General features: G+C 49.7%; 172 protein-coding genes and 1 non-coding gene across 173 annotated transcripts; 82 read left to right on the top strand and 91 right to left on the bottom strand.

Moving 5' to 3' along the window:
- Positions 1-1,147: 1,147 nt before the first annotated feature.
- On the bottom strand, positions 1,148-2,796 carry CI109_105896 (uncharacterized protein; the record flags this gene model as incomplete). The annotated part of the gene is made up of 3 exons (XM_065967744.1): positions 1,148-2,188; positions 2,241-2,619; positions 2,729-2,796. The coding sequence occupies 3 exons, from the start codon at positions 2,794-2,796 to the stop codon at positions 1,148-1,150; spliced, it is 1,488 nt and encodes a 495-aa protein (XP_065823816.1).
- Positions 2,797-3,110: 314 nt separating this feature from the next.
- Positions 3,111-9,532, bottom strand: CI109_105897 (uncharacterized protein; the record flags this gene model as incomplete). The annotated part of the gene is made up of 16 exons (XM_065967745.1): positions 3,111-5,840; positions 5,901-5,966; positions 6,023-6,061; positions 6,132-6,212; positions 6,317-6,427; positions 6,509-6,544; positions 7,139-7,324; positions 7,460-7,656; positions 7,716-7,888; positions 7,939-7,958; positions 8,004-8,097; positions 8,168-8,594; positions 8,855-9,170; positions 9,260-9,298; positions 9,356-9,404; positions 9,453-9,532. The coding sequence occupies 16 exons, from the start codon at positions 9,530-9,532 to the stop codon at positions 3,111-3,113; spliced, it is 4,644 nt and encodes a 1,547-aa protein (XP_065823817.1).
- Positions 9,533-10,735: 1,203 nt separating this feature from the next.
- CI109_105898 (uncharacterized protein) lies at positions 10,736-12,537 on the bottom strand (the record flags this gene model as incomplete). The annotated part of the gene is made up of 7 exons (XM_065967746.1): positions 10,736-10,816; positions 10,872-10,991; positions 11,065-11,132; positions 11,178-11,824; positions 11,884-11,936; positions 11,987-12,466; positions 12,535-12,537. 7 exons carry the CDS (start codon positions 12,535-12,537, stop codon positions 10,736-10,738), a joined length of 1,452 nt encoding a protein of 483 aa, XP_065823818.1.
- Positions 12,538-13,115: 578 nt separating this feature from the next.
- CI109_105899 (uncharacterized protein) lies at positions 13,116-15,373 on the top strand (the record flags this gene model as incomplete). The annotated part of the gene is made up of 16 exons (XM_065967747.1): positions 13,116-13,245; positions 13,296-13,331; positions 13,383-13,483; positions 13,534-13,604; positions 13,655-13,723; positions 13,770-13,780; positions 13,831-13,884; positions 13,941-14,065; positions 14,118-14,155; positions 14,218-14,421; positions 14,469-14,536; positions 14,737-14,849; positions 14,901-15,000; positions 15,062-15,075; positions 15,123-15,208; positions 15,268-15,373. 16 exons carry the CDS (start codon positions 13,116-13,118, stop codon positions 15,371-15,373), a joined length of 1,326 nt encoding a protein of 441 aa, XP_065823819.1.
- A 1,060-nt stretch (positions 15,374-16,433) lies between these two features.
- Positions 16,434-21,960, top strand: CI109_105900 (uncharacterized protein; the record flags this gene model as incomplete). The annotated part of the gene is made up of 20 exons (XM_032007790.1): positions 16,434-16,812; positions 16,865-17,018; positions 17,066-17,148; positions 17,198-17,300; positions 17,349-17,510; positions 17,624-18,154; positions 18,204-18,364; positions 18,413-18,495; positions 18,542-18,597; positions 18,647-18,765; positions 18,817-19,305; positions 19,355-19,653; positions 19,705-20,017; positions 20,074-20,711; positions 20,762-20,842; positions 20,894-21,044; positions 21,092-21,323; positions 21,371-21,676; positions 21,728-21,809; positions 21,862-21,960. The coding sequence occupies 20 exons, from the start codon at positions 16,434-16,436 to the stop codon at positions 21,958-21,960; spliced, it is 4,521 nt and encodes a 1,506-aa protein (XP_031857958.1).
- Positions 21,961-22,183: 223 nt separating this feature from the next.
- Positions 22,184-22,997, bottom strand: CI109_105901 (uncharacterized protein; the record flags this gene model as incomplete). The annotated part of the gene is made up of 2 exons (XM_032007789.1): positions 22,184-22,933; positions 22,989-22,997. 2 exons carry the CDS (start codon positions 22,995-22,997, stop codon positions 22,184-22,186), a joined length of 759 nt encoding a protein of 252 aa, XP_031857957.1.
- A 660-nt stretch (positions 22,998-23,657) lies between these two features.
- Positions 23,658-25,166, top strand: CI109_105902 (uncharacterized protein; the record flags this gene model as incomplete). The annotated part of the gene is made up of 4 exons (XM_032007788.1): positions 23,658-24,386; positions 24,444-24,587; positions 24,671-24,760; positions 24,825-25,166. 4 exons carry the CDS (start codon positions 23,658-23,660, stop codon positions 25,164-25,166), a joined length of 1,305 nt encoding a protein of 434 aa, XP_031857956.1.
- A 219-nt stretch (positions 25,167-25,385) lies between these two features.
- Positions 25,386-27,229, bottom strand: CI109_105903 (uncharacterized protein; the record flags this gene model as incomplete). The annotated part of the gene is made up of 7 exons (XM_032007787.1): positions 25,386-25,758; positions 25,823-26,003; positions 26,059-26,173; positions 26,236-26,504; positions 26,563-26,702; positions 26,763-26,978; positions 27,048-27,229. The coding sequence occupies 7 exons, from the start codon at positions 27,227-27,229 to the stop codon at positions 25,386-25,388; spliced, it is 1,476 nt and encodes a 491-aa protein (XP_031857955.1).
- Positions 27,230-27,999: 770 nt separating this feature from the next.
- On the top strand, positions 28,000-29,777 carry CI109_105904 (uncharacterized protein; the record flags this gene model as incomplete). Its single annotated transcript, XM_065967748.1, has 13 exons — positions 28,000-28,007; positions 28,050-28,152; positions 28,214-28,384; positions 28,445-28,524; positions 28,568-28,649; positions 28,704-28,709; positions 28,786-28,813; positions 28,861-28,888; positions 28,944-29,067; positions 29,118-29,165; positions 29,232-29,361; positions 29,426-29,627; positions 29,687-29,777. The coding sequence occupies 13 exons, from the start codon at positions 28,000-28,002 to the stop codon at positions 29,775-29,777; spliced, it is 1,101 nt and encodes a 366-aa protein (XP_065823820.1).
- Positions 29,778-30,074: 297 nt separating this feature from the next.
- Positions 30,075-31,685, bottom strand: CI109_105905 (uncharacterized protein; the record flags this gene model as incomplete). Its single annotated transcript, XM_032007785.1, has 6 exons — positions 30,075-30,454; positions 30,520-30,652; positions 30,718-30,990; positions 31,062-31,311; positions 31,381-31,493; positions 31,548-31,685. 6 exons carry the CDS (start codon positions 31,683-31,685, stop codon positions 30,075-30,077), a joined length of 1,287 nt encoding a protein of 428 aa, XP_031857953.1.
- Positions 31,686-32,369: 684 nt separating this feature from the next.
- Positions 32,370-34,102, top strand: CI109_105906 (uncharacterized protein; the record flags this gene model as incomplete). The annotated part of the gene is made up of 3 exons (XM_032007784.1): positions 32,370-32,720; positions 32,777-33,001; positions 33,065-34,102. 3 exons carry the CDS (start codon positions 32,370-32,372, stop codon positions 34,100-34,102), a joined length of 1,614 nt encoding a protein of 537 aa, XP_031857952.1.
- Positions 34,103-34,212: 110 nt separating this feature from the next.
- CI109_105907 (uncharacterized protein) lies at positions 34,213-35,349 on the bottom strand (the record flags this gene model as incomplete). Its single annotated transcript, XM_032007783.2, has 1 exon — positions 34,213-35,349. One exon carries the CDS (start codon positions 35,347-35,349, stop codon positions 34,213-34,215), a length of 1,137 nt encoding a protein of 378 aa, XP_031857951.2.
- Positions 35,350-35,745: 396 nt separating this feature from the next.
- Positions 35,746-38,525, top strand: CI109_105908 (uncharacterized protein; the record flags this gene model as incomplete). Its single annotated transcript, XM_032007782.2, has 10 exons — positions 35,746-35,769; positions 36,045-36,385; positions 36,451-36,611; positions 36,674-36,766; positions 36,834-36,889; positions 36,944-36,997; positions 37,059-37,319; positions 37,373-37,436; positions 37,506-37,893; positions 37,979-38,525. 10 exons carry the CDS (start codon positions 35,746-35,748, stop codon positions 38,523-38,525), a joined length of 1,989 nt encoding a protein of 662 aa, XP_031857950.2.
- Positions 38,526-38,628: 103 nt separating this feature from the next.
- Positions 38,629-40,614, bottom strand: CI109_105909 (uncharacterized protein; the record flags this gene model as incomplete). Its single annotated transcript, XM_032007781.1, has 6 exons — positions 38,629-38,709; positions 38,771-38,859; positions 38,916-39,351; positions 39,407-39,768; positions 39,825-40,130; positions 40,191-40,614. 6 exons carry the CDS (start codon positions 40,612-40,614, stop codon positions 38,629-38,631), a joined length of 1,698 nt encoding a protein of 565 aa, XP_031857949.1.
- Positions 40,615-41,389: 775 nt separating this feature from the next.
- On the top strand, positions 41,390-42,505 carry CI109_105910 (uncharacterized protein; the record flags this gene model as incomplete). Its single annotated transcript, XM_032007780.1, has 3 exons — positions 41,390-41,763; positions 41,841-41,911; positions 41,988-42,505. The coding sequence occupies 3 exons, from the start codon at positions 41,390-41,392 to the stop codon at positions 42,503-42,505; spliced, it is 963 nt and encodes a 320-aa protein (XP_031857948.1).
- A 155-nt stretch (positions 42,506-42,660) lies between these two features.
- CI109_105911 (uncharacterized protein) lies at positions 42,661-45,347 on the bottom strand (the record flags this gene model as incomplete). Its single annotated transcript, XM_032007779.1, has 6 exons — positions 42,661-42,992; positions 43,056-43,338; positions 43,390-43,603; positions 43,683-44,789; positions 44,960-45,087; positions 45,201-45,347. The coding sequence occupies 6 exons, from the start codon at positions 45,345-45,347 to the stop codon at positions 42,661-42,663; spliced, it is 2,211 nt and encodes a 736-aa protein (XP_031857947.1).
- Positions 45,348-46,154: 807 nt separating this feature from the next.
- CI109_105912 (uncharacterized protein) lies at positions 46,155-49,001 on the bottom strand (the record flags this gene model as incomplete). The annotated part of the gene is made up of 14 exons (XM_032007778.1): positions 46,155-46,199; positions 46,276-46,391; positions 46,460-46,493; positions 46,565-47,376; positions 47,435-47,662; positions 47,720-48,064; positions 48,127-48,215; positions 48,272-48,329; positions 48,391-48,416; positions 48,478-48,507; positions 48,569-48,649; positions 48,721-48,795; positions 48,851-48,888; positions 48,957-49,001. The coding sequence occupies 14 exons, from the start codon at positions 48,999-49,001 to the stop codon at positions 46,155-46,157; spliced, it is 2,022 nt and encodes a 673-aa protein (XP_031857946.1).
- Positions 49,002-50,168: 1,167 nt separating this feature from the next.
- On the bottom strand, positions 50,169-52,826 carry CI109_105913 (uncharacterized protein; the record flags this gene model as incomplete). Its single annotated transcript, XM_032007777.1, has 2 exons — positions 50,169-52,276; positions 52,340-52,826. The coding sequence occupies 2 exons, from the start codon at positions 52,824-52,826 to the stop codon at positions 50,169-50,171; spliced, it is 2,595 nt and encodes an 864-aa protein (XP_031857945.1).
- Positions 52,827-54,310: 1,484 nt separating this feature from the next.
- Positions 54,311-55,638, top strand: CI109_105914 (uncharacterized protein; the record flags this gene model as incomplete). Its single annotated transcript, XM_032007776.1, has 2 exons — positions 54,311-54,382; positions 54,439-55,638. 2 exons carry the CDS (start codon positions 54,311-54,313, stop codon positions 55,636-55,638), a joined length of 1,272 nt encoding a protein of 423 aa, XP_031857944.1.
- A 417-nt stretch (positions 55,639-56,055) lies between these two features.
- CI109_105915 (uncharacterized protein) lies at positions 56,056-59,789 on the bottom strand (the record flags this gene model as incomplete). The annotated part of the gene is made up of 7 exons (XM_032007775.2): positions 56,056-56,291; positions 56,363-56,448; positions 56,528-57,145; positions 57,214-57,844; positions 57,913-58,276; positions 58,355-59,089; positions 59,166-59,789. 7 exons carry the CDS (start codon positions 59,787-59,789, stop codon positions 56,056-56,058), a joined length of 3,294 nt encoding a protein of 1,097 aa, XP_031857943.2.
- Positions 59,790-60,978: 1,189 nt separating this feature from the next.
- Positions 60,979-62,405, bottom strand: CI109_105916 (uncharacterized protein; the record flags this gene model as incomplete). The annotated part of the gene is made up of 10 exons (XM_032007774.2): positions 60,979-61,093; positions 61,222-61,254; positions 61,330-61,365; positions 61,446-61,501; positions 61,569-61,599; positions 61,668-61,677; positions 61,752-61,878; positions 61,998-62,199; positions 62,265-62,282; positions 62,341-62,405. The coding sequence occupies 10 exons, from the start codon at positions 62,403-62,405 to the stop codon at positions 60,979-60,981; spliced, it is 693 nt and encodes a 230-aa protein (XP_031857942.2).
- A 400-nt stretch (positions 62,406-62,805) lies between these two features.
- Positions 62,806-64,293, top strand: CI109_105917 (uncharacterized protein; the record flags this gene model as incomplete). Its single annotated transcript, XM_032007773.1, has 5 exons — positions 62,806-62,937; positions 63,054-63,229; positions 63,289-63,566; positions 63,746-63,979; positions 64,091-64,293. The coding sequence occupies 5 exons, from the start codon at positions 62,806-62,808 to the stop codon at positions 64,291-64,293; spliced, it is 1,023 nt and encodes a 340-aa protein (XP_031857941.1).
- A 439-nt stretch (positions 64,294-64,732) lies between these two features.
- Positions 64,733-66,532, top strand: CI109_105918 (uncharacterized protein; the record flags this gene model as incomplete). Its single annotated transcript, XM_032007772.2, has 6 exons — positions 64,733-64,831; positions 64,964-65,239; positions 65,337-65,636; positions 65,748-65,921; positions 66,058-66,368; positions 66,427-66,532. 6 exons carry the CDS (start codon positions 64,733-64,735, stop codon positions 66,530-66,532), a joined length of 1,266 nt encoding a protein of 421 aa, XP_031857940.2.
- Positions 66,533-66,834: 302 nt separating this feature from the next.
- Positions 66,835-68,417, top strand: CI109_105919 (uncharacterized protein; the record flags this gene model as incomplete). The annotated part of the gene is made up of 7 exons (XM_065967749.1): positions 66,835-66,926; positions 67,068-67,231; positions 67,401-67,459; positions 67,560-67,629; positions 67,766-67,841; positions 67,973-68,077; positions 68,267-68,417. 7 exons carry the CDS (start codon positions 66,835-66,837, stop codon positions 68,415-68,417), a joined length of 717 nt encoding a protein of 238 aa, XP_065823821.1.
- Positions 68,418-68,906: 489 nt separating this feature from the next.
- CI109_105920 (uncharacterized protein) lies at positions 68,907-71,631 on the bottom strand (the record flags this gene model as incomplete). Its single annotated transcript, XM_032007770.1, has 4 exons — positions 68,907-68,968; positions 69,070-70,559; positions 70,613-71,115; positions 71,317-71,631. 4 exons carry the CDS (start codon positions 71,629-71,631, stop codon positions 68,907-68,909), a joined length of 2,370 nt encoding a protein of 789 aa, XP_031857938.1.
- A 787-nt stretch (positions 71,632-72,418) lies between these two features.
- Positions 72,419-73,836, bottom strand: CI109_105921 (uncharacterized protein; the record flags this gene model as incomplete). Its single annotated transcript, XM_032007769.1, has 4 exons — positions 72,419-72,781; positions 72,897-73,019; positions 73,127-73,202; positions 73,421-73,836. The coding sequence occupies 4 exons, from the start codon at positions 73,834-73,836 to the stop codon at positions 72,419-72,421; spliced, it is 978 nt and encodes a 325-aa protein (XP_031857937.1).
- A 690-nt stretch (positions 73,837-74,526) lies between these two features.
- On the bottom strand, positions 74,527-77,058 carry CI109_105922 (uncharacterized protein; the record flags this gene model as incomplete). The annotated part of the gene is made up of 4 exons (XM_032007768.1): positions 74,527-75,223; positions 75,285-76,265; positions 76,346-76,497; positions 76,558-77,058. 4 exons carry the CDS (start codon positions 77,056-77,058, stop codon positions 74,527-74,529), a joined length of 2,331 nt encoding a protein of 776 aa, XP_031857936.1.
- Positions 77,059-79,324: 2,266 nt separating this feature from the next.
- CI109_105923 (uncharacterized protein) lies at positions 79,325-81,591 on the top strand (the record flags this gene model as incomplete). Its single annotated transcript, XM_032007767.1, has 9 exons — positions 79,325-79,453; positions 79,531-79,630; positions 79,715-79,812; positions 79,880-80,251; positions 80,329-80,553; positions 80,618-80,703; positions 80,768-80,981; positions 81,056-81,335; positions 81,407-81,591. 9 exons carry the CDS (start codon positions 79,325-79,327, stop codon positions 81,589-81,591), a joined length of 1,689 nt encoding a protein of 562 aa, XP_031857935.1.
- A 328-nt stretch (positions 81,592-81,919) lies between these two features.
- On the top strand, positions 81,920-83,499 carry CI109_105924 (uncharacterized protein; the record flags this gene model as incomplete). The annotated part of the gene is made up of 4 exons (XM_032007766.1): positions 81,920-82,258; positions 82,561-82,689; positions 82,837-82,944; positions 83,104-83,499. The coding sequence occupies 4 exons, from the start codon at positions 81,920-81,922 to the stop codon at positions 83,497-83,499; spliced, it is 972 nt and encodes a 323-aa protein (XP_031857934.1).
- A 653-nt stretch (positions 83,500-84,152) lies between these two features.
- Positions 84,153-85,281, top strand: CI109_105925 (40S ribosomal eS26 domain-containing protein; the record flags this gene model as incomplete). The annotated part of the gene is made up of 4 exons (XM_032007765.2): positions 84,153-84,248; positions 84,700-84,850; positions 84,992-85,080; positions 85,216-85,281. 4 exons carry the CDS (start codon positions 84,153-84,155, stop codon positions 85,279-85,281), a joined length of 402 nt encoding a protein of 133 aa, XP_031857933.2.
- Positions 85,282-85,658: 377 nt separating this feature from the next.
- Positions 85,659-87,331, bottom strand: CI109_105926 (uncharacterized protein; the record flags this gene model as incomplete). The annotated part of the gene is made up of 5 exons (XM_032007764.1): positions 85,659-85,967; positions 86,078-86,190; positions 86,331-86,489; positions 86,598-86,834; positions 86,932-87,331. 5 exons carry the CDS (start codon positions 87,329-87,331, stop codon positions 85,659-85,661), a joined length of 1,218 nt encoding a protein of 405 aa, XP_031857932.1.
- A 5,169-nt stretch (positions 87,332-92,500) lies between these two features.
- On the top strand, positions 92,501-94,874 carry CI109_105927 (uncharacterized protein; the record flags this gene model as incomplete). Its single annotated transcript, XM_032007763.1, has 9 exons — positions 92,501-92,885; positions 93,004-93,102; positions 93,176-93,463; positions 93,529-94,015; positions 94,072-94,119; positions 94,178-94,249; positions 94,314-94,538; positions 94,606-94,744; positions 94,815-94,874. The coding sequence occupies 9 exons, from the start codon at positions 92,501-92,503 to the stop codon at positions 94,872-94,874; spliced, it is 1,803 nt and encodes a 600-aa protein (XP_031857931.1).
- Positions 94,875-95,057: 183 nt separating this feature from the next.
- CI109_105928 (uncharacterized protein) lies at positions 95,058-97,564 on the bottom strand (the record flags this gene model as incomplete). The annotated part of the gene is made up of 10 exons (XM_065967750.1): positions 95,058-95,077; positions 95,144-95,275; positions 95,397-95,553; positions 95,675-96,258; positions 96,315-96,521; positions 96,597-96,610; positions 96,675-96,781; positions 96,916-97,019; positions 97,106-97,130; positions 97,247-97,564. 10 exons carry the CDS (start codon positions 97,562-97,564, stop codon positions 95,058-95,060), a joined length of 1,668 nt encoding a protein of 555 aa, XP_065823822.1.
- A 486-nt stretch (positions 97,565-98,050) lies between these two features.
- CI109_105929 (uncharacterized protein) lies at positions 98,051-99,820 on the bottom strand (the record flags this gene model as incomplete). Its single annotated transcript, XM_065967751.1, has 14 exons — positions 98,051-98,101; positions 98,157-98,266; positions 98,329-98,465; positions 98,516-98,555; positions 98,690-98,727; positions 98,793-98,892; positions 98,945-98,956; positions 99,016-99,041; positions 99,103-99,142; positions 99,201-99,270; positions 99,328-99,400; positions 99,471-99,576; positions 99,653-99,692; positions 99,770-99,820. The coding sequence occupies 14 exons, from the start codon at positions 99,818-99,820 to the stop codon at positions 98,051-98,053; spliced, it is 894 nt and encodes a 297-aa protein (XP_065823823.1).
- Positions 99,821-100,588: 768 nt separating this feature from the next.
- On the top strand, positions 100,589-102,054 carry CI109_105930 (uncharacterized protein; the record flags this gene model as incomplete). The annotated part of the gene is made up of 5 exons (XM_032007760.1): positions 100,589-100,709; positions 100,798-101,016; positions 101,124-101,570; positions 101,649-101,771; positions 101,852-102,054. 5 exons carry the CDS (start codon positions 100,589-100,591, stop codon positions 102,052-102,054), a joined length of 1,113 nt encoding a protein of 370 aa, XP_031857928.1.
- A 242-nt stretch (positions 102,055-102,296) lies between these two features.
- Positions 102,297-106,309, bottom strand: CI109_105931 (uncharacterized protein; the record flags this gene model as incomplete). Its single annotated transcript, XM_065967752.1, has 12 exons — positions 102,297-102,323; positions 102,390-102,485; positions 102,553-102,678; positions 102,761-103,523; positions 103,594-104,250; positions 104,318-104,429; positions 104,491-104,900; positions 104,964-105,309; positions 105,378-105,452; positions 105,509-105,631; positions 105,696-105,748; positions 105,810-106,309. The coding sequence occupies 12 exons, from the start codon at positions 106,307-106,309 to the stop codon at positions 102,297-102,299; spliced, it is 3,288 nt and encodes a 1,095-aa protein (XP_065823824.1).
- A 1,556-nt stretch (positions 106,310-107,865) lies between these two features.
- Positions 107,866-109,520, top strand: CI109_105932 (uncharacterized protein; the record flags this gene model as incomplete). The annotated part of the gene is made up of 7 exons (XM_032007758.2): positions 107,866-108,092; positions 108,275-108,434; positions 108,499-108,594; positions 108,645-108,760; positions 108,815-108,908; positions 108,961-109,213; positions 109,273-109,520. The coding sequence occupies 7 exons, from the start codon at positions 107,866-107,868 to the stop codon at positions 109,518-109,520; spliced, it is 1,194 nt and encodes a 397-aa protein (XP_031857926.2).
- Positions 109,521-109,758: 238 nt separating this feature from the next.
- On the bottom strand, positions 109,759-110,943 carry CI109_105933 (uncharacterized protein; the record flags this gene model as incomplete). Its single annotated transcript, XM_032007757.2, has 1 exon — positions 109,759-110,943. The coding sequence occupies one exon, from the start codon at positions 110,941-110,943 to the stop codon at positions 109,759-109,761; it is 1,185 nt and encodes a 394-aa protein (XP_031857925.2).
- Positions 110,944-111,435: 492 nt separating this feature from the next.
- Positions 111,436-111,830, bottom strand: CI109_105934 (uncharacterized protein; the record flags this gene model as incomplete). Its single annotated transcript, XM_032007756.1, has 3 exons — positions 111,436-111,512; positions 111,591-111,752; positions 111,821-111,830. The coding sequence occupies 3 exons, from the start codon at positions 111,828-111,830 to the stop codon at positions 111,436-111,438; spliced, it is 249 nt and encodes an 82-aa protein (XP_031857924.1).
- An 832-nt stretch (positions 111,831-112,662) lies between these two features.
- Positions 112,663-113,220, bottom strand: CI109_105935 (uncharacterized protein; the record flags this gene model as incomplete). The annotated part of the gene is made up of 3 exons (XM_032007755.1): positions 112,663-112,739; positions 112,957-113,133; positions 113,211-113,220. 3 exons carry the CDS (start codon positions 113,218-113,220, stop codon positions 112,663-112,665), a joined length of 264 nt encoding a protein of 87 aa, XP_031857923.1.
- A 496-nt stretch (positions 113,221-113,716) lies between these two features.
- CI109_105936 (uncharacterized protein) lies at positions 113,717-115,291 on the bottom strand (the record flags this gene model as incomplete). Its single annotated transcript, XM_032007754.1, has 13 exons — positions 113,717-113,740; positions 113,794-113,805; positions 113,876-113,944; positions 114,009-114,107; positions 114,178-114,211; positions 114,267-114,386; positions 114,520-114,541; positions 114,603-114,621; positions 114,684-114,722; positions 114,800-114,882; positions 114,957-115,058; positions 115,174-115,200; positions 115,267-115,291. 13 exons carry the CDS (start codon positions 115,289-115,291, stop codon positions 113,717-113,719), a joined length of 675 nt encoding a protein of 224 aa, XP_031857922.1.
- A 236-nt stretch (positions 115,292-115,527) lies between these two features.
- On the top strand, positions 115,528-116,290 carry CI109_105937 (uncharacterized protein; the record flags this gene model as incomplete). The annotated part of the gene is made up of 2 exons (XM_032007753.1): positions 115,528-115,675; positions 115,740-116,290. 2 exons carry the CDS (start codon positions 115,528-115,530, stop codon positions 116,288-116,290), a joined length of 699 nt encoding a protein of 232 aa, XP_031857921.1.
- Positions 116,291-116,400: 110 nt separating this feature from the next.
- Positions 116,401-117,518, bottom strand: CI109_105938 (uncharacterized protein; the record flags this gene model as incomplete). Its single annotated transcript, XM_032007752.1, has 2 exons — positions 116,401-117,167; positions 117,239-117,518. The coding sequence occupies 2 exons, from the start codon at positions 117,516-117,518 to the stop codon at positions 116,401-116,403; spliced, it is 1,047 nt and encodes a 348-aa protein (XP_031857920.1).
- A 7,421-nt stretch (positions 117,519-124,939) lies between these two features.
- CI109_105939 (uncharacterized protein) lies at positions 124,940-127,229 on the bottom strand (the record flags this gene model as incomplete). Its single annotated transcript, XM_032005169.1, has 3 exons — positions 124,940-126,562; positions 126,636-127,021; positions 127,088-127,229. 3 exons carry the CDS (start codon positions 127,227-127,229, stop codon positions 124,940-124,942), a joined length of 2,151 nt encoding a protein of 716 aa, XP_031860681.1.
- A 494-nt stretch (positions 127,230-127,723) lies between these two features.
- Positions 127,724-128,445, top strand: CI109_105940 (uncharacterized protein; the record flags this gene model as incomplete). The annotated part of the gene is made up of 2 exons (XM_032005168.1): positions 127,724-127,861; positions 127,987-128,445. The coding sequence occupies 2 exons, from the start codon at positions 127,724-127,726 to the stop codon at positions 128,443-128,445; spliced, it is 597 nt and encodes a 198-aa protein (XP_031860680.1).
- A 1,096-nt stretch (positions 128,446-129,541) lies between these two features.
- On the bottom strand, positions 129,542-132,407 carry CI109_105941 (uncharacterized protein; the record flags this gene model as incomplete). Its single annotated transcript, XM_032005167.1, has 3 exons — positions 129,542-130,072; positions 130,132-131,102; positions 131,156-132,407. The coding sequence occupies 3 exons, from the start codon at positions 132,405-132,407 to the stop codon at positions 129,542-129,544; spliced, it is 2,754 nt and encodes a 917-aa protein (XP_031860679.1).
- A 1,258-nt stretch (positions 132,408-133,665) lies between these two features.
- CI109_105942 (uncharacterized protein) lies at positions 133,666-134,614 on the top strand (the record flags this gene model as incomplete). Its single annotated transcript, XM_032005166.1, has 6 exons — positions 133,666-133,722; positions 133,824-133,900; positions 133,965-134,092; positions 134,183-134,295; positions 134,373-134,522; positions 134,591-134,614. The coding sequence occupies 6 exons, from the start codon at positions 133,666-133,668 to the stop codon at positions 134,612-134,614; spliced, it is 549 nt and encodes a 182-aa protein (XP_031860678.1).
- Positions 134,615-134,837: 223 nt separating this feature from the next.
- CI109_105943 (peptidyl-prolyl cis-trans isomerase-like 2) lies at positions 134,838-137,292 on the bottom strand (the record flags this gene model as incomplete). Its single annotated transcript, XM_032005165.1, has 12 exons — positions 134,838-135,189; positions 135,255-135,454; positions 135,519-135,635; positions 135,699-135,904; positions 135,976-136,080; positions 136,138-136,243; positions 136,308-136,396; positions 136,454-136,634; positions 136,691-136,771; positions 136,832-136,890; positions 136,952-137,088; positions 137,171-137,292. The coding sequence occupies 12 exons, from the start codon at positions 137,290-137,292 to the stop codon at positions 134,838-134,840; spliced, it is 1,755 nt and encodes a 584-aa protein (XP_031860677.1).
- Positions 137,293-137,629: 337 nt separating this feature from the next.
- CI109_105944 (uncharacterized protein) lies at positions 137,630-140,982 on the top strand (the record flags this gene model as incomplete). The annotated part of the gene is made up of 12 exons (XM_032005164.1): positions 137,630-137,813; positions 137,880-137,899; positions 137,975-138,152; positions 138,233-139,055; positions 139,115-139,253; positions 139,302-139,482; positions 139,535-139,721; positions 139,795-140,100; positions 140,153-140,330; positions 140,411-140,533; positions 140,597-140,678; positions 140,777-140,982. 12 exons carry the CDS (start codon positions 137,630-137,632, stop codon positions 140,980-140,982), a joined length of 2,607 nt encoding a protein of 868 aa, XP_031860676.1.
- A 2,999-nt stretch (positions 140,983-143,981) lies between these two features.
- CI109_105945 (uncharacterized protein) lies at positions 143,982-144,639 on the top strand (the record flags this gene model as incomplete). Its single annotated transcript, XM_032005163.1, has 3 exons — positions 143,982-144,071; positions 144,150-144,208; positions 144,273-144,639. The coding sequence occupies 3 exons, from the start codon at positions 143,982-143,984 to the stop codon at positions 144,637-144,639; spliced, it is 516 nt and encodes a 171-aa protein (XP_031860675.1).
- A 422-nt stretch (positions 144,640-145,061) lies between these two features.
- Positions 145,062-146,524, bottom strand: CI109_105946 (dimethyladenosine transferase; the record flags this gene model as incomplete). The annotated part of the gene is made up of 6 exons (XM_032005162.2): positions 145,062-145,095; positions 145,164-145,270; positions 145,364-145,759; positions 145,861-145,954; positions 146,063-146,224; positions 146,337-146,524. The coding sequence occupies 6 exons, from the start codon at positions 146,522-146,524 to the stop codon at positions 145,062-145,064; spliced, it is 981 nt and encodes a 326-aa protein (XP_031860674.2).
- Positions 146,525-146,747: 223 nt separating this feature from the next.
- On the bottom strand, positions 146,748-146,841 carry CI109_105947. Its single transcript has one exon. It is a non-coding gene; the product is annotated as a tRNA-OTHER (tRNA).
- A 1,152-nt stretch (positions 146,842-147,993) lies between these two features.
- On the bottom strand, positions 147,994-151,693 carry CI109_105948 (uncharacterized protein; the record flags this gene model as incomplete). Its single annotated transcript, XM_032005161.1, has 11 exons — positions 147,994-148,030; positions 148,098-148,210; positions 148,272-148,438; positions 148,492-148,618; positions 148,723-148,986; positions 149,048-149,520; positions 149,584-150,614; positions 150,688-151,097; positions 151,163-151,333; positions 151,424-151,480; positions 151,553-151,693. The coding sequence occupies 11 exons, from the start codon at positions 151,691-151,693 to the stop codon at positions 147,994-147,996; spliced, it is 2,991 nt and encodes a 996-aa protein (XP_031860673.1).
- Positions 151,694-152,061: 368 nt separating this feature from the next.
- Positions 152,062-154,613, bottom strand: CI109_105949 (tryptophan-tRNA ligase; the record flags this gene model as incomplete). Its single annotated transcript, XM_032005160.1, has 11 exons — positions 152,062-152,166; positions 152,229-152,315; positions 152,395-152,700; positions 152,773-152,905; positions 152,960-153,043; positions 153,099-153,288; positions 153,367-153,413; positions 153,464-153,583; positions 153,655-153,783; positions 153,841-153,990; positions 154,090-154,613. 11 exons carry the CDS (start codon positions 154,611-154,613, stop codon positions 152,062-152,064), a joined length of 1,875 nt encoding a protein of 624 aa, XP_031860672.1.
- A 426-nt stretch (positions 154,614-155,039) lies between these two features.
- On the top strand, positions 155,040-156,105 carry CI109_105950 (signal peptidase complex catalytic subunit SEC11; the record flags this gene model as incomplete). Its single annotated transcript, XM_032005159.1, has 7 exons — positions 155,040-155,087; positions 155,236-155,345; positions 155,410-155,508; positions 155,612-155,662; positions 155,739-155,852; positions 155,915-155,951; positions 156,031-156,105. The coding sequence occupies 7 exons, from the start codon at positions 155,040-155,042 to the stop codon at positions 156,103-156,105; spliced, it is 534 nt and encodes a 177-aa protein (XP_031860671.1).
- A 363-nt stretch (positions 156,106-156,468) lies between these two features.
- CI109_105951 (uncharacterized protein) lies at positions 156,469-157,180 on the top strand (the record flags this gene model as incomplete). Its single annotated transcript, XM_065967753.1, has 4 exons — positions 156,469-156,476; positions 156,549-156,627; positions 156,720-156,764; positions 156,965-157,180. 4 exons carry the CDS (start codon positions 156,469-156,471, stop codon positions 157,178-157,180), a joined length of 348 nt encoding a protein of 115 aa, XP_065823825.1.
- Positions 157,181-157,575: 395 nt separating this feature from the next.
- CI109_105952 (uncharacterized protein) lies at positions 157,576-159,378 on the top strand (the record flags this gene model as incomplete). The annotated part of the gene is made up of 3 exons (XM_032005157.1): positions 157,576-157,617; positions 157,780-157,870; positions 158,048-159,378. 3 exons carry the CDS (start codon positions 157,576-157,578, stop codon positions 159,376-159,378), a joined length of 1,464 nt encoding a protein of 487 aa, XP_031860669.1.
- A 433-nt stretch (positions 159,379-159,811) lies between these two features.
- On the bottom strand, positions 159,812-161,402 carry CI109_105953 (uncharacterized protein; the record flags this gene model as incomplete). The annotated part of the gene is made up of 3 exons (XM_032005156.1): positions 159,812-160,939; positions 161,012-161,075; positions 161,260-161,402. 3 exons carry the CDS (start codon positions 161,400-161,402, stop codon positions 159,812-159,814), a joined length of 1,335 nt encoding a protein of 444 aa, XP_031860668.1.
- An 895-nt stretch (positions 161,403-162,297) lies between these two features.
- CI109_105954 (uncharacterized protein) lies at positions 162,298-162,918 on the bottom strand (the record flags this gene model as incomplete). Its single annotated transcript, XM_032005155.2, has 1 exon — positions 162,298-162,918. One exon carries the CDS (start codon positions 162,916-162,918, stop codon positions 162,298-162,300), a length of 621 nt encoding a protein of 206 aa, XP_031860667.2.
- An 881-nt stretch (positions 162,919-163,799) lies between these two features.
- On the top strand, positions 163,800-165,061 carry CI109_105955 (uncharacterized protein; the record flags this gene model as incomplete). Its single annotated transcript, XM_032005154.1, has 3 exons — positions 163,800-163,850; positions 163,982-164,062; positions 164,153-165,061. The coding sequence occupies 3 exons, from the start codon at positions 163,800-163,802 to the stop codon at positions 165,059-165,061; spliced, it is 1,041 nt and encodes a 346-aa protein (XP_031860666.1).
- A 1,272-nt stretch (positions 165,062-166,333) lies between these two features.
- Positions 166,334-169,161, top strand: CI109_105956 (uncharacterized protein; the record flags this gene model as incomplete). The annotated part of the gene is made up of 12 exons (XM_032005153.1): positions 166,334-166,458; positions 166,529-166,591; positions 166,652-166,783; positions 166,847-166,964; positions 167,026-167,252; positions 167,301-167,401; positions 167,456-167,674; positions 167,727-167,922; positions 167,973-168,277; positions 168,329-168,441; positions 168,500-168,887; positions 168,950-169,161. The coding sequence occupies 12 exons, from the start codon at positions 166,334-166,336 to the stop codon at positions 169,159-169,161; spliced, it is 2,199 nt and encodes a 732-aa protein (XP_031860665.1).
- Positions 169,162-170,060: 899 nt separating this feature from the next.
- Positions 170,061-172,147, top strand: CI109_105957 (uncharacterized protein; the record flags this gene model as incomplete). The annotated part of the gene is made up of 8 exons (XM_032005152.1): positions 170,061-170,316; positions 170,418-170,531; positions 170,621-170,712; positions 170,804-171,108; positions 171,171-171,377; positions 171,447-171,722; positions 171,803-171,893; positions 171,977-172,147. 8 exons carry the CDS (start codon positions 170,061-170,063, stop codon positions 172,145-172,147), a joined length of 1,512 nt encoding a protein of 503 aa, XP_031860664.1.
- A 615-nt stretch (positions 172,148-172,762) lies between these two features.
- On the bottom strand, positions 172,763-176,465 carry CI109_105958 (uncharacterized protein; the record flags this gene model as incomplete). Its single annotated transcript, XM_032005151.1, has 10 exons — positions 172,763-172,933; positions 173,006-173,260; positions 173,329-173,410; positions 173,473-174,581; positions 174,642-174,872; positions 174,926-175,523; positions 175,575-175,831; positions 175,888-176,212; positions 176,269-176,338; positions 176,408-176,465. The coding sequence occupies 10 exons, from the start codon at positions 176,463-176,465 to the stop codon at positions 172,763-172,765; spliced, it is 3,156 nt and encodes a 1,051-aa protein (XP_031860663.1).
- A 964-nt stretch (positions 176,466-177,429) lies between these two features.
- On the top strand, positions 177,430-179,404 carry CI109_105959 (uncharacterized protein; the record flags this gene model as incomplete). The annotated part of the gene is made up of 6 exons (XM_032005150.1): positions 177,430-177,708; positions 177,775-177,867; positions 177,930-178,076; positions 178,136-178,416; positions 178,478-179,319; positions 179,400-179,404. The coding sequence occupies 6 exons, from the start codon at positions 177,430-177,432 to the stop codon at positions 179,402-179,404; spliced, it is 1,647 nt and encodes a 548-aa protein (XP_031860662.1).
- A 1,229-nt stretch (positions 179,405-180,633) lies between these two features.
- Positions 180,634-182,841, top strand: CI109_105960 (uncharacterized protein; the record flags this gene model as incomplete). Its single annotated transcript, XM_032005149.1, has 12 exons — positions 180,634-180,687; positions 180,815-180,907; positions 180,978-181,032; positions 181,111-181,230; positions 181,294-181,537; positions 181,609-181,666; positions 181,732-181,783; positions 181,907-182,020; positions 182,110-182,168; positions 182,234-182,539; positions 182,598-182,622; positions 182,717-182,841. 12 exons carry the CDS (start codon positions 180,634-180,636, stop codon positions 182,839-182,841), a joined length of 1,305 nt encoding a protein of 434 aa, XP_031860661.1.
- A 638-nt stretch (positions 182,842-183,479) lies between these two features.
- Positions 183,480-185,026, top strand: CI109_105961 (uncharacterized protein; the record flags this gene model as incomplete). Its single annotated transcript, XM_032005148.1, has 6 exons — positions 183,480-183,536; positions 183,681-183,794; positions 183,876-184,058; positions 184,199-184,394; positions 184,488-184,634; positions 184,707-185,026. 6 exons carry the CDS (start codon positions 183,480-183,482, stop codon positions 185,024-185,026), a joined length of 1,017 nt encoding a protein of 338 aa, XP_031860660.1.
- A 406-nt stretch (positions 185,027-185,432) lies between these two features.
- On the bottom strand, positions 185,433-186,479 carry CI109_105962 (uncharacterized protein; the record flags this gene model as incomplete). Its single annotated transcript, XM_032005147.2, has 1 exon — positions 185,433-186,479. One exon carries the CDS (start codon positions 186,477-186,479, stop codon positions 185,433-185,435), a length of 1,047 nt encoding a protein of 348 aa, XP_031860659.2.
- A 716-nt stretch (positions 186,480-187,195) lies between these two features.
- Positions 187,196-188,518, bottom strand: CI109_105963 (uncharacterized protein; the record flags this gene model as incomplete). Its single annotated transcript, XM_032005146.1, has 2 exons — positions 187,196-188,425; positions 188,513-188,518. The coding sequence occupies 2 exons, from the start codon at positions 188,516-188,518 to the stop codon at positions 187,196-187,198; spliced, it is 1,236 nt and encodes a 411-aa protein (XP_031860658.1).
- Positions 188,519-189,232: 714 nt separating this feature from the next.
- On the bottom strand, positions 189,233-191,087 carry CI109_105964 (uncharacterized protein; the record flags this gene model as incomplete). Its single annotated transcript, XM_032005145.1, has 6 exons — positions 189,233-189,543; positions 189,607-190,379; positions 190,437-190,546; positions 190,607-190,705; positions 190,776-190,883; positions 190,971-191,087. 6 exons carry the CDS (start codon positions 191,085-191,087, stop codon positions 189,233-189,235), a joined length of 1,518 nt encoding a protein of 505 aa, XP_031860657.1.
- Positions 191,088-191,957: 870 nt separating this feature from the next.
- Positions 191,958-196,229, top strand: CI109_105965 (uncharacterized protein; the record flags this gene model as incomplete). Its single annotated transcript, XM_065967754.1, has 20 exons — positions 191,958-192,038; positions 192,113-192,235; positions 192,290-192,373; positions 192,429-192,607; positions 192,664-192,833; positions 192,924-193,179; positions 193,237-193,318; positions 193,374-193,510; positions 193,559-193,779; positions 193,833-194,024; positions 194,079-194,257; positions 194,307-194,432; positions 194,481-194,832; positions 194,882-195,072; positions 195,125-195,220; positions 195,277-195,389; positions 195,448-195,599; positions 195,663-195,815; positions 195,886-196,014; positions 196,075-196,229. The coding sequence occupies 20 exons, from the start codon at positions 191,958-191,960 to the stop codon at positions 196,227-196,229; spliced, it is 3,171 nt and encodes a 1,056-aa protein (XP_065823826.1).
- Positions 196,230-196,554: 325 nt separating this feature from the next.
- Positions 196,555-200,214, bottom strand: CI109_105966 (3-methyl-2-oxobutanoate hydroxymethyltransferase; the record flags this gene model as incomplete). Its single annotated transcript, XM_032005143.1, has 7 exons — positions 196,555-197,567; positions 197,625-198,041; positions 198,134-198,833; positions 198,900-198,961; positions 199,032-199,156; positions 199,228-199,498; positions 199,563-200,214. The coding sequence occupies 7 exons, from the start codon at positions 200,212-200,214 to the stop codon at positions 196,555-196,557; spliced, it is 3,240 nt and encodes a 1,079-aa protein (XP_031860655.1).
- A 378-nt stretch (positions 200,215-200,592) lies between these two features.
- On the bottom strand, positions 200,593-203,648 carry CI109_105967 (uncharacterized protein; the record flags this gene model as incomplete). Its single annotated transcript, XM_032005142.1, has 19 exons — positions 200,593-200,615; positions 200,673-200,728; positions 200,783-200,831; positions 200,886-200,902; positions 200,961-201,401; positions 201,456-201,610; positions 201,666-201,719; positions 201,768-201,823; positions 201,873-202,026; positions 202,085-202,213; positions 202,264-202,398; positions 202,457-202,558; positions 202,627-202,749; positions 202,817-203,033; positions 203,144-203,175; positions 203,234-203,242; positions 203,305-203,352; positions 203,418-203,447; positions 203,565-203,648. The coding sequence occupies 19 exons, from the start codon at positions 203,646-203,648 to the stop codon at positions 200,593-200,595; spliced, it is 1,914 nt and encodes a 637-aa protein (XP_031860654.1).
- Positions 203,649-204,319: 671 nt separating this feature from the next.
- CI109_105968 (uncharacterized protein) lies at positions 204,320-204,695 on the top strand (the record flags this gene model as incomplete). Its single annotated transcript, XM_032005141.1, has 2 exons — positions 204,320-204,376; positions 204,522-204,695. The coding sequence occupies 2 exons, from the start codon at positions 204,320-204,322 to the stop codon at positions 204,693-204,695; spliced, it is 231 nt and encodes a 76-aa protein (XP_031860653.1).
- Positions 204,696-205,485: 790 nt separating this feature from the next.
- Positions 205,486-207,311, bottom strand: CI109_105969 (uncharacterized protein; the record flags this gene model as incomplete). Its single annotated transcript, XM_032005140.1, has 4 exons — positions 205,486-205,620; positions 205,682-205,801; positions 205,856-206,395; positions 206,457-207,311. The coding sequence occupies 4 exons, from the start codon at positions 207,309-207,311 to the stop codon at positions 205,486-205,488; spliced, it is 1,650 nt and encodes a 549-aa protein (XP_031860652.1).
- Positions 207,312-209,190: 1,879 nt separating this feature from the next.
- Positions 209,191-211,884, bottom strand: CI109_105970 (uncharacterized protein; the record flags this gene model as incomplete). Its single annotated transcript, XM_032005139.1, has 12 exons — positions 209,191-209,385; positions 209,510-209,609; positions 209,684-209,720; positions 209,782-209,933; positions 210,048-210,101; positions 210,163-210,263; positions 210,320-210,375; positions 210,460-210,654; positions 210,728-210,855; positions 210,920-211,030; positions 211,106-211,218; positions 211,300-211,884. The coding sequence occupies 12 exons, from the start codon at positions 211,882-211,884 to the stop codon at positions 209,191-209,193; spliced, it is 1,827 nt and encodes a 608-aa protein (XP_031860651.1).
- Positions 211,885-212,795: 911 nt separating this feature from the next.
- On the top strand, positions 212,796-215,505 carry CI109_105971 (uncharacterized protein; the record flags this gene model as incomplete). Its single annotated transcript, XM_032005138.1, has 11 exons — positions 212,796-212,909; positions 212,964-213,004; positions 213,087-213,291; positions 213,363-213,423; positions 213,488-213,572; positions 213,628-213,707; positions 213,767-213,919; positions 213,985-214,165; positions 214,248-214,839; positions 214,966-215,163; positions 215,320-215,505. The coding sequence occupies 11 exons, from the start codon at positions 212,796-212,798 to the stop codon at positions 215,503-215,505; spliced, it is 1,896 nt and encodes a 631-aa protein (XP_031860650.1).
- A 324-nt stretch (positions 215,506-215,829) lies between these two features.
- CI109_105972 (uncharacterized protein) lies at positions 215,830-217,299 on the bottom strand (the record flags this gene model as incomplete). The annotated part of the gene is made up of 8 exons (XM_065967755.1): positions 215,830-215,847; positions 215,922-215,969; positions 216,030-216,134; positions 216,210-216,242; positions 216,317-216,401; positions 216,479-216,683; positions 216,809-217,105; positions 217,254-217,299. The coding sequence occupies 8 exons, from the start codon at positions 217,297-217,299 to the stop codon at positions 215,830-215,832; spliced, it is 837 nt and encodes a 278-aa protein (XP_065823827.1).
- A 488-nt stretch (positions 217,300-217,787) lies between these two features.
- CI109_105973 (uncharacterized protein) lies at positions 217,788-219,595 on the bottom strand (the record flags this gene model as incomplete). The annotated part of the gene is made up of 9 exons (XM_032005136.1): positions 217,788-217,880; positions 217,942-218,065; positions 218,128-218,373; positions 218,465-218,526; positions 218,598-218,747; positions 218,823-218,996; positions 219,056-219,173; positions 219,243-219,355; positions 219,464-219,595. 9 exons carry the CDS (start codon positions 219,593-219,595, stop codon positions 217,788-217,790), a joined length of 1,212 nt encoding a protein of 403 aa, XP_031860648.1.
- Positions 219,596-220,069: 474 nt separating this feature from the next.
- Positions 220,070-221,075, top strand: CI109_105974 (eukaryotic translation initiation factor 6; the record flags this gene model as incomplete). The annotated part of the gene is made up of 5 exons (XM_032005135.1): positions 220,070-220,079; positions 220,142-220,196; positions 220,257-220,662; positions 220,736-220,931; positions 221,005-221,075. The coding sequence occupies 5 exons, from the start codon at positions 220,070-220,072 to the stop codon at positions 221,073-221,075; spliced, it is 738 nt and encodes a 245-aa protein (XP_031860647.1).
- A 951-nt stretch (positions 221,076-222,026) lies between these two features.
- CI109_105975 (uncharacterized protein) lies at positions 222,027-224,303 on the bottom strand (the record flags this gene model as incomplete). The annotated part of the gene is made up of 3 exons (XM_032005134.1): positions 222,027-222,966; positions 223,027-224,072; positions 224,160-224,303. 3 exons carry the CDS (start codon positions 224,301-224,303, stop codon positions 222,027-222,029), a joined length of 2,130 nt encoding a protein of 709 aa, XP_031860646.1.
- A 1,377-nt stretch (positions 224,304-225,680) lies between these two features.
- CI109_105976 (uncharacterized protein) lies at positions 225,681-228,259 on the bottom strand (the record flags this gene model as incomplete). Its single annotated transcript, XM_032005133.1, has 13 exons — positions 225,681-226,142; positions 226,203-226,313; positions 226,369-226,406; positions 226,459-226,597; positions 226,662-226,733; positions 226,789-226,798; positions 226,853-227,002; positions 227,065-227,233; positions 227,288-227,460; positions 227,526-227,605; positions 227,683-228,047; positions 228,107-228,171; positions 228,225-228,259. The coding sequence occupies 13 exons, from the start codon at positions 228,257-228,259 to the stop codon at positions 225,681-225,683; spliced, it is 1,869 nt and encodes a 622-aa protein (XP_031860645.1).
- A 1,968-nt stretch (positions 228,260-230,227) lies between these two features.
- On the top strand, positions 230,228-232,385 carry CI109_105977 (uncharacterized protein; the record flags this gene model as incomplete). The annotated part of the gene is made up of 6 exons (XM_065967756.1): positions 230,228-230,625; positions 230,782-230,961; positions 231,018-231,214; positions 231,279-231,419; positions 231,470-231,547; positions 231,601-232,385. The coding sequence occupies 6 exons, from the start codon at positions 230,228-230,230 to the stop codon at positions 232,383-232,385; spliced, it is 1,779 nt and encodes a 592-aa protein (XP_065823828.1).
- A 1,471-nt stretch (positions 232,386-233,856) lies between these two features.
- On the top strand, positions 233,857-236,812 carry CI109_105978 (uncharacterized protein; the record flags this gene model as incomplete). The annotated part of the gene is made up of 2 exons (XM_032005131.1): positions 233,857-234,229; positions 234,291-236,812. 2 exons carry the CDS (start codon positions 233,857-233,859, stop codon positions 236,810-236,812), a joined length of 2,895 nt encoding a protein of 964 aa, XP_031860643.1.
- Positions 236,813-237,390: 578 nt separating this feature from the next.
- CI109_105979 (uncharacterized protein) lies at positions 237,391-238,089 on the bottom strand (the record flags this gene model as incomplete). Its single annotated transcript, XM_032005130.2, has 2 exons — positions 237,391-237,695; positions 237,789-238,089. The coding sequence occupies 2 exons, from the start codon at positions 238,087-238,089 to the stop codon at positions 237,391-237,393; spliced, it is 606 nt and encodes a 201-aa protein (XP_031860642.2).
- A 1,063-nt stretch (positions 238,090-239,152) lies between these two features.
- On the bottom strand, positions 239,153-241,387 carry CI109_105980 (uncharacterized protein; the record flags this gene model as incomplete). The annotated part of the gene is made up of 6 exons (XM_065967757.1): positions 239,153-240,455; positions 240,525-240,575; positions 240,638-240,799; positions 240,854-240,873; positions 240,981-241,148; positions 241,316-241,387. The coding sequence occupies 6 exons, from the start codon at positions 241,385-241,387 to the stop codon at positions 239,153-239,155; spliced, it is 1,776 nt and encodes a 591-aa protein (XP_065823829.1).
- Positions 241,388-241,808: 421 nt separating this feature from the next.
- CI109_105981 (transcription initiation factor IIA subunit 2) lies at positions 241,809-242,540 on the top strand (the record flags this gene model as incomplete). The annotated part of the gene is made up of 5 exons (XM_032005128.1): positions 241,809-241,852; positions 241,966-242,053; positions 242,121-242,180; positions 242,283-242,371; positions 242,438-242,540. 5 exons carry the CDS (start codon positions 241,809-241,811, stop codon positions 242,538-242,540), a joined length of 384 nt encoding a protein of 127 aa, XP_031860640.1.
- Positions 242,541-242,904: 364 nt separating this feature from the next.
- On the bottom strand, positions 242,905-247,625 carry CI109_105982 (uncharacterized protein; the record flags this gene model as incomplete). The annotated part of the gene is made up of 18 exons (XM_032005127.1): positions 242,905-243,088; positions 243,143-243,258; positions 243,324-243,344; positions 243,402-244,418; positions 244,484-244,917; positions 244,966-245,680; positions 245,738-245,859; positions 245,914-246,010; positions 246,066-246,245; positions 246,303-246,487; positions 246,542-246,576; positions 246,630-246,715; positions 246,775-246,878; positions 246,938-246,959; positions 247,016-247,022; positions 247,072-247,280; positions 247,338-247,397; positions 247,470-247,625. The coding sequence occupies 18 exons, from the start codon at positions 247,623-247,625 to the stop codon at positions 242,905-242,907; spliced, it is 3,750 nt and encodes a 1,249-aa protein (XP_031860639.1).
- Positions 247,626-248,142: 517 nt separating this feature from the next.
- CI109_105983 (uncharacterized protein) lies at positions 248,143-250,019 on the top strand (the record flags this gene model as incomplete). The annotated part of the gene is made up of 5 exons (XM_032005126.1): positions 248,143-248,352; positions 248,500-248,596; positions 248,653-249,166; positions 249,228-249,413; positions 249,470-250,019. 5 exons carry the CDS (start codon positions 248,143-248,145, stop codon positions 250,017-250,019), a joined length of 1,557 nt encoding a protein of 518 aa, XP_031860638.1.
- Positions 250,020-250,833: 814 nt separating this feature from the next.
- Positions 250,834-253,594, bottom strand: CI109_105984 (uncharacterized protein; the record flags this gene model as incomplete). The annotated part of the gene is made up of 2 exons (XM_065967758.1): positions 250,834-251,269; positions 253,491-253,594. The coding sequence occupies 2 exons, from the start codon at positions 253,592-253,594 to the stop codon at positions 250,834-250,836; spliced, it is 540 nt and encodes a 179-aa protein (XP_065823830.1).
- A 915-nt stretch (positions 253,595-254,509) lies between these two features.
- Positions 254,510-255,347, bottom strand: CI109_105985 (uncharacterized protein; the record flags this gene model as incomplete). The annotated part of the gene is made up of 5 exons (XM_032005124.1): positions 254,510-254,608; positions 254,711-254,851; positions 254,915-254,970; positions 255,028-255,086; positions 255,157-255,347. The coding sequence occupies 5 exons, from the start codon at positions 255,345-255,347 to the stop codon at positions 254,510-254,512; spliced, it is 546 nt and encodes a 181-aa protein (XP_031860636.1).
- A 680-nt stretch (positions 255,348-256,027) lies between these two features.
- On the top strand, positions 256,028-257,062 carry CI109_105986 (ubiquitin-conjugating enzyme E2 8; the record flags this gene model as incomplete). Its single annotated transcript, XM_032005123.2, has 5 exons — positions 256,028-256,035; positions 256,145-256,224; positions 256,356-256,470; positions 256,536-256,588; positions 256,650-257,062. 5 exons carry the CDS (start codon positions 256,028-256,030, stop codon positions 257,060-257,062), a joined length of 669 nt encoding a protein of 222 aa, XP_031860635.2.
- Positions 257,063-258,083: 1,021 nt separating this feature from the next.
- Positions 258,084-261,026, top strand: CI109_105987 (uncharacterized protein; the record flags this gene model as incomplete). Its single annotated transcript, XM_032005122.1, has 6 exons — positions 258,084-258,273; positions 258,383-258,632; positions 258,712-258,917; positions 259,004-259,098; positions 259,148-259,305; positions 259,406-261,026. 6 exons carry the CDS (start codon positions 258,084-258,086, stop codon positions 261,024-261,026), a joined length of 2,520 nt encoding a protein of 839 aa, XP_031860634.1.
- Positions 261,027-261,722: 696 nt separating this feature from the next.
- On the top strand, positions 261,723-263,135 carry CI109_105988 (uncharacterized protein; the record flags this gene model as incomplete). Its single annotated transcript, XM_032005121.1, has 7 exons — positions 261,723-261,918; positions 262,032-262,217; positions 262,291-262,325; positions 262,386-262,466; positions 262,549-262,653; positions 262,718-262,778; positions 262,831-263,135. The coding sequence occupies 7 exons, from the start codon at positions 261,723-261,725 to the stop codon at positions 263,133-263,135; spliced, it is 969 nt and encodes a 322-aa protein (XP_031860633.1).
- A 1,034-nt stretch (positions 263,136-264,169) lies between these two features.
- On the top strand, positions 264,170-269,300 carry CI109_105989 (uncharacterized protein; the record flags this gene model as incomplete). The annotated part of the gene is made up of 37 exons (XM_065967759.1): positions 264,170-264,190; positions 264,290-264,365; positions 264,442-264,459; positions 264,556-264,637; positions 264,786-264,833; positions 264,891-264,989; positions 265,046-265,091; positions 265,139-265,303; positions 265,361-265,457; positions 265,516-265,607; positions 265,677-265,721; positions 265,785-266,023; positions 266,096-266,290; positions 266,346-266,431; positions 266,490-266,519; positions 266,579-266,735; positions 266,793-266,817; positions 266,870-266,945; positions 267,008-267,023; positions 267,076-267,101; positions 267,161-267,214; positions 267,270-267,370; positions 267,429-267,471; positions 267,531-267,547; positions 267,601-267,660; positions 267,725-267,793; positions 267,850-267,882; positions 267,937-268,055; positions 268,123-268,257; positions 268,326-268,477; positions 268,532-268,628; positions 268,683-268,707; positions 268,767-268,841; positions 268,900-268,917; positions 268,972-269,107; positions 269,168-269,194; positions 269,260-269,300. 37 exons carry the CDS (start codon positions 264,170-264,172, stop codon positions 269,298-269,300), a joined length of 2,841 nt encoding a protein of 946 aa, XP_065823831.1.
- A 661-nt stretch (positions 269,301-269,961) lies between these two features.
- On the top strand, positions 269,962-275,245 carry CI109_105990 (uncharacterized protein; the record flags this gene model as incomplete). Its single annotated transcript, XM_032005119.1, has 37 exons — positions 269,962-269,982; positions 270,079-270,136; positions 270,266-270,283; positions 270,382-270,463; positions 270,602-270,778; positions 270,843-270,888; positions 270,955-271,113; positions 271,176-271,272; positions 271,332-271,423; positions 271,481-271,525; positions 271,577-271,806; positions 271,874-272,068; positions 272,131-272,211; positions 272,281-272,318; positions 272,378-272,534; positions 272,591-272,615; positions 272,693-272,768; positions 272,824-272,839; positions 272,886-273,048; positions 273,108-273,167; positions 273,240-273,299; positions 273,356-273,430; positions 273,490-273,522; positions 273,575-273,690; positions 273,757-273,891; positions 273,954-274,041; positions 274,117-274,180; positions 274,246-274,301; positions 274,353-274,393; positions 274,449-274,473; positions 274,533-274,607; positions 274,679-274,696; positions 274,770-274,778; positions 274,861-274,981; positions 275,061-275,087; positions 275,153-275,169; positions 275,237-275,245. 37 exons carry the CDS (start codon positions 269,962-269,964, stop codon positions 275,243-275,245), a joined length of 2,805 nt encoding a protein of 934 aa, XP_031860631.1.
- A 360-nt stretch (positions 275,246-275,605) lies between these two features.
- CI109_105991 (uncharacterized protein) lies at positions 275,606-279,005 on the bottom strand (the record flags this gene model as incomplete). The annotated part of the gene is made up of 4 exons (XM_032005118.2): positions 275,606-277,999; positions 278,116-278,556; positions 278,625-278,849; positions 278,994-279,005. 4 exons carry the CDS (start codon positions 279,003-279,005, stop codon positions 275,606-275,608), a joined length of 3,072 nt encoding a protein of 1,023 aa, XP_031860630.2.
- A 241-nt stretch (positions 279,006-279,246) lies between these two features.
- Positions 279,247-283,233, bottom strand: CI109_105992 (uncharacterized protein; the record flags this gene model as incomplete). Its single annotated transcript, XM_032005117.1, has 8 exons — positions 279,247-280,086; positions 280,142-281,778; positions 281,825-282,166; positions 282,224-282,338; positions 282,395-282,464; positions 282,516-282,836; positions 282,893-283,010; positions 283,221-283,233. The coding sequence occupies 8 exons, from the start codon at positions 283,231-283,233 to the stop codon at positions 279,247-279,249; spliced, it is 3,456 nt and encodes a 1,151-aa protein (XP_031860629.1).
- A 742-nt stretch (positions 283,234-283,975) lies between these two features.
- On the top strand, positions 283,976-288,062 carry CI109_105993 (uncharacterized protein; the record flags this gene model as incomplete). Its single annotated transcript, XM_032005116.1, has 17 exons — positions 283,976-284,193; positions 284,251-284,386; positions 284,449-284,714; positions 284,771-284,894; positions 284,951-285,439; positions 285,505-285,642; positions 285,701-285,791; positions 285,847-285,948; positions 286,011-286,312; positions 286,363-286,462; positions 286,521-286,624; positions 286,690-286,813; positions 286,892-287,332; positions 287,395-287,519; positions 287,584-287,683; positions 287,744-287,826; positions 287,949-288,062. The coding sequence occupies 17 exons, from the start codon at positions 283,976-283,978 to the stop codon at positions 288,060-288,062; spliced, it is 3,057 nt and encodes a 1,018-aa protein (XP_031860628.1).
- A 548-nt stretch (positions 288,063-288,610) lies between these two features.
- On the top strand, positions 288,611-290,945 carry CI109_105994 (uncharacterized protein; the record flags this gene model as incomplete). Its single annotated transcript, XM_032005115.1, has 5 exons — positions 288,611-289,375; positions 289,592-289,697; positions 289,754-289,992; positions 290,101-290,390; positions 290,462-290,945. The coding sequence occupies 5 exons, from the start codon at positions 288,611-288,613 to the stop codon at positions 290,943-290,945; spliced, it is 1,884 nt and encodes a 627-aa protein (XP_031860627.1).
- Positions 290,946-291,368: 423 nt separating this feature from the next.
- CI109_105995 (uncharacterized protein) lies at positions 291,369-294,265 on the bottom strand (the record flags this gene model as incomplete). Its single annotated transcript, XM_032005114.1, has 6 exons — positions 291,369-291,512; positions 291,581-292,540; positions 292,599-292,759; positions 293,019-293,694; positions 293,803-294,029; positions 294,127-294,265. The coding sequence occupies 6 exons, from the start codon at positions 294,263-294,265 to the stop codon at positions 291,369-291,371; spliced, it is 2,307 nt and encodes a 768-aa protein (XP_031860626.1).
- A 339-nt stretch (positions 294,266-294,604) lies between these two features.
- CI109_105996 (uncharacterized protein) lies at positions 294,605-295,339 on the top strand (the record flags this gene model as incomplete). Its single annotated transcript, XM_032005113.1, has 3 exons — positions 294,605-294,698; positions 294,795-294,880; positions 294,953-295,339. The coding sequence occupies 3 exons, from the start codon at positions 294,605-294,607 to the stop codon at positions 295,337-295,339; spliced, it is 567 nt and encodes a 188-aa protein (XP_031860625.1).
- Positions 295,340-295,727: 388 nt separating this feature from the next.
- CI109_105997 (uncharacterized protein) lies at positions 295,728-298,324 on the bottom strand (the record flags this gene model as incomplete). The annotated part of the gene is made up of 12 exons (XM_032005112.1): positions 295,728-296,084; positions 296,147-296,349; positions 296,412-296,707; positions 296,762-296,906; positions 296,967-297,246; positions 297,321-297,572; positions 297,643-297,715; positions 297,772-297,860; positions 297,938-298,004; positions 298,067-298,082; positions 298,162-298,177; positions 298,259-298,324. The coding sequence occupies 12 exons, from the start codon at positions 298,322-298,324 to the stop codon at positions 295,728-295,730; spliced, it is 1,860 nt and encodes a 619-aa protein (XP_031860624.1).
- A 920-nt stretch (positions 298,325-299,244) lies between these two features.
- On the top strand, positions 299,245-301,428 carry CI109_105998 (uncharacterized protein; the record flags this gene model as incomplete). The annotated part of the gene is made up of 4 exons (XM_032005111.1): positions 299,245-299,655; positions 299,764-299,938; positions 299,995-300,383; positions 300,448-301,428. The coding sequence occupies 4 exons, from the start codon at positions 299,245-299,247 to the stop codon at positions 301,426-301,428; spliced, it is 1,956 nt and encodes a 651-aa protein (XP_031860623.1).
- Positions 301,429-301,678: 250 nt separating this feature from the next.
- On the bottom strand, positions 301,679-302,872 carry CI109_105999 (uncharacterized protein; the record flags this gene model as incomplete). Its single annotated transcript, XM_032005110.1, has 4 exons — positions 301,679-301,700; positions 301,845-302,225; positions 302,457-302,753; positions 302,823-302,872. 4 exons carry the CDS (start codon positions 302,870-302,872, stop codon positions 301,679-301,681), a joined length of 750 nt encoding a protein of 249 aa, XP_031860622.1.
- Positions 302,873-303,345: 473 nt separating this feature from the next.
- CI109_106000 (uncharacterized protein) lies at positions 303,346-305,498 on the top strand (the record flags this gene model as incomplete). The annotated part of the gene is made up of 10 exons (XM_032005109.1): positions 303,346-303,466; positions 303,531-303,556; positions 303,612-303,667; positions 303,765-304,119; positions 304,191-304,328; positions 304,412-304,484; positions 304,567-304,761; positions 304,835-304,905; positions 304,971-305,297; positions 305,370-305,498. 10 exons carry the CDS (start codon positions 303,346-303,348, stop codon positions 305,496-305,498), a joined length of 1,491 nt encoding a protein of 496 aa, XP_031860621.1.
- A 435-nt stretch (positions 305,499-305,933) lies between these two features.
- Positions 305,934-307,514, top strand: CI109_106001 (uncharacterized protein; the record flags this gene model as incomplete). Its single annotated transcript, XM_032005108.1, has 7 exons — positions 305,934-306,149; positions 306,454-306,530; positions 306,597-306,629; positions 306,696-306,733; positions 306,835-307,150; positions 307,232-307,351; positions 307,439-307,514. 7 exons carry the CDS (start codon positions 305,934-305,936, stop codon positions 307,512-307,514), a joined length of 876 nt encoding a protein of 291 aa, XP_031860620.1.
- A 358-nt stretch (positions 307,515-307,872) lies between these two features.
- CI109_106002 (uncharacterized protein) lies at positions 307,873-309,395 on the bottom strand (the record flags this gene model as incomplete). The annotated part of the gene is made up of 5 exons (XM_032005107.1): positions 307,873-307,915; positions 308,011-308,137; positions 308,246-308,578; positions 308,668-309,284; positions 309,367-309,395. The coding sequence occupies 5 exons, from the start codon at positions 309,393-309,395 to the stop codon at positions 307,873-307,875; spliced, it is 1,149 nt and encodes a 382-aa protein (XP_031860619.1).
- A 976-nt stretch (positions 309,396-310,371) lies between these two features.
- Positions 310,372-312,971, bottom strand: CI109_106003 (uncharacterized protein; the record flags this gene model as incomplete). Its single annotated transcript, XM_032005106.1, has 3 exons — positions 310,372-310,547; positions 310,615-311,615; positions 311,677-312,971. 3 exons carry the CDS (start codon positions 312,969-312,971, stop codon positions 310,372-310,374), a joined length of 2,472 nt encoding a protein of 823 aa, XP_031860618.1.
- Positions 312,972-314,955: 1,984 nt separating this feature from the next.
- On the bottom strand, positions 314,956-320,430 carry CI109_106004 (uncharacterized protein; the record flags this gene model as incomplete). The annotated part of the gene is made up of 25 exons (XM_032005105.1): positions 314,956-315,117; positions 315,189-315,428; positions 315,492-315,728; positions 315,795-315,906; positions 315,968-316,115; positions 316,171-316,222; positions 316,290-316,424; positions 316,488-316,614; positions 316,677-316,876; positions 316,935-317,108; positions 317,165-317,282; positions 317,335-317,666; positions 317,724-317,860; positions 317,916-317,985; positions 318,056-318,266; positions 318,322-318,417; positions 318,467-318,531; positions 318,581-318,729; positions 318,783-319,155; positions 319,211-319,291; positions 319,344-319,470; positions 319,526-319,809; positions 319,878-319,968; positions 320,058-320,164; positions 320,320-320,430. 25 exons carry the CDS (start codon positions 320,428-320,430, stop codon positions 314,956-314,958), a joined length of 3,939 nt encoding a protein of 1,312 aa, XP_031860617.1.
- A 320-nt stretch (positions 320,431-320,750) lies between these two features.
- Positions 320,751-321,876, top strand: CI109_106005 (uncharacterized protein; the record flags this gene model as incomplete). Its single annotated transcript, XM_032005104.1, has 2 exons — positions 320,751-321,308; positions 321,391-321,876. 2 exons carry the CDS (start codon positions 320,751-320,753, stop codon positions 321,874-321,876), a joined length of 1,044 nt encoding a protein of 347 aa, XP_031860616.1.
- A 311-nt stretch (positions 321,877-322,187) lies between these two features.
- Positions 322,188-323,817, bottom strand: CI109_106006 (uncharacterized protein; the record flags this gene model as incomplete). The annotated part of the gene is made up of 10 exons (XM_032005103.1): positions 322,188-322,196; positions 322,259-322,329; positions 322,389-322,402; positions 322,468-322,719; positions 322,833-322,986; positions 323,086-323,173; positions 323,262-323,316; positions 323,385-323,436; positions 323,486-323,546; positions 323,620-323,817. The coding sequence occupies 10 exons, from the start codon at positions 323,815-323,817 to the stop codon at positions 322,188-322,190; spliced, it is 954 nt and encodes a 317-aa protein (XP_031860615.1).
- A 354-nt stretch (positions 323,818-324,171) lies between these two features.
- CI109_106007 (actin-like protein ARP6) lies at positions 324,172-326,195 on the bottom strand (the record flags this gene model as incomplete). Its single annotated transcript, XM_032005102.1, has 10 exons — positions 324,172-324,496; positions 324,550-324,612; positions 324,670-324,805; positions 324,863-325,113; positions 325,187-325,342; positions 325,406-325,550; positions 325,621-325,744; positions 325,802-325,870; positions 325,932-326,046; positions 326,113-326,195. The coding sequence occupies 10 exons, from the start codon at positions 326,193-326,195 to the stop codon at positions 324,172-324,174; spliced, it is 1,467 nt and encodes a 488-aa protein (XP_031860614.1).
- Positions 326,196-327,121: 926 nt separating this feature from the next.
- On the bottom strand, positions 327,122-329,175 carry CI109_106008 (uncharacterized protein; the record flags this gene model as incomplete). Its single annotated transcript, XM_032005100.1, has 3 exons — positions 327,122-328,031; positions 328,195-328,395; positions 328,532-329,175. The coding sequence occupies 3 exons, from the start codon at positions 329,173-329,175 to the stop codon at positions 327,122-327,124; spliced, it is 1,755 nt and encodes a 584-aa protein (XP_031860612.1).
- A 563-nt stretch (positions 329,176-329,738) lies between these two features.
- On the bottom strand, positions 329,739-331,817 carry CI109_106009 (uncharacterized protein; the record flags this gene model as incomplete). Its single annotated transcript, XM_032005099.1, has 7 exons — positions 329,739-329,855; positions 329,929-330,330; positions 330,392-330,485; positions 330,545-330,660; positions 330,725-330,858; positions 330,927-331,736; positions 331,799-331,817. 7 exons carry the CDS (start codon positions 331,815-331,817, stop codon positions 329,739-329,741), a joined length of 1,692 nt encoding a protein of 563 aa, XP_031860611.1.
- A 288-nt stretch (positions 331,818-332,105) lies between these two features.
- CI109_106010 (uncharacterized protein) lies at positions 332,106-333,787 on the top strand (the record flags this gene model as incomplete). The annotated part of the gene is made up of 5 exons (XM_032005098.1): positions 332,106-332,477; positions 332,571-332,759; positions 332,837-333,286; positions 333,364-333,538; positions 333,633-333,787. The coding sequence occupies 5 exons, from the start codon at positions 332,106-332,108 to the stop codon at positions 333,785-333,787; spliced, it is 1,341 nt and encodes a 446-aa protein (XP_031860610.1).
- Positions 333,788-334,042: 255 nt separating this feature from the next.
- CI109_106011 (NEDD8-conjugating enzyme UBC12) lies at positions 334,043-335,070 on the bottom strand (the record flags this gene model as incomplete). Its single annotated transcript, XM_032005097.2, has 5 exons — positions 334,043-334,155; positions 334,232-334,257; positions 334,332-334,412; positions 334,548-334,773; positions 335,040-335,070. 5 exons carry the CDS (start codon positions 335,068-335,070, stop codon positions 334,043-334,045), a joined length of 477 nt encoding a protein of 158 aa, XP_031860609.2.
- A 579-nt stretch (positions 335,071-335,649) lies between these two features.
- On the top strand, positions 335,650-336,413 carry CI109_106012 (uncharacterized protein; the record flags this gene model as incomplete). The annotated part of the gene is made up of 3 exons (XM_032005096.1): positions 335,650-335,702; positions 335,864-335,992; positions 336,173-336,413. 3 exons carry the CDS (start codon positions 335,650-335,652, stop codon positions 336,411-336,413), a joined length of 423 nt encoding a protein of 140 aa, XP_031860608.1.
- Positions 336,414-336,778: 365 nt separating this feature from the next.
- CI109_106013 (26S protease regulatory subunit 8) lies at positions 336,779-338,394 on the bottom strand (the record flags this gene model as incomplete). Its single annotated transcript, XM_032005095.1, has 7 exons — positions 336,779-336,900; positions 336,959-337,052; positions 337,137-337,271; positions 337,337-337,923; positions 337,984-338,103; positions 338,169-338,271; positions 338,335-338,394. The coding sequence occupies 7 exons, from the start codon at positions 338,392-338,394 to the stop codon at positions 336,779-336,781; spliced, it is 1,221 nt and encodes a 406-aa protein (XP_031860607.1).
- A 407-nt stretch (positions 338,395-338,801) lies between these two features.
- On the top strand, positions 338,802-339,634 carry CI109_106014 (uncharacterized protein; the record flags this gene model as incomplete). Its single annotated transcript, XM_032005094.1, has 4 exons — positions 338,802-338,830; positions 338,903-339,137; positions 339,257-339,424; positions 339,506-339,634. The coding sequence occupies 4 exons, from the start codon at positions 338,802-338,804 to the stop codon at positions 339,632-339,634; spliced, it is 561 nt and encodes a 186-aa protein (XP_031860606.1).
- A 218-nt stretch (positions 339,635-339,852) lies between these two features.
- CI109_106015 (mitochondrial 54S ribosomal protein mL54) lies at positions 339,853-340,407 on the bottom strand (the record flags this gene model as incomplete). Its single annotated transcript, XM_032005093.1, has 3 exons — positions 339,853-339,901; positions 339,970-340,192; positions 340,251-340,407. 3 exons carry the CDS (start codon positions 340,405-340,407, stop codon positions 339,853-339,855), a joined length of 429 nt encoding a protein of 142 aa, XP_031860605.1.
- A 286-nt stretch (positions 340,408-340,693) lies between these two features.
- CI109_106016 (uncharacterized protein) lies at positions 340,694-344,816 on the top strand (the record flags this gene model as incomplete). Its single annotated transcript, XM_065967760.1, has 17 exons — positions 340,694-340,779; positions 340,851-340,968; positions 341,025-341,179; positions 341,249-341,360; positions 341,421-341,524; positions 341,580-341,650; positions 341,712-341,779; positions 341,829-342,273; positions 342,335-342,406; positions 342,462-342,929; positions 342,988-343,106; positions 343,160-343,336; positions 343,397-343,500; positions 343,551-344,215; positions 344,264-344,416; positions 344,491-344,714; positions 344,775-344,816. The coding sequence occupies 17 exons, from the start codon at positions 340,694-340,696 to the stop codon at positions 344,814-344,816; spliced, it is 3,183 nt and encodes a 1,060-aa protein (XP_065823832.1).
- Positions 344,817-345,371: 555 nt separating this feature from the next.
- Positions 345,372-352,634, top strand: CI109_106017 (uncharacterized protein; the record flags this gene model as incomplete). The annotated part of the gene is made up of 4 exons (XM_032005091.1): positions 345,372-346,790; positions 346,872-346,934; positions 347,047-349,114; positions 349,234-352,634. The coding sequence occupies 4 exons, from the start codon at positions 345,372-345,374 to the stop codon at positions 352,632-352,634; spliced, it is 6,951 nt and encodes a 2,316-aa protein (XP_031860603.1).
- A 238-nt stretch (positions 352,635-352,872) lies between these two features.
- Positions 352,873-355,005, top strand: CI109_106018 (uncharacterized protein; the record flags this gene model as incomplete). Its single annotated transcript, XM_032005090.1, has 5 exons — positions 352,873-353,239; positions 353,359-353,490; positions 353,549-353,961; positions 354,033-354,449; positions 354,511-355,005. 5 exons carry the CDS (start codon positions 352,873-352,875, stop codon positions 355,003-355,005), a joined length of 1,824 nt encoding a protein of 607 aa, XP_031860602.1.
- Positions 355,006-355,427: 422 nt separating this feature from the next.
- CI109_106019 (6-phosphofructokinase) lies at positions 355,428-358,691 on the top strand (the record flags this gene model as incomplete). Its single annotated transcript, XM_032005089.1, has 8 exons — positions 355,428-355,635; positions 355,736-356,272; positions 356,355-356,507; positions 356,573-356,642; positions 356,697-356,949; positions 357,010-358,029; positions 358,094-358,224; positions 358,274-358,691. The coding sequence occupies 8 exons, from the start codon at positions 355,428-355,430 to the stop codon at positions 358,689-358,691; spliced, it is 2,790 nt and encodes a 929-aa protein (XP_031860601.1).
- Positions 358,692-358,876: 185 nt separating this feature from the next.
- Positions 358,877-360,726, bottom strand: CI109_106020 (uncharacterized protein; the record flags this gene model as incomplete). The annotated part of the gene is made up of 5 exons (XM_032005088.1): positions 358,877-359,188; positions 359,317-359,734; positions 359,849-360,149; positions 360,310-360,388; positions 360,661-360,726. 5 exons carry the CDS (start codon positions 360,724-360,726, stop codon positions 358,877-358,879), a joined length of 1,176 nt encoding a protein of 391 aa, XP_031860600.1.
- Positions 360,727-361,105: 379 nt separating this feature from the next.
- CI109_106021 (uncharacterized protein) lies at positions 361,106-363,654 on the bottom strand (the record flags this gene model as incomplete). The annotated part of the gene is made up of 12 exons (XM_032005087.1): positions 361,106-361,160; positions 361,228-361,334; positions 361,395-361,652; positions 361,717-361,798; positions 361,853-361,874; positions 361,931-362,034; positions 362,109-362,434; positions 362,488-362,553; positions 362,611-362,688; positions 362,752-363,152; positions 363,263-363,460; positions 363,633-363,654. The coding sequence occupies 12 exons, from the start codon at positions 363,652-363,654 to the stop codon at positions 361,106-361,108; spliced, it is 1,719 nt and encodes a 572-aa protein (XP_031860599.1).
- A 497-nt stretch (positions 363,655-364,151) lies between these two features.
- CI109_106022 (uncharacterized protein) lies at positions 364,152-365,375 on the bottom strand (the record flags this gene model as incomplete). The annotated part of the gene is made up of 3 exons (XM_032005086.1): positions 364,152-364,947; positions 365,040-365,152; positions 365,280-365,375. 3 exons carry the CDS (start codon positions 365,373-365,375, stop codon positions 364,152-364,154), a joined length of 1,005 nt encoding a protein of 334 aa, XP_031860598.1.
- A 290-nt stretch (positions 365,376-365,665) lies between these two features.
- On the top strand, positions 365,666-366,658 carry CI109_106023 (uncharacterized protein; the record flags this gene model as incomplete). The annotated part of the gene is made up of 4 exons (XM_032005085.1): positions 365,666-365,991; positions 366,125-366,231; positions 366,321-366,400; positions 366,512-366,658. 4 exons carry the CDS (start codon positions 365,666-365,668, stop codon positions 366,656-366,658), a joined length of 660 nt encoding a protein of 219 aa, XP_031860597.1.
- A 253-nt stretch (positions 366,659-366,911) lies between these two features.
- On the bottom strand, positions 366,912-368,672 carry CI109_106024 (uncharacterized protein; the record flags this gene model as incomplete). The annotated part of the gene is made up of 2 exons (XM_032005084.1): positions 366,912-368,331; positions 368,419-368,672. 2 exons carry the CDS (start codon positions 368,670-368,672, stop codon positions 366,912-366,914), a joined length of 1,674 nt encoding a protein of 557 aa, XP_031860596.1.
- An 8,371-nt stretch (positions 368,673-377,043) lies between these two features.
- Positions 377,044-378,494, bottom strand: CI109_106025 (DNA replication complex GINS protein PSF3; the record flags this gene model as incomplete). Its single annotated transcript, XM_032005082.1, has 6 exons — positions 377,044-377,123; positions 377,318-377,450; positions 377,682-377,871; positions 378,068-378,126; positions 378,205-378,273; positions 378,447-378,494. 6 exons carry the CDS (start codon positions 378,492-378,494, stop codon positions 377,044-377,046), a joined length of 579 nt encoding a protein of 192 aa, XP_031860594.1.
- Positions 378,495-379,138: 644 nt separating this feature from the next.
- CI109_106026 (uncharacterized protein) lies at positions 379,139-380,499 on the top strand (the record flags this gene model as incomplete). The annotated part of the gene is made up of 4 exons (XM_032005081.1): positions 379,139-379,534; positions 379,649-379,711; positions 379,955-380,264; positions 380,396-380,499. 4 exons carry the CDS (start codon positions 379,139-379,141, stop codon positions 380,497-380,499), a joined length of 873 nt encoding a protein of 290 aa, XP_031860593.1.
- Positions 380,500-380,709: 210 nt separating this feature from the next.
- On the bottom strand, positions 380,710-382,535 carry CI109_106027 (uncharacterized protein; the record flags this gene model as incomplete). The annotated part of the gene is made up of 6 exons (XM_032005080.1): positions 380,710-380,835; positions 380,901-381,039; positions 381,112-381,543; positions 381,641-381,922; positions 381,987-382,187; positions 382,258-382,535. The coding sequence occupies 6 exons, from the start codon at positions 382,533-382,535 to the stop codon at positions 380,710-380,712; spliced, it is 1,458 nt and encodes a 485-aa protein (XP_031860592.1).
- Positions 382,536-383,300: 765 nt separating this feature from the next.
- Positions 383,301-384,859, bottom strand: CI109_106028 (uncharacterized protein; the record flags this gene model as incomplete). The annotated part of the gene is made up of 6 exons (XM_032005079.1): positions 383,301-383,377; positions 383,433-383,577; positions 383,631-383,844; positions 383,914-384,038; positions 384,100-384,438; positions 384,578-384,859. 6 exons carry the CDS (start codon positions 384,857-384,859, stop codon positions 383,301-383,303), a joined length of 1,182 nt encoding a protein of 393 aa, XP_031860591.1.
- A 450-nt stretch (positions 384,860-385,309) lies between these two features.
- Positions 385,310-386,951, bottom strand: CI109_106029 (uncharacterized protein; the record flags this gene model as incomplete). The annotated part of the gene is made up of 7 exons (XM_032005078.1): positions 385,310-385,386; positions 385,444-385,701; positions 385,758-385,787; positions 385,853-385,951; positions 386,024-386,318; positions 386,422-386,726; positions 386,813-386,951. The coding sequence occupies 7 exons, from the start codon at positions 386,949-386,951 to the stop codon at positions 385,310-385,312; spliced, it is 1,203 nt and encodes a 400-aa protein (XP_031860590.1).
- A 757-nt stretch (positions 386,952-387,708) lies between these two features.
- Positions 387,709-388,087, top strand: CI109_106030 (uncharacterized protein; the record flags this gene model as incomplete). Its single annotated transcript, XM_065967761.1, has 3 exons — positions 387,709-387,814; positions 387,902-388,000; positions 388,068-388,087. 3 exons carry the CDS (start codon positions 387,709-387,711, stop codon positions 388,085-388,087), a joined length of 225 nt encoding a protein of 74 aa, XP_065823833.1.
- A 64-nt stretch (positions 388,088-388,151) lies between these two features.
- CI109_106031 (uncharacterized protein) lies at positions 388,152-390,188 on the top strand (the record flags this gene model as incomplete). Its single annotated transcript, XM_032005077.2, has 12 exons — positions 388,152-388,195; positions 388,261-388,320; positions 388,385-388,460; positions 388,528-388,582; positions 388,647-389,063; positions 389,143-389,215; positions 389,293-389,401; positions 389,477-389,548; positions 389,612-389,666; positions 389,732-389,803; positions 389,870-389,893; positions 389,956-390,188. The coding sequence occupies 12 exons, from the start codon at positions 388,152-388,154 to the stop codon at positions 390,186-390,188; spliced, it is 1,290 nt and encodes a 429-aa protein (XP_031860589.2).
- Positions 390,189-390,859: 671 nt separating this feature from the next.
- Positions 390,860-392,335, top strand: CI109_106032 (uncharacterized protein; the record flags this gene model as incomplete). The annotated part of the gene is made up of 6 exons (XM_032005076.1): positions 390,860-391,099; positions 391,174-391,285; positions 391,371-391,527; positions 391,626-391,890; positions 391,962-392,193; positions 392,262-392,335. 6 exons carry the CDS (start codon positions 390,860-390,862, stop codon positions 392,333-392,335), a joined length of 1,080 nt encoding a protein of 359 aa, XP_031860588.1.
- Positions 392,336-392,654: 319 nt separating this feature from the next.
- Positions 392,655-393,278, top strand: CI109_106033 (uncharacterized protein; the record flags this gene model as incomplete). The annotated part of the gene is made up of 2 exons (XM_032005075.2): positions 392,655-392,690; positions 392,793-393,278. The coding sequence occupies 2 exons, from the start codon at positions 392,655-392,657 to the stop codon at positions 393,276-393,278; spliced, it is 522 nt and encodes a 173-aa protein (XP_031860587.2).
- Positions 393,279-395,859: 2,581 nt separating this feature from the next.
- On the top strand, positions 395,860-397,824 carry CI109_106034 (uncharacterized protein; the record flags this gene model as incomplete). Its single annotated transcript, XM_032005074.1, has 4 exons — positions 395,860-395,986; positions 396,045-396,094; positions 396,159-396,241; positions 396,306-397,824. The coding sequence occupies 4 exons, from the start codon at positions 395,860-395,862 to the stop codon at positions 397,822-397,824; spliced, it is 1,779 nt and encodes a 592-aa protein (XP_031860586.1).
- Positions 397,825-398,163: 339 nt separating this feature from the next.
- On the bottom strand, positions 398,164-399,231 carry CI109_106035 (uncharacterized protein; the record flags this gene model as incomplete). Its single annotated transcript, XM_032005073.1, has 4 exons — positions 398,164-398,562; positions 398,702-398,839; positions 398,899-398,923; positions 398,996-399,231. 4 exons carry the CDS (start codon positions 399,229-399,231, stop codon positions 398,164-398,166), a joined length of 798 nt encoding a protein of 265 aa, XP_031860585.1.
- Positions 399,232-399,674: 443 nt separating this feature from the next.
- CI109_106036 (uncharacterized protein) lies at positions 399,675-401,695 on the top strand (the record flags this gene model as incomplete). The annotated part of the gene is made up of 7 exons (XM_065967762.1): positions 399,675-399,883; positions 400,047-400,183; positions 400,280-400,349; positions 400,427-400,550; positions 400,620-400,886; positions 400,971-401,564; positions 401,621-401,695. The coding sequence occupies 7 exons, from the start codon at positions 399,675-399,677 to the stop codon at positions 401,693-401,695; spliced, it is 1,476 nt and encodes a 491-aa protein (XP_065823834.1).
- Positions 401,696-402,179: 484 nt separating this feature from the next.
- Positions 402,180-406,531, top strand: CI109_106037 (uncharacterized protein; the record flags this gene model as incomplete). Its single annotated transcript, XM_032005071.1, has 20 exons — positions 402,180-402,401; positions 402,456-402,559; positions 402,629-402,689; positions 402,757-402,831; positions 402,914-403,244; positions 403,305-403,325; positions 403,380-403,472; positions 403,536-403,731; positions 403,794-403,835; positions 403,885-403,956; positions 404,014-404,136; positions 404,188-404,294; positions 404,349-404,940; positions 405,000-405,120; positions 405,176-405,241; positions 405,287-405,488; positions 405,547-405,721; positions 405,786-406,230; positions 406,310-406,382; positions 406,455-406,531. The coding sequence occupies 20 exons, from the start codon at positions 402,180-402,182 to the stop codon at positions 406,529-406,531; spliced, it is 3,198 nt and encodes a 1,065-aa protein (XP_031860583.1).
- A 207-nt stretch (positions 406,532-406,738) lies between these two features.
- Positions 406,739-409,124, bottom strand: CI109_106038 (uncharacterized protein; the record flags this gene model as incomplete). Its single annotated transcript, XM_032005070.1, has 7 exons — positions 406,739-406,856; positions 406,923-406,990; positions 407,071-407,354; positions 407,417-407,513; positions 407,570-407,781; positions 407,862-408,426; positions 408,594-409,124. The coding sequence occupies 7 exons, from the start codon at positions 409,122-409,124 to the stop codon at positions 406,739-406,741; spliced, it is 1,875 nt and encodes a 624-aa protein (XP_031860582.1).
- A 10,280-nt stretch (positions 409,125-419,404) lies between these two features.
- CI109_106039 (uncharacterized protein) lies at positions 419,405-423,900 on the bottom strand (the record flags this gene model as incomplete). The annotated part of the gene is made up of 21 exons (XM_032005068.1): positions 419,405-419,473; positions 419,542-419,579; positions 419,633-419,709; positions 419,790-419,947; positions 420,010-420,062; positions 420,120-420,215; positions 420,289-420,366; positions 420,429-420,488; positions 420,543-420,620; positions 420,681-420,750; positions 420,802-420,827; positions 420,886-420,980; positions 421,043-421,102; positions 421,187-421,342; positions 421,428-421,634; positions 421,697-421,777; positions 421,858-422,155; positions 422,215-423,067; positions 423,136-423,313; positions 423,375-423,480; positions 423,552-423,900. 21 exons carry the CDS (start codon positions 423,898-423,900, stop codon positions 419,405-419,407), a joined length of 3,186 nt encoding a protein of 1,061 aa, XP_031860580.1.
- A 503-nt stretch (positions 423,901-424,403) lies between these two features.
- CI109_106040 (uncharacterized protein) lies at positions 424,404-426,987 on the bottom strand (the record flags this gene model as incomplete). The annotated part of the gene is made up of 5 exons (XM_032005067.2): positions 424,404-425,345; positions 425,405-425,855; positions 425,915-426,155; positions 426,217-426,398; positions 426,935-426,987. 5 exons carry the CDS (start codon positions 426,985-426,987, stop codon positions 424,404-424,406), a joined length of 1,869 nt encoding a protein of 622 aa, XP_031860579.2.
- A 615-nt stretch (positions 426,988-427,602) lies between these two features.
- Positions 427,603-429,563, top strand: CI109_106041 (uncharacterized protein; the record flags this gene model as incomplete). The annotated part of the gene is made up of 10 exons (XM_032005066.1): positions 427,603-427,653; positions 427,713-427,775; positions 427,846-428,046; positions 428,102-428,291; positions 428,358-428,710; positions 428,769-428,788; positions 428,852-428,973; positions 429,030-429,160; positions 429,224-429,352; positions 429,423-429,563. 10 exons carry the CDS (start codon positions 427,603-427,605, stop codon positions 429,561-429,563), a joined length of 1,401 nt encoding a protein of 466 aa, XP_031860578.1.
- A 1,040-nt stretch (positions 429,564-430,603) lies between these two features.
- Positions 430,604-430,988, top strand: CI109_106042 (uncharacterized protein; the record flags this gene model as incomplete). Its single annotated transcript, XM_032005065.1, has 3 exons — positions 430,604-430,768; positions 430,847-430,863; positions 430,946-430,988. 3 exons carry the CDS (start codon positions 430,604-430,606, stop codon positions 430,986-430,988), a joined length of 225 nt encoding a protein of 74 aa, XP_031860577.1.
- A 10,342-nt stretch (positions 430,989-441,330) lies between these two features.
- CI109_106043 (uncharacterized protein) lies at positions 441,331-442,593 on the top strand (the record flags this gene model as incomplete). Its single annotated transcript, XM_065967763.1, has 2 exons — positions 441,331-441,422; positions 441,591-442,593. 2 exons carry the CDS (start codon positions 441,331-441,333, stop codon positions 442,591-442,593), a joined length of 1,095 nt encoding a protein of 364 aa, XP_065823835.1.
- A 213-nt stretch (positions 442,594-442,806) lies between these two features.
- CI109_106044 (uncharacterized protein) lies at positions 442,807-443,988 on the bottom strand (the record flags this gene model as incomplete). The annotated part of the gene is made up of 4 exons (XM_032005061.2): positions 442,807-443,345; positions 443,407-443,475; positions 443,540-443,871; positions 443,981-443,988. 4 exons carry the CDS (start codon positions 443,986-443,988, stop codon positions 442,807-442,809), a joined length of 948 nt encoding a protein of 315 aa, XP_031860573.2.
- Positions 443,989-444,165: 177 nt separating this feature from the next.
- CI109_106045 (uncharacterized protein) lies at positions 444,166-445,775 on the top strand (the record flags this gene model as incomplete). The annotated part of the gene is made up of 10 exons (XM_032005060.1): positions 444,166-444,200; positions 444,303-444,310; positions 444,452-444,466; positions 444,538-444,577; positions 444,662-444,729; positions 444,794-445,004; positions 445,064-445,190; positions 445,252-445,498; positions 445,562-445,600; positions 445,663-445,775. 10 exons carry the CDS (start codon positions 444,166-444,168, stop codon positions 445,773-445,775), a joined length of 903 nt encoding a protein of 300 aa, XP_031860572.1.
- Positions 445,776-451,334: 5,559 nt separating this feature from the next.
- CI109_106046 (uncharacterized protein) lies at positions 451,335-453,392 on the top strand (the record flags this gene model as incomplete). Its single annotated transcript, XM_032005058.1, has 13 exons — positions 451,335-451,393; positions 451,463-451,487; positions 451,562-451,643; positions 451,710-451,763; positions 451,841-451,855; positions 451,910-451,985; positions 452,056-452,128; positions 452,188-452,275; positions 452,324-452,466; positions 452,522-452,629; positions 452,695-452,735; positions 452,791-452,999; positions 453,052-453,392. The coding sequence occupies 13 exons, from the start codon at positions 451,335-451,337 to the stop codon at positions 453,390-453,392; spliced, it is 1,314 nt and encodes a 437-aa protein (XP_031860570.1).
- A 508-nt stretch (positions 453,393-453,900) lies between these two features.
- CI109_106047 (uncharacterized protein) lies at positions 453,901-456,437 on the top strand (the record flags this gene model as incomplete). The annotated part of the gene is made up of 14 exons (XM_065967764.1): positions 453,901-453,966; positions 454,033-454,040; positions 454,117-454,142; positions 454,208-454,226; positions 454,305-454,367; positions 454,438-454,517; positions 454,593-454,672; positions 454,745-454,794; positions 454,906-455,145; positions 455,247-455,298; positions 455,400-455,506; positions 455,578-455,649; positions 455,739-455,822; positions 455,912-456,437. 14 exons carry the CDS (start codon positions 453,901-453,903, stop codon positions 456,435-456,437), a joined length of 1,473 nt encoding a protein of 490 aa, XP_065823836.1.
- A 378-nt stretch (positions 456,438-456,815) lies between these two features.
- On the bottom strand, positions 456,816-458,886 carry CI109_106048 (uncharacterized protein; the record flags this gene model as incomplete). The annotated part of the gene is made up of 5 exons (XM_032005056.1): positions 456,816-457,896; positions 457,948-458,082; positions 458,156-458,265; positions 458,337-458,460; positions 458,549-458,886. 5 exons carry the CDS (start codon positions 458,884-458,886, stop codon positions 456,816-456,818), a joined length of 1,788 nt encoding a protein of 595 aa, XP_031860568.1.
- Positions 458,887-459,249: 363 nt separating this feature from the next.
- On the top strand, positions 459,250-460,494 carry CI109_106049 (mitochondrial 54S ribosomal protein uL23m; the record flags this gene model as incomplete). Its single annotated transcript, XM_032005055.1, has 2 exons — positions 459,250-460,227; positions 460,354-460,494. 2 exons carry the CDS (start codon positions 459,250-459,252, stop codon positions 460,492-460,494), a joined length of 1,119 nt encoding a protein of 372 aa, XP_031860567.1.
- Positions 460,495-460,798: 304 nt separating this feature from the next.
- On the bottom strand, positions 460,799-462,131 carry CI109_106050 (uncharacterized protein; the record flags this gene model as incomplete). The annotated part of the gene is made up of 6 exons (XM_032005054.1): positions 460,799-461,270; positions 461,360-461,460; positions 461,524-461,685; positions 461,753-461,830; positions 461,891-461,978; positions 462,046-462,131. The coding sequence occupies 6 exons, from the start codon at positions 462,129-462,131 to the stop codon at positions 460,799-460,801; spliced, it is 987 nt and encodes a 328-aa protein (XP_031860566.1).
- A 7,128-nt stretch (positions 462,132-469,259) lies between these two features.
- Positions 469,260-472,015, bottom strand: CI109_106051 (uncharacterized protein; the record flags this gene model as incomplete). Its single annotated transcript, XM_032005053.1, has 5 exons — positions 469,260-469,486; positions 469,551-470,009; positions 470,069-470,654; positions 470,718-470,748; positions 470,811-472,015. 5 exons carry the CDS (start codon positions 472,013-472,015, stop codon positions 469,260-469,262), a joined length of 2,508 nt encoding a protein of 835 aa, XP_031860565.1.
- A 1,123-nt stretch (positions 472,016-473,138) lies between these two features.
- CI109_106052 (uncharacterized protein) lies at positions 473,139-488,813 on the bottom strand (the record flags this gene model as incomplete). The annotated part of the gene is made up of 13 exons (XM_065967765.1): positions 473,139-476,404; positions 476,460-476,785; positions 476,858-479,721; positions 479,770-479,914; positions 479,968-480,194; positions 480,252-480,442; positions 480,498-481,089; positions 481,143-483,407; positions 483,462-483,521; positions 483,573-485,985; positions 486,259-487,852; positions 487,904-488,340; positions 488,392-488,813. The coding sequence occupies 13 exons, from the start codon at positions 488,811-488,813 to the stop codon at positions 473,139-473,141; spliced, it is 14,802 nt and encodes a 4,933-aa protein (XP_065823837.1).
- A 348-nt stretch (positions 488,814-489,161) lies between these two features.
- Positions 489,162-490,366, top strand: CI109_106053 (uncharacterized protein; the record flags this gene model as incomplete). Its single annotated transcript, XM_032005051.1, has 6 exons — positions 489,162-489,189; positions 489,240-489,425; positions 489,479-489,718; positions 489,775-489,980; positions 490,042-490,168; positions 490,218-490,366. The coding sequence occupies 6 exons, from the start codon at positions 489,162-489,164 to the stop codon at positions 490,364-490,366; spliced, it is 936 nt and encodes a 311-aa protein (XP_031860563.1).
- Positions 490,367-490,453: 87 nt separating this feature from the next.
- On the bottom strand, positions 490,454-491,453 carry CI109_106054 (uncharacterized protein; the record flags this gene model as incomplete). Its single annotated transcript, XM_032005050.2, has 3 exons — positions 490,454-490,799; positions 490,854-491,006; positions 491,077-491,453. The coding sequence occupies 3 exons, from the start codon at positions 491,451-491,453 to the stop codon at positions 490,454-490,456; spliced, it is 876 nt and encodes a 291-aa protein (XP_031860562.2).
- Positions 491,454-492,744: 1,291 nt separating this feature from the next.
- CI109_106055 (uncharacterized protein) lies at positions 492,745-495,101 on the top strand (the record flags this gene model as incomplete). The annotated part of the gene is made up of 13 exons (XM_032005049.2): positions 492,745-493,389; positions 493,449-493,456; positions 493,522-493,545; positions 493,593-493,646; positions 493,699-493,764; positions 493,823-494,010; positions 494,066-494,106; positions 494,180-494,210; positions 494,264-494,333; positions 494,387-494,539; positions 494,591-494,612; positions 494,669-494,752; positions 494,808-495,101. The coding sequence occupies 13 exons, from the start codon at positions 492,745-492,747 to the stop codon at positions 495,099-495,101; spliced, it is 1,680 nt and encodes a 559-aa protein (XP_031860561.2).
- A 236-nt stretch (positions 495,102-495,337) lies between these two features.
- On the top strand, positions 495,338-495,832 carry CI109_106056 (uncharacterized protein; the record flags this gene model as incomplete). The annotated part of the gene is made up of 1 exon (XM_032005048.1): positions 495,338-495,832. The coding sequence occupies one exon, from the start codon at positions 495,338-495,340 to the stop codon at positions 495,830-495,832; it is 495 nt and encodes a 164-aa protein (XP_031860560.1).
- A 35-nt stretch (positions 495,833-495,867) lies between these two features.
- On the bottom strand, positions 495,868-497,763 carry CI109_106057 (uncharacterized protein; the record flags this gene model as incomplete). Its single annotated transcript, XM_032005047.2, has 3 exons — positions 495,868-496,510; positions 496,570-497,285; positions 497,674-497,763. 3 exons carry the CDS (start codon positions 497,761-497,763, stop codon positions 495,868-495,870), a joined length of 1,449 nt encoding a protein of 482 aa, XP_031860559.2.
- Positions 497,764-504,465: 6,702 nt separating this feature from the next.
- CI109_106058 (uncharacterized protein) lies at positions 504,466-507,158 on the bottom strand (the record flags this gene model as incomplete). The annotated part of the gene is made up of 3 exons (XM_032005044.1): positions 504,466-505,567; positions 505,617-506,367; positions 506,423-507,158. 3 exons carry the CDS (start codon positions 507,156-507,158, stop codon positions 504,466-504,468), a joined length of 2,589 nt encoding a protein of 862 aa, XP_031860556.1.
- Positions 507,159-509,544: 2,386 nt separating this feature from the next.
- CI109_106059 (uncharacterized protein) lies at positions 509,545-513,494 on the bottom strand (the record flags this gene model as incomplete). Its single annotated transcript, XM_032005043.1, has 8 exons — positions 509,545-509,653; positions 509,731-509,944; positions 510,020-510,920; positions 510,978-511,045; positions 511,107-511,206; positions 511,268-511,305; positions 511,360-512,740; positions 512,814-513,494. 8 exons carry the CDS (start codon positions 513,492-513,494, stop codon positions 509,545-509,547), a joined length of 3,492 nt encoding a protein of 1,163 aa, XP_031860555.1.
- A 467-nt stretch (positions 513,495-513,961) lies between these two features.
- On the top strand, positions 513,962-514,839 carry CI109_106060 (uncharacterized protein; the record flags this gene model as incomplete). Its single annotated transcript, XM_032005042.1, has 5 exons — positions 513,962-514,048; positions 514,114-514,166; positions 514,306-514,441; positions 514,550-514,666; positions 514,762-514,839. The coding sequence occupies 5 exons, from the start codon at positions 513,962-513,964 to the stop codon at positions 514,837-514,839; spliced, it is 471 nt and encodes a 156-aa protein (XP_031860554.1).
- Positions 514,840-514,954: 115 nt separating this feature from the next.
- On the bottom strand, positions 514,955-517,214 carry CI109_106061 (uncharacterized protein; the record flags this gene model as incomplete). The annotated part of the gene is made up of 9 exons (XM_065967766.1): positions 514,955-515,463; positions 515,521-515,544; positions 515,617-515,737; positions 515,807-515,905; positions 515,999-516,279; positions 516,432-516,571; positions 516,647-516,726; positions 516,791-516,858; positions 516,911-517,214. 9 exons carry the CDS (start codon positions 517,212-517,214, stop codon positions 514,955-514,957), a joined length of 1,626 nt encoding a protein of 541 aa, XP_065823838.1.
- Positions 517,215-517,536: 322 nt separating this feature from the next.
- CI109_106062 (uncharacterized protein) lies at positions 517,537-520,026 on the top strand (the record flags this gene model as incomplete). Its single annotated transcript, XM_032005040.1, has 3 exons — positions 517,537-517,758; positions 517,848-519,123; positions 519,191-520,026. The coding sequence occupies 3 exons, from the start codon at positions 517,537-517,539 to the stop codon at positions 520,024-520,026; spliced, it is 2,334 nt and encodes a 777-aa protein (XP_031860552.1).
- A 231-nt stretch (positions 520,027-520,257) lies between these two features.
- Positions 520,258-520,733, bottom strand: CI109_106063 (uncharacterized protein; the record flags this gene model as incomplete). Its single annotated transcript, XM_032005039.1, has 2 exons — positions 520,258-520,313; positions 520,469-520,733. 2 exons carry the CDS (start codon positions 520,731-520,733, stop codon positions 520,258-520,260), a joined length of 321 nt encoding a protein of 106 aa, XP_031860551.1.
- Positions 520,734-521,127: 394 nt separating this feature from the next.
- CI109_106064 (uncharacterized protein) lies at positions 521,128-527,252 on the top strand (the record flags this gene model as incomplete). The annotated part of the gene is made up of 15 exons (XM_065967767.1): positions 521,128-521,380; positions 521,443-521,552; positions 521,630-521,751; positions 521,816-522,415; positions 522,472-522,742; positions 522,792-522,989; positions 523,044-523,674; positions 523,737-523,848; positions 523,910-523,952; positions 524,040-524,306; positions 524,376-525,273; positions 525,335-525,603; positions 525,658-526,071; positions 526,124-526,193; positions 526,255-527,252. 15 exons carry the CDS (start codon positions 521,128-521,130, stop codon positions 527,250-527,252), a joined length of 5,256 nt encoding a protein of 1,751 aa, XP_065823839.1.
- Positions 527,253-527,557: 305 nt separating this feature from the next.
- Positions 527,558-528,971, top strand: CI109_106065 (thymidylate synthase; the record flags this gene model as incomplete). Its single annotated transcript, XM_032005037.1, has 4 exons — positions 527,558-527,606; positions 527,820-528,296; positions 528,476-528,900; positions 528,966-528,971. 4 exons carry the CDS (start codon positions 527,558-527,560, stop codon positions 528,969-528,971), a joined length of 957 nt encoding a protein of 318 aa, XP_031860549.1.
- Positions 528,972-529,166: 195 nt separating this feature from the next.
- Positions 529,167-532,162, bottom strand: CI109_106066 (uncharacterized protein; the record flags this gene model as incomplete). The annotated part of the gene is made up of 10 exons (XM_032005036.1): positions 529,167-529,233; positions 529,291-529,318; positions 529,382-529,556; positions 529,612-529,686; positions 529,748-529,830; positions 529,887-530,116; positions 530,180-530,510; positions 530,571-530,645; positions 530,717-532,083; positions 532,140-532,162. The coding sequence occupies 10 exons, from the start codon at positions 532,160-532,162 to the stop codon at positions 529,167-529,169; spliced, it is 2,454 nt and encodes an 817-aa protein (XP_031860548.1).
- A 368-nt stretch (positions 532,163-532,530) lies between these two features.
- Positions 532,531-534,547, top strand: CI109_106067 (uncharacterized protein; the record flags this gene model as incomplete). The annotated part of the gene is made up of 6 exons (XM_032005035.1): positions 532,531-532,715; positions 532,789-532,976; positions 533,034-533,113; positions 533,174-533,923; positions 533,976-534,251; positions 534,314-534,547. The coding sequence occupies 6 exons, from the start codon at positions 532,531-532,533 to the stop codon at positions 534,545-534,547; spliced, it is 1,713 nt and encodes a 570-aa protein (XP_031860547.1).
- Positions 534,548-534,805: 258 nt separating this feature from the next.
- Positions 534,806-535,523, bottom strand: CI109_106068 (uncharacterized protein; the record flags this gene model as incomplete). Its single annotated transcript, XM_032005034.1, has 3 exons — positions 534,806-535,015; positions 535,092-535,259; positions 535,329-535,523. The coding sequence occupies 3 exons, from the start codon at positions 535,521-535,523 to the stop codon at positions 534,806-534,808; spliced, it is 573 nt and encodes a 190-aa protein (XP_031860546.1).
- Positions 535,524-535,924: the final 401 nt, after the last annotated feature.

Here is a 535,924-nt window from a genome sequence, read left to right on the forward strand (position 1 = left end):
CCCCTAACCCCTAACCCCTAACCCCTAACCCCCTAACCCCTAACCCCTAACCCCCTAACCCCTAACCCCCTAACCCCCTAACCCCCTAACCCCCTAACCCCTAACCCCCTAACCCCCTAACCCCTAACCCCCTAACCCCTAACCCCCTAACCCCCTAACCCCCTAACCCCCTAACCCACGACGAGATAGAGTCGACAATATCCCAGAACGACCCCTCCAACACTCCAATGGTCGTCGACCCTCCCACACCGAAAGCGGAACCACTTGGTGATCCCGAACGTGCGCGACTGCTGCGAACAATCTCCCGATTGACTGCTATACACCGAGAAGAACGAGAGGAGATGATGAGCACAATTGGATATTTGCAGGGGAAACTGGATTCAGCGGAAAGGGAGATCGAACGGCTCAGTGGGAGTGAGTAATATGAGCATATTGTTCCATAAATCCAGTGCATGCAATTGTTCATCAATTACAATGTTTATCCATTGTACTACGTTGCTTTGATGCATACGTCTTCAAGCAGACGACGAGGTGAAGGCGAGTGAAATGCTGTGGCGAAAGGGGAACGGGAATCAGGAAAAGGGAGATTCCGTTACGTTGACCGGGAATGCTACGGTGGGAGGAGTATTTTCCTAAGTGGGGGGTAGACGGGATTCTCCTACAAGGGGATTTCAAGGGTGGACGGCGGTGACAGTGAGGTTTTCCTAAGTGGGGGGTGCACAGAGATTTCACTACGGGAGGGATTTCACTGCAGGGAAAGGGATTTGATACGGTATAATGAGTATTTCTCCTAAGTGGGGGGAGGGAGGGGATTTTAGTACAGGTGGATAGCTATTAAATGCGGGGCAGATGGGGTATTTGCTATGGTGGAGGAGATTTCCTACGGTGAGGAAGATACTTTCCTAAGTGGGGGGCGAACAGGGATTTTACCACAGTGACGGAAAGTGTTCTCCTAAGTGGGGGGAAGAAGGGGTTTTCGCTACCAGGGATTTGTATCACCAAGGGGCAAGGCGGGGATTTGCTCCAGGAGACAACACGGGGAGAATCAATGCATTGAGGGTATGCTACAGAATCTTACACGCATGATTAACAAACTTACAGCTACATGATCACATCTATAAGGTTGCACAGCGCCATGCGCTACTAATTACTCCTCCTCCATCAGAGAAACCGTCGCTAACACTCTCTGCCAGGCCAATTCTTCAAAATCAACGAATGCGAGGACGAGCCAGGCTTTCGCTCTAAATCGCGTCGACCAGTCCACCCTCATGCTTGCCCACACCCACATCCCGATCCTCACACCGAGAGAGTCTTCCTCTAAACGGTACCATCGATTGTTGAACGCTTGATCGAGCGCAGCCGGATCACTCATGTCGCATAAACGATCCATCGTCTGTTTGGCATGGATAACGGTGGGGTTCTTGATCCATAGGCTTGGAGGTGGCCTGGGTTCGAGTGCCCAGATGATCCTGACCCATTTGAGGCGGGCGATCGTATCGTCGGAAGGCCACTTCGCACCGGCAGACCAACAACCCATTCGGTAGAGATTGAAGACAATCGGAGTGATGGGGACTTGCTCGAGCAGCGGAATCGATGAACGTTTACGAGTGCAATCGAGAGATGGGGAAGAAGAGGACAAGTCGGAGCGGAGTGTGTTGATTTGTGGACCTTGAGCGATTCTCCGATCCCCCAGCTGCAAGCCCCCGTCGTGAGGAGGTAGTACTGCTTGCCAGGCCAGCTCAGTGTCGAGATAAGACCATTCCGCTTCATTCTCAGCGTCGAGGGATGCAATGGTGGATGATGATCGACGGACAAGCGTCCACTCTTGGTGAGCAACCGATAGAGGGATGTAGTTGAGGTTGGTATCGGGTGTAGGTAGACCGGTGAATCCTCGATCAGCCGGGAGACCGAATACATGGTAGGATATGACGTCGGCTTGAAGAGAGGGAGATGAGACAGGGGTATGCGGATGGTCGGTCCTTCCTGAATGGTCGATCCTTCCCGAATAGTCCACCTCCTCTGCGATCCCACTCTCCTCGCTTCGTCCACTCATGTTGGCTTCGATATCTAGGCAGGAGCTGTCCCAGTCTGAGCTCTGCGTTCGCGGCGACGGGATAGGAGGAAGTGTGGTGTGGTTGTCGACGAGGGGAGTTGAGGGGTGAGGACATCGTGAATGGGTAGACATGGGCTGGGATGAACGAACGATTAGCAGTGAACAGCATGAATTGAATCGAACTCACCTGATCAGGTACGTTCGTCTCACATCCAATAGCTCGCAAGTACCGTGATATCCTCTTCTTTCCCCTCTCGCTCTCTTTCCATTGAACAAGCCTGTTCATATCCTCCTCCTTATCCAACCCGAATCCCTGGGCGCCGTAGTCGTCATCGAGCGAAGGTTGAAGCAAGTGTTTGGGTGTGGAAGTTATCGTTCCACGGTGCTCGAGGCGGACTATCAGCGATGGCAAGCTACAATGCATCACCAGGTACGAGTTGCAGAAGAAACATTGAGGAAAGTCGATTTGTGCAGCGTCGGGTAGGGATTTGATGGTAGGAAGTACCGTAAGGAAGCAGGGGATGTTCAACGTCGAAGTCGCCCAGCATCGCCAGGGCTCTGTCACTCTGAGTTGGTCAGATGGTCAACAAATGTCGAAACCACTGGATCGGAGTTGAAGACGACAACATCGGGACACGACAGCGTAAAAGGTAGCGTATGAAGCAGAGTACTCACTCAAGCCCGCTCGTCAGGAAGTTCCCCAGTATTGCCTCTTTGTTTCCTACTGCATGAGTTTGTGTCATGTTTGGTCCGAATGCTGGTCATGATCGGTATCGTATTGGGTAGTCATAAACAAACTTGATGTGAAAAGGAAGATGAGGAGTCGAGATGATAAGTGACGAGGTTGAAACGAGGTGGGCAGGTGGCGATTATGTAATCGTGATTTTGAAACGGGAAATCGCAGATAAGAGGCAAAACTCCCAAGGGAATTCCCGGGAGATAGGAGAAAACCGAGAATGGGAGACCGGGAAAAATACTCCCGGGGGCTGATAATGTTAAGCTGAAAACTAGCTCGACAGAGCAAGATAAGATGACAAATCGAAGATATAACAACCCTCTATCCTCGCCCTGACGACCTCCGTGGCCTAGAAGTCCCGCTCTGGCTCGCTTCTACCTTCACATTGAATAGCTCCTTATTCCTGTCCTCCATCACAGCTTTTCTCCTCGCCGCTTCAAGCTGCAGAAGCCCCCTCAGCAATCCCGGATCGACGTCTTCTGGCAATGAAGCGAGCTCATGTAGCAGAAACATCCACGTGCCCACTTTTCCTCCCACTCTGTCCTTTACCCTGCTTATACCCATCAAATGCTTGGTCAATGCCGTACGCAGGCTGTCTATACCGTAGCGCTGGGCCGAGGCGTTGACGCCCTCCTTGAACCCAGCCAAATGCAGGTCAACAGTATCTCGGTATTCCGACGCTATCTCCTCCACAGCCCAAGTCAACCTGTACCTCTCCGAAAGCACCGCCGTTTGTTCCGGACCTGGGAAAAGAGAAGGAGCATTATCGAGGTAACGCAAGTATTGGCCGCGGTGCATTCCCAAGGTCCAAGCGTGGAACGATGGGAACGGTGCTGGAGGTTCGGTAACCGAATTTTCGGGCTGGGTGGATCCCGCAATGGTGTCTTGAGTATCTTGAGTTTCGTATGCAGAGAAGGCAGCGGGGTTGTCATGGGGAGCATACAGGTCGAATGAAGGTGGAGGAGGGGATGGAGTGGTGGGAGGGATTGGCGGTCCGGCACGTATTGGTAAGGATGGATATGGATCAGGAGTGGGAGATCTGTCTTGGGTATTGATCGTATCGGTATGCGGAATCTCGGCGGAAATATCGTCGGTAGGAACTCTGGAACGGGGCGCAAATGTCGGTGCGGCGGTGTGAGGTGAAATAGAGGATTCGGCGATGATATCAATAATCAATTGCTTGAAGGTGGGAGACTTGACGATAGCGTCTGCAGTTGTTTCGCTTGTGATGAAAGATGCGAGCATCCTCCTCCCGTCCTCTGTTGCAAAATGATCGTCGACCGAAGCTTTGACCCGTTCTTCAAGTGATCGCTTCACTGCATCGTCTCCAAATCCATCGATTATCCCTCCCTTGAATGCCTCGCTTCTCATAACCTCGTCCTGTTGCGCTACCTTTACCACCCCATCCTTCATCTCTACGACCTCCAACAGACTCTTGACAGAGTCAAATGCCGTGACGACCTCGACGATGACTCTGCGTAGAAATGTGCCCCTTGCAAATGACATAAGTCCGTTTGCGAACTCCCCAGAGTCCAGAACAAGGTCGACGGTCGAAGGCTGGAGGAGCTGTTGGGAGATGGCGGTTGAAAGGGAGGACGAAGACAAAAGTTTGTCGAGGATGATCTCGATGGGGGGTTTTGCAGATCGTGTACCGGCTAGGGCCTGAGCAAGCTCGACCAGGAAAGTCTGAGAAGTTGCGACTGATGTGACGAACTGGTGGTCCTGCGCGTTCTTCTGCATAGCTCCCAGCCAGACCTGCTCCCATGTCGTATTGCCAGCCAACGCCTTCGCGAACCAAGGACTCCCCGCGATTCCTTCCATCTTTCTCTGTGTCGCTCCGCCTTGCTCATACCTGTCCAGGGCGTTGGTCCACCACCCAGACTTCGATATCCTCTCGCCAGTTGCCTCTTCTTCCATTAACTCTCGGACGTGGGGGCGTAGCATATCTCGGGTTGCTGACCTTGTGGAAAGATCTGGCAAGTATGATAAAAGGTTGTCGAGGAAGTTGGATCGGACTTGACGATTGATGGCGGTAGCAGCTTGACCGGTGAACGTCCCATCAACTATCTCCAGCTTCGATATTCCCTTCTCCAATTGTTCCACCCTCTGACGTAGACCCGCGCTCTCGCTCACGGCAGCCGTCGTTTGAACGCGTGCGTTCTTCAATTCCAACTTCAATTTCTCCAGCTCGTTCTCCCGGATCAAACGCATCGTCTCGTAGTGTTGGGCCGTCGATTTGGCTTTGCCCAGTTCCCCTTGCAAGTCTGCCACCTTGTTCTCCCCCTCTTTTACGAGCGCATTCACCCTCGTGGTGAAAAGATCGTCTAGTTTTCCGATCTGGCCAAGTCGCTCATTGGTCTTCTCCCTATCCGCATCAACCTTCGATCTCTCCATGTACAGGTTGACCCGTTCCGCACTCAACCGATCTTGCTCTATCTTTGCTTCTTCCTGCATCTTCAGCACCTTCTCAAGGTTCGCATTCCCTTTATCAACCCATCCCTGTTCCGTCTGCAGGTGATAAAGCTCCGACCCTCGAAGTCTGTCAAGCTCATAACGCAACCCCCTCACCCTTTCTTCCAGGATCGTGATCTGGTCAAGCTTAGATTTGGAGGGGACCTCAGCAGGGTCGAGTGGGGGAGATGAGGCGGGGATGGAATCAGGAATGAAGTTCGGGGGATTTGTAGATCGTGGAAGTTGGGCGAGAGACGGGAAATCGTCATTGTGGACTTGGGAAGTTGCCGAAACGAGGATGCGCGGGCGAGAAGGAGAAAGAGGTGGAGCAAAAAGAGGTGCAGAAGAGGGTCGATCGGGCAATGATTGTCGAGGGGAATTGGGAGGATTATACGACTCGATCCGACGTCGCCGAGGCGACTGGCCTTCCTGATCAAAGCGGTCACGGGTAGCAGTAGAAGGAGGTGAGTGGCGACGAGGGATGGCTAGAGCGCCCTCATTGATCGGACGAGGAGGAGGGGGAGGCGGACGACGGGAGCTGCGACGGGGACGATTCGGAGGGGTCCCAGAAATGGAGATTGTGCCGCGATGAGTCCTCGCCTAATATCAGATAGTCAGGTTTTGAGGATTGGACTCTAACACTTTGCCAACCAGACGTACCGCGAGTGGAGAGGTAGGAGATTTGGGGGTAGAAGCAGGCAAAGACGCGACTTTTGGCCGAGACCGCTGAGGACAGGAAGCACAGTTAGCGTTGTATCAGGCGGTAGAGAGTAGGTACTCACCACATTTACATGTCTGCGAGATCTGGCGGTTGGTTGTTGCTGATGGGGAAACTAGTATAAGCGTTAGGACGTCACAATTCAAGGGTTTTTAAAAATTTAGACAACTTACGAGGGGTGGAAAGGGAATGGTATTTCTAAAAGCGCCGATGTCTTCCTGCTCCGAGTCGACAACAATATCATCCGATGCATCCTGTGGCGCAATGACCAGGATCAGCGAATATCTCACAATGATCGTAAAGCTTATCGAGGTGTGACGGAAACGAGATGAGGAACGAGGGGCCCAAGCAAACTCACAAGGGGCGGTGTTGAACGTTCTTGTAAACCAGGAGATTGAGACAGGGAGACATCTTGGTCAGGTTGTTGCCGAAGCTCTTGGTGTTGCCGGGTCTGTTGTTGCGGGTGCTGCTGTGTAGAAGATGAACCATTAGCTGCAAAGGCAAATCAAACGTTCGTAGTGATGAACCAGATGGAGCTGTACGCACTTACGGCAATTTCAGATCGACCTTCACCCTGAACATATCCCTGGGACAATTTTCCCGGGAAAAAAAGTCCCGGTATCGTCAGCTTTACAAAAATCCCCGGTTGAAGCTTGAAATGAACAAGGTACGCACTTCAACAATTGCTTACTGGCACAATGCATTGATTACGTATGCAGGCAAGTAGCCAGAATCAATCAGCCGAAGACATCACGTGAGGTCAAAGTTGTATGGCTCGGGAGGAGGACGTCTCATAGGGTTCGGGGATTTTCTTACGTAGAAAGGTTGTAACGCGGGGAAAAAGCCACGTGGCCTGCCCAGGCTTTCCGTACAGCGGGAGAAAGGTTGTGTGGTGGAAAGGGGGATTTGTCGTGACCAGATAGGTTCAGAAACCGCTGTGCGAGTGCGACAAACACTACAGATACATATACAAGCGTATAATGACAACACAGCTCACTACTGCTACGATTGTCCACACCCTCTTATCTTTCCCCTATGTCCCGTTTCAAACCCCCACGTCGTGACTGCTCGTCGGAGTGGCTTCGTGCTGCCGAAACAAATCCGCCAGCCAGTCATCCAACGTCGATGTATCTGTCAGGCTGACTGGATCTACTGTAAGATCGACATCGCTTTGACCCACTGGCGTTGTGGATATGCCACCCGAACTACGCATGTCGTCTATACTTGTTGTCCCTTGGGTGAACGTATTTTGTTCGGGCGTACGTGTGAACGACGTCTGAGTTTTACCGCTAGGCAAGTCGACTGCGGCTTGATATATCACATTTACGATATCGGCGATCTTTGCGCGGGTTGCTATCGGCTCGGCCTGATTGTGACCCAGAGCCCAGCGATTCATTACCTCCTTTGCCAGTCGCAAGGACGCGAGCGACTCGGTATCCCTCTCCGCGGTGTAGTGGTAATATCTGTTGCGTCAGTCGGATGTAATATATTGTTGACTCACTGAGAGAGCGCCGCGTATGTCATAGCATATTTCACGAGTAACCAGCAATCGAGTGGAACGTCGCCGTGCTTTGACATCCACGATATCGCGAGTCTCGACCGCATGACCACCTGGAACCATCGCGTGGGAGTGGGTTGAAAAGTGATATGTTGTGGGAGATTCCGGTTCAGCTTGACGAATGGTCTGTAAAAGATTGTCTGGGAGATGATCAGCCGGGAAGTGCGCAGTGAGCGAATCAACACACACACACACACACCTCGGTGCAAGCTATAGTCAAGGCCAAAATCCCACCCTGCGTCGAGGTCGTCATGCCTACAAAGGAGAACTCTTCTGGTACCGAGTCGACAAAATTGTCGATATCCGTCTGCAGATTCACCAGCTCCCGATCGGTACATTGTTGCAACGCCCTGGGGCGATACAGCGTACGCACTGGCGCAGTATCAGCGTGTATAATTCTGTGATTTGATAGAACGACTCACTGACGGTTCCCAGCAGACAGCTGAGCTGGAGGACATGTCAGTCGGTCCGTTACTTGGTCACTTACTTGATACAGCTGAGCCTGAAACCCGTGCGAGTCGTCTGGTGTTTGCAAAAGACTTTGATTCGCAGAAGGATCCTCGCAGTCGCCAAGATGGATGCTGAATGGGAGACCAAATGCTCCCGCGTACCTGGGACGATAAGACAAAGTCCTAAGCGCTCTGAACTCACCATCGGTCCATAATAACGCATCCAATCCAGATTCTAGCTCTATCAGCGTACGCTTCTGCTGACCAATGCCGCTCGTCAAGTCGATGTAGTCCGATATCTTGCGCTTGTCGAATAGCAGAGCCGACTCGGAGCCAACAGCTGGATCCTCCTTCCATGTTGGTGTCGCCGTGTATCTCATGCGACATGCCGGAGATCAGCATGATCTGAATGTGCAGTAAGGTAGATACACTGGCGACATTCTCAGCCAGCTGCCGGGCGAGACGCGACCGAATACTCGAGTAAACCGCGAATGGTACTTGTCGCGACAGTGCTGCAACTGCCAGTATAGAGGGGAGGATCTGGGGTGTCGCATCGATCACAGCCATGACACGATGGGGAGGGATGATGGGGTTGATTGGGGCGATGTGGGTTTTGTAGAAAGAGATGACTTCGCGTTAGTATTTTACCGCCATGGCGAACTCACGATTTAGAATGATATCCTCCCTCAGTTGCTGCTGCGTAATCTGTTGCTCTTTTGACAAATGCGCCGCATCACTTCCGAATACCCGATCGTCGGTGATGCGAAATGAGCCGTACAGTCGATCATGTTGAGCTACCGCCAGGCCGTCCAAAACGTCGGATAGAATAGTCGCAGCCGCAGTTGGTCCTTTGAATCGTCAGCGGGCGTTGAATAGGCACGGTACCTACCTTGGTGTCGGAGATCGACGCCGCTCGTTTTCAGATTCAGAGTGTTTGAAGTATTCGTATGAATTGGAAGTGATGATGGAGGAATCGGGTGTTCTTCATACCGTGTGTGATCGACAACGAACGCCCTCTCGCCCACACCTCGATCGCTCCGTTCCCGCTCTGCGCCCTCTTCTTCCTGCCGGGGATTCTCCGTCAATCTCGCCACCAGCGTGAATGGGTCTCCTGAAGCCGAATTCCTTCCACTCCTTGAACGCTCCACGTCGTTCGCTGCCATATGTACGCCGCGTAGGGCGATCTGCCGTGCTACATTCTGCTTCTGCTCCGATGTGGTCGCCCGGTCAACGAGTACACGGAGTCTGCGTTTGTCCTATGTGTGTCAGCGACAGTAAGGCCAGACTCGCTTACTATTTTAGCCGGTTGTGTGGATTCACATCGTCTGCCAGACTGTATACGATCAGCCGTGTGGATGTGACATGTCTATGTATGATATATGGGACGTACCAGGTGACAAGATCGACACACATCAATTGACGAGTCGTTAAAGTCACATCTGAGGTCGGTGTTAGTAGACAGCGCGAGATCGCTTGAGCTCTCTCACCTAAGCTTCCTCCTACGACACGAGTCACACGCTCGCTGTGCTTTACGCCTCCTTGACGGTCCTGCTTCAGAGTCCGACATGTCGACACGACTGGTTGAATAGATCGCTGAAGTTGATGCTTTTAATGGTTTATGACTGAGCGATAACATGAGAATGACTTTACACATCATTTGCAAATGCAACAATGACGTGATGTCACATCGATAACGCGATTGATAAAGATGAATTGTTAACGGAGCATGCTCCCGAACTGATAAGAAAAGACTTTAGTTGGTTCAACGGCTTCAATTCGATATATCGGACACATGACTTGCAAATGATACATTTTGAGCCGCAAATTCATTTCACGCATGCAACGTAGCGTCAGATGGCCCGAGAACGTACGAGGAGTATCGTATGGTCGCTGCCTGCCTAGCCGTGCACTGGTGCTGCATGTATACAATGCAAATCTCACTCGAATTTCACTTCCTTCTCGCCGCTTCCGTTGCAGTGACTCCACAATTCGTATCTCCTTCTAAGACGAATTCGGGAAGACCAGCCAATCGGTATCCACCTTGATCATGTCAAGCAGCTTTTCTTTGATCAAATTGATGGTCCGTCGGTCTGTTCGGCGGTGGCAAAACTGTCGAGGTAAGCTTGTATAGAGGGGAGGGATAGGACAATGTGATGTCGAGGTGAAGTCGCGGTGTTGAAATCATCCAGATACCTTGTGCTTCGGCTTACTGATTCCAGCTACGAGATTGAGTATCAGCTAGGCAAATACGTTTGACGAAGCCAGCACGGTTTGTGCGAATTACAACGGGCAGATTATAAGGGGAGTGTAGGATATCAATCATGATGAACTCACTACACGGTGATGTGCTTGCCTCCCCGATTCATCCCTCCAAGCATTTTTCCATCATCTCAACGCCATGTTATCCATACAGACTTTCTTCACTTCCGTCGACCAAGAGTTGCTGGCGATTGGAGCTAGTTTTTGACGTTTAATGAGGTGAAAAGGGGGAATTTGAGTGATGGCGAGTTTGGTGATGTGTACCGTGCATGTTCTGACCGATGTCGTATATCATATGCTTGTAAGTCGTGCTTGATTAAATGCATAGGTTAATGCATCACTTTGTTGTAGAAATTGATATGACGTGAAAGGATGTAGTGATGAAAGGATAGGGAAAGTATTGTCTCAATATGCAATGCGTTGCATAGCGATTCTCAACTTTGTACATATGTATCGACTCGACCTGCTATGATGACAACAACCACCCATGCTTACAACCACCGCTTACACCTCATACCGGTCTCTCCGCCAACGAGGTGATCCGGCACAAATGGCGTCGTTCATCCGACGGGAAGTTGGTCGTCGCGGTGTGCTGAATTATCGGAGTCAGTCAGCACCATTCAACCCCTTCTTGCCGAAAGACTCACCTGAGTTGACCGGTTGTCCCACACCACCACGCTCCCAGCTTCCCATTTGACCCTACAGGCAAAGTCCTGACCTCTGGCGATGTGTCCAGTCAAGAAACACAACAGATTGTCGCTCTCCTCCTTTCTGTACCCGACAACTTTTTGCGTAATCACCTATGCATCGTCAGCGGTGGTCATAGAATGTATAACTTACTTCATTGACGAACAAGCATTTCTTGCCCGTGACCGGATGGGTTCGTACGATTGGATGAACGTTGCGCGCTGTGTGTTGTCAGCGATGGTCAAACGTACATACAGGCTACTCACGCGCTTCTCTGCGACGAGGATTGTACGGCAGATAATGCTCAGCTTCCAACCCCTCGAGCCGTTTCTGGAACTCTGGCGACAGTCTTTCGTACGCTTCAACAGTCGAGGTGTAAAGGGTGTCTCCACCGCCGTTCCTGGGTGTTTCGAGAACGAACAGGAGGGTGATCCCTGGGGGGTTGAGTTCGGACGACCCATCGGTGTGCCAGGTTACGCTGGTGAGGTGGTTGGCAATGACGTTTACCGAATTGTTGACCGACTTTTCCTTTGCATCCTGGAAAATGGAATAATACTGAGGTAGGTCTTTTGGGTGTCGATCGGACGGGTGAAGGTAATGCGGACCAAAGTGACGGATAAACTTGAGCTGGTCTTCAGGCTCAATGTCTTTAAAGTTCTGTTTTCTGAAGACGACGACCCCTCTTTCCGAGACGAAACGGGATAACTGATCACGACCCTCCGACGTCAGCTCGCTAAGCTGGATCCCAGTGACTTCTGTGCCGATGACAGGTGTCAAGTGTTCAACCTCGACGCCGGGAGGGAGAAGCTCGGGAAAGGCTGGATCGGCGCGATTTCCTGGATCCTCGTGTTCGAAGGGCTCGGGATCGGGGAACACCTCGTTTGGGTCAAATGGCTCAGGCAAGAATCGGGGACTACACATGAGCGAGATTGTTCACTAAATAGTACTCACTACTTGGGCGATGTCTCTGACTGACTGAGCTCGGCTTCTGCTATCTTTGCGGTAAGTCGTCCGATGGAAAAGTCCTAATTGCACGCACGTCAGCTTGTCATCACAACTGTTAATGCATACTCACCTCATCCCAGGTGCTTTTCCAGCTGTCTCGAGCGGTGATCGCCAAGACATACTTCAGGAATCGTGCGTATCGTGGGTCTGTGTTGATTGTCTCGAAAGTTCGCTTCCCCGCAGGAGCGATTCCGTGTTTGCCGTATGCGTAGAGACGGCCAACGAAGGGCGCAATCAAAATGTCCGCGATAGTAAGCTTGGAACCTAGCACAAACGGCCCTTCAGGATGCATCAAGTTCTGAGTGGTAAAAATAGCTTCCAGTTGTCGTTCGTGATACACTTCCTGCTCTGCGGTTGTGAGTCGTTTGCCGATAACCGGAAGCAGCTCTGGTTGCAAAGTTCTGAGTGCGACTCTTGAAAAGTGCGACGACTGAGCGCGCTGGAAATCACCGATAGGCTGTAATTCTGGAACGCTTTGAACGATGTATTCGACGATATCGGCAGATTCGGTCAGATAGATCGGAGGTTTGCCGACGGCTAGGATGGGCACCTGTCCAGCAGGATTGGCTTCGAGCAGCCTGATCCAATGTCAGCGGAAGCTCAAGACACTCAACGCACCATTTCGGTTTTTTCGACAAATCAACTTCAGTGACTGTATACGGCAAACCGGCCTCTTCAAGCGCAATCAAGACCCGGTGAGCCCATCGTCCGCCCTGCTTCCATTAGCTGGATGCATACGACACAACGAATCCGACTTTACCTTGTTTACGATTGCATTTATGGGAATGTCCCGACCAAGTTTGTTTTTGGAGCTTGCAATATCGACGGTCATACTGGCTACGAAGATGTTGAGTGTGATGCATAATCTCATTCAGACTCAACCCACTCTTGTATATAACTTTTCTACGCCGTAAACCACTGATATGATTATCAATGGCATCATCCGATCACCCACCATCAATCCCGAGGGATTAGCTTGCAATGACGTGCTCAAAGATCCCGAAAGATTGCGGAATTCGGGTCAAAGAATGTCGCCAACCCGATCGGTCGTAATATTATCAATTATCACGACAGAGAACGCGATATGACATCCCGGAGTGTGCAACGGTGTGTTGTTCAAGATGCAAAGAGATATAAGGATTGGTCGCGAGGTATGGATACGAGTATGTGTCACGATCAAGCAGAACCATCGACTCGCAATGGCAGAAGGCGTAACGGGTCCAGTACCTCCCCCGCAGATCCTTGGATCTTATATCTCGGATATCAGTGAAGATGAGCGACGACGCGACCGGAAGCTCCGCATAAAGCTGGATGTCATTTTCATGACATGTGAGTGGCTAGTTGGGTATTCGTCGAGATTGTACTGACACATTGCGTAGATGTTACCCTGAGCTACACTCTGAAGTTCTTAGACCGTGAGTGAGACGTACTCGTTTCGACGGTCAAACTAACTACAACCGGTTCAGAGTCCAACTATACGTATGCCTATGTATCGGGCATGCAAGAGAACCTCAGCCTGTATGGCAACGAGTTGACATGGATGGGAACGATCTTCTCCATCGGATACGTAAGTGATACAATGTATGCATGCATCAGACAGCTGAACGTAAACTACAGATTCTAGGCACGATCCCGACTCAGCTTCTGCTTACCTATATCCGACCCAGCTACTTTCTGGGAAGTGTGGAGTGAGTAGTAAGCGTGAATAACAGCACAGTGCAGAGCTGATCTTAATCAGGATGGTGTGGGGAGTCTTTGTGCTCTGCATGGCAGCGGCGAAATCGGTCCATACTATTTATGCCATGCGGTGAGTCAAAGGTACTACGGCGCGGGCCCGGCTGACGAGGAAATAGGTTCTTGATAGGTACATCTTGCATCGGAGGTTTGAGTTGCGAAACTGATTGAGCTGAATAGGTCTCTTCGAGGCGTCGTCGTACCCTGGATTGATCGCTGTCATGGCTGCGTGGTGTAGGTTTACGTTCCTAGCTTGGCTAGAATCCAGCTCAAGTCTAACGCTTCATTAGATACGCCTAAAGAGCTGGGCAAACGGGTCGCAATCCTGCAATCCGCGTCTGCGTTAGGAGCCATGTGGGCCGGCTATCTTCAAGCGGCTGTGTTTGCTGGATTGAACGGAACGCACGGTCTTCCGGTGAGTCATGCTGAAGAGGTCAACTTGTGCAGTGTGTTGATCGCGATCACAGGGTTGGAAATGGGGTTTTATCGTGAACGGAGCAATCACGTGAGTGGAGCCACGATAAAAACCGATATTGCGCCCTTGGCTGATCGAGCACGCCTTGATAGCATACCCGTGGGCCTCTTGGGATACTTCTGTATACCAGACTCACCCGCCAACACTCGTGCTAGATGGCTCTCATCGTCCGACATTGCCTTGGCGAAACTGCGTATGGCAAGAGTTGGTCGTGCACCTGCTCGTGGACTGTCCAAACGTACATTAGTCAAAGTCTTCACGACTTGGCCGTTGTATGCTTTCATCCTGCCCTACGGGTGAGTACAGGCTCAAGGTGGAAAATCATCCAGCTGACAAAATACAGCTTATGGGTGATCAACGGTCAAGCAATTGGATTCTTCAGTCTTTGGCTGAAATCGACAAAGAGATTCTGTGAGTGACAGGTATTGACGAGCAGCACTAATCTTGTCAGCTACTGTCAAGGTCAATTTGATCCCTACCGGTGGTTACGCCCTGGAAATTGTCACCGCAATCCTTTGGGCCGGTCTGTCTGACGCGTTCGACACGAGATGGCCGTTGATCGTAGTATCAGGATGTGAGTCATGGGTTTGACAATTCACGGCTGACGTCAGTGTTCGGTGTATTCGGCTCTATCGTTCTGACTATCTGGAACGTGTCCTTTGGACTTCACTTCGCCGGCCACATTCTAATATTCGCAACAATCGGTGGATCTGCTCTCATCCTTGTGAGTAGAGTCGTTCGAACTACTTTGCCAATGCTAAAAGGGCTGCTTCAGACATGGGTGTCCGAGGTAGCAGGAGGAGATGCGGAGGCGCGAATCCTGATCGTTGCGATTCTCAACACGTTCGCTTATGTCCTCAACGCTGCCCTGCCTTGTGAGTTTGTTACAACGTGGGTGAAGCTAATGTATAGTCGTCATGTACCCTTCGAAGCAAGCTCCGCATTACAAGGTGAGTTTCTACCACATGGGCGTAAGTTCCTCGCTAAGCTGTCACAGTACGGATATCAAATAAGTCTTGGATTCTGGCTCGTTGCCATAGCCATGATCGTCTATATTGGCGTGTTCCTGAGAAAGCGGCCGTCGTGAGTTGCCATTTTATCTCGCAATTGTATGGGCGAATGGCTGATACCGGACGAAATAGTCCTTTCACGCAAGAAGATGAGACCCTTACGCCAGACAGCCAGTCGTACGATGAAGACTCCAAGGAAACGACCGTTGATCGCGTTCAGCGTCTAAGTACAGTGTAGAAGGTGACATGCATTCAGGTCAAGGGCGCACGTTCTGCTCTTTAGAATCGTTCTTATTTGATTCAGGCACAGTTGTGCGTAGATATACATGCATTCCCCTTGTAGCCGAAGCTCACATGTACAATAGTGCAGGGATTGCATTCGCAGCGGTCCAAAGCAACGTCAAGCTGTATATGCCGTCTGCCCGGATGTCTACTGCGTTATATATGGATCCACCCTTGAAGCTGGATTGAATGGCCGTGAAACCGAAAACTACAGTACATGTCAGCGGCCGCCATACACGAAATAACGCTGGAATCGATCATTTCCGACGGAACAATGTGACGTGATCTCAATCGGGACCTATGTGGTGACCGGTGCTAATACAGGGGGTACTATATTTATGTCGTAGCGGCTAAAGATATCACCGTCATTTGGGTGGCGGCTTTGCGTAAAGGTCGAGCATGTGCAAGACCTGGGTTTCCGGGGGTCTGTGAATGCCAGCTATGCAGAACACCGCTCGTGGATAATTGACATGTACGGCGAGCGAAGTGAACGCGCGCTGCCAAATGGGGGATGAGCAGTGTTTGCGGCAATTTTGACAGCTGCTTGTGGGGCACCCGTGGAGGAGATCTGGGAAGTAGGCAGAAGCGAGACGCGAGATGAACAGGACGACAGATGGTAAGGATCTCGCATTGTTTCAATGTGTGTGTCGCGTTGGTGTATTCAGTGAGGATGCCTGTGACTCTGGCAACGTTTCAGACACTGTTGCTTGCTGCGATGACTGCGTTGCATACGACAGCATCGCCCGGCGGCCTTTTCTTGTCACTGCCAGAATAGATCCCACACCTCCTTTCCAACGGAGCAGTAGTTAAAATAAAACGGAGACGGGCATCGCTCAGAGAGTGAGTGGTGTTCAGGGAAAACAACGCTGTCTTGGCCCGTCTGCCCGAATAATAACAACAATTAATGGAACGATCAGTGCAACGTGATAGACTTATACAACTCCCCTTCTTCATCTCCATTCATCTTTCATTTCTTCATTCCAACCTTGCATACACCCCATCACACATCATCGACAATGTCAGTCGGTATTGGGGACTACAACTTTGCACAGGAAGCTCCAGAGCTGGGTCGTGTCCTGTCGAGGGTCACTTCCGCTCCCGCCGATCATTCAAACCATTCAGAGAAACCCGACCCCGCTCCCACCACTCGACAACAGCGCGACCATGAGATCGCAGACCTCGCACGACAAATGTCTCGTGTCTCCGTGCATGGGGGACAATCGCACGATATCTTCAACTACAACAAGGACAGCGATCTCGATCCGTTCTCCGACAACTTCAACGCGAGGAAATGGGTCAAGGAGATGAGCAGGTTGAGTCAGGAGTCGTCGCCGAGGAGGACTGCGGGTATCTCGTTTACTGGTATGAGCGTGCACGGTTTTGGTTCGGATGCAGGTGAGTGCGACGTGCTTTTCTGCATACCAAATCAACGCTGACAACTCTGTAGACTACCAAAAGACAGTCAGCAACATCGGTCTATCCCTTCTCAGTTCCACTCGTGATCTGATCAGCAACCGAAAACGCAAAGTCCACATTCTCAACGATATGGATGGTGTACTAGAGTCTGGAGAGATGCTAGTGGTGCTTGGTCCTCCTGGAAGGTGAGTCCGCCAATCATGCAAGTGGTCACAAGCTGACCCTTGCATAGTGGTTGCACAACTCTGCTCAAGACCATCGCTGGAGAGATGAACGGTATATTCTTGAACGACGAGGCGGAGATCAACTATCGAGGTGAGTAAATGTATTTCATGATTTTAACGCAAGCCTGACACGCCAACAGGTATCACGCCGAAACAAATGCACAGTCAGTTCCGTGGAGAGGCAATCTACACCGCCGAGGTGGACGTTCACTTCCCCGGTATGACTGTCGGCGAAACACTTCAGTGAGTTGGTCTTTGCTTAAACACCTGGCGCGTACTGACAGTCTTCAGATTCGCTGCCGAGGCTCGTGCACCGAGGAACCCCCCCGGAGGCTTGAGTAGGATCGAGTTCGCTACGCACTACAGAGATGTCATCATGTCGGTGTTCGGTATCGGCCACACCATCAACACCAAAGTAGGAAACGATTACATCCGAGGTGTCTCTGGTGGAGAGTGAGTGGGCATGGCCATAAAGTTGACACAATGCTAATTGCCTCCTCGCCTTCCTCTTACCTGCTCTCCATCACAACCCATCTCCTCTCACCACTTCCGCCCCCCCCCCACAGACGAAAGCGTGTATCCATCTCCGAAGCCGCTCTCGCCGGTGCCCCTCTCCAATGCTGGGACAATTCCACTCGAGGTCTCGACTCCGCCAACGCCATCGAGTTCTGTAAAACCCTCCGAATGCAGGCAGAATACCTCGGCACCACCGCCGTCGTTGCTATTTACCAATCTCCCCAATCCGCATACGACCTCTTCGACAAGGTGTCCGTGCTTTACGAGGGCGAGCAGATCTTCTTCGGCAAGGCGGATGAAGCTAAACCATTCTTCGTGGAGATGGGTTTCGATTGTCCGCTTCAACAGACCACTCCGGACTTCTTGACCAGTTTGACCAGTGCTTCGGAGCGTAAAGCAAGGCCCGGATTCGAACATCGAGTCCCCAACACGCCCAAGGAGTTTGTGCAGAGATGGAAGGAGAGTGAGGCGTACGCCAAGCTGAGGAGGGAGATCGCATCGTTCAACGAGCGACATCCAGTCGGAGGCGAGAGATACGAAGAGTTCTTAGTGTCGAGACGAGCTCAACAATCAAAACGAACGTGAGTGTTTCCTCCAATAGCGCCAGGCCATGCTAACCCACGTCCGTAGCCGCGCTACTTCCCCCTACACACTATCCTACGGTCAACAGATCAAGCTCTGTGTCGCTCGAGGATTCTGGCGATTACGCGCCGATCCGAGTTTGACCCTCACACAGCTGTTCGGTAACTTTGTCATGGGTCTGATCATCAGTTCTGTCTTCTACAATCTTCGTGAGTGTTTTGTTGCTACTCACAACTCACATCTGACATGTGTTACAGAACCTACAACGGACAGTTTCTACCAACGAGGATCTTTGTTGTTCTTCGCGGTATTGCTCAATGCTTTCGGTGCTGCCTTGGAAGTGAGTGCGGCCTAAATCACCGCTGTCACGCGCTGACCTCTTTCAGATTCTCACTCTGTATGCTCAACGTCCGATCGTGGAGAAGCACGCCCGTTACGCTTTGTGAGTGGACACGAGACCACCCAATGTTCAACGCTGACTCGGCCCGTAGCTACCATCCCTCTGCCGAAGCCTTCGCTTCTATGCTCGTCGACATGCCTTACAAAGTCCTCAACTGTATCTTCTTCAACCTGATCCTTTACTTTATGACGAATCTTCGACGTGAACCAGGTGAGTTGTCTGCTTGAGGTGCCCTGACGCCCACTAACCCACCCTCCCCAGGACCATTCTTCTTCTACCTCATGATCAACTTCTTCGCTACCCTCACCATGTCGATGATCTTCCGTACAATCGGTTCAGTCTCTCGTCAATTCGTCGCCGCCATGACTCCCGCCTCTGCCATCATGATCGGTCTCGTCGTGTACACTGGTTTCGCCATCCCTGTCACCAAGATGCGAGGCTGGTCACGATGGATCAACTACATCGATCCGATCGCCTACGCTTTCGAATCCCTTATGGTCAACGAGTTCCACGGCAGAGACTTCAGCTGTTCGACTTATGTCCCGCCAGCTGCGTTCCCGGCATACGCCAATGTGGGAGCTGCCAACCGTATCTGTAGCGTCGTTGGTGCAACGGCTGGATCAAACTCGGTCAACGGTGACACGTACCTCTCGCTTTCCTTCGCATATTCCCATAGTAACAAATGGAGAAACTTTGGTATCCTTCTCGCCTTCATGTTCTTCTTTTTTGCGACGTATATTGGTGCTACCGGTGAGTAATCAATTGACGTGATCATCGGTCAATGCTAACTCCCTCGCAGAGGTCATCACGGAGAAGCAGTCCAAGGGAGAAATCCTCGTCTACCCCAAGGGCCAGATCCCCAAAGCCCTCCGCTCGTCAAAGAAGGGTGACTCCGAGTCAAACGATTCGAATGAAAAGGTCAAACCATCCAACGGCTCGGAATCGTCCGGCGGCGCAAGCACTGCGATCATCCAAAGGCAAACCAGTATCTTCTCTTGGCGAGACGTCGTCTACGACATCAAGATCAAGAAGGAAACTAGGCGTATCTTGGATCATGTTGATGGTTGGGTCAAGCCCGGAACTCTCACCGCGCTCATGGTGAGTTGCTCTGCGCTGTTTAACATGTAACAAGCACTGACGTCAGCTTAGGGCGTGTCTGGAGCGGGTAAAACCACACTGCTCGACGTTCTGGCCACTCGTGTCACGATGGGTGTTGTCACTGGTGAAATGCTGGTCGACGGGCATCAACGAGACGTGTCATTCCAGAGAAAGACCGGTTACGTCCAACAACAAGACATTCACCTCCAGACCAGCACCGTCCGTGAAGCCCTCAGATTTAGTGCTCTCCTCCGACAGCCCAAACAAGTCAGCAAGGATGAAAAGTTCCGATACGTCGAAGAGGTGCTCAAGTTGTTGGAGATGGACGGGTATGCGGATGCAGTCGTTGGTGTGCCGGGTACAGGTGGGTCAGGAATATATTCCGAACGTCAAGCACCACGCTCACCCTTTCTTCTACAGGTCTCAACGTCGAGCAGCGTAAGCGACTCACGATCGGTGTCGAACTCGTCGCCAAACCCGAACTCTTGCTCTTCCTCGACGAACCCACCTCTGGTCTCGACTCGCAAACCTCTTGGAACATTCTTCAACTCCTCCGCAAGCTCACCGAAAACGGCCAAGCCATTCTCTGCACCATCCACCAGCCCTCAGCCATCCTCTTCGAGAACTTTGACCGCCTCTTGTTCCTCGCCAAGGGCGGTAAAACCGTCTACTTTGGCGAAGTCGGCAAGGAGTCGCACATCTTGATCGATTACTTTGTCAGAAACGGTGCGACAGCGCCCCCTCCCGGCGAGAACCCCGCCGAATGGATGCTCGCTGCTATCGGTGCAGCTCCTGGTAGTCACACAAACGTCGATTGGCATCAACAATGGCTCGACAGTCATGAAAGGACCCTTGTGCACAAAGAGCTCGACCGGTTGAAGCAAGAGAGACCTCCGGCCAAGGAGACGACTGGAATGACAAAGGCAGACAAGGCGGCATACTCGGAGTTCGCTGCGGGTTTCGGCACTCAGTTTGTCGTCGTGTTGAAGCGAGTGTTCGAGCAGTACTGGCGAACACCATCGTACATCTACTCCAAGTTCTTCCTCGCTGTCGCTTCGGTAAGTATACTCACTGCCTGCGCTTGAGTCATCGCTGACAATCGTTCCAGTCCCTCTTCATCGGTTTCTCCTTCTTCAAAGCCGACACATCCCAGCTTGGTCTGCAAAGTCAGCTATTCTCGGCTTTCATGGTGAGTGCAACTCGGCAATGAACCATGTGTTTCGCTGACAACCCCCCGCAGTCCTTCTTGATCTTCGGTCAACTCGTCCAACAAATCATGCCCAACTTTGTCGTCCAACGAAGCTTGTACGAGTCGAGAGAGCGACCATCCAAGACATACGACTGGAAGGTGTTTATCCTGAGCAACATTGTCGTGGAGATTCCCTGGTCGAGTGAGTCAATTGTCCCCTTTCAGTGACAACCGCTAACCTGCCCCCAGTCCTCGTTGGAACGCTGTACTTCTTCTGCTGGTACTACCCCATCGGCTACTACCGCAACGCAGTCCCCACCCACACTGTCAACGTCCGAGGCGCTCTCATGTGGCTGTACATGCAGACTTTCTTCCTCTTCACCTCGACGTTCGCCACTGCTATCGTCGCTGGTATGGACTTGGCCGAGACTGCGGGAAATATCGCTCAACTCATGTTCTCACTGTGTCTCATCTTCAACGGGTACGTGGATTTGTCCTGATCTGGCGCTAGCGCTGACAGCATCGCAGTGTTCTGGTCGTCTACAACTCCCTCCCCGGGTTCTGGAAGTTCATGTACCGAGTCTCTCCGTTCACCTACCTCGTGGAAGGTCTCTTGGCAGTTGCTGTCGCCGATACCAAGGTGGTCTGCTCCAATACCGAATTGCTTCATTTCGACCCTCCAAGCGGTCAAACGTGTCGAGCGTACCTTACCCAGTACATCAGTCTGGCTGGAGGATACTTGACAGATGACAACGCGACTAGCAATTGTGAATTCTGCTCGATCGACAGTACCAATACCTTCCTCGCGAACTTCAACATCAAGTACTCGCATCGGTGAGCAATTGTTCTTTGGTCTGTTCCTGGAAATGAGCTGACCGTTTGCAGATGGAGAAACTTCGGTCTCATGTGGGTGTACATCATCGTCAATGTCATCGCCGCTATCGGTTTCTACTGGCTTGTCCGAGTGGTAAGTCCCATCTCAGTTGTCTTAGGTGATTCTCGCTGACTCCCCTTTGTAGCCTAAGAAAGCTGGCAAGGAGAAATCTACTTCAGAGCGAGCGGATCTCACGGCCGTGTCTCGTGAAAAGTCCCGAGAGACTGGCAAGGTATCTCAGTAAACTGAACGAGGTTTACCTCCAAAATGCATGGACACTTAAGCATCGACCCGTATATAATCAGTCTTTGTAGTACAATGACTCTATACCCATATTAGATGAACAGTATTTCCGTTTTGACGTGAGAATGCGCCAGACATTTGACAGGCGGAGGTGACAAAGGAACGAACGAGTAGATTGTGTGGTATCATATGGTTTGACAAGATTGTACATACATTGCTGCTTGTTACAACCCCTGCTGCTTGCCCTCAACCACCGCCAGACACTCTCGGAAATCCTTCCAGTGATGCATGATCACGATCGCTCCGCACTCCTCCGTCAACAAGCGTACCATCCGATCAACCTCTTCCTGTCCATCTTCGTAATAAGGCCCCACATACCCAATCAAGGGGATACCAGCTCGATTCGCCGCTGTCGCGCCTGACTTGCTATCCTCGATCGCGACACTGTTGCTGGGGTCGACGCCGAGTTGTTGACACGCGTAGAGATAGACGGCGGGATCAGGTTTGGATGTTGGAGGAACCATGGATGCGGCGGAGAAGACTTTTGATGGGGGGAAGTAGACGTCTTGATGGGTAGTTTCGATGGAAGCGAGAACTCGAGGAAGAGCGCTTGAACTGACAATGGCGAGATTGTACATGTTTTCCTCCCTCAATGACTCCAGAACAGGCATCACTCCTTCACAAGGTACCGCGGCAGCCTTGATCTTGCCGATTGTTGTGCCCAACTCCTTTCCAACCCATCCATCGAGATCCTCCGTGGGCACTGTGAAGCCGTGTTTGACTTCCAAAGCAGCGATCAGACCTCGAAAGTTTCGACCGACAAACTCGCGTTGTAGTTCCGGTCCGGCATATCGGTGAGTGATGTTCGGTGCATATGCAGCGATGATGGCGTTGGATAACTCGGCACAAGCTGCAAATGCGAGGGGTTCAGACAGGACGAGCGTGTTGTCGCAGTCGAACAGGATGGTACTGATCTAAGGCGTGTGAGCGTGCGTGCATGTATAGCATAGGAGTTGACATTGCACTCACAGGAGGCATGATAAACGGATTAGATTATACGATTAAGTTGAAGAAGAGTTGAGAGATTTAATATAACCAGTCATAACGATGAAGGCGAATGACGCGTTGAACGGACAAACCCATCGACTCCGCTTTGGATGTTACATCATCAAAGTACAAAGTACAAAGTAACGTTATATGCTTAAAATTTCTCTCTCGCTTGTGAGAGTCGTCCTAGTTATCTTAATTGCGCTGCGGGAAGGAACAAGGATCGCGACTCTCCGGAGGAAGAATTGGGTTTTATCTGCGGGGTATCTCATCGTTGACGACTACGGTTTTTGAATCAGTGATTGCGGGGGTGGATAGATAACGAGCATACAGGTAGAAACAAAACAAAATGATGCATCTGTTGTATCGTGACTAGCTCTTAATTAAAGAACAATAAGAGATACCTTGTGCACAACAAACATGCCAAGAATAGTACAGTTACCTCGGTCAGACCCGCAATTGAAGCGCCGCACCGCACCACACCGGACCACACCACATCCAACCAAAACACGTCCCTCCATGTTCAATCAGATTCTACTCTTTCTTCGTTCATTACCCCAACAAACCACCCTCACGACTCGGTTAATGACCCTTACGACGTACACGATTCGGGGTTAGGACAGACCATTCCCGTCCCAACCAGCTTTCAGCATGCTTGGCAATGTCAAAAACATACGACTGCCATTGGCCGCTCTTCGACGTCGACTCGTGCAAAATCCCAAAACTTCCATATTGTCCTTCGTCGTCCTCCTCATCGCAATCCTCTACTTTGCTCTCTGGCGTGTTGAACATGGAGACTTTGGTCGATGGTATTGGAACTATGGAATAGTGCTTCATCCCGCTATGATCCACATCATGCCATATGGAAATTGGGGACCGGTGGAAGGACCCCCAAGGTGGATTCAGGAGATACATGATGCGCCTTGGATGGGACATTGGAGGATACCAGAGCTGTCAGAACCGGTCTACAATCGTTCCCTATCATCCATCACACCACCCAGACACCCTCACGACCAAAGAGGACTCATCAGTCCCTCCCTCATCAAGATCCACATCTTCTCCACGGTCAAGCCCAAAGCTCAGGAAAAACGACATCTAATCCGCCGACTATCACCCATCTTCCAAATCCCACCTGCTTATCGACATCTTATCGAAGTCAAGTTTGTCGTCGGCCATGCTTACAAGGAAGATTGGAGCGTCGATGAGGAGATGGAGGCATCGTTGACAGAGGAACAGGAGATGTATGGCGACATGTTCCGACTCAACTTGTATCACGGCGAGAATCTGAGAGAGGGAAAGATCTTGGACTGGATCCGAGCGGTAGGAGACGGTGAAGATGGTGGAAGGGATTCATGGTGGTTGTTCAAGGTGGACGATGATGTGAGTGGTATTGTCATCAAGTCTTTAGCAAAGTCTCGCTGACACTTCACCTTCTAGTCTGTTCTCAACCTTCCTACCTTCCTAGACACTCTAATCACGCTCGACCCGCACATCCCTCACTACCTCGGAACGTCATTGAACCGATGGCCGCCATACCAACACCACTTCACAGGCATGGTCACGGGCTTCAGCTGGGGCGTGGTGAGTGCCGGGATACCACGATGGAGACTTAAGAGAGTCCGGTCGTCAAGATACGTTGTAGCTTACCTCTACCTTATTCCCAGGTGAAAACCATGGCTGCTGGTATCGCCAAGATGCCCCGAGGAGATATTGAATGGTCGTATGACGATGATGTGTTGACAGGCGAGATCATGGTGAGTTTTGTCAATGGGTCTCTACACACCTCGACCGAGACATTGCTAATACTGTAATGTTCAGTTCGACCTCCCTTCCGGACCGCAATGCCGTCGACAATCCTCTCACGACTCCTCCAATGTCGAACTCTTGCCTGACTATTGTGATCCACACCGACCTCCACCATGGGGCTGGACCTCATCTCCTCTTTCTCCCGATCCACGTACCGACCTTGTCCGCTACGACTTTGTTCGACGTATGGGTGACAAGGATGTTTGGTTCGTGAAAGGGGATGTTGCTCGACATTCTTGGTTCTTCAAATTCCCGGAAGGATGGGAGAAGGAGTGGAAGAAGAATATCAAGGGGAAGATGTGGAAACCACCAAAGTGGTTTGAGAGGTTTGCGGATCCTGCCATAGGGGCGTAGGAGGACTCGTTCTCCCAGCCCCACGCCTACCTACTTTCGTTTTGGTCAGATAGAGATTATCCCGCTTCACATGGTCGACACGACTTTATTTCAAGACAATGCATAATCTGAACACCCAATTCAAGTTGTAGGAGCATCTACCTACCCACGTTGATCTGACAATTCCCCAGCACTTACGAAGCAGCATCTTCACATGACCGTTGTAAATCTATCACTCTTCTACTCTTTGACATCCTTCTCCTCAATTTCCCTCTCCTCCTCGCCAACTTTCGTTCCCACCAACAAATCATCGACCTCTGAAGGCTCCTCTGGCATGAGCTTCACCAGCCAGAGTAGAAAGATGAAAGCGGGGACCATTAACGCGGCGTTGAAATAGAGTGTCTTCTGAGCTCGATATGATTTGGACACTAATCCGAAAGCTGTGGCTTGACCAGCCGTCTCAAACGCTCGGAAAGTACCACCGACTCGAGAAGCGGCTTTGAGGTCATTGGAGAAGGCTGCAAGGATCCAATAGAGGTAGATCTGGAAGCAGAATCCGGCGATGAACATGATCAGGTAAGGGAAGTATGCTCTCGCCCAAGGTCCAGGTTCCCTATACCGCATAAAACACAACATGAGCGTCGAAGATAGCAAGGAAAGTATTGTTCATGACTTACAATTTATAGTCGAGGGCTACCTTGTTGGGGTATTTGTGCCACTCGATACCAATCCAGATGAACGCGGCCACTTGTGGGACAAGGACGATGCCCATTCCCCACCATACACGAGCGTGTCGGGAGAATCGTCTGCTGTCAAGATATCGACCATACAGCAGAGCAAGACCGACAGCTCCCACCGCTGTTGGGAGAACATCAGTATGGGTGTATCTATTCCTCCAATACCAAACACCTACTGGAGATCAACGATGATAGAGCACGAGCCCGGACGGAGAAGTGAGTGGCGAGATAAGTGCTAAAAGTGCCCAGAAAGAAGAACGAGTAGAATGAAGGAAGGGCAACGATCCAAGTCTAGTGGTGTTCTCGGTTCATCAGCATACACCTCTCGATCCGTGACACACGCAAAGACTCACCCTCTTGTGTTGAAAATGTCCCCACAGCGCTAGAAGCTCTTTCTTCCAACTGATATCTTTTGATTGAGGTACTCGTTGACCATCTGATCGTCTGACTTTTCGAGTAGGTGTCAACAAAAACGCCCAGATAGGTCCGCTACATTCAAATCCGAGGAAGATGAGGTAAGTCGCTCGACTGACGGCACCGGCGCCGCTCGACTTGTAGTTGGTTCCGACACTAATTGCACCACCGAGAATACCACCCGAATTCCGCATAGCAGACCAGATACCTATCCACCCGCTGCCCATCTCAGCTAACTTTGTACATGTTTCACCTGCCGTACTCACCGATATACTTTCCTCGCTCGTGAGCGCGAGGGTATGTGAGCATAGCGGTACTCTCCGCGACGTAGACGAAACCGTTGGTGACACCGATGACGATTTTCGCAAGAAGCAGATACCATTGAACGCCGTATTTGATGTTGACGCTGTCGTCACATAGTATCAGCACCACTTCCGCCTTGATGCCTGTGCAGCGCTGTACTCACTAAAAGCCGCTACCCGTGAGGAAGAAGGAGAAACCAGAGATTGTACAGGCGTACTTTATACCAATCTTATTGATGATGGGACCGCCGAAAAGCGCCACGAGACAGGTACAAGTGGAACTAAGCGCTTGAGCCAAGTTGGCAAGATCGGGATCTTTCAATCCACCGCCACCCAAGTTGGAGATGGCATCGTTGAGCGAAGGTCCAACAAAAGACAGTCTGACAAGGATAGCTAGTCAGCATGGTTCGGTAGATTGTGTCAACGCTGTCCAAGGCCAGCTGACGTACGTTCCGAAAAGGATCATTTGGAAGAGCACACCTCGGTAAAATCTGGTCGATTTCGGAGCAGCGAGATAAGCCTGATCATAGTCATTTTTTTCGTCGATACCATATTCCAGCGGCGTTGGTGACGACAGGTTCTCGTCGATTTGCTTGACGATCTCGACCTCTGCCGGTTGTCTATCTGTCATATCGTATGCGGAGTGGAGAACAGATCTTATGCAAGAGTTGGTGCCACTTTGTCAACTAAAACGGGCCAATAAAACACCCGCTGGCTGACGAGCATTATCTATGGGTCAGGATTTCGGCTTCTCAACAGACACTTGAACAGAATGCATTTCAAAGGATCGCGTATCGTTGAATCTCCTTGCCAACGACTAGGGCCATGAGATAACATCATCGCACGAACAGATATTATCATATTATCAATCTCGTTGTGCCGAAGTATGGCGCAATGCTGCTTGCATTCACTCTCAATCGCAACAAACTAATGTATTGTTGAGTTTGGACTTTGTCGGGTTGAGCGTCATGCTACGCTGCGATGTGGTCCAGGGGGTTGATAAGCCTACCTGATCGTTCGGTGAACCGAAACCCGGTATTTGCAGGGAAAGTGCTTAATCTTTCCCTACCGTCAAGTCCGACACAGCCGGACTATGGATCATGCATTGGCAAATAGACATAACTAGTCGATCACCCTTCTCAGGTACGAGGCTATGCATAGTCCAGAAGAGCAGGCCGAAGCTGGAAGGATGATCAAATTATGTCTAAACTGCCAATTCTAAATCAAGTGATGATGTCGCAATCCCGATTGAAAAACACGCAATCTAAGCCACATTGCCAACGTCACAGATATCAAGTCCGAACGTTTTACACCAGCATTTCGGGCTTGACGAGATACGACGCACACCAGAATAGTAAGGGGAGCTATCACCACAAATGGAGGGACCCATAACCAGCAGGAATGATCATGTATCGAACAATTTCGTAAACTTGCTCCGTCTAAGTTCAAAGGTACCAACCGCAAGTCATCGACATGTCAGAAACCAAGACTCAAATTGCTAGCGCTACGAAGGGCGACAACACACCGGGTCGGTTGGTGTTGAAGGGCGGAGAGGTAAGTGGCGGATTGCATTAGACACAACAACGGGGGAATTGAGCTTGTGGACGATGCGTAGCAACCTGCATACCCGCAATACCTTCCGGTGATCGAGCATCAGACCTTTCCCGACTGGGAGGAGGTCCCCTTCGTCGATGCTGGAACTCGAGGTACACCCGACAAGCGACATTTGTTCGTCTCCGGATCTACACATCGTCAAATCACCCCTCGATTGGGTGAAGAAATCCGTGTGAGTACCTGTTCCAAAGTCAGACGTGAAGGCCAGTGCTGAGTAGCATATTCTGCGCAGGGCGTGCAAATCTCACAATTGAGCAAGGAAGGTCTCGACGATCTCGCTCTTCTCGCGGCCGAACGAGGTGTTCTCGTTTTGTAAGTCGCAAGCTGCAAGTTATTGCTAACACCGGTCTTTCAGTCGAGATCAAGATTTCAAGGATATTGGTGCTGAAAGACAATTGGAGACTGTCCGACATTATGGACGACTCCACATCCACCCGGTGAGTAGCCGCGTACATCAGTAAGAAGTATGAATCGCTGACTTCTCTTGGTAGACCATGGTAAGCTTTTGCATAACATACTGTAATACTGTAGCTTCTCCCTACGAACGATGCTGATTTTAATTCCTCGACTCAGCCCACTCCTGCTGGTCTTCCAGAAGTGAGTTTGTCACATCTGGAAATACCGCTGACAAAGTCAAGATGCACGTAGTCTACAAGGATCCCGCTGCTACCGGGCCGTCAGTATTCCCGTTTCGATTCGGTCATCGCATTCGACTGACAGTGTTTGAATAGCCGAGCGAGCGCAATCAAACCCGCAGAGGCTGAATCAATCAGCTCTGTCGTTTGGCACGCTGATCACACTGCTGAGATCCAACCACCTGGAATCACCTTTTTCTACGCTCTTGAACTTCCCAAGGTACGTCTATGGGAAGAGTTTGAGGGTGATGGGCTAATCTGTATTTGCAGTCTGGCGGTGATACACTTTTCGTTTCTGCGACAGAGGCATACAACCTTGTGCGTTACAAACTATGTTCTCGTCCGTTTCTACATTATCACTAATCTAATTACGACCTATCCTAGCTCTCGGACGAATACAAGAAACGCTTGGAAGGCTTGAAGATTGTCCACGACAACACTGGTATGATCGAGTACGCCCGATCTCAAGGCAAGCCTGCTCGATTCAACCCTTCAAAGCAATTGCACCCTCTTGGTGAGTCGCGTTGACCCACGACCACATCCGCATAATCAAAGTTGACAGGTTGTGTTGTGCTTAGTGAGAACGCACCCTGCGACAGGGGCAAAGATCCTCGCAGCAATCGGCGCTGGTGAAGGCAATGGTATGCCAAGACGAATTCATGGATACAAGCAACAGGAATCGGAATCCGTCTTGCGGTTCTTGAATGACGTCCTTCAGAGGAGCGGTGATATTCAAGCGAGAGTCAGCTATGAGCCCGGAACCGTCGTTGTGTGGGACAAGTAAGTGCAAAGCCACGTTTCTTGGGGAACTTGCGTTGACTCTCCATCTTGCATCGCAGCCGTGTGGTGGGTCACACCCCTGTTCATGACTTTGGAGACGAACGACGACACATGATCCGAATCTGCGCAATGGCAGAGAAGCCGTTTTAATTGCGTCGTCTCAGTAGTCTATTTCTTCCCGTCTAGATTGTGTACAGGACAAACCATGCACACTTTTCCATTCAAGGTTGTTGCGAAAAGTTGATCAGTGCTTGCTACCGTTAGATGCAATCGAATTTCAATAAACCTTCCAATCTATCCTACTTTGCGTAGTTGAACGCGTGGTGCTTTGAACAACTTTCGCTTTTACCTCCGTCAGGTCGAGTCTGAACTGCATGGAGTGATGAGCTGCTCTGATTTGGGGATTCACATCTATGCATCTACTGTAATAGTCCTCTTGGTACTTGTCTATGCGTCGGGAATGACTAAACTTTGATCTATACTCCCTTTGTCTTCCAGTCTACTCGCCAAGTAATCCTTCCACACCTTTGTCACATCATATTGATAGATCCACTGTGTATTCCCCGCTAGACCTTTGGCCACAATCTCCTCGACAAACTCGTCGTCGTTCAATTCCGGTTGAGCCAGCTCAATCTCCTTTGCTGTACCCGCGTTGACATCGAGGATCTCGTATAGCGCTTTGTAGTGGGGAGCTCGGACTTGGTCGTAATCTCGAAGAGCTTGGGCGATGCTGCCGTTGGTCTCGAGGGCGTGCCTGATCGATTGAGCGAGGACATGGGCGTCTTCGAATGCAAATGCGGCACCAGCACCGAATGCTCCGGAAAGGGCTACACATGTAGCATCAGATTGAACTTACTCTGACTCAGTTTGACTGGTAGTACGCGCGACTTACGATGTGAAGCATCACCGAGCAAAGCAATACGATCGTTATGAATGACAGAGTCGAGTCGTGGACCACCAAAAATGGCAAACTCGAGCCACTTATCAGGTGCGTCTATCACCTTTCGAATCGTCTCGCAGTAGCCCTAACATCGCACAGGCATCAGCTTGAGCTTTACCGTGAAGTGACGATCTCCACTTCTTCACTCACAGAGTAATGCCCGACGACCTCCTCTTTCGACACCTCCTGACCCCAACTGGTCTTCGTCCCGTCCGTATCAGGGATAACGGCCCGAGTCGCAATTTCGAACAGTCCATTGTCGAGCGGATTGGTGTAGACGTGCGTCGCCTTGGTATGCCAGAAACATGAGCCTTGGGGGATATCGGGAATGTGAGCTACGGCGGATTGAGGGATGAGTATCCGGTATGCAGTCTTTCCCGTGTAGCTGAGTTTGTGATCTGGGAATGCATAGCTTCGTGTGACCTAGATAAAGGATGTTCAGTCAGACACATGATTCATGATATAGTAGTCCTGTCCTAGAGCTCTGTGCTTACCGATCGAATACCATCAGCTCCAATGACGAGATCAAACGGTCCCGCATCGGTCCCATCTTTGAAGAACAAAGTGACTCCCTCGTCTGACTCCTTGATCTCCACCAACTTCTTATTTAGCTGTATCAAATCCTTGGGAACACCAGATAAGAGAGCATTTTGTAATTTGTATCGCTCGATTCGGGATCTTGCAGGTGTGTCAGGATCAACACTTTGATATCGTCGGCTGATGAGATGACCGGTGTTTCCGTTCCTGATCACGTATTGCATTTGAGGGAAGTTAAGCTTGTTCACCCCGTCTAAGAGTGACAGCACAACTCACCTGTTTTCTACATCAATTTTGGTGCCGTCTCCTCGGTTCGCAAACTCTTCAAGCTTGTCAGCGACACCGAGCAGTTGAAGATGTCTCCAAGTGTTCTGATTCAATCCGATACCCTAGTGATTACCCACATTAGCGACAACGAGTCTGCACCAATATTGTCCACTTACGGCACCAATCTCCTTCAATTCCCTCGCTCCTTCAAAGACACTGAGGTCGATACCGGACACGCGGAGAAAGTTGATGATGGCAGCGAGTCCACCAGGACCAGCACCGACAATGGCTACTTTGAGATCACCTCTTGACATGGCGTGTTGTGTGTGAGCGGGGCACTAAATCAGCAAAGTACAGTACGAGTACGGGATGCGTTCGTTGATTGTGTGCCGTATGCACAACAGGGTTTTCGTTTATACATCTCTCATAGTTCTTCGCGTCGCGATAATCCGACCATCCTGACTTGTTCTTCGGATCATGCTATGCATACCTCACTCTGCTCTTCGGACTTGATAAGTGTGTATTTGTAAAGATATCTATCGTACGTGATTTAGACTAATCTGATCTTGACTCCTTTATGGCGCTTTCTTCGCACGTCATCTTTGTCAATCTTTGCTTTTTATGCAATTTCAAAAGTCCCATCTAATCCCTATCGCAACTATTTCTTCCATTATATCGCTTTGCTTCTTCTGTGTACTCGGCATCCCCGAGGTGGACACTTTCACGGATTTCACATTGCGTATGCAAGAATGCAACGCCTTGAAGACGAACAAGTTATCTTTGTCGTTCGGGTCTAGTCGCTCGTCCGTTGTCCGGCAGAAGCGAAGGCGTGCCGAGAAGTGTTTGTGTCGTGCTTCAAAACGATCAGCAAGTTCCGAGTAAAGATGAAAATCAAAGACTAGTCAAGCGACAAAAAGCAGCCAATCGACTAAACTTGTAGTCGAAGTACAAGCATTCTAGTCAACACATACCTTGTTTCCATCGAAGATTAAGACAAAATGACAGACTACTACGCCTTCTCCAGACCTATCAAAGGAGTAGCCATTATCGGTGCTGGACCTTCTGGTGTTCCTGCCGCACGACAGCTCCGAGACGCAGGTCTGGACGTCACTCTCATCGAAAGGCAAGATAAGATCGGCGGTCTTTGGAACTGGCAAGAAGAGACGACGGGACCGTTGTCAGTGCCTACTCCTGTACCGTCAAAGGGTGCTTTTGAGCCGGTTCTCAAAGGCGAGGAAGAAGGAGATGCGATAGTAAAAGACACAGATGGGAAGAGAAGAAGAGCGTTCAACCCGCCTAATCCGTGTTATTGGAACTTGACGAACAATGTTCCGACAAAGACTTTGGCTGTGAGTGTTATTCTATGAGAACAGATACTTCGTAGAAGACTGACATTCGTACCTAGTTCAAAGACTTCCCCTACCCACCCAACACACCCGATAGTGTACCACACTGGACATTAGCTGGATACATCCATGATTACTGGAGACACTTTAACCTCCAGCCATTGACGAGACTGAACACCCGGGTGGAGAATGCCTATAAGCGAGATGACGGGCTTTGGGAATTGACACTGAGAACGCTAGAAATCATCGGCGAAGATGAGCTGAAAGAGACGTTTTCTACAGAGGTCAGTCCGTGGTCATGTCTTTCTTCAGAAACAGTCGACTGATATGGAGACACCCTCACACAGACGTTCGACGCGATCATCGTCGCTACGGGACATTACAATGCACCTCTGATTCCCAAAATCCCCGGTGCAGCCGAATGGTACCAATCCTGGCCTGAAGGTATCCTACACTCGCAAGGATATCGACGACCGGAAGCGTACACGGACCAAACAGTTCTTGTCATCGGTGCAGGGACTAGTGGGATGGACATTGCTCGAGATCTCGCTACACACGCTGGCAAGGTCCTCATCTCTTCGAGAATCGATAGATCAGCTCCTACGGGATACCAAAATTTCAGAGAAGCACAGAGATCTCGAACAGCCGATAACAACGTCCCGATCGGTGAGATCAAAGCCTTCCGTCCTCCCCAACAAGGTCAGGTCCTACGAGAAGGGGAGATCGAATTAGTTGATGGGTCAGTGATCACTGGAGTCGACGCAGTCATCTTCTGTACCGGATATCAGTATTCTTTCCCCTTCCTGAGACAGTATCACCGAGACGCCGGTATGCAACCGACAGATCTCGAACCTCTTGTCGAACGCGGTGATCAGATCCTCAATCTGTACCGTGACGTCTTCTACATCCCCGATCCTACTCTCGCTTTCTTAGGAGTCAGCGTCAACACCTCCGCATTCTCTTTTTTCGAGTATCAGTCCATCTCCATCGCAAGAGTCTTCGCTGGCAAAGCACGACTGCCGACCCAATTAGAACAGAGAGCAGCACTGGCGAAAGTCGTCGGGCAGAAAGGTCCAGGCAAGTTCCGACACTTCAAGGGTCAAGAAGGAGAGCGAGAATATGTCCGAGAGACGGTAGAATGGTTGAATCGGGATGCGGAATGGTCGGGTGCCGAGAAGGTCGAGGGTCATACAAAGGAATGGCTGAGAGAGAGCGATCAGATCGCAATCAAAATAGCGGCGAAATATGGTGTCGATGCCGGTGGACTACAAGACATCTCAGGGAACGCGGACCCGAGCGAAAAGCAGAAGCAGCCGACACATGTTCAGGCAGAGAAGGTGGACATTACGGTACAGCAAGCGCCGCCCATCGCAGTTTCCGCGTAATGTGTATTGCATGTATAGTCTGCATGGTAGTGGTGTTTTAGTTGATACTGCGGTGCCGTGTGCGTTAATCAGCGTCATCACAGATTACATACCACTTCACTCACCAAAGGCTACACCGAGTATTTCACACCCACGTTCACCTTGTCTGCTCTCCCTATCTGCAATTGTTTCGTCCCAGCTTTCCCATTATCGATGTTTCGCACTTGCAGATTACACGGAAGAAAGGTTGGTCGTAAAAACTCTACTTCCATCCAGCTCTCTCCTTCCTGCTTGGAGCCCTGAGCACCATGACTAGCTGATGAGTTCTGCTGCTCGTACATGGCGACCGTCTTGGCTGCGACGTGATTACCGTGTGCGATTGAGGAACGAAAACCGAACAGCTTGGCCGCGAGAGACGAGATATGGATCGGATTGTAGTCTTTACACAACGCAGCCCATCGCCTGGGATCCTCGGTCGAGAGCGACAAGCTGGCTACTTGCGTGGTAGCAGCGGCATCGGTCATAGATTGGGTGCCGGTTGAAGGAGGAGGTATGCGGTGCTTGTGGAATTGAAGGAAGGTGAATATCTGACGGTAGAGTACGGATTTGTCGCCTTTCCCACTCCCATCTAACAAGTCGATGATCACGCAAGACTCCCATCCCCGCTTCATTCTCTTCACATTCTTATCTAGTCGCGCATGTAGGGACAGTCTCCCTCCCCTATCACCGGGCGATCCCAACTCCTCGTGTATTCGCCGAGCACAGAGCGAAGGATTGGGCAACTCGAATCGATTCCGAACGTTGACGGAACCGACAGCATCGACGGGACTGGTTCGTTTGGAGAGGAGCAGGAGCATCGGGGGCTGAACAAGCGCACAGAGAAGTAGATGGAGGTGAGGTGGGGTGAAGATCTGGTCTGGGGTAACGGGATGTGTCGAGCTCACCGCCCGGGTGTACTTGTCGATGTCGTCTTGACTGATCCGGAAGGGCATGACCAAAGACGAAGTCGGTCCTACGAGCTGGTGTATCGCTTCATCGGATGAGGTCGATACTCTGACGCCAGGTCGGCCGGTAACCCGTCGGTAGAAGCTTGAAACGAGGACATATACAAAGACAATCCAGAAGCGAGCACCTTGAAGCTCCGTGTTAGGGAAGGGAATGCTAGTGGCCGAGGAGCCAGACAGCAGGGGGTATAGAGCAGTGACGCCGGTCCAATGAATAATCCATGTGAGAGCAGTAAGGAGAAGCAGTCCGATAGCTGGCACCATGTTCATGTCGTAGTGGTATTGGTTGAAGGGATGTAATCTGAAAGATGTTATGAGATGCACTCTATCATCATTCCGTTCGCATTGTTCGGCTAGTCGGCATCGGTCAACCGGTCGAGCTTACGGCAGAGCGCGCACCTGGACGTCGCTCATCAACAACATCTATGCATGTTTACAAGAACATCTATGCATGGATCACCTTCCAAGAAGATCATGAATGATTGCATTCAAGTATGTATCTCTTACATCAGCGATACAGGATTCACTGCAGTGGTAGCTGGGCGGATGTTTCGGTTCAGTTGACGGGGTTCCAGGTCGCACATAGTTGTAGGCCACTTGCGCGGTCAATCACTCGTCGCTTGGCTTCTACAACCCTGGGCTACTTCACCTGATCGACATATGCTCAGTGCCTGCTCAACCAAGGTTAACCATGTTTAATTCGTGTTGATCACCCCTGACCATTGGAAGGAAATACATGCTGAAAGAAGCATACTCGTAGCTTATCATCACGGCCGAATTAAACGGGTGCCTGTGTTATTCGTAGGAGGACGTTTATTTACTCGAAGCAAGTGCGAGTGGGCGTTGATGTCTCACATGTTCGGCTGGTGGCGTTCTTCACACGCTACATATATATCTATAAATATATGACCATCTGCCAGGCAAGATGGATGCTTTCTTTCGTTGATCTATCTACTTAGTACGAGGAGCGCAACACCATGCGTTTGAAACTCCTCCTCCATCTCGGGGCGATATGCGCAACGGCCGCTCATGTCCCTCTAACCCTCGAGATCGCTACTTCGCATGCTCATCAACCCGCTCCTTCGATCGAGTCCTCATCAGTCGAAGAAGCGAACTCGCCACCCACACATACACACGAATGGTCATGCGATGTACGTTCGTGGGTCAGAGCGCCCGATTTGACTCCCGGCGTGGTACATCCTGCAGAAGCCAGATTGGCAGTCAATGGGAGTGATTGTGGTGATATCCAACGATGGGACGTCGGGTTGCGTTTCAAGGAAAGGGCAATTGTCAAGATGAAGTGAGTGCTAGCTCGTTTGCACGGTTTTAAGACATGCTGATGACCCCTTTTCATTGATCATAAAGGACAAAGAACATTAGCGATTTCCCTGTCAAACCCACCAGACCCGCATTCAATGCATCCATGTATACCACCGGCTCAGATGACCACAACGACATCTACTATGTCGGGGGCACGTGGATCCATCACGATGACGATTTATACGAAGTGGAATACAAGAACTTCAGTGAGTCTGTTTGCTTCTCGACACGACTACTTGTTAGAGTCTGACCAGGAATCACTTTACAGCCGAGGCGATGAAGAACAAAAGCTTGTGGGAAGTGCACGGTGCGGAACGAGTGGTCCTCAATCTTACACAACAGCTGCCTCTGGCCTCTATTGGTATGTTGCGCACTAGCTCTCTTCCCGTCCGTAATATGCCCCGATGTTGACGACTTTGCAAACGTAGGTGAAACCGGTATCGATGAGATCCAGTCGTTCAACGTCCATGTCCCAAACACCAATGTGAGTCGATTGCATGTTCCAGTGTACGATGTGTGCTCACTTTTACCCCTGCAGTTCCCTCCAATCGACGCCCGCCCGAGTTTCAGCTTCTACGGCCAGGACGAACAGGTACATCCGTTTTATCTTATCATATTACGAGACTGTTTTGCTGAGATTGCACCCAATGTAGACACTTAACACCGAGACTCAAATGGAATACTTCCATCTCCTTTACCTTGCCAATGGGACTATCCTCGACATCCCTGCAGGCAAAGCGGCTTTCCTTCCTGCGCCATCGCCGATTGCCCCTGCGTCCGATGCGACGGAAGGATCTCTCAACTCACCTACTTGGCCTGTTGTTCTCGATCTGGATTCGCAGTATGAGAAAGCGGAGAATGACACCGACAATGCGGACGAGCCGTGGCGATTCCAACCACGTCGGCCTGATTGTGTGAGTGGACAGTGTATATACGGACGTGTAGCAGAGCTGACTCTATGGCACAGGACAAGGGAAACCTCGCTCATTTCCGATTGCATCTGACTTCGGACGAAAAGACAGTCGTTCAAGGTATGTAATGACGGCTCTACCATCACAAAGACGGGATGAAACGCTAACGCCTTTCATACATGATATCAGGCCAGAACGTCACGTTGAACATCACCCTCACACGTACCGGAAACGGTAGCGAATACCCTTCCTTCCTCGACATCTCACCATCAACATCTACCAACATTACCTGGGTTTTCAACTACATCTCTACCGAGAAAGAGTACGACGCCCTTATCGGAAGTGACTACAGATCAAAGTACAACACTGTTCGACGATACAATGGCAAGATGGAGATGTTACGTGTACCATCGGAGGAAGAGTTGGAAAGGTGGAGAGCACAATCTGAAAGAGGGGGTTCGGGCATGAGTTGGTCGGGGAACAGACGTCCCCTCAACAGAGGTGACGCGAGGTATGATATTGAGAAGGATCAGGAGGAGGGCAAAGAGGAATATAACTTTGAGCTGAGTCTACAAACGTGAGTCATCCCCTCCCGCGTAGCATTCGACACAACCTATATTCTGTGATACATCAGGACATTGCTGATACCGGTGGTTGCACAGTCAATACAACGACTACCCGGCCTTTGTAACCACTTTCCAAACTATCCAACCTACCTTCTCCTTCAACCTATACACCAACTTCCTCTGCGAAGACAATAAGAACTCCAACGTCTCCGACCCGACAGTCACGCGAGATGAAGAATGGGTAGAATATCGTCTGCCGCCTCGCACGACGAAGAAGATCAGAGATAGCAGAGGACTGCCCCATCGTGGTTCGACGCCTTTCAATCTTATCTCGTCAGAGAATGGCAATGTCACCCCAACGAAAGAGGGGCTACGACACTACCTCGACCCAGAAGCACTCGCGCCTGTCCTCTCACTCGATACAACGCCGATCTCTAATTACCCCAAGCTCAACACCGCCCTTCGTGAGGAGACGGAGAGCGAGCTCGTTAGATCCCGCCACAACCCGCGTTACCGGAATGGGAACCGGGTAGCAGGCGCTTGGATGCATGCGGCGAGGCTTTGGCAAGGTAAAGAGAGGAAGCAAGTTGCTTCGTCCAAGAAACAGGCTGAGCAGTCGGCGCGTCTTGTGTTCCAGAATTAAGGTATCATCGCTCAGCAGCGTATGTCTAACCCAGTAGAAGTATGAATGATATTTATATCGAAGGTGTGATAGAGCTTCATCTATGTGTATGCATACATCCGTTCTATGGGAGAGCCATTCCAGCCGACTCAGGCCTAGGCATCCGTACAAAGAGAAGAAGAAGGAACGCGATCACGGCGATGGACTGTGACCCGTTGTCAGCCAGCGCGTACGGTTCGGGTAACAGGTGACAGAGCACAACTCACTCCGTTGACCAAGAATACCAAGGTGGGCTTGCCTTGCTCGCTGAGGTAGGCGAACGCGTAACCAAAGATCGAAATGGTTGACACTTGGGCTACAAGAGCACTGTCAGAAGTGTTGTTTTCGTGTTTGACACGACCGAGTACTTACCAACTTTCTCTACGAGTGCAATCGCGCCCAAGGCATCTGCTCTCTCCTCTGGCGGGACAAAATCCAACGTCACACCTTTACAAGCAGAACCCGTCCCGCTCGCAAAAGGCAGCACCACCGCGGCAAGGAATAGATGCCACCCATGACTACTAAACGTGAGTAGCGCCGTGAGCAGACCATCGACAAAGATCGACCATCGTAAGAAGTGGAGATCAAATTGTGAGCCGTGGACGAAATCGGTAGGTGTGATCGGTTGATCTTGTCTTGGCGCGCCGACATCGTCAGGTTCTTCGGCTTGCGATACGTTATCCGGATGTTCTTCAGTTGCGACGGCAGTGGGTACGTCGGATCGATGGGAGACCCATCTTCGTCCAGCGGAGATGATTCGTGGGAAGCAAACGGACAGGAAGAAGGCTTTGACAAGAAGCAGAATGGACTATCCTCAAATGTGTGTTAGCTATTGTCATGATAATCGAGCACGAGCCACTCACCAACATCATACCACTCTGACCTGGCTTAAAGTCAAAGACATCGGTACCGACAAGTTGCAATCCCATATGGACGTATCCTGTTGCGAGAACACTGAAGAATGCGCCTGAACCAAGGAGCAATAGATTGAAATCGTATTTCCCTTTCTTCCCATCAACGATTTTGCGTTTCGGGATGAAGATCTTCAATGGAGCGAGGAACGATTTCTTCTTCTTCTCTTGTGATTTCCCGCTGGGCTGATCATCGTGATCGGGTGGGATGTAAGGCAGGAAGAGGGAACCGAAAATTGTGCAGAAACACAATAGGGCGAAGGCGCATTGGAAAGGTGCGAGTATACCAAAGTAGTTGTATGCGAGACCTCCGACTGAGCGCAGAGAATGGGTTAGTCACATCACAACCACGGGTGCAGCCTCCACTTACAAGTGTATCCGCCTGAAGAACCCAACATGATGATGCCTGTAAGGACACCAAACATGCTGGTCCTCTCTTCCGGCGGGGCCAAAAACGAAACAAAGACATTACTTGCGATCTGGTATCCTCCAGCCGAACCCAGTACGTTGAACAGCTGTGTGACTTGGATGATTCTAATTCCGGTAGCTCCGCCAACGTGGAAAGAGTAGATCTGACAGAGATTTCGAAGTGCGGCCCAGAATGTCTGTTGGAACATGGCAGCTTTGGTACCGTACTGTTTGATGAACCACCCAGTGACGAAGAGGTTTGCGACCACTGACGATAGCACATGATTTAGTCAGACAACTGATCGATAGATTGGTAGTATGTACTTACTAGAAGAAGTGGTCATGGTACTCATCAAGGCGATGGAAGAGGCACTATCAGCCTCAATCCTGGGTATCGAACACCTATCGGCTTCCGCCGGACCATCCCACACATGAGTTTTGTAATACTCTTCGCATGTCATCAATCGGAATCCGTAGATGAGCGATGTCTGCGTAAAAGCGAATGTCATGGACAATAAGAAAGAGGTGAAGAGGACTCGATTGATCGGTGGGAAGATACCTCGTCGTTTGGGTTTGTCAGACGAGGCCAAAGACGATGAGATCAGTGGTGTCGTCTCGGATGCGACTGCTTGAGCATCGGCGGTCTTCGATGAAGGTGAAGCCGCCCTTATAGTGGACGTAGTCGATGCGGATGAGGATGACATCACTGGATCGGTGTATGATGGGACAGCTGTCGGTTTAGTGGACGCCATGATGGTGGATGCTGTGGTGGGAGACACATGAGAAAGAACGAAAGACAGGAAGATATGAATAGAAACGACGTGATTTGTAGCAACCGATCTATTGTTGTATCTCATCGGATTCAGCCGAGAGTCGTGTGATGTGTGGAGTGGAGGTCACCGCAGAAGGGTTATCTAGCAGTCATTCTATTCACCGACACTTGAAGAAGCCAGAAAGATGTTGCATATGTATGTCAACAATGGGTGGTCAGGAGGACATGAGTACGCTTGTAACATGCATGACTCGGGTTGATCGATGTTGCTACGGCCTTTACTGTAGTGAAGCAAATATCGACTATGATGTCTTTCGCCTATCTCCATAGAGAGGGCAAGATAAGCGAGCTTATGAACCGATAATTTCTGCGCCGACGACGTCTCTTACCTCTTTCATTGACCACTTATGAAAGTCATGTCCGGATACAAAGTAAATGCCCCCGAAGTGCACCTTCCTCGCCCTCGCCTCCGTTTCAACAACCACTACCATCAACATCGCGTAACATACCCCCCCCTTGCTTCAATTTACGTAACCCTCGTTTCCCGTTGTGCTTACTTATCTCTCTGTTCCCCTTTTAATGCCGTCTGTCATGTTGGTCAAATCAAATTTGTCGTACTCCTAAAATCTCTTATCTTTCGTGTCTCCCCCCATCAAACAAGTATAGCTATGCACTTCCCATATACATATCAAATGTCGTCGCGTCGTTTTCTCTCTTAACTCTATATCTTCCTCTGATTAGACAACTGATACACAATGCTTACTACAGCCTTCCTTCTAACCAAATCGGTACTGAGCAAACACCTCGGAGGTGGAAGTGTAGAAACGACAGATGACAGCGATAGTGACAGCAACAGCAACACCTCGTCCCCCTCCACTAGGACTGTCGCCGATCCTCCCTCTCAGCCTCAGCCCTCCGCAGACATAAGACTGTACAATCAACGAGCGTCATATTCACTCCGCGCCGCAATCGATATCTTCCAATCTTCCCCTATAGTACATCTCGCTTTTGTCCATCCAGGAGATGGGAAACGTGCAGAAACCTTGATGAACATGCCATTGGTCGCGGTGGTGGTTTGTGATGGGGAAGATGAGAATGATAAGGATCATTATGCGGTGTACCTTCATACGTGAGTACCGCTCTATTGCACGCGTTGATGTGGTGGCAGCAAGAAAAACAATGGGCTGACACGCCCTTGTGTCACAGGCACAAACACTCTGGTATAGCAGAAGCGATAGCAAAGGGGAACCACACCATGACAGCGACAACGACCAAGGGTGAGCAGAGTCCCGAACCACCTGCTTGGATGAGTCTTCTTCCGCTGACAAGACCTCCCCGATGCTTCCTCCTTAGTCGACGGTCTCGTTTTCTCTCCCACACCCCATGACCATTCTCTCAACTATCGTTCCGCAACCCTCCATCTCCACCAAGCCACTCTTCTCGATGACGATCTAGATCACGAAGAGAAACGTTCCTCTTTAGCGGAAGTTACCAACGTCGTCACGGGCTACGATCGGATTGCTCTCGTCGGAAAACCAGATGATCATAATACTCGACGAACTACAATTGTCAGAGCTCGAATCGCAGCGGTCAGTTGTAAACAACGTTATGGAGCATTCAACCATGCCCAAGAACCAATCACCGAACCGCAGACTCCAGAGGAAGAAGAATATGCGTTCAAGGGTATTGTACCGTGTTGGACTACATGGGGTACACCACAAGGTTTCGGAAGAGATAGGGATGAGGTGGAACAGGTGTTCGAGGAAAGGAGCGTCGCAGAGAGAGATTTCGCAGAGAAAGCAGCTTGGGCACATGAAGATGCAGCCATAGAAGGATTGGGAAAGAAGAGAAAGCCAGTGAGACGGTTTTGATACTACCTGATCTGGCGGCGTGTTTGAACACTGTACGTTCACAGTTGGGAGTTACATTCTGTATGTTATGCTATAATACCCCTAGACCTAGAGAAACTTACACGATTATGTAGATATATCTTGCTATGTACAATGTCCATGATGTATGACCCCATTTAGATCATCAAAATCCCATCCTCCCAACCCATATCTACCACCGTCTCCCTCCAACACACCCTGACATCCGGTCGATCAGCCTCAGCCCTCCGCTTCCAAACCTCTTCCATCAATTCCAATGCTGGTCCCGTGTTCCCAAACACTTTCGCTTCGGGCCCAAGTCGGTCGAAACATTGTCTGAAATATGCTTGTTGCGTGACATCGTCAGAATGACATCCGGCGATGGTGATGGGTAGCACAAGAGCACGATGTATATCCGATCCAGGGTGTTCGACATCGAGCCGTAGTAGCGCTTCGAGAGTTTCCGTCACAGCTTTCTCAACCTCTGGCACTGCAAACATCAAACACGTCAGCCAGATCACCTTAACGATTATCCGAGCAGACTTGCACACACCTCTTGGGTATGGTCCATTGACGACCGTAGCAAGCAGTACCTTGGCCGATGAATGGAAGATGTCACTCATTGCGCTTCTGATCTCATCACTGGGTCCCCCGTCGCCTGGTACGCCTGCGCCGACTCTTGAACGTCCGAGGTGCGATTCTCGCCACGCTCTTTCCTCCAATAATCGCTCGATGTCCGAAGCGCGTGTGAGTAATTCCTTGTACGACAAGCTCCCCTCTTTCTCTGCCTTCTCTTTCCACTCTGAAAGCGCGACAGTCTCGACCATGGCCAGGAGCTAAACATTTCGTCAGCATTCTGGGCGGGAATAAGACTAGACCTTACTCACCGTAGTACTATCTGCGCCCATCACCTTGTCCATCAGTATGAGAGGTCGATTATTGGTACCAGCTTCGACTGGAGGATGATCTAGCAGCTTTCGATAAGCCGGTAACATCTTTGAGGTCTTATTTTGTGATACCGAAGCGATAGTATCCGTCCATATCATATGTTGAATCAGGTGTGGGAATCGCGCCCAAGGCGTGGTCTGGGGTGATGAAGTGCTATTTGCGAACAATCAATCGTCAGCACAAAATGTCGCTTGTTCTCCCTGCCAAGATACAGCGATAAGTCATTACTCACTGGGTATGGTTGTCGCGCAGCAGTTCTGGCGACAAAGAGAGAGATGCCGACAAACATTTCTGGGCCACCGAGAGGATATCCCTAAGACTTTTTGTCGTACCTCCCGAAAAGAGATGATATGAAATGGCGAATAGAACAGGGATGATGACCGCTTCGGAGACCAGATCTTGTGGTGAGAGAAATTGCAATTTTGCGATTGACTTGTTATGGGACGAAGCCGCAACGATGGCGTCTTCGTCTCCTACGTCCAGCGAATCGATGCCATATCGATCACGACCGTTACCATCGGTTCCGTTGATTGGGGTGATCCTTCCTGACGAGGAAGATTCCAGTCTCCGTGATCTGGCTCTTTGAGATGCCAAGTGTAGCGCAGCAAGGGAAGAAACGCTCGCCAGGACATCACTCCTAGCCGATGCGAGGGGGATGACAAGCTCGCCCATGCATCTGGATGAGCCCATGAGCTTGTATTGAAGGGGTAGGACGTGAGTGAGATAGTGTTGGAAATACGGATAGAATTGGTCGGTGGCCATGGAGGGTCCAGCCGTTGGCGAAGGTGTCAAGTATGTGTATTCTTCCGGAGGGGTGGCAACGGGCGGGAAAGCATGAGCAGGTACTGTCGCCCATAACGATGCATCGGTCAGGCCGAATAGTGATGACCATAAAGCATCGAGCTCTACACCTTGAACGGGTGGAGGTAGCGACGGACCGGCTGGAAACGGATATGTCGCTAGAGCCGTCGAGTGATCAGAATAGGGTGTGGGATTGAACGAAGCGGTTGTATGCGGGATGGGTACGAAAGCGTCGATAGCGTTGAGCGAGCCAATCGTGTCGGTAAGAGAACCGCCATTGGACGTTGATCCGGAGGGGAGCTCCCAATTCGTAGCGGCAGGAGCAGAAAGAGGAGGAAGCCATTGACCTTCTTCCGGTATCGTGCCCCTCTCGAACGACTCGTCGTGGACGAGCCCCCCGACCGGATCCGGCGGATTATTCGAGCCATTGATCTCCGAGTTGTCGGAACTCCTCCGTGATCCTTCAGAATGGTCTTCCAAGTCTACTGATTCTGATGTTTTAGTCCGACTTGCCCGTTTAGAAGAGACCGTTTGCTTGCTGTGTTGGGTGACGGGTGAGACGTGGAAGAGGATGGAATTTGGTGTGGAATGGGTGGATGACAGCCGATACAGTCGGAGGGGTCAATAACACATGCGAAGGAGGTAGGAAGTATCAAGTATGATCAGTAAGTTAACGAGGATAGTTGGTCTTCGCTCGATTCTACTCACATTTGCAATTTTGCCTTTTTCGCATTATCCTTTTCTCTCAACCATTTGGGTCTCTTGGCCCCATATCCTAGACACTCTATTCCTAATCTAGAACAAGTCGCGCAGATAGGTTTCGCCTCGTCGCATCGCTATACCCAAGTGCAAAGCAGTCAGCACACAATCAAAGGCAGAGGAAGAGAGAGGGGAGTGTGGTTGTGTGCTCGACAAGTGCCGGAGGGGCTTTGCCGTGACGATTACGCACCTTTTTCCGTAATCTACATGTGATACATCCTGTCTTTGCTCTCTTTGAAGGACCAGCGACGGTAGACGAGGAAGAAGAGGCTGATAGGTCGACCGGTACCACTGATGAAGAGGACGAGGAAGAGGAAGTGGTGGTGGTGGTATCCATCTTGGGTGGATTGGGAGACGATACTTGAAGAATGTGATAGGAACAATAATAATAACCCAGATCTATAAAAAGAATCTCAGAGATCCCATCTCTCTTGTCGTTGGGACGTGAATATAAGTTACTGAACGAGTACGTAAATTATTGTCCGAGTCGATTATATATAAAGTTAAGATATATAAATAGAAAGAAGAGAGAAGAGAGAAGATGGGATGAAAATAGAAATCAATAATAATGTACAACGTTAACGGAGTAGACTCGTACAGTAGTTTGAGACAAACGGACAAGCCGAAGAAAGAATGATGGGAAAGATGCACCGAGTCAAATGCGACACGCAACACGCAACTAACACGCAACACACATGCAAACGCTGTGCTACTTTACAGTATGTATGATATAAGCATCTTGCAATATATGTTCTCTCTCTGCTCTCCCTTTTTACCCTCGTTCAGGTTCATCCCATTCATTAGCTCGACCCTTTACCCCTCCCACATGATGGAGTAGTTACTATATTCAGGGAAACAAATGGCCCCTCGCTCTTCTCACTCTCGGTCCGAACGGGTCAGTCGGCTAGGGTCGTCGGTGTCGGTGACGGAACCCTCCTCCGCGCTTCGAAATGGTTCTTTCGCACCGAAGAGAAAAGGAACAATCTAGGTGGATCTCTTTGCATCGTTCGGAGATCACGAGATCGTTCACATTTCGACTTGTATGTGAAAGATCAAAGGAAGACATTCCATCATGCATTCTGACCATTATTTGTTTCTCTAAAGCTGCTCTTGGCTCAAATTGTTTTTACTTCTATCACATTTTCTATTGGTTCTTTCGCGAGAGATCCGAAGCGATACCCCGAGCGACCTGTCGGGTTTCATCAGCAAAGAGCGTTCTTCGTCTCTTCCTTGTGCCGACACACTACCAGCCGGATCACACTTACCTTGATAAGACCCTTTCTCGCTTCCCACAAGGGATATATGCCAACCATGATCAATCCCGCGAACAACCAGAGAAGTGAGACGCAAACCCAAGCTGTGAAACCGGCCTTGGGATAGACTATGATGGGAATGAGATATGGTGTCAGCTGATGTCAGAGTGTCACACAATTGATGAGAGGAACTCACCGTATGATGTGAAGAAGAGAGGAAGAGGGATGATCTGTTAGTCGTCGGACAAATACGTCAGCGGGATCGTTTCGGACCGATAACGATACTTATCGTAGTACTTACAAAGATCAAGATTGCTACGAGGGTCAATGCAGACCAAGCAGCGAACCTGAATGCTTTTTGCAGATCTCGGTTGTCCCAACCCGCTTCAACAGGCTGTTCTTCCACTACCGACTGTGCGTTTCTAATCTGTCTACCCTGACCTTCCTTCTGCTTCTCTTTCTCATCATCGACTTCATTCACACTGCGTGAGTCCTCCTCTGAAGCGGCTGTAACGTTGGTTTCCCTAATCACAAAGTCTCCTTTGACGTTGATCATCCTCGTGATGTCCCAATCGAAATTCTGAGGTCGAACCAACGACCACACGACAGTGATGACACCGCCCACACCGATCGAGAGCAAGTTTCCCGTGAGCATTTCGTAATCTCCAAAAGTGGTAGTGACGTCGATAACGCCGTCGTTGAGACTCGATGTGATACCGATCCATCCGGCTACACCGGCGATGAAACCGAGGATAGCACCGACTATCGCACCGGTTCCATTACATCGCTTCCAGGTGATACATAAGGCGATGGGGACAACAGCCGAACCGATGATCGTTCCCATCAATTCGTAGAGATAGCCCATACTGACACCGATGTAATTGAATGCCGTCGCGATCGCTCCCATGAACAATGAATAGCCGAAGATACACAGATGACTGGTGTAAAGGATCTGCTTCTCGCTGGGGTTCTTGTTGATATAGGTACCGTAAACATCGTAAGTCAACAAGGAGGAAACGGCAATCTGTTCAGCGGAACATGCAGAAGTAACCGCGAGGAAAAGAAGAATGAGCATGGCGATGGCTCCGGATTGTCCCCCAATCGCAGCGGCGGCTACGCGTGCGGTCAGCGAGATTCTTCTTGAGGATCTGATCACACCGTGAGGACTTACCCTTGACGGCAGGAAGACCAGCGGAGACTTCGGAGGGAGAAAGAACGACAAGCGGGTTGGCACCGTGTGAAAGCGCAACGGCCGAGAGACCGAGACTGGTAGCGATACCCATCGGAATACCGAACCATGCGATACCTCCCCATAAGAATGCCTTGACGCTGGTACTTGGTTGCGAGGCGATGGCTCTCTGCCAATATGCCTGATCGTTGAACACGGTGCCGAAGTTGCCTAAGGGCACGTAAGAGTTAGGCACGGAGTCCCTCCAGTGGGAAACTCTCAACTCACCGACAATGTTGAGTACACCAAAGATGAGACCGCTCTTTGACCTCATGGTGAGATATGACCCATGTGCGTTTCCAGGAATCGGTTTCTCAGCCGATGCTTGCGCCAAAAGATCCCACATCTTTGATGGAGATCCAATCAGATCCGACGAGGCATATGCCTTGATCCCGAATGCGATCAAAATACAATAAAGCACCAGAGTGTGGGAGTAATCGGCAATCAATGTCGCCCGCATACCTCCTGTGAGGACATAGATCGAGACGCCGAGTGGGATGAGGAAACATGCTGCGACGGTGTTCATACCCGTCAGATCGGAGACGGTAGCAGATCCACCGAGAATGAGCATGGCTACAGTGTGAAGTCATGGTCAGAATGCGAACTCGTACATCGCTGTCAAGGGTTTGACTCACTCGAAACGATGATGTTGGTGGCGAGACCGAAGAAGAGGAAAGTGAGATGTCCAGCGGTGCCCCATCTCGCACGAATGATCTCGAGATAGCTTCATAGTTTGGTATATCAGCTGTGTACTTAGAGCAAGACGATGGTCGAACTCACGTGTGGCAGTATGGCGCATGCTGCTTGAGCTTACTGGCGATCATCGCGAAGAGCAGCACTGCAAGGCGGTGTATCAAAGTTAGAAAGTGAGATTATCGAGATGTAACGCAACTACGTACCTTGGATACAAGCTCCGGAGGCATACCTATACGGTGGAGATCATCAGCCAGGGAATTGGATCAACGCGGTGGAGAAAACGAGCTCACCACCAAGAACCACTGATACCGAATTTGTAGCTGATGAAGCATTGTCAGCTCGATGAGTCTGACCGGGAACCATTTGGCCCACTGCACTCACGCGGTCGCACTGGATTGTAACAGGGTCGCTGCCCATGTCCAAGCGCTGACAATACCAGCTGCGATAAGACCTGGTGGGACACTGAGATCATGGAGACACAAATGATCAGCTTCGTACACGAGATACTGAGGACAAAGAGGTCTTGTGCATACCTTCGACTAGCCGAGTTGAATTCTTCTGCAGAAGAGGTTTTGTGTGAGGTGTAACGTGTTTGGACTTTTGTGATTCTACACTTCGTGTTAGTCGTTTGCACCTTAGAGGGAGACCATGTCATCTGCTCACCCAACCATGACGAGACTGAAGAAGAGACCCATCCCGATCTGTAAGTGATCGATCATGATCAGCAAAGTCGGCGAGAGCTCTTGTATGGTCTCGGAAAGTGACTCACGACCACGCCGTAACCCGCTCCTTGGGGCAAGATGGTTGACGACATCTCGCTTTCAACCGTCAGTGTCAATCTGAACTGGGTATACTAGACTTGAATTTGCTAAAATGGCTGCTTGCAGTACTCGTAATTGGGAGACGATCTCTTGATGTCAAGAGGTTTCAAAAGCGATCTGCTGTCGAAGTGAAAACCAAGAATACATTGTGGACAATAAAGTCTCCCCAGCCTTTTTCATAAGTAGTGGTTGAACTCTGTCAACTATCAGTGACAATGCAATCTTTCTCATCCGAAATCCGCTCCAACCCGACTCAAGAGGGAAAGATCTGCACTAAGCATTGCGACAAGATAAGCAGATAAGTTCTCATTCGTCGAAATCAGCACCACCAAATCAAATCACGTCACGACGTTGTCCCCTCGATAAAGTGTGTAATTAGGTATTTGCCCCACATGTCCACTAGGAGAACAATGACGGATGGATGGATACCAGATTCAGTCTCTTGGCCAATCAAGTTCTACTGGTAAAAATACTTTCTTATCTGTGATGTATTCCGCAGTCAAAAGAAGATTCTAAAGTTAGTTACAAATGTCACTTAACCGAACAAAAGCAAAGATAAGAAAACGACGCTAAAATGTCCGATGTACTTACTGTACTCGTACAGTAAGTGAACACACTTCTCCATCATGATAAAACTACTAGTGAGATACCTGATTCAGTTCACCCAATCAGCTAACACCAAAGATGAGGCAAGGGATTGACCAATACGAGAGTTGGATGGTCTGTTATCAACCTGCATACGAGGCAACAGCGTGGCTTATAGTGGGTTGAGGTTTGTGATAACGTCCGTCGGCCCGAAAGAGACAGAAAAATGAGCCGATAAGGATCACAACTTACGACTCTGCTCGAGCTACCGCTGCTAGGAACATGGTTGCGTGCAGATTACGGCTACGTTACGATATCACGCGTGCGCAATATCGTGCGTCGCAATAGCGACAAGGAGAGTTATATCGGGCGCAGGGATGCATACTGCCGCAGCTGTGAGATCCCGTTCATGATGATACTGGAACTACGTATGATTGTATTATAGATGGTATTGCACGATGCATACAAAGGGAGATTGAGCAAAATATGAAGCCATGACTCATTTTTACAATTTCTATCGGACCTGACGTCGACTACCAAAGCCACATCAAGGTCCACTATCATACCCACTTCACCTAGGCCATGACAAAGCCACCACCACCTCTCAAGATCCTCGACACACTCCTCCAGAACAAAGCTTCCGCTGTATCCATCTCTCCTTCCATCGTGTTCAACCAGAATCTCATCCTGGCAACATCACCTTCTCTCACTCCCTCTTTATCCTTCATCCTCTTGACGACCGTTTCCACGGCATCTTTCGCGGCGGTCTTGGTGTCGACGTCCATCACTTCCGTCGTGACGGCTCGATGCCACCATACTCTTACGAGAAGCATGACCGCTCTCTTACCCGCTTCGTCTGCACGCCAAGAGTTGGTCCTTCGATCGGCCAGTTGAGCAGCTTGTGTACCCTCGATCAAGAATGACCAACCGACTTCTCTCGCAGCCCATGTCGAATACACCTCGGCAGTCACCAAAAGCGAAGTTCGTTTCTCCGCAGCAATGATGACACGTGCCGAAAGAGATGCCATAAATAGAGAAGAATAGGCGACAGCGGTGAGGGTTTCGTTCTTCGCTCGAGCGAGTTGAGCGTTTGGCATGTCGGAACCGGTTATGACGGACAAGGCGAGTTTGTACTGCTTGATACTCGCTTCGAGCAATTGCCAAGCGGTTTTGGCGAGTTCAGAAGATGGGACAAGACCAGAAGCTTCGTCTTCGGAAGAGATGGAGATGACGGAAGCTTTCCTGTTCCAAGCGGACACACCGTCGGGAAGTGTGAGAGGCCCGCCCATGGAAGAGAGTCGTCGCATTCGAGAAACGGGTGGTGGTCCACCATTCTCATCGAAACTGCCACCGTGACTTCCACCGACGGACGAAGGAGCAATGGATGATCTTCGTCGTGCTCTAGAGAGCGAACCCTCGCTAGGCGCAGGAAGCCATGATCCACGACGTCCAGTGTTCGGTACAGCGATCGATCCTCGAGAGAATCTAGACCGGTGGTTCTCGAACGACGACACCTCGACGCCCTCAGGCATCGCTTCGAGACCAGAACCCTTACGGTTGTCGGGTTGTTTGCCCGAACCAGTAGATGAGGCTGACTCTCGTCGACCGCTCGTCGCAGCTGCTTTGGCGATAGCCTCCTCGTCCTCATCTTCCTCTCGAATCGTTCCCTCGAGACTTCCATGCCTCGAGTTGGTGCTGTGCTTCCTTCCTGAGGCATCACGCATGTGACCACCGGCGTTCTTTTGACCAGACTTTCTCCTTGGCTTTCGTTGTCTCCATACCAGTCGGAGCAAGTTGGCGTAAAGCGTCTTGGCATCACCAAACTGCTTGATAGCCTCCCAAGCCAAGGTAGCCGCAGCAGCCGCTTTGTGTCCCTTGAGCTTGGCAGCTCGTTCTCGACATTCGGTAGCGAGCATTGACATGTCCTCGAGGAGAGCTCGGAAATCATCCTCGTCGAGCTCAATACCAAGGGCAAAGGTATGTCGGAGACGCTCCAAACTGGATCGACCGGAAGCGAGCTGAACACGAGTGATGAGGTTGGCGGAGGAAGTCGATGATTTGACACGTGCGGCTGCAGCTACCGTGGCCATGTTGGACGCTTGATCGAGCGCTTGTTCGGCAAGCTCAATGTGAAGGTCGACATTAGAGAGATCAAGAGCGAGGTTGGAGACGGTGAGGGCAGCGGAAGAAAGAGCGAGGAACATTTCTGCCATTGCTGGACTTTGTTCCGCCGCATCGTTGGAGTTCAACTCTCTCATCTTATCCATCTTATCGGCCGCGACATCCTCAAGAACCTGCAAGGCCTCCCTGGCAAGCTCTCCAATCTCTCCGTTCCACACTTTGGCGGTGTCCTCAACTGTATCATCGGTCTCGTGTAAAGTGTTCGACAGGAGCGCACAAGCTTGAGCAAGGGTTTCTCTCGCAGTGAGAGAGGCAGGCGCGAGGAAAACGAGGGCACGAAGAAGGGATGTAGCATCACGGAGAGACAAAGTGGCTACTCGAGGGGGTTGATAGTCGGAAGCGAGCTGTAAGAGGACTTTAGCGCGACCGAGCATCGCTTTCTTGTCGGAAGGGCGGAAAATGACGGCAGAGTTGAAGAGCTCATTCGCTCGGTTGAGATGATGATACGCCTTTTCTGTTCCGACTTTGTAAGAAGCAGCTTTGGTGTCGTGACCCAGAGCGCCTGTTGGATTACGTTGTCAGCTACTAGGATTGTAAAAAGACTGGGTACATCGAAAGCACTCACCCTCCATACATAGCTCGTATGTGTGATATCCCTTCTTCCCGTGAGACGCATGAGCTTTGGGCACATAGCTAGATGACGGAACGGGCTTGTACACTTCCTCCTCGATAGCATTGCGGTTGAAGCTGACCTTGTTCTTGAGCACAGACGGGGGAGGAGGGGTGTAGTGGTCGGCTTTTCGAGGGGACGCAGGTGGTGTCAGGAGGTTATCGAGATTGTTGGTGAGCTCTTCGACGTCAACGCGTTGTGTTGGGAAGACCAGATCGATGGATTTGTTGTGCTCTCGATTGAGAGCTTGGGATTGGGAGCGACCATTAGGTCTAGGAGATGGAGCAGGGGAGCCGGGACCGCTTGCTGGTGAAGTTGGTCCGGAGAGGGAGTAATCTTCGGCGAATAGAGAATGGGAGGATCCCTTGGAGGCGGAGTTGGACATTGGCGCGGATCCAGGGGGAGGGGTGAAGAGGGACGAGGAAGAGGTGAGACTGGGCATGATGATGGTATATATTACTGTCCGTTCTGTAGAAGTTGTGGGATGGGATAGTCTGCGTCGTCGTCCGACCGTGGAGCCCTAGAGCGGGGATTGATGCCGTTTGGTATTCGTAAGAGGTGTGCGCTAAGAGAAGGTACGTGTTATGGTTGATGTGAAGTTGAGGAGGTGATCAGGACTGAATGAGTTGTCGAAATGGTGTCGTGAATCTCAGACCAGTAGTGAAGTGGGAAGGGAAAAACGATGGGAGCGACAAGTGAGACATTCACATAAAAGGTGATGACATCGGAAATCTGAGACGACGACGACGACTAACGACGATCATACTATGAATGAATTGAAATCTTCATTCTCAATGCAATGCATCACGGTCACAGTCACGATCCCATTATTTCCTTAGATCGGCAGTGAGGAAAGGGAGGAAGGGTAGAGATTTGATTGCGAGATTGGGAGATTAAAGATGGCTTAAGGTAACTCTACTTGATGAATAGGCGTTTGGTTTACAGGAGTGAGTGTGAGCGAGTGACAGCCGTAAATGCAGTAAGCCTGAGCCGAACCGGGAAAGGGAAGAGCAGTAAAGTATCCCATCCGGTGCGCGGGTGGGAAGGATACATACAGTAGTTCAGGGTGGGATGGACATGCAACTGAAAACACCATCCATCATCGATCGGTTAAAGTTTGTACATTATTATTATTATTGTGAAGGACGCCGACTTGGCATCTCAAGAGAGCCTTGTGGGCTGCATATGGGGTTCGTGTAGTCTAAATCATATGTGGTGAGTCGCCATGTAAGGGGCTTGATACCATCCATCCCACACCGGTGCCGGGAGAGGGATAAAGCTGTATCAAAATTGTTTTTTAAGTTCGGGTCCGGGTTCGGGATAGGGAAAGGGGGAAAGGGGAATAACATGCACATCAGGCACACAACAGTACTTCCCACTCACTTTCGACGCATTAGGCAATTTTATACAATCAGCTGGCAAAAGTCGAAATGGACGGCAATAGCTTGACAATTAGGCGGATGACTTCCAACATTCCATTAGGCGCGCCATTACCAGCATATGCCACGTGGCTCGCTCGGTTGGTTGCTTGCCGAGACGTACGCTTGCTTTGCTTGATCATTCTGACTGTACGAGTGTCGAATTTAGCCGTTGATGCGATCATATTTTTTGCTCAATCTCCCATCTTCTCTTTCATCAGTATACGATTCCAGTACCCCATGCTGTGTGGAATAGTGCAGTGTCTCGGATAAACCCGCTACTTCTCAACAACTTTTGTAACATATCATCTTGCTTGTCATCTCTTGTTGTAACATCAACAACAACAACATAATAGCTACTGTATCGCGCATTTGCCACCCGACCCGCGCACGGATCATCGCTTTCGTCGGTCCCTCCTCTCATCTCTGGTAGGAGAACGAATTCAACTTATTTTTGAAGAATTGTGAATTAGATTCAGCGTTCCTCTCACCCATACTGCATCCCGTCATGCCCATCCACCCCGCACCCATCATCTTGGGCACTCTCGCCGTTATCGGATCAGGCTATGCGTTCAAAAAGGTGAGCGGGGGAGGAAAGATCAGTTTAAGGGCAGAGTGTTGACGATTGACCATCAGTTTATTTACGATCCGCATCTCGCCCCTTTGATCGAAGCTCTTCTCGCGCAACATTCTCTATCTTCACCGCACCGTCATAATGAAGCAGATCGACAAGTCCCTATCCCCGTTCCCGCTTCGTCATCAGGTTCTACGACCGCTCGACAACATCATCATACCCATCTGAGAAGACGGAGTCATGCTCGACGATCTAGTAGTGAATACGAACTGAACGAGAGTCTGTTACATCATCGACATCAGAGACGAGTCAGTCACGATCATGATCATGATCATGATCATGCACTTGGTCACGGAGAGATTGAAGAAGCGGAAGCGGAAGCGGAAGGTGAGGCTGCTTGGGGTAGAACGTCCTCGTACGAGTTAGATGGATCGACCTTGAAGTCATCGCCGCCGAAGAAAGCCTTCCATCGTCATATGAACTCGGTTACGAGTCCGGATCACACCAAACTCCGCCGAAGCAGCTCTGAGACCCGCACTCACGTCCCGTTGATTGACCTAGGCGACGATCACGCTCGTCCCGAATCACCACAAGATGCCGAAGTTCGGGAAGTCATTTTCAACTACGCTCCTACCCCGCTCCATCATCGATCTGGAGCAAACACCCCCTCTCGACCGTCGAGTGTTTCTCTGAACCCTTTCCTTGCACTTGCAGCTGCTACACCTGAATTCGGAGCTTCTCCCTATACCACATCGATGACTCTGCCGGAACAGAGTCCGGTCCAAGATCAGATTCACCTCGCAGCCCCTTCTACGACTTTCTCATTTTTATCGCTCAGTCAACAATCGTCACCGGAACCAGTGAACGATAGTTTGCAATCGCTCTCCGTCTCATTCGGCACCGCAGCAGAGTTGGTGGAACATCCTTCTACGGGCACAAGGGAAGATGATGTCATCTCCCTTCCTGAAACAACTACGAGCGGATACGAAGATGCTGAATCGTATTCGCCAATCTCGAGAGCGCTCAGTCCTTTACCACCGACTAGGACGGCAAGTCCGACCCCAGTACCGATGTTAGCACAACAGGGCGGATCGTTGGATTCGGCCACAGTTGGAGATTTAGGAATGAGCTATGTGATGCCCACCTCGGGGAGGAGAGGACCTATGAGCGTGGTCAGCATGACAGAGTCGGATGTGGAAGATGGTTGGAGATCCGAGAGCGAGTGGGAGGCAGTGGGCAGCGAAGTTGGAGGTGGTCGTTGAGGTCGTGCTGCATGAGGTGACGAGTGTGGCGATGCGTCACATCACGTCGAAAACGATTGTAAAAGTATATCATAGGTGAAACGAACGATTCCTGTCCCCTTTTGTACGTTAGAACCCTTTGAAAGGGCCATTCGAAAAGCCAAAGTCACAAAATGTTGTTGATATACACGTAAAAATACCAAAGATGTATTGTATACAGATGCAGTACCAATGCATTGCTATCTACGACTCTATCATTCTTCACTCGATCTTCTATCGGAAGAGGTGAATTGGAATATGATGCAGTGATAGTGTCCGCTGTACGGTACGTAGCAAGCATAGTCCATGTTTCAAACCAAATCTGGAGTAAAATACAACAAGAACAAACTAGATACGAATTCAAAGTCCTTTCCAAGATCTGGCGATATTGCCAATCGCTCAGTAACCCGGGATCGTAGCCTTCAACGCTACGACGTCACACTGCTCAACCACACCGCCCGTGATCGAGTATTGCAGCTCCTTCGTTCCCATCAAAGTCGATAGACCCGCATCGATATCTTTGACCAGGAAGATCTTGGCTTCGACGTCTTTCATACTGCAAATGACGGGGTAGAACGCGTTTCCGAGCGAGTCGAGACCTATGTAGATCCCTTGAGGGGTAGAAGGGTCGGGCTCTAAGAGAAGAGAAAGATGAAACTGTCAGTTCATATTACCGTGGGGTATTGGGTGAAAGTACTGTACTCACTGAACGGGAGGAGGGAGATAATATTGGCTGATTTGGGGATTTGAGTCAGATCGTTGATTCTCAATCGACTGACACCAGTAGCGGCGCTAAGGCAAAGAAAAGACACATATCAGCGTAATGCGCTAGGATATCATAGGAAAGTAGGAAAGCTCGAGGGAAACTCACATCTCATCGGGATAATAGAACAGGGGGAACTCGTCCCCAGCAGCAACCACCACTTCGCCGTCGGTGGTGGCCCACTTCCTAACAGCTGCATTGTCCTTGGAGTCCAATCCTAAGTTACCGCTTCCCGTAGTGGCGAGCACGTATTCACCCGACAGTTCGTAGATTGGAAGATAGTCGAATCCCTCCAATACTTGTGCAGCTTCCGCAGCGGCGTAAGAAGCATTAATCGCTGCGTTGAACTCTTCGGTGAGGAAGGGCGATACAGAATCATTTCGATCGAGGAAGTTGGAAATAGCAGGGTCGAGGACGAGATCAGGGTTGGTTTCCGAGGTTGATCCGATTGGCCTGGCAGTGGCAGTTGTCACGGACCCATCTGCCCTTGTGATGGTGGAACTCTCAGCCGCTGTGGCAGTTGGAGCCTGCCTCCTAGCGCGATCACGACGTCGGTCAACTGTCGAAGAGGAAAAGGTAGGTTCCGCTGAAGAATAGTAGCTAGACACGGTCGCTGAGCTGGGGTAGCTGAATAATGAGGTCGAAGAGGGTCGAGTGCTAGATGAAACAGTGGCGATTCTGTTCACGCTTGAGATGGCGGAAGATGGTCGACTGATTCCCGGAATCCTGTGACAAACCCACCAAACATAAGCGATAGCTTGCAGGTGTTGAGATCAGATGCGATCGCTACTCACGGGAGACAGTCCGCGAAAATATGATCCTGCTTATACAAAGCCAAGTTTGACAATTTCCCCGCCAAATCGAAATCGATAGAGTTGCTTACTCCCACATCGTATGCTAGACCATTGATGCAGTAGCTGGTGTCGTGAGGGTTGGTGGTACCCCTTAATACTGCAGAAGCAAGTAGTTTAGGAGTGTTTCTAAGACCGATCCTCTTGTCCAATTTTAACGAGGGGATTCGAAGTCCCACACCAAGTTCGGCGGGAAGACCTAGTCCGAGCGAGGCACGTACTTCACCCGAAGCGTCGAGTCGTCGATTGAACACAGGTGAGAATCCGGAAATAGTCGACTGAGGTCCGGTCGACAATGCGTTGAGTCGAGCGACAAAGTTGGGTATTGACACGTCCGCACCGATGAGTAATCGACCTTTGGCCTCGATCGACAGCTCGGCTGTAGCGTCAAGGGTGACAGCAGCACCGACGGTGAGGAAGTTTGAGATCGTGAAACCGACGGGTACAATGGGGAAGCTTCCTAGATGCTTTGTATACGGCTGTTTGTGGGTGCCAGATGCGACGATGCCGAGGTTCGCACCAGCATAGAGAGAACCAGACATCGACACATCGGCTCGGGTGAGTTGAGGGGGAACTGCAGTAAACAAGTATATCATCAGTCTCAAAGCGACCTATGTAGATCATCTGCTGAGTCCCACTCACAAAGCTTATAGCTTAGTCCACCTCCCATGGTCGTTGTCCCATTGAATCCACAATCCACACAATATACATCCATCTTGGACGAGCTCGTCGGATCCACAACTTTGAAGTCTGACGATTCGGATTCACTCGAGAAGAGGAGGTACGAGTTCTTCCTTCCGAAAGGTGAATCGACCTGAGGTGTAGGTTTCGCGCTGAACTTCAATAACTTCTTGAATGTGAAGCTTGTAAATGCCGTGAGTGCCTTTTGAAAGATTGTGACGATCGGTCTGACGATAGCAGTGGCTTTGGCCACGACTTTGTTGACTTGTGCGTTGATGGCTGTTCTGATTGTTGTCGGTATGATCGCCTTGGCGACGTTGGCGAGCTGGACAAGGGGTTGATCAGTTTTTGTGAAGTGATAACGTCCACCAGACGGACTAGAGTAGTCCAGCCACCAACTCACCTTCTTGAAAGCTTTCTTGAACGAGAACTTTCTCCTGACCAAACCTCGCTTTCCCACAACTTCCATCAGGTCTCTCTCAGCCACATCGCCGCCCTGGAGACCAGGAGCAAACTTGAGCGCATCAGCCTCGTCATCAAGGTTCAAGAACCCGATTTTGGCATCGAGCACTTGGTCAAAGTCCGGGCCACAAGGTGCAGTTGGGAGACCGAGGTATGAGGAAGGTGGGTTGAGGCATGTGAGTGCACCCGAGCCGGAGTTGGGGGAAGTGCCACCGGGAGTTGTATTTCCTGGAGTAGAACCGCCAGGAGTAGAACCGCCAGGAGTAGAACTGCCAGGAGTAGAACCACTTGTGTTGGTGTTGCCTCCTGCATTGCCACCGTTGTTACCGTTGTTACCGTTGTTACCGTTGTTACCGTTGTTACCGTTGTTACCGTTGTTACCGTTGTTACCGTTGTTACCGTTGTTACCGTTGTTACCGTTGTTACCGTTGTTACCGTTGTTGCTGTTGCCACCGCTGTTATTGTTGCCGCTGTTTCCACTGCTACCTCCTCCACTGCTACCACTGCTACCACCGCCATTGCCTCCATTGCCTCCATTGCCTCCATTGCCTCCGTTGCCTCCTATACCGCCATTGGTAATGCTGTCATCGACGTTAGCAATGTGTCCATCGGATGACCAAGAGTGACCGTCGTGTTCGCCTCCATTGGGGTTCTTTGTACCCCAGTCTATCGAGACCTGCGCGAGGCCAAGACATCACTCATCAGTCGACGTTCATAATAATCTTGATACTGTAGCTCTGTGAATCACTCACTTCGTCACATGCTTTCTCAACTTCGATCTCAAGGGCTGTTACTTTGACTTTCGAACAACCGTCCTTTCCCTCAAAGTCAAGTCTTTCGACCAACCAATAAACATGCGCACTGTCGTCTTTGCCCTTTTCGTTACATTCCAGTGACTCGGTAACGATCAAGAACCCTTCTTGTCCTTCCCTTTCATCTTTTGACCAGTGTTCTTTTACAAACTCGAATGCTTTCTTGTCGTTGAAATCGATCTCGATACCATAAGATTCACACTTGACAGATTTGACGTATTCCGAATGAGGGAGTAATACCGTCGGATACTGGAAAGTCATATTCGCCTCTGCGAACAAGTATGGTTTCGATTTATCGGCACTTTCATCGTGATAGTGGACCGTGCCATGTGGTGCTGGGAGAAGAACATCGTAGGATGAAGTGTCGATGTGACGCGGGACAATGGGTTTGAGTGTCGGTGCTGCAGCATGGGCAGAGTCGATTGCCCGATGAAGAGAAGAGGAAGTACCGGAGGGTAAAGAATCGCGATCGTTTATCTCGACCTCGGCGGAGGAAGCGACGATTAAATGGGTGAGACTGAGATAGAACAAGATTGAAGTGAGAACAAATGAAGGGTACACCATGTTGAATTGATGTCTAGCAAGTCTAGAGTACAGCACTCGTGTGAGGTGAGTTCCGTTATCGAATATCGACTGTCGAATGATGAGCGATGAAAATCTGGTTTGTCCCACATCCTGCTGCCTTTTATACACATCTCGAGTCATTCACTCGACACCATGCATCGACACATCAACGCCACCATTTGCACTCGATACCGCCTCATCAACATTCACTGCCATCAACGAATCCGATATCCGCTGTGCCGCACAGCACAATAAGTTAACTTACTACACCGTTCCGAGTAAACGGGTCAGTGTTAAACTCGAATGAGATTAGATCAGTCCAGTAAAGATGATACAGGAACGACAATCCGGAAGATCACGATTGACGTGCATCAGAAAGCGATGAAGCTGGGCCGAAGACGACATAGGGTAGTAAGTAATCGTGCTGCTATCAGTTTTGCGGGGATCAACGCGCTCGAACGCTCCGACACTGCTTGACGCTCAGCTTCGCAAGTCCGTTACAAAGTTCAAACAAGCATATCGTCCTTCCACCGCTTTAGACGCACACAGCTCCTCTCCAGGCATTGCTGTGTCTTTCAGTGGTTGAACAGGGTATGGTATAGTGACAATTGTGAAATGAGTAACAGGTTTCCAGATGCAGTAACGACACATCCGCTGGTCGTGATCCCATCAAGAGCCTGTAGAGCTTGGCAGGGCGGATCGTACGTATCTGTAGATCTACGTGATCCGGTCGCAGTACCAAATGATGGGATTGTGGGAATGACGAAGAGTGGGAGTCTGATTGAGGGAAGCAAGGGATTGATCAAATGCTGGGTGAAATGACATTAAATTTCCGGTCCGAACAAGAACCGAAAGTGAAAAGATAAAAGGCAAAAGTCACCACCACCATCGATGATAAGATTCGTCATCTTGCAGAATATGTCATACTCCGAGATCTGGCTTATCTTGCACAGGTAGTTGTTCAACGTTGGGACCTTTCCGGAGACAAATCATACGAGTTCTGCATAAGTCATGCTAGGTCTCGCCTCGTCACGACGTACGCCGAGCAGTGCTACACCTGCTCAATTCCGCAATGCCGTCCAAAACATGAATGATAGCGGACGCTGTACTCAGATACCGCACGTCCGATGCATTTTCGAGATACTCCTCCACATCTACGAAATTCTACACCACCCCAATATACCAATGACTATTGTTGCAGGTCGCTGCCATCATACTCCAAAACATACATGAAATATGCGAAGCCCTCAGGAGGTCCGATCTCTTTATGGGTCAATTTGAAGCCAGGTCTATTTTGCATATACCTAGCGGTTGGGGGAGTTTGTGTCAGCGACTGGCTTTAGCTGATGAGTAGTGATCGTGCGCCCGGACAGGAGACGAATCTGGGGTAGAACGGGTGAATGGGTAGGTAGGTTGGATAGAAGGTACTGACCGTTTTCGAAAGTGAGGTTGACCAAATGTGAAGCTGTAAGCACAACGTAGGTGAAGGAGCGTGAGCTAAATGAAACGGAAGCCTGCAGCCATAGGATGAACAACTGACTAGACGAATTTCGAGCCTTTTCGTTTTCTCAGAACCCTGTGTGGACATACAGACGATCAGCTAGTTGCGAGGATCGGGCTGTAGCTGAGGCGGAAGCGCAGACAACGCAAACCCACCTCAAGGCCTCAGACACTTCTTGTGTACATGTTTTGATATCCTTCTCAGGCGGGTTCTACAAAGGCGTGGTTAGTCTGGTCTCACGTCAAAGGTGATCAGAGGGGCTCGGGAGATTAACGCACCCAAGGATCTCCCTTCGTTGTCAGCATCGCGCTGTGACATAGATACCCCGTTGTAAGCCGCTGCCTAGCTATCGATATGTGTTGGATGTCACGACTCACTCCATTGTACCTGTTGTAACGAGAGAGAAGCCACCAGTCAGTCTTAAGTCAGCTATTAAGGCGGATAAACACGCTTCAACTCACCTTTATCTACCACCAGATCGAATTCCTCTTCGTTATATTTGAGATCTAAAACGTCCATCTCTTGCCATGTCATGAGTTCTCGAGAAGCGTGCCGTTGAGACATCTGCTCTATGACAACTTTGGAGTACTAAGGTGGTCAATGTCAGAGGTTAGCTGCGTCTGGATCTCTGATTACGACTGCGCCCGGTCGCAGAGCAAGAGCCGCCACTTAACTCTCAGTAGAGAAGAGAGAAATATCGTGCTTACATCTAGGTTGACGATATTTGTCCATCCCGCATCATATAGTTCTTCGCTCAATCCCGAATTGCCACAACCAAGCATCAATATCCTAGCTTCCTTGCCCTTTCCTTTGGCCTTATCTCCCCCGATATCAGATGTGAGTTCTTCGAATAGCGGTAAAAGGTAAGCAGGGGATAAGAACCAGTCGAAAGTGGTACCGTCTGACTCGCTACGAGCAGATAGATCAGCTACATTTCTTACGTGAGACATGCTTTTGAGTATATGTTGACATACGCTGCATATCTTTGTTCCCTACGCAATTGAGGAAGTCAGTGTCGCATGTATCGTACAAGAGTGGAGGCAGACATACCAATATTCATGAGTTCCGTACCCTTCGTTGGTAGGAGGTAGATTTGCTTCGATGTTCGACGGCATGGCGGAGGTGATGTAGGTTCGGTGTGATTATTCTATATCGTGCTATACGACGATGGTCGGAACTTCGTGCTGCTCTCAAGTCTTGATTCAATCTTGTCAACAAATGATGATAACTTGACTGAAAAAGTTGGAGGATGTTACCGGTGTAACTTAGGATTGGGTGGGTGGCAAAGATAGGCGCGCTCGAGGCGACATTAGGTGTTGTTGTCATTGGATCGTCACGTCCAAGCTATATTGACGATGATGAAGATGATGGTGATGGTGGTGATGGTGGAATGATCAAAACATACTTCTCACTCATACCAATCAGAGACACTTGTTCCCCCGGGAGTCGAACGCGACGCATTTCATACCCCAGAGCATCGCATTTACGACATAGATATACCTCGAGCATCGCACCATGTCCAACCCTAATCCCGTTCAGTCGTCTACCAACCTCTTTCGGCGACTTGCTTGGCAGACCGCCATACCTATATCTATACGACTGGGAGACAACGAGCCTGGAGCAGGGTCAGGTGTGGACAGATACTATGTAAGCGACTCGTGATGTTTCTCTTGAGAGCGTGTGCACAGATCGCGTTTGTCCACTTGCCGTCGGCTCCTTCCAATCCCATTACTGTCCAGTAGCTAATCATGTAGAGATGACAGATCCAAGCGCCTCGATATTCGTATCTCCCTCTACTGATACCAGAGATCAAAGAGAACCTTGTCGAGCTAGCTCTAGATGACGCACAGCTCGAACAGACGGAGGAAAAAGATTGGTGGTTCGAGGAAGAGGTCGATGATGAACCTGGAGGTTTCGCAGGACAAGGTGCTTGTAGATGGTGAGTGACAGAGTGGGTATGACTCCCGTCGCTGGAAAGATATTGACAGTGTGTGGTAGGCACTGGCCGATAGACCTCATCGAACTATCGTCATATATCTCCCGACCTCGTCCCCTTCCATCAACGTCAACCTCTCCACCACGACAGCTCAAATTGAGCCTCCATCTCTCTGCTCCACCACAAGAGAGATTGCTGATGCCCAACACCGTCGAGACGTGCAAGACACAATGGATAAATCAGATCAAAGAGGCGGATTTTGTGAGGTGGAGAAATACTAGCAGGGTGACGAATCTGAGAAGAGCGGATTTGGAAGCTGGATGGGATGGCATCGTTCAAGGTTGGTCCATGTTGCAGTGAAATGTGATACATGACAGAGGAAGATGGTGTTGAGCAGAGATGGAGTACACAAAGCGTTTGGATTTATCTGACCGGCAGATGAGGGGCGGACAGCGAATGTTCGCACATGTGTCAAGTACCGGCCGAGCGCAATCTAACGTCGTTTGCTCCCACCTGCAGATGACTACGACCTATACTCTCGAATGGCGAATCGCATCCTTCCTTTACCGACCCCTGCAACACAAGCGCCACCAACATCCTCTGTGTCTTCGTCAAGGCCTCCCTCCACAGATCCAGGAGGGTCGAACGTCAAACCTGAATCGTCATATGCGACGAGAGCCACCCCTATCAAGATTTACCTGCCCGATAACGCACCGGTCATACAAGAGGTGATACCACCTACAGGATCTGATAGTGAGTGGAAGCTCATCCGTCGTCCAGCCAGATGGTTACACGCGACTAAGTTCGACGACGCCTCACTCAGATCAGGTTGGACCATCAGATGTTGACCCTTTATCTTCCTAGGCAAACCAACCACTCTTCTCTCTGTGCTACGCCAACATCTTCCCCTCCTCTTCCCGCGCCAGTCAACCGACCCATACGCCCTCGCATTTCCTGTAGCTCAAGGGGTTCCAATACCTCCCGAATCAGAAGTCGCTTGGCTCGCTGCTTGTATGTGCGGAGCGGACGGCTGGTTAAGGATTGGTATCTGTCTGAGAGCCCAATGACAGCTGTGAGCAACCGGGGGACGAAGTTGTACATATACTTTAGCATGGAAGCGAGCAGGACACGGTCGTCATAACATGCATATTATCATTCAGCGACGAAATGGACGGTTCCCTCAAATCGGCGGTCCTATCAAACGGCCTATGCATTCTCATCCCACAGGATAGCAATCATGCATAGGACGATTTGGACTCACAGCAATGTATCCATATTGACCTTACGGTGTGTATTGTATTGTGAAGATACGATGTTATGCATAGCCAAAGCGGAGGAGTGCCGAGAAATGTATGTCCCTATAAATAGATTTCCTCGGAGCGGTGCAATCTCAGCGGGGGACAATGTTGCCACTCTTGGACAACAACCAACAAACGACACTCGCAGTTCTCACGCCATCATCCTTCTTCTTTCTTCTTCTTCTTCTTCTTCTTTCTGAATCTGTCAATGTATAACAGTAACAACGCCCTAACAATGTTATCCGCTTTCCTAGGACAGCTCGTCTGCGTGGGAGCAGTGTGGATCGCGAGTGATAGGGCTCTCAAGGTGCGTTGTTGGTGACCCTTTCGTTACTTAAGGAGTGGAGCGACCAGAAGCTTACTTTTGACTCTGGATATCGCCCTCCTCTTTCCACTTCATACTTGTTTCTATCCGACATTCAACCTTCACGTACAACAGACCTCCATCGCCATCTCCTCTCTCCATACGAAGACTGGAGAGAACTGTGCCGAGACCACGCATACGAATGATCAACCTATCGAACCCGCCAACAGGTCCCCGTCATGGAGACGGGCATTCTCCAAACGTGCTCTTAGCGCATATCTCACCATCGGACTTGTTCTATCTTTCGAGATGTTCGTGATGTTTGGTCTTCCCAAATTGACTACGATATTCTTCCTGGACCTTTTCTGGTCGATATTGCTCGGCGTTATTATCTGTATGTCCTTCTTCAAGGTGAGTTGCACGTCCATTCTTCCCTTCATGGGTCAACCTCTCAAGTCCCATACTCTGTAATGATCGGAAGATCATCTCTAATCGAATTTATTATTAGGCTCTCCACATCATCTTCCGACCAGCTTCGTTCTTGCGTATCGAGACGATTCCCAACAATCCCATGCCCAAACTGATCCACTCGCCCATTCCCAACCATCCCAGTCCTTTCTTCCTCGAAACCCCTTTCCGACTTCCAGTCTGTATCGCTCTCACAATTGCGATATTGGGCAGTGCCTATAATGGGTATTATGCTTGTCTGCCCCTTGTCGCGGCTGCGTACACCATCATGATATTATCGGTATATCATATGCCCAAGGTGTCGATGAGGAAGTTTTATCTCGGAGTAGCGGCCATCATAGTGAGTGCAGGTGATTCATCGTTCAATTTACTTTACTGCAGTGCCAGCAGCTCTCAGTGAACATGCATCACATTTGGGTCGAGCTGATCGCTTTTGTATGTCCGGCAACAGGCAACCATATTTACGGTTATCGCTATCATTGTATTGGTCGCGAACATCTTCTCCAACGAAGAAGATAAACCAGCTGAGGAAAAGGACGAAGAGTTTAAGATGTTCTCTCCGTGGATCGGGAGAATATTGACCATGTTTAATCTTTCCGTCTCGTTCAACATCCCGGCTATTATCGTAAGTGATGTTCAGTGACTTCCATGATCCATTTGATGTTCACTGAAAATACATATGATCACTCAATACTCCCTTCATTCCTGTATCAGAAAACATCAAAGTTGTACTGATATCATTTGTCGCGTCTCACTCGTAGATGGCTCTCACGCTCCGATACGAGCACTCTGTGTCTCCTTTGGCTGCGACTCATCCTCTCCCCAAAGACGGGCATGCAATCGTCCCCGCGGTACTCCCATATTTCCCCAGACCCATCTTCATCACGGGAATCGTCTCTTCCATCCTGGGTGTGGGATCGCTCTACGTTTTCACTATGATCGTCCCACCTCCTGAAGGGGGATTCGAGAATGGGGTAGTTGGGCTTTTCGTTATACCCTTCGTCTTCCTGGGTATGCCTGTGGCGGCCTGGTGGACTGGTCAGTTTCAAAGCTGGTGGACATACTCTGAGGAGTGAGTGATATTCATCACGGTCACAGACCCTGAGCTGATGGTTGATGTTTCATTACAGATGGTTCCCCAAACCCGAGGCGGCAGTGGCGAAGAACAGTGATGATGTGGAGAAAGGTCTGGAGGAGGAACAAGTGGTTGATGATCTGCTCGATGTCAAGGCGTAGTTGGGAACCGACCCTTCACGACATAACAAAGACTGGACAGATGTCATACAGGTTATTGTAATGACGATCGTAATAGGATGGGATGCAGCACAATGCCATTCCCTCGCGTCGACATTAGCACACTTTGTGGCGACTTGTCGGCCAACCGGGACCATTACGCTGGAATCGATATCGGTGGACAACCTCCACTTTTGACGTCACCAAAGTCAGCGAGATGCATTGTTGCATTTCCGCATTCCTCTCTCTCTCTATCTCTTTTGGAACGACGTCCACACCTACTGTACAAGCAGCAAAGACGCAAGATGCCACGAGACGCAGATGATCCTATTGTCCAAGCTGAGCAGAGTGGATATCACTCTGCTGCTTACAGCGCTGCTGGAGCAGCTCAGATGAGGTGAGCCATGGCACGGAACAACAGTGTCTGACCGAGAGACTGATAACATCTGTGCTGTCTATCCTCGTCCTTCACTCCCACTCACCCCTGACATGTCATCTTGCTCCACTTTTACGCGGCGACTCTTTTCCCCGAGTCTAGCTTCACACCCATCAACCAGATCCATCAACATCTATGCGGTCTCCACATATACTCGCACGATCCAAACAGACCTGTCAAAGCACATCATTTCTGTACACATCTCAGACATGATTTGCACCAATGTGTGATATACGATAGTGATAAGTCGGATGCGAGGCTGATCGGTGAGTCAGCCCGAACAAGCATTGCAGTGTTTCCCCTCCTTCTCTGTCTTGGTCTCTGTCTCTGTCTCTCTGCTGTCCTCCGTATTTGGAGTGGGGGATCTGGATGTAGTCTGTATTGGTGTGGGATTGTTCAAGTGACGATTGGACACGTACTGATGTTTGTCGGTAGGTATCGAATACCTCGTACCAGAGTCGGTGTTCGAGACTCTCCCAGAAGAAGAGAAGAAGGTGAGTAATACTCATGTCGATTCAAACACGCTACAATCAACTCGTCTCGAGAACCAAGATATAAACAAGCTCATGCTGATACCTCGATATTCTCACGCAGTATTGGCATTCGCATAAATACGAAGTGGAATCGGGCATGCTAATGCTAGTTACCAAATCTCTCGTTCCGAGTGAGTGTTGCGTTCTCTACTTCAGTGCTCTCTCATCACTTCCCTACTTCTCACGCAGGGTCATCGATACTAGTGTTCGCTCAGTGCTGTTTTGTGTCATGTCCATTTCACTGACGTGCCTCGACTACCTGGATAGATGCTATGACGGATATCGCGGAAAGACCTGCTATGCTCGAACTCCACAGAACGTACGGGAAGACCACGCATACTTGGTAAGCTGGCAAAGACTTCGTAACCCTTCACTCTCTTGCTCTTGTCCTCTAACCCTGGATCGAAAGCCTCCCTCTCTTGTGATGTATGAGGGAAATGTAATAGGCTGACCTATTCTTGCTTCGTCTGATAGGCAATACGACGTTCATCCAGATCTACCACTTGGTCCACCCCAAATCATGATGGCCTACACTGAGGATTCCCAAGTCGACAAGGCATCATTGAAAAAGCGTGATGAGTGAGTTCTATATCTTCCGTCTCTTCTCAGTCTGTCCTGGAGGATTCGAGGCTAGTCCAAGAGAGAACGCTTGTTCGTCGTTCCAGTCGTTATCCTCTACCCGTAAACGATCTCACAACTTCCTCCCTCTGTCTCACTCTTTCCATGCCAAGTCCGCAGAGCGGTCTGATGAGCTGATACTTTCTGCAGAGATCTGGGCGTCGATACCGCTGCCAAGAAACAGGTCCGAAGCGCTTATCTCAAGAAAGAAGATATGGACAGACCACCTGCTAAAGGTGCTGATATCTGGACAGAAGGTAAATTCGGGCAATTGGAATGGGTAGATCAGAAGAGCAAGTAGGCGATGGGTCGTGTATGTATGGTCAAGGTGGATGGTAATGCAGAGGGAGGATGGACGAGGTGTTGTACTGTAGGTCGAGCACCAGGTGGAAGTGGATCGTATACCAACGAGTGAAGACGAATGTTCTTATTGAAACTTCACATTTCACCATTCAATGGTCATGCTCATGCAACAAGTACTGTAACACACTTCGTGCACTGGACAGATAAACAGTTTATACATTTCATTCGTTTTCAACATATTTTAAGATGCACATCTTTCTCCACGTACGCACAGCGAGCACTTCCATTTGTCAAAGCACCACTTCCCAACCTTTCCCCTCATTCTCTACATGATCACCCCTCGCTACTTATCGAGTAAGGTATTTGGCAAGTTTCTCTTCTCTTCGTGTATTCAACGTTTGATGGTATGTATGTGTATACTATTGCTACAGATTGTTTGGCAAGACTACAAATCGTGACCGTTATGACATAGCACAGCAACGCTCAATCAATGGGCGGCGTCAACGTGAGATGTGCTGTAATCGCTCTCACTCGCGAACGTGATCGCGCCTAGGTAAAACGGAGACTCGTCAGCATCATGACATGTTAGATATGGTCTCCCGTTCTGAGAGGAGCACTGAGGCCCTGATGAAAGCAAGAAAGCCACTCACTCTCGCTCAAACCCGCTCCACTGGGTTTTCTGACCAGCCCTCTCCTTGAGAAAGTCGTGAAGTCATCTTGAACAGCTGGTGGTCTCACTCCGCCGCCAACCGCCACACTAGCACTTCGCCCCAGATTCGGTTCCACGCTCAGACTCGAGAAACTACTCGGGAACATCGGACTTCCCGGTCCTCTCTCATACACTGGTAAGGGGGCGTTCGAACCCAGGACAGGTGTTTGCAGTTGAGATCCTGGTGAACGAGGGAGGATCTGGTTCGCACCCGAGATGGGGGAAGTGCAAATCTGAAGACCGACGAACGATTTCGATCGAGATTCTCTAGCCCCTTTGCCTGCTTTTGCTGGACTTCTCGAAAAGGATTGTGCAGGTTCGTGACGGAGAGAGTTGAATTGCGTAGAAGGGGAAGTAAAAGGATCGACTTTGTCCTTGTTACCAGCCCGTTGGGCAGGTGTCATTCGACCAGGCGAAGAAGAGTAATGTGATCCCTTCGAAGCGATGTCCGAACCACCTCGACTGATCGTATCGAGAGGACCCAATAAAGCCGTCATACCAGCTGCGGCTTGTTCTCCCTCGTCCTCGACAATCTCACCAAACGACTCGAGCAAGTCTCGCTCCGCCTTGGCTGCTTCTTGGTCGGGGTCGACAGCTTCCAACCCTTCGATCCAAACTTGGTTCATTGAAGGGTCATATTCCCCTTCATCCCCTAATCCGAGTCCTCCCCAAGAAGGTGGGATATCGTCCTCGCCTCCCGCGTTCAAGAGGTCTCCATCACAACCCAAGCAGATACCCAGCTTCTCCCAAAGAGCGACAGACCTCTTCCTGACGGCCTGTCGAGCTCGGAAGATCCAATCATAATCGTGTGACTCTCCGCGATCAATCTTGGTGAGATGCTTGATGAACTCTTCCCAGTTCCATTCCTCGGGTGAGATCTCTCGCCAATTAGGTCGAGCAGGATCTTTTGGGAAGGCAGCTTTGAGCAGGTTGAAGAGTTTCTGGTTGGCGGGGAAGTCGATGAGTTCCGTAACCTCGGCAGGGCGATCAATGAAAGGCAAGAGGACATCCTGGTCCATTTGGACGTACTCGACAGGTTCAAGCGCAACAGGAGGTCGGTCTTCGGGTGAGTCCTTGACGCCTCGGCGCGACGATGCCCCAGCACTCTTGCGACGTTTGAGCTCAGCCCCTTTGAACCCTCCTTCCGGAATCATAACGGGTGAAGAGAGCGAGCGGGCGATATCGACAACTTCGTCGGGAGAGTAGACTTTGCGTTGCACGCCCTTCTCTTCGCTGTGGAGAGACTGAACTCGGTGAAGGCCTTCATTCGCGTCGGGTATCGCTCTGATGATGGGAAGAGGACTGATCCCTCCAAACGACGAAGCTGCGAAGGAGCGTCGAGGACCTCGGTTGGAGGTCGCAGGACTGTCGCTAGCAGCAGCAAAGGTAGTGAAGGGAGACAAGGCGGAAGATGATTTCGATCGATTGTGTCTGCATCACGGTTTAGCATGGGGCAATGTTAGGTCTTGAGTGTCATTGCTCACCGCCTGATACCAGTGTTCTCTGCTGGCGCCTTCACCAAAGTCAACCTGGAGAAGAGATCTGGCGGCTTCTCGTAATCGTCGTCCATAAACTTATCTCCTCTGCCCCATTTCTCTGCATGAGCAATGAGACTTTGCCTCCTACTGAGTGACTTGGTGACGGAGTTTGCCCTGCTTCGACCTCCGATACTTCCCGTGTCGGACGATGCGAGAGACGAAGGGGTCGCACGGACAGGTTGTAGAGGTGAGAGTGTTTGTAGAGGAGAAAGAGCGGATAGCTTCATCGGACGCGACGGGGAAGGTGAAGCTCGAGATTGTCGTCCGGTGAAGCTCTGTGGAGAAGAAGGGGCATGATCGTCGGGCATGTTTTCTTTCCCTCCAACGACAGTGGCTGATTTGAGGTGATCGAGTCGGTCGTTGACCTCTGCGAGACCGGGGGTGAGGTTATGTCCGTAGTGATGTCGTGGTGCCTGGTCGTGATGGGCAACTGGGATTGCGCCGTGGAGCTGAGCGGGGCAAGCGGTGATTGTCAAGAAGGGTAATGTCGAGTTTCATACAACAAAGGAAGGGAAGGATGTCAAAGTAGGTGGAGACCAGACCATGTCAGCAGAAGAACAATTACGATCGTGGAAGGATGTCAGGGAATCAACACATGCAGAGTGCGACAGCAGCCGTCAGACATCTATATATACGTGGGTTTCACTCACACTGTGCTGACTCCTTTTATGTGCCACACCTTCTTGTTGCTGTTGCTCTGCCTCTTCGTTTTCGTCCTCTTCCAAGACTGCGGTGATGGACGACCTGCTCTGTCTGCCTGACCCGAAACGCGATAGCGACGAGGATTGGGGATACGAATCCGACTCGTCCGCGCTCTCGTCCTCGAATGGCGTCTCGGAACCAATACCGCCAAAGCTGGTCGGGGTGTTGGCGTTGGAAGTATTGATTGAAGGTGACGATGACGATTGACGGGGAGCTTGAAATTGATCAAGTGGGCGGAAAGAGAACTGATTGAACATTGACATCTTGGATGCACGTCAAGTGTGATAGTAGTACAGGACAGTGCTACTGGTTACAGGTCACGGCCGGGTGTTGGGATCCGGCAAGTTCGAGAAGGGGGGTATGTACGACGACAAAAAGGTCGAGACGTTGGTTGGGATCAGGTGCACGATGATTTGTACGAAACGATGCGAAGTTGGAGTGCGTAGCTTTGAGCGATTTTACAGCAGTGATAAAAGAGAGTTTGGTAAGGGTGAGGGCGCAATGTCCAGGCAAAGGATTGTGAGAGGATCTGTGTATGCTTCTTTTTCTCTGTTCAGAGCCTCGTGACCGTAGTTATTGTCCGGTTAATGGGACAGGTATGACGATTCGGTTGTCGTTGTCGTTGAAACGATTCAATCATTGACTAATTACGCAAGGAGAAGAGTGACAGGTCTCGGATCAAGATGGAAGATGGGAGTGGATGGATGGTTGGTTGACAAGGAGACACGAGACAGATGGTGTTCTATTATACTCGTTAATCGTCAGTGGCGTTTGAAGGAACGAGGGGAAAGGGATGCAGGGAGGGAGGGAGGGAGGGAGGGAGGTGTACAGAGACAGTAAGTTATATCTTACGTGTTACAGGTCAGAGTGCCAAGGAGATGGAGGAGGACTGTGCGTGGGAAAATACAAAGCAACAATTACATCACTTCAACCATAATCTCAGGGTCAACACTCGGTATCCACCACGGGGCACCTCGTATTCCCGCAAACCACAAGTGGCACTGGCACTAACCACATCTGTGGCACAACCAGTGTGAATATCATACTCGATCAATCATACAACCCTTCCCACTCGTCCTCTTCGTCAAGTACAGGAGGTCCATCATCCCCTTGATGAGGTGGAACCAGGGCACTACTAGTCTCGTGTGCTCGCGCTTGCCCTTGCGCCTGCTCAGCTTCTCTCTCCATCTCTTCCATAGCCATCATCTCTTCCAGATCTGGATCTCCTCCATCATCTTCTTCACGTGGTAGTCGAGATGAGAACAAAGGTTCTGGTCGATCCATTGCTTCAGTCTCCGGGTCATAGTCCTCAGGTGGGGATAACGCTCGGTCAGGTGTCGGGGAGAGGATAGGAGGTGGTGAAGGTGATCTGGGAGCTGGATAGAAGGCTTCTCGATAGCCTTTCATTGCGGACTGGAAACAACGTATATTGTGTGTCAGCGTTGTATCCGGAGTGAACGAGTAACAGTGATGGGCTCGGTGTGATGATAATGCTTGTCACTTTAGAAGGGGGATCGCCTTGACTCACCTCCATACGTCGAGTACGACAAACCACCTCGACTCGATTGATAGTATGTGCAAAATCTCCTTTTGGGAACATCCCGTGAGCCCACATCTGATATACGTTGAGCAGATTTCGAAGATCATGTGCCTATAGATGCGGGGACGTCGACATGGAGAAAGAAGGCAACTTGCAAGTCAGCGTCTATTATTTCCAAGCATTTTCTGATTCTCGAGTCCTTTTCGAGCCGAACTCACCTCGCGCCCTTTACCATGCACTTTGAATCTCTTTGCAGCTCTACACAAAGCTGGGATACCCTTATCGCCCGTCAACCTAATCACGAAAGAAAATAATGATCAGCGCTCCATCCCTAGATGACATCCTTCACTCAAAATCTGAATTGTCACGCAACGCCCAAGAAACTTAGGGTGTCCAAATTCATCCACTCCCGCCCAGAGATCATCTGATTCTCGTGAAGCAAGTATTCCCAAATTGAGATCCCTGGAAGATGGGGACTTTGGCAGGAGATCAGAGCACAGACTCGAACTCACCGATCCGCATCAACTTTTGCCATAACCCTCTTCCTTTTCCTGGTCCCATCCTCATCATCCCCATCTCCTCCTCCATCACCACCATCCGAAGCTAGCGGATCGTTCAGCCCCGCGAATGGATCTTCGAAATCGTCTTCCTCCCTCGGCCTAGGACGAGCTAGTTGACCAGCCGCAGGAGCAGGAGCAGAAGGTGGGGTACGTTCGGGGCGTCGTGATGGTGAACCGTAAGTCGACGTCCCTCCACCTCTGCCTCCGCCTGGAGAGAGGAATAGAGGGTTAGCATTGATTCGATTGGGTCTTGATCGATCCGGTGAGATAGGTGAGAATGATCGTGTACGACTACGACTGCGTGATCGAGCAGCAACAGATGCACGGGGTGGTGAATCGCCAAATAGGTCGGCAAGTCCTGCTGACATTGTGGAGATTTGGTCTGTCCTTTGGGTGGGCGTGGTTATGTTGGAATTGACTATCGATTCGTGGGTATGGAGTAGTCAAACACGAGTCTCGTGATGCTTGGTATGACGTGCAGACGATTTTGCTAGTCGATTAAAGGATAGTGAGTGGAAATCAGTAAAGTGGTAAAATCAACATTATATGCAACATGAGAATAAACGCGTCGACGCGATCTGCTCCAGATGCAATTGATCCCGCTCGTAGGTACAATTGCTGCCATTCGACCGATATCCTACCTCATCAATATGTATTGTCTCCTGCGACAATAGCCACTCAATCGATACCGACAATACGCACACAGACTGGACTACATGTACAATGCATGAAAGCTATTATCTTACACAAATACTATCTATCGAGACCCCACCCGAATGATACCAAAAATCCCGCTGACCAAAAAACAAAAGCTGTACAGAGGTGGATGGATATAATATGTACAAATACTCTGTATCACACAATCATTTACTACTTTTACTTCTCCATACGACTCATGTATAGAAACCAAAACCCCAAAGAAGATAAGACAGAACTCAAACGAAACACCAGATTCCGATACCGCACATCCACTCCCCTCGCTCCCCAATCAGCCCCCAAGAATTCCCTCTCTCGCTCTTCCCCTTGCTACACCTTTTGACGACAAGACCTCCAGCCCTTTACACCAGAACATTGACAGCATCTGAATGCGCTCCAAATCCACCCGTCAGATATGAGAAATCCTCTTTCCCATTTTCCCCACCCTCGCCAGAAGACGAAGGGTACATGGCATGTGCGCCTTCCTCTCCTTGTTGCTGTTGGTGCTGCTGCTGTTGTGGTTGACCATAGTTCTGATTCTGATCAGACGCTGGCACAATCATTCCGCCACCTTGTTGACCCGGTTGTGGATATCCATCAAACACAGCAGCTTGATACTGCTGTTGACCGTACGTCACGCCGACCACCGGAGGAGCTGAATGGTGCGAGTATGGCGATACGGAACTTTCCATGTGTCCAGGCGAGTATTGGACAGATCGTGATCGTGGTGCAGCGAGATGCTGTTGCGGTTGTTGTTGTTGTTGTTGCTGCTGCTGCTGCTGTTGCAAGGGGTACTGGGTATGCGCTGCGACAGGAGACGGTCCACCGCTGGAAGGCAAAGAGCTTGACTCGACAGGAGATGGATCGGACAAAGGATGCGCAGGGTAGTTGCCTGTCAATAGATAACCCGAGGCGTCATAAGTTGGAGCAGGATAGTGGTCATCTGGGGTGAAGTGTGCTCCAAGCGGTGATGGTCGCATAGCCTGTTGCGGTCCCAATTGACCCGGGATGTTCGTGTTGATTCCCATTACTCCGATCTGGTGCAGCAAGTCCGCAGGACTATGTGAAGGATATCAAGTCAGCTCAAAGCGGATGCGAAGAATCGCGAAAGTTGACTCACGCAGAAGCTCTCCTTGTGTCCGGGTCAAAACCATCAGGCCCTTCTTGGGCAAACCATTCCCCGCTGACATCTTCCAGATCCGTCCCTGCCTCGGTCGTATAGGTCCCGACAGAAGCCATACTGCCCATCCTCCCTCTCTGCTGCAAAGCCATATAGATCTGTTGTTGTCTCACTGCTTCCGCGTCATCGATAGGCGGTGCGTTGTTGGCATCACCACCAAATGTAAATCCTGGGTTGGGTAAAGGCGAGTTGGGAGAGAACGGCATCGATGGGTCGTACCCTGTCGAGTCAGTCGGTAGATATGAGATTGGAGAGATGATGGAGGGGTTGTACGTGCTGGATGGCGGGGTGATGTATGTCGTGGTGAAATCCGATTCAGGATCGAATTGCTGTTGGAGAGAAAGCTGATGGTGGTCGCCGTCGTGGTCGTGGTCCTTGATCGGACTGAGCTCACGTGCCGATCGGTTTCCGACCTGATTCTGACCTGACACATTTCGAGGCGGAGTGAACGGACCACTGGAGATCAACTGCGCAGCTCCTGGCATACTCGCTCGGCGAGTGTTGTTCTTCATCGCCGCGAGATGTAAGGCTGAAGACATGACTCTTTGGGCTGCCGGTGAGAACTTCGGACTCATAGAGTTGGGCGGCGGCATCGCGGTCAAAGGCGCAGGGTAGGGTATACTGCCCCTTCTTGCTGCTGACGCTTGACCCATCAATGGTGATCGTCCAGGCGAGACGAGACCTGAGGGATGGTAGGCTTGTTTGTGCCCAGCCGCAGCACGTTTAGCAACGAACATCTCGATTTTCGCTGCTTCTCCGTTGGCCAAACTCGCTCGACGAGTCATGTTAAGATTGTTTACCGGTGGTAGAAGCATGGATTGACGGGCGGGCATGCTCTCACGGAGCTCCTTTTCAGGCGTCTGCTGACCGTCATCCTGGCCCTTATCTTCCTTTTTGGCCAGACCCTTCATCTTAGCACGGCTGTGGACATCGAGCAAGAGCACGTTAGCAAGAAAAGCTCACAGCATCACAATGTCACCAGTGACAGAAGGATCACTCACCGATTCTGGAACCAGACTTGAACGTTACGTTTGGTCATTCCCAGCTGCTGGGCTAGTTGCTCCCTCAACGAGTTGTCAGGCTTGGGGTTGATGTCGTACCAATACTCCAGAACTTTCAGCTGTTCAGGTGTGGTCCGTCGACGATGTTTGACCTGAAGACGTGTGGTGTCAGCTGTAGAACGAGCAATATACTAGGAGCTTATCAGACGCACTTCGAGATTACTATACACAATGTCTTGTCCCTCTCCCATCTGATCTTCTAACCATTCTTCTCTCCAAGCGTCCGTTTGAGGCATAGAACCGAAATAAAAATTAGGAGCGACTCCGTTCACTGGAAAAGGAGGGTACGGCACCATAGGGTGCTGTTGTTGTTGTTGTTGTTGTTGCTGGATATGTTGAGGAGGGATCATGTCGTAGGGTGGGAATGGTGGTTGTTGCGTCAATTGCGCTTGTCCCGGAATGAAATTAGGAAGAGGAGCTTGTTGTTGTTGTTGGTAATGTGCGTAGTGTCCGTTGATACCCATGGAAGCGGGAGCTTGTTGCAATTGCTGTGGGATGGGCTGCTGTTGTTGCTGTTGTTGCTGTGACATTGTTGGTCGGGGGTGTTGAGCGTAATTGCTAGGACCGGCAGCGTTGATACGTTGATGATCCACATTCAACCCTTCACTGCCGTTTTCCGCGTAACCTTGAGCTTGGGGGTGAGGCACGGACATAACGACCGATATCGTGCGGATAGATGGTATACAAGTGCTTGGTCAAGCAGTCGGAAGAAGGTAAGGGGATCGATCGACGCTGCAATAAGGAACGTCTATATGTCGAGGTCAGCGTTTCGTCGTAGACAGGTACGCATCCATCCATCTGGAGCTAAGCAGAGGGAGATGAAGCTCACCTGTAAAGGGATGTCCTGCTGCTCACTTCCCAAGTGGAGATAATGCTCGTTTACCAGCTGTACGTGTATGAGAAAGGATGACTGAAGTCGACCCAGGGATAGATTTACCGGACGATTAAGTGGTTTTGCAACTACCGTCGAGGAGCCATCCGAGGTATTCGGTTCTTCTTGAGCTGAACACACGAGTTTGCAAATCGATGACCGAGTGAGGGACAAGAATACTGTCGTAGTTGCAGGACCGAACGGAAGGATGATTTCGACGACAGAGTCGGGTTGTATCGGATATCCGAACGCCGTCCAGAGCGAGTTGCGAATGCAACAAACTGTTTTTTCTCTGTATCTGCTTGTTTTCCTGGCTGCTAGATATCGACTGATGATGTTGAGTGCTAGAGTTGTGATTGAGCGAGTTGGAAGTTGAAGGTGAAGGTGAAGCGAAGTCGACGGAAGAAAAGGCGAACAAGCGAGAGAGTGAGTGAGCGAGCGATTACGACGTGAACGCCGGTTGGGGGAAGGTTGGATTGGGTTGGAAGACGATGATGATGATGTTCTTGTGGGCGTATGTGTTGTCGTACGAATCTTAAGTCCGCAATGATCCGGAAAGAGCGGGTGTGTACGATGATGGTGATGTACTGTAGTGAATCGGATAGGATAGTAAAAGATAGTGATACCACGAGTAACAGAGTGATACACTAAGCACGTATAACGGCAAGATAGATATCCGAGACTTATACCGACCCAATCAAAAATGTCGTGTAGGTAGGTGTATGTGTATGTATGTATGTATCAGTTGTTTCCGTGCTTCCTGGTGGTGGTGAATGATGAGGATGAGGATGGATGAATTGGGAGAAAAGTAGTTATGGTGTAGCTGAGGCAAGTAACGGGTATTCCAAGGGAAAACAAAGGCACGAGGAGAGAGAGAGAGAGAGCTTGTAGCTGTAACGCAACGCAACGCAACGCAAATCTCTTCATCCTCAAATCTGCCTCGTGCACAGACTGTACACCGTTCATCGTACACCGTAGCCACCGTACGCCATACGCCATACGATGCTGATATTGTTTCCTGAAAAGAGTTTTCCGTTTTCCCTTTCGGCTTTGCACATCATCACGGCGCAGCTACATGCGGCCCTATACTCGTACTGTAATAATACCGGTGACGAATATCTGTCTGTTTATGCTACAGAGCAAGTGATCTGCGAAGATACAAGACGAGTACTACTACTTGCTTCAAAGGTGCGTATGATTTACTGGTCATTTCTTACGTTACCTCGGGTTCAGGAATAAAGGGAAAGAGAAAGGGGAAGAACAACACACGATTCCCACGGTTAAACAGAGCAGAGACAAGACATTATTTTACCTCATTCTCCTTCTTTTTAGTTCTCGACTCCCATCCCATCTGGCCAGGCTGCTGGCTGTCTCATAACGTATCTTGACACTGAGCAGAAGGAGACAACGAGAAGATGAGAAAAAGAAGAAGGACGGGAAGAGAGAGGAAGAGAGAGAGTGGTGGTTCTGGCTTTGTGCCTTGCAGCTGTCTTTTTCAGTGTACCCTTGTTCCGGTCAACTGCAGTTTATTACTAAAAGTAGAAACACCGGCTCTAAAGCGCAGTCTCGGATATGGAATTACCATATCCAGCAAATTAGACAGAACAGAACTCTAGACGCCGACGCCAACATCCTTCATGCAACGTGCTGTTCTAGGTGTGGTTGGAATCTGTCTCCGGACATCCATGGTATAGCAAGCATCGTGCGAGTCGGGATGTCCTGACGTCGAGCTGCTCTCCTTCGTTCCATCATCAGTTTCTCAGGTCCCGTCCAGTTTGTAGAGCCCGTCTTTGCACGGGCAAGCCACTACCCGTGCTCATGCACGCACTCGTCGTCAAATATGCTCATAGTAATCAAGACACAACCGAGGTGAATTAGGCGCGCGAGCGGTCATCCGAGTCCATCCGGTCGGAGCCCCGAGCCACGTGTCAAATGTCGAAATGTCCAACGGACTGTAACAACGCATTCGATCCATGTTTTATTGACTGTTCCACTCTTTAATCTAAGCGTAAGGTAAAGCTGCACTGCAGAGTACAAAACAGCACAAGATGGACCCTAACGCCGAGGATAGACCGCCTTCTATTGAGGTCGTAGAGATTGACATCGAGGCGAGGCCAGAGCCGAAGATAGAGGAGACGGCGACGGAACCTCCCCCTCGACCTGATTTCGGATTGAGAGTAAGTGTAACCTTATGACCCGATCATACATCATACATGACGAATGGGCTGAGCAAGCTGATGATCAACATCAATAGGAGAATCCGATCGTGCCACCTCTGCTACAAGCCCCTCTGGCGAGCTCCATATTCCGAACAGCGTTAGATCCGAATCGAGCAGCACCACCTCCTTCTGAGCGTGAGTCTGACAGCGCAATGAATCCGTTTCCTCAACGCAAGTCAACTTTACATCACTGACCTTCGATATTCTTGATTGCGATAGCGGAAGACCCAGAGAAGATCCGACAATGGCAGGAAGAGGAATTCCAACGTCGTTTGCGCGGAGAATATGAGCAAGCACAACGGCGTGTAGGTGATGTCGTAAGTCCCCCCATCGAGTTCGACTTCTTATTCCTGCTAGTACTGTGTTGAACGTGTTGGTGTTTAGGTTACTAGCAATATGGAACGACCACTTCGCCTAACCTCAATCCGACTCGCTCCTCCTCCATCAACAACACGATCATCCTTCCTCTCTTCTTTGTTATCGCCCTTCCTTACTCCCGCTTCGCCACACACACCATCATTCCTCCACAATGCACCTCCACCGCCGCAAAACTTACATGAGATCTTGTTGACTACTCGGGCATTGGTACAACATCTTGACAAGTTTGGGATATACGATATGGACAGAGCAGGGATCAGGATGGAGCCTAAACGAGGGGGAGATCCGGACGAAGTGGAGATGGTTTTGCGATTGAAGGAAAAGGGGAGGTTGTTCTTGAAAGCTGGTACGGAAGTAGGAGGTGGAGAAGGAGGTGGTGTAAGTTCTGCTTCTCAGCTTATCTGTCAAATCTCTTCCGAGATCACCCAAGCTGATCAAACGGCGGATTGCTATAGAATGTCACCGCGAGAATACGAAATGTCTTTGGCGGAGCAGAAACCTTGGAAGGTAACGCTTCCATCGGTACAAAGACGAAATCAGCCTATCAAGTGTCTTTATCCACCCCGCTCTCCGCTTCGCCCCTCTTGTCCTTTGCCCTTTCTGCGTTCTCGCTGGATCGAGATAATTCAGCATTCGCATCACATAGAGAGAGGAGTCAAGGAGGTAGAGCTAAATTGAGCGTGAGTTAGCTGGCTCTGATGCAATCTTGCAGAATTGGTAGCTGATGAATGTCTATCGGCTTAGGCGATCTTACCTTGGGGAACTCACGACCTGCAATACGAGCTCGTAAATCGAGAAATCAGTCATCTGAGTCCCAACGCTTCAGTCTCGTTAGTTTTCTCATCAGGCAGATGCATGTCATCGAAGCAAGACTGACTCATGGTTGTACCGCAGAATACGAGAGCTCGCAGTTCCATCGACCAAATCTTCCTTATCTCACACCTGGACTTCCGACACGCGTGACGATCTTTGGATGGCTACGAGCGGGAGATTGCTCAAATTCACGCATGAATATGCGGGATTACCAGGATCGTCTGAGCTTGCACATTTCTTTAAATCGACAACGCAAACACAACTCTCTCGTGCCCTCTATCCCGGTTCCAACATTGTACGTTCTTACCAAGATTACCGTTATGTCATAGGGTTAACTCATGCTGACGGAGGATGTATGTCCGACTGTAGCACTTCTCCATATCATCCCTTACTACACTCCTTCTTCCTCTCTTCTCTGGATCATCCTCGTCCACCTACTTGCCTGACCGGACTTATCTCGGCGGACCAAACTCCATACGAGGATGGAAAGTTGGCGGATTAGGCAGGAGAGATGGACCTGATTCGCTCGGTGGTGATTTGAGTTGGGCATTGGGTCTTTCGGTCTTGACGCCGATACCGAATAAAGAGCATTGGCCATTGAGATTACATGGGTTCGTCAATGGTGGAAAGGTCGTCGCATATGACAAGAGTGAGTCGCATTTTCTTCACTTAGCCTATCAAGTGTGTGCCGTGCTGATTTGGTTTGACCGTCGTTCGCAGCCCGATCTTTCACCGAAAACATAACCAAAATGTATGGTTCTCCCAATATCTCCATCGGTGTGGGAATGATGTATCGTCTCGAACCGATACGGATTGAAGTCAACTTTTCGATGCCGTTAGTTGGAAGGAAGGGGGAGAGGACGGCGAGGGGGCTAGGAGTGGGAGTGGGGATTGAGTTTTTGTAGGAGTCAAAGCCGGATCATGGCATTTTGCATGGGGTAGACGGACAAGGTAGATAATGCATTGCATGGGTTGGGTCGTTTGATGATACGGCGCACCAGATAATCTTCGTCACAGGGAGATAGATATCTTGACACTGCCACTCCATATTTTGCCACTGAGCAACTGAGAGTTGAGAGCCGAATCACCTCCACCGGATATGGCCACGATCCGTCCGATGACGCGAGCGTGAATGCTACCGTTCTCTCTTCAACTCATCCGCTATTCCATACAAACATACTCGTATACATCAACTGATCCAGCACGACACAACACAGGACAGTAACAAACGATATGGTCTCTCCTATCTCTCCACCTGCTGGGAGTAATAGATCTGATCCGAGGACCGAAGCGAGGGCTGCAGCGCTGGCAGCTGCCGAAGCTAGACTCCGTCCACCTCCATCATACGATGCGATCGCCGTTGACCCCGAATCATCTACCTCTACTTCAAGTCCCGGTGCGAGTCAGAGTTCCAATCCGCTCTTTGGTGGTGGACGAACGTCAGCGTTACCGGTTGATAATTATAAACCGACAGAGAAAGAGGATAGAGAATTGAGAGTCAAGTTTGGAAGATTGTTGGATAGGGGGATCGTTAGAGATAATGGATACAAACAGAGCTTGGAAGCTGTCGAGGTGAGTCCTACCAAAGATACCTGCCTCTTATCCTCTCGACAATGCGGAAGACGTCGTCATTCGACGAATGGTTGCCCATTTGCAAGATACGGCTCGAGGGGGAGGGAGTTCGATGGGTTTGAAGTGGAAGCTGGACTATGCTGACCAGTCCCAATCTTATCTTTTACTATAATATCAACCTCGTCACCCTTCTATTCGTCTTCGTCAAACACGCTTATCATCGTCGCCGTTTCTCATCATTATCAAACTGCTCTGCAAACATCCAATGCCACATACGCCCCAAACAACGGGCACCCGCACAGACCCTAATCAAGATCGCGACCAACATCCAAAATAGTGATGATCCGAAATACAGGACGTTAAAAGCGAGCAATACTCTGCTGAAGAACAAAGTGCTGGCGGTGAAAGGCGGTCAAGACTATCTGATAGCTGTGAGTGAGGAGTTGTGGTGTTCGTGATCGCCTCGTCATTCAGGAGAAGAGAGGGTCAGACGATTTGGATGAACTCTAGTGCAGCAGTGCAGCAGTGCGGCCGAAACATCACATTGGGATACGGCTGATATTCTATCTGTGTGATAGCTCGGATTCCGAACCCAGGCGATCGATTTCACCCACCATTTCGTTTTCCAGAAGACTCTGAAGAAGATGCATGAGCTGGAGATCGGGGTGACCACGCTCAAAGACCATGTGAGTGGCACGTGTGATGGTTATGCATCCTGTTCTCTCCATCATGCACCATGATCGGGTTTCGTAATGGACAGAGGACTTGACAGCTTGTGGTTTCATAGACGAGCGCTATGATTCACCAATCGTTGTCAATTGCTGATCAGATTACTTGTGTGACAGGTCGAAGCGCTTCAGAAACGGGTTGAGAACTCATCGAAATCCGCCATCGCCCATGCTCAAGAAGAAGCAGCACGCAAGGCTAATGCTCTTAGAGAGATTGAAGCGGATCGTGATCTTGTCAAGACCCGCGTTGAGAGAGAACGTATCGTCCGCGAAGCGAGAGAGAAGGCAGAAAGAGAAAAGGTAGAGAGGGAAGCTCAAGTTGAGGCGGAGAATGTGGTGCAAGCAGTCGAAGATGACAGGATCGATATGTTGGAAGCGGTCACAAGGGATGAAGACAATGGCGATAATGGGGAAGAGGAGGAGGAGGAGGATGAAGACGATGAGTTGCCTTCGTACAGGGAGGACAGGGATAGCAGACGATGGGGCGGACCAGGAAGAAGATTGGGTGCATAAGTAGCTAGTCCACATAATCATATGTTCGACAAGAGAAGAGAGAGGTTTTGTACATAACAAGCATCGTTGATATTCCGTTCGTTGTATATTCCTATCATGATTCCATGCATCGCCATCACTATGAACCATGACGTCGAGGGCGTACAATGGATACAAGTGGAAGGGAAACCCAGAGAGAAAGCGACAATATCGGCGATAAGCTTTTCTCCGATGGTGATCCCTTTTACGGCCTGGAGCTTTCCAGTGCCACACTTCTCATTTTCCGCGAGTCTCCGCTACTCACCTTTATGCTTCCCTCTGCTCCCCCTTGCTCTCACCACGACTGCAGCACCACCCAGTCCCAACACCACGGTGCTTCGCACAGAGTCAGTGACGGTTTGACGGTTCGACGCATGCTGTACTCGTACTGCACCATCAGTTTTAGATACCAAGTGTACACACACATTTATACCTTTTCATCAGTCTTCAAGAAAGCCGACGTCCGAGCTAACTTTAAGACCTTTGTGCGTGTCCTCCCCCTTCTCCTCATCAATCACATCACTGCGACCCAACTCGAGCCAACGACAACCTTCAACTTTCGGTGGATTGGACAGGACAAAAAAAACCTCGAAGAGCTAACGTGTTACCCAACTCCTTTTAGTCAACTCGACAAAATGACTTTTAAAAGACGAGGCGGTGGCCGAAACAAGAAGGGAAGGGGACACGTCAAGTTTGTCCGATGCTCCAACTGTTCTCGATGTGTTCCTAAGGTGGGTTTTCGGTTTTCGGAAACGTCGATTTGTGCAATAGACAGGTCGAGATGGACAAGGCATTGGTGGTTTGACGGAGAAGGATTACGGGATGGATTGGATTGGAAGGCAAGGGAGGAGTCAGAATCGGGCATGGGACCACAAGGGATTGGAGTGGTCGTGGTCGTCGAGGAGGAGACTGGATGGAGAATGTCGTAGGACGGGATGGAACGTTGAAGTGGGAGATGGAGGGACTGGGCCGTTCGTGTGGTGGGGGTGGTCCATCATGTGTGGATGGACCCACCAAGAGGCTGCCCAAGCTCTTCTTGTCGCTCGCTACTTTGGCGACGGTCATCCTGCCTGTCGGCTACGATATCAAGGGAAGCCCGTCCCATCTCGAAGAAGGGAGATTTTGGAAGTGCACCGCCTACATGATGAAGAACAACACGCTGACCCGTACCCGCTCTTACAGGACAAGGCCATCAAGCGATACACTGTCAAGAACATGGTCGAGGCCGCTGCCGTCCGAGATCTCTCAGAGGCTTCCGTCTACGCCGAGTACGCTTTGCCCAAACTCTACATCCGTCTTGCCTACTGTGTCTCGTGTGCTATCCACGCCAAGAGTGAGTGCTTGTTCCATCTGGTGTCGGAAGGGGTAGATGGTCGGAACGAGATGGGTAGAATAGTAGAACGGAAAGGAGCAGAAGATGGGATACCACAGATCAGGAGACTAATGCTAATCACTCTTATACCCCTCCTCACAGTCGTCCGAGTCCGATCTGCCAAGCCCGGTGCTATCAACTCCAGGAAGAACCGACTCCCCCCTCCCCGTGCCATCTTCAAGGACGGCAAGGTGAGTTTTTGGATCTCCTCAGCGGCCATCTACAAAATATGTTGGAATGGAAATGCTGATCCATCGTTTTTCCCCTTCTTTTTCTCTCCCTCGCTCCATCTCACAATCGGTACACTCGCACATATACACAAACAGAGGATCAACCCCGCCGTCGCCGCTGCCTTGGCCGCCAAGACTGCCTCTGCTGAGAAGACCGCATAAGTGTCTCTAGTAGGAGTAGAGGTATGATTGGGCGTCTTGTACATTTGCATGAAGCGATTGGATGAGTCATGTTCTGGATTCGGGGTATGGGCTACTTGGCGTACTCAATGGTGCAGACTGGATTGGTGGCTAGTGTGCTGTTCCCACTATCCGGTGTGATGACATGGGAGGAAGCTGGGAGGTGTGTAGGAATCAGAATCTCTGATATTTCACATTCTCGGCCCACTAGAGCGCATTGAGCAATTTGTCTTTTCGTCATGATGTCGTGTCGTTGCATCAAGAATAGCACTACAACATATCTACAAGCCAGTCGCGCGCTATGAGGGTCTGCTGGGGCCGCGTCCCGCAGAGGGCCATCTCTCCACTCGCACTGCAGATCACGCAGCCTCGCCCTTCTTCTCCGCCTTCACGTCCTCCTTGCTACTTCCACTCTCTTCTCCCAGCCCTAAGCCCAACCATTCATCCTTGCCCTTCGGTGCTGCCACGCGAATCATCACGTCCCCTTCTTTCGACACTGAACTAACCCATCTTATCATACTTCCCGGAACAACAGGAACGCGTCTGGACGGTGAAGGATGGTGTGAAGATGGATCGCCTCCCGCAGAGTCGATGGCTGGTGATGGATTGTCGAGTTTGGAACGAGATTTTGAAGTTTGGGCTCGTAAAAGACGGTTGATTGTTTGGTCCTAGCACAGAAGTGGAAAGTCAGTCCAAGCAAATCCAGAAAACACCACATCTCTTTGAAGCGTGGACTGCTGAGTTGTCCAGTTGATGGCCCGGACCGGACTGGACTTACCTGCTCATCTTGCAGTTTCTGCTCGCTCTGTCTTTTCCGTCTTCGGGCCGTTTCTTCCCTTCTTTCTTGCTTCTCAGCTTCGGTCAACACTAACTGCTTCTTCCCTGTCAGTTCTGCAAAGTAGGACACCGTCAGTCCAAAATTCTTGTACGAGTACATGACTGGCCACAAGGAGTATGTGGCCCCTCAATGTCGGATGACAGCTCAGGCCATGTGGAATGGACCACTTCGGTGAGGACTGTTTCCCACTCACCATTAGGCAGCTGTAATAGGGTCTCCTGAAGATCCTTGTTCCCCTTTGCCCTCTGTCTGGCAGTAAGCTTCGAAGGGCTCGTACTTCTTCTCGAAGAGATTCCATCATCTTCCTCGAGTTCGTCATCGTCATCTCGGAGGAGAAGCTCATCGTCGCTATCTGCTTGCAAGGTAGACTGTCAGACGCGAACTGACTCGATGAGATCAAATAGCACCAGCCGTCTGTGAATGCGGTGCTGCAGCACTATCAAGTCTGAATGGTACTCACCCAGCGCCTCCTCGGCAACTTTCTTGCTCTTCTTAGCACTCTTCTTCGCAGCCGCCCTCGAAGGTCTAGCGCCACCGCTGCTTGATGCAACAGCTGGTGATGAAGTGGAAGTTGATTGAGGGCCGACTTTAAACTTGATCTTGAGGGCTGATGCTGGCGCTGCAGCTGTGGAAGTTGTAGCAGATGGAGAAGGAGATGTTGAGCCGTCGTCTTCCTCTTCTTCGAGATCCACATCTTCTGTAAGTGATTTGACCGTCAGTAATGGCCCAAGCCTAAGATAGTCGTTGTGGATTTCTTCCATTAACAGTAGGAAATGAACATTATGATAACTTACTCTTCGATGATGTTGCTTCATCACCCTCTTCACTCTCCAAATCTTCATCTTCCTCATCCTCTTCGACCTCCACCTCTTCTTCCTCCTCTTCACCCTCAGCATCAACATCGTCGCCCATACCTCCTTCCTCCTCTTCTACTTCTTCATCATCTTCCCCTTCTGCATCTTCCTCTTCCTCTTCTCCCTCTTCCTCGTCTTCCTCTTCGGAGTCTTCTGATTCTGGCGGAGCAGGTCGTTTTACCCCTCGCGTTCTGGTACTTGATGGTCGGGGTTGAGGTGGTGGTGATGGACTGGTGGAAGCAGAAGCGGAGGCAGAAGGAGAAGGTGTGATCGACTCGATGACCCGTTTAGCACGTCGAGTCGCAGAAGGTATAGCAGGCGCAGCTGTCTTGGGTGCCATATTGTGAGCTGCTACAAAGTAGAGTCTAACGATAGTTGGGCGATGATGGACAAAGTGTAGGAGCAACCGATTTACCTGTATCGCGACTTGTACACAAACTCCTGAAGGTGGAGGAAGGGTGAAACTTGTTTGATACCCTTACTTAAAACTCCCTTCAATACGGTAGGTGGCTTGTGGCACATGCTCTGCAAGTTGAATCCATTCACGAATCAGCTGCGGGATGTATATGGCAAGACAGCTCGCATGCACTTCTTCGACCAGCCGCCGGACGAGGATGAGCCGACGTACATCGATGACTATCGTAAATCGCACTCTGGATATCCGTAGATTTCTGCTATCTCTTTATGTACCTTGGTAGCCTAGACGCCGAAGAACCATACATTACATGAGACGCAATCGCTACATCTGCATATTTCCTTTGGTTCGCAGTACTACTATCTATCATTGGTAGATCAGAGAACTCATCATCTGAGAGTGCAAACGCTAGTTGAAGATAAGGTCTATAGGCCAGCATTCGGTCAGGTTCATTCTCATTGACTCAGTTGCAACGTCGCAATCAACGTTAAATCGTCCGAATAATGTCTTCAAAGTGCATCTACAGATGCCTTCTCTGCAGCGTGATCACCAAAGAGATAGAAATGTTATAAGTCGTTTGGCTGTTAACCAGCCTCCCTATCGACGTACAGCCTTGTTCATAATTACTTCTGTGATATGGCTTTTGCATCAACCGGGTATCGACAAACAGCAGGTGCTGGCGTTTCATAGAGGCCAGAAGTGCCAATCTCCTGTCTGTAAACTTAACGAGTCGCATGTTGGCAACATATCACAGAGCGATGTACCGTGCCTCTCATTTCACACCCGTTCAAGCGGGGGAGCTGCTGGTAATAGCTGAAAAACCAGCGAAGGACAACCTTCGCTTCGCCGAAGATGCAACTTTTGTTTCGGACCATTCAGTCAAAGGCGAATCTCCCTCTTGTCTGAATGATTCTTTTCGAAGCTATTCAATTATCCGGAAAAGAGGAGAGGCTCCCAGCTAAGAGTAAAAAGAGACTGACTTTGCACTTTCAATCGATCAAAGTTCTGAATTTCTCGAACGCTATTTATGGCAAGTCATTCGGATCAGTGGCATTTTCGAAGCAGACCATTTTGTGTTTGCCCCGTTTTCATCTGGGGAATAGAGCCGAGAACAAACTCTACATGCGGTAACTGTCGCTGTTCGACGAGCAACGTGCAATCAATCGTCGAAAACGATGCTTGCAGTTCGACGAGCACGTGAGACTTGGAAAGCAAGCGGTGAACCCTTCCACATCACTCTGCTAGGGATAGCCTAGCTCGAGTTTTTGGATTGATAGGTCTCGCCAGTGGTGGTTTGTTGAGTTTTGTCAAGTCAACCGAGGGATGGAGTATCTCCAACGTGTCAATATAACTAGGTTGCCATTGATGAGCAGAGCTACAGGTAATTGAGGTAATTGATGTACCGCGTAGGGGCTGAGTATCGGGGTAACAAATCGTATGACGTAGCAAGCTGGGAAGCTGTGTCGATGCCCGTTGATTTCGCAGCGACGTAACAGGTAATGAGCTGGAGCACTCGACAAGCCAACGGAAACCGTGTAAGGACCGCCGACAAGAATAGGAAGAAGGCTGATCTCAACGTCTAACAGGTCCAAACAGCTTCGGAACAAGTGCCACTATCCCTCCGCCTCGGAGACGCCAAGGCCCGGTCTGCTACCGCTCCTTGCGCGATGTCGACTACAAGAACCTGCGACATGTCGATCGCTTGTCTTATCGTCCACGCTCGTAGGACCAAGGCGGCATTATCGGTTCTATCATTGAAACAAACGAAACAGATGGCGCCACATGTCCAACTTACAATCATACGACGATCGATGACCGTCTACACCCGTAGGTGTACTCGATCGCCTGTAGTGGACCAGATGGCATCATCATCAACCGATTGTTCTTATGGTACCTTGTAACATGTCAATGAAACCTTGATAGCCAGTCGCTTGTCAATTGCAACGCCTCTCAGCCACGACGAACATGATGGCGTGACCTAGACCCCAAATCCAATCGCTCGTTTTAGCCAAGTCACGCAGACAGCTCAGCACGACCTTGTGATGTGTGACATCCTCTTAAGTCCCAACGGGACCTCACTCCGATCGCTTGTCGATTCGAGGTAGGCTTGATCTAAAGCTAAGCGAGCAAATCGACACAGACACACACACAATCGTATTCGAATGACACCTTACCCCAAAGACGACCGCCAAGCGACGCGAAACAAGTTCCTTCCAACGGAGGGATCAACAACGATACAAGCTGACGTACGTTGTTGCTATTCTTATCACCTCCGGGAAATCTGGGACAGAAAAAGTGATCGACTACCAACTGCGGTAGCTGCGAACTTTGTTACGTGATTTGCCACAACTGATGATGTGATGCCATTGAATCGAGACAAAATACGTCCGAAAATAACGCGTTCGCACTGCATCCGCTATTGTATCGGTGTGCGGTGCATGCACCGTATTCACGTGTAAAGGTACAGTGTAAGTCACCGCCGGGGAACGTCCATCTTTACTTTTTCCGCTCAGGGAGAGAATGGGACAACTGCTACTTGCTGTCTCTGCTCTGCATGTGACGGCGGCGGCGGCGGTGAGGGTGGTGGTGGTGGTGGTGGTGTTTGAAAAAGGACATACGGTCAATGTTAATTGTAATAAGTAACGTCAGATTGCTTCTAAGCGAGACCGGATCAACCACACCACACTGAAAGAATTCAGAATTGACCGAACGTCGGAGCGTTGATGGCCCTTTACGAGATATGAGGATTTTCCGCCGTTCCGCCAAGGGTCTAGCTAGCAATGGAGGGAAATAGAGTATACCGTAACGTTTGGGAGATCTCACACTAAAGTTGATCGTCAGTTCCCAAAATACAGTACGTTGCGTTGTTATTTCCTCGTTATTCACCATTCATCATAACGCCACTTCAGACGGGGTCGTTTAGCGAAGAAAACGTTAGGGAACGAGAAAGACGGCGCGTGTTGCGCAAGACTGGATGTGGATGCGATTTTTCCACGCTTGTGATTGTGACGTGCGGATTTACTCACGAGCGATGAGCGTACATACCCAAATGCATACATGCATGCATCTTGATAATTCAGTGGATACCATGTCCATCTACCTGACCAGATATGCAAGTGCCGCTGGCGGATCGGCGGTCCGGATACAGGTCCCACTTTGTACATACAACTCTATAAGGTTATCTGGATGAAGCTACGCAGGAGGTTCCGTCACGACCACGACTCCGTTTTACAGCCAGGGGATACAAACAAAATGTAAAATGTAAATTCTGGAATCCGTGGTGCGTCTAGCTGGGGTTTACCAAATAATCGGTATCAGACGGCTCTCCTCGTGTCGTAAAACACGCTCAAATGAATCTGGGTGGCGCATTAGATCCTTCCAAGATGATACACGAGAAAGAGAACTGTAATTGCGGTACGGGACGTTGTAAGAGACGAAAAGGATATTTGTTGGCTTGGCGCGTGTCGATGTTACGATAAGTTGGGATCCCATCCAGTATGTTCTTGTCTCGGCCCTCGGGGCCGGCCCCGTTGTCGTTGACCTTTTCCCCCAGAAACGAGATGTCGTGAGAACAGAAACCGCATTCCCGTTCGTGTATCGTTCCAAGGGCCGAAAGTTACCGATTGACTGCCGTAGCGTCGATCTGACAGAGATTGCAAGTCTTATTGCGTACAGCCGCAGGCACTGGTCTTCGCACACCTACAACACGCAGACACGTACTACTACTGCTCTTTTTATGGTTGTTCCTTCCAAAACGTCCGAGTAAGCCCGACACTTCTTCACGACATCTATGACGTTCGAAGAGAGGACAAGATCCCAGTTACCATCAATAAGCGTGCACGGGTGTACACCTGTAACGCGATGGCGCTGAACGTAGCGAACCACCCGAACGTACGAGTGGCGTTCTGATCGTTGTTGGGGAAAAGGATATACACAATGATGTAACAATGCAATGGTGCCAAAAATACCGCAGCATCGGTGTGAAGCAGGAGTCGCTCCATGCTCTTCCTTGCCCTCCCCCACGGCTAAACCGAATATGACTATTGTGATGGGATCTCAGACAAGTGACCGATAGCAATAAGCAGAGTCGGTCTGTTACAGTTAACGTTAAAATACGAGATCGGAGAAATGGGGAACCGGAATTGCCACATCCTACCAACCATTAAGAAAAAGATTGATCCCGCAATACACACGCTGGGCGGAGGGTTGGTGACGACCAACTGGCAGATTGGAGCAACAACACTCCTCCTCCTCTCCAAACCCTCTTTTCTCTTCATTATTACTAACCTTACCTCGGTGATACTCCCTTCTCTACGTCTCTCTCTCTCTCGCTCCCCCGGGACCCCCCCTCCTTATCCTCCTTTACCGACATTTGTCCGTATCAACGGATAAAGCCACCCTACTCTACCCCTCTGTAAGTCACACCTTTCTCGTCATTATTTTCATTCAGTCTCCCTTCCATCGCTTCTCTTATCATACCTCCGTGTCACTAGAACCGTCATATGTTTTTCCATCGTTTTCCCTTTTCGCCGATCTCATTCCTCTTCTCGTCGCCTTGTTCTCTTCCTAGAGTCGTGGTCTCGGCCTGCCATAATTTTATTTTCTGCTTGATCGTCGTCTTCGAAAGGGATCTGCCTCCGCGTCCGCGTCCTGAACCCCTGTGCCTCCTGGTCACCCATCTGCCAACACGCCCCATCATCACACCCCCTCCTTCCTATCCCATCCGACCACCTCTTTCCCTTGCTCGAAACCTACTCATACCGCTGCCGATAGATTGCTGCTTCGCTTCGTGTTTCCATTACCAAAATTGTAATTACATTCATTTGTTGTCGTAGTCGGGGACGCTCCGGACCTCGATCTATTGTCCGTTCATTCATTCTATATTTAATGGCAATTGACCGATGACATTCCCCTCTTCCAACTTGGTCTTTTCTCAACGTGTATCTGTAGAATCGTCCTTGACATAGTTGTCGGACATATATACTGACGCGCTATTGCCCACTCTCCCCTCTTCCTTTGCTCGCATCGGTCCCATTGTCATCAACATACCACTCGATCCACCTTTCATGGGCCCACAACAATTTGCCTCATATCATGTCACCACAGTCACCTGAATACTCGGCCGCGGTTCAGAGAATGCAAGAACGTCAAGCCTCATGGGGACGACCTGGACGATCAAACTCTTCCGGCTCCATGTCTTCCTCCCTCGGTTCACCATCAACCTCGCCCCATCTCCTTAACCTCACCGCACTCGCACCCCACGCTACGGGCACCTCTTTTGCTGCCGGCAGCAGCGGAAGTGGCGGCAGCGGCGGTTCCGCGAATCACAGTGCTACCGGCGGCAACGAGAACTCAGGGAGAGGCAGACCGAAAGGCAAAGGAAAATCGAAATCGAAGGACGATCCGGAACACAAAGCGAGAAAGAAGGTAGCAAAGGCTTGTTTGGCTTGTCAGAAGTCCCATCTTACATGCGATGAACGTGAGTGTCTTTTCACTTCATTGCGTCCACAACCACAATCTCACGATCGACGAGGATTCGTTTTGGTTTATGACGTATATCCCGTCTCACGGCAACCGAGCTGACCTATTGTTCACAGAACGACCTTGTACTCGGTGTGTGAAGAAAGGCATAGCCGATCAGTGTGTAGAAGGTGTAAGGAAGAAGGCCAAATATCTGATGGAAGGAGAGGAGCGAGGTGAGTAATAACATCCACTGAATCCAGACGCAACGATGAGACTAATCATATCCGCCCGCTTCTATCACTACAGCCGCCTCACGTCCTTCACAAACGGCCAGTTTGTCACCTACCTCTGGCTCACATTCTAATCTCCTTCCCAATGTCACTCTTCCCTCACAACCTCCTCTAATGCCTGAACCACCACGAATACCGGACGATGTGTGGCTTGCTGCTCCCATGCAATCAAACGAACAACCTTCACTATCTACCAACAATGGTATGCCTAGCTTGTCGGATCCAATTGGCAGCATGTCGGATCCGAACAGACTATGGGCTCCGCCACCTCCGCCAAGTAATGAGCTGCCAACCAACGGTTTTCGTGAGTTGCATTCGCGCTCTGCGTAACGAAAAGGAATGCATGCTGACGATTGATTTCTTATGTAGCGTACGGTGGAACTGCAGCCAACAATGAATACCAAATGCTTGATGCCATGTTTGCTTCCCTCTCTCCAATTTTTCCGGGTGTTGATCCTCTTGACGAAGCGGGACGCCATCTGAGCATGGACAGCATGGTCAATTCGAACAACATCAACACCAACCAATTCGAACAGTCATGGTTGAATCCTTCGCCATCAGCTGGTTCGAGTGCGACAGGTCAAAATCCCCTCAACCTTCAGCCTACACCTTCCAGCTCCAGCATACCGCAATCGGTCTCCCCCGGACCATATAGCGAGATCTCACCAAACAATCAGTCTTCTTGGGGTGGTTGGACATCCGAGGGTGGCCAGGCTATGCTGGACGGCTCAAATCAGAGTCAGGGGCAAGGTGGACAAGAGTCAGGTCAGGATACGAGGTTGATTCCTACTCAATTACGGAGAGTGGGCAAGGGATTGACACCCGCAGAGGTGTACAGGACAATTGTCAGGCCATTGTGAGTTAAAGTGTCCCTTTCGTACCGCACCTATACTGATGATGCTCGGTCTTCAGTGACTATACCCAAGGATATCACATATTAATAGAGTACTTGACGAACAAGTGAGTTAAAGACAATTAAGCGAGCATTGCATGGCGTACTGATTGCCAAATGTTCCAGTTTCGAACAACCAGACATTCTTCGAGTGGTCCGAGCTCTTGCGTCATTCAGACCAAGTTTGATTGCCTTGCAGTGAGTTCAGTAACGATTGCCGTCCATTACCGACGTTACATGATACTGACTGTTTTGTTATCAGAATGCCAATGTCAGAGGATGACGAAGTGTTCCTCGAGCGTTCTTTCCAACGGACATTGATCGAACTGGAAAAACTCATCTCATACTCTGCGACGCCCACGGCGGTCTGGCGACGGACCGGCGAAGTGTGTTATGCGAACCCTGAATTCTGCAAGATGGTGGACAGGACGGATGCGGATCTGTTGGTGAATAAGAAATACATCTATGAGCTATTTGGCAAGCCATCGTGAGTCGTCTTGAGTCCTGTTCACTCCTGTGATATGACGTGATATTGACAGACATATTTCGCGTAGCGTTGTCTCGTACTGGGAAAACTTTTCCGTTCACGCTTTCGAAAACACGACCCAGAACTTCTTCCAACCCATCACCTTATCCGTGGGAGCGGCGGGTGCTCAATTGTCATGCACGTGCTGCTTCACAATACGACGAGATGTAAGTGGGATCGGAACAATCGACTTGTCTGATCGATATCAAAGCTGACGAGACTTGGACGATATAATAGTTCTTTGATCTCCCCTCGGTTGTGATCGGCCAATTCCTGCCTATTCCTGCGGATGCTTGATTCATCGCTCGACGCGACGAGTTTGTGCTTTGCATCGTCTAGCGAATTACACATTGATTTAAAGCATGGACCGGTCAGAGTCGTAATGATTTGTCTTTTTCGCATCCGATATAATGACTTGAGGCGTACAAATAGATCCGGCACCCATGCATACATGATGATAATGACATGTATCGTCTGTGATCAATAGTTGGTTGGGAGGGCTGAATGAGTTTTCCGTGTCAGCTCTCCTTCTCTTTCGAACAGTCTAGGATGTAAGATCCACTAACCTGGTTCTGGACCCAGTGTACCTGTTTCTATCCCCTTTCTCAATCTTATCGAATCGATGTACCAATCTTTGTAGTCCAACCAAGCTTCCACTTTTTTCCTATGTTCTGGTCGACTCGAGATCGGATCTTCACCTACAAACGTGACGAGGTACATTAATAATCATCAGTACAACCACGGATCGATACGCTTCACCAATGACAGAAACGGATAACAAAGCGAACGAGTGACTGGCAGGCAGGCAGGCTGACTCACCGGGGAATACACATCCTATAGAATCACAATTCTCACGAAGTCTAGGTAACCATACTAATCTCTTACCGGATCGAGAATCGACGATCGAGTTACCATCGTAGAAATAGTTCATGAATATATCGCCTGTCAGTTCTTTTGGTAGATTGCGGAAATGTGACTATCGCAGGGCAGACGAGGTGCAAGGTGTGTCAGCGGTCCTTCCAATGCTCGATACCAGATCCATCCAGATGTGTTTTGTTACACGCCGTGGTAGAGTGGCAAGGCAGAGGGAGACTCACCTGCCTTTTCTCCTCTTGCCAATGGATATATAACCACTGATAAGTGCCATCCAGGCCTCCATCCTTATAATGTCCTCTAAACTCTGGCATAGGTTCCAACCTCTCCTTCCATTCATTCTCATATTTCATCAAATATCTCCTCCATCTCTTCTTCCCACCTCCACCAATATGATCGTGTTCACCGACCGGATTAGGATGAGCCTTGTACCAACTTGCCAGATCGGGTGGGAACCATACCCCTTTCCCTGGCGGAGGATGACCTTGTATCACCGAGACATCGTATTCTACACCAGCTGGGGTGAACGATGGTTTATCAAGGAGTTTGGTCGCAGGGGTAGTTAATGCTCGGATCACGTGCGGTGGGAGAGGTGCCGGTGGACTATCTCCCTTCGGACGAAGATGGTCGGAAAGTGTCAATACCCCGGCGAGGGAGGATGAACGAGCCACGGTGTAAGGTGCCATGCCGTCAAATGTCAAGATGTTGATTCGAGGATCACCGACCACGAAATGAGAGTATTCTCCTTCACCTGGAAACGTGATGGATTCATCTTCAGCTTTTCCCCCTTCACTATTCGGCATGGCATCTGACGAAACGTTCCGACTACCGAACACTGGATGTCGTGAAAGTTAGTGCACTCACCGACCGAATCGACCGGCGCACCCATCTCATCCCACGCATCAAAGTTTTGGAAATACTCATATCGCATGAAACGATCCAACGTCTCTGGCGAGTTTCGGAAAAACGTCATATGACCTCGCATGAAGATGAGTCGATCTCCTCCTTTCTCTTCGCTAGGTTCGGTGGGCGCGATAACGTCGTAGCCGTTCCGTGCGAGGTCGTATGGGACTGTACGAGAGGGCGAGGGGGGTCAGTAAGATCATAATCCTTCGAGCAACGGTGAGCGATTGACGAGCCACTTACACGTCTGTGATATACTACAGAATGACGGTTCAATATCAGTGAGGTACACATCTTACGTATAGCTTGGGTATCACTCACTCGCCGATGAAGATATCCAGATCGCAATATCCCCAATAAGCAGTCTCCGGCTTTATATACTCCTTGAACACCCATCCTCTTAAAATAGGGTAAACTGCTTGGATGTTCTGCTCTCGCAAAAATATCGACAAGAGTCGCCTTAGCAAGGTCTGTCCTGTCTCGTCACATTCACATGGAGCTCGACGACTAGGCAGCAACGAGTCGAAGCTGTACCAGACCACGAAGGAATACCAATGCTTACCTTTAACTTGCCCTGATTAATCATATCGCCCAACATTAGTTTACCCTGTTGACGCGTACATCCTCCCCATCTCTTGCAGAAGAAGTCGACATGTTTCTTCCAGACTGCGAAGGAAGTCCACAAGATCAACTTTGGGACAATAAGGGCAAACGGGGTTTATCTCGTACGACATGGGAGTATTGGTACGTACATTTCTGTTCGGAGAGACAGACGTGCTATGTCAAGGTGACGATTGATAGTCAGCTCCATCCATACAGTACTCTCACAAGCGAACGGCTTCCCTTGAATTGGCAGCGGAAGGGACAGGTGAGAAGTTTGTCATACGACCCACCTTTACATTCGTCATACCCTCTGTCCATTGTCCAATCTTATCCTTACTACATCCTCTCCTCTGAATCAAGACCAACTCCAAAGCATGCGGTTGTCTCCCCACGCTCTCGAAGAAGTACGGAGCGAAGTTAGGGAAGTTATCTCCGCTCCATAATGCTACTAGAGTGATCAAGGGCGGTTTGGGATCTTCGAAGTGGATATCGAATCGAGGAGCGAGGGTGGGTGAGGAGTAATGGTTGTATAGCCCATAGGTGAGGAGACCGATAAAGATGAGTGGGAACAAGGTACGTAGTCGGGATCGAGGATAGGTCAGTAACATGTTGACTACCCACTCCTTGCAAAGTGGAGAATCAAGTATCACATGTATCACTCTAGTTGAGAATGTACAGTGTTGTCAAGACCTCCAACAAGTGGTGTCCCAGCCCGAGTCATGTCTGATGGGTCAATGTTGTTAATTATGGTTTTCCCATCTACGGGTTGCAATCTATTTCCACATGCGTGCCTGAGTGAATGTCACCGAGCACGGGGCGCGTGTGAGCGATCAACCGCGTCTGACGGAGGCATCTCAGCGACCGATCACAAAAAGTTGGTTGCATGCATATTTGTATTGTACAAGGTGTATTATGCAAACACATAGTATGCATAAATACTCGATTCTGAGACTCAGCGAGAAAGACAAGAGACATGCATCAACTTGTATTCAACTTTGTATTTACTTCTATCACGCAGACACCTTTGCATTTCCGTACAACCATAAACCATAGTTCCCCTTCTGCCTCAGAGCGGTCACTTTCCTTATGGACACCTACATATACGTGTCTTCAGGCAACCTGAGACCGTCATGAATTCCGGCACCCTGTCACAGCGCGTCAGTGCACCCCTTCGAAGAGAGAAACCCGTATGACCCTCACCATCAGTCGACCTCCGTCAACGGTCAACATGGCGCCGTCAAGGAATCCACCAGCTTTACTACTGAGCATGAGAACTGGTCCTACAATCTCCTCGGGTCGACCAGGACGGCCTGTGTTCAGCAAATCAGCTACGACTTCTCTTCCATGGTAGCTGCCGCCGAGTTTTACTTACCGACGGTAGATCGTTTGCCAGCCTTAAAGGCTTGTTCACCGAGCGAATACTCGTGGCCTTCACCACCGGTATCGCTCTTCCCTGTCATCTCGGAAGGGAAGATACCTGGACAAATGGTGTTGACTCGGATCTTCAGCCTGCGCGAGAAGTCAGCAAGCGGGCCTACTAATTTGCAATATACACGCACGGGTGAAGACGACCGGCCAGAAGGGTGCTGAGGTGGATAGCTAGAGTCGAAATAATCAGTAAGCATGCTCTGAATTAGGCGCAATACAATACTTAACGTACTTGCAGCCTAATCACCGACTTGGAACATCAGCTTCTCCCCTTACGCGAGTCAAGTAAAATCAAACAAGTTGACCCACCTTGGACGCCCCATAGCTGACACTTCCCATCGCACTGAATTCCCGAACATGAACATGAACATCTGCTACTAACTACGAACACACGAGGCTCTGACTCACCGCTGGTTCGCCAAACCCGCAATGGACGAAATGACGACAACGCTAGGTTCATCAGACTTTCGGAGAAGAGGGACCAAAGCAGCGGTCATGAAGTAGACACCTGGATAGAAGTCAGGGTGTGTTTTACACTTTCGTACAAGCGCAATACTGACCATTGACGTTGACTGCACATCAGGTCTTGTCAGTAAATGTGGATAGAAACGTAGTAGGTGGAAAGGCTTACTGGTGTTGGTATAGTTGAAGTCGTCGCTGGTGACATGAGTGATACATTAGCGAGTGGATAAGTACTTTGAAAGATGGTGAGACTCACTCCTCAGCACCGTCCCACAAGAGCTTCTCGACCTCGTCGGCTGTTCAGACATCCAAAATCAACACCGGTCCCGTCTTTTATTCGATGCCACGACTAACGGTTGTTGTGGTCCTTGATTTGGGTCCTCCAACCTTTCATCACACCAGCACAGTTGATCAACACGTCGATCTAGATCACCAATCATATCAGCCAAGTACCGCTGAGAGTGATGGTCTGTCCGCTAACCTTGGACTCTTTGGCGCTGATCGCGTCGGCAATCGCTTTGCATCCGGATTTGGTCGACACGTCTCCCTGAAGACTTTAAGAAGGTCAGTTTGGAATTAGCAACTCAACCCTATCAGGTGTCGGACAAATGATGCTGAACGCACGCGATGATATCTCCTCCAATCTCCTTGGCAGTTCCGTCCAGAACTTCCTTCCTCCTACCTGTTATATAGACCTTGGCACCGTTGGCTACGAAACCAGCGGTGATGGCTAGGATTCAGAAGAACGCGGTGTGTGAGTGAATGAGTGACATTGTCTGGCCCAAGGACATTATTGTGTCACTGACCTTTACCGATACCGGATCCACCACCTGTGACAACCACAATCTACAACACATTGTGCAAAGGTCAGAAAGTTGTATGGCAAAACGTTAACAGAAGACCGACCGACCGACCTAACCTACCTTTCCCTTGACGCCAAAGACGTCTTCAATCTTGAAACTTGGGGTGGACATTGTGCCTTGTTTTACTGTTTCCTGTTTCCTGTTTCTGCTCGAGTTCTGTTCTGTCGAGAATGATTACTATCTATAGCTTTCGATAAGGACGCGCGCAATGATGTATAGATGTGAGACGATGATATATACAATGTCAACTCAAGACAAAGGCTGTATTGGAGCTGTCTCCCTCAGCACTAGTACTCGTACTCGTACATCATCATTCCAGGAAGACGTTATCAGAGCCTATTCGGCATAACCCGGCCCGACATCAAAGGTTTGTCACGTGACCGAAGAAGTAGCTGTCAACTTTATGCTCTCAACTCTCAATACCTCGTCCAAACCCTCTCTGATGCTGAAGAGATAGGTATACTCCGTCCTTGACTTTGGCGTAGTACTTCCTCACCACCAAATAAAGATCGAGGAGAGGAACGGTGATTCGACTTACGGTGACGTATGGATGAACATATCCTATCGTTCTCGTAGTGCGGCGTTTGACTTTTGACTTTGCCTCCACCTCCACCTGCCTCCATCATCATCATCATCATCATTAAAGTTCTGACACCGTTTCCTTTCGTTCTCTGCGAGATCGTATAGTTTGAGTGAGACAGGAATGTATTTACGTGCAGCGTGAGTGCGTGTGTGGGTGGAGGCGTGACATGTGGATGAATGGATCGAAAGGTATATAAGGAAGAAGAGAAACTCATCGGTCGCGGTTCACGCAAAATCACTGTAATTATTGAATATATCTTACAAGGATAACAGCTTATCCCCGATAATTTACTGAGAATGGCCGCCAAGACAGATTACAAGTTCCAAGGATGGGCAGGAGATGCGCCCGATTCGATCGAGGGGAAATTGAAATGGATCGATTATGAGCCCAAAGAATTTGCAGAGGACGACGTCGATAGTGAGTGGTGGCAGTGACAGTGACGGTGACAGTGACGGTGATCGTGGCGTTTTTGTTACCTGGACTGATCATCCTGCTTGCAACACAGTCAAAATCCTTTATTGTGGTATTTGCGCCTCGGACATTTCTACCCTTTCAGAAGGATGGATGCCAATGAAGGACAACTGGCCTCAAGTTGTTGGCCACGAGATCGTCGGGGAGATCGTCCGTGTTGGGTCCAACGTGAAGAATGGGTTGAAGGTTGGGGATGTCGCTGGAGTAGGAGCACAGTGCGATTCGTGCTTGAAATGCAAGTACTGTGATGATCGTGAGTCGGGTCGTCCATTCTATCCCCCCTGCGCTGTTCACAAAGACGTCAAGTCGATCTTGGACGCAGGCCTGTTCGCTGATGATGATACACGTGTGCTACCTTAGACAAGGAAAACTACTGTCATGGAGGAATGACCCAAACCTACAATGACAAATTCCATCGAACATCCCCCGGTTCCAAATCATGGGGCGGCTACGCAAACTATTGGCGTGGTCCATCCCATTTCGTTTTCGCCATTCCTTCCCAAGTCGATCCTGCTCAAGCTGCTCCGTTACTCTGTGGTGGAGCGACGGTCTATTCACCATTGAAGCAGTATGGGGCGGGTGTTACGGCTAAAGAGGTGGGGATCATTGGCATTGGCGGATTGGGTCATTTCGCAGTTCTGTTCGCGAAAGCCCTCGGAGCAAGAGTCACAGCTATTAGTCATAGCGATCATAAGAAGGAAGACGCGATCAAGCTTGGCGCAGAGGATTTCTTGATCACTGGTGAAAACGTCCCGGACGCAATCAAGGGAAGAGAGAGATCTCTCGATTTGCTCTTGTGTACTTCGAGTGAGTATAACCTAAACCAATTACTTTGCCTTGTGAACTAGCAGACTTACTAATCATTAAATGATGGGTTGGTTGTAGACGCCCCGGATATGCCAATGGACGCTTATCTCAGTCTCCTCAAACCGGGCGGCAACTTTGTTCTTGTCGGTGTTCCAGAAACTGGAAAACTACCCGACATTTCCCCTTTTACCATCATCATGAGTAAGTCAGACATCAAACATCCACCCCGTTTCATAAGACAGGTGGTGGGATCGATATTGATTGATTTTACGTGCGCGTAGACAACGTCCACATTGGTGGTTCTGCCATTGGGTCCCCCGATACCATCCGTGAGATGCTCGACCTCGTCGCGGAGAAGAATATCCAGCCTTGGATCTCCAAGTACCCCTTGAGTAAAGTCAACGAAGCAGTACCTGCTATGGTGGCAGGGAAGGCGAGGTACAGGTTCGTCCTCGTCAACGAGGAGAACGGAGGTAAGATGTAAATCAAGGAGAGTATTAGTTCACGGCTCAGGTCTCGGACAGCAGACAGACATTAGAAAGTAAATTTGTAGCGATAAAGATGCACGAGCTGGTACAAATTCTGAGATTCGATCGGGACATTGCTCACACAAATACATGCTCTAAATCATGCTGTGGTCGTTCTCGTATTACTCATGCCTATGCTCCCCCCTCAACCACGCTACAATCTCAACCAGGTCTCCCGCTCATGCCTCCACAGATACATCTACTCCTTCCCCAATGCTCGGCGGTTCTGTGAATTAATCAAAATATCAGTTCCACCCATATATGCAAATCCACAAGTTCCGCCCGCACTCACCTTCCAATTCAAGTACCCGTCTTTCTCCTCATCGCCAGCCGCTTTCCTACTCAATCTCATCCTTCGAGCCGGTTCATCACCTTCGGGATGGGCGTCCTGTAAGCCGAGAGATATCAGCTCTCATTATCTCTCGTGTCTTGATCGTCGTCATCGTGCGACTCACCAATCCAGCTGCCAGACGTCGTCGTTTCATACCTCCCTCAATCTCGGGTAACCACGACTTTAATGATCGCAACAGGTACATCTCCCTCACACCTTTATCTCGAAGCCATAAAATGAAGTCGTGTAGCTGCCAAGATAAAATGAGCCGTCAGTCATTTCCACGTACGATTTAAGACAAGTTTCCGTTCTGAGGGTGTTGCCCAACTCACTTGTTCAGGAGAATCATAACAACCCCATTCGCCAGCTTTCAGTCTTCCCTCACCCTCCTCTTTCTCCCTTCTCTCTTCTACAACTTCCTTCTCCACTTCCTCCTCGATCACAGCGCTGGCCGCACTTCTCAATAGCTCCTCTTCCTCCTCATCCACACCTTGGATATACAATCTCCCCGTGCCCCATGTGATCTTCCCTCCTTCCCCTACCAACGGTGCACTTCCCAGTCCGTCCATCCACCAAATCTTGTTCCCGAACCTGTCCACTCCTAACGGTCTCGAACGAAGGGTGTACATCCATCTTCTGAAATCGTAATCCAGATTCCGGAGTTTGACAACAATCACCTCTTCTTCGTCGGAAAGTCGTTTCTTCTCCGCGGCGATGTGTTTTCCCTCGGCTTTTCGTAATCGTGCTTCTTCACGTTCTTTCGCAGCCTTCTCATTTCGAAGCGCTTCTTCCGCTTCTCGCTCTTGAGCCTTCTCCTTCATTGCTCTTCGTCGAGAAGCAGCAGTATGGTTTAAGCCATGTTCGGAAGATTCGCCATCCTCCTCGACATCCGATAGGTCTTCAAGTGCGGGCGTGTCTTCAAGCTCGTCTCGTTCGGTGTTGGGAGCGGTGCCATTGACATGTGCTCCGTTGATGGAAGGGTTAGGTGATCCCGCTCGTTCTTCTTTGATCGCAGAAGTGTCCATAGAAACGTCACCATCGGCATCTTCCTCCTTTGGCTTCTCCTTCGGCTCAAGTGCTTCCCTCTCAGCTTGTCTACAACAATGGCAGCTATCGAGTCAGCACTCCGAACTGCAGACTTGTCATCATTATCGATCAAACTTACATTCTTCGCCAGTCCCTCTTCACCTCGACCTGATCCTTCCTTACTTCCGTCAAAGCGGCACTGGACTCCTCCATGTACTCTCTCACCGCCTCTGTCTGCGCAACCAGCTCTATCAGAAAGCTGATGATATCTAGTTTGTGTGTGTGATGCAGTGACGAATATCGCTTGTCGGGTTTTGAAGGTATCAGACCCGAGACTGTGGAGTTGGAGGAAGGTCCGGTCGACCAGGTCGGTCGGGTAGGAGCAGGTTTGTCTTCGAAAGTGAGATGGAGGACATTATCGAGGTAATGCGGTAGAGTTTCCAGTGTCGCTCTCTCCCATAAACATCCTACCAAAGCTCCTTCCCAACCTTTTCGACCATCTCTTGCACCTAACTCCTTTGCCTTCCATGATTCTGCCAGAGGAGCGGCCACGGGACTCAACGTCTCGGTCGTAGCGCCTTTCTTGCCCTCCCAGTAGTCCGTGTCGTTGTCCGGTTGTCTCCCCCACGCAGACAGCGGCTTAACGGGCTCACGTCCGTCAGCAAGGTCGGCTATGAGTGAATTGAGCAGAGTCGCATGGATTTCGGTCATGAGTGGAGCGGGTCCGGAGTTATCGTTGTGGTAAAGGGATTTCTCGAAATCGTCGATTGTGAAAGGTGACAAGCCGAGCGGTTTTCTGACACAGTCAGCCACAATTTCTCCAATCTTAGACTCACCCCATCACGTTCAGGAAACTCCATGACATTAGGAACTGTTCGAACTGATCTCCAAATGGCAGAGTCTTGCTTGGCACAGGGCGAACCTCGAGCTTGCCGGCAGCGCGATCTCTCTCCTCCTGCCATTCAACCAGCAGGTCTTTTACACAAGTGTCAGCTCTTGATACTCCAACATCAATCGAGGACTTCGGTTCACTCACCTTCTGCAGGATATTTCAATGTCTTCTTCTTCTTCTTTTCCTCTTCCTCCTTCTCTCTCTCCCGTTCCCTCTCCTTCTCTTCCTTTTCTCTCTGTTTCTCCTCTTCTCGCTGCTTCCTTTCCTCATCCTTCTTCTGCTTCTTCGTCTTTGGCTTCTCCTCCTCGACTTCCGGTTCGGGCGGGTTGTTCAATCCCAACCTCTCTTCCCTCTCCCGCTTTCTCTTATCCATTTGTCTCTCCTTGTATCGCGCGATTCCTTCTCGGATCTCGGCGGTCATCTCGGATGGAATCCCATACCGTTGTGCGACGGAGGGCTTCACAAGCCAAGGGGAGTAGACGGCGGTATCCCGAACGACACAATCACGGATGAAACGTTTCAGCATAGCTCGAGAGAAGTTTATTCGATCTCGACTGCGTGTATCGTATGTATAGTCAGCAAGGTGATATAGTGAGCACTTTGTTGTTTGAACTCACCTGATCTTATCTGCTTGTACCTCCATGGTACTGGCTTGCCATTTCTCCCCCACGCCATCGTCCTCCTCCTCATCATGACCGTTGCTCATCCCGTTCGCACTCGCATATTCCGCTGCTATTCCTTCTGCTGCGCCTTCCTCTATCAGCCGGACATTGTAGAAGTATCTCATCGGGTCGTCCTTCTCGTTGACTTCTTCAATAGGCAAAGTGAGATCGGTCGCGAAGGGGTGGTAAACGGGGGCAGTGGGTCGGAAGGGAGAGGAGCTGTTGGCAGTGAGGGATCGAGGTGGGAATGTCTTGACTATTCGAGCGAGATATTTATCGCCATCCACATCGACGAACACCTCTGTGATTGAAACATCAGCGCTGGCTCAGCTCAACCTGTGATTGAGAAGACAGGGGTGATCGACTCACTCTCTTCGTCGAAGAAACGATTGTGGAACCGTTCATAAATCTTGTCCGCCAAAGTATCCAGCTTTCCTTCGATTTCTGCGGCCAAGTCAGCAATAAGCTAAGCCAAAAGGGTGGATAGCTGATGCACTCACGGAACTGAACGGCACTCAAGACCGCCTTCTTCAGCTGTCGAGGGAAACGTGAATGCAGTTGCCTGACTTCCTTTTGCTCGGATTGAACAGCTGAAAAGTAGCTGAGAGATGATTTTCCGGACACTACGCAGGCAGGAAAGATTAGCTTGACGTCCTGTCAACAAAGATCAAAGTACAGCTGACATACCTTCACACTGGAATAATGATTGCGAGTAGAATGCTCTTCTCAGGCAAAATGACCTTTACACGTATATTAGTACTTCAGTATAGACTTGACAGACAATGGGCATCGAAAACTCACTCGTAGTCCGTAAATATCTCTCCTGTTTCTGGGAGGTACCAACACTCCCTATCGTGTATTCTCCACGCCACGATGGGTACACCATTCTCTGTCTTCGCATCGCCGTTCACATTGACCAGGGGCTCAGCTGTCCCATTCTCCCCATCTCCGTTCACATTCACCGTCGAAGTGGCGGTAGCCGTCAATGGGCCCACGGTCTGGGCAGTCCTTCCTCCCATTGATTTCCTACCGCCTTTCGCGACGATTCCGCCACCGAAATCACCTCGAAAGACAGAGAGAAGCTTGTCCAATTGTTCTTCATCGTCTTTGCCATCAGGCGGTATTAACGAAGAGAGATCTTCGACGGTAGGCGGAGTCGCTTTGCCCTTGGATGGGGAGGATGGAGTGGATGATTCGGCAGTTGCGGTAGGAGGCTGTTGTTGGTTGGGGATCGGTTGGAGAACGGTGGATAATGAAGGGAGGGGAGTAAGAAGGACGGGTTTCCGTTTGAGAAGTGGCATTCTGTCGAGATGTGCTCAGAATAATCCAATTAGAGAGAGAAAGTCATGCACTCAGCGACCAACGTCGGGTGGATGTCGTGCTGACGTGGTTTTCACTCTCGTTCCTATTCGATTGGAGGGAGCTTTTGTTCCAGGAGGACAGTACGTCTTTTCGAAGCCGTGACAACAATCAGTCTGTCTACTCCTCGTTCCTCTGCCTATGCTTGTCGAAAGAGCCACAGTATTCGATTCCAAGTGGTTCAGAGTCCTAGAACGGTTAGAAGGACGAAGTGGTATGAGACACGCGGTGGATGCTGCGTGAGGAGTTGAAGAGAAGGAGTAAACAGCGTTTACGATTAATTTGAGGGGAGGAGGGCGAGATGCACGCGTCGAACCGAACGAATAGGGTGCGAGGGAGTCGCCGGAAGGTGGAGGGAGACGGGGTTTCAGATGAAGAGATAAAGATGGTGAGATGAGGAGTGGTTTGTCTAAGGGAATGTACAGATCACAAGGAGCGAAAGTGTTGGAGACGGGATGGGGGATGATTGACGGTTGCTTGAACCGAGGGGGGTGAAGTGGTACCAACTACGGAAATCTGGGAACTGGAATCTTGCGACGAGCGGGGGTGGCACATCTCATAACGGGCAATCAGATCCACTAACGTGAGTTGCCTCCGGACGATGATATCTCACTTCACACGGAAGTGTGCTCCTTTCAACGGTAGTATGAGTCAGAAGGATTACCATAGAATCACTCTCCCGATTCATGCATGCATACGGGTCGTCAATGATCAGATTACGCGTGATGGAGCACTCGTGGAGATGATATAAATGTTGACAATCGAGAGGACATTAACTTATTTATTGACCGAAAAAGCGCGTCACATTGTACACAATCAAGTCAATAAACGTGGTATGTGCCACATCATCTTATAAATCCGAAACCCCGATCATTACTCACTCTCTCGTGCACTATCGATACTGCTATCTACCAGTTATCCCATTCCCTTTGTTGTTCCATTCACCATTCAGTTCACCTCTTTCAGCTCGACCTATTGATTGTCTCTTTCAATCGTATCCTACACAAGAACAGCTCGAACATTCGACGAGCAGAGAACCTCAAGTAGAAGGAATCATCAATCACTGGTCAAATACGACGAGATCAAAGGTGAGTAATCCCTCATAGTCTTCCCACCCTCCCTCCACCTGACCCTTCCACCTTCATATCTTACCCATCACCCATCGACAACCCTCCCCAATCGACAACGAATTCTACCCCAATTCCTCCCGTATCTAACCGGCATCCTCCTCTTTTTCGAACGACCTCGCCTCGCTGCTCTCTACTCGGACGTCCACCTACTCCTGTCGCGACCATCCTTCTCATCACTCTTTCAATCCGCAATCGCTTCCTCATCCGCTCATTCGCCTACATCGCCCTGCATCTCTACTATCCATATTACCATCACTCTACTCCAACGGCCTGTATACAATAACCACCCCCCACAAAAACAATACACTGACGGCTAGTCCTCGATATCAAAACCCCGCTTTATCATCCTTTATTGAAAACGATCCACAATGTCCGACGCTGCAGCTCCCACATCTAGCAAACGACCTGCTTCCCCTTCTCCTACACCGGAGACCCAAGCGAAGAGAGCCAAGCCTGACGGAGAAGTCACCGCAGAGGCAGGAAGCGAAGACGTCAAGTCGAACACCGTGGAAAAGGGTGAAGTTACGGAGAAGAAGGAGAACGGATCAGAGAATAAGGAGGAGTCTGCCAAGAAGATGGATGTCGATGCCGATGGGTGAGTGAGGTTGCGGTCACTCTGCTGGACAAAGATAAGGAGGGATTGAAGAGGGTGCGATGGCTCCTCGAGGACAAAGGGGTCGTTCCTTTGTCTTCGGCTGGTCCTACCTTCCCATTTGGGCCTCCCTTCGGCTAATTCTTCTCGCCTGTATGAAGCGTAGCTGACAGTTCTTGCTGCAGTGCTGCCGATGCTGGCCCCTCATCTTCCCTCCCTCCCGTCCCCCCTCCCCCTGCCAAGTCTGAATCCACTCCACAACAAATTTCCATGAGATCCTTGATCGTCACCCAGGATGCCAGTATCATCATCGGACGAGGAGGTGCCCACGTTAACGAGATCAGGGTACGTCTGATCGATCTTACCGTTCCTTATGCTGCCTCCGCTGACATACTGCTTCGCGATATAGGAGAAATCAAGTGCCCGAGTTACCGTTTCCGAATCCATTCCTGGTAACCCTGAACGAATCCTCAACGTTTCCGGTCCTCTCGATGCCGTCGCCAAGGTGAGATATACTCAGATTACTGTATTCGACATTTGCTGACATCACACTAGGCATTCGGTCTTATTGTTCGACGAATCAACGACGAACCGTTCGACGTCGCTTCCGTTCCCGGCTCTCGTGCCGTCACCATCAAATTCATCATTCCCAACTCCCGTATGGGCAGCGTGTGAGTTGGGCGTAGTCTAGCGAAGAACCTTGTAGAGGCTGACTGTTTCTGCAGCATCGGCAAGGGCGGCTCCAAGATCAAGGAGATCCAGGAGGCGAGCGGTGCTAGATTAAATGCCAGCGAAGCGATGCTTCCTGGTTCTACCGAGGTATGTTGAAACTGCAATTTCGTGGCGACATATAACTGACACTTCTTTGCAGCGTGTCCTTTCCGTTTCCGGTGTCGCCGACGCCGTCCACATTGCTGTTTACTATATCGGTACCATTCTCCTCGAGTACCAAGAACGTAACCCCGGCTCCTCTTCCGGCTCTTACCGACAGGTCGGCGCTCGTGGTGGTCCCGGTGCACCTGCTGGCGGTCCCGGCGCCCCTCCTCACATCAGCCCCAACGCTCCCCCTCCCCCTGGAATGCAAACGCAACAGATCTTCATCCCCAACGCTCTCGTCGGTGCTAGTTAGTGGACCGTGTGCACGTATACGAGATTGCTGTACTGATCATCGTTCCCTGCTTAGTCATCGGAAAGGGTGGTGCGAAGATCAACGAGATCCGAGCTCAATCCCAATGTCAAATCCGAGTCACTGATCCCGGAACATCTGCTCCTGGAACACCTGCCAACCCCGACGAACGACTCGTCACCATCACCGGATTCCCCAACAACATCAACATGGCCGTGTCATTGTTGTATGCCCGTGTCGAGCAGGAACGTACCAAGATGTTGGAGCAGAACTTGGGTGGTTCCGGTGGTCCTGGTGGGTTGTAGTAGTAGATCTGTGTGTGTCACAATATGGAAGAGTAAAAGAATAAAGGTTGTGAATTTACGACATCTGGGGGATGAATCCTCTATTCGATATCGAGATGAAATCACTATATGACGTGGGTGCGGGTGCGCTTAACAGTCGCAGGTGGAATCAAGAATCTTCATAGCATTAAGTTTGCCGGTACAATGTGAGAAATTAGATGTCTTCCTGCCATGAGCCAGGCGGACCCGACGCCGAGAGCTACTTCCCCTTGGCTCTTCGTTTCAGTGATTCTTTGCGATCTCTCTCTTCCTTCAGATACTCTTCAAGTCCCAAGAACCGTATTTCTGCCGTACATCCTCCTTTTGGTTCAGGGAACCTGACCAACAATCGTCTCAGCTTCCTCTCTACTTCATCTTGCATGTCTTTGACTTTCTCTGCATCTCTCGTTATCCCATATTTGTGAAACAACAATACACCAATGTTGACCAATGTGATCCTTTCGAACCCCGCTCGACAGACAGATGCAAGTGCGAGGAGATGATGCGCGACTCGTTGTGAAGGTGTTCGAGTATCGTTGGTCGTCAATGGTTTGGAGATGGGCGTTTTGGGAGAGGAAGGGGAAAGAAAGACGATATGTAAAGTTGGTATGACGTTGCTCCGATTGAGCGAGGGGAGGAGAGTAGGTAGGGACGTATGGAGTGGATAAGCCGGTTGGAAAGGTAATCGTCGAGCGTCTTCGAGATGATTCTCGACGGTGTTGTCCCGCTTTCGCTTGAGACCTCCCTCCTCTTCATCCTCGTCTTCATCTTCAACTATCCATTCCTCTTGATTGTTCAACATCGCATCCTCCCCTACTCTTCCTATCCTAAGCACCAACTCCTGTCCCCCTAATAGATCCTTCCTCCCCCAGACATCGTCTATACGTCCAAAACTGTCCACTTCCAGTATCACCCTGTCCGCTCTGATCTTCTTCAGTACGGGACAATACGGTTCTTCCCCCCTGTGGTGAGTCAGATGAGTATACCAACTTGCATATCTCCCAGAAGGAAGGGTGAACCTCACGCTCCGTAACGACGACGAAGATGGGAAATCTATGTGATTGAAAACATTACAATCCCCTGGTGAATGTGATCCGACAAATTCGATAGTTGTCGTATATGAGAATGCTTCAGATTTGAAATTGGACGGTATTGGAACGGGATTTGGGAAATGGTAGAATGGTGAGATCGAAGTTGGGTTGTTGGCACGAGGCGATTTGAGATCGATAGTGCAATGACGGTAGAATAGGGGGAAGATCAATGGGTGGAATTGGGGTGATGTACGAAGTAGGACAAGTAAGCTCGAGGTGGGGAGGAAAGAGCACAGAGTGGGGAAGATGTCGGGATGGACGAGGGCGGGGTGAGGACCGGGTGCTCGAGGTGGGGAAGGAGGTAGAGCGGGCATTTGGTTTGACGAGATTGGGTGAAATGATGAGATGTCGGCAGACATGGTGTAGATTTGAATCGTCCAAGCGGTCGAAGCGCAGAAGTGGTCGTTGGGAAGGACGGTTGCTTCAGTTCGAGATTCGTCTCAGGCGTGTGTTTGATGCGATATGCTTCCTTCTTTTCCTTGGCGAGGGCTACAGATGAAAGGAAGAGGTGAATAGCAATCTCGTCGCTGTGACTGAGTATCTAAGCATCGTTGATGATGGATGTGACTCGAATGATTGTTTCAATGCGACGCAACGCTACTTTGACTCGAGAGTCTGTTTGGTTCGAGCTCGAGTGGCAAAATCACGCGCACATAAATCCACCTCGGAACCAGTTATCGCACTCGGCATCGTGCTACATTCTCATATACAAAACACTATCCAACCTATGACTCGAATCCAACGCCTACAGTATATTCAACATGCTTGTCTAGCATCTCGGTCAAGTCTGCTTCTCCGTCACCTTCTCAGTGGCGACTCTTCACCTCTTTCAGGGCATGAGCTTGGGCCTGTTTGATAAAGTGTTCCTTCTCTCCATCGTGGTCTGAACAAGTGGCAGTGACAACGCAAATATATTAGGTAGGGCTCGACCAGATATGAAAGAACGAGTAGTCGTACTTACACCAATACAACTTGTGATCGACAACGAGCTGATTGACGCAGGCCACAATCTGTGCCTCGAGCTCCTTTCCGCTCGGAGAACCTTTTTTACCGTGCATTCTGGCCAGAGCCCGATGGGCTGCTTCGACTCCGAGTGCGTGGGGTGTGACACTACCGGGTTTGGCTGCAATTGTGGTCAGTAACATAAGTCTGCTTCAATTTCATAGTGAAGGTACACTAGGAGACACTCACAACCGCCCATCTTCACCTATTAATATGAGTATCTGTTTGTCTGTTTGGTTGTTTGTTTGTGCGCGATCGTTTGACTGTTACACTTTAGGTGACAGTTGTCGTTGATGTAAAATGAGGGGTCTTGATCTTGTCTTGATCAATGACTGTTCTTATAGTCAGTCTTCTTGCTAGACGTCATTCGGCTATCCGGTCGATGAGGCTATTCCCCCGTTTTGTTGTCACGTTTCACAGCGCCCCCTTCGAAGTGGCTATGTCATCCAATCAAACAAAGGACTGTCCCTTTGTTGAGTGATGATCGAGAATAGCTGCGCCTGCGCCTGCGCCGAAGTCGGAACGGTTATTTCCTCCCTGCTGACACGTATATTCGATGCACGAGTCAATCATCAAGCTACATCTATTGTCCTCGTATACGTAAAGAAATGAGACGACCTACATGAGTTGGGTCAGGACTTTCAGAACGCCCTCTTTACGCCAGACTCTAGCATCTTTCACCAAAGTGTCCTCCTTGATAATTCACTGACATGAACCTCCGCTTCTTTGATAAACAGTCCTTTACCGTGCTCGTGGTCCAAAGTTGATTTCCGCGAGTTTATCGACGAACAATACTGTAACCGATTCTTACCCACAGTGATGAATGGTACTGGGACTAGTGACAGAAGTCGAGGCTCACACCGCCCACTCGTGTATCGCTAAATGTGTTCACATGACCTTACGCTGCATTGCATCTACATCTGCCATCCTCATATAGAACTACATCATCAACCTGTACGATTAGTGGCCCGAGCCTACAATATCAATTGAAATGCTTGTTGAGCACCCCATTTCAATCCCTCTTCCCCCTCTCAGAGGTGCTTCTTCGTCTCGTTGATAGCATGAGCTTGAGCTTGTTTGACAAAGTACTCCTTCTCGTGGTTGTCGGCTAAGTGGTGTTGTACACAAATGAGTCAGCGACAAAACAGCGCAGAACATCAACAGAAGTTTATAGTGCGAATAGATAGCTAACAGGGGCTATTTGTCAAAACCCGACGTGTCCGTGTTCACCAAGTTTGGCGAGGATGAGCGAGCGCAAAGATATAGATGGGTTAAGGGCGAATTAAAGGTTAAGGTTACGAAGAAAGAGCGCGCTCGTCACTCACACCAATACAACTTGTGTTCAACGATGAGCTGATTGACACAAGCCGCTGCTTGTGCGTCAATCTCCTGCCTGCTCATATTCCCCTTCTGCCCGCTGAACATGACATTGCGAATTCTGGAGACTGCTCGATGGGCCGCTTCGACTCCAAGTGCTTGGGGTGTGATACTACCTGGTTTGGCTGGGGAAGTGTGTCGGGTCAATAATGGAAGAGATGATCTTGGGGTGATACAGGTACCCTAGGTGACACAAACTCACAACCGCCCATCTTGATTTGACCTGTGAGTATGTGTATCTGGCTTGTGAGAGTTGCACCGTTGCGTGATACAACAGATGTTAACGTTGAGTAGATGAGTAGTGGTTGAACATCGTCAATGGCTGTTCTCTTATAGTCTCCTCCTTGATCTATCCAGTGACTCGATCGGCAGGCTATTAATAATCAACTTCAGACGGCCCCCCGGGGTGGCTATGTAACTAGACAATCAAAGGGGTGCCTCCTTGTCGACGATCGAGACCGCTGCGCCCTAACTGTGTGTGGACTGTACCGTTACGGGCAGTAAAGACCGGGGCCGCACACAGCCCAGGCACATCACTCGAGCTAATCACACCCATGAGTAGGTCGATGGGACAGCCCACTCGTCATCAGTAAGGACATAGGTCATCAGGAGAGATCCTTTCACGACACTGTCCAGCACAGACAATCCCCTCATTCACTTGCATAATGCATAATCTCCTCAAGTTTAGATAACCTAATCGTAGGTAGATTAGTTGTCGGCCATGACCCAAGGCTATGAGAACAAGTCAGCGCATTCCGTCTTGATCAGTACAGGAGTCGACTTACCCAAGCAATGGGCTGCAATTGCAAGAGAAGATTCATATCCTAGTCAGTTACTAGTCCGCTAATCACACGATGTCAGACCCACCTCGTAGTCGCTGAGCTCCTCCTCGGCGAACCAAAGGCCAATTTCCTTGGTGGCAGAGTCAAAGGCATCCTATAGACCTTGTCAGCTGATTGTCTTCATGAAAGAGATCACGGAATTGGCAAGCTGAACCTACCGAAGCGTGGATGAGGTTTCGACCGACAGAGACGGCGTATTGACCTCGGACACTTCCGGGGTCAGCGTCCTGAGGGTTGGTAGCGCCTACGATTCGTCGCTGTGTACGTATACTTGTCAACTGACTTCGATCACGCCTGCTTTTGCGAGATGATGGAAGGGCAACTCACACCCTGACGGATGACATCCTTGCCCTCCCAAACCCTACATTGAATCAGCCACTGAACGTCTTGTGTAACAGCTTTAAAGCCGCACTCACATGGCAACAACGGGAGTACCAGAGGTGATGTACTTGACCAAAGAGCCGTAGAAGGGTCTGGCGGAGAGGTCGGAGTAGTGCTCCTTGGCAAGCGCAGGAGAGGGAGTGAGGGACTTGATGCTACGAGAAATGGGATGTCAGCATCGTGGGAGCCAGTCAGAGGTGAGCAGAGGCAGAGCCGGTTCGAAGATGTATCACGAAGGGGATGGGAGACGGGGGAACGGGTCAAGGGTATGTCGGGACTAGGACTCACGCAACAAGCTTGTAACCTCGCTCTGCGCAATTCAAATTACGTCAGCCTATCTCTCACCACCTGCTGCGAGGTCGTTCACATACCCTCGAAACGAGAGACGATCTGCAAAGGTGGTGGTCTGTCAGCGATGCATGAACCTGGTTCTAGCGGACCATTCAGCTCACCTTGCCAACGAGCTGCCTAGAGACACCGTCAGGCTTGATCTACAATTCGGTGAATTTGAGTGATCAGCTGCTACATACTCGCCATGAAAGATTTCGTGTGTCAGGAGTCGACTTACCATGACGAAAGATCGCTCGGTAGCGGTACCCTTCTCGCCAGCAATGGTCTTGGCACCCTCGAGGAGGACGGGGGAACGAGTAGCTATCATGCGAGATCAGCTCCATGATCTATAACGTTCGTATGCAATAGTGATAGAGGAGAACGGTACCACTTACACTCGTAGATGGCATAAGCAGCCACGGCAGAACCGACGGCGAGACCAGCACCGAGGTTAGACCTCTGAGCAGCTCTAGCGGGGACGGTAGAGAAGGCTCGGGCTATGAGAACAGGCGGTATATCAGCATTGCATACGCCGATGAGATGAGAACATTGTTTGCCAGTATTATCTTGTGGGTGCAGGCGTGGAATGGGGAGTTGAACGAAAAGACTTACCAGAAGAGCGCGAAGCGGTTCGGAGACCTATGTGTGTTACACCGGATACTGTCAGCTATGTACATGGGACAGAGGGTAGAGAAATCAGCTCACCTTGTCGGAGAGTGTTGGCGAACATTGTAGTTTGCGTTAGAGACGTGAGTCGGTTGAATGCAAGAACAAGAAATAGGAGAGAGATGTAAAGTTAAGGATCCAGACAGGGATTGTGTTTCGCTTTGGGGTCCTCGAGCGCATTGCATTTCGGGATTCCGTTCGGTCTAAGCCGGGTTTGTTCATCCATCAACAAACATCGCAATCCGAGCACCATCAGAGATCTATTGTGCATGGTCGTTCGAGGGAGATAGTGTCAAGTCGATGAGTAGTCCCTCGTCTTCGTCATCGTCCTTCGACTCGCTGTTCTCAGAGCATGATGATGCGACGACACCAACTGCTGCAAAGAGGGAATGTCCACTTGTACCTGGATTGTGGGTCTTCCCTTCCCTCCTTCCAGATGACATAGCGAGTGAGTCTTCACATACGGTACACCAATATGTCGATCTCATTCTGATGCGAAGCATATTTTGCAGGAGAGACGTTGCATGCGGTAGGGGAAGATGATCTTTTCTCAGGTGGAAATCGAGATCAAGTGATGCTCTTCGAAGCTCCAGAGTCGACTTTGACGTCAAGACCGAGCAGCCTACCGACTTATATCAATTCTCTTATCCGCGTTCTCGAGGAATCATTAAAGTGTCGAATCCCAATCGAAGCGCATCGAGTGGTATTTCACCAATCTTTGGCAAGACAGGTGATACTGAATCTTTATCCGCCTGGACAAGGGATATCACCTCATGTCGACCTACCCAACCGTTATGCCGACGGTATATTAGGCTGTTCGCTCATCGGAGGATGTGTGATGCGTCTCACCAAAGGCGAAGAAGTGCATCAGGTATATATGCCGCCTAGGACGGTGTACGTCTTCACGGGCGAGGCGAGGTGGGAGTGGAAACATGGGATAGAGGGGAAGTATGACGATCTGGTGGAACGCCTGGCAGGTGGTCAAGCGGAGACGTTGTTGAGGGACTTGAGAGTGAGCGTCACGTTCAGATGGATGAAAGAGGGAGCAGATTTGTTGTCTTGATGTCTTGATTCTACTATACTGTTGTATGCATCTATTCCATATATGTAATAATATACCTTGATCCTTCCTTCTGCCGCAGTCTCTACCGAAGCCTTTAGATGACGTCTTCCTCACTTCGTCCTAGGCTTTGACGGTCTCGGACTTTTCCTCGGAGTAGCTTTTTTCCCATCCGGTCTAACCTGCACAGGGGTCTTCACAACCTCGCTCTCCTTCTCCTCAAATACTACGAGCTCCGTCTTATTCGTCATTTCTGGGACGTTCGTCTTTCTTCCTTTCCACAGCAATAACAGACCGCGAGTCGCTAGTAGTGTTCCGAAAAGTAACGCGCCGATTGCTCGAGCATGAGCAGGACTGACTACGCCCTTGGCCGAATCGTGTTTGACATCTTGAGGCAGGATCGTCTCGAAAGCATTGCTAAGCGGGGACACTTCCTCGGAATGTCTTGTCAAAGCGAGATATGCAATACCGACAAGTACCGACCCCCACGCGTCCAACGTTCCAAGTACACCACCTTTGAACAGCCCAGGAACACCGATCTTCCAGATGTCCTCTGCCAAGCCGAAAAGACCGACCATCAATCCACCAGAGACGACGGCCAGAGCGCTGAGTAAGCTGTACGTCCATAGGTTGGCGTTGGCGATCTGACTACCTCCAACGAGAGAGGGTAGGGCCGAGATTGTGGTCGATCGGTTGACGCCGTCCGCATAGGCTCCAAGGAGAGTGAAGATGATAGCTGGACAAGTGGAGACGAAGAATCGAGATAGTCCGGTAGGGATGAGGAGCAGGTAGATGGTTGGGTAGATCAACCATGGTGTGGGAGAGACGAGCCATGTAGGTGGTTGTCCAAGCAAGAGTGATACAACGGTACTTCCGCCCCCTGCTCGTGTATCAAGCGGAGATAAGCGTAATGCATTGGATATCAGATTGCACTGGAGCAAGCCCACTCACAGGCCATGACGAGATATCCAAAGAGATCTTGTAACACCCCCACTCTACCCTTTCTCGACTTTGTCAACCCTGCCCATACCGTCGTCACTCGCACAGCATGCAGTGCCCCGAATCGCAAGTACGGCAAGTAAACCGGATGGATGGGTGTCGTCGTCAGATGATCGATCAGCTTGGAGAGCTGGAAAATCGGTGTGGTCGGATTAGGTACTGTCAGAGTAATGGGTGCTAAGCGCGAGGTTTGAGCAGTGACCAGCTCGGTAAGCTGTTCGAATAACGACATCCTCGTAGTATGTACGCCCGGACAATTGTCAATCGAGTCAGAATGGAAAGAAGATCGAGGCGACGGATGTTGATAATATGAGTTTGATTGATTGTTGATGTTTACGAGCAATCACGAGTGAATGCAACTGGCCGATTGTTGATTTAGTTGGCCGAACGGACATGACCCGTAAATGACCGATAAGGGGATTCAAATGTCACATTTCACAGGTTGTCACGCCCCAACTTCTATATACTTATGAAGCAAAGTCCCGCCATTATTTATACATTGACCTATGTACAAGCATATTCTAGTCTGCAGATTAAGGTGCGCAATTTGTGTACTAGTGAGCAAATCCAGTATCTAGTCTGTCAGTCTTGTGTCAGTAAACCCGATTGAATGTCATAGAGGACAGTCACTCCACTGCTCTTTGCATCCATTTGACTGCTATATCAAACATTTGTCTCCATACATCGCACAAATCCAACTTATTACCTATCAGATCTACCACATCCACATGTCCACCATGTCCATCCACCATGTTAACCTGCCTGACACTCCTATACTCTGCAATATCATCGTACATCTGTAACAGCTTTTTCTGCTGTCATCCCTGAGACCACCACATCTGCACTTGTCTGTCTCTGTGCGCTACACCATCACAGTGCGCGCCTGGCTACCTGGTCCGAGCAGGACGGAACTCATAATAAATCACAAGTCCTCGTTCCACATCCCTATATGTGATATTGGGCCGGATGTCTGTATTGGAAAGTGTGTGAGCTGTCAAGGTGACTCTGCTGCATTTGGTTCCCTGAAACCTTTGGTCATCCATGCACTCCAACCCTCATCGTTCTTGTGTTCTGTTGTCATGAATGACAACTACCAAGACCAACATCTCGGGTATATATAGCCAGAATCGGGAGGTTCAGCAGAATCCCGATTATCGTGACCTTTTATAGTGCGATGCGATGCTCGGATAGCGTAGTTGGCCACTGGCTAGGCAATGCGTTATTACATAATAATCGGGATTCTCGGGTCGAGTGTTCGATTCCTGCCAGGGGTGCAAGGTTTTCGACTTGACTTGGAAAAGGGGTGAGACCCTTTTCGGTTGGGATATACCATAAGTTGCAGGAGCAACTTCCCGTTGTGAGGTAGATCAGAGTGTCATGAATGACAACTACCAAGACCAACATCTCGGGTATATATAGCCAGAATCGGGAGGTTCAGCAGAATCCCGATTATCGTGACCTTTTATAGTGCGATGCGATGCTCGGATAGCGTAGTTGGCCACTGGCTAGGCAATGCGTTATTACATCTGTGAAATGGGCTGCAAGCTCTTTTTGAAGAGATGAACTGTCATCGTTGTATGGCTCAAATTTGTACTCTCGTTGGGAGGAGCGGAGAGCATCTTTTGTACCTGTTTGATAGGTTGTGAATTCTCCAATGCAATTGGGATTCAGTATAACACCTGTATTTTTCCGTGTTGGCGTCCATGTTGCCTGAGGAAGGCGAACCAGGAATGAGCCATCCTCACTGGCAGAGACATCGACCTGCTGGCATTCACGAGTGGCAGAGTTGTATGCATAAGTAGTGGGGAACTCTGTTCGAGAATTGGATCGCATTGTGGATGTGTCTGTGCTTGGTTGTATGAAATCAGTGGAAGTGTAGTGATGATAGAATTCTGACAGACAGGAGAACGATTGTCGAGGAGCAGAAGGTTGATAGAATGACAAGTTGCACTATAGGAATGATCAAAATGTATGTATGAGGAAAGAAAGAGACATATCTTGGTGGAAGTCAGCCCTAAGTACCTTATATTCGCCTTCTCTGTGCTGCTTTGTCACAAGTGACGACAATGTCTTTGACCAGGAGGAAAAAAGGATGTCCATGTCCTTTCTGATTGCTACAATGGGCAACATTATAATATGTCCTCAACCCTTAGTGAGAACCAATGTTCAAAGGATTGTATGTTTTGTTGAAATTTGTCAGGGAGCTTTTCAGGTTACATGAATGGATTGTATCTTCTCTTACACACAAGAGAATATAGTCAATGGATGATCATGCAGTGCTTGTATGTCCAAGTCATGGTGTCTCAAGGTCTCACTAAAACACCTTAACTAGCAACATTACTTGTAATGCTCATTGTTATTGCTTGGCAATCTGAGCTACAAGATATACAAGAGGACCCATACAATTGTAAGTCGCGGCAGGTATCTGACTCACCCGTCTCAGCGTTTATTTTCCCAGGAAGGCCTCAACCATTTGACTGTTGAAGAACTCCTGAATCTTGCTATATGTACCACAAACCTCAAATCTGAATAGGATATGACGCTTGGCTGATTTTGGGACCCTGTCCCTTATGAGTACTATCCATGCCACATCAATCATATATGCCGTCCGGCTATATACACTGGCATTGATTGCTTATATACAGCTCACTCCTCCTAAAGGAAATGATCCAATGCTGATGCAATAGAATATCCACAATGTCCATTCACAGTGTTGCTTTCCCTCCTATACCTACGTTCCCTTCACAGCCTTTCTGTAGCCCATTAGTTCCTGGTCTCTAACAATTCACATGCATAGAGACTGTACTTCTCCACCTCCTTGTATCTCAATCAAACTCTGTCAACTACCAAAGCAATAAGCACAAGATGTACCACTCTAAGCAGTTGGGGAAGAGGTCTTTGGCTCAAACTTGTATTTGAGTCTGACTGGGTGACCTGCAGATTTGCTGGAGCCATCAACATCACCTGCACCAGTCATCAGAGAGGCTTCAATGGTCACTCCAGTGCATTGTGTGGCTTCAAACTTCTTCTGGTCCCATTTGGGCCACTCTTGATCACCTTGCTTGCTCTGGGCAAAGTTTGCAAAGTGCTCAGCAAACCTGGATTGAATGCCATCCAGACTTGCTTTGTCTGGCTTGAATGTTGCAGGCGTGGATGGTTTGGTGAAGAACGAGATGGCTTCATCATTGTGGGTTGAAAATTCACCAATACAACCTGGGTTGAAAGTGATGCCGGTGCGTTGGACTGAGGACTCTGTCTCTGTGTAACAGGTTATTGCTGTGGCATGTGGAAGACGGACCTCAAAGGTTCCATCCTCCCTGGCATGGACATTTGCTCGCTGTTCCTTCATTTGTCCATCCACATCTTTCTTCCAGGTAGTTGAAAAGAGTGTCCCAGGCATTGCAAGCAGGAATAGGTTGCTGGTGCTCGCAATTCAACAGAATGGCAGTAATGATTGAGGCTAGCAAGCAACGGTGTCAGGGCAAGGATACACTTAGCAAGTAAGTGTATGACGATAAGTAAGAGTGTGTTGTATGGGTGATGTGATTGTTGTGTGTGAAGGAAGAGATGTGGATGGACACCATTTTGCTTGCATGATATATAGCCTCCTGAATGCCGCTCAGACCCTAACATGCCACAGAGGCCTCCAGCAAAGAAGACAGAAGGCTGCTCTTGTGCTTCCTGATGGCAAAGTGCAGTGGCCTCACGGATAAGAGATGACCTGTTCAGAATCATTATGTGAAACGGAAGATGTTGGAGACTTGGTCAGCATTAACATCGGAAACAGACATGAAACCTGCTGTCATTTGGAAAGGCCAAAGTGGCAAGACCCATATTTGCCACTCCTGTCCAATTTTCAAGTTTTCTGCTTATTCAGCAACCTCAATTTACAGCCCGAACAAGCACCCTACACTGTGACACACCGCAGTGGTACAATTTTCCAGCTGACTTTATCTATTTGAGGGGATGCTTGAGGAGGTAGGCAGCATAGTCAGCTGACAGGACCACCAAGCAGTTCACACAGTTCTGGCTGTGTCATTGATGCTTGTTCACTAGAGTGCAGCATCCATACTTGGTCATTCTTGCAACAGATGTCTGTTTGTCATGACCCAGTACAACTGATCGAACAACTTGTGTCGTGACACCTCGACTCGGCCTCCGAATAGTTCGACTCATCATGCGTCGGGAACTAGTTTGAAGCCGGCCCGGAAATGATCGTCGTAGGAGATGGCCGTCTCGAGTGACTAATCGTTCCCACAGTTCTCATAGTACCACTGGTACTTATATACATGAGCACAGGACTTGTACATAGCTTTTCCTGCCACAAATGTATATTCCTCTGTCTAGTTCACCATTATCGTACAAGTGGAACATCTTACTAGTCAACCCCAAGTCTTGTACATTCGGCACTCGACAACTCCTTGACGATATCACATAGCCTTCATTCAGTATGACACCACAACACTCATCTAGAGGTTGTTCTCTTTGGATTCGCCATGTCCTCATCATTCTGACTGAGTGACTCGTCCACCTTGTCATTGTCGTTGATGCTTTTGGTGAATACCCCTCAATCTCATCTCTGTGGTGTGATATGGTTGCATTGACCAAAGCCTCTGACTGACCATCATGATATGGTTTGACCATTTGAGAAAGAGGTGATTGGGCAGAACTCATATCTAACTGTGACTGGACGACCTGCCGGACTGTTCCTTCTGTGCCAACCAATGGCACTGGCACTCTGATCAATATCCAGGGTTGCTTTGGTGTACTGTGTGCCTTCAAACTTGTTCTGGTCCCAACTGTCCCAGTATGCATCAAGCTTGATTTGCTGATCTGCAAAGTGCTGAGCAAAGTGTTTTTCAAGACTGTCAGACCAATAGTGATTTGGCTTGAACATTGCAGGTGTGGGCTTTTTCTTGAAGTAAAGTGATATGACTTCCTCATCATTAGTCGTACATGCCCCAATCCAGGTTGCATTGACACTGATGTCATGGCTGAACATTGTGGTGTGACATGTCAATCTTGAATATGGAATGCAGACCTCAAAGGTTCCATCCATCCTGGCAAGGACATTGACTGGCTGTTCTATCTTTTGTCCATCCACGTCTCCCTCCCAAATGGTCGAAAATGTCTTTCCAGACATTGTGAGGAAGACTTATTTGCTGGTATTTGCAGATTTCTGGAATAGTGTTGATGTTTGAGGCAAATGCCAATAGGGTCAGGGCAAGTATGTGATAAACTGCTGATGAAAATAGGACTCCAATGATAACTTTGTTGTATGAAGCAAAGAAATTTGAATAGATGCAGTCTCACTTGCCTTATATAACCCTCTCTTTGCCGCTGAATCACCAATGAGTCACAGAGGTCTCCAGCAAAACAACAGAAGGTTGTCCTTGTACTCTTTATGAGCAGAAAACAGTGATATCATCAGGAGACATGACTTGTTTAGAAACATCGTTTGAAACAGAAGTGAAACCTGCTGGTGGTCGCGGAGGCCAGAGTAGCAACGCTCAGATTTGCCACTTTTGCCCAGTTCTACAGCTTCCTGCTTATTCAGCAACATCTTCCTCAGTGATCTCAAAGATCTTGATCATTTTCACAACAACATAGTCAGTGCCTAGCCGGCACTTCCTTAGGCCTCACTGATTTGCCATGCAAAATAGGAGCATCAATTGCCTCTACAACTCCACCACTAATGTATGTTTGGGTTATGTCAACAACACTGTGTCCACAAGAGACATTGTAAGCCTCATGCTTCTAACAACTTGTTGTTTCTTCTTGTTGTGGCATGATGTTCCCATTTGTTCCCCTGTGGACAGGTAATACACCTCTACTGCATCCACGGTATTTTAGCAAGATTTCAAGCTGCTTCTCATGATTGCAGATGTAGATCTACAGCTGTTGATAGGCTGACACAATTCAATCTCTTTCCAAAGAGTAGTTCAAGCAAGTCCACTTTGACATTGCTAAGTCTGATGTTATGCAATGTGATTTACAATCTACCATGTGATCATTGACTTCCAACAACAGGGCCGAGCAGGGCTGTCATGACATGTACCATTTCATTGTGTATATACAGTGCGCTGCTCTCATATCTACATACTAACCTCACAGAACAAAGTACATGGCACTTGAAGACTCCCTTAATCCCCTATATAGATCCATCAAAAATTGTTTCCTCAACCCTCAGTACTTCATGCTAGACTCATCCACCTTCCTGTACACTGGTCAAAGCTTCACCCAACTGTCATCATCAAACTCATCTATCTCAGTCTGGCTAGCTGAGGGAGAAGGGCTAGCTGAGAGAGAAGGGCTAGCTGAGGGAGAAGGGCTAGCTGAGGGAGAAGGGTTGGGCTGAAAGTCATACTCAAGCTTGAGCTTATGACACACTACACCCCGGTTCTCGTCATGGACAGTATGAATGACCTCTGTGTCAGTCATTGTCACCCCTGTGCAACTTGTGTTCTGAAACTTTGCCTCATCCCATATCATCTCCATCATTGAGGGATAGTTAGGAGCCTGGCCATTGAAGAAATCTGTAAATTCAGTTTGAAGTTTTGTAGAAGTGTCTCTATCAGGCTTGAATGTGTATGATCCAATTGAGGGGTTGACATTGGTAAGGTGTGCTGTTGCTCTCTTGTTGTCGGTTGTCCATTCACCGATGCGCTCAGGGTTGAAGGTGGTGCTTTTACTTTGAGCAGTAGTAGAGGTTTCTGCCATTGCCCATGGAAGGGTGACTTTGAAACATCCTTCAGACGGGCAATCAGACCTCAACTCAACGTACTGTTGCTGGTAGTCAGCGCTACCGTGGGTACCAGAGGTCCATTCAAGTGTGGTCTTCATTTCAGTTATGGGTTGTGTAAGAATGTATCAGATACTGATTGTGTGAGTCAATGGGTGTAAGATGATTCAGCTTGGAGTGGCAGAATTGATCAACTAGAGGCGATTGGGATTTGTTGATGATTGTGTTGTATAGATGTGCCAAATAAGAAAATTACCTGTATGGCTCATATTTGCAATCCCTATGAGGCCTTTGTAGTATTGCTTGATCACCAGAGGCACATAACATCCCTGATAATTAGGATTAAAGGATGTACATATCCTTAGTGAAAGCAGAAGTCAATGATGTGACAAGGAGAAGAAGACATGGTGTTATGAAACTGATATGAAACGATCAAAACTTTCATGCTTCTTATTTCCCCGGGAACGAAGATCAGTCCTATCCCTTGCTCGAAGACCAAGCTTACCCCTCAAACGAAGACAAGACCAGTAGACGATCTCTCTTGTCTTGACGCGAGATGACGTTGGTCTTCCGAAGGGAAGACAGTTGGAGTACTGCAGACCTGATACACGCACAATATAGTGCTTCCGTCGTCATCAGAAGACGCAAAGAGGGACCTACCGTCAATCGCTAACAACTTGATTGCGAGGACACTGGGGCCGAGGTCTACGAGGTGGATCAATTGGGGTGGTCAGTTCGTACTGATGTGGCGCCGTATCGCCCACCAAGACCGTATGTGCGCGTGTCGCTGTATCGCGGAAGAGTGAAGTGATGCATCTATCATACAACATCAAGATATATATTCGCGCGTTAAATCGTTTCCAAAACATCTAAAGTTAAATGAAGAGTGTGCGGGGTCTTTTTGTGTGTCTTTAATAGCTTTGACTTCTACCACCGCCACCACCACCACCACCACCTCCGCCTCCTCTTCCACCTCGGAATCCACCACCACCACCGCCGCCACCACCGCCATTCCCACTTCCGAACAACTGTCCACTTCTCATTGATCTATCACCTCCACCGCCATTACCTGAATCTCTCTTTCCGAAACCACCTGATCTCCCGCCACCACCACCGAATCTGTTCCCACCGCCACCACGTGCGCCGAATCCGCTCTTTCGCTGATTGCCCAAACCTAACTTTTGCAAGAATCCAGGTGAAAGATAAGGAGGTTCTGACAGACCAGCTGATTCGACCGACCAGTCCTTCAGACCTTGCAGGATCTCTTGAGGACCGATATGCAATTGGTCGGTCTTGCCAACATAGTAGCCAAGCATGGAGGTGAAGACTTCTTCGATCGCTTCGGAATCAAGGGAAGGCATCAAGGCGTTGACGGAATCGGGAATACCGTTCAATTTCTCTACCAGCTGTCCTTCGTCCTGAGCCGAGGCAAGCTCGTGCACTTCAGCGGAGAAGTCTCGAATGGGGACATCCTTGATTGGAATCTTGCGTAATTGTTGAACGAATCCCGCTTCGAAGGGCAAGAGAACGAGATCACCTCGTCCCTCACTCCCACCTCGACCTGTTCGTCCAACACGATGGATATATTGTTCCGCATTTCCGGGTACACCGACCTGAATCACTCGAGTGACACCGGGGTAGTCGACACCTCGAGCTGAGACGTCGGAAGTCACCAATACACTAGGTTTCTGATCACGTCTGAATCGCTCCGAAGCCCTACTTCGCTGATTTTGGTCGAGCTTCGAGTGAATCTCGTACACGTTCAATTGTTTGGGAAGAGCATCTTTGAGCTCTCGGATGAGAGTGGCGGTGAGCATGGTGAGTTTGGTGGTGTTGAGGAAGACGATGACCTTGCTTTTAGGGTTCTTAAGCTGGTCGTGCGCGATAAGTCGGAGAAGGTGAGGGATCTGTTCGGCAGCGGAGGGGAGGATAGTGTAATGTTGAGGGATGTGGAGATGCGTGTTCGATTCGTTCTTAGGTACACAGTCGATAACTTGGTGACCGGGTTTCAGCGACTTGCGCGCGATCGCAGCGATCTCTTTAGACACAGTGGCGGAGAAGAGGAAAGTCTGACGTTCTTTGGGGAGATGTGAGATGATGTGGTTAAGATCTTGAGAGAAACCCATGTCGAGCAACGTGTCCGCCTCGTCCAGGACAAGCATGTCCGCATGTTCCATGGCCCTCTTGACCTCTTCTTCGCCCAAAAGATCCTTCAATCGACCAGGAGTCGCAACGACGATGTCCTTCCTCCCTCTCTTCCAGTCCTTCAATTGTCTATGTCTAGGTTCTCCACCCACGAACAACCGAACTTCGAAATCCTTGTGCCAAGTACAGAGCTTGAGGGCCTCATTGGCAATCTGCGTAGCGAGTTCTCGGGTAGGGGAGATGATCAATGCTCCGACGTGAGATCGGGACAGAGCTCGTTCGTTTCGACCTTGGGCATGCTTGTCGGGGATCGAGCCATCAGGATTGGGAGCTTTGGCGAGTTCCTGGAGCTTATGTATTCGCGCATCTATAGCTGGGACGAGGAAGGCCTGCAAGTGCAACATCGATGCAATGAGCTTGATTCTCCATTTTTGACTGCCCCTGTCGTCACAATCCACTCACGATGGTCTTTCCTGTACCAGTCTTCGCCTTGACCAACAAGTCCTCCCTGGGTCTGATATCTTCCACAGGGGCCTCAGCGGTCGCATCGCCTCTCCTCTTCCCGCCCGACAATTCCGGCATCAACCCCAACACCCTCTTCTGCACTTCACTCATCGCTTTGAGCTGGAACGGCTTGAAAGTCAATGCTTTGAGGGTATCGTGGTCGATCTTCCCCTTGAGGTTCTCGAATGGGAAGGTCTCAACGGCAGGGGCAGCCTCAGCCTCGGGTTCAGGAGTAGGCGTGGATGTAGAGGCTTCAGGTGCAGGTTCTTCGCCGAGGAAGAAGTCGTCATCTGGCTTCTCAGCTAGTTGAGCAGCGGCAGAGTATGCTCGAGCACTCAGCAGAGCTACAAGTGAGTATGAGATCAGCTTCCGATCCCTTCAACATGATAGCCATGTTCATAGATGCTCACAATGCAAGTTGAACGATCGGTTCAAACTGGTGATAGAGGCGGGGACGGGCCTGGGAAGACCTCTTGAAACGACGACAGCACGTCGAGAGAGGATAGACCCCAATGCCATCGAGGTCCGAGCGAGAGAGGATCGGGGGATCATGGTAGTAGGGAGTCGGATTGTAGAGGAGATAGGAATACGAGAAAGGGGATGTTGTTTTTGTGCGTGAAACAAACGATGTAAAGACCTCGATTTGACGACTTGACAGATCTTGACGACAAGGTGAGATCAATAATATTTCTGAAAAAAGTCTGGCGGCGAAGAGTGGAGGGAGGCGGAATGAAATGTCATTATATTGGTCGATTAGGATCATTAACGATCATTAATCCCGTCTTTTCTAATACCATTACAAACATTATGTTATAACTGATAAGCTCTGAATACCGCTCATTATGACGTGTATTAGCCACTTACGAGAGATCCTTCGTTCAACGAGCTGAAATGTTGAACAACCTGCCTTCGTCGTGTCGACTTCTTGTCTGTTGCTAGCTTACAATCACTGCAAATCCAAGAGGAACATATCGACTGGAACGGACGACTCCTCCTTACAGAAGAATACTACGAACGAGAAAATCACCAACAGAACAACTCGCATGATGACATATCCCATCAACGACACTTCCATGCCGATAGCCGATGAAGATGACGATTGGTATGCTCCTCCTGCTCAAGGAGGTGCCGAAGACCCATTGGTGGATCAAGAATATACAAGATTAGCAAGCCGTTATTCCGATGTGAGTATATTCGTTCTATCCCCTTACCGCTATACCACCATGAGCAGAACCAGCGCAATGTGGCCAATTTAGCTGCGAATCAAATGTGGAACTACTCAGCTGATTCATCTTTGCGATGTATCTAGGCCGGATATAGAGAAGGAATTACCGATGGGAAACTTTCCACACTCCAACGTGGATTCGACGAATCTTTCGCTCAATCCGTACCTCTTTCTCGACAAATCGGTAATCTCAGAGGCAGAGCTGCAGCCCTCTTATCCTTCCTCACCACGGACCCGAGTGTCGGCGTGAGGGTGGAAGATCTGCGCGAGCTCATTCGTGAATTGGGGAAATTGCGAAGGGATCAGATCCTCCCTCAGGACGAAGAGAGGATAGCCCACGAGCGGGAAGAACATGATGGCGAGGCGTACGAATTGGATGTTAACGATAATAGGGAGATGGAGGGTTTAGAAAAGAGTTTGGATCTGCTCAGTGGAGGTGGGAATACCTCAGCGACTGGAACAAATGGGACGAAAGAAGACGGAGAGACGGTGTTGAGGAGCTTGGAAGAGAGGTTGAGAGCGTTGGAGAAGAATCTGCAATGATCTGGCGTGAAGCGCTTCGTTCCCTTCAAGTCCGGACGACTGGCGAGAGAGAGGACGCAAATCGACACGGCGACGCTGTTCAAAACCGAGAAAATGCCGAAGGAAGCGACCACAGGCTCGACGAACGGTTCAAAAAAGCTCGAATCAACGAGTGTATTGAAGAGTCTCGTTGGCCCGTCGGCTTGCGATCCAGCTCATTGCGGCAGAGGGTCAACGACCGGTCTCTCCTCGATCAGTGGTACCAGTGCCACGGAGAACATCGTAGACCTCATATACCGATATGTACATAGATTCGTTCAAAATCTTGAAGTATGCAACCTTTGCTCCCCAGCAACATCACAAAGCTCACAAAAACTGCATGAATGTATCGAATATCCAAATCACCTATCTGTCCCTTGCCTTCCCCATGCCATGATACCCGCTTCCTCCCTCTGTGAATCGTGAATCAAGCTAATCATGTGTATGGTGGTGATGAGATGTAAGTGTATGAAATCAAAGCGAAGAAAGAATGTATAAAGAAGGAAAGAATGCGTTTCGATCGTCTCGTCCGATGTGGATAGAATGAATGAATGAATGGCTTTATGCACAGAAAAAGCCGTAAACGGAACAGAAAAACGAGCCATGCGGTGCGATAAAAAGAAATGAATTGGAATCGTATCTAAACAAGGGAACGGAATCCGGGGTGGAAATTGAAAAGGATAGACAAACACTGGGAGACATGCGTGGTCGTATTGTCGTTAAGAGTTCGCGTTTTGATTGAGATCGAAGGGATGTAAGGGGCGTATATCAGATGATATGCCGTGATGAGAGGGGCTAGGGATAGTGGGAAGTTCTTCTGTACATTGTATTCTTCTTGGAGTCGCCGGTGATTCTTGCTTCTACGTTTCTCCCACTCCGGTCGTTGTTGTTGTATCTCGTTGTATGCCGTTCGTTTGACTCCAATCAACCCGAATGTGTTGACCTCCGCCGTCCCTTGCCACCCTTCTGAACCCTGCACCATCATACTCCTACCTCTCCATTGCACCAGTCTAATACAGAGCAAGGTCAGTGTGCAATCGCACCACAACGCGTCATGCGGATGCCCACTCACAGATCCCTATCTCAATTCCACCTTGATCTTCTCCTCATCCTCCTCCTTCACACCATCACCCGACATCGACGTCGCCGGTGTCACCGCCTCTGTCTTCTCATCCCCGTTCAGAACGCTAGCCGTGGAACTGGCTGGAACACTGCTCTTCATCAAAGCGTTCTCGACATCGGCAGCCACGAATGCTCTAGGTGGTTGAGCAGGAGCATTGTTCGTGGTGGCGGCGTCATCGGCGGTACTTGCCGAAGATGTAAAGCTCGCCTCAACTGACGCCGGTACACCCATTGACAAGTCCCGCGATTCGTCCGCGGTCGTCCCAACGGAGGGAGAAGTAGGGTCGGGGCCGAACTCGCTTGGCTTGGCATTGGGAAGAACCCATTGTTGACTTCCAGGGCCGGCTAATCTGACCTTCTCCTCTCGCACTTCGAGCAAAGCCGATAGTGTCATACATTCGCGCACAATGGCGATGTCGGGAGTGATGTTCTTGACTCGGTTGAATGAAGCGATCATGGCAATGTCAATCCAACCTTCGGAGTCCATCTATTTACCCAAATATCAGTCAGTATAAGATATGTTCAGTAGCACTCATCAGAACTCACCTGTTGCCGTAAGAAGAAGTCCATAGCAAGATTCTGCATGCTGAAGTAGTACTCCACTTGACCCAGGACATAGAACCGGGTCGAGTCGAGGTTGGGAACCACAGTCTGTGGCATTGGAGGGGGAGGTGCACCTCTGAACGCCGCGAGGTTACCATATTGGGCTTGCATGGGATCGTAGATTGCCGGTTGAGCAAAGCCATTGACGGGATAGAAGGGTTGATAACCAGCAAATCCTCTTGGGAATGCCGAACCATCGACGGGTAAACCAGAGACTCCTGCGGGTGGGGAACCGAAAACATGTCCCTTGTGAGGAATAGCAGAATTGCTTCGGAAGCCCCTGCCACGACCGTTGAATGATGCTCGACCATCTCGTCCTCGGGGAGGTCGAGGGAGGTTCGCGTTGGCGGCGGGGTTGAAGGAATGTTGAGGTAAAGGTGCAGTCGTGCTTCCAGACATGGGCTGTGACTGCAGTGTAGTGGCGGGAGCTTGAGAGGCAGCATCGCCTGTGGCAGATGAGGGAAGGTTGTCCGCTGCCTTTTGAGGTGTTCCTTGCTTGGATTGTCGACTTGTTTGGCGAGACAACGAAGTGTTACCCGCGACGCCTTCCACCTCCGCATCTCCATTCGTCACTGCCTCCCCTGATCCTGCTACAGCTGAAGCGCTCCCAGGCACGATCTTCGACCCCGCTTCGCTACCGTCCCGTTGTACCTGTGATGCAGATTGAGGCTTGGTCTCGCTCGCTGAGCCGTCTCGCGCAGGCTTGATCGATGCCTTCTTAGTCTCCACCGGCGCCGCCGCCGCAGGTCCCTTCCTGGGCTTTGCTCCCTTAGCTTGTACGGATGCCTCGCCTTCACCCTTCGCAGCAAGACGTTTCTTCGCATCTAGACGGCCTTGTCGGCGATTGATCTCGGCAGCTTGATCGGCAGCAGCAAGTAGTTCAGCAGCTGGAATTGGCTTCCATTTGGGTTTTTCTGAGTGTAATTGTCAGCATACTGAAGCCTTCACCGACAAACGGTTCACTTACTCCCTGTGGCGGTAGAATCATCGACCACGCTTGTACCTTCAAGGTTGTCCTTCTCCTTTGACTTGTCCTTCTTTTCTTCAGCAGCTTTGGCGACCTCAGCAGCTTGCGCCACGTCCGGCCAGAGATTAGCATCATGTATGGGAGGCGGGGCCACTGCTGACGCCGCTGTGGAAGTCTTCTTTTTCGGCGCCGTCTTAGCGATTCCGTTTGTCAATGGCTTGTGGACGACACCATTTGCTCCCTGACCACTCCCGTGATGCTTGATCGATTCTCCCGCACCGCTCGTCGTTGTTGTTACCGCCGCCGTCAGATTTTTCTTCCTCACTTCCCATGGATTGACCGCCGGTGGAGGTGCTGGTTGACGAGGAGCTGGGGGTTTTGGCTCCTCAACTTTTTCCTCCGCCTTGGCTTTTGGTCGACTTCGCCAACTGCTCTCATCGTCGGGTCCGCCACCTGACTTGGAGATAGCTGTGGATGAAGATGCAGTGTCAGACGCCGGATTTGGCGACGAAATGGAAGCGGGCACAGAAGCGGTAGGTGTAGGCGTTGAACCATTCAGTGTTGGCGACGAAAGAGCTGTTTGACTTTGTGCAACTTCTTTGGGTGTCGAATCGTCGTTTGAGGAATCGGAAGACGAAGGAGTCGCTTTCACTTGAGCGGTTTGTGATCCGGAAGCGATAGCACTCCAAGCGAGCTTCGAGCTTGAAGCCGTCGTTGGTGTCGCTTTCGAAGACGCCTTTTCTGGTGCAGTGGAAGAAGCAGGAGGAGCGCTGCTGCTACTACCACCCTTCTTGTTCGATTTGGAATGACTTCCACTTTTCTTTTCAGAGTCATGCCCGTGCTTCTCCTTGCGGTCGTCACGATGTGATCGGTCCCTCCAGTTTTTGGAACTGCTGCCTCTTTTCTCCTCGGGTTTTCGTTGACGTGCTGATTGCACCTTCTCCCAAGGTCCATCGTCTTCTTGCGTTTGCGACGCAGACGCAGCAGCAGGAGTATTCCTTGAGGCGGATGACGACTTTGCATCTCTTCCTTTGCCTCCAGCAGGAGCGGTATTGGGAGTCGATGCAGACGTGGTTGATGTCCGGGAAGCGGGACTGTTCTGTGTGCCGGAAGCGGAGGCGCCGGAAGATGAGGCTGCTTTGGCAGCTACTGCCGCAGCTGCCTTTTGCTCTTTGATTCTATCGGCATAAGACCCAAGTGCGTTGAACACAGATGGTTGTTGTCCATTGGCCAGAGGTGGAGACGCCGACATCGTGTTGTGTCGAAGCAGGGGTGGGGTGAGGTGTGGGAACGAAGAAGGAGAGAGCTGGAAAGCAAGCATGATGATCACGTCAGCGATGTACGAGGTAGAAGTAGGAACAGCGGTGGGTGCGGGCACGAAGGTGAGAGGTTTTTCATATTTGGGAAAGAGCTTTGCGCCTTTTGAGCACGGCCAGGCAAGAACAGTCAGACGTTATGACAATGTCATAAGGGTGCGAAGCAAAGGAGCGGCATTGAAAGGATACGAATAGGGGATGTTAGACGTCACCGAGGGACGGTCCAAGCCCAGCGTCATTCGTTGCAACCAATGAAAGGACATGAATGTGTCACAATCAGGCCGTCCATGATCCGTACCATGACGACGGAGGTGGGTATATGACGGAGAGAGGAGCGACAAGGAGGAGTCGCATGAAAGGTAGAATGACTCACTCGTTTGATATGCGCAAATGTGATGATTGAGCTCTGCTCGGTCTATTTCTGATTCTTGCGAAAATCGTCAAGACGTTGGCCACTATACTATGCAACCGGATCTGAGTTGATTCAAATATGGATCAGTTGATGCCTAGTTGTCGTCGTGAGCTGCTCTAGCTCACTTATGGGTCGTGTGCTTGATTCCCGAAATTTCAAAGCCAAGGGATGAATGAGTGGGCCGATAGTGGAGAGTGTGTCGCCTTTACTGGTTGCCACCCGCTATGCACCTCCTACTTCCTTCCTTTCTCCTACTTCCTACTGCTATTGCTTGTCTCGCAAGACCTTCTGTCCTTGTTCGGCGTCAAGGCGTATGAGAAGATGACGGTTGGTGATGTTGAGTGAAACTCTGAGTCGGGAAGGATTAATTTCGCTTTTCGAGCCGGATCCGATGTAAAAATGCGAGCTTTGCTTATGCTAGGTGACGAGTGAGGTCGGAAGAACAATGAGACCTGTCTACTTGAAAGGGAGAGACGGAGAGAGCGGGGGTTTGTTCAATCTTGTCACTGGGGGAGGGTGTACAAGATGATATGATTGATGATGATGGTAACGATGGAGTGAGTGAGTGTAAGTTGAATGAAATGAGCTATCTGGTGCAGTGGTGGTCGGTTCATTCGGAAATTGGCGGGGTTATCATTTTCACTGTCACTCGCTCGGTAAAGGTCAGTTGCCACCATCCCATCCACTCCATCCATCCACAACTCTTCTATTTCAAAATTTATAAATATACACAACTCATCCTTCTTGCATACCTTAGACTATCATCACAACACCCGACCAAGATGCGTCAGTTAAAGCACCACGAGCAGAAGCTCTTGAAGAAAGTCGACTTCCTCAATGTACGTTGCGTCGTATCACCCACCTTCACCCACCCCTTCCTCCTTCATCCTTCGTTCATGTACCTCCACTTTTCTGGTGTTGATGACGGTGTCAATCACAGTGGAAGCAAGATGCTTCGGTCAGAGAGATCAAGGTGATGAGGAAGTACCATATCCAAGACAGAGAAGATTATCACAAGTGAGTGCCGCAGAAGAGATCTATGAGGCGTGTCATGAGCTGATCACTGGACATTGTGCATTAGATATAACAAAATCTGCGGTTCATTGCGAGGACTCATTCATAAACTCTCTTTACTACCTGCGAAAGACCCCTTCCGACAACAAAGAGAGGCAGAGATGTTGAACAAGCTATACGATATGGGTATACTTGGTGAGTGCGGAACGAAATCAGCTGTGGAAATAGTCGTTGTGAATTGGTAATATAATGTACTGATGACATATGGCATGTTCCTCATTGTAGATACCGGAGCAAAGCCCTCAGATATCGAGAACAAAGTGACGGTCTCTTCAATCGCTCGAAGAAGATTAGCAGTCATAGTTGCCAGATTAAAGATGTCCGAGACGGTGTCCGATGTAAGTAGAGATACCTCTCCCTTTACGGTATCTGCAGGTGGAACAAGGACTGACGATAGGAGGTGATGTGTTGATAGGCCGTTCGAACGATCGAACAAGGACATATCAGAGTCGGTCCTACACCAATAACGGATCCGGCAATGTTGATCACGAGACATATGGAAGATTTCGTCACTTGGATAGATACCAGTGCCAGAAAGAGGACGATCATGAAGTACAACGACGAGGTGAGTTTGTCCTGTTACATAGTTCGAGTAGAAGTGAAGACTTGTACTGATGGTATCCCTCCGCTTAGCTCGACGACTTCGACTTGTTGTAATACGTCTCACCCTCAAGACCCCAACCTGCATACTATCATCATTTCACATTGTACAACATATACCAGGCACATTATGCAATACCCGTTCCAGTCTCTTTCTCTCGACCGCTGTTTAGCAGTTGCCACGGAGCGGTGTGCAATAAACATGCATCATGCACGACGACAAATACATACATCCGACCTGATCTACCAGTCCCACATGTACAGCTTAACAGCCAATCTCTCACCACCCCGAGAAATCACCAAATCCTCCTGACTTCTTCTTCTTCTTGTCTCCTCCGAAATCCACCACATCGCCTCCTCCTGCACTGTCTCCAGCACCAACTTTCCCGACTCCTTTTGGTATATTGAGATATTTCCCCACTTCGCTCTCCTCTTCCGCTTTTCTCTTCCTCTCCTCTTTCTTCGCTTTGCTCTCGCCCTTTTCGCCCAAATTCGTACCTAACCATGTCGTTCTATCTTTTTCACGTTCTTTCTGAGCTTCGGCACGACGTCGTAATGCTTCGTCAGATTGGTCCTTTCGAGCAAGTTTCGCCGACAGTCGTTCTTTATATGCTTCGAATGGATCTTGCAGTCTGACAGAGAAGGAAGGATTGGTCAGATCAGCCTTGAACACCAGCAATGAGCTACTAGCACGTACACGTTGACACCTAGAATCACTACATCCTTCACTGGTCGATCACCACCAGGTCTGACCGGTACTCTTTCAATCTTGTCCAACACCTCTTCCCCGCCGACCAACTTCCCGAATACTGTGTGTTTACCATTCAGATGAGGTGTATCTCTAAATGTGATAAAAAATTGTGAAGAATTCGTTCTCGGGCCGCTGTTCGCCATTGACTATCAAGCACGATGGAATCAGTTAGCTGTCATGTTCTTGGGTCACCAGAATAGTCCTACTCACCAGAACACCTCGCGCGTCATGTTTGAACGCCCCTTTCTCGCTATACTCGTCTCTAAACGGTTCGCCCCAGAACGATTGACCTCCCTTTCCAGTTCCCGTTGGATCACCACCTTGGATCTGCGCGAAGCAAAGTCAGCCCTTTAAGGCTTATTCCAAGGAGCCGCCGGTATCTGAACTTACCATGAAACCAGGTATCAGACGATGGAACACCACATTATCGTATTTCCCCTGTTTTGCCAGCTGGACAAAGTTGTATACCGTCTTCGGCGCACGATCCCCATGTAATTCGACATTGAGTCCACCAAAGTTAGTGAGAATCGTAGCGTAGGCCTTTGATTTCAGTCTATCTTTGTCCTTGACCGGTCGGGACATCTCTTCGAACATGTCTGTGAACATGAAGATTGTCAGCCTGACATACTCGTCGCGGACGCTGATCGTGCGAGGGAGGAACACATACACTCTTCCTCGTCAAATAGCGCTCGCTCGCTCTTCGTTTGCGGTGTCATTGCCGTACTCGTCAACGACGCTGCCGCTCTACCAGAACTATAATTCGATGCGTTGTCTAGGCATGGAGACGGATTAGCATGAAAAGCAGTCTTGAAGTTGGAATAGCGCTCACATGCTAGTTGTTCGACCTTTCTTTTTGCCACAACACCCTCTTTCTTCTCCTGTGTATCATCGGCTTTTGGTGGCGGTGTCGCAGCAGGAGATTGCTCTGCTCGAGTCTGAGGAGAAAGAGGACGTCAACTTCAAGAGCTTTCCACCGTAGAAGGGTGCCCTACGACATACCTTTTCAGCAAGCATTTTCAACACCTTACTAGCGCCTCCTGCAGCATCGATGTTGATCCCTCTCAACGGATCTCCAGCGAAATCGTCATCTGTCACCCAATCTCTCAATATCAGCTTTGGTCAAAATATCGACATCACCAGCTCACCTAACACCTTCTTGTCCTTCTTGACATAATCGTACTCTCTCAAATCCCTCGAAGCGAGATTTTGTGGATCCTGAATTGTGATGATATCTTCTCGCTTGAAAGGCTCGTCGTTAACCAAATCTCGCCATGTCTTGGGTTTGATAGCTAGTAATTGCAAAGAAGCCATGTCGAACACGTTTCCCTGTGGAATAGACAGATCAGCTACTTGCTTCTCCAAGGTAGCCCAAGGTGACGTACGGTGTTCTTGAGGAAGACGATGTGGATGTGTGGAGAGAAGACTTTATAAGTGATAGGGTCGTGCATGTTTCCCTCGGCGTTCTACCAACAATACATTAGCTTGAGCCCGACAAATCTAACGTACGGAGCTTCATCGCTCACCTTGAAGAAGTTGAGTTTGATGAGCTGACTCGTATCTAACGGCTTGCCCGTTACTGGATCTGTTCCAGAAAGATCAGCTTCGCGTTCCTCATAGATGAAGATAAGGTTGCATCAGCTCACTCGTCTTGAACTTTCGGATGTAAGGGACGATATTGAGCAAATCAAATACATCTGCTCGAGGTGCTTCTCCAGGTTTGGTCTCTGCAATCACGGCAACTGGATTTCGGAAAGGTTGTAATGATAGGGCACACGAATCGCTACAATTAATTCTCTCACATCAGCACTGCTTTCACCGATGATATGGTGCTCTATGACTTTGTAATGGACGATCCCACTCACAAGGGTAATCTCTGAAACTCGCTCTTGCCATTGTCTATCCTCTTTCCGGTACTTGAAGCTGTATGATTCCCCGCCGCGTGCTCCGAGTGAGTCACGTACATCTTGTCGGAGTTGTGTCCCATCTTGGCGATAGTCTGCTGCGGTGATGGATATGACAGAGAGCAGGGGCTGGAGTAGAGGAAGAAAAGCGATGGACAAGATGGTGTGTTTTCGAATCGTCTTTGTGGGCGGCGGCGAGCGTTGCGGACCTTCGAAGCAGATCTGCGGAGTTCACGAGATATCTCCGTAGGAATCGCGTGTCGACAACGTGAACCCCGCATTCTTCAAAACGTCTAAGTTATAACATTACACGGCTATGATCCTGTCGAAGACACTTCCTCGTCATCACGAGCGGCATTTCAGTACCTCGGAGACTACGAGCAGACCTCAAGCAGATAGACCTATACCCAACCCGGCAAGATGGTCGGCGCAGAAGTCCTCGCTTACGGCGTGTTCGTCTCCTATTTCCTATTCATCTTCCTCTCTTTCGGATTAGTCTTCCGGTCCATATTGTCCGGAGGAAATAAGGTATCGAGATTGTTTGAAGGAAAGGCATTCTTCTTCCTGAGGACAGGATTAGGAGCTTTGCTATGTACTTGGTACTGTGAGTGACTCGTCAAGCACAGGGTACTCCCGAGATCGGACGGTAGCTGATGTTCCCTTGGCACAGTCATGTTCCAGTTCATGAGCGTAAGTCATCCCTACTGGGTTACACATCTCTAATACACATAAGAAATTCGAACTGAAGCTGTTTTACCGACTCAGTGGTCATATCATGACTTCTCATATCTGAACAGCTCCTCGGGCATAGGTCAATGGCTGGTCAAAACGCCGTTGTTCGAACAAGCATGGACAGTAGTTTGTGGAGGTCCCTCAAATTGGTGGTGGTCAAGCTGGATCTGTACTTGGACAGTCATCTTCACTGCTATCGTATGGTCAGAGAGTGAGTAGGCGGGCTCAGCTCTCCGCCTTGTCTTTGCTGGGAATCTCGGAGTACATAGACTGACGCTGAGGGCTTCGTAGGCGCTAGAAGAGGTATCAAATACCCATACGCATATATGCTTCTCGGTCAGTTGGTCGCAATATCCGTTGCGACCGCTCTCTTCCTCGTTGCCATGTCTCTCCATCCTCGTATCAACGCGGGTCCTCGGTCTGCCCCGCTATACATCGCATTCCCGCTCGCTATGGCTTTCGTGCCGATTTACCTTTTACCAAAACACGCTGGTACCGACAAATTCATGAGCTCGTTATTATGGCTGCATGGAGCTTTGCTTCTTCCTCTCACTACCCCTCCAATCGGCGACAATGCGAGTACCGGACGACAAATCGGTTTCATACCCTTCCCAGCTCTTTATACCGTTCTCACAGGTATCGCAATCTCGATTCACGCCCAAGCGACGACGACGTTTCTCCATTCGCTTCCGAAACACCAAGCAGTCATCCCTCGACTGATCAAGACGATATTCTCCCATCCTGCTCAAGCTTCTATATCCCTAGATGTGATTTGGGTCTTCGCCATCCTCATCTCATGGTTCGTACTCTCCGGACCTACCTACCTTCGTCTTGTCAAAGGCGCAGTCGTGGCTGCATGCGCTGGAGTCGGCGTCGCGAGATATACCGGTGTGAATTGGGGATTGATTGCCAGTGTCGTGCCGATCTTGATTCTGCTAAGTATTGGGTGGGGGATGATGACGCTGCAAAGTATCAGGACGAAGAATGGTGTGAAGAGAAAGGAACTCCTCGCGAAGATGGGTTTACCGGAAGAAGAGATGGTGATGGGCACGGAAAGCAAACCACCAAGCAAGACGGGCAAGAGGCTAGTCGTAGGGTTTTGGCACCCGTATTGGTGAGCTGCTCTCGCATCCACAAAATTGACATGAGAACGAGCTGACCTCCAATTTGTAGTAATGCTGGAGGAGGAGGTGAAAGAGTCTTGTGGACTGCTATTCGACATGTTCAGAAATCCGAAAAGGAGACTCTCGTCCTTGTCTACTCTGGTGACTATCCCGCAGCATCAAAAGAAGACATCCTTGTCAAAGTCAATGTAAGTGTTGCGTCTGGTTCACGTCTGATGGAGCTGACTGTTCTTCAGGACCGCTTCCAAATCGCCCTTGATTCATCACGACTTCACTTCATTCCTCTTCCGTCTCGGCATTACATCTCTGACACCTATTGGAAACGATTCACTCTGCTCGGTCAGTCGATCGGCAGCATCATCCTCGCATGGGAGGGGCTATGTGGAAACGAGGGACTGTGGGGAGATATCTTCATCGGTGGGCTAAGCTTGGGATCTGAGACAACGATAACCTGCTGACTTACCACTAGACTCGATGGGCTACGGCTTCACTCTCCCGGCAGTCCGCTTCATCACCGGTGGGGAGATCGCCATTGGAGCCTATGTGCATTATCCGACAGTTAGTGCGGATATGGTGAAGCGTGTAAGAGAGCGATCTGCGGGTGTGGAGAACGGCGGAGCAGCGAAGAGCTGGCTGAGAACGAAAGTCAAGCTACTGTAAGTCTGTCGCGTCTCCCTCTTTTTCAGTCGCACATGCAGCTTGTACTGAACCGTGGTATATGTGCAACAGGTACTATCACATCTTCACATCCTTGTACTCGGTATCCCTCCTCTACACGGAAGATATCATGACCAATTCCTCATGGACACAAGCGCACATCCAATCCCTCCTCACTGCTGCCCGGAGCTCTTTCTTGGCCAGTATATTACTGAAAGACGAGATGACATTGACGAAGCGCGAAGAACGAGGTGAATCGACGAAAGACGATAGAGCGCAATGTCAAGTTGTGTATCCGCCTTGCGATACGAGAGAGTTTATGAAATTGGGAGGGCTGGAGAAGCGGAAGCGGGAGATCGTCTCGCTTGCCCAATTCAGGTGAATAAATCACCATCAACAATGTACGCAACGCAGCTGATTTTGTTTATAGACCCGAGAAGGATCATGCGAAGCAGATCTATGCACTTTCAGCATTGTTTGACATTCACCCCGAATATCGAGATGGCGATAAGCGGATAAGCTTGACGCTCATGGGGGGAGTGAGGGATGCTGCGGACGAAGCTCGACTGGAAGGGTTGAGAGTGTTGGCGAAGAAATTGGGCATAGAGGTGAGTACGGGAAGTGGATCTATGGCTTGGAGATAATTCGATTCATATGTGCGAGTAGTCTTGCTGACTTCACGGCACAGAACAATGTCGAGTTCCTGGCCAACGCGCCGTATCCTGAGATCGTGCGACGGCTGGGCGAAGCATCTATCGGCCTGAACACGATGATGGACGAGCATTTCGGTATCAACGTGGTAGAGTTCATGGTGCGTGTTATTCGCTCAGCGATCAATCGTATAGCACAATTCGGCTAACTTGATACGATGTAGGCTGCAGGACTGATACCGATCGTTCATGCTTCTGCTGGACCGCTGCTAGACATCGTAGTGCCATATAACGGACAGAAGACTGGTAAGTGACCATTCAACACTTTCACTCTCCAGCTCGAGTCGGCTTCCACCGCCCTCTCGTGTGTCTTCTTTGCGCTGATCGTTCTATTCTTGGTGTAGGTTTCCACGCCACGGATGCCCAATCTTTTGCCGAAGCTATCCATAACGCATTCTCACTCCCCTCGAAAGAAAGTCTAAAGATCAGAAAAGCAGCTAGAGCAGCTGCTAGTGAAAAGTTCTCTGAAGCAGGGTTTGAGAAAGGTTTCGACCGAGGATGGCAGAGATTGAAGGGGCTAGTAAGCAGACGTAGGGGAGGATACGAATAAGCATACAGTATGCACCGTGCGCCGTGCAGTTCCGTAGGATAGATTCAGTAGATGGACACAGTATAGAGAGACGGACCATCAATCATTGTGACCCGGACAGTATAGGGTGGTCACCATTTCTGAATTGAGAGGCACCGGACGCGTTAGTGCAAGATTATTGTCTCACATCTCCGTAGCTCCGTAGACTAGGTCCGACGAACGGTGCCATCGTTCCCCTTTCTCAACGGGGATCAGATGTCCGTTGACATCGGTGCGGTGGTGTCACCAGCGTAAGCGAGAACTACTGTATCAGAGTCGAGACTGCCCTTTCTTTTCTGGCAGTGAAACAAGTTCATGGGAAAGACACTAGGTACTCGTTCTGCGAAAGTGGAGCGAAGTGATCTCCACTAGCAGCGCAACGAGACTAGTGGATGTAAGCGATCTTCTGAAGCTACATGACATGTGTTCAATGAGATACGACGCACGTAGTTACATCGCCCTAGATCCACTTGCACTCATTTCAACGCTATGTGGTGTGTGACCAGACGACATGCTATGTCCTTGCTGGCTGCCACCAAGCGATAAAAAGGGCTTAATGAGGTGGTAGTGTGCTGAACCGACGCGGTACTCTGCTACTCGGTCGTGGGCATGTACAATGCATGGATGGACTGATGGATCTGCACGCTGCGTTATGGTGAGAACATCTCAATGGCACTGGAATAGGGTCAAACGTCAGTGGCGTTTCAGATGTCGCAGACCGTCCGGACAAGATTCCAGCGGCCTTCCGACGACGTGGTCAGTACCTGTGCATGCCAGGGATGGACATCGGACTAAGTAGAGATTCGGAGGTCAGGTTGCTGTGACGTGAGAGTGAAGAAACGTGTTCTGGGTATGGCGTGAGAACGAAGGGTAATGGCGAAAGGGTCATAACGATATCGTGGAAATACCGATATGCTAGAAGGCTATGTGAACAGTACGTCTTTGATGACATCGTAATGTAATTGAGACCATGCTGGGATACAGTCACTTTCCCACGTCAGAGATGAAACGGACGGACTGTGTGTCTGTTGCTAGGTCGTGCGCACGTATCGCAGACCCCATGATTGTGTATGGATGCAAGGTTGGAAGTATTGGCGCCTCTAACACGACCAAGGAACACAGTGAAAATGGGTCCGGTCGATGTGAGCGAGCGAGTATGTAAATGAAAGTAGTAAGAGCAGCAAGAAGCTTATTATCCACTACGCTACATACATGCATGCATGGAGGGAACAACCCATGTTACACCATCCTCCCCCTCCCCTTCGAGACCAAGCTTGCTCTTTCGTTTCGTTTCTTTGGATTTGGCTCTGCTCCACGCCGAAACCACTCCGGTACTTTCTTTCCAGAGTTGTGGGCCTGTGAATTTAGTGTCATCGAGCCCAAATCATTTCACTGTTAATACTCTAGTCGTCGTCGTCGATCACAGCCAGACAGTTTCGTTGTGCTAAAAACTCCCAAAACAGATAGATACCAAGAATTGACACTTTGAGACGGAATTGCTGATCCGAACAATCACGTAACTAGCGCAGAGCGAGTACTTTTTCATCACTCTCACTGCCAATTCAAGGCGAATGTACGAGCACTAGTACACTGGTACACTACTACTCTGTGAGTAGAGTATCACTTTGTCCCAACTCTATCTACAGTAGTATTGGGTTTTTACCGATCCGGTTGTGGAAATGCAAGTTCAGCCTTTTTTTCTTATCAGACGAGTTACCGCTACGGCTGAACAGGTAACTCAATTATATAAAGTTTCGGTATATCGGAACATCCATCCCCCCCTCGAGAGAAAAGGAAGGCAGACTGACAGAATATAGTAATACTAGTAGTCTAACGCTAAAATCGCAGCCACTGCTTAATTTACACCGTAAGTCCCTGAATTCGACAATCTCACACTTCACTCCGTCCTTTGAGATACATCATCATCATCATCTTTTCACTCACTCTCTCTCTTGGGTTGGATCGAGGCTGGAAAGGGGGGTGGATATTGCTTGGACCTGATTTACCTCTCTTGCTCGCTCACTTACTCGTCTTGTCCGATCTGATCTGGACTCTTTCTCGCTTGGATGGATTTGACCGAGAATAAAAATACTCGTAATGCATTTGTCTCAATAGTTCGTTTTTGGGTCGTTCCTCGTTCGATTATCTCCGTCACCCTCTCTCTCATTAGCGTCATAATGTCTCTCATCCTCTTTCTCTCTCACTCTTGGAATCCGACCGGCTTTTACCCTCTGTGCTCTGCTCAATGGACGGAGGGGAGATGGGGGACGGAGGAGAAAAAATAGGTACTCCGTGACGTGACGATGTAAATGAATGAATGAACCAATGAATCAATTATCCGAGGATAGATAGATAGATCGACAGAACAGAGAGAGGCTGGAATAGTACAATTCATCAATCAATTTTGATACTGTCTCGGCAGGTCTCTCACATCCCCACTATCTTTCTCTCTCTATCTATTTGATTGTACTTCAACTCGACCTTCGTTTCTTCTCACCATCACTTACCGAATTACTACCTGACATCGACAACGGCGACTCGACTTCAACCAATAGCCCATCACTCCTATCGCCAATCAATCTCTCGACAATCTCACCGATCTTGTATCCAAACGGTGTCCACTCGCCCGATCCAACAGTAGTCTTGACATCACATCATTCAAACCGGATCACCGACCTCCACCTCAGAGTTCGAAACGAGGTCATCACCCCGTCCAAGACCCTGCTCTCCTGTACTCCGCAAAGTAGTCCGTCGGCATTGATCGCCCACTCTTCCCCCTAATCTATTCAGGGTACAACACTATACACCACGAGACACGTAACGAAGAAAGGGGTCACCGATACACCGCTCTCTCCACACCACAAAGTTACACCATTGCTTGATCTTTGCACCTCTCTATATTGAGTTCGTCTCGCTCTTTCTTTGATAGAATTGCGATTGGATCAATATTCGATATTCGACTTCGACGTTCGACGTTCGACATGGACAACCTCGCTGGATCGAGTGCTAGTACTGAGATGATTCCCTTGGTGAGGACGATGGGGCTCTTGACGATTCGAGCGCTTGATTCGGTGAGTCAAACTGAAAGAATACGTACGCAATGTGGGTTTATGATTATCATACTGATGCATTACGTTCTCGTTGCATAGTTGCCTTTGCCGGTTTTGCTAGTCATGTTCATCGCTTGTCTGGCATTACTACGATGGCCGTGAGTGAACTCTCACTACTCCTCTCCTTCATCCAGCTACGATGCTAATATGATCGAATTTTAGTATGTCACAATCCCCCTCGATTTTGCCCACCTTCACTCCACCAACGACCGAGAAAGATCGCCTTTCGCCAAGTCCGTTCCCAGAGAACGCAGGCTGCAAACCCCTCTTCACATTCTCCCCTCTCCAATTCGCCAGCGCAAGCGCCAGCAGTACCAACACCACCAGCGCGTCAGGTGCCGGTGGGAACACGTGCATCTCACCGCAATACAGCAACTTGATGTTCAGTCAACAACAGATGATGGGGATGCCACAGCCTTCGAGGAGCCTGAGGAGAGGGAGTAAACAGCTTCGAGAGTATAGGTTGGGACTGGGGGTCGTCCCGGAAGTAGAAGGAGAATCGTTAGATCGATCGGGAGAGGTCGTTTAGAAGAATAAGAAGGACAATCAGGAAGTAACAAGAACGGACACTTTTATCACGTAGTAAGTAAAGTAGCAATATATAGATTCACCTTGGACACTTTTTCAAACCAATTCAATTTTCGCTCTTCGCCCTTTGCTCGTCGCATCTCGTTGAAGAGTCGTCGATGCCTTCTTTGTCTTTCATTACAAGTACTGTATGTAGAGATGAGTTATGTATGTAGCATAGTTGATATCTCTGTGGAACAATCTACATTCAAAATGCATGAATGCAGGTGTATTCATGGATATTGAGAAGTCGAGGCACGGGTATGGGTGGTGGTGGTACAACATTGGCGATGGCGAGATGATAGGAAGGTGTGATTAGGCGAAATGTCTAAAGTTACAACAGATCACATCAGTCACTGCGCGAGAGATGGTGAGACGATCGACTTACATTCCCGCAACGTTGAAAGCTGCCAAGAGCCTGTTCGAAGAAGAATGATCAGCAAAGAGCACTTAGCCATAGCGCGGTCGTCACAACGCTCGACTCACTTCAGCAGATCGTCCACGTCCATCTTGGCCGCTCTGTTATCTGAATAACCAGACTCTTCGAGGATATCGTCGATCTTTTTCTTGATATCAAAACCGTCCTCGATAATCTATAAAGAAGTGAAAGGTCGTGTGTCAGCATAGACGCATCACGTTGCGGAGTTCCCCCACTGGTGATAGGTCACGGTGAAATCCGCACTCACGACACCTTGTTCAGCACACCAAGTCCTATAATTCTTCTCCAACATCTCCGCCACACCTCTCGCCTTGAACCCCGCTCTGAGCGTCTTATTCGCTCTTGAGAAAATCACCCTATTCAATCCATCAAACTCCTCAAACTTGATAGGTGGTGGAGGATCTCTGGGCATGATTCGTACCACGGAAGATTCGACCTGAGGTGGAGGTCTGAAGTTCCCTTTACCGACTTTCATGATATGTTCGACACGAGCGTAGAGCTGGACATTGGCGGAGAGTCGACACCATAGTTTTGTGTTGGGGGTGGCGACTAGTCGAAGGGCGAATTCACGCTGGAACATGAGGACGGCACATCGGGGGATAGGTCGTTGTGAGAGGAGTTTGAACACCAGTGGGGAGGAGATCTATGAAGGCGTGGAAGAAGGGTGATGATCAGCTTGACAATCTTGGCCGTTCAGGTGTAATGTAGGTAGGTGGAAGGCGATGCAAGAGAACATTGACATACCTGATACGGTGTGTTGGATATACAAACGTCGAAATATGGTAAATCAATCTTGATGAAATCTCCTACGATCAATTCCAACTTTTTCTGCTCAGGCCTGAGATCGCCAAGATAATCATCAGCACGACCGCTTCCTCTCTTCTTTTATCCCGACAAACCTCAGCCCGGTAAAATGAGCGTGTTGAATTTTCCCGTCCTGACTCACTTTCCCAGAACTCGTTTTTGGACTTCCGCAGCCATTCGAGGATCCATCTCTGACGCAATCACCTTTCGACACGCGGGCAGGATACGGACTGTCAAATTACCAGTACCAGGACCGACTTCGAGGACCACATCGGTGGGTTTCAAATTGGCTTTGTCGACGATCCTACGTGTAGACCAGATTGTATCAGCATTATGCTGCTACGTTGGTCGAAAGAATTATCGCAATTGTCGCTTGGAGAGCAGCATGCTGGAAGGATAGTGTCGACTCGACTTACCCTTGTGCAACGAGCGGATTAGTCAAGATGTGTTGCCCGAATTTCGCCGTATCGAAAAGATGATTTCTAGCTCCTGATCCACCTCCTCCTGCTGCCGAACCACCAGCCGATGATTCGCCATTCTTCTTAGGTCGAGCGGCTGCAGACGTGGGTTGGACTCTGAATGTCGAGGTAGTAGCTTTTGGCATCGTGCGTTGTCGTATTTGAGCGGGGAAGGACGTATGCAAGATCGGAGATTGTCTTGGACAAAAAAGGTTGAAAGCAAACACAAATATTGATTGATTGATGATGGATGGAGGGAAGTGAACAAGTGGATGGACGAATCCTCAACTTTTGGTAACAAAGTCACGTGTTTGCAAGCCGGACACTCTGCTCATACGACGAGAAGTGATTTGGACAAAAAGGCAAAAATGAAAGGCCGGACGGGATTTGAACCCGCGACCGCTAGATGAAACTCCAGTTCACGACCTCGAAGTCTAGAATGCTACCACTGCAACACCGGCCCATTGGTTGATGTTCGGGTGATTTCAACATCTTTATATATATTATCAAGCCATTGCCAAGGGATTGATCGATAGTCTTTTCTGTCTTCCCTTCTGTTCTTTTTTTGTGTCTGACAGATGAGAGAAGCATGCAGATCCGTATTCGCTTGAACCGATTATCTAGGTCGATGAACTTATACGAGGCTTCTGTTTAGTTAGTCGAAACCACACAACCAGATCATGTATATGAAGCAAACGCAGACGATTATCCTCAACCTTATCGAGCAACTCGTCTTGGTGTGTGTTGATTGTGCCGCAAAATGTTTGTTGATGTTAATTATTTTTCTTTCGGAAGAAATATATCGACTGAAGGAAAACTCTCCAATTGTCTTTTGTGCCAATTACAAAGATGGAGAGAGACCTTTCCTTGTGAGATAATGATCTGGGTCTAACGGTAACTCTTTCATACTGCTCTTGATTGACCAAGTGGGCATATGGTCGATCATCAAATAATCTCTGGGAGTTATTGGGGTAAAAAGGCGTACATAAACAGCGCTTCAGCAATCTTGATTATGTGACCTGCACTCAAGTATTACCCTCTCGTTAGTCCGACTCACCAACTAACCGTCGACCATGCGTCTCTTATCCCCTTCGAGGTTACTATTATATCCAAACGCCTTCGCCAGTTCCGACCGAACACAGGAGGAGTCATGAAAACAATTGCTGTAGTCGAAGGCTTTTTTCATACTGTCTTCGAGTACATCTCACCTTAGCTCGACACTGACATTACGACAGTTATGATCTTAGAGGCAGAAAATGTCAGATCGTTCCCTAAAGATGCCATAGACAAACTGTGGCAGACTATTGCAGCATATCATCTACTGGAGAATCTGCACCGTGCACGAGTACGGAATACGGAATCACGAACCATTGTAGGGCAATGGTTAGGCACAAGGTCACAGTAGAACTACCTGGAAAAGACAAGATTCGCCTGCTTCCACACACAACCGCGGCGAGTGTCACTATGCTTTCTCGCTGCCTGACTCTCTCGAGCATCACGATCAATGTAATGTAATGCATTTGCGTTCCTACATCTTCCATCATGCAACTCGACTAACTCGCCATTATCGCTTCGATCAATCGTATCTACATTTCATCTACCACTTTTGGCTTTTCTACGTCTGCATGTCTTCAGCATCGTATTGCTCGTTCCTGAACAACGATGAATCAGCACTCAGTCCACCTTCTACGCTTGGTGCACTCTGATGGGCAGACTTACTTTTTCAGGATGACGAGACCTTCTAGTACACTTTGGTAGGGGAAGAATTCGTTCGTTCCCAACTCTGCTCTTTCCCCAGTTGCGATTCGTACAGGCGATTGATGTGTTTGGAACTGAACAAGAGATATCAGCGATCGGCACGGCAATCTAAGCAGGGAGGATGATCACACTCACCCCACTGATACCATGTCGTGTCCCCGCCAAACCGATCGTGTTGACCGCTTGACCCACTCGCACTGTCACAGGCTTCTCCTCCAATTCCTCGTCTAACGTGATGAGGAACTGAGGGAACATGGCTGTGACAAGCCAGTAAAGCATCCAATGGTTTTTACTCAGAACGACTGTATGATGGTCAGCCGTCATCGCTGTCTGGGATATTGAACGCTGGACTTACACTTCCTCGCATCTGTAAATGAGACGATCACGGACAACAATCCAGCAACGGCTGTTCTGCTCAGAACCTGACCATCGCCGAAGTAAGGGTTGATACCGATCGTTCCCTTGCCCATGTGAACGAGACCCTGAACGCGTGTCAAGTCAGCCTAGATCTTACTCGACACCCCTCAAACTGCGCGAGACAGCAGTCTCAAAAGGAAGTGGAACCATGCGCAACGATGCAACTTACCTGAGCGATTCTGACCATGAAGAAACAATCTGGCTCCTTCGCATAGTACACCGCCAACCCTCTCAACATTTGAGCCAACCTCGCGTTGTTCGTACCAGCACCGACCAGACCCATGGAAAGGATAGCGTTGATGGCGACGTCGAGATCAGAGTCGTGAGAGTATTTGGAAAGTGTGTCGAGGATCGAGAGTTGGGGGTTGGAAGCTGAGATGAGACCGAGTGCTAACGGTACTGATTTACGGATGATGGGGTCACCGTATGTCATCTGTGCCGGGGGAGAAGACAGTCAGCTCTTATCTATGTCTCACCTCCGTGCCGGCACTCACCAAATGCTGGAACTGGCGTAAAGCCATCTCCGCACCGACGTCCTCACCCATTGCAATGAGCGCAATACCAATAGTAGCGAAAGCCTGGTGCTTCAAACTCTGCGGCTTCGTCTCCTTCCCCTCTTCCTCGGCGGCAGGCGCCGCAGCGGCATCAGGCGCTGTTGCGGGTGCCTCTGTCTCCGTAGAGGCAGAAATAGGTTGAGATACAGGTTCGCCTTCACCGGCCATCGTAACATCCCCTGAAGCATCTGCGGCGTCACCTTCAGGTGTAGTGGCAGCCGCCTCGCCATCTGCAGCCTCCTTCTTTGGCTTCTCCTCATGTTCCGCACATGCTTGCAACAACTCCTGGATTTTCAGAACGTTTCCGGTACCGGCATAGGCACACATTTCGACGATAGTGACAGCGATAGTCGCGATGGGGTGCTCGATGACTTTGAGAGTAGCGACGGTAGGCTCAGACGCTTCTTGTGTAGCTGTATACCACGAGTCTGTCAGCTAGTTGCCCCGTCGTTCTGGGTAAAACACGACTAGCTTACCCAAGAAGAGTAAGCCGAGACCCAAGCACGCAAACACAGTCCACTCGGAAGTCAACTGCTCCTCGTCTCTCTCCATCAAAGTCTGCAAGATGGCACTGGCGATATCACCGTTGCCTGAACCAACAAAGACGAAACCAAGAGCCAAAGCCGACATCGCAACAACTTCCATTGTGTTGGTCTCGTCCGCGACATGGGGTAAGAGCTTGTCGGCCAGATCTTGTCGACACGATCCAGCATAGGCGATGGCGAGACCATTAATGGCGCTGACTTTGAGGGGGACAGATTTACTGTCGACGTATTCTTCCAGCAAGGCGTAAGCGACGTCGGTGTCAGATCGGATACCAGCATGGACGATACCGGTGGCGAGGAAAGCACCTGCTTTGATGTGCTCTTCGGCGGAGTACGAGTACTTGTCGATATGGGAGATACCGGCTTCGGAATCCCACAACACGCTCATTCCGATAGATGCAGTAGCGCTCATCATACCATGGTCCTTGTTCTTGTAGATCCAACTCTGACCCTCTGGGGCGTTGACCATGAGTTTGTCGTTACCGAATCCCGCGTTGACGAATGCGTTGACGAAAGTGGACGCAAGATTTTGTCGAGCTGAATCGGCTGGGGCAGCAACCCGAGTGGTCTCCAAGTGAGACTTGTAGATATCCTCGACAGCTCGAGGCTCCTCAACACCGACAGCTTTGCCGAAATTCCTGAAAAGAGTCGAGAGTTTGACGTTGCCGAGACACTCAAGAACGTCCTCCTCGAGCTCAGGTGGGGGGTTCTCTTCCTCTGTCTCAGCTCCTTCAGCAGTGTGAATCCATTGTAAAGGTGTCTGAGCTCGGGCGAGGAAGAAAGCAAGCTGCTTCTTCATGACCGGGTTTGTCGGTGCTTCGAAGTACTTTCGGATGAGAGATGGACTGTTGAGTCGAACGGCGAGGGCAATAGCTTCGGGATATCGGTCATACTTGGAGTATATCACGGAAGCGGTCTCCAGGAAGGCCGAGTCATCTGGAGGAACCAAGAGGGGAACGCAGCTGAACACAAAGTTCAAGCATCAGCACTGCCCTCTGTACACGCAAAGGCGACATGGGAGAAGAGGCAACTCACCTAACCATATATCTACAGACTCGTTCGAAAGTCTTGTCATCCACCAGCTCCACGATCGCCTCAATGTTCTCCAATTCCAATAACAGATCCACCGCGTCTGCCTCCGCATTGTGCTTCAAGAAGAACGCGACGAGGTCCAACGCTAACGATCGAAGTTGCTCTGTAGTATATTTGGTAGCTGTGGCGGGACCTGTCTCGCCATCTGTGCCAGTAGAGACGGGTTCTTCGGACTCTGAGAATGTAGTTGCGTACTCTTCACCGAGTTCGGCGGAGAGATGTCGAACGTATTCGTGTCCCCAAAGACCTGGAGCTTCGGTAGATTCGGATAAGAGTCGATAGTGAAGTGTTTCGCGCTTGCCAGTGTCCGAATACGTCATGGCAAGTACAGAGAGGATAGAAGCGAGGAGTGACTGGCCAAGTCGCATATATCATCAGCACGAATGGTAATCAAGATGGACAGAGCTGATCAACTCACCCGTTGTTCTTTCAGACTTTCGTCCCAGCTATCTCGAACCTTGCCCAGCTCCTCATAGAACGGTCTCAGGAACTTTAGAGGTTTCGGGACAGAGGTCATTGAGCTTGTGGAGGTTCTGATCAACGTTCGAAGTGATTCCAGTGCAGGAAGGTAGAGATTGGTTTCAGGTTCCTATAGGAGGATAGGTTTAGATGTCAGCGATCGCACTCTAGTCCACTTCTACAGAGCTCTCTCATCCGAATCAGATATCGGTTGACCTACTTTTAATCGCTGTACAAGCATCTCCAACTCTGCCTTCAACTGTATATCTTCCTCGCTCTGTTAGGAAAGCGCATGCAGGTCAGCACATTTGTTCACCAGCAACAGCTAAAAACGGTTCAGGAAGCTCACCATATCGGTGAATTCATCTTTGCCCTCGTCTTTCCCCTTGCCCTTCAGATCGCCATTGCTCTTGGGCTTGTCAGCATCTTTGGGCTCTGGGTCTTTGGAAGGGACGGCAATGTCGAAGGTGGGTCGATCGCCGTCTGACATGTTGAACAGGTGAAATGTGAGGTAGAGCTACGATAAGTTTTGAGAGGGGATTAGAGAGTATGTCAAAGCGATGGAAGGGAGTGCTGGTGATGTACAAGTGGGTATAGAGGTAGAGCTGATGAAGGAGCAAGTCGATAAGTTGTAGAATGACGATTTCCAACCAACTTGACTGATGCATCAACGACGAACGCGCGTCTTGCAGCAGCAACCACAGCACAACGTGGCGGAATCGGGATTTCACTCAATGTGGCACTGCACTGCACTGACTCTCTTTCCTTGCCATGGCTCAAATGTATATATGCATGCTCGTCTATATATAACACAGCAGTACCGAATCGCATAACCCAAGAAAGCATATCTTCGTCGCACTAAGCAGTCGCAGCAGCCTCTGCCTTTGCCTTTGGTCGAGGGTCAATCTTCCTTGTGGAATCTTGGTAGTAGGCGAGGGTCTCGTCGGTGACGGCAGCTCGGTTCTGAGTACATTTCATTAGTTTGCACATCCACCTTCAACACTCGACCGAGGGTGTCAGCTCACCTTCTGGAACTCTTCAACAATCTCTTGGATCTTCTCGATACAAGCCTGCTTCATCTCGCTGGTACTGAGTGTACCCGCTCGGTATCCCTAATACCAAATGTCAGCCAAGATCCTTCTTGTACGGCACTCAATCCTGCAGTGCACCAGACGTCCTAATTCAACTCACCTTCGCCAGGCTCTCCATCTTCGCGTCATCATCCTCGAAGAAACTCAGATACTGATACGCAATGTCGACATCCGGGTTACCTCCATTCTTCTTGTGCTCCTCTTGCGTAGCACCACCACCTGAGAACGCGTTGGACTTGATCTTCTTCGCAATCTTCTTTGCGTCGTCCGACACAAAGATGGCAGTGTTCTCCTTGGAAGCGGACATCTTTGTACCAGCACCTTGGAGCGCGGGGAGGAACTTGGCGTGGATCAGGGCGGGCTTCCTGTACTGTAATCGATCGGCAGCGTCACGACATAACAGGAACTGTGCGAAGCGGCCATAACGTCAGCTCATCGGACATGGAGACACGACATCCCCGCAGACAATCCAGCTCACATAAGGGTCCTGATCGATAGCGCAAGGAATCAAAGCAGGGACATCATCACGGGCACCGAAGATTTGAGGGAAGGAGTTGGAGAAGGAAGGTGCCGCTTGAATAGCAGCAAAGTGGAGGGTGCCGACGTTGTCACTGCTCGAACATCAGTCGATGATCCCAGCATCAGTCACGTTGATAGATACTCACGAGTCAGTGAAACCAAAAGTATTTCTGCTTTGACTTTGTGTAATACACTTGGCGATGAGGGTAACGTTCTCGTAGAATGTTCCGCTATACTCATTCGTCAGCTTTCCGGTCTAGGCAACAAGAATGGACCATTACTCACCTGACGTGGTTGAGATCAGAGAAGATGAAGGTCTTCTCGGGGATGAAACCACAAGCAACGATATCCTTGATGTTATCCTGACCCATCGCCTTGTAATATCGCAGAAGCTCGAGGGGCTTCTTAGCCTTGATCTTCTTCATGATCTCGGCTTGCTTCTTAACGTCACGTTGGAGGAGATATTTCTCGTCGTCTATACATCTCGTCAGCGACTGATGGGCCATACCAGAACGAGGGCGCCGCGAGACTGCGATCAAAATCGCGCACTCACCAGTGATCTGGATGACGAGAGGGACGTTGAAAACCTTTTGTAACCAGCTGCACATGTTCGTGAGCGAAGTTCGGCGTCGGATTTGAGAGCAACTTACGCAGTAAACATGAACGGGATCAAGTGGCCCATGTGCATGGAACCGGTACTAGGGCCTCGTCCAGTGTAGAGGTAGAAGGGTTGACCCTTTTCATATCGGTCGAGAATGAAGTGGAGGTCACTGCAAGGCGATGTGTATGTTAGCTTACCGATATACGACCCAAATGCCCATATGGGAAGGTGTTTACTCACCGGTGAGAGTAAAAAGTACCACGTCGCAAGAGAGGATGGGGCTTGTGACCAGTCACTCGTTCGAATCGGTCCAACAGGGCTTGGTCAATCAGAGTAGCTCCGAATCGCTTTGTCAACTTCTCGTAGTCACTACAAGCCGACGCGTCAGCTGGTAATTTCATTGCTGGACTCGAACATTCAGCTCACATGGCAAGCGGCTTTCCATTCTCGTCCACCCCTGCTTCCACATCGAAGGGGGTGATTACCTGTTCTTTCGCGACGGGTGCTCCGGTGGAGGTCGAAGCGGAAGGCTCAGCAGTTTCTCTAATTGTAGGTTCTTTTGGGATGGCCGAGTCACTGTGTGATCCCGAGAAAGCAAAAGTCAGCAATCCATTCTTTGAACCGGTTCCTCATACCAAGCATCCTTCATTGTTGAACGAGCATGACGCGACTCACGCTCTGCTAGTATGTCTAGAGTGTGTCATTCTGACAGGTTCCTTGACCGCTTCTGGGACCTGATAATCGTCTCCCAACTTGAGTTTCTCCCACTCATCGGGGTTCACTCCTTGTCTCCCTTCTCCTTGATTCGTCTCTTTCGCAGCTGGACTTTCACCTTCGTCCGGACCGAAAATCCTCTCCGGTTGAGGCAACTTCATCTGAGCCAATCGTTCCGAGATCTGTTCAGACATTGATTCCGAACGAGCCTTATGACGAGCGACGATGATCGCCTCGGGTTCAGGTCCGGACAAATCACCAGTATCGTCTGTCCCAGCGGACAAAGGTGAAAGAGCACTAGTTGGTTGGGCTGAGCCGACAGCGCTGTTGGGTGCCGAGGAGGTGGTAGGGGATTTGGCAGAGTTGGGAAGTGATAATTTGAGATTTGTGGGTGCAGGGAGATCCAGCTTCGAGAATTGGGTAGCGATGGCACCAGGTGTCATAGCACCTGATTTCGAAGGTTGATCAGGAGTGAGTGAAGACATTGTTGTTCCAGGAGGGGTGGTCGTGTTTTTCGACGCGTAACGTTTGTATATGCAGATGGGACGAGGGATGTTTGCAAAGGCCTTGATGTGGCGAGGCCTAACGATCATACAGAGTCTGGAGGAGAGCAGAAGTCGATGAGAGGGGTAGGTAAAAGTCATGGACGGGAACGTTGGATAAGGACGACAACCGAATAGTGAGAGAGTGGTGAGTCAGAGTCAGATATCAGGTGACGTGGAATTTATCATTGGGATTGTTGATTGTCCTCCGCTGCTGTTGACTGTGGGTGGAGGGGACGCGAAGGTTGACTTTCTCTCAACGTGGAATGAATGTTGGACGTCGTCGATGCATATATGGTCATTAGGTAGCACATACGACTAAGACCGATACACTGTACCGCCGCGGTACATAGAGAGAACGTCGACATCATGTTCGCATCAGAAATAGCGCGCTTTCGGAAGCTCGGAGTGCAAGGCGTGAGTGGCATTCTCGTTACGAACACACCGTTTCTCGTCCCAGTTGGCATGCACAATCCTGATTAGCTGCTCTTCCTCCAACCTTGACTGCTTTGCCTCGTATCTGAAGCAAACATGTACCGCATGCTGATCGCTCGACCCAACACAGCTCCTCTTCCAAGCACTCAACTTCCTGACAGTCGTCGCATCCGGTCTAATGATGTGGAAGGGTCTATGTCTGTTCACCAACTCCGAATCACCCATAGTCGTTGTCCTTTCGTAAGCTAATTAACCTCTTACCATATCAGCGGGAGGGTCGCAGCTGATTATCTCCCTCGTGCAGAGGATCAATGGAGCCTGCTTTCTACCGAGGTGATATCTTGTTCTTGACGAATCCTGCAGATGTGCCGTATGAAGTTGGAGATATTACGGTGTACAAGATGTGAGTGAGACTGGACCCTCTTCTTCTCTCCCTACTAGTGTTATCCACTCTGCTGGACTGTGTCGTGTTGTTTCTGGTCATATGCTGATGTCCGACGTTTCAGACCCGGAGGGGATATCCCAATCGTTCATCGAGTGATCGAGTCTCACGTCACGTTAGTTACCGATTGCGCCGTGATACAGCATATGGCAAGTGACTGACAATGATCTCACTTTCTGTTACTACTATAGTAATACAACTCAGCTCTTGTTGACAAAAGGCGACAATAACGATGGAGATGATATCATGCTCTATGGAGGTATCCAGTGGCTAGAACGAAAACATATCATCGGCAAAGTCAGAGGGTGAGCTGGGCAAAGCAGTGCGTGGAGCCATACGTTCACAAACTGACATTGGTCATATGTAGATTCTTACCATACGTGGGATACGTGACGATTGCCATGGTGAATTATTTCAGCCTCTGCACTTCTTGTTGGGATAGGAATATTAGCTAACACTTCGCCTCGCTACGTTACGTTGCAGAACGATTTCCCTCAACTCAAGTATGCACTGTTAGGAGTAGTCGGGTTATTCCTCTTGATACAGAAAGAACAGTAGATGAGCGTGTGTTGTATGCATTTGTTGGGTCATAGTTGTGTGTCGCATGGAATAAGCATGATGATGCTGCAGTCCTGGTGGAATTCTGGACGATGATGAAACGCGGGGCCAAGGATGGGTGAATTCCTCCGCACGTCGCGTTGTATTTGTTGATAGACTCGCATTTCGCCTTTCACTTTGGTTTGTATTTCCCTCGAATTCACGACTCCAAAACGTTTACTGTCTTCGACCAACAAGCTGTCATAGAACGACGTTGCATCAGACCTCATACTCGATATTGTCATCAGCATCGCCGGACTCATAAAACTTTGCATCTCGTCATTCATTTCTGTACTTTGCCCTTAATCACACCCATTCGCGAAAATGCCTAGGTTAGCTTCTCACCCATAGGTGTCCAGCAAGCATACGACAAGCTGACATCTCTCGCTTCTTACGACTCGTAGCGCATCAGACCAAACACTTGAGAACCAGAATGAGGAAGAGCTCACTTCGTTACATAGCAAGATCAAGTCATTACGTTCGGTACGTCACTACCCTTCCGCCTCTGATGCTCAGCATGAACAGTCTCGGTTGAGGGAGCAATGAGCTAATGTCAGTCTGGTATGGGTGTGTAGGTAACGATCGATATTCTAGACGATGCAAATCGCCAGAATGATCAGGTATGTTCACGATCTCGCTCTCAGTTCTAACGAGTCTGTGCTGATATTATATCGCGGTGAACAGCTTGATCGAACGGTGTGTTCCCCTGTCCCAAGCCCTCAGATCTTGTCTGTCCATACTGACGCTCAGGTCTTCCTCCCTATTTCTCTATTGCTGCATGTCCTCTCAACTCCACCGGGATGTCTGCTCAATCTCGTAGACCAACTCATTCTCATCTTTTGCCTCTTCCCTCTTCTCAACATCACGTCATCACTCCCGATCCATGGCATCCACCTCTACACTCCGTCAATATCGAACAATAGCATACATAGTCGGTGCTGTCGTCTTACTCTGGCTACTTGCGAAAGTGTGGAGGGCTGCGCCGAGTTCTGTCGGTACCGGAGGAGGAGGAGGATTGAGCGGTGAGGAGTACTGAGTTTCAGATGAGACTGTTTGGGACGGGTTGTACAGTATTTTTATACACAGAATCAGGTTGGGATATGATCTCCATGCAGTCAGCCGCATAAGCTACACTGCAGTATTAGACCGGATGTATGTGGAGCATCAGTATGGTGATGTACGCTTTGATCTGACTCGACGCCAAGGCCTAGACCACTGTAATCTGGGGTTATCAACTACCGGCGGCCACCGTATCGTCAACAAATATTTCACCCACGCATCTCACCCGAAAAATCTCGAAACCTTTCGTCGAAGTAGTCCCACTAAAACGTATACATATATATACATAGCTCTCTCTGTCCATTATCGAGCTCGCTCCCTGATGCGCATCTTTGACGATTCCATGTACTCGAGCAGACCGGACGCGACGAGATGAGATCCAGTTCGAGAGCTACGAGCTTTGCAGATTTAGCAGTAAGTCGGTCCTAGGTTCAAATTACGTTACGAGTTACCTGGATGGAGGAATGTGGAGGGTGTCCACGCTTCTCCACTACATTGATCGTCTTTTCTGTTCGACGATCTGTCACGCAGACGGCTTATACGAGAGTAGCTGGCTGACCTGCATCAACTTCGTAGGACCTCCTGGGATTCGGGTCGAGTAAACCACTCAGTCGATCGAGGAATCCCATCGCCAGACCAAGATCGACTTTGGAGCTACATCATACGGGTGAGTGAACCCTAAACGTCGCAGAGTACAGACCTTGTATACTTCACCGCACATTCCACGGTCGTACATTCTGGATCATCTGAGCTCAACAGCTCGTCTCGTGGTCGTACTCTCCCTGTCCCTTCCTCGTGTCTTCTGACAATTCTGCCCAAGCTAATGTGCTACGTTGATCCACAGCCGAGACCCGACGACGTAGACAAACCTCCCACCTTCCTACCTCTATCATCATCCGCATCTTATCCTTTGCCGACCCTTCCACCCTCGCACATTGTCTTACTGTCTCTCGACTATTCTTCCATCTGGCGGGCACGATCCTCTATTCGTCCCTAACGCTATGTTCGACCGACTTCAGACCTGTTTTGAGCGGATCGGCTGTGGTACATGAAGCAGTGACGGGGAAGGTGGCTGTAGGGAGGAAGAAGTTCAAAGATCGTCTATTGAAGTTGACTCAAGAAGTGACGCTTCTTTCTCACGGAGACGATGATGACGATGAGAGTGATGATGAGAGAGGGAGGGGGAAAGAGATTTGGGAATGTCCCCCTTTGTCATTGAGCGCTCTGACACCCAAGATGAAGACACTACGTATCGTCTTGGCCGACGAATTCGATTACCATCTCACATTTTGTCCTCGATATCCACATCATTGTCCGCTTTTACTGGATCTCGATTATAGGATCGATCGAATGATCATACTCGGTGCGAGAAGTCCGCTCGTCGTCTTACCTACCGCTTTCCCAAATTACACTTCATCACCGACCACGTCATTGTCTTTACCGATCTCCCCAACGCATACGACCACTTTCAGTCGTACAAGCACACGAAGTACTCCCCCACCCAGCACCATCATCGATGGGGATAGCACCCTTACACTCACGCTGGATGATGTCGACAATCGCGGTGGCGGTAGGGAAGGTCATGGGCGTCACTCGGCCAGTGGACATCATGGTAATGGCACGTTTGGTGGTCGATCAGCTTTACCGAAAGGTATTCTCGATCTTTACGTCGTTTTACCCACCGGACAATCCTACGATGCGAAAGATTATCAAGATCATCATCATGCTTTCCACAAATACAAGACCCTCTCAGATCTACAAAGATTGACTATTGTCTTCTCAACTCCAACACCATACAAACCATGGCAAATCGCATACTATGATAGTAGACAAGATCCAACTTGGACATCGTATCTGAATCTGGCAGAAGATATAGCCGAGACTTGTCTGTCGGTACCGGGTGAAACGGAAGTGAGAGTTGTAGGCGTGGAGAATATGGATGGGGAACTGTTGAATATGGGTGTAGGAGTGATGCAGCAGGGTAAAGAAAGGGTGGGGAAGATTATGGAAGAGAGAGTGAGAAGGAGGATGGAAGTTAGATTGAGAGCAAAGGGCAGGGAAGAGGAGGTGGGGAAAAGGGCGGAGAGGGTGAGATTTGTGAGACTGCAAGAGTGGATGGAGGAGGAGGGAACGGAAGTGCTGGGCGAGAACGCGGATCTCTCAAGGGGGTGGTGAAGGGGGCACGATGACCCTATGTTCATCGATGTTGAGAAGAATGAGTGGTACGCCGGCGTGACGACTTATTAGATGAGGTTCCGACGAGGTTGTATATATTGTAGTTGTTGGACTATTCGATCTACGACTCTGTTACGAATGTTGTATATAGAAGCTAGATGCGGCATGCGATATGATGAACAAGTATTCAGCGGAGGGGCACCTGACCATCTGCTGCAATCGTCTCGGTACAGTCGGAACAATGACATACTCGTAACGTGAATCATTAAGCGGTTCGAAGACCAACCCAATCTTTTGTTTACTGATCTAATGGATATACAGACCTATGTACACAGAAATTTCCTTACCCCTACCCCTACTCAGGACTTTGCAATGTTCTCTCCCCGTTGTCAAAGAACTTATCTCATTAATTGCTTTTCTCCATCGTTCTTCCTCACTTTGTCTTCTCGTTCTCCTGCACTTCCCTCTGCTTCTCCAACTCTCCTCTATACCAGCTTGTCCACCTGTTCATCCCATCATCCAACCCGACCACCGGCTCATAACCTAACAACCTCCTGGCCTTCTCGATATCGTAGAATCTCTGTTGGGTCGCTTGACTGACTCTGAATCTTGTGAATCCCGGTTCTTTGCCTGAAAACTTTGAGAACAGTTCCGCCAATGTTGCGAGGATAAGTCCAAGTGCCGTCGGTAAGACGATCACATAAGCTGGGACATGACCCAATTGTCTCCAGATCGTTCTGGCAAAGTCCCAGAAGTAAATCGGTTCACCGTTCGTGATAAAGTATGCTTGACCGGCAATGTCGATCCCTCCAGCACTGACACCGGAACCGCTTTCATCTTCTTCGTCTGCTAGACTTGATTGGGCAGAGAAATGATCCATCTTAGTTCGGAGGACGGGTCTTAAGTCGGATTCGTCCACTTGACCACTTTCAAACTTTCTCGCGACAGCCAAATCTTCTTCCGAAGGGTTCGTGTTTGGTCCAATAGGTCTCGCCTGGGAAGTAGGGATTCTATGCTCGCCCAGCGAAATGTCGATAGACTTGATCGGATCTCTCAATGATGAGTATGGGTACTTGGTACCGAGTTTGTCGGCGGCGAGCAAATGTGCATGAGCGACATTACCGACGTAGGTGAAATCGCCCAAGTTGGAGTTGTTCCCGATTTGCCATTTCGTTTGACCGTTCTTGACGACCTCGTAGAACCCATTGATCATCTGTCGATCGCCAGGACCGAAGATTCCAGCAGGTCGAATCGCACATGTCAAAAGTCCTTCTTCCCCGTTGGCGGCCAACACCATCTTCTCAGCAGCGACCTTGGTCTCGTTGTACGCATCGAGAGGTTGGGCGGGGTAATCGATACGTTCGTCGACGTTCACAATGTCTTCTGAACCAGAGTAGATGACACCGCCCGAAGAAGTGTAGACAACTTTGCGGACGCTTGATGAGGAGGAGAGAGCGGCGTCGAGAAGCGTACGAGTACCGGTGACGTTGACTTTTTCGTAGATCGCTCGACCCATACCGTGGGTGGGGGACGCAGTATGGATTATGACGGTTGCTTTGGACTAGAAGGAGAGCGAGACCAGACAGGAGATCTGTCAGCATTGACCACAGACATGACTGCCCTACATACTCACCTTGTGCAAGGCATTCTCCACATCTTCGGGCTTGGACAGATCACCAATGTAGAATGTGACGTTGCTAAGGTAGGTCAATGGTATGATCAGTATGACTGTAACAAACTTTCACAACGGCTGCGCGGAGAAAGACATCCAGCACCTATCCACGCTCTGTGTGTGTGTTAAGCCAAACACATCCACAACCTCATCCTCGTTCCGGATTCGCATGACGAAACCTTGAAGATATCCACAAACACGGCACTCACCTGTCGAAATGTCTCTGGACGATGTCAAACACCGACACTTGCGTCTCACCTCTACCTAGTAACTGCTCGACGATATGTCGACCCAAGAATCCACAACCTCCTACGACGAGGTATGATTCGTGTGTAGCCGGTGAAGTTGACATGATGGCCAGTGAAGAAGAGAGTAACGGAGTAAGGAAGGGAGGAACGTGCTTGGGGGGGACGGACTTGGTATAATTTCGCACGGGTCGACGAGGATGTGAAGCCGTGGGTTGGTTATCGAGTGAGAGGGGTGGGGGAGAGTAAGTGCAAGCAAGTTTGACACTAGAATATGTCAAAAACACGCATCCAGTGCATGCGTCTTACACTTGTCGAACGAGAGTTAGTGAACGGCGGTCCTCACTCAGGGGAAGTGTATGTGTGATACGACAACTCGCGTGGAAGAAGATAACCGCGCTTCTCGGAATAACTCCACGTCACTACAGTACATCATCCCGTTGACGAGAGACCGTCAGATACAGTGAGACGACGTGTATCTATAAGCTTGAGGAGGTGCACCCTGCTGCGTCGCCATCGTCGCCATTGTAGGATGACAGAGACTTTTCTGCATTCTCAACGTACTAAGCGACCTTTTGCGAGGACGCGGGCGAAGTTGGACTGATCCAAAGATTACAGTATCAGCATACAGTGATCGAGTGAAAAAGCTAAAGCAGTCTACTAGTAACAGACGAGGCTGCGTCTGATTGAGCAGCGAGAAACGAATGAAGCGGAGACCTCGTATGCAAAAGACGGAATGACAATCCCGTAGACAGTTGCAATGTCAGTACTACGCGTCACTGCGCAGCCTCACCTTAAACGACACTACTGCACCTTATCTCATCGATGTTTGGTGTGCGGTTCCGTCGCAGGTTTCGACAACAATCGTTCGCGAGTTGACGCAATGATGAGAAACATGCACATTTTGAGAGTACATGATAGTATGATGCAACGCGAATGATCTACCAGTTCGCTCTACCTGAGGGCCATAGTCCACCGCGTGTCGTCAAGCCTTTCCCTCTCTTAATGGTTCAACCAATCCCTCGCTGTCTCTTCCGGAATGATACCCTTCCACTTCTCTCTCATCAAATACTCCTTCATGGTAATGAAACACACTCTACCCATATTCTTCCTCACTTGTTCTGGTGAATTACCCTCGTCTCGAAGCACTTCTTCTAATTGGTCCATGATGATGACTTGGGCATCATCGGATTCGGTAGTTCTCTTCCACAGAACGCCGTTGCTTCTGTGTGGGCGTAGCGATCCTGCATTGACGATGACTACTTGTATGTTGGATGGAAAGGCGGATATGACGCAGCTCAAAGGCTTCAGCTCTTCGACCATTGATCGGAAAGGTAAACTGCCGGAGTACCAAGATGCTGTCGAGGGCAGGGTGTGGAAGACGTATGTGATTTTGCAAAGTCGAGGACCGGCCATCAGGTTGTGTAATTGAATAAGCAAATGTTCGCAACATGGGGGCATGACGGACACGATCTCCTCGCAACAAGCGTACAAACTTGGTGGCATATCTTGCACGTCGATGTAATTGTGAGAGAAGAAGACGATTGTTTTAGGTCGAAGATGCTTGATCAAAGTGCACCGACCCTCTTGATGCGGGTGATCGACGTTATCGAAGCGTAACATTTTCAATCCAGGAAGCTTGAAGCTCGTCCTTCCTCTTTTCTCCCGGCACCAACCCTCACTGTGATCAATCAGAGTGGCGTGGTGGACATACGAGAGCAGCTGTTCTCGCAACTCTGCTTGCATTGTCTTTCTATCACGATGATAGCTGACTCCCGGATTGTAATGTTTCTCTCCGATTTAGAGACTTTGATAGAGGATAGGACAGCCGATTTTGAACCACACTTCGACAAACGACAACATGCTGCGAGGGTCTCTTGCTGGTGAGTGCCGTTGAGGTGATTGAGGACGAGTGGGATAAGCTCGAGTGGAAGTCTACCGATTGAGGCAGTGTACGAGGTATGTGAGCGAGTTGTGGGCTGCAACACAACACGGACGTCAGCGTCGTGCGAGGATGGGAGGTATGTAACCTTCGTTTACTCACCGGCATGATGTCGATGCGCTGTTGGCACGACTCTGCCTGTATACTATAACAGCAAGGTGATTGGAGCAGTTCAGTGATGCTTGTCAGACTTATAGTTAATCTGTAGAAGTCTCGATGATGAACAAAGAAGGATTGATGTAAAGCATTGACCTCGTCCAGACGCACACAGACACATACACACATAACCTTTTAAGTGCCACACAGTGCACATGCATTGGACGACCTACCTGAAACAACCTCCACTCTGCAGTCACGTGACTCCGAATCGCGTTCAACGCCAGCTCGACCGAACCGAAGTTCATGTTCTTTTGTGTCATGAATACATATTCGAAACGGCACACAGTGCGACACTCTTTGTCATCGAACAACGTCAAGAAACGTCGCTCCCTTGGCGAGACGATCCATCAAGCAGTCCTTTTCTGACTTTGTCGTGGGCGGAAGAGAATTCGACTTTAGCAAGATGATGTGCCTCAAACATATTCTGATATTTTTCCTTCTCGTACCCGTTCCGGTGAGTCATGATTATCGATACGGGATATTGCCATGAGCTATAAAGCACAATACTATGATACATGCACCGAAAACAAACGACAGAAGAGAGGGACGGCACACTGATATTCATTCATTCCTGGACGGTCACAGGCCGCATCTCCGTTCCTCCTTGCACTCTTTGCAGCTGCGGTGTTCGTCGCTGTCAAGCCGTGTGGATACTGTATATCCCTTGTGAGTCTACCAGGCCCCTAAACGTAGCCAAATTGATCCCCAGGCTGTACTTGACCACCTAAGACCCTTCATACTGACATTCCGTTAAAGCTGTCCATACTATTCTTCTCGTCATCCCCCAATTCGCCTTTCATCAATACCCCTCCTTCTCTGACGAGCACGACGAATATCACCCTTTCTTCACTCCCCCTTACAGCACCGATACCGAATCGAGCATGGATGAACTTCAACGGTGGTAGAATATGGGATCCAAGCCTGGTGGGGTATAGAGAGCTGGCAAAAGCCTTGGCGAGGGATAAGGCTCAATCAACGCAGGCGAGGATGAAGTCTGCTCCGCAATCCACATCTGAGGTGGAAGCGACTACTGAGCAAGTGGAGGTAGAACAGGCCACCACGGTGGGAGAGAAGACCGGATCGGATGAAGGACAGACCGGAGTTGCCCAGGATTGGAAGAAGCTGTTGAGAGATACCCTCACTCTTTCCGAAGTTCGACGTGACTTACAACGATTTTTCGAAACTATCAAACACCTAATAATATCTACGATTAATCCCACCAACCAAAGCGAAATGGCGACTGGCAGCGCCACAAGAGTCAGAAGTATATTCGATCAACTTATCCGACCGTCCACTACCCCTTCCCCTTCTGTTCGGTCTGCCGAGGCTCAAACAACGAGGAAAGAAAGACGGAAACGACCTCTCCCACCTGGATATGTAGATCTGAGTTGGCAAGGTCTTGGATTTATCGTCGATTTCGGTTGGAAGAGGTCCGAAGAAGGGATCAAGTGGGAGATTGAGGAAGTACTAGGCAGAGAATGGGATAGGGAGGAAGGGAACAAGGTGGATGAGGAGATCGTGGAAGTGCCACAACAGCTCGCGGGAGAGGTGCAAGAGTTGGATAAAGAGGGAGTGATAAACGAGCCTGCTCAGGAAACGGTGGTGGTGGAAGACAGGACTCCGTCGTTCTGGAGTAGAGTTCCGTTACTGGGAAGTGGCTGGTGATTGTGCATAAATTTCGTCGTAGATCACACACATACCGTCTAAACGTAACGATGTACCTGTACTACTACCGGTCGTTGTCCCCCAAAAGCAAACCATTCGGCAGTTGCTCAATTCCCAATGCCGTTGGGAACCGCCGGCAATGGCAACTGTCTCTTACTTTATGCAATTGAAAAAATGGGAAGGGGGTGGTTCCTGGCGGAACGGTAACTCAGCAAGCGATCTCTCCAAGCATCTGATCAGGAGCTCGCAGCACTCAGGACCCCACCTTTTCCATCTCCGTGTCTCCCCATTCCCATCCCAACCTACACCTTCGCTTCGCTACAATAATATACCCCATGTTCATGGATGAGGCAAAATCGTTACCTAACTTCTCGCTAAAGAAAAAAGCTGGAGTGACCCGCGTTTCATCCTGTCTTGCACGGGATTGGACCAAGCTATGACGTCTTTCCTCTTTGAGCCGGATTATTAGGGAAACCGGGGGCCCCTGAGTACCGCAATTACTGTTTAAGGAAATTATTATGTCATGATTGGCCCCACTAGCATCCACCACATGCGCCCCGTCATTCTCGTTGGTCAGGTTGGTTGAATCAAATCCACACATCCCACAATCACTGACTGATTCTCATCCAAAGGGTCCGCACACACTCTCCACTTCTATCATCTTTGCTTTGCTCTTGTTCAACATCTCCCCTTCTCAATCAACAAACTTTGAGCGAAAAGGACAAGGCATTCAGGTCGGAAGGTGAGTGACAACAGAGAGACTGTGCCCAAGGTGGTAGCAAAAGCGAACGACCAAGGCTCTCCAACCTCCCTCGGTTCGGAGTGTGGGGCTTAGGGACGTTGGAATGTTGGGAGAAAGCGGGGTGAGGTATGGGTGTTGGAGACCAGCACTATCAATACTGGTCGACAGCAATCACCCACCTCCTCCTGCTCTTTTTTAGAGGGTGTGGAAGTTGGTCGACAAGGGTTCAGAACCACTCCTTCGGTCGTTGTCATTGCCGTCGGCATAGCCGCTCAAACTCCCTTTGAAACGCTCTCCTCATTCTACAGCCATAGCTAGAGCCGGCGGCTCCCCCATCCTTCAGCTGCCTTTCCTCACATGTCTGCTCTCAAAACCCCTTTGACACAAGGACACAGTGAGCTGACTTTGCCTCGTCTCATCCCTGCCCCAGCTCAACTATTTATCAATACGAAACCCGAGTTAAACCCATTCGCTCGTACTTCATCCTCATCTATAAGCCCTAATTAACCCTCGAGACCTTACAACCAAAGATGCCGCGATCCGTTCACTCCCCCTTGCTCTTCGAGTGTGCGTGGGAAGTAGCCAACAAGGTTGGTGGTATTTACACAGTCATCAAGACAAAGGTCCCCGTGACAGTGAGAGAATACGGTGATAGGTACGTTCAGCTGCAATGTCCTGTTGGCGGTCCAGTGAGATGGACACTGATTGCATCATCCAACTTATAGGGCATGTTTGATCGGTCCCTTGTCATACAAATCTGCTCCTATGGAGGTAGAGTCGGAAGAACCGTAAGTCTCATGTTGCTAGCTTGATCTATGTAGTACAAGCTGACAATCCCTCTCCCGCAGTGAGCCAGGATCTGCTTTCGCTCTCACCATCAAGTCTATGCAGGAGCGAGGTGTCAAGCTCATCTACGGTCGATGGCTTATTGAGGGTGCTCCCAGAGTCTTGCTCTTTGACACTGGATCTTGTTACGACCGGTGAGTAGCTACGTTCGCTCCCTGATGCCTACGGGATAGTTCAGCTGATATTCTGTGTTGTAGAATGGACGAGTGGAAGACGGACCTTTGGAACCTCGCCGGTATCCCTTCCCCTCCTAATGACCACGAGACCAACGAGACTATCGTTTTCGGTTACATGGTCGCCTGGTTCCTCGGAGAGGTGAGCAGCACCTTCCCGCGTTGGAATACGTACACCAGCTAACGATAGGCCTTCATTACAGTTCGCCGCCCGTGAAACTGAAACTGCCATCATCGCCCACTTCCACGAATGGCAAGCCGGTCTCGCCATCCCCTTGTGCCGAAAGCGACATATCGACGTTACCACAATCTTCACCACTCACGCTACCTTGCTCGGTCGATACCTTTGTGCGGGTAGTGTAGACTTTTACAACAACTTGCAATACTTTGATGTAGACCACGAAGCTGGGAAGCGAGGTATCTACCACAGGTGAGCTAACTGCACTGAAAGTACGAGATTGGTCTGATTGTTCGGCAGATACTGTATCGAGAGATCAGCAGCGCACTGTGCGGACGTCTTCACGACCGTCAGTCACATCACAGCCTTCGAGAGTGAACATCTCCTCAAGCGAAAACCTGGTAAGTCTTTGGTGATCTGTTCAAGCGAAAATATTCTGACCGGCTCCCTTGCAGACGGTGTTCTGCCAAACGGTCTCAACGTTAAGAAGTTCGCGGCCATGCACGAGTTCCAGAACTTGCACGTTCAATCAAAGGAGAAGATCAACGATTTCATCAGGGGTCACTTCTACGGACATTACGACTTCGATCTTGAGAACACCATCTACATGTTCACTGCCGGTCGATACGAGTTTAGGAACAAGGGTGTTGACATGTTCATTGAGAGTTTGGCCAGTAAGTTTAACAGCTACTTTCTGGTCGAGGAGCTAGCTAACTCTGCTGCTAGGATTGAACCACCGCTTGCAAAAGATGGGATCGAAGACCACTGTTGTTGCTTTCATTATCATGCCTGCGGCCACCAACTCCTACACAATCGAAGCGCTCAAGGGTCAAGCCGTCACTCAGCAGTTGAAGGAGTGCGTCAACCAGGTTACAGCGAGAATCAGCAAGCGAATCTTCGAGCACGCAGCGAGGTACTCTGGGTGAGTGAAGAAGTACATCGAGTGCCTGAATGCTGCTGACCTGGTAACAGCGAGCACGGAACCGAGGTGCCCAACGCCGAGGACTTGTTGTCCAGCGAGGACAAGATCTTGCTCAAGCGACGAGTCTTTGCTCTCAAGCGAAACTCACTCCCCCCAGTTGTTACTCACAACATGGCCGACGACGCTAGCGACCCCATCCTCAACCAGATCCGACGAGTTCAGCTCTTCAACCGACCTCAGGACAGGGTCAAGGTCATCTTCCACCCAGAGTTCTTGAACTCGAACAACCCTATCTTGGGTCTTGATTACGAGGAGTTTGTGCGAGGTTGTCACTTGGGTGTCTTCCCCAGTTACTGTAAGCGTGGCTCAGTCTGCCTGGAAAACATGTTCTAATGACTTCTTGCAGACGAGCCTTTCGGCTACACTCCCGCTGAGTGTACTGTCATGGGTATCCCCAATGTGACCACCAACTTGTCTGGTTTCGGTTGTTTCATGGAGGACCTTCTCGAAACCCCCGACGTGAGTGATGAGCATCAGATGAGCTGCTTGTTTGCACGAGGTGCTTATGGAATCTTAGGACTATGGTTGTTACATTGTCGACCGACGGGGTCAAAGTGTGGACGACTCGGTCAACCAACTCACCAACCAACTCATGAACTTCTCCACCAAGTCTCGACGACAACGTATCAACCAGCGTAACAGAACCGAGCGACTCTCAGAGCTTCTCGACTGGAAGTCTCTCGGTTTGGAATACGTCAAGGCCCGACAACTTGCTCTTCGACGAGCTTACCCCGACTCGTTCGACGACGAGGAGCCCGACTTCACTGGCGTGCAACGTCTCAGCGCTCCTCTCAGTGCTCCTGGCAGTCCTAGGATGAGGACAGGTATGATGACACCTGGTGATTACGCGACCTTGACGGAGGAGATGGAGCATCTTGGTACACAGGATTACATGGGCGCCAAGAGTGAGTCTTTGAGATTTGTGTAACGTGATTCTGACTCAGCTGACCATATCTACGTGTTATAGGCTGGCGAGGAATCAACGACGACGACGATGAGAACCACTACCCCTTCCCTCTTGTCATGAAGCCTCGAAACCGATCCGACTCGCTTGCATCAGCTATTTCCGGTACTGCTACACCTTCTGGTGGCAGAAAGTTGTCTGAGAAGGATTTGGCCCAAGCCGACGAGGCATTGAGTAGTATGAACGGGAACAGGAATGGCTTGAACGGTCATTAAACCGACGTGAGCTAATGGAAAGCGGGGAGGGGCTTGTTTTGCATAATTGTTTTGGTCAGTTTTAGTGACTAGCAAAGGAAAGTTTGGCGTTCGATTCTTAAACATTTCCCATCTATGAGTCTCTAAAAATAAAATGAACTAGTAGTGTAGTCGGCAAGGGTACAGATAATGGGGACATGTATTTCGTTGCTCGAAACCTGCAATGAGATGGATGCACGAAAAGCATAGGTGGAAGGCCGGGGATGGGCTATTGACGACTGCTTATCCACCCAATCAGTCAGCTTTACTACAGTATGCATACCCCGGCTGCGGATGTAAGCGGACCCGAGGGAAACGCACGGACCGAGGTGATTGATTGAGAATGTTTGATTAGTCAGGCACAAAGCTCGGTGGTGTGAACTTCCATCCAGGTCAATGACCGAGGTTTCCAATTATGGACAGGGGCGCGCACATGATAGGGTTATAAGGATTGGCTTGGCTTGGCTTCCTCGCTGTTTGAGGAGGGGTGGAGGGTGGAGGGGTGGATGGTCAAAAGCGGGCATGCTCATCCGTGTGGATGACAGAGATCTACCACTCGGTGTTGTGTGTTCGATCACCTCGGCGTTGGGTACAATTAGTAAAGTAGATTAATCTAAGCCGAGCAAGACTGACTGGTTTATAACATCATTCGTTCGCTACAGATTCTCGAGCTACTTGACATGTATGTCGTTCGTTACCAACGGATCACAGAGTCTTAGTCATCTAACATAGTCCCACCGGTCTCCCCATCTGGATATAAAAAGAACACACCGACCGCAGCGGATCACATCTTTCATCTGACGATCAGTATACTTCGGAGAGCGAAGGACAACGACAATCAGATGTCAAACACACAAGAATCACCCTCATTATCATCCACAATGACAGCAACTTCGAACGGTGATCATACCAACAACGCTGGTCTTCCCGTTAACGGCGGACCTAGTACATCCGAGTCATACGCGCCGAATGAGAAGACAGCGACTGCAACAGAACCTCAGAATGGGGTAACGGAACTTGGATCGAAACCTGGATCCGGACCAGGAGCTGGAGCTGGAGCTGGACCAGCAACCGGGGGACCTTCAGCTGCGGAACAAGGGGGAAAGAAACCTCAATTACAGAAATTCAGCTATAGTTGTGAGTTATCGACGACCGCTCCGTCGTCATACGGTCCGCTTTCTCGTATACTATAGTGACAACGCCAGACTGACTGATTTGTTGTTCGTTCGTTCGTGCAGTCTTCTCACCTGAGATCAAACATCTTCGAGGGATAGCTATCAAGATCTTGGGTATGACAATGGTCATTATGACCATTATCATTTGGGCATGTTTACCAGTCTACTGGGGTTCCCGTGAGTTGACTTCCTCTCGCCAAAACAACAAAACCATATTTGGTAATGAAGACTTACGTGATTCTCCATTACCCGCGCCGCGATAACAGTTTGGAAGGCGAACAAATATACGAACAAGCTTACGGTCAGAGTAATCGATAGAGATGGTGGTGAGGTCGGTTCTGTCGTGACTCAAGGTCTGGTAAGTGTCTCTAATCATTACATCGTCTCCAGGTGACGTTGTCTTGCCTTGTTTCTTTGTATGTTCGATTTTTGACTGACCGCGCGTACAGCTCGCCCAAACCAACTTGAAATACTTCATCACTTCACCCTCCGAATTCCCCACCGCTGCGGATGTCGAACACAATATCGTACAAGAAGGCGCCTGGGGAGCAATCATCATCAACGCAGGAGCGACGGCCTTGCTGAACACCGCCAGACAGATCGGTAATTCATCATACAACGGAACGTCTGCCATCGAAGTAGTTTATGCTCAAGCTCGAAATGAGAATGCGGTCGGAAACTATTTGGCGCCGTATATGCAAGGTGCTTTGAACCAGATCCTCAGTCGATATAATGCTCAATCAGTCGCACAATAGTAAGTGAACAAAAAAAAACCTTTTCAATTTTCAGTCAGCTGAGAGTGTGGTATGATTGTAGTCTTGGTGCCAATGCGAACAACGCAACAGCCATCAACCTCCTTGTCACAGCTCCAACCACAATCAACAACGGTATCTACTACACGGTCAACAATCTAAGACCGTACAACCAACCCGTCGCTGCGGCTATCACACTTGTCGGATTGATTTACCTGCTTATTCTCAGTTTCATCATCACGATGACCAACAACGCCGTTCGAGAAATCATGTGAGTGCGGCGGAACCAGTAAACACTGTAGAACGAGATCGTAGCTGATGATGCGTGCCGACTTATTAGTGGTCCATTCATGACGACGAGATCCTATTTGATCTACAGGATCGCCGCTCCTCTCATCTGTTACTTACCCATCTCATTCGTATTCACCATGATCTCACTACCTTTCAAAATTCACTTCGGGGCACATTTCACCTACGCCGGCGGATTCTTCCTCTGGTGGTTCTCGAGTTATCTCGGTATGGCAGCCCTAGGTCTCAGTACCGAATTCGCTATCACGATTATGGGACCGAGATTTATCGCATTCTTCTTGATTCCACTCATTATCGTCAACGTCTCGTAAGTCTGCTTCGGTTTTGCTATTCTACACAAAAGGAGAGAACAAAGACTGACAGTGATATATGGTTGTGATTTTGCAGTGTCGCAGCTTTGCCACATGAATTGCAACCGTGGATATACAGATATGGTGCCGCTATGCCATTCTACAACTGTGGTCGTATCATCCGAACTGTAAGTGGTAGCGCCAGCACCAGCACTGGTCCCAAGTACCGAGTGCCCAGGTTGACGTTTTGTTTTTCGTTCCTATCTTGCAGATCATTTTTGATACAAAGAACGAAATTGGAAAGAATATCGGTATCTTACTCGGATGGATCGGTGTCAATATCATCACTGTCTCAGCGGCGACTTGGTGGTTCAGACGACATGCTGTGAATCAACATAATAAGGAAGTGGGGGAGAACGAGATGGATAGTAACGACGAGTGATTCAGCAGCGAAAGTAGAGCTCCTTGCCATTTGAGCTTAAACCCCCCTTCCGAAGGAGATGGCGGTGGTCGAGGTGGTGGGGGAGGTGAACGGAGAAGAAAGAGGGAGAAGAGAAGTGCGGAGCAGACCAGAGCAGAGCACAGATTACCTTGATTGCTTTTCTTCTTGTATACTGCAGTACGAGTATTTCGTAACAAAGCTTATAGATGCGGTTAAATCTAATTGGAATGTCAAATACAGTATATAATGCAAGCATAATTTAGTAATCCGACCCAGCTCAGTTAACTCTGTGCGATTCGTCTAAAGGTAGTATTTCGTACAGCTCCCGAAGCGGACTGAGCACAATCTGGTTGAGCGGATATACAGGAGCGACTTTCAGAGTCTTTGGAAGCTGGAAAATGTACCAGCAGCTCTGTCAGATCAGCTTACTCCTGCGCGATTTCATAATCTCAAAAGTAGACTGAACATCATCCATGTTGAAAACAGATATGTATTCCTATATTCATTACTCGATACAATAATTACAACTACCCGTACCGTACCGTACACCCTAAATGAGTCCAACCGATAACCCTTCCATCTTTTTCTAACTACCATACAGTACCTCTCCGCCGCCTATTGTAAGAAACCAGATTGTTTCCATTGTTTGACCCATCTAGCTACTAAATCGGGGTTGATCTTGTCCACTTCAGATTTCATCGTAGGAGAAGCAGATTCGACTCGGTCGACATTGAATTCTTGGAATGGTCTCTCATCCTTGTTTCCAATACGATTTTGGTAAAAGTTCTAGTGAATGGAACAAAATCATCAGTCAATATACGATTATATTTCACTTTGGAGCGTCGGTGGTATACTCACAAGAAGCTTGTAGGTTGGGTTAACTGTGACGTCCGGATCTGACCTCGCCAAGTTCTCAAGCCATGTCGTTCTGTCCACTACGTCAAATTTGAGTCCACCAGCTTTGAGACCGGCGAGAATATCGCCCCATGCGGAGATGTGGGCGTTGACGATGTGGTAGACGGAAGATGTGGAAGGTGATGCAGAACCAGATGTGGAAGTGACGACTTCGACGATGGCGGAAGCAGCTTGGTTCACGGGAAGCCATGATGGTTTCTGCAGAACGCAAAGAGATCAAGTCAGCAATGAACAACGTGGAAGATGCACATCCACGCCGCACTCACCTCTTCCAACATGGGGAGAGTACCAGTAGTGTTGGCAGCTCGGAACATCAAAGGCCAAGCTTCTGTCTCGTTCCATACACCACTGCAAGCGATCCTTTTGTTAGCTACTCGCTCGGCTGGTCAGGTATGTATCACTAAACTCACGCCTCGGTATCACCGACTAATTGACCGATTCTCAGAACAGCCGCTCTCGCCGCGGTCTCCTTGCCAGCTCGCTCGATAATCTTCTCCACAACCCATTTACTCCTTCCGTAACCCATACCACCGGCGGTGACGGGACTATCAGAGAAGGCTTCATAGACGACAGGGTCAGGTCGACCTTGAACGGTACCGACAGAAGAAGAGAAGAAGAATGCAGGTTTGACCTTTTTGGGAGACTTGAGGGTCAGGTTGATCAAGTTGACGGCACCACCGATGTGCTCGTCGAACGAGTTGATGGAAAGGACAAAGTTGACAGGCCAGGCGTTGTGGATCACAGCGGTAGCTTGAAGTCGGAGCAAGTCGTATTGCTCAGCAGCAAGTCCAAGATCGGGCTTGTTGACATCGGAAGCGAAAGAGATGATCTTGGCTTGGGCCTCAGGAGACAGGTTACGAAGTCGTTGAGCAAGCGAGTCCTGGACACGTTTCAAAGAATCTTCGTGAGATTTGGCTCGAGAAAGACAGATGACCTTGGCAACATCCGGTCGTCGAACAAGTTGGTCAAGAATGTGGGCTCCGAGGGAACCAGTCGCACCTGTGAGGACGACCACTTCACCCGAGTGACCGTTGATCTGAGCATTGGCGGGACCGGCAGATTCAGAGTCGTCTCGGACAAGTTGCGCAGCGTACTTCTCGACAAACTCAAGCATGGTCTTGTGAGCGACGGCGGGATCGTTACTGGTGTTCTGTCCGGATTTGATGGCAAGGAGATGGTCGGCCAATTGCGAGATGGAAGGGTGCTCGTAGACGATGTTCTGACCAAGCTTGACATTCTCACCGAGCTCGAGAGACTTGGTGATGACGTTTCTGACTCGGGTGGCCTGGAGCGAGTCGACACCGTAGGCGAAGAGATCAGTGGAGGGAGCAAGACCAGTGGATGCCTTCTCGCCAAGAGCCGTGAGAATGGTCTCGGTGAGGAAAGCCTCCATCTCTGGTTTGGAGGTGATGTCCTTCTTGGGCTCGCCGGTACCCTTCTCGAATCGGTCGTAGATCGCATCGATCAAAGCGGCGAACTTCTTGTAACAAGCAGGTCGAAGAATGGACATCTTGGTAGCCTGTATAGCATAGACGGTCAGCTACCAGCGATCCGCATCAGAACCAAAGGAGCTACTTACAACCGGGATCTCAGTACCGTAAGGGATGATGTCAACCATCTCAGGGAGGATACGAGAGTGGGTGGGAGCCGCAGCGTTGGCCTCGGCAATAACAGGCCAGATAGCATCGATGAAAGCCTTCTTGTCTTTGCTGAGATCCGCACCTTGCTCGGAGGGCAGAATGAGAGCACCGACTTGGGGTTTACCGTCACCGAAGACGATACACTCGGCCACAAGGGGAGAGTTACCTCGCTACGGAAGTGGATTAGCACCAAGTCATACCGAACGGTCAACAGACTACTCACGATAGCAAGCTCAATAGGAACTGGGTTGGTCTTCTCACCCAAGGTCTGGGTAAGGGTGTCGTCCAATCGACCAATGTACTTGAACCATGTCTTGTGCTCAGGGTGTCGGAGGACCAAATCCTTGGTGCAGTAAGCACCGTCATCTCGGTTGCTCATGATCTTCGCAGGCCATCCGTCCTTGACAACGACTTCGAAGGTGTCGGAACCTTGAGGGATGAGCTCAAGGTAGTCGGCGATAGGACCTTCTGCTCTGAGCCAGTTCCATCCCTTGTCGTTTGCATAGTCGGATCGTCGAGAGGTCAACAGAGCACCGGTCTCAGTTGTACCGTAGAAGGAGATAAGGTTGACACCAGCTTGAACGAGTCGATCACCCAAGTCATCCGGCACAGCAGCACCAGCGAACGAGACCGCCTCAAACTTGGCAAGTGTCTCGACACCCTCCTCTGTCTCTCCCAGCAGCTTGAGAACGTAAGGGACGGCGAAATGTTGGACTGGGGGTGTGGGCGATTTTCGGATGATTCGACAGATGTTTGCGGAAGTGAGGGGAAGGTTGGGAGGCATGAGTGTGAAGGTCTTTCCGTGGTAGAAACATCGGAAGCTAAGTAATGGGGTCAGTACCAGTCAAGCGATGGTTGCAAAGTCGACTTACATGGAGAAGTGACCGAAGCCATGGAAGAGAGGAAGCGCTGAGAAACCAGTCTTTGGTAGTGATTGGGCGGCATTCGCGAGTAATCCGTAGTGTGAGATAAAGACTGGTTTAGGGAAACCGGTTGAACCGGAAGAGTGCAAGACGACACACGTACGCTGCGCTTCTTGTTGAGGAGTGAGTCGAGGTGGGAAGGCAGGGATCTTGGCGTCACGAACGCCTCCAGGACCCCAGAGAGGGTACCGTGTCTCAGGAATGATCTACGCGAAACATATCAGCAACAAATTTGCTTGGGCAAGTTCATAAAATGGCTCACTTCTAATTGCACACCCTCCTTTTTCAGCATCGCCTGAGCATCCTGAGCAACCTTCTCAAACTTGCTCCCGTATATCAGATACGCTGATTTCGTAGCTTTGCAAAGATGCGCCACAGCTGCTGTGGAGTTGTTGACGGAGAGAAGAAGAGACGCTAATCCGAGCTTGGCGAGTGCGATCTCGAGCAAGGTCTCGTCGATGGCGGTGGAAGTCAGGACAGCGATGATGCGTTCGGGAGGGATCTCGCCCTGTGCGACTTTGGGCTGGATGTCAAGGGCAGCGTAGTGAGCTGCTAATCTGTCAACTGCTCGGCCGATATCCGAGAAGCTGTATATATAGTCAGATCAAGTTTAAAAACACCAATACGAGTGAAAACTGCTCACGTGAGTGTTTGGAGCTCTTCGCCAAACTCGGCAGCACCGGTGTGTACTGCTGGGACGTCTCCTTGAGTCTCTATTGGGGGACGGGGCCCGTCAGTAACCCATCTAAAGTGACTTTCTGATTGCTCAAGAATTCACTTACCAGCTCTCAGAGCGATGAGCTCTGTGATGGACTGGGCAACAAAGGCTGGGGCGGGCATGTTGTAGTGGTCGTACGCTCTGTCAAGTCTGTGAGTGAGAGCGAGTGTCAAGTTATGTTGTTGAAAAGCTTAAGACGAAATTGTGTCCAAGTTGATCACCTGTCAGGACTATATTTAAAGTAGGCTCTGCATCAGGTGGATACTGTATGGATACTGAATCCACCTGACATCGAGTGCCCCATACAAATGACGAGTGGATGTTGATGAAACGGGATGGATCTAATCGTGACGTTATTTGATTGGCCGAGTTTATCTCGTAATGATTACGTATTATCTTTAGATAAACCCCGGATCACCCCCATCCACCGGTTAAATGATTCCAGTGGATATTCACCTTGTTAGCGTGATTAACCGCGTTCCCCCGGTCCGGGGTGGATAACACTTCTAGAAACACCAGTATCCATCTTGAGATAATAATGGGAACAGTACGCTAGTTGAGATATTGCCGAGCCCACTGTGTGAGTATTTTTACCACTCCTACCTTTTACCCTATTCCGCCACCTTGCGTTACTTACTGTTACTATTACTGATTCCCACGTTGTTCTCACGGTTCAAGTTATATTGAGTTCTGCAACGTCTTCCTCTCCTTTCCTGCTGTGATCTGGGTTTACCCCGCTCTAGTGCCCCGGTAAATTCAGGGTACTACCGCCGGACCGTATGGGCCACCAGGTGACATCAAAGTGGAGCACCTCGTACGTGTCCCTCTTTTCCCCGGGGTAATCGGTGAGCTATCCTGAATGGTATGCTCTTTTATGTCATCGGTCTAGTGGATCAGATTGAAAGATATCCATGTCGAGCATGCGGTTATAAATATCAATTCGCCGTCCTTGGCCAACAAGTTCTTCCCCCTTCCTCAAGCTCAACCAGCTCATCTAATCCAGCTCTTTGTACTTGACACTTCAACGAAAAAAGACATCTTTCCCTTTTGTATTGACATAACAACACCACTTGGTGCTCAGACAAGATGCCACACGGAGGTGACGCAGCAGAGTTCTTCCCTGCCAACCCTGTCTCGAACGTCGAAGACCTCGAGGGTCAAAAGGGTACGACCGAACATGTCGAGAATGCTTCTATCAGCGAAGAGAAGAATACCCCGAGGGACATTCATTACGATGCCCAAGAGGACTTCTCAAAGCCTCGAACTGGTCTTCGAAAGCTTTTGAGACGAAACCCTTCTTTAGACTTCATTCAAGAAGTGGCAGTGGCGAACAGCGAAGAGCTCGATCCCGCCGAGGTCAAGTCTGTGAGTTCTCATCGCACTCCATAGTCAATGTAAGAGTCATGCTGATGGTGCAATCTCCTGTTTTAGGTCGAGAAAAAGCTGTTCTGGCTTATCGTTCCCGCTCTTGCTATCGACTACATGTTCTACTACATTGACAAAACTACTTTGGCCTACGCTGCGGTGAGTGGCACTCGACCTTGTCCCAGTTGATCTTGCGACTTACGCTGACGACATTCGCACAGCTCTTCGACTTCAAGAAAGATCTTCATCTCAAGGGTAGTGACTACAACAACCTTTCATCCATCTTCTACGTTGGTTGGGTTGTTTGGGCTATTCCCGGTAACTTGCTTCTCGCCAAATTCCCTCTCGCCAAGTATCTCGCCATCAATGTAAGCAGCCGAAGTTTGCGACACTTGCTAGTGGCTGCGCGCTGACTCGTGCCACTCAGATTTTCCTTTGGGGTGTCTTCCTTATGGTCCAGGCATCTTCTAAGGACTACGGAGACATGGTCGCATTCCGATTCGTTTCAGGAATGTTCGAGGCTGTTGCCGATCCTTGTTTCGTCGCTATGACCAGTATGTGGTTCACCCGAAAGCAGCAACCCACTATCATCGGTTACTGGTACACTTTCAACGGTGTTGGTATTGCTATCGGTGGTCTCTTCGGTTACGCAATCGGAAACATCAAGGGAAACCTTCAGTCTTGGAGATACGAGTTCTTGATCATCGGGTAAGTCTGCAGGGCCACCTACCAGGATTGCAAATCGCTTACACCCATCCTTTTCATATAGTGCTCTCTGCTCTGGATGGGCCATCTTCATGGGAATCGTGCTTCCCGACTCTCCCCACACTGCTAAGTGGCTCACTCGACGACAAGCTGTTATCACCATGTCCCGAAAGCGATATGATCACCACACCGTTGAGAAGCGACAACTCAAATGGGACCAGGTCTGGGAGACCGTCAAGGACCCCAAAACTTACCTCTACTTTGCGCTCGGTTTCTTCGCCAACGTCCCCAACGGAGCCACTTCCAATTTCGGTACTCTTGTTGTCAAGGGATTCGGATTTAGCACCTTGAACGTCACCCTCCTGCAGATTCCATACGGTACCTTCATCGCCCTCATGATTCTTGCCGCCATCTACGTCAACCACAGGACTCATTACCTCAACGTCCGAACCTACCTCATGGCTGGTGTCACTGTTCTTACCGTTATCGGTTTCGCCTTGATGGCTTTCACCAAGGGCATCGCTCCTCGACTCATCGGTTACTACCTCACTGGTTCGTCCAACGCTGTCTTCGTCCTCGCCTTGTCCTTGGTTTCTGGTAACGTCGGTGGTACCACCAAGAAGGTTCTTGCTTCCGCTGCTATTTTCCTCGGTGTTGCCGTCGGCAATATCGTCGGTCCTTACTCTTTCTTGGCCTCTGAAGCGCCCGTCTACCGAACCGGTATCATTGTCTGCATGGCCTCCCGATCCGCCGAGATTGTCGTTATTCTTCTCCTGCGAATCTGCTTCGTTCTCCCCAACAGACTAAGGGACAAGAAGTTTGCCGACGGTGACGAGCGATACGACCCCAACGTCCAGGAGTTCAACGACCTTACCGACAAGCAAAACTTGCACTTCCGTTATGTCTGTGAGTACATCTCCCGCTATTGTCCTGTGTACATACATAGGAATCATTTGGCTGACTGTTTGTTGTCCCTTTCTTTCCAGCGTAAATGTGTCGAAAAGGGTTGTACTTCTCATTATCTATTGTCATCTATTGTTCAAACGGAGTTACGTTTTCGGATGTCTTTCAACGGTTATGAGGGTTTGGGGACTGTGTAGGTGAATAGGAGAAGAAGAAAATGAGAAGAAAAGGAGTTCAAGATGTATTCATGTACAGTTATTACAATATATGCACTCGATTATCGCAACACAATTGATGTCATTTACATGTCTAGGTGTTGCCACTCCTGAAGTCCTTGAAATACAGTACGAGTAGCGTAATATCTTCTTCGAGGAACTTATGCAACCAAGATTGTTTGTAATAAACGTGCTAAAGTGTCTTGTCACGGATTTACTGTAAGACTATCCGCATAAAATTAGGCATCTGAGATCTTCCAAAACAGTAGTGTCGAAAGATATAGTGTACGCTATAACTCGCAGGGAAACCTCACAGCGAGTCTCAAGGTAGAGCTTTGGTAACGCGACACTTGAGGACGGGATGAGCAGCGCCACAAAGTCCGGGGACGTCCTTTGTGTGTTTTTTGACTTGTGTGTGGCGCCACTCTAATGGATCGGATCGAGCAACGACACGAGGTGTATTTTTGAGTGTACATTCTGCGTTTCAGGTATATATAGCTTCGGCGATAAGAGCACATTGCACAGATGCACGGACGTCTTACCAGAACAGTTTGCGATTACGATTACGATGTCCGATATCCGATACGCGTATACGTACTGTACGGCCGAAAAATACGGATAGTCGACCCAAAATGCCTGTCCTCACGTACACATCGAAATGTATTCAGGCCGAGTGATCGAATGACATATCCTTTAGATTGCCCATCCAACTTGTACCAAAAGCATTTCTCAAAGGGCGCCTTTGTACATCTTACCTACCTTCAATGAAAAGCGCAGTCGCAGTCACAGGAGGTAGATGTGTTCCAGAAACGGGATTGTGATTGGGGATGTCAAAGGCATGCCGGGAAGGGACGTGATAAAGTGGAGTGGTGGAAGAAAGGGTTCGACCGGGAGGGTGTGCTGGAGTGATTGGGCTGGTGTGATTGGTGTACTGGGTAGCGCAAGGTAGGTCCATGTATATTTATCTCCTCTAGGAAGGAGATGTTCGCGTTCGTTCTCAACAATTCGCCTGCGTTGATTTTAGTTCATCTCGCGTCGTTGCATTGCATATCGTACACTGTAGCCTGTCGATCGACTGTTATATCTCGAACGTCTCAGTATCATGTCCAACACGAACGCTACAAACGCGACACTAGTCACGGTCCTCTCTACAGTGGTACGTACGGTCTCTTGCATGCAATCTGTCTCACTAGCCAGCCGCTCAACAATCCACATTCTGTGCTATTATCCTCTCCCAAACACACCATCTCGCGTAGATGCAACGCTGACGTTCAGACTGACAGGGACTGGCTTTTTGCTTTCATCACGCATACAGATTCGATGGGTGTAAATGTTTGATCCCGAAGCGAAAGGAATGGTTCAGAGTACTTCTGACCGTGAGTCTGACACGTCCCAAATTCCCCAGAAACTGGATCTGATCTTGTTTCGTCCGTGTGTGCTCCACAGTGGTTGCTCCAAGGCTGTGGTTTTGGAATGGCGATATTCGGCGCGGGATCAGCGTGTCAGTCTACTTTCTGTCCTTTCTGTTCCCAAATTGTACAGCGTCTGATGTTACTGTGTTCAACGTCTACTGAAATAGGGCTCAAATATCACCTCGGATGGACCTACGTACCGGGAGTCGGAGCGATACCGTACCCTGCACAGATGTACAGTGAACATTGGAAAGTGTACACCTATCCATTCACCGTCTTTATCATCAGTGAGCAACACAACCATCCTTTACATGTCTACTTGACGCTGACTCGGTTATACTGTATCATAGTTGCATACTCGTTACAACTAAGTCTCACTACCGAAGAAGGTCTTTATTGGTTCACTCTGATGAGAGCCGTCCGATCACCCAAATCAGCAAAGGGCTTTATGAACTCGCGATTGTTCTGGGTCTGGATAATCATCAGTCTCAGCGCGCCTGTCGTGGTGTCCTTGGCAACATGGGTAGGGTTTGATGGTGATTTGGATAATCAATTTGCGCGTTGTGCAGTAACAGGTGGTTCGATCGAATTGGCGTAAGTCGGCACCCTACCGTCAGGACAGATCCAGGTTTCGCAGTGTTATCGAAACTGATAGGTCGTGATAGGATGATCCTGATGGCTTCCGTTGTGCTGCTAAAGTTTCCTCAGTTCCTGAAAGATGTGGTAAGTACTTCTTTACCCTCGTACTGAATTGAAGGTGAGTCTCACCCTTCTTCTCACGTTCGCAGAAAGCATCTGGAGCGGGACCAGAAGTTCGCGCTCGACTTCACTTTTACCATGGTACGTGCGATTAACGCCCCTTACAACTCCTTCCTCCCCTACCAATCCTTGATCCAGGACAATGGGGACGATAAAGATGGAAAGTTGAGCTGAGTGTGCCCTGATCCGCATCGTTCTTCGTAGAGGTCAACAAAGTCAGAACATTTTTCCGATTGTTGTTCACCAGTACCATCATGATATTGGCCATCGATGGGTTGACCGAGAAAAAAAGGATCAATTTGACTCCTCTTGCTGCGGGTGAGTGTCGTGTCATACCGTGCTATACGACGCCGATACCCTAAGATCTTCGTCAGGGACGCGCTGATTTCGGATATTGGTGTTCCCAGATATCTTGAACCAGATCAGTTATGGATCATTCTTCTTCGTTTGCATCATCTCAATCATGGTGAGTATCGCATCACATCAATGGGAGGCACATTGTGCTGAGGTCAGCTCCGATCCGCCTGGCAGGTATACCTCCCTCGAAACTGGAACCCCGATCCCGCTTCCGCCCAACAAGTCATGGTCGGAGTCGGAAAACAGGCCAGGACCGCCCCTCGCACTCACGCTGGAAGTCACGTACTCATGTCTTTCCTCCGAGAAGGTGGTCAGTGGGATGCAGATGACGATCTGAGATTGAACGCGCCGTCAAATATGGTCGGCGAGTTGTACGATCAGAAAGAAAAAGAGGATGAAGTGGCGGAGGCACCGTTCTTGGATAGGTTGTCGAATAGGTGGGATCAGGATGTCGAGAAAGGTCCAAAGCATATTGCAGATGTATGTCGCGCTGCTCTCACGATACTCGCTTCCAGGCTGACCTTGTGAACTATTGCAGCTCGAGAATTGGACTTCTCCCTTGGGTAAGTGTTTGCCGATAACGATACGCAACCACCACCAGCTGCTTCACCGTTTTGCTGCAGCTGATAAGTCACTGGACGTGTCCCTCCTTCGCAGCTTTCAAAGTCGATGAACCAAAAATCCCCACTCAAATCAAAATTCACATCCAACAAGAACAACAGGTATGTGATGGGAGTGGACGTACCGACTCGATCCAGGAGGAAGAACAACAGGTGTGGTGAGCCGATGAGCAGCTTTGTGGTTGGAGGGGGGGGGGAAGGATTTGCTTTAGACCCATAGAAGTGTTTTGCTGTGAGGGGTGAATATACCGTATAATTGTTTCTTTTCGTTCTGTTTCCAGCTTTCTGCGTGCGATCTTCACTTTGCTTGCTTGCTTGCATTGCATTGTCATTTTACTCGTTGGGATCTACATGGACGATTTGTATGAACCATACTAACTCATATCGGAATGATGCCCGGCGAACTCGGCGCCGATATCTCGTGATTCCCACAAAATCGGTCATCACCGAGATCGCAGATAAGCCGTCTGACGCAGGCGGGATCGTATCGTACTCGTACAATAAAGGGCCGAAAGGTTGATGCGATGATCATGTGAACAGAGATGGGGGAAAACCTCCACCTTGTTCTCGGTCGGTCGATGATCTCATCTAAGTTATGAGGACATCTTGCCGCTCGTTTTTGGTTGACTCGTTCTGTGAGAACGGAACGTGTATAAATATAGAGAGAGGGTGGGGTGGTAGATTTTCGGCGGGAAGTTATCCCATCGATGCTATTCATACTTCGTTTTTACCAACTTATAAGTCATTGACCCTCACAAGAACATTTCATCTTCAATAGTCCAAAGTCATAAACTCACAAGATGTCGGCTCCTGAACCCAAGATGAGATATGTCAATCTCGGCAAGTCGGGATTAAAGGTATGTCATGTCTTCAAAAACCACCTCAACTTCCCGACCTCGCACGTCGGTCTTCCCACGACTTGATCATCGCCAACATATCTGCAGAACCGTAATGTGTATGAATGCTGATTGTCTGGTCTGCGTGTGGGTGGTATCGTATAGGTCTCCAAGCTCATACTTGGTTGTATGCAATATGGTTCAGGACAAGAATGGATGATACCAGACCACGAAGAGGGTATCCGTCAACTCAAATACGCTTATGATATCGGAATCAACGTGAGTATGAACATTACCATCTACCAGACCGAGAAGAGGAAGAAAGGCTGATTACTCCCGCATGTGTACTCGTACACGCAGACATTCGATACGGCCAACGTCTACTCAGCTGGTGAATCCGAGGTTATCCTCGGCAAGTTCTTGAAGCAGCACGATATCCCAAGAGAGAGCGTGGTAATCCTTACCAAGACGTTTAACACCGAAGGAACGTTGGAAGAGAAGGGACCCGCGGGCTGGACCAACCACAGAGGTTTGAACAGGAAGGTGAGTGGGCGCGGCCGCCGAGCGCCTGTAATCTCAGTCTCTCAGGTGTTTGGGTATTATGCGCATGTCGGTCGCTCTTTGCACACAAAAGAAAGTGAAGGTGATGCGGAAAAAGACTGACTCGGTTATCCCTACCCCAGCGTATCTTCGCTTCTGTCAAAGGCTCGCTCGAGCGACTCGGACTCGACTATATCGATGTCCTCCAATGTCACAGATTCGACAACGAGACCCCCATCGAAGAGACGATGCAAGCTCTTCACGACGTCGTACAAGCTGGTTGGGTGAGATATATCGGAATGAGCAGTTGTTGGGCTTGGCAATTCCAGCTCATGCAGCGTGAGTATCTACGTCCTGCACCTGCTTCGATCCACGAGACGAGATGCGGAGCAACGAGATCAAGTGGAGCCGAGCTGATCGCGGTGTTACTAGAATACGCACTCAACAACCGTCTTACGCCTTTCATCTCGATGCAGAATCAGCATAGCGCGATGTACAGAGAGGAAGAGAGGGAGATGATGCCCATGCTCAAGCATTTCGGAGTCGGTGTGATCCCATGGGGTCCCATGGCTGCAGGTCGTGAGTATTGTTTCTGCTCCATGTCTACATTGGGTACACAGCACACTTGCTGATTTGGGTGCATAATTGCAGTCCTCTGTCGACCTTTCAAGGAGATGTCATCCACTGTCCGAGGTGCATCTCGCGCACCAGACGGTCGAGGTGCTCAACCCGGCGATAAACTCATTATCGACAAAGTCGAAGCGATCGCCAAGAAACGAGGCGTCACAATGGCAGAAGTGGCAATTGCTTGGTCGTGTCAGAGCGAATGGGTAACAGCACCCATTGTGGGTGTGAGAAGTACGGAGAGGTTGGACGAGTTGGTCAAAGGGATGGAATTGGGTTTGACGGATGACGAGATCAAGGAGATCAATGAGCTCTATCAGCCTGTTAACATCAGAGGACATACTTAGGTAATGGCAGTACTAACAGAAAAGGGTGAAGGAAGAGCTCCAACAGGTATGTATGCGAAAGGAGGAGATTGGTTATATAGTCTTCGAGTCTCGATATGTTATGTCAAGTTTGTTGTCAAGTAACGTCACAGATAAATTACTTAACCGATCTGACATGGCACACACACCCTTGGAGATATGCCAAACCTCATAACTGACTGTCGCCTTCGCTGCAGTTGTATACGGCAACGGCATACATAACAGGATCATGGTCATGGTAGGATACTGACAACTTCGTACAGAAGAAGAAGGTAACAATTCTAATGAAAGCAGTGAGACCTTTGTCTCTACGTATACTGACTGGCCTGGCCGGAAGAAGCCGCATTGACCACCGAGTACCGTAGCTAGGTTCTCTGTCCCATCTCCCTCACTTCTCCGACCACTCTCCCACCTCCTTCTCACTCAAGACATCTCTCCACCCACTTCCCACCTCATCCATCCAATCCTCCAGCGAGCAAAATCTCACCAACTCGTGTTTCTCCTCCAAATCCCTCTTAGTCCAACCCTTCTTTCTACCTGTGAGGTCAATCTTCGTCCTCCAATAGTTCTCGACCTCCTTCTGGAACTCATCTCCTGTCTTGGTCCACCAAGCAGAATCGCTGACATGATGACGGATCTCCCCAGTGTTGACAAAGATGAATTCGACTTCCTTCAGTTCAATTATCACCGAAAACAATGCGCAAATGTGTGGCATACTATGTTGGCCTGTAGGATATGTGATATCTGAACAGAACTCTGCGCCGTCGTTCGAAGGTCGAAATATCCACATGAAACGTCTGAGTTTTGGCATCGAGGTGATTCTGCAGGGTCCAATACAATCATGTTTCTTGTCGGTTGACTCGGAGAGATCGGAAATCATGACGAGTTCTTCGATGGTTTCGGCGACCTTTGTCGAGAGACCGAAAGAAATAAAGTTTATCTTTGCTAGGGTCGCATTCCTGAGGACGAGACTTTTGGGTTCAAGGTGCTTCATATATTTACACTGTCGTTCCTGCCATGGGGCCACTCGCCACCAGGTGAAAGCGGTAGGAGCAGGTTCGGAGCGTGAATGAGATGTCGCATCGATTCGCAGAGTATGCAGATTGTTGAGCTGGAAGGGAACACCTAGCGCCTGACATCGACCAGGTTGATGATGGTGAATCGTGAAAATGCGAACGTCGTCCAGTACTTCTGGTCGAGTCTTGACGATCGAGCGAAATAACGCTCTGATATCGTTCTCCTTCTTCAGGTCCGCCCTAACAATTTCTCTTAACATCGTTTTACTTTCTTCGTCACCCAGTTGCACCTCAACTTGTTCCTCTTCCGTCCTTACCCTCCTCTTGATATTTACCTTCCTCGACCTGGTCCCAGCCTTGAGTGAGCTCTGATACCAGGTAGCGTATCCGGGCTTGATATGAAGATGGCGCCATACCATCGGACTTGCTATATTGTAGAGCGATTTCGAGACTCGACAGCAGGTTGCCAAAGTAACTTGATGATCCGATCGAGCGAGCTGATACATTATCATGGTGATGATTTCGATCGGCAGTGACGGAAAGGGTTTTGGGACCAAGTCGGTGGGAGAGGTCATGTTGAGTTTTGATGGATGGAAGGAGTCGTGGGGGTCTGTGTCATAGGGGTAACTGCGTAGTGATTATTTGCAGGCGTAAACTGCACTGGAATTGATGTGTTTGCTAAGACTCGTGTATACTCACTGGCTATGGACCATAGTGTTTGTGGTTGTCACTGCATAAAACGAATGACAATTGATGTGAAAAGACAATCGATGTGAAGAGGTAAAAGAGGAAGAAGGAAATCCAAATCATTAATGTTGCTTTTACACGTCAACCGGTTCCCCGTGTTTCACCACGCACAGACCGCCACAAAACGACACCTTTCTCACCATTGTCGTGGTCAGGCAAAGGGCAGTAGGGAGACGCTGCACATGTTCCAGTAGGACTATTGACGGTGCTATGTATGGTATCGAATGCCATCTTCTATGCGACTTGTGATGATGCATGGGTGAGAACGGGTTCCTGTATCATATCATCGACGACAAACCTGCCCTTTTGGCGAGAGACAGGAAACTTCTTGTATTTCAGAAAAGTCCAACCCTTACAAAATCTGCGCGTTCTCTGCGAAAAACCACTACTAGTTCTCTTCTTTCATGTCGGACAGGCTCTTCACATCCACCACAGGTCCCTTGTCTTCCTCCAGCCACATGATCACCTCTTTCTCGTCTAGCACATCTTTCCAATTCTCCATGTCCAGATATGCCTGCCTCGAGTGGTAGTTCACGGTTTCCATCCTCCTCTGCACTTTTTCGTCATCGTAGCCCTTGCGAACAAGCTGGCTACGGATGCGACCAGCAAAGAGCCATGCGATCTCTTCCTGCATAGATTGCTCATCACATTCGCTACGAGGACCATTCACTCCACCAGCGTTTACGATGAAGACTTCAACATCGGGATGCTCAGCGATGGTTCCGGCGAGGGCACAAGCGTGAGGATCGCTTCTGACTGCTCCTGCTACGTTGAATCGGAGACCCGTCCAGGTGTAGATCCAGCAGATACGTTGAAGCTTGGGCATGGAAATGAAGCGTGGTGACCAGTCGCAATCATCGCTCCTGGCTAGTGGAGCATCGCACAATAAGAAGAGCTCCTCAACCTCGGAGAAAGTGGCTGGCGAGACGAAAGCCCCTAGACCTAGGTGGCTCGCACGATGATCGAAGAAGCCTGGATCGGTGGTATGCACATTATGCATAACCAGTCGCTTTGGTCGTAAACTCTTCAGTAGTCGACAAGTCGGAGGTATGTCGTCGCAGTCCCATTGATGGTAACTTGCATGCGGATCGAGTGCGAGGTGTAATGTATGAAGGTTCGGTAATGCCAGTGTAGTCGTAAGGTCGCAGCGACACCACTTGACGTGATGGTTATGTACCGTCAAGACCTTCACCATCTCCCTCAACCTCTTATATGATGGCTGCCTGGAGTGCATCCCGCCGTGCTTTTCCTTCGTCTCATCGATTACCTCTTCACCTTTTTCGTCGGTCTTCGTCTTCCACGGCGAGAGGCGGAGATGATACCATAGCAATGGAGAAGCGATATTATAGAGTTCCTTGCTGACGAGACAGCAGTTGGCTAAAGTACCTTGCTCGATTGACAAGGAAAGGTATGATAGAATATGGGTGAGGATCTCGGGGGGAAGTATTTGTAGAGGAACGTTAGGCGAAGACTGAGACTGAGGTTGTTTCTTAGGTGATTCCGAGGATGAGGCTTCCTTCGATCGTTTCGTAGTCTTCTTCTTGGAAGTGGGAGTGGAAGTGGGAGTTGAAATCAGGGGAGGATCTTCTGCTCGATTGATTGTACGCTTTCGCTTCGGCTATGTTTAGAATGACGGAACAATCAGTAAGTCAAGTGGGTGGTACTGCGGCTCGTTGTTCTACGCGGCAGGGACGATTGTACTCACCGGCATTGTTCCTACTATGAACCTTTCTTTGGTTCGAGCAGCTTGGTGATGAAGGAGGGGTTTCTGTGGGTGGATTTATAGTAGCTGGAAGAGAGTAGAAGGAAAGATGAATGAAAGACATGAAAGTGTATTGTATGTCATTCGTGTCGAAAGGATGATTGACATCATCTCCATCATACTTTCGAATGTGGCACGGACCGCCACCTTGACAATGTGTCTCTTATCCCACTACTGCTTTGTCCAGTTATTGACTATACTCGTACATGATCATGCATGATCTTAAGCTGGCTACTCGGTCACGCATTCTCATATTCGTACAACCTATGATCCAGGTTGATACCGGATCATAGAGCCTTACTCTGCGAGAGTGTCCTGATCTCACTCCAGTCTCCCGAACCAGTGCCACAGTCGCTTCTAATCTAATATAATGTACCCTCCTTCAAGTTAAGCTTAACTGATCTCATGCTTAATCAGATATGCGATCTCGAAACGCCAGACAGTATCAATGCTCCTGTATCCATAGTATTGTGATCAGATGAATGACAATGTCATATGTGTAGTACAAAACGTGCCATGATGAAATGGTCTTATGTATTGATTTTGCTAATTTTGATGAAAGACCTATTAAGTCCAAGACAAACCCACTCACTCCGCCTGCCACCCCAGCTTTCTTCACATGCACATCTATTCCCTTCCTTCACACCACATCATGCTACCGCTTTAAAGGTTGACACCCTCGGGTCGGACGATCTTGGAGGTGTCGGGGATACCGGGCAAGGGGAATGAAGTAGCAAACTTCATGACGTCCTCCTTGAGCTGAGCGATGAGCTTGGGTGCCTCACCGGTACCAGACTCGTAGGTCTTGGTGAAGTCCTTAAGGAGCTTGGAACCAGCCTCCTCTTGTGTCTTGAGGGCGATCTGGACAACTCGGTGGAGGAACTCGGCGACCTGCTCCACATCCTTCTCGTACATGGATCGGGAAGTAAGGGCGGAAGCACCGACTCGGACACCACCGGGAACAAGGGCAGAAGCTAAGCGAAACAAGGTCAGTCAGATTAGCGGTGTCAAACCAGTTGGGAACCAGTTTGACTCACTGTCACCGGCAACGGCGTTCTTGTTGAGGGTGATGTGAGCAGCGTCACAGATCTTCTCAACCTTGGAACCAGTAAGACCGATAGGTCGGAGGTCCCAGAGGATCAAGTGGTTCTCAGTACCGTCGGTTTGAAGTCTGTAACCGTGCTTGAAAAGAACGGAAGCCATGGCAGCGGCGTTGGCACGGACTTGCTTAGCGTATTGCTTGAAAGCGGGGTCGGCGGCTTGCTTGAGAGCGACGGCAATACCAGCGATGGTGTTGTTGTGGGGTCCACCCTGACAAGCGGGGAAGACGGCGGCGTTGACACGAGCCTCGAGGTCGGACTCCTTGTCCTTTCGGAAGAAGATGAGACCGGCTCGGGGACCACGGAGAGTCTTGTGGGTGGTGGTAGTAACGACGTCACAGTACTCGAAGGGAGAGTTCTGCTCGGCAGCGGCGACGAGACCGGAGATGTGGGCCATGTCGGACAAGAGGTAAGCACCCTGGGCGTCGGCGATCTTCCTGAGTCTGGCGTAGTCCCAGTCTCGAGGGTAAGCGGAACCACCACAAACGACGAGTCGGGGCTTGTAGAGGTTGGCGTTGGTCTCGAGTTGAGGGTAGTCGATGATACCAGTCTTGGGGTCGACTCGGTAAGGGAAGGACTGGAAGTAGATGGAAGAAGCGGTGATCTTCTTCTTGGCGGTGTAGTAACCGTGGGTCAAGTGACCACCGTCAGGGAGACCGAGACCCATGATTCGGTCCTGAGGGTTGATGAGAGCGGTGAAGGCAGCGAAGCTAGGTGAAGAAGCGTAAGCACCGATCCTACATGTTAAGGGGATAGTCGTAACTCACTTGGCGGTGGAACCAGAGTAAGGCTGGACGTTGACACCCCAGACCTTGGGGTCAAGGTTGAAAGCCTTCAAGGCTCGCTCCCTGGTAAGGTTCTCGATGACATCGATGTGCTAATGATAACACATACAGTCAGCCCCGCTCCGATTACATACGATCCAACGATTACTCACCTCGTTACCACCGTAGTATCGAGCTCCGGGAAGACCCTCAGAGTACTTGTTGGTGAGCATGGATCCGTTGGCCTCCATGACAGCAAGAGAGGTAAGGTTCTGGGAAGCAAATAAACAGACGGATCAGCTCAGCAGCACTTGTCAAGTGGCAATCAATGGGCAAACTCACCTCGGAAGCAATCAACTCGAGACCGGAAAACTGTCTCCAGGTCTCCTTCTCGATGAGAGCGTTGATCTCGGGGTCAGCCTCAGCCAAAGGCTGGTAGAGACAGGCGTTCTGAAGCGAGAGGTATTGAAATCAGCATCAATGTCTGATAGATCCAAGGGTTTCACTTTTCGCATTCTGTTGAGTGCTGATACTCACGAAGTCGGTGGGGACGGGAATGGAAGAGGACATTCTGATGGAGTTTCTGAGGGTGGTAGATCGAGCGGCGGTAGTTGTTTTAAGAGTGGACAAGAAAGTCGAACTCAACGATGGCATCGATGATGAAGTTGAGAGAGAGAAAAGATTGATGCAATAGTTGAAAGTGTTATTTTTCTTGCAAGTATGTGGTAAGGTGAAAAAGTTGGGTCCAAGTGGTCTGTGCGTGTCGGATTGACTCGTCGTCGTACAAATGCTCAAGGCCAAGGGGGGGTTTAGTTGAGGTACGGAGGGGGAAGCAAAAAAGCATTGGACCCTGAATACGAGAACTGAATTGGTACAGTACGAGTGAGCGATCGGGATATCCGGGATAAATTGTCAGTAATTGAACCAGAAGATATTCATAAGTGATGAGTATGAGGGGTGATATACGCGTATAGCATCAGTGAAGGATGTTTTCCTAGGTGGTGCAATGGAATGGACTCATGCTTGAGGAAGAGAATGTGTCAAGCACACGGCGCACAACGGAAGAAGGTGGTAGGGACCACTTCCTCTGCCTTTCATATGCGCTGCAGTGGGTGATCTGATGGCATCCAGTCAACTTCACCCGATCTGGTAGCAAGTCAAAGCTATCAGTCATCATTTGTCATGCTCATTCGATCCACTTTGTCTCCATTAGGGGGCCCTAGACACAACAGTGCTTCATTCAGGTCTCAGTTGGAAGATGTATGCATACCTTCCACCCTTGTATGCATCTGCAGCGACAGCATATCTTGATGGGTGGCAAATTCAATCAAAAGTGGTGACTCAACCGGAAAACCACGCGCGCGACTGATCTCCCCCGCAATGTTTTCATCCCCCGCGTCGCACTTTACCCAGACTTTCTTCACCTCTCCTTCCTCTCGCTCGCAAGACGAACCAGTAAAACTGCCAAAGTACCCCTCTCAGACGTCAAAGGGAAGAACGTGGAGGTGATGAGAGGACGTAGACATGAAAGTTCTCTGCGTAGCTGAAAAGCCAAGTATCGCAAAGAGTATCACGGAGATCTTATCCGGAGGAAGATGGAATACGGTGAGTTCGCTGCTTCTCCTGTATCAAATTACAAGGTGGTCAAATGTAGCTGACTGTTTCCTCTTTGAATGTAGCGAGACGGTCGTCACCAATATATCCGCAATTATGACTTTGATTATAACCTACCACCTCCCCTTGGCAATGGAAGAGGAGCAGACTTTACAGTCACTGCGGTACTTGGACATCTAACTTCTTCGGTGAGCTGGCACGAATATGAGATCTTTGATGTCAAAGCTCACTTTCTCCCTCAGGACTTCGACGACGATCATCGTAAATGGTCCTCATGCGATCCCTTTGCCCTCTTCGATGCTCAGGTACTCACATACGTCGATACTGTGAGTCAGCCGGAAGTAAACCCATCTGATGTCAGCAAGCTGATAAGCGAAGCAGAAACTCAAAAAGGTAGAACAGAACCTTCAAGCGGAAGCTCGACATGCGGATCTACTTATGATATGGACCGATTGTGATCGTGAAGGGGAACATATTGGTTCCGAGGTAGTGGCCGCATGTAGGAAGGTGAACAGGAATCTAGTTGTGAAAAGAGCGAGGTTCAGTGCAATCATAGCAGCGTGAGTAAGCTAATTGTCATTTCGGTAGACTGATCAGCTTATCACTTGACTGGCAGACAAATACACCAGGCATGTCGACAAGCCAACGATCTGGATATGCGTCAGGCGCATGCGGTGGAAGCGAGGATCTCGCTGGATCTGAGAATCGGAGCCGCTTTCACCCGATTGACGACAATGGGATTACAAGAGAGGGTGCCGGAGCTGGATCAGAAGGTGATCAGTTATGGTGAGTAAGAGCTGGTTATTCTCTGCTGGGACTCGTTAACTAGTTGAGCAAAGTCAGAAATCTCGTCTGAGCGCTGACCTTCGAGAACAGGACCATGTCAGTTCCCCACTCTCGGTTTCGTTGTCGACCAGTACAATCGTGTCCAATCCTTCGTTCCCGAAACTTTCTGGTATATCTACGTTGCTATCAAGCGGCAAGACGAAGGCGAGGAGGAGCAGTTAGTGGACTTCAAGTGGCGAAGAAATCATCTGTTCGATCAAGATTTCGCCGCTGTCCTCTGTGAGCAGTGTGAAAACGATCCACAAGCGACGGTCACCAAGGTGGAAACTAAGCCAACAACGAAATGGTGAGCCCGTTTCCTTTATAACGCACCAGCTTGGTCTGACTTAATCTCTTCACTCAGGAAACCTCTCCCCCTCACTACGGTCGAGCTGCAACAGTCTGGTTCTCGGTTGCTCCGTCTAGCTCCCAAGAGGGTTCTTGATGTGAGCTCCTCTGTGCTTCTTCTGTTCTTCTTGTTGTTTCCTGACGTAATCCCAGATCGCCGAAAAACTGTATCAAAAAGGTATCCTTAGCTATCCTCGTACCGAGACCGATCAATATGATCCTCAATTCGACTTCAACTCACTCATCCAAAAGCAGACACATGATAATCAATGGGGTCAATATGCTCAAAAGTAAGTCGATTGTGCCAAAATGTCATGACTATGCTGACCTGATCTCAGACTGCTCGACGGCGCATTTCAGAAACCTCGAAACGGCAAGAAGAACGATAAAGCGCATCCTCCTATCCATCCCACGGCGCATGCCGGTCAGCTAGAAGGGGACGAGAGAAGAGTATTCGAACTGGTGACGAGACGATTCCTCGCGTCCTGTTCGGCGAACGCGGAGGGAAAGACTACGACCGTTGAGATCGTCATCGCAGACGAGGTGTTTTCTACCAGTGGTAAGCTGATCGCACCGATTCAGATATCACGTCTCACTCACAACGCACCTCAGGTCTCGTTATCAGTCGTCGCAACTATCTCGAGGTATACCCATACGACAAATGGTCAAGCAACGCCTTGCCGGACTTCCAGGTTGGCGAGGACTTCATACCTGATGTTGTGACCCTCAAGGAAGGAAGTACTAGTGGACCTAATCTGCTCACCGAGGCCGATCTAGTTGGTCTCATGGACAAGAACGGTATTGGTGAGTGTTCAATTGGGCTAAAACGTGTACAACAAAACGCTGACCGCATCGCAGGTACGGATGCAACCATCGCTGAGCATATCGCCAAGATCATCGAGCGAGAATACGTGACAGAAAAGCAAGAGCAGAAGGTTAAATATCTGGTACCTTCAACCCTTGGTGTCGGCCTTGTGGAAGGCTATAACCGGATCGGTTTCGATCGATCTCTCAGCAAGCCCCATCTTCGTCGGGAGGTATGTTGTCGCGTCTCCTTTGAACTACAACAACACTGACCTAAAGTAGACTGAATATCGCATGCAACTAATCTGCGATGGGGTTCGACGAAAAGGTGAGATATTGGATCAGACTATCGACGAGTACAAAGAGGTCTACATCAAAGCCAGAAGGGAGTTTCCCACGATCCTCGAGGTGCGTCAAGTGGCGATTCCCAAGTACGATCTGAGCTGATTGAGATAGCAGAGTGTCATCGAGTATCTCCACGGTGCAGGTGAAGCGCAAGATGCACTCCGAGCAGCCGCGAGAGCTGGAAGAGGTCGAGGTCGGGGAGGCGCCGCCCGCGGAGCAGCTAGAGGCGGTCGAGGTGGACGAGGAGGCGGAGCGGGTGGTATGCCTCGCGGGGGAGGCGACGATGATGAGGACGATGAGGACGACGACGGACCCTCTGCGCCGCGGGGAGGAGGTCGTACAAGAGCTACTCGCGGTCGTGGGACATCCACTCGAGGTGCTGCAACCACAAGCAGAGCTAGAGGTAGAGGTGCAAGTGTGAACACTTCACGGTCGAATGGTAGAAAGAGGTCTCCCGACGATGGTGAGTAAACCGTCCTTGGTGTCATCCGGACTTCGCTAATTGCGAGTAGATGAGGAAATAAACACTGGCTATGACCGTCGAGGTGGTGGCAGTGGCGGAGGTGGCGGTGGTAGTGGTGCACAGACATGCGACTGTGGTCAAACGGCGGTCTCTCGTACGGTTACACGGTCGGACTCGGCTCATCAGGGGCGAATGTTCTGGACATGTCCGAAACCCCAAGGAGAACAATGCGGATACTTTGTCAGTACACGTTGCTTTGCTATCGTGGATTGATACTGATGACTTGGTGTAGCAATGGGCTGGCGATGATGATCGCCCTCCTCAAGCTGGACCAAGTCGGTCTACAGCACAGCATGTCCAACCTCCTCAAAAACGACAACGTACTTCTGTAAGTCTTGTCCACTTCCTCTCTGAGAAATCTAACTGACCACATGACTCGTACAGAGCCGGAATGATATGCACCAGAATGACGGTGACGAGGTCCGATGTGATTGTGGCTTGGAAGCATCCTTTGGGACCGTCATGAAAGATGGACCAAATAAGGGAAGACAATTCTGGTGAGCTTGAACAGAGGCCAGTGTTTGTGGAGCAGGCTAAGCTAATACTGCTTCGTAGGGCATGTCCGAACAATCCGAAAGCGAGATGTGGATTCTTCACATGGGCTGATGATACGGATGGCGGTGGTGGTGGTGGTGGCGGTGGAGGGGGACGAGCACCTTCTCGAGCTGGTCCGTCAGGTGGTGGTGGGGGTTCAGGGTCGTCAGGAGGTGGGCTTGCTTGGTTGAGACTATTCGACGATCAAGAGAGCTGACTATATTATGTATGTGTAGGCTGCTTCAAATGTGGAGAGGAGGGACATTGGTCAAGTGCTTGTCCGAATGATGGTGGTGGTCCTGGTCCATCGAAGGGTGGAGGTACAAGTAGATCAGCTCGTGGTGGTCGTACTGGCGCAACTGGCGGTGGTGGAGGAGGTACGACAGGTGGTGAGTAGTCATATAGTTTCCTAATCAACCCCATCCACTAGCTGACCAAATGATTGTCGGGTTTTAAAAGATTGTTACAAATGTCACGAGTCGGGACATTGGGCCAATGCATGCCCTAATGACGGGCTGGGTGGACCAAGTGGTGGTGGCGGTGGAGGTGGTAGTAGAGGCGGAGGTTCCAATACAGGGACAAGCGGAGGTCAGTCAACCATCTGAATACAATGAGAGCCAATGCTGATATCTCATTGGGGTAACGTAGAATGCTTCAAGTGTAAACAGGTCGGACATTGGGCTAGCGATTGTCCGAATGATGGTGATGGAGGTGGAGGAGGAAGGGGTAGGAGAAGCGGGGGTGGGAGTCGAGGTGGAAGTACCAAGAGAGCGCGGGGGAAGTCAAGAGGGAGAGGGAGGTGAGGCGGGGAACGAAGTCTCACAGGACGAGCATTCGAGTGTTAGCATGTTATTATACGCCGCCCCCTCTTATTATATTTCTAAAGACACATCATCATGAGCATCATTATTATTCGACCGCATTATAGACAACGCATGCATGCATTTACACGCATTATCTACATGTACTGTAATAGTGAGATCATTACCTACTATAACGAAGAGGAGTGAAATGTAAGACAACAACTTGGGTATAATCGATGCGAGGTATGTACTGTATGTAGGTATGCACTTCCACTTCATTAGATCATCGTGTCTCTCCAACCTCTTCTCTCCAACCACCGCCTTCCTACTCCAAAGCATTCACCATCTCCAAGAACTTCTCCCATTCGTCCTTCTTCATCCCATAACTCTCCTTGTTATCAGGGAACGTCCCCTCCTTAACGGCTTGGATATAGGCCCTTATAGCTCTTCGAGATTCTTGACCTATTGAACCGAATTGTCTTACGAAACGAGGGGCGGTAGGTGGTTTTCGAGGCGTACCCGTTCCCGCTGAAACCAGAGCTGAAGCTAGGGATGTCGTTGAGTCTAGCTCTTGTGTTGAGATCGATTCCACATCTTCCTCATATACTCCCAACACATCTGTAATCACCAATACCTGCCCACTCGTATCTTTCCCCGCTCCTATCCCAATCGTTAAAATACCTTCTACCTTCTCCGTGATAACTCGAGCTACTCCGCTCGGCACAGCTTCCAACAACACCGCAAACGCGCCTGCCTCTCTCATCTTCTTCGCAGTTTCCATAATCTCCAACGCGCCCTTCGCTGCTCGACCTTGGACCAGATAACCAGAGAGAGAGGTGGCTCGTTGGGGTTGAAGACCAAGATGAGGCATCACCGGTATACCTATCTCTGACAGACGTTTGACAAGTGGAAGTATCTCGAGTCCACCTTCAATCTTGACGCCGTCCACTCCACCTTCTTTGATCATGCGTAGGACGTTGGAAACTCCTTGTTCGAGCGAAACTTCAAACGAACCCATGGGCATATCGGCAAATACAAACGCAGATTTCGCACCTCGCGTAACGGCCTTGGCATGATGGATCATCTCGTCGAGCGTGATTGAGGTGGTGGAGTCGTGACCCAAAGCCACTTGCGACAAGGAATCACCGACAAGAACCATATCAACACCGCAGGTTTCAGACAGAAGAGCGGTAGGATAATCGTATGCCGTCAGGACGGTGATGGGGGTCTTGGAGGCGGACATGGCGTTCAAAGTGGCGAGTGTGACCTTGGCGGTTCGGCCTTGAGGGCGGACTGACATGTGACGAGCTTGGGGACGGGTATTGGATCGACCTGCTGCTGGTCATAGTCAATTTTAGCACATCTGATCAAATAGCACGCCATAGGCAGACTTACCTAAACTCAAAGGTCTCTGCCCAGAAACAGTGCTGAACTCTCTTCGCTGGCGATCTTTACCGAAAGGCCCCTTCTCGCCAGATTTCCAAACCGTGACATCGTCCCCACCACCAGAAACCAGCTCAGCCTTTGGCAACTTGATCCCCAACCGTTCCAGCTCCTCCAAATCCCCTCGTCCAGCCAAAAGATCAGCCTCCATCTCCAACTCCTCCTCCATTCCTGCCGCCAGAATCTCCTGCACCAAAGCACCTTCATCCTGCTCTTTCTCGGCCTTGCGAAGCCTTCTTACTCCTCTTGTTCGAGTGACAGGCGTAGTTTTCGACTCGTGTGGAAAAAGATCGCCCCATGATGATTTTCGGGCGTCGTGATAACCTTGTTTAGAGTGTGATTTAGAGAAAGTCAGTCGTTGGATGTTGCCTGATGACGACAGTTGTCAGCGATAGCCCTCGTGTGTGGTCGTTACTCGGTCCGCAGACATTCATTCCCTCGCAAGTAGGAAGCCCACTCACCATCCGGACAACAAGCATCCATTGTGACATGCCCACTTCTCTTCATAGGCGGCGCCACCATTCTCGGCCAAGCATATGCCTCCTTCCTCAAGTTCTCTTCCATGGCCTCCTTATCCACGTTCTGCGACCTAGCCACTCCTTCCTCATCTCCTTGGGGCTCATGAAGACTCACAACCTCTAGAATGGCTTCGTGTCCTTCAATCTCGCGGATCACACTTCTGCCCTCTAGCTTCAGCATTGCTTTTTCTGCTTCTTCCTTTCCTACACCTCCCATCCTTCCAGCTCTGCTCAGCTCCTCGACGTGTAGCTGGTCACTTGACGACACAGCAGGCCTTTCTCCTCGTCCGATGATGAGGTAACAGTATCCCGTATCTTCTTCCCCTCTTGACGAGTGCTTTGTCTTCCTCACGAAGCTAGGTCTTTGCAATCTCTGGCTGAAACCACAGATATCATCGGTGGACGCCAAGGGACACACGCCATCGTGGGGACATGGCGCTATAACATGTAATGGGGATTCGGAGGTCGATTGCTCAAGAATGAAAGCCCGTGCACGAGAGATGGCAGCCCAGCCTTCTGGGGTCGATCGGTCAACTAGCACGAGATAAGGGGATTCGAGCGCGAGGAGGTCGAGGAGATGAGTCTGTTGTGATGGCTGTGTGGGAAGGAGAGACAGCTGGAATGTGGAGAGGACTAGGGATGGCTATGAGAGAAGATAAATTCAGCTTAGAAATATCCAAGATAAGAACGTAGACACGAATCTGCTCACTTCGTGACCAGTAAAGGTGTATTTTCTGCTGAATTGCAAGTCGACAGCCGATTCTGGGACAGCTGAGTGATGGAAGACACACATGATCAGTCCGACCCGTTTGGACACGCGGCGGTAGGAAGGCTAACATACCTTCAGATATCTTCTTCGCTAAATCAAGTCCATGTCTGGACGAATGAACCAGTTGTATGTTCAGCTTTCCCCCGCTCGCCTCTTCGCCAGACGATGGCAGGGCACCCATAGCGTCCATAGTTGCCCTATGACCATGAGTCTTCCATTTAGCACCACTTCCTCTCTCCTAACGAAGTCATCGAGCTGGGGTACTCACCAGACACCAGGTCCTAGACCTCCTGAAAACTCTACAACCTCTCCGTCCCCTAACCAACCGGTCCCGAACCTCCTCTCCATCTCTTCCATGACATTCCTCACTACTCCATATTGACCAGGTAAAACCCCCGCAGCTTTGGCGAGTTCTCCTTCGAGCGTCTTACGAGGTTTACCGGATCTATGATCGTGTTTCGTTTCACGATCGCGAGCACGGGGTGAAGATGCAGGGAGGTTGAGGTAGGATAGTCGAATCTGACGAGGGTCTTCGTGTTCTGGACACGGAATCTAAAGCATTAGCACTGTCGAAGCCTGCGATGTAAGTGACCTTTTACTCACCATCAATCTGCCTTTGTATCCCTCTCTTCATCTCCTCGGGCAGCACCACCACTCCCAACCTCTTACTTCCCAATACCACCGCCGGGCTCCTTCTCTCTTCTCTCTTATACGCCGACCCATCTCCTCCTTCTCCTTCTCCACTATTCGTTGGTGGCTCATCGATGATCAGTCCGAAGTGGTGGGTCGGTTTCATACCCCCTGACGAAGATGACGAAGATTGAGGTTCTGCAAGTTCTATATCTGGAAGCGAGTGATTCCCAAATCCACGTTGGGTCGTCATCCTCCCTTTCCCTCTTCCACCTCCAGCAGGGGTGGTGGATGTTGAGCTTGTACTGCCAACGCCGGTGCCGGTGCCCATACCCATACCCATGCCATCTTTGATCAATTCTTTGAAACTATCGTCCAGTTCGGGCGAAGCAGCTCGTCTCACAACATGAGCAGCTCCGCTGGAAGACGATGCATGTCGTACCCCACCATATAGTGTAAACAGATTCGTCGTGTCGTAGGTGTGGGTGTTGGACTTGCGGTGTCTATTAACCGACAATTTGCTCGTGCAAGTTGGAAAGGTGGAGGTTGAGAGTCGGTGAGAAGGTGTATGCACCGCAGTCAGAAGACCATGTTGTCGTAGTAGTCGTGCGGGACGTGGTAACATCTTGTTCTTGCTTGCTATTGCCCACTAGATACAATGTGACACGAAAGCAAGTGACGTTGCACGAGTTGTGTGATTTTATGTAGATATAATGGTTGAAAGTGATGATTCAACGTCAAAAGTGAAATTATCTTTCGAGATCTGATTTATGAATTCCTCGAGAGATGACAGGCTGCCGCATCCCTGTTGCCACGTGGACCGGATCAATCCAACACTCATCACCCGGTTGACAATAACTTGACTTGCAACTCTGCATGGGGTGTGCATGCTACATTGCTACATAAACGGACAAACGAGTACTGGACAACATGATAGATAGAGAGACTTTTACACCACGACCACTTCCAACAGCTCAGATGACACGGCTCTCACATCCAGTTTTTACTTCTTCACCTTGCCAATCACTGTCATGGTAAAGACGTCAGTTGCTGATCTGGTATTGGTGCAATTATGTTACTCACCGGTGTCAGGGGCGTACTTGGAGATGGCGTTAGGGGGGTGAATCATCGCAAACTCCCTGTGGACTGGTCAGTGCATACCCCTCATGCCAGTCCATACGCAGGAAACTCACTCTGTGGCATCTCGACCGGCATAGAGCAAAATGGCCTTGGCACCACCGGCTGGACAAGCAGGTCAGCAATTAATCTGATGTTGAGCGCTCGATCGTTACTTACGGTGGTCGGCCAAGAAGCTGGAACAGAAATGTTGGTCAGCTGCAGCCGCGATGCAGCTCACTCAAGCAGACTCACTTGGTAACATCCAGAACCTCGCCGTCGATGATAACCCAGCAATCGTCTTCCTTGTTGTGCTTGCCGACTTCCTCAACTGTATACTCGCCCTTGGTCTGACCCTTCTTCTTGGTCTCGGTCTCAGGCAACTTCTCTTGCTCGACTTGAGCCAGAGTACTGTCGCCCTTCTTCGCTGGTCCACTGTCCGCGGGGACCTCTTGAGCTTGGGACGAGGCGCTCTTTTGGGTGTGGCTATCGGTTTGCGTCTGGGTCTGTCCATCTCCACCAGCCCATGAGAACTCGAGGTTGACGTTCTTGGAGTTGGGGTCGACTCGGATTTTGGTCTCAAGAAGATGGCCGGCGACGTTGGCAACTCTGTTGGCCGCTCGTTCATTGGCGAGTTGGGAGAGAAGGTAAGATGACACAGAGTCACCAGCCACTCGACCGAAAACGACACATCCACTGTGTATTTTGTCAGCTCTCGGCTATCCGGGTTCGCAAATCTCGACAACGTACAGGAGCGAACTACCACCAAGACGATTGGCACCGTGGACACCACCAGCCAATTCACCGCACGCGAAGAGACCAGGAATAGGCTTATCCTGAGCGTCGTGAACGGCAGAGTTGGTGCCAATCTCAAGACCACCCATAGTGTAGTGGAGAACGGGGGTCTATCATGGAGTCAGTTCAGGCATCTAATTGACAGTGCAAGCAATCCGAACTTACCATAAGCGCGACGTGATAGATGTCGTCCATTCTGAAGTCACCACCGCTGAAGAACTGTGGACTGGTCAGTGGCGCTATACGGGATGTACGCGAACAGCTCACCTTCTTGCCGAATGGGTCTGTGCCAGGGTTTTTGGCGTAGTTGTTGTGTTCGTCGACTGTGTGGACGTTAGCCCAAAGTCGCGAGGCTCAACGAAGAGCACTCACAAGTCTTCTTGAGAGCCTCTGGCTTGATCCCGATCTCCTTGGCTAGTTCCTCACCACTGTTGAACTTCTTCATGAGGCCTCGACCCACGTAATGCTTGCAGTGCCACTCAATCTCCTTGCTTGACTGGCCGTTGAGGACGAGTCGAATGGGGAACTACACGAGAGTCAGCATGCATCTCGATTGAAAGGCTCCGTTCATCATCCGTACGCACCTTGTTGTTCTCCCACATCTTACCAGTGACGAAGTCTCGGTGTTGCAATTCATCTACAAATCGGCTTCCGGTGTTGTCAAGCAATAAACCACCAACACCTCGCAGGGCCTCCGCTGCCAAGAATTTAACCTGCGAGGATGTATGTCAGCGGGAGTAGAATCTTAGTACCGCATACGTACCTTTGCATCCGGATCTTTAGGGTCCACAAGACCAGTAGGGTGAACTTGAACTTTCTCGAGGTCGATACCCTTGGCACCGATGGCCATTGCCATCTTGTGTCCGTCACCGGTACAGTGATCACCGTTGGTGGTGGGCTATAGCCGATCCGTCAGTTCAGTTAAGGGTAACGAAGCGCAGCGCGTGATCACCTACCAAATCATAGTATTCGGGTCGGTGTTTCTTCAACAGCGAGTCGCTGGTGAAATCGGCTGCATAACCACCAGTGGCAAGGATGACTGGACCGTATTCGGTGTACTGCATAGGTTGTCAGTAACACTGGGTGAAACGGACCTGCTGAGATCAAGTGGCGAGGATGGACTCACGTGCTTCCCGTCCTTCTCGTAATCGACACCGACAATCTTTCCGCCTTCGTCCAATAACTTTGTGACCTTTGCCTTCTTGAGCACTTTGACTCTGTCAGGAGAGCTTTCAGCCAAGTCCTCGAGCTACGCGATCCAGGCAACACACGGTCAGCCAAGATCAGTGCTTCGTGTTGTCATATACGTGACATACCTTCTCCATCAAGGCGTATGTGATTGTCATACCAGGGAATTGCGCGCCACCTCGATGCGTTCTCTTCTCAGAGTGACCACCCAATCGTGAGACCTTGCTCAAATCGAGGTTGAATTTCTCCACGAGCCAGTTGACGGCATCACCGGATTTGTGGGTGAGGACCTTGATGAGATCGTCTCGGGCGAGATCTCGAGCAGACTTCTTGGTGTCGGCGAAGCTGGAAAAGAGTAGATGTGTAAGATATCGGCCGTGAAGAGATCAGCGAGAAGGGAGTGTAGCAAAGTGACGGGGCGATGGAGGATATCACACAAGTGAGGTGACACCTACAATTTTGCCGCTGTGTCGGGGATACCGAGATCCTAAGATTATCGCGTTGTCAGTCAGGCTTTACAATCAAGGCTCGAAGTTGCGACATACTGCTTGAGCCTGGTCAGAGGAATATAGTTAGCTCTATTCTGTCTAGCAACTGTAATAAGAGGTAAGCTTACTTGAGTTCCTGCACCATTAATGCCACTTGTCGCTTTTGTAGAGTTTCCCTATACGTCCTGTCAGTTGTGCCACGCCACGCACATGTTGCAACGAGCGTGGAGAAACAACTTACACCCATGAAACTGTTCTTGTCAAGAAGGATCTACCATTAGATGAGCAGTAACATTGTCAGTACATTACACCCAAACGAGATACTAGGGCTAGATAGTTTCGATGAGAGGGAAGAAAAGGGGGGTTGCTTGCTGAACTAGTCACTCACGACGTTACCTCCTCGTTCGAGGACAGTGTGTGCTGCCGAGAGACCGGACAATCCACCGCCTACGATGATGACCTTGTTTGACATGATGTTGGGTTTGTATTTGATAGATCAGATACAACGAAAGGGATATGCTAAAGTAAGACCTAGCGAGAGCACTTTGAACAGTATGAAGCAGAGCAGACGCGATTGTTAGAGAGAGAGAAACAGAATGCGAGTGGTGAAAAGAAAGAGGTGTTAGTTATCCGGTTACTGCGCTCTCCTTTTCGACCAACGAGACCTCTTGCAATACCAAACAATTACTGCAAATGGAAACACTTCCGGTCTCTCCTCGTAGCCGGGGGGCAAGTTACATACAAAACAGTTGACACGTGCAATCCACCCACCTTACGTAACCCGCCACGAAGGACGAGGGCGGTCAACGCGTGGAGGTTGTGGTTTCGTCACAAAGGTTGTATGAGGATGATTTTGTAATGTTGTAGCAGAGTGCATGGTAGGATACCCAAGTTCTCAACAGAGCTCACATACAACCAAAATGGTCAGTAAGGTCGAAACGGGTGGGAGATGACTAGAGCTGACGCTCCTTTGCTGCTCGCCTCTCTTTACTGTCGACTTTACACGTATTCCTGCAAACGCTCTATCGTGTCGATATCGAATCATGTCACCCTTGTACTCCCATTGAACCGCTCATGATGTTTCTCTCCCTACACCCTGGCTCATATGAGTAGGCCACATCCGACAAGCTCTTAGGAGGAGCGATGCTCTTCGTCGCCGCGTTCGTATTTATCTACTACACCACCTGGGCTTTGTTACTGGTGAGTATTGTTGGTCTCGCTCACTACCGTTGCACACCATCACCACGATACGTTCGCTCCCATCCCGTCGCCTTACTCGTCTTGTTCTCCTGGAATCGTCATCTTGGTAACAAAGCATGACTGATTCTTTCCCCCCTCGTTCTAGCCATTCCTCTCATCCTCAACACCTATCCAATCCCTCTTCCCTCCTCGAGAATGGGCTATCCGACTCCCTCTCTTACTCCTCCTTTCAGGAATCACGCTGGTAGGCCTATTCTTCGCCAGAGTCATGTTGGGAGAAGCGAAGAAAAAGTCACAGAAGGCGGGCAAGAAGGTCTAGCGGAGCAAAGGCGGAGCGAAGGAGAGGAGTGGTATGCAGCCAAGGTAGAAGAACGTTAGCATATTCGCATGTATATATATATATATAGATCACACATTATTCGTACTCGTAGCTTGCGGTTTAGCCTTTGAATTAAATTCTGATTCTTTCTTAACTTGTGCACATGTTGTTTAGGCTTATTCGCAGTTCTTCAGAAGAAAAGGTAAATCCTCTGAAATCGTCTTCGAGACTTTGCCAGAATCTCAGAGATTTCGCATCCCTTCCAACCCAAGTCCATTGATCCGCTGTTCATGAGCCAAGAACAGCCACTATAGCAATTACCGCGCGACCACTGCAAACATTGCGTCGCACTGCTCATCGCTTTGTTTGTTCGGCACACATGACACAGCATACATATACGTCAAAATCATCATCACTGCACTACCCTACACTACTCCACACCCCACCACTAGCACTTCTTCTGGCCCTCGTCTACCACCTTTGACATCTCATCTCGTCTCGTCTCGTTCTCGTTCTCGTCTAAAAACAATATTACAAACAGTGACCATGGTACTTTATATTAAATCATAAACTACGGGTTTGGTGAATGGGATGGGATGGGATGGGGATATATGCGAAATTGGTGTTATTGTGTTGTAAGAATGGTGTACAGCATTGAACAAAAAAAAGGTATGTGAGGAAAGCACGGGGGCGGGTGATGCAGTGTACGGTTACGAGAGCGATGAGCAATGCGAAGAAACCAGGGTCCCTCTGGTGGTCGAAGCGAAGCGAAGCAATCCAAAGTCCATCTTTACTCTTCCCCTGCGAGGTGAAGAGCAAGTTCCATGCCCGCAATGTCGCCTGTGCCGTTCGCTGTTTCGGGCCAGAAGCCAGTCGCCCAATCACGAACGTAGACGCTCGCCTTCATGTGTTTCTTGGATGCGTACTATGTTCACAAGTATGTTAGCTCTTTCTCAAAACTATGAGGCGATGAGTAGCTGACTTACCTTTTTGTAGAAGGACGAGGTATCGTTAAACTCGGGATCGAGGATGAAATCTAACATGACCTGAGCGCATTCGAGAAGCTCTTCTTGAGAGTATGTAGAGTAATGGACGAGGTTGGGTGTCTATCACCGTCGTCAGCTTTAAAACGTTTAAAACAAGGTGGCAGCTGCACTCACCCATTCTCCTCTATCTAAACATAATCTAGCCAACCACATAGCCGCCGCTGCCATCATGCTCGGTGCGTATTTGATCAATCTGTGATCGATACAACTGATCTCCACGAGATACTTTGCTACCGTTCTCGTTTGGATATCGTATCCGTCCGCTTTACTTATCCGTCTCAGGAAATGTAATGGGTTGGGGTAAGAGAGATCGAAGCCGAGCGTTGAAAGCATATATCGTTCAGCTTTGAGGATCTCTTCGGTTGTGTAACCTCCATCGGTCATGTGCAAGAAATGTTCGATGGAAGGGCAGATCACCTCTTCGTATTTCGCAGCGATGAAAAGCGCTGTCAGGCCGACTAGTTGGAATTTGACGAGAGAGACGACTCGTTGGGAGAGGAATCGATCGACGAGGTTGGTAGCGATGAAAAGTGTTTCGGGTAGTAAACGGAACTTGGAATGGATCTCGATCAACCAGTCCATAAGGATGGCCCGCATCTTCCACTGGAGCTCGACTTGTTTGTCCATGTAGTCGGCGCTAGCCATTGTCTCTTTCTGCAACCGCAACAAATCGTCAGCTACCGTCCAAGGACTACCACCAGCTGATGCCACTCACTTCTATAGCCAACATATAGTTGAAAGCGTCGATGACATATTCGCTAACCATAGTCGGGTTACCCTCATCTTCCGCGTCCAAGTCTGTCCAACCTTCATCCTTGGCTTTTCGCTTAGGACTTCTGAGACCGACCGCCTGTTTGCTCCCGCTTGAGAGCAAGATCTCCCTCCCATCTGGATCATACTGTCCCTCGTCAACGAGGTTCCTACCCTCATCATCTTCGAACAAACCCGGTGGAGGTGTTGAAGTCTTTCTTCTTTTCCTCGAAGGTTCGTCGTCGACATTAGGCTTCCTCTCTTTGAGCGGCTTGGCGTCAACAGCGACGGCAGCGGCAGCGGCGGTCGTAGTAGTACTGGTCGAAGCTGTTGTGGAGCGTGATCGAGAAGGGATTTTGCTGGCTGGCGCGACTGTTGCCTTTCTCTTTCCAATGACCTTCTCTTCCTTCACAGAAGCAGAGGCAACCGGTGCCGTTGTGGATGTTGATGTCGTTGATCTCGCCTTTCGCTGCGCAGCAGCTTGAGACGATTGTGTAGTAGCAAGTGGTTTTCTCTCTTCCTTAGTAACGGCTGCACCCTTCTTTCCACCATTCGTCACTTCCCCTAAAGCATTCCTTCTCTTCGTTGCGGCCGCATCGGGCTTCCCAAGACCGTCGTCTCGAAGAGTGGATCGTGTACTGGCAGCGGACTGAGTACGTTTCATGACAGGGATGGAAGTGGTCGCGCCCGCTTTGGCCGCTGCGAGAGCTCCAACACCGTTGCCGTTCGGGTTGGCGCCGCTACGTGACCGAGTAGCGATGGTACCGGCCGCAGGAGGAGCATTCTCATCGACTCTACGAGTAGTCCGGCGGGTCTGCATTGTGTTTTGATGTGTATCAGAGTAATTGAAAGTGGGTGGTGGGTTCATGTGGAGGGAAGGGAAGACAGGCACGTGAAGTTGAGTGATATAAGGGTTGGTTGGTTGACGGGGAACCAGGACAGGGGTTAATCAATTGTTAGCATGCATTCGTGTTACGTTCACGATGGGGACGATGTGCAAGCAAGTGAGGACGAGGTCGTAGGGAGACTGGTGATAAGATGGACGAGGAGGCAATGTAGCTCGCTCAGACCAACAGACATCGCGTCTCACTATAGCACCCACACGCCATGTTCTCAAAATCCGTCGCGCGGGGCCATCACCGTAACGAGCAGTAATAGAAAGAGGATAACTCACAGGTATACCGCTGGCCATGACGAAGTCGAGCGAACGTCAAGTTACACCTTGAAGAGAGAGTGTTGAGGTGGATATGAAAGAATTGTGTGAAGGAGAATGAAAGATCGGTTTGAGTACCGACCTACCGACTGGTTGGTGGGTTGGTTGGGTGAGGAGGCTGGTGCAGGGTTTTGTGTTATATGACGCGAAATCCGTTATACTGTGCTCCTTTCCTTCCTATCTTTTCTACGTTAGGCCTTGCTTCTCAAACCGTCTTGAGGGAGGTTATCGACTCCGTGGACGAACGGCGCGACGGTGACGATGAGGATGGGGTAGGTGCTGATGACTACTATAATTGGGACGAGCTAGACGGACACTGAACAAAAAGGTTGATTGAAACATGAATCAATAATGGTTCAACGTTTACAGTGGTGGTGGTGGATCCAGTCAACCCCCAATTCATTAATCAAATTGTATTCCCCCCCTATCCAATTCCTAATGTTTCCTTTTGGGCGAATACAAACCTCTCCCGTTCATTTCTAATCGCCTCAGGGTACGGGAGGCAATCACGTGACTTGTAACGCTGTGATCCCCCTTTGAAATCCCGAAACACCGTTCAGAACAACAACCCGCCGCGCGACTGACTGACCTGACCTGCGGACCGCGTTTGTGCGTCACCTCACACCTGAACATTAACCCTTTGTCATTTCACTTCCATTGACGTACAGTACAAAGTCAGTACCATTCAATTCCCTGGCCCTGGAATATAACGATATAGGATACGACACACGCTCGCGTATGGCTGGCTGGGCGGAATGCAAAAATGAGAGTTTCGTCATGTTCCCAATTCAAAGGAGACGCAGACAAGACGCGATCTCGTCTGCGCTTTCGCTTGTGTTCCTGCTAAGTTGCGTTACTTGTATAGCGGGAAAGGATGAGGTTCGCCTTAGTCCAGCCACAGACGTATGAGATGAAGTCATGTGCATGATATTCGACTTGGACCATTCCTAGTTGAGCGATATTGCGTGATAGCGGCTTCGATAGCTGCACATGTAGTAGACAGTCATCCAATCAAGGACGACGGAAGGATCAAGATGGCGATTAGTTGCATGCCCCCTTTGATCAAAGCCTATTGTCGAGAGATCGACTCGGCGTACATGTCCCCATTCCGCAATTCACGATCCGCGATCTAATCTCCCGCTTTTACATTTCCCACTCTGCAATGAAAGGGAAGGGATCGAATACCGGTCCGATAAAGTATACAGTACGATGGGAACCGTTGAATGTACGAAGCCACTTTGTAATGTCCTCGTTCCTTGAACCTGAGATAACAACACTCCGAGGATCGAGATCGTTCGTCGTATCAGTCCCACGATGTCACTCATACCGATAAAGATATCAGGTATCGACTTGAGAGATACTCGTCGTTGCCAGAGCAAGAATCGGTTGCAACTACTTATTTGCATATCGCATCATGGGATTCAGCCTGACTACTTTACTATTCTATACAAACGACTGTCCTGCGTGCGCCTGTTCCGACCCATTTCTATCCTAATCCGTCCAATACCTCCTTCTCCTTCTCCACCCTCTCTTTCTCCTCTTGCATCAACAACTTTGAATACTTTGATCGTGCTCTGATCTGGAGTCCTCTGAAGAAAGCCAGAAAGGGCACAGCAGCGAGGACGAGCGAGACACAACCCCACGTGAAAATTGTCCATCGGATCGTTAGGCCGTCATACATCTGCAAGGGCGAGTAGAGTGGCAGACAATGATGAGAAGAATAGGTGAGGGGGAAAGGGGAAGGGATGATAGGAGAAGGAGTCGTTAACGTCACTTCGACTTTCGGCGATGGTGTCTGCGCTCACCTGGATTATGAAGAAGCAGAAGGCACCTCCGAACACATTTCTCAAGAAACTCTGCGCAGCAATAGCAGACGATGCGTAAGATCCATAACATTCCGATAAGCTGCGCAAACAAGACTATGTCAGCACTGTATTCTTAGATTGAACAGGATAAGCTACAACTGAAACTCCGCTTACTATACAAAACAACTGATGTAGATTGTCATGATGCTTGCTGTTCGTTCGAGATACTATCAGTGTATGCTAAAGGATATAGAGAGAATGGAAAGACTGACCGATGATGATAACAAGGCCGATACATGGTGCGATCCAATGTATCGTCGGGCTACTAGTGAACCCATACAAGAAACACCCAAGAGCAAGGGTCACACCAGAAAACATTGGTGCGTAAAGTCGAGCTTCGACGCCGTCCTTCTCGACTCGGCGACTGTACAGTGGAAGTCAGCTTTATGGAGAAAGCGGGACATACTGGCTGGGTAGATTGGTGGGCACGCTTGGGCCAAGCACAAAGAGTGGGAAGTGGGGGTCATGTATCACATACCGATAGATCGCATCTTGTGCGAAATTCACTCCGAATCCAAGGAAAGCACCGATACTACGATGGCAGATGTCAGCTTTGTTCCCACCAGGTCACATTGACTTTGACCCCAACTCACATGATAGTTATGTAGACAAGACCAACTTGGTTCGTTGAGAATCCATATATCCGTCTGAAGATGTATGGCAGTCCACCGATCTGAGTGTAGAGGACACCCCACTGTCACACCTTCGCATGAGTAACAGAATCAACGCAGCAAGGATTGAAATACTCACAGCCACAGACACCCAGAGGGACATGAAGAGCACCACAGGCTCAACAAACAGAAACGCTATCAACTAGTGGTTAGCCAAACCGTCCTGTAGCTGCAGTGGGGGCGACATGACCCCCAGACTACCCGAAAGGAGGGACTCACTAATTGGTCTGGTCGAACTCGTCTTTACAGCTTCCAAGAACCCAACTTTCCCAACTTCACTTCTAGCCGTATATCTCCCTCCATCGATCAATCCCCTTTCCTTCCTAAGATTCTTGGCTCTGCGCCGTAAAATGACAGACTCTCGCGTCTCTCGCATCGCCATGAAGATGAAAGGTATCAAAGCGCCAATGATCACTGTTTTCAAAACGACTTCAGCCAACGTTTTCCGATAGGGCTGTGTTGATGGAAAGCCAGGGCCCGAACTCACTCATCTGTATCCACCATACCCATCTCCATTCTAACTTAGGACTTGACTCCACCCATGCGAAGACTAAAGGTCCTATACCACTCCCTGCAATTGCCATAACAGCGAAGATGGACGAAGGGAGTCCACGACTGATCCATTCCATCGAGTTTCCTGTCAGCGACAACAAATTGAGACTGCTTTCATCGGACTCACTTGGCCGGTATGTAAATATCGGCGATAGTCCCGCCTACCAAGGTGGCTCCTACACTTCCTGCGCTGCCGGCGATGAATCGGGAAATGAGCATGGTCGCTACGTTCTTGCTCCTATTCACATAAAACAGTGCCCAACATGGTTAGTTAAGAGCGCTCGGACATAAGGTCTTGAATTCGAAAACTCACAAAGCGGTCATCAGAGTGCCGAGGAGGTAAATGACGACGGACACGATGTATGTCCATCTTCGTCCGAATTCTTCAGAGAGAGGAGCAAGCATCAACGGGGCGATTGCGAAACCCTACAGGAGGCTACCTTTGTCAGCACGCATTGCTGCTTCTGTGTCATATGGTATTTCTGCGAATAAGAGACTCCCACTCACCCAGCAAAACAGTGCCAAACCAGCAGCCGCCTCGATCGGACCACAATTCAAATCCCTCTCCATCGAGATCTCACTTATACTAAACGCTCCCACATTCATCGCCGTAAGCAGTGTGAAAAAGGTTGCGACGGCCGTTATTGCGTATTTCCGCTTTTGAGTGAAATGGAATGGGTTTTGGGGTGACGAAGCTGGGAAATCGACCCATATAATCCGGACAGGCTCCGTCGTCGTCTTCTTCTCATTGATGGTTTCGTCATGTGTGATTGTGAGATTGAGCGAAGGTGAGAGGATCTCTCCGAAATGACATCCGGGAGGTAGATTCGACGAATCCAGATGTGTAGATCGTCGTCGCCCTCCTCCGTTCTGTTCGTCATCGTCGTCGTCGTCGTTGACACTGATTGTCCTTTCTGAAGAATTCGATTTGCGTTCTTCGTACAGTTCTGGTTTGGGAGGATCACTGACTGTAGCAGGGACGATAGGGTCGGCTACTGTATTTTGTTCGGCGAGTGTCGGTGCGTCGGATCGTGCGCTGGATGAGGTGGAAGTGGAAGTGGACGCGAAGCCGTCGCCTCTTGATGGCGCCATTTTGGATGGCCAGATCCCTCGCTCTCTCTATCTATCTCTCTTTGGTGCAGGTAGACACGATTGCTCTAACTCCTGATATTAACGGTTGTTTGTGTTGGAAAGAGTAGAGTAGTCAAAGAAGATGAAGTGCACCACTAAGTGATCCGGTTTACAAATCCGTCTAGATTCCGGTTATTGTCGAGTTGTGCTTTCGACTTTTTGAAGAATAACAATAATCAGTGATATGATTCCAATCGACTCGACATTGGTGGAAAAACACTATGACTAGAGAGATGGGCCGCCGTTCTGAAACGAACGGATTCGTTGCGACCTGAGGTCAATGCACAGACCGTACTTAGCTCCTTACTTGATTGAATGTCGGTCGGCTCTTTCGAGTCGTCAATGACTTGGTATGACTCCAGCATCTCATTTCCGCTTAAAGTTGGATCAAAAATAACCCATACCCATACCTTACGTGCCGATCACGACGCCCATCTCCGATGATTTTGCCGAATTCTTTAGATGCTCGGCCGAGCGCCGCCGCTGCCAAGAACCACGTGGTTTGAAGGGGGGATGATGATGAGAAAACGATCGTTTCGCTCGAGAGTAGTGCAACTCGAATAATCTGATAACAGGTCCATGATGTACCACTAGTTGCATACAGCAAACACTATTTTCGCATTGGACTCCGCTTAACTTTGCATACCATCGAGAGAACCACCAAGACTCATTGGTTGTATCATTACCTTGCATATAGGTAGAAAGATCAGCTGTCCTTTCCACACGTTCGGGAGTCAAAGAACTATCGATTGTTTCCGATCACAACTCCGACTTGAATTGTCACAGCAAGTTGCTACTCTCCGCCAACATCACATTAGAGCCAGAAGCACTACAGCTCAATACGACCTTACCCACATCACACCACAACGGTCATGCTCCGACTACCAACGCTGTTGGCGGCTGTCCCGCTCTTGCTCGACGGTGTCATTGCGGCAACTCGTGAACATTGGTGGAACATCTCGTATGCTAATGCGAATCCCGACGGGGTATGTGCCTTCCGCTGATCGTCTTAGGCTCGGTGCTGATGACATACATAACAGTTACTTGAGAGAAGAGTGATCGGTGTGAATGGGACATGGCCGTGAGTCATACCCTCCTATTCAACACTCCACATTTCCGATTTCTTGGCAACCTTTAGCTGATGAAAGGGATCATTATCACAGACCACCACCTCTCATCGCTACGCAGGGCGATACGATCCTCATCCACGCTACAAATGGTCTCAACGATCCCACGATCGGGACGGCGTTACATACCCACGGTATGATGTTTAATGGAACAAATTACTATGACGGAGCAGTCGGGATCACACAGTGTTCGATCCCTATGGACCAAACCTTGACATATGTCATCGAAACGAATCTCCAGGTGAGTCGTGCACTGCAAATGTTACGAGTGAAGAGATCTCAGTCACTAATCAGTGGCGATCATCGACGCAGGCGGGGACATTCTGGATGCATGGTCACTACTTAGGACAATACGTCGACGGTCTTCGATCTCGTGAGTCTCTTACCCTTTCGACGGTATATTTATCGATGCGGAAGTTTAGCTGACATGCCCACAGCTCTGATAATACATCCTCAAAACGATACCGGTCGAACAGACGACGTCAAATGGGACGACGAGTACACTCTTATCGTCTCTGACTGGTGAGCGTCCCACGTCTTCAGACCGGATGGGCCATCGGCTGATACTTGATTTCAGGTATCATCGCCAGCATCTCGATCTCCTGACCAACGACTTTTTGACATGGGACAATCCTACCGGTGCTGAGCCCGTCCCAGGTGAGTCAATCAGGAACATTTGGGGAAAGTGGACATTGGCTCATGAGCGCCGCGATCAGATTCTGCTCTTATATACCTCGTGAAAGATGGACAGTATTACCCCAGTCCGGAAGATGTCGCTTCAGGCGCTGCGACGAACGATAATTTAAGTATACCTTTCGAAGCTGGGAAGAAGTACAAGATCCGAGTGATCAACATGTCAGCGCTAGCGAGTGAGTGGCTTTCTCTCACCAATGGACAACGAGCCCAACGCTTACGGCTCGTACTCTTATCTCAGTGTTCTTTATTGCCATTGATCAGCATGATATCAAGATCATCGAAGTCGATGGAGTGGAGGTGGAGCCATACGATCTGGACGTTCTTACCATCGCTGTTGCTCAACGATATTCGATCTTGGTGGAAGCGAAGAGCGAGACGGACAAGAACTACGCGATGTCGGTCATGCAGGCGGTAGACATGTGAGTGGTGACTTGTTCGATCCGCTTGGAGGTCCACAATATGGACTAATCACCGGCAGTGGCTGACATAAGTTTGGTACAGGTACGACTATCTCCCCGAAGAGCTGATCTTGAACAACACTGTCCAAATCTCTTACTCTTCCTCCAATGCTGCTGCGACCGAAGTGACCTACGAGGAGACCGAGGACTTTGACGATACTGTGCTCGTCCCCCTTCTCAAATCTGCCATGGCACCTGCCGACATCGAGCTTGTCTTGCACGTCAACTTCGACACTTACGATGACGGGACGAATCGAGGCGCATTCAACAATATCACATTCCAAGAACCTCCTACAGCAAGTATTTTCACAGCTCTGAGCATGGGGAACAACTCTTTCCTCTCATCGGTCTATGGTGCTCAGACAAACGCAATTGCGTATCCACACATGGCGAATATCCAATTGACGGTGTACAATTGGGATTCGGGATTTCACCCTTTCCATCTCCACGGTCACGAATTTCAAGTGGTCCAGAGGAGTTTTGACGTCACGAGCGATGATGAGGCGCTGAATCCGAGTTTGAAGGAAGATCAGGAGAATCCATCGAGAAGAGACACGATCACAATTCCGCCTACGGGTAAAGTGGTCTTGAGGTGGAGAGCGGATAATCCAGGAGCGTGGTTCTTCCATTGTCATGTGAGTGGCGGATCAAGTTTGTCCCACTTCAAACTTCCAGCCTCGAATGTCAAGTTGAGAACAAATCATGCGTCTCTAGACCATGTAACTATTTTGTTTGTGACACTGACGTTTCTACGCGCACAGGTCGACTGGCATCTTTCTTCCGGTCTCGCTATGGTCCTCATCGAAGCGCCTGAAAAGTTCCAAGAGAACACGATCATCCCGCAGACTATCAAAGATCATTGTGATTATTGGGGATTACCAACGAGTGGAAATGTCGTAGGTACAGAATCGACAACGAATTTCAAGGGACAACCTTGGGGACCTTTCCCTCTTGTCATTGTGAGTTGGCTCGAGCGTTAGATCACAACCTCTTCTTTCCCCCTTTCTAAGGCCCCTGCCCGAGTTCATTTCTCTTCAATCAGCTGCATACCACTTCCTTGTCCCTTGAGAAGCAAGACTTGTAACTCAGCTAATCATCTCTCATTTTTTACATAGGGCTGGACACCTAAAGCCATCCTCTCCATTGTTGCATGTATCGTCACCGCCCTGATAGGTTCACTCACGGTTATATGGTACGCTGCAGGCGAGTTGGATTCCAAAGATATGGAAGAGGAGATAAGGAAGAAGTTGGAACTGAAGAAGAAGCGAAAGGGGTTATTGAGACGGATAACTGGTAACTAATTAGATGGGTATCAACGAGGTGACCTAGATCAGATTGGTGGATGCATTTGCATTGTAGCGTAACATTTTGCTCACAAGGAACTTTGTGCACAAGTTGTAGCAATCATGCCTGTTCAGTCTTTGAGCGGTAATCAGTCCGGCCCTAGCAGTATAGTTAGGTCTCTGATGTCCGATTCGAGCTTTGCGCCCGAAGCTACCTCCGTCGAGCAAAACATGCATTGCATTCGTGAGAACATGTACGTGTACGTTATTCCTTCTTTCCTAACTTCTCACTTCACCTTGTCTCCTCATCGTGTATCTTGTCGTTGAAAGGGTTTTTCGACCTTACATGAACTTGGAAGCCTGCAGATGAGAGACAAGTTGAGTTAGTTGTTTGTTTGTTTGACAACGATTGGACCGGGTTGATGGGTACGCACCATGCCCATGAGGGAGGAAAGACCACCCGAGTTACCTCCACCCATCATCTACGAACGTTCATCTCACATCAGTTTCACGCAATGTCATGAAGAAACAGCGAGACTCACGCCAGTCATCTGACTCTTGAGGAGCATCTTCATGATGGTCTGACCGGCAGAAGTAACAGCGTCCTGTTTGTCACCCGAAGCAGCGCCACCGGACTGGTCGAAGAGCTACGAGATGGAGAATAGTTGGTTAGCTAAGACAACACTTACATAGCTTTGGGCGGGAGGGAGATTGAAGGTTACCTTGGCAGCCTCGGACATGGCCATACCGATCATCTGTGGAGGATCTAATCAGCTCAACAGTCCTACCATGGACGGCAACCCAGAGCTGTCGTCACGAGGCGACTCACCTTGGATTGCATATCACCTCCGCCACTGCTGGTAGCACCGCCCTGGCCAGAAGTGAACTGCTTGAGAGCTTGCATAGCAGCAGCGCTATCGGCAACAGACAATGTTTTGTCAGCTCCAACTCGCAATCAAACACACAAGCGGAGCGCAGCGCAGTGACTCACCTTCCCAAAGCGCCGGCGGACAAGCTACCGGCATTACCTTGTCGGTAAGCCTGCTCGTGTTCTTGCTGGACTCTGTCCTCGTCAATGTCGGTATCGTCCTTGTTCATGTTACCGAGGAAGGAGAAAGCCTGAGAGAAGAGGGAAGAGTTGTCGTCGCCGTTAGAGGCGTGGGCGTTGGCCGCTTGGAGAGCAGCGCCGGAGTTGACTAAGTGTCAAAGGGTGAAGTGTTAGCACGACTCGCTGGTCGGACAACGAAAAGAACCAATTCGGGTCGTTGTGTAGCTCTCAACGGGAGAGTGATGCGCTGAAATATGTAGAAAGCTGACTTACTGTTGGGCAATCCACCACCACCGTACGAAGCACCACCATCACCATGAGGTCGGTTGAACTGTGCTCCGCCAGTCTGACCATAACCCTCTTGCTCGCCTCCAAATCCTCCTCGACCATATGACACCTGACCGTCACCGCCGAACGATCCTTGCTGGCCGCCATACGAGTCTTGCTGGCCGCCGTAAGATTGTTGCTGACCACCGCCGTACGAGTCTTGTTGGGCTCCGCCGCCATAAGAACCTTGCTGCTGGTCATTGTAGCCTTGACCCTGTTGCTGGTTCTGCTTGTCGCCTCCCACTGCAGAAGCGGAACATGCGATCGTCAGTATCACTTCCAAATTGAGACCAGGGAGCTTAGTGTGGGAATACGATACTGTATTGCAGAATGCGTTGGACCGAGGGAAGGTAGGAAATACTCAGAAAAAGATACAGAGGGAGAAACGTACTAGCGTCTTGGAGCTTCTCCGTAGCCATCTTCTTGATGAAATCCATGTTTGCTAATATATGATTTCGATTTTTTTTAGTAGCTGAGATTAATAAGTTGAGTTGTGAGCTGTGGAAGAGAAGGTGATTGATGCTTTTGATCTATTATCTCATGTGGAGAGGATGAAGAAATAGAGCACACACAGGAGGATGACCGAATGGCACTGGTAACTCACAGACACTGATCGTTTCCGCGTCATGATTACGTCACAGTCCCACGTGGAGAGGGCTACTCTTTCCGCATCTCTCGCATAACAATTAACTTATATCGGAATGCATAGCTGTGAGGCTGTTGCTGTTTATCTCTGTGATTGAAGGGAAGGCGAGGCGGCCTCCAACAACCATATTTAAGTGTGATATGATAGATACTCGCGATTTGCACTATTGAGCAGGACAGCACCCCTGTCTGGCAGCTTGTAAGGTCCCATCGCGTACGCGCGGAAGAGACAAAGCGGGTCTTCGTTACTCATACAACATATACATGACCTGTCTTCTTTCTATCTGGAAATGACCGACAAATTTGGGAACGGATTCGTCTTTGCCAATACTACCATCCGTTTCTCATGCGATATATACCCCTTGATGAATCCCTACAAGTTGACAGTGACGGTCAGTATCATAGCCCAGGAGCGGTCTTGTTCTCGAACTCACTCTGTAGACCATGTTGGCCACCATGCATTCTACTTCGTCCGAGTCCACTTCGACACCATGTAATGACAGAGCGAGCTGGAATGTCGAGATCGGTATTCGTGTTGATTTGTCACTCGCTATCCAACTATTCCGAGAGATCAGGTGTCAGCTCGATAAAGCGTCAATGACGATCTACGCGCCACTCACGCTTTCCTAAACAACATCCTCAGACAACCCTCTCTCGCTCTTTCCACAACCAGATAAACACTCATCCCCACCAACCGCATCTGCGCCCAGTCTAATCGTTCGTCGTATTCTCTCACGTCTCCAGACTTTATCGCATTGATGAAGGGTGTGAATAGCTCGTTGAGTCGGGGATGTAAGGAGAGCAGGCGTTGTGAGGGGAGGATACCGTGAAGAAGACGTAAGGGAATGAGATAGGTAAGGATGAGCCTAGGTAAGGGGAGCAGTCAGCACCCTCTTGGAATGATCACACCTAGAATCACTAGGGGACCGACGAAGCCGTGAACACCTCTATACTCACTCTTGATTCCGTAAAGCATCCGCTGGACAGTGCACTAATGCCCATGAAAGCTCTTCGTCTGCCTGATAACCACATAACCAACGAGTTAGCTTCTGTCCTCACATTGCTTTCATTGTCGACACATCTGACGCACCTTCTTATCCTCGCCATTGAGGAAAGCCAACATGCCGATATAGAAGTGCCAAGTGACCTGATCTGGAAGAGGAGCTTGATCGACTGGCGGTGTCTTTGGATCCGACACAACCGCTCGGATGATGTTCTTGCACAAGTTAGGTTTCCCCACCTATTTCCAGAAACATTTCGAATTGAAATCAGCTTCGTCATTCGTCTGGAAGTTCCTGTGGTTTCGCTCGCTCACCTTGAAATAACATTTGATACTCAGACAAGCGACGTGATAGACACCATTCCGTCTTGATTCAGACCCTTTGAACGCTCTATCCGTCGCACACATTGAGAAGGCTTTGCTGACTGTTCGAGTACATTCTTCTAACGAGGGCATCTTCCCTGTCGTACTATAAGTTCCTTGATCTGCCTGAAATGGCGAACAGACTGACATCAGTTTGAGGTAAAGCAGGCGAGGATATCACTCACTTGCTCTGCTAGATCTCTCAGATCTTGAAGTAACATGTACAACACTGGTAATACCCATGCTGACTGATCTTGAAACCATCTGTAGAACAGCGAAAGTAGAGCATTCTGATGTGTGTACCTATTGGAATGAAGAAGCAGGATCAGCTGATTGCCGGAATCCGCTAAACGAATGCATCCTCACACTCACGCCTGTTGGTAATCGTGTGTGACGTATAAGGCATGGACACATGCACAATGTCGAATGGCTATTCCATCCCAAGGTTCGGGTAATGAATGACCTGGATTGGCAAGTCTTCGGTCCTGCGGACGGGCAGAGCGAATGGTTAGCATAGACTCAATGTCGGGCACCATCGAGGAGAGGGGAGCACGACGGAGGGGTTATGACAGGGATAAAACGTCTAGACTCACATCGATAGCACCGACTGTGTCCGCCAGACCTCTCGCTGTCTTGTTGTGGCACGACAACAATCTGATTAGTGGTTTCGGATCCTCGACCCGGAGGGGATCACTGAACGAGTTGACGTATTGCTGCAGCTTCATTCTATCAGCTGTCTAGCGCTATAGCCCGGCTGAGCTAGTGAGACGTGTTGAGTAGTATGATGCCGTCGAGTCGAACTGGAGTCAATAGAGCACGCTTCAGTGAGACCAACTTGTGTTTTGGAAAGTTGGGTTAAGATGGAGGTTCGCTCTCGAGTGACGCACGAGTGACTGGAACCGGAACTTTGGATGATCCACCCATTTAAGACGAAAAAAGTTGGCAGATTAATTATTTCCACCGGATCCGAGGAGTGGATGAATGAATGAAATGAGCTGACTACTGCTGCTTGATCGATTTATTTGCGTCTTGCATCGATTGTTACCCATCACCTCTTAAGTTATATAAACGGCCTTTGCTTGACTACATATTTGTTTCTCCCCAAAAGATCTAACACGAGCACTACAAGGCTCAGAAACACCAACCCTCCGACTCCCCGAACCTTAAGGAAAGACATATAAACAGTACATTTTGTCATCATGGCTGTCCGTGAGTTAGCTTCAAAGACTATCCAGTGTTAAAACTCCATGCTGATCGTGAGACGACCACAGGTGCACAATTCGAGAACTCTACCGACATCGGTGTCTTCTCCAAGCTCACCAATGCGTGAGTTGTTCTGCGTGATAAGACTGACTTGACTAATGTCCCTCCTCCTCTTGTGTGTAGTTACTGTCTCACCGCCCTTGCTTCCTCTACCAACTTTTACTCTGTGTTCGAGGCCGAGCTTGACGGTGTTATCCCCATCGTACACACGACGATCGGTGGTACCCGAATCGTCGGTCGATTGACCGCTGGAAACAGACACGGTCTCCTCGTCCCTTCTTCCACGACCGATCAAGAACTCCAACATCTCCGAAACGCCCTCCCTCCCGCCGTCGCCATCCAGCGTGTGGAAGAGAGACTCTCCGCTCTCGGAAACGTCATTGCGTGTAACGATTATGTGGCTTTGGTCCATCCTGATATCGATAGAGAGACAGAGGAGATCATCGCGGATACTTTGAAAGTGGAAGTTTTTAGACAGACAGTAGCAAGTAATGTCCTCGTTGGAAGTTATTGTGCCCTGTCAAATCAAGTGGGTCAAAACCTGACAGTCCCACTATGTCAATGGTACGACTTGCTGACAGTTCCACGCTTCACTCTGACAGGGCGGTCTCGTTCATCCCAAAACCTCTCGATCTGAACTCGACGAATTGTCTTCCCTTCTCCAAGTCCCCCTCGTCGCAGGAACAGTCAACAGAGGTTCCGAGGTTATCGGTGCCGGTCTCGTCGTCAACGATTGGTGCGCTTTCACAGGGTTGGATACCACCGCCACTGAAGTCAGCGTTATCGAGGCTACCTTCCGTGAGTCCGGTCGAGCAAGCCAACTCGTCTCCCATGATGCTAGTAAGCTGACATCTTCTCCCTCCCCTTACAGACCTACAAGGACAAACGTCTGCTGCTGTCATCACTGAGATGCGTGATAGTTTGATCGACAACTACGCTTAAGCGATAAGCAAAACCGGGTCGTAGGAAAGGATGGCATTGATCGCGATCAAGCATGTGGATGGAAGATATACCTCAATTATATACCTGTAATTAGATCAGCTTAAGCTTTTACCAAGCTCATAAGTGGAGAATGCAAGAGACCGTATAGACGAGTCAGAGTCTCAAGTTCTCCTCGTTGAAAGGCTGAATTGAATGGACGCGGGATCTTTCTTCAAGAGGTACAGTTTGAAGCGAGATCTGAGATTCGAAGGTGCAGTTGGAGGTCTAGATTGGTTGTTCCGGTCTGCTACTTCTTTTTAGGTCAAGATAGATCGACATGTCGATGTCGTTGACACTGTATCACTGATTTCCGGTATATGATCACACATCTCATTCCTGACATGCTATTTTTGAGGAGTGAACGACAAAACAAGCTCATGGACATGCTGTTAACATTCCTATCGAACGCGCACGGAAAGAGGGAGCAGACTCTGACAAAGGACAATCCCTTCTGTTTCGATGAGAACAACAAATCTTCCCGGGTAATCAATGTCAGCAATTCAAGTTCGCGTCATTTTGTCAGATCATCATCATTGATCGAATGCTCTTTGCGTCGGGTTCAGCGTAGAAAGCCATATCTATCGCCTATGAAATGTACCATGTACTATAAACACGTTTGCATATCGTTCATCTTCTTCCTTCCTAATTACTCATAGATTTACATCATAACCCCAACGAAGGTAACACTCCAAAAAAGCAAATAACAAATACGAAGTAATAAAAGGTAACAATATATTCAGAATGAGAAGGACTAAGAGCTGGGAGGGAGTATCGGACGAGTTACATATACCTCAACATGATGTGTAGGGAGAAAGTGTGAATGAATGGTCTATGATGGACGTGGAATGCAAGTTGATGGGGGAAATACTATAAACAACGAATGGGTGGAGACAGAACAGAAAAGAGGTGAGACTACGCTCGAGTAGGCATCGCCGAAGCGTGCTTCAGGAACCCGCACAGCGCACCGAGCGGGTTCTCCCTCGCACTGGGTCCGACTGTCGAGTTTCGTAATCCCATCCCCGATTGCAGCTTGAGACCACCCATCAACATTGCCAAACTGTCTTCCTCAATTTCCACCTTCTCCTTCTCGTTGCTGACCACACGGAGCTTGGCAGTACCGGTGACGACGGCAGCGAGCTTGTCGGTGTCGAGAGTCTTGCCGCCGCTTGATGTGAAGGCAGACCAGAATGAGCTGGCCAATTTCGATGATATATGGCTGGATGCGGCTGCAGCAGCGGCAGCGGCCACTGAAACGTCCTGCTTTTCCTCCACAAAGAATTTCGGTCGCATATCGCTGGCAAGGTTGGTCTTGTCCGCAGCCGCTTCGCGAGCGAGTCGAGACCACATTTGCATTCGGTAGCTATCCATGGATCGAAGGGAAAACGGCGTGTTTTCTGACCATTCAGAGAAGGTTTGAGTCGTGTCCTTCCCATTGCCAGGATTGGCAAGGGAGTTACCACGAGCACTGACACCGTCCTCGTTGAGGAGCGGGTTGAGGTTGACCCGAGGTAAGTCGGCGATAGATCGAAGTGGAGGCGAGGGAGTGGAGGGAAGGACGAGGTCGGGAGTGAACATTGTGTGGCAGATGGTCGAACCACCTCCGAACATGTTGTCGTTGCCGCCCCAAGCACCCTTGAGAGTGGATGGGATGTCCTTGCGGGGGTTGTATGTGTTGATAGGTGTCTGACTTCGTCGAATGGTGTTGGGTCCAGGTCCCGCAGCGGCGTTCACGGACGAGAGGGAAGGCGACATGGCAAGAGCGTTGACCATGGCTGGTGAGATTGACGCCTTGTTCGCGCTCTCGGGGTGAAGGATCGACATGGTGCTCTGCTTGAGTGCAGCCAGTTCCCGTCTAGATATGAGTAAACAGAATCAGCGGCAGTTCAGATTCCAGAGAAACTTGACAACCCACCTTAAATCCTGGTTCTCGGTTCGAGAGTTGACCAGCTCGCTCCTCATCTCGTCGATAACACTGTCCCTGTCCTTGATGTGCGCCTCGAGCGTACCGATGTAATCCTTTCGTCGGGTTCGGAATGCACGAGCACTGAGCTTGTTACGAAGTTGTCGCTTCTCCTTCGACGAGAGCTTCTTGTACTCCTCGGGCGATGGTCGCCACGACTCGTCGTCGTCAAGATCTTCATCGTCACCTCGAACAACAGACGACATGCCACCACCCTTCTTGCCACCCTTGCCCTTACCAGCGGAAAAGATAGCAGGGAGAGGAACGAGTCGCTCGATCTTGTGATCGAGATCATCGGTCATGTTGCTAAAGGTAGACTCCTGTCGGACATTACGTTTGGCTTCTGTAGATGCATCCTCCTCGTCGACAGAGCGGAGAATCTCGACATCCATGTCGGTGTTGTCGGTTGCTCGTTGAGCAGGGACCGCCGCCGGAGCAGGGGGACTAACATTGGTAGAAGCCGAGGTTGATGTCGCTTGGGCAGAAGACGTCGAGGGTGAGTTTGAGAACACCATTGAGGGTTGAATTGTGCTTGGGGCGATTGGAGCAGCAGTGGCGTTGTTGGCCGGGGTGGGTGCACTGGCGATCTCAACACCGAATTGCGATTGGTAATTGAGGATGTTCTCCATTAACTGTTGAAGAGCGAGTTGTTGATCGACAGGCAATCCGGGGAAGACGTTGGCGTCTACAGGGGTTGCCGCAGCTTGTTGAAGTGGTTGAGGGATAGGCATGGGCCTGGCTTGAGTCGGTGATCCCGAACTCGATGACTCGCCAAAGGTGAAATCCATTGGTTCTTGCTTAACCTTGATCGTGTCCTGGACAGGAACGCTAATTGTCTTGGCCTCTGCTGCGAAAGAGAAGTCGAGAGGGAAATCCATGCTGGAGTCAAGGAAATCGAAGTTGTTCTGAGGGTTAAGGAAAGGCTCTTGTGAATTGGAGAAAGGGAGTGGTGATGGCGTGCTGTTGGGTGAAGTTGTGTTGGGGGAATGAGTGTGCGACTGTGTGCCGGGAATAGCAAGGAATGCCGTCAGCCAGTGGTCGACTTCTGCACCCATGGTAAAATGGTACGGGGAGGAAACACTCACACTAGCATCGCCGGCCGAGTCGAACTCGTCGAAGTTGAATAAATCCTCAAAGCCCTGCACAGACTTCTCGGGAACGAAACTCATGTCGATGTCGTCTGCGTTGGAGGAAGCGGTGAGAGTGGGTGAGAAGAGTGTGGGTGACATGTTGAGCGGCTAGATACGATCTTTGTGAGGTTATAAGGGGGAGGTATGGGGGTTGTGAGGCGTTGCTAGAAATGGGGAAGGCGGTATAAGTACTTTGAAACAAAACAAGATGTGATGGGGTCCGTGGGAATAGACCAGCAAACACAGCCCTGGCCGTTATCGAAACCCCTTTGAAGGAGGATTGATGCGCTCCACTGTGATTGTATGCAGGACAGTGTGACGCTGTGTGGAAGGAAGGGGGAAGGAAGAGATATAGCGAGACTCACCTCGACGATCGAAGTGTGGTGTGTGTGTGTGTGGGAGTGTGTATGCGTATGAGTGGATCGAGCGTTGAATTGTATGCGCGACCGTCTCTCGCCACTATTGCGTTGGTTGTCAATTGATGATTTGTGTAGTCCTGTTGTGATTTACTGAGCTTTCACCATCCTCCTTCAAAGATGGGGATACGATCAACGTAGTAAAGTGCAATGTAGGTATGATACGAGAAAGGAGAAAGGAAAGAAAGAGGGAAAGTGAATTAAGTTGTGTGTCGATTTGAACGGGGTTGTATGAATGAATAATAATAATAGACGATGAGTGACGTTTCCACTAAGCCAAACCTCTCGCTCGATTGATTATCCAAGCTTTGTTTAAGGGTAAAGAGTAACGAAAGGGTGGTGTGGATTCTATTCTATTTCAACTTTATTTACAGGAAAGAGTCGTTCGGCCAGTAGACGAGGACGAAGACGTGGCAACCCGGGCATGACAAGTTAAGTTTGCATTTACATATCCCATCATCATGTTGGTACATCATACAGTACATCGGTCACCCATGCCCGAAGGTAAACGAACGATTCCATTATGTTCCGTTCTTTCCATCTCCTTCTCCCGATCCCTCCAAGATATCAGATACTACTGCTGCATATAAAAGAGCCGCTCCCTCCCCCTTTCCTCTCGTAAGCCCGACCTTGTCCGAGGATATACATACTATAATAATAGACCGAAAGGGGAGTATGTATGGAGATGTTCGGTGCAACATGATATGACATGACACCTTTTTGCCACCACAGCAGACCGATTCATTGCGTGCCGGAGGGGTGAGTAAGCGTTTCTGTCAATCGATCCGAGTGGGTAAAAATTGCCGTAAAGCTATCTCATATACGTAATACCTCACTCACGGTCTCGGGCAATGGCCCGCGGTCCAGAGAATTCTGCCAAGCGGGTGCTCAGATAAGAGGACCGACCGGAATCCATCACGTGATATGAGCAGGCTCTGCTTGTAACGCTATCCTGCTGTCTAAATTCGTTACCAAGTGTACTCTGCGGCTTCAGTGTCAAGCTATTCGCATTATATGCATTCCGTCTGTTTTGACTTTCTATAAATGTCCTATCTTCCGATCACTCCTTGACTGCATCTGCAACCATGCTTCTCCACTTCCTCTGAACGTCCACTGCCTCTCTAAAGATCTTGTACTTCGCGTCCAAGAGCTTGACCTCTCTCGCACCCTCCACGTCGGATCGAGGATCAATCCTCTTTCCAGGATGAGTCATCTCAACCATAACATCCCATAACCTGGTTCCTTCTTTTTCTTTGGCTTCTTCCGCATCTGCCTGAGTAACGATAGCCTTGCCTTGTCGCTCGACAGTCAAGTCGTAAGCATATCGACCGAGCATGGCCGCGCCGAGCACAACGGCGGCTGAAGGTTGAGGAGGGATGATGATTGGCATTTGGAGAACGGTCGCAAGGAGTCGCATGAGCGGGCCATTCTTTGCCTGAGATCCACTCATATAGATGGAGTCGATCTTGTGACCCTTGGCGTTCATCTCGTCGACAATATGTCGGGTCTGAAGTGCGATAGCCTGATTTCACATTACATATGTTAGGTGAGGACCTCGTGGAGAACAGCTGAACATGCTCACCTCGAGAGTAACGTTGAACTTGGCGGCCAGATCGCTCAATGTGTCGTCCAGCGTAAGGCCAACGATCATACCCTTCATTCTCGGATCGGCAAGAGGCGAACGGTTACCGTGCTACGGAGGTTCTTTTCAGTACGCCTGTTGGCAAGTAGAATGATATGCAGCTCACCAGATCAGGGTAGAAGTGGAGATCCTTGGTGAGATGGGCTGCACACCCGGAGTCAGCTATACTCTCAAGCTACACCCAGAGGATACTTACTCAAGGTTTCGGCACCTCGCTCTTTCTGCATTTCTTCGAGTCGGTCTCCCAGCAGCTCGAATGTGCTCTTTCCAGTCTTCTGAGATAGCTCAAGGAGTTTGGGATAGGCTGGATGGGTTTGCATCATGAAGTCGATGAGCTGAAAGGGGCGACGATCGTTAGTGCCGTTGGTAGAGCAGACCTTTGGTGCTGCTCGGACGTACCTGACCGGTAGACGACTGTCCTCCTTCGTTCATCCATAAACCAGGGAACACCGCATCTCGATAAGGTCCCCACTGAAATTGAGATACTGGTTAGCAATTCATAGGGATCCATCGGCCACCAAACAACACTTACCACACTGAAGTGTGAGAGTCAGCGAAGTTTCTCATATTCAAGTGGGGGAGAGACTCACCCTGGCACCAAGATACCCTCCTTGCTCTGAGCAATATGACATGTACTAGTACCAGCAATAGCCGCCAGTCTTGCACTAGCATCCTCAAGGGTGGGCTTCGGCTTGCCTTCACCAGCGGCAGCTGCGACAGTACCAATCCACCCAGCGTACCTGCACCGAAGTTGATTTCAATACACTTGTTATCTGCTTGAAGCTGAGTAAGCGGTACTCACGCGTCTATAACACCGCTTCCCACTGCGGTTCCCTCAACAAGACCAAGCTCTTCTGCAGCTCGCTTGCTCAGACCTTTGCCGACCGGTTGACCAGCAGTGAGAACAAGACCGTTCTTCCCGGGAATACCTCCGAGTCTCTCAAAGTCCTCGTTGACGATATCCTCGAGGCCTGAAAGGAAAGCTACATGAACGCGGCCTCATTATGAAATAGTTGGTGACTTACCAATCTTATTGAAGAACCTAGCGGACCATCCTTCTTTGCTGACTTCCTCCTTGCCACCCTCGCACTCGTGCTGCATGGTAGCGCCAATGGGGACAAAAGAGCACTTGCAAGCGAGAGAACAGCTGGATCTGGCCAGGGAGGTAGTGGCGTGGTAGGTGAGATAGTCGGGCAAGCTGCGAAGCAGTCGTCAGTAAAGCGCTGGTCGCACCATTATATGCGAACGGATGGTAAAACTCACTCAAACAGCATACAATCCTTGAACTTGTCTTTAGCCATGTGTTTGCTGAGCCAAAGTGTCTTTGGGATCTCCATCTCGAGCTGCAACGTGATAGGTGACATAAGCATGATGTGTCTGACATAGACGAACATGGAAGAGCTTAGAAAATTTCACTCACACTCATCGTCTTTCCGACGAAACCGAGAACACCTTCACCCGTCGCATTGATCTTCTCCGCCTCCTCCTCGGCTCTATGATCCGCCCAAAGGATGACATTCCACTCTCCCTCCTTGCCCAGATTGTCATCACTCTCATTCTCCTCTCCTTTGGCACCGGTCCTACTGACACTGATGGGTTTACCAGACTTGTCGACAACTGCAAGGGAACATGTCGCGTCGAACCCGATACCCTTGACTTGGGAGGGGTTGATGCCTGACTCGGCGAGGATCTTCTTGCAGCATGTAGAGAGAGAAGACCAGATGTTTTGGGTGGATTGTTCGAAGATCCGAGGGTCGGAAGGGGATCGGTGGGTCAACGTCGCAGCTAATGCCAAGAGGGAGTGTGAGCTGGGACAGCGGCCGAGGTTTGGAAGGTTGACTCACCAGAGTGCTCAGCGATAAGCTTGCCGTTGCGGTCAACGAGACAAGCTCGGCCGGAACCAGTGCCGCTATTCACCAATCAGTTGTTGATTCTCCTCATCTTGATCAACAGTCAACTCACACGTCGAAACCAATGTAATAGTCCATTTCGCTCATTTTGAATATCTATTGTTTAGTGCAATGCGTATCTAGTTGCGTGAGTAAGCGGTATAGGAATGTCCTTCTGGTCTGTCTACGGTTCAAGCAAAGAAGGATGGATGTTTGCAGAATAGATACGACACCAAGATTTTTGGTCGTTGCTCCAACGAACACTACGAGCACGCCCCGCTCCTCTCCACTTTAATCCGGGGCTCAATGCGTAATTCCTCCTCCACGTTAAGCGGTGACACCATTTGCATTAAATGAGACCACGTGACAGCATCGCAGCAAATCTCGTCACTTGGAATGACGCGAGCCTAACTCTGCTGGTGGAGATTGTGAAATGGCTCGGCTCGGCTTGAGTTGAGTTCAAGGTCCGAAACACGTCCAGGACGTGCCTCTCTATCTGTGCGTTATTGAATCGTCTTTGTCTTTGTTCGTTTACGTGGTCAATCTGCTGCCGCAGCGGTCCAGTCTCCACAGAGACCACAAATAACAACATCCCCTCCTCATTTGAAAGGGACACGATCTATCATCCCCTTCGATCGTTGTCAGAATACGTTATGTATATACTAGCTGGGTACACTCCACTGAGTAACATGTCACTCGCCACTCATTCAGTCGATATGACGAGACCACTTATCTCGTGCAAAGGGTAACCTCCCACCCCACATTTAAGCTTTAGGATCGAGGCATTGAGAATGTGTTTCATTTTCCGCAGTGGGCAAGTTGTCTGGAATTGATGGGATTGGATTGGATGGATGGATATTACGATCTGTTTCATCTCGGCACATGGCATGCGCAGGTAGAGCACCGATGAGGGGGTTCACAGTCAACTCACATGCGCAGGGGCCCACTTCTATCTGCACTGCGGTCTGCCAAGATCCCGTTGAATGAAGGCTCGTGCGCAGATCTAGGTCAGGTCTCTGGGTAGGTGTGTGTGTTTGTCTCAATGATCAGAAGTCACCTCTCGTCATTGCTTCTTACATATATATATATATATGTTCCCTACCCCAATTCACCTTCTCTTTCCTGGTAGATCAAGAGTACATACATACATTCTCGACCTTTATCGTTGTCGCTTCAGATTTATCGGACGAAACAAGACCCCACATTCTTTTCCTGAAAAGTCATACCCTGAACGAGTAGCGCACCAAAAGACAGAACGAAAGATAGGACCAAAACGCACATCTCACCCCCGACACGTTCTTCTCGTGACTGCGTGAGCTTTTGACGACGATCAATACATAATAATTACGCATACCGAATAGCTACTACGGGGTTTGGGAGTAAAGCGAATTGCGGCATCATCTTCATCACTTCCAGACCGACGAACCCAATTATCTAATCCCATTCGTTCCGCCAAGGAGAGTTCCCCCTCAACTTCGCACGGAACTCAGGAAAGCGCGACTTGTTTTTGCGCAGTGCCGAATAGTCCGTTTTTGACTTTGCTGCGATTTAGTGTACAAGCCTTTTCCACTCCTATATTATCATCTTGTCTACCTTTCTCTTCACGCATTCATCATTGCATAGCATCATTTTCTCTGGCTGGACCGGTAGTATAACCTTCTACTCGTTGATCGAGCCATTTTCCCCCATATTTCGACACAAGCATTGCATACGAAACGACCGACTGCTGGACAGCCAAGACTTCACTTCTCCTCGGGATTCCTTTGAGTGAGTTTGGCTTGGACGTCCCATTCCCCCGTAGTCACGACCTTCCTTTGACCGCGCTCGCAGTATACTGAATCCCCTTCATAGTAGTAGAAACCGTCTCCTCGATTTTCTCTTGTCTTTGTGAGTGACCTACTCTCCTATATACGTTGTCGAGTCTGAAAGAGCGGCTGATCGACGTCAAACACTTTCAATTCCATAGTCTGCAAGACTCCTCTTCTCTCCAATCTCCCCCACTTTCCCAGCATATCTAATCTATCTTAAATCCCATTCTCGCATCCCCCATATTATAACCGCGAGACCACCACCATAATGCTCCCCTTACTACTTCTCGTTTCTCTACCCCTTGCGTTGGCTACCCCCGTGGCCAACCCAGAACCAGTCAGTCCCACGCTACTTGCCCGCTCACCTGCCGGTGGCTTCTCCGCCTCTCTCTCGCACGGACAAGGCCACATCAAGCGAGCCAAAGCTTACGAGAGGACAAAACGAGAACTACCACGATCAAGCAAACATCGAGGCGGAAAGAGACACGGCGGATCCGGCATCGCGAATAGGAGTGTCGACGTCGAGGAGAGGGACGAGGATGGCTTGCCTGCGTCTTGGTTGCTTTGGGCCGGAGCTAGGGTCGACTCGAAGTACAACAGCAACAAGGGAGGATTCGCAGCTGCTTACGCGAAGGAGTTGACAAAGCGAGCGAATGGAGATGTCCCGTACGTTCTTCTATTCCGAGCTATGCGCGAAAACGGAGATGTCTGGACTGACAAGATATCGTCGATCCGCCTTCTACTTCCACAATAAACAGCTTGACGTGAGTCTTCTTGGGCCAGGGATCAGAAGTTGGACATTAGCTGACGAATGTCACACAGCGATCACAACCTCGACACCTCGTACTCTGCCTCTCTCAGCGTTGGTACGCCCGCGCAAACGATGGACGTCGTTCTTGACACTGGATCTTCGGATCTATGGGTCGCGTCTGACAAGTGTACAACGTCCGCATGCGATTCGATGGAAACTTATAATAGTGGATCCAGCTCGACCAGTGCCAAGTGAGTTTAGGGCGCCTTGCGTCACAATATCTCAGCTTACGATTAATTTTCCATAGCATGACCTCCAGCTTCTCCATCGAGTACGGTTCCGGACAAGCCGCAGGTACGCTCGTGCAAGACCTGGTCACCCTTGGTGGATACTCTGTCGCCGAGCAAACCTTTGCCTCGTGTGATGACGTCAGCTCGGGACTGCTCAGTTCTGGTGTGAGCGGTATCATGGGTCTTAGTTGGCAGGCTTTGGCATACTCCAAGGGTGAGCTGCTATTGTCACTCATGAAGCTGCGATTGTTGTACTAACTTGGGATATCCCGACGTAGCTACTCCTTGGTGGCTTACGCTTGCTCAATCTTCCACTTGGAATCAGAAGCTCTTTGCCTTCTACCTCGGTCGATACAGAAATGTGGCAGGTGCTTCGTCGTTGGAGTCTGACGGTGGTCGTGCGACATTCGGTTACCTCGGTGAGTTTGCACTTCGGTCACGGGTCATTCGTGTGCTGACGTCGTCACAGACTCTTCACTTTACTCTGGATCCGTCACCTATGTGGCTGTTGGTTCAAATGCGCAGTATTGGCAGATTCCGATCGACAGTGAGTCAATTGCTTGCCCGTGTACTGTACACAGCAACTAACACGTAAGCTAGGTATCTCGATGCAAGGCTCGTCTATCTCCCTTGGGGGATCCAAAATGGCAGCCATCGACACCGGTACCACCCTCATCGGCGGGCCCGAGTCGATCATCGCGTCCATCTATGCTGCCATTCCAGGATCGAAACGTATGACTGGAAGCTACGCTTCATACTACGAATACCCTTGTACAACTTCTGTCAACTTTGAAATCAAGTTTGGCGGATTTAACATCAAAGTCACCGATCAAGACTTCAACCTTGGCAAATACTCTTCGGATACATCGATGTGTACCGGTGCCGCCTACGTCCAGTCCCTTTCATCCTCGTCGCCTGTTCAATGGATCGTCGGTGATGCTGTCCTGAAAAACACATACACTGTTTTCAGATATAGTCCCGCTGCGGTCGGATTCGCCAACCTCGCTGGCGCAGTTACTAGCAGTGAAGCTGCTCAATCGACTACCATTGTCAACAACCCTTCTCTTCTGGCGTCACCGACGGGTGCGTCCACTGCTTCCGCCAATGCCAGTGCGACCTCTTCTTCTGGTGCAGCATCCGCCAGTGGTTCTAAGGCCTCTGCTTCCGCTTCGGCCGGCACTTCATCTGCAGGCTCACCCGATGCTGCACCTATCGTTGTGGTCACTGCCAGCACTGGTGATGCTTCGGCGGCTGCGGCAACCTCAGCAGCATCCTCTGCTACGTCCGCGACGAGTGGTTCGTCTGCTATGGCGGCTATTCCGAAGGGTGGGGCGGGATGGACAAGTATGGCGATGTTGATGGGAATGATCATGACGGTTTTGTGAGCGACGACGACGATAATAGACGAGATCTGTACGATATCATATATAGTAATGCCTGCTGAGACGATTGGAATAAAGATCATCTGCATGGGTTGGGAACGAGGTTGTGATGCTTTTTCACACTGCACTGCATGTTTTTACCATATACGTATTTATGAGTTTATTTTGACATGCAATACACGTATCAACATATGCCCTGTAGGTTGCAGCGGTGGGCGAGGGAGGGTCAGTCAGTCAGTCACGGACGATCCGTCAAACCAATTTTTTAATCAGTCAGACTCAGCATAAGTTTTATCCCGATCATTCATGCATGACATACCAACGCAGCCTATCAGTTATACTTCCCAACTCACCATGTTTACTTCTCGTAAATACCTTTGCTCGGAGGTATTAGCAGTTGTCCGTGGTGTACTTACCGATGATCACTTTTACTACACTCCCCCGCAGATATTTGTCCGCTCAGTCTATCTGTAAGCTATCGCTTTGTTTACCCCATCACGGAGTTACGTCACAAATAACGAGTAAGCTTGTTGCCTACTTGATTGCTGACTCGGCCAAGCATACTGCGCATCGCATGTGCATTGTTTCGTTCCATTGTCGCAGTGTTGCTTGTTTACTGAGTGTTTGCGCATCGCATTGCGTCAGTCAAAGTAAAATGTGGCTTGAAGTTTAGTTCGTCTCGAGGATGTTAAACGTCCGGTAGTGCGGGGTTCCCTATCTTTTCGATGATCCATCCGACAGGTTGGCATGTTTCAGAGTGATACAATGGATCCCTGACCCTGCACTAGTCAGTCTATTGATACTAATGATACTACTACTAATGTCAATAACAAAAACAAAGGTAGCTCGTCATGCATAGTATGTGGAGAGAGAGAGATGGACTGCGTATTGCATGAATAGGTGTGTGGTCTGTGCTTACCTCTTCTTGTCTTGAACAATAACAAAGCGACAAAGAAGTTATCCTTGAGAACGCCAAAAGAGGACCGAGCGTTCAATCACTTATACTTATCTGTCGTGTGGCTTTGAACCGAAAAGAGGCGTTTTGAAACGACAATAACAATAGAACGAAAAACAGGTGAGTGGGACACCGACCTCGCTTCGTACTTGGGACGAGTAGCCTGTGGGGGATGAAGATGAGCATTCGTATCTGACTTGACTGTCTTCTATATGTAGATCAGCTTCTACGCCAAAAGAACAACAAACAGAAGATAGTCAGCCCACTTGATTTGTCAACAAAAGCGAGAGTGCGAGTCGTCAGTCGGTCAGAATTCGAATCGCAAAACAACGTGCACTACATATCCATACCTCAAGCTAAAGGACTGTAACCCGACCAAGTTGTAACTGTATACTGTACTGGGTCCAACAACCAACACCGAACTCACTCTTCGTCTCCTTCCTTCGCCCTTTCTTTTATCGGTTCTAACACACAAAACAAGCTTCGCAAAGCTTGGCATTGGCGATAGTACCGCTCAAGATGGAGACCAATAACGTCGGAGCACCCCTCACCAGGGCATCTATGATCTCCCCACCTTCCTCACCATCTACAACTACTCGACCAAAATCCTCCCTCTTCTCAAGATTACGTCGTTCTCCCCTTCCTTCCACTTCCACATCCACATCATCAACACCCATCTCAATCCCAATGAAACATTCTCTGAGCTCATCGAACGAACGTGGCGGTCCATTCTCGTCATATAGGAAATCACAAGTGGGGGTTCCGATCATGATGGGTAGGAATAAGAGTGAAGAGGTCTTTGGGTCTAGGAAGAATGGAATGGCTTTGGAGGATGAGGTCGAATGGGAAAGAGTGAGAACGTTGCCAAGAGTTCGACTTGTGCCTCCAGAGGGTAAGTCTTATCCCGACCACAAGGGAAAACATAAGCTAATGAGCGTCTTCCTGTGACGTAGACGAGGGCGAACCTATCATTCTCTACCCACCACCTCATTTCCTTCGACCTGCTACACCACCTCCTACCCTACCTCATCCATTCCTTTCCCCACCAACATCACCTCCCACTTCTCCCCCGAGTCGACGAATGACCTCACCACCATCAGTGGCTTCACCGCCTCGACGACCGACTTCCGTATACGCTACAAATCCAACTTGGGCTGGGATGGCAGACGGTTTCGTCCTACCTCCACCTAAATTCCAACGTGCTCGAGGTGGATGGGGCGCTGCACCAAGTGGTGTCGTCATGCCCAAGAAAAGAGAACAGGTAGTAGAAGACCGACGGAGAAGGATGAGTGGAGTCCCGACCACAGCGACTGGATGGATCGATAGCGTCGACGGACGACCGAGCTCACCACCTAGGAAGATCAGAGCTCTGGAATCCGAAGAGGAGATCGCAGCGAACATGTTGGCAAGAATCGAAGAAACGAAACACCATTCTCGGGATGGTGACGATTCAGATATGGTTGACTCGTCATCGGCACCTGATATAGAGGTTCCTCCTGCAATTCCATTCGTGGAAGTGACACCGCCTTCGATCATCCCTGAGAAAAACTCCGAAGCCTTCGAAGCTGAGTCGCCGGTTGTCGACATGCAACCATCCGAGAAGCAGGAACCATCACACCCTACCGAGTCCGCTGAACCCAAATCTGTTCGCAAAACCCGAGCACTTTCCCTTTCCGCCGCCTCGTCGTCCCAATTATCCTCAAGTCTTCTTGATCAAGTGCCCGCTCCGCCTGTTCCTTCGCGCCCTCAAACGATCAAGAAGCAAAAATCACTCAAGACATTCTTCTTCAGTTCATCCACCCCTGCAAGTACTTCGGCACCTACCAATGCTTCTGTCACGTCCATTTCCTTGCCCAAATCCTCAAGTGGACGGAAAGGTTCCGAAGACAAACCCAAAGAAAGGGGACGCGGTATCCTTTCCAGGGCGAGGTCAAAACCTTCGCTCAAGATTGATGTCAAGATGGCGAAAAGCACAACGAGCGAGTCTTTCGCTGGAACATCGTCATCTACGACGCCAACTACTCCTGGATTATCCACGACACAGAGTGAACTTCCCGCCTCATCGTACCCCGAGACACCTTCCTCGACCATCAACCCGCCTCATACTGCCACGCCGACACCTCGAGGTTTGAGCAAGCGTTTCTCGTTATCGAATATGTCCAGCGCGTTCAAGAAGCGATCGAGCAGTACACCCGTAACAGGGAGCTTGGCGAAGCAGTCAGGTGTGGCGGTACCTAGGGTACCGGACTTGCCGGATGTATACAAGAAGGAGAAAGAAGCGAGGAAGGTGGTCCACAGTGCCGTTCCCCTGGGTCCATCCAGGGTGTCAACAGCTCAAGGTATCCAGGAGGCGGATGCTTCCACCTCCGTTCTCGTACCAACGAGGTGTGAATCGCCCTCCACGATGGACGACTCGCGTTCCTCTGAGGAGAGCTCAGAGCCAACGAAGACGGTCAGCAAGACTCGATCAAGTATCGAATCAGTCTCGCGACCGGTCAATCCGCTAGCACCCTTATTGCCAGCGCTGGATCTATCGTCAACTTCCACTTCCGCTTCCGTCTCCGCTACTCATCCGGATTCACCTGCCGCAACTACAATCTCCACCACGTCACTCGATGATGACGAGGAGGACCCCGAGGAACTCATGCACGCTCAGCTCATGCAAGTCTCCCCTCGAACACGACGAGATCCAGCTGTGTCATTGCAGGAATACCTGGGTTCTGGACCTGCCAGACAAGGCAACGTTGTGATTGTGCCAAAGGGTGCTAGGCGGAGTGTCGAGGCTGTCGTCGTACTCGGTCTTCCTGCGTTTGTGGGCAATATGACCAACGAGACAGACGGCAGCTCGTCATTACTCGGGAGAGTGATGGAAGAACGACGAGGTAGTGCGGATACAGATGAGACGGAGATGGTAGTCACGCCGATCCAAAACCCTATGGAGATGTTCATCGCATCTGACCCGAACGCCTTCGACCAACCTTCATCGTCTGCGATAACCTCAACCGAGATCATTGGGCAAAATGACGATGGTCTCGATCTCGACCTCGACCTTGAGTCCTTACCCAGCGATACAGTCCTCGTTGAGACACCGCCACCACCGCCACCCCCTTCTTCGCAAACTTCAACTACGGCTACGGACTCCACCCCGATCCCCAAAGGACGATTTGCAAGTCCGGAAGCGTTGTTGCGCAAACTACACACCTCTTCTCGAAAGCAACATCAACAATCTACACCATACCATTCTTTATCCCAAGCACAAGCTTTAGCTCTACGAGAAGCAGCTCTCGCCTCTGCTGTCGCTGGGAAAGTACCGATCCCTCCTATACCTCTAAATGAAGACGGGACTATCCCCTCTGAGGCATACTCGAGTCTGATGAATGACGTTCAGTTGAGAAGTCTTCATTTCGAAGGATTAGGTCTAGATTTCGGAGATTGGATGGCTGCAGGTATACGAAGTGGCGGGAATCAAAACTAGTACGAGTACTATACCCATTTTATAATTATATACCAACATATTGCCTCGAGCATATCTTTGTAGACGGACCTCTTTTCTGGAGTGGTCGTTGTGTAAGGAGGACGGACGGACGGACGGTGGGACTTTTGACTTGCTACGACACATAACGGACGATGCTTAGGACATTTTTACGATTTGACACATACGATAGCATGAACACCGCAATGCATCTTGTAGCTTTATAGCGTGCAGCCACAGCGACAGCACGCGAGGTCATACAGTGACATAAGGCTGCTTCAAGACAGGCTGCTGAACTCGGGATGCGAAGCGTACCGTTAGAACATTCATTCGTCAAGTGTCGTCAAGTATAGAGGGTATAGACTAGAGAGGGTTTACAATTCGAAGGGGAGACGAGGGAGCAAGAGCGAGAGCGAGAAACAAAGTCGGCGTTAAGTTAATGCCATCGTGGTGCAGCTCGTAGAGCTTACACGCTTTGAGAGTATCGAAAAGGAAAGAAAGAAGAAGCACCAATAAAACCAAAGTAATAGAAAGAAAATGTAATTGTCCATATACGTAAAACATATCAAATCGTCAAATCGCTAGATGATCTCAAAAGCTTCTTCGACCAAACCACCCAATTCCAACGTACTCCACAAATGCCATCCGCCCAGAACCACCACTCCGATAAGGATCATCGAACGGATGCTCAGCATTGTCGCAGCATTCTTGGGTTTGGGATGGAGGAATGCCATGAATGCAGGAGAGAATTGGGGTCCGTTCGCACCGGCTGATTTCTCGTTCATTGATGAAGGGGGAGGGATAGGGAGGGAAGTGGGTGCTAAGAGGACTGTTTGACGGATAGGCGGGGAAGGTATTCTCGGTGTAGGAGGATGAGGTGGTTCGGCTACGAAAACGAAAACGAAAACGCACAACAGAGATCAGTTTGGACCATATTGATGTGTGATGGTTCGAAAGAAGGGAAGCAACTTGGACTCACTTAAGACGATTCCAGGAACGAACAAACTACATTCCTTCTCGTCCACTTCGTCACCTTCACCCGAACCAGCGTACGATTGAGGGGTCGAGACCAAAGCACCCATTATGATCCTCTGCGCCATGACCGGTGTCTTGGGCGTACTCGCAGAGTTCATCGAATCGGTCGAAGATCGTCTCGAACTTGGAGATCCGGAGGGGAAAGTGGGTGAAGTGGGCGAATAGGTGTGAGGCGAGTATGTAGGTGGGGGTGTGGTAGGTTTAGTGAAATCAAGATGGAGACGGGGTTTGTCAGAAGAAGTCATCATCGTGATTTGTGTTGTCGTTTTGCGATTTCGTTTGGAAAAGAAAGGAGGCGCGTCGAAGTGTGTTTGATTTTCGTTTTCGTATTCGGTCGTTGGTGTAAAAGAGTGTGAGAAGTATCGTTCAGAAGTCGTAGTCTATCGTATCGTTGTCGTTATCCAGATAAAGATGGAAAAGAAGAGAAGTGATCAATTCATCTATCTATTCAAGTCGACGCGAGAATCGAGGCGAGGTATGGTCGGTGACGATTTGATGAAACGTTTCGGTCTTAGGGGCTTTGTGTTTGTTTGTTCGTATCTGGAAAAGAGCGACCGTGCGTTAGGGGTTGAGATCGATTCGGGCCAGAGCGTTAGTTGTCGTGTGAGACGTAAAGAGGTTGTTTGTCAAAAGAGTGTGGTTGAGTGGGCGAGTGATAATTCGCGAAGGACAGTGAAAGAGAGGAGAGAGAGGAGATTCGATGTAGAGGATTGGGTTGGAATCCGACTGACCAGCACCAGCTGTTTCGAGGGAAGAGAATATAAGGAATGGAAGTGGAAAAATGTATAAGAGAGTATAGATACAAACAATCAATCAATCAATCATCAATCGATCAAGATCGATGCATTGTCCACATCGTCCACAATGCATGCATCCTTACTTGCTTGCTTGGTTGTTTCCTCACCAAATGGTTATTTGCTTGTTTACTTCGATTTTGATGGATTTCTCGCCAGGCGCAACATTTCCTTCCGATCGACCGTCCAACCCATCCAACGGGCCATATCAACCACACTCCAATTCACACCCCTTCTTCCTTAATATCAACAAGCAGCATAATGGATGACGTTTCATGTGATACACAAATGGAACAGTGCCTGGGTAGATGCATGCAGTGCATCGAGAGAAATAATATGTGCTGATGTTGCAACGCTAGCTGCTGTCCACTGTCACTTGACCAGAAATTATTGCCGATGCTTAGTCGGTCTCTGCTACAAGCACTCTTGAAGATGCCTGTCCCTTCGATTTGTCAATGATGTGCACAGGATGATCATTCAAGAATGCTGACTATTATTACAGTAAGATGATGGATCACTCTGACTTCGCCTTCACCTCGTCCTCCTTTTCTTTCTCCTTCTTCCCCTCGCCAGAAGGCGGCTCAGTCGTCTGCTTATCCGCTTGCACCTTCACTGGTGTACCAGACGACTTCCCTTTCCCCTTCGGGGACACTCCCTTCTTCTTATTATGAGATTTCTTGTTCTTACTCGGTGACGTCTCCTTCTTCGGTGATGTTCCTTCGCTCTTCTTCCCCACAGGCGAAGATGTCTTTTCTTTCACAGGCGATGACTCCTTCTCCTCCGTTACAGACTCAACTTTGTCCATGACGATCGGAGTCTTCTCGTCCTCGTCCAACTTGACCTCCTCCAAACCGTCACCTTCCTCCTCTTGCTCTGCGGATGCAGGGCTCGTAGCTACGTCCTTTGTCTCTGGATCTGCCGCGGTCGCGAGCGGTGCGACAGGTGGTGCAGGGTCCAACTTCCCCTGCTCCTCCAATAGCTCAATCTCGTCCTTCGGTACGATTTCCTCCCCTTCACTCGCCGTCGGTTCCTCTGACCCCTGGACGTCGTCCTCAGCCTCTTCCTCCGGCACAGCTGCCGGTATACTTGCTTCTAATGCTTCTAGCGCTTCGTCCGGCACCTCCGTCTTATCCAACGAAGGAATATGAACCGCACTTTCTATACTCTCCGATCGTGCTCGTGTCCGCGCTGCAGTGTCGTCCGCCGCTTCCTCTTCTTCTCCTTGTGATTCAGGTAAAGCAGGAGCATCTGCCGCTCCACCCCATACCATCGTCGCGCGAGGTTGTTTCCCTCTTCCTAATGTTCCTCGTCCAATCGTCATCCCTGCGCCCGCTGCAGATGCTATTGACGTGCCCAGGCCTGAGTCTTCATTGGTGCTTGAGGAAGCTGTGCTTTGAGGATACGGATGTCGATCGAGTGAATGCGGTCTCTTCTCTCCTTTTGTCCCGGCACTCTCCTCCTCTCCTCTTCCTCTTCTTGTAACGTCGGCATCACCATCCTCCTCATCACTATCCCCTTCGTCTGCCTCGTCTTCGTCCTCATCTTCGTCGTCTTCCTCTTCGTCTTCTTCCTCTTCGTCTTCTTCGTCTGCGCTGTTGGAGCTGAACTGCCCTACGACTTCTCGAGGAATGACAAGTAATCCAGGACCGACGAGATCGTATCGCTCGCATAGACCGACGAATCGAGCATATAGCGATGTCTCAGATTCGGCGAGAGAGAACGCCTCGCGATGGTGAAAATATGCGTGAGAGAAGATACGTGATAAGCGTCGGAAAAGAGAGGGGAAATGGGTCAACGAGGCGGAGGGGATCTGCATTCTGCCGAGCGAAAAGAGTTCAGTCAGTACATGTCATATCTTGCAGGATCGGTGTATAGAGTAGACACACCTTGAAGGGAAGTTTTTGGATGAGTTGAGCAGAGCAGTGGTAGAGTCGACACTGCGATACAATGAACATCAGCATTGGTCAAAGTACATTAGCCTGGGGAAGCGCACACTCACGTATGCAAGATATAATCAACCGCACAACATTCTTCTGTACCACCTCCACCATGCGCAACGCACAGGTATAACCATTCGTCGGCTTTCATCTGCGGACATGATTCGCGAGTACAGATGGGAAGAAGAGAGGTGAGGAAGGGCGTGAGGTCTATCGGTATACGTCTGTGGCAAGAAGTCAGCTTGACCGTTATCCCATGGGATCAACAAATAGCTGACCTTAGGTGCTCGTAGATCCACTATGGACAAGACAAATATTTTGTCAGCTCAAATCACAGGGCGATCATGGAAGTTTGAGCCGATGATGCACTGCACCTGCGAGCGCAGCCAAAGTAGCTGAACTCACTACATCTCTCTCTGGTGCTTTCCCACCCACGCTCCCATCTCCTGTCGGAATCTCCACCAGGCCCTTCACATCGTGTGGATCATGTCTGATCTTGAGAGCTAGGTATTCGGCAAGTTGGAACGGACCGTTCAGAGATGAAAGGGAGGGCACGGCGGGTGTCGGTATGTCCTGAGCAGGCTAGAGCGTTGGTCAGATTGCACAGTTTGAGGAGGTACGGATATAATATGGAGTGGAGAGAAGGTAGGGTTGCGCAGATACCTGGGAATTGCCCGTTGGGAATAGATGATGGGAACTATTGATGGGTGGTATGATGCGAAATCGGGGTGTGAACTCACTGCAAGTTTTGTACCCCTTTTGAGTCTGTAGCTCGACCCTTCGGCTTGTTGACTAACAGAGGGTATGATCATCCTGTTCTAATATCGTATTTTGTCTTGTGAGTCGAGTCAACTCAACAACTATTTCTCACTAGAAGTTGAATGATCATCAATATCATCATCTTCTGTAACTGCACGCGTCTCACGTAACTGACGAGTAGGGCGAGGTGTGATAACAAGATAAAAAGTACACGTGGATAACTTGACTTCTTGCCACCCATCCAGGCTCGCTCGCTCGTTCGCTACACCAAGGAAGTCACCCAAGTTACAAATGATAATCTCTTTTAACTTACTTGCATCGACTTTACTTTCACACCGCTCACACAATACACAAAAAAGCGACAAACGACAGTAGCTTTGCTATCGCACAAACAAGAGAGAAGCTATCGATTTTGACACGATCACAGGATAGCAAAACAGTCAAGGAAACGCAACCTAGGAGAAAGGAGGAATAATGTCGGCCGGTCAGAGTTACTACGAGTTCTATCGAGGTTCGAGGTGAGTTTGCGTGCGTTCTTCCAACTGTAGAAGAGCAGCTCCAATGTGTAACTCTCGTCGACTGGTACTGTGTGTAGCTACAGCATGCTGATTCCTTGTCTCGTCGTCCACAGTATCGGAACAGCTCTTACCGACTCTCTTGACGAACTGATCACACAAGGCGATATACCTCCTCAACTTGCTATGCGAGTTCTACAACAAGTGAGCGGAGCTCCTCTGTTCTATCGCCACTCTCATCCGAAGTGAAGAGCTCATTATCGCTTTGCAGTTCGACAAATCTCTCACTGAATGTTTACAAAAGAACGTAAAACATAAGACTACAGTCAAAGTGAGTAGTTGATCATTCTTCACTCGCTATTCAGCTGTCCTACCCCTCTTGATGTTGTGTACAAGGCATTTCCGCTGATTACTTGTTTTCGCATTGTGCTAGGGCCATCTCTCAACGTATAGATTGTGTGACGACGTTTGGACTTTCGTAGTTAAAGATCCTCAATTCAAGATGGAAGGAATAGGATCAGGGTATGTCTAACCCCCTCACTCTGCTTTGGTCAGTAACGATTGGCTGACGACCTTCGTATTGTGTAGTGCCGAAGTCGTCACAGCTCCTAAAGTCAAGATCGTGGCTTGTAAGAGCGGAGATGCGCCAGAGGGGAAGAAAGCAGGTGGAAAGAGTAACGACTACAATTAGAGCGCAAAGGAGAGATGAACGAACGCTAGGAGTGGGAGTGAGGGGACGTTGGAGATCAGAAGTGAATTATCACGAACCGTCATGAAAAGAGAGAAATGTGTGAGGGAAAAGCTATGGACTCTTGTAGAGATACTGTATCGACTGTATGTATAACTATGACACAAGCGAGAGAGTGTGGTTTATCTTGATAAGTGTTCAGCATACTAGGTTCGCGACGCTGTACACATGATAATCGACATGGATGACTATTGACTGTTCAACTCGTATCTACAACGTGATATATGGACACGCACTATGCTCTTCCTCTGCTATCATCGACTTATAAATCCGCCACCATTAATGTGAACTGTGAACGCGTGACTCCCTATGCAAACAACACCTCTGGCAATCTCAACTCCATCAACTGCTTCTGATTCTTAACAAACTCCTTCGCTCTGTTCTGATACTTCTTGTTATCTTCCAAAGCGTTATCAACTGCGACTTTGAGCTCGTTGTACTTCTTTTCGCACCCTGCGTTCTTCTCCTTGACATTGGCGATAAGATCCACACTGCTCGTTGTCAGATGTGACACAGTATTCATTCGTAGGGAGTCAGGGTCTCACCTCTCCTTGTGCAGTTTATCAGCAAGTTTGTAGGCTTTACGTCCAAGTTGACTTTTGGCCATCCTCGCGTACTTGTTTGGAGCTTCGATTCGTTCTTCACATCTTGTCATGAGGAACTGCGTCAAGTGCGTCCATCAGCTTTAGCTTCAAAGGCAATCCATGTGGGGAGTGGCAGACTTACGTCGTGAAATCCTGTGAGAATCTGTAGGTGCAGATTGGTCAGCTGAGATAATCGTATCTAACCTTGAGAGCTACGCACCTCTTGCACCTCTGAGATAGTATCATCCTGCCTGACTTGTGCGCCAGATGCCTCACCTGTCTTGCTTTTGCGCCTCTTCTCTTCCTTTTGCTTTTCGACGCGAGCAGACTCTGCTCGTTTAGCCGCTTCCTTCTTGCTGCTAATGTTCGACTTTTGTGCTTTCTTGACCTGCGCAGCCTCTTCCTGGCCAAAAACATCGGTATCACGGCCACTTGGTCGAGCCTTCTTCTTCGGACGATCGTCTTCAGTGGATGGCAGATTTTTACGCTTTTCGACCAACGGCGCTCTCTTAGTCCCGTTTGTTCCAGGCAGGTCCAACTTCTGGCCTTCCCTCTCCGAATCTTTCTCTCTCTTGTCCTCCTTCTCTTTCTCACGCTCAGCCGTCTTGCCCTTGAACACCGAGTTGAGCTGGATTGTGGTTTGGTCGTTATCCAAGGATGGCGTACTACTTTTGGGAGTAACAACCTGCTTCGTTGTGAAAGACTTGGTCTTGCTGCCAATCTGTTCCGCAGTGCGATCGACAATGGCTTGTCCAGCTTCGGATAGAGACGAGAGAGAATTCTGATCCGCTCCATCGTTTCTCTCGTTCTCGTCACCCGATATATCCATATCAGTGTCTTCTAATGCAAGAGCCTTCGTTGTGTGGCTCATTGACGACTTGGACAGTCGAGGCTGGTTTGATTGGCGAGACGACTTTTTCGGTGGTGGTTGAATTGATGGCTCTTCCTTGTCTTCCAGTGAGTAGTTCGGCTGATTTCCTTTCGACCTCTTGGCAACTCTGGGATCTGTCGTCATGGAGTGACGAGCTTTCTTGGGGGCAACTACTGGGGAGGAGGTCGTGGATGACGCCGGGACATCCAATTCGCTTTCCAGATTAATAGTGGGCATAAAGTCAGATGACTCGAGCTCCTGGGTTTGAAGTCCGGTGGACACGCCGTTGCTGTCACCTTGAGTGAACTTGATCCCTGGTCTGGTCGATCCAGGTAAGAGCGCGGTGAAGGAGTCATTGGGATCGGGCTGCATAGACGAGTGAGGTCTGGTCAGGATCAGGGTTGCTCACAGACAGAAGATCGATCACTTACCTCGAGTCCCGCGTCGTTCTCTGCTGCGACGTCAATTGAGATTGCTATGCCTTGACTTTTATTGCTTGTCGAAGTACGATTGTCATCCCGCGGCTTTGCAACGGTGGCTCCATCGGATCGAGTGTCGTCCGTTCCGCTCGCCTTCTTTTGTTCCAACACTGGATGAGGCGGTTGGGATCTGCTAGCACCGGACACCAACCCTTGAGAGATATTGCTGGCAAGTGTTGATTTTCCGCCAGTTTTAGGGGCAGGCTGTTTGAAAGTCGAGGGTGGCTTTCGTACATTTGACTTGGATAAAGAGGCAACTTTGGTATCCGCTGTCTTGTGCGTGGGTGCCGGCGTTGGACGGTCTTCCAGCTCGGAGTCAGAAGCTTTCCCTCCCTCGATGTCCTGAGGACTTTCACCCGGTCGTTGGCTTTTGGACGCCTTCCCAACTACTTATGCCTTTAGCACAGTGGCAAGGCTGAGGCGATACCACTCACAGGTTTTATTCGATCGGGATAACGCGCTTGGTGGGCGACTTGGAAGTTGTTGTGAAGCAGGTGAATCTTCCATATCTTCAACTTCTTCTTGAGGGCTTGAATCCCCGCTTGGAACTCTGCTGGTTGATAGCGCCTCTACGGCTGCCTGCTTAGAAATGTTGACTGCCGCCACTGCCGCCACTTTCCGGGTAGGTCGGGTGACACCTATGCTTGAAGACTGAGGCTGTTGAGGTGTGACAGAGTTCGGGACGTCCGTATACTCGGTCGGTAGTCTTTCTTGGGTCGAAGGAGTGATTTTCTTTTGGTGATTGGCTGTTGTGGGTACCTTGTCAACTTGGGACTGAGTTGTTGTTTGACCTTCTTGAATTGACTGTTTAGGGTTTGCTCGCCTCCCAGCGCGTGTTGCTTGGGACTGTAACATCGAGGTTTGGGGGGAGTCTGCAGCTACCGTAAGAGAGTTTGTTCTCTCAGCAGAGTCTTGATCTCCGCCATTGACGTCACGTTTCCGGACGGCAGGCCCAGCGGACGGATGAAGCTCGTCTGTAATAGCGATAGCTTGTCCATTCTCCTGCGCACGAATCATATCCTGTAACACTAATTCGGCTTGCTGCATTGCCTCTTTGTCCTCCGTCCCCTCGTTGATAGCATCTTCTGCTGAATCACTGTCAGTCCGAACTCTGCCACCTTGAGAGGCATCCTGTTCAGCGAATTGCCCCTGATAAACAGGGGTTTCAGCGCTTCTTTACTTTAACATCGGGCTGATCTGACTCACTGGATTGAGAGCCATGGTCATCCTTGTAGGCAAGTCCATGTCGCCTTCCTTGCTCTTCACCTGCAGCTTAACTGTTTCCAATCCACCTGTACCAAATGGAGAAACGATACGGAACTCGACCACTGAGTATGTCTCCTTCAGGTTCTGTGTGCTGACGTATGGGGAGTTCTACTTACGTTGCGAACCTGCCTCGGCGTCCGAAAATGCTACGACATCGGTGATCTTGCGATGTGGAAGTGTGATCTCGGCTGCAGCACCTTCTTCGTTGAAATGCTAGGATTCAGCAGTCAGCCTAATTGAGTTATGGCCGATTTGGATCAAAGTTCACCTCGACATTCCAAGCCACCTGATCGATGTAGATCATGATCTTGCCTTGAGACAGGTACCTACGAGACTTGTCGGAAGCCAATTGATCTTCCCCGTCAATCGTCAAGGACACGAGCTGATAGCCATATGCTCGTATGTGATTTTTGTCTTTCGCCAAAATGTTAACGCATGCCATCAATTGCTGTCAAACGTTCGTTAGTCTAGTTGGAAGTGGATGATGGGCAAGGCAGTAGCTCACATTCTCCTTGATCTCACCCTGAACCCGACCAATGGCACGGAAGGCGGCTTGTAAGATGTCGTTACTCCATCCTTGGTCAGCGAACACGCTCCTAAGGAATGTAGTACGTGGTGCATTATTCGCTTGACTCCAGTCTGGCATAAGGGCGCATATCGTTCGAAGGAGGGACAGTACAGCACCGGTAACTGTTCACGGGGCGGGTTAGACATTCGGCCCTACTATGATGAGATCCAACTCACACCTGGCATGGTAGACCATGGATCCCAGCTTTGCCCTGATATACGCGTTAGTCCTATCTCAGATGGGAGAAAGCAAATAGTCACTTACGGGCCGAGTATGGCTGTATCCAGCACAATCCGTTTCCCAGTTTGATTGTTTTTGTCCTTCGCAATATCGCAAAGGAGTTGGCATAACTGAAATCGGGAGGTAGGCTCATGATACAGAGGACGGTAGAGAGCACGACTAAGCTTACACTTGCATGAACTCTTTCATCTCCAAACTTCCCGGTGAGACAGTCGAATAGCAAGCTGATCACAAGCTGAATCCACGGCTCGGTGTACAGCTCCTTCGCGTAGCCTGTGTGGAAGATCATTCGATCAGTCACCGTGTGTTGGAGTGAATCGTATAAGACTCACTACTATGACCAGTATCTAAAGCCTAATTTAGAACAGTCTAAGCCCATTGCTAACGCCTGATCATTTCGTCCTACTGACCATGAAGCTGTGAGAAAGGTCAACACGTGGGCGTGCTGCTTGTCATGTAGACTCACCTTTCCACCATGACAGCCACCACTTGACCAGCTCTGACCAGGATTCCTTCTCCAGTGTCCTGTGTCTCCAAAGATTCTCTAGCATACAATACATCACCCTTGTACGTTTTGATATTTGGCTGAATAACCGCGGTATGGAGGTGCTCGAGCACGAGTCGAAAGTATTGAAAGGCGACATTCAGAGGAATCTTCTGAATGATTTCGTCGAACTGGAGAGAACATATCAGTCAGGGAGTCAAGCTCCAGGAAGGAAAAGGTGGCGATACTTGCATCACCCTCCATCCAATTGAGCCATTGTTGGCATTTGTCATACGGGAATCCAGGTTCTTTCTGAGACAGATCCGTCAGTATCGATAGCAGAGGGTTATGTCGAGAAGATCATAGACAATGACGCTCACCAGAAGTCCATACATCAGCTTTATCCCCTTTGCCCAATTCTCTGTCTTCTTCTTCCCGTCGGATGACTTGTCCTTGTTGAGAAACGATTTGACTTTCTCAGCGGCGTTGTTGGCCGCTTCGACACCGTGAAGGGGTATCTTGGTTCTTGGTGGCATCTCTACAAGTATGAGCTCGTGTGAGGATGTTCTGGTGCTCAAACTCAGTGACGAAGCGGGGAGAAGAGAAGGGAAGAAGAGGAATGCATGAAATTGTCTGTGCGGCTGGGTGTACATGTAGCAAAATCACACACGATGAACCGGTGGACATGAATTCAGTCATTAAATGCGGGGCTCCTTTTGATACTGCTTGTCGGTATTAGCCGAGTTATGTAATCTTGTACAAATCTCCTTATCCGGTTATAACAGACGCCGCGTCACCCCCGTACGGTGGCACTGACCCCCGAATCCGTCTTGTGGGTATGATGTGTTTCAGGGAAGGCTGGTCTGAGATAGCACACCATACCATCACACTGCGATTCACTCTATCTCCCCGTCTTGCATCTATCCATCAGTCTCTCTTCCTTTCAACCACTACTCAATCGTTTCTATTCCTTTCTCTCATTCGATACAGCTTCTCTCTTCCACTCTTTAGTCCTTACTCGTAGCATCCTCCCCCTTACAGCCGTCTAACAGGATGCGTTTCCAAGCAGCAGCCGTACTCAGTACGCTCTTGCCACTGGCCCTTGCCACTCCTATCGCACCTCAACCTGAGCCCACTCTTGCTCCTCTCGAGGCTTCAGGAGAGCACATCGAGGATGCCTACATCGTAGTCTTCAAGAAGGGCGTCGACCCTACTCAGATCGCTCTTCATTTGACCAACGTTGAGCAAGCTCATGGAGCCGATGTGAGTCGTCCGACCTCTTATCAGTCAACCTTCTATCTCCACCCAGTCTAGATGGTGTGATCAAAGGAGTACCTCTGCGGTCATACCTTCTTCTTCAACATCATTGTCACAAACCGAAAGCCATTGCTGACGTGCGTGTCGCTATAGCCCATCTTCTCATTTGCTGCCGATGGCGAGCTCGACACTGGTGGTGTCAAGCACGTCTACTCTCCCCCAACCTCTGACAACGGTTATTACGGTTATGGTGCGTTTGACGCGTATTGGTATCAGGGTTCAATGACAAGCTAACACCTCGTATAGCTGGAAAGTTCTCTTCCAACACCCTTGATGCTATCCGATCCTCTCCCGAGGTCGCCTACGTAGAGCGTGACCAGATCGTCCGCACTCAAGAGGTCCCTCGCGGTGTCGATGACTACGACAACTACCCCGTTGGCGACATCGCCTCCGCTTCTGCTGGCATCACCACCGAGCTCGGTGCTCCTTGGGGTCTTGCCCGAATCTCTCACCGAGAGCAACTTCATCTCTCCACTTTCACCAAGTACCTCTACCACTCCGAAGGCGGTGAGGGTGTCACCGCCTATGTCATCGACACCGGTATCAACGTCGACCACGTCGAATTCGAGGGCAGGGCCAAGTGGGGTAAGACCATCCCCAAGAACGACGTTGACAAGGACGGAAACGGTCACGGTACTCACTGTGCTGGTACCATCGCCTCCAGGAAGTACGGTGTTGCTAAGGCTGCCGAGGTTGTCGCTGTCAAGGTTTTAGGAAGCAACGGAAGTGGAAGTATGAGTGACGTCGTCGCCGGTGTTCTGTGAGTGACTTTCCCTCCTCACGTCAATTATACATGCTGACTCGAAGCGTGATTCTTGTAGCTGGGCTGCTGAGCGAGCTGCCGATGCCGCCGCTGCTGCTGCTGGCGAGCTCGTTGCTACTGGCAAGACCAAGTACAAGGGTTCCGTCGCCAACATGTCTCTTGGTGGTGGCAAGGCAAAGTCTCTTGACGATGCCGTCAACGCTGCCGTCGATGCCGGTCTTCACTTTGCCGTCGCTGCTGGAAAGTGAGTCGCTTTTCTGATGTCTTTGGGTGCTCAAACCTGACACGCACTTTTCTCAGTGACAACAAGGACGCTTGTAACTACTCTCCCGCCGCTGCAGAGAAGGCCGTAACAGTCGGTGCTTCTACTCTCGGTGATGAGCGAGCCTACTTTTCTAACCACGGCAAATGTGTCGACATCTTCGCGCCTGGACTCAACATCCTTTCCACCTGGACCGGTGGTAACCAGACCACCAACACCATCTCGGGTACCTCTATGGCTTCTCCCCACATCTGTGGTCTCCTCGCCTACCTCGTCTCTATCCACGGTACCGACACCTTCAGCATCCTCGAGGGTGACAACGTTGCCGATGTTGCTACTACTCAGTCTTCTATCTACGCCAAGGCTTACTCTCTCCTTCCCTCTTTGGCCCAGGCTGTCCTCCCCGCTCCTCTTGAGGAAGGTGATGACTTCCGACCTGTTCCTTCCAAGAACGCTACTCTTACCCCTGCCAAGCTCAAGAAGGCTTTGATCGCTCTCGCCTCTCCTGGCAAGTTGGCCGACTTGCCCGCTGGCTCGCCCAACCTTCTCGCTTACAACAACGCCACTCTCCCCGCGAAGAGCAAGTAAGCGATCCTCTGGATGTGCAATGGCGCGAGAATTGAAGAAAGGAAGAAGCACTCAGTCGATAGTCAGAAGAGAGATAAGCAAATACAACCCAAGTTCTAGATATCCACGTTTTGAAGCAGTCATATAAGTCGTGTAGGCATCAGATTGCGAGGAGGATCGATCGAATCATCACAATCGTCTTTCCCCTCTTGTACGAGTTGAGTAGTATCAGAAATGCACATGTATCATTTGTGGACGGCAATGTTTGCGCTGCTTCAACGATGCTTCTGATTGAGATTGAGATTGTGCTTCAATGTCCAGAGCGTGATTGTGCAGTATGATCCAATGTCTAGAGCGTGATTGTATAGTATGAGTGTGCATGCATGATTGAGTAACATGGAATGGGATCGTTCAAAATAACTTCAAATTGATACGATATGTACAACACAGCGATTTGCTTAATTCCAACTAGACATACGTGATGGTATTGATGAGTTTGCTGATGTTTGACCAAGTATGATACAAATTTTGATTGAAGATATCGATCTCCTAAACCCAAAAGATTGAAAGTGACGACTGACTATATGCAAAACGGATGAAGAAGGTGTAAAGAAGTTAAGTAGAGCATATGAAGGATATGGTAAAGTTTCCTTAGAAAATGTAAGGTATGGTATGAAAGAAAGACCAAAAGGTAAGGATGTTGATGCACAAGGGTTTGAAGATGTGTAGGTTGGAAGGACCGCGATGAGTAGAAATAGAGTCGAGGGCAAAGGGGCAAAGGCAAGGGCAAGGGGAGACGTAGGTGTTGTCCGTGAAGAGTAGGATCCTCCTGCTCTCAATACCTGTTACCGCCAATCCTCCTTTCGTCATTCATGCCCAGCTCTGGCGACGATTTGGTATGATGAAGGTCCCGAGCCATGCCGTATCTTCCGCTCACATTCGATTGATAAGGCGTCCATGGTGTTGTGTCCATCGACGATCTTGACATATCGAAACCGAGACCCACCATCGACTCGGCGGAGAAGGTCGACGAAGTGTGACGATGATGCCATGGCGATTGAGTGCTTGGCAGTAAAACAGGATGTGTGAAACCCTTAGGACTGGTTGGGAATGGTGTACCTCGAGTGCCTCGAATAGGGGCAGGTGATTGGTTCGAGAGGTTGACACGTGCGAGTCGGTCGTTGACGGCGTTGAGCTGACTAGCGAGGAGGTTTTGCTTGTGAAGGAGAGTGATAGGGTCATCGATATAATCCTCGGCATGCGAGCTGATGCTACAGACTCGTCAGAAACAAATGTCATGGAAGAACAAGGTGAAGCTACGCACTCGGCTGGCATGCTTGCATGACATCGAACTTGCGCAATTCCGGCATCAAAAGATGGGCGATCACGGACTGTAGTTTGTTGCTTCTTGAAGTGCTTTTGCTCCTACGTGCGAGAGGATCAGCTCTCTATTGGCATGGATGCTGGAAATAAACCTACATCCGAATCCGCAATCCTCACTTGAAGCTTTTCGCTCATGCCAGGGAAGTACTTGCCATTGAGCTGTGCAGATCACGTATGAGTCAAGCCCTCCTTGAAACTGAGACTAGCCGACACTCACCCTCCTTATCACTTCGTCTGCCTGTGGCCTAGTTTGAAGTCTGAGAAAGGGGTCAGAAGTGCTCATCGAGCCTTCATTGGCAGATGTGGCCTCACCTGGCCATGATTGGACCTCTTCGGTTTCCCACATCGTCAATCAACGGCTTCCACGAGCAGATCTTGCCTGGTGCCAGAACGTCGGCCAATTCCTATAAAGAGTCGAAACATCGGCTACCGTCTGAAGTCTGACAGAAACCACTAGCTTACCTCAAAGGTGATGTTGGTAGGCAGACCTGCAATGTACAGGTTTGCTGAGTTAGGATCTTCAAGAGCTTTGTTCTGAACTTGATAGTCCTCCTACGGAGTGTTCAGATCAGTTCGGGGCGTATATCGAAGGCGGCAAAGCTTACTTTGCCATACTCGCATTCGATATTGCTCAACTTGAGGTGACGTATGAATTCTTGCGCTTGCTCGGGCTTCTTGAACCTGCTCGAGTAGTCAATATCAGTTCCTCAGCTCGAACTACGTAGTTTGATGTACGAACAAGACGAATGCGTGCCTATAAGTCCGGCGTGGATCAGTATATAGTGTCGCTGCCACCGAGGCGAGCAGGTCCGTACTCACGGTTTGGTGACACGAGCCGGGATCTTGACAGACACAACTTCCCCGAAGGACGAAGCAAACTGACGCAATCCATCTTCAGTGAGATCATCGTTGACTCGATGGATGAAGACTGTCTCCTCAAGTTGTCAGCATGGTCATATACACGGCTCAATCAGGTGAGGATGAAATCGACCACCCACCATTCCTTCCTTCTCCGACCGTCGGGAGAAGTGGCATACTAGCCGACGTTGCGAGCCTTCCTCTTGGCTGGCCGAGCAGGCTGCCATAGTTGAAAGCTGGCCTTCGCCTCAGTCCACACTGGTATGTATCATTATTTCCCTCTTCCACGTCAAAGCGCACGGACCTCCCATTCGTCGCAGTATAGAGTAAGTTCGGGGTAGATCGTTGATGAAGAAGTGGATTATTGGTGGTACTGTAATGATAAGCGATGTGGGGGAAAGCATGATCATCAAGATCGAATTCACCGGAAGACATGGATGCGTAGTGATGCGAGTCGGAGCTGGGTGGCGAGGAAGAGACAAAATCGAGAGGTGGGAGCAGAGGTTCATTTGTCATCTCAGGCGTTGTAAAGTCAGTGGGAAGGTGATAAGTCGGTTGAACGTGATGGTGGTCTTGATGATGACGAGTAATAGCTGGTCGAGCTTCGTCGGATGTCTGGAAGTGCGAAGGGAGCAAAGTCGGAAGACTTGGCGATCTGGTTCGACGAGGAAGGAGCTCGGCAGGTCGAAGAAGGGTAGAATGATCATCACTCGGAGTCGAAAGGAAGGAAGACGTGGAAGACGATTTCCACCCTGCACCAAAAGATTTGGCGGTGGTCAGACTGATAGGCTTACCATCACGATTCCTACCAGGAGCTTTCGGGGTATCAGAGTGAGCAATCGAGGATGTGGAGTTGATAAGGGAGGATGAGGAAGTGGTGGATGAAGAATGCGAGGTGAGAGTCGGGGAAGATCGAGGAAAGGTGAAAGGCGGTGTGGAAGGGTTGAGCGAACGAGACCTGTTGATGGGCATACTCGTCATTGTGATGTCGATGATCTTTCCTCCGTCGTGTTCGGATATTGGGAGAATGAAAGTAGATGTCGATGGAATTAGAAGTGATCCTTCCTTCGTGCAAGAAGACGGGATCCTGCCAAAAAGAAGGTGAAAGAAAAGAGAAAGAGATAGCAATTGCATCAGCTGAAACGTTCTTCTTCAACGTTACAACATTTCGGTAGTCCCGGTTTCCAACGAGTTATGCGTCACAACGAGTTATGAAACATGATCGTCGGTCACATTCACTTACTCACTGACTAGTGTATATTTGTTTCGGACTTGTCGGACTCGAGTTGATCGGGAGATGGGTAGCCTTCTCCTCGTTCGCCCTCTTTTGCCGAGTTGGGTAGGCCTTCACTCATGAATGTGTCGAAAAGGTACGGTAACTGAGTTTCAGGCTGGTTTAGTTGTGTGTGATGTAGTTCGAAAGGATGTTGACCTGTCAATGTTAAATTTTGATGGCAGTGATAGAGGGACAAAGTGTGTATGGAAGAAGGAAGGAAAGAAAGAAAAACGAATGATGGATGAAAGATGTGAGGGGCCAAGTGTTCCGAGCAGTTGTAAGTTATCAGTCGTGTGGACGTGTCAAGGAAAGAAGAAATCAGAGGAAACAAGAGATGATGGAATGATCAGCATTACCTGTTGTAGCGCATGAACGACGCGACGTGGCCGCTTTCCGAGGAAGAGCAAACATCCTTCGCCCATCCTTTGGGTGGTCCGTGCCCGCGCTAAATTAGCTCAAAGGACAGTTCATCAGCAAATGCGAGTTAGCCGACGTCAGCGGAGAACGCCATATAGAAAATTCCAGGAACGTGAAGACATGACGGAACGCGAAGAAAGGTATGGAAAGGCATTCAAACGAAAGACGACGACATCGGGTTTGTCTGTTGCCGGTGTGTACTCCGATTTTCGAACGGAAGGTGGACCTGTTAGGTTGACAGTAGCTGATGAGTACACGTGTGGAGTTGGGGGCATAGTGAGAGTCGATAGCCCGATAACACATTTTCGGATACCTGATTCGGAGATGAGATTGAGTCGCACGATTTCTTCAGATCTTGTTATCAAGGATAGGGACGGATAGTTCAGTTCTGCGCCGAAAGAGGAGCTGTGAAGATTAGCAGTCTCATAACCGAACCTGTTTGACAGCCAATGAGTAGCTCGTCATCTCTCATCCCATATTTTCCTTGTCCTCTCAGTCATCCATAGCGATCGACATGCATGCTGCCTCCCTCTTCAAAGCTGAACCACGCCTCTCACACCCCTCTGACCTGCAACTTCTAAGCCTCCTCGGTATGTTTCGGTTGCTTGAAGAATGCTTGACGGAGTTCTTCTCGTTCGGGTCGAGGAAGGAGTTTTCGGTTGGTACCGGTGAGTGACTAGGAGAGATTAAAGGCACACGCATCAATATCAGTTCTCGTTGAACGTAGAACAACTACGGGCTCCGCCTGTAATGACGAAGGATGGACGTAATGACTCACGTTGCCAGCAGCAGAGAAGGTACCGATCAATGTACCCATACCGGCACAAGCTCCGACAGCGATGGGGAATGATCGAGCCCTAACACCAGCAAGGAATCCTGCAGCACAACCACCAGCAGCACCGTTCAAAGCGTCGTCCGTCTGCGAAAAGAGGAAATAGCTTTAGTACACCTTATGCGGTATAGTTAGCTAAAGTTGGCTCACCTCTCGGATGTTGGCAGTAATTGCTTGTGTGAATGAAAATGAGAAACCCATGGCAGCTGCAGAACAGGGTTAGTCCTGGGTCTACCTGAAATATACCGAGCAACTGGACTCACCGAAGAATCCAATTGTCCCTCCTGTTCTAGTGAAGATACCCAAAGCACCAGCGTTATGTCTGTCCGACCAATCTCATTAGCTCTCATGCGTTACACCTTCGACGTATCTGTTTGCTGGTCATGACTCACGATTCTAAAGCATTTTGAACGGCACTGACGAGCAAACCAACACCTGCACTTTGTAAAGTCACTCTTGTGGCGATGTTGACAGCGGGGTGAGGGTGGAAGAGGTGTTCCTCGTGTGGAGAAGGGATGAAGAATGATGAATTGGCAGGTCGAGCTGTGATAGGGGGAAGTAAAGGGTGTGATGAGGAAGCCATGGTGATTGGGTCGATGGACGGTCGGGACGGGGTGCTTGAAGAGAGATGAGAGGTGAGTTGATGTGATGTCTAAGTGCACTAGACGACAGCGATGTACCGTCGAATACACAAATGTCCGTTCGAGCATTGGCTGCTCTGCTCTGTCCATCATCTCTCGAAGGGAGAGTACAAGGTGGCATACGGTGGATGATAGCAAAGGGAGCAGTTATCGGGGTTTAATCCGGCATACGTGAATGTGGCACCCCTCCATCCATCCGGAATTAGTTAGGCGTGTTACAAGATGAGCTATTTTCCCCACACTCGTTACCCCGCATCTGACGTTGTCTGTCTATCTGGTCGCTGTCAACTAACTGCGTTTACCCGAAGGACGGACCGTTTGCGTGATTCTGAACTCTGTTGCTCTCAACAACCTATCTATATCCTCTGTAGCTCACTCAGTACAACTCTTCGTTGAATCTTTATATACCACTGCTTCAGCATATCTGCAACGCACCCACTTGTCCAGCGAAACATCCGACACCCATAGCTCAAAATGATAAGTACAGATCTCTAATACAATCCCCTATTTCTACCACAACCGCTAGGGTCGTCTGATCCATCTCCGATGCGAGTCGTGCTGATAACGATCTTTCTTTGGCCGTCTCCACAGCTCTCCCAAACGACGTGTCGATACGGACGTCATGAAGCTGTAGGTCGTCTTTCTCCTTACCTCCCCTCTCTACTCCAATGGTATGCATGCTAATATCGATACATCCTCCTTCTTTGCCACCTCGCCCACCTTATCTCCCTTGATACAGACTCATGTCGGACTATCAAGTAACTTTGGTCAACAACAAGATGTCAGAATTCTTCGTCAAATTCCATGGTCCAGTTGAGAGTACGTCAAACCCGCCCTCACCTAACTTCCATCCATGGAAGCATCTCTCATTGCTGTCCTTTACTTTGCCACCCGCCCGTCTCTCGCTCTATCCCCATGGGTTTTATTTCGGGACTGACCGCCCGAATTAGCACCTTTTGCCAAGGGCGTGTGGAAGATACACGTCGAACTTCCTGAGCAGTTCCCATACAAATCACCAAGTATCGGATTCATGAACAAGATCTTTCATCCTAATATCGATGAACTGTGAGTTGCGGACATGCACTCGTCTACACATCTGGGCAGGACTATACTGAAGTTTCCGTGTTCAGGAGTGGAAGTGTCTGCTTGGACGTCATCAACCAGACATGGTCACCGATGTTCGGTGAGTCGACGGCCGTCTGGTCTCTGCAATTACTGGTTCACGCTAACGAAGACCCTCACAGAACTCATCAACATCTTTGAAATCTTCCTTCCTCAACTGTTACGGTACCCCAATCCTGCTGATCCTCTCAATGGTGAAGCTGCAGCTCTCCTCATGCGAGATCCCAAAGCGTACGCGAAGAAAGTGGAGTCCTATGTCGATCGGTATGCGACTCCCGAGGATGCCGACCAAGCAGGAGAGGACGACGATGACGACGAGGACGAGGACGATCCTCGACCACTGAAGAGACATAATGGACATTCTGGGACCAACGGCGATGCCAAGCCGAATGGGAATGGGCATAACAATGGGAACGGAAAGACAGAGGATGACGTCGATGGAGAAGAGGACGAGGACGATGAAGACGATAAGATGAGCGATATGGGAGAGTTCAGCGATGACGACGAGGAGATAATGGGAAAGATGGACGATTAGGTGTGCATATCCGTTTCGGCACTTGTTCATCACTCCCAACCCCATCCTCTTCTGCATTTGTCACACCTTCGCGGCTTCTATCATATGCTTTTCTCCATTGATCGTCTTTGTCCCACCATTCACCTGCTTGAAACGTTCTTTTCTTCTCTCCCTCCCCCTCCCCTTCAATTAACGATTTTGGCTCTATATCACGTTTCGATATTATCACTTGTTGTATGAATCCAATTCAAAGCTGTTTTTCCAGGTTGTTCGGTGCTATTGTGTACATTCATTCTTCTCATTCACTCGTTTCGGCTTGGATACGACCTCCCCATATTCCTTTGAAACGCCCACACATACCCGTCAAGCCAGATGTATCGCAAGTTGTGAGCGAGAACCTACCGTAAGATCTTCACCCCCAACAGGGATGATGGTGATCTATTCCTTTGATCCAGGTCTCAAAGGAGGTCCCAACGGCCGAATGCGGGCACAAAGGGAGTTTGGGATGGTTTGAAGTGGGCGGGCGAGGCGATGACGGGTCTGGTTGACGGGAAGGGCAGTGGCGAGTGTCGATGGCCACCAGCTGAAATGGAAAGGAAGTACGTGCTGCGAGGCCGAGGGTCTGCTTTGGTAGGAGAGTGAGAATGTAAGGGACCTTTGGAGCGCTTTATGGCCGTTGTCTCGAAGTATCGTGCTCGTGCTGCTTACTCAAACGAACTCTACATTGACATTCATTCTCTATCGACCCTGATTCGTCATAAAACATCTAATCTACTGAACTTGACGACTGCGATTCTGTACCGACTTGATATATTTGCCATAACTACCTATGGGTCAATCAGACCCTTCGTCACTCCTTTGACAATTCACTGGTATTCACTAGCCCATTCACTCATTGATTCACCTAACAGGCAAGACTCAAGCTCAACTACGCCATCTAAGCAGACTAGAATCTCATACCCCATCGTCGACACACTGGTAAAACATCGAACCTCATTCGTGCCAGACGTCGCGCCACCATCTGGTCACTATACGAAGGACAATGACGTCCAAATCCACCGCAACGCCTTTCTTCATATCCGATACATCACCGCTATTTGCCTATTCCCCATGTGTCGATTGTGCAGCTTCAGGAAGTTGGCAAGCTGGATACAAGCCTAGAGGAGATGGGTTTGATCAGACTTTCCATGAAGCCATCGGTGACGGAGCGATTGTGGCAGTGAACGTGACTGGTAAGTTGGGGTCGTACATCTTTCCTTGTTCCATTGTGTCCTTGCGCGAGAAAATGACTGATCGAATAATCATCTCTTCTATCCCCGTCATGGCATCTGACCACCACAGCTACCACACTTCGCTTCTACACATCTTCCTCCTCTCTCACATCCCCCAATAACCAATCTTGTCCTACCCAGTATTCTCTCAACGGCTCAACATGGCTCGATGCATGTACTTCGTCAGGATCGGGAGATGGGTTCATGATTGCCAATCTGCCGAGGGGCTTACATAGGGTCGAGTTGAGAACGAAGAGTAGTGGTGCGGGGTTGCAGTTCGAAGGTGTGGGAGGGGAGCTGGATCTGAGAGACGAAGGAGGGTGAGTAGGAAAACCGACTTGCTCTGCTTGCTCTCCGCGCTCAGCCAAGCTGACAAATTACCTTTTCTCAAAATGACAGTGCATCTAACATGACCATTGACAATACATCCCCTTCGTTCCTCTACAACCCTGCCAACGCATGGTCCTCGATTGGTCCCGACGGAGCGATCGGACAGGTGGTCAACGTGACAGTGGGAAGTACGTTGGGTAACATGACGGGATTCTACAATCAGACGGTTGGAGTCAGTACGGATGCAGGAGCAAGGGCAGAGTTGACGTTTCAGGGTGAGCATGAGCGATACCTTAATTGACAGGTGTCCGCCTTGCCCAAGTGACAGGAGAGCTCACTTGGGGTTTTGGTGATTGATCAGGTCAAGCGATATACGTGTATGGTCTCACAGGACCAGAGGGTGGGACGGCGGAAGTCCACTTGGATGGAGAACTACAACAGACCCTCAACATGACTGTGAGTGGCACTTGTGATCAAAGAAATCAGAGACTGACCAGTTTGTTAGACCAAATGGCCGCTTCACTCTTCTTTGCTGTATATGGGGAGCGGGTTCAACGTCAACGAAACTCATACACTCAGCATAACCAACACTTCACCAGGACGACAAATGGTCATCGACTATGCAACACTCACGACGCCTTACAATCCATCGTCTTCTTCCTCGTGAGTCCCTCCCTAACTCCCGGATTTCAATCCTATGTTTGACTCATAATGTATGGTTGTGGGAAGTACAGCTAACACGTTTTACCAACAACACACACAGCTCGTCCCACCTTCCCCTTCTGATCGGTCTCATTTCCGGCATCTCTGCTCTCGTCCTCATCTTAGGCGTTATCGCATACATCTGGTACTCTCGTCGTCGTCGTCGGGCTACTGAGCACCGACTCTCCACCCAGACACCATACCCCTTCTCCTCGGGGATAGGTAACGATTCGTCGTCATTGACTTCAAAACACAGTCAATTCGACGAAATGATCCCTTATTCACCCCCACATACGGGTGGTACGACTGCTCTACAAAGGACAGGTGGCGGTTTCGCTTGGGGTATTGGCGGCGCATCTAGTCGGGATAGATCGCCTTCGGCAAGATCACCACCGCCGGATTATCCTGATTATCTACCATACAGAGGACCGGTAGAACGTTCTCCACCTTCGTCAGACCCACCTGATGGCGAGTCGACACTACCGTATACGAGAGCCCAGTCACCACCTCTGATAGCGGGTGCTACACCTTCTGCGACTGGTTGGTTGTCCTCACGTTCGGCTGCTGCTGCTGCTGCGATGCGAGAGGAGCGTACGACAACACCTTCGACTCCGTCTACAGCGAGAAGTGGCAATGGACGAAGTAGGGATGCCAGGTCACCAATCGCATTGATCTCGAGACGAGGCGGTACTAATCGCTCAACAGACGGGTATGATGAAATTGCTCTTGACAAGTACGAGCGCAACTCGGCCTCTCCAACACACTTGTCGACACCATCGTCTCTATCGGCACCCTCATTACAGGAATTGGCGATTGTGCCTACTCGAGCAGTAGGAGGTTCGAGATCTGTTGCGAAGCTCTGGCCTTCGAGAGATGCTGTGCCCTCAACATTCAGGACCATATCAGTGGCTCAGACTCCCACACCGGCTGGAAGCAGTGCCGTGCCGAGCAGTAAGCTTGTCCCGTCAAGTCGCAAACCAGGAAGTCAATACACAACCTCCGCCACACCTATCACCACTCCCATCCCTCCCTCACAGTCCACATCTGCACCGACTTATCCTGACCCTTATCCTGAGCAACACGATACCAATCTTCGACGTGGCGTATCCATCAAATCTATCAAAACGATGCGATCGTTCTTCTCAGGATTGTTGTTCGTCCCTCCTTCGAGTAATACGTCGCCTGTACCTACTACCCCCGCATTACCACAGACAGCAGCGAGACCTGATAGCGATATCTTCCCTGGCCAAGGGCAGGGAGTGAGGGAAGGATCTATAAAGTCGGATAGAGCGGTGCTGCCTCCCTCTGCTTTCGTTGCGCCCACACCGATCAGCGGAGTGAGGCAGGGGAGAGGCGGAAGTGGAGATATGGGACAATACAAGGGACATGTCGGACAGAGCGGAGACGTCAGTCCAGATCGAAAAGGAGAAGGATTGGGTCTGATCGGGATCGAAGACGAGAGGGAAACTACAAAGCCACATGCTTATACGGGGACTAGTAGGAGATCTTCGCGTTCCATATCTCATCACAAGGACCTGAGTTTAGATCTTGCTCTTACTCGACAAGGTGGGGAGAACGATGATACTTCGCCAAACTTGTTTATAGAGCTGGATCCGAATAGCCCAGTAACTGCTCATTGGCCGGACAGTCAGTGGGTGAGGGGGAATGGGGGGATGTGGTAGGTAGGGCATATACGCTTCGCTTGAAGCGAGTGTTTGAGCAGATAGGTCACATTCCATGCACTGGTGTATGTTCGTGAAGCATAGTCACGCGACATAGTAAACAGGTTCATGTTTGAATAGGCTCTCCATATGATCTGCAGATGTACAAGACAAAAAGAGGATAACATATCTTACCTGTATATTGTCTAGCGTTGTTCCTTCGCAGGCAATCGTTGAACCCTAGAACACGGAGAGAGCTGCACCACGACCAGCTAAGATCTACCTCGGTACTCACTTACGCACTCTTTTCGTATCATATCATATCGTATCGCGTGCACGACTACATACCTGTCCATGTCCATCCCCGCCCCACCGCCCTGGAGAAGCATCGATCGATCGAGTCCTTGACGTGCCTGGGTGACGTTTCATCGAACGCCGCGAACGCTGCGAACGGAATGATTCATGCGAAGCCGAGAAAAACAGTTCACCGGGCACCGGCCGCGAACTTTACGGAATGGGAAACGATAACATCACTCACTCGTTATTCTTCCCTTTCATTTCGTCTCTCTCCGTTGTACTCGGTCAGGACAAGCTGAAGGAGGATATTGTATATCATTGATACCCAGCACGGTTGATACCCTGCATTGCAAACACTCCCCCTTCCCTTCCATCAACTTCTGAATCGGATATATATTCAACGTCGACGCATACTTCCAGATGACATCGACACCGACCGAATCACATCACTATAACCCCCTTCCTTTACTCGGTCCTCATCTACCAACTCTCCTTCTCTCAACTGCAGGATGGTACTGCGTTCAATACCTGTCACATCGATTATCGCCTAGATGGATATCAAAGTATGGAGAGTTTGATGAGCGGACTAGGAGAGGATGGGCGACGCATGTAGTTTGTAAGTGCTGGTTATCCTATCATCCCAACCATGTCTAGGTTCGGTGTCTTCCATATACCTCAGTACAATCGCAGACAAGGGTTTAGCTAATCTTCCTCATATAATGTTCGTAGCAATGGTCCACGCCCTCATTGTTATCCCACTCGCTATACGATGTCTGTCCTCCACATCACTCAAACAAGATCCTTTGTTCGGATACGATCCTTTTGTAGGACACGTATTGGCTTTTAGCTCGGGATATTTCTTGTGGGACACTATCGATTCGTCATTGAACTCGACGATCGGGTTTGTGATTCATGGTGAGTGGAGAATATTACTGGACCGACGAGTGGTACAAGAAAACGCAGCTGATATCGTTCTCATACCTTGCAGGTGCTGCGTGTCTTGCCGTGTTCCTGTTCTCCTTCGTGAGCTATTCTTCATGAAACCTTACAGAAGGATTGCAGCTGATGCCTTCTCTCCCGTAGAGACCCTTCTTAGCTGGCTTTGGACCCCCCTTCCTTCTATGGGAGCTTTCGACTCCCTTCCTTAACATCCACTGGTTCATGGTGCGTACCTCACAACCAACCATTCCATATGGTTCTACAAATATGGCTGGCTGACCGTTCAACTCTTTTACCCTACTATCAGGACAAGGCTGGACTCAATACTCGATACCCTACCTTCTTCCTCGTCAATGCACTCGTCTTCATGCTGGTCTTCTTCCTCGCTCGGATAGTTTACGGTGGAGCCAATGTGAGCGCTTGCAGTATCGCATAACGACTGCTGCATCGCTGACATGTCCTTCTCATGCATTTAGAGTTTGCTCTTCTTCAACACGATGTGGCAAGAACGTGCTAACATCCCTCTACATCTTCAAGGTAAGCTGGAAGACGATTTCAACGAGACAAACTAGCTTATCCATTCACTCAGTGATATACTGCGGTGGAAATCTCGCGCTCAATGCGCTCAATTGGCTTTGGTTCTCCAAGATGCTGAAGAAGATGATCGCTCGATTATCAGGAGGCGAGACTACCAAGGGCAAGGATGTCTCGGCTAAGCCAAAGGTTGTTGTGGAGAGAACACCTTTACTAGATAAGGCGGGAGAAGTCTCTATCAAGGAAGAGGAGGAAGACGACCTTGTGGCAATAGGAGAAGAGGAGAAGGACGAGACGCTAAGTTTACCTGCCAAAGCTCCGAAGCCTGTCAAAAGTGCTGGAGTTGAGGAGAAGTGGTGATGTTGCTAGAAAGCGTATCTTAAAGTATCATATGCATATCTGTTAGATGTGAGCAGTGCAGGAGCTGTTCTATTGCCCTATCAATAGCACACGGTCTCGTATCATCACAGCAATGTCCGTACTGCTGAAGTCCGTTCTACACCATCGATAGCGGGGGTGATTGGGATGGTCACCACAGACATTACATCGTTCATCGCATACCCCTTTCAAACTGTTGTGCTCACGGTCCCACGTGGTTATTCCGATCTGACCACCAAGGAATATACTTCCGGAGCGGAGGGTAAGCGACATATGACCGAAAGGAGGGGTGAGAAGGCGGGCTGGTGCGACCAGGTACAGGAGATATACAAGCAGCAACAAGGTCAGTGCGTGGGAAGATACATAGGAAATATCACGCTATGCATGGTACGAGACCAAGCAATTGTGTGGTAGCATTGCAGAGGAGAACTATATCACAGCAACCTTGCTCGTCCTTTCACAGTCGGATGCTATCAGCAACTCAGGGTCCGAAAGATAACCTTATGCGTAGCGGTCATCGCCGCAATCCGTTCACGTACATACTATTTCTGTTGTTGTAACTCACAGTGACCTGGTGACCGGCTTTGACGACGATCCGTGCTCATCATCATCATCATCAATACCCCTCCTTTCGTCTCCTTTCGTGACTTTTTTTTCGAACTGATTTGGTCTGCTCCAACTCGAAAGTCGCATACATAAACAGAAAGAAGTGTCATTCCTCTTTCTCTTTCTTTTCTTTCTCATCTCAATTTGAAAGATAATCTTGCTCTCGGCAAGAAGTCACTTCTACTCACACAACCACATTTCCCATCCCCGCTCTTGGCGGATAATAGTGAGTCTTACAAACCCTCTTCTCATATTTCCTCTTCTTCTCTTCCGCTTCCCACTTCTACTTCCCACTTTCCACCCTTCCATTCGTCGCGCTGTCCGCTTTCAATATCATCACCACGCAGCGGAAGACGATCACTGTGCTAACTCGGTCTCTTGTTAGGCCAATCCATCACTCTCTCTACAACATGGCCAAAACGTCTCCAGCGGTGAGTTTCCCTTGCCCTTCTTCCCGCTTCCCTCTCCTTGTCCTTCTGATCGCTTGCGATTCCTCTCGGCTCTCCGAACTTCCCACTGACACCCCACAGAACCCCGGCGATCTCGTCGCCGGGATGCAAGACCTGTCGATCGGTACAATGAGAGGCATCCAAGACACCCTCGATGGTAAGTTAGTTAGCAGGGACTTTCCTTGTTCAATCGTAACTGACCGTGTGTTCGCTTCTTCCTCTCCGCTCCACAGGGTGCCCCCCTCGTCCTGGTAGGTCATTCCGCTCCTCCTTCTCCCCCTCCTCCTCTTTACACTTGCACATTCAAATGACACCTGATACTGATGGTCTCCTTTCCTCTGCTACAGGCTTCGGTACTGCTGGGAAACCCATCCAAGTCAATGCCAATATGTTCTTGACCCGCTTCAAAGGCCAAGGTGTCAGTGTGAAGTACGTAATAATTCACCTGTCTTCGTCTTCCTTTCCTCGTCTCTTCCTTCTTATTTTCTCATAGATATGATTGTCTGCATCGTGTTTTGACGAAACTACCTTCTTATATCTTCCTTCTCGGTGCTCGACGCTGACGAGATGACTACAGCCACTACGACATCGAGATCAACCCGGTTGTCAAGGTCGCTAATCAAAAGTAAATCACTCTCTCGAGGTCTTTGTCGCTTCCTTTCGCTGACTGTTTTCATAACAGGAAACCACGAGCTCTACTTCAAAAGATCTGGGACCAGATGGTCCAGGAAGCCAAGGGTGACATCAAGAAGGCCCTCGACGCGGCTGCGTTCGATCAGCAGTATGTGCCACACCTTCTATGAATATGGACTCGGCTGAAGGTCGATCTTACCACAGGAAGAGTTTCTATACGCCCTTCGACCTCCCTGTGGTCAACGGCAAGGTTGGTACTTTGTCGAGAGTACAAGGAAGCTCGCTGACATCCCTCAGTGCGAGATCACCGTCGCCCTTCGCGAGGACGGCGCCGATGCGCAAGACGACACCCGAAGGTTCAAGGCTGTCATTCAGCCTGCTGAGAACCAGAAGGTAGACCTGGATACCATCATCGGATACTGTCAGGGTAATCGCCAAAACGAACAAGCTAGGGAGACTATGGTAAGTTTACTCTTTGTTGGGTTGATAGAACATATGTTAACGCGCCTTTCCTTTCAGCTTCGCGCAATCCAAGCCATGAACGTTTTGTTCCGTCAGGACCCTGCCAGCAGGTTTACGATGTCTGGTGCAGCTGGGCGTCGATTCTTTAGCACCGGTAAGTTCTATTTGCTCCTGTGTTTCTCGTATTGCGCAGCTGAGTTCCTTCCTCGCAGAGGGTGCTGTTCCCCTTTCCAACGGGGCTGTGTTATACAAGGGCTTCCAGCAGTCATTCCGTTGGACTTCAGCCAACTTCCCGGCTGTTCAGGTGTGTTCATTTCACGCTGTTACTTCGTGATTCATGCGAAATAGTGACTTTATCTTTCACTCACTTTAGATCGACACCGCCTATTCGGCCTTTGTTGAGCCTGGCATGCTTCACGTGAGTGTCGTCCTTTCGTATCTATCTCAGCATCTTAGCATACTGATAGTCTGTATTACTCAGGACGTATGCGCGAAGATCCTCGGCCTCGGTGGGAGCGGCGGTGGGTTTGAGGGTGGACGTGGGGGTCGTGGTGGACCTCGAGGTGGACGTGGCTTCGATCGAGGCGGCGGTCGCGGTGGCCGCGGAGGTTTCGCTGGGCCCAGTGGTGGCGGTGGCGCATCGCTCCAAGAAGTCAACGGTTCTCAGCTCAAGAAGTTGAATGACATCCTTAACAGAGGCAAGTTTACAGTCACTCACAGGTATGTCGTGGTGTTCAATCTATAGGCGGAGCACGGAGTAAGCGACTGACGCCTATCCTTGACCATATCCAGGAGGACGGACCGCGTCTTCACGATCATGGGCTTGTCCCATCAGCCCGCCGAAGCTATCAAGTTCCTCGTCAAGGGTAAAGATGGCAAGCCCGACAGGCAGATGAGTGTCGTCCAATATTTCAAGGAACAATACAACGTTACTATCACACGTCCTCGACTCCCTTGTGTTAAGTATGGTAAGGGGAACTTTGTTCCGTGAGTTGTAAGCTAAACTTCCATCGATGAATAAGGACTGAAGCTTTATGCCCAGTCTCGAGTTTGTCAAACTCGAACCATTCCACTCAATTCCTATGCTCAAGATCACGGCGGACCAGACAGCCGAGATAAGTATTTACTGTATCTTAATGATTATGACAACTTGGGCTGACGACTCTACACATCATCAAGCAGGCAGCGAAGCCTCCCCCTGAGAGAGAAGCTATGAGTAAGTTCTGCTTGAAGACGCTGTAGGGGATACGAGATGCTTCACTGACCTGCTTGTAGTCAATAGCTGGCGCCAAAAGTTGAACTACGCCAACCTGCCCAAGCTCAAGGCATGGGGAGTCGAGGTTCAACCGAAGATGATGTCGATCCCCGCACGAGTTTTGCAGCCCCCCAACGTCCTCTATGGAGGTGGCAAGAGCGTTAGGGCCAACTTTGGGTGAGTTGGCTAAACACGTTATTGTCTCAATGACGTTAGCTGATGTTTTTATCCCAGCTCCTGGAACACGAAGGGCGTCAAGGTGATTTAGTCCACATATCCACCTCACGGGCTAACGCTGACAAGCACCGCAGTTCACCAAGCCCGGCCGTCCCTTGAAGCACTGGGCTATCCTGTCCTTCGACCAAAGGTGTCCTGTAGAGGATTGCGGTAAGCAGTCTTATGCTGTCAGTCCCTCTTTGTCCACTGCTGATCCGATTTGCGTCCGGTAGAGAAATTCGGCAAAGTGTAAGGCTCATCTCTTCAGTGATTGAGGAGGATAACTAACACTTCGAAATAGAATGACATCTTATCTGTTGCAATACGGTGAGTACTGAATTCGCTCATTGTGTGTCAAGACCACAGACTGATGGCGATGCTGTCAGGTTGCCCCGTGGACAACAAGCAGCCTCCATGTCTGCAATGGAATCCCAACCAAGGTAATCACAAGTCTTTAATCTCCTGTCGTTTGGGATGACTGACATTCCCATGAAGGAGGAACGAACGCTGGTGTCAAGGCCGGCCTCCAAGAAGCAGCAAGGGCAGCCTTTATGCAGAATAAAGGCAATCCTCAATTGCTGGTAATCATTATGCCGGTACGCTGCAAAACCCTCCCGCGGAGTGGATAGCGCTGATACTTCTAATTGATCTTAGAAAAAGGATCCGGGCATGTATCAGATGATCAAGGCGGTCGCCGGTGAGTGAAGCGTGCATGGGCGAATATCTCGCTGATCGGTCGTTTTCCTCATCTCACAGCCGAGCAACTGCGTCTCGTAAGTGTGAACGTCCGCTAGGTGGCACAATCATCTGAGTCGCCGTGTTGTAGCCGGTTGTCACTCAATGTTTGCAATCCGCGAAGATCAAGAATGAGAGAGGATTGGACCAAGTAAGTCGATATCATCTACCGTTCGGTTCCTTCGCTTTAGACATACTGAGATCTTCGTGTGTAGTATTGTGGCAACGTCGCGATGAAGATACACGCCAAGCTTGGGGGATTGACCCATCAGGTACAACACGCGGTGGGTATAGATAGACAACGTTCGCCTAGACATATGGCTGAAATACTTCTTGGCAGGTCGACAAGACCACGATGATGGTTGGTGCCGATGTGAGTAGTGTTGATGATGTCGAGCTGAATATAATGCTGATACTATACTTTTAGGTGACTCACCCACCACCCAAAGGTGGACCCATCCCTCCATCTATCGCAGTGTCTATTGCTGCGATACATGGAGAGAACAACACGTTCAAACCGTCTGTCTACTTGCAATCGGGCCGAACGTAAGTCTTTCCGTACCATGCGCTCGTTAGATCTAGCCACTGATGTACGTCGGTCGTACTATGGTAGCGAAATCATCGCTGCTCTTGAAGACATGATGTTTGACCACATAACTCAATTCGAGCAGAATACCAAGGCGAAACCTGAAAAGATCCTTTTCTTCCGTGACGGTGTTTCGGAAGGACAGTACGCCCACTGTGTGGAGTGAGTGTTGTATGACTGCTTACTCAAAAGGTTCTGAACACTGATTCTGTCTGTTCTGGTCTGGATAGGCAAGAATTTCAGTCGATCAAGAAAGCTGCAGCACGATTTGGGGCGAATTACAAGCCAAAGATCACATTCGTTATCTGTGCTAAACGTCACGCTATGAGGTTTTTCGCCCAGAATGATCAAGATAGGGACCGAACCGGTAACCTCCCGCCAGGTGAGTCTGCCGCCAGTCTTTCAAGCACTCTCGACTAATACTCATCTGTCGCAGGTACAATTGTCGACAGACAAGTTACTTCACCAATGGTCCATGACTTCTACCTCCAAGCGCATGCCGGTCTGCAAGGCACTGCTCGACCGACTCATTAGTAAGTACGGCTGCTTCGCATGACACCACACCATGCTGACGTCAGAACGTATAGCGTTGTTGTCGCCGATGAGAACAAGGTAAGCGGCCCTTGCGCGCTGCGTGTCATGCATGCTTAAGAACTGACCATCCTGTCTAGTACACTGCCGACAAGCTCCAGCAGCTTGTCAATAACCTGTGCTACTCGTACGCACGTGCGACGCGATCCGTCTCGGTGAGTTTCATATCTTCTGGACACCATGGGAGTTGCTGACGCCAGATCTTACGAATAGCTTGTCCCGGTTGCATATGTAAGCTCCTCAAGCTCTCGTTACGCTGTGCTGATGTCGTTTTGTTCTCCGAAGTATGCCGATATCGTGGCCGAGCAAACTCGAAACTGGATTTATGCTGATGACTCGGAGTCAAGCACCGTTGCTCCATCTGTCTCGTCAGCCTCGGGAGCCAGGCGAGAGCTCATGACCTTTGACCCACTTCGTATCAGTGAGTTGAAGGTGAAACAAACAACCCCTCCCAAACGCTGATGTTATTCCTCTTCTGCAGTGAAACGCTTTGCAGAAGGACCTGACTGTGAGTTCATTGTCTCACTGGTATACGAGCCATTGCTGACCAGTGGAACCCTATTTCATTCGCAGTCAACCGTGTGGCTTGGGTGAGCGAAGCGAAATTCTGTTAGTAGCGACAGGCGTACTTACCACACTTTGCAGTACATGTAGACCACGAAGCAAAGCATCGAAGGGCGTTTACGCCACACTTGCTCTCCAGTCCAAACTTCCAACTGTTATCTGTACATCGCACTTTTATCATTCCATGTCTCTGTTTGCTCTTGCTTTTCGTCCGACCTGGCGAGAATGTTACTTGTGTTTTCAAAGCTTGACAATGGTCATCAATGTGAAATGTATTGGATCTATCAGCAATGACCGTAGACGAACCTCTGAACCGTACATACACACAGAAGCACACACCATGCGCATGGGCCCTTACAGGATAATCTTTCCATCGTGAGGATCTCGATCATACCATGAAGTTCAACATGGTTGAGTGCTGAAGGATGTGCATGTACACGTAAGTGTAGACCTGTAGCGCACAGACCTGCTGAGGAACCTACAATCACATGATCCCCAACGAGCACGCACACACATACCATATAACACGCATCGAGTTGCATTGAGTTATCTTCATTTGTTGTTTCTTCTTTCCTACTTGCTTCTATCATTCTCAATTACTTTTCTACACCCCCACTCAAACGTAAGCCTGACAGTATACCAGCCTTCTAGAACATCGCTGAACCTGACACTACTGATAAGAGCTCACTCACGTGTCGCGGTCAAGGAAAAATGACGTCGACAAGCGAAGGTGTGAGTACCGTGCTCAACCCGCCTCTGTATCTACTTGTCCAACCAACTCATATGCGTTCAGACGACATGCCCACTGATACGTGAACGCTTGACTAGGTTGTCCAAGCACTCAACCTACAAGCTTTGAACATCGATTCTCACGATGATTTGGCGGGTAAGTCAATTACTCTTTAACGTCATTCAACCTTGACAGGGGGATGACCATCCGCTCGTCCTCCTTATACCCATACATGCCCTATCGATAGTCATGCTAATCAGTCCCATTCATATGTTCTCATGACAGAGTACGCCAAAAGACCTGGTGAGTATTTTGTACATCATGTCCACCGTAGTAGTGTGGAGCGGAGTAGTACTTTCACTAACTGTTGCTTCAATTGCTTCTCACCTCGCGCGGTGTAGACTTTGGACGTCAGGGGAAAATGATACACGTGTTTGCAAACATGTTTCAGGTCAAGATTGGCCAACGAGGAATGACGATTCAGTGAGTGAGGTTGTGGCACATTCCGATTAGTCGACCTCCTCTCCTGTCTTTCACCTGTCAACGACGCAGCAAAGGGGATCATGAACGTTCATGTGCTCATGCACGATGCTCATTACCTGTCGTGCACATCCTATACAGCCATTACGATATCGTCATCGAACCCGTTGACAGGACCGTTGAAACCAGACGACGAACCGATGAAAGTCCTCGAAATCTAAACCGAGCTCTTTCTTGGCAAATCTGGAAGCAGGTTGTCCGAGATGCACCTCCTGGTCCAGTCAAACAAGCTTTAGAAGAAGCGGCATATGACCAGCAGTCAGTCGGTCATATGATATTGATCTCTACTGACCACTGATGTCACTCTCTTTCTATCCTTCAGGAAGTCGTTCTACACTCCACGCAAGATCCCTCTTACAAGCGGGCGGGTGAGTTACGACCATTGCTTTTCCTCGGTCGTATACGTTGTGACAATACTGACTACTCAGGGACAGGTCCAGATCGAGGTAGTCCTCGCGGATGATCCCTCTCAAGAAGTGGACAGAAGGAGGCGTTTTGAGATCACCATCCAGCTTGCTCGTGAGATCGATATGAACACGATCATCGACTACTGCAAGGGACTTGACAGCAGTGCAGCGAGCAAGACTATGTCTGTAGGTGATATCTCACTTAGCTGCCCTTGTGACCTGTAGCTAACTCATACATGTCGTTGCAGGCAATGGGGAAAGCAGCGGTCAACACACTGCTTCGACAGGATCTGAATGATCGCTTCACCGCCAAAGGAGCAGGTGGCAGGAGGTTCTTCGGTTTGGGTGAGTAAATGTCTATCGCTTGCTGGGAAATGCTGATCAAATCCATTCTGGTCACATAGATGGAGCAGCCCAAATCAGCAATGCTGGCTTGATCCTCAAAGGCTTCTTGCAATCGTTCATGACATGTCAAGCCGGCTTCCCGGCCGTCCAGGTATGTAGTGACAATCAGAGCAGTCAGGCAAGTGCAGATCTGAAAATACTCGTGTAGCTCGACACAGCGTATGGTCCATTCTTTCGAGGTGGTCCTCTCATCGTAAGCGTGGTCCAGCAGTCGATCAGTAATGTCGCTGACTCTTTGTAACAGGCAGTGGTAGCCGAGATCTTAGGTGGTCGCGGAGATGGTGGTACTCAAGGAGGTAGTCCTTTCTCTGGACGTGGAGGCGACAGAGGTGGTAGAGGTGGTGGTCTCCGAGGCAGGGGTGGTGCTCCATTTGGAGCGGGGCATCACGTCCCTCCACTTGATGCGCTCGATGACAAGGCAATCAACAGACTCAACATCCTCCTCAAACATGCCAAGTTTGAAGTTACACACCGGTGCGTTTTGCCCTCAGTTTTGATGAATCTGAGCGTGACCCTGGAGCTAAGATGATCACGACCTTAGACGCACAAATCAAGTTTTCACCGTCCAAGGGTTTACCAAAGCTGATGCGACGACGCTTTCTTTCAACGTGGAAGGAAGAAACGGTGCACCAGACAAAATGACTACTGTACAGAAATACTATCGCGACCAGTATAATCTCACGATCACCAGGCCACGTCTCCCTCTGGTCAAGTACGGGAACAGCAAAGTGGTCCCGTAGGTCGTTGTCGGGAGCTGTACCAGGGGAGACCGCTTACCGTTTGCGCTCATGAATTCAGGATGGAATTTGTGAAGCTGCGTGACTTCAACGCAATACCGTTCACCTCTGTTACACCGGATCAGACTGCGGAGATGATCAGGTGAGTTGGTGATGAGATTGCAAAGCAAGCCTTTGCCACGATCACTTATGGAGACTCCATGTACTGTAGGATCGCTGCAAAGCCGCCTCCCCAACGTCAATCCGAAAGTAAGTTGCTTTCATCTCCGCCTTTGCTGTGATACTCACAAGCTCATCTTAATCCACAGTCATGGGGTGGCGACGCACCATTGACTACTCGGCCTTGCCTAAGCTCAAGGCTTGGGGGTTAAGCATTGAGGATCAAATGATGAAGATTCCTGCGCGTGTACTTCCGCCGCCTATCGTGTCCTACGGCGGTGGTAAGCAGCTACGACCGAACAGAGGGTGAGTGCAGTTACACCCTACTCCTTTGATGATGAGCTGATCTTCACTGTAAATAGTGCTTGGAATGTCGGTGCAGTCAAGGTGAGATAGCTCCACAGGTTCTCATTTAGGAGTATGATACAGATGATCCTCAGTGCTGATCCCACACGATCGTACAGTTTGTCAAACCAGGCAAACCACTCAGATCATGGGCTGTCTGTAACTTCGACGGAAATTGTAGTCCTGCGAAGATCGGTGCGTTATTCCTAGAATGAAAAGAATTCCCCATAATGCTGACCACTGCGAATAGAGGAATTCGTGAACTAGTATGTGTCTGCCCCCGCGCGACAATGCGCTGACGCTGTGCAACAGCTTCACCGGCATCCTTAGACAGACCGGCTGCCCAGTGGAGAATGTTCGACCCCCTATCGTTAAGGGAGAGACGAACAATGTGAAGACATGCCTTCAGCAAGCATGCAGACAGGCCTACAGCAGTGATAAAGAAGATCCACAGCTGATCGTTGTAATCGTTCCGGTGAGTCGGTTTGACTGTGCCAATTGGAGGCGACTCACCACTTGTGCACCGCAACACAGCTGAAAGACCTGAAGTTCTACTCCGTGGTCAAGAGGATCTGTACAACTGAGTTGAAGAGGGTGAGTACCAGTATTGGCACAGAGACGATGCATGCGTCGGTAAGCAAAAGCTGATGGTCAACCGTTCTGTAGCCTGTCGTCTCTCAGATTATGCAATCCTCAAAGATAACAAGCACTCGAGGAATCGATCAGGTGAGCTGTATTCTAAAATACCATATCTGTTGTAGCTAATTCAGACAATATAACAGTACTGCGGCAATATGAGCATGAAGGTTCATGCCAAGCTAGGAGGTATTACCCACCAAGTGCTTGTGCCGCAAGCGGTGAGTGTTGGTGGTGCGCGACTCCTTGATCGACGCTGATTGTCACATACCCACTGTAGCTGGACAAGACTACGATGATGATCGGAGCGGATGTATGTGGCCTTCAGTACCTTGGAGTCTTGCTCATCCAACCGCGGAATGCAGGTTACACACCCTCCCCAAGGGGAGTATATTCAACCCTCTATTGCGGTATCGATAGCCGCCATCAATGGCGAAAACAACTCGTTTGCCCCTGCCATCCGACTTCAAACCGGTCGTCAGTAAGTGCCAGATTGAACGAGTAATGTATATTCTGCTCCACAAGCTGAAGCCATCCATGACGCCAGAGAGATGATCGAGGATCTCAAGCAAATGGTCAAGTCCCATCTCGTCATTTTTGAGAAGAATATGAGGGCCAAGCCTCAGAAAATCATCATGTTTCGGGACGGTGTTTCGGAAGGGCAGTACGGCCAGTGCGCTGAGTGGGTCACGCTTGCGTCACCATGTACTCTGCGAGTTGAAAATGAGACTGACGTGGTGGCAGAATCGAACGTGGCAGGATTTTGGACGCATGCCGAGAGCTGGACGCGAGGTATCGTCCCAAGGTTACTTTTGTGATCTGTGCGAAGAGGGTGAGCTGCCGTAGCAAAATTCGCATCTGGCGAGGGAGTGTACATCGCTGATTGGAGGAAATCTCTTCTACATAGCATAATATGAGGTTCTTCGCGACATCCGAGCAGGATAAGGATAGGACCGGCAACTTGCCTCCTGGTGAGTAAAACAGCTGCAAGCTCTACCAAAAAAGTCGGAAGCTGATCCCCAGGGTCGTAATAAAGGCACTTGTGTCGACACTCATGTCACGCACCCCTACGCCTTTGACTTTTATCTGCAAGTGAGTCAAACCTTTTTGGCCATCTCGTCGATGTAGCTAACCATCTTAAAGGCCCACGCAGGTTTGCAGGGCACTGCTCGTCCTACACACTAGTGAGCCAGCTGTCCTGCTCAAACATCGATAGCATCGCTCACACCACCGCTGCAGCGTCGTTGTGTCGGATGAGAACGGTGTAAGTCATCTGTTCATTGGCAATCTCTGTTCCAGTCTGATCACATGGTTGTTGTGCAGTTCACGGCCGACAAAATGCAGTATTTGTGTAACGCACTGTCTTACACTTATGCTCGCTCAGCTCGTGCTGTCTCGGTGAGTGGATACCTCGCACTAAGAGTCGGTCGATTCGCCACGCTGATCTCCGAGTTCATTTGGTATCGTAGATCGTTCCCGTGGCATATGTAAGTCACGATATATCACGCTCATATATTTAGCTACGAGGTCCGGTACTGAATCTTAACTATGGCGCAACAGTATGCCGATGTGAGTGATCTTGGTACAACTTCTTCCATGTGCTTGAAGTACGCGCTGTACGTATACATGTTGACGACAGCAATTCTCGCAGATCATCGCTGGGAAGGCTCGTGACTTCATTTATAAAGATGAGAACGACACTGCATCCATTGTGTCGACGGCGTCGGGCTCGTTGGGAAGGGAGTATGCAGCATTCGAAACTAACAAGCTCCGTGAGTACATTCCTGTCTATCGACGAGGTACGCCCTTTTGTGTTGAGTACTGACCGGTATGAATGGTTGGGCATTGCAGGCGATCGTTTGGAGACCGACAGTATCTGTGAGTAGCTCTTTCTTGGCTGTAAGGTAAGACCGCTGACATCATGCTCTTATTGATACCCGTAGTCAGTCACGTCGCGTGGGTGAGTCAAGTCTCCTCGGTTACTATCAGATCTGCAGTATGTCGAGCTATACTGATCGATTTTCTAGTACATGTGATCTGCGGGTTGTTAATCTCGACAGAGTCGTGATTCAGCTTCGCAGTCTCCCTGTATTTCTGCCTTTTTCACCAGATCACCACATCTTTCGATGTCGGCTCTTCCTATCATATTTTCGTTCTACGTCTATGCAAATTGTACATACATACCAGTGATTGTCCAATCGTGAACGACAGGAGTGGACGCCGGTTGATGACGATTTGGCTGCTGTCGAGCCGCTTTCCAACGCTTGCGACCTAATCCATGAAGAGTATATACATTTTGACTATCTCCATGTCCTACTGCGTACCACCTCTAAAATATGATCAAACTCTTCTTTGCTTCTCAGAGGCACACCCATCCCATCGTCTCTCGTCTCATTTTATTCGTCCACCACTCCTATTCTAGCCTTCCACATTCCCTCTTTTATCCTAACGACCCCTCTCCATGTCTTCTCTTCCCATCCTTCATCGCCACTACCCGCTGCTACCAAGAACCTCTTCTCCTCCTCAATCCCCTTCCCATCATGCTGTCCCATAGTCGGAGTCTTCGGATGTCGTGGTGGTAGAGGCGGTATAGAATGGACTTTCCCTCCACTTCCTGTACCAGGCGATGGGTGAGGCATAGCTGGATGTCTAGGTGGCGGAGGTGGTAATTTCGGAGACTGGTATTTCTCATCCAGATTCACAGGTGTGATTTCCACCACTTGTTCTTCTTCATTGTGACTCAATCCCAGAGCAGAACCACCAATCTCCTTCTCCTTATCCGCAACAGCTGTAGCTTGAGGAGTTGGCGTATCGTCTCCCCCTCCACTTGGCGATTTCGGACTAGCTTCTGCGAGAGCAGTGAGACTCGCCGTACTTCCGTTCTGAGATCCGCCAAGTTGTGATAATCGATTACGAGCCGCGGCTCTCTTCGGGACAGGAGGTGGTTTAGGTGATCCACCTGGGGTACTAGAGTCAGGTTTGGGACTTGAAGTCTGTTCAACGATAGGTGAATTGAGCGAAACTTCTTGGTCCAATTTCTCTTGCTTGGTTTCTTCGATCCCAACCTTTTCGCCGTTACCCACTGCATTTCCCTCGACAGGGATATGCGGCGTCTCCCCACCTTCCTCTGGCAAGTCGTGATCACCTTCCTTCGGCGTGGAGAAGAAAGCTTGTTCGTTGTCCGTCTGACTACTTGTAGAGAGGGGTATCGAGACGGATGAATCGCCTCGTTGGAGATACAGCGCGTCATCCCCTTTAGCGTCCAGGTTGACGGTCTCCTTTTTCGGAGAATCACCCTCTGCTCCACTGGCAATCAACGCGTCTAGGCGATCTTCGATAGACTGGTCCGCTTCAGAAGGCGGTTCAAGTATTGTCGGAACGACTTCGTCTCCTTGCGCATCCTTCGTGTCCTCTTGGTCCTCCTTCACCTCATCTTCACGCTTGTCACCTGATTCATCGCCAAGCTCCGTGACCTCGGCCGCTTTAGGACTCTCCCTAACCTTCTCATCCAGATCCAAGGGTTCACCCAAGCCCAAACCGCCCGTCCCCGGCCCCGTCTTGGACTCAACTTCATCTTCCTTCTCTGCACCCAATGACCCGACTGAATCTCGCTTCTCGCTCAAACCGGCAGGCTCTTCGCTCGACTTCCACTTGAAGCCTAATGCCCAGGAGGACTTCTTTCTTGTCGGTAAAGGAGGAACTGGACGCGTTTCTGGTTCGGACGATACAGCCAAACTGGGTTGATCTTGTTGTTGTATCACTACTTCTGGTTGTTGAGTAACGGCGGCCGTACTACTCACGCTGGATCGATTGGTGTTGTCTGAAAGAACGTCGTCTCCGTGCCATACGACATGGACGATGCTTGTTCTAATGAAATGCCATAATTCGCAAGTCGCTCTCATCCTTTCTAAACACCATCCTGAGCGACAGAGCGGATACAGTTTCGCGTCCTTTTCACCCTGAGAGGAGGTTGTATTGGCTGATCGCGCTATACGGAAGATGTAGACCGAGGAATGAGAACCTCCTGCACCCAAGGCTGGAGAAGATAGAGGTGACTGAACAGGAGACGATGAGGTATTGTGAGAGGGTGATCCGGTGACTGAAGATGTGGCGAAGAACGGTTTCAAAGAGAATCGCGATGTCGTTGTTGTCGAACTACCACTGGCGCTTGGACGATGAGGATGCATTGGAGGAGGACCGAAATGACCTCCTGCTGGCGATTGAGGAACGGTGTTTCCGAATATAGCTTTCCCACAAAGGCTACAACCGATGTCTAACATTGACGCGCTGGTACTGGCAAGCAAGGTCGTAGCTGACACAGGCTCGATGATGAGATCTCCAGCGATGATAGCTTGACTGACACTTCTCCTCGATAACCAACTAAGATCCGGCGCAGCGTCCAAACGTAATGTCGGATCGTGATCCTCGATGACTGTACGAGCCAAGAACGGTTGAGCGAGGATATTTGTGACTTGCGGAGGAGGGAACACGTCTTTCGATGCCTTCCTCAGGGGACGAAGCGCACGCAAGTGTTGGAGGAAAGTGAGGAATTCGGCATAAGGAACATGTGATGAGAGGTATTTCCGGGTTTGGGCTGAAGACGATACGAGTGCTGTGCTGGATGATCCTTCGCCATTGTTGGCAAGTTGAGGCGCTGAAGAGAGGGTTTGGAGTTGGAGTTGCATGGCTCGGACAGCGGCTTCTGCGTTGGCGAGATTCTCCTCGGTAGACTTTAGTCGTCCTTCCGCTTCGGCTCGCGACATACGTTCGACCGCGACCATTGTGTTTGCCTAGACGGGATGATATACTCAGTCAGCTTCAAGAACCCTTCTGAGGGAACTGTACCCTTTTACGGAAGGAGGAGAGCGGGGTGATGTCTGATGGGTAATGACAGTGACAAACTTACCTGATCAAACAGCTTTGCCGTCAAATCATCCACCTCATTCTCGACCTGTTCTCTCCTCTCTTCCGCACTCCCTCTCTTCCTTTCCTCCTCCACCAACCCCGCTGCCAATCTCTGCATCTCATCTCTTATTTGCGATCTCTCAACCAGCAGACCCGTCTGCATACTCTCTTCCCATCGATCCTTCTCCTTTTCAAGTTCTTTCGCTTTGGCGTCCAGAGAGGAATGTTGGTCTCGGAGTTCGGTCAGCTCATCTTCGAGATCGGCGGAACGGGAGATGGAATTGATGAGTTTCGTATTCAAGGCGTGTGTTTGGTCAGATAGAACGAGGAGTTGGGATCGTAGTGTGGATATTAAAGACGTAGTCGGTGAGTCGGGAGGATGGAGAGCGTCCGCAGGGTGAGAAGCGAGTAGGTCTGGTGTTGATAGTAACAGTGGGGAGGGCTACGACATATCACACCGTCCAACAATCAATACAAGATCCCGTTGTTATGTGATCAGATGCCACTTACCACCTGCTTAGCCTTGCTCGACTCATCCTTCTCCACGTCTATCGATTCGGCGAGCTCCTTGATAATCGCAGCTGTAGGCTCTTGCCCTTCTTCTTCAATAGGGACATCCTCGAGCTGCTTCTCTCCGTTGAGCACTGGTGAGCCCGTCTCGGCCACAGCACCTTCTTCCTTGACCTCTGGCTGTGAGTCCGACATGGTCAGAAGTGTTCGCGTCGTACGTTGTGTCTAGCAGGCCAGTACAGGAATACAGGTTGAAATGGTTGAAACACGAGCAGTGCTAGTCGGTGGTTAGTTGCCATCGTTGTCGTCCAATGGGTCCAGAACGTGGCGTCACTTGTCCCTGTCGCGTGTCGATTTAATACTACTAACTTCAACTCTCATTTGTTTGTTTGTGGCACCACTCAAATGTTTGTTGACTTTTGCTAACATTCAGAACGCAGTGCATGATCACGCCGTCTTCACTACCTACGCCCCTTTTCGGTATCGATATCGTAAAACTCTATAGACAAAACATGGCTGATTGGATGATAAAATGCTCCAAAATAAGAATAAGAAAGACTACCTTGTATACAAGAAGAAATTATACCTCCCCTCTTTCGACTCCTTCCTCCCCAGAAACGCTTTAAGCAGCTCCCGCACCGGGCTGGAAGACGACTCGCTCTTGCATGTTGATGAAGATGTCGTCTGCAGGGTGTCGGTAGAGAGGCTGCTTGAGGAGACGCTGGTCGAGGTAGTGACCAATGAAACCGATAGATCGACCGAGGACGAAGAGACCGTTGAGAGTACCGTTCTTGAGATACTCGGCGGCCTCCTCCTCGGTGAAGGCACCACAGCCGGAGAGCAAGTCGCAGAAGGAAGCAGCGATGGCACCATCGACGTTGAGGATCAAAGTGTTGGACTTCTGGGTAGTGACGTCCTCAACAGCGAGAGCAAAGTCAAGAGTCTTGTGGTTGGGGAAGTTCTTCTTGACGTAGTCGACAACGAGGACAACTCGGAGATCAGGGTTGGTCTTGCTCTTGATCTTGTGACCGATACCGGGGATGAGTCGGTTGGCCTTTCGCATAGAGTCGACGAACTCTCGAGGAGTGGCGCCGGAGCCGACACCTCGGGAGAACTCGGCAGCGGCACCGTCAAGAGCACCACCGAATCGGTCACCAATGGTAAGGAGACCGGCGACGAGCGAGGAGATGAGGTCCTTGCCGGCACGAGCAGTGATGATGGTGTTCATAGCACCGGAAACGGCAGGTCCGTGATCGGCGGTAAGTTGGAGAACCATCTCAATGAACTTGCAGGCGTAGGCGGGGAGTCGTCGCTTGAACCAAAGCAAAGAGATGACACCACCGATACCGAGCTCCTCCTTGAAGACGTCGGAAATTCGCATACCAGCGTACATGAGCTCTTGACCACGCTCGTCCGAGATGGTGGAGATGAAAGCAGCGGGTTTACGGATGAGACCGAGTTTCTGTGTAGCTGGTCGTCAGTTGTTTCCTTCACAAGTCATTACAGCAATCACTCACGGAGGCCCATTGGTAGTCCATGGGGATCTGAGGAGGCTCAACCTCAGGTTGGGGAACAATCGCGCCGGTGGCAATGAGCTTCTGGTAGACGGCCCTGAGGGTCTCGGGCAGGTCCTCGAAGGTGTCGGGAACGATGAAGCCAGCAGCCTTCATGGCCCTGTTCTTAGCATCGGCAGTTTCCAAGTCGGAGTTGGCCATGGAACCGGCGTGACCGAACTGAACCTCGGAGGTGAACATCTTGGCACAAGTACCGATAGCCCAAGCGACGATGGGCTTCTTGATGATACCCTGCTTGACGGCCTCGATGACTCGGTACTCCTCGGTACCACCGACCTCACCCAAGAGAAGAAGCATCTTACAGTCGGGGTCGGCCTCGTATCGCAAGAGATGGTCGATGAACGAAGTACCGGGGTATCGGTCACCACCGATGGCAATACCCTCGTACACACCGTTGGTGGTGTATGAAAGGATGTTGTTGAGCTCGTTGGACATACCACCGGACTTGGAGACGTAACCGACGGAACCGGGTCGGTAAAGCTTACAGGAGATCAAGTTGTCCATCATACCACCGGTGTTACCAATTCGGAAACATCCGGGCTTGATACCACCGACAGTAGCGGGACCGATGATGATCACACCCTTCTTGACGGCAAGGTGGAGAAGCTCACGGGCGTGTCGCTCGGGCACACCCTCGGCAATGATACCGATAGACTTGATCTGGGGGTGGGTGAGGATGTCGAGAGTGGAAGCGTAAACAGATCGAGAAGAACTGAAGTTGACCACAACATCTACGTCCGGGTGCTTCTTGGTTGCCTCAGCAACGGAAGTGTAAACGGGGAGGAGGGTCTCCTTGGTACCCCAGTAGAACTTCTGGATGTGGTGACCACCAAAGGGGTAGATCATCGCAGCGACGGAAGGGGTCTTTCGGCCACAGGAGAAGTCAAAGTCGAGCATACCCTGGATAGCACGGGGCTGGAGACCGAAGACGAATGATCGAGTGTCGGCGTCGAAAGGTCGGAACCAGGGTCGAGAGCCAACAACCTCGGCGTCAAATCGAACGATCTGGTCGTTAGGTTGTTCACGAGAGCCGTTAGGCTTAATGGTACCAACTGGGTCCTTGGAAGCGGGGCCGTCACCGGTCACGCCGTTGGGAGGAGTGCTGGGAGCGGAAGCGATAGGGGTGACATCTCGGGTGGCAGCAGAAGCAGGTCTGGCAATGCCGAGGGCCATGGGGACGATGGCGGTGATAGGAGACTCGGGACCGTAGACCTTCATGGGGACACCGATAGACTCTCCACAGAGTCGCATGGCCTTGAGACCCTCCTGGTAGTTGGGACCGGCACGTCGGACCCAGATGCTAACCTTGTGTCGAAGAAGACCCTCCTGGTATTGCTTGAGGGCTCGGATGATACCCTTGAAGGTAGCAGCGACGTCGGAGAAGTTGGCAGCACCACCACCGATGATGAGGACCTTGCCTTCAGGGTGAGGGGTTCCTCGGGTAATGAGGTCGATGATGGTCTTGGCGTACTCGTAAGTCTGACCCTCAGTAGGCGCACCAGAGTACTCTCCGTAGTTTGCCAATTCGTGAGCGAAGCCAGCAGCAGCGATGGCGTCAGAGTAGACAACGGAAGCACCACCTAGCACAAAGTCAGCACAGCTTTGGAGGGCCATCGATGTACTCACCACCGGCGACCATGGTCCAGACTCGACCCTCCTGGTTGAGAACGGTAAGCTTGAGGGAAGCACCAGTAGAGGCGTCGAGCTTCTGGATGTAAGCCTCCTCCTTGGTCAAGTCTCGACCGAAGGGTGCGGGCCAGACCATAGGAGGTCCTCGGTCAGCCTTGATGGTGGCTGAAGGAACGCTGTTGACGGGAAGGGAGTTGTCTCGGGCAAGGGCCCACTTGGGACCACAAAGGAAATCGGCGGTTTGGTCAAGCTTGGCAGCCATGTCGAGGTAGTGGATCTCAGCCTCCTTGCCCTCTGCGGCATCGAGCACGACGAGAGGGTTGATTTCGAGGTAAGCGACTGTTAGGAGACTAGGTTAGCCCTGTTTCTGTATCATTTGACAAGAAGTTTACCCACAGTGAAGGTCGACATAGACAGCGTAGAGCCTGATCAAGAAGTCGGCAAGGACATCCTGCTTGGCGGCGGCAACGTGGGGCAGGAGGGTGCTGATGAGGGTTTCTCGTGTGGGGAACTATGGAGGGAACAATCAGCAAACTGAACATTTCCATCGGCAGGGGAAGTACTTACCTCCTCGCCAACAGCAATCAACAACTTGAGCGCCTTGGCGTCAACATCTCCAACATCGACACCACCCTCGCTACAAGCATAACGTCAGCAGCTGTATCAATTACTTGGTGACTGTACTCACTGGGTGAACAAAATCCAGTCACCCTCTCGTGTAGAGTTGATACAGACGTAGTACTCGGTGTCGGCAGGGTGAGGAGTGAAAGGTTCGATGATGAAGGTGTTGAGGGTACCGGTTGTCTTCTCAACGGTGACGGGCTTACCGGCTCGCTCTTGGATCCAAGCGGCGGTGACCTCCCAGTCCTTGTTAAGGGAGAGGAGACCGGCCTTTCCTCGTCGCTTGATGAGCTGATCAGGCTTACCGACAAGCTTGGAGGTGAAGACCCAGTCGGGGAGACCGAGTCCGGGCTTGATGGGGGGAGAGAGAGTCTTGGTGATCGGGTCGCTGCAGGGTGGTATCACGTCAGTAGGTATTTCAGTGGATCAAACGTAAAGACTTACAACTCGACCTGAGCGACCTTGACGTCGGTGAGAGAGGACTCGCCCTTCGTAGCAATGGGTGTGGGGGATCGGTTGAGCCAGTAAGAGACGAGCTGCTTGGCGTCGAACTCGCGGATGGCTAAGGGGGGAGGTAGCATCAGGTCAGCAACATGACTACGCGTAGAACCGCTGAGCATGTGTCGCTGTGTCAAGGTCGTACGAGCTCAAGCAGGCTTGTGAAAGGTGGAGTTATCCCCAGCTTAACACTGAAGAGAACCGAGCGATTTCGGCCGACATGTTGGAGCAGGAGAGCTCGTTGAGACATGCATGAGACCTCTGAAAGACTCACCTTTAGTAGACATGATGGAGGAGGTTCAAGCGAGTATGTGTGCGAAGTTTTAGAGCTATATCGCGTGATTAAGAAGCGAAAAAGCAAGTAGCAACGAAAGAGGAGACGATGTCAGTTGAACTTTCTTTTTGATGGACCGGTATTCCCGAAAGTTGGGAGCGTTGGACTCACGCGAAAGAAAGTGTGTTTCGAGGTGAGAGAAGTCGTGAGAGATAGAGAAAGAGGAGAGAGAGTTGGGGGAGAAAGAAACTGATGAGAGACCAAAGCTATGAAAAGCTGAAGAAGAGAGAAGAAGGAGGAGAAGGGGATGGAGTGATTGTTATGTATGGTACGAGGTGTGGTAGTGGTAGTGCTGGCGAGTGTTAGTGGACCGTGTCTGTGGTGGTAGTGGTGGATAGCTTCACTCTCCCCATGAGCCCTGAATGTCGTCCGATTGGAATCCCCAACAAGACGAAAGTCTGATCTCAGATTCGAAAATACACGTTCCGACGGGATCAATTTCACTTTCACAGTACAAGGCGGGACATGCCGATAAGGTACCCCCTTTGATCATATCTTTCCCCCCAAATCTACATTGATCTATATCATTATCATTTTAAGACATTTTATCCCATTCTCCTCCTGCACGTGGTGAACACATGCTAGAGGAGTGGAGGTCGAGCATAGTGAACTATGCTTGTTGTCAATAAAGGTCATCAATTGATATAACAACGCCTATACTGACCCACTCGTATACCCATTGGTCGCCTGGCAGCATGTCTTCAACGCGCCCTTCCTCTCTGGTATCCGATGACATTCCAATAGATCCCTCGCTGCTCGAAGAAGAGGCAGCTGCAGAGCTAGCAGCTCAAGATCCATCAGATAGTGATGTCGGTGATTCTGGGAGCGAGTATGAAGAGCAGGACGAAGAGGTTCTGGTGGACATTGCACGAGCTGGTCCATCAAGAACGAACAAGGACGACGCTGTCTTCGAGTGAGTCTGTGTTCCTCATCATGTGTAATCCTTGCTGATATCATGTCTAATTCATAGTCGACTAGCGGGATTTGTATCTCGTGCAGTACCAACAGGCACATCAGGCGACTTTGGAGGTCGAGATTTCCAACGAGAACTAGAGCTAGCGGATGCGGAAGATCTGCCTCAAGCTTCTAGGCGAAAGACGGCCAAGGTGATTTATCGTATCCTTTCTGAAATGGAGACTTAGCTGATACCTCATGTGTACGACCCTAGCCTCGTCGGGTTCATAAACCAACTCACGAGATTCAACGACTTCTCGGTCAAGCCAACATGGCGTACATCCAAGCTGACTACGAGACCGCCATCGACCTATTCCTCGAGGTCATACGACAGGATCCTTACGTCCTTGCGTCGTGGACGACATTAGCTTCTTGTTATGCCGAGAACGGTGACATAGAAAAGGCTAGACAGATGAAGTTTCTAGGAGCCCATATTGAAAATGAGCAAGAAACGTGGAGGGAATTAGCTATGGAGTTTAGGTGCGAGCATCTCTCATCGCCTTTCACCGACTTGAAAACTGATATCCCCAATGCAGAGATAGCAATCAGGTCGAGCAATGTATATACTGCTTGAGGAAAGCATTGAGATTGGATCCGGCAGATGTCGATTTGCTATGGCAGCTAGGAGCCATCTATCGACAACAAGGACAAAAGCATCGAGTAAGCTTTCACAATCCACATTCTGGTCACAGATAACTGACCTGAGCGATTTTAAGTCGAGTGATGTCTTCAAGAGGATGCTGAAATCAGACCGAACTCTGACACGCGACTTCAACTTCATCATGGACTACTATCCTATCATGATCGAAACGCATCAACGACCCTTTGTCACCAAAATCCAACGCGAAGCCTTCGATTTCCATATAGACGCTTTCGATTCTTCCAACGATGATCGTAGACGACGAGATCCAAATACGATGAACCTTGATCGGGTCATCGAACTTGCAGACGGTCTCTTGTTATTGGATGACCTAGATCAGGCGCTGGAGGTGATCAGACGCGGTCAGAGATGGCTACAGGGAAGGAAAACACAGAAAAAATGGGACACATACGAAGACGATAGAGAGTACGATCCACCTGGAACGCAGAGACAGTCGGCAGATGGGAAGGAGACGGAGGAGAGCGAGGGCTTTCCGCTGGATATCTCGTTGAGACAGAGATTGGCTCTGGTCAGGATCAAGCTGGGCGACGATGACGAAGCTGTGGTAAGTACGAACCTGGCTTACGATGTGAATGCGCAGAAACTGACATACCTATTCCATCGACACAGATACACATCAGCGAGATCCTTGCCCTCGACGTTATGCAATACCACTCTTTCTTCCTCGAGTTAGGAGATGCACTCATTCAACGAGAGCTGTGGGACAAGGCGTTGGAGTGCTACGGTGCCATCCAGGAATGCGAGGACGTGAGCAAGCCGATGGATCATCATGAGCCTACGTGATAGCTGACAATTTCTCTTCTAGCTGCCTGATGACCCCGCACACATATACGCAATCGGGCTATGTCAACATCAGCTAAAGAACTTCCAGGAGGCCCACGAAGCTTTACAATGGGGTGAGTCAGTCACTTGCATGAAATGTGAGCATTGTACTTACACCGATACTTGCAGTGGTCTCGAATGACCCCGAGAACATTCAAGCACGATTGCGCCTTGCTAACGTTCTCGAGGACATGGGACGGAAGAACGAAGCGCTCGAATTAGTCTCAGATGGTACGTAGCGGTTTCGCCCCTTTCGATGTTCTGCTACCTTTCAGCTAATCCTGATTGTCTAGTCATTCGAACCCGAGCTCATCGAGAAAAGGATTCCATCACCCAACAACGTTCCCAGCAGTACCATCAGTCGAGTCAAGAGCCCTCTCTGACGAAATCTGAACGAGCAGCCAACAAGAAGTTAACCAAGAGAGTATTGGAAGATCAGATGCGAAGCCAGATGCAGAGTCTGTGGCAGGACGTTCAAGAGTCCGAAGCAGGTACCGAGCGGGGCGATGTAGGAGCTTTGGATCAGTTCATCCAGGCTGCCGGCACCATGATTGAGAATTACCGTTTGAACAGGGGTAATTTCACAAAGAGCAGGGTAGGTCCGCGTGCTATGCCTCACACTGTCCACTAACAACCAATTGACAGGGTGTTGTAAGAGTATTGAAGCGACGAAAGGCTGGAAGAAGGAACGACCTCGATTCCCAAGCGAAAGAAATGCAAGATCGTCTCGAGAGAATGCTGGGATGTAAGTAGCTCACCTTCCTTCTATCATGATGGGGACCCTGACATTATCTTCTCTGCAGTCGAGGACGACGCACCTCTCGAGGGTGGAAACTCATACACCACATTCCGTCGAACGGAGTTCTACGGACTGGACTACGAGCAATGGCTTACGCTGATGGTCAAGGTGAGCGCCAGCTGAGGCAGTCCTATAACAAGAGAGAGTTGACGCTGACTTTAATCGCTTGTTAGTACTGCTGCGTGTTAATGGTGAAAGATGAAGCAGATATAGCGATGGATATACTGGAGCATGTGGTTTGGTCGGGATTGTTCCATAATCGCCGGTGTGAAGTGGCTTTGCGATTGACTATTATCGGTGGGTACTTGATCACCGATAAACAAGTCTCCACGTCCGAGTGACCAGCACGAGGAAATTTACCTTTCTCTCCTATAGCTTGTGCCATACAGACACGAGCCTATGACAAGATCGTCGACAACTGTAAACGCCTTTCCCAACTACACCAATTCCAACCATCCCCCTTGCTTCTCCTCCTTGGGGCTCTCACATCCGGTGGCCTAAAAGCTCAAGCTGCATGGTCCACCCATCCGGTTCAAAGCTATATCAGTCGAGAAATGAAAACGCACGATGACGCGGTACTTGGAGAACGACTTCATTTCAGTGCACCGACGCGACGATGGGCGCCAAACAGGGGTCTGACAAGGAAAGAGAAGGATGATGATGGATGGGGTGGTGAAGAAGCAGAAGAGTTGGGCGAGGGCGATAATGAGGATGACTGGGGTGGAAGACCCGAGCTGCCCAAGAGAGGTTCACCGTATCTCAACGTGTTGCATGGCCAACAGATGATCACCTCGAGGAGTTACCAAAGTGCTTTGTGTGAGTGAGCCGAGGTTCGTCTGCTGCCTTGGTACTGACGAGGTCCCAATGGCGACAATTAGTCTACCTGTTCAGAGCTTATGAGCTAGATCAATATAACCCTTTTATCTGCTTACTCATCGCCCAAGCATTCTTTGGTCGATCGATGAACCGTCAGTCTGACAACAGGAATTACCAGATTGCTCAGGTGAGCGCTATTACGCCGAAATCCCGGTGCGAGGAGTCTGAGGCTCATGGTATGATCTGTACAGGGCCTAGCCTTTTTGACCAGGTATAGGAAGTTGAGTCCGAAAGATGCCGAGTCGCAAGAACAGGTAGAATACAACTATGGACGATCGTACCACGGTATTGGTGAGTGGGACGAGAACACCATATATGGTCTGAGCGGATAACTGACTTTGTGCTGCGTAGGCGTTCCACATCTGGCGGTGGTGCATTACGAAAGAGTATTAGAGAGCGTCCAGAAGCGGATGGACGGGTATGACGATCCTGAGGTGAGTCGAGTGCGCATCGCATAGCGACGCGCGCTTGTACGATTTGGTTCATGGTCGACAAAGCACAAAATCTGCATTGATATAGTCGAAGTGTCGTGCTGACTTCATATCGTCAATTGTAGGCCGTCAGATCGTCCTCGCTCGCGTACGAGGCGGCGCACAACCTAATGTTGATCTACGCGACCTCCGGTAATTCCGAGCTAGTGAGGGAGAAGTCAAAGTGGTTGGCTATATAACAGTCTCTCGGTAGGAAGAGCCGCTGCTCGGAGTGTATGTCCCCATAAAGAATAAGAACAGTTGATTTTTGCATCAGACTCGGCTATGATGTTGTTTGTACATGTATAATCGATGTAAATTACGATTTGACAAGTTATTTGGTACGTTCATGTTTTGGTGTGGCTTGATTTCCGTGGTCTACGGTGTGAATGTGCCACGCGTGATTTTGCGTTTACTTTTGACCCTTTTGTTTCCTCCTCTCGCTTTGCTGTCACTCCGCGTTCGTGTTGCACAGCATCAGCATCAGCATCACCACAAGCATCGGAGTGTTGATTTTACACGTACAACATAATAGCCATACATAACATACACCCTCGTACTCTTGTATAGAGCAGTGTTGCTTTACTTCACGATTGATATAAACATACGACTCCTACGATAGACTATTGCCCAAAATCGATAGAAACGAGACGACACGACTACGGAATCCAATCGCACCTGATCGTCCTTCCAAACAACGGACGAGCTCGAGTCCCAATTTGTTTGTTTTACTCTTTGATTCCACATCATGTCCTCTGACCGAGGTGGATCTAATCGTCGATCTCGCCTACTCACCAACATCACCTCTCGTCTCCCTATCCCCAATTCGTCTGATCGACACGGACTTGGTCGACGTTCTTCAAACTCTGCATCTCTACTTCAACCTCTCGCTGGAGGCGGATCACCCACGTCCCAATCAAGCCCATATCACAGAGCTTCTAGTCCTACCTACTCTGAAGGGATGAGCAGTTCGAACCATCACGGTAGCGGTAATGGTACGATGGGAGTACCTAGTGGACTAGGTAGACAAGAGGTTGTTTCATATAGGAACGATGATGATCTCGTTCCACCAGTCGCTCCTTTCGTTCCTTCGACAGAACGAGGCGTAGGCGCAGGCGCAGGCGGCGGTGATAGATCGAATCACAGTTCTAGACGTTCATCCCTCTCTTTCCTCTCCAACATCGGAGGAGGTGGAGGAGACAAAGAAAGAGAAAGGGGGGATTCAAGTTTATTGAAAAACCAAAGACCATCAAGTCTTTCTTTAAACTATGTCCCAGCGAAATTCACTCGTCTTCACGCTCCAGGAGATCACTCCTTACATCGTCGTACGACGAAACAAGGTGGTGGAAGAGATGCGTTTGCGAAAAACGCTTCGCGTATGGGAGAAGTGGGGACTGTGGACGATGATGAAGGCGTCGTCTTTCAACTTGGTAAAGGGGGTTTGAGGAGGAAGAATAAACCGAAGTTGAGATGGAATAGATTCAAATGGGTCCTGTTCGTCGCGAATACTGTGGTGAGTGCGGAGACGACAACGTGTGGTGTTTCGAGGGATGGAGCGGATGGACCGTGCTCTGAACAAGCGTCGGAGGGGAGAAGACAACGCGTGATATGGACTGGCAATTGCCAAATGACAAACGCCAGACCGTACAAGTCTGCGAGATGGAGTGAAGACTGCTGTGTTATCCATCAAACTTGAGAATCATGCTGATCAATCTACTTCACCCTACAGCTCATCGCATACGGTCTCGCCACGCTCATCTCTGCCATCTTGGTCTGGCTCAACGTGTTCTATCAATCCGACGTGATCCGAGTTGGTAACCGAACCGAACTTATTAGTAAGTGACGGCGTGTAAACGCACTTGCAGTAGCTGACATGATGACGGCTATGCAGTCTCCACTATCGCCGCGACGATGATCACCCTCACCTCGCTGATTGGTTACGCCGGTATCCTGCTCAACAACCGTGCATTCTTGGCTGTCTACACTCTGCTCCTCTGGGTCTGCTTCGCACTCATGGTGACGCCCGGATACATGACGTACAAGCAGAGGACGTTCAACTTGGAAGGAAAGATCAACTCGCAGTGGTCTAGGAATCTGGGAGCGCAAGGAAGGTTGAGAATCCAGGATGCGGTGGGTGTTTTGTTTTTACTCTACACGTGTGGTGTTTTTTCCAAACCCACACAATTCCATCAGCGGTTTCATAATTGAGGATCGTGCTAAAACTATGCCTGACTGTAGCTCCGATGCTGCGGATATTACTCGCCCTTTGTGGAAGCCACCGTCTCACCTCTCTGCTACGCTCGATCCAACTTCCCCGGTTGCAAATCCCGTTATCTCCATCTCGAACGACGCGTCCTCGGTATCTGGTTCGCCATCTCATTCGCCCTCGTCCCTGCACACTTACTCATCATCCTCGCGGCGTTGTTGTGTTCGAATCATATCACTTATCGATTCGGAAAGGGTTTGACGCCAAAGAGGTATCGATTGGATTTGGGAAGTATGGCCGTTATCATGGACGAATACGCGAGGTGAGTTTGGGCGTGACTCTTTCATTTCTCAGTGGTCAGTGTGCTCATGAGATTGTTCGGTTGTTGTTTAGTCAAATCGCTGCTCAGTATGGACCAAACGTCGCTGCTGAAGCAATGAATCGATCGTCTGTCGCTCTCCCACTCGGAGGAGCAGAATACATAGACTCTGTTCCAAACTCTCGTCCTGGTTCAATCGCACATTCGACGTCTTCTCTCGCTCCTCCATACAGTACGATGGGCAATCCTCGATATTCCTCTGCTACCAATCTCGGTCTACCCCTCGGAGGAGGAGGAGGAGGAGGTGGGGGCAGTGGACCAGGAAGTGGAGCTGCCACACCTGGAAGTACGAGAGGTGTATCACTGTACGATCCAACGAACCCTAGAGCAAGTTTCGATAATAGACGTGATAGCGATGCGAGTGGGTCCATCGGAGGTGGTGGAGGGAGATACTTCGAGACCGAGGCTCCGAGAGGTTCGAGTGGATTAGCACAAGGGATGGGGAATGAGAGTGTCGTCAGCTTCTCGAGCGATGATCATAGGCAGAACAGGCGGTGAGCTAGCGAGCTAGCGGGAGGACAGAGTGAATGGAAGAGGAAGGGACGGAACAGATATTATGTGGATAATGTGTGTGAGATGGACGTTCCGAACGCAAGAATGTATAGATGGATGGATGATCGGAAGAAAGGATTGCGCCGTACGTACGGATTTTTATGATACTTGAGATGACAACCACTATACGTAGTCTTTCTATTTTACCTTGTTTATGTACACGCCACCAATGTTATGTTATGCCTTGTCCCTTGACATGATTTGAAGGAAGCGCTTTGCATATGCTAACAAGCCCTGACTTGATGATCGACATCACATATGCATGATTTAAGACTTCGTATGATCACCTTGCATTTTTTCCCTGTCCCAATCTCAATGACACTCTTTCCTTCCATGCTGGACTAGATCTTCTTCTTGGTTGCGCTGGGATCATCGTCTAGGCCACCTATCGTCCCTCCTCCTATCCCCACTATCCACCGACATCCTCTCTGCCAAAGGTCTAGGAGGAAGTCTATCGTCCGCCAGTCTAGGCGGTAGATCTCTAGGTGGTGCGTCTCGTCTTCTATCTCGGTCCTACACAAGCGAACACATGTCAGACGATGTTCTATTTCCTGCAAATTCAAAAGCAAGTGTCAACTCACCATCGACATTGGTTCTGCCATCTGATCAGGTCCACCTCTAATCCTTGCGCCTAATCTTGCCGACAGGTTCTGCGGGAGTACATCCGATGCAGGGTAGTACGAGTCTCCGTTTCTCCTAGGTGGCGAAAGGGGACGAGGAGGACCACCGCCTCTCGGCGGAGAAGGTCTGCGCCCAATTCGCGGTGGAGGCGAGAGAGGTCGGCGCATTGGTGAGAGCGGTCGTCGGATAGGTGACAAAGGTCGTCTCATCGGTGAGATAGGTCTTCGAGGAGGAGACAGTGGTCGTCTGATCGGGGAACCTCGACGGGGGGAAAGAGGGCGTCTGTCACGATCCCAATCCCTCCCTCTGTCAAAGTCACGGGATCTCGGGGCTGGGTCAAGTCGAGAGCTAAATGGAGGAGGCGGACCACCAGGTCCGTCGTCGGCTGGCCGGTACGTATCACTTCGTCCCACAGCTACAGGCAATGAAGGACGATCGTCTCGAGGAGGCAATCGATCGTCTCTTTCCCTTGGTGGCGGTCCTCGGCCCCTTCTCGATTCTTCCCAACGCCTTCGGTCCTCCTCTTCCCGCTTTCTCAAAAGTTCCTTCTCCTCCTGAATCTTCCTCTCACCGTCTTCACGGCGCTTCTTTTCTTCCTCTTCAAGTCTGAGCAATCTCGCCTCTTCCTCTTGCAGTTTCCTCATCGTCTCTTGAATCTCCTTGGTCCTCTCTCGTATCCCAGCAGTCGCAGCAGGAGCACTGCTAGGCAATGCGGTAGATCTTGCTGAGTTCGAACCACGATTGTCCGTTGTCGAGTCGACTGGCGTACTTGTTCCTGATGCATTTCCAGCACGCGCGCCCCAACGGTTGTTGGACAGTGGTGCACTGTTCACCCCCTGCACGACTCTTGGCGGGAGATCTCTGGCTGGGCCTGGTGGAGGAACGCGAGGAGGAGATCGGGGTGGCGGTGGACCACGAGCCTGTAGGACAGCAAGTTAGTTACTGGTCGTGACGGATGGCTTCTCTAAGGCGCCTCACATTGTTGCTTGATCTAGGACCACTCTCGAAGTCTCTCCGGGGGGGCTCGTCGAGAGGTCGAGGTCGACTAGGCGGCGAACGTCGTGCGAAATCGTCCCTTCTGTCGTTCACGGGGAATCTCGGACCTTGAGGCGGCACCGTTCGAGGTGGACTGCGTGGTCCTGGAAAGAGCAACGATCGGCGAGGAAAGGAAGGTTCGAATACAAACGTAAGCTGGGGTTCCGACTGTGTGCAGGGACCAGACTGCCACTGCTCGAATACGGGCAATCTTCACGAGACGTGGGATCGTCAAAGCATAAAGTAGAATGCGCAACATCCCACCAAGTACCGAGTAGCGCTTCGTACTTCCCTAACCGATTCTCATAGCATGTCGAGAGCGTGTCCCGGCCGTTTCCCATTGTGACAAGAACAAGAACGTACTTCTGTAATTATCACCGCCTGAAACAGGAGGAAGATCCCCTCTCCTTCCATTATTATCATCCGACTTGAACCTCTTGGAATCGGCATAATCGTCATCTCTTCCGTTACCGCTTCTCGATGGCGGAGGGGTCCTCTGTCTTCGTCTGTCATTGTCTAGTCTCGAAGGACCCGAAGGAGGCGCTGCAGTTCCATTCCTGCTTCGTCGGGAAGCGTAAGCTGAAGCCACAGAGTCGGTTGGTGTACCAGATCCAGCAGAAGCGGTATTAGCTGGTCCTGTTGGTGCTGCTGTAGGAGGTCGAGAAGGACCAGAACCTGCTGCAGGTCCAGTAGGGATGGCCTTCTTCTTCTCTCCCTCTGAGTCAGAAGCAGGAACAGCGTTAGTCGCAGCGGGCTTTGCTGCTCCCTCATCCTGCTTAGTGGTTACCGTGGTAGTCTCGGTCGAAGCAGATGCGGCGGCCTGTGTAAGCGGAGGTGACTTGGGCTCAGCAGTGGTAGCTTCCGGTCGATCCCAAACAGTCGTATTGGTTTCCTTGTGATAGTAAAACGGTCTCTTGTGTGATTTCGACATGACCGACGTCCATCCCGGTGGAAGTGGAGGTGAAGCTGGCTCTGCCGCCTCTTCACTCTCCTTGCCGTTGGAGTTCGAACTTGCGGTACTTTGTGCGGGCACAGGAGTCTATAGGAAGTGTCGAATGTCAAAATACCGCCTTTACGAAAACGAATCTGCCCAGAGGTATATCCCGAATAAAGGTTGAAAACTCGCCTGGTTGTCGGGCATTTTCACAGATTCTGTGACAGGTTGTGGGGTTGTTTCACTCAGTGACGATTTCGGTCCGAGAGGTATGGTGCCCGAGTTTGAGCGAGGACCCGTAGGACGCGAAGTACTTCGCTTGGGACCTGTAGGAGGGGGTTTGGTATTCGCGGAAGGACCGGTTGGTAGAGGTTTGCTGGAGGTGTTGCTCGGACCGGTAGGTAGCTTTCGCGGTGAAGAGAGACGACGAGTGGTTTCGGCTGTGCGAGACAAAGATGTAATACAGCAAGGCGAAAGGTTAGAGACTACGGGTGGATCATGTCATGCTAGAGGGTGAGGTAGGGTGCGAAGACTCACTGGCAACACCTGAACCTTCGGGGTCTGCCTCCATACCATCCAACGAGATCACGTCGTCCTCCCCGCCGTCGATACCTCCGTTCCCTCGCCAATCATCAACAGGCTCATCAAGTCCCCAATCTACTTCTTCGTCTGCCATCGTGTTTGTGCGAGTGTGTGTGGTTATGTCGAAGTGAAGGAGCGAACGAAGAGAGGGTTGTGAAAGGAATAAAGATGAGTGAGTAGTAGTGAATAGTGAAGTGAGTGGCGGCAATAGCGGCGTTAGTTTTTCGTAACAACGCAAAGGTGGAGGTGGGTTAGTGGAGACTTTCAACTTTGTATTGTGACAGTGTTTTGACAGTGGACCTCGTTCATCTTAGACAGCCCAGACACAGACGGTGCAGATATATCATTAGTCAGACCGAGCAGCTGTTAGGATCGCAGATACAAGGATCTTCCAAACATCTCTTGAACCTACAACTCATCCGCTTCCAAAATCATGTCAAATCCTCCTGCCTACCTCGTACCGGTTCTCGAGAAATACCCTCTCCAGGCTGGACCTCTACTTAATTCGCTGTACGATATCTCGCTTTGTGAGTTTGGACGAGAGTCATCCAACGCTGTTTCCGACAACGTCGTGAATGCAATGGACGCACTGTGCTAACCATACAGCTACTTTCCTTCCACAGCTGTAGGATGGATCGATCTTCGGGTCATGCCGTTAGAAGGTCCAGGAGAAGGATGGGTCGTTCTCCTAGGTCATAAGCGCAAAGAGGTGAATTTAGATCGACATCACAACGAAATCATGGTGAATCAGTGCTAAGACCTGTCTCATTCCCTTTTTCAGGACCCCATCCGTGCTGTACTCCCTCTACCACTCCATACGACATCTCTCCATCCTTCATCCCTCAAATCAATTTTCGCATCCCTCTCATCCCTCACCGAAGACACTTTACCACCTACCATCCCGCCTTTTGCACCAAGTATGGACGAGTTGAGAAACCAACTTGGTCAAAAATCATCCCAACCTCAAGCTCAAGCACAAGCACAAGCTCAAACGGACGATCAATCACAATCAACATCGGTCGACGATATCACCAAGGAGGATGGAGAGACAAAAATTACGCTGGATATGGAGACGCTTTATCTGGCTATTACAACACAAGATTCCACAGTGGTTTACTACAAATTGTCAAAGGGAATAAAGAAGCCTGCAGATGTTCCGGATGAATGAGTAGGGAAGGGTAGAATTGACTGGTTGGCAAGGGATGTAGTAAGAAAAGAAGAATCCAAGGTGAGGTGTCAGGCCACGAGTCCCAACACTATCGCCTTGCACACAGAATCCCAACCTCAACCAGACTCGCTCCGAACGAGCACAGCGAGCTGCCTGTGTGTATGTGGAATCACCACACGTAGGTCGTAAGGAGGAATGGATCCGCTGCATTTAGCATGTAAATGACCAGTCTGTCCGGAGGTCAGGCAGACAACTGTAGCTACAGAGACATATGCATATGGTTATTATTTTGTTTTGACTTCTTTCCTGTTCTCTTCTATATTTGATCACACAGCCATGTCCGTTTTGAGTTGATTGTCACAAGCTATTGTATGTCACCATGCCGACATTACACCTTGGCATTCGCGTCGGCTGTCAACTTGGCCTGTCTCACAAGACCCTCAGGGGCATCGCCTCGAGGCATGTAAACCTCGATCAACCTCAATCTGTCGGGAACGTTGAACTCCTTGTCGTCGAGTAGAGCGTTCAACTCCTCAGGAGTATGAACCTCGTAACTCTGGTAGGGAGTCTTGGTCTTCTTGCCCGCCAGCATGGGAAGAAGGAGCTGGTGGTCGTACAACTGGATATCGTTGTACTTGGCGGTCCAGCCGTGGATCTGTCGCTCGATCTCGTAACCGTCGTTGTTGAGCACGAAGAGGTAAGGGTGGACGTTTCGTCGCAACATAGTACCGATCTCTTGAAGAGTCTGCGTGATATAACGTCTCAGCAAACTGGAAATGACCCTTCATACAAGTCTACCACACTCACAAGTTGCAAACTACCGTCTCCAACGAACAAGACAGTTCGTCGATCCTGTCCGTCTTCGACCGCAGCCATGGCCGCACCGAGACAAGCACCGACAGACCAACCGATAGCACCCCACAAGATCTGGGCGATGTAGGTCGAGTGCGAAGGGAGGAGGACGTTGGTCAAACCAAACGAGGAAGTACCAGTCTCGGTAATGATGATATCTGAACCAGCAATTGTGTGATCAGCTTTTATCCAGTCACTTCAGCATAGGCTCTACACTTACCGGTGTCGGCGAACCACTTGCCAACCCTAGGCCACAGCCAAGCGTGCTTGATCTCGTTGCCCTCTGGCTTGGGGACAATACCCTCGACAACTCCAGTCTCAAGCTTCTCCTTGACAGACTCGCCCTCGGAGGGCTTACCAACTCGAGACGAGGCTACTTTCTTGAATGCGGGAACCAGGAGAGGAAGGACGTGTCGGATGTCGGTGGTAGGGTAAGCAGCGTACCCGATGTTTGTAGTGAACGAGTGGAGCTCGATAGTGATTTTTGGGTCGATGTTGACGGAGAAAGATCCAGAGCTAAACAGTCTATGAGTACTTGGGCCATGATTAAAGGTCGACAGTGGTACTTACTTGAAATCACTCTTGAGGGCACCAACATAGAGAACGAAATCAGCGCTCTCGACTTCCTCCCTTACAGTAGGAAGGGAGTTTGCTCCCGCGTAACAACCTCCATACAATGGATGACGTTCGTCCATAAGACTTTTACCCATGGGGGCTGTGAGGTGTAGCCTGTCAGCGAAAACTTGCAGAGGAACTCAAGAAAGGTGACACTCACTCTCAAAGACTCTGATACCGCTTCCCTCGACAAGCTTTCTGACCTCACCAGCCATACCAAATCTGCCCGCACAGGCATCAACAAGAACGACGGGCGTCTTGGCTGCTTGGAATCGCGCGGTGATCTCTTCAACGACGTGTGCTGTCACTTCATCAGACGCAGGTGCAGCGGGAACGCTGGTGTTGACTTGGCTCAATGCGTTGGGGGGCTTGCCGCCTGTGCCGGCGACGGGGAGCGCAGTAGCGGTAGACTCGGGGGGAGGAGCAGAGTGAGGGTGGGGCTGAAGTAGTAGTCAGCAACTCGGACCTCATGGGAACCGGTTCGGAAAGAGCCGCAGAGGTTAAGATGACTCACTAGCTTCTCCTTGAGGCCAGCAGCGGAGACCTTGGCGTGGAAGGCGTCTGTAGGGATCTCAACATAACCAGGTCGACATTGCTCTAAAACGTCCTGGAGGGTCTTGTCGAAAGCCTCGGTCCAGGTTGTGTCTGTCTTCGGCGAGATGGTGTTGAGCAATGCTTGCGAGCATGAAAGGGGTGCGGACATGGTGGAGAATGTGGTGAAAGAGTTGGGAAGGTTGAGAGTATGGTGGAGAAGCGACTCCTTGGCCTATTGCAGAATGAATACGTCAGCCGGACTGACTATTCTGTTTGGTGATGATGATGCTCCAATAACATACCTGCAAGGAAGTGCTAGGGGCACCAACGATGTGGAGCACTGGAACTCGCTCGGCGAGTGCACCGGCAATACCACTACAAGACATAGGTGTGAGCACTGAGCACTTGGAACAAAAAACATCTCGACGTACCAAAGCGCAGAGAGCTCTCCGACACCGAAAGTTGTGATGATGACGGCCAAAGTGCCCTTGACTCGAGCGTAACCATCGGCAGCGTATGCCTAAACAGAGCCGCGATTATCGTTCAGATCAGCTCGACTCTTGATATGCTGAGGACATGATCGCGAGCTGCACTCACGGCGTTCAACTCGTTGGCATTTCCGACCCACTCGATATCGGGATCAGCCTCGACGTAATCGAGCAGTCTGCAAACGATCGGTCAGTCTCGCACAGTCCACCTCAAATACTCGTCTTGAGATATACGTACTCAAGGTTAAAGTCACCTATGAATCGCAAGTTAGGAGATCAAGGCGTCAGCTCCGGTCTCTCATGGACTGTGACTACATGGGCTAGGACACATACCTGGAACACCGAAAATCTATACAGCACCAGCCGTAAAGACCAAAAAGTCAGCATCCGATGACGTTCTGATCCGATCTGTTGTTATGCCTCCACATACCTGCTTGACGCCACACTGCTTGAGTCGCTCTACGACATAAGTGGCAAACTCTACTTGTTCAGACATGTTTGTTGTTGTTGTTGTGGTTGATGTTGTATGATATGATGGAGAAAAGAGAGAGAGAGAGAGAGAGAGAGAGAGACAACAGATGCAGTGGAGTGTATATATATATATACGTCGGTCTGTTCTCTGTTCACACACTAAAATATGTGTTCGGTAGAGTTAGTAGAATGAGCAATGACGGTCGGAGCGCCTCGCGCCGCCGAATTCGGGTGACGTTGTCGTTCATCATAGCTTACGTGCCAAGCCGGGCAATTCTACCGCAGCCGCCTAAGGACAAGATAGTAGTCTCTCACGGTGACCGATGATCTCGTTATATTACGTACTGAATATCAAAGCTCCGGTGCCTAATCTTCTTCTCAAGCATACAGTGAGTAATTCTGCGATGCGAACAAGTTACGTTTAAAAATGAACACGGGGGTTCGTACTACTTCCTTCAACCTTCTATCCTCGTCCGAAAACCGTTGGGTCTGGGCCATGTCGAGCAGCTTATGTGTGTATGTGTTTCCGCAACGACGTAGTAGCAGATCGCATGAACATACACACGCGGGTAGATCCCCTTCTTACACTGTCACGTGGTTCCACGTATGCACAGAGAGAGAGGTGATTGTCTATACAGTATCTCTTGGCGGTAGCTTACACGTAGTCATGGGAAGACAATAGTGAAGGAATGCTCAGAGAGTGAATGGCGGCCTCTTAATTGTATTCCGCTAATCGCTTCCAGAACAAGAAGAACTTTGCTGACCTCTCGATCGGACTTTGAGAGATCGATAGCTCAACTCTTCATCTTCAGAAGACAAAAGGATAATTGTATCCTACAGGATATAATAATGTAGATCTCATCACCTTGAATCATTACTCGTACCAACCGTCGCCCACTCGCTACAACCTGGTTGTCAAGACACCCAGTCAGGCGTTTTTGCAAGATGCTTAATGTGTTCTGCCTTTTCCTTTCATTCCTCCTTATCATCATCCCTACCTCTATCGCCGAGACTTCTACCCCGAACACAGGCGATCAAGCCCAAGCGTTTCTTTTCTCATACACAACCTCCAACCTCGTTCTCCCCGTTACGGCGACCTGTCCCACGCCACTCATCCTCACCCAACTTACCCCCACCAATGCGCATACTTCGGACCCAGCTGCACCTTATACGATGGTCATGCTGGTACATGAACAACTGGTTGACAGTGCAGGAAAAAAGTACGAAAGGGTGTATTCGGCGAGTATGGGAGTAGGTGATTTGAGTTCAACGCAGGAGATAAACCATCCTTTGGGGAATGGGACACAATTTATAGGTTGTATATGGGGCTCAAATCAAGTTTCTGGAGGTTGTCAGGTGAGTAAGATTGGACGGAGAAGCACCCAGTCCTTATTTGGTAGTTGAAGGGGCGTCGATACACCAGAAATCTCACGGTCGAAGTGCTGATGCACCGTGTCTTATCAGGACTTGTACACCGTCGTACCGTCCGAACGTACAGCTGACGCTTACCAATACTCATGGTCGACGTGTCGCGCTTCCGACGTTCTCGAGTCATGGGTGACGCCATCGAACCAAACTCTTGATGTGGGTGTGAGCGGTGTATCAGGGGATGTATCAATAAACGCTTGGCCTGCGGCGTGTAAGTCAAAATTCTATTAGACGGAGCTTGGAGCTCATATTGGTGATATTATCTAGGCTCCGACCTTCAATTCACCCCTAAAAACGGTACACCACCCTACACACTACTCATCGCACCAGCTGCTCATCCTCCCGTCAATATCACTTCCGCCACGAAAGCCCCAATGAACTACACCATCAGGCTGACGCATGGTCAAGCTTTCATGGTGGGGATGTACGATTCTGTAGGGAATAGTTGGGCTTTCGGACCGCTACATTCTGGAGATGCAAGTGACTTGTCTTGCTTGGCCGTAGCGACGGGTCAAGAGGTGCCGAAGAAAGGTTCAGGGGACTTTGGCATAGGAGCTTTGACGGGCGGGGTGATAGCTGCTTTCTTGATTGGAGCGGCGGGAGCTACAATTGTCATGTGGTACCTGGGAAAGAGAAGGAAGGGTCGTACACCACATGTGAGTATCGCCAAGTAGTGGGGTTACTACCAGCAAGATAATACTAATCATCATCCCGTTACAGAGCGAATCCACGATCGATCTGTACAACAATCCTCGACCTGAATCGTATCGGACGACTTCTGGTTCAACCTTCCCAAAGACCCAAGGATACACTGACCAGTCACCTACTTTGGATTTCGACACCCCCGGTACTCTGTACGACCCGCACTTTCCCGGTCCCACGGCAGGGTATCCCAAAGCGCCTTCCGTACAACAGCGCACCGTATCCGCGGACAGAGTTCTCCAGGGTACCTCTCCCTCACCTAATGCCAGCAGTGCGGGCTTCACGAAGCCATACGATCAATCGAGTGGGATCTCAGCGGATTCGTATCGAGATAACATAGGTATGATGGACTTTGGACCGACAATGGCAACGGCAACCACGACTACTACGCCTCGTGGCAGACCTAGAAGCATAAGCGATCGATCTTCGAGATCTACTGGCGAGTCACCGGGTTATGGACCAGACCCAGCATGGGGTTCTGCGAGAAGGAGTGCAGGTCACGGTGCTCGTGTGGGAGGTAGTCCTGAGCTTACGCCCACACCTGTACATCCTTCAATGGGAAGGAGGATACCCTCATCACCAAGACCAAGTCCCTTCCAACCGGTCATTAATACTAACGCTGTACCGAAACGAGGTGATGACGAGACCCCTTCATCGCCCTCTTCGCCCTCTCGACCGCGAAACGTATATGTCGTCCATTCCGACGGAGGAAGTGGCGATGTCCATATCCAATTACCAGATCCTGACACGAGAGTTATCGAACTTCCACCTGGTTACCAACCGATGACAATGCCTGAACCGTCCACAACGCGAAGTAGGCAGGATAGGGCATCGATGCCGCCATCGAAACCGCAAACACAGGCACAACGTGGAACAGGTAGATGGAGTGGAGTGAATAGAGATACGGGAACTGGTACAGGTACAGGTATGGGACAAGAGGAGCTGAGAGCGAGGGCAGAGGCAGCAATGCAGGAAAAGAGGAGACCTATGTCGGGGTGATGAACAAGCATCGCCGCTAAGGATTAGGGTTTTGGACACTACGGAGTATGAATGATTAGGTATCATATGGAATGAATTTAGTGTGAAGCCAGCTCTTAAGCTACAATAGTTGCATTTCGTCGTCCTTACTGGATTGCGACGGTGCATGACTACCAATCTCAACCAGACACAGTACAAAAGCCTGTATCATACTTTGTCACCTTTTTTTCTCGGTTCGCATTTCCGTTTTCATCATCAACAAGCGGGGTAACTACCATTTCTCGACGTCGGGTCTGAAGTGAGAGTGATGCAAGATCAGCGGAAGTCTCTTTACACGTCCAACCGTGTAGACGCCAACACCGACACCGACAGGACAGTATCGAGACGTATATCCACATAGATGGGACGGGTAATAGGTGTGCAGTCCTCGTACTCACCTGAGATCCAACTCTTGCGTCCAAGCACTCCTCTTCTGTTCTACCAAGAACTTATAACTCTCCGCAATATCATCCGGTTTCATCCTCTTTCCCTCCGTATCACTCCCCCCCATTATACCTTTGACCCTTTCAGTATCTATCATCCCATCGACGATCACATGAGATACATGGACGCCTTGCGGACCGAATTCCCTAGCTAGGGATTGTGAAAGGGCTCGACGGGCGAACATCCCCGAAGCGATATTGGAGAATACGGCACCCCCACGGAGAGCCATAGTGGCTCCTGTGAATAGGAGGACGCCGCGAGCGCCAGATGTAGAGTCGGGGGAGTTGGAGAGGAAGAGAGGGAGAAGGATCGAGGAGAGGTTCCATGCGCCGACGCTGGGGGATTGTATAACGCACCATCATGTTAGCGGAGAGTACTGGGAATTGGATTTGAGCAGAAACTGAAACGGGTGGGAAGGCGAATAGATATGACCGGAGTCTCCATACAGATTGAGGAAGACGTGATAGCGGATCTCTCGTCACTGAGTCTCACGATTCGACTACAGTAGCCCACGGTGTCTGACAAGGTTCTGAACAGTCTGAATATTGTCGAGAAATACCACTCACACACCAGCCTCCAAGCTCCTTCTCAAATCATCCTCACTCTTCTCCAAAAACCCTTTCATCTCAAATTTCTCATTGACATTATACACACCCACATCCACCTTTCCCTCTGGCCAAGTCTCCTTGAGTTTCTCAAATGCCGATTTGAGCGAGGCGGAGGAACCGTCACATGACACTGCGAGGATGTTCGACGAGGGGATAGAGGAGGGGAGGTTGAGTGAGGGGAGGGAAGAAGGTAGGGATCGTGAGAGGAGGAGGATGGAGTGTGTGGACGAGAGAGTCTTGGCGATGGAAGCGGAGCTGCAGTGGAAAGCATCAGCCACTTGGCTGGATGACCCTATAGTTTTGAATAGGCGAGGCAGCACTCACAGTCCGGGACCAACACCGAGAATTACAGCAATACGTCTCTGAGCCGACATGGTGGATTTGTATCTTATCTGGTTGTAGTTGTAGTTGTTAATGGATTGACAAGACCTCGTCGTTCTGATTTCAAAGCATGCTTTATATACTGTACATAATGGCTGGATCGTATCAATCAATTACAACAACGTAACATTGTGGTTCCGCCTCTCGGTCATCGGTTATTGGGTACGAGGTACATACCTCTCTGATCGATAAGCGGCGGCCTCCGGCACCCGAAGATACTGTACCAACGGACAAGTATGGGGTCTCCGCTCCTTCGCAACGATGATGCTCGGAACGCTCGTTGACAAACGAGATGAATACATGACAACCAATTCTCATCACGACCTCCCGGCCTTCAGCTCATCTATCGCCTTCAGCGTAACGTCTTCCAGTAGACGTGGACGAAAACGAAAGCAGATCATCTCTTATCGTTTTTCCGTTTCGTTTCACCTACTTCTTTGTCGCATTCACGCCCGGATCAGCCAACATGGCCTCGACGTCACTCTCGCCAACGCTGCTGACGCCTTATGGCTACTCGTCCGGGAGTTGTGGGTATTGCACCCCTTCTGGAACTAGGAGCGTAAAGAAAGAATCTAGCAAATACGGTAGTGAGTGTTACTTGTTGCGCATCACAGATATCGTCGACGGCTGAATTGTATGTTCGCGATATAGTGGAGACGGATCAGATGACACCTCAGGTAAGTGCATACCCACATCAGCTAGATTTCAAGGGCTAACGACAGCTTGGGGCAGTATTATCAAGGTCTGGTAGATCGTGGATGGAGAAGATCCGGAAACTATGTTTATCAGTTTGTCGTCTTACTTGGGTCCCCCTCCATTCTTGTAGACTCTGTGTCGGTCTGATAGTTGGTGGAACTCCCGGCTAACTGCACGTACTCGCCTCAGCCCCGACATGGCTCGCACATGTTGTCCGCAATATACGATCCGTCTTGACGCCTTACATTTCCAAGCGAATAAGAAACACAAACAGGTCGTTAATCGATTCAATCGATATCTCGAAACCGGTCTTAAACCCGGTGACACTTCGCCCTCGCCAGGTGGGGAACCCGTTGCCAGCGGGAGTGGTAGCGGGGGTGACAAGGGTGGACAACAACCTTCGCAAAAGCAGAATAGCGGATTGAAGAAAGGGAAAGGTAGAGCGAATGGTAGTGACAAAGGAGGACAGAGAGATGTACTGAGAGAATTACATGCTTTCGAAGTGGGGTACGAGGATAGCGGCGAAGCAGTACATCGTTTCGAGGTGAGCAAACAAGCAATTCACTACACAACACAACAAGAATAGCCTGTGCTGACAGCCTTGGTTCGTCATAGACTCAGCTGGTGCCGGCCAAAGCGACAAAGGAGACGTTTGAGCTGTATAAGCGATATCAGATATCGGTGCATAAGGATGAGCCTGGGGAATGCACAATGAGAGGGTTCGGTCGGTTCTTATGTTCCACTACGCTGATTGTGAGTTCCCTTCTATCTATTTTCCGGCTCACGGCATGAGTCACGACTATGGATGCAGTACTTCGACTGATATGAGAATCCAGACCACGCCGATCAAGTACGCCGAAGGGGTTGATACCGACAAGCTACCAGACAAGTATGGGGCATGGCATCTTTGTAAGTGTGACCAGAACTTCCAAAAACTCCATTCGAGTCCCGAATTCCTTGCGGATCAATCTGATGCTCCATCATTCGTCAGTATACAAGATCGATGGCAGACTCATCGGCATATCCGTCATTGACATCTTACCCTCCTGCTTGAGCAGTGTATACTTCATCTGGGATCCAGATTACGCTTGGGCAAGTCTGGGTAAGCTGTCGGCGCTGTACGAGGTGTCTTTGGCAAAGAGAATACACGATGCGGGGGTGGACGGTATGGGATGGGTCTATATGGGTGAGTTCCCTCACATCGTTCTCCGTCGTGTTAAAGGGGAAGGTGACATATGCTGATCAGACTTATGTGATAGGATATTGGATACCTGACTGTCAGAAGATGAGGTATAAGTCGGAATATTCTCCCTCGTACCTCCTTGATCCGGTTAGTCTGTACAGTGTGTCGGATAATCAAACCGTCGATAATGCTGAAATATTGTATGGGCCTAGGGAACAAACGTCTTCCATCCCCTATCCGCCAAATTGGAGAATTTCCTAAAGTTACATCCTAGGGGTTACTTCCCTTTCCAAGAGATTGAATTGGAGGTTGATAAGTCATCCAAAACGGACATTTCAAAGCGACAAAGCGAGGAAAGGCCAAGTGACGACAGCGACGAAGAGGAGGATGAGGATGAAAGACCTACCAAATGGCCTTCACCTCCACCACCAAGTTTTGCCGATCCCAAATCATTCTCAGAGGCAGAGATCGATCAATTACTCGTGCTCATAAACCAGGACTCACTCTTCCAAAAAGGTCGTACGCTCCACAAAATCTCGGTGAGTCTTCAAATCAACCCACTTAACAATAATGCATGATGATGACTAATATGCACATACCTATGTGAGCAGGATCTGCAATTCAATAATCCGACTGGTGTGCGTAAGGAGATACGAGAGTTTGTAGCAGCTGTGGGGAAGGATTATATCGCTTCCGCTAAGGGAAGTGTGGCGGGGAAAGCGATCCTGTTCTTCGGTTAGCGGACTGCGCGAGAATATGCTGGGTGTAAGGAGATAGTTGTGACAGAGTGTATGCATTATAAACCATACCAGTCCGAGGTGTGTTACAGTCAGTTGTAAAGACACGCATCCTCGGTCCGATGCCACATTCTTCCGCCTGAAGCGAGATGGATACAATGAGCTTGACGCGCCGGCGCGCCACGGCTACTACAGCGAAAACACAAGTACGCTTCTTCGCACCAGTTGTACTGCTATCACTACCATCAACATCATTCCCTACAATACAAACCACATCTGCATAAAGCCATTACTACACTTTCCATCCAGTGAACACACCTATCCGTCCCCGACAACTTCCTCCTAAAACCCCGTCCGAGCTCTTCTCCTTTCAATCTTGAAAGAAGGCTCCTTTTGCCAACTTCCAAAATAACTTCCTCGATCCGACTCCGACCCAAAATGTCCTCATCACACGGTAATCCAATCATACCACTATCCAGCGGTCCTTCATCCCCTTATATGGGCAGTATCGCAGGTGGAAGTGAGTGGGGTAATAACCTCGGTGGTGGGGGTGGGAATGGTTTGGGATTAGGTTTAGGAATGACGGATGAGGGACCGAGGGGTGTGAGGAGTTTACCGTTGGTACTCAGGAGATTGGTAAAGTTCAGGAGTATGGTGAGTTGAGTGTCCTTTGTCAAGCTAGATTAGGACTGTGATTGTGCGCTTGGGTAAGGGTGACTCGGGAAGCTACCTGTCGGTCCACGGCGTGAGGGTGAGGTGGTGTGGTGGTGGAAAGAAGTGAGATCACCTCACCCCGAAGTCAGAGTTGGAAGCTTTACATTGTTGTTCTCCTCTTACACGCAGGAGGATCGGATACAGAGTATACAAGGAACAGCTGTGATGGGATGGAACGTAGTCAAACGTAACGCTGGGTCGAGAAAGGGCTATTCTGACATATTTTGATCTATCTCCCCTGCAGGACTTCGAACTTGCCTTTTGGCAGCTCACATATCTCGTCGTGGCCCCTCGAAGAGTGTACAAACAGACATATCACCAGTGAGTGGGGCAGGGACTCCCACATAGGAGTGAAGAAGGCATTCTGATGTCCGACTGGCGCCACAGTAAACAAACGAAAAACCAATGGGCTCGAGATGAGTGAGTACTAGCTGTGTCCCGTGCTCGTGCTCGAATGGGATTGTACGGCGCTGACGATTCGTACAGCCCTGCGATGTTGATACTCATGGCGGGATGTCTGGGAGGTGAGTGGGGTCGGCTGGCTCTCAGCAGACTGAATTGCTCTTCTCATCTAATGAGCATCATACTGATCATCATCGCCCACCCACCCACCCACCCATCACAGTCGCCGGTCTTACATGGTCGATACTCTACCGACTCTCGCCTCTTCAAACAATATCCACCATCCTAATCATGATATTCCGAGATTTCCTCCTCTTCTCCCTGATCACATCATTCATCCTCTATTTCCTCGCGAACAAACTGTTACTCGCTCCTGCGGTCCCTCACGCGTCCATATCCGATAACAGGGTAGAATACGCTTATGCGTTTGATGTTGCGGTTAATTCGTTCTTCCCTTTCTTCTTGAGTGTCTATGTGGGGCTTTTGCCGTTGGCAGCGGTCGTCGTGAGAGATAATTGGGTTTGTCTCTGGGTAGGAAAGTGAGTCGCGCGTCTAACACTGAGCGACTGTTCTTGCGTGACTCAGGACGTGAACTGACCCAGATACCCTTGGTGTTGCAGTACTCTCTTCCTCATTGCCCAAGTGCAATATGTCTACGTGACATACCTCGGCTATAACGCCCTGCCGTTCGTGGCGCGATCAGAGCTCTTGCTCTCGCCTCTTCTTCCAATCTTCGGAGGGTGAGTCGGACATCCTCATCCTAAACCATACGATCTGGCTATTTGTGTTTTACTGACAAAAGCGTGTCCGTCGCTTTCTTCTTGTAGCTATCTGCTCAGTTTGTTGGGCTTCAACACGGCGAAACATGCTCTGGAGCTGTACTTCGGTCAAAGTTGGCAGTGAAAGGTTGACGGAACAAAGCAAAGTGCGATCCCAAGTGGAACTAGAGACCAAGAGATCACGGATACCAGCACGAAGGCGAAGGAACGAGGTAGATGATCGAATGCGGTAGTCGGAAGTCTGGCAACAGTTGCATCACTACATGCATGTATAGAAGGTACGGAAGTACGCCAGTAAAGACAAAAGAAACATCAGGCAGGTTTGGGACACGCGCTATCGTACAACGAACAATAACAACAGCAGTCTCGTATAGGTGTCTGACGAATTCTACGCAAGATCGTAACACGACTTGTCAGAGCTATCATGCGAATTCTGAACAGTACAAAGTCGGAGCAAACCGGTGGAGCGTGGTACAATACATTCAGAAGAATGGAGCACCTGTTGGAGTACCACCACCAAAGCCACTTTTACGATAACGATTCATCAGCTAATAGACCTTCGTCTTTAGACTTAGACTTGTTGAAGGGCGACCTCATTGCGATCCAGGAAATGAACTTACGGTCTGTAGAAAATGTTCGGTCCACTATTTTGATACGAAAATAAGCTAGGACTTGTCTGTCTCGAGAGATAACTGGGTAGACCACTTGCATAAGGACCCGAACCGAAGGGCTGTCCTAATCCAAATGCTGAACATAAGATGACAAGTCAAGATCAGTTCATGACGAACACTAGAGTATAGCAAGTTATTCGTGCAGACGTCGACGTCTCGGTCTCGGTCTCGGACTCGGACTCACCACCATACCGACGACGGAACAACACTTCCTCCTTATAGTTTTCGATTGTCGTTTCTCCGATCTCCTTGAGAGGTAATACAGGTCCGTTGGCGTCCCAAAACTCTTTGAATAGCCTACCATCTTCCGTCTTTTTCACTCCGGGTTCGATCTCGTCCGGCTCCAAGTGGGGGTAAGGATTGGGATTGGCGCCGGAACCGAAACCGAAATTGAGACTGTTGAGTGGATTATGGGATGAGAACCATTCGCGAAGTTTGCTGATCTTACTGGGCTCAGTGGATCCTGTCGCCGACGTGGTATTACCACCTGCAGTACTTTCTCCGTTGGTCCCGTTCTCTGTGGAGTTTTAGTCAGCCATGTGCTAACTTATTACTCCCCTTTGATGCAGGCTACCAGATGTACACTGCCAATGAATGACAACTCACCATCTGGCAAAGCTCCACTCATATAATGATCTCTCGGTCTGGGGAAAGGCGTCTGATCTCTCGTATTACCAGGAGATTTCCTCTCTCTCGATCCGCTCCTACTTCTACTCCTAGATCTCGACCCAGACCCAGAACCAGATCTCGATCTCGAGAGTCTCTCTCTCCAACTCGACGACCTTGATCCAGACTCAGATTGACCTCGATCTCGAGTCCTTGGTCTTCCTCTTCTTTCACTCTCATCGCTTGCAGAAGTTCTCCCCCTACTCTCACTCCCGCTCCCGCTTTCATCTCCAGAGGGGATAGTAGTGGGATTATCTGCGAATCGCGGTCCATTCTTCTTCTTCTTCAATTTCCTTCTCGTCCTTCTCGTACCGTTTCGGGATGTATCGGATTCAGCCCCAGAGTCGGTTTCGCTACCACTTGGAGTCCATACGTATGATTTCCCATCATAAGGTTTTCCAGTAACTCCATCGTCACTACCACTATCGCTGCCACTACTATCTGCTGAAGATGAAGTTGGATCACTCTCACTTGCACCTGCTCTTGCACTCGTGCCGTTGTTTGAGGACCCACTCAATTTCGCCAAAAGATCTCTGAAACCGAAAGGGTCCGATGCACTGTTAAAGTCCAGGACAATACATCAAACACACAAATTAGTCGCGCGATTATGCCGATGAGATAGGTTTGACTACAACTCACGATTCACCCTCAGTTCCGGATGTTGACATAGTGTGTTGAACGAGTCAGAACAGTAGATGATGTTATCGTGCGCAGTGATCGTGATTCTCGGATGTGTGTGTGATCGTTGCTTGTCTTCCCCGTTGGTATTGCAATCGTTGATGAGTCAGTTCTAGCAGTTGATGATGATGTCGGTCGTTTTAAGTGGCGAACGAATCAGTCAAGTAGGTATCTCTTGTGTCTGTAGAACTCTCCAGCACTATCCAGCACTGTTAGTGTGCACCATGTATCCTTTCACCATCAGTACACAAGAAAGGACAACACGGGATCTTACCTGAAAGGAATGCGAGAAAACATTGTGCCACATCACGAGGCAATACTGTCAATCGATCCGCAAGAACCAAGCCCACAGCCACGACTCGCAACGCTCAGTCTAGAGATAATCGTGGCGAACAGACAGACAAACGATGCATTCGGCACAGCCGATAATATACACATTCAAACCCACAAACCAGAGATAGACACGATGAACACGGATAAATGGGATGTGATTACTATAGATTAGATGTAAGAGCGAGCGGAATCAGAAGAGATCGATGACAAATGGGAAGAACATCTAGAAGCGGACAAATGCTATCGAGAGATGGATCGTACAAGCAGGAGAACAGAAGAAAACAGGAGCCCAGGAGTCAGAGAAGGAAACAAAAGAAATAGTGAGAAGTAGGATAGGTGAAATCAGAAATCGTTGCTATTGGTATGTTGTGTTAGGATAATCATCAATCCGGGCGGTCGTTATGTGTCGTGATGTCGTAATTATTCGTTATAGTTGTGATCGAGATCGTATCATCGTGAAGGCATGATCTCTATGAAGGATAGTGTGGTGTGTGATATGTTGAGTAGCAGCGATGTGTCGCCGACCTTTACCGGGGTACGAAGAGGAGATCACCGAGAAGCAAGCAAGTCGGGAGGAAAAGTCGTGCTGAGAAGCGAGCGAGAGTATGCGTGTTGTACGGACAAGTCGTGATCTCAAGCACAACACCCATATCCGCCTTTCCCTTTCCCCTCCGAGTCGTCCCCCTTGCCATCCTTGTTTGGATCCACCAACATCACACTGTTCTTCTTCCTCAACACTCTATCCCTCTCAATCTTATCTTTTCGCTCGACAAGCAGCGATGTGATAGACTTGAATAGTGCCTCGACGCCTGTTATTCACAACCATCAGCTTCGTCTTACAGTGCTAAGTAAGCATATCTATAGAAGCGGACTCACCTTCCCCTGTCAAAGCACTACACTCTCCCAGGCGCACGCCCTCCACTTCGACACCCCACAGTCCATCGCCCGCCTCATCATCGCTACTCCTCGAAGTGATTGCTCCATGCAGTCTTTCGTCCCGACCGAGACTCCCACCTCTACTCCTGCCTCCTTGAGCCTTCAAGATTCCCGAACCACTCAACATCTCGCCACTTGCCTTCTTCTTCACGCCGTCACCGAATTCGCCCAATGCTTCGGCAGCAGAAGGACCTTCACCCATCTTCCAACTCCTCGAAGACCAGTCTTCGCTCCTTCGTCGATTGTTGCGTGGTTCGTAGCTCGATAACAATGGACTGCTTTCGACTCGAACCCTTGTTGGAGGTGGAGATATATCTGACTGTGCGCTAGGACCATCTGCAGGGCGAGGACTAGCAGGTCCTTCGGCAATCTGGTGTAGACTCGACACCGCTCCGCTCATACTGGTAGTTCGATTCAAGCCAAGCACGCCAGAAATGGAAAAGCGACCACCGGATACTCGATGTCCCGACATAGACGCAGCAGGGGTGATCGAGGGAGCGATTGGTTCTGTGAAAGTCGCCGAGGTAGCCTTTGTTGGCGACTGTAGCGTCGGGAAAGCTCGCATTGTGGGTGACTTGGGCGATAAGATCTTGATCGTAGGCGGAGGTCGTGGGGCGGCTTTGATTGGGACAGACTTTGCGGCACTGCGCGACGGGGATGGATTCGTGACTGGGAAAGGGACAGTCGAGCCCGGTCTAGATGCTTCCGAAGATTTTGGTAGAGGTACGTTAGTCGCTGACCGGGGCGTGGTCGTCTCGAAATTGGACAAAGCTCCAAAGGATTGAGAACGAGATGGTGTGTGACTAGTAGGAGAATCGGTCCGAGAGACACTGGTGGAGGAACGGAACAAGCTTCGATGAGGAGGGGTGAGTAGTGGAGGTGGAACGGGCGGTGGTGCAGGCTTGATCCACGAGCGAATAATCTCGCGGGCCTCATCGAATCTGCGCGAGAGTATCCTTTGTCAGCTGTTTCCACTGTCGAGGTGATATTTTGGCAACCCACTTGATTGCACGTTTCCTTTCCAGGTCAATCTTGGCTCCGACCACAAAGATCACCGTCTCTTTCGGCACAGTCCTTCCCAGCTCTTCCAACCAACTTCTTACATCCTCAAAGCTTTGCCTATCCGAGATATCATACACCAGAACACACACGTGTGCTCCTCGGTAGTAGATTGGAGCCATCGATCTGAATCGTTCCTGACCCGCTGTGTCCCATATCTGGAGTTTTACGCGCACGCCCGAATGAACGAGTTTTCGTGTATGAAGCGATGATCCGATCGTCGCTGGTGCAGGTGTCGGAGAGAAGACGCGAGTGGTATATCGCAAGATGAGTGATGTCTTGCCGACACCCTGTGAGCCGAGAAGTACGACTTTTGCCTCGAGTCCGTCCGGTCCTCCAAGATCAGGAGGAGCCATATCTGTAGGTACAACAAGACCCGCACGAGAAGGAGTACTGCCAGCCTCTGTCATCGCCCTAGTGAGGTTGGGTGACTGCATCGGACCATACGAAGCAGTCCGAGGCATCATGGCGGCGGCATTGGCTCTGAGTTTCGCTCGAGAATCTGCGCTACGACTCTCCGACATTCGTACCGCAGTAGGGTGAGGATACGGATGGGCCGTTTGACTACGTCTCGGTCTAGGGGGCGGTCCCGTCGACTTTGTTCGAGTAGGTTTCATCTCGGTCGCTATCTTCGGCGGAGCACTCGATGATGCCGCTTCCAAGGCGCTGCTAGCTGTCGTTCGAGCTGGAGGAGTTTGCTGCGAAGGAGAGGTAAACGGGACCTGCGGGATGTCGACGGTGATAGCAGGCAGTCGTCGTGGCGTCGCGTCGATACTTGGTCCAGGTAGTGAAGTTGCATCCGAAAGGGTAGGCCAGATCTCATACGGTGAATCGTCCGCGGGAGGTGCCAGTTTAACCATCATTGCCGGACTCAGCAGTTTGCTTCCTGGTGGGGAGGAATCAGGCGTTGGCGGCAGCGGCGTTTGAGGTAGCACATCTGGAGTCACTGTCGGTAGTGTGACTGGTGATCCCTTCGGCGCGAGAGGAGGAGTGATGGCGTTGAGGACATTATTCGGTCGATCAGCCGGTGGAGGAGGCCCCAGGGCCGAAAAGGAGTGTGGCATCGGATATGGGGATGTGTGTCGATGTTGAAAGGAAGGGAAGGGGACTGTCGGTTGTGGGACAGGTAAAGGGAGGGGCGGTGGTAATTCCGCCTGAGCTGATACAGATCCCGAATGGCTGAAGAGCTCGTTGTCGGAGAAGGGTGGAAGAGGTGCAGGCGATGCCACAACGCTCATGGCCAGAGATCCTCAGCTGTCGACGCGGGTGTTGTACAGCGTGAGAAGAAGATGCGTGCAGTGGAGGAAGAAAATATGTTCGAAAGATAAAGTTGAATGATCAAGGTATCCGTGCGTAGTGGCGTAGGTGGTTGCGCTAGTGAGATATCATACCGTCAGCACAGGACTCTCATTAGCGTCGAACATCACTGTGGACGTCCTCGGACTCAGTCTAAACAAGACCGATCGGGTCGACTCACGGATAATGTAAGCTACAAGGGTCCCAGACCTCTTGCAGAAGTGGTTTGTTGATGACTTGAGATGGAAGCGTTGAGTGATGTTCTACTCGTACAGCAAATATTGGTGATGTCTAAGAGATGGCCAGGAGGCAGGTCGAACAGGAGATGAAAGGAGAAGGGAACGCAAGCGAGATTAGCTAATGCACATGTGATGGTTGATGTGACGTTCGCAAGGTGATCAGGGAGTACAAGGGAGGAAGGGAGGGAGGTGAGCCAACTTGAGAACAAATTTGACCAGCAAACGTCTCTCCCCCCGTCGTTCAGAACAGAATCGAGTGGTGCAGTATGAAATGTAGAAGAAGATGAAGGGCGCTATCGTACCCACCTTTCTATAGATTCATGAATTGTTTCTTGCCACTTGAGACTGATTGCAATGCTCCTTGTTGATGAACCCGAACAAAAATCCCTTTGAGATGCGAGATGCGATGCGTTTCACCTGATTGTTATTGTTTGGTCCCTTGTTTTGTCCTATCCTATCCTATCCAGGGTATCTATCGTACTGTTGCACAGTCCCACTCGTCCCTTGTCGATTTGCACAGACTTGCTCCTGCGTTGCGATGTGACAAAGATGTTGGAAACTTTTCGTGACGATGACAACAATAAATGTTGCTTCAAAGATTTTGATTGTGATGGTTGGCCGTAGGTTCGTCCGTGGAGATCGGATCAAATGGGGCGTGTGATGCGGTAACAATGCTATGCGGTGTAGATGCAATAACGACCAAGGCTGACCAATGAGGTGTGATCGTCGTTCTTCACCGTCTACCTCTTCGCATCATCTGTTCTTGACACGCTCAGAACGGATTTCGTCCGGAAGTTGAGACAGGACGATCTGTCGTTCCTCTGTGTCGACACCTGACTGACCCAGTTGTGTGTGGTCCGCCTTTCTCACTTCTCTGGACAAAGCGTGTGTGAAGTTCTGTGCGTCCGACTTCTTTCCTCTCTGTACTAAGCTTTGTACGTGACTTGGTGTTGGCCGGGAAAATGGTTGTCGTGACGGGTCGAATGAATGTGATGAGCCACGCGATTGTTGTTGTTGTTGCTGTCGCGTCGTTGTTTGTTGTTGTTGTTGTTGGTTGACCACGAACACAAATCACAGGTTTTTACAATCCAGTATATGCTACAAAAGGAGTTAATCTCTATCACCTCTTTCTCTTTCTGTTCTACGAATGCAACATTACACGAAAGAAGAAGCAGAACAATGCGATAGGATACAATGTACAGTGTACGTGATTATTGAGGAGCACAAAGTCAAAAGGGCTGAACTTGCTTGCTTTCCTACTGTACGGCTGTTCAGGGTCAACAACAAAGTAACTTACTTTGTGGTAAACAACAGGCACAGTACTCGAGTACGAGTGAGTACATCACCAGAACCCAGGTTTCATATTGCTCCCGAGTGGCGGCATCTTCCCCCTTTCAGACCTTCCCGCAAGTCTATAACCCTAGTCTATGCAAGCTCACTTTTTTCTCATACACAATGACCTGTACCAGCTGGTATACATGAGCATCACGTTCATTATGCACCTGCACGGGTATCTTGGCAATCAAGGCACTTGCTTATCTCGGAGAGGGGCACCATCCAACCCTTTTCATCAAATTGACTGCATGAAAGAGAGACCCGGAAACCCTAAATATAAAATACAACCCAACCCAACCCTACTAATGATGTCCATCGACAGAGACAGACTCTCGAGCACTGACATTGCAGCTCAATCCAAGTCGGTCAGATCCGACTCCTCATCCGCATCCGCATCCACCTCAATCACATCACCTTCTTCTTCCTCCTCCTCGTCCTCATCTGGATCTGATCTAGTTGTGGGCTGCTTCTTCTTTTTCAGCTTCTTCCCTGCCACAGCTCGTTTTGCCTTTGTCTACACAAGATTTGTACCGGATCAGTCAATGTCCTGTCTGTCATGTAATCACTGCCCGATGAAAGACGCACCTTGGCTCCTCGTCTGCCTCCACGACCCATCACCGCTTCGCCATTTTCGTCCTCACCCGCCTCACTCTCGGTAGCATCTTCTTCTTCTTCCTCCTCTCCACTGTCGTCTTCGTCTTCCTCATCGTCTTCACTATCATCATCGCTCTCCTCGACCTTTCTCCTCTTTCGCTGTGTCTTCTTCTCTCGCTTCACCCGCTCCCTCTTCCTCACAGGCGATGAACCATTCGCTTCCGCTTTTCGCTACAGATACCATCGTAACAATCAGTTTATCGCTCCATCTGCTGAGGAGACTGAAGCACTCACACTCGGTCCAGGAGCAGTTGCGACATTCCTCTTACCCAACCCTCTTGCCCAGTTCCTCACTTCCTCGCCGAGATATGCAGTCCTTTGAACCTTTGTTCGTTCTTCAGGATTTTCTGCTCGATGGAAAATATCGCTCGGCATCTTGATCTTGCCAGGGTAGACGGGAACGCTCCAGGCATGTTTCTCGGCTTTGTTTCGGATGATGATCTGGGCAAGCTCTGCAAGACTATACAAGGGCTATCGGAGGAAGAATTGCAATTGGTTAAATACGCGATTGTCATCTTTATTGAAGGTCACGCTCACCTTGTTGTTCTCTGACGTTCGGTCACGCACGCCCTTGACCGCTCCGGCGATAGCATACAAGAGACCAATGTTATCTCTGTTGGCCACACAGTCAAGGTACATCTCGATGAATCTGTCAAAATAACCGCATATCAGCTCTCAGTTCTGTATCGCGCAAGTCATATCAGACTGACCTAGCGATATCCTTCAAGTTCTGCATGTTGGCGATCCCCTCCTCCCCATCTTCCCCTTCGTCAGGTGTGTACCATTGGAAATCTGGGTGATGGGCGAGGAGATGTATCAATCTGGCCAGTGGCAATTCGACCCGCTCGATGCGTTGTTCTGCATCAACCAGTCAGCTACGGTCTTGCATTGTCCAACGAATGGTCGAACTCACCTTGTGATAAGTTGACAGCTTGTCGCACAACTGCAATGAGGACAGTCCTCCCCTACGACCGCATCTTCATCAATACCTGGGTCATGGCCAGCATCGCTGCGCTCAGGCAATCGACCCACCAATGTAACATTCTCGTAATCAGGGTCCATCGCAGATAACGCAGGCATGAGGTTCCACCTCGGCAACAATCTTTGCGTCGGAAGGATCTCCCCTAGCTTTTTCAACAATACGTGTCGGACATTGAAACACGGGTCCTAACGAGATAGCCGCAACGTCAGCGCAAGCATCGTTACCACTGCCTGTAACAACGGACTCACCTGCATACATCCGGCTAGCAGCTCGAATTGTCCAGGCTGTGTAATTGCTCTGTCAAACGCTTTGACATTCGCGAGCTTGAGCAAACATAATGCTGCCTTCAAGCGCATCTGACATCGTGCATTACCCCTATTGATAGAAGGTGATCAGCTATCGCGGGACTGCAATCTTTCGGGATCCCGATCACTCACCCTTCCTTCGTGTCCTCGTTGACCATACCGTCATGTCGCAGAACCGAAGTGAGGAGGTCCATCGTCGGTTTGATTAGTCTGTCCGCCTCGGGATCTCGAGCATATCCAAGTGCCCAATGAGTGCACACTTTCAGACCAATAAGTTTCGCTCGGTCCAGCGATTCGAGCTTATCTTCATCGGCCCACTCGTCGCCTTCCACCTAGACATGAAAGCATTAGCTTGTAGACGCAATAATAACAATTTTGATCTTTGCTCACATCTGATGAGGGCGATTCCACAAGCATGACCTCGTTCATCACGTATTTGATGATATCCTCGCTTCTGTCTTGGAACGCTTTCGGCGCTGACAGCGCTAGCTCAGCCAATGCTCTGAGGTATACCAACCGTCGGTCTTCGGACACTTTTCTCAATTTGACAGCTTTTAGTATATCCTGTACGAATGACATGTTGTCAGTTAAGCAGACATGGTGAAAGTCGCTGCACTCACGTTGATAAGCTTGGAGCAAGCTTCGGACTCTTTCGACCTTGCCAGGAATCGAGCCGCAAACTTGGCTTGTCGCGGTGTACCCTCCAACCCAATCGTGATTACACGATCATTCGTACGACTAAATTATCTGTCAGTCTCCGTTGGCTGTCAGATGACCACTGCAAACTCACTGCTCAGAAGGTGTCACCTCGGGAAAGACCTTGCAGACAGCTGCCAGGGCCTGTAATGCTACTTCAACCAATTTCTCATTCTTCTTGTCTGATAAGACAATCACAAGTTCTGAGACATGAGTCTTGAACATTGGCGCTCCTTCCTTCGCGATAGTCGATACTAGTCTCGCCCCAGCAGAAGCAGAGGCGTCGGACGCCGGCTTCTGAAGATGTTTGATCAAGGGGGAGACGCTAGAATGGTTGATGATGTTCCACGCAGATACATCCACGAGGGTAGACATGGTTTCAAGAAGGTCCTCGTGCGATTGGTGTAATCGACGAAGGAGCTCGTTCTGCAGGAGTCTCCAATTAGCAAAGCGCGTTTTCGAACCAGCCGAGAGATAACTCACTCTAGCCTTGATGATCGCCGAGAGTCCCGATTGCATGTCCACACAAGTCTTGTACAGCTTGTATAGACGAGGTTCATTGACAGCTGCAAATCCTTGTAAATCTTTCTTGGCCTTTTCCACATCGCCGAAGAACATTCCTACAAGTGTCGTCAGCATTAACTAGATAGCACTGCATCTCGTCGCTGCACTCACGAGCCATTGCATCGATTATGAAGTCAAGCCGTCTCTTTACGTCTTGCGCGTTCTCTTCAACGAGTCCACCCTGCAGAAGGCAGATGGTGAGTTGATGTTCATCACGGGTACTCGGATCCTGCCACCGAAAGTCTACTCACATTGTGCTGTTCGCAAGCACCGATGAAGGCCATGAAAGGGGACTGTCCTCTCGAATACCCCAGAAGACCAGACATCCTCTCCAGTGCTCGGAAAGCGATATCATCCAGAGTGGACGAGACAAGCAGTAATCGATCGACCCAAGCTTGTTCATCATCGGTTTCTCTGGGAAGCGGAACAATGGACGTCTTGAAAACTGAGAGGATTTGGGTTCTAGAGTACGCGTAAGCCGACATTCGCATAGTTGCACGGGAATGGAATAACTCACCGGAGTTCTACTGTCGCGTCTCGTCTCGTCGAGGCAAGCAGCATCGCCTGAGGGATCCACGAGAACTGCGCAACAGCTTCCGAATCGCCAGCCTCACTGTAGAATGGTCAGTATCCGATCCTATAACTGAGATCTCGTAACTTACATCTCAGAATACGCCAAATTCCACAGCTTGGCTAAGCCACTAGCAGCTTCGGCTCGCACGGATGCCTACAATGACTGGTTAGCTCATATCATCCAATGTTGATCTTCGATTCACCTTCTTGTCACTCATACGTGCGCCAACCGCTTGCAGCGTCAGTATACTGAGATGGTGCAGAGCAGTCTCGTAGTCGAGCGCGCCGATGACTTTACAGATGGCAGCACGAACTCGTTCATCCGCGTCTTCCATTCGGTCAACGAGGTGGGCTGTGCGGAAGCGTTAGACGAAACTTTGACTTGATATGTGATCAGACACTCACACTCCAGCTCCCTTCTTAGTTCGGGGTGATTGCTCAAAATCCCCTTTGCACCCTCAACCCAAGCTAATCTGACCGGCAGTGCTTTGTCAAGTTTTCGTCCGATCCATGCCCTCCACGCAGATGGGTACTTCTTTGCCGGGTCTTCTGTTCCAGGGCGATGGGAGAACATAGCGCCAAGAGTCTTGACAGAGAGCTGACGCAGAGGGATCTCGTCGGCCGCTTTCAAGTTCTCTTCGAGGAGAGGGACGACATTGAGAAGAAGATCGGGACAGAAACGATTGATAGTGAGGAGTAATTCGTGGGACTCAGTGAGAATCTTGAAGTCATTGGTTGAGGGATCTCGCCCATGTGCAAGCTGAATCTCGGAAAAGTGCTGCAGATAATCAGATCAGCCGAGACGAAAAGACAAGCTCAATTGTGCCACCTACTGCGTAGATCGGTCGTTTCAGCCTGTCCGCTACTTGGTTACAAACGTCCACAGTGAGTTGGAATGAAAGTGTCTCGGGTTTCTGCAGAATACGTCAGATCGTCGTATAACCTTCCGAAGTTATAAGAACTCACCGAAGCATAGGTCTCAAATTGACTTATAATGCAATCCATCACTCCCGCTGGTAACGTGGCCGATTCTTCCGCAAGGGCAACAAGGATATCTCTCAGATATCGGATGACAGTCTTGCTCATATCGGGTCTGCGCAAGACCTGGATCAGCAACTCTGCTTATGTGTTAAATCGTGAGTACTCACCGAATGATATCCATGAATCCCGTAAAGAACCCTTCTATCAATTCCTCCGCTCCTGGCACATCGCAGATCAGAACAACACTCTTGATCGTCGCGAGGTTCTCTATTAAGTGGTAGTATTCGGCATAATAAGGGATATCGGTGATCCGTTGGGAAAGCTGTGATTGGGATTGTGATTGTTGTGTCGCTTCGTTGGACTTGTTCTTTGACGGCTGAAGAGGTCGAGCTTGGGTTGTGGAGGGTTTGAAATTCAAAAGGATCTGAGTGAGAATGAATTGGAAGATGTCCTAAAAGCGGGAGAGTTGTTATGAGCTGCTTGTTTCGTCAATGCGCAACCCGTGGTGAGATAGCTCACTCTCAGCTGGTTGTGGTTATATGGAGCATCCGGAGCATATACTCTTAGGAGGTCGGCCAAACAACAAGCCGCATACGCTTTGACTCCTCGACTGGGGTGAAGGAAGGAAGACATCATTAGCTTATCGCTCATGCGACTGTGGTACGTGAGATGTCCCAGATGTCCGATTTAATGACCCACTCTTTGTGATGTAGGATGGTCTGGTTGATAAGTGGTTTCTTGACTTGATCGAGCGATCGGACATCCGTCAGATCTTGTTCGAGACTTGCGAGCTTTTGATGTAATAGCTGGATGGTCGAGCACGATATTTATCAGATAACCCATCTGCTCACATTCCACATTGCTTGGCCCCGAGCAGCTCAAACGGCTCCGCAGATACCTCAGGTTGCGAGCACGATCATGCTCACAAACCATTACCACACCCGATCTACGATCTACTCACCTTTATCCTTTTCAACAACGCGTCCGTCGTCTCTCTTTTCCCCGTCTGTATGAGAGCCTCTTTGAAATCAAGCTTGACCAAAGCCGGCGCCGCAGCAGCTGTCTTTGCCATCGTATGTGACGTCGAGGACAATGACAAAGGTCGAGTGGAGATTGTCGATGATTATAAGATGGAAAGAGGAGGAAGAAGAGGAAAATGCGGCAATCTGGTTGATGGTGATGTCAACTCGACGCGTCGCGAACATCAGGTTCTGTAATATTCCCGCTACAGTGAGGAGTCACGTGACTAATGAAACACGTCAGATACACTGAGCTTGGGTGCAAAGCAATGACCATCGTCTCTTGCTCTCTATCAACTCTTCTCTGTACCCATTCGTTCAGACTAATCAACAAACAACACAGTGCAACCGAGTCCGATATACCCACTCACTCATGCTGCTCGCTCTTTCTTCGCCGCAAATGATGGGTCGAGCTTCATCCCCTCTAAATCCCAATGCGCCACCCCATCCTCCTCCCTCTTCTTCATCACCCATGACTTCTCCAACTCCGTCATTCGCTTATCCATCTTTCTCTGCATCACTATACACTTCTCCAACCAATCGTCTGCAACAACATAATCAAAATCGATCTCATTCCCTACCCAGTCCTACCGCTGGACCTGGACCCAGTTCCAGTTCCAGTTCCAGTCGACGGAATACACCTACTCAAACACGATATACTAGACCCCTTTCATCATCTTCCTCAACAAGACGTATACACGCCCAGGACCTGTTTACAACGTCTTCGACAGAAGGTACTACCCCAACACCGATGGAAGGATTATTGTGGAAAGAGAGATTTAATAGACGGATGAAAGAACGTGAAAGGAGAAAAGAGAGACGACAAGCTGATCTGGATAAGAGAAGAGGTACGATAGGGGGCAGTAGTGATCCGCTCGATATTGAAGATGAGGAAGAAGCCGATAGAAGAGCACAAGAGGATGATGAGGAGGTGAGTTAACCCAACTCTCTGTGCAACAGATAACGCAGTCAGGGTCTGAGATGTCGCTGATTGCTCTTCTGGAAAAACGCAGATATTCCGACGTCTAGTCGTCCTTCAACGACGTAAAGCCAACCATGCCACACTTGTCTCACACGAAGTGGAAACAGGCGGATCGGATCCCAATCTCCCCGAATTCTGGGAAGACGAGCTCGACGCGATGGCTCGCGAAGAACGTGAATTGTTACAACGATTAGCAGAGGATGAACATACACCGAACGTGAGAATGGGAAACGCTCGACATAGCAATGACGGGTATCATGATTTCCATGATTATGGACTTATTGGTGATGAGGTGGAAGAGCAAAATGAGGAGGATATTTGGGCTATGGAAGCTGCTCAAGCAGAAGAGGAAGAGAGAGAGATCGGAGAAGCAGAAGTGGCAAGGAGGGTGGAAGAGGCTTTGGCCCATGGTCCAGTATCAGGCGGACCACAGCGGAACGTTACTGAGACAGGGATGGACATGGACATGGACATGGATATGGATTGGGACGCTTTCGATTCGATGGACATAGAGTAGGTCTGTAGCTTTTGACAGGAGGGCTGGCGAGAAAAGACGGGTGAGGCGGTTGAAGAAAGCCACGGTCGGGAAAAGATTAGATCGAGGATAACGGCGATGTCTATCTCCATATGATCGTCCTTGTTGACATAGCTTGTACCATTATGATTTGTTGTAAATATTCATTCATGCCTTGTTTTTGTAGGTTCAATATATCAGGAAAGGGGATGGGATATCATGCATGCTTGTTTCACAGCTTCCACGCCAAACTCGCTCACACTCCTGTTCGCTGCAACAGCCAGCCATTCACTGGGATGATCGGATGATTGCATTTAGTAAACCTAAGAAGTACCACAGTTGATCAGCTTAACACTCCAGCTCGTCGACGAGTGAGGCAGCTCACCTTCTTCTTCTCGTCGACGGAGATTCCACCGGGACCGATGTTGACTAGCAAGAGAAGACCACCGACGATAGCTGTGAGTCATTGATGTCAGCTGTTGCTAAGGGATGACTACCAACTTAGCGCAGCTTACAAAGGGTTTGGAAGCTATATCATCCGGCATGTCGACATCAGCAGTGTACTACACCATAGAATGGTACTGCTACACTCACAAGTCGTACTTGAGGAAATCCCTTTGAGGATGAGCGGCGTGGACGCTCCACCAGTTGTTGATGAACACGTTGAAGATACTCAACAAGGCAACGAGGAAACTAGCGCTCCACTTGGCCTTGAAGCCGACGGCGACCATGATACAGGCACCGAGACCGACGATGGAGACGACGACACGGGCGAAGGACCAATTGCCTTGGAAGATGAATCCGATGAAGAGGAAGATGAGAAGGATACGTCCCGCGAGCTGGAAGCTGTGTACCGCGACACGGACATCAGCGTGAGATTCTTCAGTTTTCAGAACATATTCTTCTGCTGTGTGCGGAGACTTGGAATAGGTGTTCCAGTTGAGGAAGGCTGCACTTACTACTTTCTGCGGTCTGTCTCGCTCAAGGAGGGAAGACCAGCGAACAACTTTTTCTTGTTCTGCAACGAATCAGAGAGGACCATGAGGAGACCACCGATGACACTGAGGTTTCGAAGGAAGAACGAGAGATCGAAGAGAAGACCGTAGCCGAGGCCTATACCAGACAGAAACGATATCAGCTGCTGATCTAGAGTTACAGGGGATATCTTCCGCTAAAAAAACAGAAAGAAACAGCTGTTCAGCGGAGACTGACCTTGAGCGACGACCACACCGAGAAGGCAGTAGACAGAGTAGTCCGGGTATCGCTTAGAGATGACGCCGAACGATCCAGCAAGCATGGCCTGTAGGCGGAGTCAGCTTTGTCCGTCAATCGGAGTGGTGGCCGGCAGAACTACGGAAGGTGTACACAGTCGAAGAGGAAAGACCTACCAAAACGTTGACGAGGAGGAAGATGTGAGAGAAACCCCATACGAAGTGTCGGTGTCTATTCGAAAAACAAAGAGCAGGTCAGCACTTCTCGTTGATGTAGAGGGATACCTGATTCGGACTTACTTCTGGAGGTACCACAACTGATCACCCCACTGAGTGATGATTCGCAAAGCGTCTGAGTGACACTGTCAACCACTGTCATACCGCGAAGTAATTCGACTCACCCTCGAGGAAAGTAACGACGATGAGGAATCTCGCCATAGCAGGAACATAAGGTCGGATAGGCTGATGAAAACGCTCCATCAGCTCTTTGCTCTACTGTACAATGAAACCAAAGCAGAGCGGACCCTTTACGCACCTGGGTATAAGCTTCAATCACATCTTCTGCTTTACTACTCCATTTCTGAACTTGACCAAGGAGCTCATTATCGCTTCCGACATGAGGCGAGGGTGCAGAACGCGAGATTGGGTCAGGGGTATATCCACCGCCGAGCCCACTACCCATAGGGGCTTGTTGACGGGGTACGTTTGGGTTGAGGTGGATTCGCTGTGACATGATGCGGGTGTGGGAAAGGTCGTGGTTTAGCTATAAAGGAAAAGATTAGAGTCAGAATATGTGTAGTGTTGATGTTGTAGAGTGACTCACGAGACTGAATGAGATGAGCAACACGAGATGAATCCAGAATGAATAGAGTAGAGTTGGCCGGTTAAGTGTGAGTTAGAGGTCGGTGAGTGTCGCGTTGGCACTAGTACTAAGGCTTGAACTGAACATCGAAAGTGGCACATTCAACATCGTCATACTATTCAGGGTACATTGGAAACGGCTATGCATGTGTCCAAAAATGCTAGTTATAGGATGATAATGCACGATATAAAATGTATAGTACAACCTCGACTCAACCCAACCTCACTACAACGCTCCCATAGCTCGCCGTCTTCTCCCTCCCCAATTCCCACTAGTAACTTCTTCTTCTTCCATCTTCCGCTTCCCTTTACCCTTCTTACTCTCTATACCCATGGCATATCTTCTTTCTCGCTCATCATCGCTCAAATCACCTCCCCCATCTCCATTTGTGAATCCTGGTGGATTCAGATTGTATGCTGGACCACCGAACCGCCGTCGACAGATAGATGAGCCGTGTTCCAGATATTCGGCTCGTGTCACGGGATAAGTCGAGAGGTAGATTTCGGAAGAGGTCAAGGATGTCGCAGATACATATGGAGGGCTCGCGGGGCTGGTATAATATGTTAGCCTTGCAAGACCTAAGGCAGATGCGATATCACTCACTCGAACGCTTCGAAGATCCCAATCTCGTAATCAACAGGACACAATGCTTGCAGATCTCGCTCTCTGCTATGGGTCATCAGCCTCAATAGTCAAGAGAAAGCGTAGAAGCGCATCACTCACAATCTCTCACCGAGAGCCTCTATGTTGCCCAGTCCACCGAATATTCCTATATGTGCCCAATACATCCCTCTCAACTCTTCTGGCATCATAGAAATTACGTATGCTATTGTCTCTGGCAATCCAGTCTGTTTCAAGCCTTCCAAAAGCGTATTAGCGTCACAATGCCATATAAAGGCAGGGACTAGTCACTCACCAATGTCTGAGGGGTTGAAGAGAAGTTCTGGTCCAGCAAAACGTTCGTTACCCATTAACAGGACTTGTTCTTCCTCTTCCACCTGCTTCGAGGGTTTCCGACCGCTATCTCCATTTGTTTTGACTGCGCCGTCATCTTCTGGCGGGACGGCATTGGGACCTGATCGGATATACCCTGTTCGAGATGTGGATCTTGCCGAGAAGTCTGGCAGAACATATTCTTGTACGATGTCAATGTGATTTGGATCTTGCCTATCAACATGATTGTACACGGTCAGCATTACCCACCGGAGTTTGAGATGTGAGAGGGAGCCTCATCACTCACTTGCACTTCTCCAAATCTCCCTTCCAGTCCATACTGACATACCCGCACGCTTCTCTCACAGCATTGACGACATGTGTCTGATCTATCATATTCCACTGTCGGAAAGAAATGAGATGTTTCAAGTGGTTCGTGAGAAGTTTACCCCCTACATCGATTCTGAAGCGACAACAAACCAAGGTCAGCGCTCGTTCCTTTGATAGATTGAGGGTAGTGCCGCACCTCTTGACGTGCTCCCAGATGATCTGGCCATCACGAAACGGTATGATATGGGTATACGAGTATCCAACGTCGACAACGATCATACATTCCGGTGGAATCCCTTGATCGTTCTCGAATAGCCCTCCGTACGGTATGAGCGCAGCAGCTAACGAGGTGTAGGTGGTCAGCCAGATAGTTGCACCGTAGTTAGAACAGGGACATCGTTATTGACTTACGGGTACTTCGGAAGTAGCTTGAGAACTCCCATTCTTCAAAGACCATCTGATCGTATGTCTCGGCAATGTTAGGAAGGTTAAAATACGGTTCTGTAACCAGCAGAGACGTTTCTGTAGGGTTGACCTAATGGTAGAAATCAATTAAGCTGCAGCTCCATCGGCGATGGCTCTGATGACTCACGTTCATCCCTGCGGGCGAGAACACTCTGTCCCATATCATCTTCTCCGCATCCCAATTGACCAACATCCCCTAGCGTCTTATATCAGCCGGGCTACCTCCGACACAAAAAAGAAAGAACGCGATAGCTCACCCTGTCGAATGGCCGTCTATATACTATCCCCGATAGATCCTTACAATCATCAATTTCATCGCTGACATACACCTTCTTCTCAGTTCGTGATCTCGCTATTGAGTTAGGAAAGACTCTGTGCCCAAGACAAGACGTCAATATCATTAGTGCTTGAGCGTCATGAGGAAGTGCGGTCGCTCACCTCGGTTCCCAGTCCAAGCCCGATATACCAGCTTTGATCTCATAGGCCCCGTTATCCAGAATGAGTATAGGCGGGGTGGTCATGGCGTGTGTCCGTGTTATTGACTTGTCATATCTGTACTTTGTGCAGAAGTAGCAGCTGTAGACGAAAGCGAACGCGAACATCAACATTGAACTCACGTGCAAAGTCACTATGCGTGGGAATTTGATCCCGTTCACAATCTCGATCGAGCAGATTAAGGTGGACTAGATGCGTTTCACCATTGGATTCTTGTTATACTTTGCAAGCATCATCTAAAAGTATCGCCATGCCAGCCAAGTTCAAAGATACTCAACCTCTCAAGACATTAGCGAAAGCGAGTCAATCATGTTCAGCACAGGTGAGTGGCCCGTGCCCTCTCCGCTGAGATACATCGAGAGGTAGACATTGCTCCAACTCATTACAGCTCATTATCTATCCGGATCGAATGAAGCTGATAGAGCCTGTTGCGTCGATCGCTCGTAGTCCCTTGCATACGGGAAATGTGTCGGCAAATCATACACTGAAGTATCAAAAGATATGTGTCAGGCAGAGTTCGTCGCTTTCAGACAATGTGTCCAAGTGAGTTGCGCCTCATCGTGATGACTGCCGATGGGCCAAAATTCGGGAAAGAGACGCTGATTAATACGCATCTGTTTACAGAAAGCATTAGGGCGGAAATGGTAATCTACGAATGGTCGCTTTGGAGGATGTAAGAAGAGAAACGAGCCGCTCATAGTTCAGCTGGTGGATCAAGCGATCAAACAAGTTGGCGATCGACAAGGAACAACAATAGTGCAGGGGTCTTGACCATCACACATCGCATGTTACGACACGACGAAGCACTCAATGTACAATTCCGCATGGCAGACCATATAATGTTGTAGCATAATGCAAGTTTTCTATAAGTGCAAATATCTAAGTACGCTCGCTTGTGCGAGAAATGAAATGATGCCAATAGTCAAAAGTCCAAAACCCTCCCACCCCTTAATTACTCCCTATCATCATCCTTGGCTTCTTCCCAAACTACCTTTCCACCACCTCTGCCGAACCTGGCCACTTCACCCATCTTGACCGCCTCCCATTCAACTCTCACAAATACCCACATCCATCTTCGTATCAACTCCAACGCTTCCATCATGAACACTCCACTCTCAATCTCGCTGATCGTATGTAGGTGACTTGAAAGTTTAAGAGACCATGTGAATCGCAAGACGAGGTCTATTATCGTGAATAGATGATAGACTATCGGGTCGGGCAAAAGGAGTGTTTGTCGTAGACCGAAAGCGAATATAGATCTCGTCGAGATGGGAGAAGTAGAGGAAGAAGAAGAGCTTGTTCCGGCTGACGAGGAAGCTAAGCGCGAAGATGGTGGAGAATCAGGGAATTGAGGTCCAGGTGTCGGACAAGGCGATCGTTGATGATTGACAGTTTGGGGTCTCGTAAACAACCTCCTGACTCTCTCCAATAACCCTAAGTCGTGGGTCGATCCCCTTCGTCTAATCCCCGCTCCAAGCCCTGGACTTCCTAGTAATCCCGTACCATCCCTCTTACCTCCTACTTTCGCTCCTAACCAATTATCCACTTCGCACAACGCTAATCCCCAATCCATCTCCACATCCCACCAGAAACTGAACATTGAATTGACACAGACGGCCAATAACCATAATCTGAAAAGACGATGTTCTCCAAACCATCGATCGTGTTTCTCTCCCAGTTCTTGGACCGTGAGTCCTTTGGACTGGGCGATCTCTTTGACCACTGCTTTTTGAGCAGCGGAGAGGAAGATGACGGGGAAGGCTGAAAAGTATTTAAGGGCGTTGGCGAGAGGTCGAGTGGATGTCCAGGATGATTGGTAGTACTCAAGCAGGCATTGGCGGAACCGCAGCATGTACGGTAAACTAGACAATGACGGACAAAGTTATCAGCGAAAGTTCCTATTTTGCGGCCCATGCACGGCCCATGCACTATCATCGTCGGCCTTCACATCCGCGTGTCGGTGCACATTGAGACGCAACATGCCACTTCCAACATCCACAACGTAAAGCAAAACCCAGCACTCACCTGACCATAGCCAATGTGACCCAATTTGACCATCCGGCCTGGCTCACTCTCCCCTGCGTGATACCCCCATTCCATATCTGACAAGCTGAGATCCACATGTCGCCGAGGACTTTGGCGAAACTTGTAAGGATATCGGCGAGGATGACGTCTGAGAAGAACACGGGAGCGGAGAGGGGCGGGAGGAGGATACGTTTCATTGCTCTGGAGAGGAGTAGAAGGAGTTTCATGTTAGCATCTGACCATATGTCTGCCGCTCATAAGTGGTCGAGCCGACAGACGAGATGATGTTTTGTCGGGAAGGATTGAGTCGAGGGTTGTTCTATGATCGCGAGCTCACCTTCTCAGACCCGCTCGTTCTCTCTCTCCTACTCCTCTCCAAGGGACGACCACCCCCGCTCCTACGCCCAGAGCCAACAAACCAGGTATCACTCTCCACTTCTCCATCTCCTCTTCTTCGCCCCCACTCAACAATCTGAACAATAACCAACCCCCACCGCACCATAACGTATAAAGCAAGAAAAGCTTGTATATCGGTCCATGTAGTTTGTTACTTGGTGGTCGGATTATACGTCCCCCAGCAGCTATCGAATTCAATGCGGTAGGTCGTTTTGGTGTATCAGGTTCTCGGTCGTCGTCCAAAGAAATCGCATTGCCTAATCTTGGATGATGAAGATGTCTTTCACCCAGTTCAATCGTTTCTCCTTCGACACCACTGCCGTTCCCTAGATCCAGTGCTAATAATCCCTCATCATCTTCTGATACAGGTCTTTCCTCCCTCAAATCTAATATCCAACTAGTATCCAGACCCAACGAAGAGAGGATATGCAAGTTCACAGCCCAGAGTAATTGGGCTAATCCGACGAGGAACAGGACTCGGAAGGGGAGGGGGAAAGATGCTGAGAATCCAGGTAACTCGAGATGTTTGTGGGTCGAATGTGAGTCGGTGGGGAATTCGGGCGAAGGGGGAGAATCGATATCCATGATGCTTAGACAGTAGAAGTAGGCAACGTGTATTGTATGCCAGATATTGTTATAGGAGTAGAGAGGTCGTTCTTGATTCACAGCCAGGCGGACGTTTTCGGCGCACAGACGATTTTGTTGTGGTCCGCTCACGCACACACGAGTTGGAGCGGTGTCACACCAATTGGCGGGTTAGCTGTACTCGCTCGCAGCCGCGGGAGGTTGAGTAGGTCGTCAAATCGTCGTCAGAGACATCTATAAGTTGCGTCGTGATAGGATGCAAGCAACAAACGAACAAACGGACAAGCATTCCAATGTTGAGAGGAGAAAGCGACCACCCCTCGCGTTCAGGTCCAAGCAGCTGGGTGAAATAAAACGGGGAGTAACGTGGCGTGGCGCGCTCCGTTTGCGGGAAACAGACAGACACAAGCGAGGAACAAAAAGGGTGACTGACCACAACTCATTGACTCGTGCCAATGTTCCATGCAGGTGGATTCACAGGAACGTATCGCAGGTGGTACAGCAACAGCTATACATCATTATCATATCGTCAAAACAATCATAAAATGTATATGCACTGTCCCTCATCTCTCTCCGTTCGAGATCAGACCCATACCCTGACGCATCACTTCCGCATCGAACACTGCGTCGTGCACCAGCCCCGAAAGCTTCTGTAATGCCGTTTGCTGTGTTGCGAGGATCTGAAAACCACATGAACAGAATGGTCAGCAACTGACTCCCCACTTGCATACACCACACCGTCGCTTCACTCACATCTGCCACTTCGGCCAGAGCCTTTTCATCTGCCAACCAACCATCCCTTCCTTCTGAACTTCTCGTCTTTCTTCTCCTCCTGATCTCCTCAAGCTGGCCCCAAAGCTCGTTCAATTGACCCAATAATCTACCTTTACTCGTTCCCGCTCCTCCTAATCCGGCACGAATCACATTCTTCCCCTTGCCCTCCAGCTCCCCCTTCACGTTCTCAAGTTGCGCTTGCATCTCGGCTTCTTCTTGTCTGAACGCGGTCGATTGGATCAGAGGGATGTATTGGGGAGTCTGAGCGGCGAGATGGATCAATCGATGTTGCAATTGATTTTGACGAGCTTGGAGGTTTTGTAATCTGATAGATGCGGATAATGATGTTTGTCGAGTATGGGAAAGGGCTTGAGTGATCTCCTGATTGGCAGAGTAAATCATCATCAGCTGCCGACTTGATTCACATTTCTGTACAACTCACCTTGATGCGTTGTTGGTGGACGCTAGCAAGATTTTCCTGCGCTTGTTCTCGCTTCTTCACATCCGCCCATCCAGTCGCCAGTACAGGGACCATGCTGGAGTTCAATCTTGTGATGAGCCGGGAAGCCTACATTCCAGGGGACCTCGAGCTTACCTATTCGGGTCCGGGTTATCTCTCAGAGCCTTTGCCCATTTAGCATCATCGTTAGCCCCCGCTGGTCTGCCATATCTTCCAGCTGTGCCCTCCTCGACGACATTGTAGAAGAAGTACTACGGTTACAGGATCAGTCATTGTTCGTTCTGAGATCCCAAGCTCAAGTCTAGCAAAGCTCACCTTGAATCGACAGTCTGGGTTATTTGTGTCCCAAGCGCTTTGCACGTTCTTGATTCTCGTCTCAATATCTACCTCCTGCTTGATTCCGAATGGATTTGAGTTGGACGTGGACGCAGCTAACGACGAGTTACCCCCTGCAGTCGGATGACTATCAGCACCGTAATATATCTGAACTGAGACCAAATGCAAGGTGGTGGCTCACATTGCTGTTGTTGCTGCTGTTGCTGTTGAGGTTGAACCGTACTGCCAAACAAGCTCGATCCTCCCTGTTGTTGGCCTGCTTGCGATTGTTGTCCAAATCCACCTCCTCCACCAAACAAGCTCGATCCGCCCGCTTGTTGCGGCTGCTGCGTTGTCGAGCCAAATAGACCGCCCGCTTGTGACAGCTGAGCCGTGGATCCGAAAAGTCCGCCTCCTTGTGTGGGTTGAGCTGTAGATCCAAATAGACCACCGCCTTGTTGTGTTCCTGGTTGTTGTTGATTTTGAGCTGTCGAGCCGAACAATCCTCCACTGGAGGGTTGCTGTTGTTGTGTTGTCGAACCAAATAGACCCGTTCCAGCTGGTTTTTGCGCTTGGGTCTGACCGAACAACCCTCCACCTGTATTCGTACTTGCATTTCCAAACAATCCTCCTCCACCCTGTTGTTGCTGTTGTGGTTGAGATTGACCGAACAGACCGCCTCCGCCTTGTTGTTGTTGTTGGTTTTGCTGGGTATTAGTTGACCCGAACAACCCCGTTCCCGTGTTACTGGTTGCTCCTCCAGGTGCTGAACCAAACAAGCTGCCTGTTTGAGGTTGTGATTGTGCGTTGGTAGTTGATCCGAAGAGACCACTACCGCCTTGTGCGGGTTGTTGCTGCTGCTGTTGCTGGGTATTCCCGAAAAGGGAGGTCGAAGGGTTTGAGGGCTGTTGTGGAGCTGCACCGAAGAGGGAAGTACCGCCCGAGGTTGAAGCTTGAGGATTGGGAGTTGCGAATCCTCCAAAGGTCGGCTTTGCAGCGGTGGAGGTGGCACCTACACAAGGAGGAATCAGGTTTAGCTACATGCTACGGCTCACGAGCAGGATGAACACTCACCGAAGCCGCCGAAGGACATGTTGGACAGGTATGAGCTGGTGTTTGGAACGTTATCTATCTAGAGGAAGGACGAAAGATAAATGTCTATAGTTGATGAACATGAATTCCGGACAGGAGGTGACTTCGCGACTGCTCTCTTGCGGCGATATGAACTGATGCTGCCCCATACAATCGGAGTTATCGTCAATGTGGCACACCTTCCCCTCCCTTCCCTCCACTTTCTCTGTCCCCCTCGTCATGCATCTATGCCTATATTGTGATCATTGTTACTTTGACTACTGACGAGGACCATACTTTACAGCTCGAGATGTCGCTCAGGTCAACGGTCAGATCAGCAACGGAGAGAGCTCTGATAGCTCGGCGAGTCATAGCGCCTCACTCCTTGTCATGTCGGAACCTCACCATATCGAGCTCGTCCGCTCGTTTCACGACGTCGACAACGGATACTCCGCTGCGATCTTCTCGATACATATCCTTGGGACAAGCTCCAACTCATTTGGCTGTCAGACTGACAATTCGACACTACTCGACTGAGATTACCAAAAAAGCACTCCCACCGGCTCAACAAGTATCATATGATCGTCTTCGACCTGTTATCGATACTTTCGAAGCTCCCATTGACTGGGCGGTAGCATACGGTAGCGGAGTAATGAAGCAAGCCAAGCGGAAAGAAGGTGATGTGAGTGTCCACTCACTCAAACAAAAGGCTCAGCGTCGGCCCCTTCTGTCCAGTATGTAACGGGCGTAAAGCTGACGACTGTCTTGTTCACAGCCTCCACCGCTGACAGATTTCCTCCTCTCCACACCATCAGCGGTCGATTTCCACACGACTAATTTGAAACAAAACCCATCACATTATCCTCTGTACGCGCGTCTGATGGGCGGAGAGAGGATAGCTTGGGCACAAGAGAGCTATGGAGCAGGAGTATGGTACGTTACCATGGTGAACGTGAATGGCTTGGTGAGTTGCCTTGTTTCCCAGTACTTGAGCTTTTGTTGCGCGTTAAGCTGAGATCATTGTGACTTGCTATGGCTCAGGACGTCAAATACGGGGTCATCTCTTCTGCTACTCTCCAACGCGATCTTGAAGAGTGGACGACATTCTACCTTTCTGGGCGATTACACAAACCCGTCTTACCCCTCCTACTCTCCCCAACCGCTCCATCCCTTTCTTCCGCCTTGGAATCAAACCTCCATTCAGCACTCTGTGTCGCACTCATTCTTTCTCCACCAGAATTCACAGAGGATGAACTGTGGGAACGTATTGCAGGGTTGAGTTATTCAGGTGATCCAAGGATGAGTGTCCCCGGTGCGGAGAATCCGGACAAAGTGAAGAATATCGTCAAAGGGGATGGAGCGAGAGAGGGTTTTAGAGCAATGTATGGGCCTTTCTTGACAGATTTGGGATTGAGCTGGGAGATTCAGGAGGAGAAGTCTGATGTGGATGCGGAATGGGTTTGGAAAGGTGAAGGAGAGGAAGTGATCGTGGTAAGTTGTCGCTGTCCACTCATCGAAAAGGCAATGGAGCAAAGAGCTGACGCCTTGATGGCGTTGCGATGGGATAGCAACCCGATACACCGCAACATGCTGCATCTCTAGCGACTCACATGCCTATAAACCTCAAGCAAGCTGTCGCGAGACATTATGCGCCATTGCATAACAACCTTGGTACGGCTAGAGAAGCAGCAAACTGGTTCGAACCTGTCCAAGATTGGACTTATACTTCAGCCGTTTCAGAAGGTGAGTGCAACATCGCGTATGATCAACCTCAAGATCTAGTCTATGGGATCAGAATGGGCCGTGAGCTGATTATTGTTTGATGCTTGCGATCTAGAACTGCGAAGAATCATCGGGCGACCAGCTCTCAGACAATCCATAAAAGGGCTGTTCACAGCTGGACCTGTCAAGAGTTTCTATTACAGCTTAGCAAAAGTGAGAAAATGGTTGAGTGGGAGGAAGCAGATCTTGCCACCTTCGCAAAAGTTGTAAGACCACAGGAGTAGAGCTTGTTCCCAGAATCGGGAGGGAAGCGCAGCATAGATAGATACCCAGCATCAGTACAGCTTAGTCATCATACCCTAACAGTTCATAGGGGACAATGGAATTGACCCATGTACATCTCTGCATATATCATTAGTCTACAATACTCCTGCGATATCGTCCGGTCCTCTTCGCGACTACGAGTCCTCAGACATGTCATTCCGTCTTCGTCATCTCGTCCTGTCACGCCGCTCTCTGCGCGATTTACGCCTTAAGGACTCGATCGAACGATTCGCCTCGAACAGTCCCGCCACGCATCGATGTCTTGACGTTCTGAACGAATCCATCTCGATTACGTCGAAGATCTTCAGCGGCATCTAAGATAAGCAAACGAAAAAGGTCAGTATACGTAGTCTGCAGCATCGTCAACAGCGACATGCGTAAAGTACACACCTTTGTTCAGTGGATCGTCAGGGTTACTGAAAGGTGGAATATCAGCGATCAGTGTTCGTCAGATTGAATCGGTATCACAAGTAGGGGAACAATGACTTACGGCTCGAGGAAGAGATACTGGATACCGATCATGACGGAGGAAAGGTTAAGAACGGGTTTCCAGTCTTCTCGCAGGATGTTTCTGCGGAGTAGGAGCCACCGTGTTAGCACTTGCCTTCCATACGAACGATTTCCGATCCCTCTTGGTACAGCGTCGACGAACAGTCCAAGCCCGCGACATCCAATATTATATACAAAGAAGAGAAGAAGCACTCACAAACAGACATTCCCCTCCAGATCCAAATTCGGATGATAGATCTTCTGGGTACATCTCACTTTTGGCGGTTCATGTGGATAATTGGCATTGATCGCAAAAGTGAATTTGAACTCGCCGCCTTTGTAAATCCCTTCGTCGGGTGTGATAGTCAGTGTGAAGTTGAGGACGTCGGCAGGGTCGGGGAAATGGGTGGTCATGGTGGTAGGGAGTTCGAGCTCGGTCAGGTCTGTGTGAGGCGTAGCGGAGCGTTTCGCAGCCGGATGTGAGAAGTCCAGTTCCCATTTTGTTTATGGGTGAGAGGGGTGAAGGAGCAGCACGTGAGGACGTAGCGAGAGAAAGCGCAGAACAGTCGAAGGATTCGGGATATGTTTATGCGACGACAGATGGATCAAGGAAGATAACGGTACATCAGTCAGCATATCTCCATCATCATCAAGTCTCGAGCCAAGCAACTGTTTCTCCTTGAGGAATAGTATAGAACGCGATACTCACCCTTCTGCACTCGTAATTGCGCCGCCGTCATCTTTGGCTTCTTCTTTGCTGCCGCCTCTTCGGTCTTCTTAACCGACCAAAGCTGAATACGCAGACATATGTCGAGTCGAGGGAAGGATCAAGAGCAAGCGATGGCGTTGATATACGGCACAGTAATTGAGTAGACCCATATCGTTGATGGATTTACGAGGACCGATAATTGTTGTAATGGACAGGGACAGAGTGAAGGGTGATACGAAGTCGAAGAATAGTCAACGAGTTAGTCAGAATGGTTGAGAAGAGGGTGGCAATGAGATACAGCAAGACATACCTTGATCATCCTGCAAACCTTCCTTTACGATCTACTACGGTATATGGGTATGTGTGATCTTTGATCCGGGTGAGGAGAATTGCTCTTTTTGATGTCTCTGAGACTCACTGTATTGATGGTGAAGGACGAGAATGAACAACAGATAGATAGCTTCGAATCGTGTCAACCAACTCCTTCGTCCGTCCGGGTTGACCTCCACTTCCAACCAAGTCAAGCCAAAATAGTCGGTCTTGATCTCCTTCTGCGTCTCTTCTCTCTGCACCGTACATTCACGACTCCATCTGAATTCAAGTCTCAAGCATGGCATCTCAACAAGCCGAAGCAGGTCCATCAAGAGAAGGTTGGCACACCGTGTGAGTGGCTCCTCCATTTCATGCTACAATTAACTTCTAATCCACTTCCTCGGCGACTACTGCCTGTGGGCAATTTACCTCGTTGTCGCTCGGACTGGACTTGCAACTCGAGGCAATACAAGCACATGTACTGAGTCGAACCTCATGTTTGTCCGCTGTAGTACCCTCCGTGTCCCTTTCCACTCTCCTGAACATGCTCGAGTAGCCCAAAGAGCGCTCGAAGTCGATAGAGAACAGAATGGGACGTTCGTCTCGAGGGAAATAGAAGTTGAAGGGGATGTCTTGGTCGTGTGAGTGTGGTTCTAGTCACAATTCGTGGGCTATCCTACATGTCGTTCCGTTTAATACTTCAAGACCCTATGTCTTCGTTGGGACCCTCCTTTTTACCGCTGCAACGAAAAACATCCAACTCGTCACGATACTCCTAACTCTGCTGGTTGACGGTACTGACTTCTCATCTATCGATGTAGTGACTACGCCGCGACGACCGTCCGACTCCTTCGTCTGGCCACAAACTCCTTCTTATCATCTGTCGACCTCGTCCTTCGTACAATGTCATCTTTCGCACCTGACCCATCAGATTTTAGACCGAGCGATGAAGAGTTGGAAAGAGTAAGAGAGGAGGCGAATCGTGCAACGAAAGGAGGCGGCAAGGGTATAGAGTTGAGAGGGGATGGGAAAGGAGCAGGTAGTGGAGAAGAGGTCAGATAAAGAGCGATGTGACTGCGATGTTTGAATCTGCGCGGATTTGGCTGTACACGCTGAGGAAAGCGGACCTCATCAAGCTGTTTGCGTAGTAGAGTGTCCGATGTACACCTCCTTGTGGTATATATGCTTCTCTTCTCCTGCCGGTCCCGATTCCATCCTGCAAGTCGCTTCAATCCAACGCTTCTTGCTGGACAGCGGACTCGTTAGGCTTTAGTCTCGATCCAACGTTCTACCTCCGGATCAATCATCGCTCTGTTCTTGCCCTAGCCTCATCAATCTGCCAGCTCTGCAAAGTCTCTTCTGCGACCGACAACAGGCCGCACGTGCAATCTCCATGTCATGCAATTCATTACTACTGATGATCGATTCTAGCTGAAAAGCCTGTTCACACTCATGTTCCCCTCGGCATTCTTCTTCAAAACCTTTGCCACCGCCATCTCGAAATCTTCCTGACCCACATATTGCCGTCTCTCTCGGAGGGCGTACATACCTACGTTCGTTCATTGAGTCAGCCACGAGCTGCGCTGAAGTGGTGCACTTGGACTTACCAGCTTCGGTACAGATACCTCGCACTTCGGCACCTGAACAGTGGCCCATCTTTTCGGCCAGCGATCGGAAGTTGATACCTCTTTGCAGGGACATCTGGTGAATAGTTTGTCAGCTTGCAGATCCACACCCACACGTATTGCGTGAAAGTCTGATGGAAAAGTCAGGAGCTAAACGTACCTTTCTCGAGTGAATCTTCAAAATGGTAATTCGTGCTTCGGGGTTGGGTGGAGGGAACTCGATCTTCCTGTCAATACGTCCAGGTCGGAGCAAGGCTGAATCGAGGATATCTATACGGTTGGTAGCCATGATGACCTGTAGAATGATGGTTGTTGTCAGCTCAGATCGCAACGTGGCAGAAATGGAGCTGATCAACCTACCTTGATGTTCTTGGTCGGTTCAAATCCATCCAACTGGTTCAACAACTCCATCATCGTTCTTTGCACTTCTGAATCTCCTCCACCACCACCTTCACCACCTCTCGAAGAACCGATCGAATCGATCTCATCCATGAAAATGATACTTGGCGCATGTTCTCTTGCCATCACGAACAGTTCTCTGACCATCCTACTTCCCTCTCCGATATACTTCTGAACCAATTCACTTCCGGATACTCTGATAAATCGACAATCTGTATGGTGGGCGACTGCTCTTGCAAGCAATGTCTTTCCTGTTCCGGGAGGACCGTACAACAGGACACCTTTAGGTTGGGCGATACCGAGAGATTCGAACAATTCGGGGTGTTTGACGGGTAATTCGATGACCTCTTTGATCTCCTTGATCTGCTTGTCGAGACCACCAACCATCTCATATGTCGAATCGGGAACTTTCTCAACCATCATGAGGGATACGAGAGGATCGATCTTGTTGGGAAGAATTGAGTGGAGGAGATATGAATCGGCTCGAAGGGCGACTCGAAGATTGGGTGTAAGAGCGGAAATAGGGATATCAGGAGAGAAGTCGACAACTGCAAAGCAGAACAAAATCAGCTTCCCAGCTACACTGTGCGATAATCTAGCTGACTCACCATATTTGCCTTCAGGCTGAACCTTCACCAGGACCTTCTTCTTCCCCATAACCTTGACAACCTCTCCCACATAACTTCCGGGTTCTTGGAGCACTTGCAACTCCTCACGTAGTAATCGGACTGGTCGAACAAATGAGAATCAGCTACTTGTTACGTCCACAATGCGATTAAGGAAGCTGACATACCTCTTGTATTGAGCGCATTTCGCTGAGCTTCCAAACGTCGCAAGTTCTGAGTCTTCTTGCTGATGTCCAACTCGGCAGCTTCGATCTTGTTCTGGTAGTACGTCTAAGAGGCGAATTTGGTCAGTTCTGAGCCCTCTGGTCGTGCTGATCGGATGCTCTTGCTCACTTTGATGCTGCCTGCTCCCGAAGACGGAGCCTTGGGCAGCTTCTGTGTAGCTACGGCCATGGCTGTTCAAGCGGAGGTGTGTAGGATGATCGGTAGTTGGGGAACGGAGGGATCGTGATGTTTTGTTGCTTTTGTCTCAATTGCGTTTCCTGAAGGCCGAGGATAGTATGTTCTGCGTGACACAGAGGTAATATGGACAATAATCGAATGTAAGTGGAGAGTTGGATAGATGTGGTCACTGAGCTTCAGTCGAGATCATCATCCAACGACGACGACGCGTGAGCTAGGAGGAAGGGAGGGTTTGATAACGATTACTCCAGAAGTTTGCCACGTCATGTCCGTCTGGTGATGTCCGTTGGATCTACCGTCATGATGCCTCGCGTATGATGGGATGTTGTTGTTGAGTTGAAATGCATCTATCTCTAAGAAATTGGACACGAGAAACCATCACTACATATCTACACAGCATGAAATTACGACATAACGACTCGTCACGGTGAGTACATCTCTTGTCTTGAGCACAACTTATGCAACCTAGGTGACTGATAGCTAGTTCTCGTGTCAGTAGATCCACCGTCCTCTCATTCATCTTCTCCCTCCTCCTCTTTTCAACTCCGGTCCTAGCCGATCCCGTACAATCGTCCTCTACTTCAAGATGGATCTACACATCACGCCTAGATAGCGAAGCGAGTAACTTGGTGGGCAGAGCCGAGAAGGGCAAAAAGCCTGAATATGTCGCTCATCCTGCTGGTGATTTGGTCTGTAGACCGTTCGGAGAATGCTCGCCGTGTCCTCGTGATGAGGTGAGTGGCGCGGTCATCTCAACATACTGGTGTGTGGAGGAAGAGGAACCTTGGTCTCTTTACCACGCAACCGCTCAATACGTCTGCAGGATACTTACCAACGGACTCCCCATTTGCAGCTCGATCAACCTTTCTGTCTGCCATTCGGAAATAGACGATTACTACATTGTATCCCTGCCGCCAAAGCCGACAGTCCCTCAACATCTTCACAAGGCGGAGAAGTACCAGCTTGGGAAGCTTGCGGGAAAGTCATCAAGAAAGAACGGCAAGATTACTGGGAATTTGTGGTATGTCGTCTCTTTATCTCTCATCCACGAACGACTACAGCGTAGGTGAAGGCAAAGACTGATCAGATGATGTGTCTGCAGACTGCAAACCTCCTGTTCCTCATTGTGGCTCTCACGATATTATGGGCGAGAACGTCGGCGTTGGCAACGGAGCAATATAGACAGTTAGCTGCAAGAATCGGTATACCAGGTGGGGGTTGGGTGAGATGAGACCACGTATCACTACAGCTACCATGTTCATTTCCGCCTACTTTGCCAGACATAGCTTCTACGATCTTCTCTGTCCTTCACTTGCGAGAGAGCGACTCGACCTGCAGTCTATCGGTGGTTTAGAAGGTTTCAAGTAGCCGGCCATCTAAATCCTTGTTGCGTCCCCAGAGCCCAGGTTCGACACGCACTCATAGCTCCAAATCATACATTAATGATCATTATGTTGTAGATTTAAGATAATTTGAAGCCTTGATCTTCTCCCGGTTGCTATACATTCAGAACGTCATACAATCAGCCTAGTCCATTGGTCCTGACCTCGTCACTTCGGCACTTACAGGTTCTTCAATTTTCTCTTCTCCTTCACGACATCAAACCCTTGCTGTCCCTCTTGACTGAGATGCACCTCGTTCTCCACCGCCTTGTGGGCTTTGCTAGTATCATCCAATAATGTCCAGAGCCACGTAGGATACTGATCATCTGGAAGTGCGACAGGATCGGGTTTGTCTTTAAGGATAGAAAGACCGGTGAGTGTTGTTCCGGGCAGACATGATGAGAGGGCTAACGGAAGGATATCAGTACTGAAGTATAAGAAGTTGTGAGTGTCGATTAGGCTCACCTTTGGCGGTCTTGACCTTTTTCGGTTTAGGGGTAGAGGAAGACGCAGGAGAGGATGAAGAGGACGAAGAGGAAGAGGAGAAAGAAGCGACACCGATCCGAGCGGTCTGAGTCAGCCGTCTTGAAGCGCTCCGAGAGACGATAGTGGCGAGCGACATTGTGATGATTTGATTGTGTTTATTGGTGCTTCACAGAAGTTAGAATTGTGATTACAACGATGAACTACTTGTATGAAACAGCAAAGTCGGAAATCCCCAAATACTGTCTGACGTGGCGTTAATTACAGAAAGATCACCCGTTCGCTTATCACAATTCAATGATGGCTATGGGCTGAACGCGTCGCGTCACAAAAGTCAATCTAATGATCAATCATTGCATGTCCTTTTTCTTACGATATATACAGCTGCAAAGCAACACAAGCTACAACTCACGACTCTGCACAAGATGGCAGAACCTTCTCCGGACGCTATCACTTCGGTCCCATGTCATCTAAAGGGCGTGACGAGAGTCTGTTTCTCCCCAGACGGAGCGTGAGTTACTCGTAATGTTCTCCCACCCTTGTGCCGGATCGCTAATATGATGCGTCACTTCACCCGCTTAGCACGATCTTCACTGGTGGTTCGGACTGTTTGGTCAGAATACATAAGGCAGATGATCCGGATTCAGAACCAGGATTTCACGACAACCATTCCGACGCTGTCACCTCCCTTACTTGTTCAGTGAGCTGCCTGAAATGACTGAATGTCTAGTCTGCAGCTGACGTTAAGCGTACCAGAACACACACCTAATTTCAGCGTCTGTCGATAATATCGTACGACTGTTCTCATACCCTGAAAACGAGTTTGATGGCTTCCTCACCAGATCGTCTGGTGTACCGATAAGATGGGTCAGCGTGGACAAAGCTGGAGAGAGAGTAGCGGTGTGCAGCGAGTGAGTCCAAAAGTTCAGCTAGTTTGCGCTTGGCTTGTTCGTATATTACAGCAGCTGACAGCGATGTAGTGACTTGCTGGTCAAGATTGTCCATGTCAAAGATACGACCAGAGTATCGCTTTTGTCTGACAACAACAAATCCGTACGATCAGCAACATGGGACCCATCAGGCAGATACTTGGTATGTCAGCTTCGATGAACACGAAGTGATTCAACAAAGCTGAGCATATGATCGTTGTAGACGACTGCTTCATGCGATGGTAAATTGAAAGTGTACGACACTGCTGGATCCACACCTATCTGTCTCAAAATCATGGAGGGCATCATCTCTTCCAGTGAATCTGAGTGAGTGTATTCATCGCAATGAACTGAAAGACCAGATGCTAATGTGACTGATCAGCTCGAGCACCTCGTGCTACGCTCAATGGCACCCTTCAGGAGCATATTTCGCGGTCCCGACACGGACGAATGGTGAGCCCTACCATTTTGTGTATTTCATCTTCGGTCAGCTGCTCACCCCTGGACGCTGCAGATATCGGCATCATCAGCAAAGACGGATGGAGCAAACAGCCTGCCTTTACGCATGATGGACCAAAAGCGGTATGTTCAATACCGATAATCAGGGGTATCATGCTGATTCATCGAGAAGCCTATTGGCGAAATCGCATGGTCAAACAATGGAAAATACCTGGCGGCTTCATCTTCATCTACCATTTACATCTGGTCCAACGAGTCTCGCCAAGTGATTGCGAAGCACACCAATCCCGAGGGTGCCGTCTGCGGCCTTTCCTTTTCCCCGACCTCCAATCTCATCGCCTACACCTCCTTGGACGGATCCTTCCACAGATGGACAAATCCTATTCCGGCCGACTTGCCGGATCCCTATACATCGGAGGCCGTGCAAGCCAAGAACTTGGATAGACTGCTGGATGATGAGTTTGGGGAAGAAGCGGTGGACGATGACATTGACGAGAAAGGCGAAGATCTGGAAGACGACGGGCTGTTTGGGGATGACGGTTGGATCGTCGATGATGACGGAGGCTATGGCAAGGATGACGACGAGAAGAAGTGGGCCTCAGGGAGAACGGAAGTCGGTACGTTTGGATGGGTTGAAGTACTTCTGGAATGGACGAGTAAACGCTGATAAGTGAGCAGTCAACGTCACCAAGGCTCAAAGTCCTTTCACACCTGGTAGTACGGCTTTCAAAAGCAAAAAGCGGTATCTCGGTGAGCGTCTCTGTTGTTACTGATCTTGACGACGACAAGCTAACTTGCCACACAGCATTCAACATGATCGGAGTGATCGACGCCACCGATCAAGAAACGCACAATGTCGTGAATGTCGAATTCCACGACAAGTCAGCCCGACGCGGTTATCACTTCCAGGATCACAACAAATACACCATGGCGGCTTTGGGCGAACAGGGGATTGTTTATGCCTCCGCGTCCGAAGCCGATCAAGCTTCGACAATATACTATCGACCATATGACTCTTGGGCTTCCCAATCGGATTGGTCGATCTCGTTGTTACCAGGCGAAGATGCTTTGGCAGTCGCCGCGGGTGGAGGCTCCAATGCGGAGGGAGGTATGGGAAGTGTTATCGTAGCTACTAGTAGTGGATTTGTCAGATTCTTGAGCTCCAGTGGTATTCAGCGATATATCTGGAGGCTAGGAGAGGAGGTGATCAGTATGGCGGCGGGCAAAGAGAGATTGATCGTGGTGCACAGAGAAGGAGGTACAAGTCTGGATGGTGAGTCAATATCCTGCTATCGATAAATTCACATTGCTGATATGGTATTGTTCGGCAGGGTGCCAAAATCTTAGATATTCATTGATGGATTTGGAAACGTTCGAGATCTTGCAAGAGGGAAGAGTACCTTTACCGAAGAAGGTCACTCTCACTTGGCTTGGCTTCACAACAGATGGAGTGAGTCGGATCGAAATTGAAAGACATTTGACACCACGCTGACCTCGCCTCAGGCTCCCGCTATCTTCGACTCTGCTGGACTTCTTTCCACTCTGGATCGACATCGACGACCAGGACAAGCGAGATGGGTACCTTTACTTGACACACCATCGCTGCGACGAGAAGGCAGACAGGAGAACTACTGGCCAGTGGGAGTGACGGCTACTCATTTCAACTGCATCGTCCTAAAGGTGAGGCGACCTATCATTCTGCATCGGTAGAACGAAATAGCTGAAGTGTCGTCTTGGCAGGGCTCGGAGAAGGAGCCTTGGTTCCCTAGACCGCTGATTCAAGAGGTGGAGATGCATATGCCTATGTTGAATATCGACAATCAACAAGGGAAATTAGAGGAAAGGTACGTCTCACCCCTATTTTTCTATGGCAGCGATCACTGATATCTCGCAGTCTGGTCCGCGGCCACCTTACCCTTTCCAACCTCGTCGACTCGCCCGATCCCGACGCGGACTACTTGGTCAAGGAGCGAGAAATTGCCCTTGACAAAGAGATGCTCCAGCTCGTTCAGGGCGCATGTAAAGCCGATAACCTACAACGAGCACTGGACATCACGCGACTCATGCACAATCCCGGTACGATCGAGGCGGCAGCGAAAGTGGCGGCATTCTACCATCTTCCTGGATTACAAGAGAGAATACACGGAGTCAAGGTCGAGAAGGAGAGAAGAAAGAGGGACAAAAAGACAAGGTCTCGACCTCAGCAGGACTACTCGCCTGCTCCTGTTGGGAATGGAGCTGGTCCATCGACAAACGGTAGACAATTCAACGATTTCGCCCCGCGCGCAGGAGGTGCAAGACGATCTTTCGGCGGCGTTGTCAATCGTGATTCAACGCCAATGTCTAGTGCTCCTGTATCGACATACATCCCCGAGACTCCAGGGAATGAGGTTGAGATGACGCCGGTTCCAGAGACAAGAGCACGATCTGGGTCACCCGAGGCAAAGAGACGGAGATTGGAAGAGGAGAGCGTGGCGGACACGGAGAACGAGTTCGCTCTTCCCGCTCCTGCTCCTGCGAAGAAGAGGGGAGAAGAATATCCGTTCCCACAACCGTCGAGTGAGTCCACCTTTGGGAATTTCACCTGTACACGCGCTGACCTAGTAGTCACAGCCGCACCGAAGAACCCATTTGCGAAGAAACAGGCTGGATCGAACCCGTTCGCCAAACCCTCTGGAGGAGGCAAGGCGCTGGATGCGATCAAGAGCACTAGCTTCTTCGAGAGAGTGGATAATATCGAGTCCAGCGGTGCTCCGAAATGTGAGTCCAAGCCTAGCATTGCCTTGCCATTCTCAAGCAGTCGTCATTCACTGACCGATGTGCGTGAAACCCAGCAGCGAAACCTAAGACGGGTGGTGTTGGAAAGGTAAAGGGGAAAGAAGCGACTGGGAAACAGACAACACTATTTGGAGCGGGCGTGACGAAGAGACCTGCTCCTGCACCAAAACAATCTGGTGAATCGTTCTCGACTGAAGTCGATGACGAAGATACGCAAGAGGTCGAGGAAACAATGAGGGACGATTCACCCCCTGCCACGGGGGTCTTGGAGGAGAGCAATGTGAGTGGGGTCAGGTCCAATGCTATGGAAGTCCGGTGCTGACCAAAAGATTTGAATCAGATTCAACCCATGATGAGTCCCGATGAGATGGAAGTGGAGTAAGTGGAGTAAGACGTGATGTGGATTTGCGAACAGCGGTTCGACAATCTGTGGAACGGTTCCGATTTTTGGTAGGCATTGACATTGGTTTTGGTACGTGGTGGTTGTCATCATTGAATGTATGCATTTTTAGTATCATTTACCGGGGTACTAATACGGTTTCGGGTCATGACTCCCTCAAACGGGTCGCCGAGTATCGTTGTCGGAGACGATCGAGGAATTTACTAATGCCTTCCCTGTGACGATAATAACCGTCATGGTGGCGCAGAATGCGAAACAAATCATCCTTTGAGCTTTGTCTCCGAGGTCCGCAGTGGAGCCGATCGCCTTCCTTTGCGAGTGACCCCTGGGTGTAGCTCGGCACTCTCAGGCTGTTACATCGATGTTCATACTGACGGAGATAGGGTACTATTCGTACTGTTAACGTCGTACATCGGCACTACTGACCTTATTAGTATGAGATCGCCACCTGTCTTTTCAGCACTGACTCCAACTCATCCCCTACTCGGACCGTAACGCAGTACGGGAAGCGCTGAGCGCATCTGACTCGCACGCACAATGGTCTCACCCACCGTAGCTGTGAGAGAAGCTATCATCCCCGTCAGTCTTGTCCTGGGCGCAATCTTCATCTCGCTCATCCACTTTACTGTCGGTCGAGCTCGTCGTAATAGAGCAGAGAGGGATCGGGCCAGGAACGTCAAAGACGGAGGGAAGGGGAGCCATCAGGGAGATGATGATGGTGGTGGTGATGAGGATGAGGGAGATGATGGGAACAAGGGGGGGAAGAGGGGGAGGAAAGATAAGAAGGATAAAAATGAATCGAGGAATACGAGAGATGATGGGAAAAGTGATCCGAAACGAGACAAAGATGAGAAAGATAAGAAGAAAAAGAAGAAGAAGAAGAAGAAGAAGGATAAAGATCCTAAACCGCCACCGGGCGATACACCTCCCGATACCCCTCCACCGCCACCACCGCCAGGGGAGGATGAAGGACATAAAGATGGTGAAGATCGAAGCGGTCAAGGAGGCGGAGGAGGAGGCAGTGGTGGGGGTAGTGATGATGGTAGTGGGGGTGGTGGAGAAAGTGCGCCTCCAACATTACAATCCGGGAACATGTCCAGCAGGTTTGTTATGCCTGACGGTACCCTCTTCACTGTGAACAGCGATCCTGAACAACAGTACAACCTATCATATATAGATGAGAATGTCGCCCTTGCTTCCGCAACGGGTACAGACCTCCCCTCTCCAGGTTCTGGAGGTTACGGCGGTACCGGAGGAGGTTATGGAGGTGGCGGTGGTGGTGGGAATGATAATGAAGGTGGAGGAGCGAGTGTACCTCCTTTCTTACCTGCTGGAATTAGTACGCCCCGAACACCCAGTATGAACATACCAGCCGTTGTCGGTGTACGTCCCGACGCAGATGACGGCCGCGACCCAATCGCAATCCCGAGGACACCGGCCAGTCTTTCGACTCCGATCCCAACCACCCCTTTCACTGGCGCTTCTAACGCCACTTCATTCGAGATGCCCGCTCATGTGCCGCAGGTCGGCGATGTATCGTACGTCGTCTCGGAAGAAGGGGGATGGCAACCTGCTTGGAACTACGTCTCGCCAGCTGCGACATACACGACCTTCGTCCCTAATCCAGTTTTATCCCCAATATCAATCAAAGCACCCCTCTCTCCCTCAGGAACTATAGTGATCCCAGAAACAGGGGGTGAAGTACCCGCTCCGGCACTAAGCGGAGAAGGAGTTATCCCACTTGACGCAGTAGAAGTGGAAGAGAGTGCAGAAGTCAGAAGACCGAGAAGACTGTCAGATATATTGGGTGTTCATGGGATCAGTCAGACGCTAGGACCAGATTCGACCTCTGGAGATAGGTTCAATCCGACTAGATTTGGAGAGTTGGCACAGCCAGAAGTCGCGAGTGAGAGTTCTGCGGCGGTGCCTGTCGATCTGAGTCAGAGGAGTCCTATCGTAAGTCAACCATGCGGCCCTAACGGGATGCTTCAAGTTCTGTCTAGAAATTCAGCGCTGACTCTTCTGTGGCGATGGTAGTACCTCAACGCAAAGTATGTAGAGGATCCAGCGGCGACGACTGCACCCGGCTTGGAGACAACGGTTAGTTCATTTCTCTTTCCGAGCTCGCTGCGGGCTATCTATCTCTTCTCTATTTACCTGTCTCACCTGCAACACATTTACACAATCACACTAACACGCGTTGCATATCTAGAACCCCAATGCAAATGGTCGCATCCCTCTTGGCGTATGGACCGAACCCGATGACCGTAAGACCAAGACTGATCCTGTCAAAGAGCGCAAGGCCAAACCTGACCCAATCAAGATTCCCGAACCTATCAACTTACCGCCACTACAAGTCTCGCCTGAAAAGGTGAAAGTGGCAGACACACAGTCTGACAAAGTCCGTCAAACGGATAAGAATGCTCCGCAACCTATTGATTTGCCCATTCTTGGAGATGAGGAGAAAGCCAAGGTCAAAGAGGCAAAAGGCGAGAAGGAAGGGATCAAGCTCAATGATTTGGGGGAGAAAGAGACAGGTGAGGCTTCAGTGAAAGATAAGAAGAAGAAAGCGAAGGTTGGTGTGGTAGACGATACCACTGCTGACGAAGTAGAAGTGGCTGAGAAAAAGAAGACAAAGGAGAAGAAAAAGGGGAAGATGAAGTCCAAAGAGACTGAGAAAATTGATCCGAATACTGGGAAGAAAGTGATCGAGAAAGTGCTCGTTCCTCTTGAGAGCGAAGATGAAGACAACGACGTTGAAGTGGTCGAAGCTGGCCGTCGAGAAGGTAAAGATGAGGCGAAAGTCAAAGTCCCTAAGGAAGCGGCACAGCCGGATGACGTGGCAGAGGGTACGAAAGCAGAAAGGAAGAAGAAGAAAGAGAAGAAGGCCGTTAAAGTCGATAAGGAGGAAGGGGAGCAACCGGAGATCGTCTTGCCGGATGGTAAAAATGCAACCAAGAAGTCCAAAGTGTCCGCTGAGGGCGACACTGGTGAGGAGGCAAAGAAAGTCGCCGCTCAGAGAGAAGTGCGGGTGGTTATTGAGAATCCGGAAAGAGAAAATGTCACGAAAGAAGAAGTGGAAGCTGGAGATGGGAAGAAGGACAAGAAGGAGAAGAAGAAAGACTCGACGAAGGACAAAGAAAAGAAGAAGAAGAAGAAGGACGAAGTTGCTGACGACGAATCTGAAGAAGTTTCACAGGATGAGGAGGAGACCGACGCAGATTCTGGAAAGACAAAGAAGAAGAAAAAGAAAGCCAGAACACCAGATCGAGATGCAGGTGAAGTCGAAATCAAGCCTAAAAATAAGAAAGCGAAAGCGAAAGTCTCAGCTGCAGATTCATATGATAAATCAGACGACCAAACTGTGTCTGCAGACCCACAAGCTCTCCCAAAGACGAAGATGAAGAAGAAGAAGAAAGTCAAGCCTACTGCGAATGGAGATGGGATGTTGGTCGATAGTGATGCGGATGAGGACGACGTGCCGATCTATCAGAAATATAAAGACGCGAATGGTCAGACTTTGGTAAGACAGATCGGACCTGATAATCCAGATTATGCGAATATCAAGTCGAGATCTAAGAAGAATAGGAAGGGACAACAAGTCGGTAATTCCAACTATGATGACGATGATGGGTATGGTTATGGGTATGGTGATCAGAGCATGAAGAATGGGAAGAGGTATCTGAAAGATAGTGGAAGACAACAACAGGCTGATTGGCAAGATTTTGACGCTCAGAAGGGAATCCCGCGAACCCAACAGCAACAGCAGCCATATCATTACCACAACTTACCGCCGTCACAGAGTGATCCATCAAACCAGAATGGTACGACTTCAGGGCATGTTCTTCCTCCACCAGCTCAAGAAGCTGAAGGGGCATTGTCAGTTGAAGAGAGACAAGCTCTGGCTGATAAGAGATTGGCCAATATGAACAAGGATAAGTCGAAGAAAACTTCCAGGATTTCGAAGAACCCCTTGGTGGGAGTGTCTGATCCTGCAGCTGACTCTGCCGAAGAGGAAGAGTTAGAAGCTGATATGATCGTCTCCAAATCTGGCAAAGGGAAGAGCGGTCGTCCGCTCGGTCCATCAACTTCTGACAACGAAGAGAAAGATGACCAGAAGGCAACACGTAAACAGAAAGCAGCATCTGGAGAAGGGGAGGACGAAGTAGATTCTGATGAGAGTCCAGAGGAGGTAGAAGCGCGCAAAGAGATGGAAGAGAAGAGACGACAGGCTATCATGGAGAAATATCAAAAAGCGACTAAAGCTGCACCACAGAGCAGTAAGTACAACACTTCCTCCAGCCATGTTCTCGTCAGAAATTCTGTATCAGTTCTCGTCCAGTCGTTACATGACTGGAAAAGACGCTATACTGACACCTGATTGATGATCGTGCTGTAGAACCTCTATACAATAAGAAACCTGCTGGACCGAACGATAAGAGCCGTGAAGAGTTGGAAGCCAACTTTGCTCATCGCAAGATGCAACCAGCAGAACCCCAGTCGGAAGAACAGAAAGCGGTCGACGAGAATGGTGTCACGCCGGAACCTCCTTCGGAGGAGAAAGAGAATGTGGTGTTGTCTGATCCGGCAGTGGAGACGAAAGGACAGGGAGGCGTTCCCGCCCAGGGTGTACCGTCAGAGCAGCCAGTACGAGTCAGCCGTGGAGATGCCCCTGTTCACGAGAAAGCACAATCTAGGCCTGACAACGCAGCACCCTTGGTGAGCGCCAGCGAAGAGTCGATTGGGAGGAATGCACTTTCAGAGGGTGTTACGCAACACGAAGCCGCGCGTGAAAAGCCAGCGCCGAAACAAGACCAGAATATCGTGATGCAGGATGCCAGTCCGCCTCAGCAACCTAACGTACAGCTGGAAAAAACTGAAGCAATGAGTAATCAGTCTCATGATACTCCCTCAAGTTTCGACAACGATAGCATTGTGGAAGACACACGACTGGTTCCGAGTAACGAACGAACCTCTCGTCCCGTCGTGAGTGGAAACAAGAGCAAGGGGAAGGATGAGTCCAGAAGCCAAAGGCTAGAGGATCCACCTTCGATCTCTACCGATGCGCCCACACAGCTAGAGCGTGTCAACATTGGAGCAGAGTACAAGATACATGGAGAGGATCGTCCTGTACAGGTCATGTCGGATTTGCCGAAGCGACCGAAGCGTGCTGTGCAAGAATTGGAACAGTCAATTCCACAGTTGAACCCAATAGCGCGGAAACAGGCGGACATGGGCCCACAAGCTCTGGAGGAAGACTTGTCGTCCTCAATCGGCATTACGAATGAGATCGCTCGACGACCCGACGCAGCAGCGCAAATGGCTGTACGTGATGAGCGACGAGAGAACTCAGAGCCAATACGGATGGAGCCGCCAGTGTTGGAGCGTGCTGGTGGATCAAACGTTCCAATCGAGTTGGCTTCTTCCAAAGCAATCCCTCAACCGCTCACCTCAGAAACAGATCCGGCAGACTCACAGAGCGGTCCGCTCGTAGTGGCGGAAAAGCCGGACTTCAACTACCAAGACGCAGCAGATGACGGATCAGCAGCCATGACTCGCGTCAGTCCTCCTCGTCCTCAGAGGAAACAAAGGCTCGGCGAAATCATCGACGTGTCGGAGCTGACGCCCGAGGAAGAAGCTCAGATGATTCAGACGGACAAGTCTCTCAATACCGATAGGGACCAACCATCATCTCGACCACTGGCTGCCATCGAGCTTGCTGCAGAAGTGTCCAGACAAGAGATTGCAACAGTACCGGTTAGGCAGGAAGCTCAGAGACCGACTCGTGATGCCGAAGTAGTCAAGACATCACAACGTCGTTGGTCCGCCCAAAGTGACGAGACTATAGCAGCATCTGACGACGAACATGTCGCGCCAATCAGGATGGAAGAACAAGTCGAAGTCGAAGGTGGCTCATCGATGCAAGGGGAGGCCATTCCAGCGGGGCTGGAGAAAGATCCTGAGCTTAGAAGAGCATACGAGAGAAAGATGCTGGATAGACAAGCAGACTGGGAGGAAGAGAATGGGGTTCCGGAGAACGAGAGACTAGAGAATGAGTTCAGGACAAAAGTTGAAGCGCAGAGGGAATTTGCGAGGCAGGGAGGTAGGAATGGCAATGAACGGCAGAAGGTTCCTAGTGGAAAAGGACGCGGTGGGGCCGATCAAGATGATGCCAACGATTCGGGATATGATACCGCTCATTCTGAGAACGACTACGAGGATATCAATCTCATGTCACCCATGAAGGATGGCAAGGACGTTTTTCCGAATGGAAGGCATTCTCCAACGCAGGTGTATATGAACCGTAATCAAGATCGAGAGTGGAATATGCAGGACCTCCCCAAGAACCGAAAGCGCAAAGATGAAGTTAAGGATGAGAGGAACAAAACCAAGAGAGATGTCCTGGACGGACCTGACCGAACGGATAACCCAGGTGATCAAGGCATCCCAACCAACGTCTTCGGCCATGAAGGTAGGAAACGGAAGCAGGGCAAGAAAAGAGTCGAGGAAGAACCTCAAGTTGCGGATATGGACACGGAGAGGTTGAAGCGAGCCGATGCTGCTGAGCGAAGGAAGAAGGACGAAGAGAAAGTGGATGGGCGAAAGGAGAAGGCTCCTGATAAGAGGAAGGTCAAGCGGGAGCAGAAGACCGAGCAAGTCTCCGACGAACAACACTCAGGCGATAACGAGTTCTTCACTTCGAGTGTATCACTTGCGCCTCTCAACTTGTTCCGTTCGTCTTGGCACATCCTCAAGACCGCTCCTTTCTGGTCGGTTTTCTCATTGACGTCAATCGCAATCTACATCGAAGTCACACGACAAATGTACGAAATGCTCTTGATCGCATCAGGATCGACTGCGTTGCTTGCCAAACGAGCAACTTCGGATGGGACACCGATCGATCTCGAACTCACTCGGAGCTGGTTCAGCAATCTAGTCAAAGACATGTCGTTTGACGCTTCTGCTTTCTTTCTCTTCATCAACTTGTGGAGTATTGCCTGTCTTCCCTTCATCGCGGTACTCGTTCACATGACGTTAGAAAGTGCAGCTCATCCTCGTCAATCGTCATCAGATTCAGAGTCGGAGAAGAAACCTCGCAAATCGTTCCGAGAGAGACTTCGACGGCTGAGCTATGGGGTCAAAGATCTTTGTGCGACAATCGTCAGAGTCATCGTTCTGGATCAGCGTTTGCTCGGCGTCAGACGATTGTTCATCAAGACGACACGATGGACAGTATTGCGTTCCATCATTTTCGTCATCGACCTTGCGGGTGTGGTTATCGTCATAAGACAAACGATGAGCTTGGCATATCTGTTCAGCACTGGATCAGGTACGTCGTTCTCAACCTTGCCAGATGTGGTGATGACGCAAGGTTCCATTGCGGAACTTGCGCAGACTATCGATGCGGAGGGGATGTTGGCGTTAGTCAACTTTGTCCTTTTCCTCATGCTCGTCAACCTATCAGTATCGTGGTACTCCTTGCTTCACCCACGTCGAGCGAGGGCACGAGGACCAAAAGGTGGAAGAGGGATCATTAAGTGGACCGCTATCGGCGTCGTAGTGATTGCCTTCATTGGATGTTTGGTCTACTTTAGGGAGATTGCCAACCTCGTAACGACTGAGACGGGAACGTCTTCGCCGGATAGCGGCGATATGCTGCTCGCAGGGGCGGATTTGATGTGTATGGTTCTCATACCTGCTATGGGGTATGTGGTGTATGAGCTGGATGGACTGTGGAGATCGAAGATGCAGGGGCAGGATCTGTTCAAGAGGTTGAATTGCTGGAGAAGATCAGGATAAAGGGGACTTTTGTAATCTGTTCTAATGCTTGATGTGGTCGATTAAAATTCGGGTTGTAATGCATTACAAAATCGGAGTATAGTATTCTGTCAACACCGCGCGCATCGCTCATTGCCACTGCTCATCTTTCGGCTTCGTCTTTATCGTTAACATGGCTAACTAGCAAACGTACATCCCCTGCTATAACTATTCTGGTTGCACGCTCTACTCTTGGGACATCACCGTCGCCATCGCCAACATGGCACCTCGAGCAACCTACACCCCCGAACTTCGTTCCCTCATCGAGTCCACCGTCTACCCTCCCGTTCCCCACATCTCTCAGCTCGAACAACTTCGTCAATCGCTTATTGAGCAATCCAATGCCCTGGCGACGCGTTACGATGCCGATTCGCTGAAGAGCAAGAAGGAGGAGAAGAGGAAGCGCAAAGAGCGCGAAGAGGAGGAGAAGGAGAGACTGGCTTTGGAGGCTAATGAGAGAGCGGGTATGAGATTAGAGCTCTTGGAGAGGAACAGAGTCGCACAGCAACAGAAAGACCTGGGAGCAAAGGGCAGACAGGGGACAGGGAGTCCGAGTGGCGTGAGAGTAAAGAAGGAGAGAACATCGCGTAAGTGTCACTGTATCTTGTTTTCGTTGCTTCAAACCTGGAAGTCGATGTTTGTAATGTCTGTGTACTTGGAGGAGTGGGGGAAAGTGACCTCGTGCTAATCCGCTCTCAATCATCAGTATCTCCCGCGCCGTCAAACGCTTCGTCCACATCATTTAGACCCGGTCATGCACACGGAACGCCGATAACATACGGAGGACAGGTGAAGAAGAAGAAGATCAAGCGAGTGATCGATAGTGACGACGAAGCTTGTATGTGTCGAAGCTATATACTCATTGTAGCGGCAAAGGAAGCTGACAAGCTATTTAGCTCAAGCTCGGGACCGCTCAACTACGCTTGCTTCCCCACCGCCTCACTCACACCATCACCCCCACCAATCCTCTACCTCCGGGCTCAAGCTCAAATTATCGCATACTCACCCATCCCACCCACAAAGCAAACATGCCCGCCCGCCCACAGACCCTTCACCCACTCCCTCTGCCTCTGCAGCGTCAAACAACATCGACTTCTCACTCCCGCCAAATCCTATGCGAGCGTTAGTCCCGCCCAGACCGGGTGTGCAGAAGCCTATGAAGCCTGGTCCAAAGAAGCAGAGTGAGGTGGACGAAGATTATAGCAATACGAAGGCACCAAATCAAGTAGCCTTCCCGACGTTCTGGAGTGGAGTAGAACCTTATCTGAGGGATGTTAGAGAGGACGATCTGGCGATGTTGGGTTTCAAGGTATGTTTACGTTCGATCAGCAATCACCGAGACATCGAAGTGTTCTGGCCCCTAACATTGCTCCAATATAGGCCGATGCACCCGAGTCATACGAGATACCACCACGAGGCCGACATTATACTGAAATATGGGACGAAGAGGATGGGAATCCACCCGGCTCCACATCCCGTTTCCCAGTCCCAAACCTTCGACAACAACAACAGGGACAAAATACTGGACCTCTGGCGATACCGCACTTTGTCCCAGCCGTGGAGTTACGAGACGAGAACTTGGTTGATGAACATCGAGGTCTAGGCAGTCTGACAGAGAGAGTGGTGGCTGCTGTTGTGGGCAAGTTCGGCTTTGGTGAGAAAAAAGACGACGCCGACAAAAAGGGCGAACCACCAGAGGACGGGAATCGGGAACCGGCAAAGGTGGATGTGGTTGACCTGGAAGAGAGAATGAGAAAAGAGTTGAGAGCGGTTATGCTGCTCGGCGAGCATGATGAGGTCAGTTCTTATTAAAGTCTTATCGCAGAAGGCTGTCAGCTGATTCAAGTGTACCTTATAGTTCGATCCTTCAAGTAGAGAAGACGATGAGGTGACTTCTGCGCTACGACAATGTCAACGATTACTATCAGCGCAAACCGCGCTTAACGACGCTCGAAAAGCCCGACTTGCAGAAATTGCCAGACAGCGACTCGCTTACACTGAGTATCAATCTGCTCTTGAAGGAATCGAAAAATCTGTTGAAGCTTCATGGGCCAAGCGAATCAAGAAATATGGAACAACGCCCAAGAAGTCCGCTTCAGCCGCTGCAGCAGCGAATGGATCAGGTCGACCACCCGTCCCGGAACAAGTCAAGCGGTTGGTAGCTGTGCGCAAGCATTGGATCGAGACGGTGGGACAATGTATGAAAGAGAGACCTAGGGGTGAGGTTGTGGGTTTGCCAAATAGGACTGTGTTTGAAGGGATTGGGGAGGACGAAGAGAAGGATGAGAAGAGCGTGGAAGAGGTTGTGGATGTAGATGAGATGGATGTGGACGAGGGAAGCGTGATAAGCTAGCTCTGCGAGTGGGGAGAAGGTTGACTGCATACAACGATGATATCTGTCTCTGTATTTGTATATTCTCATCACGTCCTTTGTACAGTGTGCATGTATCATGAAGAGTGCCATGATGAATGTGGTCTGATAACAATGACCTTAGCGAGGTGACTGTGAAAGGGAAACGGGAAATTCAATTGATGTTGACGTTACTTGCGTCATAAGCATCCGCTGTCGTCGTCCCCCCGTTTTTTCCCCACCGAGATCCTTAGAATTTTACCGCCGGTACATTCACATCCATCAGTTTCTCATACCTTCATCTTGCTTCTTCCCACTACAAAGGATTGTCTGATATCACCAACCAGCTTACACATCGGTGCAAACACGCAAAAGAAAGACTATTGACAGCAAAGGAAAACAGAAATACGAAACCACACAGAAATATGAGCCCGACTAGCAATCACTCTGATGGAGTGGACCAAGCCCACGTTCACACAAAGGATCTCGAAGGTGTGACAGAGGATGAATACCTCGACGGCGGTGTGGACAGCGAGGAGCCCGCTCCTGCTCCTGCAGGTGGCGCGGAGAAGAGACAGAAGAAAATTGCAGTCTTGACAAGTGGTGGTGATAGTGCTGGTATGAACGCTGCTGGTAAGTACAAGTCTTGGCATGATGGAATGACGAAGTGCACACCATGAAATCAAAGCTAGCTGAACGAGTCATGACTAACTGATGGATCTCGTCCATTTAGTCCGAGCTGTTGTTCGACAAGCTATCGCTCGTGGTTGTCAAGCCTACATCATCCGAGAAGGATGGGAGGGTCTCGTGCGCGGAAACACTTCTGAACCTACCCCTGCGCCTACCCGACCTTCATCCGCGGTCCAATCACCCGTTCTCGGCCCAACATCGAACTCCAAATCCGTTTCCTTCTCCTCCCTCCCACCATCCAAGCAAATCGAACTTGACGCCGCAGCAGCTGCAGCTGCCCTTGACGCTGATCATGTGGATCTCGGTAATGGTGTCGAATACACCTCCGCGGACGAGGTCGCTCCGCTCTCCGACGCACCTCTGTCATTCGGTTTCGGAGGTCTATTGAGAGATGGTGCAGGAGAAGGCGATCTGGAAGAGATGGCCGCGCATGGGATGCAGAATGTGGTCGTCGCAGATGAGGTTGACGAACAAGGTAGAAGCTTGAAGGGCAGGTACATCGTCAGAGTCGGTTGGGATGATGTTAGAGGTTGGTTGGGAGAAGGTGGAACTTTGATTGGAAGTTCAAGATGTCCTTCTTGTGAGTTGGATTGCAGACTGTTTCCACAACACCGTATCTGGTCGAGACCTCGTACTGACTATATCTTCGACGCAACGCGCAGTCCGAACAAGAGAAGGTCGACTCCAAGCTGCCCACAACCTCATCAAATACGGTATCGACTGTCTCGCAGTCTGTGGTGGTGATGGAAGTTTGACCGGTGCGGACAAGTTGAGAGGAGAATGGCCCAGCTTGGTCGAAGAGCTTTACAACGAGGGTGAGATGGCCTGACCTAGTATCCAGGGCGAAGCTCGCTCGCTGACCCAACCCCGTCTGTCGCAGGCAAGATTGACGACGCGCAGAAAGTCGCTTTCGGTCATCTCAACATTGTCGGTCTTGTCGGTTCCATCGAGTGCGTACCTACAGCTGTATCTCAACTTGGATATACATACTGACATCTGAACAGCAACGACATGTCCATGACCGATTTGACCATCGGAGCGCTTACTGCCCTTCATCGAATTTGCGAATCCATCGACTCCATCTCGTCTACCGCCTCATCCCACTCTCGAGCGTTCGTCATTGAGGTCATGGGCCGACACTGTGGATGGCTCGCCCTTCTTGCCGGTATTGCCACGGGTGCGGACTTCATCTTTATTCCGGAGAACCCGCCAGCAACTGAAGATTGGGAGACTGAGATGTGTGATCTGCTCAAGTCGGTGAGTACATCGTCTTCTTTGTGCATCGAGGCCTGTAGAAGCTGACAACGGGCGTTAAAGCACCGATCTGTCGGAAAGAGAAAGTCTATCGTCATCGTCGCCGAAGGAGCTCTCGACAGGAACCTCAAGGCTATCAAACCCGACTACGTCAAGAAGATCCTTGTCGACCGTCTTGGTCTTGACACGAGAGTTACCACCCTTGGTCACACCCAGCGAGGAGGTGTTCCTTGCGCCTATGACCGAATCTTGCCCACTCTTCAAGGTGTGCAAGCTGTTCAGGCCTTGCTCGACGCCACTCCCGAGACCCCTTCGTATATGATTGGTACTCAGGAAAACAAAATCATCAAAGTTCCTCTCCTCGAAGCTGTCGCCCAAACACAAGCGGTAGCTGCTGCTATCGAACACAAGGATTTCGCGAAAGCCATGTCTTACCGAGATTCAGAGTTCCAGGAGATGTTGCAGGCGTTCAACATTAGCTCATCTCTTGCTATCAGTCAACATGTGCCCAAAGACAAGCGTCTCAGGATCGGTCTCATCCACGTTGGTGCTCCTGCCGGTGGTATGAATGCCGCGACTCGACAAGCCGTTCGATTCTGTCACAACCGTGGTCACACTCCCGTTGCTATCTACAACGGTTTCGAAGGTCTTCTCGACGACAACGTGGCCGAGCTCTCGTGGCTCCGTGTTGACACCTGGACGACTCGAGGTGGTTCAGAACTCGGTACCAATCGATCTCTCCCCAGCATTGACATCGGCAACGTCGCCGCCGGTTTCCAACGACATGGATTGGACGCCCTCCTTGTTGTCGGTGGATTCGAAGCTTTCCACTCTGTCCTCATCATGGAGCAAAACAGAGCAAACTACCCAAGCTTCCAGATCCCCATGATCCACTTGCCAGCAACCATTTCCAACAACGTTCCCCTCACGGACTTCTCATTGGGAAGCGACACCAGTTTGAATGCGCTTGTTGATGCGTGCGATGCTATCAAACAAAGTGCTTCCGCCAGCAGAAACAGAGTGTTTGTCGTTGAGACTCAGGGTGGTATGAGTGGATATATTGCTACAATGGGAGCTTTGGCCGTGAGTGATATTGTCTTACTGTCTGAGTGTCTCAGAGGCTGACGCATTCATCGCCTACAATCAGACCGGAGCGGTGTTGGTGTACACACCGGAAGATGGTATCTCTCTCAGCGTGCTTCAAGAGGACGTCGAGTTCTTGCGAAAGCGATACCAGCTTGACGTCAAGGGGAAGAGTGAAGGTCGATTGGTGATCAAGTGGGTCAATCTTCTCAATGAAACACAAGTTGATGCTGACATGTCTTAGGTCCGAGAAATCATCTCACATCTACACCACCGAGGTCCTGACAAAGATCTTCAAGGAGGAAGGTAAAGAGCTCTTTGACGCTCGATCCGCTTCCCTCGGTCACACGTTGCAAGGTGGTGTTCCCTCTCCTCTGGACCGAACTCGAGCCGCACGACTGTCGCTGCGATGCATGCAATTCCTCGAACAACACGGTACCCCCAACGCCCAAGCTGCTCACAAGGGCAAGACGAGGAAATACTCCACCGAAACAGCTACCATGATCGCTATTCGAGGAAGTAAGATTGTCTACGCGACAATGGACGAGGTGTTGAAGGTGACGGATATGAAGTTGAGAAGAGGAAAGATGGAATGGTGGTCCGATATCAAGAGACTGGCAGAGGTCATGGGTGGTCGATCAGGTTTGATTGCAAGTGGATAGGCGGGGTGTCAAGGAAGCTGGACTTTTTCAAGGTCCGTTAGGAACGACTCATGTAACGGCGAAGCAGATGAAGAACACAACGAATGCATATAGAAGTATTTGATCCATCCATCATCTACCCAAGTTTGACAACGTTGCACTGCTTACTGCTACACATGACCCATCCATATATTTCACCTTCCAATCTACTTGTGAAGCTTTGCCAATTCCAAGTTTCCAACCATTGGCTTGATGACTGTCTTTCCATCCTTGTCCTTTCCTCTCTTGAGATCTTCAAAAGCAACTTCGGCATCTTCCAAAGAATAATAATGACTCGCCATCTTGCTCACATCACCGAGCTTACCGGATGCAAGGAGGGCAAGGGCATCAGGGTATGTGTTACAGTATCGGAATACACCGATGAGGTCGACCTCGGATAAGATGGAAGGACCGGTAGGGAGTGAGAGGACTTTGGTTCCCATACCGACGTAGAGGACTTTGGTGCCGATAGCAGCGGCCTAAGGAGAGGAAGACGAGCGTCAGCGAGGGTTCCGTGCGTGGAGATAATTAAGGTGAGACGAGTGCTCTTGCCCTCCCTCGTCGACAGAGTGGTAGACTCCAATCCAAAGTGAAACATCACACTCACCATAGGAGCCAACTGCATACAGCTCTCTACACCTGTACATTCGAAGACTGCGTCGAATCCATCTTCCAACCCTTCAACAGACTGCACTGCCTCCGATTTCTTCAGAATGTCCCAATGTCCAGTGGCCACTTCGAGCGCGTCGACACCGCTGACTCTTGGTCCCTTTGGAAGGGTGAAAGTTCCAGTTGTCCAACTTTGTTCTTGGGCGAAATCAAGTTTACCTTGTTCGATATCGATTGCGACGACGGAGGTACAGCCTGATGCTCTGGCAAGTGCACAGACGAGAAGACCGACTGCTCCTGCTCCAATGACGAGGACTCGAGCACCGGGTTGCAGGGCGGCTCGTCGGTAAGCGTGAAGAACGACAGAGAGGGGTTCGGCAAGTGCCGCAAGGGCGAGGTCGAGGCCAGGAGGGAGTCTGCGAAACAACAATTAACAGTTAGCAAAAGTACGACCTCCTTCGATCAGATCAAACCGTACCCCTAGAACATATGGACAAGACGTTTGAGAAGAATTTGACCATTGCACTCACTTGTAGACCAACTCCGCAGGCCAAGTCATGACCTCTCTGAGCGTTCCATCGAGATGGGGGAAAGTCTTTGCACTGGATGCAAATCTCATGTTGGAACACAAGTTGTATCGTCCCCTCCTACAGTATTTACAAGCCTTGCAATAGACGCCGACTTCCATGGCGACTCTGTCTCCTACGTTGAGGTGGAAAGCGGGGTTCACGTCAGGTCCGAGGGAAGTGATGATACCGCATGATTCGTGGCCCAACACAAGGGGTTTTTGGATCTTGAAAGCTCCGTTCGCTCCGTGGAGATAGTAGTGGACTGCGGGGGGGAGGGGGGGGAGGGTAAGGGGAAGGTATAACACATCAGTACAAGGACCTTGGAAAAGACGAATGAGCAGTACGACATGATGCTCGATGGGAGAGCGATGGTAGTGTTGGGTTCGGAACGGAGAAGTCAAGATAAAGCCGCGCGCACTCACGATCAGAACCACAAAGACCAGTGACGGCAACTTGGATCTGAACCTCTCCAGCACCAGGTTGAGGGATCTCTCTTTGTTCCTATCATCGAGAAGAAGAGGAGAATCAGCCAACGGTTCCTCAGACAGCAGAACATTTCCCCAGCTCACCCCCCTTTCCATACGCTACTACGCGCGGTCTCCCCGTACGATATGGAACCCAGCTTTGAAGCTCGGACCTCTGTGATAATCGGCACTTCACTACGCCTTCGCCGTACGCATTCAGAGTAGAGCATACGCTCCACTCAAGATCACTGAGGAGAAGCCGAGATCGCCAAGCCCGCACTTCGTTCAGGCATCGCCAGCAATACTCACCTGTCGAAGATCGACAGCGCCGTGACACACAACAGCAGTTTGCTTGGTCTTTCCTTCGAGCGACATCTTATTTTGACTTGGTAGGTGGGTGATGTTTATGATTGACGGTAGAAAGTAGTTTTACAAGTTGAACAACGAACGAAGATGGAGATGTAAATGTATAAAGCATTGATGGAGATGAATTACATCGTTGCTGTGTGTTCAACTTTAATTCCTGACTTTACCGCGCCGGTCCGACATTCCGATCTTTACCTTTCAACCCGGCGTTCGGCAACCGGCGGAACGACCGCGACGAGACGAGGGATAATAAATACATCGATCACTCTCTGACCAAAAGATATCTGATATCTGAAGAATACTACTAGCTAGGTATCAAGATACGGTATATGCCTTCGCATTCCAATGCACAGTCCATACTGCCAGGCATCTGCTTCTCTGCGTCTGACTAATATCGACCAACAGACTCGCCAAGCGGTGATACACTCCAAGAGAAACCCTCGCTACGATTCAATATACCAGTCAGCTCGAGTCCATGTTTGACCTACTGTACGCAAGCACTGTACTCACAATTGTTGTTGTACAGTCTGTGACAAGTGCGAGTCATCCACAACCGAGTCAAGGGGAACTTCAGATGTGAACTCTTCGTCAAAGTTGGACGTATCGATAGCGCTTGCCTATTCACATCACATCATGTCAACCGACTTGTTGCACCAACGGTACAGCTAGACACTCACCACTGCGGGCTTGAATGGCGGTTGGATCTGCTTGTTCCACAGCTTCTGGAACTTGATGTGTTTAGAGAAGAAGGGATGATCCTTGATCTCCTGAGCACCTCGCACACCCAGTCGTCTAGATGGGTCTCGGTTAAGCAATTGGGTGAGCAAAGATCGGGCTTCGGATCCAACCTCGTCGGGGAAACGAAGTGGGTCGGAGAGGATCTTTCGATACATCTCGTTGGTGTTCTCGTCGTAGAAAGGGGGAAGACCGGTGAGCTACAAAAGTATCAGGGTTAGTCGGTTTCTACGCTACCGTTTCGTTGTGGACGTTACAACTGACCATTTCATACAGGAGAACACCGAGTGTCCACCAATCGACACATTTGGTGTAGCCGTGACCAGAAAGCAATTCGGGGGCGAGGCTGAGATGGAACTCGTCAGTAACGGGTCTGGCAAGCCATACAGGGAATGCTTACTATTCAGGGGTACCGCAGAAGGCTAAGGAAACGAGTCATGTCAGACGCCGCGATTTCATGCCGTTAGAACAGACTCACTGTTTGTGGTGTCGTCCGCTGCCATGTTGAGTTTACACAATCCGAAATCGCAAAGGGCGATATGTCCAGTATAGTCTAATAAGATGTTCTCGGGTTTCAGATCTCTGCACAAATGGAAACCAAATTTCCATGTCAGCAACCCCTTCTTCACGTAGCTTAAGACGTGTGCATCGCTCACCGGTAGATGACGTTGAACCCATGCAAATGCTCCAGGGCTAGCAACAGCTCGGCAGCATAAAATCTCGATCTGATCTCGTTGAATCTCCCCTCTCTCTGCAAGTGGTGAAACAGCTCTCCACCGTTGACGAATGCCAATACCAGATACAGCTTCTCAGTTGACTGGAACGAGAATTTGAGCGGGGCGATGAAGGGACAGTTGACTTGAGCCAGGACCGTTCGTTCTGCCAGAGTGTGGGTGACCTCGGATCTTGAGACAATGTGAGCTTTTCGAATGGTCTTGAGAGCATAAATTCGGAGTGTGTCTCGCTTTCGCACTTGCATGACCTGGGATTTCGATCAGCTATCGACTTCGCTCTGTTTTACCTGTTGAAACATACCTTGCCGAAACTACCCTTTCCGATAACTTTGAGCAATTCGAAGCTGTCGATGGTGAGGGGTTGACCCTGTCATGACTGTCAGCTTGTAGACCGAACGAAAATTCAGGGGGACTTCCAGCTTACCCCTGCTGGTTTGAATGACACCTGGACGTGAATGGCACCGCTTCCTCCTTGGACGGTGAACCACTCGTCCGTGACTCGCTGCGCAACTCAACCATCAGCACCTCACATACTGTTTTCGCCAGAAAAGAGGTGGAGACTCACCAACGAATCCAAATTGGGTGTAAATCTAATCCCACCCATACACATATCCGAGTTTCCCATATCCTCACCCTCTGCCCCAGCTCCACCTGCACCGCCTGCACCATTACTAGCATGACCCTCCATATGCGGTTGTTGGGATCTCAAGTATGTGGTGACGCTAATCTCACTCAGACGACTAACATCGAATGTGGCGGAGTACATCCATACTGGACTGGAGAGATCACCACCGAGAGCATCGACAAGGACTTCGTTTTTGTCGAATTCGAGGACGACGTAAGGTAACCACCAGACTTGTTTTCGTTGCAAGGAATCACGGTTCGCTCTTGGATTGGTGGGGACGCGCGGTGAAGTAGGGTTGGGATTGGAGTTAAGAGCGTGTTGGATAGATTGGGGAACGGGTACTAAGCACAAGAGCTATATCAGCCATCTTGAACTGCAATATGACTCATCTGGCCACCGAACTACTTCTTTGGCTTGTTAGTCGGGGAGGAAAAAAGGGACGAGCACTCACCACCTTGAGGAAGACTCAAGCCTTTCGCAGCTGTCACTCGGATCTTCAGCATACCCGACTTGGCGACGGGTGGGACACCTCGTTCATCAGGATGGGGGTTACCAGGTGTAGGGGTTGTGGAGCGTGATATGTCGGAAGGGGTGTTGGAGGATGAGGTGTTGTGGTGTTTCCCGGAAAGGAAGCCCGAGTCCTTGATCTCTGTGATAGCAGCGAGTGGTCGGCGCGGCAGTTGGTGGGACGCAATGGAGGTGGGAGGAAGGGGATAAGACATATAATCAGCTATGGCCTTGAGAGCAGGCGAGGCGATGCATTGTCCGCTTCTCAGAGGAACACGTAACAACAACAGACCAGCAAGAAGAGCGAGACTCACTCTTGCCAAGTCGCCACGACATCTTGTCCAAAATCTACTGCTCGTTTGTTGCTCGTGCTTCAAGTACAACGACGCGAAGAATTCGTGGTCGCAGGTCCGTGTGGGAAGACGCGAGGTGGTCGATGTATGAGGTAGGGAGGTGCTGACTAATCCTTCTATGAGAGCTAGCCGTACGGTGGTGTTGGTTAGGCTGTTATGATGGTGACTGATAGAGGTGAGGAACGGGTTGTGATGAATAGAGATGAAGATGATTTCAGAAGTATCAATCAGCACAGAGATGGTTAACGAGCTTCATAGCGTAGGATGGGGGAGACGGACGCTAAGGGCACGAGGCGAAGGGGCTGAGTGGGGGGACAGAATAAGTACGATGTCATGTGGCGACCCTATGGTGACTTCCTTTTTCATATGGGTCGTTGGCATGGTTCCAGCTCGTGGAAGACAGCAAGGTATATACAAGTATACAGTTTATATGCATGTAATACCCTAATTCTTCTTTGTGTGCAAGCCTTGCGTATAAGACTATGCGCGTCTACTCCAACTCTCCCTTCTCGCACCGGTATCAGGACTCCTACTCCTCCTTCTGTCTTCTCCATTCAATTCCGGACTTCTCCTGCCCCTCGCTCCGCCTCTGATGCCTAACCCATTCGGTCCACCTCTCCAATTACCTCCGCCAGCGGGATCCCTCTCTCTCTCCCTGTCTCTACTACCTCTAAACTCTTGGGGAGGGAGCGGTGCACCTCCTCTGCCCCATCCCCCTCCGCCTCCGCCTCGACCACCTCTTCCACCACCGACCGATTCCTCTCCTCCTCCTCCACCTCTGGTATGAGGTGGAGCAGCTCTATCTCCCCATCCATGACTTTGGATCCCAACAGGTCCTGAGACGTTCCTCCCATTCGTCGGACCACCACTAGCACCGGCTCCAGGTGGCCCACCCGCACCAGCAGGTATTTTCGGTTCTGGAACGTACAGACTGACGCTCAACAGATCTCCCGTGATGAAATCATATTCTTCCAAAGTCTTCTCATCAATCTTCCTCGTCTTCCCACTCTCATTCCCGTTTCCGTGGGTATCATCTAAGCCAACGTCCAAGTCCATCTTGCTTTCTCGTTCTCGATCTTGAGTTGACGAGGAAGAAGAAGCGGAAGCGAATAAGTCCCGACCTGTGAAAGAGACGAGATCTTTCGACTTGTAAAGACCGCGTTGAGAAGCGTCGACGTAGATGTGTCGGAACGAGTATCGAGCGAGAGGGGATCGATATGGTCCGGGGAAGGAAGGGAGTAGGAGTCGGATCAGCGAGGATGGCGTGGACGATTTCCTGTGGTAAGGGGGGAAGGAAAGCGTGTCAGTCACCTTTGTCTATCGATAGGACTTCATGCTGCTGAAAGCTGCTCTGAGAGACCCACTCACCATCCATACACTTGAAACTCGTCTCGCAGAGGGAAGTTCCCTTCATCAAACTCGACCAACGGGACATGTTTGCCTTTACTGACGAAGATTCTGATCAAGAACGGGGAGACAGCCTAAATGGGCAGTACGAGATGTCAGCCTGCAACATCACACCGTAGACCCAGCGAGGGGAAAATCGAAGCTGAAGCTGGAACTGAAAGTTCTGCTGGGCCAAATGAAGAGTTGGTCGAAAGGACGTACCGTCTCATCGGGAGTATCAGCTCGTATCTTGACCGGTGAGCGCGATCTTGAAGCGCTGTATGAGCGACTTCTCGAGCGAGAGGGCGAGCGCGGCATCTTGCGCTTTTTCCTGATAGACAGTGAAGTGTGTGTAGAGTAGATAGGTGATAGAAAGAGGAGGAAGATGACTGGCATTGTGAGGACGGTCAATTGACTATCTACGGTGTGAACAAAGTGGAGGACCAAATAAGTTGGACTGGAAGGTGGAGGCGATCTCGTCCTCTTGCGATTTCAGACATTGAAAGAGACATCTGCGAGGGATCTACACACACTACAAGTCACCTAAGCATTATCGAGCAGGCAAGGAATACAAGACAGCACATCCACAGCTCAGCTCATATATCGACATGGCTTCCACACTCCGTCTACTCCCTTCGACGACTTGTCGACGTTTACTACCCTCATACCTCCCTCGACCCCTGGTCCACCCGTTTCGAGGAATGACCACCTCCGCTATCTCTCGCCAATCCCAGCCTCAAACCCAATCCGACCCAAGCAACGGAGGAAGTGCCAAAGACCCCTCTCATCCGTATCTGCACTATCATCCTACGTCGACTCATACCGTACTTTCATTTTTACCAAGACCGCCGGTCGGTCGATCGAGGACTGCCCTGGGATACTTACCGCTAGGAGATGCGGGGCTGGACGATTTCAGAGAAGAGCCAGCGTTCAAGTGAGTCATCTCTTCCTATCAAACATCAAATACCGAAATACCGGTCAAGCGACAGGACACCTAAGGGAGTATACATATCGTGTCAGGTGGGGAAAACGTCAGAGCTGATTATGATGTGTGACGATGTTCGTAGGGAAATACTTGATCAAGCTATAAAATCTGGACTGGAACAAGGTAAATCACAAAGTGTAACGTTCGAAGCCGAGACTCGACCCGGAGACGGTTGGATCCATATCACTGGTGAGTTTGTTGACTGTGGAATAAATCATACACCATATGATCTAACACCGAGCTTGCTACTGACGTTCTTATGTTGTGATGTATGGCAGATGAGAGAGCAATACCGCCTGCTGGGAGGATAGGGGAGACTGAAGACCTTATAGGTTCAGTATATGTCCAGGATGGCAAGGTGAGTTCTCACTCCAGCTCATGCTAGTGGAGAAGGCTGCTCGCTCTCCCATTGTCAACTGCCCTTCGTGTTGGTTTACTCCGTGCTGATCAAAGTTGCTTTTCGTGACAGATCGTAGCTTCTACCTACTCGCCATTACCGACCTATCGACTGGTCACCACGAACGGAGTCTTGACTCTACCTCGGGGACTGGATCAACATCTAGTAGAAGTGCTCGAAGCAATCGACGCGGAAGAGAGGGGAGAGAAGTCTTTATAGTGATGCAGGATGGACATCAGATATTGTCAAATTCACGCCATTGTCACGACTCATGCATGCGCATAATCACCTCTTGTTCCTCTGATGCGCTTTGAAGTTATTTTGATCACACATGGGTCATCATGCACGACCTGTAATGCATTTTGACCGTTACTATACAATACTCGAAACCTATGAACAAGCAAAGTGTCCAAATATTCAGATAATACACATACACCGCCGTCTCTAGCTCCCCTCCTGTTTCATTCTTTATCTACTCCTGGATCATTGGAGGGTCCGGAACGAGCTTATAGCTCTTCCTTCTTTCCCCCTCTGTCCCACCACTGAGCAAGTTCGGAGAGGTCGAGATGCCTGTACCCGACTTCAGCTCATTCTGACTCGCTTGTCTTGCCATCTCTGAACGGAGTTCTGGACCTAAACTAGGGACGGGCTTTCGTCTTGTCGAGCTTGATCTTCCCAATGCTGGGGTAGGGACTGTGGGTGGAGTCGTTTCGCCAGATCGAGGAGGAGAGGTTCGCGAGAGGGGACCAGAGTTTCGGCGAGTGGCGGTCGTATCGACGTATGAATGTGGTCTGCTGTTTGAGTACGATGTGGGAACAGGTGTGAAATCGTTGACGTCGTATGCATTGTCGTTATCGTCCGGAAGGACCGCGTTGTCCGGTTGTCGTGGCATATCAGGGATTGTCGGTGTTCTGAACGGATCAGAGACATGTCGTTTGCCCCTCCCATTATCGCCGTCCATCACGACCGGCGCGATGGACTCCACTGCTCCTAGACTCTCTGAACTACCTCGTCGTCCATCTTTCTCGTTCTCAGATCGATAACTCTTCTCTCCTCGAATCGCACCAAGGGCAATCGGTTTACCATTCCCATGATGACCTGCATCGGAGGGTGATGTCGCCGCGGAAGGCATCTTTCGATGATGTCCATATCCGGCTCCGGTCAATGACATTGATCGGTTATCCGATCCATAATCGTATTCGCCAGATTGGGATCGTCTTCGTCTTCTCATACAGAAGAAAGCGAGCAAAGCGAGAGCTCCGAGCCCAAGAATGACTCCAACGACTATACCACCGATAGCTCCGCCTGATATTCCTCCACCACCTTGCTTGGTGTCGTTGTTGCTACCAGCTCCAGCTGTCGTTCCTGCTCCACCAGCACTACTGGCGGCACTCGTCTTGCCAGGGATAGTCGAAGCACCTTTGGAGGCTGTCAGACTTTGACTCGCAAAAGCTGCCAAACAAGCCGTATCTCCTCCTTCAACCACGCTGAACACTTGTGACTTTGCACTCGTCCCGCGTCCATCATCGACGTATCCATAGATGTAATATCGACCTTGAGGGAGCCTAACAGGGTTAAAGTTCCACCCGTGATTTGCGTACTGGGTGACGAGAGTCGAGTTGATTGATAGGATCGTACGTTTCTCACTCAAAGATCGAGAGACGACCGCACTGGCAGTCGTTGCTGGCGCAGTAGTCGCGGGAAGTGGGGTAGTGGGTCGAACGGTAGTCGACACTGCAGCAGGAGCGGTGCTGGACGTAGTTGTTGTGCTGGTAGTAGGACGAGTAGAAGTCGCGCTGGCTGATGGGATAGATTGGTCTACACCTTCGTTCACGGCGTAAAGGGTGATATTGACCTTTGATGGATCTTCGTTGTATACCTGCCATAAGATCCTACAAACGCATCGTCGAAGAACAATCAGCCCCACCTTTCTGCAAACACCACAGCCGTTGGTTCGAGGATAGACTATCATGACTCACTGTCCTACTCCACAAGCTGTCATTGTAGAAATAGGTTGAAACACCAATGATGGAACACCCGTATATGTCGTTGTTGCCGCCGCAGTGGTAGCTGGGGTTGTCGACGCGATAGGCGCAGTGGTGGTAGTCGGTCTAACGACGGATGTAGTGGTAGGTGCGACGACGGTAGATTGCGCATGGACCAGCCATGATTGTATTGATAGAAAGAGGAGGAAGAACGTGGGCCATGTTGAGAAGCGAGTGGAGGATGTCATGATGGTTGGGAGTGAGAGTGTCGATGAAGAAAGCGTCAATGCGACTTTCTTGATGAACGGTGTCGGAGTCGAGTCGAATTGGGACAAAAGGTATGAGAAGTTTGCCCAAAGCGAGTGATGGATTGAGCACGGTACCAAGTACTACCTCCAAGTCCAGAATGTCAGTGCGTGAAATTGCCCAACTATCTATCGGCTTGGCACGGTTCACGGCAGAGCGGGAGTCAATCACTCACCTATTCACACCAGGCGAACGTACTCGTACTATGCAAAGGGGTCCGAACTCGTCGACCGAGGTGAGGTGAGGATCAAAGCGGCAGTGGTGTTACAAATGTTGTCAAGATCGCTTTGACAAAGTGAATTTGTCAATGAATTGAATTCCTTGTGGCGTCACACGCGGCGGCAATGATCCGTTGGGTGTGTGAAACAGCGAGGAAAGGTGTGGTTCGCGCGTCGCTTTGAAACAAGTGATTGCAATCACGATAATAGTTGTACATGCAATGTCCATCCTAGCTCTGAAGAAGATTTGACGTTCTATCACTCACTGTCACCTCGCTTCGTATGGTGATCGTACACCTCTCTTCCCGCTTTTACTCAACAACAACAACAGCCGAAGCCTGAAAAAATAGAAAAAAGCAGTGACAAGCAGTGCTTAATCCGACGCGCGGGTGCCCCGTGTATCGTCAACGTCGACTTGCCCTATTAGGCAGGTCGTAAAACCGTTTTTAGGGTTATTCCGAGATAATCACTACCCTCGATTCAAAGGGGACACTGTAAATCAGTACCCGCAACCCTGGCCTTCGAGTTCGAGATCTATTCTCGGTGGATGGACGATCCACATCAGTTTTACTGCTTAAAAAAACCATGAAATCTCACAATCACCTTGTACTTTGCGATGTTCTACTCAGCCCTGGGCCATTCATATGAGAACCATGGCAGTTATTTCAATGTGTGAAGCTTGTATTGGTCGACTTTGTTGTCTCATACATGAAGATACCCAGAAAGCATCTTTATTGACTAGTACTAGTTTATGCATGAAACACTGTCCAAGGTTAAGGAAGATGTCAGAGGCGGGTCCGTTTACGAGCCTTAGCGGGGAATACGGGTTACGAATAGTACAAAGTCCTGTACCGAATTGTACAAGTCAAATACCGAACGTACGAGACTTGGGGTTGACTAACAGATCGTTGTACTGGTTCCACAGTAGTGAACTAGACAGAGGAATATACATTCGTCACAGGAATAACTATGTACGAGTCCTGTGCTCATGTATATAAGTACCAATGATGCTACAAGAACCGTGGGAACGATTAGTCAGTCGAATCGGTCATCTCCTACGACGGCTGTCGCCGGACCGATGTCAAACTGGTTCCTGATGGCTAACGAGTCGAACTATTCGGCGGCCGAGTCGAGGTGTCACGACATGAGTCGTTCGCTCACTTGTACTGGGTCGTGACAGAAGACAGTTGCCTTCCATAGCACACCTCAATCATACTTACCAGGGACAGTCATCGTGTGTAATAACGCATTGCCTAGCCAGTGGCCAACTACGCTATCCGAACATCGCATCGCACTATAAAAGGTCACGATAATCGGGATTCTGCTGAACCTCCCGATTCTGGCTATATATACCCGAGAATGTTGGTCTTGGTAGTTGTCATTCATGACATCGTGCTCCAACACTCTGATGACAGGGGGGCAGCCTTGTTATGGGCCTACTAATGCAAAAGTCTTCTTTGGCATGCTTCATGTTTGGGGAGTCAAACACTGACAGAATCACAGGGGAAGGGTGATGAAAGGACAAGGCAGGAATGATGTCACTGGTAGCAAATCGCTTCTGCACCACATCCAGGACTGACCTATAAGAGGGCCAATCCCTATCTTCGCCTGATATGTTTTCCTCTTTCACTTTCTCACCACCACAACAACAGTTCAATCATCACAACATTGTTGCCACTGCCCTTATCACACATTGGAATCGGAACCACATTTTCTACAGATAACACACCACAACCAACCATGTCGTCCCCCTCCTCAGACAACCACTCAATGGCTACCTTGGACACAAACACCTCTCATACCATCCTGCTGCCCACTGACAACAGCAATGCGCATTCCCACACTGTTGGGAGTCTTCCAAATCACATGCAAGATGTCATACTAGAAGATGGCAACAAAGGCAGAATTGATGAGAAGACTGATGATTGGGATGTCATCTCTTTGCAAGACCTGCCCTCCAGCTCTGACTGCCAAGCCACCTTCTCCAGGCAGTTCTCTCATCCCAGTCCTGGAAGCATGTTGAGCTCCAATGCCAACAGTCCAGCAGCCTCCTCATCTGCAAACACTGGGCTTTCAATTCCATCTGCCCAAAATGTCCTCTCCCAGACTTACCGCTACACCATGAAAGGTAGTGAGGGCACATCGCAAGTTGTGACTCTCCAGGAAAAGCAGAATGGCAACTTTGATGTGATAGTGGATGATTGGTCTGCTACTACTTTTGTCTGTCGGGAGAAGTATCATGTTTTGGTAATGAGAGCCAAACGGTCCACCAATGATGATCAGTCAGCCTTTGGACGTTTTGGGACCATTGAGTACGGATGGGCTGGTGGAGACAGGCAACTGAATGATCTCATGGACAAGAAATCTACCAGTCTGAAATGTCCTATACCCCGAATTGCACGGGTAGACCTTTTCAATCAATTCTGCGATCCAGAAGAGTCATCACACATGGACATGTTATTGGCAGACAGGCTTTCCTCATCCCTCGCTGTGCCCAAGTCAGTCACCATCAACCTGTGTCCTGCAGGCAAGGAACCAGCTCGCTTTGAGCCTCATGAAGAACCGAGCAAGACGGATATCTTTGGCATTGAACTGAGTCTCCATTTTGACGATGATGATGAAAATGAAGAGAATTTGGCTGAGACTACCCCACTGGATTTTAATATCAATTTTTAGATCAATGTGCCTGATCAACTGATCCCAGTCACTTTTGATGATCAGCATTCTCCTCATGCACAATATTGACATTTTTTGTCATGAGCAATCCTGCCTTCTGATCATTCACTTGGGCTGTCAAGATTGGGGAGTAGTGGGGAGAAGACTTTGGTATACTACGAGGGCTTCAAACTGGGTTCATTTGTGTTATAATGGTCTCCAATATTTTCGGTGCTATTTTTGAGATGAAGAGTGGCTGGTCATATCATAACAATTGCTGTCCTCAAGTCTATTGATGTGTGGTAGGAGTTGTGCCTACATGTAGGACCTCATGCACACCTTACCCCTTGACACCAGTGTCCGGTATTAACCTGAACACCAAAGTGGCGTAATGGTGTAACCTAGATTTGCCACCCCTGTCCAACTTCTACTTTCTTTCCGCTTATTCAGCCACTCTGGCTCAGTAATCTTTTTTGTATCTTTGTCAGCTTTCTCCCAGCTTTGTGAGTGCTTAGTCAGCTTTTGGTTGGTAATCACCTTAGGCATCACAAGTTCTCATGGTAACACAATATGGTGTGAAAGGTATATAAAAGTGCTGCTCTGTCTTCTTAGATTTCCCCCCCTCAGCTATGAATTGTGGTTGATTCACACTATTACAAGCATAGTGCACTCAAAGGTCACACATTAGCCTCACACCGACAATGTCTTGTTCTAGCTCTAGTCCTTTTTATTGGGTCCCAACCCCATTCTAGTCCTTGCTTTCTGGTTGACAAGCCAGAGACATGTCCTTTCTATACTACACCCCTGTCAGAACTGAGTTCCCCACTAAGGTCCTCTTGGTGGTATTCCGACAGGAATCCACTCTGTTCACCTTTTGCAATAACACATTGCTTAGCAAGCGGCCGACTACGCTATCCCAGCATCGCATCACACTATGGAGCCCGATTCTGGCTATATATACCCGAGAATGTTGGTCTTGTGTCATGACGGTCACTGCCACATACATCACGTGACCTACAAGATCCCGATGCACTCTCCGCTCTACTAGCTTTTCTCGTCGAACTCGTAGAACTTCATTCAACGAGCCCATCTATGATTCGGTCTAATTCGACGAACTCGCCGAGTTGTAGAATATCACTCAACGTAGATGGACGGAGGGATGGATGGATATATAGGAGAATGGCTATTCTCATCTTTTGTACTCTTTTCCTTAGTGATTTCCCAATTGAAAGTCATACACCGTACCTTCACTATCGCTCTTGACAATATCACTTAGTCTTCAGTCAGTCCAAGGCCACAACACTCATCCTGAGGTTGTTCTCTTTGGATTCTCGTCGTTTTCGTCATTCTTGCTGAGTATCTCGTCCATCTTGTCATTATAGTTGACGCCCTTGGCGAATATCACTCAACCTTGTCTCCGTGGTGTGATAGGGCCTCATTGACTAAAGCCTCTGTTGATCATCGTGACATCTTGGTAGTTGTCATTCATGACACCTTTTGTCATTCCCAGGAATTGCAAAGCCAAAGACAGGTCTGTACTCACAGGTTTGAGAGACATGTCCCTGGATGAGGTGTGTGTGTGTGTGTGTGTGTGTGTGTGTGTTCAGTGTTTGGTGTCCAGATACTGGTTCTCACTGATCAGAACAAAGAAACCCTTGACCTAATTTTTGACCCACAAACCCCCACAACACTCGGCCTGAGGTTGTTCTCTTTGAAGTCTCGCTGCTTTTGTCATTCTCGCTGAGTGCGTCGTCCATCTCGTCATTATAGCTGATGCCCTTGGCAAATAGTACTCAACCTTGTCTGCATGAGGTGATAGAGCCTCACTGACTGAAGCCTCTGTAGACATTGTGACACACATCCATAGTGAGATGGTGTCACTACCTCATTCAAGTATGGTCATGAAGGGAGTATTATTGTCAAACATTTTTATTTGAAGACTTCTTCAGCAAGCAGCTACTCTTTGAGAGAGCCCTCAACCCGCCAGTATCACCATAGGTGGGGCCTCTGTGAGAATGGATACATCACTATGCTACATATTCAAGCAGCTGGAGACCAAATGATGTCATGGGGCAAAGGAGTGGAAGGACAACTCCAAAACGAGTTGTTGGTGGCAAATTGGGCCATGTTCTGGCTGACAAGACTAGCATACAAAAATGGTTGTTGCAATTTCTGTCAAAAATCGTCCTCTCTGTTTTTTGGTGTTATCAATTGGGGTGTCATGACATAAGTCGATCATACTGTTGTCCTGGGTCACAACAGTGAGATGGTATCACTACTGTATGAAAGTATGTTGATAGAAGGGTTGTTGTTGTCAAACTTGTTTGAATAGTACTCCAGAGCACAACTATCTTTTGATGGAGCACTCATCAAGGGAGTATCATTGTTGTTGGGTCCCTGGGGGATAAAACATGTTTGTATGATACACGTCTCATAACATATACCAAGATTGACATCACAGGGGACAAGACATGAAAGGATGACATCCTGATGAAGCCGCCGGTGGCAGATTCTGCATGCTTTGACTGTCAAGACTAGCATATCAATGGTTTCTATCCCTACCTGAACTGCTTTCTTCTTTCTGTGTATCAATACAACCACACCTCTCAGAAGAATACCTTTTACCAAGCCTTCTTTGCACGTTAGCATCATACAACACAGCATCACTTTGTAACATGCCCTCACACCGCTCAAAGACCACTTCCACATTTGCTAGTGGCTCCCACCACAGTGTCTCAGATATCAATGACCCACCTTTCCGTTATCATCGCATATTCACACGCGACAGGGTGTTTGTGAAGCTACAGCATAGGGGCTTGAATGGATGGGATATGGAGGTGGACAGCAGCCAAGTCAAGGCCTGGAGAGACCCAGACTGCGAGACAGATACTGGGCTGGACATTTTCACCCCTGGTATGGGTAACTTCAGTTGCAGGGTAGACACAGTGTCAGGGGCGTCACACCGACCAGCCAATGACCAAGATTTGACCCAAAACAGTATTGTAAATGTGAAGTTCGCGTGTGTCATGGACTTAAGGGTATAACATATATACAGCTAAGTCGAGACTGATCGGGTGACTACTAAGATCGTGGCTACGGTGGCTAAGTTCATGTACTACGGTGAAGACTAAAATCGAGAATCGCTGGGGATTCGTTCTCTTGACTACGGTTGTTCCTTCATCTATATCCCTTTGCGATTCTCGCTTGTTCTCGGTTATGTTCATGTTCCCGGTTGCCAATTGCTGAAGAGCCATATTCTGGACTCACATGTATTGGTAAAGATCTAAGATTCGCGGTACGACAATGTGATAGTTCTAAGTTCGTATAAACGCGTCGAGGTTTTATGAATTACGACGAGTTTCGTGGCATGTTCGTGATTATCGGTATACGGTCGTGACACACAGCCAAAGTGCGCGATCTTCTAAGCGAGAAAACCCAAGAGTTGACTTGTTGTATATCCAAACACCAGCGCAAGGCTCTGACGACAGACTTGCATCACTGTGCAACGGCTGACCGCGAAATCCCTGATCTACCCAAGTCATTTGAAAAGAAGCTTAATCACCACCAAATCGTGCCAAAGTCATTCACCATTCACACCCGTCCTGGGGGAAGTGAACCTACAATTTGTCGCCAAGAGACCAATGGTGGATGTATTGAGAACGCTCATGTGATTCGGCACTATGATCACAAAGCCGACCCGGACCCAGAGCATAGTTCAACTGTTTCAAGAGGAACTCAGACAACTTCAGATCAGCAGGATGAGGAGGATTTTGTGTTCCTGTAAGGGGACTGTTTGTGGCAGCTACATGTTGTTTACGGAAGAGGGAAGAGTGTGATACAGCTCCCACCACAATCTGCTTAGGCTATTGGATCTGTCAATTGTCAGCATGCCCTCTCCTCTCATATTTGTATGTGGTTGCAGCGGGGGCCAAAGTTTTGTGCAGTCTTACCAGATTTACAGGTTCTGTTTTCTTTTGTTAGCGAGATTTTCAAGTCACCATCTGGGTAATACATATTGTCCATATCCAGTCAGATACTGTTTTGATCTTCTTCATCCATGTAGTTGCATATGACACTGTTGTTTCCCTGGAATGTGCTTTACCCGTCCATTGTTGTATCACTATGCCCAAGTATGAGATCAGACTCAGCTTGGACAATGGATGGATTACTGACAGGGATCTCAATTCGCATCCATCTCAATGTTACAGGCATGTTTCACAATCAAATTTATACATATTACACACACAGTGGATATGGATCCATGTAGTTGGATAGAAGTGTCAAGTGAAGTCACACGTATACCAGACTTGTAGCACACATTGGGATTTGGCGGTCAACACACCAAGTCAGATAGGTGCATAGACACAGAGAACTAACACTGGACTAGACAGGCAACACTACTGTGGTGAGTCAAGCCTGATTATCTCGAAGACTGCTGACACTGCAAATGACACATATTGGTACTGTGATGTACTGCTTTGGTGTATGGGCTGTAATCCTGGCATTCATCCCTCTCTCCTTCTCCTCCAGGAGGCAAGAATGAAAAAAGGGTGCTGGATTGATATGCCGTGACTATTATATCAAGTAGCTTCTTCCTCCTCGTTATGCTTTGTCTTTTACTGCAATGGCCATTCATATCCCTTACTGCCTAACCTCCTTGTCCCACCTACTCTTGCCTTGTACGTGTTCTCTCCCTTCTTTGGCGCCTACTTACTGTCACATCACATTCAGTGAGACTTATAGCTCAGGATGGCTGATCCTCCATGACCACTCTCACTGGGCTCACACCATGATACCTAGTGTTCCAGTTTATTGGATGATCCAGCAGGTCATCGCTCGCACAAACCACCACTGATGGGAAGAGGAAGACAGTACTGCTGCGGTTTCTCAGATGTTCTGCAGCGTTGATACATGGGTCTACCAGTCCAGCCGTGCGATATCCACAGTTGTGCCAAACCCGGAAGATCTCTATGGACAGACTCGCTGAAGCATGTGACGCATGGTTCGAAAGATGACAGTCGAGCGAATTGCAAGTTTTTTGACTCGGGGAGATACCACTGAGTGGTATTGGCCACTCGCGCCCCAAGCAACGGCCTTTGAGTGGTATCCTATCGATGTAATGCGACCACCGTGAAGATTCGTATCCAATGTTCTCAAAAAATCGGTCAACTCGCAGGTTGTTGCAGCCCGCGATAAGACATTCAGCTTTAGAGACGAACTACCGATGGAGAAGTCGACTTCGCCTTATGTCGTCTGTATCCGTTGGAATGGAAGCCGAAAGTTTAGGTCCTTCAGCGCTCTATCCTTGCACGAATGCACGATACATATTCACGATAGTACAACATCGCATTCTATACAATTACACAACCTGCATTGATGTCAGCCAAATAGCTCTCAATCCCGCATATGGGTCCCATACGAGAACTCACCTCTACTGATCTCATCTACCTCCTTTCCTACCACTGTTCGAATCGTACCATCCCTTTGCTAATCGGCCTGAATCTTGCCCTATCGCAAATACTGCGGTGAGAAATACATGTCAGCTTCACCTTTGCAGACGATGCATCCACGCCCAAGCTCTCCGACACATTTTCCACCGTGATTCGCCTGAAGATGACCGTCGGGTATACTCTCACGCGGTACGTTTGCACACCTACGTGTGCACGGCAAAACGATCTTTTGGGATTCGAAGTGTACAAGAGGGTGCAACCCACATTCCCTCTCGTCGCCCTCCATTCCTTCGCGGAATGCTTCTCCACTACTACCACTATTCTCGGGAAGAGTGTGATCGGCGCTAGCATGGTGTGCTGACAGGTCTTGTAGTGCAGGAAGTCGATTGACAAAGGCCTAGTGAGGTGTACTGTCAGCTAAGTCGCACGTAGATGTGGCAGAGACGCTGTATGGTCTCTGGGTAGAAAATGGAAGGGCTGAAGTATCGCTCTACAGCAATAGAACAGCTGCCAGATTTAGAGCGAGGACGTCCCGCCGCGTAAAGGCAGACGACACAAGCTCAATTCCGGAATGATGATAAGGAGACGATAAATACACGCGCGAGAAACCCCATCAAGCCAGACTCACCTTCAACAGCACATTCAATAGATCCGCCTGTGGCTCATCGTCCAGCACATCTGCAATCCTCCTTCCCCATCTATACCACCATCCATTACCGCCAACCAGGTTCGCAAGCTTGACAGACTGGGAAGACGCATTAAGAGCTGATTTGACTCGATTGGTATAAGGGGGCGGAAGGGGGAATGTCGTGAATTCGCTAAAGGGCGTGGAGAGCTAGGTCAGCTATGGTCGTTGGTTATACTGCGCGTCGAAGGTAGATCACGAGAACGAGACGTTGGAGTAATGTATGATTGATACGAGGTCAAGAGAGACAGGTGTAAGACAACCAGCGACCGCAGAGAGATCGTCGCAATGTAGCTTGAGGCGATAATGCGTAGGGAGGTAAGACTCACTTCAAGCTCAATGTCTGAGCCAACCAGAACGGCAGCTCAACCTTTGCATGCTCGTGGATCTGGTAAGCCGTCGAAACATATCAGCTTGGGGATTCTCGTGCACAGGAAAGCAGGAAATCGCTAGCTGGCAGACTCACGTCGTTCTCCGTTCCTCCTTCGAGGTAGCCCAGACCAGGGACGTCGAGCGTGAATGTACACGATAGTTTCTACGGGATATGATATATGAGCACTCAATCTACTCTGTCCTCAGTGGGCGATTCTTTCGAGTAGTAACGAACAGTACATCCCGATAGACAAAGATCAGGAAAGCACAACAAAGACAGACAGGCAGAAGAAGTTGTACATTCATGAAACCAAGTCGCGTTCGATGTCCACTCACATGATTGTCAGCCAATATAGAGTTGAGCGAGAAATAATCGTCGTCCATCGTGAAAGCGGAAAGAGCAGACCAGTATTGCAGCTAGCACAACACGAAGGGTTCTGTGTGTATTATTATCGATGGGACGGGGAAGTGGTGTGTATTGGGTTTGGTATGATTGTAGATTGAAAGTGACTTCCGAAAAGTCAACATTAGCTTGACGCGTTGCGTTCAGCTTGTAAGGAGAAAAGACTTGATTACATAAGCAAGACCTTGACTCAAGCATCTTTTCTTCCTCGTGCCTCGGAGGGTACTAACCCCCTAGTTTGATTCTGTGATGCGGCAATGATGGTGACACCTCTCTCTGAATGAGGTGTAGCATAACGCTCTTGGCCTTCTCAGTGCGCCCATACGAGACCTGACCGATGTCCATGATACGAGGCCGAGGGTCACCAACCATGCATTGTATCGAAGACCAGTCGGGTGCACGTATCTTGTACGTATTCGCCGGCGGTCAGCGTCTGCCGCAAGCCGATAAGATACGTGTATAATGTCGTCATCAGCGATAATCTTAGTGTTTTCGTCGATCTTCATTCTGAGCACTCCCACCCCATCTCACAAAAAGACTATAAGTAGCTCGACTTGCATTCCATAGTCTGTCACCACTTCTTTGCATTCCGTACTCTCCATCTCACTTCGATTTGAAAAACAACATGCTTTCTTTCCTCATTGTCGGCGCTACAGGTAAACAAGGTGGTCGTACCATCACCACCTTGTTAGAAGGGCAAGGATCAACCAATCGCGAAGCGTCTTCAATCCATTTCCTCACTCGTAACCCTGATGGAAGTGCTGCCAAATCTTTAACAGCAAAGGGTGCAAAAGCATTCAAGGGCGATCTGTTCGATCAAGCTGGTCTGAAAGAAGCGTTGAAGGGCGTCAATAGGGCGTTCTTGGTTACAGACGCAGCAGTGGGAGAGGAGAAGGAAATCCAACAAGGAAAGAATTTCGTAGATGTTGCGAAAGCACAGGGTGTAGAACACATTGTGTTTAGCAGTGTGGGAGGAGCCGATGTAGCGGACACTGTACCGCACTTCCGATCAAAGTTTGAGGTGAGTTTGGCCGTAATATATCTGACCAAGGCATCCCTTCTGAGCCGCATGTGCTGTTTACACTCGGCAACGTTCCATCGATAGAATATTCACTGACACGGCCAATTATCGCAGGTCGAGAAGCATCTCAAAGCGTCTGGAATGACCTATACGATTCTGCGACCGGTTGCGTTCATGGTGAGTTTCTCGCTCTCTCTCGCACTTGCCAGTCAGTGTCCACCTTGCGTTTGAGCCTGGCATCGTCATGCTGTTTTTGCCACTTCTGTCCTCGTCCATTCCCAAGGCAGGATGACCCCATTCTTCATATCTCTTTCGTCCTTTCGCCCTGTCCCTCGTATCCTTTCCGACCCTGTTTGCTTCCCTACTGCTAAGACTACGGGTACTAGGATTGAAGCTGATGGCCAATGTCCCAAATCGCAGGACAACTTCCCCCCTGCACCTGGAATCGCCCGATTCCTAGGCGTCGGCGTCTTCTACTCCTTCGCAGGCCACAAACCCGTCCAACTGATCGCGACAGAAGATATCGGTGTTTTCGCCGGTAAAGCCCTGCTCGATCCTCATGATCCCAAATTCCTCAACAAGACAATCGAGCTTTCAGCTGGTACTTACTCGCTTGCGGATGTAGAGGCGGGTTTCGCAAAGGTCCAAGGGGCAGCTCCATGGGTTGCGAGATATACACCAAAGGTATTAAGAAACCTTATACCGTTTGATTTTAGGCAAATGATGATTTGTAAGTTGTCTTCGTCTATCGTCCCCATATCTACCAACACTTTCATGATGTCGTTCCATCCCCTCGCTAAGATTTGAAATCCCAATGGGGCAGAAAGACGGAACCGAGGCTGACTACACTTCCTCACGCAGTCTTCGAAGAGAAGGGATACCCGCCTCCTGATGTTGCCTATCTCAAAAGCATCCATCCGGGATTGATGTCATTCGAAGATTGGGTTCGAAAGCAGTCAAAGTAATAGATCGGGTCAACAACGAAAAGGTATAATAGTTTGTAGTGCAATCATTTTACGGTTCTGATGAGATGTAAGCTTTGTGACGAGCAAGTTATATTGTGCACCAATATAAGCTCCCCATTGCATTGACTATCAAGCTTCCTTCCACTAAAGACCTGTCCAAACCACATTGCGCATCTCAGATGCATGCTAGCGTCATTGTCTCCCTTCTATCTACTTCTTATCAATGCTATAGTTGACTCTTCTCAATCCCATTCCTAATAAGAACAGACCGCCGACGACAGAAGCGACCGTTATCGGTTTTTGCAATTGCGCCGAGAGGGGGTAATGGTATGTCACCTAACACAACACACTGTAATCAGCGCTGAACGTTACAAGAAGCGGTGGGGACGCGCAAAACTCACGTAAACATTCTGTGCGTGGTTCTCGGTGATATGGGCCTTTTTGATTGTGACGGCATATCGACCGGTAGTATCCAGATAAGTCTTGTGAGTGGAGTGGGAGATACTGTCGACCGGGAAAGGTGTGAAGACTTGGACGTCGCTATATCAAGTCATGACATTAGCAATGAGGTTCAAACCAGCAGAACATGCTCAGAGCGTGAAGTTGACTCACGTCGCTCCTTCTGGAAGGATGATCTTCAACTCTGCGTCATCCACTACCAAGTCCTTCATTCCCGTCAAGAAAGGCACAGCCAACACCTTCTTCCCCGTCTCGACCTCGCTCTTCAACACGTCTCCCAGGGGCATATCCCATCCGACCGTGAAAGTATAGTTCCATCCTCCCAATAATGGGTATCGCGGTCTGAGCTCCAGCGTTCCCTCGACAGTTCGAGGACTAGTTCTGACTCGTGAGGATTTGGCATTTTGAGCCGGGGTGGTGCCTTGTCTGAAATGAGAGGTGGAGACGTTCCCGATCGTGTCGTAGTAATAGGTTGAGTGGGCGGTGGGAGGGAGACGAAGTGTGAAGTCGGAGAGGATCTGAGCGGGGACGGAAGCGTGGTATTTCGATTGTTGATGAGCGAGTCGGGAGAAATGGCCCTTGAGTCTGCGAACGATCAATGACCATCAGCATGGGTCCCATCCTCCATACCTGATGATCCGCCAGCGCTAGAAATTGGTAATGCACGGTGGATTCAACTCACTTGGCTCCGTTGTTGACCAATGCGATATCGTCCTGGATATTCAAGTTGGCACCCCAATGACTGACCTCCGCACTCCTCTTCAGAGTCTTGTATCCAATGACCGGCTCTTTCACCTCGTAATGGAGTGAGAAGGGTTGTTGTTTCACTTCTGTCTTGCCGAGCGTTGGGGGGACAGAGTGGAAAGGACCAAGGGTGAGCGTCGCGCCTGATTTGGTCACGGTCGAGTCGCGAGTGTAGGTGGAAGGGACAGAGCCGTACGAGAGGATAGATGGGTGTGGGGCACTACGATCGCGCAGGGGTCAGCATTATCAGGGCGAACTCATGGTGGAAAAGGTGGGATACGTACCGAATCTTGACTCTCTCGACGTCGGTGGGGTACCAATTGTCCACGTAGGTAGAGTTGGTCTTCCAAACCAAATACTGAGATTCTCGCTGCTCGATCGCCGCAGGTAGAGGTGAGCTCGCATGAGCAAGGACTTGTGTCAAAGACAATGTCACTGTTTCGTCCTTCTTCAAATCGCCCAACGGTACCGAGACAGTCGGTGATCTACTTCCACAAACACGATATATCAGCTTCTGTACCAAAACAAGCACCACATCAGATAACTCGGGCCCACCTATCGTCCAGAATAGTGACACCTTCAACGGGTTTACCTCCCACCGCCACTTCCCACCAAGCGGGTTCTTCATCCCCTTCCCCCGCTAAAGCAAGATGATATTCTCCCGGTCCATCGCTCGTCGCTTTGATATTGTACTGAGTCGTGATATGCGTAGTCGCGCCTCCTAGCTCGACAGTTCGCGCTATGGCAGTATTGATATATGTCTGAGGAGGGGGGGAGAGCGCTCCCAATCCCAGAGGGAGAAAAGGGAGGAGGAGAAACGTCGGGAGAAGCATCGTGTCGCGATGCGATGCGATGCAATACTGTTTTTGTCTGAGTCAACTTTGAGAGGTATGAGGGTAGATAGCTTGGTTGAATGGACACCTAGCACTTACCTACCACTCAGTCAATAGCTTGCCAGCGCGACGGACGTCGTCGAGAGCCCCGCAGTCAAGGTGCGTGCCGACGGAGGAGACCTTATCACATTTCTTCTTGGAGTAGTATTCCACGTCACTGTCTTCTCAGCCAAACTTGCATAGTAGGACCGGTGTACTTCAGATGCGTGGTTACAATTGTTCACCATCGTGTTTGTTTTGTTTTTCTACATAATAACACAATACGCCCAACCTCGTAGCTCAAACCCAGCATGCACGTTCATTGACATCTCCCGGACGCAGTCCGCATACACTTGCTTTGCCAATTCATAGCGGCACGCCACGTACGATTCGCCTTACAGATCTCCCTTTTCCTTCATCCCTATTCCCCTCTCCCCCACCCTTCTCCACCCCACGGCATTCATGTGTACATTGTTCCCTACGTCTCCCAGGGGTTCAGTGATAGGAATGGATGCCAAACTGAGGAACACTAGTTCGCGCTCAACCTTTCCTTCAAGCAATCAAGCTTGGTTGACTCTTTTCTGTGCCGTTTATTCTGTCTCGAAGAGGGTTAGGAAGTTGAGAGCACATCTCTTCATAGAATATATATAGAATGCATATGGAATACATGTAACACAGATATTGCCCGTTCTTCTTTCTCTCTTTTTCACCTTACTGTCGCAAAGACTAAGCTGCAGGAGTTTGAGCACCCGCTTGAGGTGTTTGGCCTTGTTGACCGTATTGAGTTGCTTGCCAAGCTTGGACTACACATCATGATGTCAGTTGGCGGTCCATCCTCATGAGGGACAATCGACTCACATTGTGGATCATTGACATCGTATCCGTATGCAGCCCAGTACGCGGCGTACTGAGCCCATGCGTCGGATCCCTCTGCTGGGGTAGCTCCTCCAGCTGCGGGAGTAGCACCAGGCTGGGATGCAGGCGTACCCTGTGCTCCTTGTTGCTGTGGAGAGGTCAATATATGAACAAGTCGGAACGGAGCGCGTGTAGACTCACAGCGTAGTAGCCAGCATATGGATCTTGTCCCTGTCCTTGTTGCCCATAACCTTGTTGTCCAGCCGGGGCATACGTGCCGTGACCCTGTTGATACACTCCTCCTTGTCCACCTTGACCCATAGCCTCTCTCGCTTTGTTCCACTCCTCTCGCAAGACTATGAGCAAGTCCTCGGAGAGTGATTTGGCTCTGGACACTTGCTCATCGTTTGGTGCGCTGTTATTTTCAGAAGTAAGTTGTAAGCGTATGAACTATTGAGAACCAATTGTTCATGGTGACACTCACGCAATGTTGATGTGCATTGGTTCCTCCGATTCTCGTCCGGTGTCACTCTCCATAAATCCCGATCCTTGTCCCTTGATCTGTACTCTCGCTCCTGTCTCTGCCTGAATATACTTGACGAACATACCCTAAGAACAGTCATCACCAATCAGCATTTACTCATTCACCGATAACCTTGTCGGCACTCACACCTGGTCCTACAGTCTTCGCTCTGACGTTGAAGTTTCTCAAACTATCCAGACCTATGAACAACTTCTCTTCAGGCCACTTGATCTTCCCACTTGGCAATACGTTCGGGGGAGGAGGGAGACCCATCGCCCTATTTCTCGCGATCAAGGTCCTATCATCGATCAGAGGTCCGAGTTCCTGATTGATCAAGTCGTTGACTTTACCAACGGCGGCGTCGAGGATGGATTGGGAGGTCGCGACGATATGGAGGTATAGGGGTGATTCGCCGGCGGGGATCTTCTCTCGGTCGGGAACCCAGACTCCTTTGGTAGTGATTGAACAGCCGGTCTCTTCTTGGATCTGTGCAATGGCATGTCAGCTTTGGTACGCACAATAAGTGCAGAACTACAATCAGCTGCTCAGGGGTTCGAGACATATGGAGGATGATAGGAATGGGTTTGGGAGGACCGTTTGAGACGGAGAGTGAGGCCAAACTCACCTGCTTTTGCGTTGAACCCTTTGTCAAAACATATCGATTCCTCAAATCATTAATCTCTATATCTTTCACGAAATCACCTTCATCCTTCTCCTTCTTGACGAGCTCATTCCCTTGCACACCAGGTCTCAACGAGGCCGCAATCTTAGCAGCGATAGCGGCCGCTCGAGCAGCTGCGTCGGCGGCGGAGGCGGCGTGATCCTCGTTCGATCCGGGGATTGGGGGGGCTGGTGATCCCGAAGAGGAGGGATCGTCCCATCTTGATCTAGGTCGGTCGGACTCCATTTTGTGTTTGTTTATATGATGTTTTGTACGACAAGGAGGGAAGAGGTTGACAGGATAACATCAACGACAACGACGAAAGGATAGACAGCGGTTGCCACCATGAAAAGGGCTAAACGTATTCGACACCCCACTTAAGGCACGCCTTCGGTCTATCAAGCTGAATGTCCACCACCTATTTATGTAGCATCTTCTTCTTGCATCTCTGCATTCCCGCCGTTCACGGACTAAGAACGAGGAGGTATCTTGCTCTGTTCTAGTTCGATTACGGTCTTAGCTGCACGGCGAGTTCTACCTTGATCTGGACACAGCCAACCAGACAACATGCCACAAGAACTATGCCTTGCCCTTTTCCGGTCGTGAAATAACGTCCAAAGAGACCAATGCTTGTGTACGAATACCTCCATATCATCCGATACTTCATACGTTTCTCGCTTTGACGGAAAGCAGATACTACACGTAATACTCGACCTTTCTACCTAGAACCTCTTCCTCGACTTTACCATTCTGCTGCTTCTGCTTATTATCATCTACCGCCACACAACCCGCGTCAGCTCTGAAAAAGGACAGTCAAAGAGAACACTCACACAGCTCCCTTCCTGTCCTTCTAATCCGCTCTCTCAACCACTCATCTTGCGTCGGTGCCTTACCCCCAGCATCAATCCTATCCTGGAACACATTCTTCCCTTCCCTCTTGACAAGGGGTGAATCCCAGATTGGTTCAAGGGGTAAATCTCGTCTGACTCGCGCGAAATGGATGAGAATGTATCGGATTATGTTGACTTGGTCAGGTGGTGGTCGGATGACTCGGTGTCGAGTGGCTTTGAATACCCCGCCGGTGAGGACTACGAGATAGGTTTGTTGAGCCGCGTCTAGATGGAGTTTATGGAAGGAGACTTACATTCCAGCGCATCGGCGGTGTTGACCACCACTAAAAGGTATGTTAGAGTATGAAGGCATGTCTCGGTAGTCGTCGAAGGGAGTGGGTCCACTTACCTGCTCCTTCGACGTGTTTCACCCATCGCCATTCATTTTGAGGTGTCAAGATCTGCAGAGCCGAGATTGGCTGGGAGTACAGTAAGGAGATACTGTTATCTGATTGAATACGGCTATATCAGCTTACGATCTGCTTCTCAGTAAAAGCCAGACAAATGAAGGACTGCTTACAATCCGTATGACCTTTACTCCAGATTCCCTCAGTGGCTTTTTCTTCCTCCTCGTTCCTGGGCAGATAACTCATATATCTCTGGCAAGCGGCTCCAAGCACACCGTTTTGATCATGCAATCCCCAAAGATAATCCTCATCCAGTTCGAGTGCGAGCGATACGAGCTTGAGGATCCGGTAGACGACATGATAGTATGTGTGGTGGGCAAAAGCTTGGATCTCGGGGAGTAGGGGGAGAAGTTTGGCAGGATGTTTAAGGTCTGGGTCCTCGAATGATGTTGATTCCAGGTTGTAGTGCTGTGAGCGTTGCACAACAGGTCAATCAGTCCTCGTCATACGATTGACAACGGATAGCGGAACCGCATTAGACCTGGACAGATGTCGGATACCTGCCACTCACTTCGATGTTATCAGGAACACCACCATCTTTCGTCCAAATCCCTCTCAACTTGTATCCCTCATAACTACCCTCATCCAACTTTGCCGCAAAAGGGATCTTCTGACCAAGCGGAATCCCCTCCGTCGCATATTGCGCAATTGCCAAATTTCTCTTCAGTGTTTCATTCGATACCCCCGTTCCTGTGACGAAGAGGAATCCATCTACTGTGAGGGCTTTTTTAGCAGCCGCTGTGAGTTGGGCTCGGACCGCGGGGTCTTTGGAATCTAGGAGGTTGAGATCGATAGTTTCGAGATCGGCCCATTGGACTGTGTCGAAGATCAGAGTATCAGCAGGTCTCCCGGCATGCTGTATTCGGAGGGGATTTGGTTAGGTGTTCGCTCTCAATACTCACGATCTTCCTTAGTCACAGGAGGCTCGACCCATTCTGGAATCTCAGGTTTGCTGGTATTTTTCAACTTGAGCGACTCGATCGCGGCGGTAGCGTCATGAACGATGTTCGAAGTGTTCGAAGCGATAGCTGTCGGGCTCATACTGCCGTATTATACCAATACAAGTAGGGGAGACAATGTTTCTCCAGGCGTTTACAAACATGCATTGATACCTGACCTGTTACAGTCTTCCACCATATATATCGTCCCCAACAGCGCCTCACGTCATGTGCATACAGTCTCGCACTCGCACTTGACCGATGTCCCATGCAGTACAGTACATCTTCTGTATGCTTCTGTTAACAGACCGAGTATATGCGAATCTCGCAAGACGCAATTGGCATGACGATTGATCACGCTATCAAATCACACGCGCGGGCACATGTGCCGTAGATAACGAGCTTCGTTTCCTATCATATCAAATCAAATCAAACCGATTTAGCGTGCAAGTGCATTTCGGTCTTCTCCACCGTACGAGCAAGTTAAACCATAAATTCTCACGATGATGATGATTAAACCAATGTCTAGCTCTTCCATGAATAGATGTGACAATCTTGGCTTTTTAGCGCCGTTCGTCATTCGTCGATGTAATGTCGTGATACCCCCCACCCAACAGGTATGCGTGCCAGAGAGTCAAGCTCGGTAGTTCAGATGTCAAATCATTACTGGTCGAGGTGGAGGATCCTGATCGGTCAATTTCAATCGGCTCGTACAGCCTGTGAGCGACGACAGCCAGTCGCATATCTGAATTATGTATAATGTATCTTGTGATAACGAGTGCTTCGTCCCACAACAGACAGAAAAGAGTCGTCTTGCAGCTACAGTCTCAATCTTCCAAGCCGAGAAGATTACCCACACAATGTCTACCGGTGCCACATTCGACGACTCACAGTCCGATATCGTGGCAAAGTGTAAGACGCCATGGTATTATTACCTCTGGGACTCGTTTGGAAAGGAGGCAAATGGTGAGTGAGCTGCTTGTGCCCCGATCAAGGAGCGGTGTGACAGATGAGATAAACCCAGTGCCGAAGCTAACAGAGCGTATTGATCAGAGAGACGGTTGTTGGTCAAGCTCGATCTGTCGCTTTTGGTCTTTTCCACTCTGGGCTTGATCATGAGATACATTGATCAGACGAATCTATCAACGGCATGTAAGTTCGGTTTGTGATTGGGCTCGACAGGCAGGTGATTGACATGTTACGTTGGTTTCCCACTCAGTCGTCAGCGGTATGAAGTGAGTCATACATCTGGCCTGCAAACACCTGTGCTGGTGTTGACAACGGAATCAGGGAAGATCTTCAGATGTTTGGCCTCGAGTATAACTACTGTGTAACGGCTTGGAGCGTGTGAGCAGATATACTACCAGAAGCTTACTTATGGACTGACTTTGGAATTGTCAAACTGGTCGTAGCGGCTATGTTATCGGTCAGATTCCAGGTAACATCCTCCTGAACCGAGTTTCTCCGCACTAGTGAGTATTTGGAATCTGTCATGGGCGAGTGTCGTATCGCGCACGACTAACCTCACATGAGCAGTGTTGTCTTCGCGCTTGAGTTTGGATGGTCGATCATGACCCTATGTACGACATGGGTGAAGAACTGGCATGTCTTGGTGGGTGATAAGCTTCCGAACTCCTTTGCGAACAAGGGCAGTATTCACCGCCCGGATGTGCTCACAGTGCTTCATTCGATTCATGGTTGGCCTTTTCGAGAGCGCCTACTATCCTGGTCTCCGTGAGTGATCTTAGCCTCATACACTTGTGAAGAAAGACTAATTCGTCCTTGTGCTCCTTTACAGTGTTCCTGATCGGCTCATGGTACACCAAAGACGAGCTCGGCAAACGGTCCAACATCTTTCAAGCAGCCACAGCAGCTGGCACCTTGATCTCCGGTGTTATGCAAGCCGGAGTCTACAAAGGACTTAACGGGACGAACGGTCTACCAGGCTGGCGATGGATCTTCATCATCGACGCATGTATTTCTCTCCCTATTGCGATCTGCGCATTCTTCCTCATCCCGGACTTGCCGTGGAATATCAAACCGAATTGGATTTTTGCACAAGACGATATCGATCTGGCGAAGAAGAGGTTGACGGTCGCTAAAAGATCTGGACCGAGTAAGACGGGTCTGGGAAAGAAAGCTCTCTGGAACGTCATTTCGACTTGGCATATCTGGGTCTTTACGGCTGTCTATAGTTGCTACATCTTCGCTCAGAGTGAGTGGCTCATCGTTTGTCCCCTTCATGGGTCAATCAGCTGTTTTATTCATGAACTTGCAACACATTTCGATCGCAGACCCACAACAGTCCATGTCGTTCTGGCTGAAGTATTCGAAAAATCCCAAATACTCTGTCGAGCAGATCAACTAGTGAGCATTGATGCGACTCAGGTCGTCTTGATATGCTAGGAGCGCTCGCTAACGATGGTCCACTGCTGCCAATCAAGCTACCCATCTGGTATATGGTCGACTCAGATTGTATCAGCTCTTGGCTTCTCGTGGCTAAGTGATACCGTTCTCAAAGGCAGACGATGGCCCCCTCTGCTTCTTGTGGCTGTAAGTGAACAAGCATCGCACCACGGTATCACCCCAATTGCTGGCACATTCTGACTTGTGTATACTCTCCTACAGCTCTGGCATTGCATCGACTGCGGTCTACTTGCTGGTCTTCCTGTATACACCGATAATCGCGCCGGCCGATGGGTGAGTTTCGGCACCGCACACGTGCTTTTGCTTTGCTTTCCCCTACTGACTTGTGATATGAAGGTGTTGTACTACCTCTCCGGGGTGGTCAATTGCACTCCAGGTCTTCTTTACGCTTGTAAGTGAGATGGATAAGATCGTACATACCAGCTGGCGCGTAACTGAACCCTTCTTGACTTGCAGGGTGTAGTGAAATTATCGGTGAATCGTCTGAGAAGCGAGGGATCGTCATGGGGACTTTCAACTCTGTTGCGTGTAAGTGAACTCCGTATACGAATCTTCAAGACAAGGATGGGACCTAACGGCCTCTCCAACTCAAAGTCTCCTTCAACGCTTGGCTACCTCGTAAGTTGAGCAGCAGGAGTTCACATATGAGATCCAAGTGCTAAACCCACTTGCGCCGACAGTCCTTTTGTTCAAACAAACTGAACAACCAAGAGTGCACAAGGGCAATATCGCAGCGTCGGTCGCCTCCGCCCTTCAAGCCTTTGGTATCCTTGCAATCCTGTTCCTGGCTACCAGGGATGATAGGAGAGCCACCTCTCAGCCGTTGGTTGACCGGTCGACCGTAGAAGACCTGCCTGGAGAAGAGAGATCTCGTTCCCCGAGTGATCTAGAGGATAAGCGTGATCTGGCATAGACACGGATGCATGGCGAGCGGAATGTCGAGTGTTCATACCTTATTTAATACAGTTTATAATGCAATCTCCATGATACATCACGCAAAAATAGATCAATGTACGCGACGAAAAGGTAGCATACTACCATTGTGGCGTTCCTCATTTGCAACGGTGCGCGTCAAATCCAACAACCTAACCAAACGAGATACTGCATGAATCAATCATGATACATGTGTGCTAAGCATTCCATCAATACCTTCCAGCGCTCGTTATCATGATCGGACACCTCATAGTGCGGTATGCACTGCATTCCGTCGGAATAGCACGGCAGGAAGGGCACAAAGCACATGATGACTGCTCCCCGACGGCCCTCGACCTAACTGACCGACGGCGTTCGCACCGGACTTCCAAGAATAGATCATTCAACATCAATAGACCTCAACTTCGTAGTCAAGATATCCACTTTGACTCACGATTACGAGTGATATATGACAAACATCGTCTTGATGACAAGATGGAGATGACAAAATCATGCATAGATATCTGATTAGATAAACCCCACAACCATCTTCTCCATAGAAAGTGGCAATGCTCGGCACTCAACTCGATATGGGTGTTCTTACTCACTTCCCCAAACTATCACAGACACAGCGACAACCATCTTAACAAACAGCAATCACACTACAGCAAGATGTCCGCCAAAACAGTTTTGATCACCGGCCTCAATGGCTTCCTCGCCCCTCACGTTGCAATCACGTTCCTCGAGAACGGATGGCACGTCCGCGGTACCGTCCGTACCGAAGCGAAGAAAACCAAGGTTATTTCCCTCCCAGGATTGAAGAGATACGTCGACGAAGGCAAGATAGAAGTCGCCATTGTGCAGGACCTCGCAGACGCAAATTGGGCGCCTGTGCTTGAAGGGATTGACGCGGTATGTTTTCGCTTCCTTCCATGCGCTCATTTACTAATCCAGTGATTCATTACCTGACTGACGTATTGTAACAGGTCGCCCATGTCGCCTCACCCCTTGACTTCTCGTTGACGTCCTACCAGGCGTACGCCAAGCCTGCAGTCGAGGGAACTGTCAATTTGCTCAAAGCAGCTGCCAGCGTATCAAGTGAGTCTAGAGACGATATTCTACCACATTAGCGGACCTAAGGCATCATGTATGTCGAAGTGAGCTTATCTGTGACGTGTCGCAGGCATCAAGGCGGTCATTACAATCTCATCGATCGTAGCGGTCTATGATTCACTCAAGCCCCCCAGTGCTCACAACGGTAAAGTCTACACCGAGGACGATTGGCTCCCCTACACCGAGAAAGATGCAGAGAACGTTGAAAAGGATAATGTTTTCCCAAAGTAAGTCTTCAGCCATCTGCTTCTACTTTCACCTGCGTAGACTATACCGATATATATGACACGGCTGATCAAGGATTGTTGTGTTGTTACTATCGCAGGGAGTACTATCCGATGTTTTGGTACAACATTTCCAAGAAGTTCGCGGAACTCGCTGCTCAAGAATTTTATGATGAAGTCAAGCCTCATTGGAGCTTCGCTACGCTTTGCACCCCAGCAATCTTCGGGCCCGCTCAGCATGTCAACTCTCCCAAGGACTTCAACCAGCATCCGGGAGGGGATCTGGCGACATCTCACCTGTTTGGTCTTCTGGCTAGTGGCGAGGACAGTCCGATTCTACCCACCCACATCTATCAGGCCGTAGACGTGAGTCACCACTATCTCCTTCTCCCCACCTCTCCACGGGATTGACCCACATTGATGTGTGAATGGAACAGGTACGAGACGCTGCTCTTAGTGCCTATCTCGCGGTTACCAAGAATGCGAACGGCCGTTTCCTCATTTCCGGGGGCGATGAGACGAACCAGCAGATCGTCCGCATCGCAAGGAAAGCACGACCCGACCTCGCAAAGTTCATCCCCAAGCCTGACCCGGCTGACGATGGATTGTTGCCTGCCGACTTCTACAAAGTGGATGCGAGCAAGAGTCAGAAAGTCCTGGGCATCAAGTGTGAGTATATGTCTAAGGCCAGAAAATGGAAATGTATCGCCAATTTGTACTGACAAGGATTGTGGCAGATCGAACCTTGGAGGAGACTGTTACGGACACTGTCAAGCGTTTCGAGGAGCTCGGTGTTTACCAGGACAAGTAGGCAGTACGTCATGCCATACGAGCTGCAGTAAATAGGTCGGAACTCGTGGAGGGATGGGAATGTGGGAGGCATCAATTGGTAGAGTCATCTGGTCGAGCACTATATGCCTTATAAACCGCCCAGCACTCAGTGACTACCGCAGACACCAGAGCACGTAACGACCAAATCGGTTTGAATCACTGCGTGGTTTCTCTGTAGCTAGCTCGTTTGCATGAGCGTGGCTCGCCACTCTATTCTGGCACGGTATGTATAATGGACCCCAGTCCTTTCAATCGTCCCTTTCCCCTTTGACCGACAAAGGAAGTGCCCATGCGATCGCATGGTCGACGGCATGGATTTCCAGCTCTGCCAGGCAGTGACCACATTCGTTTGACCATCCCTTCCTCATCTTTATTTTGCACAATACCCCGACAGGGCTCGCCGATAACCAAGATACAAGATCATCACCTGAGGTCAGATCAATTCACTGTACATCTACGTCATGCCACCCTTACCCAATCTCGGCAATGAGTACATCGAGCCTGATGAGTACGTAGGCGATCCATCACCTAGAATACACGGCGTGGAAATCCCTTACGGTTGCCCATCACGGAAAGTCGATCTGATGGATCCACCGAAAGAATTCCTTGATCAGGAGAACGCGATCTATGAAGATCAATCACAGGCGTCTTCTAAAGGTGCTGTCTCGACCTCGACCGAATCTCGCTTGACTACGCGTCCTGATGTGATTTCTGCAAGTTCCGCAGAAACCGCAACGAGTACTACACAAGACTTAGCGGCCATCCACACGGGAAACACAACCACAGGATCTACAACCACTGGGACGACAGACGCAAGTACCCAGACGACCGAGACAAATGCTGTTAATACCCCTCCCCAATCTCCTTTGCCATCGCCGTCTCCTCCCACGGATCCATCTTCCAATATTAGCACAAACGGATAGTCAGAGGAAGTCAGGTGAATCTGGTCATCATAAGTAGATTTCTCCGCTTTTCAATATCATCCCTTCGCCCTTAGTACATCGTTCTATCTCACAGGATAACAATTATCCTAGAACTGACAAGTGCACATAATAGGTCAGGATAGGTGGTTCCAGTACATGGGTTTTTTGGGAATAGCATGGGCATTTCAAGTTTGTGTTCCTTTCCTTACCAATATCTGTCCATTACTATTCATGACAATTTCAAATAGTCTCATCCAATTTTAGGTCACCAATATCATTTCAAGATTGGTCTCTATTGTTACCATTGTATGAGTGAGACTCAAAGGGAGATCCATAATTGAGGATACTAACAACTGACTATAGAAGGGGTGGGGTGTTTATACCTTGTTTGCCACCGAGAATATTTGCCACCTTATTAAGCAATGTCTCTGCCAAGCCAGGCACAGAGATACTTGTCAACAGTGCTTCTCTACAGTGCCAGGAGCAAAAGAAGGCACAGGAACGTGTCTCGTATTTGAAAATACTGCCACAGAACAAGACCATTGAATCATACATGATCTAGTAAGCATCAAAGAGAGTACCCTCATTTGGTCTTTGCTCATGTAGGTGAAAAAGGATGAATCTGGGCAAAACATTCACAATGCAATGATGATGGGCAGAGGTTTGGAGCAAATGATACTACATCACTGTGAAACATATATGAGCTGTGCATCAGAAGGCAGTTATTTGTCTCATGACTTGACTAACCTCTCATGCAAAGTCTCTGCAAAGGAGTACAACTATGTGTGGATTTGTACAAAAAAGGACGCATCACTGTCTTACATGTCTCGGTTGTTAGAAGTCAAATGACATCACAGGGGAAAGAGGTGAAAGGACAACACAAGAAGGAAGTGATTGGCCGCTCACGATGTATCCAGCAACTGTCAAGACTGACAGATAAAAGGTACAGTTTCTATCTTTACTTGGGGATACCTCTCCTCTGAATTTCATTAACACAAGTGCAGCTCGAACCTGACAACAACTTTGCCAAGGCACTCAGTACACACTGTCACTACACATCTGCCCTATACAACACAAAACCACTGTCAAACATGCAGTCTATCGACCTATCCTCTCTTCCTTATGGCCCACTTGATGAATATGAGCGAAATGGGGAAATGGGTTACAGATTCAGAAAAGACAATGTGTTCAATGGAGTGCATGTGCTCTTGGGAACTAGAGATGAGCACCATTTCAGTATGGTCATGCTCAATAGCCAAGTAACTGCTTTTGAAGTCCCAAGATATGGCAGTGGTGCCAAATGCCCCACAGATGACACTCAGTGGATGGTTAGTGGTGTTGGTAACATCACCTGCAAGACAGACATGGACACAATGCGAAGTCTGCAAGCAGGGAGAAAGAAAAAAGCAGTCTTTCGCATACACAAAGACGAACACAAAGATCTCCAAGATTACTTGTTTGACCGAGTAAGACCTGCTGAATTGCCCAACTTGCAGCAATCACTTGCAAGCAGGCTCGACAATCCCCTAATGCTGCCAAAATTGATGACCATCTGGCCCACTAAGTCACAGCTCACACCTGCAAGTTCCGGTCCCCTGCATTCTGTTATGGCATCTTGGGAAGAAGCTTCTGTGCTGTTCACTTTCGGTGATGAGGCAGAGTTGGATGCTGGGTGCTCTCAATCACCCTCCATCCTTGGTTCCAAAGGACTCACATCAACAACTTTGGATTCTGTAGAGAGTGGATCAGTGATTTCAAGAGGCACACAAACACGTTGGGATGAGGATGATGAGCTTGAACCTTTCATTTTGTTGTAAGTTATTCTATGGGTACAGATATTGCGGAGCTGGGGGAAATGAAGATGTGGTTTGGTTTAGTAGGATCAGGTTTATGGTTTCTTGAGACTTCTCTTTCCTTCTTGGTATGATTTACAAGTTGAGTGGTAGTTGTTCATACGGTCTACCATGTTGTCAAGTACTTTGGTAATCTTCTTTGTTATCACTTGATCATCCATCAGTGAACATATTATGCATCAGCCAGGGTAAAATATGGACAAAATATTGTACTAGCCCACAACAGACCATTTCATCTAAAAACCACATGATAGTAGAATTCATTGTAACTAGCTTTCATTCTGGACTGTGTCTTGATGACATAGATGTATTGATTCTTTACAAGCAGAACTTAAACCAGAAGGACATTGCTTAAAACTTGACTGCTACAAATTGCTGCACTCAAACAAGCTACATACACAAACAATCAGTGTGTATGGATCAATACATTGCCTAGCCAGTGGCCAACTACACCATCTGAGCTTCACATTGCACTAAAAGGTCACAATCATTGGGATTCTGCTGGACTCCTGTTTCTGGCTATTTATACCTGGGGAGCTTGGTCTTTGTAGTTGTTACTTCATCAATCACCTCATTGCCTGGTCTCCTTGTGTTGAAAGTAAGTGGGGTGACTCAATAAAACCAACAACATCACTCGCAACACCGACCGATCAGAAAGTTGAATTAGTCCGTCTCCACCGCTGTTTTGTAATCATGTTTATCACAGCTTATCACATCATTCGATCACTATGCCGCCGCGAAGACCATTGAAGAGACGTGGGGAAGAAGATGATCGATCGCCTGCTCGACAACCCAAACGAGCGGGAAAAAATAAGCGAGAGCAGACTTATGATACCTACGACGAGGCTTTAGATGGTGAGTCCTTCTCAGCTCGACTTGTATTTCTATATACTGAAGTCTCTCCGTTTGACAGGTGGAGTTGAGATGGAGGAAAAGGGAGAGCGATATAGAGATGGAGATAAGGTGAGCTTGTGTTCAAGTCAAGTAGCTGTCCGTTCATCAAGCTCATTGGACAACTCTTGGTTAGGCTCAACGGTTCTTTGAGCGTGCGATCGAGCTGTATAGTAAAGCTCTAGGGTTCCAAGAGACCTACGATGCGGCATACAATCAGTAAGAGCTGAGCAGGTGCTTCTTTCTGAATGCTCATAGAGCTCACACTCGTTACCTTTGACAGAGCCCGAGCGTTGTATACCTTGTCAACGAACTTTCTTCTCCCCCCGGCATCGCTTGATCCCCTTCGAAAATCTATCGACCTCTATCGTCGAGCCACAACTCTCACAAACTCCCCTTTACTTCGCATGGACGTGGGCTTCAACCTTTCTCAATCATGTTCCAGTCTTGCCGACGTTCTGGAAGACCTTGATCCGGATAGTGAAGAGATCAAAGCGGAAGTACGGAAATTGCGAGAGGAAGCGAGGGATGTCTTGCAAGAGGTCATGGATGGCCAAGAGGAATATCTGAGAGCGACAGGGGAGGAGACGGAAGTTGCTCTAGCGGAAGAAGAAGTGATTGAAGAAGGGTCTACGGAAGGTGAAGCGGGAGAGCAGGAGCAGGGTATGGAGGTGGATTCAGAGTCGAAAGATGAACAGGAGGATGGTCACGAATCAGCGACTTTCGAAACCTATTTACCTACACCATCAGCGTTCATCGATACCGTTATCGCACTTATCGACTTGCACTTATCTCTCTGGGACTCGACACCGGTCCCTCAAACACCGACAGAAGAGGAACAAGCTGTCGTTCGAAATATTCTCGATAGAGCTGCTACTCTCGCACCACCAGGAAGACAAGCGGAACTCGATTTGACCGAGATCAAAGTCTTGCTTGCGATGGACAGCATCGTTTGGGATTTGTTCAAATCACAAGCTCAGGTCGGGATGGGACTCGAACGATCACTTGAAGGTGCCGTTGCAGCTATAGGAGCAGTACTTGCTAGTCTCGATGTCGCTCCACCGCAAGATGAGAATACGGTCCGAGCCGACGTTCTGACTACATTGGCGGATACACATTCTGTCATCGCCAGTCGAATGTTGTTCTTGAACGTCCAATTACCGCCAGGACCATCACCGCTCGCCCAACAAGCCTGGTACCACTTATCACAAGCTACGACACATCTCACCGCGGCTGTGGAATTGCCTACCAGCTTAGCCAACACACCTAGGGAATTCAAACCTTCTGTCTTGTTATCTTTGTCAAAACTCAGCTTGTCACGAGCGAGACTGGCACCCGTTAACCAGACCGCACAACGGAATGTCGTTCAGTTGATGGAGAACGCGACGACATATGCTGCTCGAGCCGGTGAAGGATTGGGATGGAAATTCCTCCGGATCGATTCGGCTCCTCCAGCCCCCACGTCTGGCACATTATCACTCTCGATAGGTGGAGCTGCGGGAGGATCTAGTAGCTCGCTTCCATATCAAGCTGGATGGGACTCGGAGTCACTGGGCAGGACGATCGCTTTCCAACAAATACGAGTCTGCCTCTACGCCTCGCGGACGGATCTTCTCTCCGAAGACCTGAGGAAGAAATATGCAGAAGGGCTTGAGAAGGTGGTGAAGGGTCTGAAGGCGATAACTGGTGACGAGCGGAAGGTGGGAGCGAGGGATCTGAAGAGATGGCTGGGCGATTTGGAGGACGATGAAGGGGGCGTGTTGGATATTGAGAAGACATGGTGGGATCAGGTGTTTGCATGATGAATAGGGTTGGGGCGAGTGTCGCCGTCGCGAAGAACGAGCAGGACTCGGGTCTTGTAGACACTAGATGTATGCCTATAATCTGGCATCTTGATGAATCTACAAATTGCATGACGGAACGTTACCCAACTATCTGGCAACGACCTGGACCTCGATGAACGTAGTATCCGTGTCTATCGATATCTACAGTCGCATCAGGTTCATCCAACGCGAGGTTCGTCACGAAGCTCACAGTATGTCTACAACAGGACGATCAATCCAAGGCGTGCCAATCTGGTCCCCTTGCGCCAAGTAATCTCGCGCTGTCATAATGCCTTCCGTGACGGTTCGCGCAACGTATCAGTCTTCTGGACTAGGCGGTACAGGCGGCATCTCCAACCACCCCACTCTCTCTGCCAACTTATTCAAAAACCACCCGCTTAGTCCCCACACTTCCAGCTCGCCTACACCTCCTTCTACAGTCAGAGAAGAACGGAGGACGAGATCCGTCGCTTTGACTCGATGGTAGGGACGATACGTGTCTAGTCTGAAGAAGTGGAGAGCGTGGCGGGATGGGTCGATGAGTGCGTCAAGCGGGAGAGGGAGGATGGCGGAGACTTCCGCAGGAGAGGGGATGAGCGCAGATAGCGGATGAGAAGGGAGAGTTGTAGAAGAAGAGAAGAGGCTTTCGTCGGGTCTTCGAGCACCCGTCGGGGTCAAGGAAGTCGGCCAAGGTGGTGGAGTCGGGTGTACAAAGCCCTATGCAGAACAGCGTCAACATTGATTCGCTCCCACACAAACATAGGTTGGACAGCCAACGTATCAAGTAGACCGGCATGATCTGAGACGCAGGCAAGGACCCAAAGCAACGAAGGACCAACAAAGCAACCTGACTCACCACAAAGGGCCATACTCGCGATTTGTTACCTAGGCTGTACTCTGGATCCAGCATACCTAGTATCTCGACGTTATCAGGTGGTAGGGCGAGCTCCTCTTTGGCTTCTCTCAGAGCAGTATGGATGAGCGATTCGTCCGTCTACACAGACACTCTTCATTTAGTATCACATCTCAGACTTGAGCTTGTGGTCAGCTTACGTCGTCGGCTTTGCCTCCTGGAAAGCTACACCCTTCCAAAGTCAGCTATGGCTGCCATTGAGCTTCAATAGGAGCCTTTGGTCAATTTCCACCTCACCTGACTTCCCCAGCATGTACCCTCATCCCTTGCCCTCTCACTTCCATCAGGATATGTGGTCTATCATCTATGTTCATGAGCGGTATCAAGACCGCCGCTTCGACCGGCTTGCGCTTTACGAAAGGGACGGTATGCGAAGGTAATGGTTTCGGAAGAAGATGAGTCGGGATGAGCTTTGAACGCATGTTTGCCAACATGGGGGCGGTGAAGGGAGAGAGGGGGGAGCGAGGGGACATTGTGAGCTACATTGAGTCTATGCATAGTCCATCTGAGCAGACTAGACGTAGTGATCACAGAATGAAGGATAGTAATCGCCCCTCTCGCCGTCTGTCTCTACGTGATGTCAGAAGTTATGACGTGGAAGTGTTGTGTCGAGGGATGTCGTTTACCGACACGGACGGAGCGAAGACATTTGATCTGCGTATCTTATTGTTCCTCCTCCTTTCTTCCATCTCGAGTCATCAATACCACTCATCACACGGACAATCATACCATTCGAACGAGACGCCTAATCGTCGACATAGTAAGCTGTGAGACACATTCACGCTTGCTGCATAGCGCATCGCGCTTCCATCAATCACGTCGGCCCTCGACCCCACTTGCCCATTAAACGACATTCCGAGTCGCACCAAGCAATATACGCCCATCCGCGACCTCACCACCTCAAGCAGACACCGCCATGTCTACATCTGCTGCTACACCAGACGAGGAAGAACAACGTCTCATCGATTTTCGAAATGCGACCAACTTCCGATCAGTGAAGAGAGCAGATCCCCACGTCTCGTCAATTCTAGAGACGTCGGTCTATTCGGTGGTATACTACTATGATGAAACGAGTGGGAAGTGGGAGAAACAGAAGCAAGAGGGACCGTTGTTTGTGGTGCGAAGGTGAGTAAGCGACGGCCGCGTGTGCAGAACACATCTGCAATTGTCTTGAAGACAAGTGGGAAGACAGCAGGGATACAGACGCCTAAGCGCTAGTGGAACATACTTTGCGGTTGAAAGAGTGGAGGAGAGGAAATTGGCTGATCTGTTGTCCATGAATTTGCAGAGAGAAGAATCCAGAGTACTCGCTGTACATGCTGAATCGACAAACAGTCAAGAATCCCGCGATACCGCTTGTGAAAGGGGAGATGAAGTTGACAGTGGTGGACCAAGGAATGTTGCAAGTTGCACGAAGAGGAGATAGTGAGTTATCGATTTCATCTTGTCGATCATCTCTTCTTGACGCCCATGCTATTTGAATGTCACTGTCGAGCTGTGCAAGTTAATGTTATACGCTAGAATTACGGATAGGTATATGGTTTAGCGAAGGTGAAGAAGCTGTGAACCGCTTCCGAAGTGTCATTCTGGGGTGGGTGACATTCAGCATCGATACGGTCCTGTCTGTTGTTGAGTTTCGGATCTGGCGCTGATGAAGATTCCACATAGGATCTGTGGAGAGCCGTCAAAACGACCGGACGCGACAGCTTCACCTGCGATCTCCTCCCCACCGCCGAACCCAAGTGCTGGTGCAGAAGACGGATTATCGAAGTTGTTTGCGGGGTTGTTGACAGTGAGTTCGCTCTAATATGTAGAAAACAGCGGTGACACTGACGATGGCCTTTGTCTCCGCCTATTTCAGTCACCACCTGTTCAAGCAGCTGTGCCTTCTCCTCAAAGCACTTTCACAAGTGTCACCACCAATGCCTTGTCAACTCCATCCAGCCAGCCAATACTAGCTGCGAGTCCAGCTCACCCGGTACTTGCCCCTGCACCCTCAGAAATATCTACCAGTGCGATGACATCCCCGCCCCAACCACCTCCGCCCGCGCCTGTCCTCCCGACCGGTCCACCTGGTCAAACAGCAGATGACCTATTGATGAGCATACTAGGGTTCAATCCTCCAAGTGTTCCCCAACCTCCTCAGATCCGGCCAAACGATTATCAACAGCGAGGGTACCATCAGCAACCTCAGCAACCCCATCAACCTCAGCAACCTCAGCAACCTCATCAACCTCATCAACAATTCCTCTCCCCTCAACCACCGTTCCAACAGCAATATCAGCCGCAGCAGCAATACCAGTCCGGACCTTCAATCCCTAATCAGGCTGGACCCAACTTTCCTGTACAGCAAGCCCCACCCCTTCTTCCGCAACAGTCCTTCCCTCAGTTCCACCCTTCTACCCAACAATCGCCATCTACCTCACCTCAACCGCCTCCCCAACCTCCTATACAGAATTATCCTCCATCTCCCCTGCGACACCAACCTATCTACGCTCACAAAGTCGGAGATGCCACTTTTGCTCAAGCTGCACGAACACCGCCATTTGCCCCACCTACAATCTCACCCGCTCCGCATCTAGCTATGCACGCTGGCGACTCGTCTTTCCAGTCTGCCCCATCACACTGCCGGACCCCTGTGAATGGGTACAGACCCGGAGTCGAATCTCGTCAGACAGTGACTGAAGCCGTGATTGATGGAGTAGACAAGAAGCAGCGGGATGAGGGCTTGATCATCGGAGGAATAGGACTCGGTGCGGATGAGCGGAAAAAAGAGTTTACAAGAAGATTAACGGATTTGATTTTGGTGAGTCTAAGCTACACCGCGATTTATCGATTGCTGATACGATCTGACGATGGTAGACCGACGAGCGGTTTGTCGATGATCTGTGGTTTGCTTATCTTGAGAGGATGAGCAGAGCTGGGTCGGGAGGATAGGTGACATCGCAGGAGGGCCCAGGCCGCAGGTGGAAGAGATCGCACCGCGGAATATCTAGCCATGTGGGCGGTAGGAAGTAGGACGTACTCAGGGGGGGACGCATGCTAGCACACGGAGAGGTGAAAATGAAAGGAAGGGCAGGAGGAGGTCATGTTGTATTGCTAGCTCTTGTTTTGGCACGACTGCTGGTAACAATTAGCGTCAGCGTCTCACTATGCATACAGCGATACGACATGAATAGCGGTCACTAGCGGCGGTAATCTTATCTTCACCTGCCACTTTGGATTCCCTCCCTTCCCACGTGGCAGTGAGGGGAAGGTACCGGCAGCGAGCGCGACGCGGTCAATGCGTTCATTCACACAGAGTGGAAGAGAAAGACACACACTCAACGATACATTCCTCTCAATTGACAACAGCAACTGTCACCTCTCTCATCAACATAGGACAGCGGACACAGTTTGAATCGTACACTCAGCACTCATCATGTCCCTGCCTATGCACCTGCGAAGGTATCATGAGAAATCACGGGATGAACAGACCCGCGACTTCTTCAATGTACCAATGCAAGAAGCCTTACCTGGACCTTCTGATCCACCCTCGGTAGTCAAGCTGAGAGGGGTACACCATACTCGTGGAGGAGGGACAGAGCTACAAGGGATGGATATCAACGCTGTTATCAGTGTAGAGGGGAAGGAGGAGGTTTATGTGAGTAACATTCTGTTTCTCAAAGAGCGCTTTACTAATCTCATTCGACTGTAGGCTGGTCGATTATCATTACTACCGCCATTCCTATGTTTCATCTCTCTTGATAGGAAATCTTGTAGATGTACGATACCACTGTACACTATCAGACGGGTGGAACGGTACGTGCGAGTGCTAGCTATAATTCCTCCAACCTATTGGGAGATACGTAGCTGATCCTAAATACGCAGGCTCAATTCTCGAGCAGGAGTCTTCGCTCTTTCGTTAGCAACATGGCATGGGATGCGAATAGTGGGCTGCCTCCTCAATAGCAATCCCCTGGAGATCACAGCTGATAGACAACGATGGCTGCGATTAGATCCTACAACTCACTTCGTTACTTCCTACGGCGGAGCACTTTGCGATTCTGCTTCGTGATGCACTGAAATCTCAGGTATGTCATGACTCGTCCGCTGTGTCTCCTTCCCATTGACGATGAGGTAAGTTCAGCTGAGTAATGTCTAACATCTTAACAGCTCGCTGCGATGAAACAGCTCAAACCATTCCTCCCATCCTTGTACTCCGAATACCTTCTGGCCTCGCCTGCTTCATCAACCGCTCCCCACCCTCACGGACATAACCACAACCACCAACCACAGACGGACCATCTCCTTTTAGGCACCGAGCTAGGTGAAAAGGGCGCAACTGGGACAGCTGCTCAAGATGTAGAGGGCGATCTGAGAGGACCAGGGGGTGAAGGCAAGGGGTTGTATCAGCGAGGACTGGGAGAGACATTCGGGTTCCCTGGTGATGCTAGGAAGATGAGAGAGAGAAGTAAGATGAAGTTGTGGAGGGAGTACTTTATGAGTGAGCTATATCACCCTGGATGCCGTTTCATTCTGGTCAGGAGTTGACGTCCTTGTTCAGTCCACGGAAGGAATTTCACATGTAGGTGTCCATGACATGACGGTCGATATGCGCTCACCTACATTCGTCCTGCAGTGCTTCGATATCCCCCTTTCCAGAGATTGCTACAAGTCGGTCTACCTTCAAGATTGAGAGGAGAGTTATGGGAAGTGATGTCTGGATCTATCTGTACGTTGTTCCCACAGCCTGTTTTGTCGATCACATGCTCATAAGCAAGTTTGTCCATATCAGATCTTCGTTTCTCCAACCCTGAGACGTACGGTCTGCTACTGTCTCAAAACGCCGGCAAGTCCAGTCAGTCAACGGATGAAATTGAGAAGGATCTCAACAGATCTCTGCCCGAGTACAAGGCGTATCAGGCGGAGGAAGGTTTGGCGAGACTGAGAAGAGTACTGGTAGCGTACAGTTTCAGAAATCCAGAGCTTGGGTGAGTGGTCGACTTGAGAACAGGAAGTGTGGACTTCTATACTGATACAAGCATCACTGTAGCTATTGTCAAGCCCTGAACATTGTTGTTGCTGGTTTGCTCATGTGAGTATTTCCGTCCCAGCACACTACTGTCGCTGATAATCCGGGTTAGCTACATGTCGGAAGAGCAAGCTTTCTGGCTGCTCGAGGTGCTCTGTGACAGGATCCTTCCCGGCTACTACAGGTGAGCTTACGAGAGGCACGTCGTTGTCTGCGACCATCAGCTCACATTCGAATTTAGTCCGTCGATGGAAGGCACTCTGCTCGATCAACGGGTCTTCGAGGCTCTGGTCCACCGATGTCTGCCCATGATCCAAGAGCACTTCGTCTCCGTCGATGTCCAGATCTCCGTAGCATCTCTCCCGTAGGTTGTCCTGTCATGAGGTATGAGTAACAAGCTTACATCTTGGCTCAGGTGGTTCTTGAGTTTGTACATCAACTCAATGCCCCTGATCTTCGCATTCCGAATCGTCGACTGTGTCCTGGCCATGGGTGTGAAGGTCCTCTTCCAGATTGGTCTAGGTAAGCTGTACTCTCGCGCTCGCCAAGAAGCATTAGCTTACACCCCGATGGCAGCTGTGCTTAAGATTAACGGGGAAGCTCTACTCGAGGTCACGGACGACGGAATGTTCATCAACCTCATGCGAAGCTACTTTGCTACCATCGGTGATTCCGCACACCCTAACCACCCCGACCCTCGAGTTCGAGCTATCACAAACTTCCAGGAATTGCTTGTTGTGGCTTTCAGAGAGTTCAACGTGATCACCGACGAAACGATTTTGGCTGAACGAAAGCGATTACGTGCAATCATCTCCGACGAGATCGAAAAGTTTTCAAAACGGGCTGCTGTTCGAAACTTGAAACATATCGGCAAATTCTCCAAAGATCAGATTGGAATCATTTACGACCACTACTTCGCGGCCGTCTGTTCGGAAGAGGCGGGAAGCGCGCGGGAAAGTGGATCAAACACTCCTCTACCAGGTGACCAATTCGATCAGCCTAGGATTCAGGTCGACGCCCAAGGCAGAGTGGAGACGAGGATCGACCTCAGAACGTTCAAGGTGTTCTTGAGCGAGATCGCGACGTGGGCAAGGGAGGAGACGATCACTACCAATGCGTTCATTCAGAGAACAGATAAGAAGATTGCGGATCACGAGCTGATCGATCGGTACGTACCGTGCACTCTCGGTGACGATGTAGACGCTGATAATCCGTTATCTGTCATAGGCTGTTTTTTGCTTGGGACTCGCAGAAGCTGGGGACGCTTTCATTGCAGGACGTCGTCATGGGACTCGATAGAGTGATGACGGGCGGTCTCATGGAATCGATAGAGTGGTTCTTCGAACTGGTAAGTTCACAGAGTCACCGAGCACAATCGCCTAGCTAACAGCTCAACCTGAAAGCATGACAAGAACAAAGATGGCTACTTGACCAAAGACGAAGTTATCCAGCTGTCAGAGTCGTTACTGGTACGTGTCTCGTGTTTGTATCGCAACTTATTCAATCTCTTCCAGTTCATCTTCCGAAATGAACCGGGCGATGTATATCTCGCAGCTGTGTCCAAGTTCATCCTGAACGCATACGAGTTCGGCGATGCGACTGCCCCTCAGGGTAGTGTGGAAGAGAAGAAACCGTTCGATGGAGATTTGGAGACTGCATCAGGAGCGAGAGAAAGATCAAACTCGACAGCCGGTCCCCACAACTTGCCTTATCTCAGTAAGCTGCTCCACTCCTGTTCCTGCAGATGACTTCAGCTGACAGTGTGTTCCGGTAGACCTTGCTACCTTCAGGATGGTCGTCCTTGCGGACGAATTGCTTGAGGGATTCTTCGACCATGATCTCTCTGCGTCCTTCGAACTCGAGAAATCGGAGACAGAAGACTACCATCAACAACACCAGAGGTCCGAGGGTTTGTTAGGTGGTTTGATGAACTTGGTGGTAACCAATGAGTGAGTGCACATGTGCAACGATATTGACAACGTGAACATTGGACCTGATATACATATCCCTTAGAAACAAAACACGGCTTAATCGACTTGCCGACGGCTTCGGCGCAGCATTGGGCAAACATGCCGAATGGCGTAAACCGTCCTTGGCGAAGTCGACCGATCCCAACCAATCTGGCAGTTCAGACCTTCGAGCACGAGAATCGCTTCTCACCCCTGCGCAACAGCAAGGTCACTTACAACATCAACAGCAACAACGTAATCGATCGGAGTCTGCTGCTTCTCAGATCTCTCAAGCTTCGACCAAGACGGTCTCCAGTGCAGGCGGAGGTTCGTCAGAAGAGAAGAAATCGCTCAGAGAGGTTGAGCAAAGATATAGAGAAGAGAGCGTGATGGTCAGAGCTGCCCAAGAAGCGGTGATGCAGAGACCGAACTTTGCAATCGACGCTATCGGTGATAGTGATGGTGAAGATGAGGAGGAAGGAGAAGACGATTCGGGCGTTATGGATGAGGTGAGTGCGACGACCATTCACGAACTGTCAGGCATTTAGGGTGTCAAGCGGAGCAAGCTGACACGGGTTGTACAAATAGGTCGAAGCTTTCCTAAAAGCCCACGGAGCGGATGACGAAGGACTTAAAGGGGAACAAAAGAAGGTCGCGACGGGTGAGCGAATCAACTCATCACTCAATCTCCCAGAGTGCCGTTTGCTGATTAGGCTCGTCCCCGCTCTCATAGACTTACTCTCAGCCGAACCAATGGGACCTAAGAAGACGACAACGAGCACGAGCAGCGGCTCATTAGTAGATCTGTAGTGTTCTTCGACGCGGCCATGTTTCGTCTGTACATGTATATACTGTACGATCATTTTCAGTCCTTTTTCCACTTTCTCATTGGCAGGATTGGATGGATGTATTCATTGCTAGTTGCTGCAAAATGGGTTACAATGTATGTACAATAAAAATGCCGTGCGGTCTCCTTGAGTTCATGAAATATGGTGACGAAGCTGGGTGAGATCGCAATCATCGATTGGTGACTATGACGTCTTCACCTTGTAAGATGCAAATCTCGTATGCTACCATCAGCAGCAACTGTCCGAGGAAGTCGACTAGTGCTGAATGGATAGGAAGGGTGTAAGAGCTGAAAGCAACACGGGTAGATGTATGATCAGCGGAGTAATCAAGCGGGAAACGAGGTCATACTTACTCCGGGTCAAGGTTTTTGGACCAGAAGAACAGAGTCATGAAATGTGCGGTACTGAGCGAGATCAATGTCTGTTCCCATCGACATCGACGTCAGCCACGTCCTTCATCCACGGAACTCGGCAACAAGTGCGATAGATGGTCAAACTCACGGTGGTAGCGAATGTCAACCATCCTGCCCATCCTAGTGAGATATCAATCCACCCTGCCCAATCTACAAATAGCAAGAAAGCAGCTTGACATGGGAAAGCAATAAGATACAACGTCGCGCTACTTTGGAATGGTGAGAGACCGGGATGTATTGCCGACGTGGAAGATGAGCTCCTGGTGGTGGTTGGGGTGGTCGATCCTGATCGTGGATGGGTAGGATGGAGGAGGGTATGCAGCGATGTTGAAAGTCGATTGGCATGGATCGCACCGATTGAGCCGGTCAAGCCTGCGGGCAGAAGATGTACTGATCAGCTCGAGTTCCGCTTCGAAGAGGAAAGGGTCACTGACCTGTCATGGAGATGGCCAGCAGGGCGAACCCTCTGTATTTCGCGACGCCTTTGTCTAATACCATACCCGTTCCGCTAGAGATCAACATTGCGCCAATCTGGACTCATACCATCAGCTTTTGTAAAGATCACATAATTGTTTGTTATCACTCACTAAAGGCGCCCAGCTACCCTTTGCAACATTTTTGACCCAATCGTTCTTCATCACTCGTCTGGTGAACCACCCCGCCGCTATTGACATGACGATGACCGCGAGAAGGGGGAAGACAGTGTCCATGATGCCTACAAGCATAGTCCCAAGCAGGGCGAGGATAAAGAGGGTGAGGAGGTCGCCCAGACATGCTGCAACGGGTGGTGTTATGTTGTCTAACAACGAGACAGCACATCAGCGTCATGAATCAGACCACAGACCAGATTGTCACCCGTAAAGTGGGCGCTGTACTCACCTGGATCGGCTCCAGCCCAACGGGAAATAACGATCAAGCTTCCCATGAAAGTTCCCAAAACCGCACTACTGATCCCTGCAGAACCCATCCCTGTTGCAAGGACCATGACAAGCTGTTTCCAACCCGGTCTCGTATATCCTTCATGCCATTCTTCGCCTGCTGACGCTAATCCCGGATCAAACGGATCCACCACCCCGATCGTCGTATTCTTGCCCAATCCCAGATCTCCAGGAGCATCCCCCAGTCTATGTTGCGTGACTAGACCTAGGGCAAAACTCAATACTGCCGCCAAACAAGAGATGAGAAGAGCTTGTAGACCTAACAGAGTCATATTGGCAGCTATCATCGCTCGTCGCGTGACTCGATGATCTAGTTCGCCGATATTGGCAGATGTACCGAGTCGAGCGGATAAACACATCTCGAGGTTTCCTTTCAGATTGCCGATCATGGGAACGAGGATGAAGAGCTCGTCGACGCGGCGGAAGACTCGCCAACGAGCGAGATGTTCGAGTAGTTCACCGGTGAAGACCAGTCCGATCAGTGAGAGGAGGAGGGAGGGTGTTGCCTGGAGGAGTTTCAAGGACAAGGATGTGTCAGTGATATTCCAACATTACTGAATGACAGTCAAGAATCATACGGCTGATACCTTTTAGGGCGCCAAGCTTTACGCCTGTGCAGACGGTATCGATGAGGGGGACGAAACTTGAAGTCGATGGGAAAACACAAACTCACCTCGAATAGCAGACTTCTAAGATCATGCCACTTTCCTATCCGTCCACCTCCCATACCGCTTTGTCCACCAGCATCATCTACCGCCTCCGCAAAGTCCATCCGTCCCATCTTGGATCTCGCATCACTCCAACCATCTTGCGACGATCTGGAGTCTATCAACCCATCTTCTGCCGCTTCCGCTTCCACCTCGTCAAATAGCACATCCCCGACTCTCCCAGCACTAACGTCCCTCGCCTTTCCTTTCCCCTTCTTGTCCGGGCCACCGTTGGATGCCGATCTGGTTTCTCCCCATCTACTTTCTCTGAACGAATAGTCCGCCTCCACTTCATCCTTCTTGACTCCTATACCTTGTCTAGCCGACGAACTCGAAGCGTACGCCCCGGTAGCTATAGGTAGATCTTCCGTCTCGAGAGCCTTCTCGTAGTCATTGTCATCTCGCAAAGAGGGATGTTGTATGCCTGTGGTCGCTCCGATAAATCGCTTGGCATATCGAACTTGGTCCGTTATATCCCGTTTCAAGATAGGCGACATCTTCGTCACTTTCCCTCCGCCAATGTCGAAGTAGGCTGATCGATCGTCCCCCTCAGCTCAATATGAGATATGGCACAGGGCGCTTTTGCTTATGCGGTTGAAAGATATATTACTCAACTACAGATCACAACGTCAAATGGCGCACGACCGGGCGTAGTAGACACTCTTTGCCTTTGGAAGCGCAGGCGTTTATGTGCGACGGGACGGTATATTACGTAAATCATTTTACCAATAGAGGTTTACTGCTTCCCTGGGATAGTGTGACAAGATATCAGATTTATATATGTACACTTTGACATATCAAATGTAAGGACTAGGTAACAGCTATAAGGATTTCCTCAATAACCAAAACCACTCTTCCACTTGTACATCTCACTATAGGCAACTAGAAAAACACATAGTGACCCCTCCCATTCCTTCCCACAGTCCTAGCAGAAGCTACCAAACTGCACAATTACATTGGATGTGAAGTACAGATGACATAGACCAAGAGGATGCTGATCATTCTATCAGTAAAGGACTGCACCAATAGAGGGGTGTTTTGAAGCCAGGTTCAAAGGAAGGTTGAGAAGGCTCGGGCTTAGACTCATCATCCTGGTTGTTGAAATGGAGAGTCAGATGACTACCAGTAACTGCCATAGTGTGATGTTTCTTCCCAGCTTTCACTGTAGCTGGTTCCTTGCCTGCAGGCTTCAGGTCAATGGTAAATGACTTGGGTGTGACATTTGCGGGTAAGTTATGGAATGTGGCTGCAAGAGACCAGTCCATATTGACTGTTCGGTCTGTGTTGCAGAATCTCTCTCAAAGGTCTGCGCAGACGCTCAGACTTGGGTATGTGGATGGTCAAACTATTGTTTCCCTCCTTCCAAATGAGATATTTCAGTGGACTCTGATCAGCAGTCCATCGACATGTGATGGAACCAAAGTGTTTGTAGAAGTGGTCATGGTAGTGGGTGGTTTCGGATGGATCTTGTTTGGATGTCATTGTGAGGGTATGGATTGGTGGACGGTGGGGAGGAATATGTGTGATAACGTTCCAGTCATGCAATGTCAAATCAAAGCTGCCATTTTCCTTTGCTTGCAAAGTCACATCTTGCTTTGTTTGCAGTTCACCTCTTATGGTATAGCAGGAGGATTGAGTGGGGAATTCTGGGGCAGAAGTGTTGGATCCAGAAATGTTTGTGGATGAGGCAGTAGTAGAGCTGCTGGGATGAGAGGGACGCAACATGTTTGGCAATGATGTTGTGGTGAAGAAGTGTGTAATGCTGTCGCAGAAAATGCGGGGTGTTGCTGTGAGAGGTGATGTTGTGATGATGATGAAGAAGGAGAAAAGGAAGACACCATTGCTGGGTGACCATGCCATTCTGTAGGCTAGCCTTTGAGTCGTGTGAAGGTGTGAGTTGCCACCAATGACCTCATTGTGTCCCCATCCTTTCATAGTCAAACATGACCTTTCATCTCTATTCCCCTTCATTTCCAAGTGATGTCTGTCCTTGCGACATGTATCACAGTGTACCCTCATTTTGATCTGTGACCCTTTGCTACCTTGATGATGTTCTATCAGGGCTGTGAAAAGTACTATGGACCTTTTACAAACATACTGTAATAACAGATTGCATGGCCAGTGGCTATGGACCCTATCCAAGCTTCACATTACACTAAAAAGTCACAATAATTTGATGTTTGCTGATCTCCCATATATATACCTGAGGATGTTGGTCTTGGTAGTTATCATTCATGACACACACCTCAAAACAGTTTGACTGTGACAACCAGGTCTCCTTGATAAGGACACTTACCTCTTCCTGTCCACCTGTGACAACTTTTCTCTGCCTTTAGTGCTGAAACACAGTACTTAACATGCCAGGATTAAGGAGAACAAGAGGGGTACAATCAAAAGGAACAGTATTCTGGGCATATTGCACAGGGCACAGTGGTGTAAAAATGACTACATTCACAAGAACCAGAAGTATGGTGGTCCAGAATAATAGAGGTGTGCATTTTTAAGCCTGCTGGGAGTCTCTTTACTTAATGCTCAAATCTGTCACAGATATCTGGGGAAAGCTAACGGCTGATTACGCAAGTGATGTGATATTTGCACCTTTTAGAGGTGACCTTTGGCTCTTAGTTTTGTTAGCACTACAAGAAGGGTGCCTGATTCACGACTTTGGTTATGAACATGAAGTGTTCTCTGTCATTTTGTTCGTCAAGTCACTTTACATCACTCCCTAGCCTGCTTGGTCACTTGCTTTCTTACATACCCAGCACTCTCGCTATTCCTCTTCTCAGCACTTTTCCCAATAGCTACTCAGCTCTCTGTTAACACCTACTCTAATCCAGGATCTACTTCACAACAATCCCATATTTGTCATGGTTCAATGAAAGAAATCATAAATGGATGATGTTTGAGACCAAGGACATCTGAAGGTAAAACAATTGCTCTCATCAGGAGAGGGTTTGACTGAGCTGTCTTTGTTCTCCCAGTCTCCTTTTCCAGTCTCGTCATAGCTTGCAACATAATATGACTCCCTTGTTGCTTCCCTGACCCTGACTTCTGTATTCAACCTCTCAAGAACGTTTGATGGCTCATCTGTCTTCCGCATGTGGCCATTGATTGCCAGGTGTCTCATCTTGTTTACCACAAGTCTTGAGGCTTCATCCCTCACATATTCCACATCCATGTCATTTCTATGGTAGCCTTTTGGGCAGTGTGCTGGGCCACCTGTCTTGGAAGATTCGGCATGACATAGATCTACTCCTTGAATGAATTTGTTGGTCAAGTCTCTTATAGCTCCGGGAAGGAGTGGAACATGTGTCACAAGCCCATCAATGTTAGAACAGTGTCTTTCGAGTTCATTCCGTTCCTCCTTGAGGTCTGAGAATGTTGATGCTCTCAATTTGTCAATCTCAGCCTGCACCCAAGGTGACTGCGTGCGGTCCTGCCACCATGTCTGCAACTTGTCCTGGCAACTTGCATCATCATCTTCCAATTGACATTTCAGACATGCAAAGTCAAGGTATTCATCCAAGTCATCCTTTCTCCTTTCAATGGCAAGTTTCAACCTCCGTTTTTCCCAATTGTACTGGTCTTTGGTGTCACGGGCCTTGAATTGTACGCTGGTACAGCTTTGGTCAGGCCCATCTTCGTTGTCAAAGTGGAACGAGAGACGGGCATGATGAATAAAAGAAAGATTGTCAAATTCTGATAGAGGTTGGCACCAAGCTGATCGAAGTTCGTCGGGAGCAAGGTTAACAGTAAATGACTTGGGTATGATCTTGGTGTTCTCCACCTTGCTTCTCAGCAAGTCGTGCAGCTGTGGAGTCAAGTCTGAAGCCAAATCTGAGCCCAAGTTCAAGGCTGGTTTGCACAGGATTTTGTGAAGGTTTCTACGTGCCGTTCTTGGGATGTGAAAGGTTGATTGATTGGCTTGCCGTTCTGAAAGGTCTTTCACTCTGTCTATGTCCACTTCCCAGTAAGACAATTTTTGTGCGATATTGGTACTATCTTTCATGCCAAACAGAATGTCATCTGTGTGCTGGTAAACAGGAACGAAACAGTTATCCAAGTGCACGTCAAAACTGCCACTTCCTGTGTCTTGCAGGGTCACCTGTTTCTTGTTTTGGTAGTTGTCTAGTATAATGTACTGGTAGGGAGGAATGTCAATCTTTGGCGAAGATGTGTGGCTATTGTCAACAGTTGAGCTGGAAGTGCTTGCCTGCTTGTCATTGACACTTGCTTGGTGGTGGAGTTTGATACTGGACCTTCTGACACCTGGCTGAAGGGAAACACTAGGGGCCGTATTTCTGTTTGGGGTCATGACCCCCTGAGGAGGCAGGATGTGAGATTGAAAGGCAGTTGTTGGCAGTGTAGGTCTGTTGTACACAGGGCTGATGTGTGGGCTCACAAAAGCTTGTGATCCGAGGCCTGCTTGTGCACACCTTCTAGGAGCAGAGTTGACATTTGATGGCATGGGCCTGATCCTGTTAAACCCAGGTCTATCTCTCAGTCTGCCATTGATGTTTGTGTGCGGTGCATGTCTTCGAACATTTGTCAGAGTAGGTGATGCAGTACGAGACAGCTCATCACTGAATTGTGGAAGGAAGCGCACTTTCTTAACTGTTCTTTCAGTATATGCTGGAGGATGATCAGAATTTGTGGGCCTGTATTGTCTAAGAGCAGATTTGAGACTCAATGGCACGGTATTGACATCAGGCGGATTCCTGAGTATGTCAAGGGTGTTTGCACTTGCCACAGGTCCTTGTGTGCTTGTGGAGGTAGGTGATAGCTCAGTTGACAGCTTTGGAGCCACCACATCATCAAAGTGAAATGACAGATGAGCATTTTTTATGGTAGTTCCAAAATCTGTTGGAGGATCAAATGATGCTGGTAGATATCCCTCATGCGCAAGGTCAATGGTGAATGACTTGGGCATGATCCTGGGATTATCAAGCTTGTTTGATAATATGGGATGCAAGTCTGCTGACCTTTGCGTTCCACACAACTGAAGTCAAGCATTCTGGCGAAGACTCCTTGAGGACCACAGACATTGATGAATCTGACTGTCTTCAACTTCAATGTCTTCTCCGGGTATGTCGAATGTTGACTTGGTGGTCTTCTTTGTTAGCAGATGTTGCACCTTGCTTTTGTCCACGTTCCAAAAGAAATGTTCAACAAGAACATGGTTGGACATGTCAAATGTAACTTCACCAGGTGAATCGTCTGAAAAATGGACTGGAACCTGGCAGTTGCTCACATCCACATCAAATCGGCCTGGACCTCTATCGTGCAGAATTGTCGAGAGGTTTACTGAGTTTTGAGTTCCTATTCTGTAACGGTAGGGTGGAATGGGGATATTTGGGGTAAAAGGGACATGATGAGAGTGTCTTGTGTGGGGTGTGCCATCTGAGCAGTCATCACCATTGGGTGTTGTCATTCTGGGTTGCTTACACATGTCCATGTGCTCCAAAGACCAGACACTTCCATCATCAGATTTGTCTTCTTCAAGCATGTCTGTGTCAGCAGAGTTTTTGTGATCATCCCTTGAGTCGCAATCTATCATATTCATATCCTGATCAAGCTTTGAGTGGACTTGTTTAGTGCGGTCGGGCAGGTTGATTTGGTTTGTAGCAGAATCAAAGAAGTCAGATGTTTGCATGGATGAGGTCGTCATTGCACTGGATGATGTTTTGTGTGCAAGGTGTGGTGGCTGATCTGTAGGTGGTGCTTTGGCCTATGTGTTGTGATAAGTGTAGTGTCTTCATGTGAAAGAGAGAAAAGGGGGAAATGAACAATCAAGAGATTCCAGGTCCATATAAATATCAGATATGCCAGTCACTTGTCTCGGTTAAGACCTGGTTTGCCACCATTCAGTCCTTTCCTTTCAGTCCGCTCCCCTATCATCTTGAGAAAAAGGATATCTGGCCTCTCAAACATGTAACATGTCAAAGTTTCCTTTATGCAGGAACCTATTTCTCTTGGTTCTCCCTTGTTGAGTGGTGTGTGCACAGCACTGAAATGAGGCTTGATGAACATGTTGCCTTCCCTTCGGCCATGTCAAACATGTTTGAGCCGTGAGAATCACTTCTCCACCAGCAAGCCTGAGGCAAGGACAGCTATCATAGTCCCTTTCTTGGTATTGTGACAAGACAGCATCCTTGGCTGCCTCCTTTGTTCCTGGTGCAACAACAGTACAGGGGAAGATAGGGGGATGTAATGATAGGGATAGTGCTCAAGGCTCACCATACACTTCAATGCAGTCCAGACCGGGTGTTGGCAACAGTGAGGGCCAAGGTGGTGATACTAAGAGTAATGATGATGCTGACCCAGCAATGTTGCTAATAAGACCAAATGAGTCAATTCTAGAAGATAAAAAGGTGGCAGGGAAACCTCAGAAACAAATGGGTAAGGTCTGAACTGCTTGCTTACCATACCAGTGATGATCTTGAATACCTCTTTGTTGCATGCCATGAAGATTTACAGACCATACTTCATGTACATACATGCTGGTTTGAGTATCTCATCACATGTTCCATGAGTTCAGTGCAAACAGAGCAATGGAGAGCCATACAAGACAATGTTGGGCATAGGATATCTACCAAAATCACCACACATGTAAGCCATATTGAACTAATGCATCACTCTACATCTGTTCTCTTCATAAAAAAAACTGTCATAGGTGGGCCCAGATGACAAGCTTACAAAAGAATACACAATAGGAATTGGCCCAAGCCGTAATACAAGTAGAACGAGCCAAGTACCAGACTGACAAGGCTTGTGGCTGACCAGAAAGATGCCTTAAATGTATAATAGTGGTGAACTAGATAGAGGAATATACATCTGTCACTGGAATAATCAAGTATGAGTTTTGTTTCCATACATACAGGGGTAAATAACACCACCATAACTGGGATAATTATCAGGTTGTCTTGTTGGGTTACTCTGACAGCAAGCCCTCTCTAAGTGCAAGGATAAGGTCATGAAGCGTATTGTACAAGTTAGACACCAAGTCAATGTGTTGCCACGTGGGAATGTTTGCTTAGCTTCTCGCTCTCACTTAAGAACCTGGAGTTGCAACCGAACATCCATAGTGGGGTTGAGATCAGATATAATGTACAGCTATCAGACTTGGGTGCCAGCCAATTTACAGAGGCATGACAGCTGACCAAGCCTAGAGATACACACAGGTGTTTCAAGCAGAATACCCTGCAAACTTGATGTTGACATTTGGGAAGTTGCACAAAGAACTGTGCACCACTCATCGTTCAATTGAACAATGAATCATAATAAACTATATACAATAACTTGCCCTCAAGTAATGATATGTCATATCAACTTTACTCTGCAATCAGTCCAAACAACAAAAACACTACCATACTTCTCTCTCCCTCTCCATTCCTCCTCAGCGCTAGCTCGTATACATCTCTGTATCTTGTAACTCAAGTATTTCGCTTGCCGGAGGGCCGTGAATGCTGCTGAGAAGTTGTTCTCGATCATCTGGCCACGAGATAAAGCCTGTGTGCCAAGTGTCCGGCTGTTTCCCAAAAAGATCGTCGTCCATGTAGACTGACAAGCGCCCTTCGCGGAGAACCTTGTCTGTGTCTCGCATTCGGATGTTTCGACCCCATTGTTGATTTTGACCCAAGGAGACTGTACGAGTCACAGTGGTTTGTTGGCTGTCTTGATTGTCTTCGAAGGGATCATCTGTCTGAGTCACTTTGAAGGAATGTGAATCACCAATACGCTGGATTGATGTGGCAGGAGTAATAACTGCTGTCTTGTTGTCTGAAAGGAATATCCGGCTGTGATGGTTGTTGTCGATATCATAGACGTTCACCGCCAAATATCTAAGGTAGCAGGCCTTTGAGTATCAGTGGTTGATGACGAGCAAGGGGAAGGTACTGGATGGAACTCTTGTGTCTGTGACTTACTCATTCGGTGAAGAGGTGGTTGCGGTGGCATTTGTATTTGCCGCTGACTGATCAAGGTTGGTGAGAGCCGACCCATATGGGGCAGCAGAGTCGTTCTTGTGGGAAGAGCCGTTCATCGTGATATGAGTGCAACAATAGAGCGATAGGTTGGAAATGAGATGGTATGATGTGTAGAACTTTGTTGCTTGAAGTGTTGTAAAGAATCGATGGAATCATTTTTACTATGGTAGTCTTATATACATATGAGGGTGGCTCAATCATACCTGAATGACGTATCTCCATGTATGCAACAGGGTGGCTTGATCCTTTCAATAAGGGGTGGAGCTACTGTTTGAAATGGTAATTCCCTTGATAAGAAAGGGGTGGTGAGGAAGACAAGCAAGGGGTGGAGCTACTGTTTGAAATGGTAATTCCCTTGATAAGAAAGGGGTGGTGAGGAAGACAAGCAAGGGGCTCTACTATGTGTTGTACATGAGTGATTGATACACAAGGATGTAGCATTGTGTATCACAGCAAGTGATCCTTTGGGTGAGCTGTGGAGCTTTGCGGTGTAAGGAAGAGACGAGATCATACATGTTGTACAGTGTCTCTTCTACGAGATGTCTGCACTCATAGCATCTGTTGCAATATGCCCAGCTGTGCTGAGGCATTTGGCCAATCCCAATCCTAACAGTTCTGCCTGGAACTTGCTTGTAGGAAATTGTGGGAAATAATGAGAGACTCTCACAAAGGCTACAGACACGGAGGCCAGACACACCTTAACACCAAACCGGGGTGATATCACCAAAGTGTTCAGAGAAAATGACCACGTTTAAGATACTCAGCAAGAATAATGAGCATGGTAAGAATAAGAATCCATTGAGAAGAACCCCAGGGTGAGTTGTGACCTGCAAAAATACCTGTCAGAGTACCCATATCATTGTGCAATAGTGTAGGGAGCAGTCTTGGCAAATTGAACCAAGGGAGACAACAGTCTGTTAATGGTGATCCACAAAGTCAATGTGGATGCGAAGAGTGGCAGCAAGAGCATCCATATGAGGCAAATCATGTGATGTATGTAGCAAAGAGCAATGATCATCAAACAAGATAGCAATAGTGACCATAGAGTAATGTTTGTTATCTCACACACATGTGTTGGGACAGTACACGATGATATTATATGTTTGTGATCTTTGCCAACATAGCAATTCAAGTCAAGCCGCAATAACCCAGTTCATCACCTTGTAGCATATACCTTGTCTCTCCTATACACAAAACCCCGCACATCACCATGTCTGCTATTGGCAGAACAGTTAAGACTACCAAAAGCAAGGAGAGAGATTTCTACATCCACAACATCTGACCAGACCCAGACCACTACCACACTGGGAGTGCGATGGTGAAGGACTAAAATATTCTTCTCAAGCGGTCTTTCCAGGATGTATGTGGCCGGCCCGGGGTTCCTGGGATGAAATGAAAAGTCAAAGTGGTATCTCTGATCTCGATGGGTGTGGCTTCCTTTTCCAAGCTTGCAAGAGACTCCTTGAATGCGGCGAATGTCTCTGGAATGCTGATCGACATTGACTCTGGTGTTGCCTTTGACACATCGACTCCCAGGACATCTTTGGTAATTTCCTTTTCTGTGACATCCTTGTCTTCAGTGTGACCTGTCAATTGTGGGTGTATGTTACTCCGTATGGTCTCTGGTAGTTCAAAACACCAGTTGTGTGTCTGACCTTGGAGTTGTTTTTTCACATCCTTTGTTTTGATCGGCCACCGTGAGCTCAGAACAGAGGAATGGTTCTTGGCGTCAACACAATCCTCACTGGTGACACTGATAATGCATTGGTCATGTCCTGGAAGATGTGATATTGCGACAGTACTTTTTGGCACTTGAATGTCAAATCCACCTCCCATCGTATGTCGCCTCAGCTGAAGTTGTGCAGCCCCAATGTCATATGAGGTAAATGTGTTGGTGAAAGGCCCAGGCCCAGTGGTGGCGGTGCTGGTAGCAGAGTTAAGCAAAGGAGTAACAGAGGAATTAGACTCGTGGCTGGCCAATGTGGACAGCGAAGTAGTCCTGTGAAGGAGAGATTTCTCAGAAGGACCAGATGACATGGTATAGCCTGTTGTGTGGCGGAAAGACAATCTGATGTTGTGACAACAGGAAGTTTGCGGCAAGGAAGGAAGGTTGTTTGGGAGAGTGAGGACAGGTATGAATGTGATTGGGTGTGGGTGTGGGTGTGGGTGTGGGTGTGGGTGTGGGTGTGGGTGTGGGTGTGGGTTTGGGTGTGGGTGTGGGTGTGGGTGTGGGTGTGGGTGTGGGTGTGGGTGTGGGTGTGGGTGTGGGTGTGGGTGTAGGTGTGAGACTAGACTAGGAGTGTAGGTCTATCTGCTGTATTGTATATGAACAACAGCCGGCTAGTTGGTGTGGGGTTTGTGAAAGATCGTGGAAGAGGTGATTGATATAGACGTGAAGTAATGAAGAGCAAGCTGCGGGGGGGATAGCAATCCCTTCTTATATACACGATTTGACAACTCGAAGCCCGACTGACTATCATGGCCGTGACCACCCTTTCATCTCCTTACCATATCGACGTCAGTCTTTCCAAGTTCAGACCCTTGTAACGAGTTATTATTCTGTCTTCATGAAGGGAAGTGTAAGAACGAAACGTGTATGATCGTGTTGCTCCCTTTCTCGGCCTGTACGAACAAAGCATGACATAGCGCCACATCAACGTGGTAACAATACGGTTCCATTACGATGCAATGCATGCCTTTCTTTTCGTTGATATACACACAATAGAATACAAAGTACAGGTTACGTATGACCTACCTTCCGCCTTTCTATATTGCTAAGGTAGCGACAGGTATCATGACATGTCGAAGCCTGCGCCTGATGTGATGGCTTGGAGCAGCTTGGTTCGCAGTGCAGATTCGGTCTAAAGGCATGATTATGTTAGTATCGAAAACACTGCATTCCTCATCGGGGTTGAGATGCAGGACTCACGGTATAGCCCGGTAATTTAAGCAGATTGAAGCAAGCCGCTTTATATTTTACGTCAGTTGTGGTCTTCCAGTCTTGAAAGTTGAGAGCTCACAAGCTGAAGGTAATCTCTCAACGTCGCCACCGTTGAACTTGACAGCAAATTTCGGATTTAGATACGCGAATCCCAGTCTGCGGACCGACAGCTTATCAGTTGGCCATTCTCCACTCTGATCCTAACCATCGAGATGGGGTAGAGGTACCACACTCACAATGGCGGCCTGGAACAACTGGTCACAAAGCGCAACAACGCTCTGCGTTCTTCCTGGCTGAAACCTTTGACGACCTTCCAGAACAACCTGGGCGTGACATCGTTAGGGAACCCGTTGACATCGCAGTGCGCGCGAAGGTCGTCCATATCGATCGGAGTCTGAAAAGGCCATACAGTGTCAGTCGCGCGTACTCTGAACATGTGCATAATGTGAAACTGACCTCTTCGCCTCCAATCAGTTGCTGAAGTTCTTGCTGATCGAACATTCGAAGCCCTGCATGACAACATATCAGCACAGCTAGGAGAGCATTTTTCGTGATCGCTGACTTACATTTCGCATCCACGAGATCTGATAACCCGTTGAAGAAAGCCCGACTCTGTGCTGCAATCTGCTTGTCAAGCTTGTACTTGCAAACGAGTTGTATATCTGGTACAAGTCAGGATCAGCAAAATAATCAGAGGGAAAGAACGAAACAGTGTGATTCCTCCGGATCACTCACATTCATGTCGGTTCTCTGCTGTCACTGCAATCTCAGATCCACCGGGGACGAGATCAACCGACTCGCGAACACCAAAGTCTGCCATAAAAATTCAAGATCAGCATCCCAATTAGATCCGAAAGATTGGGGGCAAGCCTCACTATCCTCTGTGATCGCAAAGTTCAACGCGAGCTCTTCAGGTTTTGAGTAATTCTTCAAGACTGCTCGATAATTACCTGCCTTAGCACTAGTGGCTGACAGGTAGTCCTACGTACTGGTAAGTCCCTTGTACAACTCCTTGTCCAGCGAGTTTAAGTCATCAAGGTATGACTGTCTGCCCAGCCATTTCGCCACTGACCACGTCAAGTGATCAGCAGATGAGTTCCGAACATGAAGATAGCGTCACAACTCACGGAAGAAGTCGGCAAAGGAGACGTCGACTAGAATACCCTCATATATCGCTTTACCGAGTATTTGACCAATCTATAAGGTTCATCAGCAAGTGCACAGCCAGTGGTGCGCGATGTAACTCACGAAACGATACCAATTCAGTTGGTGAGCTATGACAAGGAAGAGAGATGAGTATGCCAGAAGCCATTATATTACAGGTAGACTCACGCTCCGTGGCGTAAGCGTGAGGATTCGGGTACAGCTCATTCTGGTCTGTAGCAAGCCATAGACCTCTATTCGTATCGAATACCTCTTTCGTAAGACTGATATTCCGAAAAAGATAAGCTGTTGTCGGCCACCGCTTGTACTGCGAAGTAGGACTCACCTCGTCAAGAACTCCTTGAATAGTCCACCACCGTCGATACCCGCCTCCGTTAGTCCATACCTGCGTAGATGCAAAGAACATCAGCAAGATATCCTCAATGCCGACGGTAGCCCGAACAGTATTGAGACAGGTTATGACACTCACTGGTCGACGAAGATGATCTCCACTCTGCCTTTCAATGAGGGTCCGAGCTCTCCCAATTCATCGAATCCATCTTCGGAAATATGATTCCTTCTGATTTTCGCATGATTTCTAAGTCGCCTTCCATGATAATCTATACCCAGTCGAGCCTTGTCGGTCCTGGTAAGCAGAAGTTATGAGATCAGCTCATGCTCAATAGAACGCTTGTGACATCCAACCGAGGGATAAGCAATTTGACACTCACTCGATGAAGGACCGGAACACCTGTAACCTCGTCTGGAACGGAACAGCCATTGGCAAGTTGTTCAGTAGACCGAGCCGAGGTGAGATGTATGCCAATTGACGCTTTGTGAATCGTTGACGAGCTCTGGCCCAACGTGGTAACTGAGCAGACTGCGCAGCCATGTCCACATCTTGGTCGTTTCCACCGGACAACTCGGCGTCTTCATACCTGTACATGGAAGGCACGTCAGTTCCTTCGGACAAGACTGGGTGACACCTTGTTCTACTTACACGGCGGACTCGACGAATCCTTGCATGTCGATCTGAGACTTCATGACCCAGAAGTCAGGATCCGCGAATTGACGTCGAGCACTACGGACCACAATCAGCATTGTAATCTCCCACAATGCGCAACACCGCCTTGATGTAAAATTAGGAAGGATATAACTCACTTGCGCTCGACGACTCGGGTCACTCCTCTGGTGAACAAGCCTCTGATTTCCTCGGTCCCCATCTTCGCACTCTTCGAGCTCTGCGCATCGAAGGACGGTATGGCATTCCCATGACTTGAGCCAGAGACGCCGTTCATGTAACCCCAGAATGCTAAATCGCGCCATATAGATGCAAGCTCGAGTATTTCGTCGGTGTTAAATGCGTTGGTTGATGGCGAAAAGAACTCGTCATCGGGTGTGAGTAGTAGATAGTGACAGTAGATGTGTGTGAGGAGGAGCAGGCAAGGAGTTAAAGGGTCTTCCAAGTCACCATCAGTAAGGGCATGGTCGATGATCAAGCGCAATGATCCAACTCACTATCGTTGAATGTGTCCCAGGCACTTCTGTCGGAGCTATTACTCCACTTGCCTCTGACACCCTCTCTCCAGACTCGCTTCATCAACGCTCTCCCCTTCTCTCCTTCTCCAAGACTATCCAGCACACCTTCCCACCTCGGAGATCCCCTAAAAGCACTCAAAAGTCCGACCGCAAAGCCAGCGAAGTCGACAAGCAAAGAAGGTGGAGCTCGTGCTGATGGAGAGATGATGTTGCTGAGCAAAGTCGAGATGTGGGCGGGAGTAGCGAAGATTGTCAACTTGGATCGAATCGATTGAGGTAAAGGTGATCGTCTCGGTCGAGAAGAACGCGTTGAAGGTACCGCCACGCTCTTGTCTACGTCCATGGTGTCGTCGTCTTCGTCCTCACTGTCAATCTGAGCAGCTAGACGAAGATCGTCATCGTCATCGTCCTCCATAAGACCATCAACCCATCTTCCCCAACCCTCTTTTACTCCGCTCAGAACTTTCCCTACCACACCCATCCAGACAGCCACACCATTAACACCATGTCGCGCTAGCATCTGTCCTGTGATACCGAACGTTGCTAGGTTCGCCAAGAAATACGTCTTGCCGATTTCCGAGGACATCTTGCCTTGCATGAGTATGGATGGGTCCGCAGCGGCCACGGGTAAGAGTAGCGTGAACAGGTTGAGGTGTGTTGAAAGGTGAGTAAGAGCTGGGATGGGGAGAGATGATGGTAGTGAGGGAACAGCGAGAAGGTGGTTGATCAAGGGTGGAACCATCGGCGATTCCGGGGTAGGAGCGACGAGAGAGAATGGAGCAGTGAGAAGTCGTGTGACAGGTAATAGCGATGGATGCTTCTTCTTGGGTAACTACCGTGCAAACGCGGTTGTCTCAGTACTGACTCGCAAGAGGTCTTTGCCACCCGATCCACACTCACGCCGGTAGCAACTAGCTTCTCCAAAACGATGACCAGCTTTTCCACCCATCCCTTCTCCTCCATACTCTTCACTAGTAACCCCTTGACAGAAGCTTGTCCATCACCTGACAATGAAATGTACGATCTCGGATCGAATATCGTCTCGAGACCGGATAGCAAAGACGGGGCATTTGGTGACCTGTTAGACAGTGATCTAGCATTAGTCCTCTGCAAGATCGCTCTTTGCCATAAGCACCCACGTTGGATTCCTCACTAAGAGGTCCAAGATCTTGCCGCTCAAGATGGTCAATATCGTTACCCAATCTTGGTCTCTCTGCAAAGGTTCGACAAAACCAATCATCGAACCTATACGATTGATCAGCATGAACTTCGCTACAATCCAACTTCAATGAGAAGTTGAAACCTGGCTAGCTCACCATTCTGCTTCGATGCTAACGCACACCAGCTCGCCACCACGCTCTCTATTCTTCTCACATACTCTGCATCACCACCCCCTCGCAGAAGAACGACCAACCCTTTCCCACCTTCTTCCACCCCTACTCCTCCCTCTAGGTGCAAAAGCAGCTTCTCCCTCACGTCCCTTGCGACCTTCCTCCCTCTCCAGACTTTTTGTATTCTCAACGCTGCATGTTCTTGTTTTCGTCGTTCTTCTCTTGCTTGTCTTTCAGCTCTGACTGAGCTTAGTAATGCCGCTGAGGAGGAGGATGAGGAGGTGGAGAGGTTGATGTCGTTATATCTCGTATTGTCGAATGGTGGATCGTCCATCGTTCAGTCAGCCAATCGACAGAACCCAGGTTTATCGTTTTGCTTTTCGATCCACCTCAGACCGATTGTTAGGTGATGTATGATGAACAACAAGATAGCTCAACTGCACTGAACGGTGACGAAGTGGTCATAGCCGAAGGGCCCACAACAGATCTGCCCACGTCATCACTTATCAACAACCACCGTCGCAGAATCTCACCGCGTGCAACATTTTCGCTGACTTGTTCCGAGGCTTCGAGCTCCATGAAGAGTGTCATATTTCTTATTTCATTGCATATCGTCGTCTACCTCAATCATATTGTATCTACTACGCCAAATCGAGACAAAGAGGATAAACAGAAACCAAAGAAGGTGATGGTGTAGTGGATGTACACATGCGAGCGGTGTGAGTGTGTCATGTTGTTGTTGCTTTTGATAAAGAATGTTATAATGTATGTGGAGAAAGAATGGAAAGAAATACGCTTGACCCTAGGAATATATATACGAAACCCTTCTACACAATCTTATGCCTTCTCGCCGATGAACTCCGCAACCTCCCCGTCCGCATCCGCTCGCGTGACCTTGTCCAAAGTGTGAACACGGTTCAAGAGTCCGGGACGGATCTCGGGCACCGTTCGAACAATTCGGTACCTCTCACTAGGGGGCACAGACAAAGTGAATTTGTCTGCACGTTGCGCCTGTGGTTGACCGAAAGGTGCCGCAGGTTTAGGTCCCTGTGAGTTGAGCTGTGTTTGGTCGAGGAGGAAGTCGTCCTGGTCAGGCAAAGAAGCAACGTCGACCGAAGAAGCAGATGCAGACGAAACAGGGGAGTTGGTGACAGAGGAAGCAGCAGACTCGGCTGGTCGTCGCTTGAGGGACTCGACCTCCATACCACCATCGATGATACCCACACGCATCATAGCAAGAAGGTTATGAGCAGCGTTGGAGTGATCGTAAACACCACCGAAGAAAGCCGTTGTCGCATCGGTACCGATAGCTCGCTTGATCAAGTGAGCACCACCGGGGTGGTCTTCAGCGAAGGAAGAACAGTCGTGGATGAAACCGTGGATAGCGACGAGGGATCTCTCCTTGGCTTCCGCCTTGAAGTCGTCCCAGCTGATGACCGGAAGCTCGGAACTCGATTTGGGCCACTTGAGCTTCTCGCTTTGCTCTTGTAGTTCTTGGAGCTTCATGGTGTACTGTCCCTTCTTGATCTCGTTGTCGGGGAAACGCTTGAGGTGAGTAGCGGCACCGATAGAGTGCATGATTGAGATGAACCATTTGGTGGGGTCGTATTGATGCCACTTGACGGCATTTCGGAAGTCCTGAGGGAACTGGTGGTGGAAGTTGTGGTAGCCTTCACCGACAGTGCAAAGTGCGGTGATGAAGTGGTCTCGAGGAGTGTGCTTGTTGTCGAAAGGTTGCTCTCCGAGCCAATGGGCGAGCGAGTTGACGCAGAAAGTGGACTGATCAGGCAAAGGGGGTCAGCTAATATACACGATTGGCTAACAAGACGCTAACTTACGTGATGGACGAAACACAATCTAGCGGCACCAGCGAAGAAGAATCCACCCCTCCAGTCACCCCAACCGAGTCCAGCGACAACAGTAGGAACGATCCAACCCATCAAGAAGATGAGGGAGAGGTAGTTGACGTGTTGCCATCGGACGACCTTGTTCCTGGTAAGATCCGAGATATCGGCAACACCGATCTTGCCTCGAGGCTTGATGATCATCCATCCGACGTGAGAGTGCCAGAAACCCTCGTGGGCGGAGTAAGGGTCGAGCTTGGTGTCGGTGTATCGGTGATGAGCTCGGTGTCCTCGAGACCACCATTTGATGGAGCCCTCGACGGCACCGGCACCAGCAAGAGCGAGGAAGTACTGAAGGGGAGCGTTCGCGTTGTAAGATCGGTGAGCCCATAATCGGTGGTAACCAGCGGTGATACCGAGACCGGTGATGAAGTAGTAGATCACACTGATGAGAGCAGAAAGTCAGCAAAAACTCTCAAAACATGTTGAGAATGCGCCACTCACCTCCAGATCGCAGTCTTGGTGTTCCAGTCAGTGGTACAGATACCGTAGATGGCAAGCGAAGGGGTGACAGTAAGAACAAGGAAAGAGATCCACTGGATGTTCTGAAGGAGGTTTTTCCAGGTAACGGGAGGAAGGTATTTTTGGTTGGCGATAGTGTAGCTGACATAGTTGTCAGGGATCTTGCTATCTGAGGGGACGTCGGTGGGTTTGATGGATGACACGCCAACAGCAGCGTCGAGACCTATAATGAGACCTGGTCAGCTCAATTTTCTGGATCAATATGCGAAGGAAGCACTACTCACCTGTAGCCTTGTCGCTCTTCTGAGGTAGTGGCGAATATGCTGCGTCAAGTTTGTCGACGGGGGACGGTCGTCGTTGGTTGAGCTCCTGAGCAGGAGTCGCAACTGCGCTCGACATGGCGAGTGGTGATGACAAGAGTGAGTGGCGAGCGGGATGTAAGAATACTCTCAGCGAAGAAGATCGACTGGGAGAGGAGTTAGTGAATGAGTGATGTGCAGTCTATCGAAAGACTCTACACGGGTTGTAACGTTTTTAGGTGATAGTGAGAAAGGAGAAATGAGACGAAAGAAGGAAAAGGGAGGGAAATTGAGAGGGGATGAGAGAATGCAATCTATATATGCAGCAGACTGCGAGTAAAGTAGTATGACATGTCACCTTGCTATTATATTCTCCACTCGAGCTCCATTGCTCCCATTGTAGCACCAGCACTTCACTCTCCACTGGAAATTCCAATCCACGATTGATCCACGACGAAAGACCAGCAATTCTTTGGGGAGTGACGCCACGTGGCAAGTGTATCATCAATCCCTGAGTCACACTTTACCCTTTCTATTCGGTATTCATCGGAATCAGCCTTGCATGGTGCGCGCGTAACAATATGTGATGATCGTCGATGATGATGACGGGTGATGGGAGTGCATACATACATACATACAGTACATACGTGAATGATGATGCCTGAAAATGGCACAGCATACATCCCTGCAATACGATACTCACCCAAGCACATGAGCGTCATGTATGAGAAGATTCTCCGCTCTTCTCGCAGGCATGATTCGTCACAGTATTCGTGTGAACTAGGCGGTGGAATCCGCTTGGGTCGTAGAGTGATCCTACTTGGCCAGAGGAGACAACAAGGATGACGAATCGTAGAGTTTCCATTCCCAGCCCTGGTGAATCCAAAGTAATGCGGCGTGTGTCAATAAGAGTCTATCGTTCCACAATCCCACTCCCCAAATGATGAGATTGCGTCAATCCGATTACACCCGCATAAGGATGCATGTGGACCAATATTGGAACTGGGAAGAAAGCGGGTCGCCACCATTCTCCTGATATATATACTCCGTGGTCTGGAATCGGGAAATGCGTTGGAATCAAAATCCACTGAGCCAGCGGCGTCTTTTCAGGGCAATGGTAGCACAAAGTGGAGATAACAATTTTGGTGGGGATAAAGTGCTTCAGTGGGACATTTACTCTATTTGTGTTGTCCACTTTGACCGGTAATCGAGATCAGATGTCCAACCGGTTCTCGTGCCTCCATCCTGCTCACTGACGGCGATGTTGTTCGTTCGTATTGACCAAGTCTCGCCTTTGTTGTAAGAGAGGTGCTTCGAACTGGTCGCACTCTTATCGCACTCTTATCGCAATATCAGGGAAGAGCAAGTACGATGTCCGATCATCCAGCACTTCGGTATATCTCAAAAGGAGCTTGGGGACTAGTGAGCTTGACTACTTGACTGTCTATGCGTATCTTTTCCTGATATTGGGTTCGATCTAGGTTGAGCCCCTCGTCTCGCCTCGAGCTAAAGACTTGCTTGCGAAGCTGGTCGACTTCTTGGAGGTGAGAGATGAATTGTGCTCCCTAGTAGAGCCTCGTTGCCTCGGCGGCAATGTTGACAACCTTACTGTAGAACGATGTCATCCCGGCCGAAGCTCTCTTCCACGCTCAAATACCGACTCATCCGCCAGAAGCGAGATGGGCTTCAGTCCCTACTGTATTGGAGACATTGAAAGATCGTGCAAAGGAGCTTGGACTATGGAATTTGTGGTTGAGCGGCGGTGATTTCCAAGGTATGGCAGGTGGTCAAGGCGGTGGTCTCACAAACCTCGAGGTGAGCTGCGCTTCCTCTTTGCGACTGACAGGTAGAAGCTGACTTTGTGAGATAGTACGCTTTGATGGCGGAGATCATGGGTCATTCTGCCATCCTCGCGCCTCAAGCAACCAACTGCTCTGCGCCGGACACGGGAAACATGGAAGTCCTGGCGCGGTTCGGCACCCAGGCGCAGAAGGAGAAGTATCTTGTTCCGCTCCTGAAGGGTGAAATACGAAGTAGTTTCTCGATGACTGAGTTCGGAGGTCAGTGATGGTTCCACGACCTCTGGTTGTCGTTGTTGGGTCTGGCAACTGACACTATTGTACCAGTTGCCTCCTCGGACGCAACAAACCTTCGAAATACTACCGCTGTCCTTGATGCCGCCAAGAAGACTGTCTCCCTGACAGGTCACAAGTGGTGGATCACGGGTGCAGGTGATCCTCGAAACAAGGTCCACATCGTATTAGCCGTCACAGATCCGGAGAACCCTTCTCCTCATCGACGACATTCACTCGTCCTTGTTGACCCGAAACAGAAGGGCGTCAGAGTGGTCAGACCGTTGACTGTATTTGGGTACGATGATGCTCCAGAGGGACATTGCGAGATGCGTTACGATAATGTTCAGGTGGACGTGGACAGCGGTGTGGTGGGAGGGAAAGCGGGACTGGGAAGAGGATTCGAGGTGAGCTTTTGCGTGGTAGGGTTGTCATGGCGTACAGATGCTAAGTTACATTTCACAGATCATTCAGGCTAGGCTGGGGTGAGTTTCAGCTTGACGGCTCTCTACGAGGCAACAAACGGTAAGCCTGACCCACTGGTATAGTCCCGGACGTCTCCACCACTGCATGCGATCCATTGGTATCGCGACTCGTGCGCTCGATATGCTGCTCCAACGGGTGTCAGACCCAGCACGGAAGACTTTCGGCAAGCACTTGCGGGAGCATGGTAAGTCACATTTAGTATTTTGAATGCGGTATCAAACCAACTAAACCTGACCATAGGAACTGTCTTGGCTGATATCGCCCACTCAAGAGCTGAGATCGATCAAGCTCGTTTGCTTGTGCTCGCGGCAGCCAGGCGAGTAGATGTAGCAGGCGCCAAAGGTGCTCTCCAGGATATCGGTATAGCCAAGGTAAGTAGCTCCGGTTGTACTATGGTGTAATCAAGAGCTTACCAATCACGTGGGGCCTGTCAGTTCACGGTCCCAACTATGGCCCTGCGAGTGGTCGACCGAGCTATGCAAGTGTACGGCGCTGAAGGGGTATCCTCTGATACCCATCTGCCTTACTTCTACGCGTCTCTTCGAACGCTGAGATACGCCGATGTAAGCTGGCATTGTGGCTTTCTCGCTTTCATGGGGTCAAACAGCTGATATTATAACGCAACTGTAACAGGGTCCAGACGAAGTGCATATTCAGCAGATTGGGAAACAAGAACTCAAGCGCGTAGAAGAACTACGAAAGCGAACGGATCAGATCAAGGCGAAAAGCGAAAAGCTACTTCGGGAAGGTGGCAAGGAAAGAGCAAAATTGTAGTCTCAAGCTGCTCTTCGTGTTGAAAATAGTATGAACAATGTATGTAACGCTTCCTTCGGAGTGATGTGTCAAGGTTTCAGACAGAGTATCTTCCTGACCGTAGGTGCAAGAGCTCGACTATCATTATCTCACGTCAGCCGCGATTGTGCCGCCACATCGCCGATGTATCACTCGTAATGACATCCTATAGTCTTTACGTTTGGACGATATACTTACCTCATCGTCAACGCACACCGAACAATCCCCTCTTGGACACATCGCGGCATCATCAAGAGTTACAATTGTCAGGACTGGGTGAAAGCTTACCTGCTTCGCACACTTACCAGGAACTTGCTAGTCTGAGACCACTGTTGTGCATCGTGCTTCTCGACTTACGCAACTAGCAGCACTCTGTCTGTTGGTGTCGATTCTGTCTCGGATGTTGTTGGGGAGTAAAAGTGATCTCGTCAGCTGGATATGTGAGGCCAATGACCTGGCACTAATACCAGATGTGATCCAGGTTGCGAACTACAGTGGACGCACTGACCGTGGGTGTGCAAGAAGAAGCCGGAACGCCCAGTAGAAGAGATCCGAACGGTTTGTACAAGGTATCGGGTAGGATCAGCTATGGCAGACAAAGCGTGCTGAAGGACAGGATGTTCAAGGGATTCGATGGTTGTCATCGATGTGGACGACCATATACAATGAGAGGATAAAGTGCTGAGTGGATCGCGGGGACGGGCACACGGACATATACACGCGGACATACACACGACCACGAACGCGAAGGAAGGTACTGAAAACTCAACACACACGAGGCGACCAGTACGAAGTTTCGGTCAACTACCAAGCAAATGCTTCAATCTTTTCGATCGTCAGATATATATCCAAGGCCGCTTCAGAAGTTCGTCTTTCAGACAAGCAAAAGATCGATTCTCACGTCAAGACATTGTACATCTCATCCAATCTCCTCCACCGATCGCATCAACGGATACGAACTACAACGCCTCTGCACAAAACCACCTCTCAAGTATCACTCAACTCACCCCTTGTTCCACAATATGCCAGCGATACGCAAGAGTCAAGCTACTTCTACCTCTTCGACGAACGAAACCACTCCCACCAAAGGTTGGAGCAAGGAACAAAAAGCACAACTGTTCTTTCATGTGGTGAGGAAAGGTGAGACGGATTGGAAGAATGCTGTAGAGGGCAAAACAGGTCAGCAGGTGAGTCAAGCTCCCCCACTTCACGATGCGTTCGCAAAACTGTTCAGGGTTGAGACAAGCTAAACATGTTCACGACAGGCGCAGGAGCAATGGAAGTGAGTCCCTAGAACTTGACATGTTTCTCAATAGAGCTGGGAGGATATGAATGTGGCTGACGTGAGAATCTCCTGACCACAGGAAAACTCTGCTTCCTCACATCATTCGTACTTGCGGATTCTGAACGATTGCTAGATATTCGAAAGAAAGGTTCGATAGAAGGCGTATATACTGAATAAATGCAAGAACCTTGACGAGTTCGTATGCACCTTCGCATACGAACCCTGCATATCGCAAAGCATTCAGCACCTTTCCTCCAGTTATACGTTCTCGCGGTTCCTTACGCGTATGATCGCTGCTTCAGGTAGTCGAAAGGTATGTCATGAGAGACAGTTCCACCATTCAGCACCTTTCCGCTATATGTCCTCATGACATGAAACGCGTTAAGGCGATTCCTTTGAAATGCGAGTCCCTCACCTACGTCACCCGCATCGTTGCAACCTTTCCAATGACTCCGCAATGTAGGGATCAGTATGACCAGAAGCGAAAAGTGTCTCCTTCAGTGAACGCGGGTATAAGTCTCGCTTGGTTACAAAAGGTCGTATCACTGCCTAGCTTCTCATTGTCTTCTTCTCTCTGCATAACAAGAATCAGAGCCAGACAAGAGCCCGCCCACCCAGAGGGCTCATCACAACCCGTTGTATCAGATACTCGTCTCGAAGCAAAATTCACAATGTCGTCAAATATTCCTTCTATCCCATCCTTTTCCTCCGTTCCACCCAATGATCAATTGTTTGACATCGAATCAAGCAATCAAAGATCGCTGACCGCTATGGAAATAGCACTCTACCTGTCTCCGGCAGCCGACTACCAGCCAAGTATCAGCAGACCGGACATCATCCGCAAGCACCATGTCAAGAGATATGGCATCCGTGAAGACTATAGCTACGCAGGTCTTACATTCCAGACTAGATCCAAGGATGGACCAGACCAGTCCTATACAGTCATCACTACTCATGTTCAACCCGTCTTCTTGCCGGGAACATCTGAGGTCGGGTTTGAAAACTTACCCTTGTTGGACAAAGATGGCGCCAAGAGCTCTATACGGTTGAGCAATGAGATGTTCTCATGGGTGTCTTCACCTGACAAGGAAACACAGAGGGTAGTCTTGCTGAAACCAGGATACTCTGCTCGGTTCTTCCAGCAAGGGTCAGACCAAAAATTGACAAGGAACTTCACGAGAAGCACAAAGATCAAACACTTGGAAGCTCAATGGATTGCAGTAGAAGCAGAGTTTGACAAAGCCGAAGGAGGAAGGTTGTCATTGCTTGCACACACTGCTTTCACTGAACCTGTGAGCAAGATCAAGGCCAAGGCTCTGAGAAGCGGCATGATCAACACCAATTGATGTTTCCTGAGAAGTGCCAGAGATATCACAGGTAAATTTGGCGGTGACAACAGGTTTTGGTGACCAAGTCGCACAGGGTAGTAATTTCTCTGTGGTCTGTGTATGATGCATCTTATCCTATGTGAATAGAAATCCCCCCAATCACACCACGGAATGAAAGCTACAAGTCTGCTCAAATCTGTCTGAGACCTTTGACACCATTGCAATAAAGCTGTACATGATGTTCATTTCTGGCTTTTGTGGGCAATATGCCACTTGACACTGTGGATCAGCACTTGGAAAGGAAGGGAAAATGAATCTTCAAAAGTTCATCCTGTCTTGTTCCAGGTTTGCTCAGATACTTCCTACTCCTGACAACATCAAGTAGAGGTGGAGAACCTCAGAGCTGAAACATGACAAGGTGAAAGGATTGTCATGATGGTATCTGTAGCAGGGTAATGGGAAGACCCATCATGGCTTAGCATGTCTTCTGTTCAATCAACCACAAGTGATGACATCATTAGGGTGGGTCACTCTGTTCCAATTTGGTATTTGGGTGCGTCATGAATTCCACAACTGCATATGTGAAGCATGATGAGGATGACAAGGATGTCAGGAATGATTGCTGCAAAAGTAAATTTGTACGATGATTACACACTAGCATTTTGGGCAGTCGGATATCCACCATGAAACGGTGTGATGTGTCCAAGCGCTCACAAAAGCAGTCACCATTCTGCTCTTTCCCCTAAGGCTTTCAAGTTGCCAGGCTTGTTCAGTCTCATACCTTTACAGTCAGACCCCTTGCCTATGTCATTTTCGTCCAACCATCCTTTATGACCAATTTGATATTGGCAAATGAGTTGAAACAATGATGAATGGATGGATCTCTGACATCGCGGGATAGGGAGTGCCCTCTGCAGTGAACATAGTGGCAGGCCTCAATCTATAAGAGGTTTCAACACTTGTCCTTATGTCTCACTCACTTTCTACTTTCTATCCAACAGTTGTCAAACCACAACAGAAGTCCAATCCCCAATCCCCTTACATTTCAAATCCATAGAAGACTTTCTCTTAAGGCAATTCAAAATGTCATCAAACACCTCATTCTCCCCATCTTTCACCCCCACCTCCACGTCTTCCATTCCATCTGATAATCAATCATCCAAGGTCAAGGATTGCCACTCAGCCCCAACTGCACTTGAGGTCGCTCTCTCTGAGTGTCCTGCAAATGTGCAACAGCCTGATGTTGTGAAGTGGGACATTTTCCATGATGGTAGTTGTGCAGGTCAAATGTTCCTATCAAGGACATACCAGAACGAGGGGGAAGACAGGCTCCATACTGTTATCACCACCCGTGTTGAGCCTGTCCCCTTGGAAGGAACATCCAAAGTTGAGCTTGCATACCTACCTGTGTCAGGGGGTGATGGCGGCAAAAGCTCCATACAGATGAGCAATGATCTGGTCTCATGGATCTCCAAAGCTGGTACAGAGACAAGGAGGGTAGCTCTTCTGTCCCCAGGAGACTACTGGCGATTCTCAGAGCAAGAATTTACACATCCTCTGCCGAACGATTTTGTCGCACGCTCAGACGTCGAGCACATGGAAGCCAAGTGGATTGCTGTGGAAGGAAAGTTTCATGAAGACAGGGATGGACAAGTGACATTGCTTGCACACACTGGTTTTAGGTACCCTGGCAGCCAGGCTGAAGGCTCAACACTACGAAGTGATTGGGAGACTTACTGTGACAACACTAGGAGACCCTGATGATGTGTCTCAGGAGACTGGAGACTACTCTACGGGAGCAGAGCGTTTTGAAATGGTGGATGGGTGACATAGAATTGTGGGCCAAGTATGTTAAGTAGAGATGTAGTTGATTTCCATGTGAAGAGATTTGTCTAATGCAATGATGGACAAAAGTGAAAGCCATCAGACCCATCCAGTTATTCTGGATGGGAGAGCGCTGTATATGTATATCGACTGGCTATTCCATGTACATCGCCCTTTGGCTCTTTGACCCAAGAGGTGGTAGATGGTTTGAATCAATGTGCACAACAATCAAGACCCTCATGTCGCCTCCTTCCTGGTTCGCTTGTGTCATCTCTTTTGCAACAGTGTACAATAAGCGTCAATCAATATGTGAATCGACAGCTCAAAATCCAATTGTGGAAGGACTGCCCACGTGATACTTGTAAGAGGACAGAAAGACGCCCCTCACTGCTTAGTGTGTTTTTCATAGAGCCAAGTCCAGATGTTGACATTTTCAAGGACCAACAATCGGTTACAACTAAGCATTGTGATACAACCTGGACACCACAATTATGAATCATGTCAGCTAGCGACAGCACAAGCCAGTCCCTACTTTGTCTGCACTTTGGTCTTTCTCACAATGACATGAAAGTTACAATAAATCATACTTTCTGTCGGTAGGCCATTTGGACGCTACACTACAGTGTTGGGAGAGCCTAGCTTGTGTGTCGTATGTGTCTTCCAATGATGAGGTGAAGCAGTGCTTGACACATCAATGCACTCTCCCATCAAAGGATGTGCATCTGGGTTCTTTTGAAAAGTGGCCACCCAGAGTCTGGAGGGGAGTTCATGTATGGGCGGGGACAAGCAGTTGTTGGCGTGGAGATGTACAAAAAGCTGCCTCTCCTATCTGCTCCCACATTATTTCTTCCCCTTTCTCTTCCACATGTTCAAAGTGAGACAGCACAATCCCATCCTAGCATACATCCACACAATTGCATTCATTGCCTTTGGTACACCTTCATTGCAATCAAGTTATAATGTCTTCCTACGACCATACCAACACACCCGACCAGGTTGATTCTTCTACACAAGGGACGTCACACACATTTCCATCAGAGCCTGACAAGATTACCCATCCTACTTTCCAAATTCAAAAGATGGGAGAAGTGTTCCACTCTGATAGCACAGGTCGACCAACTCTCTACTCCTTCACTACTCAATATGGCCCAGTGATTGCTGTCCGGACTGTCGTTGAGCTCCCAGCACATCAGGGTTCTCAGAATTGGGGACAATTCAAATCTCTCAAAGGACTACCTGCAAAAGGAGATGGCACATACAGATGCCACCAGTCAGATGAATGCAATGGATGGATGGAGGTAATGGACAGCCGGGTGGATTTCCAGGGAATGTCCACCAAGGCAGGTTCAGAGTTCATTACCATTCCACACTTTTATGCTTGTACCCTACATTTCTGTCCAGACACACTTCAAGACTCAGTGCCCACTGAGCTTGTTCAGAAAAGTGGACTGGAAGGCTTGAATCTGCTGGGAGTGCAGATTCAGACTCAGGCTGAGGGAGCTGGCCATGATCATCCTACAGCTGTCTCGTTATTTGGGGTGTCTCGGGCATCGCTCTGACAAGAGTTACCAAAGTTGGAAGGAATTACCATTTTTTCACACTCGTCCTGGTGGTGTAAGTGTTGCCTTATGAAGTAGGGTCCGAGAGTGTAGATATGAATTTCAGTGCCGATTTGTATTTCACAAGATACAAGACAATATCATTCCACCTGCCAGACTTCTGGTACACCAGTACAGAAGGGTTCACAAGGGGTTACATTTTTGACATATAGCAAAGCCCCTTGCTCGCCATTCATGTCATCTGTTCTTCATTAAGAGGTTGAATAGGTAAAATGGTCCTCCAATAATCTAGTGAAGAGACTGTGCCTCTGGTGTATACAAGTCTATATGTCACTTGGGCAAGCCCGATTCATTACCATGGGTACTTAAGATTGTCATAGTGCCAACCACTTCACTGATCCTTGTAACAATCTCATTTACCAAGTTCCACCATCATATTGTACTGACTCACTTCAACATATCAGTCCATCATTACACTCACATCACAATGAACTACCCTTCTTACCAAACCAATACCACTGCCCATGCGATTCCATGGTGAGCCAGCCCGACGTGTTACGAACCTGTCCTGTAAAGTCCGGAGGACTAGAACCCAAGACATGTGGAAAGCAACTGTTTACAAGCTTGGACCACAACTGATGAAGGTAGCCTGTAGGCTTGTGAGTTGGTTGACAGCAAGTAGCTTGGAAGGATCCTGGACAAGCTAATGGGATATGTCAAGAGGGAAAGACCTTGCCAATAACCAAGTCCAACATTCTCGGGTATATATAGCCAGAATCGGGAGGTTCAGCAGAATCCCGATTATCGTGACCTTTTATAGTGCGACGCAATGCTCGGATAGCGTAGTTGGCCACTGGCTAGGTAATGCGATATTACATACTAGTGATATAGTGCATTCAGTAGTCAAACAACAACTGGTCATTGACAGTGATTAGATCTAACTACAGTTCTTATTCTGATACCTGTCAGAGGTGGGTCCAGGTCAGGGATCTCACACCAACTAGCCAATTGCACAGAGGTGTTGATAGCGTATATCAAGGACTTGAGGGTATAATCGATGTACAGCTGAGTAGGCACTGATCAGGTGACTACTAAGGTCATGACGACGGTGGCTGAGTCCGTATACTTTGGTGAAGCTTAAAATCAACAATCCCTGGGAATTCCTTCTCTCAACTCTGTTTATTTGTACACCATTACCCGGGTGGTGTGTGACAAAAGCATTTTTCATGGTATGAGAATCCGAACATTAACAAAGAATACCTATGACTGCATGACAACTGTATGAATAATCCACTCCTGAACTTGTGACAGGTACTGATAAATGAAAAATGAAACTCGTAAACTTAACCTGACTTAACAACTATACATAGCTCTCCTCTTGACTCTCCAAATCTACAGCTGACATAAACAGACTCATCTTCTGAACTGTCTACAGGTGTGTGGTTTCACGTCCTATTAACATGTTTCTCACTGAATCAAGAGATCTTGGTGTGAGTTCTTTGGAGTCAACAGCAATGAAGGTTATGAATGCTTGGCTCCCCTGACTTATCTTTGTCCTCAAAGTGAAAACACACACAAGCATCTTGGATCACTGATCTAGTCAGCTTTGAGTTGGAGGGATGTTTGGCATCAGTCGAAGCATAGTGCCGCGTGGGAGCAAGAGTGATCGTCAAAGACTTAGGTGTGATTGATACCTGGCTAAGCTTGCTTGCTAGTGAGGGGGGAAAGAATGAAGATACAGTTTGGGGACACAAATTCTTCCTAAGATCTTGGCGCAAGCTTTCAGGTATAATTAATGTCAGTTGTTGAGCATTATTGGTGCTCTCTCCTGAGGAATTTGGCTTCTCTGCACAATAATGTGCAAGAAGAAATTCTTCTGCATCATCATGGACATCCAGCTCCCATCTGCACTTTGATTCTTCAAGTCCGAGAGTGTATGTCATGTCAAGGACAGCCTTCTGGGTGTCCAGATGATCAACAAGTGGAATGACAGGGGATGTCAAGACCACATTGAAGCTGCCATCACCTGAATCATGCAGAGCTGCCCTCACTGGGTTATGGTGAGTGCGTATGCTGTACAGTTGAGACAGCGTCCCATTGGAGGCATGATGGAATGGTTGGGAAGTGGTTGTGAATGGGATGACTGCGGGATACTCTTCACGAGACGGCATTGGCATATTTGGGTTACGTGCTGTGTTGTATTGGAAAGGGGTTCAAGTCTGATATGCAATGAGGAATTAGCAGAGTTATGTGGTGTGTGGCTGTTGCTTTGATGCTGAAAAAGAAGGAAGAAATTGTTCAGAAGCAGGAAGTCTTGTGCCTTTTGTATTGGTCTTAAGAGCCAAATCATAGATTTGCCACCAGTGACATCATGCTAAGGATGTCATTGGTGAAGCCCTCCTTACATGTCTGTTGCCCCTTGAAAGCAATCACTGTTTGGGTGCTTTGACCTATCATAATGTGATGTATCCTTTCTCACACCAACCCCCTTATGATGTTGGTCTAAGGAAAGCCTTGCAAGTGATGTCATTAGAGGTAGGCAGAAAACAGCTGGCTTCTGATACAGTCCAAGATATGTCCTATGGTAACAACTCTGCATGATGTTCATTGTCACTCTTTTTGACCCCTGGCCCCGGTCACTCTGGGACATCCTTTCTTGCACTCTTAGCAGCAAGCCTAATTAGGTTCTTCCCCCCCTACTCGTACCTGAAACATGTGTATTTTAAGGATTCGCTGTCCTGATATCAGTTGGTGATAGACTATGCTGCCACCTCACTGTTCTACTTCCCTGCCGTCAAATGCCGTCACTGTTTCACAATTTAGGGTGAGTGCCAGACATTCTGAGCTAAAGAGCACCACTTGTCCCACAATCAGGCCGGGTAACTATATACACAAAAAGCGGCTCAGCTTATCAGTGCACTGGCATACCTCCCCAGAGCACAAGTTCAGTCTTCCTGACACCATGATGTGACACTATGCTAAAAGATGATGCAATGAAGCTGTGGCAGTGCCAAGATGTCATTATGATACTATTTCTGTGTCCCCATACCGCAATCCTATCAAGTAGTGAAACATTGCTTCTAAGTCTTACACATATTTTACTAAAAATATACTTTGATTCTTTTCAGGGGTGTCAACAACGAAAGACACATTTTTCTGTGACATCATAGGGCCCCAAGATCAGCAGGATGTTGCTATCTGACCCGTGAAGAAAAGGTATAAAGAGCCCTTACTTTCATAATCTTCTTCCTCTTTCTAATCTATATCTTCTGCACAAGATACACTGTCCCAGATCAGATATCCATCTCAGGCACAATGCATCATGTCATCAACAAATATCCTACCACTATGTCATCCCAAAGCTCCATCTCCAGATCCTCTTCGGCTGATTCATCTGCTCAACAGACGGCTGGGACCAAATTGCCCATCCCTGACCCCATCATCTTGTACGACCACAGCATCAAAGAAATGGGACAGGTGTTTCACCATGAGAAAAAATCCTGCCCAGATTTCTACACATTCACCTCGCAGACCGGGGAGACATTGGTGGCTCTTCGTTCATTGGTTCAATCCAAATCCCCCAAAGGTTATTATAGGTCCCTGAGATGGTTACCTACCAGGCCAGTTCAGATCTCAGACCCCTACGACGGATGGAAAACGCTGAGGACGGATAGGCTCAACAAGGGCTACAAGGACTCAGGAAAAGAATTCATCTCCGTGGATCCCACAGAGAAGCAACTTTTGAATCTGATGCCAAAGGGCGCAAAGGGCTTTGAGTCTGTGGAAACTGAATACAAGGGCAGTGAAAGTGATCCGATACTGATTGGGGTGCAACTCTACCCACCATTCCACTCGGAGTGGCCAGTTGATGATGATGACAGAGTGGGCAATGGCTACAGGACTGCCATGGCCCTGTCAGTATTCCGTGTCAATGCTTCATCAGAGATTACATCAGACAGGGGAAATGAAGATTGAGGTCACAGAGGATGTCATGTCATTTTCCTTTTTTCTTGTTTTTGTTACTTTGTTACTTGGATGTGATTTATAGAAATGTCAAGTTGAGGTTCATAGTCTTATGCTAGTTCTTCTGAATCATTTCTACTTGTAGGTAGGGGTGAGAGTATGCAGTCATTTCTTGTATCTGAGGTATATCCTATAGACAGCAACTTGCTCCTAAGTTTTGTAGTTACAACATTAGGAAGGTTTGTGAAATCACTCCGGCATGGATAACAACATGTGTTATCATACCTAACATCCGCTCACCACAGTTGCAACATGTTTTGTAACCACAAGGGTTGCTGCAAAGTGACGCTGGACACGACGATTGCCCATCAATAATAGTTGTGAGCTGTTACATCTTTCAAACCATTGTCAAAGCTTCCCAAATGAATTCAGAGGAAAAGGACATTGCAGGGGAGGCAACACAATGATATCCATCCCAGCTATCCAGCTTCTGCACATAGGACAGAGATCATTGTGGTTCAAATCAAGTGTTTCTGATCTAATACATTCTCTTACACCATGGGTCTCAACACCACACTTGCCAATAGACATTGCTTCGACAAGTTACAGCCAATAGTTGTCAAAGGGCGGCACAATGACAACTTGAATCAAGTGTTCATTCCCTTGTGATCCACCTTTGGATGAAAGCTAAGAGGAAGACAAACATTGAAATGATATATCAATGTACGGCTCCCTGGCTTGACACTGACTCAAGTTTGCCATATTCCTCAATCAGACCAACCCATTCAAACTCAGCCTTGACACTCTGATACCCTTGACATTCCTGCACACCATAGCATCTTTCATCACTGCTATGACTAGTGAAGCACCCAGTCCCAATTGATCATGATAATCACCAGGCATGATACGACAACGCTTACCCTCATGTCTACCAGTAGACTCATGGCAGCATTGATGCTGCCCAATTCGTGACTAATTCAAATATGGAAAACAAGGTGACAGTGGTTTATTATTTTGTAGATGACAGAACATCAACTGCAGCCCAGCCTTGCCCTGTGTTGCAAAGAACCTCACATACATGTCCTATTTGCTTCAAGACGGCACATGAGTACTTGATTGTCAAGTTCAGGTCCTATGATCTGAAAAGAAATGGACTAGCAAGAGGTACCCAGTGCCTGTCCTTTCTGCACTACCACGTCAGGTTACAACTGACATGAGTCTCCCTCAAGTGTGAAACCTAAAATGATAGCAGTCTGGACAGGATGCAAGGCTATATAGGTGTCCTGTTTGAGGATGGCCTAAACATGGAGAAAGAGACACTGATTTCAAGACCTTTTTGGTGACTACCATTTCTCCGCTGGGGCACACGGCAGAGTCACCTGCACTATTTCTCAATGCGAGAAAATCCACCGAGGTTGAAGATAAGTCAAAACTGAGCATGTGGGGAGTTTCTCATTAACACATTCACTGTGCTCATAAAGTCCTCGTATATATTGTGACGCTCGCGATGTACCTTCCGCCGTACATTATGGTACCTTGTTGAGAGACATACCGCACCATATCATGTGCGCCACTCGTTGTCCACTATCTCATAGAGCCAAGGACTGTTCCCATACTGCGGTATACAAAATGCCTTCCTATCATATCGTTCCGATGACTTCGGGCCTTCCTCTTGAAGTCTGAAACATTCACCCTCCTCGGAGAAGACCAATGATATCAGTGATGAGGAGTACAACAAGCCGTCAGTATCCTTAAGCCAAGCGTTCGCGGGTCATCGACTAGCTCATTCAATGTCGCAGGAGACAAAACTGAAAGGAAGGCCCAGTACCAGACAAGGAGTCGTTCGCGAAGACCAACGCCTGCTCCTTCTTTTCATACTCTGGTCACTTCCTGCGCGTCAATCTTATTATCGACCAAGGCCCTCAATAGCGTATTCAAGAAGTGCTTGTAATCACTTGATCATTCACATTTTGCTCAACACAGCTCGCCGAAGCCCTACTTACAATCTCGAAATCGTTCCCGACTGACATTTCTGTCACGACGAAACCAGGGAGAGTATCCTATCTCAAAGTCCAACCGCTTCAATGATATCGGCTTCGTCCTCGGACCTTTCCTTGACCCCGTCCGGGCTCAGGCCCATATTCCAACCCTTCATACCAGCTGGTCGTTCTCGACTTACCCTCCAGTATGATCATGGATCCTCCGCTGGCGATACGGACAGTATCTTCTCAGTTCCGCTTCCCTCGTCTGGCTTGATCTCACCTGTCAGCAGTGAGGATGGATCCGCCATCGGTGCTGATGGGGTTGGTCACCTTGCCGTTGCGGACGATCACCTTCACGATGCGGATGATCACCTCTTACCCTCATTCTCGTCAAGTGATGAGGACGAATCCGCCACTGATGAGGACGAGTCCGCCACTGATGAAGACACTGACAGCGTCTCTTTGATGTCGACGTCATCTTATCATGACGAATTCGATATCGACGAAAATTCAGCTGAACGCGACCAGTATCGGCAGCACGTCATTGTCAGATATGAGCCGAGTGAGACCTACACGAGACGAATACATGTCGAACCGTTGCCTTTCTTCCCGCCAGTTCCTTACAGCGGTGAGACTACAACAGCCATCATCACGCACCCGTCAGCGAGCATCGACACTGGATCAACAGATGCTTACACTGTTGGATCGACCGCGACCAACGCCACCGAGACAGCAGGTAGCAACGCTCTACCGGGACTTTCCTTCTCGTTTCCCATGACCGAGAGTCAGATTCGTTCAGAAAAAGGAAGACATTTCCACCACATGTTCAATCGTCCTTTCGACTCTAAAGTCCTTTCCAAGATTCACGTCAATCCAAAAGTCATTCAGGACCGGACTGAGCGATTTGCCAACAGGGTATGTCGGGGTCTAGACTTGGTACTGCCTCGAGGCAGAACCATAGTGGATCGACCAGACGGTACAGTGGAGACGCACGGGATCTGTACGCTTTCCTTTCACCCTCGACTGGAGTCTGTGCACCAAGGTGTTGACACTGCGATCGGTTCTCGGTGAAAGGGGACGAATCGTAGCGCAGAGATATGGTGATATCGTTAGACAAATTTGGGGGAGGGAATGATTAGTGTGATCGTTTGATTCTGTTTGATGATGATTTTAGTATTGGGTTTCTTTGTCATCCACATTTGACTGGTCAGCTGCTAGTTTCTTGATCTAAACACGTTCATACACATCTACCGGGATTGTTACTGCACACGGATGACCTTCCCTCTATTGAACTTTGATCTTCTTCTCCCCGAGACCGATTAGTGATGACCACTGTTCCTTCTTATACCCAAAATTATACACCGCTCTGAGCGTGAAAATAGCCCATACCACTCCCATACAGATCACGACTGCCTCGTCTTCACTCACGCCCAGTCCCATTCCAAAGTTCCACCCCTGCACTGGTCCGATCAAACTCAAGAACAAAGCGGGAATCACGAGGGGTGCCCAGGCATCGACTAACATCCATCCTCCAGGTTGTAGTTCTGCCGGGGTCGTGAGCCTAGGCGAGGGTGAGAAGAAGTTGAATGTGCTGAAGATGAGAGAAGCGAATGGGACTGCGAGGATGAAAGGAACCAGCAGAAGCGTAGTAGGTGTAGCGGGGAGAGTGTTGGGTGATGTTGGGTGTAGCACTGATGAGACCGAGAACTTGGTGAGGAGCAGGGTACGACCAATAGCATCGGGAAGGGAGAGGAAGAGCTCGGTCGCAAGAGTTGGTTTTGCAGGGAGAAGCCGGCGGAAAGGCGTTCGAGTTTGGATAACGTCTGCGGTAATGTTGCACATCAGAAGCAGGACTACAGGATGCATGGAAATGACGTGACTCACGAGTGAGACAGAAGAGCAGCGCGATGTTAGGGCTGATGAGCCATGATGGTGTAGACCCTGTGCAAAGCGCTGCACAAACATCCTGTGTTAGCTGTAAAGCTCAGTTCCTAGTATTTCGAAAGTAGCTACTAACCAAGGAACGTTTCACCACCAAAAACAACCACCAGAATGCCAATGCACTCCTGGAGCGCAGATGCCCTCTCCTTCTTCTTGATCATGAGCTTTCCTCCCTTCCGTGACTTGTCCTTCGTAGGGGTGTCTGGAGGTAAGGGCGAGTCAAACACCCCTCGAGCCATCCAATCCACCACAGAAGACAAACGCATAGCTCCGAAGAGATCAATGATGGGGTATGGGAAAGCAGGATGTATCGGTGTGAGAACCTTGGGAAGGTAAGCATTGACGGTTGATAGAGCGGACGTCATCCTGACGGCTTTGAATCTTGTCGCTCCAAGAGAATGAGGAATGCTATCAACGTTGATTAAAAGTCAAGTCTGAAACGTTGTTGTAACGCACCTAGCTTCTTGTTGATGTAATTCCCCTCGGAGTTGTCGTAGATGTCCGGGATCCGAAGTACGTTAACATGGTCGCAGGGAAAAAGAAAGCCGACTCCGGGTTCAGGTTTCAGGCAAGCAAAAAGATGAGATTTAACAATACAACTGATATTGATCTGTCCTATCAAACTCGTTCGCTTTCATAAGCAACTCTTCTCCCCTTCCTGTTTCTATCCGGCTTCACCTGTGCTCATCTTCCTTCTGTATCATGTCCGCCGCTCCTCAGAAAAAGTATCCGTTATGGTGAGTTCTGTTCCTGTTCCAAGAATAGATCCGGGTCGCCGAAGGTTCTCTCTCATCAAAGCAGATTATATATATGGGCTAACATGCTGCACACCTGCGCAGGCTCGGAGGTGAGATTGACCGCAATCTGGGCAGATAGCCAATGGGAGTGAAGCTGATCGTTCCCTCTCACCACCTATCTTCCTCCTTGTGCTTGTCACTATTGGCGACTCTCCAACTTTTTCCTTACCATCTCGGCGATACCCGATCAGGTGCCGCTGCCTCTAGTGAGTTAGCGTGCGGCATTGACGACATACGTCTGTGTCGCGAACGGACAGCTCGCTGACCTGCGGCATAGTGGCTGCATGCTGTACTCACCCCCTTGATGTGATGAGAGTGTGAGTTCGTCTCTTCCAAGACTGTCAACCCCGAGGCGGATGGCTGACCCTGACGTGCGGTAATTCCGTCACGCGATCACATAGACGAATGCAAACTACAACGGGAAAGACTACCTTCATCAACGCTGTCCGAGGTGTATTACAACAAAATGGTAGGCTATCCTCGCAGCCACCTGTCACGAGTTGCACTTGGCTGAAATCATTTTCTTCTTGCAGGTGTTCGAGGACTGTATACCGGTCTTACGGCTTCGATTTTCAGACAGATGACCTACAGTATGACGAGATTGGGGGCATACGATTTCTTGAAGAACTCAATGTCACATCATGGAGCAAAGAAGTTGACAACGGGAGACATGGTGATTTGTGCGAGTACGGCTGGTGCTTTGGGTGGTTTGGCCGGAAACCCAGCGGACATCATCCTGGTCAGGTGAGTGTGCTTTCGAGCGACCTTACTCTGGCGGACACTGATATGTACGCATTCATCAGAATGGTCGCCGACCCTTCCAAGCCTGCGGATCAGCAACTGCATTACAGGAATGCTATTCAGGGTGTATACCGTATGGTCAAAGATGAAGGAGCGTCATCTCTCGCGAGAGGTTTGGCGCCCAACACCGTGAGTGGACACCCCCAATCTACAATTTTCTTACTGTGCTGAGACTGATAGCTTCAAATAGATCCGAGCAATCCTCATGAACGCTTCCCAACTCGTCACCTACGACTTCTTCAAGGACGCGCTCCTCTCCGCCAACGTTATGCAGAACGGCATGCCTCTTCACTTCCTCTCATCCGCCTTGGCTGGTACCGTGGCTACCACAATCTGTGCTCCTGCAGATGTTGTGAAGAGTAGAATTATGAACATGAAGTACGGAGCTGGCGGACCTGGACCTATCGGCTTGATCACACAGAGCTTGAAGCTCGAGGGTGAGTCATTGCACGCGGGCAACTTCGTATGCGCGGTCAGTCACTAATGAACCGATGATATAGGCCCGAGGTTTTTATTCAAGGGATGGCTTCCTGCATGGAGTGAGTCGAGGCGTTATCTCGAGCAAATTTGGTTCATCTCCTGATTGACGACCCCTTCGTAGTTCGGCTCACACCCAACACCATCTGCATGTTCGTCTTCCTCGAGCAGCTCAAGAATGCGGTCGACATCTTCAGAGGTCCCACCTTGTCAAGAGACGAGTCTCGTCCGTCATAGAGGCCGTGATGAAGGGTTCTAGCTCGGGTCAAACGGGAGTTATGCAGCAGCCACGGCGACAATATAGAATTCTCATAGATGATGGAGTATTACACGAAATACTCCAGTCTCGGATGCAACTACGGATGATACCCAATTACTTTCGACGACAATGCCTAGTGCTCCTTTCCAGCGTGGTGGCTTCTTACTCCGTGGTGTAGTGATTCGCGATGCGTTTGGCAACTATTTGCTCGCTATGGAAACTCCTAGAGCGATTCTTGTTGGATGAAGTACTGGTGGTGCATCTGAATTACCTATGACCATACACCACTGTTGACAGGTCACTGGGTATGCTTCTTTGGGACAAGTGTGTCACATCACTCTGAATTGTACAATGTAGGATGGATAAGTGTGATGAAGGGGATGTTCCATGTTGTAAATATCTGGCAAGATCAGATGCTGTATGTCCATTGGTTTTGAACACTTATCGTCTTGTATAATATGAGAACCACCCTTGACATTGCTGTAGCAGGGTTCTAGGCAAGTGAGGAGTCATACTTACATTTGTGATTATACAACCTATAAATGTAAATTCGGTGTGAGGTGATACTTGGAGAGCATGATTGGCCACTAGAGAGGCCTACACACCTTTACAAATGTTGTTTGACATGGCACATGCATGGACACATTCAGGCAGAATAGCCCTAAATATGTTCAGAATGGCCTTGGCTATAAACTGCAACTCCCTGATGTTTATGATAACGCCCTCAATATAAACAGAGACCCCTTCCTTGTCTAGACACTATCATCCTTTCTGTGCAGCACATCACCTTGATTGTTTCAACAAACACTGATGACCGTCTGCTTCCTCCCTTTGCTCCCAGACTACACACACTTATCAATATTGAGGTCCCCGAGATGCGCGTGCCCTTGCTTCAGATGGTGACAAGCCTTGCCGCATGCCCTTCAGATAATTCCAATTTCGCTCAGCTTGACAACGGGTCTCCGAAACAGCAGATGTATAAGAAGTGGGATGATCCTCTGATGCCAGCATGCATTCATACCCCAACCAGCACACTAGCAGCCTCCCTGTCTCCTTCCCAATTGTCCAGTTTGTTTGTTTTGAGAAATGCTCTTCCAGTGATGTATGAAGCCACTTTCCACCTTCATTTGCAACCCTCCAAAGGGGATTGTGTTCGGTCTCATTGTCCTTCCTGATGGTATTGTACAACTGGTTCTTCGTGGTGCAGTACGAGTCTCTCACATCCATGGCTTCTTCGGATTTGTTGCTCAGATGTTCGTAAGCATCCTCATATGCTTCTGAGTACCTTGCAAAATCATGACAGTGATAAAAAAAGGTACGCCAGTCTTCTTGGGCTTTGGGTTGCCGATTCCATTGAGCTTGGATTGAGTTCATAGCTTCAGTAATTTCTTTTCCAAGCTGCTGCACTTTCTTTCCAAACTCAGGCAATTGAGAATCAAGGGTGATAGCTCCAGACTGAAAGCTGAAATGGGAGGTCTGACTGGGACCAGAGGATTTCTTTGTTTGAGAATGAAACAGTTCCTTGAACCCATTCTTCTTGCTTGGCTTCTTGTATGAGTCAAGCGATAGTTCGAATCGAGTGTCCTGTGAGGATTCGGAAGTGTTGGCTTGAGGAGCATCATGTCTGTTAAGAAACAGTAGTTGCACCGTGCTTTTTCCATCCATTAGCTTTGCTGTTGGGTCTGGGCCTTTGTATCCCAAAATGCTGTCAGGGCTGTGGTACTGAGGGGTGGCAGAACTTGAGGCAAATGAACTCGAATATATTCCCCCTGAGGAGGGAATTTCAGGAATCTGTGACCAATCGAATGGTTGGGTCATTTCGGATCTTTGTTGCTAAGGTTGGGAACTTGTCTTTCTTGGCTGATAAGTAATATGATGTGAAGATGGTGAAGCAGTTAGAATATGTGTTGTGTGGATAGGTGTTATACGGTATGCAAGCAAACAGACAATGATGTAGAGGGAACAACAGTTGGAAGAGAGTTTTATAGGTAGATCTGCCGCTCTAGGCTCAAGGATAGGAGCAATGCCATGAAAAGATTGATGACAGGGTTCTATAAAAGGACTGCCTGGTTGCCTGTACTTCAAGTGTTTCGAACCCCCATGCATATCAAGGGATAACTCTATCATACATGTTTTACCATGCTCATCCTTTTGCAGCAGGGGAAGAAGGCTTACCGGGACATTTATGATGTCAAATGACATAGTAATCATCCTTTAACAGCCTTTGTGGCCCTTCATGTCCCTTGTTGTTCTCACCCTTATGCCAGGGGTTGACACAAGCATCCCACTTCTCCAGTAATGTCAATTATAGGGGTCCTTGTATCGGTGCAGCTCATCAGCACACTGAAAGCTTTGTCTGGTGTTGTTGCAAGTCAAGCTTGATGTTCAGCCTTACAAAGTTCCAGGAAGCTCTCAATTGTGTGGCACATGCATCTGTCTGGCCGACATCAATCATAGTACATCACTCTACCTGTGTCTGTGTAGCTCTTGGGGTGTAAGTATTCCACTGGAAGTTGTGCCCAGAGATATGTGATGCATTCACTGGTGTGCGGTCAGCTACCAGTTTCTGATTCAAAAAGTCAACAAGTCAGAAAGATATGTACAAATCCCATTCCTTCTCTGCCCTAGTCCTATCTAATCGTTGCCTAACAAGATAGCTTTCAGCCTCTCATTCTCACTTGCCTTCCTATTTTCAAACTCCTTCTCAAACCTTGTTCTTTTCCTATTTCCCTCCATCAGCTGATTTGTGAAATCTCTCATTCCCTTTGGGGTGTTCAAAGTGGGTCCGATAGGGAAAGTGCTTCTGGTCTTACGTATGTTTGAAACAATGGTAGGGTTGGAAAAGGGTGAATTCAGTCTTGGAGGAGTGTCAGAGTTGAAGATAGAAGAAGAAGGTGCGGACAATGTAGTGTACCCCTCACTTTCTGGAACAAGGTCTTGATAGATCTTGTTTTTCTGACCGACTGATGGTTGACCTCGCCCACTCTGTATATTGATAAGACTTGGCTGAGCTTTGACAGCTTTCTGGGCATGGCCCACGGTCCAGCCATCCTCACCTGGATTTGTCAACCTGTCAGGAGACAAATTTGTTGATTGATGAAGGCTTCTGACAAATGTTCTGACACGGTCTGCACATGAGCTGAATGTACGTCCACCAAGTCTGCTTTTGAACTTTGGGGCAACACGGTGAGATGGAGATTGTTGTGTATCTTCATGAGAGTCAAGCCAGGGGCCCTCAGTCAGTCCAGGTCTGCCATCCCTATCACCTGTCCTATAAGTAGCTTCTGCAGCAGTTGATGTGAAGTCTGGATGGGGGTTGCGTATCCAGTTGTATTGAGTAGGTGGTGGTGCAACAGAGTGTATTGGACGACTGTAATTGTGATGTTGTGTTCCATCACAAAGAGATCTTGTTGATGTGGTATGAGACACTGATGTTTCTTCTGGACTGTTGTCTTTGTTGAAGACAGCCTCAATGGCACATGTGAGCTCATTGCCAAATGTCTCAGTCTCAGATGGCTGAATGGGATGTATGGGGGGAACAGTTGCATTGACAAAGAGGTCTGTTCTTTGCTCAGGTGATTGAGCCAATGGCTGATCTGGTTCTTGGTCCTTGTGTAAAGACACACTTGGGCTGGGCAACATTGTTGTGCGGCCCTCACACCTTGATAGTGTTTGTGTTGGTCTGCCTGGGCTCATAGGTCCAGGCTCCCAAGTGCTGGCACTGTGAGGCCGGGCCTCAATAACGCTTGTTGGGGCAGCCGGAAGATAACCCAGATTCCCAACCATTTGGCCAGGAATCAGCCCACTCTCTTCACAGACAGATCCTCTTGGGCTGGGCAAGGTTGATGTGGTTTCAGACATGAATGGCATACTTGGCATGTTATTGAGCCATCCCACCATCCCGTTCCTCACTGGTTGGAGCATCCTGACTGACTTGCCATCGTTGGAGAAACTTGCTTCTGAAGGGGGGGAAGAGTACTCCAAATCTTCAACCTCATGTCCCACAACCAATTTGTCCTGTTCAATTGAAACTCCATTCTGGTCAAGACCAAATGTTGAAGGACTTTTAGACATATGTAATCAGCTCGGACCACTATGACCAGAATCAAATACTTACTTGGATGTTGCACTGGTGCACCTTGACATTTGGCCATTATCAGAGAGACAGTCCGGTTCTGGGGGTGGGGAATGGGCATCACTGTGATAGAATGCACTTGCTTCTCTAGGGTCAATTGTGGCGAGACTTTTGGATAACTACAGTCAGCAAGGTGATGTCTACATACAGAGAGAGGACTCACCTGGATGCAGATTTGTCACTGTCAGAGTTTAAAAAGCTTCTTTGTGAGGGAAGTTGAGCAGCGACATCAAGATTGTCATGGACATTGTTCATCCTGTTCTCCTCTCTGAACTCTGGCACAGGTGAAAGACGATGGGGCACATAAGAGGCTGGTGATGATGCTCCAGATGTTTGTGAGTCAGGATCATCTGATGGGTTGTGCTCAATGCCTGTCTCATCTACAAGAGGATGATCACATTTTTTAGGGTGAGGTGGTGACCATTGGGACTCCATGGTATGAGGGTCATGGGGATGGCCCAATGAGATGACAGAATACAAACTGTGGCCACCATAACTTTGCCCACTCGCTATTGCATGTGTGTCCAAATCGTTTTCTGAGAAGTGTCTTGCTGTTGTTGGGTTCATGTAAGGATGTGGAAACCGTCTTTTGGTGAATGGGCGCTGAAGGAATTGTGAAGAGAGGGAGAGGATTTCATGGCTGCGGGAGGCAAGACGTGATCGTCTTGAAGACAAGAAAGAGGAAGCAGAGGACATGATAAGATGAAAACAGAGGCTTTGTTGTGGTGTGGTGTGAATGTTGACTGACTGGTGTCAAAGAGATGGGCTGTGAAAGGGTTTTATGATGACGATTGCGGACTTGGTAATCACTGGTGGCTCAGTAAGTGTGGGTATGGGCAATCTGTGTGTGTATCAGGGCAATGGTGGAATATTTGTGTGATTTGAGTCACAAAGAAGAAAGAAGGAAACAAGATCATCCTTCCTGCGGTGGCAAGGGTATAAGAGATAGGACCCACTGAAACTGTGATCATGCACGGCAGGAGTACAAGTTGAAAGGACTGTGACTTATGGTGTTTCAGCCAAGAAAGGAAATGTGTGGCACGAGCACAGCATTGTCTCCCATAGAAGATCACATTTTGTTTATCATGTTACTGTACTAGTCACAAAGATACTTCCAAGGCATACTTGCTCTTGTTGGCATTTGCCCTATCACCTACCTCGCGGCGCCACACGTCTCTTCGATGTCGGGTGCCACGTGGCTTTTGCGGTTGGTCGCGTTGGTCCAGTCTAAGGGGAGTAACCAATCTATTTCGCCTATCTCCCCGTCTCTGTTTTCTTCTCTCCTCTTTCTTCTCCAACGCGTCGACAACAAAAGTATATACCCAGCATCATCGACTGCATCGGGCACTTATCAAAAGCATACTCAGAAGAAACGAAGAGCTGGACATAGACGCAGAGCAAAATGGTAGAAGACAAGTATATTGGATTGGGCTTGGCGTTAGGTGGTACTTTCTTGATTGGGTGAGCTATCTATCGTCGTCTCAATAGCCGAGAAAGTGAGAGCTCATATGGTTCACCCCTACCTTGCAGATCAAGTTTCATTATCACGAAAAAGGTGTGTGTCGCTACGCTGCTCCGTGGAAGAAGCGTAGAAAGTCGCGCTGATCAAGACTTACAACTTTCGCGTAGGGATTAAACGACGCGGCGAAGAAGAGTGCGAGCGAATATTCTCATTCACATCAACGGCAGAGCGGAGGTGCCAGGAATGCATGTACGTGCCGAGCTTCCAATCCGTCAGAGCGACCCGTGCTAATGATGGTCGAACCCTGCTCTGTAGCGGATGATCTGGCTTATCTGCAAAACCCCATTTGGTGGGCGGGGATGATAACGAGTGAGCTCCCCGAATTACTCTCTATTTGGCGCCTGGTCAGTAACTCAAGCTGACAATCGATTATTTGCTTTTTGCAGTGGTTGTCGGGGAAGGTCAGCTCACCGCAACTATCCATTTCTAGGGACCAAGCTGACAGTCTCGCGCAGTCGCCAACTTCGCCGCATACACATTCGCTCCTGCTATCCTGGTAACACCCTTAGGAGCTATGAGTGTCATCATCGGGTAAGCTATCTCTTCTGCCGGGACCTTGGCGTTTGACCTACAGCTGACGCTAACGACCATATGTATACAGTGCTATTCTCGCGTCCTTCCTTCTTGACGAGAAGCTTGGCAGATTAGGTGTTTGCGGTTGTGCTTCTTGTATCGTGAGTACCCACTAATTCCCAATCAAACGGGTCTAGTCGCTCAATTAGCCTCGGAATAGATTGGATCGGTCATCATCGTACTGCATGCTCCGTCAGATAAGGAAGTAGAAACAGTGGATGAGATTCTCAGCTACGCTGCGAAACCAGGTAAGTCTTGTTATCCTCCCTTACAAGTCAGTGCTAATGACCTACCAGCGTTCCTGTTCTACATCACCTTCGTTGCCGTCTTCTCCATCTACATGATCTACCGAGTCGTACCGACACACGGTCAGCGAAACCCTATGGTGTACCTGTCAATTTGCTCGCTTGTCGGAAGTGTCTCCGTCATGGCCATCAAGGTGAGCTCTTATCGTTCGTGTACGACAAGTATGAGTCCTAACATGGCTTGGATAGGGTTTCGGTGTTGCACTCAAGTTGACTTTTGCGGGTAACAACCAACTTACACACGTAAGCACCTATGTGTTTGGTATCGTGGTGGTCGGATGCATCGTCGTGCAGATGGTGAGTGCGAATAAGCGTCACAAAAACCGTGGGAGCCTCTGTTTAACACTATTGTTACGTTCTAGAACTATTTCAACAAAGCACTCGACACCTTCTCCACCAATGTGTAAGTGGCAGAATACCTTCCTGCTTGGCGTGCTAGTCACTGACATCATCTACAGTGTCAACCCCATCTACTACGTCTTCTTCACCACTGCTACTATCGTTGCATCCGCCATTCTCTTTTCCGGTTTCAACACCCCCGGTGTCGTCAATACGATATCCCTCATCTGCGGTTTCCTCATCATTTTCATGGGTGTCTTCCTTCTGAACATCTCTCGAGAGCCTGAGGCACCTCATCATGCCACCAGTCTGGAATCTGGTCTCATGAGTGAGTATACTCCTTCAGCTTTCGATTGACCCATCTGACAGATTTTTATTAGACCCTCGTATGAGCATGTCCGGAAGAATCTCTATCGACTCGAACGGTCCAAGCTCCTGGAACTATGGCGCAGTTCCTAATGCGAGCTATGCCCCAGACGGTACTCTGAACTCAGCAACACATGGTCGACGCTCAAGTATCTATCGAGCCCAGAACTCTACCTTGTTCAATGCCTTTGAAGAGGAAGGAGTACCTTTAGGTCAACTGGCAGAGGAGGACGAGTCGTCGGATGATGAAGCAGCGAGGGTCCAAGGAGGACCGGGAAGGAGTTTGATAGGCAAGAATGCGAGGAATGAGGTAGCGGGAGGGAGACATCCGGCTTATCAGGATTCAGGGAGATGATTTGTCGCTGAGTAGATGGATGCACGGATATGGGTTGTCAGCTGTGCGCTTTGGACTAACGGCGATCACTCACTTGGAGTCGGCGTGCCCCCGCCTTTCTATTTCTGACCTCAGGGCTGTGCTGTGTCGACTCGATGACCATGGCCGGACATTGCGTACTTGATCAGCATCTCTCCTTTGCGTTTCAACGCTCTACCCTCGTTTCATGACTACCGTCAGCTGAGTCAAAGGTGGTCGAGAACTAAGGAGGGATCGAATGATCGAGCGATCGAGTCTAATCCCTCCTTGCAGCTTCATGCTTGACTACAAACCCTGGTTGCGATGATGGATGATATAATGCGCAGATTAGTGTGTTCATGTGCTATAAATATCGTCCCATTCTGTTTACCTGACCGGTGCTGATCATCCTTCATATAATAAGCAGCTCTTCGACACTGAGGCTACTATTCAGATCACCCTTTCCTCTCTCCAACACACGCTGACTTGCCACCCATTGAGCTGATACATCATGCTCAGACAATCACTACTACTTCTCGCTGCTCTCGGTCTTGCTCGAGCAGCATCTTTCACCAATGTACGTCCACTCATTCATCCTGCGAGGTGGCACAGTGACTGACCAGCTAGCTGTATCGCAACATAGCCAATCCAGTATGTATGAACGTCACTGCTCCTCTGACGACGTTGAAGTGAGTTAATAACGATGATACTGTTCAATGTCGATTAGGAACAGTGGAGCAGACCCCTTCATTGGTACGTCGCGTCGCCCTCCTCCTCGCTGCCAAAGACCACAGCTGATCGCGTAGTGCTATAAATAGTATACGACCATGACACCTCGTATGTCGTTACACAGCAACGCTGTGCACCTTCCAGACCAGTGCCCTTGCTGACCCAACGGTGTATCAATCACTTCAGGTCGTACTACCTGACGATCACAACCGGTTCGGGCCTACAACTTATCTCCGCTCCAACTATCGAGTAAGTTTGGCATCTAGAGTGACGGGACATTGCATCAGGATGCTGCTGATATGGCGCAATCGACTCGCAGCGGTCTTCGTACAGGGGGTCACCGTCGTCAAGCCTATCAGAATGCAACGATGGTCAGATCCCCAACCGTTTGGGCTTCTGGTGAGTCAATTTGACGCAACGGGAAGTACGGAGAGGGGTATGGTATGGTATTGACCCTTAAGAGACGACTTGCAGAGATCCACAAGGTTGACGGGAGCTGGTACATCTACTATTCTCATGGTGAGAGACCGTACGCGTTGAAAGGCGGCGCAACTGTAAGTGGTATAGCCGCATCTATCGGATTCTTACTTACTCAGACTCACTCCCTTCTGTAATTGACTGTATAGCCAAACGATCCATTCCCCGGTCCACCTGTCCAGCTGTATGACAAGTTCGGGTGAGCCGGCCGCTTAGCCCCTCTATTCATATCCCTTATCGACCGCCGCTCGTCGCTCGGTGACGGATATCCCTTTCTGAGGCAGCCCTGGCTGACAAATTAGTGCTTTAGTATCGATGGTACCGTCCTCGTCGTTTCCTCTACCAACTACTTCGTTTGGTCATGTTTCTCCATCGACGCTTCATCGGTCGATACTCCCGGCTCGTCGTTGTGTATTGCACCACTTACGACACCGACCACGATCGATAAGACCAAGATAGCCGTGATCAGTCGACCGGAGGAAGCGTGGGAAGAGAATTTGGGGAATATCAATGAGGCGCCGCAGCCTTTGTATTGGATGGGAGATACATAGTGAGTCTCCGACCACATATATCGTGCTTGCCTCTCGTGGTAGTCTAGATCAAGTTTTGGTGAATGTGGCAGAATTGAATGCTAACGACGTCGTACGACAGTCTTACATTCTCAGCAAGCGATTGTCGTTCCCCAGAATACAGTCTCGGTCTTGTGAGTACAGTCACCTCACAAGATAACAAACATGAGAGCTCCTACTTGGTTTTCTCATTCCCGTTTGATCGATCGGCGACGCTGAAGCACCACATTCGCAGCTCCACTTGACAGGATCTGATCCGCTCGATCCTGCAAGCTGGACAAAGATCAAGGATGGACCTGTGTTCTCCTCAGGAAATGGCGAGTACGGACCGGGGCACAATGGGTAAGTGGGAACAAACGCAGAGAATACCACCGCACAACGAGTGATGACCAATTATGCTTCTGATTTGGTAGCATTTTCGCTTCACCCGACGGAACCGAATTGTGGAATGTTTATCACGCGGTTACAAACCCCGCTGGATCTTGGTGAGTACCACCCCGCCCAATCGACCAAGAGTCACTGCAGGAACAGCTGCGCTTCTTTCGCTGACAATTGTTGCATATCCCATGTTCAGTGGACCCGATCGACAGACATTCGTCAAGAAGATCGACCTCTCGTCATTCACCTCTCTCGGACCTATCTTCGGCGAGCCGGCAGCGTGAGTATATCTATGGATCGTTCGGTCATTATGCGTATGTGCGTGTGAAGTACGACGCGCTGACACGGTCGATGGACCACCTGTGACAGGAACGGTCTCGTAGCTGAAGGACCTTCAGGCGAAGATGCCCCGTCGGGCAACTCGTCGGCGGTCACTGCGACTACCAATACCACCTTTTCCACTGCACTTTCCTCCTCCTCTGATCTTTCGTCTACCCAGACGACGAGCGCCAACGTTCTTCCCGAGGTGACCGTTTCTACAAATGACACCACCGTCCCTGCGTTGTCCAGCTCCAGCGCGAACTCGACCGACGCATCGTCTGCCACTGCAACTTCGTCTGAAGCTGCGTCAGTGCCACTCTCAACGGATGCGGCCTCTGAGGCTACTCCCGCGCCCACCCTACCTGGCGACAACAAAGAGAGTCCTTTACCCCCTCTCACGCCTACTTCCATTCAAAGTCAGACTGGAAGCTTTGCAGCTCCTACACCCTCTGATGCCGATACGTCCCCCGCATCCAGTGCGGACGGTGTCAGTGCGATTGCTGCTGCTGCTTCTGCGCAACCGACCGATGTGACCCCGTCAAACTGCAAAGCCAAACGATCATCGAGACGTTAGTCAACTCTTCGGACGAGAGTTGTTTTGCTAGCAGGAAGGAGTGGAGGCGAGGTGTATATACCTGTTGATTAGGTGTTGGTGATATACCCGGACTTTGTTGCTATACCCATACATTGTTCATAATTCATGCACCGCTGTGACAGTTTCCCACTTACGAGGTCGAGTCGATCGTTCATCGATCTACGATCTGACGTACTGGCGTATAGCTTCGAGGTGTGTCATGTTTTAATTACAGTACATGTGATGAAGATATACATATCCCCAAACGGGTCCGAAATCTAATGAAATGACATGTTATACTACAAGTAACTCGATATATCAATGTCTACAATACCATCGTCCATTCCAGGACCCTTGCTGTATGACCGCGTTCACCCCTCAAATCGCCTCAATCTTCTTCCTGTCGTGTTTCGCTCTTTCCTCCCATCGCTTGATCATCTCTTCGCCATCCCTCTCCAGCTCTTCATATCTCCTCTTCATCTCCGCCCTGACCAATTCCTCCAATGTCATCTTCTTCTGCTCTTCAGTCAGGACCAAAGCACCATTAACTCCATTATCCTCTTCCTGAGCAGCTTCTGTTCTCTTCGTGAGTGGAGATCCGACGAACGGAGAAGACATGAGGTCTTCGATAACTTGTCTCGCTTCGATCGCACCTCTTTGAACGACTTTGTCGTATTCTTCTCTCGGGATCGGTTTGCCAGTAGGTTTGGAAGACTGTGTCGACCTCAGCGTTGATTTAGATCGAGGAGAAGGAATGGGTGATGACGCTGGAATGTTTGCGAATCGATCTAGCTGTGATAATGGGCGTTGCTGCGCTGGACTGGTTGGCAGTGATGCTGTTGGTAGTGGTGGGAGGGGTTTGCTTGACGACGATTTCGAGGAGCCTTTCACGGTTGTTTTTGTAGATTTCGATGATTTCGATTGAGAAGCGGTAGATGCTGGTCTCGTCGAGTTTTCAGGTTCCGAGTTGACTTCTGGTGCGTTTGCCGTTTCTACTTCCACTACTTCATCAACTTCGACGTCTTCTCCCTCCTCTTCTTCCTCCTGCTCCACCTTCTTCTTCGACTTGGACTTTGTCGTTGTTGTAGCTCGAGGCTTGCTCTTCGTCGGTTTTGATTTGGCTTTGGTCTTCTTCTCCTTGACCTCCTCGACCGTACTCTCGACGACATCTTCCTCAAGTATAGGTTGTATCTCTTCCACCTCATCATTCACGTCGATCACATTCGCGTCTTCTTCTGCTTCTGGCTCGACTGTCGCAGCCTTCTTCTTTCCTCGACCACCCGTCTTCGCTTTCGTGGTTGTTGCGCGAGGTTTCGTTGCTCGTTTACCCGTCGTCGTTGTTTGTGACGGTGGGGTGATCTCCTCATCTGCCTCAGATTGGGTTGGTCGTATCTCGGGCTCCGCCTCGGAATCAGAGAGGGCAACACGTGTTGCTGTCGTAGCTCGTTTGGCTCGGGTACTACAGAAGTCATCAGCGATGGTTGTGCCCGTATAATAGCAAGAAGCTCACGTTTTCGGCGCTTCAGACTTCTTGCGTCGTCCCGTCGACTTGGTCTTCACCTCGCTTGTCCCAGCTTCCACCGCATCCGGATGCAGTGAGGCGCGGAAGAAGAGACAATCCTCGCGTTTATTGTGATGGATCTCCCTAACATAGTGAAGACCTCGTTAGCCGTTGAACCTTTGAGACAGCGAGAAGCGATACAAATGACGTTACTCACCATGGGTCGTCGGTAGCTTCCCAACCCTCGACGCTGTATTCGCAATGAGGGCAGATGACGGCGTCTGTTGATTCGGTAGACGGGTTGTACACAAAGCCGGCACGTGCGAGCTGGAGGAGAACAGTAAGCGGATCCTATTAGCAAAGCTGTGACTGGAGGCAGACATGTCATATGCACTCACTGCTTTGGGAGTGGGTAGCCATCCTCTCTTTTGTTTATGTGGCCACCATGTGCCGAATGTAGCTAATCGTCTTGCGATAGAATGCTTTGACTGAGGTAATGAGTCTGCAGTCTCATATATCGTTCTGATCCCATTGTTATCTGATCAGCCATCGCTCCAATGCCCATCGTTGCTAGTCCTCATTGCGTAGTCCAGGCGATGGTGACACTCACTCATATGCCCCTTTGCCCTCAACTCTCTTCTTCCTCTCCACCTTGGCCGCACAGAAGATCTCACCCCAGGCACAATCATTATCGATTCTAGCGGCATGCTCTTCGAACGGATCATCGGTCTCGTCCCAGGTGGCTAAGATCAGTCCACACAGGAAGCATGTACATGTGTCTAGTGTTGACGTCGAAGGTTCTGGTGTATAATAGAATCCGGCTTCGGAGAGAGTTCTAGGGGTGAGGTGAGGATGGGTCGAAGAGGTGAGAGGAAATGCCGGTCTTGCCTTTGTTTTCGGCTTGGTAATAGCATTGAAGGAAGCTAGCCGTATGTCTACGTTCTGCATTGTGAGTGCAGCTAAATTGATGTAGGGAAGGCAAGAGAAGGGTTATCGTTGTTGTTGTTGTCGTTCAAAAGAGGTTTGATGATTGATTGACTGATTGATTGATTGATTTGTTGACGCGTAAAGTCAGTCAGGCTCAAAGCAACGTGACAGCGAGTAAAAGGGAAAACACAAATAAAGACAGCCAAGCAGTGCCACATCTCTTTTTCACTGCTACGGTGAGGGTGATTCTCCGTATATCTCCGATCGAGATTTCGAAGTCAAGCTTGTCTCTGTCTTCGGTTGACTTTTGATCTTTCTACGATACATACTTGACTACTTATCTCATACACAACAACACCGGTGTATCCCTTACATCCCGTCGCCATGTCACGCATCATACGTCGAGCCTTCTCGGCTTTCCCTCCTCGAGCCGGTCCATCCACCACCCCTTCCCCCGCGACACTCTTCCCCTCAGCCTCATCCGTGGCTTCCACCCTTCCTCAAGCTGTCCGAAGAAGACGTGCCGAACACCCGCCTCATCCTCAATCGTCCGCTTCTCCACTGTCCGATGCAGATCTTCACGACCCGACATCTGGAAAGAAGTTCCCTCTCGGACTCGAGAAAGAATATCAGGACTTGTTGAATGTTGCAGACTTTGGAGCGGGAATTGACGACGCCAGTCTGAGAGGATTGTTTTTGAAGGGAACGGCGGAGTGGAAGTCCCGAGTGAGAGGTTTTGCTCCTCGGGGCAGGACAGGACGACATGACTACCTTCTCGGTGTGATGGGCGGTAAGAAACTCGATCAAGAGGTCGCACAGGTCGGCGAAGGCGAAGAAGCGATTGCCACGACAACGACAACTAGTGCCGACCCGGACCAGATTGTTGGACAGAGAATTTACCTGCCTAATATTCAGATTCGATTGATGCGAAATCATACTCCTCCCGGTCAATCTTACGATCCCAACATCGCCACATTCCGTATCCCCCCATCTATGACCAAGACCGATCTCCGTTCCTACCTTTTGGCAGTGTACAACCTCAAAGTGTCCTTTATCCGAACGGATAACTATATCGGCGAGATCGGTCGTTCCAGAACAGGAGAAGTGATCCGTAAAGGCGGTTCTTCAAAGACGTACAAACGTGCCGTTGTGGGATTGTACGAACCTTTCCATTACCCTGACGATATGGAAGAGCTGTATGCTCAGGGAGCACGGACTGGAAAGGGAGATGAGGCCGCCCTCGCGAGGGACAGATGGTTGCAGGAGAACTACAGTCTGAGAACTTCGGAAGAGATGAGAAAGAGAGCAATGTTCAAATACTACAAGGGTTCAAGATGGAGGTCGAGGACTCATGCCAACTTGGTGAGTGGAGCGTGTGCATGCCATCTCCCTCCAGAACTTCCCATCCTTCTGGCTTTGTCAATCTGTCGGATTCCCGGTGGTCTCCCTTCAGAGCTAAGCTGACGAATATCCACTTCTCGCTTTTAGGGCAACACCGTCAAGGAGATCATGAAGCGACGAAAGGAGCGAGAAGAAAAGGTCACAGAGGAAGTGAAGAGGCGATATGCGGCGATCGCGCAAGGTTCAGCCACAGGAGCGGAAGGAGAGCAGGTTGTTCAGACCGCTTAGAAGCACAACTCATCATGCATGGTATTATACTTATACTATACGCCTAATTGGGTTGTCAGAGGAGTTGCGCCCGCAATCCAGACTTGTCTTGTCTTCATCAACTTCGATGTCGCATCACGAGAATTGGTGGATGGATACGGCCGATGTGTTGAGACTCTGATGATATCTGCTGATTGTTCTGGTAGCGTGTATGCATCGACATGATATTGTATTTATAGAGCGGGACGACCAAAAGTGAACTAACTATAGCAAGATGACAAACAGCGCGACATTTGAACCAAGACTGATTAGGCTAACGAACTAGTTAGATCGCTCTTGGACCATCCCCTTTGTCCAATCGGTTCAAATGGACCGTACTCCCCTCGTCGACCAAGTCCACTTCGCTACCCATTCCCATCCTACTGCTCGAAGCTGTAGGACTCAACTCATCATCATATTCCTCCGAATAATCCTTCTTGACGTCCATCTCCCATTCGTCCCCATCCGATCTCACGACTCTGTTAGAGAATCTCTCAGGCGACATCGCCCCGTTCCTGGAGATACTGTCATCTTTCCCCAGAGTGGGTCCGAAAGATTGGACATGGTTCGGAGATCCAGCGACGGTGGTAGATCCACTAAAGTTGGAAGAGGTTACACCGAAGGTATCGGATGCGAGGGTCGTTCCGGGGTTGCGGGAGTTTGTGAAAGCGGAAGAGTTGGCGGTACGGGAGAAGAATCGAGAGCCTTTTGTTTTGGTTTCGGTGCCAATGGCGGTAGATCCGACGCCGGTCCAGGTACTGTAGAGAAGAAAGATGGTCAGAGAATGCAGAGTCAACGGGACTGATGTAAAGTGAATAGTGGGTTCAAGTGGAGGGGGTCAGCTCACCGATTCTGAGACATCTGCTGTTCACGCCTGTACCTAGTCCTACAAGACATGACTCCAAGCACAATAGCCAAGATTAACAAGGCCCCACAGATGGAGCTCATCTATAAACAGAATCGATCATTGTCAGACACATCCTTCGTGGAGCAGGAAACCGTGATACGCACAACGGCCTGGATGACCTCAAAAGCTGATGACATGGTCTCTGGATTACCGAAGAAGACCGATTGGATTGGGTTGGCAGTACCCCCAGACGTGGATACCGGGGCGATGGTACTGGTAGCGCTGGTTGAGGATGATGTGGTGTTACTACTGCTGAGAGGCGAGCCCTGTACATGACACAACGAGTCAGCGGCATGCGCATAGGTGATAAGTGATAAGTGATAGTATACTAACGTAGTAGGCACATGCTTGTTGGGAGTATGCTTGGCCGAGTGCAGATTCCGAAGCATTGCAAGAGCTGGCGAAGCATGACTAGTACAAGGAAGGCTATCAGCGTAGATCTCTTCTAGCCTTGAAGATCATGACACTCACGGCTACCGAGTTGATGTAAGTGCTCGAAGCGCAAATGCATGTGTAGTCGGTGAATCCAGTACAGCCAGTAGTATCGCCCGTGGCCATGCTAAGCACAACGATTCAAGCATTAGCATCACAGAGCGGAGTATCGAGATGCCTTCGATGCAGCTCACCAGGTCGTCACACATGCTGGAGCAGCAGCGGCGGCAGCTTGTCTTCTGTGAAGAGACGAGATCAGATCAAATTGGTTAGGTGCCATGATGGACGTTTATCGAGCGGAGCTGGAGATGGATGGGAGTGATAGTGATCGATAAGATCGTCGAATGGAAGGTTGGATGTAGGTATGTACTTGTATAGTGGTGAGAGAGAGAAGGATAATGAAGGGTAAGAAGCATGTAATCAGTCGTCCTCAACAATCCAAGTTCATTGCGAACAGAAAACAGACACCCGAAACAAAGAGATCTTGCTTCTTTTTCATTGTTCGTAACCTCATTGTCTCCATCACATCCCTTATTCAGGATCCCTGCCTCCCCCTGTCTCACTTATCGGAGTCCGATATGCTCGAGATACATTGTCCGATCGTATTGTGACTGCTGTGCGATGAGAACAATGAGCAAAAACGAGATGTTGGAAGAAAGAACAATAAGATTATCGAGTTGATTTTCAGGGTACAATACCAACAATTGCCACGTGGAGAACAATAAGGCGTTTGGCATCAAGTCGAGTTTCCGAATCGAGCAATGAGCAATTCCGAAACCGCTGTCAACGCGGTCTGTACGTTCCATGTCAGGTTACCCACCACTCATGGGTGAGTCCTGCTCCAAATATTGCCTTGGACTTGCTTCCCGACCTCCTTGTCACACCAGTATGGATAGAGGCAGGAGGTATACATTGAGAATGACACTGTGTTGCACTCATTGTACAATTGACACAAGTAACAGTGCTTGCAATGGCAGCAGCCCCAACCGTGGTAGTAATGACAACAAAGGGTTTTGTATTTGAGCATGACTGTGTGACTGATTTATGGACACTAATTTGATGGTTCATGGAGGGCAAACTGACAACTAACTACATGGAGGGTAGAGTTTTTATATGCAACTTTTGTATGTAGAGTAGTTATATGCACAAAATGAAGCCCTTTGCCCTCCCCCCTCCACCTACCCCATCAGACTTTTCCACATCATCTACTATGCACCAAGATCCTTGATCAGGCATTGACACTTCATCACTTCAAACTGCTACCTTCTATAAGATCAATCAAAGTTATATACAAACATTTGTATGGGATTGGTGCTAGCTCTCTCCGGCACCCCACAGCCAGAAATGATTTTCAGCTGCCAGAAGTATCTGAGACAGAACAGCCGTACTGGCTCAGCTGTGCTTCAGTGAGCTGCTCCTCTGTGTCTGAGTTGAGCCAAGTCTTGGTGATTTCAGGGTCGCATGGACAGTCTAACATGTCAACTTCGATGGTTTGGCTATAGCGGTTGCCGTGGTTGTTCATGCCGGTAGCAAAGGAGATAGAGGATTGACTACTGTATTCAAGGAACACATCTCGGTAGGCAGATGATCTAATGGGTTCATCGCCTTTTTCACTGTAAATCTCAAATTCGTTTGAATTTTTCAACCGAGCGATTCTCACATGCCCCACAAGTTGCATATCTTGACCATCAGTCAAGTAGGCTATCCTTGCAGGAGCTTGCGCTGTGTTTCTGTCATAATCCCAATTCCCGAGGTGGGACCACACCGTCATCAAGCTAGCGAAGGAGATGGAGTTAGTCTTACTGCATGAAAGTGAGATATAGTCAAGAAATGTGTGACATAGTAGGTAAAAGATTGCTCCCCCACATATGACCGAGCAGTAGTCAGGAGCCACTCACTTTTGGGGCTCTTTGATTGGTTTTGCATGTGAATTAGAGTAGGTATGAACGGACACATCAGACAAGTGATTTGTGGGCATGACAAAATGTTCTGATGTGTCAAATTGGCGAAATGAATGTGCAGCAAAGTACTGGTTTATTGGATGTGTAGAAAAACAAGATATGAGGTGTTTTGCCGCCAAACAGACACTGCCTTTATAATGTATGCAAAATGAGACAGTACAATATCCTCTTGAAGCTAGGGGTGGACAAACAACAGAGGGTATTTGATGCCTCCTTAGTTTTTTAAAACAGGTAGCATATCCAAGAAAGGAGATCAGCTTCACCCAGGACAAAGCAGTGTCTAATTGCAAGGTGTGTCAAGTATTGTGGCAATGGATAGGTACACTTGGAGTTCACCAAGGCTCAGCCAGTCTACATTAGACCAGAAGAATCAATTTGATCTACTTGCAATATGTCACAATGTCATGATAGTCACTGCCATTGTACTAACATATCATTGAGCCAGTGGGTAATTGTGCTATCCAAGCTTCACATTGCACTCAGCCGTCATGGCCAAGCCATGACTGCATGGGATTTTGCCAGAACTCTCAATTCAGGCTGAGTGTACCAGAAAAGTTGATCTGGTAGTTGTCACTCGTGACAGGTTAGGGCCATAGTCAATGCAATGATCTTGGGAATGAGCCTTCCCAAAATGACAACACACTGTTTCAATTGCATTGGTGCTAAGTACACTGTACTTCCTTCATACTACTCCTCTGTCTTACCTCAGCCTCACTACACAACTGGTTTCCACCGCAAATTGGCATATGGACATCCCCTTTACACCTGCTTTCAGACATATTGCACCTAGCATCACGCTGTTGCTGTAGTTTCCATGTCTCAATCGCTCCCACCTGCCATAAAGAAAATTGATTGGTGTCCGAGTCGATCCAGGTGGCAGTCTCAACTCCATCAGGTAGCTCATTGGTCATGAAAAGCTTCAATATCCGTCTGGGCTTTTGGTAGTTGTCTAGGTGTGAGTTACTGATGGGGTATTCCGCACCAGTATCAATGGTCCGGTGCCATGGCTTGAGCCCATGCTCAGTAATCTCAAATGTCCCATTGTCGTCCATGCAGCAGACTGACTGCATTGACAGGGCTACCTTGAAGACCACTTTTTCGCCAGGTGACAAGAATGCCCTTTTTATTTCATGGCTCCTGGATCCTGTTTCCCAGTCTTCAATGCAGAAGGATGCTACCATGTATCTGACACATTGCTAAGGTCAGCACTCAAGTGGCAGATGTGTCAATGACAAGGGGGTGCAATCCTAGTTATTGGGGAACTCACTTAGAGGATGTTGTGGAAGTTGCAGAAATGGCACTCTTTGCCACTGACCCAATGGGGTAGGTATGTCTTTCAATTGATGAGGAAGAATACCTTGATGACTCTGGTGGGCAAGAAAGGGCATTCATCCTACTGTGTATGATTAATGGAAACAACATGGTGTGGTTTGTTACTGGGTGTTAGCGGATGAAACCGGACCATTACAACTAGTACACAAACTGTCCACAGTTGCATCATTATGCAGGCATGGGGTAAAGGAAATAGTACCAGACTGATACCTCCCTGTTCCTCTAGGAGAAGCAGTATCCCTATTAGTGGAGCTCAAGGGTTCAGTTGGGTGTGGATTCCTTTCATGCTAGTGTGGGTGTTTCAGAGGTCAAACCAGGAGACTTCTGAGCTATGATATGTCGGCATCTCATACTTCTGATACGATGAGGCATCATCTCTTCACAGTGGGTGATCCTTTGTGGCCTTCAAGCGCAGAGTTATCAAAGGAGGTTACAATGTATACCCTTCTCGCACTGAGTGCGCTACAGCATGTCTGTACACAAAGTGGCAAACACCAGATATTATTTGGCCATTAGGCAGGTGATCCAGCAGCTGCTAGGCACAGTGGCACTGCCATTGACTATTTGAGGGAGAATGGTAACATGATTACCTGTGTTAGGACATGATTACACATCAGTCACAGGAATAGCTATGCACAGGACCTGTGCTCACGTGGAAAACTATCAACATTGTCAGAACATGGGGTCCTGATGTGGTGCTGTCATCACCACCTATATAGCCACTGGCAATACCCACCAAGCATGTTGGTACCGCTAAAGGCTGCTTTTGTGTAAGAGTTTTAGACGAGGTGGCTACTGGGCTCCACACTGTCTGCCACATCTGTCAGTGACCCTCCAAGGTGCTGCCTTCAACTGATAAGACTGTGTGAGGAGCGCACTAGTCAGGTGTAGTATCAATGTCATGGCATTGATCACCTGTGGGGGTTATGTGGGTGTGGTGATGATTTGACAGACCTGTAGTGATTATGCTTGATCACATTTACAAATGCTACACTGGACTCCTCTGCCATTCATAACTGGACACTGCCCTAAATGCATTTGGTCTGAATACAAGTCATGAGTATATACATCATGCACCCCTATACTTCCAGTATGACACATTACCTCCTCAATGCAATCACTCCAGACATAACATGAAGTAGTATCCTTTCTTACTACTTCCGAATCTCAAGATAACCTCGGCTCTTCTGTACCTCTCTCGACAAAGGAAGATTGGTCTGGTAATCAAGCCAGATGTTGGGGGGCACAGTGGGAATATCAGGCACATCAAAGTGGAGGTGTTCTTCGTAGCATACTCCAGCATCATCAATCAGGGAGATTTCATAGGGAACATACCCTCTGAGAACTTCCCCACTGACTGGAAGGCTGAGCTTGAGCTTGGGTTTGCTGACATTGTCGTCATACTTGATTGAGCGGTCAGGAGCAAGCTGCAGTGAGGCACCGGGTGACAAGTAACAATATCTAGAAACTGAATATTTGCCAGACCCACCCTCCTCAGGCCAACGCCTGACCATGCAAATTTTCATGTACCTGACATGATGCCACAAATGAGCACATGACTGACACAGAGCAGAAGGGCATGGAGCTAAGACAAGGTCAGAAAACACTCACTTGGAAGGAGTGGTTGAAGATCCAGTCTCTGCTACTGATGTGTTGACCGCAGCGCTGACAGCTGTGGATGGCGCAACAGAGCTGCTTTGATCAGAAGTATGAACCATTGTGATGGGAGTGTAGTAACAGGCTGGTGTAGATTGGTGAGTTAGTGGGTGAGATCGGTGATTCAGATTGGTATGAAGAATCAATGGAATGGTTGCCACCAACGCAGTCTTATATAACTGTGTTGTCAAGTCATCCATACCCAAGTGACATATTTACTTGTAATTGAGAGGTGCTGGAGCCTTTCACTGGAAGGTGAGAGCACTGTTTGCCCTGTTCATTCCCTTCTCAATAAGGGGGTTACAGAGAAGACCAGCCCCTTGAAGACAAGCAAGGGGCTTTACTGTGTGTCATAGATGTGTGGTTGTTTTGTACTGCTGATACACATCAATGTAACAGTATGTGTCATAGTGAGTGATCCCTGTTCATTCCCTTCTCAATCAGGGGGTTACAGAGAAGACAAGCCCCTTGAAGACAAGCAAGGGGCTTTACTATGGGTTATAGATGTGTGGTTGTTTTGTACTGCTGATACACATCAATGTAACAGTTTGTGTCATAGTGAATGATCCTTTATCATGTTTTGAGGTGTTGTGTAAGGTGTCCTGATTAAAGGAAACTGTACAAGTCTATCATTGTCTTGTTGGTAACATTGCTATACAAACAGCCACTTGTGGAATGTATTGTTTGGGTGTGCAATGGCCCACAGTTGATATCAGACATGATCACAGTGCATTCAATGTGCTCAAAGGGAATTCATGAGAGATGCAACCACTTTCAAGTGAGTGTTTGGTAAGTGAATGTCACTGTGATTGAGCAGACTGTATGTTGCAAAGTAAGTAACACATAGTTCACCCTGAATACTATGTAGGGGGTGTGAAACAAATTGTTTGTGCCACCTTTCATTCCTGACAAAGACATGGTAATGGATATCTCCTTCGTCTTCTCTTTTCACTGAAACAAGTAGCAGATGCAAACAAGGAATGCAGTTCTACTTTCTGGTAGAGAAAGTTCACTCCGCATCATAGAGTCTTGATATCTGTAACGTATTGCCAAACTAGTATGCCTTTCTTTGTATGTGGAGAGCGGTAGAAGGGTTGATGACATGTTACTTGCTTTGGCTCAAGAGAGATAATTACAGTACTTTCCTATGTGGTGGAAAACTGTTTGTCACTACACTTTGCAAACTACTCCAGTAGGATCCGCTTCAACTGCAACTTTTACTACAACAAACATATGACAAATCACCTCCTACATGTAATTGGATATCTTCTCCTTGGATTAGATAGCACAACACTCATCTCTCCCATCCAATCCAACAGTCCATAAATCTAATTCAGTGTATACCTTTTCTTCTTTATCATAGCCCTTCTCACACAGTTGTTCCTGTGTCAATTGCTGACTATTGTCGTCAGGGTCAAGCCAGGTATTGAGATGTGTCACATCATCAGGAAGGTCATTTACCATCTCAACGCAGTGTTCTTCAGTGTACAGCTGACCACTTGAATCCAAGATTAGTACTTTCTCAGGCAGCCATTTCTCATTGTTGAAGAAGGGATCATAAGCACTGAAGAACAGGCTGTCGGATTCACGCTTGATGCGAAAGTAAGGGGAAAACAGTATGACCCCGTCAGGTGTCAGATATGAGACTCTGGATTTTCTGCGGAGATATTGCCCATTTGTGCCGGGATAGTTACTGTAGCAGCGCCATCTCATGTATCTGACATTGGAAAGCACTACATGTCAGTGTGGTGGTCAACTGAGGATAGATAATGAAAGTGGTTTTGAACGGTGCTTACTTAGATGAGGGGGCAAGAGGCACAAGAGCAGTGCTGGGCTGCGCTGATTCACTGGCGGGAAAGCAAGACGCCAAGGTCAAGGTCTGACTGAGATCGGAACCCATAGTGACGTGATTGAATTCGGTCGGAATGGAGATTGGGTGGTCGAATATGTTATGTAATTGGAGGATTGAACGAGACGGTTATATTCTAATAGTGAATCTGTATTTTATCCCACTCGTATTGTGGTGTCGACTGTACTTGTATTGCGTTCGCGCGCGGCTTGAGTCCTTTCATCGAGGTGTACGAGCACTGTTTGACCTGTATGCACCCTGCGAAACAAAGCAGGTTGGGTGGCTAAACAAGTGGTCTAACAACCCTTTGTCGTCATGCTAAGCTTCCTTTGTTCCACTACGCTCGTATATCGTACAATAGTATACGCACTGTCGCTGACACACCCGCTGCACGGTGCATCAGGAGTCTGCAGAGCGTTGGCTACACACGGCATCACTCACGCTGCCTTGGAAACGACATATCAGTCAAGTCAGTGGCGGGGCCGAGCATAATCCAGCGAAGAGGCAAAGTACTATACATCCTATGATACAACGTAGATTTCAAATCGCGGTCACGGCAAACGCATCAGGTATTCAGTGCAGGGTATAACTGTCCTATCTTTCTATCCTTCTATGTCCAAGGAACATCCACCCTTTCCCAATCGACACCATCGATCTCCCCTCCCCATCTTTGCTCCATCCATTCCCCTAACTTGTTTCGTGCTCCTTCGCTAGCTTTGGCACTTTGATCATCGTTAAGGCACAGCATCGCAAGCTCGGGCGTGTGTTCGACTTGATTGAGCGCCATGCTGAGCTGGGTAGTCGAGTGGATAGGTGAGAATCGTGAGGGCGTTTCGGCTATGTCAACATCGAAGATCAGCTCGAATGATCCAACTTGGGAATCTTGAGAGTCAAAACTCACCCCAGACATAATTATATCGCGATAACAACTTGATACACCATCTCCTCAACTCGACCCCTCCATCTGCCCTCGCCTCAGTCCCTTCCCAGACATCTTGACCTTTCCTCACATTCGCTGCGAGACTGAAATCTCCTTCCGACCAACTGCTTACAAGCGGTAAGATTGGCTCGGTCCGCCTCCATTTCTCGTCCCCATGTTCTTCAGGCGGGTAGAACACCTGTTTCGAGGACGGTAGAAATGCGTCGAGTCCTCGTGCGCCGGATGCTTTGACGAGTGCCCTAATAAGACAATCTTCGCACTGAGGCTGAGCGAAAGCAAGGTGTTTGAACATGTCCGATGCGGAGGACGTTTTGGACGAATTTAGGAAGCCCCCTGGGAGACAGGTCGATAAGTCAAATGCACAGGTCTTGTCGGGCTCAGACTCGTCGAATTGGTGTGGAAGGTGTCCGTCCATCGAAGCTGAGTAGCGCATGTCAGTCGAAGGCACGTTGTGTCGGCGCCTGTTGGGAATCACTTACAGAATTTATACACCGATGCCTTGGGGCTCTCCCATCCAGCTTGGTTCATCAACCCATCCAAGTCCTCCAAAGTCTTTCGATCGCTCAACGCTGAGTACACCTTTACTTCCCCCTCTTCCTGGTTCCAGTCCATCCCCAAGACCTTCCTCAAATCCTTCTTGGCCTGCTTACCCCAGACTCCCTCCACGCCACCGATCTTGCCTACGACCCAAGACCACAATAACGCCTCTCTCCATCTCTCCACCCTCAGATGCGTGATCAGCCAAGCCATCTCTACATCCCCTTCACCCTTCTTACTCTCCCTAAACCCTCTCGTTGAGGCGAGCGTCAACTCCTTTTCCCACATAATCGAAGCTTCATGTGCTAGGGTTCGCGATTGAGTTTTCGGGAGATGATGCATGTACATCCTCTTTCGGAGGGGGAATCGAGCAGAAAGAAGTTGGTTGGCATGCTGAAGTGCTCCCCATTCGCCCGGATCGGATATTTGGGAGATGCTCGACATCATTGGTGGAACCAGAAGCGAAGGGTCGAGTCGGACCAAATTGCCAAGAAGGGGATGACGGAAATCAGAGATCGACAAAGGACGCTAAAGTAAGCACGAAAAAGTCAGTGTGGGTCCTATAATCGGAGGTAAACAAGCTTCTCTCACCAGCAGGAACATGTCGTCGTTGAACGCGATACTAGAAACAAGCATATCCATTAGCTTACTATCAACCAGTGGCTGTTCGAAACACAAGCTCACAAGTTCTCAGACAGACCATCTATCCACGCCAATCGCGATTCGATACTGAACGAGTTGAAAGTGGGCAGTGCTTCGTCCTTCCACTCTTGCTCGACGGCCAAGCTGGTCGAGTCATGCTCATCTTTCGGTAGTTGGAAGAGGTCGGAGTGGAAGTGCCACTTGAGTCTTGACCCGTTCGTTTGCGATTGCCAATCTAACCACTCGGTGACTTGTCCAATCCTCCAGTCTCCTTCGTGCTGACTGCCATCTCGCTTGACCATTTTCCCCTGCTTATTTTGACGGTCAATCGTTGATAATCCCAACTCCGTCCCGTTTTCCTCCTTCAGCGCCCAATCAGCCGTAATGACATGAATCTTCCCCGCTTCACCTCCCAGACTCTGCGTAGCAGATCTGATTGCTCCTCTCAGTTCTCCGTTATCTCTCCAATGTCTCGCCCCTCCACCCAAATTCAATCCTTCGACCTCTGCTCGATCTTTCATCGCTTCTTGCAAATACGGTGAAGAAGCGTTGACGAACAAGTAAACTAAATCGAGGGGTATTTGAGCTGGTGCTGTCTTTTTCGTGAGGGTTCTCGGTAGTGTGCCTTTTGAGAAGTATGATTCGAGAACTGGATACGGCAATCGATCTTGTAGCGGCTCGAGCATATGTATCTTTGGCGGTGTATGCGCTGGGAATACAACGTGTGTTGAATCGGACGGGATCGTAGAAGCATCTATCTTCCACTGCGGTGTCGTATCGTTATCGGTGTATGTGATTTGAGAATGCGGTATCGTTACGTCGTCACTTGCGAGATCCGGTATTGATTCTCCCAGGATTAGGTAGCCCAGAACCAGCAGACCGAAAAGCACAAATGTCGCACCAAGAGACAGGACGATCGATCTTCCTGTTCCATTGCGCTTGCCTTTCAGGTTAAGCCAGCTACGACCGCCCGTCTCGCTGTCTGTACTGCTTGTACTTCCGCTGGAATGTCGTCTGGTCCAAGGTAATTGGAACGGTAAGAACGGATGCGATTCATTTTGGTCGTCCGAGTCCAGCTCGTATTTCGTATCAACACCTTCTTCTACATCATGTTCACGTTCGTATTGATTCGTGAGATGATATGATTTATCGTTGTATAGTTGTGAGGTTGAAGATGATGAGCTTGATGAGCTCGAAGATGCTGTCAGAGGGAAAGATCCCGCTTCATACTCGTGTGTCTGGCTCATCGCGTCTCTGTCGTAGTCGTCATGAATCGTTGTTGTTTTCCTTGGTGAACTAGGTAACAGTGGTCGATATGGATTCGTCTTAGCTATCGATGCAGTCCCAGACCACGACGAGTGGAGAGCCAAGCCCATCATGCTGCTGCCTGCATTGACTTTCCGCAGAATTGCGCTTGTAGCACCGGACTACGCTTCGTCTGATTGTGACCCTATCATGCGCGGTCGATTCTTGCGGGGTCGGTGTTAGTAGTAAAGGAAGAAAGATAAGTAATCATGGTCGTGTGCTCGGTCAACTGCGGTCGTATGAATAAGGAGAAACCCAATCTTCTGGTCTATTGATAGGGTTCCTCACCCCCTGCGTATGCAGAGCACTGCATTCAATCTCTTTCTTTCGCGATTTGCACAGGAAGTAAAAGACGAAACGAGACTAAAATAGCAAAAGTCAGGGTTCTCCGAGACAATCTTGCTGCGCTTAGGAGGTTGGAAGACGTGGTCCGCGGTTCGTTCGGCCGGGATGCATTGCTTTGGTGCTTCGCAACGGTGAAGCCACCGCAGTACAGCAGTCCGTAGTACTTCAACGATTACAGCTCCTTTACAACGCCGCATCATGTCGATGGGATGGTGAAAGCAACGGGGATTGATCATTTTCTGCTCAGTGATAACGCATCGACAGCAAAAATAATCAAGTTTAAAAATAGAGATACCGTGATTTTGACTGCGTGCGTACCTGGAATGCCGTGTTTCCGTTGTACGAAAATTTAAGCTTATACGCCACGCTCACGCGACTGATCATGGCATCAGAATCGACATTGAGGACCTGCTGGGGTGTTCACACGTCTTATAATGCTTCGCTATTTACGCTTCCGGCGTGGTACTGAATACTGAATGTGCATATGCTATTGTTTAAAATCTACTGTACATACAAATTATCGTAACGTGAACTGATAACCAAAAGAGACACCGTCCGAGATGCACCGAAAGAGACTGAAACAAACGTGACTAATACCGTAATTGACCACAGAGATGACCATCTATAACAAGCAGACAGATCAGCAAACAATTACTCTTACATATTAACATTATGCTAACTCACCATCCAACTCCCCAACCACCACTTCCAGCCGCCTGCCTACTCGTTAGATTGCGACACTCTCGTCATCCACTGTCTCAACGTATCTGCCAACACGCCCGGCAGCGCCTCCACATCACGCAAAACGACATAGAATTCGAAGGGGAAAGTATCGAGATAACGTTGCATTTCCAACTTCATCTCGCCGCCGACATTCTTGTATTCGACCGTCTGCATCGACAAGATACTAGGTCGGGCTGCCGCAGCAGCAGTGGCAGACGCAGCGGTCGAAGTGGCTGGAGTGGTTGTTGTTTGGTGTAAGGAGTCGACGATGATGAAGACGATCATGACTCTTTCTTCGATGGCTCTCCTGAGCAACCTCCTCAATTTGGCATGATCTTGGCATACTCCGTCGGAGATGATGATTTGCAATTGCCACAAGTCTGGCGCTGTCGAGCTCATCGCATTACCACTTCTCGCTTCGGCCAAATACGTCAAAGTCCTCTCGACAAGACTAGCGACGTCGGTTTTGTGTTGATCGAATTTGAAACTTGACATCACTTTGGCTCCGTCCGAATCTGTGAAACCACCTTCTTTGAATGGATGGAGGATATCGACCGATTCACCGAATTTCGCAATGGACACTTGTCCAACTTCGAGCTTGTTCATAGCTTGCGAAACCAATGCGAGAGTTTGATAAGCCAAATCCACCGAGTGGGATTCCGACATCGATCTCGAATCGTCCAAACTGAGCAGGACTTGATACTCTCGTCGGGAGGGTTTGGTCCTTCGAAGCCAGATCTTGTCTTTGGTGTATTCTGATGCGATGTAAGGAATGATCTTCCGCATGTTCAACCGTTTACCGGTCCGGAAATCACCTTGTAATCGAGTAGCCAAGGTTGGTTCGAGGATAAGTCGCAATTGCTCGCAGAGAGCATAGGACAGATCACTGGTCATGGAGGCGTATCGTCGCCAAATGTCCTCGGCAACGGATTGTTGTCCCGCGATGATGGCCGAATCGACGAGGTTGAGTTCTGGTTCGTCGACCTCAATCTCCGGTTTGATGTCGGTGGGTTCGACACCATCTTCCAGATCTTCGAGATCCACGTCCATCGCTTCGTCGGAAGGACCACCATCGGGTCGACCCCCGATATCCGCTTGTGTCAAGGCTTTCTCCTCTCGTTCTCGCTCGCCTTCAGGTTCCGCTCGAGTTCGATGATTCGCCTCCTTCTCCTTCTGCTCGTGAGCGTCATCGTCACCTTCCTGCTCATCATCATCTTCCATACCCCTCTGAGCCTCGTCACCTTCAGCCTGTTCTTCATCGACGATGTTGAGATCCTCCAACTTCTGCCTCTCCTCTTCACCAGCCGCACCGAGAGCTTGTGTATCGTCTTCTCTCTCCTCATCCTCTTTGACGTACTCGACCTGTCCCGCAGCTTCTTGAGGAGCTTGTTGATCGTCCGTAGGTTGATCTTTCTCCGGGTCTTCTTGCTGCGAGAGGATCTCGTCTCGTCTTCGTCTGATCTCCTTGAGGATGTCGCCGAGACTTCGGGATGCTTGAGGAGGTGCAGAACCATCTGCTGGTAGAGGAGCGCCAGATGAATCGGTTGGTCCGTCTGCTTGCTGTTGGTCGGAAGAGGGGCCTTGTTGTTCTTGGCTTTGGGGGGCAACGCCATCCTGACCTTGAGCTTCCGCTTCCATATCGTCTTCTTTCTCTCCGTCCTCCTTCTCCTTGTCTTCTTTGGTCTCACCCTCAACTCCACCACTCACACCTTTCCCGACTTCTGACTCTTGCGCCTGCTCATTTGACGCAGCGACATCTACGTCCTGCTCCATCTGAGCCTCTTCTTCCGTCTCATCCTCGCCCTGACCAGTTGCCGGGGGAGCGTCTTCAGCCATCTCGCCGTCATCTTCGTTTGTCATATCCACGTCCTTCTCTTCTCCCTCTCCTTCATCCTGATCTCCATCGTCACCATTCATGGACAAATCGTCATCGAGACCTTCGTTATCATCGCCTTCACCTTCTTCACCTTCGTCGTCAAAGTTGAGATCTTCGGGAAGGTCGAGCGTGTCACCTTCTGGTACAGCGACTTCAATCTGGTCTTGTCCGGCCTGTTGTTCTTCCTCTCCATCTCGTTCTTCGCCCATCACTTCTTCGTCTTCCATCTCTTCTCCTTCTTCATCTCCGCCTTGATCATCGTCACCCTTCTCCTGCTCCTGCTTACTTTCTTGACCTTCTTCGCCCTCCTTGCCTTCTTCTTTGTCTTTCTCCTTCTTATCGTCTTTCGCCTCCTTTCCTTCCTTCTCCTTGGCCGTCATCTCCGACTCTCCTTCTTCCTCTTTCGTATTCTGGTCCATGACCTCGTCCGAACCATCATCTTTCTTCTCTTCCTCCTTCTCATCTCCCCAGAACTTCTCATCCACAGCTCCTGGATCGAGCGGGTCGACATCACCAACATGTTCGTCGTGATCCTCTTCCTCTTCTTCATCACTCTCATCACCATCTTCTCCTTCTCCTTTCTCTTTCCCGTCATCCAACTTGCCTTCGAAATCCTCATCCATACTAAACGCATCGTCATCGTCTTCATCGTTCTTGCCCTTCTCCTCTTGTTCTTCCTCTTCTTCACCTTGTAATCCCTCAACTTGCGATTCCTCCTTGATCTCCGATGAGACATTCTTCTCACCGGAACCCGTACCCATACCGGTCCCTTCGACAGTATCTCCATCTTCACCTTCTCCACCATCTTGCGATTCCTCAGAAGGTTTACAGAATCCCTTCTGGGCAAGATCGAGCATCAACCGACCGACCACGTAAGACAGCTTGTAGGTGGCCTTGATAGTGTGGAGATGGGTGGAAACGGATCGCGCGTATGATTCGGCGAACGCCTCGACGAAGGGGATGACACGCGCCAAACATTCAGGTGCGATTGACGATGCCTGACCTTCAGAAAGGAGTTCTTGAGAAAAAGAGACGATACGGTCAACCACGTCGGCGACTCGAAGCGAGAGAGTGAAGTTTCGCTGTTCTTTCAATTCCGTAGGGATGTGAGGATACTCGTCATCCTCCTCTTTCTTGGAAGATACAGGCGCTTTCATCTGCTGAGCAACGACGAGAAGTGACTGGATGATCGCATCGCTCTTCACCCAAGCGGAAGAAGACAAGGTCTCTGAGCTGATCGGTTGGTTTGCGGCAGTCATCGATCGGACCATGTCGATCACAGGAGACAAGAGATGTCGGAACTCGGGCGAGGCGACCAATTGTGATTCGAAGCGATCGATCAGTTTGGCTTGGATATGGTTGGCCATCTCAAGCAGAGCAATTTCGTCTGTAGAATGCTGTCATCAGATACCACCCGAGCTAGACGAATGCGAGATACTCACCATGAGTGAACAAGAAGCACTGGGCAGACTTTGCCTGGTCCAGAGCCAACGACAAAGCCTTGATCAACAGACTCGTCTCCTGTCTTAGCTCATGCAAAGCAGTCAGATCATTCGTCTGTACCTGAACACCTTGCAGTTCTCGAAGTTGTCGAATACCTTCCTCCACTTCCCGAAGCGCGTTGTGAATCTGACATGTATTAGACTCTGCCTCAACGAGCGAGTCGAAAAGGGTTTGACCGCTGGCAATGGAGGTGGATTTGGAACAGTGTCGGAATCGTTCGAGCATTGTGGATAACTTCGAGAGCGATTGCAGTTGTGTTGCAACACTAGGCGAGGCGCAGAACATAGGTCAGTACAAGGTACACATAGCGACACATATCGTCCGGTTGGAGACTCACCGATCTCTCTCTGTCAGAGCTGTAGCATAGACCGATTCAACGAAACCTATACCTCGCTGCAGGTCTTGCGAGTTGATATCGGGATTATGTCCATTGAAAGCCAATCTCAAAGCCGACATCAACACCTCCATCCTATGATGGTACCCATCGATCTTCCTGACTCCAGCTACGTCGAAAGAATCCGGCAAACCATCCGTGAAGATCGCAGGTCGACTCGCCAACCACGTGATAGATTGTTGGCGACCCAATTGGTCCGCTCGAACATTTTGCGAGAAACCGGATGCTCGAAGGGCTTTGAGCAAGTCCGCAAATGCCTTTCGCTTTCGACTAGCAAGATTGTTGATGATTTTGGTGTTCTCCTTCGTCAGAGAAGAAGGCGTCTCTTTCGCCAACGCAGCGGCTGTCTCGATGATGTCCATCGCCATTGAATCAAGGGTTGTAGCCGTTGTGTCAGATAACGCATCGCGAACCCGAGCATGAACGGTAGTGTACCGATATAGAGTATCGTCAAGTCGAACAAGATGGTCCGGTAAAGCTTCACCAGATTGTTTTCTCGCCTCGAGAGCTTTCTCAGGCAGAGGAGAAACCTCGAACAATATCGTGGAGGCGAAATCGGTCTGTACGGCCGCTTCTTGAGGAACGATACCGTTCAACTCTCCCATAGCCGGTCCGACAGGTTGTCGAAGTAGATCTCTGAACTTTCGAATGCTTCGATGTAAGTGTCGATGCGAGTTGACAGCACTGGCCTTGAGTGCATAAACATTCACATCTTTCCAGCTAGCGAGTCGGACGAAATCCTTGATGGCCTTGTCGATGACTGATCGTTGGGTACCCATGGAAGTCATAACTCGCGGTTCAAAGAGACGAGCGTTAGCAATGAGGTTGTGCAACATCATCGCGACGCTGGACATCTCCGGAGCATGAGATACGAGGTCTGTTGCCATACGTTCGAAGGATGCAAGGAGATTAAGTCGCGCACTGAATTGACCGAATGAACTGGTGTTGATGTATGTCGATACCATTGGCAAAACTTCCTCGATATGCTTGGTCATATCCTTGGTACTGACAGCACCATGGATGAGCGCCCCGTATAGTCGAAGGGTCCACTCGTTATCCTGAGCCACAAACTGAGCGGCTTGATCGTCGAGTAATCGCATCCAAGATGCCAATTCAAGTCTTCGCCAATCGATGATAAGTTTCGAGGTCTCATCTCTGAACGAGCTGAGCGAGTTATCACGATTCGCGTAACCTTCCCAATCTTCTGTATGGAGGAGCAGTTGTTCCATAGCCGACAGGATCTCAGCTACTGGACTTCGAGAGTCCAGCTTGAGAGTACGTTCACATCGTTCTCGGATATGTTGAAGAACCATCTGTTCTGGCCATTCGTCAATGAGGAAATCGAGTCGCTTGATCAATCGCACAAGGATAGAATGCGCTTTTCGAACTTCAGGTTCATTAGGCGAAAGGTAGAAGTTGGGCGACAAAGGGGAGGTCTTGACTTCGGTCTGACGTCGGTGGAGCAACGCAACTTGGTATGCCAGACTTGTAGTATCAAGATGTTCGTCAAACTTCGACACATCAAATTCGTTGTGAAGCGTTTCGTCCACCATACCCTTGAGCATCGTCGCAGATGAAGTCTGTTCGTTTCCAAAGACACGCAGCACGATATCGTGGAAAGCTGCCACCTGAGATGTCAGGAAGCCATGACGATCCTCCTTATCGGAGCTTGCGTCCTCCTTCTTGACCACAGCATCTTCGGCTCCGGCGTCCTCATATTGAGGGAAAAGTTCCGCAAACTCTTTCTCTTCCTGCTCGATATCCGAGAGAACCTCGTTGTCCGTCTTTTTGACTCGGTAGAGCGACTCGGCTGCTTGAGCATCTTGCTGTTCTCGCAGTCGTACCGCACTCCAAGTTTGGTATAGGTGATCAAGTCGCTTGATGAGATTGGGCAAATGTCGATCTCTCTGCTGTTTCGTATCAAGTTCATACAAATGCGCAGCGGCTGCCAGCAACTCCGTGGGAACACCAGTCGCTTTGTCAACTGGACCATTGACAGTAAGACGCTGGAGTTGTCGAACACCTGATGCGAGAGGGAACGTGACTGCTGCTGAGACAGTTGTGGGGGATTGCGCTTTTCGAAGTTCGGTCTCTCGAGCTATGCAGCGCAAGCCGAACTTGCCCAGCAGGACAGCAGTGACGATCGGTTGAACGAGGTCGGCCAAAGTCTCGTAGTTTGATGACAATCGCCGAATGAAAGCTTGAGAAGCAAGTTGGAAGTCGTGCTCTCGAGGGAAAGCTTGGGGATGTCCATCTCGCAAAGCCGTCGACAGGTCGTTAATTCGGGTTTCCGCATATGGATCATTGAGGAAAGCATGTACCTCGCTGAAAAGGTAGGATAATTGCTCAGCATCGGAAGGTCGTTCCAATGCAGGTCCGAGTGCAGCTTGATCATCTTCTAGTGCTGAGACTCGTTGGTGAATGCCGGCTACTCGATCAGAGTCGCTGACGCCCTTGATAGCCACCTCTGCAGTCTGTACTGCTGACAACTCCTCCTTGACCAATGAAAGTCGACTATCAAGAACTTCTCCAAGGAGACTTCGACGGACTCCCGGATCGATAGGGATGTTGGTAACGTATAGATCGAGGAGGAAGCGGGAAGCCGCGAGCCACAATGTTCCGATGAGAGCTAGGTTCTGAGAGTCCTCGGAGACGGCTTTGAGGACTGGGACGATTCGCTGGCTCAGACTGTCCCGCAAGTAAATTGTCGACTCTTGTGCTGTGGTGGAAAGGGAAGAGGTAATCTGTGTGAGGACGACTGAGGCATCGTCTGTGGACTCGCAAGACATCCCAAATGCAGTACAGATCTGTTATTGAGGGTCAGCGAGGGTCTTCACCAAGGAGTGCCTACTCACCAAGCCAATACAACCCAAGACCAAGCTCAACGCATCCTTCCTCCTGTCCTCCGCCTGCTTAGCACTCCACAAGACTGACTTGAGGGAGAATCGCAAAGCGTCATCCTGTTCAGGAATCTCCACCATCTTCACACCTTCCGTCACACTGTAGGTTTATCAGTAATCAGACCATATCCGCAATATGGATCAGTCACTCACCTGAATCGCAGAGCTGAAGCAAGTTTGACAGGCTTGAACAAATCTGCAGGACCATCTAGGCGTTCACCAGTGGTATCGGCGTGATCCCATAATCTCTGCATCCAGCTCGACATAGCTTGGAAGACGATCGACGGATTTTGCACAGAGCCGAAACTCCTTTGCAGTGAGAGTAGAGATGGAATCTCGACTTGTCGATCTTCGAGTATGACGTCGAGAGTATCTTTGCTCTGAGACTATGTCCGACTATCAGCAGATGATGCAGGAGAGTCAAGCGGTGAACTTACTCTGGGTAGTAACATGGCAAGTTCCAAGCTGTTGAGAACAGCCCAGTTGGTCCACTGCGACGCAATTTCGCGGACTTCAGGCTCGGAAGAACCTGTAGTCAATAACAGACTCTGCAGTTCCGCAACGGCCTCAGCAGATGGTGACTTGTCGCACATCGCCGCAAGCGCTTGAAGGACAGAACCTCGAAGTGCTGAACGTCGGGTCAGCTGTGCATTCGACAAACGAAATGAAGACTGATCACTTACCTGGATCTCGAATAGTTTTTGCCATCTGAGCCAATTTGGCGACCTCCGCGATACCTGCCAAATCACTCTGCACATCTCTGAACAACATCCAAATCTGAGTCTGACCCATACCCGTCGTGAGCTGTACAGCTTTCGCCAGACTCTGCAGCATCTCCAATACGGGTGCAAGCGCTGCGATATCCTTGATTTCCTCATCGAGCCAACTTGCCAACAGCTTTGTCGACGAATAATCGAATGTGGTACTCTTAGCATGCTCCTCGATGAGTTGTACGTAGACCGAGATACGTTCTAGTTTTTCGAGCAAGCTGGTATCGCCGTTCGTGAGGATAGCGGGAAGTTGTTGTCGGATCATGACACGGAAAGTACCAGTGAAAGGATAAACATCCTTTCCAGCTTGTTCCTTGTTTCTCGTCGGACCACGACGAACCGAAGCTGCAGATGTTGCAAGGACAGTCTTCGCATTGATCGGATCTGCAACCCACGCTTGAAGGTGTTCATGTCGGATCTCGTTGCGAAGGAGGATTTGCAAGGCAGCGAAGATGGCTCCTCGGAGCTCAGCTCGCACGTTCGGGTTGAGAGACGGGTCGACGGACTGCGCTTTTTGGTTAGCTATTGTATGAGAGCAAGAGAACAATATGTACTCACCAATGACGACGCAAAGTCCACTTGAAGCTTCTGTACATCCTTGATCTGCTCGACAGCACTGTCGATGATAGCAGGCAGTGGTCCCTCATTCAAGATTTGAGCAGCGGTCGAATACAACTTGTTCTGGTCTGCCACCGAAAGATCGTATCGCGTGAGATATGGGATGACCTTTTGACTCTGTATCGAGACGTTGTTCGCAACGACCGATGCGACCAGACTAGTACTCGGTTCTGCCTCGGATTCAGTCCCAGTCGCTGAGTCGAGTACCTTGGTCGATCGAAGTAACGAATGGTCGGCCAGAGCGAAAGGTTGCTTGACCTCGCCCACTTGGTGGTCAGGAGAGGCGACATACAACTCGACACCTCGATTTCTCATGGCTCTTGACAGCTCTCCATACCTCGGATCATAAGTCATGAACAATCTGAAGTCCTGATGAGGAGACAATACTTCCGGACTACCGCTCGACGATCCTTTCTCGCTCAGAACCAAAGTACCGTTGGTCTCACAAAGACTATTGAGTCGATCAAGGACCGAGGCGCTGCACAGATTGGCATCGGAGATGAGGAACCATCCTCCGTTCTTGATAGCGTGGATCAGTTGGCCGTCGACCCATGCAAATCCAGCCGAATTGGAACTGGCTTTGACGAGGTCGTTGATAGCGAGTTGAGCGGCGAATGTGTCGACGTACGCCTGGACATCTACGAGTGCGTTCTCCAATACATCTTGGAAGGCCAGAACGGCAGTGGGATCGTGTGAGACATGACATCGTTGTCGAGCAGCGGCAATTTCGTCAAGTCGTCGTAGGATTGCAGGGTTGAAGTCCGCAACGTGAATGATATGGTCGAAGACTCCGCGATAGGCTCGGTCTATCAATCGACCTAGATCTTGCTGTTCGAAACTACCCAAGATCTCCGAAGTATCGACTCCAGGATGCATTGCGAACTCGCCCAAGTCTCGTCCTGCACCTTCGGCAAGTCCTCGTACCAATGATCGCTTCCCAACACCGCTCTCACCAGCGAGGATGACAAGCCATCCAAGTTCGATAGCCTTGAGAACGGATTGCGAGATGTCCAGGTGGTGGTGATGGAGCTGAACGTCGATGGTAGACTTTCCGCCTCTTTGGATGAGCGAATGACCGACCTGCATCCAAGATGGTGTGAGATATGGGGTGGGACGGGTCGTGTCCACCTTGCGTTCGAAGATCCTCTCGAAGATCTCCGTGACAGCTTCACGATCCCGTTCATTCCTGAATCGTTGTCGATAGACCATCCAGAAGTATTCGACTGGGTGTTCGGTCTTCTCTAGACCGTTCGGAGAGGAAAGCAAACTGAACCATCGGAACAGATCTCGCAAGTTGAATTCCCAAGGACTTCCTTCTCGTCCGATCATCCTAGACACCATCGTCTGTTCTCGCATGACTTCGTTGAACGATATCATCTTCTCGATAGTTTCCGTGGGCATAGGGTGCAAGTCCCGACAGATGATCATCAGATCGTCAGGGGTATGTTCTTGTAGGTATACCTTGGTGAATCGGTTGAGGAATGACTTCGGGAGACCCTTACGACCACCACCTTGTTGAAGCGGGTTTTGAGCAGCGAAGATGCGGAACTCGGGATGTCGGTCGAAAGACTTGCCCAATTCGGGGATGAACACGGTTCCTCGATGATCAAGCACTGCGTTGAGACCCTCCAATACGGTCTGCGAAGCGAGGTTCATCTCGTCAAGTAGAACCCAATCGCCCTTTTGCATTGCGTCGAGGAAAGCAGCATCTCGCCATTGGAATTCTCCTGGCTGACCACCTTCAACCGGAAGATCGGAACCGAAAAGATCGATCAGATCGGTTTGGTCGGACAAATTGATACGTTGTAGTTGGTGACCTGCCACGGCTGCTAAAGCAGAGACAAGACTTGTCTTTCCAACACCGGGACTTCCTTCTAAAAGTATAGCTTTCGGTAACTGACATCCTCGAACAAGTCGCATCGTGTTGAGGGCCGTGGTGGGTGCCTCGAAGCGGAAACTCGTCTTTCTCCACTGGTCGCGACCTCTAGAGATCGAGAAGTCACCAATCGACACGCTCTCTGGGCCAATCTGGACAGAGAGGTCTGAGGCGATATGAACGCTTTTGGCGCCGTTCAGACCGGAGGAGAAGTGATCAAGCTGTGTCAAGCAATCCTGTCGCAGCGTAGCTACAGAAGAGGTAGACATGCCAGCTACTTGAGGTAACGACTCGAGACCGTCAATGAGGACCATTTGGCCACCGTGATGCTGTGTCGTTGATCATCAGAATGTCTCCTATAAGGGAAATCTTACGGTACTTACGAAAGCTTGTGCCGGATTGAGACCCTTGGTGAACATGTCATTGCTGAAGTTCACCCAAGCCTAAGTAAAATGTCAGCATTGGTGTCCAACGAGTAGCGATTGATTGCTCACCAAGATATCTCGCAGACCAAGTCCAGCAGAATCTCCTAACCTATCTCCAAACCAAAGGAAGTAGTCGAGGATCAACGGTCCACAAGGCTTCAGCTCATCATGCTTCCATGATTGGCCAATAATCTGGAGCAAGTCTCCTCTATCATTGAGCGCGGGAACCCAGATCTCCGTGAATCTGTTTCTCAAAGCGGGAGAAAGCTCCTTCTTTCCGAAATCGCCCCCTGGGTTCATGGTCGCAACGACGTGGAAAGCCTCGTTGGCGACTATGGTCGCTTCGTCGATGTCCACACCGCCTTTCTCGGCCAGAACAAGAGTTCGTCCCGGCTCGAGAACGGAGTTGAGTCTTTCAAGGACCGAGTCATCCGCAAGGGACACCTCATCGAGTAGGAGCAGATCACCCGCTGTCATTGCGTGAACGAGGGGACCGTCGGACCACTCGAAGAGCGCCGAAAGCTGCTTCAATTCGGTCTGACATTGATCTACCACTTGTTGTTCCACGTCACTGCGCTTCGACAACTCCGAACAAGCGGCAAGGATCTCGTCTTCGGTTGACCAAGACGACAATTCGGTGTATTGGCTGAGTGCGGCGCAGATCTTGGCTCTTCGCTCGGGACGGTTTCTAACAGGTCGTTGACTTCCCAGAAGGTCCGCAGTCTCCATGTTCTGGTGACAATTGACGCCTACGAGATTTTGACCAAACATCTGCGCGACGACTTCGCACACCGACGTCTTTCCACAACCTGTTTCACCCACGAGAAGGACCGGTTCATTGTGCGCGAGAGCAGCTGCTACGAGACCGAAGAGACGCTGCATCGCTTTCGTCCACACCATATTGGTCTTCGGTAATGTCGATATCGGCATTCGAGATAAGAGACCGCTGAATTCGTCGAGAAGGCCGTACATGTCGTCGTTGATAGTCACTTTCATGACTTCCTCAATGACTTGCTTAATAACCACCTTGTCTTCGTCGTGTCTGGCTCGCTCTGCAAGAAGCATGTAACCGTCTTCAGCGAGTTGCTGATACCCTACGGCGCCTCGCTCAGCCCATCTGAACAAGTCTCGCAGGGTTGCGAATGACTGCTTCGACTCGAAAACTCGAGATGCTTGTCGTCGGTGTCGCAGCTCCTCGAAAACTTGAACAATCTTTCGAGCGTATGATGGGGCAATCTGACATCGCTGACAGAGGATGGTTTCCAACTCGTCTTTGGGAACGTCGTCAAAGTGTACCTCGAGGAATCGGTTTCTGAACGCTCGAGACAAGACTTTTCGACCAGCGTACAAACCTGGAGGGTTTTGAGTGGCGAACAGGATAAAGTTGGGGTGCGGCTTGATCACTTCCTGCGTCTCGGGAATAACTAACTCTCTGTTGTCGTCTAGAAGTCGGTTCAACGCTTCAAGCACATCGGTGGGAGCCAAATTCAACTCATCGAGCACGATCCAATGACCTTGCTTGACTGCAGTGACCAACAAACCCTCTTGAAAGACGAGGTTGCCAGTGTGTGGATCCGTAACGTATGTACCAAGGTACTCCTGGATATCGGTGTGTTCGTGATTGTTGATACGAACGAATCGATGGCCGGTTTGCTTGGCAAGGAATTCGACAGCGCTAGTCTTTCCCGCCGAGGTAGGACCTTGAATCAGAACTGGATATCGCTTGGTGAGGATCACTCGAGCAAGATCAGACAGTTTGGCTTGGACGGAGGAGGTGATGATGTAACGAGATTCTGGCGAGGGTGGAAGAGGACCCTTTTTGAGCCAGAAAGGTCCAAAGCGAACGAAATCGTCAGGATCCATGGATGAGGGAAGGGTAGGGATCTGGGCAAGGACAGCACGAGCGTTCTTCATCGGTGCGAGAATGAATCGTTCCCCGACTTCGTGTGCTATTCGAGCGCTAGAGGCGTCCAGTGACATGGTGAAGGCCATGAGGAAGCCTTCCCAGAGTCCTCGTCGGAGTCCGAAAAGCGGGGCACTCTCTACTGCGAATGTCAGAGCTCGAGCAAGAGTTCTCATGCTGAAATGAGGAGCCGCGTTGGACCCGTCGACAATCTCCTTTGCAGCTGACAGCTTCTTGAGAGTTGTGTATAGCTCGGCCACATCAAGAATGACGCTTTTGTCGCCCGCAACTGCATCGCCAAGGTATTGAGAGACGATAGCAATGAGTGCTTCTCGGTCATCGTCAGGCGGAGGCACGTATAGCTCGGTGAATCTCGATCGAAGATTAGGGGGTAGATCTTTCTTGCCGACATCGGTAGCGGGGTTCATACAGGCGAACAGTCGGAATTCGGGATGTCGTACGATTGGCTCAACGTCTCCTCGTTCTGTCAGCACAAGCGAGGCAGAAGGTCCTTCGAGGATCGTAGAGATCGCTTCCAGCGTTTCTTGAGAAGCGAGGTTGACCTCATCGAGCAGGATCCTAATTCGGTCAGTTTAAGTTATAACGGTCTCACTCACCACTCTCCCGATTTCATAGCCTTGACTAGCGGACCTTCGACGAAAGAGAAGACGAGCTTGCTGTTCATCTTGACATGATGAAGATCGAAATCAGATATGTCTACCAGGAGTGATTGCCACTGGACTGCGACTTTGGTGGCTTTCGTGATCTTCCTTCGCTTCAGCGGAGCACCCTCTGCAGGGGCTGGTACGTCACTGTAAAAGTCAGCAACGTCACTTGTTCATTAAAGCTTACCTTTCGCCTTTGCCAAGCTTGTCAATCGCTCGTCGAGCGGATGACGCCCAAAGATCGGCGCATCGACCCCACTTTCGTCCACCCAGAGCTCGGGATGCTGCTTCGACATAAGCACCATTCTGCGACTTTGCCATGCTGAAGGTGTCGCAGAAGAGCCGCTGCCATCTAAAGTGCAATTGTCTCGCAGCAATGGAGGCGTCGATAGGCTTGAAGCCACCCAACAAATCGCTGCTTTCGGTCTGCATTGACAAGTTGAGAACGGTGAGGGGCTTTCGTACGATCGAGGCGATGTGCTGAACAGCAGTAGTTTTACCGGTACCTGTCTCACCGACGAGGAGGGTCGGCTCTCCTAAAGCCAACGAGACAGCCACACGTTCGAGGAGGATCAAAGAGGGTCGGGTGAGGGCGAATGGTCGAGACGAAGATGGAGCTTCGCGTCGAGTAGATGGCACAATTTCAGTCACGACACGACCGATGTGCAATTGTCGAGAACCCGGGCTGACTTCCAAAGTGGGTCTCCTGCTGTCAAGCGCGGTAGTACGATCTGCATCCATGCCTAGACCGGTGGCAACAATTTCGATCATCTGCGCCTTTTTCTCCAGGGAGGTGCCTTTGCCGTCGAGGGAAGCCACGAAGATATCGACAGCTTCCAGGAAGATCTCATCCTGCAATACGGAGTTGGACAGAGGTCCTGCTCCAGACTGTTCCAACGCAGCGAGAGCCGCAGACGATGGAAGATTGCGCTCAACTCTGGCACACCATTTCTCCAGATCTCGTAGACCAATATCACGAGCCTTGACTTGGCCGGACAATTGATCAAACGGTCTAAGCTGGTGCCAGATATGCACAAGCGCCGTGAGGATGGACGTAGGAAGTCGTTGGAATCGTGCAGTGAGGATCGCGAGGATGTCCTCGTCGGATGGAGCTTCAAGCCGAACCTCGTGGAAGATGTGATGACCGAAGAAGGTAGGGACAGCGTATCCTTGACGAGTGGTTCTGGTGGCGAAAAGGGCGAATCCGTCGCCCGCCTCGATGTCTTCTCGGCCGGATATTGTCAGTCGGGCTCTCCTTCCTGGTCGTCCTGGTCTGAGACTTCTCGCAATGCCAGCTAAGGTAACAAGCATCTCCGTGCTTCCTCTGTCGACATCCTCGAAAACGACCCATCTTCCAGCTCGAATGGCTTTGGCCAGAGCACCTTCCATCCATTCGAATGTGCCAGGATTTGTAGGCGACGATACGTATGTCCCGATCAGACTCTTGACGTCGATCGAGGTGTCGGCGAGAGGAATAGTGAGGATACGGCTGGTTGGTTGTTGTGAGGGATGGAGCGTAGAGGAGAGGTATTGCACGATGTGGGTTTTACCAGATGAAGGGGAGGATGTGAGGAGGATAGGGAGGCCCAGCTGAATCAAGGGGCATAGTGACTGCAGCGCCGCATCGGTAGGGGCAGTTCGAACGTGGAGTGTGGGAGATGCGGCAACACCTGCTGAGCGGAACAATAACCTGTCCGCAATGACCGTAACATGAGGGGAGAGGTCGGTAGGGGGAATGATGGGAAGGTGCGAGAATGCGTAGTCGTGGATCACTTGTCGAGCTAGGATGGGGTTAGAGAGAGGTCCGAAAGGGTAATGAAAGCACAACTCACCAGTTTCGATTCTTCGGGCTTCCAGCAAAGGCAACATCCATCCATCGATTCGAACTTGTCTGATCTGCATTTCGCTTGAAGGCAGCTTGGCGAGCTCGAACCCATACAGGATCTCGGCATTGACCTTGTCCACTTCTCCTACACACTCCTTCTCCATCTGCATACGGGTCTCTTCGCTAAGACCGCGTTGCTTCGACAGGACCTGTATGGCAAGTAATCGCACACCCCGATCGGCATGCTTGGTTCGAAGTGCGTGTAAAGGAGCGACGGGCCATTGATGTCGGGAAGCGATATGTGGACCTGCGATGAGAAGACGAAGGTAGGATAGAAGAAGAAGATGAAGTCGTTCAGGGGAGGCTGTCTCGAGCTGATCGTGGGGGACAACGGATAGGGGAGAGGACAGGAAGGGGGATTTGAGGATGAATGCGGTGATAAGGCTAATGGAGAGACGTTAATAGAGATCGCAAGCGCCGATGCGTTAGACTCACCTCCAAAGTTCTGGATGAAGTTCCGAGAGTGATGCCAAAGTGAAAAGTCTTCTCTCGACCATCGCATGATCCGCGAATGCAGAATCATCCAACCACCTAGCAAACAGATCTATGGCAATCGGTTCGAACCGAGCATGGACGAAGTTTGATACACCCTCATAGGCAGCTAACATTGACAGGGCGTCGAGTAGCTGAGAAGTGGAGGTAGACCCATCTATTGATGAGGCATAGTCGAAAACGATTCGTGGTACCGATACGGGAGCGGAGTGCGAGGGGGACGATAGACCGATGTCTCCTAGAAATTGATTGACTTGGTGACGAAGATCAAGGTGAAGGGGAGAAGTGATGGGAGCAGGGCTGTCCACTGACAGGACAGACATGCTTGTAGAAGCTTCGACTTCCATCATGCGATCGTCCTCCATGTCTCTGGGTATATGTCGTTCAAATTTGGTCCTCTCAAGGAGGATGTTTGTGTGAACGAGAAGTTATACACGGCCATTACAGAAATTTAAGAAAGTGGACGTCAGTGACTGCCACGGAGATTGACACGGTCTCCGATTCCAAGGTGGAGGTAAGCTGTATCATCACACGTGTTATTAAATCGTGCAGTAATCCTTATCAAACTAGGAACAAGGTGATTGATTACCTGCCTCCACCTCCACTTTGACTTGTCCATCACGACATTGTGCCCATAGATAGATTGACCAATGACTAAGATCAATATCCCCATCTATTCTTACCCTACTCTCAGTCAATCATTTATATCCGCTATGAAGGTGTTTATTCTTGGTGCAACAGGTAGGTGGGGTATCATCGTCACCATTGGTCAGTACTTACATCAAGTGCAGGCTTCATCGGTCTACCCGTTGCTGAGGCATTCGTAAGAGCTGGTCATATCGTTTACGGCTCGACTCGATCCGAATCCAGTGCAGCTAAGAAGCTTGCGCCGGTCGAGATCATACCTGTGGTCTGCGATCCGCACAGCAAAGAAGGTCTGGACAAGTGGGGCAAGATCGCAGCTGATTGCGATGTTGGTCAGTTGTGCAATGTGATCCTGTCAGATATCTGTGCTGAGCGACGCATACAGTCATTGACTGCCTCGGGGCCACCGGACCCAACGATGCCGTCTCTGCCTTTAAGAACTTTCTATCTCATGTAGATAGACCGAAGAGCTCTCCTAAGCCCACATACATATATACTTCTGGTCTTTGGATCAATGCCAGGGGTATGGGTGGACTGGACAAGTGGACGGATGAGCGACAACCCACCTCAACGTACCTGGAAGCGGTACAATGGCGTCCACTGGTGGAAGTCCCAATATTAGAGAGTGAGTAAATGACGACCATCTGGGAGCCACTGACTGATTCCGGCCCATCCCTGCAGGCGACCGAGTACACGGAATCGTGATTCGAGCGGCGGTGGTTTACGGCAAGGACGGATCTCTCTTCGGACCATACATCTTCGAACCGGCCCACAAGGCAAGCAAGACCGCCGACAAAGTATTCGAGACTTTCTACAAGGCAGATACGAGAGTCGCTTCGATACATACGGATGACGTTGCCGACCTGTACTTAAGGGTAGCAGAGCGGGTAAGTGCAAGGCAACCATTTTTGTGTGTCCGCTCAGTATTGGTACTCACCTGCCTGTCAGGCTCCGATCTGTTCCGGCCAGGTCTTCCTTGCGTCAAATCAAGCAACTGAACGTCTGACGGACATCCTAGACGCAGCAGTCCGAGTATCCGGTTGTAAAGGATACAAAGCGAAAGAGCCCACCGATCGTACGTAGCCATTCAGCACCACTGAATAAGTCACTAATACCTCGTGTAGCCTGGGACAAAGCGTGGACATCAACTGTACTCATCAAGCCGTCACTTGGCAATGCGTTGACAGGATGGACACCCAAAAAGATGAGTCTGGTGGACGGGATGGACATTTACTACGCTGCATGGCTCGCAAATAAGGAACTATCAAAGTAACCATGTATGTCATCAATATCTACCAGATCCATATGCAGTTTCGAGAAGACCCAGACTCTTGCTCTCACACCACATATCAGGCACTTGTCAATCACGGCGTGTCTCGCCCAAGGCAAAGGCAGCTTGGAGAGGGTCTAATGAAGTGACCTGTGGCTGTGGTGCCGCATCCCAACCCATATGAACGTCTGTTTCCCGTCGACCGGTCATATTCGGCAGTTCATCACCCTCGCTCATATCACGAGAGTAATCAAACTTATATGCGGGATCGATCACGCTAGAGCCGGCTGAGCCACGACCCCGCGGCTTCCTGCGAAAGTACGAGTATGCTCCAGACATAGCAGAAGTAATGGCCGACTTGGCTCTGGAGAACATCGAGGAAGCCGCCCCGCCCGAAGGCAAGTAACGGCTGTAACTTCCAGATGTAGCCAAAGAGCTATTCGAAAGGTACGTCAGCACATCTCGTTATGATATCCAAGAAGAAGCTCACCTGTTTGGAGACGGGTCAGACGAAGCGCAAGGCGAGGCAGTTGCAGGGTGTGCGGTAGATCGAAGCGGCACCGGTTTGTGACGACTTGGGAAGCCTGAACTATAATTGAACGAACGCTGAGAGATAGGCGCATTCTGAAACCCGGAAAAGCTGCTTTAAAGTGCGATCCTTGTCAGTTTGAAGCACCGCCTTGTATGTGCGGTGATAAAACTCGTCGACTCACATATAAGACGCTCCAATGGGGCTCTCTGATGATTCGCGGTCGTAGTTCCGACTGATAGTGGAGTCCTCCTCGGTGTCGCTCAAGTCTGACACAGTCATAAGGCTTCGATTGGAATCCCAGGACCCGCTCACAGGAGAGACGGGTGTGTTGTTGTCGTAGGCAGAGTAAGTACCATTGACGATGTTCGAAACGTGATCTGAGTAAGGCGTGGCAGAAGTGCCATACTCATGTGAGGTAGGAGAATACGATTCCCTCTCAGACCAATATTCGTCTGAGGCATGGTCAAAGACGGCGGCGGAAGGTGATCCAACGCTGGGAGCGGTACTAATCGATGGAGTGTAAGAGGATACGCTTGAGTATATAAGTCCGGTGGACATTTGTTCACTCAATGACATGGTGGCTTGAACTTTCGATTTGCTTGTGTCTGTGTCTGTAATTTGATTGTGTTTGACGATGAGGGAACAGAGTGGCAAGGGGGAGGAAGGATTAGTACCACGTATATGCTGTCTGAGTCTTGCAGCAGCCTAGGAGGTCGTCATGTTAGGGGCATCGTGAAAGGATGGTATCTGTCAGAACATTCTGTCAAAGGAGCACTGATGACTGCCACAGACACGACGTTGCCACATGTTACATGTCATGGCTCAATGCCTAGAATCGTGAATCGTTGCGCACTGCCCTTGCCATCAACAACTCGGTCAGTAATTGAAAAACGGACAGATTTATCAACGGTTCGAAACTTCAGGAGGAGGTAAGTATCATCTAGGTTCGAGCGATTGATCGGCAGTTCATGTGGAGCCACGATGGACATAGAGACCGCCGTGATCGGTGACCGTTCCATTTACATGCCCTGCAGACATCACGAAATTCAACAACATAGGCGACTTTTTGGTGTCCCAAGGCCCACAGTCGTTGTTCAACATCAGTCCCTTCACGATCCCGGTCAACAGGGTGCCGAGAAGATATATGGAACGATAACGAGATGTATCTTGTCGATTCGGCCTACCTCCCGCCGTAGATCTGAAAGCCCGCGTTGACATGCACTGAGAAGTCCTTCGATAACCGTGCGTATGTTGACGAAAAGGATGATTACGCCAACCTCCACTTTCTAGACGTCCTATAGATGACATGCATTTCCAACGCATCGACCTCTTTTCGAATGTGATAGACACCCAATCACCGTTCATTCCTAATTCCTTCCTAATGATCGGACCGATCGGCATACCAGAATGTGGGGTAAAAAAAAAGGGAGATAAAGCCGGCGGATAACTCGGTTATGAGGTCTGAAAATAGAACCCAAAAAGGGTTAGACAGAAAACTTGGCGGTCATCTCTGACGTAAACGTCGTGCATCACGAATCAATCAATAATCATTGCAGAACAACGAGGACAAGAACAAGAAGAAGGATCCCATCGGCATCGTCCGATCTTAATATAGCTCAGGTCACGCGCACGAAAACGTAAAAGTCAATCAGAGTGCCTGAGGAATTCCCATTCGTCCTTGTGTGGGGCGCAACGAGGGCACCGAATCATCAAGGGGAAGGGGAAAGAACAGGTGGGCGAGAAGAGCGGGATTTAGTGTTTTGGTTTGATTGTGATGATGATGGGGTTCGAGACATGCAGGAAGAGTATGGACGGAGTACCCAACCCTCTAGTGAATTCATATATAGTGATGCAAGGTGCTGCTTGTCCCGTTCGTTTTTCCCCGTCAAATCATCTCCTTTCCTCACTTTATCCAGCGTTGCATTCGATTTTTCGTCGACACGCTAAGATGTCCATGCAAGAAGCAGCTGCAGCTGCCAAGCTTCACGATGGCAACTCGGACTACACTGCACCAACCCAACATCGACCGGCATCTGCCAAAGCCCAACTTGCTGCATGGCACGCAAACAGGGGGAACAAGTCTTTCCTCCGTGCCATGATCCCATCTCTGCGTCAACCAGCCGCTGGAGAGATCCCAGAGACCAAAAACCCGATCAAGCTCATCCGTATGGTGTCCGGTTTCGGTTGGCTCATGTTCTTCTCCGGTTGGCTTGCCTGGACCGTTGACGGTTACGACTTCTTCTGCGTTTCTCTCACGATCGACGGACTCGCTGAACAGTTCGAGGTGAAAACGACCAAAATCACAACCGCGATCACCCTTACTTTGCTTTTCCGATCTCTGGGTGCTTTGATCTTCGGTATGCTAGCGGATAGATACGGTCGAAAGTGGACCCTTGTCGGTAACTGTCTTCTTATCATGGTCTTTGAGCTCGGCTCCGGCTTCGTGAACACCTACCCGCAGTTCCTGGCTGTTCGATCGCTTTTCGGTATTGCTGTGAGTGTTATGTGCATATAATGGGAAAGACAGGGAGCTGATGTATTTGGGCAATATAGATGGGAGGGTGAGCTACAGACGCGTGACGATGATTGCCCGCGATAGACTGACTGACATTGCTTTGATCAACAGTATTTGGGGTCAAGCCAGTGCAACGTGAGTGACTTGATCGTCTCGACGAGTCCGTGTTAACGTTTCTCCAGCGCTCTCGAAAACGTTCCAGCCGCTGCCAGAGGACTTCTCAGTGGTATCATGCAGTAAGTGCTTCTGGAGGTCTGCGTTTCAGGCTTGATATTGACTATGCCTCAGGCAAGGTTATGCGGTCGGTTATCTCCTCGCGGCTGTCATCAACCTCACTGTCGTCCAGACAAGCAAGTGAGTGCCCTTCGTGTTCCTGCTGTGATGGGTGATAGGTACTAACTCCATCGCGAAGATACCACTGGCGAAGCATATACTTCTTTGGTGCCGGTTTCTCTCTCCTTGCTGCCATCGTTCGAGCATGTTTGCCAGAATCCAGGCAATTCATCTTGGCGCGCGAGGAGGCGAAGGCGCAAAACATCTCGAGCAAAGAGACCACTCGACTATTCTTCATCGAAATGAAGAACATGTTCAGAACCAACTGTGAGACAACTTGTTGTCTCTGTACACGAAAGCACTAGCTGATCCAGTTACGCAGGGCTCCGATGGATTTGGGCTGTGTGCTTGATGACGTTCTTCGTGAGTGTGGCAGCCACCGTACGAGTGAGCTATCGCGTGAGTGGCACTTACAAGGGGTCCTTTGGCATTTTAGAACTTCTTCAGTCATGGTTCGCAAGATCTTTGTGAGTTCATCTTGCATCGCAATAAATCTACACAGCTAAAGGACTACACGCAGATCCCAAATACCTCACTTCAAGTAAGGGTTTCTCCTCCAAGCTGGCCTCCAAGGCTACGATTATTTCGAAGTAAGCCTCCTGCTTGGCCTCCCGTTCGATATTACCCGCTAACACTATCTCAGCTGTGGTGCTATTGTCGGTGGTACCATTGCTGGATACTGCTCTCAATACCTCGGTCGACGGTTCGCTATCCTTGTCTGCATTTTCTACACCGGGGCGTGGTCAGCTCTCTGGCTTATTCCTCATTCTTTCGGATCTCTATCGGCCGGTGCATTGTGAGTTCTGTTAAAAATGATTGGAACCCTGGCTGATATCTTTTCCCACAGCTTTGTCCAAAGCGGAGTCCAAGTGAATATCTTCTGCTTTTCTTTTCGAAGGATTACAAAGTGCTGATAATATTGCAGGGTGCATGGGGTATCGTTCCTGTCTATCTAGGGGAAGTTTCTCCTCCAGCTTTCCGAGCCTTGTTCGCCGGATTATCTTACCAAGTATGTCCCGTCCAATCCATGGCTAGGGGCATGTTATACTAACCAAGTGACACAGCTTGGTAACATGGCTTCTTCTGGAGCTGCGCAAATCGAGTCCGACGCTGGAGAGACGCTCAAGCTCCATGGTACTCAGACACCGGACTACGCCAAGATCATCGGTATCCTCATGGGCGCCGTGATGGCATGGGGTATCATTTGTGTTATCTGCGGTCCAGAAGCCGATCACTCACACTTCGAAGAGGCGAAGGTTGCTACTCAACGAGGTGGTGGTGAGGCTGTCGGAACAGACCTCGTCCGAGGCAGAATCGACGATGACAAGCATGAGGCGTCCCATGTCGAGAAGGTTTAGGTGCGAATTCGCCGTTGTTGCGAGAATTCAGAAGCGGAGGGATAAATTAGTTAGGGGAATTGGCGCGGTCTTCAATGGAGCAAAGAAGCCTTAGGCATAGTCGTTCAAGACCATGAGCATGCAACTGTTTGTATGACGATCGGCCGCTTAGGTCATTAGACATTGGGCGACACTGACAGAAGTCATGAGAGCGGAACAGCCACACCTTTCCATATAACCAATACTAAGAAAACACCATGCCTGCTACCAAAAGAAACGGAAAGGCTACTCATCAAAACGTCAAAGGAATAAAGGTCCAACAGAACTTCGCCTGGATCACTGGAGTGGAAATCCGGCTTGCATCAACCACGGTACCTGGACCCACTTCGCTCTCTGCGACTGCCGTGGCTCTTCTTTCGGCGACGGGAACGATCCTCCTCGTCGTCGGAATCCCTGCGGTCATCATCTCCTTCATACGGTCGGCGAGAAGGCTCCCCGTAGACGTCTTGGGAGCTCTCTCCCCGTCCGTAATCTGCGGTAGTGCGATCTGTGTCGCCGCCCAGCCTCGGTATCGTGTCAAGTGGATCGGGCATTTGCGTCCAGGTATCGCGATGCTTGAGGGGATTGTACTGCTTGAGTCTTTCCGAGCTGTCAGGATCGAATTAGTGTCAATTCCCTCAATGAGAGCAAAGGCCAGCATCAAGCAGCCTGCACAGGTGCCCGCGGGATGTGATTGTAAAGACGGCTTGTGATAGGTCATGGTGTAGGCAAGCGAAACCCGATAGACTTACAGTTTATACCCTGGCCCGCTGAGTTTCCAATCTCGCATTTCGTTGGTTTTGACATTCGTGCGCATCGAATCCTTCACACGCTCTGATACGGGCTGTTTGAGACTGTCTCTGCGCCCTGGCTCTACGTCCTTTGGCCAATTCGGTCGAGTCGTCAGGGCAAAGGGACTTCGTATCTCCTCTTGATCGTAAGCATCGTAATCAACAAGTGATAATCTTGCTCGAGAGCTTGAACGATCTCTCGATCCGCGGTCGCTCCGTTCATTTCCCCTATCAACTGAAAATGACTTGGAGCGCGAGCGAGAGGAGGAGCGGGAAGAACGCCCGCGCTCGTCATTGCCATGCTTGGTTTTGGAAGCGTTTGGAGGATATTTATCAGCGGGCCCCTTTCCCCTTCCGGAACGCTTGGTGGCCACGAAAGGCTGCACATCCGTACGACGTAGATCCTCACGGAAAGGTGGAGATTGCAGATCACTATCGGGCGCCTTGTGTACATAGTCGTGGTGAGAATGTCGGCGGTGTCGAGATCTGAGGTCAATCGGGGAGCTCGGTCTCGATTCGGCCGTCCCATAGGGTCCGGCGCCCCCGTAGGCAGGGTAATCACTGGGCGATGATGCTGGGGCCGCTGAAGCAGGACGATCGCTGTATGACCTGTCAGTAGCAGTGGGTAGGGAGAAGGCGCTCTGTGATTTTCCGGATACTCGTACGCTGGAGCGTCGGACCGACGTCGCACGCGATTGTCGTCCACTTCAAAGGCTCGCGACTGGCTTGGCCGACGGCGTGAAGAGGGTCCTGCTGACCTCGGGCTCGATGGACTGGTGAAGTTGTCACGTGTGGTGGCCGTGGCAGTGGATGGAGACCAGTGGCTCTGTCGGTTGTGAGGCTGGGTAGGGGATCGATAGTCATCTACCGGCACTGCCCGAGCGTCTTGAACATGATATGCCCTGGAACCGCTGCCGCTCTGAACAACCCGAACAGGTTGGGGTGCGGGAGCAGTGCCGACGGAGCCCGTGTTGACAGATAGACCAGGGCTGCAGAAGGTCTCAATCTCGGGAGTGCCTCTGCCTCGCTGGTAAAGGTAAGCTCCACCATCGGAACCGGTATTCGAGAGAGGGCCGGTGTACTGTGCTGGAGACATTGGCTGCATGGAGCCGTACGGTGCTCCAGTGTCTACATAGGTCCCCACATGTGTGCTGGATTGCCCATAGATACCCAATGAGGCATAGGGATTCGAAGAGGAGGATGCTGGTGGATAAGTGGGTGAGGTAGGGGACGAAGCTGTAAAGCTTTCACGTCGACCGCGACGACGTTGTTCGTGACCAGACATAGTGGGCAGGGAGTGTATTGTGTGGGGTTGTGGGCAAGTGGTGAAGTATGAAGTGTGATGTGAATGAGAAAGACCAAGTATCCAGATCGTCTGGTGAAAGTGTGAGATGGATGAATGGTTTGTGATGAAGAAGAAAGAAAAGCTGCGATTATCAGCCCTCAATTACCCTTCTTATACCTTGAAAATACACCCCATCGACTCCCCAGGATTTTCACAACGCTCAATATGATGAGGGATACACCTGAAAGGATCTCATCCATTGACAAAGAGGGGTTAAAAGGATCGATGTGACGTCAAGGAGAAGCAAAACCTCGGGCATCGTTCACTTCTTGTCTCACGTCTGAGAGCATCCATTCAAGCACTATGACCATGGCCGGAGGTCGCCTTCTAGCCGAGATAGACAATATGTTGCATAGTATGACTTCCGTGTTTCAAAGTTGATACTCAGCCAGTTGGTGGCGACGTCGTTGGTAAATACCTTGTCCCGGACTGAATCGAAGATGACACGACGCGACCGTCCCTCGCGCTGGAGAGCGTTTAGATCCAAAGGCGATGAGAATCTGGTCATGATGGATACTGCGTCTAGAGAGCGAAAAAAAAGGCAGGTATGAGCGGTCTCAGAAGATGCAGCACAGTTCATGTACCAAGAATGACAGTAAAATATAAGTTGTTGCCTCTCTTATCAAACCAAGCACTGTGAGGAAGAACATTGGATAGTGAATGCGACAAGTTCAGATATCACATCCCTTGCATACTGCTCCAGTGCTGTATATACCTCCAACCACTGATATCTATAAAACCGGCATTAAGCGAGAGATATCGCAAGGAAACATAACAGATTAGACAGGGGATTTTCTATACAACTGTGGTCAACTTCGTGCGCCACAGACCACCCAAACGTCGCGATACTGTAGCTATCGTCGGTGGCGGTGGCGGTGGCCGTCAGGATGATGGCCTTCACGGTCCCTGCGATGGCTTTCTTTATGGCGCCTGCCGTGGCGAGACCTGTCGTCAGCATTCTCTTCATCAGGGTCGTAAGCTGTTGCTGCATATCTTGTATCGACCTCTTGGGGAACAGTGTTCGCATAGCCAGGACCCTCTTGTTGGTAAGCAGTATCTTGATAGTCGGTTGGCCTCGAAGGATGATCGTCAGTGTCGCGCCCCTTTGCCTTTGCCCTACTTTTCGACAACGGATCATTGTTTGAGTCATCATTCCAAGAATCTCGGGGTGTTTTGTTCAAATTGGTAAGGGAGAGCATGGTGCGGCTGTTAGTGATCAAGGCGAATCAGCATGTCTCATTCTGTAGGTCATTACACTTTTGGTACAAGAATAAACATGGATGAACTTTTGGTTGAGACAAGTTTCCCGACAAGATTCAGTTGATGGACTCACACTTTTCGGAAAGGTTTCTGTTGGTTCAGTTGGAAAGCTAACATATTGTATTCAGGAGTATTGTAAACCTTCGTATCGTTGATCCGCTTTTGAACCGGATCCAAAGAATTCCTCTGGTGTGTTCGTGTGGCTTCCGGTCGGCGAGAAGGTTCTCGGTTAGATGAGGAAGCTCCACCGTCTGCCTTTTCACTGCGACTACTTCTCCTCGACCCAGCCTTTGAGCTTGAGGGCTCAGCCGAGGAGCTTCGGTCGCCCCGACCCCGCGATGCCGATCGCTCTTTGGATGGAAGTCTGGCCTGTGGTCGTCGCTGAAGTATTTGACTAGCCTGTGGGGGATACCGGCGGGCGGTTGATGATGGTGTTCGACTACGAGTCGAACCTGGGTCGCCGAGCTGCGAACTACTCGACATTGGAGACACAGAGAACGTATCATCTTCGTTGGGCAGGGAAGTTGCAAACGTATAGGTGGAGTCGCGATGGTTGGGAGTGACCTGATCTTGGTAATGCAATGCACTGCTAGGATCGTACCGAGCGGATGGGAGTGCCCGCAATGGTGAGCCTCTCGCCTCGTCCCACATAGGCGGAGCAATTTGGGAGAAAGCATCGAAGGAAGAGCTTCGACTGGAATGGGTGCCGACATCTTGGAGGGCGAGTAGGCTGCTCTTTCGAGGACGAGTCGAGTCCCTTGGGCGGCGGAGGTCTTCACCAATTGAGCTCCCACTGACTCGTCGATTCGACGTCGACCTGGCACGGTTCTTGAGCACAGAAAGGGGTCCGAGGTGTGGGGGGAGTGGTGGCCTATGACTGACACTGCTCGATGGATCGGTGAGGTTCAGCTGCTCCATAGGAAAGATCCCTTCTTCGACCATACTTGTACGACTGCTTGTGCCACTGCGAGTGAAATACCCCTCCCCGTAAGGGTGCGAGGGAGAATTGGGTCCCCAACCAGGGGTGGATCCCGGTGATGGTCTGGCAATTCCCTCAGGTGCTCTGGGAGACGAGGATCTGCTCTGTAAAAGGGAGTCGAAAGAACCGGGTCCCAAACCAGGGGTGTTTACTGGTGAGCCGCTGGGAAACCCACCGGTGGTAGTAGGAGAGTAGGATTGATTTGGCATAAGAAGAGAGTCGGGAGAAAGAGTACCCGAAGATCGGCCATGTCTAGAGAACGGATCCAGCGGGAACCTCGGGGGTTTTGGCGGGCCTGCAATCCGACGTTGTAGATTCAAGCTTGGCCGACTGCTCGATCCATCCCGGCGCTGGAGATATTCATCATATTCGTTGTCAGACATAGTGTAAGAGCAATGGTGGGAGTAACGTGTTGTCAATGGAAGGTGAACGCTGTAGTGGGCTGTTGATGTGCAAGATTTTGCTTCGTGGGATGTCCGTCAAGCTGCTGTATATGTTGGAAATATGGAGTTGCGATGGCTATGCCGATATATCAATGATGGGATTTCGAGTTACCTGGTACCCTTTTTATACCTTAAACTGCAGCTAAGTGAGTTCCCAGGTTTTCACGGCGCTCATTTTATTGGATGGCGATATAGCTGAAAGGACAACATCCATTTATAAAGAAGGGGCTAAAAGGATTGGTGTGACTAACAATGACGGAGGTCTGCTTGTCGTGTTCAGTTTGCACCATCGCACTGAGTCCGAGAAACCATCGCACGTCATTTCTCATCTCCTACCATCTAGTGACCTTCTGGCCGAGGCGGAGATGTGTTGCACAGAATGACTTCATCGATTCTCCTGCCCGATAACATGTAACGTGTAAGAGGATAGATATCCATTCAGTTCCAGAAGACAATATACAGGGGTTTTGGCTGGGTTTGAATTGAGCTGCTCGAGCCCTCGTCGACGCGATTAGTTAGCATTGCAGAGATTCATGCGCCCAATAAACCCAAGTGAGCAGGAACTGCCTCGGCTATGGGATGGGTCCTGACCAAGATTACGATACAGCAGAGAGTAAGCGACTCATCATATTGTTTGTTCTCGTACGAAGGATGATGGGGCAGCCACTTTTCAAGCATCATCGCTTTAATATACTCGAGTATCGCATTACAGTGCCTATTTCGAGAGCATAGGAGCTGTGCTGCTTGAAGGTCTGGAATCGAGAAGACTACCTCAATACTCAGCTCAATCATGACGTCTCATGACGACTCGACTATCCTTTCATATTGGACAGGTGAAACATAGGCCGGAAGACGTCTTAAGACGTCTTCTAAGACGTCTTCTCTCAGTCATTGACAGCCAGAAATTGGACTGTCCTATTATACACAGGAGCCGAAACAGAGGCAAAACAGGCATTTTGTCCCGGCAATGATGTACCTGTAGTCTTGACCCCTAGACTGTCGATGACCTCGTCATTTCGTGTTAAGGGGATGCCTTCTAGCTCACCCCCTTGGACCCTCGATGACCACCTTTATACCATCTTCATCACTCTGAATGTCTGTTAGTGTAAGAGAAAGATGCTCTTCTTATACCGGTGCAATATCCAGTATCTGAAGCTCATTGTTGCGGTATCCTCCCCTTGTACCTGCTCCCCAAAGGTGTCAAACGGTGAATGCGATAAGCCCCAGGCCCAATATCCGCATCCCTTGCATAGCGTCAAACTTGTATCTACCTTCTCCACTAAATACATTGGCATCACCCAGCAAAACGAATAACAACAGGAAAATCCTTCCTCCATAACTCAGCTCCATGTGCCACAAACCATCTGGAGGTCATAGTAGCTAGTGTCGGTAATGACGACTGCGGTCGCGCTGGCGGTGGTGGTGGTGGTGGCTGCGGCTGCCGCCGTCACGGCGTTCATAGTTAGTGTCGTAATTTGCGTCTTGGTAACTAGGCTCCTCAAGCTGAGGGTAAGCAGGGTCCACGGTAGGATAATAGCTAGGCTGAGTCCATTGTTGGCCGAGGCCCTGACCGTAGGTAGAGGCGTTCGTTGTACTGTTGTTCGCATACGGGTTCAAATTGCCAGTATAAGGAGGGGCTGCAAGGTATGGAGCAGGCACTGGAGGCAGTGGAGGTAGTGGAGGTAGTGGAGGTAGTGGAGCTTGGAGCCTATCCTCACTCGACGAACCTTTCTGCTTGTTGAGGTTGTTTCCTGAGAGCTTGCGCACGCTGCGAAACAATTTGGTTGGAATCGGGTCAGCGAGCGGTCGTTCCAAAGAGACTAACAATCGTTCGCCGTAGATAAAACACTCATGTGTTCTTTCTTGTGCGATACAGTGCCTCAACATGATGTACATAGTGGAGTAACTCACATATTTCTCACAAAGCCACGAGACCGACTACGCTTCGAACTGCCAGAGTGCTCTTCCCTTTGGGACGAAGTCGCTACAGGCGGTGGAGGCGGTGGAGGCAGTAGAGGAGCATACATGGGCGGTTGGAGAGAGGGCTGAGTATCCTCCCTGTAGCGCGAATGTTGTCGATTGGATGAGGATTCTCCACCTTCTGTCCTTTCGTGACGACCACGTCTATCCGATTCTTCGTAGTAATCGGGAGGTTGAGCGGACGTGCCGCCGCGACTTCGGGATGACGATCGATCTCTGGGCCTCCTGGGGTGTGGGTGCTTACGAGTGTCGCTAGACTTGGGGGGGTATCGGGAAAGGTCTGGTGATCGTGTCCGACCACCGAAATAGTTGTCCTTCGGAGAGATGGACGACATCGGCGACACGACATAGCCCGGATCCGCGTCACTTGCAGCTGAATATGTTTCACCGGAGGTGCGGCCGCGAGTGGGGACCTGAAGCGGGGGTGGCGACGGAGTACGTGCCGCATAGACCGAGGGCCCGATGGGCGCCGGTAGAGCATCTTGGAACCCAGCAAGATCGAAAAAATAATTGGGACTAGAATTGTGGGACCCTTCAGCAACGCGTGACTTTGGCTGGTGACGTGCAGAATCCCGTCGGCGGTGTGATCCTGCGCCGCTGGAGCCCCCACTGGTTCGCCGAATTGACTCAACACGTTGGTTGATTGGCGCAGCAGGATCTCTGGGGAACATCGGCGACTCCCTCGGGGGAGATGGATCCATAGGAAATATCTCCTCTGACACACTGGCATAACTGTTTTGGTGCGTGTGGTACCCGCCAGTCCGTGCATGATGACTGGAAGAGAGAGACCTGCGTTCCAAACCAGGGCTCAATGCCTGTGATCGCCTCCCAGAAGAGCGAGAGGGAAACTGTTCAAGAGAGTCCCAGGAAAGATCTTGCGTACGTAGGCTATTTGGAGAGGCAGCTGACCCAACGGCGGACATCGGTGGCATGCTTGCAGTAAAATGAGGCTGGTTTGAGCTTGGATAATATCCCGGGCTCGAGGGGCCCAGATACTCATCATCATCATCATCATCGCTGAAGTAACCGCCCATAGTGAACGGAAGAGAGTGTGGCAAACTTGTTGTGTAGACAAGGTAAACGGTATAGTGAAGTGCTGAAATGCAAGAACTATGTCTCGTGTGTAGTGATGTGTGAAGATGTGGTTCAGATTGTTTTGGGATTGTGGAAGTTGTGATGATATGAACGTGTTGAGATTTTTGAGCTATCTAGTACCCTTTTTATACCTTGACATGCGCCTCATCGACTCATGAGAACTCGGTCATTCCCCCTCTGTTGGGTATGTAGCTGAAAGGATGACACCCATTGATAAAAAGGGGGCTAAAAGGATCGGGGTAACAGCCAGGAGACGCCAACAATGGGTATGGTCTGCTTCTTGTGTCAAATTTGCGACAACAATCGACGCATGCAGCACGTCAATCCTCGCCTTGTGCCTTCTGGCCGAGCAGGACGACATGTCGCACAGCATGACCTCATCGTTCCCCCCTGCCCGAGAATGTGTAACGGGTCAGAGAGTGAGGTTCTTTTCAAATCCCAGAAGACACCTGACGAGGGGTTACAGCTGGACACGAACTTCAGCTGCTCTCTCAGGTTTGCTGACCCAAAGCAGCATTAGGTTCGGGGATTCTCCAGTCGCTTTATATGCTCGTTCTGTACAGCACAGCGTGAATGCATCGCATAGTGGTTATCAACCAAGATCCGTTGTACACTTGAAGGGTGAAGTTTTCACAGTCTAACACCCAAAGTGCTCGAGTAACTTAAAACACCTGAGCGAGGAATGGCCACGAGACGGTCAAGTCGTCTCAACCATTCTATCCAGCGCCCTCGACACAGTTCGGTCATGACGTCCGATGACGACTGAGCTTTCCTTTCACATTGCAAAATCGAGCTGAATACAACGCAGGCTGAAACAGAAACAAAACAAGCCCTGGCGAGCCTGGGATGCCTTCTCACCGACCCCCTTGGGCTCTCGATGACCACCTTTTTACCATCTTTATCATCCTGGTTGTCCTTCAGTGTGAGGTAAAGTAATTCCTTTCATACCGGTAAACCGTCCAATTTCTCAAGCTGATTTCTGGGATATCCTCCCCCTCGTACCCGCTCCCCCAATTCTCCCCCCGCCGCCGCCCAGCACCGTCCAAGCCTCTTCAACCAAGCTGTGTGAGCTCTCAGGTATTCTGTGCAAGAACGATGTGACTGTATCAGTAGAGTATGGCAAGCTGGACAAGATCGACATTCTTCGAACATCTCAGATGCATATAGACATTTCACATTCATGTAATCATAACACAACACTACGAACAATATGTATCTGCACTGCACCGCATCGAGCTGATTCCGGACCGAACCAAGCTATAAATAAAGAATGACTAGACTACTACTGCTACTCCTACTAAAACTACAATGGAAACAAATTATCATTAGAGAGCGTCGTGGTATCCCCTCGAAGGAAAAGATCGTGTATGATTCCTATCCTATCCCTTCTCCGTCCATATATCGAGAATCGTGATATCCAGCATGGAACATCTCAAATGAGGTCCTTTTTGTTCTAGAACATATCTTCGTCCCCCACCGCGTTCGCCGTTGCTTGCGCCAACTTCTCTTTCACCCTTCTGACTTTCGACTCCTCCCTCTCCCATACTCGCTTGACCTCTTCCTCCGCCACACCTTTACTTTGTCCTTCCAACAAACCCAAACCCTCTCGTACCTCCTCTTCCCGCACACACAATTCTACTTTGCCCGCGTTGGCAGATTTGCTTCTCGACGAAGCGGAGTGAGAACGACTCATTGATCCGTTGGTTGCTACACTGACCAGACCCAAGGTCTCGAGATTGCTCAGCAAATCTCGGTAATCTGACTCTGCGGCGGGTGGGAAAGGCGAGTTGACATTCGACAAGATATGAGAGTATGTCGCGTAGAGGGTAGAAATGGTGATATCGGCCGTTTGAGGAATTTTAGAAGGTGTCGAAGGGGGAGTGATGGCGCCACTTCCGATGGCGGGACAGCCGTTCAGTCCCGCTCGTACTCGAGAGAGGAAGACGAGCATCGACATGAGCACCATCTTGCCTTGCAACTGCACCGAACGGATCTTCTTGCTTGTGGCAGAGACGTTACCGCCAGTTGATGATCCTGCCGCAGCGCGAAGTTGCTGGGTATACGAAGTGAGAGCTTTCATGACATGTCCGACAGCGACTTTGGTCATGGGGACAACCTTGTCTTCACCCGATGCCGCGGCGATCGAAAGCTTCTTGATCCACTCGGCTTCAGCGAGACTGACAGCGGAACCGAGAACACCGAGACACATTCGCAGATCACCGTTCTGTGCTTCGACCTTCCGTCCAAGTAGGACAACAGCAGTGGGGTCCACTTTGACGCCCTCAACATTGGCTGAAGCGAGTCGCGCATTGACGATCGATGTCATCTCAAATGCGCCATACGCCTTGAATGGCAGAACTTGCGGTTGAAGACTGTCAGGGAGGACGAGACGTGCACGAAGGGTGAGGTCGAGCGTGTTGGAGATGGCGACCACTTTGGTGTTGGAAGAGCCGTGAGGCAGCGAGAAGAGCTTGGTGAGAAGGTGAGATGTCGCGGGAGGAGCGATCGAGGGAGGAGGGGGCATGAGCGAGTCCACCTCGTCAAGAATAATGAATCTGTGTGACCATTAGCCTTGATACTGCCATGTGGATACGCGAGACTTACACTTTGGTAGAGTCTTGCCCGATGAACTCCTTCACATCCTTTTCACTCTTGCCACACTGCAACTCCTCTCCAATCCTTCTCCAGACATCAGTGAGCTTCAAGCCCATACATCCGAGTTCGACGATCTTCCATCCCTCTGTCGACATTTGTCGACCAAGGGCAGTGACCAACGCGGTTTTGCCCGTGCCAGGAGGACCAGACACATACATGCCGACGTCGTTCTCGTCGTGGCCTGTGAGGTACGCTCGTAGTGTCGCTTTCTCTTCGTCTCTCCCAACGATGGTCTGGTCGATGGTAGCGCCGGACGTCGTTGACGATAAACGAAGGGAAGATTTCAACTGCTTGTACGAGTTCATCTTGTATTTGTCCTGAGGTCCATCCATCTCGACATCGGTGTCCTCGAGCGAGTCCGATCGCTCAGTCTGCATACGCATGAGACTGACACGCGCTGCTGCACTGTCAATTTCCACTTCGCTGCGTAAGGAAGGCGACGAAGGTGGTGGAGTGGGAGGGAAGATACCCGTTGCCATGCGTCGGGTGACAGGACGCGCTTTGGTCGGTGTTCTGTCGAGGTCAAACGGGTCCACATCGTCGTCCTTGAGTAGGTCGAGGGGGTCCGCAGACGTGGCTGTCTCGACAGACTGTGCGGAGAAGGATGCTTGGGAAGGTGAAGGTGAGGGGAGTCGAACGCCACCCCATGATCCGATTGATGAGGCCGATGAGGAAGGTGCGAGAGAAGAGTGACGACCACCTGCAACGAAGCCACGTCAGAATAGAAAGGGAAGGGCAGGGAAGGGTCAACTCACTACCGGTGGTCTCACTTCTGACACTGGCCACACTACCACTTCTACCTCTTCCAGTTGCACTACCGGAATAACTCCCTCTACTTCCCACTCTCAACCTCTTCCTTGACGATCCTTCCTCTTTATCCTCTTCCTTCTTTGGCGGGATGTTCTCCTTCCCTTTGCCAAATCTTCTCCCACCCGTTCCACCCAGACCCATATCACCATTACCGCCCTTCGGTGTCGATCCGCTGCCACCGCCTGCAGCAGCTGCCGAGGTAGATGCTTTCAGTTGAGTTGGTGATGCAATGGTTGGGGTTGATTGAGTACGAAGTAACATGCCGCCTCGCCCTGAACTTGACCCTGAAGAGGAAGAGGTAAGTGCGGGTGAAGGTCCTGGTAGACCTCCTAGACCGACAAGCGAGGTTGAAGCGAGATTTGATGACGAGGAAGAGGATGATAAAGAGAAATTTGTTCGACGCGTGGAGATGCTGAACAACGAAGTGGATCGAGACAGACCACCATTAGGTGGGGGAGGGTGTGGTTGGTTGGCAGCGGAACGAGTGAGGATGGGACGTGTCGTTGTCGATGATGAAGGGGTGTTGGTGCTGGTGGCTTGTCGACGTGTTGTAGTGGTGTTGGAGGAAGTAGAGTTGTTTCGCGTCATGGGAGTGGGGGTGGATGTGGAAGCAGATGAGGAAGAGGAAGATGGAGTAGGAGGATCATCTTCCTGTCGCGTGCGCTTGGTGGGACCCGCCATGATGAGAGATATTACAGAGCAGACAGGATCAAAAAATGTACAAGGCAAGTTGACAGACGGATCGATAAGCGAGAAAGGCAAACGGAACAAGGACTAGGAGACAAGAAGGAAAGATGACAATGACGAATGGAAGGAAACGAACAATGTCAATGTGTGAATGGGATGAATAGTCCTACTACCAAGTGACGAAACGGATCATGATTGAGATGGGAGGATGAAGATGCTATGCTATGGTGCTATGGTGCAATGTAGGGTGAAGTCGAACATGAGCAGATTGTAATGTACCAGCAACATATAGTAATGTGCCAAACTAAACCTAGTAACAGGGGACGCGAATATTCAGGGCTTAGCATTACAAGCCCCCGTCGCACTATGCAGTCAGATTTCTGTATCGTACCAATGGGATTTGTATGTGTAATGGTTTTCAGGCACCATCCACCGGGACACACCCAGAAACATGACGAGAAAAGTTACAGAAAATACTCGTCGTGTGGCCGTGAAATTCAGTCGCGTCGATCCTGACATTTCTTTTCCCTGAATCTCCCATTTAAACTTACTCTGTATATAACGCGAATGGTATTGTAACGGCTCAGGGGTGTACAGTGATGGAAAGGATGTACATGTGTAGTGGAAAGCAAGCCTTGTTTTCCATATAGTACACTCATCAAGCATTGGTAGCTGCAGCTGCGATCATGATATATGTGCACAGGAAAGATCGTGTATGTAGAGGCTGTTATCAACGACAACGCCAAACCACACTTACCCCTTGAGACAAACGATCCAAGCATCGATCAACCCGCGTACCAGATCGAATCCCTGGTCTATTACATCTACTCATACCCAAAATCCCGTCAAAATTGAACCAAATCCACTTTCATTGTTCCTTCGGGTGAAACCGAATCCACGTATGGGTGGTAACTTACTATAAGTTTTGGACCTGTCAGGTCGAACGTCCAAGACCGCGATACGTGATATTTTGAGTTCTAGCATCATTAGCATACTTGCGAGCTTGCATGTACGCTATATGCCATAGACGTCATGTACGCATACAAACTATCCCGTATCACGAACAGGTCAATGCCGTGCAGTACATGCTACATGCTACATGCTCGGTACTGTACAGCTATGATATCGCCAAGATCGTCTTCTGTCTCCGTGGGTACGAGTACTCAGATCTGAGTGACTGTGAGTGAACAGGACCAAATTCTCGGCGTGATTATGACCGGCCGACCGACCGACCCGTCGCCGCGCACTTCTTGGCAAGCGGCATAATCAGAACCATCACGATCGTAGTAGATATCCACTAGATCGTCGGCGAATTGGAGATGCTGCGCCACGACACGACATGATAAGTCTAGGTATATATATATATATAATTCGTAGCTAACGCAAACGCCACCTAACACATCCACCTGGATCACCCCTTGATACATTCTGTTACGCGTCTCGGGTATAGTATACGAATTTGTTACGCGACCTCTTAAATCATTATTGGTGCGATTCATGATCTGTGCACACGACACGATCGATCTTGTCTTGTTCCAATCAGGGATTCGTAGGATAAGTGCGTCGCAAATATGCATAAAGCGGGTTATCGCAAAGCTGTCATACTCCCTCTGAGCACCGCGCTCAGTAGACGATGTCAGGTGAGTGGGATGTTCACCCTGAGAAGGGGAGGATTAGGAAGGGATTGACGTACGCGAGACGTTGGTAGGGATTCCGAGAAACTCATCTTTCAGATCCCGTACGAGTGAGTACTGCACACGATTCTTTGGAAGACATTACGATTCCAGGGATATGAAAAGGAGCACGACGAATCCAGTAAAGTTAAGAGAGATCTACAAACTCAAGACGGGAAAGAGAGAGAGAGATTGAAATCCGAAATTCTCAAACTGATATACCAGTAAAATATCAGATTCTGGTCCCATCTTGGCACATGTGTCCCGACACGGCACTCTGTTTCGCTATTTCCGCAATGTATTCGCCCTTGCGCATGCGCATGTCGACGAGCATGTCGTCCGCCTCTCCTAAGTGAACTTACATCGAAGGTACAGTGGACAACAGCCACTCGGATCAACTGAATTCTCTGACTGTAAACCGATCATCGATCGATCGATCGGAAAACTATACTCGTGTAAGGTCATCTGATCACACACATATCGCACGTTGTCCCGTCGCATACACATGTGTTCCGTACGACCACGTTATGTATAGCTCTCTCACTATTGCTGCATGTGCAAGTCTGCACTATCTTATCGCGAGCAAGTATCGTTTCACATCATTACATCATCAAGATCATATCAAGTTATAGATCATATCGTCCCATATCTAATGTCCATGCTCTGTGCCCTTCCATTCCACGATTACAGCTCTCTCAGCTTCGACTTCACATCGCCTTGCCTACGCCTGCAGTACTCAGTCCGAACTTGAATCTATCATCTTCGCTTAACCATCTCCCTTCCACATACTTAGCTTTGATGAAATCGCCTATCTGACTGCTCAATCCAAGATAACAAACATGGATCAGCTCGCACCTCTATAGGTGATGATGTGAGAGTCACGTCGCACTCACTCGTCGCCCGGTCTCTCTGCTTGTCCGCCACCTCGAGCCCACTCCCATACACCATTACCCCTCTCATTGCCCCACTCACTAGCAATCATTATCATCTCCGGACTCCAAATGTCCAGATCGACAGAGCGAGGCTTGGACACGTGTGTGCCCAAACTACGATGGATGCCACAACATCGTATACAGATGAATAAAACCATGGGTTGATCTCGGAGACCTTAAAGGGAGTCAGTCTGTCAGCTTCCGTGGTCTTACCGAGGAGTCACTGCGATTTGACGCGTCTTGCACTCACTGATAGTCGCCCACCGACTCGCTTTCATATTCTTGCCACAATCCGCACACTTCCTATTTCCCTCCAGCTCCGTGATCCTCCTCAACTCCGCTAGATCTAACGTCGCTGCCCCCTGCTCCAACCCTGGACCTGCTATTTCTGACGCATGCGGCTTATCGTCGCTCCTACTCCTTGTCAACATCTGTCCCCCTGGATGTTGCAGTTCGTCATCAGGTTGATTACTCGTTCTTCGGACCGCCTCGCTCTTCACTCTTCTCTTCGCTGATCCGGGACTATCACCCCCCGCTCCGCTTGGCGACGAAGGTCCCAATCCAAGTCCTAAGCCTGCCATCTCTAGTACTCGCTTCTCGATTTCCCCATCAACCCAAGACGGTCTACCACTCGTCTGAGCTGGAGGGGTCGCTGTAGAGGTAGAGATTGACGTCGCGTCGCTATTGGGTATAGTCTCCATTTCCGGCGTCGACAGAGGTAAACTTGATCTACTAGACCCTCCTTTGATGAATGATGGTCGGGGTATGTCGAGTCCTGCGCCGAAAGAGTTGCGGTGGGATCGATCTCCACCGCTGCCGCTCCCACCGCCAGTGACAGCGTTGGAAAGTCGTTCACCACTCTGTTTGAGCACCTTCTTCAAGCTTGTCTTCCTCGTTCGCTTTTCACCTGTATCACTGGAGTGTGCACTAGTAGGTGTAGGTGGCATCGACCGGCGTCCACCTGGAGGCATGGGTAGTCCAAGACCAATGATTCGACCGTTAAAGCCTAAGCCCAACTTTGAGCGAGTAGGCAACGCGTGATCGTCCAAGGATCCCGAAACAGTCCGAAGTTTGCTCGCGTCGAACGTGCGGACCGAGGAAGTACCGTTGATACACGATTCGATAGCGTTACATATCGCGTATAGCCAAAGCTGCGAGCAGAGTCAGCCGTAGGTCCAAGTTAGCATTTCCGCGATTCTACCACCTACCTTCATTTCATGTTCTGATGTCGCCTGGTATAGCCTTCTCCCTTGAGATGGTGTGACAATTTCGAATACTGCAGACATGCGGTTCGAGCTTCAGTTTTGCAATTTCCACCCAATTCTGTGGTAGCTCACCAAATCTTCGATCTGTCCCTCGCCCCTCACGGACACTCGCAAATTTCAGGTCGATGACAGCGTGTGCTTGCTCCGGAAGACCGATAGCGCTATCTCGATACTACAAGGAATAGTCAGACACTATACCCAAAATAAGTTCGAAATGCTGCATGAACACTTACTTCGTAGATCCGAGAATGGTCCAAGACAACCCAATACTCTGTACGCTGACATTAGTCACCACAGCAGATCGCAGAGTCATGTTATTACTCACTCTCCCATTTCCCTTTGCCACTACCGCTCTTACTCAATCCTTCCCAGCTTCCCATACCCCATAACACGCCCTCTTTCTTCCTGCCCGCTTCCTCCCTCCTCTCATCTTCATCTCCACCTGCACCCAAGCCCCCTACACCGCCAATACCCATTACCGGTCGACCCACACCTACCCTCGCAACGTCGATACTGTGCCTTGAATGCTCTTTCTCCACTGGAACGGTAAGATCCGGAGAATGTGTCACGGGTGACGAGACGACATAATCGCCGCCTGATGCGATGAAGGGAGATATGTAGTCCACTCCATTGGGCATCTGGACAGAATGTCTAGATGGTAAGGAAGGACGAGGCGAGACTAAAGACGTCTGCCTCGGTGGCGGCAGGGGCGGAGTAGACATCTCCGCTGGAGCAGAGTTCGTATACATCGAGCTTGGACGATCCCTACTTGTCGGCAATTCGCGATGCGTTGGCAGCTTCTCTGCTCCTAATTGAGTCGGTGTTGTCGACCCATCATCAGTCCTTCGTCGTATCGGTGCTGGTTGACTGAATTCGCCTCTTGTATATCCGCCGTCTAAGCTCACTCGACTCAGTCTTTCTCCCGAGTTCGCTTGTGAAGCTAGCGCATGTGAGCTTGTGGAAGGTGTGAGGAATTCTCTTAATCGACCTCCGACCGACCGATGTATCTTGTGTTTCTTTGCCTTCTTGTAGTCCGGTCCTTCGGAAGACACAGGAATCATAGCGTTCCCTCCAGCATACCCTTGTTTGGGTGATAGAGGGTCTTCACTCCACGACGCTTCGAGTTCTTGTTGTCTACGAGCCGTCTCATCTTCCAGTAAGGTGGTTTGGTGATTCCGTTTCGCCCAAGCGTGTAAGAGGTCGGATCGAGTCTTTGCTAATTGTGAGAGGGAAGACGAGAGTGATTCCTTGAGTGTTTCCGTTTCTGATGAGGGGGATTTCTCATTCTGCCGTGACAAGAATTGCACTGGCATTTCAGAAATAGCCAATCTCTCTCCTGTGGTCGCAGCACGATGACGACCTCCTTCCTCAGTTCCCTCCTTCCTTCCCGGAGTCTCTCCCAGAAGTCCACCAACCCAACCGTAGAACCCCACGAGCAAGTCCAAGCAGCCTACAGAGCTCGGAGGGACGGCGTAGAGCAATGTGGAATGATGGTTGTAGCGGACCAGATCCCATTGGGCATGACGGAGCGCATGAGCTATGTCGGATGGACCAGGCTGGCCGACACTGGCGCTCGAAGACGCTACAGAATTGCCAGAGCTCTGCTGGGTGTGAGAGGATGAGCCGGCAGCCGATGGCCCGGCAGTCGAAGCTGTTTGAGGTGAGAGATAAACCGATGTTTGATGGTAGAACTGCTTGGCTGTACTCTGCAGCGAATAAGCAAGATTGCATCAGCGCTTGAACTGTATCCTCCAAAGACAGCAGGCTTTTTGAGCTTACCTCGTACCTCGCGTGAGCCCCACCTCCTGCCAGACCCTGCCGTTTCAACTCTGACTTTACAGCTTTCACCCCATTCTCCACCCATACCTCCATTGTTTCCCTCTCCCTCCGCCTCTTCTCCCTATTCACCTTCCTTATGCCCGTCTCTGTATCCCATATCCCGGCCTGATACTTGTTCTGTACTCCATATCCACTCTCCAACCATCTTCCTAAATCTCCTAAAGATACAAAGAGGTCATCTTCTGCCTTCTCGAGCTGTTCTGCCAAGGCGTGGACGGCTGATGCGGCGTTCAGGACGGATTTGGATAATCGTTTCAGTGTGACAGCGGAATGTTCGAGGGCTGAGAGGGTAGATTTGAGTAATAAGGAATCCGGAAGAGGTTGGGTAGGAACTAGGAAATCTGCTCGCGCAGCTGTGGGAGGTGATGGTGATGGTGAGGGTGAAGTGGATACAGGTAGTGCAGCTGCTCGAGAGGTCTGTCGAATCCGAGATGATGATGCAGAAGATAGGGAACTTGCTCCGTCACCCCCGGCAACAAGGAGGGACGATGCGGGCGTCTGAGGTGAAGGAGGGTCGTCTATCCCTACCGAAGAGAAAGACAAGGGGGAAGGTTGTCGAGGTACGGGTAGTAGAGGTGGTGAGCTTGATGGGAAGGGTATACCACTGCTTCCTGACGGCATGTTGTCGAGCTCTATCGGGACGAGAACGAGCTGATGCAAACAGCCATGTGAGAGATACACTTCTGTTTATTGCTGTTGTTGTTGTTGTCAACGAAGCGGAGTCTGAAGTCGGTTACCACTGAGACATCATCTCAGGTTACTTGTCCTTAGCGGTCCATGCTCAGACCTGACTTTATGCAGCAAGAGAACCAAAACAACAGATGACGTGGGTAATTAGCATTAACAATCACGTGACCAAGTCCCCCACGTGGGGTTATCAAAAATCTCTCGCTTCGCTCCTCCGCTTTGTTGTGGATGACGCTAGATGTCACTTCGACCTTCGTTGCAACTCAACTTTTTTCTTCAAATAGACAGTAACAGGACTATAAAGGCATTGTTTCTCATATCACAATACCACACAAACTATCCGCCACCGATCAAGATACCTACCCTCCCCTTGCATATAATCAGATATATCAGTAAACATCATGGCAACCCCTTTCGACCCCGAGACAGCTGGGAATGCAGGAGAGATTGAAATGCAATTCGCCGTCAAGACGGTCGAGCATCTCGAGGTGGGTTGAGCGGAGCACGCCTTTTGGGATCAATAAACAGGCAGCTGATGTATGGCGGGCTTTAGGCGTACGAGAAACTCATCACCGGTATTCCTCCAAGCAAGATCAAGTTCACTCCGTAAGTACCGAGTTCACTCCACTCCACTCTGGTCTAGCCCTGTCCGACAGCACAAAGCGTCGGGAAAGAATAGGACTTGTACCTCCCGTGGAGTTTGCGTGAAGATGGATTAAAGCTAATACCTATACCGTTGGAGCAGTATCGACGACGAGCTGTATGGCAACTTGCTTGACGAATTCCCCGAATTCAAATTCGATGATGCGCTTCGAGAATTGGACGAGGACCAGATGAAATCCGCTCGAGGGAAAGAGAGATGGAGGAAGTTTATCATGCCTGTGAGTTGAGCAGTCCTATCCCCTTTTCAACACACCTCGTGACCCGGTGGCGTGAGATGCTTCTGGATGAAATGGTATTTGGGTATCTGGGCTGATGGATTGGGGTAGTACGAGAAACGAGTTACCGATTACAATTTTGGAACTCTTATCAGAAGACGAGCGGACGAACTTTACTCAGAGGACAACTCGGTTCTCGTCACCCGTGTCCAATTCTTTGCTCTCGAGGTGAGTTTGCGTCTTACATCCTTTAACCACCTCCTATGTTGGCAATGGTGTGTGAGCGAGTTAGCGGTGACTGATAAGAATCGTCTCGGTTATAGATCGCTAGAAATAGAGCTGGAATCAACGATAAAGTGTACAACGATGCTCAGGCCCGAAAGGCAGCAGCTAAGCAATAGACAAGCTATCCAAGAAATAGCAAGGGGAGGAGAGACCACCAGCATCTTCGTCACCATCATGCATATAATGATACACCCTGCTTGCAAGATTTCAAGTCTTTCTCCATACAGTGTTTCAATCGTATCTCCGCCTATCTCTCTCTCTGTCCCTATCATCTCTCCGTCTTTTCTCGTCTCGTCTCCCATCGTCTTTTCGAGAAGGACTATCACTCCTATCCCTTCTCCTACTATCCCTGTCCCTCTCTTTTCCATGATGAGATCTCTCATAATCCCTATCTCTGTCTCGTCGATCTCCTCTATCGCGATCTCTCTCCCTATCCCGACCATAGTCCCTATCTCTATCCCTTCCGTACTCTCTATCTCTCTCTCCTCCCCTGTCCCCACCCCTATCTCTATCCCCGCCTCTTCTCTCCTCGTCAAACCTCCTCTCTCTTCCTTCATCCCTATATCGACCTCCTCTGTCGTCCCTCTCATCTCTTCGGTCTCCTCCATCTCTCCCACCCGCACCTGCAGCCCCACCCCAGCCTCTCGAGCCAGATCCGAGAGTGGCGGTGTTTGCACTTGTTCCTAGGCCGGTTGCTCCGCCAAGTACGTTGGGGTCGTTGATATTGTTATTGGGACAATCTACACGTGTGACAACAGAGATCAGCTTCGCACCTCTACGAGTACAATCTAGCTTACCCTTCCTTTGATGAGGTCCGCCACCTGAAGAGTTCAAGGTTCATCAGCAAGATCTCTTGATGAGACGACGACACACGTCAATTTTGATGCACTCACAATTCCAGCAACCCGTTTGTGTAGGTCCAACACCGCCCGGACCAGCCTGTCTTGCCGCTGCGCCCCATCCACCTTGTGACGTATCTTGGTCTGCCAAATGTGTATATTTCGTTCGTGACGCCTGTCGGGTGGATCACTCATTATCAGTTTCGACGCACGCGTGGTCACGACGAGAAAGCGGCCAACTAACCTTTCCGAAATCTCGGACTTGCATGACCTTGGGAAGCATGGACATGTCCACCGCGCCCTCCGTAGCACCGGTATAATCTCGAGCAAGTAGATTGTCGTCCTGCGATAGTGATCGTGTCAATTTTTAGTCTTATCCCGGGGAAGCAATACAGCGTGGCCCTTTGAAAGCGACACATCCTCGATTCTGACTCACCTGGTGGAAAGCACCCTTGTGATAGTATTTCTGCAAAAATCCCATCTGACCTTTCTCCTTCTCCCTTGTCCTCTCTGCAAATTCCATATCCTCCCGCAATCGCTGTTCTTCCGGCATCGCTCTTCTCCTTTCGATCTCTTCCTTTTCTTCGTCCCGCGCTGCTTGCGCTTGTTTGTCTCGGACAAGTCGAGCGAGTTCACGTAAGCGCCATGCTTCGAATTCGGCTTCCGGGTCGAGGCCATCTGAGTCGTCAATGTCGGGAACTATTTCTGATGCCTCTTCTGTGGGAAGGTGGATCAAACAAACATTAGCGGGACATTTCAGATGTAAGACACATGTATGCTAGGAAGAGAGCACGAGATTGGGAAGACAGAGAAGGAATTGGAACGAAATTTGCTGGTCGATATAAGAAGAAGAAGAGACCGCGACGCACTCTCTGCAAGTTCCCGACGAATCGTCTCCCCTGCCAATTCTTTCGAATCCAACTTTCTCTGCGCCTCCATCTCTTCCTCTCTCTTCTGCGCTGCTTCGGCCTCAGCTGCAAGTTTCTCGGCCGTCATATTTCGTGCGCCCCTGCGATATTGAAGAGATAAAGCCGTCAGTCATTGGACAAGCATGTGCAAGATGTTGGTGAGAGGTCACACTTACTTGGGAACAAAGACCGGTCTGAAAGCTGGTTTCTTCTCTTCTTCTGACTCTTCCTCCGAGTCTGTCTCGTATTCGCTTGACTGAAGTGCGAAGACATAGCATTAAAATCAAAGCAACAGTCTGTTGCCATACAGTCCCACTCACCTCTTCATCGCCTGGTTGAGGTTTCGCTTCTTCCTCCTCCTCGTCCGTCTCTTCCTCTTCAGACGACTCTTCTGTGATCTTATATCAGCACACAGCTCAGATCGTACCAGTACTACGTACCCGCTTTGACACCCCCATCTTTGCCACCCAAGACCACTCTCCCGCCTTCCACTTTAACATCCCTCAATTCCAACTTCATCTTCGGCACTTTCTTCCCTGCCCCTTCACCAGTCTGCAACACCACCCCCGCACCTCCAGCTACCAAATTCCTCTCCCTCTCCCTCTTCGCCTCTTGCGCACGTCGTTGTCGTTCATTCTCTTTCGCTGCTGCCTCTTCATCGTCTTCGTCGTCTGATTCGTCGGATGATATAGCTGCTGTAGGTGCTTTGCCTTTGAAATAACGGATTTTGGCAGGTTTGACCATTGGTCGAGCGGACGAGCCTCCCTTAGGAGCAGGAGCAGGTGCCATTATGGGCCTACGGCTATAGCTAGACTATGGAGATGACTATGTGGTATGCAGTTGGACTATGGTAAATTGATTAGAAGGATGTGTGCGCCGTTGTGGTCTCGGTTTGTCGCGGTGACCGATTGACATCGAAGACGGAACCAAATTGAAATTTCAGCGAAATCAATGTCCACTTACTGCAACTACTCATTTCGACCTTCATTTGCACGATAACAGCCGTGATATTCCAGCTGACCATCTGCAAGCGCTTCAAGAAGACCTCCCGAAGGCAACTGTAATGATGAGCAGCTCGAGTAGTCGACAGCTAGCTCACCGACTCTTGGTGGTATCTCGGTCATCGACCCCGTCTCGACCCATTCGAGCCCCATGTCCCGCCTGTGCCGTCCTTCAAGCAAGAGCTTATGCACATAGTGCAAGACCTCAACGGACCAAAAAGATCATATCTGAATTCTCATCTGTCCCTCAAGCGAGCTCAAGCTCTCAATCACAAGCTTCTACCTCTGTAAGTCCAGCTTTTTCCGTTCATATTTGCTCATTGCGGTTTAGTGAAGATTGGTACGACTTGCTAACATGACGGAACGAACTCTTCAGGCCTCCCGACCTTCAGCCAGCTCATCAACAGACTGCCTCCTCAAGGCACGATTTATCTCCCTCTTCCCATCCCGCCCTTTGACGACTACCACTCAGTTCGACCCACAACAAGTCATACAAGCTGCTTATCCCCTCATCTTCCGAAGGGGATTACGAGAACTACTGGATCCGCACTTATCCAGAATATCAAGTCTTTTATCTGGTTATACGACCTCGGACCATGAAGAAAGACGGATGATCTCGACTCTGCTAGGTCACTGTTTCTATCGAACGATGACGGGGAAGAACAAGCTCTCGATGTATGACGAAGAGCAGATCCAGAACATAGCAGACAATTATGCGGATTTCATCGTACGCGAAACTCAACTGGTCAAAACTCAAGGTGGTCCAGAAGAGAGATTTAGATCGTTGTATCAGCTGTTTGAGGAAGGGTTAGCCAGGTTGGCAAAGACAAGCTCATATCGAGTCCGACTTCCACCCTCTATCGCGGCGGCATGGACGATATTGCGGGTCGAGCTCGATATCATCGATTCCCCACAACTGCCCTTTGTCTGGCCCCCTGCTGAGGAATTAGAAGCGTACTTGCGGAAAAGTGCTACTACCTTGGGGGAAGACACTAACAAGTATGTCGAGGGTATCTCAACCCTACTCCGCCATACGAGTGAGGTGGAAAGATTACCGCCTACAAAAGAAGCGCTAGCCACGGAACTCACGGATCTCCGAGCGAGAGGAGATGTGGATGGCTTAATACGCCTCTGGACGCGATTCAGAGATCGATTGGCGACGTCGGCCCCTCAGACCACACAAGAGGGCCCTATATTCAGCTCGGATTCAGACACTCGAAATGCTATTCTCGCTCTCTTCCTTCGGACTTTCAAGAGGCCTTTGACCGGTACGAACCGCACTTCTAGCACACAGCAGTCACTCGGCAAGTACGCCGACCAAGTTCTAGCTTTTTGTCCTCGTCCTTTGCCTAGACATATCGCCTACACTCTCTTAGCGGTCCGTGCACGGCCAAACGATAAGGCTTTCCAAACTGGTCAGGAAGTCGCGTCGCTAGATCATGAAGATGAACGCGATTACAAGAGTGATACGAGCGGACTGGATAATCTGAAAGCGACCTGGAGGGAGATTCAGGAGCGGGACGTGAAGATGTACATGATGTATATTGAAGGTTTGGGACGGTGGGGTGATTTGGAAGGTTTGCAGGTTGCGTGGAATGAGTTGGTGGAAGACAAGAAGTGCAAGGAGCTGTATTATGTCGAGGAAGGGAAAGGTAAGCTGACATACTCGTGATAGTGGTAGATACCGAATTCAGCTGACGAAATGCCATCGTTTTTCAGGAAACTTGTCGGGTCCATTTCCTCCGGTTCAAGCACTTAATCATATGATCTCCGCTGCTCTACTCGTACCATCGACCGGGCCTGCTGTCGCCATCAATCTCTTCGAGCAAGCGTCTCAGCCCAACTCTTCTGTTCCGTGTAATCTCATCACCATCAACACGATGCTACGCCATCACGCTCGACAAGCCGATATACAAAGTATGACCTCGCTTTTCGCCCTTGCCGACAAACTCAATCTGAAACCCGATGTAGTGACGTACACCACCTTGATACAAGGATTACTTCGAGCTGGTCGAATCGACCTTGCCAAAGCGACGTTGATGACCATGCATTCACAAGGTATCACGCCGAACGAACGGATGTGTTCGATGTTAATTGCGGATCTTGCGAAATCCGGTACTCAAACGGGTCTCCGACATGCAGAAGATCTGCTGAAATTGATGCTTCAGAAAGGATTGAGGACAAACGAAGTTACCTGGACAGCATTGATTGCTGGCTATTTCAGAGGAGGATGGGAGAAAGATGGTTGGGATGCAGTGGATCGAATGACAAGAGCCGGTCATCGATTGAATAGGATCGGGTATAACGTCCTATTCAAGCAGATCGGTCATGGTGGAGGAGGTGGAGGAGAAGGGATTATGGAGTTGTGGAGAAAGATGATAAGGGAGGGAGTCGTACCGAATAGCGATTCATATTTACTTGTTCTGACACCATTCGTGAGGGAACACAAGTGGGATGAGGTGGATGAAATCTTGGGGGAGATGAAGAAGAGAGGGTTCAGACCGGAGAAAGGGGCGTTGAGCAGATTGATCGGGAGTATCAGTGCGAGGAGATGATGATGCTAGCAACATGAACGAAATGATATAACATGATTATGATGCGATCCATTGTCGTATAGCTGCGATATAACGTGTCTCGTGGACAGCTATGCTTCTGGTATTCCTCACTGATCCGCACGTCCCTTCTTGCACTTCATACTCCTGGCGCAAGCCCCTCCTAGCCTTAGCTGCCAGCTCTTTCTCGTCTTCATTGTACTCTGCTCCTGTCCTATATATCTGCCATTACCCTTAAAGCCCAAAGAAAGTTCGACTGAAACTACCGATCTGTTGATATCTCGCGAAAGCTAAATGGGACGAACAGTCAGCACCTCGCTCGAAGACATTTCACAACCATCAAGATCGCGCAACGCTTCTTTTAAGGAAGCCTAGACTAGACTTGAGCCCGGAACTGGACTCAAATGCTGTGGTACAAGGTAGACCAATGACTTGGTTTACTCACCGAAATAGGCGAATTTCCTCCCGTACCATTTCGCAAAAGTAGGTATTATGATGATCGAAAGCACCACTTCCATCTGACGTAATGACTCTTCCCACTCTTCTTGGATCATAGCTTGCATCTCGGCTTCTGTATCATCTGAAGCTTCGGACGATGAAGCATCCGAGTCATCGTCGATTGAAGAAGGGTAGGAGTGCAAAGAGGATGTTGATGTGTGTGAGTGGGAATGATGGGGAGGAGGCGGTTGACGGGGGAATGCGATTGGCATTGTTGTTTCAAGACAAGTCGAGTTTGAGCGATGATGTATGTCAGGAATCAGTTGTAAGACTATGATTTCAAGCGTGTATTTGATTGTCTGTTGATACGGTAGGCTTTTGGATTATATGAAGTGTTTTGAAGAATGAAGGACAGATTCCAATACCGGTGTAAATGTGACGATGTCAATCGAGCGAACGAAATGCGGAGTCCCACCTAATTCGTTGTAGACAGACACTTAACCCCCTTTCACTTGGCTCTATTTACGCATCCAAACCTACATCATCACCCTTCCACACTCATCAGACATACTCCCTTCTCGCATCGTACCAATGTCACTCACAGCTCATCGTAACGTCTCTTGATATACCCTCGCTTCCTGATAACCCTTTCAAACGAATTGCGAAATGCCGACCACTCATCGTTATCCACCGGGTGTAAACCCCTACGCTCCTTCCGCTTCGTCCTCCACCTCGTCGAACAGGACCCAACAACAAGTGAAGGCTGGCCGATCAAGTTTTTCAAGACCTCCCACAGGAGGTGGAGGGACCCATCATGGTCATCATCATCATCCGCCAAAGGTGTTGTTGGAAGATGCAGATATAGAGGATTTCGCACCTCCAGAATGGAGAACTGTCCTAAACACAAGAGCTGATCTAGGTGAGTCCGCGTCGCACCTCTCACAAACGAGTTGTGAATGAGTGACTGATCTGTTTGACTAGGCTTTCCGGATTTCTATCCTTCGAGACCCGGTTTTGACCAACCTGAAGATGTGCTCACCGAGGAGAATGTCAAGAATGGATTTTCTGGAAAGAGTTTTGTTGCTGTGGGGGTGAGTTGACCGCTCGACTTTAGCTATATGATCCTCCGTGCTCCCTCGCAACAATACTAACTACGTACTCAATATAGGCTGAGGTCTTCTCAATGCACGGACCTATACATCAACACCTTACGTCGGGCGGACTGAACATGCTCATGCAGCTTGGGAAGGAGGTCATTGAGAAGAGACAGGACACTATGCCGCAAATTGGGTATGTCCACATATCTGGCTCTTGTTGTTGGTGAGGTGTTGCTGATCGCTCATTACTCATCCAGGGAACGCTCATTTCGTATCCCCGTCCGAGTCACTTATAACGACACCAAGCGGCTACAGTTCCTCTCCGACCTCGCCAATCCTAACGTCCCCTTACATCGACTCATGCGCACTCCCGTCCCACACGGATTCAAAGGTGTCGAACTTCTCGATACTATGTTTTCTCCCGCTGCTGGTTCTGCGGTAGGACACAATCGGACTCCTAGCGGAGGTGCAAAGATCCCTTCTGATCCTATCCCTATCGACCGAGCACTGTGGTTCATCAGAGTCCTTGGCGCGAATGAGATCACCGCTCATCGAAGTAGGACCACCCAGCCTGCCGTTACGCAAGTGCAAGCTCCCTCTCCAGCTGCAGCAACACCATCTTCTACCACTACGGTGACGGTAGCTCCGACGTTGCCGGTCTCGAGCAATGATTGGTACACTCAGGAGTTCACAAACATATTCATATCTTGGTTGCGAATGCAGCTCACCCAATTGGCTCTTCCAAATACGAACAAGGCGGCGGCGTCCAAACCGGGCGTCCCACCCGTGAAGACGGGTACCGGTGTTCTGGCCGACGAGAAGTCGAGAACTAGATGGCTTTCCAAATGGGATTACAGGTGAGTATTACCCCCAGTCCAGCCTTCACTATGGTGAAAGCTAATGCAATGCACAGCACGCGACTCATGAGGGAATTGCATACTCGTCACCTGCTCTCTTCGCGACTACTGAGTGGCTGGATGGCGGACTACCTATCTCACACAAACCTCGCCCAACTCGGGTTCCTGGCCCAACTGATCGGCGAATACCTCCAAGACATGACAAATCATCAGTGCAATGCTAGACATTGTGTCAAGGCAGCTTGCGAGAAGCTGAAAGAGATCCGAGCATCGCCTGCGGCTAGTACTCTGACCAAAGTTGAAGCTTTGCTTGTGTCCATCATAAAGGTAAGCGCCCTGTTGGGTGCTAGAAAGTCGTGCTGATGAAGTGGTTTAGTCGTTGTATGAAGCAAATCCGGAAGTGTTACTCAGCCCGTCGACGTTCAAATTACATTCCGAGACACTAGCCACGATTCTGCCCACATCAAGCAGAGTGTGGGAGAACTTACGACACCGAAACGAGAGATTATTGTTCAAGCCTGCTATCACGGAACGATCGTCAAGTCCAAGGAGACAACAAATGGAAGAGATCCAGGTGAGTGGATGTTGTCATGTCTATGGCAGCAACTCACTGACGAGGGACGCTCAGAAACTGGATTCTATCAACGAGGATACCAATATGGCCGAGCTTACGCGGTCTTACTTCGACGGCGCCTCGTCGGCAACCACAAACACGCTTGACATGGTAAAGTTGGAGGAGAAAGTGTTTATCTTGATCAATTGGGCTATGGGTCTCTTTCAACTCGGCAGTCATCGGCCGTATGCTGTATACACTCTACTCAAGCATTGGCATGAACAACACGAGCAACATCAATCGAAACAAGCTCGACCCCAGGTCATCGACCTGTTCTATCTCTTGTACAAATGGCTAGATACTTCCGCCGCGGCACATAAGGAAGAGAATGCCCAGGCAATCGGAATCACCTTTGGCGAGCTGATCCGGCGTGGGCTGTTCTCGTATGGGCGATACCTACAATCGCTTATCGCCAAGGGTCAAACAGCAAGATCCGTCAGACCAGGGCAAGGGAAATCACATCATCTGGCATTATTGCGGGTAATGCCTATATTCGTGGAAGCGAAAGATTTGACACAACAACGACGGATAGCGCTCTGCGGGGATGATGCGGGATTGCGGGCTAGAGAGGATGTTGAGGAAGAGGAGGTTATACAATCTTTCAAGGAAGAAGTTCAGGAATACGTCCCCGAGATATTTGGTTACAGTGAGTGTCAGAGTTGAAGCCCAGTTGCTGACATGCTATAGAACGATATGGGAATAGCGCAGCGCTTCGTGACTCGGTTGACTACCAGATGCCCTCGACCAGTCAAATGACGAGATATTTGTATGTCCGTGCACGGTTTTGGATAGCCCCGGCTGCAACTGCTAGACTCAAAAGGTGAGTAACGTCTACAGATCCCTTTCGACCATATGTGAACTGACCATGTCGTTTTCCGTAGACAAGGACGGACGCCAGCTATGGACTCCTCCACGTTTGCTAGAGTAACACAGATCTTCCGAATGAGTCGTGGACACGCTACAATTGGGGACGTGAGTGCACTTTACCGAGACTTGCGCTGATCGGAATAGTTTCTTCTTCGTGCATTACAAGATTCGGAAGACGATGGGATCCTCGATATCATCATCGACATCTTGCGTCGGGATGCAGACGTTTGGACAGCAATGGACATGTGGTCCAGATTTGGCGACAAGCTCCTAGACCGGTATCATTCGATCGAGAAGAAGGGTGAAGAGCACCCGAGACTTTTGTTACTGTTGAAGACGTTGGCGCAGAAAGGTCGATTGACTCCTGATGAGGAAGACGAGGTGAAGCACCTGCCGTCCAATACAGCTAAGGTAAGTTGCCTTCGCCTTCCCAGACTGTGTTGTATCCCTTGGGTTTCGTTCCTATCTGACCCTCCGTAGTCTCCCATCGCGGAAGCTTTCGGCAAAGTGGACATCAAGGAGAGTATACCGTCATTGCAGCAAGCTCTCGTCGCGGGGAGAGAGGAGATAGCTATGGCCTTGGCATCCAAGCTGTACACCCGACATGGCCCCTTTTCGGCATGGGGATCGACCTGGTGGACCACAATCATCGACACTGTCCTACGATCCGGTGCTGCTGAGCCTCAGTCATCGACTTTAATCCGAACGGTCGTGGAACATGTCGAGGCCGTCAACGCTCAAGCTGGTGCAATCTTGAATCCAGTGGTGGCGACTTGGCTAGAATCGTTCGCGCCTCATTCCCTTGTCGACCTTTTGGGCAAACGACACGGCGTCATGTTGACGACGATCCTGTTGGAACTGGTCGGGAGCCGACATCTGTCTACGGTGATATTACTGGAACGTATTGCTTTTCCACTATGGAAGTATGCCTCTGCCATAGCTTTATCTCCACGAAAGCGATTGGCAGGCAAACAGATCCACGCCGTAATGGTCAGCATCGACATCGCCTCGCAGCTTCTTGTCACCCCTCCCCTTGTTCGTACTCTGCCGCCAACTAGTCTTGCCCAGGCTCTCGTGATACAAGCGAGTCGACAAGCAGTCTACCAAACACCTGATGTCCAGCTCCTTATTCAACATCTTCCGCTCCTCGTTGTACTCGAAAAGAGCGCGCTGCTGCCCGAAACATCGACTACTCAAATATCAGACTTGCTGCGATGTTTGGCGATGACGGCGGAGTTCAAGACCGCCGCCTTTAGGAACTTGAATATACTCAAAGACGCGTTCTTATCGACGGAATGGAGTAGACCGGGGATGGACCCAGCGTTGGAAGCTGGGATGGTGGATACTCTCAAGTTGATCATGTCAGAGAAAGCGCCAGGTGAGGATCCGAAGTGTGTTGTACTTGTCCTTCCCGGTGTGGCTAACTCCGATGTGTACAGGCTCGTCTGGAGGTTCTTCCAAAATCCGACTTCCTACATTCGATACCTCTGCTCGGTTCAGCGCTTGGAGATGGACGAGGATCGTGCTCGAAATGAGAGTCGAGTTCAAAGGTCTCGCTACCAGGATTGCAAACCAGGACGATGTGGCGGATGCGAAACAGACTCTGAATAAGCTGGTCCATGCCACACTCGATCGAGACACTACAGCCGATGATACCGACTTGCTTTGCGAGGCTTTTAGAGGTATGGACAGTGTTGTCACTCAAGAGGTAAGCTTTTTGAGTTCCACTCAACCAATCTGCTGTACTAACACTCTTCGACAGATCCTCGCAGCGGGAATGGAGCGCCTTGCGAGCTTGTTGAGCGGAGCGATCAGTGCCGAAACGCAACATCAACTCGAGGCAGCTACCAAATCGATCGATCAGGTTTTGCGCATTTTGGATAGCACGAATCATCAACCTACTGCACCGATTTCTGATCATTCCGTTCTCAACGCGAGACACAAACTACTCGACCTTCTTGCTTTATCTCTACAATCTGTTGAACGACAGATGTCAACAGATGCCGATATGATCCTCCATGACGATATTTCGCCGCCGGAACCTGCTCATTTGCTTAAGACGGTACTGAACCTGTTGAGGTTTACTCTCGGTATCGCCACAACGGATACTTTGTCACCGACCATGCCGAAGCCGAACTTTCCTCACTTGGCGGTTTGTTGCTTCAAGATTATCTTGGTGAGTGATGTCATTGTACAATCACCAATCGGATGCTGATCGTCATTTTTAGGCGTGCCACGAGACTCTTGATGGCGATTCTTCTCAGATGATGTGCGACATGCTAGCATACATCATTGACAGTGAGTCGAATACGGTAGAATGTTACTGACGTTCTAGCCACTCCACCTCAATCTCGTCTAGCCTGCCAGGTCGCACTTCTGGGCGAGACCACGCCGCCTTCAGTACAGGCGATTCTAGCTGCATCTCCCCACTTGGCAACTCCTTTGCCCTATCTAACGCCGGTACGACGGAATATGTCACTGCTTGGTCCTCATGTCGTCGATGATGGCAGCGTTGAGGCAGCGTTATCGTTGGACGATCGACATTGGGAGTTGTTCGAGTATATGGCTCCTCCACCTCGAAAGATCAAACATCAAGATCTGTATCTCGCTAGTACCTCTATCAAAGACTCTTCATCAATACCAATGACCCTGTTCGACCCGAAAATTACGAGGGATGCGATACCCGGTCTAGCGGAAGAATACGCCGTTCACCCTTCCAACGATGCTACCGTCACAGCAGACGAGGCGATCGCATTTGATGACGATTCTGACCTCCCATGGGAAGAGTATGCGTCCGAAAGAAACCTTGGTGATGGTTTCGCGGGCGAACCGACCTACGCAAGACAGATGATCACGTCGATGTTCTCAGCGGGCGACGATCAAGCAGAGGACCAAGATGTCCATATGGCTGGAGTAACGAATACCGCCGATTTGTCACCTGTCTCGTCTGGCAGACCGAGACGAGCGAGCACAAGAATTGCACATCATGGCAATAATGGGTTACCTGTAGGACTAGGTATCGGTCTCGGTTTACCAATGGCGAAGGGATCGGGTTCAAACAAAGACCCGATAGCTATCGAAGATGATGAAGGGGACGATGACGATAGTGATGATGGATCAGAGGAGATCGTAACCGCTCCACCGGCCAGCAAGAGACCAAGAACAGCGAGCAAGTCGACTGCTTCTGGTGGTGCTTCCGGAAGATCCACGACGGGTGGCAAAGCACCTGCGAAGAGGACATCGACAACGAGTGGGAAGACGGTGAGCAGGAAAGTGACAGGTGGAAAAGGGGTGAGAGGGGGGAAAGCCCCGAAGGGTGGTGCAGGAGCAGGGAGAAGGAAATCTGTAGCAGATTGAGTTGTACTTGGGGAGAGGACAGAGGATATTTGTTGTATCTTCATATGTAGACGCATGCAATGCATCATCATTACCATGCATCATAACATGAATTATACAGGAACTCGAACAAGCGAAGCTGCAGAACGTAAGAAATGCCACATAGCTGGGTACGCCATCGCCACCTTGTCATTCGACGCGATTTTGCCAACGTTTAGGTGATGTTTTGGCGACGCGTCGGATTTCAGTGATTTCTCCATTCTACCATTACTCTGCGCAGAAACAATATCATTACTCAGACCTTCCCTTCGAATTGACTAGACAAGATGCCGACAGCTGTTGCTCAGACTAAGGAGAGGGCGAATCCCGATCACGGTGAGTTGTAGTCATCTAACACCCTGCCTGTTCTCTAGCCTCCCAGAGCGAACGAGCTCGATCCATTCCCCGACTGTCTCTGCTTGTCGCAATTGTCTCCTCCCACCACCTCAGACCGCGACGTCGTCGCGAGTCACACCACTATACTATAGTCTCCATCCGGCCGAGGTGTCTTATGTAGCGCAATGCTGATACCCTTCTTGGCGCCATTAGAGGAATACCAATATCTCGATCTGATCTCACGTATCATCTCGACTGGCCAAGCCCGACCCGACCGAACTGGTACTGGTACACTCGCCCTCTTCGCTCCTCCCTCCTTACGTTTCTCCCTCGCCAACTCCACCTTACCTCTCTTGACGACTAAACGCGTTTTCTTACGTGGGGTGATAGCCGAATTATTATGGTTCGTAGCCGGTTCTACAGACGCCAAATTACTCTCTGATCAAGGTGTCAATATCTGGGATGGGAATGGATCGAAAGAATTCTTGGAGAAAGTTGGACTGGGACATAGACGGGAAGGTGATCTGGGACCTGTGTACGGGTTTCAATGGAGACATTTTGGTGCGGAATATACGGATGCGGATGGTGATTATGAGGGAAAGGGAGTAGATCAGTTGAAAGAGGTCATTTGGAAAATCAAGAACAATCCGATGGATAGGAGGATTGTGTTGAGCGCTTGGAACCCGAAAGGTGAGTGGGGTGGTCTCGTTTCTCGACTTTTGTTCCCCAGTTCTCTGGCGAGCGAAGAGTTCGGAAAAAGTGAAGCCAGAAATGGCCAGCTCGCGACCGTTATCGTCTACTTCCACTTGCAAGTATAGTATGTGAAATTGTGCTAACGAGAACTGCGTTTCGTCGCTCGCCGCTCACAGACCTCCCACTCATGGCCCTACCCCCCTGCCACATGTTCTGTCAATTCTTCGTCACCCTCCCCGACCCTACACCAGAAGGCGTCCCGGCTCAAAAACCCAAATTATCATGTTTGATGTATCAACGATCATGCGATCTCGGCCTTGGTATCCCATTCAATATCGCCTCATACTCCCTTCTCACACATATGATCGCCCTCGTCACAGATACAGAACCGCACGAATTCATCTTACAAATGGGTGACGCGCACGTTTATAGAGATCATGTGGAACCTCTTAAAACTCAATTGGAGAGAGAACCGAGAGATTTCCCAACCTTGAAATTTAACAGAAGTAAAGAGGAGATTGGGGATATAGATGGGTTCAAAGTGGACGATTTCATAGTGGAGGGTTATAAGCCTTGGGGAAAGATCGAGATGAAGATGTCGGTAAGTGGAAAGCATCACATCAATTTGTAAGAAGAAGTTGCCAACTGACAGCGACACTATTATAGGCTTAATCTGTTATGCCACTCTCCGCTCGCCAGTCCGTTGGTATTTTGCCACGAAGCCGAGGCCCTCCTTCTATGCCGGTGTTCAATCCTTCAGTACCATATACCCGCATGCTGCGCCCTTTCATGCTATCCATGCATCTTAATAACATATATACAACAACAAAACGAACAGGTATCACGCCCAGCAGTCACATTTTCTATCTATCTCCTTGAAGCAGGACGAGCTGGCGGTAACATCGATGTTCTGTCCGAAGTGTACGATTTCATCCTAGACTTGCGGCATCAGCTGCGTATCTCGGTACACCGCTACTAGTCTACCACTTACAATTGCCTGATCGTGGACACAATATCCGCTGTAAATAACAATAAATCAGCCTTCGCTTCGCCGGCGGAATCTTCCACTTCTTACTACTCACCAGCCTGTCTTTGATTCTCTGCCTCAAACTCATATCTCTTCTGCGCGCCTTCTCGCCACACATTGATCTTGAACCCTCCCGCTCTGCCTGTCAACTTGCACGACGCAACGAGGGTGATGTGGAAGGAAGTGGTCTTCATCGAATCGAAGAACGCCCGTGATTCCGATGGCATGATCTGGGTTTTGAGCGAAAATCAGCTTTAGCCTTGAAGGGTGAGACGCCAAACTCACATGGATGTAGTCTCCGTCAATGGCCAGCACACGCTCATGACGACCAATTGCGATCTTCCTTTGCACGGTGAATTTCTGGGGTGGGGAAATGGTCAGCTGGGCGGAATGGGATAGTCAGTCACAAGCGGTAGCTCACCTTGTATGTTTGAGAGAAGTCAGCAAGACCTGGACCGAATCTCTGTATCGGTGCCGGTTCTGATTGTCTTTTGAAGATGGAAGCTGTTACAAGGTGACATAAGTGCTGGTCTCATCGCCTGCACCGCCAAGGTACTCACCACTCGGATCTCCTCCTCGACGATCATCTATTCTCAGACCATGCTCTACGGCCCACTGTCTTCTGACTAGCGCCAGATCCGTCCTGCCCTCCAGACTCGCTACCGTCCTGTCTAGTGGTAGAGCCAATGTTAGATCGGCAAGACATAAGACCCAGTCCGTTGCTGGCATTTGTAACCGCTTTTTCTTGCAAAGGACTTCCGTCAAATCGGCAATGTACATATCAGATGGCCTGCAGTGGGCAAGTCAGCACTTCTTGATTTGCCACAGAAATCGCAGTAGGCAAGCGACATACACGTTGATTGTTGTGGTGAAATGCACGTCGGCACTTGCCGTGACTCGGACCTTGAGTCTTACAACATCGCTACTTGTCGAGCTTAGGCCTAGACTGCCCTTCATTGCAGTCGAGCTCAAGCTGGGGCCAGCCACAGATCCCAGAGGTGTATGCTCAGATGACGAGAAAGATGAAGCAGCACTACCGCCGCCACCTCCGCCGCCGGTTGGGATAGCCAGATTCGAGCGGTTTGCATTATTCGGAACAACAGAGGGCCTTGATGCTTTGGGTGCGGCAAGGATACGTGAAGGTCGTCGTGGGATCTGGGCAGCTTTGGCGGCGTTTTGACGGACTGACGGAGTAGACACATGAGTGAGTGTTCGGCGGTCTGAAGGCAGGGGGAGGGACTCACTTTGGGTCTCGGTGGCCTCAACAATGGCGAATTGCCCGTATGAGAATTTTGAGATCTGACTTTCCCGATCCAGCGCTGCGCCGTAATATAATCAGCGTTGCAAGTCCCTCGCGGGAACATATTCGTTAGCTATGTCAGTCACTCACGAGGGAAGTCCTCATCCACCTCTCCATCATCTTCCACTATTCTCAAACCCCATCCGACAGTTGTCCAACTGTCATCGTTTTCCATCTCACTGAGCGGTGGTGATCTCCCTTCCTCCCAGTACTTCCAGAGCCCATATCCTGTGACTTCCTCGACTGTTGCGTCCTTCCTGACCTTGCCTACAATAGGTTGAGTAGGGTTCGTTGAGTGCGGGAAATACAGCTCGAGTGGAACTGAGGGAAGGTTCGGAGGTGCCGCGACCGTCGCATACAGCGAGTAGAACGGATTGACAGGTGCGTTCGACATCGGTGGAGGAGAGTCGGAGGAAGACGAAGTGGAGACCAGGTGCGGGACATGTTTGTTCAACGCGGCTGTGAGTGCTGACGGCTTCGGAGGAGCAGAGTCGACGACGATAGGTGCGAAGTCCAGCTGTACTCCTTCGAACGTATCTGTTGATTCGCGTCTGGACTGGGGGATCGCGCTTGCCTCTCGCTGTCCCTGGGCTCTCGCATGATCCGCGCCCTCCGCTTCTTCCTCTTCATCCACGTCGCTACCTTCGTCTACCAAAGCACCGGCCATTCGATCAACTTCACCGGTGGTCACTCCAAGATCACTTGGACCCCCTAATCCCATCGAGCTGTCATCCATCTCGTATCCTGCTCCTGGCGTGATCTGAGCAGCTGGGTCGGTATCTTCGTTTGAGATCACGCTGCTGCTCAACGCTCTCTCGAGCAAGCTGACTCCCCCGGCTCCTCCAGCACCTAGCCCTCGTCCAGAGGTCAGCATGCTCAAGCCAGTCTTCATCGACGTTGATGGTCCAATCGGTTGTAAGCCCAACGGTACGGGTGCAGGAGCTGAATCTGCACGAGGTCTACCAGAAGGTGAGAAGAACCCATTATCCATTGTTGGGGTTCGAGTAGTCGGTGTTTTCTCTGTCCCAGGCGATAACGGTGTAGCTCCGATGACTGATGAGGATGAGTTGGCTCGATAAGCAGTTCGTGCAGCTTGAGCTCGTCGATTCTCTCCCGCTTGTACGGTTCTCCCTGACACTCTTATCCCTGCACCTCCTGTCCGACCGGGTCCCATAATCGTTTGAGTGTAATTCAATCCCCCACCACCGCCCGCTCCTGTCCGTTCCCGACCGTTGAGACGAGCCAGTCGAGGAGCTTCATTGCCTGACAAGTAAGATGGTTCGGGTGGAGGAGAGTCCAAAGCACGCTTGATCTCGGGCCATCTGTCAATGTCTGACAGGCCAGACGCGTTGATGTAAGGGTTAAGAGCAAAGGAGGGATCGAGTGAAATGATACGAGGAGATAACGGGTCGTCGGTGGTTCGGAGTGATGAGAGGCGGATGGCTTGGAGCATATAGCTGCGACTGTGTAAGCATTGCGCGAGCCAGTAAGTCGGGGAGGAAGGACGACTCACTCGACATCTGATATCATAGCCATCTTGATAAATGTATCCGTAGGATCATCGCTCGCGTGATGTGATGAGTACCGCGTCTGTGAAGGAATCTCCGCTCCGGATCCTCGTGATGTAGAATCTATCCGTCTGCCTTAGATCTGATATCTGATGAAAGATGTTGATCAGTCTCTCCTTTCAACGCTTCAATGCTTCTAAGCCTTCGAGGTTCGGAGACCCCGCAGCAAAACGAGGGTCATTAAATGGGAGGGAGAAAGAAAAGTTGCACAAGGTGATAATCACTCCCCACGTGGCTGAGGTTTCAAGATTTCAGAATTCATGTCCACAACTTTTTCAAACATCAAACTTGCTCTATCCTCTTTCCGCTCAACGTGATCAGCTAGACGCATCAACAATGTCTGGTACACTGATCTCATCCCTAGTATGGGTGCCTCGAGGGAGGTCGGCGCCCCAACCGAAGAAGTACACGATTGACGAGGAAGAGCTCGAGCGAGTGGGCAAACTTGGAGGTCCCGGTGTGTTAGAGAAGTTGAGAGAGGAGATGGAAGGAATGGACGTCGGCGAGGGAGACTGGGAAGAGTAAGTAGCAGTTCGACGAACGGAGTGCATCTTGCATCTTCACGTGTACTGATGGCTGTTTTTATGTCGCCAGTGTTGAGGCAGAAGCCGAAGACGACGATGAGGACTCAGAAGATGGAGAAGATGGAGAAGCTGAAACGGCCGAGGCAGACGAAGATGTCAAGATGGACGAAGACCCAAAACCTGCAGCACCCTCAGATCCCAACGATCTGTCAGCATTCAAAATGGACGAATATGATCAAGAAGAGTCAAAGGGTGTCGGTGAGTTGTTATACTGACTCTGCCGTGTGGGGTCGTGGCTAATTTCCACCTTTCCAGCTATGGGTGCGTTTGCCAACGTCAAGGGATTGACGTTTTACCGCGATAACAATGAGGATCCATACATCACACTGAAGGAGGTGAGTCGGGCGGGTTTTGATGACTCTGCGAGGCTTTCATTGACAAGACTGCTGAGATAGGACGACGAAGAGCTCGAGCGAGAAGAGCTAGCACTTCTCCCCACCGACTCCATGATTGTCAGCGCACGAACCACCTCCGACCTTTCCTCCCTTGACTTCCATGCCTACTCCGACGTCGACGAGAACCTTTGGGCACATCACGATCTCATGCTTCCCGCTTTTCCCCTTTGCGTTGAATGGCTCGACTTCCCCGGTCCTTCTAAATCCGACTCACCTCAAGCAGGCAGTTATATCGCTGTTGGAAGCTTTGATCCATCAATCGAAATTTGGGATGCCGACATGGTCGATGGACTGTACCCTCACGCTATCTTGGGTCCTTCGCCATCTCTCGAAAAGCCGGAAGCGAAGCCTTTGGGAACTGGCAAGAAGAAGAGAAAGCAGCTTGTGCAGCCCTCAGCTAACGCCCAATACCACGTTCAACCCGTTTTGTCGCTCTCATGGACACCAAACCACCGAAATCTGTTGTTGTCAGGATCAGCCGATGGAACAATTAAGCTGTGGGACTTGAACCAGGAATCGCCGATGCCAGCGTTGAGAAGTTGGGACAAGGTGCATGGTGGAGAGAAGGTGCAGGCGGTTGAGTGGAACAAGACCACAACAGCTGAGATGAATAAGGCGGTCTTGAGTGCTGGTTGGGACAGGACAGTGAAAGTGTGGGATAGCAGAGCGGTGGACGATGCTATCGGTGTGAAGGTGGCCAGCGATGTTGAGTGTGTCAGATGGGACCCGTGGGAGCCTACCTCGTTCTTCGTGAGTCGATTTTATCACTTTGATCATGAGGGGAATACTAACAATTTGACAGGTCTCACTCGAGAACGGTCTCATCCTCGCATACGACTCCCGAACATTGTCATCTTCCAAGTCAGGACCATTGGCTCCTGCTCAAGCCAAATATACCCTTTCCGCGCACGACGGTGCGGCTTCAGCACTCGACATCAACCCACATATCAGAGGTTGTATCGCTACAGGTGGTATGGACAAGATGGTCAAGGTGTGGAACATCCTGGATGAGGAGACCGAGGGTGTGAAGGGACGAAAGAGAGAGATCAGCTTGGCTACATCTCGAGACCTGGGATTGGTATGTCGAGCACTCCTTTCTCTAAATCCAGGCGTATATGCTGATCATAATCTCGGTGACAGGGTAAAATTTTCACTGCAAGATGGTCACCAGACGCCGAATCTCCACTCGCTATCGCTGCGGCGGGATCAAAGGCTAACATCCAAGTTTGGGATGTCGCCTCCAACCCCGGTGCTAGAAAAGCGTTTGGCGAAAGACTTAGGAAACATGGTAGACAGTTGGGTGAGATCAAGAAGGGTGGCGGCGTCATCGCTGTGGACGGTGGCGAGGATGACGAGTCGGAAGATGAAGTGTAAGCTGGGCGCTGTGCTCAGTGCTGTCTGGTGGACAGCTGTGCACCGATTCAGAGAAGCTGTGTATACATGTATATGCACCTCGAGTCTTCGTGTCGCTATCTCTTGTAGCGGGCGTCACAATGAGAGCGCTCGGCAGTTTCGTTGACATGCACTCATTCTTGTTTGCAAGGGGGTCCTAACTACTCATGTACAATATCTCGGCGTCGCTCTATCCACATCCTGCATATCTCACCCGAATTCTCATTTCGTATCATTCCCTCAATCTTTGTAGTTGGGGTCGTTAGTCTCGTAAAAGCTGAGAAGTGCTTCCCGACAGACATGCATCTGTGCCGGGTCAGTTGTGGAATTGATGGACTTGATCCATTCCTCCTCTAGTTTAGGATTGGCTACCAAAGATGAGAACTTGTATGTCGTCCCATCAGGCATTTTTGCTGTATTTTCCTTGAGCAACCGCAAGGTCTCATGTTGCTGACAACAAGAACAGAAAAGTCAGTTGGTATGTTGCATGAAAATAAAAAGAAAAACAACAAAAGACTTGACATACCTCTTCAGTGAATTGGTATTCAGCTTCAGGAGGTGGAGACCCTTTCTCTGTCCCTGAATTCTCATTTTCCGCCCATCCATTAAACTCACGGTCGCTGTTGTCAATGTAGTAATAGGTCCCGTCAGCAGCAACAACGTTGGAATTGGCAGACTCATCCATGAAGCTGTTCTGTGGTAAGGGTCAGTACTCACTGACTAGCAACTACTTTTCACTCCACACCAAAGGCACCTCACTTACCTGTTGTTGGGTGGAGGTATTGACTTGATGTGCAGTTGAGGAGCTACCTCTATTGCGTCTCGAAGAAGAAGAGGAAGCAGTATGAGCATGATACTCGGAATCTTTGATTTTCCTCTGATTTCTTCTTGATTTCTTTGAGGAAGTTTGGTCATCGTGGTGACTTGAGGTATGCGACGTCTTCTTCTCTCTGGGCATGGTGGGCTATTGTTGTATACTGTCAGTGCTTTGTTCATCTGTGAGAGGACATACCTGATATGTGTTCAGATAAGTAGGAGTGATAGGTAGTAAGTATTTGTCAAAATTGGAAGTGAATGTATGTTGTTGCAACAACAGGATTGGCCATTAGACACAGAACCAATTATATATCTTCAGAGGAGAGGGCAGCACTTCAGTACCATGAGTCCCACCTTTCAATAGCGTAAGAAGACATACCCCTTGGACTCCAAGGATCTCAAGGGGTCTCTTCATGTACAATCACTGAAAATCAAAGGATCAGATGTGCCTTCCTGAAACCCCCCTTGAATCAAAAGGGCATTGTGCTTCTTTTTCAGATATGAAACAAGAGGGATTGGTGTATTGACCAAAAAGGTCACCTC

Source organism: Kwoniella shandongensis, chromosome 11 (assembly GCF_008629635.2).
Source record: "Kwoniella shandongensis chromosome 11, complete sequence".
NCBI classification, from domain to species: Eukaryota; Fungi; Basidiomycota; class Tremellomycetes; order Tremellales; family Cryptococcaceae; genus Kwoniella; species Kwoniella shandongensis.